This window comes from Tachyglossus aculeatus, chromosome 14, assembly GCF_015852505.1.
Source record: "Tachyglossus aculeatus isolate mTacAcu1 chromosome 14, mTacAcu1.pri, whole genome shotgun sequence".
NCBI classification, from domain to species: domain Eukaryota; kingdom Metazoa; phylum Chordata; class Mammalia; order Monotremata; family Tachyglossidae; genus Tachyglossus; species Tachyglossus aculeatus.
In genome coordinates, this window is record NC_052079.1 from 57,881,583 (window position 1) to 58,381,754 (window position 500,172).

Sequence of the window (500,172 nt, forward strand, 5' to 3'; positions counted from 1 at the left end):
TGGGCAAGTCGCTTCACTTCTCTGTGCCTCAGTTACCTCATCTGGAAAATGGGGATTGAGACTGTGAGCCTCACTTGGGACAATCTGATAACCTTGTATCTATCCCAGAGCTTAGAACAGTGCTTGGCACATAGTAAGAGCTTAACAAATACCATCATCATCATCGACCGGCTGAGCCACACGGCCAGGCTCCAACAGGGCCACCGCCCGGATGATCCGTTCGGCCAATCGTCAAGCAAGGCCACCATTCCGCTGGCCCACTCGGCCGGTCATCAAGCAGGGCCGCCGTTCTGCTGACCCATTCGGCCAAGCATCAAGCAGGGCCACCGGCCGGCTGATTCGCTCAGCCAGTCTCCTCACAGGGCGCAGCCAGGGGCTGATCCATTCATCCGGCCTTCAACTAGGGCCTCCATCCGGCCGATCCACTCAGCGAGTCATCAATCAGGCAGAAACTCCTCACCCTGGGCTTCAACGCTGTCCATCACCTCACCCCCTCCTACCTCACCTCCCTTCTCTCCTTCTCCAGCCCAGCCCGCACCCTCCGCCCCTCCGCCGCTAATCTCCTCACCGTTAGGCCTCGTTCTGGCCTGTCCCGCCATCGACCCCCAGCCCACGTCACCCCCCGGGCCTGGAATGCCCTCCCTCTGCCCCTCCGCCAAGCTCGCTCTCTTCCTCCCTTCAAGGCCCTATTGAGAGCTCACCTCCTCCAGGAGGCCTTCCCACACTGAGCCCCTTCCTTCCTCTCCCCCTCGTCCCCCTCTCCATCCCCCCCATCTTACCTCCTTCCCTTCCCCACAGCACCTGCATATATGTATATATGTTTGTACATATTTATTACTCTATTTATTTATTTATTTATTTAACTTGTACAAATCTATTCTATTTATTTTATTTTGTTAGTATGTTTGGTTTTGTTCTCTGTCTCCCCCTTTTAGACTGTGAGCCCACTGTTGGGTAGGAATGGTCTCTTTATGTTGCCAACTTGTACTTCCCAAGCGCTTAGTACAGTGCTCTGCACACAGTAAGCGCTCAATAAATACGATTGATTGATTGATTGATTGAATCAGGACCACCACCCGGCTGGACCACAGGGCCAGTGGTCAAGCAGGGCCGTCAACCTACCCCTCGGACCCCCGCCGTGGCTGGGCTGAGGAGTCCAGGTCCCACCTTCCCTGGACAAAAACTCCCAAGACTGTTTGTGGCCCCCTCTTATTGACAATAATAATAATAATAATATTATAATTACAGCATTTGTTAAGCACTTACTATGTGCCAAGCAGCGTGGCTCAGTGGAAAGAGCCCGGGCTTTGGAGTCAGAGGTCATGGGTTTGAAACCCGATTCCGCCACATGTCTGCTGTGTGACCTTGGGCAAGTCACTTCACTTGTATACGTTTGTACATATTTATTACTCTATTTATTTATTTATTTTACTTGTACAAATCTATTCTATTTATTTTATTTTGTTAGTAAGTTTGGTTTTGTTCTCTGTCTCCCCCTTTTAGACTGTGAGCCCACTGTTGGGTAGGGACTGTCTCTATATGCTGCCAACTTGTACTTCCCAAACGCTTAGTACAGTGCTCTGCACACAGTAAGCGCTCAATAAATACGATTGATTGATTGATTCTCTGAGCCTCAGGTCCCTCATCTGGAAAATGGGGATTAAGACTGTGAGCCCCACGTGGGACAACTTGATCACCTTGTATTCCTCCCCAGCGCTTAGAACAGTGCTCTGCACATAGTAAGCGCTTAACAAATGCCATCATCATCATTATTATTATTACTGTACTAAGCGCGGAAGTAGGTACAAGTTAGTCAGGTTGGACACGGTCCCTGTCCCACGGAGAGCTCACAGTCTCGATCCTCATTTTCCAGATGAGGGAACTGAGGCCCAGAGAAGTGAAGTGACTTCCAAGGTCACGCAGCAGACACGCATCAGGTGGTAGTCAGGCAAGGTGACGGGATGTCAACACCACCCCAGTCCGCCCAGAGGCTCCGACCCCCGGAGACTCCCGCCCCGACAGCGCGTCACGCAAGATGGGGAAACACCTCTGCCCTCGGTCGGCCGAGGCAGCGATGCACCTTTTGTGCGGCCTTAATCCCATAATAATTTTCTAATTCCTTTCATACCCCTGTCACTAGCACTTAAGTCAAAACTTGGCATGGCTCCCTTCCCGCATAAACCCAGCGCGGCCCAACCAGCCTAGGGGAGACCTCCCGCCACCACAGAACCCGCTGGCTTATTTTTAGTGTTGAAAAAAACCAAATATTTATTTTAACCTTTAAAAGGCTTACCTGGGCGGGCTTGGGTTCTTAGAGGACACGGTGGATTAGATGACCAGATAATATTAATCATTATGGTACTTGTTAAGCGCTTACTATGTGCCAAGCACTGCTCTAAGTGCTGGGGTCAATACAAGTTAATCAGGTTGAACACAGTCCCTGTTCCACGTGGGGTTCACAATCTAAATCCCCATTTTGCAGGTGAGGGCACTGAGGCTCTGTGAAGTTAGATGACTTGGCCAAGGTCACACAGCAGACATATGGCGGAGCCGGAAATAAAACCCTGGTCCTTATCAATCAATAATAATAATAATAATAATGTTGGTATTTGTTAAGCGCTTACTATGTGCAAAGCACTGTTCTAAGGCTGGGGTAGATACAAGGTAATCAGGTTGTCCCATGAGGGGCTCACAGTCTTCATCCCCATTTTACAGATGAGGGAACTGAGGCCCAGAGAAGTGAATTGACTTGCCCAACGTCACACAGCTGACAAGTGGCGGAGCCAGGATTTGAACCCACGACCTCTGACTCCAAAGCCCGTGCTCTTTCCACTGAGCCACGCTGCTTCTCTACAATCAATCAATCGTATTTATTGAGCGCTTACTGTGTGCAGAGCACTGTATTAAGCGCTTGGGAAGTTCAAGTTGGCAACATATAGAGGCAGGCCCTACCCAACAGTGAGGCCCGGGCTTTACCCACTAAACCATACTTCAATCAATCAATCAATCAATCAATCGTATTTATTGAGCACTTACTGTGTGCAGAGCACTGTACTAAGCGCTTGGGAAGTGCAACTTGGCAACATATAGAGACAGTCCCTACCCAACAGTGGGCTCACAGTCTAAAAGGTCTACTTCTTCTCAAATCTGATTGGGAGGGTGTCCTGGGGAGAGCCAGGGCTTCAGTGACTGGAGAGAAGCTTTTCCTCCTTTGGCCCAGGGAATCCCTACTCAGTGTCCTGGACCTGGGAGTGGCTGGCCTGGGAGTTAATCTTTTTTTTTTCTCAGGATGGATGGCACATAGATCCTTTTTGCCGTTGCTGTTTCTCAGGATAATGGGGATAGGGCGTTAATCATTTCTGGATACTTGGGGTGGGCCGGTGGAATGCCAATCATTTTCTTTGCTCAGGATAGCGGGGGTTGCTAATTCGCTAATTATTTTCATTTTGTCAGGAAAGATGAGGGCTAATCATTAAGTCGCTCAGGATGGGTGAGGTAAGGCACTAATCATTCAATAGTATTTACTGAGCGCATACTGTGTGCAGAGCACTGGACTAAGTGCTTGGAAGAGTACAAGACAACAACAAACAGACATTCTCTGCCCATAATGGACTTAATTTTGGGGTTCTCAGGAAAGGTGGGTGCTAATCATTTTCCGTTTCTCAGAAAGGGTGGGGTCGAGAATCAATGGGTTTTGGTTTTGTGAGATGGGTGGGGCGGGGTCCTACTCGGTTTTTCATTCATTCAATCATTCAATCGTATTCATTGAGCGCTTACTGTGTGCAGAGCACTGTACTAAGCACTTGGGAGGGTACAATACAATAATAAGATGACATATTCCCCGTCCACAAGGAGTTTACAAACTACAGCGTTTTTTTGATTTCTCAGTAGGGGCGGATTGTTAATCGTTTTTGGTTCCTTGGGATGGGTTGGGGCTAATCGTTTTTGGTTTCTCGGGATGGGTGGGGTGGAGATGTTAATCGTTTCTGATTTCTCGGGACAGATGGGAAGGGACGCTGATCGTTTTTGGTTCCTCGGGATGGGCGGGGTGGTGCTCATCATTTTCTAATTTCTCAAGACGGGCGGAGTACTAGCTGTTTTGGAGTGCAGGCATTGAGTCTACTAACTCGATTGTCCTCTCCCAAGCGTTCAGTACAACTCCCTGCCACACAGATGACTCTAAGCTCCTTGAGGACTGGTATCATATCCCTAATTCTACTAATTCTATTGAACTCTTCTAGGTGTTCATTCATTCATTCAATCATATGTATTGAGCGCTTACTGTGTGTAGAGTACTGTACTAAGCGCTTGGGAAGTTCAAGTCGGCAACATAGAGAGACGGTCCCTACCCAAAAACGGGCTCACAGTCTAGAAGGGGGAGACAGACAACAAAGCAAAACATGTAGACAGGTGTCAAAATCGTCAGAACAAATAGAATTAAAGCTATATGCACATCATTAACAAAATAAATAGAATAGTAAATATGCACAAGTAAAATAAATAGAATCATCATCATCAATCGTATTTATTGAGCGCTTACTGTGTGCAGAGCACTGTACTAAGCGCTTGGGAAGTCCAAGTTGGCAACACATAGAGACAGTCCCTACCCAACAGTGGGCTCACAGTCTAAAAGGGGGAAACAGAGAACAAAACCAAACATATTAACAAAATAAAATAAATAGAATAGATATGTACAAGTAAAATAAATAAATAAATAGAGTGATAAATATGTACAATATATACCTTATATTATTTGTACAATAATAAATCTGTACAAATATATATACATAGTGCTTTGGGGAGGGGAAGGAGGTAGGGCAGGGGGGATGGGGAGGAGAAGGAGAGGAGGTGTTCCATACAGTGCTCTGCCCATGGTAGGTGCTCAGTAAATACTACCAGTGGACTGATCAGTTAGAACAAGAGGAGAGAAAAATAAGTGGTAAAGCAAGGACACGAGCCATAGAGTGTGAAGAGGGGAGTGATGATGTTGGCTGACAGGGAGACCCAACTTTTTACTCGTCAACCAAACTGCGTGGGAAGCAGCATGGCACAGTGGCTAGAGCATGGACCTGGGAAGGTCATGGGTTCTAAACCCGGCTCTGCCACTTGCCTGCTGTGTGACCTGGAGCAAGTCCCTCCACTTCTCTGGGCCTCAGTTACCTCATCTGCCAAATGGGGGTTGAAACCGTGGGCCCCATGTGGGGCGGAGACCGCGTCCAACCCGATTTGCTGGTAGCTTGGTAAAGGGCCTGGCACCTAGTCAGCACTTAATAAATACCGCAGTTATTATTATTATTTTATCCTTCGAAGGCGTCGTGGAGAAGGGGCCACCTGGAAACCAAGAAGCCCAGGGCCCATGTTGCACCCAAGGAGATGTAATATCGGAGGCCGTCATTAGGTGGCAGTGTGGTTTTTATAAGGATCTTGGGCAGTGGAGGAATCTCTAGGAACAAGGGGAAGACAAAGGCCATTGATCAGCATCATCATCATCATCAATTGTATTTATTGAGCGCTTACTGTGTGCAGAGCACTGTGCTAAGCGCTTGGGAAGTCCAAGTTGGCAACATATAGAGACGGTCCCTACCCAACAGTGGGTTCACAGTCTAAAAGGGGGAGACGGAGAACAAAACCAAACATACTAACAAAGTAAAATAAATAGAATAGATAGGTACAAGTAAAATAAATAAATAAATAAATAGAGTAATAAATCTGTACAAACACATATCCATATATACAGGTGCAGTGGGGAAGGGAAGGAGGTAAGATGGGGGGGATGGAGAGGGGGACCAGGGGGAGAGGAAAGAGGGGACTGAGTGTGGGAAGGCCTCCTGGAGAGGGTGAGCTCTCAGTAGGGCCTTGAAGGGGGGAAGAGAGCTAGCTTGGCGGATGGGCAAGCTCATCAATCAATCAATCAATCAATCAATCGTATTGATTGAGCGCTTACTGCGTGCAGAGCACTGTACTAAGCGATTGGCACTGTACTAAACGCTTGAAGCACTGTACTAAGCTCATCAGAAAACTAGGGAACGCTTCACGAATTTGCGGGCATTAACGGAGGCCACAGATTGATGATGGATGGATGGACTGATTGATTGATTGATTGAATGATTGATTGGTGATTAACTGCCAGGTGACTGCAGCTGGCACTGACACTTCAGGGTGAAGATGAAGATGCAGCCTACCTGAGAGTTTCTTCAATGGAGAAGCAGCGTGGCTCAGTGGAAAGAGCCCGGGCTTTGGAGTCAGAGGTCATGGGTTCGAATCCTGACTCCGCCACATGTCAGCTGTGTGACCTTGGGCAAGCCACTTAACTTCTCTGTGCCTCAGTTCCCTCATCTGTAAAATGGGGATGAAGACTGCGAGCTCCAAGTGGGACAACCTGATCACCTTGTATCCCCCCCCCCAGTGCTTAGAACAGTGCTTTGCACATAGTAAGCGCTTAACAAATAACATTATTATTATTATTATTATTATTATTATTATTATTCAAAGCGAGTGACAGAGCAGTCGACTGTAAGCTTGATGTGGCCAGGGCATGTGCCTGTTGTTATGTTATGTTGTTATATTGTAATAATGATAATATAATAATATATTGTAATAATAATGATATTATCATTATTGTGAGCCCTTCTAGACTGTGAGCCCGGTGTTGGGTAAGGAATGTCCCTATATGTTGCCAACTTGTACTTCCCAAGCTCTTAGTACAGTGCTCTGTACACAGTAAGCGCTCAATAAATATGATCGAATGAATGAATGAATGAATAATAATAATAAAATAATAATGATTGTGGTATTTGTTAAGTGCTTACTCTGAGCAGAGGAGATGGGGGAGGTCTCTTCTTCAAACAGCCTCTCTCTCTCCCCTTCAGCTGTTAATGGGTGATTGATTCTGTGGTTAGAGCAGTCATAATACAATGGAAAACGATCTGGTATTGAAGCAAAGTTAATATTGTTGGCCCATCAGGTAGGAATAAACCTGCTGCCTCCCAAGGGACCTGAAGGATGTGACCCCAAGAGCAAGGTCATTCCTGGGGCAGATAGACACTCTATGCCTCTATGCCCACAGGAACTGTCTCCTAACAATAATAATAATAATAATGATGGCATTTGTTAAGTGCTTACTGTGTGCGAAGCACTGTTCTAAGCACTGGGGAGGTTACAAGGTGATCAGGTTGTCCCACGGGGGGGCTCACAGTGTTAATCCCCATTTTACAGATGAGGTAACTGAGGCCCAGGGAAGTTAAGTGACTTGCCCGACACAGCTGACAGTTGGCGGAGCCAAGATTTGAACCCATGACCTCTGACTCCAAAGCCCGGGCTCTTTCCACTGAGCCACGCTGCTTCCTAGTTCATTCATTCATTCGATTGTACTTACTGAGCACTTCCTGTGTGCACAGCACCATACTAGTTGTTCTCCTGGACTCAGTCCTCATTATGAGGGACAACTACTTAATCCCTCTTACTCCTTTTTGGCCTTGATTCTCCCCCAGTGACCCAGCACAGACCATCCCACACCCCTGACTTTCCCCTCTCCATCCCTGACTCTCCCCCAGTGACCCACCATAGACTACCCTTTCATCATCATCATCATCAATCGTATTTATTGAGCGCTTACTATGTGCACAGCTCTGTACTAAGCGCTTGGGAAGTACAAATTGGCAACATAGAGAGACAGTCCCTACCCAACAGTGGGCTCACAGTCTAAAAGGGGGAGACGGAGAACAAAACCAAACATACTAACAAAATAAAATAAATAGAATAGGTATGTACAAGTAAAATAAATAGAGTAATAAATATGTACAAACATATATACATATATACAGGTGCTGTGGGGAAGGGAAGGAGGTAAGATGGGGGGATGGAGAGGGGGACGAGGGGGAGAGGAAGGAAGGGGCTCAGTCTGGGAAGGCCTCCTGGAGGAGGTGAGCTCTCACCTCCTTTCAAACCTTTCTGGGACCTGCTGATATATTTGACAGCGAAACATTCCATGCCACCACCTTTTTCCTTAGGATATTCCAGTATCTACTACTGCCCAAATGTCACCGCTTGATACCCAGGAGTCACTTAATAAATATTAACTTGCATTTTAATTGATCCCATTGTCTGTGGTTTGTTGTCTTTTAACTTTTTCCCCTTTTCTAAGAGTATGCGGCCGCAACCTAGATTCTGAGGCCCTTTGTGGGACAGAGAACATAGCTGAATTCACTTCTTTAGTATTCACCTGAATACCTGGCACAGTGCTCAGCACCAAACGAGTGCTCAGTTCATACCTTTACTCATTCATTCATTCATTCAATCATATTTATTGAGCACTTACTGTGTGCAGAGCACTGTACTAAGCGCTTGGGAAGTACAAGTTGGCAACATATACAGATGGTCCCTACCCAACGGGGGCTCACAGTCTAGAAGGGGGAGACAAACAACAAAGCATATTAACAAAATAAAATAAATAGTAAATACGTACAAATACCTTTACTCCAAATACCTCAGACGTTGTACTCACCCACCACGGGGTAGATGCTCCAACCCCTCCCACGTGAATCCCCCTGAATCTCCTAGTAGCAGTTCCCAAGGCCATCTCCTCTCCTTCTCCTGGGCTCAGCCCCAAATTCCCTCCAACCTTCTGCCTTTTGAAACCTCTGGACTGGAAACACGTTGCGGGCAGGGAACGAGACTATCAATTCTGCTGTACTGGACTCTTCGGAGCGCTCAGCATAGTGCTCTGCACTGAGTGCTCAATAAATACCATTGGTTGATTGAACCCACCTTAGCAAACACTTTTCACACTCAGCCCCCACTCTGGCAAGCCATGCCTTAGCCAAGGCCTTGTTTCCATGGTAACCAGCCATCTTCACAAAGGGGGCCATGGAGAGAGACAAGCACCACACACACACACTCACAACTGTAAACTCGTCCTCTAAATTGTAAGCTCGTTTGGGAACGGAATGTGTCTATTTATTGTTATATTGTATTCTCCCAAGCGCTTAGTACAGTGCTCTGCACACAGTAAGCACTTAATACAGTTGATTCACACACACACAACCCCACACACATATCCTCCCCCATATTGAAGGTGCTTGCCCCTCTTGCCGCAGTGAATATTTGGGGGAGCTATCAGAAAGGCCAATCCCTCAAGCCCGTTGTCCGACTTTTCTTGGGCATGTGGCTGAATCCAGTCACTTATCTGTGTCTCTAGAGCATATCTAGTCACCCACTGGACTGTAAGCTCATCGTGAATAGACAAAGTGGGGCTGTTATGCAGGGAACGAAGCTTAGCAATAAGGGGAACAGAGGAAAAAAAAGGAATAATGCGGGGAATGAAGCTTAGCAATAAGGGGAACAGAGGAAAAAAAAGGAATAATGCAGGGAACGAAGCTTAGCAATAAGGAGAACAGAGGGAAAAAAGGAGGAATAAACGAGGGTAAAGGAAGAGGGAGTTTGGGACTGCATTTCTGACTTTCATCATCTTCTCGTGAATTACTTTTATTCCCTGCTTCCTTGTCCTCTTCCTACCCTGGCTCGTGGTTATGCCTCCTTAGAAAAATAATCTTTTATTTCCACCTCAAAATTAGGGGAGGAAAATTATCTGAGTAAATACAGTATTCCTTGAACAACTCAAGCTCTTCCCTCAGAGCTTCCATTTCTTCTCCTGAGGAATAATATTTCTCAGAAACCCAAACGGGTCATTTATGACCAGAGAAAGAACAGGAACGGGGAGGGAGAGCGGGAAGCCAAGCTGAGACAAGGAAACGACTGGTGAAAAGTGACTTTGAGAAGCTGGAAGTTTCTTAGAGGTAGGGCAGACTCAGTAGCTGCTACAGAAGAAGCACAGGCTTGGGAGTCGGAGGTCGTGGGTTCTAATTCTAGCTCCGCCACTTGTCGGCTGTGTGACTCTGGGCAAGTCACTTCACTTCTCTGTGCCTCAGTTCCCTCATCTGTAAAACGGGGATTAAGATTGTGAGTCCCACGTGGGACAACCTGATTACCTTGTATCTACTCCAGTGCTTAGAACAGTGGTTGGCATATTGTAAGCCCTTAACAAATACCATCATCATTATTATTATTAAAAGAAGAGATATACAGACTTGCGTTCCTATTACCTCCTTTCCTTCTTCCTACCTCCTGAAAAGGATTTCAGTGCCTGTCTCCCCCACCAGATTGTAAAACTCCTTGAGGGCAGGGATCATGCCTACAATAGAGTTTGTAGACCCGATCCCTGATGAGCTTACAGTCTACACTGCACCGAGCGCTTGGGAGAGTATGGGAGAGTGAGTAGATGTGATCCCTGCCCTCAACGATTTTGCAATCTGTTTTGTACAGAGCTTCTCTGGGGCTCAGTTTCCTCATCTATAATATGGGGCCATCAATACCCGCTCTCCCTCCTACTTTGACTGCGAGCCCGAGAAGGGACAGGGACCGTGTCTAAATATATTAGCTCGTACCTGCTGACTTGCTTAGTACATAGTAAGCAACCCATACCATCAGAGTCAATCAATCAGTCAATCAATCAATGAGCATGTACTATATGCAGAGCACTGTACTGTCAGTCAATCAGTTATATTTATTGAGTGCTTTCTGTGTACAGAGCACTGAACTAAGTACTTAGGAGAGTACAGTGTAACAATGTAACAGACATTTCCTGCCCGCAACAAGCTTGCAGTCCAGAGGGAGAGACAGACCTAAATATAAATAAATAAATGACAGATATGGACATAATTGCTGTGGGGTTGGGAGGGGGATGAATAAGGGGAGCAAGTCAGGGAGATGCAGAAGGGAGGGGGAGAAGGAAAGGAGGGCTTAATCAGAGAAGGCCTCTTGGAGGAGATGGGCCTTCAGTAAGGCTTTGGAAGGTGGGGAGAGGAATTTTCTGTCGGATATGAGGAGGGGGAGGGAGTTCCAGGCCAGAGGGGGGATGTGGACAAGAGGCCGATGGTGAGATAGACAAGATGGAGATACAGCGGGAAGATTAGGGACTAAGTGCTTGGGAGAGTTGATGCAACAGTTAGACATGTTCCCTGCCCCCAGTGAGCTTACAGTCTAGAAGAGACAGAGAAGGACAGAACCCCAGTCCCTCTTTGTTAAGACCAAGATGCTCAAATTCTGAAAGGCCCAGGTGGGATCCTGGGGGGAGATGCTGAAAATGGGTGTTGGGCAGGGGGGTGGGTGGGTGGGGGGTTCTGGGAGATTTCCGGTTGCCCTCTGAGCATCCCAGAGGCGGAAGTCGGCGGCATGACTCCAGCTGATTCCTCCACAGTCCTTCCCACCCCCTCCTGGCCTTCCTGCAAACTGCTTACAATTTCCTGTTGGGTTGGAATCGGTCTGTATTTTTCCTGGCTCTGGGTTCATCTGAAAATATGAGGCTATTTCAGGAAGAAGCATTTTTTCATTTACCCGAGGCCACACCCTGGCAGTCCTCCTTCTCCTCCTCCTCCTCCTCCTCCTTCTCCCTCAGCTTTGCTTTCAGGCTCTGCCAGGACCCCCCGTTCTCCCTGCCCCATCCACGAGAAATGCTTCTGGGATCAGGCCCACCTCCCCACTCCCTCATCCACCTCCTGGCTGCTGGCCACCTGGAAGTCAGATGGGCACTCTGAGATGTCTTCCCCGCAGTGAGGAGCCTGTGGTGACCAGCCGGCTGCCGAGCTTTCCAGATCGGGTGTGTTGGGGGGACATCCAAGACGCTCTCGGAAAATGCTTCCGGCTCTTTGCCCACCTGAAATGCCCTCCTCCCACCCCTCTGAGGAGCGTCCAGCTGGCTCTGGACGGATACCGGTGGACAGGGTGATGGGATTGATGGGATCCTGTCATTTTGAAACCCCTACTGGGAAAGGGACTATGCTCCTGTGCCACCCTTGCTTTGCCACCCAAATTGAGAGCACTCTCTCTATCTCTCTCTCTGTTTCTCTCTCACTCTCTGCATTATACGGAAAGGTCTCTGAGGGCAGGGACCCAGTCTCTTACGTCCACAGCCTAAGAGAAGCAGCGTGGCCTAGTGGATGGAGCCCCAGCCTGGGAGTCAGAAGGACCTGGGTTCTAATCTCGGCTCTGCCACTTACCTGCTGTGTGACCTTGGGCAAATCACTTCACTTCTCTGGGCCTCAGTTATCTCACCTGTAAAATGGGGATTAAGACTGTGAGTCCTATATGGGGCAGGAACTGCGTCCAACCCGACTGTCTTGTATCGCCCCCAGTGCTTAGTACGGTTCTCAACACATAGTAAGCGCTTAACAAATGTCACAGTTATTATTATTATTATTATCAGACCATCTTATCTCTTCCCCAAGTGCTTGGCTCAGCGCTTAGCTTACAGTAAGTGCTTGACCAATACCGCAATCATTAGTATTCCCTGCCAGACCAATGCTTGACCAGACTCTCATTCGTTCATTCAATCGTTTTTATTGAGCGCTTACTGTGTGCAGAACCCTGTACTAAACGCTAGGGAAGTCCAAGTTGGCAACATACAGAGATGGTAGCTACCCAACAACGGGCTCACAGTCTACTCCTGTTCTCATCTATCTCACCCCCAACCCCTTAATCACGTCCTGCCCCTGGCCTGGATTGCCTTCCCTCGTCATATCCAACTTGTACTTCCCAAACGTTTAGTACAGGGCTCTGCACACAGTAAGCGCTCAATAAATATGATTAAGTGAATGAATGAATCCATATCCAACAGATAATCACTCCCTGCCCCCACCCCCCTTCAGAGCCTTCAAAGGAAAGTCACATCTCCTCCAAGAGGCCTTCCCTAATTAAACCCTCATTTCCTCTTTTCCCTCTTCCTTCTGGGTCCCCCTGACTTCCTCCCTTTATTCACCTTCCACCCCCAACCCCACAGCACTTATGTACATATTTGCCATTTATTTATTTATATTAGTATCTGTTTCCGCTCTAGACTGTAACCTTGTCACGGGCAGGGAATGTGTCTGTTATATTGTTGTGTTGTTCTCTCCCACGTGCTTAGTACAGTGCCCTGAACAGAGTAAGTCCTCAATAAATATGATTAATTGATTGATCGATTGATCTAGACAAGCTCTAGACTGTAAGCATCTTGAAGGCAGGGAGCGTGCTTACCAAGTCCGTTGTACTGTCCTCTCTCACGCACTCAGTAAAGTGCTCTGCGACTAGTAAGGACTCAATAAATAGCATTGATTAATTTCCCCGGTACCTTTCTAGCCAGGGTTTGGTTTAAATAGGTTTTCCCCCTGTGCAAATTTCACTCAGTCAGGAGTTTCTTGCCCAGGAGGGACACTGTGCCCAGTGAGGTGGAAGTAGTGGGGGGAAAAGGACTGGGGGCTGGGGGCCAAAGGCACGAGGAGGAGGCCAAGAGGAAAGGGAAAACACTGAGAAAGTGTTCGGGGAGCCGTAATCAAACTCATCTTAGGTTACATCGGCAGTTTTCTCAGGCGCAACTAAGCATCGCCGTCCCAACCTTCGTCTGAACCGGAATAACCGGTTAGAGATATGAATTTGCAAAATACCAAGAGTTTCTCTTTCCTCTTTTCCTAAGCTGCCCAGAGCCCGTGCAGGCTTGGGGTTAAATGTAGCCTACGGACGTAGACCCTTTCCCAAATTCCCCCTTCCTCGCGCGAAGGAAAAGAAGTGTTTTCTTCCTGAATCCTTGGATTCCTGGGATCTTCTCTTTCCATCCACCGACCCAATCATCTATCTATCCATCCATCCATCCATCCATCCATCCATCCATCCATCCAGCCTGACCTAGTGGATAGAGCAAGGGCCTGAGAGTCATAAGGCCATAGGTACTAATCCCAGCTCCGCCACTTCTCTGCTGTGGGACCTTGTGCAAGTCATCTCACTTCTCTGTGCCTCAATTCCTTCATCTGTAAAATGGGGGTGAAGACTGTGAGCCCCATGTGGGACAGGGACTGTGTCCAACCTGATTAGCTTGGATCTACCGTAGTGCTTAGAACAGTACTTGACACATAGTAAGCAATTAAGAAATACCATTATTATTGTTATTATTATTATCCATCCATCCCTCCATCCATCCAACATATTCACTGAGAGCCTACTGTGGGCAGGGCACAGAACTGGCCACCTCGTGTGTAAAGAGTGTTGTCCTGGGCACCTACTAGGTGCAGAAGAGTGGTGCAGATGAGAAGCAGCGTGGCTCGGTGGAAAGAGCCCGGGCTTTGGAGTCAATGGTCATGGGTTCAAATCCCAGCTCCACCAATTGTCAGCTGTGTGACTTTGGGCAAGTCACTTCACTTCTCTGTGCCTCAGTGACCTCATCTGTAAAATGGGGATTGACTGTCAGCCCCCCGTGGGACAATCTGATCACCTTGTATCTCCCCCAGTGCTTAGAACAATGACATAGTAAGTGCTTAATAAATGTCATTATTATTATTATACTGTGATAAGCACTTAGGAGAGTCCCACAGAACAAAAACATGGTCCCTGCCCTCAAGGGGGGATTACAATCTAATGGGGTGGCAGAGCGTGCGAGTGGGAGGAAGAGAAGGGGTCTAACTGGCATAGAAGCCCGGACATGTCAAGATGAAATCGTTGGATGGATCATGGCATGGACGGCTGAGCTGCAGCATGGCCTAAGGGAAAGAGCATGGGTCTTGGAGACAGAAGGACCTGGGTTCTAATCCCGGCTCCACCACGATGTCTGCTGTGTGACCTTAGGCAAGTCGTTCCCCTTCTCTGAGCCTCAGTTCCCTCATCTGCAGAATGGGAATAAGCACGTGATCCCCACTCATTCATTCATTCAATAGTATTTATTGAGCGCTTACTGTGTGAAGAACACTGTACTAAGTGCTTGGGAAGTACAGGTCAGCAACATATAGAGACAGTCCTTACCCAACAACTGGCTCACAGTCTAGACGGGGGAGACAGACAACAAAACATGTAGACAGGTGTCAAAATCGTCAGAACAAATAGAATTAAAGCTATATGCACAGCATTAACAAAATAAATAGAATAGTAAATATGTACAAGTAAAATAGAGTAATAAATCTGTACAAATATACATACAAGTGCTGTGGGGAGGGGAAAGAGGTAGGGCTGGGGGGATGGGGAGGAGGAGAGGGAAAAGGGGGCTTAGTCTGGGAAGGCCTCCTGGAGGAGGTGAGCTCTCAGTAGGGCTTTGAAGGGAGGAAGGGAGCTAACTTGGCAGATGTGCGGAGGGAGGGCATTGCAGGCCAGGGGAAGGATGTGGGCTGGGGGTCAATGGTGGGACAGGCGAGAATGTGGGACAGGGAATGGGTCCAACCTGATTATCTATCCCAGTGCATAGAAGAGTGCTTGGCATATAGTAAGTGCTTAACAAGTACCATTATTATTACATGAGCTACAGCTCCTTGTGCCAGAGAGAGGAAGAAGCTAACTTGAAATTGGTGGAGCTCTGGGGCTGTGCCCCTCGGGACCGCGCCGGCCTCCACCCTCCTCCCTCTCCAGGTCCTCACCAAGTCTGCCGAGGCAGGTGGACGGAGCGGGCGGGCCGGGCGGACAGCTGCCCCCCGGGCCGGGCTGGGCCAGGCCGGGCCTCTCCCAGCCCGCCTCTCCCTCGCCGCCGACTCCACACATGTCGCTGCTTGAAACGGCGTTGACTCAGCCAGGCCAGAGCTTCCCCCAAAACAGCGGGAATTTAGGTCGGCCCGCCAGGCCAGTCACGTCCGCCCCACCCGCCCCACCCCGCCTGCCCAGTCCAGTCCCCCTTCCCACCCTTACCCACCCACCGGTCCACCCCACCCACTCCCAACCCACCGGTCCGGCCCCTGGCTCGGGATAATAATGATGATAGTAACAATAATACAATAAAAATAATCATCAAAATAGTAATTGCGGTATTTGTTAAGGGCTTACTTAAGTGCCAAGCACTGTACTAAGTGCTGGGGTAGATACAAGAAAATCGAGTTGGACATAATCCATGCTCTACATGGGGCTCACAGTCTTAATGCCCATTTTACAGATGAGGGAACTGGGGCCCAGTAGAGTGAAGCGACTTGTCCAGGGTCACACAGCAGACATGCGGCGAAGCTGGGATTGGAACCCACGTCCTCTGTGTCATCATCATCAATCGTATTTATTGAGCGCTTACTATGTGCAGAGCACTGTACTAAGCGCTTGGGAAGTACAAATTGGCAACATATAGAGACAGTCCCTACCCAACAGTGGGCTCAGGCCTGGGCTCTTTCCCCTAGGCCACGACACGGCCCTCGCTTGCCGGCCCCACACCGGGAAGCCTCCCTATGAGGAGTCCCCCCGATGGCGCTGATCCATCACTTGCCCGCCCCCCAGCCCCCAGCCCCGATGCATGGACACCCACCCACTCATTTCATTCATTCATTCATTCATTCATTCAATCGCATTTATCGAGTGCTTACTGTGTGCAGAGCACTGTACTAAGCGCTTGGGAAGTACAAGTCGGCAACATATAGAGACGGTCCCTACCCATCAATGGGCTCACAGTCTAGAAGGGGGAGACAGACAACAAAACAAAACATGTGGACAGGTGTCAAGTCGTCAGAACAAATAGAATTAAAGCTAAATGCACATCATTAACCAAAATAAATAGAATAGTAAATATGTACAAGTAAAATAGAGTAATAAATCTGTACAAACATATATACAGGTGCTGTGGGGAGGGGAAAGAGGTAGGGCGGGGGGGATGGGGAGGAGGAGAGGAAAACGGGGACTCAGTCGGGGAAGGCCTCCTGGAGGAGGTGAGCTCTCAGGAGGGCTTTGAAGGGAGGAAGAGAGCTAGCTTGGCGGATGTGCGGAGGGAGGACATTCCAGGCCAAGGGGAGGACGTGGGCCGGGGGTCGATGGCGGGACAGGTGAGAATGAGGTACAGTGAGGAGGTTAGCGGCAGAGGAGCGGAGGGTGAGGAAAACTATGGAACACTTCACGAATTTGGGTGTCATTCACTCACCCATCCAATGGTTCTCTCGGTCATTTGATCCGGACGTGGTTGGGTCCACCTTGTCAGGTGCCGACTCTTCCTCTTGCTCCCACATTTATCACCCACTCACCACTGCCAGGCACTGCTGTTGAGACAAGAGGAGCAGCTCTTCGTCACACACTTCGCTCCTCTAAATGCCAATCTTCTCAGTGTGCCTCCATCTCATCTATCTTGCCGCCGCCCCCTAGGCCACAACCTGCTTCTGGCCTGGAATGCCCTCCCTCCTCAAATGCGACAGAAAATTCCTCTCCCTCCCTTCAAAGCCTTAATTGAGGGCACACTTCCTCCAAGAGGCCTTCCCTGACTAAGCCCCTCCTTTCCTCTTCTCCCACTCCCTTCTGCACCACCCTGACTTGCTCCTTTTGTTCTTCCCCTCTCCCAGTCCCACAGCACTTCTGTCCATATCTCTCACTGATTTATTTCTATTAATGTCTGTCTCCCCCTCTAGACTGTAAACTCGCTGTGGGCAGGAAATGTGTCTGTTTATTCTTCTAGAGAAGCAACGTGGCTTAGTGGAAAGAGCATGGGCTTGGGAGTCAGAGGACTCTAATCCCGGCCCCAACTGTCAGCTGTGTGACCTTGGGCAAACCATTTATCAATCAATCAATCAATCAATCGTATTTATTGAGCACTTACTGTGTGCAGAGCACTGTACTAAGCACTTGGGAAGTACAAGTTGGCAACATATAGAGACGGTCCCTACGCAACAGTGGGCTCACAGTCTAAAAGGGGGAGACAGAGAACAAAACCAAACATATTAACAAAATAAAATAAATAGAATAGATATGTACAAGTAAAATAAATACATAAATAGAGTAATAAATATGTACAAACATATATACATATATACAGGTGCTGTAGGGAAGGGAAGGAGGTAAGATGGGGGCATGGAGAGGGGGACGAGGGGGAGAGGAACTTCTCTGGGCCTCAGTTCCCTCATCTGTAAAATGGGGATTAAGACCGTGAGCCCCACATGGGACAACCTGATTACCTTGTATCTATCCCAGCGCCCAGAACAGTGCTTGGCAAACAGTGCTTAACAAATACCATTGTTATTATTATTATTATCATATTCTCTCAGGAGTGCTTAATAAAGTGTTCTGCACACAGTATAAGCGCTCAATAAATGTGACTGAACAAATGAATGAATGAATGAAAGCTTGGCTACAGTCCCTTCGCCACACCGGGGCTCCCGGTCACTTCTAGACTGTGAGCCCACTGTTGGGTAGGGACTGTCTCTATATGTTGCCAACTTGGACTTCCCAAGCGCTTAGTACAGTGCTCTGCACACAGTAAGTGCTCAATAAATACGATTGATTGATTGATTGATTGATGGGACAGCAGGACACTGGTTGGCTGGTTGGCCGGCCGGCTGTTTGGTTGATTGATTGGCTGGTTGATTGGCTGATTGATTGGCTGGTTGATTGGCTGATTGATTGGCTGGTTGGTTGGTTGGGTGGTTGGTTGACTGGCTGGCTGACTGTCCGGTCGGTTAGCTGGTCGATTGACTGGCTGGTGGGTTGATTGGCCAGTTGGTTGGCTGGCCTCTCACAACTTCTCCGGCCCAATGGAGCTGGTCCGCACTGGGCCACACTGGGATGGGAGGGGACCAGTTTGTTCCAGAGCCCCGGGAGCTCCCAGGGCCGTCCACTTGAGCGGGGCAGTAGTTGGTCAGGGGAGTTGACCTGGGCTCAGCCTTGCCCACAGGTGCCCACCAGAAGGTCCCGTACGGCCCTTGCCAGACTCCCGGATCGGCTCAGCCAACTCTCTGGCCGGACTTAAGCTTTTTCCGTCAGGGCAGAAAGAACCCAAAATGGCTCTCGGAAGCATCTCCTACAGTGCACTGTCAAAATTAAAAATTAAATGATGGCATTTGTTAAGCGCTTACTATGTGCAAAGCACTGTTCTAAGAGCTGGGGGGATACAAGGTGATCAGGTTGTCCCATGTGGGGCTCACAGTCTTCATCCCCATTTTACAGATGAGGTCACTGAGGCTCCGAGAAGTTAAGTGACTTGCCCAAGGTCACACAGCAGGCATGCGGTGGAGCTGGGATTCGAACCCATGACCTCTGACTCCAAAGCCCGGGCTCTTTCCACTGAGCCACGCTGCTTCCCTCCACTGAGTCACGCTGCTTCCCTGGGGGCGCTTCCCTGTACCGAGGGGGTGCTCAATAATTGCTACTACTGCTACTACTACTAGTAGCAGTCAGTCAAGTCAGTCAGTTGATCATATTTACTGAGCACTTATTATTCATTCATTCAATAGTATTTATTGAGCGCTTACTATGTGCAGAGCACTGTGCTAAACACTTGGAAGAGTACAGTAGAACAAGAAACAAACACTTTCCTTGCCCACAACGAGCTTACAGTATATATAGAGGGAAAAGTTTAGACAGGGAGAGCTGGTAGAAAAATCTTAAGACTGGAAGTCAGAAGACCTAGGTTCTAATCCCATCTCTGCCGCTTGACTGCTGTGGGACCTTGGGCAAGTTACTTCACTTCTCTGGGCCTCAGTTTCCTCATCTGTAAAATGGGATTCAATACCTGTTCTCCCTCCCACCTGAGACTATTAAGCCACGTGGGACAGGGACTGTGTCTTACCTAAATATCTTGTATCTACCTCAGCACTTAGCACAGTGCTTGGCACATAGTAAGCACTAGTAACAAATGCTTCAGTTATCATTATTATTATTACTAGGTTCCATACACTGTGCACAAGATCATAATAGGTTCAAATCCCGGCTCCGCCAATTGTCAGCTGTGTGACTTTGGGCAAGTCACTTAACTTCTCTTTGCCTCAGTTACCTCATCTGTAAAATGGGGATAAAGACTGTGAGCCCCATGTGGGACAACCTGATCACCTTGTATCCTCCCCAGTGCTTAGAACAGTGTTTTGCACTTAGTAAGCACTTAATAAATGCCATCATTTTTATTTATTATTATAATAGTAATAATTAATAGTGATTGTATTTGTTAAGCACTCACTGTGTGCCAGGCACTGTACTAAGCGCTGAGGCACTGTACTAATCAGGTAGAATACAGCCCCTGTCCCACAAAGGGCTCCCAGTCCTAGGGGGAAGGAGAGAGTGTTTAGTACAGTGGTTAGTAAGTGTGCTCTGCACATAGTAATTGCTTAATAAAGACCACTGATTGACGAGTGTTGAATCCCCATTTTACAGAGGAGGAAACTGAGGCACTTACGTATATATCTGTCCTTTATATTAATGTCTAGGTTCCCCTAGACTGCAAGCTTGTTGTGGGCAGGCAATGCATCTGTTTATTGTTCCCAAGTTCTCAGTACTGTGCTCTGCACACAGTAAGCACTCAATAAATACCACTGACTGACTGGCTGACTGAGGCCCAGAGGTTAGGTGACTTGCCCAAGGTCACACAGAAGAGCTGAGACCGGAAGACGGGTCCTCTGACTCCCAGTCCCGGGTTCCGGGTCCTCTCCGCTCGGCCACGCCACCTCCCCCACACCTCGAGATGCTCCGAGGACTCGCTCGGGCCAAGCTGCATCCCAGACCCTGCGTTGAAAGGAACACAAAGTGTAACGGCCCACTGGGAAGGGGAGGGAGGGGTGTCAGCAAAAGTTTTTCCGCATTTTTTCCAGCTGAACGGTGAATCTGCTGCCTGTGCGGGTCACGGCCCCGAGAACCATTGTGAGGGCCAGAAAGGGCCGGGGGTGGAGACAAAAGGGGAGCTTACCAGGGCCATTTTCCCGGCCGACCTGAGCCGGAGGCCAAAGAGAAAAGCCCAGAGCAGCTGTCTCTGCAAGACCCCGGATTAACGCCCGGCATTGTGCTCATGGGAAAGGCGCTCGGCTGGGGAAAGTGGGTCAGAGCCACCCCGCTCCCCCTCGGCCCCCACGGAAAGAAGCCCGGTACCGACGATCCGGTCCGCCATTCCACCTTGACCCGTTCTCTCCTGGTTCTGCCTTCCGCTCCCCTCATCCCTGTCCGCCCGTCCCCTCCGTTCGATTGGAAATGCCCCCAAGGGCAGGAACACGGGCTTTCCTGCTCTGCCCCAGTTGCCAATGATGGGTTTGTTAACTGGATGGTTGGCTGGTGGCCGGTGGGTTGGCTGACTGATAGTTTGGTTGGTTTGCTGGTTGATTGACTGGCTGGTTGGATGGTTGGTTGGTTGGTTTGGAGGTTGGTTGGATGTTTGGCTGGCTGGTTGGCTGGTTGTTTGGCTGTTCGTTCGGCCGGCTGACTGACTGAGTGGCTGGTTGGTTGGTTGGTTGGCTGGATGATTTGTTGGTTGGCTGGTTAGATGATTGGCTGATTGGTTGATTGTCTGGCTGGTTGGTTGGTTGGATGCAAAACGCCCAGTACATAGGGAGGACCCACTACAGTGCTCTGCCCCAAGCAGACAAGCAGTATAGTGCTCTGCACATAAAAGGGACCCACTACAGTGCTCTGCCCCAAGCCGACAACCGGTACAGCGCTCCACCCACAACAGTGTCAGCCTGGTCACTGGTGACCGGCAGTCAGTACTGGGAGATGGTGGCAGTGGACAAAAAGGACCCAAGACACCATTCCCCCTAGGGAGCCCCCAATAACCCTGGAATGACCCGAACTCCCCCACCCTGGGCCAGAGGCCAGCCCTTCTCCTCCCCTTCCCCCACCCTGTGATTTCTAGACTGTGAGCCCGCTGTTGGGTAGGGACCGTCTCTATATGTTGCCAACTTGTACTTCCCAAACGCTTAGTACAGTGCTCTGCACACAGTAAGTGCTCAAAAAATACGATTGATTGATTGATTGATCAGAAGAGGATCATCCTGCTTTTCCCCCTTCCGACAACGACGCTGTCTAGTCACCCGGCTTACTTTGGCTCAGAGCAGGTGGGGACGCATTGAAGCATTGGAGTGTTTCCGTGGGGCTGGGTGGGCGGACGGGGCCTCTCTGAGAGGTGGGGGCAGGCAGGGGGCAGAGGGGTAGAGGTTCAAAAAGCTCGGGGAGCCAGTGGTTTCCAAAGTATCAGCTCCCAAGTCCCCAGACCCAAAACTCCAGGGAGCAAAAATATCTCCCTCTGTCCTCCCTCCATCCATCCATCCCCACCCCTCCCTCCATCCACCCGTCCATCCGTCCCCCACCCACCCTTCCGTCCGTCCATCCATCCCCGCCCCCGCCCACCCCCCGCCTGACCCCAAGCTCTCCCCAGATCCGCTCGGCATCTGGGTCCCATCATCGCCGAACGCGTCCAAGAAGGCTGTGGTGACCGTGGGAGCAGAGCGGCCAGCGGGGCCTCCCTCCGGCCACAGACCAGCCCCCTCCTCGTCCCTCCCGCCAGGGCCCTGGCTCCCCCCGGGCCCGGCCCCAGGGCCCCCCGCCACCGCAGGATGGCCAGATGTTCCCCGGGACCCAGGAGGCCTGGGAGCCAAGCCGATGCCTGGTCCCCACCCATCCCTCGGGGGGCCCCGGGGGCTCGGACGCTTTCCCGTCTCTCCCCTCAGGGAAGGGGACTTCGTCTGTGGAGAAGGCAGCTGGGCCTCAGGGAAAAGACCATGGGTTCAGTCGTCGGAAACCCTGGCTTGTGGTCCCAGCTGCATACCCGGCCTGCTGTGTCACCTTGAGAGAGTTACTTTTTTTATTTGTTTTACGATATTTGTTGTAATAATAATAATTATGGTATTTGTTATGCATTTAGTATATGCGAGGCGCTGCGCTAAGTACTGGGGTGGATACAAGCAACTTGGGTTGGATACAGTCCCTGTCCCACATGGGGCTCGCAGTTTCAAACCCATTTTCCAGATGAGGAAACTCATACTGATACTGATACTGAAACTCATACTGAAACTCAGTATCATACTGATACGGAAACTCATACTGATACTTTGGAAACCACAGGCCCAGAGAAGTGAAGTGACTTGCCCAAGGTCACACAGTAGACAAGTGGTGGTGCTGGGATTAGAACCCATGTCTGTAATGTCTGTAATTTATTTATTCATATTCATGTCCGTCTCTCTAGACTCTTTGTGGGTAAGGAACGTGTCTGTTTATTGTATTGTACTCTCCCAAGCGCTTAGTACAGTGCTGTGCACACAGTAAGCGCTCAATAAATATAACTGACTTACTGACTGACTGGGTGCTGAAGCCGACAGTCTGCTCCACTCTGCTCCTCTTGCCTCTGCTCTGCTCCGTTCTGCTTGGCTCCGCTCAGCTCCTTCGATCCTGCTCCACTTGGCTCTGCCAATCAATCAATCGATTGATGGTATGTACTGAACACCTACTATCTGCAGAGCATTGAACTAAGTGCTTGGGAGTGTCCAATATAACAGAGTTGACAGGTACATTCCCTGCCCACAGTGAGCTTATAGCCTAGAGAGGGAGGCAGACATTACTGTAAATTAATAAATGGCCGGCATGAACATTAGCGAAGCAGCGTCGCTTAGTAGAAAGAGCCCGGGCTTGGGTGTCAGAGGTCTTGGGTTCTAATCCTGGCCCCGCCACTTGTCTGCTGTGTCATCATCATCATCAATCGTATTTATTGAGCGCTTACTATGTGCAGAGCACTGTACTAAGCGCTTGGGAAGTACAAATTGGCAACATATAGAGACAGTCCCTACCCAACAGTGGGCTCACAGTCTAAAAGGGGGAGACAGAGAACAAAACCAAACATACTAACAAAATGAAATAAATAGAATAGATATGGACAAGTAAAATAATACTTGTACAAGTACAGATACTTGTACAAATATAAGATATGTACAAGTAAAATAAATAAATAAATAAATAAATAAATAGAGTAATAAATATGTACAAACATATATACATATATACACTTGTCCAAGTGTACATACATGCACTTGTCACTTGTCCAAGTGACTTGTCACCGTGGACAAGTCACTTCACTTCTCTGTGCCTCAGTTCCCTCATCTGTAGAATGGGGATTAAGACTATGAGCCCCACGTGGGACAACCTGATTACTTTGTATCTATCCCAGTGTTTTGTCACTTGTCCAAGTGACTTGTCACCCTGGACAAGTCACTTCACTTCTCTGTGCCTCAGTTCCCTCATCTGTAGAATGGGGATTAAGACTATGAGCCCCACGTGGGACAACCTGATTACTTTGTATCTATCCCAGTGTTTTGAACAGTGCTTGGCACATAGTGACTGTTTAACAAATACTACCATCATCATCATCGAGTACTGCGGGGCCAGGGGAGGGGTGAGTCAAGGGGTCCTGCTTTCCTTGCCTCCGCTCAGTTCCTTTCTGCCGCGTTCTGCTCGGCTTGACTCAATTTGATCCCGCTCCGCTCGGTTCCTTTAGGTTCGTTTCCGCTCGGCTCCAATCTCCTCCGCGGCCCTCTGCTCGGCCTGACTCAGTTTGGTCCTGCTTTGCTGGGCTCCGCTTGGTTTGGTTCCGCTCTGCTCATCCAGGTTCCGCTCCGCTCCAGCCGGACGCTCTCGGGGACCTTGCAAGGGTCCTTCCTCCCTCGGTTGTCCTGACTGGGTGCTCTGGGATCTCCGAGAGGGAGCCGGTCGGTGAGGGTGGGTGCTCACGGCCCCCTGCTCCTTCTAGGACAAATCCCTGCACTGGAGCGGAAGCGAATGGGGCCTTTCCAGCTGGAAGCGTGCAGGTTCTCTCTTTGGATCCACCGATGCTCAAGTCCCTGGAAATAATAATAATAATAATAATAATGGCATTTATTAAGCGCTTACTATGTGCAAAGCACTGTTCTAAGCACTGGGGAGGTTACAAGGTGATCAGGTTGTCCCACTTGGGGCTCACAGTCTTCATCCCCATTTTACAGACGAGGTAAGTGAGGCCCAGAGAAGTTCATCATCATCATCAGTCGGATTTATTGAGCGCTTACTGTGTGCAGAGCACTGTACGAAGTGCTTGGGAAGTACAAGTTGGCAAAATTAAGAGACTTGCCCAACAAGTCACGCAGCCGACAATTGGCGGAGCCGGGATTTGAACCCATGACATGGGTTCATGGGACATGGGTTTTAGACTGTGAGCCCAAGTAGGGTAGGGGTAGGGGTAGGGGTAGGGACTGTCTCTATATGTTGCCAATTTGTACTTCCCAAGAGCTTAGTACAGTGCTCTGCACATAGTAAGCGCTCAATAAATACGATTGATGATGATGATGATGACATGCCCAGTCAATCTGTCTGTCGATGCTATTTACCGAGCGCTGACTGTGTGCAGAGCACTGTACTAAGCAGTTGAGAGAGTCCAATACAACAATATAATAGGTCCCTGCCTGGACAGTCTAGAGGGGTAGACACGAATATAAATACATAAATGACAGATAATGAACATAAGCATTGTGGGGTTGGGAGGGGGAATGAATAAAGGGAGCGAGCCAGGGCGATGCAGAACAGGGTGGAAGAGAAGGAAAAGAGGGCTTAGTCAGGGAAGGCCTCTCGGAGGAGAAGTGCCTTCGATAAAACTTTGAAGAGAAGGAAAGTCATTGTCCATCAGATAGGAGAAGGGGGTTTTCCAGGCCAGAGGCAGGATCAATCAATCGATCGTATTTATTGAGCGCTTACTGTGTGCAGAGCACTGTACTAAACGCAGGATGTGGGCGAGATCGAGGTACAGTGAGAAGGTTGGGATGTGAGCTCATTGCAGGCAGGGATTGTCACTGTTTATTGTTATATTGCACTTTCCCAAGCGCTTAGTACAGTGCTCTGCACACAGCGCTTAATAAATATGATCAAATGAATGAATGAAAACAGCGAAGTGTACAGGCCGGTGGTAGGAGAGCAGCGCCATGAGGTAGGAGGGAGCAAAGTCATTGATTGCTTAAAGCTGATGCTGTTTGAAGCAGAAACCCCCTCCTCTCCTCCATCTCCCTCTCCTCTCATAATAATAATGTTGGCATTTAGTAAGCTCTTCCTATGTGCCAAGCGCTGTTCTAAGCGCTGGGGAGGTTACAAGGCGATCAGGTTGTCCCACGGAGGGCTCACGGTCTTCATCCCCGTTTTACAGATGAGGTAACTGAGGCCCAGAGAAGCGAAGTGACTTGTCCAAAGTCACCCAGCCGACAAGTGGCGGAGCCGGGATTTGAACCCATGACCTCTGACTCCAAAGCCCGGGCTCTTTCCACGGAGCCGCGCTGCTTCTCTTATCCCTTCTTCCCCTGCTTCCCGCCTCGTCTTCATCTTCCTCCTCGCCTTCCTCCTCCATCCCCCCCTCCTACCCCACCTCCCTCTTCCATTTCTCCCCCTCCTTCCTTGCTCCATCCTTCTTCTCCCTCCACTCCCACTTCCCTCCTCCTCAATCTCCCTTCTCACCCCCCTGCCCCTCTGCCCGTCTCCCCTCAGGCCTAGTGGGCCACTGGGCCACCTCGAGGAAGCTGAATTCTCCCTTCCGGACCCCCGGAGGAGAGAAGTTTCCGGGAACTGCGGGAGCGGGAGAAGAGAGCGGCCGAAGCCTGAGGTCTGAGCTCGGGCCGCTCCCCAGCCAGCCGGCCTAGTGCCAGAGGAAGAGTGAAATCCGAGTCCCTCTCCGGGAAGGACCGGGGTGGGCCATTAGGCCGACTAGCAATTTGTATCGGGAGGTTGATTTACGACCGGATGGAGATTATTTTGAGCAGAAGGGGATCGTTTTCAGCTCATCTCTGCACTGTCATTCTGCGGTTACAATAATCCTGAGTTTGCCGTCCGCGCTCGGTAATTCTTTCAACCTTGGAGCTAAAGCTCCCCAATGTGGGTTGTGCTTGGCTTTCGTTTTTTGAAATTTGGGCCGGGGTGCGCATGGTTATTTCAACTGATAGCTGATAACCCGTCAAGGGCCAAGGGCACGTCGGAGACGAGGCCCTATTTTTTTGGCCCAGTCGGTCGATCGATGGCATCTGTTGAGCCCCTGTTGTGGACAGAGTACTCTCCTGGGTACCTACTGTATGCAGAGCACTGTACTGGGGGGCCTGCTGTGTGCAGAGCACTGTACTGGACACCCACTGGGTGCAGAACACTGTATTGTGCACCTACTGCGTGCAGAGTACTATTCTGGGCACCATGTGTGTGCAGAACATTGTACTGGCCCCGACTGTGTGCAAAAATAAAGAAATAAATATTTCCTTATTTATATTAACGTCTGTCTCCCCCTTTAAACTGTGAGCTCGTTGTGGGCAGGGAATGTGTCTGTTTATTGTTGTATTGCACTTTCTCAAGCGTTTAGTACAGTGCCCTGCATACAGTAAGTGCTCAATATATGTGATTGCCTGACTGTCCGACAGAGTCCTGTTCTCGGTGCCTATTCATTCATTCATTCAATCGTATTTATTGAGCGCTTACTGTGTGCAGAGCACTGTACTAAGCGCTTGGGAAGTACAGGTTGGCAACATATAGAGAGGCGCAGAGCACTCTACTGGATGTCTGTTGTGTGCACAGCACTCTAGTGGATGCCTATTTGATGATGATAGAGATGATAATAGAGGAATATGACATGATCCTTACCCTCGAGGAGCTTATATTGTGCTGGAAGACAGTCTGTGTGAGCCAAAGGAAAGGCAAAGATGGAGAAGTGAGAACAGCCCATAGGAGCACTTGACTGTGAGCCCACTGTTGGGTCGGGACTGTCTCTATATGTTGCCAACTTGTACTTCCCAAGCGCTTAGTACAGTGCTCTGCACACAGTAAGTGCTCAATAAATACGATTGATTGATTGAGGAACGCTTGGGAGAGTAAAAGAGAAATAGCAGACAAGATCCCTGCCTTCAAGGAGCATTCAGTCTACTGGGCAGAGCAGTGCACTGTACTAAATCCCTGAGAGAGTATAATATCAATCAATCAATCATCGTATTTATTGAGCGCTTACTGTGTGCAGAGCACTGTACTAAGCGCTTGGGAAGTACAAGTTGGCAACATATACAGTCCTTACCCAACAGTGGGCTCACAGTCTAGAATATAGTCTAGTCTATAGACTAGACACAGTCTAGTCTATAATACAGTTAGTAGACGTGATCCCTGCCTTGGGAAGCAGCGTGGCTTAGTGGATAGAGCATGGGAGGCAATTATTCTCCCCCTCAAAGCCTTACTGAAGGCCCATCTCCTCCAAGAGGTCTTCCCTGACTAAGCCCTCCTTTCCTCTTCTCCCACTCCCTTCCTCTTCTCCCACTCCCTTCTGCGTCACCCTGATTTGCTCCCTTTACTTTCCCATCCTTCAGCCCCACAGCACTTAGGTCCATATCTGTAATTTATTAATTTATAATAATGTCTGCCTCCCCCACTAGACTGTAAACTGGCTATGGGCAGAAAATATGTCTGTCGTATTCTACTCTCTGCACACAGTAAGCGCTCAATAAATACAATTGATTGCTCTCTCTCCCTCTTAAACGCCTTCCTCTCCTCCTCAGTTCATATGCCTCTAGACTGTGAGCCCCTCTAGACTGTGAGCTCACTGTGTGTTTAATGTTATACTGTACTCTCCCAAGAGCTTAGTACAGTGTTTTGCACACAGTAAGTGCTCAGTAAATATGATTAATAATAATAATAATAATAATAATACCTCTCTCTCCTCGTCGGTCCCTGCCTCCATCTCCTCATCGTCGGTCTCCTGACTGGTCCATGCTTCCCTCTGCCCATCAGACCACGTCTGCCTTCAAAGAGCAGGAAGGGATGGGAGGACAGGTCTGCAGCCGACACTGGGGGAGAGGATCCGCACCCGGTCCCATCGCTCTGACCCCCCAGACTTTATCCCCGAGTCTGTGGCAGCGGCCCGCAGAGCTGTCTCTTTGTCCCGTGTGGGGCAGAGGTTATTGTGGGGGTGACACCTGTCTGGGAGTGGGTGGGGGGAGGAGGACAGGCCCAGGCCCCAGCCATTTCCCAGGGTTTCCCAATCAATCAATCAATCAATCGTATTTATTGAGCGCTTACTGTGTGCACAGCACTGTACTAAGCGCTTGGGAAGTACAAGTCGGCAACACATAGAGACGGTCCCTACCCAACAGCGGGCTCACAGTCTAGAAGGGGGAACCCCTACCCGCCCCCCGGGGGACGTTGGGACCCGGGTGCGGGTGCAGGGGAAGGGAGAAGAGGTCCAGTCTGTGCCCAGGAGGATGAGAGCGTGGCTCAGTGGAAAAGAGCACGGGCTCTGGAGTCAGGGGTCATGGGTTCAAATCCCGGCTCCGCCAGTTGTCAGCTGTGTGACTTTGGGCAAGTCACTTCATCATCATCATCATCAATCGTATTTATTGAGCACTTACTGTGTGCAGAGCACTGTACTAAGCGCTTGGGAAGCGCTTCACTTCTCTGTGCCTCAGTTCCCTCATCTGTAAAATGGGGATTTAGACTGTGAGCCCCCAGTGGGACAAACTGATCACGTTGTAACCTCCCCAGTGCTTAGAACAGTGCTTTGCACATAGTAAGCGCTTAATAAATGCCATCATCATCATCATCATCATCATGAGAGGCGTGCCTCAGCCGGCCAACAGTGTGGACGGGCCCGAAGCGGGTGGGGGCACAGATGCCAAACAATCCATTTTCTGTTCTCTCTCGCCCCAACAGGACCTGGACGCTTTAATCAGCAGGAGGGTCCTCGCGGGCCCCGGGCAGGGAGACCCCTCCCACCCGACTCCCGACCCTTCCAATTTGCCTTATTTGAGGCCTCTTTTCTTTCTTTCGATCGTACTTATTGGGCGCTTACTGTATGCAGAGCACCGTACTGAGCGCTTGGGAAGTCAAGTCGGCAACACATAGAGATGGTCCCTACTCAACAACGGGCTCACAGTCTAGAAGGGGGAGGCAGACAACAAAACAAGAAGACAGGTGACAGTACCAGCAGAATAAATAGAATTATAGTTATATACACATCATTTGCTTGGCAGCATGGCTCAGTGGGAAGAGCCCAGGCTTGGGAGTCGGAGGTCATGGGTTCTAATCCCACCTCTGCCACTTTGCCCTCTGACCCCAGTCCCCCCCTCCAGGCAGCCAGACAGCCTTACCTTTCCTCCTGTCCCAAGAGACCGGCTCAGCTCTGCTTGGTCACCGGTCCCAGAGATGCCCCCTGCCCCCTGCCCCCCAGCCAGGGGCCGGGGTCACAAACCTCGAGTTTCTGAACTCTGAGTGGGGAGGAGGCGGGAGAGGGCACTGGGAAGAGGTGGGTAGTGGAGGGGGGGAGAAGAGGGCCCCTGGAAAGGCGAAGGGGGCAGGGGGGCTGCAGAGGAGGAGGAGAGGGAGGGAACAGGGAGTAGGGGAGGTAAGGGAGCTCACGTGCCCCCACCCAAGGGATAATAATAATAATAACGATGGTATATGCTAAGTGCTTACTATGTGCAAAGCGCTTTTCTAAGCACTGGGGGGATACAAAGTGATCTGGTTGTCCCACGTGGGGCTCACTGTCTTAATCCCCATTTTACAGATAGTAATAATAACAGTAATGTTGGTATTTGTCAAGCGCTTACTATGTGCCAAGTACTGTTCTAAGCACTGGGGCGGTTACAAGGTGATCAGGTTGTCCCACGGGAGGCTCACACAATTTTAATCAGATGAGGTAATGAGGCACAGAGAAGTTAAGTGACTTGCCCAAAGTCACACAGCTGACATTTGGCAGAGCAGGGACTTGAACCCATGACCTCCGACTCCAAAGCCCGGGCTCTTTCCACTGAGCCATGCTGCCAAGCAAATGATGTGTCTATAACTATAATTCTATTTATTCTGATGGTACTGTCACCTGTCTTCTTGTTTTGTTGTCTGCCACCCCCTTCTAGACAGTGAGCCCGTTGTTGAGTAGGGACCATCTCTATGTGTTGCCGACTTGTACTTCCCAAGCGCTCAGTACGGTGCTCCGCATACAGTAAGCGCCCAATAAGTACGATCGAAAGAAAGGAGGCCCCAAATAAGGCAAATTGGAAGGGTCGGGAGTCGGGTGGGAGGGGTCCCCCAGCCCGGGGCCCGTGAGGACCCTCCTGCTGATTGAAGTGTCCAGGTCCCGTACAGTCCAGATGATTGATTGATTGATTGATGGACTGTACAGTCCCGTCCAGTACGGATGAGGGAACTATGGCACAGAGAAGTTAAGTGACTTGCCCAAAGTCACACAGATCCATCCCAGGCCGGTGGCAGGGAGCGAGGCAGCGTGGGTGACCCCCCTGAGGTGCCCCGGGGCCTCTGCTGCCAGCTTTACAGATGAGGTCACTGAGGCACAGAGAAGTGAAGTGACTTGCCCAAGGTCACACAGCTGACAATTGGCGGAGCCGGGAATTGAACCCATGACCTCTGACTCCAAAGCCCGGGCTCTTTTCCACTGAGCCCTCCGCATCCCCTCGCCTGGTTCCCAGGGCCCTGACAAACCACCCTTCAAGGAGCGTTCCTGAGGGGCAACCACAGGGCAGCTGGGGGGCATCCGCGGGGCACCCGCCAGGCGTCCTTGGGGTGGCCGGGTTGAGCAGGACGGGGGCTGCGGGCAGGGCCCCACAATGAGTCTCCTCCGCAACCCAAGCCCACCTGTTGGGATGCCCGGTGGAGGAGCTTTGTGTTTGTAATAAAACACAAATTGGCTCTCATGACCCATGCTTGTCAAGAAGGAGAATAGTGGTCTTTGCTTGTACTTCTCATGCCATTTGGAGAAAAATCCATCCGTCCTATTTTAATTGTGAACATTTAATGACTTCCTCTAGGATTTCCAGAATTCTTTTAGAAGGGTGTCCTCTGAGATGTTTGTTTTGGGTAACTAGTCACTGTATTCATTTTATACCTGAAACAGTGTTGAACGGCAGTGTTCAATGAAGGTGGAGCATTTTTGGTGAGGAAAGGTTTGACTCCACATTCAATAATAATGATGGCATTTGTTAAGCGCTTACTATGTGCAGAGCATTGTTCTAAGTGCTGGGGAGGATTCAAGGTGATCAGGTTGTCCCACATGGGGCTCACAGTATTTATTTTACTTGTACATATTTACTATTCTATTTATTTTGTTAATTTGTTTTGTTGTCTGTCTCCCCCTTCTAGACTGGGAGCCCGCTGTTGGGTAGGGACTGTCTCTATATGTTGCCAACTTGTACTTCCCAAGCGCTTAGTACAGTGCCCTGCACACAGTAAGTGCTCAATAAATATGATTGAATGAATGAAGCTGGGATGCTGGGGCCCGCCTGGCACTAGAAGCAGCGTGGCTCAGTGGAAAGAGCCCGGGCTTTGGAGTCCGAAGTCGTGGGTTCAAATCCTGGCCCCGCCACTTAGCTGTGTGACTTTGGGCAAGTCACTTCACTGGGCCTCAGTTCCCTCATCTGTAAAATGGGGATTAAAACCGTGAGGCCCCTCCCACCCCGTCGGACAACCTAATCACCTTGTAACCTCCCCAGCGCTTAGAACAGTGCTTTGCACATAGTAAGCGCTTAATAAATGCCATTATTATTATTATTATTATTATTATTATTATTATTATTACTACTGTGAGAAGCAGCGTGGATCAGTGGAAAAGAGCCCGGGCTTTGGAGTCAGAGGTCGTGGGTTCAATTCAATCCCGGCTCCGCCAATTGTCAGCTGTGTGACTTTGGACAAGTCACTTCACTTCTCTGGGCCTCAGTGACCTCATCTGTAAAATGGGGATGAAGACTGTGAGCTCCCCCGTGGGACAACCTGATCATCCTGTAACCTTCCCAGCGCTTAGAACAGTGCTTTGCACATAGTAAGCGCTTAATAAATGCCATCATTATTACCCGCCCCAGAACTGGCACTGGGCAATCAATCAATCAATCAATCAATCGTATTTATTGAGCGCTTACTGTGTGCAGAGCACTGTACTAAGCGCTTGGGAAATACAAGTTGGCAACATATTAGAGACAGTCCCTACCCAACAGTGGGCTCACAGTCTAAAAGGGGGAGACAGAGAACAAAACCAAACATACCGACCACCACGGTTGGGGGCTATTCCCCGACTCTTGGCAATGGGTGTAGAGACAACAGTGCTCGGCGCTTAGTTCAGTGCTCTGCACACAGTAAGCGCTCACTAAGTACCATTAATGACTGGGTGGATTGGCTGATTGATTGATAGAGCAGAGAGCGAAGGAAAAGCAATAATAATAATTGCTCAGTGGAAAGAGCACAGGCTTGGGAGTCAGAGGTCATGGGTTCAAATCCCGGCTCTGCCAATTGTCTGCTGTGTGACTTTGGTCAAGTCACTTCACTTCTCTGTGCCTCAGTTATCCCATCTGTAAAAATGGGGATTAAGACTGTGAGCCCCACGTGGGACAACCTGATCACTTTGTATCCTCCCCAGCGCTTAGAACAGTGCTTTGCACATAGTAAGCACTTAACAAATGCCATTATTATTAATATTTGTGGTATTTGTTAAGTGCTTGCACTGTGTCAGGCACTATACTAAGGTGCAAATCAGGTTGGACACAGTCCTTCTCTCACATGACGCTCGCAGTCTAAACCCCCATTTTACAGATGAGGTGATTGAGGCACAAAGTAATGAAGTGACTTGTCCCAGGTCACCCAGCAGACAAGTGGCAGAGCCAGGATTAGAATCCAATCAATCAATCGTATTTATTGAGCGCTTACTGTGTGCACAGCACTGTACTAAGCGCTTAAAGAAATCTGTAACTGACTGTGATCAATTAATTATAAATTTCACTGCACTCGGACCAGCCTTTCTGGTCTTTCTGAGTTCAGGCTCATGCTCAATCGACTAGGCCACGTTGCTTCCCGAGACCAGAGATGCAACTGGTAACCAGCAACAGTCTGGAAAGATGAAGCCATTATCTTTTATGTTTCTGTTTTCATTATCAAATTATGTTGCCGGTTTGTACTTCCCAAGCGCTTAGTACAGTGCTCTGCACATAGTAAGCGCTCAATAAATACGATTGATGATGACGAAGCGAATGAATAATTGCAGGTCAGTCTGCCCGGGCTCACTCAGCCCCAAGCTCTATACTCAGGTGGGGCCCAGCAGATACCCTCGATCGATGGGTCCGGGATTGGGGGGGGGAGGAGGGCAGGGAAAGGAAGCCAGAGACCCCCCGGTTGCCCTCGGGAAGTTTCCGTTCTGGAGAGAGCCGCGCAAGGCGGCGGGGTTGGGGGTCCAACGAGCGGGCCCGGCCGCTTTCTGTCTGGCCCAGAGCTCGGGGCCTTGTCGACATGATCCAGGGCCTGTTTCCTCAGTGACGCTGTGGGTTGGAGTTGGAGTGGGCCAAATGCTGGTCCTCTCCTCGGCCCTGGAAAGCCTTCCCAGCCCTTTTCCCATCCCATTCCCAGCGGCTCCATCCCGCAGAGGGCAGTGCAGGACAGCTGGCCCTGCCCGGCTCTCCGGTCGGTCAGTGGGCTGTGGGCCCGGCCTCTGCCCGGCCCTTTCCCCTTCCACCCGGGGTCAGGAGTTCCGACCGCTTGCCCCGGGAGAAAGTCATTCCTCAATCTTCTGGGCCCACGCGGGGATTGGAATCTCATTCCAAAGCAAAGTTTTCCAGGGTCCCAGACCAAACCGCTGGTCCTGTGCTCAATCACCCCGTCTTCCTCTTCCTCCTCCTCCTGCATCACTGTGTTTCCTCCCCCTCCCCTAAATGTCATTTACCCCAGTGAAGTCTGTGAGGCCATGGACTCATCTTGCCACCTAAATCAATCAATCGTATTTATTGAGCGCTTACTGTGTGCAGAGCACTGTACTAAGCGCTTGGGAAGTACATATAGAGACAGTCCCTACCCAACAGTGGGCTCACAGTCTAGAAGATAATAATAATAATGGCATTGGTTATGCGCTTACTATGTGCAGAGCACTGTTCTAAGCGCTGGGGGGGGCGGTTACAAGGTGATCAAGTTGTCCCACGTGGGGCTCACCGTCTTAATCCCCATTTTACAGATGAGGGAACTGAGGCTCAGAGAAGCTAAGAGACTTGCCCAAGGTCACACAGCAGACATGTGGGGGAGCGGGATTCGAACCCATGACCTCTGACTCCAAAGCCCGGGCTCTTTCCATTGAGCCATGCTGCTCCTCCTAAAAACTCCACTCCATCTGCCCCTCAATGGAACGGCAGCCCCACCCGGAATATTTGGGGAAACCTGAGAACAGAGCCATAGGGGACAACAGCAGGTGGAAAAACCATGGTGAGAAGCGGGTGAGAAGCAGTGTGGCCTGGTGGAAAGAGCCTGAACCCGGAAATCAGAGGACCTGGATTCTAATCCCAGCTTTGCCTCTTGTCTGCTGTGTGACCCTGGCAAGTCACTTCACTTCTCTGGGCTCTAGTTACATCATCTTTAAAATGGGGGGTGAAGACTGTGAGCTCCACGTGGGACAGGCAAAGTATCCAACCTGATTAGCTTGTATCTATCCCAGTGCTTAGAACAGTGCTTGACGGATACTATCCGCTTAAGAAATACCATCATCATCGTCATCATTATTAGAGACTTTCCCTGCCCTCCAGAAGCCTACATTCTAATCAATCAATCGTATTTATTGAGCGCTTACTGTGTGCAGATCATTGTACTAAGCGCTTAGCACTGTATAGGGGAAAACAGCTAAAATAACTCCCAAGCCCCGCTGGAGGCTCCAGATTCTTCAGAACAGCAGTTTCTAGTTCATTCATTCATTCATTCATTCAATCGTATTTATTGAGCGCTTACTGTGTGCAGAGCACTGTACTAAGCGCTCGGGAAGTACAAGTTGGCAACAAGTTGCTCAGGGCCCAAGAAGGGTCTTTAGAAAGAGGAACATTTATTCCCCATCGGGTTCCGCGCCCACCCGGCATCCGGGGCCCCGTCAGGAAGGCAGTGGTCTATGGCATCTACAGCTCCGGTTCATGTCATAGATGAGGCTCTGGCCTCTGCTGGGTGGCTCTGGGCGAATCAAGTAATCCCTCTGGGCCTTATCTGTAAAATGGGGATAAAAACACCTGCTCTGAATCCATGGTATTTATTGAGCTTTTACTGTGTGCACAGCACTGGACCAAGCGCTCGGGAGAGTACTACACGTACACGTTCCCTGACCTCAAAGAGCTTATAATAATATCGGCAACAACACCAATAATAATAGCATTTTTAAAGCGCTTGCTATGTGTCAAGCACTGTATTAAACACTGGGGTAGATAGACAATAATCAGTTCCCACATGGGGCTCACAGTCTAAATAGGAGGGAGACCAGGCATTGAATCCCCATTCTGTAGATGAGGGAACTGAAGCCCAGAGAAGTGAAATCATCATCATCATCATCAATCGTATTTATTGAGCGCTTACTATGTGCAGAGCACTGTACTAAGCGCTTGGGAAGTACAAATTGGCAACATATGACTTGTGCGTGGTCACACAGCAGACAAGTGGCAGAGCCAGAATTGGAACCCAGGTCTTCTGACTCGGGCCCGAGCTCTTTCCCCTAGGTCACACTACTTCTCAATCATTCATTCATTCGTTCAATCGTATTTATTGAGCGCCTACTGTGTGCAGAGCACTGGACTAAGCACTTGGGAAGTACAAGTTGGCAACATATAGAGACGGTCCCTACCCAACAGCGGGCTCACAGTCTAGAAGGGGGAGACAGACAACAAAACAGAACATATTAACAAAATAAAATAAATAGAATAGTAAATATGTACAAGCTACATCTAGAGGGGAGACTCTTAGGCTGGGAGTCCCGTGTGGGCCAGGACTGGATCCAATCTGATTAGCTTGCTTCAACCGCAGCGCCGGGCACAGAGTAAGTGCTCAATAATTATTCATCCATTCATTCATTCAATCGTATATATTGAGCTCTTACAGTATGCAAAGCACTATACTGAGTGCTTGGACAGTATAACAGTAAACAGACACATTTCCTGCCCACTACAAGCTTACAGCCTAGAGGGAGAGACAGACATTAATATAAATAAATACATGACAGATATGGACGCAAGTGCTGTGGGGCTGGATGGGGGGGATGAAACTAAAGGGAGCAAGTCAAGGTGACACAGAAGGGAGCGGGAGAAGAGGAAAGGAGGGCTTAGTCAGGGAAGGCCTCTTGGAGGAGGTGGGCCTTCAATAAGGCTTTGCAGTTGGGAGGAGAGTCATGGTCTGTAGGATGAGGGAGGGTATTCCAGGCCAGAGGCAGTTGACGGTGAGACAGATAGAGAAGCAGCGTGGCTCAGTGGAATGAGCCCGGGCTTGAGAGTCAGAGGCCATGGGTTCAAATCCCGGCTCCGCCACTTGTCAGCTGCGTGACTTTGGGCAAGTCACTTCGCTTCTCTGGGCCTCGGTTCCCTCATCTGTAAAATGGGGATTAAGACTGTGAGCCCCCCATGGGGCAACCCGATCACCCTGTAACCTCCCCAGCGCTTAGAACAGTGCTTTGCACATAGTAAGTGCTTGATAAATGCCATTATTAATTATGAGATCGAAGTCCAGTGAGAAAGATCGAGGTGCAGGATCATTCTAAAGGCATTATTGGTTCATCACTGCCCGGCAGTGTGTTTGTGTGTGACTTGCTCCCTTTAGTTTCATCCCCCCATCCAGCCCCACAGCACTTGTGTCTATATCTGTCATGTATCTATTTAATGTCTGTCTCTCCCTCTAGTCTGTAAACTTGTTGTGGGCAGGGAATGTGTCTGTTTACTGTTATACTGTCCAAGCACTTAGTATAGTGCTTTGCACACTGTAAGAGCTCAATATATACGATTGATTGAATGAAGGGATGAATAATTATTGAGCACTTACTCTGTGCCCGGCGCTGCAGTTGAAACAAGATTGGACCCAGTCCTGGCCCACACGGGATTCCCAGCCTAAGAGTCTCCCCTCTAGATGTAGCGTGTACATATTTACTATTCTGTGTGTGTGTTTGTGCAAGTGTGTGTTGGGGTGGGGGGGCTGAGAGGCAGTTTCAGTCTCCTGGACAGATTCTCCGACTGCCGCCGGTAACCACGGGGGAGTCAGACAATAAGGGAGGAAGCCCGGAGTCCCTCTCCTCCCCTTCAGCTCCCCACAGCGGTGTCCCCCTCCCTCCCCAAATCGGACAAAAAGGGAATGGATTAAGTTCACTGAAGCTATTCAAAGCCTCCTGTGAATTTATGAAAGGTCCAGTTCCAGAAGTGCTTTGTGCGCGGCGGTCATTTTCCGCGGGCCGCATACCTCTGCTCCTTCTGGGTTATGAAGTGGACTGTGTTTCCAATATGCGGGGCAGGGGCTGGCTCTGAGCTGGTGGGCTGGGATTTGCCACAGCGCTTAGCACAGGGCCTGACGCGGTTAAGCGCTTCGTAAGCACGGTCGCTGTGCAGATAATTTATTCGTTCCATTTCTCTGGCAGATAGAAACATCGAGACTATGGCCATTGAATTATTTTTTGTGTTTGTTAAGCACTTTGTGCCAGCCACCGTATTAAGCGCTGGGGTAAATACGAGCTAATCAGCAAACCCGATTTGCTTGTATCCATCCCAGCGCTTAGTACATGCCTGGCACATAGTAAGCGCTTAACAAATACCATTTTTATTTCTAGACTGTGAGCCCACTGTTGGGTAGGGACCGTCTCTATATGTTGCCAACTTGTACTTCCCAAGCGCTTAGTACAGTGTTCTGCACACAGTACGCACTCAATAAATACGATTGATTGATTGATTGATTGATTATTGTTATTTTTATAAGTGAATCGGGTTGGACAGTCCCCGTCCCACATGGGGCTCACAGTCTTCATTCCCATTTGACAGATGAGGGAACTGAGGCCCAGATCCACCCCAGCCCTTAGTACATGCCTGGCACATAGTAAACGCTTAACAAATACCATTATTATTGTTGTTATTTTTATAAGCGAATCGGGTTGGACAGTCCCTGTCCCACATGGGGCTCACAGTCTTCATCCCCATTTGACAAATGAGGGAACTGAGGCCCAGAGAAGTGAAGTGAGTTGCCCAAGGTCACAAAGCAGACAAGTGGCGGAGCGCGAATTAGAACCCACGACCTTCTGACTCCCAGGCAGGTGCACTATCCACCACAACATGCTGATTCTCACTACACCATGCTGCCACTTGTCTGCTGCTGGGTGACCTCGGGTGAGTCACTGAATTTCCCTGCACCTCAGTTACCCCATGTGTAAAATGGGGATGACGACTGTGAGCCCCATCTCGGACAGGGATTGTTTCCAACCTGATTAACTGGTATCTACTCCACTGCTTAGTACAATGCCTAGCATATCGTAAGTGCTTAACAACACCATAAGCAAAAAGAAAAAACAAACAAAAAAACCCTAAAACAAACAAAAAACTCCTTGGAAACAGAGCGGTGAAGCAGCACATCGTACCTATGACATCTCATTTAGGGATAAAACACCCCAACCAGATTCTCCCATCATTCCATACCGAGAGGACCAGGGTTTAGAATTAAAATCGTTCTCACTGCCAACCTGCGCTTGTCAACTTTGGAGTTCCTGACTCATTCCTTCTGTAACCTGCTGGTTTGGAGTCTTTCAACAGGACACTTTTTCCATGACCTTCACTAAGCCTGGTGTCCCTCCCCCGACAACCACAGAAGACTCAGCTTTGTTCAAATGGTCTTAGACAGCTTTTATGATTCCAAACAAACGAAAGGAAACCCTTCTCTGCCCAGAGGGTGGGAAGTGTATTGAATTCGTTACCAGGAGAAGTTGCGCCGGCAGAAACTATCAGCAGGATCCAGAAGGGGGTGGGTACGTTTATGGATGAGTGATTCATAATGGGTTAATAGAGGTAAGGTCAGGGAAGGAGGAGAGAGAGTCAGGGGTTGTTGGATGGTCTGTGCTGGGTCACTGTGGGGAGTCTGGGGTATTGGATGGTCTGAGCTGGGTCACTTGGGGAGAGTCAGGCCGTTGGATGGTCCGTGCTGGATCACCGGGAGTCAGGAATGGAGAGGAGAGAGAGTCAGGGGTGTTGGATGGTTCGTGCTGGGTCACTGGGGGAGAGTAAGGGGTGTAGGATTGTCTGAGTTGAGTCCCCGAAGGAGTCAGGGATGGCAAGGGAAAAATTAGGGATGTTGGATGGGTCGATGATGGGCTACTGGAGAAGAGTCAGGGGTGTTGGATGTCTGTGCTGGGTCGCCGGGGGAGACTCAGGGGTGTGGGATGGTCCGTGCTGGGTCACCGGGAGGAGAATCAAGGATGGAGAGGGGACAGTCGTGGGTGTGGGGCGGCCCACGCTGGGTCATTGGGTGAGAGACAGGGACAGAGAGGAAAGAGTCAGGGGTGTTGGATGGTCTGCCCCTAAGGAAGAGGGGCCTTATTGTAGACCAAGTGCCGGGCCGGATGGCCCACTGCCTTGAGCGAGGAGTGGCACGGCTTATGTTCTCCCCTTGACTAGCTCACAGCAGATTTGAATGATCATGTCACTAACTGACGATCCGCTACAAATGCACAAATAACATCCAAGGGGCGGCACGCCTCAACACCAGCGCTGCTGGGCTCGTCTTACTTTCTTCCTCACGCAGAGGACGAACAAAGAGGTGGACATTTATGGCTGACAGAGGTGTGGGTAGAATGCCAGCCGCCGAGTCCCACGTGGCTTGGCTCGAAATAAAATTTCCACCTAGATTTCCAGCGAGACCAACTCCAGAAACCCGTAGAGATGAGCGGCCTCTGATTCCGCGGTTGTTGCGGCAACACCGCAATCGACATTTCAGGGAAACATCTGGGTAGCGGCCCATCTTGCAGGATCACACCGACTCGATGAGTGCGTTAGTCTGCCTGCCCATCAAGGCCACCCGTCAAGCCGGTGGCAGAAGGATTTTCCCTTCGTCCCCAGTGCCCCCAAATCCGCCTGCCTTCTCGGCATCATCAATGGTATTTGTTGAACGCTTACTGTGTGCAGAACACTGTACTAAGCGCTTGGGAAAGTCCAATACGGCAGTTGGCAGACCCACCCCCCACCCACGACGCAGTGAGGTTAAGTGGCTAGAACTTGGGCCTGCGAGTCAGAAGACCCTGAGTTCTAATCGTGACCCCACCACACGCCTGCTATGTGACCTTGTTCAAGCCATTTCCCTTCATTGAGCCTCAGTTCCCTCGGCTGTAAAATGGGGATTAGGACCGTGAACCCCACCTGGGACTCCGTGTACCCAACCTGATTAGCTTGTATCTACTCCAGGACTCAGACCAGTGCTTCAATCAATCAATCAATCGTATTTATTGAGTGCTTACTGTGTGCAGAGCACTGTACTAAGCGCTTGGGAAGAACAAGTTGGCAAAATATAGAGACGGTCCCTACCCAACAGTGGGCTCACAGTCTAGAAGGGGGAGACAGAGGACAAAACCAAACATACTAACAAAATAAAATAAATAGAATAGATATGTACAAGTAAAATAAAGAGTAATAAATATGTACAAACATATATACATATATACAGGTGCTGTGGGGAAGGGAAGGAGGTAAGATGGGGGGATGACGAGGGGGAGAGGAAGGAAGGGGCTCAGTCTGGGAAGGCCTCCTGGAGGAGGTGAGCTCTCAGTAGGGCCTTGAAGGGAGGAAGAGAGCTAGCTTGGCGGATGGGCAGAGGGAGGGCATTCCAGGCCAGTGTTTGGCACATAACAAGTGCTCTACAAGCACCATTATTTTCAACAAGCTCGCAGTCGAGAGACGATGAGCTTACTGGCTACGATTCTCCTTGCCCTGGGAAGCCAACTCCAGAGAGCTGGCATGAATGGGAAAGGGGGTGGTGGGGAGAGACTCGTTTTCCAAGCACAAAGAACGGGAGAGGAAAACACTCCAGGCTCCCAGTGCAAATAATATCACATCTGTTTGTCGTTTCCAAGAGAATCGTGTGGGTCACACCGTCAGAACCCTGGACAGCAGTCGGAGGGGCAGGTGCGGATTCAATTTTCTCCGGGAGGACCACATGGGCCCACGGTCTCCTCACAATAGCCTCCCCCCCCACCCCGACAACGACTCACGATCCAAATATGCTTTGGCAGGGGGAGGTGTGTGGCCGCGTTGCTGAATAAATAAGACATTTTAATAGGAGCTCTTCAAAGGCTGTTTTGATTAGCCTCAAGGACGCGGCGATAGGGCCGAGGTGTAGAGACAGGCGGCAGGGCCCGAGGACTGCACCTCGAAACCCCCTTTTCCAAACACTCCCACTCATTACACTGGAAAACCACATCCCGCGCTTGCCAGTTGCTTTGAGGACGGGGGAGACAAAAACCCAGTCCAAGGGCTTTGTCTGTGAACCCTTGAAAGCGATAAAATGGTCACTGGACTTTAGGCAGCCTCTTTACAAATTCAATGATGCTGGCTTTATTTATTTTTTTTTTCTTTCTCCCCCTCTCTCTTTTTCTCTCTCTCACTGATTAGGGCGCTGTTTTAATCCCCTGGCATGTAAAGCGGGTTTCCCGGACGCTGGTGGGGATGGAGGGGTGTGGGGCGGGGGGAAGACAGGGAAGCTGTTGTGTCTTCCAAGGATTAATCTATCAGGGAGAATCAAAGCCAGACACAATACAGTAATCAGCGTGTTTTCATTGTGGAGGTCCCGCACGTCGTATTTAGAAAACACAGAATGATTACTCCCTTCTGATTTCCCACAAAACTCCCTTCTCTCGATTTGTGTTTGTTAGTATATGGCCTTTGCTTCTGTGTGTGTCTGTGTGCATGTGTGTGTGTGTGTGTGTGTGCGTATTTCATTGGTGAGCTCGCAACCACTGAAGGGGAAAAAAGCGTCTATTTCAAACTCGTTAATAGGAAAAGAAGTCCTCCCCCACGCTGGGTTTTCTTCAACTCCACTCTGACCCGGACTGGTTATAGGGGGGTGGATTTTAACTCTCGGCATCCCAGGCAAGAGAGGAGATTCTTGGCGTTTTCATTTTTTTTGCCGGAAGCAAAAAATTTCTGGAAACGTTATATATAAAAAAAAAAACATTAGCTGTGCACCCTCAGCAATACGGGACTTCGGGGGGGTTTGCGGTTTACGCATTCGCCTTCACATTCCGAAGCCCTTCTCTCTTCTGAAAGGATATTCCTAAACGGAATTGAACCAGGACTGTGACTTCACGGAGGGAAAAGATACCTTCTCGTCCCTTACAGCCTTCCTTACAAATCCTTTTCGTATTAGGGACTGCCTTTGGTGGTGGAAATTGTTCAGACAAGATACTTGGGTCTGCGACTACTTTGGGTTGCTTGGTTTTCTTCTCGACAGAAATGAATGGGCAAGAGAAGAGTGAATATTTTAGTGTTTTGGTGTCCATAAAATTTCACCGCATTCATCCTCAATAAATTCCTTACCTCATTCTTCATCCATTAAATCAGCTCCATGATTACCGTCATTCTGGACCCAGCTTATTTAAGGAAACCTTTCAGTTCCAGTTTCACGATTCTTGTCTGCTAATTCTGTCGTTGTCAGTAGATAGATCAATGGTATTTCTTGAGTGCTTACTGTTTGCAGAGCGCTGTATGGAGTGCTTGGGAGAGTACAACAGTTGGTAGACACATTCGCTGCTCACTACACTCCTACAGCCTGCTGTTGTCCACTAATTCTGTTGTGTTGTATTCTCCCAAGCACTCAGTACAGTGCTCTGCACATAATACGTGCTCATTCATTCATTCAACTGCATTTACTGAGCACTCACTGTGTGCAAAGCACTGTACTAAGTACTTGGGAGAGTAGTACAGTGCCTGGCATACAGCAAGCACTTAACAAATGCCATTATTATTATAATTACTATTAATAAAAAGTGCTCAATTTAGATTGATTGTCCTGACTGTAATTCACGTCAGGAGTCCAGGATTCTGTCCTGAGTCCATGACTGCGACAACAGGGAATCCCGAGTGTCTTGTCCATTTGCCCACCCATGCTCTGCATGCTGAGACTGTGGCTGAGGGTTGTCCAGTTCTGGAGTTTGGGAGTCCAGGGAACCCTCCTCCCCAAAACTGGCAAAAGTGCCCCAAATAGTCACAAAGAAAACCTCAGATGGAGGCAGAACCGGATTCCTCCTGGGGGTACATGTCTGTCAGTCAGTCGTACTTACTGAGCACTAATTGTGGGCAGATCATGGTACAAAGCTCTTGGGAAAGTACAATAGAACAATAAGCAGACACATTACCTGCCCATCAACGAGGGGGAGACGGACCTTAACATAAATAAATAAAATTACAGATATGGACATAAGTGCTGTGGGGTTGAAAGAGGGATGAATAAAGGGAGCGAGGCAGGGCAATGCATAAGGAGAAGAGACGAGGAGGGCTTAGTCAGGGAAGGCCTCTTGGAGGAGATGGGCCTTCAATAAGGTTTGGAAGGGGGAAGAATTATCGTCTATCAGATATGAGGAGGGAGGGAGTTCCAGGCCAGAGGCAGGATGTGGGTTGGGGGTCGGCAGCGAGACCTCCCCAGGAAGACTCCGGGGCCTTCCTGAGGGTACAGGAGCCTGGGGATGAGTCAGATGAGTGGAGGCCACCTGCCGACTCTCCCGCCGAGAGGCTGGGGCCAGCTCCTACTCCGTAAGCTGGCTCCAGCAGAGGGTTACTAATATCCTCCTATAAGACCAACAGTGACTCTCCCCCACTTCCAAGCCTTATTGGAGGCCCATCTCCTCCAAGAGACCTTTCCTGACTAAGCCCTCCTTTCCTCTTCTCCCTCTTTCTTCTGCGTCGCCCTGACTGGCTCCCTTTATTCGTTCCCCATCCCAGCCCCACAGCACCTAATATCCCTGTCACTGATTTATCTTTTGTCTGTCTCTCCGTCTAGACTGTCAGCTCATTGTGCGCAGGCAAAGTGTCTGTTTATTGTTCTATTGTCCTCTCCCAAGCGCTCAGTCCAGTGTTCTGCACACCGTAAGCGCTCAATAAATACACTCACTAACTGACTGAAGCCACCTGCCAACTCTCCACCCCAGAGGCTCGGGCCAGCTCAGCTCCATAAGCCGGCCCGGGCCGGGGTAGGGTTTCCTCGGGCCGGACCGGGAGGAGCCAGGCCGGTTTTCCCTGGGCCCCCGCCTTCGTTCCCGGGAGTGATGCTCCAGGGCCCTCGCACCCAGAACCCCCAAAAGGAGAGGCGGGGCCACCTTTTCTTTTACCTCTCTCCGGTTCATTAACCAGACTCGAGTTTGGTCGAGGTTTTGGAAAGGCAGGGAGGCTGAAGAGAAACGGCTTGAATTAATCACAGTGAGAAAGGGCTTCTCCAACCACATGCTGGGCTTCTGAATCCCCTCGCCCCCGTCCCCCGCCCCCCACCCCCGGCCGAGGAAGAAAGGAAAGCGGGCTGAGGCGTAGTCCAGAGGGACCAGCCCGCCGGAGACACGGCCCTTCGACGGAAGAATTTATTTTCTCTGGCCACAATGGCTGCGGCGCCCTGTCTCCATTCGCCGTCTGCAAGATCCGGATTGGTAAAATACTTTTAATCTGTGGAAGAGGGGACGGTTGAGCCCCTCCCCTCTCCCTCATTCCATCTGGGTTTGGCTTTATCTCACCGGAGAACAAATGTCCGTGAATCTGAATTGGGGGGAGCTCTTTGAATGCATCCCGTGGGGGTCGCTTTGCGGGAGCCTGGCTCGCTGCCTCTCCAAACCGGTGTCTCGTTCCAGCTGCGGACGAGGGTTTCCATTCGCTGAAATGACACCCCCCAAACCGAAAAAAAAAACTGGTTATGGCCAACGGGTGCGTCTGAATCGATCCCATCGATCAGTGGCACTTATTGAGCGTGGCTATGAGAAGCAGTGTGGCTTAGTGGAAAGAGCCCGGGCTTGGGAGTCAGAGGTCACGGGTTCTAATCCCAGCTCCGCCACTTATCATCTGTGTGACTTTGGGCGCATCACTTAACTTCTCTGGGCATCTGTGAAATGGGGATTAAGACTGTGAGCCCCACCTGGGACAACCTCGATTACCTTGTATCTTCCCCAGTGCTTACAACAGTGCTTGGAACGTAGTCACCGTCTCTATATGTTGACGATTTGTACTTCCCAAGCGCTTAGTACAGTGCTCTGCATACAGTAAGCGCTCAATAAATACGATTGAATGAATGACTGAACAAATGCTAGCATTATTATTATTATTATTATTACTATGGGCAGAGTGCTGTGCCAAAGCGCTGGGAGAGACCGATATGACAGAATTAGCAGGCAGGCTCGTTCACTGCCCGTAACCAGCTTACAATTTGGAGGGGGAGACAGGCATTAATATAAATAAATTAGAATATGTAATTTAATTTGAAATATCATCGTTAGTATTATGGTATTTGTTAATCGCTTACTATGTGCAGAGCACTGCATTAAGTGCTTGGGAGAGTACAATACAACCGAATTAGCAGATGAGTCCCCTGTCCATGACAAGTTTACAGTTTAGATGGGGAAAAAGACATTAACGAAGAAACAAATTATTTAGAACATATAATTCAATTTGAAATATCAGTATTATTATGGCATTTGTTAGACTCTTACTGTGCGCTAAGCACTGTTCTAAGAGAGGTACCGGTTAGTAAAGTTGGACACAGTCCCTGTCTTACATGGCGCTCAGGGTCTAAGTAGGAGGGGAAATGGATATTTAATCCCCATTTTACAGATGAGGGAACTGAGACACAGAGAAGTGAAGTGATTTGCCCAAGGTCTCACAGAGTAGGAGGTAGAACCCTCAGGCTCTCAGGCCTTTGGCCTTTCCACTAGGCCATGCAGCTTCATCTCTGGAAATTAAGCTGAACGATACGTTGGCTTAGTAGATAGAGCACGGGCCCGGGCGTTAGAAGGATCTGGGTTTTAATACCAGCTCTGCTGTTTGTCTGCTGGGCAAGTCACTTGACTTCCCTGTACCTCAGTTCCCTCATCTGTATAATGGGAATTAAAACTGTGAGCCCCTTGTGGGACAGGGGATGTGTCCAACCTGATTAACTTGTAATAATAATAATGATGGCATTTATGAAGCGCTTACTATGTGCAAAGCACTGTTCTAAGCACTGGGGAGATTACAAGGTGATCAGGTTGTCCCGGGGAGGCTCACAGTCTTAACCCCCATTTTACAGATGAGGTAACTGAGGCCCAGAGAAGTTAAATGACTTGCCCAAAGTCACACAGTTGACAATTGTCTTTTAGTCTTTTAGACTCTGAGCCCACTGTTGGGTAGGGACTGTCTCTATGTGTTGCCAATTTGTACTTCCCAAGCGCTTAGTACAGTGCTCTGCACATAGTAAGCGCTCAATAAATACGATTGATGATGATGAATTGGTGGAGCCGGGATTTGAACCCACACCTCTGACTCCAAAGCCTGTGCTCTTTCCACTGAGCCACGCTGCTTCTCTGTACCTACAGCTTACCACAGTACCTGGCACATAGTAAGTGCTTAACAAATACCACAAAACAAGGGGGCAATCAAACCAAGGACTGATTCAAAATTACTCTGGGGTGGGATCACTTTTTCCTTCACAAAAGTAACTTCTCTTTCCTTGGATCCAACTAAACCTGAAAAACTGTACATTCCCTTAAGTACCTTGGATAGTCAGTTTAATATTTTTATTTGTCTCCCTCTTGACGAGCGTAAGTTCCTTGGGGGCAGGGAATACCTTGCTTCTCTGCTTTGAATTCCCAAGCACTCAGTACAGTGCACTGCATCAGGAGGCTGCTCAATAAATACTACTACTACCTCTACTACTGTTGCTAAGCCTCCTTGGGCTTTCCAACACCTCTGATTTTTCCTCTCTCATCCAGGATTATGAAAAACCCACGCAATTTACAGCCAATTTGTTCTCAACGTTATACCTTCCGCAAATAAACCCTCAGGACAAACAGGGAAATGTGTAATAGCAATTACAATAATTATGGCATTTATTAAGCACGTGCTGCGTGCTGAGCGCCGGGATAGACACAAGGTTAGGAGACTGGGTACAGTCCCTGCCCCACAGGCGGTTTATGGCCTATCTTAACCCTGTTTTACGGATGAGGAAGGTGAGGCCCAGAGAGGTTAAGTGACTGACTCGAGATCACACAGTAAGCCTGTGGTAGAGCTGGCCCTCGAACCTGGGTCTCTCGACTCCCAGTCTTCTGCACTTTCCACTAGGCAAAACTATGAAGGCCCACCACCTCCAAGAGGCCTTCCCTGACTGAGCTCTCCTTTCTTCTTCTCTCAATCCTTTCTGCATCACCCTGACTCACTCCCTTTATTCATCTCCCTTCCCAGTCCCTCGGCACTTATGTCCAGCGTGGCTTACTGGAAAGAGCCCGGGCTTGGGAGCCGGAGGTCGTGGGTTCTAACCCGGACTCTGCCACTTGCCAGCTGTGTGACTTTGGCCACGTCACTTCGCTTCTCTGCGCCTCAGTTACCTCATCTGTCAAATGGGGATCAAGACTGTGAGCCCCACGTGGGTCAACCTGATAACCTTGTATCGATCCCAGCGCTTAGAACAGTACTTGGCAGAAAGTGTTTAACAAATACCATGATTATTATTACTATGTCCAGATCGGTCATTTATTTATGTTAACATCTGTCTACCCCACTAGACTGTAACCTCGTTGTGGCCAGGGAATGTGTCTGCTTACGGTTATATTGTTGTTTTGTTCTCTGTCTCCCCCTTCTAGACTGTGAGCCCACTGTTGGGTAGGGACCGTCTCTATGTGTTGCCGGCTTGTACTTCCCAAGCGCTTAGTACAGTGCTCCGCACACAGTAAGCGCTCAATAAATACGACTGAATGAATGAATGAATGTACTCTCCCAAGCCCTTGGTACAGTGCTCTCAGTAAACGCTCAGTAAGTATGATTGACTGACAGTTTCTCTGTAGGCCTCTTTACGAGCCACTTTTTTGAAATGAGGGGAACGCTCTGAATCGGTGCTGTATGTACCGTGAGCACTGTGTGTGGAGCACCGTTCCCGCCGGCCCCTGGCTCCTTACCGGTTCAGGGCTCTCCGTCTCGCGTAGCGCTCCGCAGGGTCAGTCGGCCGTCCCGTTCCTCCACGCTCAGCCCCACGCTCCTGAGCAGGGCCGGATCGGCCAAGCCTTGCCGCTCCATTCTGGCTATGAACTCCTGGTTTCGGCTGTTCTGCTCCGTCAGATTGCGGATGGCAAAGATGGCCCACTGGGTCAGGACTGACGGGCGGAGTTAAGGGAATTTCCGCAACGGGATTGGTCCACGACGGGAAGTCGAGAGAAGGATGGGAAACGTTGGGAAGGATTGGGGGTTGGGGGCACATGGTGGGTGGGTGGGTGTCTGTGTGCAGAACATGCTCCAAGACTGGTCGGAAGTTTTGCAAACCGGGGCAGCGGGGAGAGTTGGGATGTCTCCCGCTTTTAGACTGTGAGCCCACTGTTGGGTAGGGACTGTCTCTATACGTTGCCAATTTGTACTTCCCAAGTGCTTAGTACAGTGCTCTGCACATAGTAAGCGCTCAATAAATACGATTGATGACGACTGATGACGACGATGAGGTTGGCTCTGGCTTAAGGAATAACAATTACTGTGGAATTTGTTAACAGCTTACAATGTGCCAAGCCCCGAACTGAACGCTGAGGAAGATACAAGTTCATCAGGACCTACGTGATGCTAACAAGCCACCACGGTTAAGTGGAGGGAGATCGGGTAATGAATCCCTATTTTGTCGATGAGGGACCTGAGATCCATAAATGTTAAATAATAATAATAATAATGTTGGCATTTGTTAAGCGCTTACTATGTGCAAAGCACTGTTCTAAGCGCTTGGGGGGATACAAAGTGATCAGGTTGTCCCACGTGGGGCTCACAGTCTTAATCCCCATTTTACAGATGAGGTAACTGAGGCTCAGAGAAGTTAAGTGACTTGCCCAAGGTCACACAGCAGACATGTGGTGAGCCGGGATTCAAACCCATGACCTCTGACTCCAAAGCCCGGGCTCTTTCCACTGAGCCACGCTGCTTTCTGCTTGCCCAAAGTCATGCAGCAGACAGATGGTGGAGCTGGGATTAGAACCCAGGTCCTCGGACTTCTGGACCTGGGCTCCTTCCACTAGGCCACAATGCCACCCCAGGTGACGGGGACAATTTTAAGGGGCTGCCTTTGGCTTAAGGGAAGGCTGCTTAGTACAGTGCTCTGCACACAGTAAGCGCTCAATAAATACGATTGAATGAATGAAGGCTGAGAGGAAATATAAGAAAGAGCACTGGAAAGCTCTTTCCAGAAATATAAGAAATATAAATATTAGAAATATAAGAAATATAAGAGCAGTGGAAAAAGCACTGGCTTGGGTATCAGAAGGACCTGGGTTCCAGCTCTGCCACTTGTCTGTTGTGGAATTTGGGGCAAGTCTGTTCACTTCTCTGGGTTCCGGTTACCTCATCTATAAAATGAAGATTGAGACTGTGAGCCCCGCCAACTTGTACTTCCCAAGCGCTTAGTACAGTGCTCTGCACACACTAAGCGCTCAATAAATACGATTGATTGATTGATTGATTGACAGGGACTGAGTCCAACCCGATTAGCCTGTACCTACTCCAGGGCTCAGTACAGTGCCTGCCGCATAGTGAGCGCTTCACAAATACCACAACAGAAAGTCACTTAACTGCTCTGTGCCCGTTTCCTCGTTCGCAAAATGGGAATTAACTCCTGTTTCGATTGTGAGTCCCACATGAGACGGGGTCCGTGTCCAACCTGACGATCTTGTATCTACGCCCGAGCTTAGTACGGGGTTTGGCTCAGAGTAAGTGCTTACGGCATAAAAAACAAACGACCGAGTGCACGTGAATACTCAAGCATTCAAGAGGGCTGAAAGAGGAGAGGGATAAATTCCTGAGGGCCTGGGAAACCAGAATATTGTACAAATTGTTTATCTCTACTCAACCCAGTGTTTCGCCCAGAGTAGGTAAAAGCTCCTTATGAGCAGTGGACACGTCCACCAGCTCTCCCAAACGCTTAGCTCAGTGCTCTGCACACAGTAACGCTCAATAAATACCATTGATTGACTGATGGGATTCATTTATATTAACGTCTGTCTCCCCGCCTAGACTGCAAGCTCCCTGTGGACGGGGAACGTGTCTACCAGCTCTGTTACATTGGACTCTCCCAAGAGCTTAGTACTGTGCTCTGCACATAGTAAGCGCTCAGGAAATAGCCCAATCAATCGGGGAGTGGGGCCAAAGTGATTTGGGGGGAGGATTTGGGTGGGTGGGGGCCGGGCCAGGGTCCACACCGATGCTGCTGGAAATCAATCTGGTCGGCAGAGCGAGCGTTTCCATCTTCCCGCCGCCGACGTCAGGACCAACGGCTTTTTAAACGGAACATGATTCCTGACTACGAGAAGACCCTGAAGTTGACAGAATCCCTCCGAGCCCTCCACGGCTAAGGCACGAAGAGACGGATTCCAAATTCCGTCTCCCGCCGGGCCGGCGGCCCCCCGGGCACCACATATTTGCTGCATGTCATTTCACGTCCGGAAGAACCTCCCCTCCCCATCCCGGGTTTTGAGGTGGGAACCGGACGGGACAGGGCCGGGATCCCAGGGGAAGGGGCTGGGGGGCAAGGAGGGGGAGTTGAGGAAAGCGTGAGAGGGTGAGACCATGAGGAAGCAGGTAGACTGGCCGGGTTCCCCGTCCTCACCATCCGCCGGTGTCGGGCTGGGGCTCCCACCACCGGTGAGGGGGATGAGGGGAACGAGGAGGACGGGGGTGACTTTCAGAGGGGTTTTATTCCGGCTGACGTCTCTGGGCCAGGCAAACATCCGGGGATTCGAATCACCATCCCGATTCCCTCTTCCTGCAGAATTGGAGGCTCTTTGGCCCAGGGATCAACTGATCCATCAATGAAGATGGGGCACGGCCCTTTGGGACACACTGGTGCAGCGTGCCGGACAGAATAATAATAGTAATTACAATAATTGTGGTATTTGTTGAGCACTTACTATGTGCCAGGCACTGTATTAAGTGCTGGGGTAGATATAAGTAAATCAGGCTGGACGTAGTCCCTGTCCTATGTGGGGCTCACAATCTTAATCTATCTTTATATTATATATTATCAGCTACTTATTTAGTCATATTAATGTCTGTCTCCCCCTCTAGACTGTAAGCTTGTTCATTCCTTCATTCAATCGTATTTATTGAGTGCTTACTGTGTGCAGAGCACTGTACTAAGCGCTTGGGATGTACAAGTTGGTTATAAGCAGGGGATGTCTTCTAATTCTGTTGAATTTGTACTCTCCCAAGCACTTAGTACAGGGCTCTGCACATAGTAAGCGCTCAATAATTACAATTGATTGATTAATCCCCATTTTACAGATGAGGGAACCGAGGCCCAGAGAAGTGAAGTGACTTGCCCAAGATCACGCAGCAGACAGGCGGCAGAGCCGGGATTAGAACCCAGGTCCCTCTGGTTCCCAGGCTCGGGCACTACTCATTAGGCGATGCTGCTGCCCTAACGAATGCCACAGTTATTACCATCGCGACTCAGGAGACTCAAGGCAGAGAGTGGAAAGACGAAAAAAACCCAGTGCCATTCGGCTCCCTGCCACGACTCAGGCCGGCAGCGTGAACACGCGGGACTCTCCCCCTCTGTACCGCCTCCCCTTGAAGACTGTCAGCTCCTTGCGGGCAGGGAACGGGCCTACCAGCTCTGCTGTACTGTCAATCAATCGATCAATCGTATTTATTGAGCGCTTACTGTGTGCAGAGCACTGTACTAAGTGCTTGGAACGTACAAGTTGGCAACATATAGACACAGTCCCTACCCAACAGTGGGCTCACAGTCTAAAAGGGGGAGACAGAGAACAAAACCAACCATACTAACAAAATAAAATAAATAGAATAGATATGTACAGGTAAAGTAAATAGAGTAATAAATATGTACAAACATATATACAGGTGCTGTGGGGAAGGGAAGGAGGTAAGATGGGGGGGATGGAGAGGGGGACGAGGGGGAGAGGAAGGAAGGGGCTCCTCTCCTCAGCGCCTACTAAGGTGCCCCGCACACAGTCAGCGCTCCACAAACACCAGCTATCGATTGACTGATTGATTCTAGATCTCGGTGGGCAGAGGCAGGCTTAAGTGTCACGGGAGATGAAAGCAAGAGCCAGCTAATATCCACCTTGCCCTCTTGTTCTCTCTCTAAAGAGACACAGAGAGGGAAGGGGGCTGAGCCAGAGAGAAAATTAAACATGTTCTAAAGTCTCTAATCCTCCCAACACTTGAAGTACCTTATTGTATCCCGGGCTTTAGAAAGAGCGCTTCTAAAGTTGCCATAGAGACCGCAGAGAGAGGCGAGAGCCTTCTGCGCTGAAAGGAGACGGCAGGCCTCGGCAGCCGGGGAGGGGGACAGATGGGATTTGGCCAGAGGACTTCCCCACCGAATATTCCCAGTTGAATGAACTGGCCTTATGCGTTGAAATGCAAAGAGAGACCGTGTCATTCTGCCCTTAAGCGTCTACATCCCAGGGTGCAAAAGGAAATAATGACCGAGGTCTTCGTTCGGCGCTTACTGTGCGTCAAGCACTGTGCCAGGCACTGGGGTAGACGGAAATTAATCAGGAAACGCCCGATCCCCGCCGGCCCCCCGTTATCTCTGAGTATTTCCCAGAGTGAGCGTGATCTGCCGGAAGGCCGTTCTGAAGGGGTCGGCTTTGCCGGGCTTGAAACGCAGCCCTGTCGGCGAGCGCTATTCTGGGGACCTGAGCGGAATTGTTAAAAAGAACTTCGGGGCCGGGTCGACCCCATAAAGAGCACTGTGGCAACTCGATGCGGGTAAGGAAACAATAATGGTATTATTGGTATCAGGAAGCAACGCGGGCTAGCGGAAAGAGCCCAGCCTGGGAGCCAGAGGACCTGGCTACTAATCCCAGCTCCGCCACTTGTCCGCCGTGGGGCCTCGGACGGTCGGTCAGTATATCGATCGTGTTTACTGAGCGCTTACTGGGTGCAGAGCGCTGTACTCAGCACTTTGGAGAGGACAGTCTAACAATATAATAATAATAATAATGATGGCATTTATTAAGCGCTTACTATGTGCAAAGCACTGTTCTAAGCGCTGGGGAGGTTACAAGGTGATCAGGTTGTCCCACGGGGGGGCAGTCTTAATCCCCATTTTACAGATGAGGTAACTGAGGCCCAGAGAAGTGAAGTGACTTGCCCAAAGTCACACAGCTGACAATTGGCAGAGCCGGGATTTGAACCCATGACCTCTGACTCCAAAGCCCACGCTTGTTCCATTGAGCCACGCTGCTTCTCCTATAACAGACCACGTTCCCTGCCGACAACAAGCTTGCAGATGGGGAGACAGACACTAATATCTTCACTTCTCTGGACCTCAGCTTCCTCCTCTGTAAAATGGGGAGTCAATCCTACTCCCTCCTGCCTGGACTGTGAGCCCCTTGCAGAACAGGGACTATGATCCTGCCCCGGTGCTTAGAACAGTGCTCGGCACATGGTTAAGTGCTTAACAGACACTATAAAAAAAAGATATCGAGTTCCCATGTGACAAACAAAGAGACTGAGGCCTAGAGAAGTGACTTGTCCAAGGCCACGCAACAGTCACGGTAGCAGAGCCAGGATTAGAACCCAAGTCCTCCGACTCCCAAGCCCAGCATCTTTCCATTAGGCCATGCCACTTCTCGTCAGCCTCCTCTCTCCCAACACGAGTCTAGCAGACCACTGGCTGGGTTTGGATCCGAATCCATCTTGTAGAACATCAGCCTGTTGGCTGAGAGACGGAGCCGTCTTAGACGGCATTGGGAGCCAATAATAATAATAATAATAATGGTATTTATTAAGCACTTACTACGTGCACTGATCTAAGCGCTGGGGAGGTTACAAGCGATCAGGTTGTCCCACGGGGGGCTCACAGTCTTAATCCCCATCTTAATCCCCAGAAGCCAACGCATTCTGAATTCACGCGGGCGGCTCCTGTTCTGGGCCTGTATATGTACCTGTATATATGTATATATGGTTGTACATATTTATTACTCTATTTATTTATTTATTTATTTATTTTACTTGTACATTTCTATCCTATTTATTTTATTTTGTTGGTATGTTTGGTTCTGTTCTCTGTCTCCCCCTTTTAGACTGTGAGCCCACTGTTGGGTAGGGACTGTCTCTATGTGTTGCCAATTTGTACTTCCCAAGCGCTTAGTACAGTGCTCTGCACATAGTAAGCGCTCAATAAATACGATTGATTGATTGATTGATTGATTGGGCCTCGCTTCTTCGAATCACCAGTTTATCCGGATCTGATTTCCTTCCGCCTTCGGGAGGGTCTGTGGTTTGAAGGTTACCCCGGCTCTTGCTATTATTTTGCCGCTTCCTTTTGTCTGGGACAGAACGTTCGCCGAAACGAACACCAACTGCTGGCCCCCTGGCTTCCCCGGTGATTGCGTCTCCCCCGGCTGTCTCTGCTCACGAGAGGATTTGGGAGGGAAGGAGAAGAAGGTGGTGAAGCGGAGAAGCAGCGTGTTCCTAGTGGAAAGAGCCCGGGCCTGGCGTTCAGAGGTCCTGGATTCTGATCCTGGCTCCCCCACCCATCTGCGGTGTGACCTTGGATGAGTCACATTTCCCTATGTGACCTTGGGCAATTCACTTCATTTCTCAATGTCTCGGTTTCCTCATCTGCAAAATGGAGATTCAATTCCTCTTTCCCCTTCTACTTAGACTGTGAGCCCCATGTGGAGAGAGACTTTTTTTAAAAAATGGTATTTGTTAAGCGCTTACTACGGACCAGGCACTGCACTAAAGTGCTGGAGTAGATACAGGCTAATCAGGTTGGACACAGTCCACGTCCCACAAGGAGCTCACAGTCTTAATCCCCAATTTACAGATGAGGTAACTGAGGCAAAGAAGTGAAGTGACCTGTCCAAGGTGACACAGCAGACAAGTGGTGGATACGGGATTAGAACCCGGGTCCTTCTGACTCCCAGGGCCATGCTCTCTCCACTAGGCTGCCACGCTGCTTCTCTATAACTTGTATCTACCGCAGTGTTGAATTCAGTGCTCGTGGCCTCTGGGCAGGCTTGGAAAGTGGAAGGCCCAGCTATGCTCAAAAAGAAGCCCTCGCGCGTGTTGCCCCTACTCCACAGGGAGCTTTTAGTCAAAAGGGGAGAGGGAAGACCGATTCCCCATTTTACAGAGGGGCAGACTGGGGAAGTGACTTGCCCATAATAATAATAATAATAATAACAATAATAATGATAATGGCATTTATTAAGCGCTTACTATGTGCAAAGCACTGTTCTAAGCGCTGGGGGGATACAAGGTGATCAGGTTGCCCCACAGGGGGCTCACAGTCAATCCCCATTTTACAGATGAGGTAACTGAGGCACAGAGAAGTTAAGTGACTTGCCCAAGGTCACACAGCTGGCAATTGGTGGAGCCAGGATTTGAACCCATGACCACTGACTCCAAAGCCCGCTGCTTCTCTATGGCCATGGACCTCAGTGGGCAAGTTGGCGGAGCTGGGATTAGAATCCGGGCTCTGCTCGCTCCCAATCAATCAATCAATGGTATTTATCGAACACTTACTAAATGCAGAACACTGTACTAAGAGCTTTGGGAGTACATTAATAATAATAATAATAATAATTGGCATTTATTAAGCGCTTACTATGTGCAAAGCACTGTTCTAAGCGCTGGGGAGGATACAGGGTGATCTGGTTGTCCCACGTGGGGCTCACAGTCTTAATCCCCATTTTACAGATGAGGTAACTGAGGCCCAGAGAAGTTAAGTGACTTGCCCAAGATCACACAGCAGACATGTGGAGGAGTTGGGATTCGAACCCATGACCTCTGACTCCAAAGCCCGTGCTCTTTCCATTGAGCCACGCTGCTTCAACTACATTACAGTCTTGAGCTCTTTCCTCTAGGCCACGCTGCTTCAATGGCCCGGTACTAAGTGCTTGGGAAAGAACAACAGAAGCATGAAGCCTGCTCCTGGCCCATACGGAGTTTCCATTTTTTAAATTATTATTATTAGTACCATTACTATGATTACGATATTTGTTAAGCACTTACTATGTTCTCCGCGCTGGAGCAGATACAAGTTAATCACGTGAGACACGATCCCTCTCCCACATGGGGCTCAGGGTCTACGTAGGAGGGGGAAAGAGGAACTGAATCCTCATTTTTGACGGCTGAGGAAACTGAGGTAGCGAGAAGTGGAGTGACTTGCCCAAGATCAGTCGGCAGGATAACGGCGGAGCCAGGATTGGAACCCAGCACCCTGGGTTCTTTCCCCTAGGTCAGGCGTGAGACAGGGACCGTGTCTGACTTGACTGTCTTGTAGCTAACCCAGTCAGTACAGTGCTTGGCACGTCGTAAGTGCATACGAAATATCACAGTTATTACTATTATTATTATTATTATCAGCCAAGACGGTGGCAGGAGAGATAGACGGACAGATACAGTGCTTGGCACGTCGTAAGTGCATACGAAATATCACAGTTATTACTATTATTATTATTATTATTATTATCAGCCAAGACGGTGGCAGGAGAGAGAGACAGACAGACAGAGAGGCAGAAGGAGGAGATGTAATGTGGCAGGTTTCTGAATCCAAACCGGAGGAGAATTTAAGGAGGGGAAGCCGGTTTCCTGAAGGGCTCTTGGAAGGCCAGCAGAAGCTGGTGACCGCTTGCTCACTCCACGTGCCAGAATGTTTGCGGAGCACTTTGAAGCTCCTTGGCAGGAAGGAAGGAAGGAAGGAAAGAAAGAAAGAAGGAACGGACGGTCAAAAGCAAAGGAAGCCCTAAGGAGCATAGCAGCATTTTATTTTAAGCTGGTATTTGTTAAGCGTTTACAATGTGCCAGGTCCTGTGCGCCCCTCTTCTAGATTGTGAGCCCGTTGTTGGGTAGGGATCGTCTCTATATGTTGCCGATTTGTACTTTCCAAGCGCTTAGTACAGGGCTCTGCACACAGCACAGTAAGTGCTCAACAAATGATTGAATGAATGAATCGCTGGGGTAGATACAAGCTAGTCAGGTTAAACACAGTCCCTGTCCCCCCTTGGGGCTCACAGTCTTAATCTCCACTGGCAATGAAGCCGTTTTTCTCTCCCCCTGATAGATGCAGGCTGGATCCAAGCCCTGCCTCCCCAATCACTTCTCTGGGCCTCAGTTACCTCATCTGTAAAATGGGGATTAGGACTGTGAGCCCCCCGTGGGACAACCTGATCACTTTGTAACCTCCTCAGCACTTAGAACAGCGCTTAGAACAGTTCTCCCCCTCGTCCCCCTCTCCATCCCCCACCATCTTACCTCCTTCCCTTCCCCACAGCACCTGTATATATGTATATATGTTTGTACAGATTTGCTACTCTATTTATTTATTTATTTATTTATTTATTTTACTTGTACATATCTATTCTATTTATTTTATTTTGTTAGTATGTTTGGTTTTGTTCTCTGTCTCCCCCTTTAAGACTGTGAGCCCACTGTTGGGTAGGGACTGTCTCTCTATGTTGCCAACTTGTACTTCCCAAGTGCTTAGTACAGTGCTCTGCACACAGTAAGCGCTCAATAAATACGATTGATGATGATGATGATGATCCCTGGACCTTCAATAATAATAATAACGACAACAACAATAACAACACCCAGGGGGCTTCCGTGTGGGTATGAAAAGACCCCAGATTGGTTTTGACTTGTTAGCGATTTTTTTTAGGATGCCTGTTAAATGCTTACTACGTGCCAGGCACAGTACTAAGTGCTGGGGTGGATACCAACTAATCGGGGCAGACAAAGTCCCTATCCTTCTCTGTTCCTCAGTCATTATCATCATCATCATCATCATCATCAATCGTATTAACTGAGCGCTTACTGTGTGCAGAGCACTGTACTAAGCGCTTGGGAAGTACAAGTTGGTAACATATAGAGACAGTCCCTACCCAGCAGTGGGCTCACAGTCTAAAAGACAGTCTTAATCCCCATTTTACCGATAAGGGAACCGAGGCCCAGAGAACTGAAGTGACTTGCCCAAGGTCACCCAGCAGCCAAGCGGCGGAGCCGGGATGAGAACCCAGGTTCTTCTGACCCCGAGGCCTAGGCTCTATCCACTAGACTACAACCGCTTCTTAGCCTTGGTCTGTGGGGGCATTTAGAGTCTCTTTTCCCTTGCCCGCAGTTTGAATGCTAGTTTTTCCTTGGCACGAGTCACTGTTGGGGCTCTCCGGGTGCCAATTTCCCAATCGCGACTCCCTCTTTGATGGAAACCCCTAATTCGGGAGCAGCTCTGATTCCACTCAGTCGAAAATCAAAGTGGTCACCCTCTCCATCCATAACAGCTTTTGGTGGCTCTCTCTGCGAGTTTTTGAGTCCCGGGACCCCCCCAGCTTTGAGATCCCTGCCAACTGAAATGAAATCCCACCGGATCCGGTCCGGCCAAGGGGCCCTTCCAAAACTCGAGTCAACAGCCATGCAGTCGACAGTGGCCTGGACTACATATGTGCACAGATGATGCAAGGGCCTAGACCACTCGGGGGAACAGGCTACACATGCCTCGTTCTCGCCTGTCCCGCCATCGACCCCCGGCCCACATCATCCCCCGTGCCTGGAATGCCCCCAATCCCTCTGCCCATCCACCAAGCTAGCTCTCTTCCTCCCTTCAAGGCCCTGCTGAGAGCTCACCTCCTCCAGGAGGCCTTCCCACACTGAGCCCCTTCCTTCCTCTCCCCGTCGTCCCCCTCTCCATCCCCCCATCTTACCTCCTTCCCTTCCCCACAGCACCTGTATATATGTATATGTGTTTGTACATATTTATTACTCTATTTATTTATTTATTTATTTATTTTACTTGTACATAGCTACTCTATTTATTTTATTTTGTTAGTATGTTTGGTTTTGTTCTCTGTCTTCCCCTTTTAGACTGTGAGCCCACTGTAGGGTAGGGACTGTCTCTATATGTTGCCAATTTGTACTTCCCAAGGGCTTAGTACAGTGTTCTGCACATAGTAAGCGCTCAATAAATACGATTGATGATGATGATGATGATGTATGTGCACAGACCACTCACGGGCATAGGCCACACAGTGCACAGATGCGGGCACCCCAACGACAAACGTTCACGGGACGCACATATGCAGACTGCTCATGCACACACAGAGACCAACGTGAGTACAGATGATGCATGTCTGCAGACCACACATGGGCACAAGCCACACACATGCGAGCAGGTATACTATACTACATTGTACTCTTCCAAGTGCTTAGTACAGTGCTTTGAACACAGTAAGCGCTAAATAAATGCAACCGAATGAATGCAAGTGGCCAGACCACCCAATGCACACGTATGCATCGACTGTACACATGTGCAGGTTGCTCCCACATGCAGGCCGACCACACAGATGCACAGACCGCCCTCAGTGATCGTGAATGCAGTGTGGCTTAGTGAAAAGAGAGCAAGCCTGGGAGTCAGAAGGACCTGGGTTCTAATCTCGCTCCACCGTTGCGTATGACTTCCCTTCTCTGTTCCTCAGTTCCTTCAACTGTAAAATGGGGGTTAACACCCTCTCCTTCTGACTTAGACTGTGAGCCCCTTGAGGAATGGAGACTGTGTCCAACCTGATTACCTCGTATCTACCCCAGTGAAATCTAGTAGGCACTTAACAAATACCACAGATATTATAAATGAGGAAGACAGGTACTTCCCGGGCTCCGAGGCCCTCTCCCCAAATGGGCCACATCCGCCATGGCTCGGATCGGGGCCCTCCCCGCTCAGGGTCGGGGGCGGACGGGGGTCCGGCCCATCCTTGGCCTGAAGGAGAAACTCACTCAGTTCTCCCACGATGCCCAGAACAAAGTAAACAAAAAACCCACATCAGGGACGATGCCCAAAACAGTGATCCAGAAAAAAAAAAAGAAAGAAAAAGAAAGGGGGAAAGGAAGAAAAACACGGAAAATGAAGTTCAGCTGCTTTTGTTTGGAAACAACAACAAAAAATCCCTCTTGCCACAATAAACTGGACATATAGGAAACTGATCCTGTGGATCGGGGATTTTCCTCCGGCGACTCCTCTGCTGCCCTCGTTGTTATTGATGCCGTTTCTCAATCTGGGGGGGAGGGCAGCATGGGGGGCAGGGGGCGGTCAGGAGGGTGTCCCTGTCCTGGTCTACACCCCCTCAGGGGGCACGATGTGAAAAACTCCCCAGGATGACGTCCCCCTCTGAGTCCCCCCATCACTGCTGCCGGTCGTGTGTGTCCCCCCTTCTAGACTGTGAGCCCACTGTTGGGTAGGGACTGTCTCTATATGTTGCCAACTTGGACTTCCCAAGCGCTTAGTCCAGTGCTCTGCACACAGTAAGCGCTCAATAAATACGATTGATTGATTGACTGACAGCCTCTGTCCTAGAGGTGACCCCTCGCTGACCCTAACTCTTGATCAGATGACTGGGCCACACGTCAGGCAGATGCCAGTGGTGCCAGCCTCCAATTCCCAGGCCCCAGGGTCTGGGGCCGTGTGGCCTAGTGGAGAGAGCTTGTGCCGGGAAGCCAGGAGATTGGGACCCTAACCCGGCTCTGTCCCCTGCCCGCTGTCGGGGCGGCCAATGCAGCATACGGGCTGAGGCGGAGAGGAGAGAGTCAAATCCGGGAAGGCCTCTCAGAGGAGGCGGGACGTCACGAGGGACTGGAGGCCGGGGAGGGCTGTGGTCAGACAGATTTGAGCAGAGGGAGTTCTGGGCTGGGGAGTCCTAATCATAACACTGGGGACATTTATTATATGCCAAGCACTTTACTAAGCGCTGGGGGAGATACCCCTCCCCACAGCACCTGTATATATGTTTGTATATATTTATTACTCTATTTATTTTACTTGTACATATTTATTCCATTTATTTTATTCGGTTTATACGTTTCGTTTTGTTGTCTGTCTCCCCCTTCTAGACTGTGAGCCCGCTGCTGGGTAGGGACCGTCTCTATATGTCGCCCACTTGTACTTCCCAAGCTCTTAGTCCAGTGCTCTGCACACGGTAAGCGCTCAATACATGCGACTGAATGAATGAATGAAAAGATACAGGATCGCTGGATCCCATGTGGGAGCTCAAAGAGTAGATAGGAGAGAAACAGGGACTGAATCCTCATTTTGCGGTTGAGGGAACTGAGGCCCAGAGAAACAAGGTGACTTGGCCAAGGTCCCACAGCAGACAAATGGAGGAGGTGGGATGAGAACCCAGGTCCTCTGACTCCCAGCCCGGGCTCCTTCCACGAGGCCGTGCCACTTCCCATATGGGAGCAAGAGGAGAGGGAGTTGAGAGTAGAGCCAGCGTTCTGCAGCACCTAGGGCACGTCTATCTCGCCACCACCAACATCTCGCCCACGTCCTGTCTCTGGCCTGGAACGCCCTCCCTCCTCATAGCCGACCGATAACTCCTCTCCTCACCTTTCAAAGCCTTACTGAAGGCCCATCTCCTCCAAGAGGCCTTCCCTGACTAAGCCCTCCTTTCCTCTTCTCCCATTCCCTTCTGTGTCCCCCGATCCACTCCCTTTATTCCTCCCCCCTCCCAGCAACACAGCACTTGTGTTCATATCCGTCGTTTTTTTTATATTAATGTCTAGTTTAGACTGTGAGCCCACTGTTGGGTAGGGACTGTCTCTATACATTGCCAACTTGTACTTCCCAAGCACTTAGTACAGTGCTCTGCACACAGTAAGCACTCAATAAATACGATTGATTGATTGACTGATTAGTTCCCCCTCTAGACTGTAAGCTCAATGTGGGCAGGGAATGTGCCTGTTTATTGTTCTACTGTCCTCTCCCAAGCACTTAGAACAGTGCTCTGCACTAAGTGCTCAATAAACACGATTGACTGACTGAGTGAGGGGGACGCTGGGGGCACTGGGTGAGGGGTCAATCCACCTTCCAGGGCGCAGTGAAATGGGGAAACCAAAGTGGCCTTCCCGGAGAGGGGGGATGTTTCCCAGATGACCCCTTCCTTAGGGAGCCGGGAAGGAACTGCACCTTACCTGGAGCACCCCCTCGGAGAGAAGAAGGGACGGGACACCAGTGCGTGGCTTGGGCGGGGGGGGGTCTGGGCCCCCGACTAGGTCACGCCGGCCGGCGGAAGGCGTCACTGGTCCGGGACCCCGGGGCTCAAGGATACAGGGGTTGTGGTCATCCACGTGGCAGTGGTCCAGGATTAACGGGATCCCATCCAACCGGTGCACCTAAACCGACAGAAAGGGAGTTTGGAGCCTTAAAAAGAGCACTTCTGCGGACATGTCAGAGAAGAAACACGGCCTACTGGCTAGACCCAGACCTGGGAGACAGAGAGCCTGGGTTCTCATCCCGGCTTTACCACGTGCCTGCCGGGTGACCTTGGGCGAGCCGCTTAACGTCTCTGCCCCTCCGTTCCCTCATCTGCAAAATGGGGATTCAACCCTACTCCTTCCTACTTGGCCTGTGAGCCCCATGTTGGACAAGGCCTGTGTCTGATCTGATGAACTTGGATTCGCCTCAGTCCTTAGCACATATAAGCACTTAACAAGTACCAATATAAGGACAATAATACCTTTAAATTACATATTATAAATTACTGGCTATTCATATTAATGTGTGCCTCCCCCTCTAAACTGTAAGCTCCATTGTGGCAGGGAGCTCGTCTGCTAATTCTGTTGTACTGTACTCTCCCAAGCGCTTAGGACAGTGCTCTGCACATAGTAAGTGCTCAACAAATACCATTGATTGATGGTTAAAAAAGAATCCCCTCTCTGCAGTTCTCTGAAGAATAACAATGACAATAATGTCATTGAAGCAGCGTGGCTCAGTGGAAAGAGCCCGGGCTTTGGAGTCAGAGGTCAGGGGTTCAAATCCCAGCTCCGCCAATTGTCAGCTGTGTGACTTTGGGCAAGTCACTTCACTTCTCTGTGCCTCAGTTACCTCAACTGTAAAATGGGGATTAAGACTGTGAGCCCCCCGTGGGACAAACTGATCGCCTTGTAACCTCCCCAGCGCTTAGAACAGTGCTTTGCACATAGTAAGCGCTTAATAAATGCCATCATCATCATCATAATGTGGCATTTGTTAAGCTCTATGGGCTAAATAATGCACACCGTAATCGTATTACAGAATGGTAGTAATAATAATATTATTATGGTACTACGTAATAGTACACACCAAATAATAAACACTGTGCTAAGCGCCGGGGCAGATATGAGTTTATCAGGTCCCACACAGGGCTCCCAGTCTAAGTAGGAGGGAGGACCAGGGATCGAATCCCCATTTCACAGATGAGGGAACTGAGGCCCAGAGAAGTGAAGTGACTTGTCCGAGGTCACACAGCAGACACGTGGCAGAGTCAGAACTTCTGACTTTCAGGCCTGGGCTCTATCCACTACGTCATACGGCTTTCTCCCAAGTACAGCGCCCTTCACACGGGAAGTGCTCGATAAATACATTAAATAAATTAACTGGTTGATTCACGCACCAATAACTAAGTCCTTGTCTTCCTCTATGTACTTACAGACTGAACCACAAGTCAGCATTGCTCTGATGAACCTGCAGTCAGATCTTTAATCAATCAATCAGTCCATCGTATTTACTGAGTGCTTACTCTGTGCCGAGCACTGTACTGAGCTTGGGAGAGAAAAACCTAACAAAGTAGGCAGACAAGTCCTGCAGAGGAAGTTTTTATCTTTCAAATTTTGCTGAAGCTCCTTCATGTTCATTCTCTTTTTCTCCCCTCACCTCATTCCTGTGAGACAGAGAGATCCTGGGATTATTACTCCCAATTTCCAGATGAGGAAACTGGGGCCCAGGGAGGTTCAGCACCGTGTGGAGGTCACAGAGCAGGGCTGGGAGACACAGTCAGGGGAAAGGGGAAGAATTCACATCCTGCCTCTGGCCTGGATCGCCCTCCCTCTTTATATTCGACAGACAATCATTCTCCCCCTCTTCAAAGCCTTACTGAAGGCACATCTCCTTCAAGAGGTCCTCCCTGACTAAGCCCTCTTTTCCTTCCTTCCTTCCTTCATTCATTCAATCGTATTTATTGAGCACTTACTGTGTGCAGAGCACTCTACTAAGCGCTTGGGAAGTCCAAGTGGCAACATATAGAGATGGTCCCTACCCAGCAACGGGCTCACAGTCTAGAAGGGGGAGACAGACAACAAGCCAAAACGCCTCACTCTCGGCTTCAAGGCTATCCATCACCTCACCCCCTCCTACCTCATCTCCCTTCTCTCCTTCTCCACTCCGCTCCTCTGCTGCTCCTAACCCCCTCACTGTACCTCCTTCTCGCCTGTCCCGCCGCCGACCTCCGGACCACGTCCTCCCCCTGGCCCGGAATGCCCTCCCTCCGCACATCCGCCAAGCTAGCTCTCTTCCTCCCTTCAAAGCTTTACTGAGAGCTCACCTCCTCCAGGAGGCCTTCCCAGACTGAACCCCCTTTTTCCTCTCCTCCTCCCCACCCCCGACACCTTACCTCCTTCCCCTCCCCACAGCACCTGTATATACGTTTGTACAGATTTATTTACTTGTACATATTTACTACTCTATCAATTTTGTTAATGATGTGCATCTAGCTTTATCTCTGTTTATTCTGATTACCGGACACCTGTCCACATGTTTTGTTTTGTCGTCTGTCTCCCCCTTCCAGACTGTGAGCCCATTGTTGGGTAGGGACCATCTCTATATGCTGCCAACTTGTACTTCCCAAGAGCTTAGTACAGTGCTCTGCATGTAGTAAGCGCTCAGTAAACATGATTGAATGAATGAATGAACAAAACCAAACACGTAGACAGGTGTCAAAATCAGCAGAACAAACAGAATTAAAGCTCTTCTTCTCCCACTCCCGTCTGCATAGCCCTGACTTGCTCTCTTTATTCACCACCACCTCCTCCCCCACCCCCACCCCCACATATCAATCAATGGTATTTATTGAGTGCTCACTGTGTGCTGAGCACTATACTGACAGCTTGGGAGAGTCCAATACAAATCCCTTGCCCCTACCACCCCTGGCCCTGCTCTACCTCCACTGCCACCCTCATCACCAGAGAAGCAGCGTGGTCTACTAGACAGATTAAGTCTGTCTAGTAGACCATGCTGAATCTGAATCTACAGATTCAACTTGTACTTCCCAAGCGCTTAGTACAGTGCTCTGCATACAGTAAGAGCTCAATGAATACGATTGATTGATTGATTAAGACTGTGAGCCCCATGTGGGAAAGGGACTGTGTCCAACCCAGTTTGCTTGTGTACACCCCAACGTTTAATATAGTACTTGGCCTACAGTAAGCACTTAAAAAATACTGCAATTACTATTATTATTCTGCCTGGCCCAGGATGATAAAAGCAGAACACACAGTTCCTGCCCTGTGGGAGCTTACAGTTTTATGGGGTCCTCGGCCAGCCAGCCAGCCCTAAGTGGTTTGTAAAGAGCAGGAGCTGCAGGGAGGATGAGGAGAGAGAGCTGGGAATCTCCCGCGTCTGGAAGTCGAGCCAGGCAGAGATTAGAGTCGTAGTGTACAGCCACCAGCTTTTCTGCTTACCTGTCGTGGCAGGTGGGATCTCTGTGGATGTCGGGGTAGACGGAGGAGGGACCCACAGGCTAAAGGGGGTGCGGGAAGGTTTCTTGAATGAGGTGGGCTTTGTGGAGGGCACAGAAGAAGGGGAAGGCTCGGGTCTGGTCTGGTCTGGTCTTCTCCCCCCTAGACTGTAAAATCATTGTGGGCAGGGATTGTGTCTGTTTACTGTTACACTGCACTCTCCCAAATGCATAGTACAATGCGTTGCACACCGTAAGAGCTCAATAAATATAACTGAATGAATGAATGAATGATATAAGGAGGGAGCGAGTTCCAGGCTGGGGTCAGAGTCCCCTTCCGAGCAATCATGCTTGTTTGTTTGTTTGTTTATTTATTTACTTACTTACATTTATTTATTTATTTATTCATCCATTTATTTATTTATTTATTTATTTATTTATTTATAATAGCATTTGTTAAGTGCATACTATGTGCCAGGCACTTTACTGAGCGCTGGGGTGAAAATGAGCAAATCAGGTTGGACAGCCTATGTCATTCCTTCATTCATTCATTCAATCGTATTTATGTCCCACATGGGAGTCACAGTCTTAACCCCCATTTTAGAGATGCGGGAACTGAGGCCCAGGGAAGTGGAGTGGCTTGCCTGAGGTAACACAGCAGACACGCGGCAGGGCTGGGATTAGAATCCAGGTCCTTCTGCCTCCCGGGGCTTTGCACTTTCCACTAGGCCACGCTGCTTCTTTATTGAGCACTTACTGTGGGCAGAGCCCCACCCTAAGCGCCTGAGAGAGTAGAATATAACAGAGTTGGTAGACTTATTCCCTGCCTACAATGAGCTTCCAGTCTAGAGGGATCCGTCCCCTCAGATCTGTTTCCAACATTAGAAAGGACCGGCTCCTCCAGCCCCCAAAGTCCCCAGTTTTCATTCAATCATATTTATTAAGCATTTACTGCGTGCAGAGCACTGACCTAAGTGCTTGAGAAAGTACAATGCAACAGTAAACAGTGACATTCCCTGCCCACAACGAGCTCACAGTCTAGAGCCGGGGAGACAGACATTGATATAAATAAATAAAATGACAGATATGGACGTAAGTTGTATGGGCCTGGGAGGGGGGGAAGAGCAAAGGGAGAAAGTCAGGGTGAGGCAGAAGGGAGGGGGAGATGAGGAACACCCTCCCCTGGTTGCCGCTGATTCTGGGATGGCTGAGGAGAATGATTCCATTATTACTACTAATGATAATTTAAAATAATGACAATCATAATCACAGTGGCAATTGTTAAGTGCTTTCTATGTGCCAAGCTCCGCTACTCGTTTGCTGTGTGAACGTGGATAAGTTACTTCACTACCCTGGGCCTCAGTGGCCTCATCTGTAAAATGAGGATTGAGACTGTGAGCACCACGTGGGACAACCTGACTAGCTTACATCTACCCCAGCGCTTAATACAGTGCCCGGAACATAGTAAATGCTTAATAAATGCCCCCTAATAAAAAGCACCGTACTAAGTGCTGGGGTAGATATAAGATCATCAGTCCGTACTGAGTCCCCGTTCCAGTCGGGGCTCAAGGTCTAAGTAGGAGGGAGAACCGGTACTGAATCCCCATTTTCTGTATATATGTTTGTACATATTTATTTCTCTATTTATTGATTTATTTATTTATTTTACTTGTACATATCTATTCTATTTATTTTATTTTGTTAGTATGTTTGGTTTTGTTCTCTGTCTCCCCCTTTTAGACTGTGAGCCCACTGTTGGGTAGGGACTGTCTCTATATGTTGCCAACTTGTACTTCCCAAGCGCTTAGTACAGTGCTCTGCACACCGTAAGCGCTCAATAAATACGATTGATGATGATGATGATGATTTTCCAGATGAGGATGCCGAGGCACAGAGAAGCGAAGTGACTTGCCCAAGGTCCCACGGGAGGCAACTGGACCGTCCTACTCTCGGTGGTACCGCTGACCTCGGGCGAGGATGGAAGCTATCGAAACTTGCTATTCGTGGCAAGGAAAACCTCTGGCTCTTTGAAATCCCAGCTGCCTGGCGTGCGCACCCTCCGCCTGCCTCCCTCTTCAAGGAAATTGAGTCATGCTCTAAAAATGGCAATTTCCCGCGTGCCGTCAGTCCGAGAGAATTAAAGGGGACCCAGACATTCGAGGCTGTCCGCTGGATCTGCGGCCCAACTGAGGTTACGTTTTTCTGGAGAGACGTTCCCCAGGGGAAACAGCTGCAGCACCAAATGAAAGAAATGATCCTTTAATACAGATGTGCGCGATGTAGAGCTCGGAAATTACATGCTAGGATGGGACGGGGGGGCTTTTCATCCTTGTCCTCCCGCCCAGAGCGGGGTTCCAGAAGCTCCTGCTGTGGAGGTCGGGGTCGCCGGCAAGGACCAAGCAGGAGGGGCCCAGTTGTGGGGAGGGGAGGACGCCGGCCTTGCCCACGTGACACTGGAAGCTCCTTGAACGCAGGGAGAGGATCTATTAGTTCATCATCATCATCATCAATCGTATTTATTGAGAGCTTACTATGTGCAGAGCACTGTACTAAGCGCTTGGGAAGTACAAATTGGAAACATATAGAGACAGTCCCTACCCAACAGTGGGCTCACAGTCTAAAACGGGGAGACAGACAACAAAACCAAACATACTAACAAAATAAAATAGAATAGATATGTACAAATAAAATAAATAAATAAGTAGAGTAATAAATATGTACAAACATATATACATATATACAGGTGCTGTGGGGAAGGGAAGGAGGTAAGATGGGGGGATGGAGAGGGGGGTGAGGGGGAGAGGAAGGAAGGGGCTCAGTGTGGGAAGGCCTCCTGGAGGAGGTGAGCTCTCAGTAGGGCCTTGAAGGGAGGAAGAGAGCTAGCTTGGCGGATGGGCAGAGGGATTGGGGGCATTCCAGGCCCGGGGGAGGACGTGGGCCAGGGGTCGATGGCGGGACAGGCGACAACGAGGTACGGGGAGGAGATTAGCGGTGGAGGAGCGGAGGGTGCGGGCTGGGCTGGAGAAGGAGAGAAGGGAGGTGAGGTAGGAGGGGGCGAGGGGATGAATGGACAGCCTTGAAGCCCAGGGTGAGTTCTGTTCTGTTGTCTTCTCCAAGTGCTCAGCACAATGCTCTGCACACAGTAGACTGGAAGCTCCTTGAAGGCAGGGAGAGTGCCTATTTTAACTCTACTGTCTTCTCCCAAGTGCTCAGTGCAACGCTCAGCACACAGCAGACTCTGGCTCTGCCCCAGACAGGCCCACCAAGACGTCACCAAAATCCACCCTTTCCTCTCATCATCATCATCATCAATCACATTTATTGAGCGCTTACTGTGTGCGGAGCACTGTACTAAGCGCTTGGGAAGTACAAGTTGGCAACATATAGAGACGGTCCCTACCCACCAGTGGGCTCACAGTCTAAAAGGGGGAGACAGAGAACAAAACCAAACATACTAACAAAATAAAATAAATAGAATAGATATGTACAAGTAAAATAGAGTATTTATTTATACTCTATTTAGTTATAGAGTATTTATAGAGTATTTGTATTTATACTCTATTTATTTATACTCTATAGCTCCATCCAAACAGCTCTCACTCTGATCCCAGCACTTATCCTCTTCCGCCTTGATGACTGTATCAGCTTCCTTGCTGACCTCTCTGTCCCCTGTCTCTCCCGACTCCGGTCCATACTTCACGGTGCCGCCCGGATCATTTTTCAACGAAACCGTTCGGTCCGTGTTTCCCCACTCCTCAAGAACCTCCAGTGGTAGCCCATCCACCTCCGCATCAAACAGAGACTCCTCGCCATCGGCTTTAAAGCTCTCAGTCACCTTCCCCATTCCCACTTCACCTCCCTGTTCTCCTACTATGACCCTCTAGATTTTAAACTCGTTATGGGCAAGGAATGCGTCTATTGTTACAGTAATGATAATAATGGTATTGGTTAAGCGCTTACTATGTGCCAGTCACTGTTCTAAGCACTGGGGTAGATAGAAGATAATCGGATTGGACACCGTCTCTGTCCCACATAGGGCTCGCGGTCTCAATCCCCGTTTTTCGGATGAAGGAACTGAGGCCTGGAGAAGCGAAGGGACTTGGTCAAGGTCACACCCAGCAGACAAGAAGCAGAGCTGGGATTAGGATCCAGGTCCTTCGGCCTCCCAAGCCCGAGCTCTGTCTACTAGGCCACGTTGCTCCCAAGTGCTTAGTACAGTGCTCTGCACACAGTAAATCCTCAATATAATTGAATGAATGAATGAATGACTGCACACTTGGCTCCTCTGATGCCAACCTGCTCGCCGTACCACGAACTCGTCTACCTCGCCGCCGACCCCTTGCCCGTGTCTTGCCTCTGGTCTCAATCAATCAATCAATCAATTGTATTTATTGAGCGCTTACTGTGTGCAGAGCACTGTACTAAGCGCTTGGGAAGTACAAGCTGGCAACATATAGAGACAGTCCCTACCCAACAGTGGGCTCACAGTCTAGAAGGGGGAGACGGAGAACAAAACCAAACATACTACCAAAATAAAATAAATATTTTATTTATTCAAATTCCCTCCTCCTCCGTATCCAACAGACCACCACGCTCCTCGCCTTCAAAGACCTCCTAAAATCCATTGCCTCCAAGAGACTTTCCCCGACTCTGCACTCATTTCTCCACCAACCCTCCCCTCTAGCACGTGGCTGTTGAGTCCCTTAAGGATTCTGACACTTGCCCCAGGCCCACGGCACTTATGTCCAAATCCTTCAATTCTACCATTTCCCCCATCTGTAATTCATTTTCATGTCCATCTGTGAGAAGCAGTGTGGCTCGGTGAAAAGAGCCCGGGCTTTGGAGTCAGAGGTCATGGGTTCAAATCCCGGCTCTGTCAGCTGTGTCAGCTTTGGGAAAGTCGCTTCACTTCTCTGTGCCTGTTAACTCATCTGTAAAATGGGGATGAAGACTGTGAGCCCCACGTGGGACAACCTGATCACCCTGTAACCTCCCCAGCGCTTAGAACAGTGCTTTGCACATAGTAAGTGCTTAATAAATGCCATCATTATTATTATCTCCCTGTCTGGAATGTAAACTCCTTCTTTTTTATGGTATTTGTTAAGCGCTCCCTTTGTGCCAGGCTCTGTACTAAGCACTGGGGTAGATACAAGTTAGGTTGGAACCAGTACCGTATAATAACAATAATGATGATAATGATAACGATGAAGGTTTTTGTTACGTGCTTATTATGTGTCTAGAGCCATTCTCAGCACTGGGGTAGATACAAGCCAGTCAGGTTGGACCCAAAGTCCCTGTCCCACACGGGGCTCACTGTCTTCACCCCCACCTTCCAGATGAAGTAACTGAGGCCCAGAGAAGTGAAGTACATTGCCCAGCGTTTCCCGGCAGGCAAGCGGCGGAGCCGGGAATTATATCTGTAATTTATTTATTTGTATTGATGTCTGTCTCCCTCCACTAAATCGTAAGCTCATTATGGACAGGGAATGGGTCTGTTTGTTGGCATACTGTGCTCTCCCAGGCGCTTAGTACAGTGCTCTTCAGACAGTAAGCACCCAATCAATATAATTGATTGAACGAATGAAGGCAGAATGCCTTGACCCCTGGGCTCGATCCATTAGGCCATGCCGCTGCTCCTCGTGGGTAGCGATTGTGTCCACCAACTCTTGTACCATCCCTCCCGAGCGCTCAGTCCAGTAAGCGCTCAACAAATAACCGTTGACGGACGGATTGGTGGCCTTAGGCCGGCCCAGGGCCAGGCTGACCCTTTGTCTCAGGAATCGGGGAACGCTCCTCTCCTCGGGAGGAGAGCAACCCTCCCTCAAGCCAAACAGTAACCCGGGGCTGCGGGAGGCTGAGCGGGGCAGGAGGCGGCGATCGGCGGACGGGCCGATAAAGGAAAATATGCCTGCTATCTCCCCATTGTTTACCGCTTGTATTTTTCCTGGAACCGAGAGGCATTTTCTGTATTATATGAACCTGCAGAAAAACACATACCTACGGAAATAGCCGAGCCCGTACCCTGAACCGAGGGTAGAGGAACGTGCCCGATGCCATCACCGCGGAGGAATGTCCCGTTGACAAAAGTTTGCGTTGCACACCCTCCCAACCCCGACTATGGCAACGACGACATAACAGAAACCAAACAGAGGGCTTTACCCTGACTGGATAATCTGGATAATTACAGGCTGCGTTACGGGGATCAAAGTTCGATCGCCTCGGAGATCTGCACGGCTGAGGGGCCGGTGGCAAGCACGGCCGCCCCTTTTCCTCCTTCCTCCTCCTGGAATTTATTCTCCAGCCGGATTCGCCCCTGGGTCTGTAAACCCGCAGAGGACAGGGATCCTGTCTACTAACACTACTGTCCGCTCATGCCGGACTGGATAGATCCCAGGCCTTGGAGTCCGACAGTCACTGGTTCTGATCCCAGCTCTGTCACTTGTCTGCTGCGTGCCCTCGGGCAAGTCACTTCACTTCTCTGGGCCTCAGTTCCCTCATCTGTAAAACGGGGATTAAGACTGTGAGCCTTATGTGGACAGCACCTCACAGTTAATGGCCTGATCGTGAACTTGGCTTCCTGGTAGAAATACTTTGCTAGTTTGGAGCGATCTCTGCATTTGTGTACTCTGTAGACTGTCAGCTCTTTCTGGACAAGAATCACCTCTACCAACCCTACTGTACTGTCCTCAATCAATCAATCAATCAATCGTATTTATTGAGCGCTTACTGTGTGCAGAGCACTGTACTAAGCGCTTGGGAAGTACAAGTTGGCAACATATAGAGACAGTCCCTACCCAACAGTGGGCTCACAGTCTAAAAGGGGGAGACAGACAACAAAACCAAACATACTAACACAATAAAATAAATAGAATAGATATGTACAAGTAAAATAAATAAATAAATAAATACAGTAATAAATATGTACAAACATATATACATATATGCAGGTGCTGTGAGGAAGGGAAGGAGGTAAGATGGGGGGGATGGAGAGGGGGAGGAGGGGGAGAGGAGGGAAGGGGCTCAGTCCTCTCCCAAGTGCTTGGTACAGTGCTCTGCACACAGTGAGCGTTCAATAAATACTGCTGCTGGATGTACCACTGGTGTCGGTGGAAGAGTCCGTGGCTTTCCCCATATTTAAACCACAATCTAGGACTGCGTCCGAACGACACCATTTGAACGGGCCCTTCCTCATAGGAAAGCCTCACCTGTCAATTGAGGTATTTACAGGAGTATAAACAGTGCTTGTGAACCTTGCATCCTACCAATGCCCGTTAACCTGGAGTTCAAAGGGATAAAAGGCGGGATTCGCTTTTTATTGGATGTGTGGTTAGCGGCTCAATTCCACGGCTGACGTCTCAGTACCACGCGGGATTCAGAAAGGATCATCGTGACTTGTGTAAAAAAAAAAAAAGGGAGGGAGTACTGACTACTGACAAGTGTTTCTGGACTTGCCAAACCAGCTGACGAGCAGCCTTTATGCACCTAAGTTTGGTCCGAGCACAGTGTTGCCAAGTGGTTAGAGCCCGGGAGTCAGAAGGATCTGGTTCAAACCCTGGCTCCGCCACTTGTCTGCTGTGTGACCTTGGGAAGTCACTTCCCTTCTCTGGGCCTCAGTTCCCTCACCTGTAAAATGGGGATGAAGGCCGTGAGCCCCACGTGGGGCACGGCCTACGTGCCACCTGATTTGCTTGCATCTACCCCAGTGCACTCAGTACAGTGCCTGGCACATAGTAAGTGCTAAACAAATACCACAATTATTATTATTAGCACTGGCATAAGGTGTAACTGTAAGTATTTGGTTTAATAATAATAATGGCATTTGTTAAACACTTACTAGGTACAAAGCACTGTTCTAAGCACTGGGGGAGGTTACAAGGTGATCAGGTTGTCCCACGGGGGGCTCACAATCTTAATCCCCACTCTACAGATGAGGTAACGGAGGCACAGAAGTTAAGTGACTAGCCCAAAGTCACACAGCTAATTGGCAGAGCTGGGATTTGAACCCATGACCTGACTCCAAAGCCCGGGCTCTTTCCACTGAGCCACGCTGCTTCCCGAATAGGGAAGATGGTGGAAAGCGCCGACCCGCTGCTGCACCCCAGCCCCCCGCCTCCCCCGTTCCCATCCCCTGCTGGAGTAGATCCAAGATAATCAATCAATCATATTTATTGAGCGCTTACTGTGGGCAGAGCACTGTACTAAGCGCTTGGGAAGTCCAAGTTGGCAACATATAGAGACAGTCCCTACCCAACAGTGGGCTCACAGTCTACAATCAGGTAGGACACTGTCCATGTCCCACATGGGGCTCACAGTCTTCACCCCCAGTTTACAGATGAGATAACTGAGGCCCAGAGAAGTGAGGTGACTTGCCCAAGGTCCCACTGCAGACGGGTGACGGTGCCCGACCAGGTCCTTCTGAATCCCGGGCCCTGGCTCTATCTGCTAGGCCAAGCTGATCTTCTATCTGCCTTCTGACGACGACGAGGATGTTAGACTGGGAGCCCACTGGTGGGTAGGGACCGTCTCTATGTGTTGCCAACTTGTACTTCCCAAGCGCTTAGTACAGTGCTCTGCACACAGTAAGCGCTCAATAAATACGATTGATTGATTGACTGATCTAGCTTTCGGGCTCTGGGCCGCTCCTCCGCTCGGTGGCACGAGCCAGATTTCCGAGGAATTAACGGCTAACGAGCTGGAAAAAGACACCGGGGCTGGGGCGAGGGGCGGGGGAGGTGGAGGGAAATTCTCCCTGGGGAGGCCCCTTTTCCACAAGGGAACCAGAACGCAAAGCAGAAAACAAGGAAACGGCTCGGCCTCCAGGAAAATCTCCTCGGATTGGCATCTGCAGAATCAAAGCCGCACACCAGATACCAAAAAGAACAAGGAAAATGGATTTTTTTTTCCAAAACAAAGGCGTCGGGAAGGAAGAATTAATCTTCGCTCCTTGCCTCTGGCCCTGAAACCAACTGCACCTCTTTAGGCCCAGCTGGAGGCACGTTTTCACTTATTTATGTTTGAGCTGTCGAAGAAGTGCCATTTCACGAAGGGGAAAAAAAAAATTCACGACTGGAAAAAGGAAAGTCGGTGTTAATTGCTGGTGGGTAGAAAAAAATAACTTGCAATTACGTGGAGTTTTCCCGCTGTTTTAAATTGTAATTGATGACACTTTGAGAAAATCTCTGTTCCTGGCAAGCTTAATCCCTCAGAGGTAGAAGGTGTGACCTCGGGCAAGTCGCTTCACTTCTCTGGGCCTCAGTCCCCTCATCTGTGAAATGGAGATTGAGCCTGTAAGCCCCACGGAGAACATGGACTGTGTCTCACCTGATTAGCTCGTATCCACCGTCAGCGCTTAGTCCAGCGCCTGGAACATAGTAGTCACTTAACAAAATACCCTTAAAAAAGAAAAGGGGCAAACTGGACAGTGAAGAGCAGATCCCCGGGCAGAAGCCGATCAATTAATCAATCGATGGCATTTATCGAGCGCTTACTGTTGTACAGAGAACCACGCAAATGCTTGGGAGACGAAAATGGCGTTATTAGAAAGGATTCCTGTCCTCAAGCTTACAGTCTACACTGTGCAAAGCACTGGACTGAACACTTGGGAGATAATAATAATAATAATAATCATCATCATCATCAATCGTATTTATTGAGCGCTTACTATGTGCAGAGCACTGTACTAAGCGCTTGGGAAGTACAAATTGGCAACATATAGAGACAGTCCCTACCCAACAGTGGGCTCACAGTCTAAAAGGGGGAGACAGAGAACAAAACCAAACATACTAACAAAATAAAATAAATAGAATAGATATGTACAAATAAAATGGCATTTATTAAGCGCTTACTATGTACAAGCACTGTTCTAAGCGCTGGGGAGGTTACAAGGTGATCAGGTTGTCCCACGGGGGTGCTCACAGTCTCAATCCCCATTTTACAGATGAGGTAAGTGAGGCCCAGAGAAGTTAAGTGACTTGCCCAAAGTCACACAGCTGACAACTGGCGGAGCTGGGATTTGAACCCATGACCTCTGACTCCAAAGCCCGGGCTCTTCTCCACTAAGCCACGCTGCTCAGGACAATAAGAGTTTAATAGACCCAATCCCTGCCCCAAAGGAGCTTCTAGTCTACCGTGGGCAGAGCACCATACACCAGAGAGCCAGAAGGACCTGGGTTCAAATCCTGGCTCCGCCTCCCGTCTGCTATGTGACCTTGGGAAAGTCGCTTCCTCTCTCCGGGCCTCAGTTACCTCACCTGTAAAATGGGGATTAAGACCGTGAGCCCCACGGGGGACATGGACTGTGTCCAACCTGATTAGCTTTTATCTATCCCAGCGCTTGACACACAGTAAGCGCTTAATAATAATAATAATAATAATGTTGGTATTTGTTAAGCGCCTACTATGTGCAAAGCACTGTTCTAAGCGCTGGGGTAGGTACAAGGTAATCAGGTTGTCCCACGAGGGGCTCACAGTCTTCACCCCCATTTTACAGACGAGGGAACTGAGGCCCAGAGAAGTGAAGTGACTTGCCCAACGTCACACAGCTGACAAGTGGCGGAGCCGGGATTTGAACCCACGACCTCTGACTCCAAAGCCCGGGCTCTTTCCACTGAGCCACGCCGCTTCCCTTAACCAATTCCATCACTGTACTGAATGCTTGGGGGAGTCCAATACCGCAGACTAGACAAGACACGGGCCCAATTAAAGCGGGAGAAAAAAGAAAGGGAAGGGCGACTCAGGTTAGAGCTAGAATCCTCGACAATCCGCTCCAACCTCCCTCCCTGCCTCCCCGCTGGGCCTTCTTGGGGAACAGAAAAAACTCTTCCATTTTACCATCTGTCAAAGAACTATTCATCAACCATTTTTTTTTTTCTTCTTTTCTCTCACCGGGTTGCTGTTAAGACCAGTTTCCACAGCTTCTTACAAATTAAAAGTTCCAGAGGGCTCACAAGATACCATCTCTCGCACGCACGGTGATTTATCCAGGTCAGGCGAACACATATCCATCAGTGGTATTTACCGAGCGCTTCCTGGGGGCAGAGCGTTGTACTAAGCGCCCGGGAGGGTACGGTACACAAAGTCGGTAGACGCTCCCTGCCCACCCTGAACCTACCGTCTAAACAGACACTAATAGAAGTGATTTATAGATTCGTAACTAAGCGCTGTGGGGCTGAGGGTGGGGCGGCTATCACAGGCCCAGACGGCACAGGTCCAAGTGCATCTGCAAAAAGACCCCTGCCCTGGAAACTGCCAAATGTCTCGTAAAGGGAAGGCTTTGCGTTTCTTTAATGGTATTTGTTAAGCACCTACTATGAGCTAGGCACTGTACTAAGCGCTGGGGTAGGTGTGAGCCTATCAAGTTGGGCACAGTCCCTGCCCCATGTGGAGCTCACCGTCTTAATCCCCATTTTAAGGGAAACGAATTGGAGCATAGAGAAGTGATGATAATAACAATAATAATTGGCATTTGTTAAGCGCTTACTAGGTGCAAAGCACTGTTCTAAGCGCTGGGGAGGATACAGAGTGATCAGGTTGTCCCATGTGGGGCTCACAGTCTTAATCCCCATTTTCCAGATGAGGTAACTGAGGCCCAGAGAAGTTAAGTGGCTTGCCCGAGATCACACAGCAGACATGTGGTGGAGCCGGGATTCGAACCCATGACCTCTGACTCCAAAGCCTGTGCTCTTTCCACTGAGCCACACTGAAGTGACTTGTCCAAGGTCTCAGGGTAGACACGTGGCAGCGCCGGGATTAGAACCCAGACCCTTCAGACTCCCCAGCCCACGGTCTTTCCACTATCTTGCCTCCTGTCTCCTGGGTGCAGCAGCCGGAAGGGCCGGCAAAATGCCAATCAGCCAATCAATCAATCAATCAATGGTATTTACTGCGAGCTTACTATGTGCGGAGCACTGCGGGGCTCAATTCCTCTGACTCCCAACTCAGGCAACGCATTAATAATAATAATGATAATAATGGTAATAATGATAGAACTTAAGCGCTTTTTATGTGCCAAGCACTGTATCAATCAATCAATCGTATTTATTGAGCTCTTACTGGGTGCAGAGCACTGTACTAAGCGCTTGGGAAGTCCAAGTTGGCAACATCTAGAGACAGTCCCTACCCAACAGTGGGCTCACAGTCTAAAAGGGGGAGACGGAGAACAAAACCAAATATACTAACAAAATAAAATAAATAGAATAGATATGTACAAGTAAAATAAATAAATACAGTAATAAATATTTACAAACATATATACATATATACAGGTGTACTAAGCACTGGGGTAGATACAAGATCATGGGGTCCCACATGGGGCTCACTATTTATTCTGATGTTATTGACGCCTGTCTACTTGTTTTGTTTTGTTGTCTGTCTCCTCCTTCTAGACCGTGAGCCCATTGTTGGGTAGGGACCGTCTCTATATGTTGCCGATTTGTACTTCCCAAGCGCTTAGTACAGTGGTCTGCACACAGTAAGCGCTCAATAAATATGACTACAGTGGTCTGAACACAGTAAGCGCTCAATAAATATGACTGACTGAATGAATGAACAGGGATTGAATCCCCATTGTGCAGATGAGGGAACTGAGGTCCAGTGAAGTGAGTTGCCCAAGGTCCCGCGGTAGACAAGTGACGGGGCCGGGATTAGAACCCAGGTCCCCTGATTCCCCGGCCTGGGCTCTGTCCGCTAGGCCCCGCTGCTTCTCTGACTCCGTCCAACTTGTATCCAGACCAGTGTGTAGTAGAGGGCCTGATCAATCAATCAATCAATCAATCATATTTATTGAGCGCTTACTGTGTGCAGAGCACTGTACTAAGCGCTTGGGAAGTACAAATCGGCAACATATGGAGACGGTCCCTACCCAACAACGGGCTCACAGTCTGGAAGGAGGAGACAGACAACAAAACAAAACAAGTAGACAAGCGTCAATACCATCAGAATAAATAGTGAGCCCCATGTGGGACCCCATGATCTTGTATCTACCCCAGTGCTTAGTACACCTGTATACATGTATATATGTTTGTAAATATTTATTACTCTATTTATTTATTTTACTTGTACATATCTATTCTATTTATTTTATTTTGTTAGTATGTTTGGTTTTGTTCTCCGTCTCCCCCTTTTAGACTGTACAAGTTGGCAACATCTAGAGACAGTCCCGACCCAACAGTGGGCTCACAGTCTAGAAGGGCTGACGCAGAGTAAGGGCTTAACGAACACCACAATTATCGGAGAATCTGTCGCGACCCCTGCTGCCTCAGTTTCTCATCATCATCATCATCAATCGTATTTATTGAGCGCTTACTATGTGCAGAGCACTGTACTAAGCGCTTGGGAAGTACAAGTTGGCAACATATAGAGACAGTCCCTACCCAACAACGGGCTCACAGTCTGGAAGGAGGAGACAGACAACAAAACAAAACAAGTAGACAGGCGTCAATACCGTCAGAATAAATAGTGAGCCCCATGTGGGACCCCATGATCTTGTATCTACCCCAGTGCTTAGTACACCTGTATATATGTATGTAAATATTTATTACTCTATTTACTTTACTTGTACATATCTATTCATTTTATTTTGTTAGTATGTTTGGTTTTGTTCTCCGTCTCCCCCTTTTAGACTGTACAAGTTGGCAACATCTAGAGACAGTCCCGACCCAACAGTGGGCTCACAGTCTAGAAGGGCTGACACGGAGTAAGGGCTTAACGAACACCACAATTATCGGAGAATCTGTCGCGCCCCCTGCTGCCTCAGTTTCTCATCATCATCGTCATCAATCATATTTATTGAGCGCTTACTATGTGCAGAGCACTGTACTAAGCGCTTGGGAAGTACAAATTGGCAACACAATCTCCATCTGTTCCTCGGAGCTGCTGCCTGCCTCTCCGGGCCCCCGCCTTCCCGGTTTTAAGTGTCTGGAAGCCCCGTGGCGGTAAGGAGAGGTGCGGATCCCAAGAGCGATTCACCCCTTGGTCCCCCTCGCCCCCGACCGCCGGTGTACAGTGTGACTTCTTCTCCCCCTGCCACCCCCCCGGAGCCCCCGGCCCCACCGCGAGACCCCGGTCGTTGAGGGAGGGATGACACTCATCCCCCTCTCCATCCCCCCCATCTTACCTCCTTCCCTTCCCCACAGCACCTGTATATATGTTTGTACATATTTTTTACTCTATTTATTTATTTTATTTGTACATATCTATTCTATTTATTTTATTTTGTTAGTATGTTTGGTTTTGTTCTCTGTCTCCCCCTTTTAGACTGTGAGCCCGCTGTTGGGTAGGGACTGTCTCTATATGTTGCCAATTTGTACTTCCCAAGCCCTTAGTACAGTGTTCTGCATGTAGTAAGCGCTCAATAAATACGATTGATGATGATGATGATGACATGTGGGACCGCCAAGGAAGAGGGACCACTTGAGGGGGGTGGGCTCGCCGGGCCGGGGTCGAACTCTGGACGTCCCGGGGTGATTCCAGGGGACGGGGGCCCCTGGAATGGCGGGCCGGGCCCATCCCCTGCTGCTGTTGAGGGGGCGGGGGCGGCGGTGACAGACCAGCCCGGGGCCCCCCGGGGCTTCTCCCAACTAGATGCGACATGAAGCCCGACCAACCCACGTCAGCACTTTCTCGCCTGCGGATAAAAACAATCTGTGCTCCTTGATCAATCTCCCTGGAAATTACAGCTACCAGCACTTTGATGGGGGTGGGAGGGGGAAGGGGAGGGGTGCAGGGTGTGTGTGTGCATGATTGTGTGTACATGCACTCGCACACCCTTCCCAACTTCCGCCTTAAAAAGCGATCATGAGCTGCTTGGATGGGCACCTCTGATCAAAATCCTTCAAGGGCCTTACCACTGGGGCCGAGGCCCAGGGGTCAGCTGTTGTTCGGTTGTTAATCATCATCAATCGTATTTATTGAGCGCTTACTGTGTGCAGAGCACTGTACTAAGCGCTTGGGAAGTACAAGTTGGTAATATATAGAGACAGTCCCTACCCAGCAGTGGGCTCACAGTCTAAAAGGTGGTATTGATGGTATTTGTTAACGCTTACTATGTGCCGGGCACTGTGCTAAGCGCTGGGGTGCATACAGGCTAATCAGGTTGGACCTGGTCCCTGTCCCACAGCGGGCTCACAGTCTTCATCCCCAGCGGGCGGGGGCTGCTAGGGGTCGGGGGGATCAGGGCTGTTTGCTACAGGAATCTCCCGGGGATTGGGGATTTGGGGGAATTGCTGAGCCCGTCCCACGTAGGGCTCACAGTTTCAGTAGGAGGGAGAACAGGCATCGAACCCCCATTTTACAGATGAGGAAACTGAGGCCCAGAGAAGTGAAGTGACTTGTCCAAGGTCACACAGCAGGCCGGTGGGAGCCAGGTCCTCTGACTCCCAGGCCTGCTGCTTCTGAAAAATCACTTATTTTTCCTCTATGTCATTTCTCCTAAGTTGTAAACTGACAAACAAAAAGTCCCAGTCCCAATCACTCCTGAAAAATATGTCAATTTGGTTCTTGAATGGTAAACACGACGCCATTTGGCTACAACCGCCCAGGAACACGAAGGGTGTTTTTACAGCAACAAAGAGCAACGCTGATCTTTCCGTATCTAGAACACTCTCGTTCGTGTTCCCGGCTGTCTGTTTGGAAATGACTGCCATTTCAGAGAAGCCGAACGGAAAACGTGTCCTGACTTCAAATGGAGAAACGGTAGATCCCAACTAGATCGGGATTAGATGCGGGGCCATCGGTCACCAAGATCACGTGGGAGCCGCTGACGGTAACCGTGTTTACCCAGGTTTCTAGTCAATAGACGCTCCCTTCTAGAACAGATGACGGTGGTGAATCATTCTAGCGACGGGTGGGTCCGACTCTCCCTCGGGACACTGCATCCCCCTGCTTCACACCGCACGGCCTGTTCTCCGGACGGCTCTCCCCTCTGCTCCGACTTCCCGGGAGCACGGCACCGCACGGCCTGTCCTCCCCTGGAGAGCTCCCGAAGGCGCTGCGCCGTTCTCTCGAAGGCAGAACCAGCATGCTGCAGCCCCTGCGCCGCACTGTTTTCTGAAGCAGCTACTCCGTGCCCTGTTTTCCTCAAAGCAGTACACGGGAGATGATGTATACAGACTGAGGCCTGTTCTCCCGGAGGTAACGCACCAGAGGGACCACAGTTCAGTTCACCTGTTCTCCTGGAGACAATGCTCGGGAGGAACCACAGTGCACCTTTCCTCCTGGAAGCCGTCTACGGGAGGGACCACAGCGCACCTCTTCTCCCGGAGACAGTGCCCTGGAGGAGGCTTGGTGGTGAGAGATGTCAAAGGGAAGGTTGTGAGGGTGGGGAAGAGGGGCCGGGAGGGGATCCCAGCTGTGCCATCCTCTCCTTCCCACCTCAGCTGACTCAAGGTGAACCCCCCTGAATGCCTCCCGAGTCTCCCCCACTCCCTCCTCATCCATCTCCAGCAGCATCCTCGCCGCGCCACTCCCACGCCCTTTCCTCCCTCTCGTTCCAAGCGCTCAGTACATCCAGAGTAAGGGCTCAATAAATACCACTGATTGACCGATCGATTCCTGATCATCTGCCTGGAGGTGCTGGAGCCCAACTGGGAGGCCCTTGCCCGCTTCCCCGCCTCCCAAATGCCCCTTTCATTCCACCTGAGAATCCCTCTGCATTCCAAATGGCCCCACCCCGATTTTCAGGGCTGGAGATTCCGCATTGCCACCGACTGGATCCTATAAATAGCTGCCCAGAAATTAATCTGGCATTAAAACCCCCTTTTCAGGGGCAGAGAAGTAATGTGAGCTAAGTGCAGCTTAGGGAAAGATTAGTAACTTAAGCCACTTGACAAGACAAATGGTTCCAACTGCAAATGGCGGAGGTGGCGGCGGGGCGGGCCGCGGCCCAGCCATCTTGGCGCTCGGGCCCGGACATCTCTCAGGCTCAACCGTCTCCTCTCGGGCCCGGACAACTCTCAGGCTCAAACCGTCTCCTCTCGGGCCTGGCCATTCTCATCATCATCATCAATCGTATTTATTGAGCGCTTACTGTGTGCAGAGCACTGTACTAAGCGCTTGGGAAGTCCAAGTTGGTAACATATAGAGACAGTCCCTACCCAGCAGTGGGCTCACAGTCTAAAAGGTGGTATTAATGGTATTAATCAATCAATCAATCAATCAATCGTATTTATTGAGCGCTTACTATGTGCAGAGCACTGTACTAAGCGCTTGGGAAGTACAAATTGGCAACACATAGAGACAGTCCCTACCCAACAGTGGGCTCACAGTCTAAAAGGGGGAGACAGAGAACAGAACCAAACATACCAACAAAATAAAATAAATAGGATAGAAATGTACAAGTAAAATAAATAAATAAATATGGTATTTGTTAACACTTACTATGTGCCGGGCACTGTACTAAGTGCTGGGGTGCATACAGGCTAATCAGGTTGGACCTGGTCCCTGTCCCACAGCGGGCTCACAGTCTTCATCCCCAGCGGGCGGGGGCTGCTAGGGGTCGGGGGGATCAGGGCTGTTTGCTACAGGAATCTCCCGGGGATTGGGGATTTGGGGGAATTGGTGAGCCCGTCCCACGTAGGGCTCACAGTCCCAGTAGGAGGGAGAACAGGCATCGAATCCCCATTTTACAGATGAGGAAACTGAGGCCCAGAGAAGTGAAGTGACTTGTCCAAGGTCACACAGCAGGCCAGTGGGAGCCAGGTCCTCTGACTCCCAGGCCTGCTGCTCCTGAGAAATATCTTATTTTTCCTCTATGTCATTTCTCCTAGTTGTAAACTGACAAACAAAAAGTCCCGGTCCCAATCACTCCTGAAAAGAATGTCGATTTGGTTCTTGAATGGTAAATGTGACGCCATTCGGCAACAACCGCCTGGGAACACGAAGGGGGTTTTTACAGCAACAAAGAGCAACGCTGATTTTTCCATATCTAGAACACTCTCGTTCGTGTTCCCGGCTGTCTGTTTGGAAATGACTGCCGTTTCAGAGATGCCGAACGGAAAACGTGTCCTGACTTCAAATGGAGAAACGGTAGATCCCAACTAGATCGGGATTAGATGCGAGGCCATCGGTCACCAAGATCACGTGGGAGCCACTCGGGCCCGGCCGCCTCGGCGCTCAGGACCGGACGTCTCTGCTCAGGCCCGGCCGACTCCTCTCGGGCCCGACCCTCTGGCTTCGGCCCAGCTGTGTCCCCTCGGGCCCGGGTGCGAGGCAGCTTCGGCTGCACCTGTGTGGCCTGAGGTGGGCATGGGTGGAGGAGACGGGGGCGTTACGAGCGGTCTTCCAGGGCGGAGGAGAGCGGGAGGTGTGTGCCGACCCGAAAGAAGAGGGCGCGAGCGCCGTTCCACGGCTCTGCCGGCTGCAGTTGTGCTTTTTCGATCTTTGATTACATAAGGGTTTGGTTTTTTTTTAAAAAAAACATAGGTACTGACGGATGTTCAGCTTTTTAAAGTGTAAAAGCCTTGAGGAGCACTGTGGCCTAGGAAAAGAGCACGGACCTGGGTTCCACCACTCGTCCGCTGCGGGACCTTGGGCAAGTCACTTAACTCCTCTGTGCCACTTTCCTCAACGGGAAAACGGAGATTCAATATGTGTCCTTCCTCGTATTTAGAGCGATAGCCCCATATAATAATAATAATAATGATGGTATTTGTTAAGCGCTTACTACGTGCAAAGCACCGTCCATATGGTATAGAGACCGTGACCAACGTGATTAACTTGTGTCTACCCCAATGCTTAGAAGAGTGTACTTGTACACTCCACCTTGTACTTCCCAAGCGCTTAGTACAGTGCTCTGCACACAGTAAGCGCTCAATAAATACGACTGAATGAATGAATGAATGCCCCGCACAACGGGATGTCATCCCAGGGAACCGAGGGGCAGCCTGGGCCTGGGACTCAGAAGACCTGGGTTCTAATCCTGGCGCCGCCATTTGCCTGCCTTGTGTCCTTGGGCAACTCACTTCACTTCCCCTGGCCTCCGTTTCCCCATCTGTAAAACGGGGATTCAATCCCCGTTCTCCCTCCTTCTTAGACTGTGAGCTCCGTGCAGGGCAGGGACTGGGCCCAACCTGAACATCTCTGTGACTCCCCTGGCACTCAGAACAGTGCTTGGCCCAGAGTAAGAGCTTAACGAATTCCATCGTCGTCATTATCCCGGTGCACGGTGCAGGCTCCGGGACTCCTGCCATTTGTGTGGAGGGAAAAGCCGGGGTCCCTTTGAGCCAAAGCCGGCTGGTGCTTTCCCAATCCACCGGGAGTATTTACTGAACACCTACTGGGTGTTAGGCAGTGTGCACGGGGCTCAGGACAGAGCAGCAGCAGCAGTTAGATGGGCGTCCCCTGCCCTTCGGGAGCTGAACGTCTCATCATCATCATCATCATCAATCGTATTTATTGAGCGCTTACTATGTGCAGAGCACTGTACTAAGCGCTTGGGAAGTACAAGTTGGCAACATATAGAGACAGTCCCTACCCAACAGTGGGCTCACAGTCTAAAAGGGGGAGACAGAAAACAAAACCAAACATACTAACAAAATAAAATAAATAGAATAGATCTGTACAAGCAAACTAAATAAATAAATAGAGTAATAAATATGTACAAACATATATACATATATATCTCATCGGGAGGGGAGCCTGGCAGCCCCGCAGCCAAGAGAAGCAGAGTGGCTTAGTGCACAGAACACGGGACCTGGGACCACTGTTGGGTAGGGACCGTCTCTGTATGTTGCCAACTTGTACTTCCCAAGCGCTTAGTACAGTGCTCCGCACACAGTAAGCGCTCAATAAATACGACTGACTGAATGAATGAATGACCTGGGTTCTAATCCCGGCTCCATTGCTAGCCTGCTGTGGAGACGACTGTGAGCCCACTGTTGGGTAGGGACTGTCTGTATAGGTTGCCAATTTGTACTTCCCAAGCGCTTAGTACAGTGCTCTGCACATAGGAAGCGCTCAATAAATACGACTGATGATGATGATCTGGGCTCATTCCGGCCTGAAGGAGCGAATGCCTGAAAGGGAAGGACATTCTGCCCTGCATCCAGGCACAATCCAAGGCGTGGCCTAGTGGATACAGCCCGGGCCCGGGAATCCGAAGGACCAGGGTTCTAATCCCGGCTCTGCCACGTATCTGCTGAGTGTGACCTTGGGTGCGTCTCTGTGCCTCAGTTACCTCATCTGTACAATGGGGATGAGGACTGTGAGCCCCATGTGCAATAGGGAAGGTGTCCACCCTGATTAGCTTGTATCTACCCCAGTGTTTAGAACAGTGCTTGACACACATCATCATCATCATCATCAATCGTATTTATTGAGCGCTTACTATGTGCAGAGCACTGTACTAAGCGCTTGGGAAGTACAAATTGGCAACACATAGAGACAGTCCCTACCCAACAGTGGGCTCACAGTCTAAAAGGGGGAGACAGTCTAAAAGGGGGAGACAGAGTAAGAGCCCAGTAAGAGCTTAACGAATACCAACATCACCATCATCAGTAGGTAGTCAGGAAGCCACAGATCGGGCCCTTAACCTCTGGGAGCTGACAATCAAAAGGTCCCAGAAAAATGAGACAGACCTTTTTCCTCCTCTAGATTGGAAGCTTGATGTGGGCCAGGAACACGTCTACCAACTCTGTTCTACTATACTCTCCCATGCGACTAATAAAGTGCTCTGTACATCGTAAGCGCTCAATAAATACCACTGACTGATTCTGAAAGGTTATCACGGGATGGGCTGTTTCAAATCATTCTCCTGCCTTTCCACCCCTCAATAAATGCTTTTTTTATTTAAAGCAGATTTATTAAACGCAGGCAGTGTGTTAATTGCAGGAGCAGGTACAAGTTGATCAGTTTGGGCACAGTCCCTGTCCCACATGGGGCTCACAGTCTTTATCCCCATTTTACAGCGGGGGTAACTGAGGCCCAGAAGAGGTGAAGTAACTTGCCGAAGGTCACACAGTAGACAAGTGGGGGAACGGAATTAGAACCCAGGTCCGGGATCTAAGTGCTTGGAAGATTACGCTAGACTGCAAGCTCGATATGGGCAGGGAATAACTGTTATACTGCACTTTCCCAAGCGCTTAGTTCAGTGCTCTGCACCCAGTAAGCGCTCAATAAGTACCATTGATTGATACAACGGAGTCGGTAGACATGTTTCCTGCCCACAACAAGCTGACAGTCTAGAGGGGAAAGAAGGCAGTGTGAATTATTACTGATAACAATGATGATAACTGTGGTTTTTGTTCAGGGTTTACCATGTGCCAAGCACTGTGCTGAGCACTGGGGTAAATACAGATCAGGTTTGAATACTCCCTGTCCCACAGGGACAGTCTAAGGGGTATTAGACTGTCTAATACTGCCTAATTAGACAGTACTGTCTAATTAATAATAATACTAATTAATACATTAATACATTAATACTAATTAATACAATAATTAATACTGTCTAATTAGACTGTCTAATTAGACTGTCTAAATACAGTCTAAAGGGTATTAAAGGGAGAAAAGGTATTTCACCCCCTTTTTACAGATGAGGAAACCGAGATCCAGAGAAGTGAAGTGACTTACCCAAGGTCACACACAGCAGTAAACGGGTGAAGCGGAGATTAGTGTCCCAATCTTCTGGATCCCAGTCATTTTTTTTTAAATTGTCGTTTGTTAAGCCCTTACTATGTGCAAATGTGCAAGTCACTGTGCTAAGCACTGGGATAGATATACATAATCGGATTGGATGCGGCCCCTATCCCACACAGGGCTCACGCTCTTCATCCCCATTTTACAGATGAAGTAACTGACGGCCAGAGAAGGGAAGCGATTTGCCCAAGGTCACCCAGCTGACCAGTGGCGGAGCTGGGATTAGAACCCCAGTCCTTCTGACACCCAGGCCCAGACGTTTTCCCCTAGGACATGCTGCTTCTCGTTACTGAAAACGAAGATAAATTCATGCATCGAGAGGAGGAGGGTTAAGATTCGGGTGATGTTAGGGACGGGTTCTCTTCATCAGCCATCCCAAAACGAAGATAAATTCATGCATCGAGAGGAGGAGGGTTAAGATTCGGGTGACGTTAGGGACGGGGTCTCTTCATCAGCCATCCCAAAATGAAGATAAATCCATGCATCGAGAGGAGGAGGGTTAAGGTTTGGGTGACGTTAGGGACATCCTGTGTGACTTTGAGCAAGTCACTTCACTTCTCTGGGCCTCGGTGACCTCATATGTAAAATGGGGGTGAAGACCGCGAGCCCCCCATGGGCCAACCTGATCACCTTGTGTCCTCCCCGGTGCTCAGAACAGTGCTTGGCACAAAGTGAGCGCCTAACAAATGCCCATCATTATTACCTGTATATATGTTTGTACGTATTTATTACTCTATTTTCTTTGTACGTATTTACTCTATTTATATACCTGTATATTTGGTTTTGTTCTCTGTCTCCCCCCTTTTAGACTGTGAGCCCACTGTTGGGTAGGGACTGTCTCTATATGTTGCCAACTTGTACTTCCCAAGCGCTTAGTACAGTGCTCTGCACACAGCAAGCGCTCAATAAATACGATTGATGATGATGATGATATATGTTTGCACAGATTTATTACTCTATTTATTTTACTTGTACCTATCTATTTTATTTTGTTAATATGTTTGGTTTTGGTCTCTGTCTCCCCCTTCTAGACTGCGAGCCCACTGTTGGGTAGGGACCGTCTCTATATGTTGCCAACTTGGACTTCCCAAGTGCTTAGGACAGTGCTCTGCACTGTCAATAAATACGATTGATTGATTGATTGAAGTGATACAGACTTGAAAACCCAGCAAGAAATAAGTAGCTCTTCCTCCCTGTCCCTACCTCCTCTAGCCAACCCATCTCCTCTTGGCCTGGGGATGCTGTCGGGAGGGCAGGTGGGCAGTTAGGACCCGTGGTGGCCTCCCTTCTCCGCCTGGACGGATTTCCCCACTAGCCCCGACTAGCCACTAGCTTCTGGAGGCCTGGTCAGGAGTAAGAGACCCCTGGAGCTGTTCTCACGATGGAGGAAAGGAAGTCCGGGAAAATGCTCCCACCTGCCGGGGAATTTGCACCCGGAACGCGGAACAAACCGGCGTCAGGCCCTCTCCCCGCCGGGCCACCGCCCCCTCTCCGAGTTTGCCCCGGGCAGACAGCACCGATCGCCGTCTGGCCCTCTCCCCGCCGGACCGCCGTCCCTCCCCCAGTTTGGGTCAATATTTGACCAAACACTTCTGGTGTCGAAGACCGAAGCCGGCCTTTTGTGCGGCCGACACTTGAGGAGCAAACCATTTTCCTGCTTCTCCTTCCAAGAGCCCCTCGGGCCGCCCCCGTCGAAAACGGGGCAGAAACTCAAATATGCCAAGGCGGCAGAGGAGACACAAAACGCCTCTTTGTCGGGCCCCGGGCGAAATGGCGGGGTCCCGGGCCGCTGACCGCCCCGGACTCCCACTCAGAAGCGACAGTCCGAGAGGGCGACGGTTTTGTCCAGCCGCCGAACGCTCACTGGAGGCGTTTCTGCCTCGTGAGGAATTTCCATTTCATTTACTGTAACAGGAACTGTAAGTTGAGGAAACTTACGGTGACAGTTTGATGGATGGATTTTGACGTATTTCTTGAACGGGGATTATCTGACAAAGAAGGAGGAATGCTCGGCAAGCTAGATCTTGCCTAAACAGTCGATCTGCAAATCAATAAGGCGGGATTTTACGTAACTCGCTCCGACCGAGGGAAGGGGGCCCGGCTCCGATGGAGGATCCCGGAGGACGGGTGCCGGCCGTTCCCCTCCCGTCCGTGGCCGGGAGGGAACCGGATGGGAGGCGGTACGGTCCAGTGGGTAGAGCCCGGGCCTGGGAATCAGGAGAAACTGGTTCAGATCCCAGCTCTGCCACGTGGACAAGTCACTTCACTCCTCTGGGCCTCAGTTCCCTCATCCGTACAATGGGGGTCAAGACAGCGAGCCCCACGCGGGACGGGGACTGTGTCCAACCTGTCGATGTATCTACCCCAGTGCTTAGTTCGGTGCCTGTTATCGTTATTATTAATAATCAATTACATTTTATTGAGCGGCCCAGTGGGTGTCAAGCACTGTACTGAACACTTGACGGATGGAAGGCACGATCCCTGCTTTCCAGGATCTTACCCGCTACTGGGTGCAGAGCACTTTACTGAGCACTTGGGTGAGTTCAGTAGTGTAGACATGAACCCCGTCCTCAAGGAGCGGTGCATGGTGTACTATACTGAGCGCCTGAGAGAGTACAACAGAGTGAGTATGCATGATCTTGGCCCTCAAGGAGCTGACAGTCTACTGTCCTTAGAATCAAGCACCTGGGCAAGTTTAATACAGCGATCCCTATCCTCAAGGAACTGACCGTCTACTGTGTTTGAGCACTGTACTGAGCGCCGGGGCGAGTGCAATAGAGTGCACAGACCTGATCCCTGCCCATGACGAGCCGACAGTCTAGCAGGAGGCCTCCTGATCCCCAGAATGTGGCTCTCTATTCCAACGGAGAAGCAGTGTGGTCTGGCGGATAGAGCCCGGGCCTGGGAGAAAGAAGGACTTAATAATAATAACGGCATTTATTAAGCGCTTACTATGTGCAAAGCACTGCTCTAAGCGCTGGGGAGGTTACAAGGTGATCAGGTTGTCCCACGGGGGGCTCACAGTCTTAATCCCCATTTTACAGATGAGGTAACGGAGGCACATAGAGTAATAATTAATAATAATTTTGGTATTTGTTACACGCTTACTATGTGCAAAGCACTGTTCTAAGCGCTGGGGAGGAGACAAGGTGATCAGGTTGTCCCACGGGGGGCTCACAGTCTTAATCCCCATTTTACAGATGAGGTAACAGGCACAGAAAATAATAATTAATAATAATTTTGGTATTTGTTACGCGCTTACTACGTGCAAAGCACTGTTCTAAGCGCTGGGGAGGAGACAAGGTGATCAGGTTGTCCCATGTGGGGCTCAGAGTCTTCATGCCCATTTTACAGATGAGGTCACTGAGGCTCAGAGAAGTGAAGTGGCTTGCCCAAAGTCACCCAGCTGACAATGGGCGGAGCCAGGATTTGAACTCATGACCTCTGACTCCAAAGCCCGGGCTCTTTCCACTGAGCCACGCTGCTTCTCTACGTGGATTAAATTAAAGTGTGGATTAAAACTCACGCCCTGCTGATCCCCAGGCCCATGTTATCTCCACTGGGCCGCGCTACTTCTCATTCCATTATGACTTTTACTACGCGCCGTAGCATTCTGCACAGTGCTTGGCACACGGCCGGCACTTAGCCAACACTTAGGACTCGGGGAATTGAGGGCGCCTCTGGCCTCGCCAGGAGAGAGGGGAAGGGCCGGTCCCCACCCCGTTCGCGGCAGGGTGTCCGGTGGCCGCCCCCCTCGCCCCCATATCCCATATCCCGGCCCATATCCCATATCCCGGTTGTCCCATATCTCAGCTTGGCCATCTTGGATGGGTTCCCAGCCCAGGCGGAAACCCTGCCTGGTGCGGGGTGGGATCGGCGGATGCAGCGGGAAGGAATGCGCGACAATGGGCGGGTGAGCGAGCGAGGAATGGGGAAGAAAAGTCGTGGATCTCACAAAGGGGAAGCCCAAGAATGCGCCCTTCGTGGTCCCAGCCTCGCCCTCGCCTCCGCGTGCTTTCCTCCCTCCCTCCCTCCGTCCCCAGGGAATAATAATAATAATAGTATTTGTTAAGCGCTTACTACGTGCCAGGCACTGATCTAAGCAAATTGAGATAGACCCAAGCAAATTGGGTTAGACCTAGTCCCTGTCCCCCACGGGGCTCACGGTCTTAACCCCCATTTTGCAGATGAGGGAACTGAGGCACAGAGAAGTGAAGTGACTTGCCCAAGGTCACACAGCAGGCCAGTGGCAGAGCCGGCATTAGAACCCAGGTCCTTCTGATTCTCAGATAGATGCTCTATCCGCTAGGACGTGCTGCTCATCTGCCCTTCCTAGAATTAATGTCTGTCCATTCATTCATTCAATCGGATTTCTTGAGCACTTACTGTGTGCAGAGCACTGTACTAAGCGCTTGGGAAGTAATAATAATAATAATAATGATAGCATTTATTAAGTGGCTTACTATGTGCAAAGCACTGCTCTAAGCGCTGGGGAGGTTACAAGGTGATCAGGTTGTCCCACGTGGGGCTCACAGTCTTCATCCCCATTTTACAGATGAGGGAACTGAGGCCCAGAGAAGTGAAGTGCCTTGCCCAAAGTCACACAGCTGATAATTGGCAGAGCCGGAATTTGAACCCATGACCTCTGACTCCAAAGCCCACGCTCTTTCCACTGAGCCATGCTGCTTCTCAAGTACAAGTCTATCTCCCCATCCTCTAGACTGCAAGCTCACTGTGGGCAGGGAATGTCTGTTTATTGTTCCCTTTACACTCCCAAGCACTCAGTACGGTGTTCTGCACACAGTAGGCATTCAGTAAATACAAATGACTGACTGACTACCCCCAGATGGAAACACACTGGAAAAGGGATGCTCTCTGATGGAACTTTTCAGGCTTTTCAATCGCCCGCTGCTGGGTAGGGACCGTCTCTATATGTTACCAACTTGTACTTCCCAAGCGCTTAGTACAGTGCTCTGCACACAGTAAGCGCTCAATAAATACGACTGATGATGATGATGATCCAACAGGACTGTATGCTGATCGCCAACTGTGGGCAGAACACCGCACTGAGCGCTTTGGGAGTTAGCAGACACGATCCCTGCCCTCAAGTAAACTACAGTCTCCTGGGTATAGAGCACTGTACTGAGCGCCTGGAAGAGGAGAACAGTTGTAGCCCTCGAAGGGCTCACATTCTCCCGGACGCAGGGCGATCCATACTGAGCGCTTCGGAGAGGAAAACGGAGTTAGTAGCTATGATCCCCGCCCTCGGGGAGCTTCCAGTCTCGCAGGGCAGAGCGATGCTAAAGACGAAGCCGTTTCTGCTTCATCATCATCATCGATCGTATTTACTGAGCGCTTACTGTGTGCAGAGCACTGTACTAAGCGCTTGGGAAGTCCAAGTTGGCAACATCTAGAGACAGTCCCTACCCAACAGCGAGCTCACAGTCTAAAAGGGGGAGACAGAGAACAAAAGCCAACGTACTAACAAAATAAAATAAACAGAATAGATAAGTACAAGCAAAATAAATAAATAAATAAACCGAGTAACAAATATGTACAAACATCTATACATATATACAGGTGCTGTGGGGAAGGGAAGGAGGTAAGATGGGGGGGATGGAGAGGGGGATAAGGGGGAGGACTGTTCTAAGCGCTGTTCTAAGCGCTGGGGAGGTTACAAAGTGATCAGGTTGTCATTCCTTCCACCCCACAGCGGTTCAGAGTGACCCACGTGCACCGGAGGCAGCTGAAAAGCGGAGCATCCGGCGAGGGGACCGCGCCCTCCGGGAGCTTACCTTCTCGGACTCACCGCGACGGGGCCGACGGACGATACAGTCAAACGCCCCAACCCACTGAACCCCCGTTCCATATCCCCTGGGAGACGTGAAGACACGCGGCAGGATAAAAAAAAAGTTTCCCTTCCGCTTGGCAGAACTGGCCACGCGGCCCCAAGGGAATTCCCTTCTTCCAGCCGGGCCCACCTCCGGGGGCCGCTTCCTGGCTCTCGGATGCCTCCGCTGCCGTGACTGCCCTCGGCCGCAGGCCGGGATCCCCCTCACATCATCATCACCATCATCAATCGTATTTATTGAGCACTTACTATGTGTAGAGCACTGTACTAAGCGCTTGGGAAGTACAAATTGGCAATATATAGAGACGGTCCCTACCCAACAGTGGGCTCACAGTCTAAAAGGGGGAGACAGAGAACAAAACCAAACATACTAACAAAATAAAATAAATAGAATAGATATGTACAAATAAAATAAGTAAATAAGTAGAGTAATAAATCTGTACAAACATATATACATATATACATATATACAGGTGCTGTGGGGAAGGGAAGGAGGTAAGATGGGGGGATGGAGAGGGGGGCGAGGGGGAGAGGAAGGAAGGGGCTCAGTGTGGGAAGGCCTCCTGGAGGAGCTGAGCTCTCAGCAGGGCCTTGAAGGGAGGAAGAGAGCGAGCTTGGCGGATGGGCAGAGGGATTGGGGGCATTCCAGGCCCGGGGGAGGACGTGGGCCGGGGGTCGATGGCGGGACAGGCGAGAACGAGGTACGCTGAGGAGATTAGCGGCAGAGGAGCGGAGGGTGCGGGCTGGGCTGGAGAAGGAGAGAAGGGAGGTGAGGTAGGAGGGGGCGAAGGGATGGATGGACAGCCTGGAAGCCCAGGGTGAGGCGTTTCTGCCAGATGCGCAGATTGATTGGTAGCCACTGGAGATTTTTGAGGACTCACCTGGTCTTGGTTGTCTCTGTTCCCATAGCACAGGTTCCCGATCAGGCGGAGGAGGCGTGACTTGAAGCCGGCGGCCGGGCTGGGGGAAGCCGCGTCTCCGGTCAGGAGGGGAGAGGGCGTGAAGATGCTCTTCGTCTGCTTCCCGGCCAGGTGAGCCAGGCGCAAAACAGCTGCGGGGGCAACGGGGCCGAAACACTTGATGGACGCCTCTCTTGACAACACCCAACACGCTGACAGCGGGTACGGGGAGCTCACCATGGGCTGGGGGTTGGGGGGGTTGACCCTCACATCAGACACATCATCATCACTGGGGTAAGGACTGTCTCTATTTGTTGATTAATTTTACTTTCCAAGCGCTTAATACTTAATTAATTTATTTATTTTACTTGTACCTGTCTATTCTATTTATTTTATTTTGTTAGTATGTTTGGTTTTGTTCTCTGTCTCCCCCTTCTAGACTGTGAGCCCACTGTTGGGTAGGGACTGTCTCTATATGTTGCCAGCTTGGACTTCCCAAGCGCTTAGTACAGTGCTCTGCACACAGTAAGCGCTCAATGAATACGCTTGATTGATTAATAGAGTGCTCTGCACTCAGTAAGCGCTCTGTGAGCCCACTGTTGGGTAGGGACCGTCTCTGTGTTGCCAATTTGTACTTCTCAAGCGCTCAGTACAGTGCTCTGCACACAGTAAGCACTCAATTAATATGATTGAATGAATGAATAAATGACTGAATGAATGAATCATCGTTATCCCCTCACCTCTAGACTCATAATCAATCAATCAATCGTATTTATTGAGCGCTTACTGTGTGTAGAGCACTGTACTAAGCGCTTGGGAAGTCCAAGTTGGCAACATATAGAGACAGTCCCTCCCCAACAGTGGGCTCACAGTCTAAAAGGGAATCACAGGGAATGGGAATGTGTCTGTTTACTGTTGTAGTGTGCTCTCCCAGGCGCTCAGTACAGTGCCCTGCACACAGTAACCGCTCAATAAATACGACTGAGCGAGTGAATGAATTGTCATAATGCTGGTATTGGTTAAGTGCTTACCATGTGTCAAGCACTGTGCTGAGAGCTGAGTTAGAAGAGAATAAAATCAGACCCCAATTCTGCCTGACGTAGGGTGGGAGAACAGGGCGTGAATTCCCATTCTTTACAGATGAGGAAAGGGAATCAATCAATCGTATTTATTGAGCGCTTACTGTGTGCAGAGCACTGTACTAAGTGCTTGGGAAATACAAGTTGGCAACGTATAGAGACGGTCCCTACCCAACAGTGGGCTCACAGTCTAGAGGGAATGCCCAGGGAAGTGCAGTGACATGCCCAAGGTCACCCAGCTGGCATGTGGCATAGCTGGGACTAGAACCCAGGTCCTCTGATTCCCGGGCCCGGGCTCTTTCCGGGCTGCTTCTCGACAGGGTCCTGACCCACAAGGGACGCCCAATGTGTGATCCACCTGAAGGAGAATGAGCTATGAGGCCCGGGGAAATCAATCAATCAATCAATCGTATTTATTGAGCGCTTACTGTGTGCAGAGCACTGTACTAAGCGTTTGGGAAGTCCAAGCTGGCAACATATAGAGCCTGGGAGAGCACACTACAACAGTAAACAGACACATTCCCATTCCCTGTGATTCCCTTTTCGACTGTGAGCCCACTGTTGGGTAGGGACTGTCTCTATATGTTGCCAACTTGGACTTCCCAAACGCTTAGTACAGTGCTCTGCACACAGTAAGCGCTCAATACTAAGCGCTTGGGAAGTACAAGTTGGCAACATATAGAGACGGTCCCTACCCAAGAGTGGGCTCACAGTCTAGAGGGAATGCCCGGGGAAGTGCAGTGACATGCCCAAGGTCACCCAGCTGGCATGCGGCATAGCTGGGACTAGAACCCAGGTCCTCTGATTCCCGGGCCCGGGCTCTTTCCGGGCTGCTTCTCGACAGGGTCCTGACCCACAAGGGACGCCCAATGTGTGATCCACCTGACGGACCTGGGTTCTAATCCCGGCTCCGCCACTTGCCTGCTGCGAGACCTTGGCCAAGTCACTTCACTTCTCTGGGCCTCGGGTCCTCAGGTGCAAAATGGGGAGACCTTGGCCAAGTCACTTCACTTCTCTGGGCCTCGGGTCCTCAGGTGCAAAATGGGGAGACCTTGGCCAAGTCACTTCCCTTCTCTGGGCCTCGGGTGCAAAATGGGGATTAATTTCTACCCCCTCCTACTTAGAGTTAGAGTCCCACATGGACAGGGACCGTGTCCAACCTGATGGACACCCTAAGGCTCAGCACATAGTAAGTGCTTAGCAAATGTCATATTAGAAGCAGCGTGGCTTAGTGGAAAGAGCCCGGGCTTGGGAGTCGGAGGTCGTGGGCTCGAATCCCGGCTCTGCCAGTTGCCGGCTGTGTGACCGTAGTCAAATAATAATAATAATAATAATAATGATAATAATAATAATAATCGTATTTGTTAAGCGCTTACTATCTGCAAGGCACTGTTCTAAGCACTGGGGGGATACAAGGTGATCAGGGTGTCCCATGTGGGGCTCACAGTCTTAATCCCCATTTTCCAGATGAGGTAACTGAGGCCCAGAGAAGTGAAGTGACTTGCCCAAAGTCACCCAGCTGACAACTGGCGGCACCGGGATTTGAACCCATGACCTCTGACTCCAAAGCCCGGGCTCTTTCCATTGAGCCACGCTGCTTCTCCGTCACTTCACTTCTCTGCACCTCGGTGACCTCATCTGTAAAATGGGGATGAAGACTGGGAGACCCAGGCAGGACAACCTGATTACCTTGTATCGACCCCAGTGCTTGGCCAATAGTGAGCGCTTAACAAATACCAACACTATTAATATTATTATTAAAAATACAGTAAAAAAAACCCAAACCGATGAGTGCTTTCGAGCAAGCAGCTCCTAAGGGCAGGGCACTGGGCTGTGCGCTTGGCTTAGCTTGGCTAAGTGCTTAGTACAGTGCTCTGCACACAGTAAGCGCTCAATAAATACGACTGATTGATTGAAGTCAGACACCGGAAGCCTGCCCCTGCTCGGCCGCAATCAGTCCCGTTACTCTGGTTACTCCAATCGAAGCCATCAATCACTGGGATATATTGAGCGCTCCCTGCGTGCACAGCATCATCATCATCATCAATCGCATTTATTGAGCGCTTACTATGTGCAGAGCACTGAACTAAGTGAATGGGAGAGTCCAATACAACACAGTTGGAAGACACGTTCCCTGCCCGCAATGAGCTTCCGGTCTAGCCCGGGCTTTGGAGTCAGAGGTCGTGGGTTCGAATCCCGGCTCCACCACCAGTCTGCCGTGTGCCCTTGGGCAAGTCACTTCTCTGAGCCTCAGTTCCCTCATCGGTAAAAATGGGGATGAAGACTGTGAGCCCCACGTGGGACAACTTGATCACGCTGTATCCCCCCCAGCGCTTAGAACAGTGCTTTGCACGTAGTAAGCGCTTAACAAATGCCATCATTATTATTATTATTACAGAGGTTTCGGTCCCAGCGAGGCACCGCCCCCAGCCCTCGACTTGTCGGTCCGAATCGCGATGGGAAGCCCAGGTGGGCGGAGGGGTAGAGGGGAAGGAACCGTGCCCGTTTCAGGGGACGGCCCTCCACCCGCCCGCCCGCCGCCCGTCCCCTGCGGGGCCCAGCAATCAATCAATGGTATTTATTGAGCGCTTACTGTGTGCAGAGCACTGTACTCACCCACGGCGGCTTCCAGCAGCCCCGGGCAGGCCTGCACCGAGCCGAGGAGGTGGCTGTTGGAGGACATCGCGCACAGAGCCTCTAGGAGGTCGACGGCCACCACGGCCTCCTGCGCAGGGAAACGAGGGGGATGGACTCAGGACACGGAGCCCGGCCCCGGCTCTCGGGCCGCGGCTGGGTGCTGCTGGTGGGCGTCGCGCGGACGGTGGCCAGGGGAGGCTCATGGCGTGGAAATAATAATAAAAATAATAATAATGATGGCACTTACTAAGCGCTTACTATGTGCAAAGCACTGTTCTAAGCGCTGGAGGGATACAAGATGATCGGGTTGTACCACCGGGGGGGTGGTGCTCACAGTCAACCCCCATTTTACAGATGAGGTAACCGAGGCCCAGAGGAGCGAAGTGACTTGCCCAAGGTCACACAGCTGACAACTGGCGGAGCCGGGATTTAAACCCACGACCACTGACTCCAAAGTCCGGGCTCTTTCCACTGAGCCACGCTGCTTCTTTAATCAATCGATCGTATTTATTGAGCGCTTACTGTGTGCAGAGCACTGCACTAAGCGCTTGGGAAGTACAAGTTGGCAACATATAGAGACAGTCCCTACCCAACAGTGGGTTCACAGTCTAAAAGGGGGAGTAGGAGTACCCCGATCATATATGTGAATACCGTCTAGACGGTGACCTCACTGTGGGCACCAGTGTGTCTGTCTGTTGTTATATAATAATAATAATGATGGTATTTGTTAATCAATCAATCGCATTTATTGAGCGCTTACTGTGTGCAGAGCACTGTACTAAGCACTTGGGAAGTACAAGTTGGCAACATATAGAGACGGGCCCTACCCAACAGTGGGTTCACAGTCTAAAAGGGGGAGTAGAAGTACCCCGATCATATACGTGAATACCCTCTAGACAGTGACCTCACTGTGGGCACCAGTGTGTCTGTTTGTTGTTATATAATAATAATAATGGTGGCATTTGTTAAGCGCTTACTACGTGCGAAGCACTGTTCAAAGCACTGGGGGGGGATACAAGGTGATCTGGTTGTCCCAAGGGGGGCTCACAGTCTTCATCCCCCTTTTACAGATGAGGGAACTGAGGCACAGAGAAGTTAAGTGACTTGCCCAAAGCCACCCAGCTGACAAGTGGCGCAGCTGGGATTGGAACCCATGACCTCTGGCTCCCAAGCCAGTGCTCTTCCCACTGAGCCACGGCTGCTTCTCTATTATTATAGTACTCTCCCAAGCGCTTAGTACAGTGCTTTCTAGACTGTGAGCCCGCTGTTGGGTAGGGACCGTCTCTATATGTTGCCAACTTGGACTTCCCAAGCGCTTAGTACAGTGCTCTGCACACAGTAAGCGCTCAATAAATACGATTGAATGAATGAATGAATGCTTTGCACACAGTAAGCACTCAATCAATACAAATGAACAAATGAATGAACCTGGGGAAGAAGCGTGGCCTAGTGGACAGAGTACGGGCCTGGGAACCCGAAGGTCATGAGTTCTAATCCCAGTTCTGCCACTTGTCTGCTGTGGGACCTTGGGCAAGTCACTTGACTTCTCTGAGCCTCAGTTACCTCATCTGTAAAATGGGGATTAAGACTGTGAGCTCCACATGAGATGGGAACTGAGTCCGACCTGATTATTTTGTGGCTACCCCTGCACTAAGGGAAGTGCTTGGCAAATTATAAACATTTAACGAAGACTACAATTATTATTCAAAATAATGCTAACCTCCTCACCATACCTCGTTCTCGCCCGTCCCGCCGTCGACCCCCGGCCCACGTCCTCCCCCTGGCCTGGAATGCCCTCCCTCCACACATCTCTCTTCCTCCTTCAAAGCCCTACTGAGAGCTCACCTCCTCCAGGAGGCCTTCCCACACTGAGCCCCCTTTTTCCTCTCCTCCTCCCCACCCCCCCCCGACCCTACCTCCTTCCCCTCCCCACAGCACTTGCATATATTTGTACAGATTTATTACTCTATTTATGTATTTATTTTACTTGTACATATTTATTCTATTTATTTTATTTTGTTAGTATGTTTGGTTTTGTTGTCTGTCTCCCCCTTTTAGACTGTGAGCCCGCTGTTGGGTAGGGACCGTCTCTAGATGTTGCCAACTTGTACTTCCCAAGTGCTTAGTACAGTGCTCTGCAACAGTAAGCGCTCAATGAATGGATATGATAGATTGACTAACTTCTCTATGCCTCAGTTACCTCATGTGCAAAATGGGGATGAAGACTGGGAGCCCCATGTGGGACAGGGACTGTGTCCACCCTGATTAGCTTGTATCTACTCCAGGGCGCTTAGTACAGGGCCTGGTACATAGTAAGCACTTAACAAATACCATTTAAAAAAACACAAAATCTAGCAGCAGTGTGATAATAATAATAACGATGAACTTGTTAAGTGCTTTCTATGTGCCAAGCACTGTACTAAGTGCTGTGGTAGATGCAAAATCTTCAGGTCCCCCCAGGTCTTCTCCCCCTTCTAGACTGTGAGCCCACTGTTGGGTAGGGACTGTCTCTATACGTTGCCAATTTGTACTTCCCAAGCGCTTAGTACAGTGCTCTGCACACAGTAAGCGCTCAATAAATACGATTGATAGATAGATAGGTCCCACGGAGCATTTACAGCCTAAGAAGGAGGGAGAACAGGGATTGACCCTCATTTTGCAGATGAGGGAACCGAGGCACAGAGAAGTTAAGTGACTTGCCTGAGGTCATACAGCAGATGGGGCAGAGTCCGGATTAGAACCCAGATCCTCTGACTTCCGAGCCGGGGCTCTTTCCAACTGGGCCACTCGGCTCCTGTGATAATCTCGGCAAATTTGCTCATCAAAATCTTAGGTTCCTGGGGTTCTGTGGGAAGCGCGAGTCCACAGGTACCCTGGATGATTATTTTCGAGCCACAGAATCTATAGCAAGCGTGAAAGCTGAGGAGTAAAATGTTAACCTTGTACTCTTGGTAACTTGATAACTTTCTGAGGTACTCGGAATTTTTTTTTTAAAAAGCCGCTCCCTTGTCCGGTTCCAAGTCGGACAGAACTCGGTAGGGAGTTGGGGATGGACTCGGTGACATTTAAAGCAGGAAAAAGGACAATCCCAAAGGGAGCCAGAAATAGATCCCTCCAAAATCCCCCTTCTGCGCCGAACCGGAGACTCCGTGGAGGGAGAAGCCCAACGGTCGAGGACGGTTCGGACTTTGGGGGGATTCGAGAAGGGCTTGAGCTCAGAGGGAGATGCCGGTCCCCCAGGGGACTGTCCCAAACTATTGCTCGCCTCTCCCACTCTGCCGTTATTCAACCCTTCGTTCCATCAGCAGTATCTACTGCTCTATTACTATTACTGTCTCTATGTGTTGCCAATTTGTACTTCCCAAGCGCTTAGTACAGTGCCCTGCACATAGTAAGCGCTCAATAAATACGACTGATGATGATGATGATCTACCGAGCGCTTACTGTGTGCCAAGCGCTGGACGGAGGACTTGACAGCCAGGGGCTTTGGGTTCTAATCTGGGCTCCGCCTCTCGTCGACTGTGTGATCTTGCTCAAGTCATAACTTCTCTGTGCCTCGGTTTCCTCATCAATCAATCGATCAATTGTATTTATTGAGCGCTTACTATGTGCAGAGCACTGTACTAAGCGCTTGGGAAGTACAAATTGGCAACATATAGAGACAGTCCCTACCCAACAGTGGGCTCACGGTCTAAAAGGGGGAGACAGAGAACAAAACCAAACATACTAACAAAATAAAATAAATAGAATAGATATGTACAAATAAAATAAATAAATAGAGTAAAAAAATATGTACAAACATATATACATATATACAGGTGCTGTGGGGAAGGGAAGGGGGTAAGATGGGGGGATGGAAAATGGGGGTATTGGGCCTCCTTCCCACTTCAACTGTGAGCCGTAAGTGGGACCTGATGATCTCATAGCTACCCCAGAGCTTACCCCAGAGCTTAGACTGTGAGCCCACTGTTGGGTAGGGACTGTCTCTATATGTTGCCAACTTGGACTTCCCAAGCGCTTAGTACAGTGCTCTGCACACAGTAAGTGCTCAATAAATACGACTGATGATGATATAGTAAGCCCTTAACAAATACCACAATTATTACTACAACACAGCAGAGTTGGTAGACACGCTCCCTTCCCGCAATGAGCAGCGTGGCACAGTGGATAGAACCCCGGCCCGGGAGTCAATCAATCAATCAATCGTATTTATTGAGCGCTTACTGTGTGCAGAGCACTGTACTAAGCGCTTGGGAAGTACAAGTTGGCAACATAGAGAGACAGTCCCTACCCAACAGTGGGCTCACAGTCTAAAAGGGGGAGACAGAGAACAAAACCAAACATACTAAAAAATAAAATAAATAGAATAGATATGTACAAGTAAAAGAAATAAATAAATACGGTAATAAATATGTACAAACATATATACAGTCAGAAGGACCTGGGTTCTATTCCCGGCTCCCATACTTTGTCTGCTGTGTGAACTTGGGCAAGTCACTTCACTTCTCTGGGCCTCAGTTCCCTCATCTGGAAAAGGGGGATTAAGACGGTGAGTCCCATGGGGGATAGGGACTGTGTCCAACCTGATTACCTTGGATCTACCCCAGTGCTTAAAACAGTGCTTGACACATAGTTAATGCTTAACAAATACCATCAACAAGTCTAGAGGGGGAGATGGGCCTGAATATAAATGAATGAATTAAAGATACATCTCTAAGGGCTGGGGGGCTGAGGGTGGATGAATATCAAGGGCCCCGAAGGGTACAGATTCAAGTTCCCGGATGATGCAGGAGGGCGAGGGAGTTGGGGAAAAGAGGGTTTAATCGGGGAAGGCCTCTTGGAGGAACTGTTAAAAGCTTTGAAGGTTAGGAGAGCAGCGGTCTGGTTTACATGGGGGGAACTTTCCAATAGATTGAAAACTCTAGGACGGCAGGGAGCGTGCGGGTCTCGCTTGTTTGATTCCCTCCAGCTGCTAGACTGTGAGCTCGTCGTGAGCAGGGAATCTGTCTGTTACACTGTACTCTCCCAAGCGCGTGGTACAGTGCTCTGCAAGCGGAAAGTGCTCAATAAAAATGACTGACCGAACGGTGACTCCCATGGTGGCTCGGCCAGGAACCCCCTTCCAGGCTGACAAATGGGATGGCCCACCGGACAAACCACCCAACAGGACCGTACTTCACCTTGCTGCCCGGATCGTTTTTTTACAAAAAATGCTCATGACATTTTTCCCTCCTACTTCCGCATCGAACAGGAACACCTTCTCACCATTGGCTTTAAAGTACTCAATCCCCTCGCCCCCTCCTACCTCAACTCCCTGCTCTCCGCACACTTCGCTCCTCTAATTCCAACCTTCTCGCTGTACTTCCATCTCATCTAACCCATCACATACCTCTCACCCACCTCCTGCCTCCGGCCTGGAACCCCCTCCCTCCTCAAATCCAACAGACGACGACTCTCCCGCAACTTCGGAGCGTTAGTGAAGGCCGTCTCCTCCGAGAGGCCTTCCCCGACTAAGCCCTCCTTTCCTCTCTTCCCGCTCCCTTCTGCCTGGCCCTGACTTGCTCCCTTTACTCATCCACGCCCCCGGCCCCACGACACTTACGTCCTCATCTCCAATTTATTTATTTCTGTTCATATCGGTCTCCCCCTCTAGATTGTAGGCTTGCTGTGAGAAGGGAACGTGTGTGCTAATTCTGTGGTACTATATATATGTGGTACAGTGCTCGGCACGCAATAAGTGCTCAGTAAATATGACTGACTGGTTGACTGACTAACCTACGATCCCTTCGATGATAAGGTGTGCTCTCTCGCTCTGATGCCGAGGCGGCAGCCTCGTAATGGATGTGGCTGGGAAGCGGGGACAAAATTCACCGTTTGATGGCTGTTCCACAGGGGTAGGGGAGAGAGGTGTCGGGGAGCCCCCCGTGCCCCGGGCCCGGCTCCGGCCAAGGGCCTGAGTTCGAGCGCGGGGGCCTGGAATGCCCTCCCTCTGCCCATCCGCCAAGCTAGCTCTCTTCCTCCCTTCAAGGCCCTACTGAGAGATCACCTCCTCCAAGAGGCCTTCCCACACTGAGCCCCTTCCTTCCTCCCCCCCCTCGCCCCCCTCTCCATCCCCCATCTTACCTCCTTCCCTTCCCCACAGCACCTGTATATATGTATACGTTTGTACATATTTATTACTCTATTTATTTATTTATTTATTTATTTTACTTGTGCATATCTATTCTATTTATTTTGTTAGTATGTTTGGTTTTGTTCTCTGTCTCCCCCTTTTAGACTGTGAGCCCACTGTTGGGTAGGGACTGTCTCCATATGTTGCCAATTTGTACTTCCCAAGCGCTTAGTACAGTGCTCTGCACATAGTAAGCGCTCAATAAATACGATTGATGATATTTATTCCTCTATTTATTTATTTATTTATTCATTTTATTCGTACATAGCTATTCTATTTATTTTGTTAGTATGTTTGGTTTTGTTCTCTGTCTCCCCCCTTTTAGACTGTGAGCCCACTGCTGGGTAGGGACTGTCTCTAGATGTTGCCAATTTGTACTTCCCAAGCGCTTAGTACAGTGCTCTGCACATAGTAAGCGCTCAATAAATACGATTGATGATGATGATGATGTTCTCTGTCTCCCCCTTTTAGACTGTGAGCCCACTGTTGGGTAGGGACTGTCTCTATATGTTGCCAACTTGTACTTCCCAAGCGCTTAGTCCAGTGCTCTGCACACAGTAAGCGCTCAATAAATACAATTGATTGATTGATTGATTGATTGATTGATGGAGCCCAATTCCAGGCCCGGCTCGGGGCTCCCCCTGCTGGGGGCCAAGGGCACTGCCGGCCTCTTGAGCCCGGAGCATCCAAATCCCGAACTGGGCTTCTCCGCCTTGGGAAACAGCCGGAGATTCATTCAATCGTATTTATTGAGCGCTTACTGCGTGCAGAACACCGTACTAAGCGCTTATCCATCCCCCCATCTTACCTCCTTCCCTTCCCCACAGCACCTGTATATATGTATATATGGTTGTACAGATTTATTACTCTTTATTTATTTATTTATTTATTTTACTTGTACATTTCTATCCTATTTATTTTATTTTGTTGGTATGTTTGGTTCTGTTCTCTGTCTCCCCCTTTTAGACTGTGAGCCCACTGTTGGGTAGGGACTGTCTCTATGTGTTGCCAATTTGTACTTCCCAAGCGCTTAGTACAGTGCTCTGCACATAGTAAGCGCTCAATAAATACGATTGATTGATTGATTGATTATCCCACAACTTCCCCATAAACCTATCCACCAAGCCATCAGTGCTATTTGCTGAGCGCTTACTGCGTGCGCAGAGCACTGGGCTAAGCACTTTGGAGAGGAAAATACAACGGAAATTAGAAGAAACGTCACCTGTCCACAACAACTGAACTGCCCATAGGGGAAGAGTTTTGTTTTTTTTTTAATGGTATTTCCAAAGCGCTTAGGATGAGCTGGGTACTGTACTAAACGCCGGGGTATTTACGCGCTAATCAGGTTGGACACAATCCACAGTCCACAGCCTTAATCCCCATTTTACAGAGGTGGGAACTGAGGCCCAGAGAAGCGACTTGGCCAAGGTTACCGGCAGATAAGTGGGGGAGCCAGGATGAGAACAGAGGTGCTTTCGACTCCCAAGCCCGGGCTTCATCCACTAGGCAACACTGCCAGGCCGATCTCGCCGGGAAGGGCTAGGGACCTAAGAGAGGGTAGCTACGGGAAGCAGCGTGGCTCAGTGGAAAGAGCCCGGGCTATGGAGTCAGAGGTCATGGGTTCAAATCCCGGCCAGCTGGGTGACTTTGGGCAAGTCACTTCAATTCTCTGGGCCTCAATTCCCTCATCTGCAAAATGGGGATGAAGACTGTGAGCCCCCCGGGGGGCAACCTGATCACCCTGTAACCTCCCCAGCGCTTAGAACAGTGCTTTGCACATAGTAAGTGCTTAATAAATGCCATTATTATTATTATTACTATTATTATTATTATTACTTAAGCAGGACCTTAAGTCTGATGGGGGGTGGAATGCCCACATCCCACCTCTGGCCCAGAACGCCCTCCCTCCTCAGATCCGACGGACAATTATTCGCCCCCACTTCAAAGCCTAACTGAAGGCCCACCTCCTCCAAGAAGTCTTCCCTGACTCAGCTCTCTTCTCCTCTTCACCCTCTCCCTTCGGCGCCGCCCTGACTTGCTCCCTTTATTCGCTTCCCCCACTCTCAGCCCCACGGCACTTATGTTCAAAACTGTCATTTATTTATTTCTATTAATGCCTTGTCTCCCCCTCTAGACTGTCAGCTCGTTGTGGGCAGGGAACGTGTCTGTTTGTTGTTTCACTGTACCCTCCCAAGTGCTCAGTACGGCGCTCTGCCCACAGTAAGCGCTCCATAAATATGACTGAATGAACTAAATGAATGTGATGTCCCCTTTTAGACTGTGAGCCCACTGCTGGGTAGGGACTGTATCTATATGTTGCCAGTTTGTACTTCCCAAGCGCTTAGTACAGTGCTCTGCACATAGTAAGCACTCAATAAATCCGACTGATGATGATGATGCTCGTATCTACCCCAGCGCTTAGTACAGTGTCAGGTACAGAGTAAGAGCTTAACAAAGACCATTGACGTAACTTCAGGTCTCGGTGCCTCCGTTTCCTCACCTGCGAAATGGGGATGGAGACCGTGAGCCCCACTTCTGGACTGTGTCCACCCTGATTCTGCTGTATCTACTACAGAGCTTAAAACAGTGCCTGGCACATAGTAAGTGCTTCCCAAATGCGATAAAGATGAGGGAAGCGGTGTTTTTTCTCTTGCGAGGATCCCACGGGGGACCCGAGCGACCCCGAGCCTTGCTGCCCACCCCCAGACCTTACCCGGTGGTCGGCGTGAGGGGCCGAGGCCAACGTCAGCACGGACTGGCAGGTCTGGCGGAAGCTGTCGGCCAGTGGGCCCGCGAGGCTCCGGAGTGTGGCCGTGGCGTCCGCATCGCTTGGGGCGTCTCCCCCAGCCAGCTTCTCCATCAGAACGTCCAGTAAGGTCACCCTGCCGGATGTCACACACCGAGTCAGTCGGCCAATCAATTGTATTTATTCAGTGCAGGGAAGCAGGGTGGCTCAGTGGAAAGAGCCCGGGCTTTGGAGTCAGAGGTCACGGGTTCGAATCCCGGCTCTGCCACTTATCAGCTGTGTGACTTTGGGCAAGTCTGAGACTGAGCCCCTTCCTTCCTCTCTCCCTCGTCCCCCTCTCCATCCCCCCCTTCTTACCTCCTTCCCTTCCCCACAGCACCTGTATAGATGTTTATATGCTTGTACATATTTATTACTCTATCTATTTATTTATTTTATTTGTGCAGATCTATTCTATTTATTTTATTTTGTTAGTATGTTTGGTTTTGTTCTCTGTCTTCCCCTTTTAGACTGTGAGCCCACTGTTGGGTAGGGACTGTCTCTATATGTTGCCAATTTGTACTTCCCAAGCGCTTAGTACAGTGCTCTGCACACAGTAAGCGCTCAATAAATACGATTGATGATGATGATGATGAAGTCACTTCACTTCTCTGGGCCTCAGTTCCCTCATCTGTAAAATGGGGATTGAGACTGTGAGCCCCCCGTGGGACAACCTGATCACCTTGTAACCTCCCCAGCGCTTAGAACAGTGCTTTGCACATAGTAAGCGCTTAACAAATACCATTAAAAAAAAAAAGTCTGTCGACCAATCAATTGTATTTATTGACTGCAGGGAAGCAGGGTGGCTCAGTGGAAAGAGCACGGGCTTTGGAGTCAGAGGTCGTGAGTTCAAATCCCAGCTCCGCCACTTGTCAGCTGTGTGACTTTGGGCAAGTCACTTCACTTCTCTCTGCCTCAGTTACCTCATCTGTCAAATGGGGATTAAGACTGTGAGCCCCACGTAGGACAACCTGATCACCTTGTATCAATGAATAATAATAATAATAATAATAATAATAATGGCATTTATTAAGCGCTTACTATGTGCAGAGCACTGTTCTAAGCGCTGAGGAAGTTACAAGGTGATCAGGTTGTCCCATGGGGGGGGTGGGGGGGCTCACAGTCTTAATCCCCATTTTACAGATGAGGTAACAGGCTCAGAGAAGTGAAGTGACTTGCCCAGAGTCACACAGCTGACGAGCGGTGGAGCCGGGATTTGAACCCATGACCTCTGACTCCAGAGCCTGGGCTCTTTCCACTGAGCCACGCTGCTTTGCTTTGCACATAGTAAGCGCTTCATAAATGCCATTATTATTATTACATGTTTGCAGAACACTGTACCAAGCGCTCTGCCATGTGTCTGCTCTGTGACCTTGGGAGAGTCACTTGAGTTCTCTAAGCCTCAGTTTCCTCATTTGTAAAATGGGGATTAAGACTGTGAGCTCCATGTGGGACAGGGACTGTGACGTGTCCAACACGATTATCTCGCATCTACCCCAGCGTTTAGTACACTGCCTGGCACAAAGTAAGCATGCAACATACACCCCTACTATTATTATTACCACTATACATTTTTGCAGAGTTCTTGGCAAATAATAAGCACTTAACAAACACCACAACGTATCTGCTGTGGGCGTGGCTCAGTGGAAAGAGCCCGGGCTTGGGAGTCAGAGGTCATGGGTTCTAATCCTGGCTCCACCACTTATCAGCTGTGTGACTTTGGGTAAGTCACTTCACTTTGCTATGCCTCAGTTACCTCATCTGTAAAATGGGGATTAAGACTGTGAGCCCCACGTGGGACTACCTGATTACCTGGTTAGAAAAGTTATTGGTACATAGTAAGCGCATATCAAATACTATTATTATTATTAATGGAAAGAGCATGGGCTTTGGAGTCAGAGGCCGTGGGTTCAAATCCCGGCTCCGCCAACTGTCAGCTGTGTGACTTTGGGCAAGTCACTTCACTTCTCTGTGCCTCAGTTACCTCATCTATAAAATGGGGATAAAGACTGTAAGCCCTCTGTGGGACAACCTTGTAACCCTCCCCAGCGCTTAGAACAGTGCTTTGCACATAGTAAGCGCTTAACAAATGCCATTATTATTATTATTATTATTATTATTCTCTACGCCTCAGTTCCCTCATCTGTAAAATAGGGATTGAATCTGTGCGCCCCATGTGGGCCAGTCCAGTGTGTGGCACATAGGAAGCGCTTAACAAATACCACACTTATTATGATGTCCTATCTGTTTACACACTCTCCTATTTGAACACTTCCACTTGTGAATTATTTGAATCCCCATTTTGCAGATGAGGGAAGGGTGCCCCTGCATACTGGACTGGAAGCTGGTTGAGGGCAGGGGCCGGGGGTAAGGAGAGGAAGAGGAGGAGAGGAAGGGGAGGAGGAGGAGGAGGCAGTGGGGGGCTGGCCAGGCTCACCTCGAGCACTCAATCCAGGGGCTTTAGTGGGCGGTGGGGTCCTCCTATCACCCACCGAGCTGCCCGGGGGACGGGAGAGACCAGAGGGCCACGGGGCAAGTGAGCAGTTATCCGGGGATGCCCCGGACCCATTTCCCAGGAGTTGGTTCCGGTCTACCTGCCACTGCCTGCTGACTCTCTCTACCCACCAGTCCACCTGGGGAACCCTCTTTCAGGAGCCCTGCCCTTTGGGCGGCGGTGGGTACGAAACAACAGTCCCCTCAGCCACTCCACCGCGGAGACAGTTGTGAAAACGAGCCAAAGAGGAGGAGGAAGAGGAGGAGAAGGAAAAGGAAGAGGAGAAAGGGGAGGAGGAGGAGGAGAAAAGGAAGAGGAAAAGAAGAAGAGGGAGGAGGTGGAGGAGAAGAAGGAGGAGGGAAAGCAGGAGGAGGAAGAGGCGGAGAGAAACGAGGAGGAGGAAGGAGAGGAAGAAGACAATAGGGAGGAGGGGAGGAGGAGAGGAAGAGGAGGAGAAGGAAAAGGAAGAGGAGAAAGGGGAGGAGAAGGAGAATGAAGAGGAGGAGGAGAAAAGGAAGAGGAAAAGAAGAAGAGAGAGGAGGTGAAGGAGGAGGAGGGAAAGCAGCAGGGAAAGCAGGAGGAGGAAGTGGCGGAGAGAAACGAGGAGGAGGAAGGAGAGGAAGAGGACAAAAGGGAGGAGGAGGAGAGGAGGAGAAGGAAAAGGAAAAGGAGAAAGGGGAGGAGAAGGAGAATGAGGAGGAGGAGGAGAAAAGGAAGAGGACAAGAAGAAGAGGGAGGAGGTGGAGGAGGAGGAGGAGGAGGGAAAGCAGAATGGAAAGCAGGAGGAGGAAGAGGTGGAGAGAAACGAGGAGGAGGAAGGAGAGGAAGAGGACACAAGGGAGGAGGGGAGGAGGAGAGGAAGAGGAGGAGAAGGAAAAGGAAGAGGAGAAAGGGGAGGAGAAGGAGAATGAGGAGGAGGAGGAGAAAAGGAAGAGGAAAAGAAGAAGAGGGAGGAGGTGGAGGAGGAGGAGGAGGAGGAGGAGGGAAAGCAGAAGGGAAAGCAGGAGAAGGACGAGGCGGAGAGAAATGAGGAGGAGGAAGGAGAGGAAGAGGACAAAAGGGAGGAGGAGGAGAGGAAGAAGAGGAGAAGGAAAAGGAAGAGGAGAAAGGGGAGGAGGAGGAGGAGGAGGAGAGGAAGAGGAGGAGACAGTGGGGGGTTGGCCAGGCTTACCCCTCCACCCCCCATGGGCTGTGGGAGAGGGCAGGAGGCGGTCAGCACCAAGACCCAGGGCTTCAGCCTCTGGGAAATCCCTGGCGCCGGTCAGCGAGGGGCCAGAGAGGAACCGCTCACTCCGCAGCCGCCAGGCACCCTGGGGCAAAGAAATTGGGGCGCTGGCATCCCCTCCCACCTTCCTCCTCCTCCTCCTGCTGCTGCTTCTCTTTCTTTTCTTGGCTAATACTTCTGACCCGAGGAAGGGAGTTGCTGGCCTGGATTCCCTACGGCCTGTGGAAATCCCTGCCAGTTGCGGCTGGGCTGCAGTGTTCACCGACCAATTTAAAACCATCACTGACAGAGAAACATGTAGTTAGGGAGCCCGTGCCAGCGACGAAACCGCACCGGTTTTCAATCACGTGAACGGGACACCCTACACGGGGCGGCGGATAATCGCCCAACCCAGGCTGGTGTTTGGGGTTACCTCGCCTGATCGCTCAGTTTGGCGTACACCGCTTGGACGGACTCTGGCTTCCTCACCAGTCGCTCCGTGATGATCAGCGCCCTAGGAGAGAAGCAGAGACGCTCGCCGTCAGGGAGGGAATCCAAACGGGGGGGACACGGGGCTCGACTCCCCTCCGCGTGCTGAGTCCCGTGGGTGTGCATGCTTCCCAGGATTAGCGCTTGCCGAGCGCCCCCGGGAGCAGTGCCCCGAGCTAAGAGCTTGGGAAAGAAAGGATGCTGCGGAGAAGCAGCATGGCACGGGCATGGCAGTCGGAAGGTCCTGGGTTCTAATCCCAGTCCCTCCACTTGTCTGCTGTGTGACCCTGGGCAAGTCACTTCACTTCTCTGGGCCTCCATGTGGAAAACGGGAATTGAGACTGCGAGCCCCAGGTGGGACAGGGACTGCCGGCCCACGTCCTCCCCCGGGCCTGGAATGCCCTCCCTCTGCCCATCCGCCAAGCTAGCTCTCTTCCTCCCTTCAAGGCCCTGCTGAGAGCTCACCTCCTCCAGGAGGCCTTCCCAGACTGAGCCCCTTCCTTCCTCTCCCCCTCGTCCCCCTCTCCATCCCCCCATCTTACCTCCTTCCCTTCCCCACAGCACCTGTATATATGTATATATGTTTGTACACATTTATTACTCTATTTATTTTACTTGTACATATCTATTCTATTTATTTTATTTTGTTAACATGTTTTGTTTTATTGTCTGTCTCCCCCTTCTAGACTGTGAGCCCACTGTTGGGTAGGGACTGTCTCTATATGTTGCCAATTTGTACTTCCCAAGCGCTTAGTACAGTGCTCTGCACATAGTAAGCGCTCAATAAATACGATTGATGATGATGACGATGGCACGTAGAAAGCGCTTAACATATGCCATCGTTATCATTATTAGTTTTGAGCCAATCAAATTTATTGAGCGCTTACTGTGCGCAGAGCACTGTACTAAGCACTTGGGAGAGGACAACAATAAACAAATTCCCTGCCCACAGTGAGCTTTAAGTCTGGAGATCTGATTCTAGACTGTGAGCCCACTGTTGGGTAGGGACTGTCTCTATATGTTGCCAACTTGTACTTCCCAAGCGCTTAGTACAGTGCTCTGCACACAGTAAGCGCTCAATAAATACGATTGATTGATTGATTGATTGACTGATTGATTCATGCCCTTCCCATACTAAACCTGCACTCTAACGTCGGCGAGGGGTGGTGGGATGGGTGTGAAGAGTATTTGCACTCGGAGTAATTATAACAATAATAAAAACTGTGGCATTTATTAAGGGCTTATTTTGTGCTAAGCGCCGAGGTAGAAATGATACAATCATATCAGACGCAGTCCCTGCCCCAGAGCCCACTGTTGGGTAGGGACTGTCTCTATATGTTGCCAACTTGTACTTCCCAAGCGCTTAGTACAGTGTTCTGCACACAGTAAGCGCTCAATAAATACGATTGATGATGATGATGATGGGGCTCACTGGCTACGGGGGAGGGAGAACTGATCTTAAATCCCCATTTTCCAGGTGAGGAGACCAAGGCCCAGAGAAGTGAAGTGCCTTCCCTCGTGTCACACAGCAGGCGAGTGGCGGAGTCGGGATTAGGAGCTGGGTCTCCCGACTCCTAAACCTGTACTTTTTCCACTAGGCCGCCCTGCTGATTTATTCTGTGTACTCGGAATAAATCGGCAAATGTACAGTTGAATACGCATATAAGCACAAGTGCTGGGGAAGGGTGTACACGGAAATCATTAATCACTAACGAAATCTAGAAGCAGCGTGGCTCAGTGGAAAGAGCCCAGGCTTTGGAGTCAGAGGTCATGGGTTCAAATCCCGGCTTCGCCACTTGTCAGCTGTGTGACTTCGGGCAAGTCACTTCACTTCTCTGGGCCTCAGTTCCCTCATCTGTAAAATGGGGATTAAGATTGTGAGCCCCCCGTGGGACAACCTGATCACCTTGTATCCTCCCCAGCGCTTAGAACGGTGCTTTGCATATAGTAGGCGCTTAACAAATGCCATCATTATTATTAAGGGCTGAAAATACAAATAGGAGCAGAGTAGTCTTCTGGAAAGAGCACAGGCCTGGGAGCCAGAGGTCCTGGGTTCGTTCATTCATTCAATCATATTGAGCGCTTACTGTGTGCAGAGCACTGTACTAAGCGCTTGGGAAGTACAAGTTGGCAACGTATAGAGACAGTCCCTACCCAACAGTGGGCTCACAGTCTAGAAGGGGGAGACGGAGAACAAAACAAAACATATTAACAAAATAAAATAAATAGAATAAATATGTACAAATAAAATAGAGTAATAAATACGCACAAACATATATACATATATACAGGTGCTGTGCGGAGGGAAAGGAGGTAAAGCGGGGGGGATAATAATAATAATAATAATGATGGCATTTATTAAGCGCTTACTATGTGCAAAGCACTATTCTAAGCGCTGGGGAGGTTACAGGGTGATCAGGTTGTCCCATGGGGGGCTCACAGTCTTAATCCCCATTTTACAGATGAGGTAACTGAGGCACAGAGAAGTGAAGTGACTTGCCCAAAGTCACACAGCTGACAATGGGGAGGGGGAGGAGGGGGAGAGGAAGGAAGGGGCTCAGTCTGGGTTCTAATGCCAGCTCCGCCACTTTCCTGCAGTGGGACTTTGGGTGAGTCACTTTACTTCTCTGTGCTTCCCATACCTCAGTGGGAAAATGGGGAATGAAATCCCACTCATCATCATCAATCGTATTTATTGAGCGCTTACTATGTGCAGAGCACTGTACTAAGCGCTTGGGAAGTACAAATTGGCAACATATAGAGACAGTCCCTACCCAACAGTGGGCTCACAGTCTAAAAGGGGGAGACAGAGAACAAAACCAAACATACTAACAAAATAAAATAAATAGAATAGATAGGTACAAGTAAAATAGAGTAATAAATATGTACAAACAGATATGCATATATACAGGTGCTGTGGGGAAGGGAAGGAGGTAAGATGGGGGGATGGAGAGGGGGACCAGGGGGAGAGGAAAGAGGGGACTGAGTGTGGGAAGGCCTCCTGGAGGAGGTGAGCTCTCAGCAGGGCCTTGAAGGGAGGAAGAGAGCTAGCACTCCCTAGACTGTGTCCAATGTGATAACCTCGTATCTATCCCAGCGCTTAGTACAGTGCTTGGCACATAAGTATGTGCTCCACACGTACCACAATTAATCGTTTGTTTCTTATCAGGTTGGTCCGCCTGCTGGAATGAGGATCTTCTCATAGTGCCCCTCTCAGACCTTCCAGGATGAAAGCCTCAAAGGCAACTGCTCTGGTTCTTAACTTTGCATCAGAAAATCCGCTGGATTTTCTTCGAATGGGGAAACGTTGGATGGCTTGGGCCCGTTGGGAGGATTTTTCAAATCGCGTTCGCGTTCGGAAAGCGGATGGAGTCTTCGCGGCCTTGTGAGAACCAAGGTCTGAGACTTGAAAAAGAGTCCACAGACTGTTGGCTACGGAAGTCGCTTTCCCATTGCAAAAATTCGAACAATGCGGGGCCAAACAGAGGCACGATTGTCCCACCGAGGGAGGGTCTCAAGTTACCAGGAGGATTCCCCGACGGGTCAGCCCACCTCAACCTCAAACCCGGGGCCGCCTCTGGAGATGGGTTACAGGTACGGGCCCGAGGCCAACAGTGGTTTGACCAGGGCAGAAAACGATGCCAAACATAATAACAATCATAATAACGATAATCACGATCATAATTATTATTAATAATGATAACGGTACTCATTAAGCACTTACTACGTGTCTAAGCACTTATTAATTACATGTCAAGCACTGTTCTAAGCCCTAGGGTAGATAGAAGTTAATCAGTTTGGACACAGTTCCTGTCCCACATGGGGTTCACAGTCTTCACCCCCATTGTAAAGATGAGGGAACTGAGGCCCAGAGAAGGGAAGTGACTTGCGCAAGGTCACACAGCGGACAAGCAGCGTGGCTCAGTGTCACGAGCGCGGGCTTGGGAGTCGGAGGACATGGGTTCGAATCCCCGCTCAGCCCCTTGTCAGCTGGGTGACTTTGGGCAAGCCACTTCACTTCTCTGGGCCTCAGTGACCTCATCTGTAAAATGAGGATGACGGCTGTGAGCCCCACGGGGGACAACCTGATCACCTTGTATCCTCCCCAGCGCTTAGACCAGTGCTTTGCACATAGTAAGCGCTTAACAAATACCAACATGATTATCATTTTCATTAAGTGGCGGAGCCGGGATTAGATCCTTCCCTTCCCCACAGCACCTGCATATATGTATACATGTTTGTACATATCTCTTACTCTATTTATTTATTTTGCTTGGACATATCTATTCTGTTTATTTTATTTTGTTAACATGTTTGGTTTTGCTCTCCGTCTCCCCCTTCTAGACTGTGAGCCCGCTGTTGGGTAGGGACCGTCTCTCTATGTTGCCAACTTGTACATCCCAAGCGCTTAGTACAGTGCTCTGCACACGGTAAGCGCTCAATAAATACGATTGATGATGATGATGATGTTGGGTAGGGACCGTCTCTCTATGTTGCCAACTTGTACGTCCCAAGCGCTTAGTACAGTGCTGTGCACACAGTAAGCGCTCAATAAATATGATTGATGATGATGATGATGTTGGGTAGGGACCGTCTCTCTATGTTGCCAACTTGTACGTCCCAAGCGCTTAGTACAGTGCTGTGCACACAGTAAGCGCTCAATAAATATGATTGATGATGATGATGATGTTGGGTAGGGACCATTTCTCTATGTTGCCAACTTGTACATCCCAAGCGCTTAGTACAGTGCTCTGCACACAGTAAGCACTCAATAAATACGATTGATGATGATGATGATGTTGGGTAGGGACCGTCTCTCTATGTTGCCAACTTGTACGTCCCAAGCGCTTAGTACAGTGCTGTGCACACAGTAAGCGCTCATTAAATACGATTGATTGATTGATTGATTGATTGATTAGAACCCAGGCCCTTCTCACTCCCAGGCTCTATCTACTAAGCCATGCTGCTTCCTGGCCACTGCCACGATCGGAGGCGGTCGGGGATGGAGCGGAGGAGGGACGGGGGCACACGTCCAGCCCACTCACCCTCCGCCGCTCCCCTTGCTGCCCCCCTTGAGGCAATTAATGAGGGAAGCGGCCCTCCCTCTGCCTCCCCCTTCCCCTCGCCCCAGGGGTGGGCTACCCCCGGCAGGCCCGAGGACCACGTTGGACTCCCCTCCGCCCCCGGGCCCGAGCCAGGTCCCCGCTTTCTGCTGAGGCAGCGCTTCGAACCGCACGGCCCCGACCAGAAGTGACAGGAAATCGCGTCGGCTTGGCCGGAGCCGGCCTGGGGGCCGAGGGCCCGCGGGAGGCCTCCTCGCCGGCCGCCTGGAGGGATCCATTTCCACCCGCGTTGGGACGTCCCGCCCCTCTGGCCTCTGCCCAAGCGCTTAGTACAGTGCTCTGCACACAGGGAGCGCTCAGTAGGCACGACTGATTGATTGCTCCGCTGCAGAACGCGCTTGGCGGCTGCAAACCTTTCTCGAGGGGGGAGAGCGAGGGGAGGCCGCGCGGTCCCGAGGCGGTTGAGGGAGGGGGGAGATCCAGAAACCCCGGGTGCCAAACAGGCCGGGCCGGTTCGAAAACCTACGGGATGTGTGTGTTTGTGTGTGTGTGTGCGTGTGTGTGGGCACACACACCCGGACCACCCACAGACCCGGAGGCCGCCGGGTTTGGCCTTGCCGTTGGAAGTCTCCCCACCGCTCCTTACGCTCCCACAGGGCAGGGATCACGCCCACCTACTCTCCCCCCCTCTTGACCGTAAGCTTGCTGTGGGCCGGGAACGTTTCTGTTACATTGTCCTCTCCCAAGTGCTTAGTACGTAGGAAGCGCTCATTAAATACCGCAGACTGATAATGATAACCGCGGTATCTGTTAAGCGCTTACTGCGTGCCAAGAACTGTTCTAAGCGCGGGGTACGTACACGGTTGGGCACGATCCACGTCCCTCACGGGGTTCAAAATCTTGATCCCCATTTTATCGGTGAGGTAACTGAGGCACAGAGAAGTTAAGTGACCTGCCCAAGGTCAAAAAGCAGACACATAATAATAATAATAATAATAATAATAATAATAATAATAATGGCACTTATTAAGTGCTTACTATGTGCAATGTGTACTATGTGCACTTTTAGACTGTAAGCCCACTGTTGGGTAGGGACTGTCTCTATATGTTGCCAACTTGTACTTCCCAAGTGCTTAGTAATAATAAATAATAACAATAATAATAATAATAATAATGGCATTTATTAAGCGCTTACTATGTGCAAAGCACTGTTCTAAGCACTGAGGAGGTTACAAGGTGATCAGGTTGTCCCACGTGAGGCTCACAGTCTTAATCCCCATTTTACAGATGAGGTAACTTAGGCTCAGAGAAGTTAAGTGACTTGCCCAAGGTCACACAGCAGACATGTGGTGGAGTCGGTATTCGAACCCATGGCCTCTGACTCCAAAGCCCGTGCTCTTTCCACTGAGCCATGCTGCTTCTCTAGTACAGTGGTCTGCACACAGTAAGCGCTCAATAAATACGACTGATTGATTGATTGATGTGCAAAGCAGTGTTCTAAGCACTGGAGAGGTTATAAGGTGATCAGGTTGTCCCACGGGGGGGCTCACAGTCAATCCCCATTTTACAGATGAGGTAACTGAGGCACAGAGAAGTGAAGTGACTTGCCCAAAGTCACCCAGCTGACAATCGGCAGAGCCGGGATTTGAACCCATGACCTCTGACTCCAAACCCCGGGCTCTTTCCACTGAGCCACGCTGGCATATGGCAGAGTCAGGATCAGAACCCACGACCTCTTGATTCCCAGGCCCGTGCTCTTTCCACTAGGCCATGCTGTTACGCCCTTTCCCGGGTCCCCAAGAACCCGGGCGCTGCTCCTGAGCCATGGCCCTCGGTGGCGGGGACAGAGGGGTTGGCACCAAGTGAGAAGCAGGGTGACCTACTGGATAGAGCCCAGGCCTGGGTATAAGAGGGTCCTGGGTTCTAATTCCGGCCCCACCCCCTGTCTGCTGTGTGAGGCTGGGCAAGTCACTTCACTTCACTCAGTTCCCTCACCTGCAAAATGGGGATGAAGACGGTGGGCTCCATGTGGGACAGGGACTGTGTCCAAACTGCTTAGCTTGTAATAATAATAATGATGGCATTTATTAAGCGCTTACCATGTGCAAAGCACTGTTCTAAGCACTGGACCTACTCCAGTACTTAGAAGAGTGCCTGGCACATAGTAAGTGCTTAACAAATATTATGAAAAATAAAACAAAATAAAAGATCTCCGGCAAGTAGGACAGAGTGGGGGAACTGGACTGTCCCCCGGGGAGGCCCGGGGATCCTCAAAAAATTCCCAGGGCAACCATTCGCCAGCCAGCAGCAGAGCCGCACTGGAATGCAGCAATCATGCTTGAATACTAGGGCGGTGCTTTACCATCTGTTCACGTGGCTACTGGCTGCAGAGCACTGTACTGAGTGCCGGGGACAGGACAGTAGAGTTAGTAGTCATGATCTCTGCCTGGAAGGAGCTCATACTCTACCACGTGCACAGCACTAGGGCTGTCCATCACCTCACCCCCTCCTCCCTCACCTCCGTTCTCTCCTTCTCCAGCCCAGCCCACACCCTCCGCTCCTCTGCCGCCGCTAACCTCCTCACCGGGCCTCGTTCTGGCCTGTCCCGCCGTCGACCCACAGCCCACGTCCTCCCCCTGGCCTGGAATGCCCTCCCTCCGCACATCTCTCTTCCTCCCTTCAAAGCCCTACTGAGAGCTCACCTCCTCCAGGAGGCCTTCCCACACTGAGCCCCCCTTTTCCTCTCATTCATTCATTCGTTCAATCATATTTATTGAGCGCTTACTGTGTGCTTACTGTGTGTCCCATCCTCCTGTCTCTCCCCACTTCAAACCAGACTTTATGCTGCTGCCCGGATTATCTTTGTCCAGAAACGCTCTGGGCATATTACTCCCCTCCTCAAAAATCTCCAGGGGCTACCAATCAATCTGCGCATCAGGCAGAAACTCCTCACCCTGGGCTTCAAGGCTGTCCATCCATCCCCTCGCCCCCTCCTACCTCACCTCCCGTCTCTTCTTCTACAGCCCAGTCCGCACCTTCCGCTCCTCTGCCACTAATCTCCTCAGCGTACCTCGCTCTCGCCTGTCCCGCCATCGACCCCCGGCCCACGTCCTCCCCCGGGCCTGGAATGCCCCCAATCCCTCTGTCCATCTGCCAAGCTCGCTCTCTTCCTCCCTTCAAGGCCCTGCTGAGAGCTCACCTCCTCCAGGAGGCCTTCCCACACTGAGCCCCTTCCTTCCTTTCCCCCTCGTCCCCCTCCATCCCCCGTCTTACCTCCTTCCCTTCCCCACAGCACCTGTATATATGGATATATGTTTGTACAGATTTATTACTCTATTAATTTATTTTACTTGTACATATCTATTCTATTTATTTTATTTTGTTGGTATGTTTGGTTTTGTTCTCTGTCTCCCCTTTTAGACTGTGAGCCCACTGTTGGGTAGGGACTGTCTCTATATGTTGCCAACTTGGACTTCCCAAGCGCTTAGTACAGTGCTCTGCGCACAGTAAGTGCTCAATAAATACGATTGATGATGATGATGATGATGATGATGATGATGCAGAGCACTGTACTAAGCGCTTGGGAAGTACAAGTTGGCAACATATACAGACGGTCCCTACCCAACAGCGGGCTCACAGTCTAGAAGGGGGAGACAGACAACAAAACAAAACATATTAATAAAATAAAGTAGAATAGTAAATATGTACAAGTAAAATAAATAGAGTAATAAATCTGTACAAACATACATACAGGTGCTGTGGGGATGGGGAGGGGGAGAGGAATGGGAGGGCTCAGTCTGGAGCTCTCCTCCTCCCCATCTCCCCGCCCTACCTCCTTCCCCTCCCCACAGCACCTGTATATATGTTTGTAAAGACTTGTTACTCTATTTATTTTACTTGTACATATTTACTATTCTATTTATTTTGTTAATGATGTGCATTTAGCTTTAATTCTATTTGGTCTGATGACTTGACACCTGTCCACATGTTCCGTTTTGTTGTCTGTCTCCCCCTTCTACACTGTGAGCCCGTTGTTGGGTAGGGACCGTCTCCCTGTGTTGCCAGCTTGTCCTTCCCAAGCGCTTAGTACAGTGCTCTGCACACAATAAGCGCTCAATAAATATGCCTGAATGAATGAATACGATTGATTGAATGAATGAATGAATGGTTGGGAGAGTGCAGTAGTTAGTAGACACTCTTCTTTCCCACAAGGACCTTACAGTCTACTATGGGCAGAGTACTCCCAAGCGCTTAGTCCAGTGCTCTGCACAGAGTAAGCGCTCAATAAATGCCACTACTGCTGCTGCTGATACTGTAGCGTTGGCTGATTTATTGGTTTCTTTTAGAAAAGCTTTACCCAGTCACCGGCATTTTGGGTCTTGTTCTGTTTCTCATCGATGGTATTTTTTTTATGGCATTTGTTAAGCGCTTACTATGTGCAAAGCACTGTTCTAAGCGCTGGGGGGGGATACAAGGTGATCAGGTTGTCCCACGGGGGGCTCACAGTCTTAATCCCCATTTTACAGATGAGGTAACTGAGGCGCAGAGAAGTGAAGTGACTCGCCCGAAGTCACACAGCTGACAGTTGGCGGAGCTGGGATTTGAACCCATGACCTCTGACTCCAAAGCCCGTGCTGTTCCCAGTGAGCCACGCTGCGCGCTTCCTTCCGAGATGTGGCCCAGCGCCGCTGGCTGGGGAGGGGGAGGCCGGGTTGCCACGGCCGCCTGGCCTCCCGCCAGCACCCCCCTCCCCTCCGTGCCGGGATCCAATAACCCCAGGCAAAGTCGGGAGGAACAGCTCCCGGCTTAATCTCCCGACGCATCACGGAAATGTGGTTTGCCAGAAGCTGAAGTGCCAACGGAGCCCACCGCACTGTGACATCATTTTTCCATCTGGGCTTAGGGGCGGACGCTGGGCTCCTACTCCCTTCCTTCCTCCCATCTCCGGGGATCCGGAGAAAGAGAAAGAAAGAGAGAGAGAACGTCTCTCTCTTCCCCGTCTCCCTTTGCCGCGTGTTTGTCTCTCCTTCTTCTCCCTATCTCATTTTGCTGCGTCTTCCACCTTCTCTCGCCTCTCCCACCTCCTCTGCCCCCCGACCCTCTTCCTCTTTCTTTCATCATCATCAATCGTATTTATTGAGCGCTTACTGTGTGCGGAGCACTGTACTAAGCGCTTGGGAAGTACAAGTTGGCAACATAAAGAGACAGTCCCTACCCAACACCCCCTCACCTCTCCTTCTCTCTCTCTTTCCTTCTCCTTCCTCCCCCTCTCACTCCTCCGTCTATTAGTTTCCAAAGACTTAAATGGTAACAGATGATCAAAGGTTGTGCTACACAGCCTGGAAGAGACAAACGGAGAGCCCCCCCACCCCCGCCCATCAAACTGAGTGAGAAAGTAAATAATAATTTGGGCTTCTGAAACAGTGCCTTGCCTCACCAGGCCTGAAAACGACTGCGATGTAATTACTCCCCCTTCACGGCTGACAATCCACCACTCTCACCACCTTTAAAACCCTCCTAAAATCAAATCCAATGAGCCTTCCCTAACTGAGCCTTCAATTCCTCTCTCTCCCCCTCCCCACAGCACCTGTATATATGTTTGTACGTATTTATTACTCTATTTTACTTGTACATATTTATTCTATTTATTTTATTTTGTTAATACGTTTTGTTTTGTTCTCTGTCTCCCCCTTCTAGACTGTGAGCCCACTGTTGGGTAGGGACCGTCTCGATATTTTGCCAACTTTACTTCCCAAGCGCTTAGTCCAGTGCTCTGCACACAGTAAGCGCTCAATAAATACGACTGAATGAATAAATGAATGAACGAATTCCTCTACCTACGCACTTGGCTGGGAACCCCACAGGAACTCTGGTACTCTCCCCAGTTGCTCGGCACACATTTTATTGTTATTATCAATCAATCAATCAATCAATCAATCGTATTTACTGAGCGCTTACTGCGTGCAGAGCACTGGACTAAGCGCTTGGGAAGTCCAAGTTGGCAACATATAGAGACGGTCCCTACCCAACAGTGGGCTCACGGTCTATTATCATTATTATCAGCGTGGCTCAGCGGAAAGAGCCCGGGCTTTGGAGTCAGTTCATCATCATCATCATCATCAGCATCAATCGTATTTATTGAGCGCTTACTATGTGCAGAGCACTGTACTAAGAGCTTGGAAAGTACAAATTGGCAACATATAGAGACAGTCCCTACCCAACGGTGGGCTCACAGTCTAAAAGGGGGAGACAGAGAACAAAACCAAACATACTAACAAAATAAAATAAATCAAATCCCGGCTCCGCCAATAGTCAGCTGGGTGACTTTGGGCAAGTCACTTCACTTCTCTGGGCCTCAGTTACCTCATCTGTAAAATGGGGATGGAGACTGTGAGCCCCTCGTGGGACAACCTGATCACCCTGTAACCTCCCCAGCGCTTAGAACACATAGTAAGCGCTTAATAAATGCCATTACAATTATTATTATTATTATTATCCCCTCAGCTGCCTCCCTGGGACCTAGGCCTCTCCTCTCCTGCCTGGTCTTCGACCCTCCTCTCCGCTCTCCTTCTCGCGGGCCTCCTCCCCAACCTCCTCACCGGACCCTCCCGTGTTGGTCAGTCAGTGGATGATATTCACCGAGCGCTTAGCGTGTGCAGGCCGCTGTAGTGAGCGCCGGGGAGAGGACAACGGAACAAGAGAACAGACGCATCCCTCCTGCCGATGGAGCCGGGAGACTCCCTCCACGGCCCTCCTCGGCCTGCCGGAGCGGGAACGAGCCCCGGGCCGGAATACTTACGGCCATCCGGACTCCGGGTGCTTCTGGCAGGCTTCTATCACCAGCACGGCGACTTCCAGGTGCTTCTCCTGGAGCAGATCCTGCATCCTGGCAGGGTCCAGGCAGGTAAACAGGACCATGGACGAGTAGGTGACGACCTTCGCGTCCCGGTGGTTTAGGCAGCGCCTGTGGAGCCGGCAACAAAGCACCTCAAGACGACCCGCCTTGCTCCCTTGGTTCTTCCCCGCTCCCAGCCCCACGGCACTTACGTGCAAATCTGTCATTTATTTATTTCTCTTCCCGTCTGTTTCCCTCCCTCTCATAATAACGATGGCATTTGTTATGTGCTTACTATGTAGCAGGCACTGTGCTAAGCACTGGGAGACTTTAAGCTGGTTGTGGGCAGGGAATGTGTCTGTTTACTGTTGTACTGTCCTCTCCCAAGCGCTTAGCACAGTTTTTTGCCCACAGTAGGCGTTCAATAAATACGATCGAATGAATGAATGAAATAAGCCCCCGGGCTGCTAAGCACTGGGAGACTTTAAGCTGGCTGTGGGCAGGGAATGTGTCTGTTTACTGTTGTACTGTCCTCTCCCAAGCGCTTAGCACAGTTTTTTGCCCACAGTAGGCGTTCAATAAATACAATCGAATGAATGAATGAAATAAGCCCCCTGGCTGCTAAGCACTGAGAGACTTTAAGCTTGTTGTGGGCAGGGAATGTGTCTGTTTACTGTTGTACTGTCCTCTCCCAAGCGCTTAGCACAGTTTTTTTAAACACAGTAAGCGTTCAATAAGTACGATCGAATGAATGAATGAAATAAGCCCCCTGGCTGCTAAGCACTGGGAGACTTTAAGCTTGTTGTGGGCAGGGAATGTGTCTGTTTACTGTTGTACTGTCTTCTCCCAAGCGCTTAGCACAGTTTTTTGCACACACTAAGCGTTCAATAAATACGACTGAATGAATGAATGAATGAAATAAGCCCCCTGGCAGGTGCGCAGATGGACTCAGAGAGGATTTTTGAACGTGGACGCGGGAACCCCAGCAGCGTGGCTCAGTGGAAAGAGCCCGGGCTCTGGAGTCAGAGGTCATGGGTTCAAATCCCGGCTCCGCCAATTGTCAGCTGTGTGACTTTGGGCAAGTCGCTTCACTTCTCTGGGCCTCAGTGACCTCATCTGTAAAATGGGGATTAAGACTGTGAGCCCCCCATGGGACAACCTGATCATCTTGTAACCTCCTCAGCGCTTAGAACACTGCTTTGCACATAGTAAGTGCTTAGGTGGAGAAGCAGCGTGGCTCAGTGGAAAGAGCACGGGCTTTGGAGTCAGAGGTCATGGGTTCGAATCCCGGCTCCGCCACCTGTCAGCTGTGGAGCCTTGGGCAAGCCACTTAACTTCTCTGTGCCTCAGTTACCTCATCTGTAAAATGGGATTAAGACTGTGAGCCCCACGGGGGACAACCTGATCACCTTGTATCCCCCAGCGCTTAGAACAGTGCTTTGCGCATAGTAAGCGCTTAATAAATGCCATTATTATTATTAATAATAAATGCCATCATTATTATTATTATTACCTTCCACTGCCCGATTTACATAAACTTCCTTCCAATCGATGGACAGTATTTACTGAGTGCTTACTGAGTGCACAGCACTGTTCTAAGCAGTTGGGAGAGAACAGTACAACAGGGTCAGCTGATCCGTTCCCTGCCCGCAACGAGCTTTCCGGAGGGAGAGTCTATGTAGCCGAGCCGGGCTGCGGGGCCAGAAGCCAGGCCTGGGCTCCGGGTATCCGAGGACCTGGGCTCGGGTGCGGATCCTGCTGTCGGTCCGAGGGGGACGTTTATTTTGTTAATATAATGTAATAATGTAATGTAATAATGGCATTTGTTAAGCACTTACTATGTGCAAAGCACTGTTCTAAGCGCTGGGGTGATACAAGGTGATCAGGTTGTCCCACGTGGGGCTCACAGTCTTAATCCCCATTTTACAGATGAGGGAACTGAGGCTCAGAGAAGTTAAGTGACTTGCCCAAGGTCACACAGCTGACATGTGGCAGAGCTGGGATTCGAACCCATGACCTCTGACTCGCAAGCCCAGGCTCTTTCCACTGAGCCACGCTGCTTCCAAATTTTATCTCAGCACTCTTAGGGGATCTATTCTAGACCCTCCTAGGTATTTACAATCTTTTTTTAAACTCTCATACCAGAGAGGGGATTAGAACCCAGGCCTCCAGCCTTTCAAGGCTGTTACTTTCCCTCTGAGCCACCACAGGCCTCACATGTGTGGTGTGGTGTGGTGTAGTATGTGTGGTTTTGTTCTGCGTCTCTCCCTTCTAGACTGTGAGCCCACTGTTGGGTAGGGACTGTCTCTAGATGTTGCCAACTTGGACTTCCCAAGCGCTTAGTACGGTGCTCTGCACACAGTTAGCGCTCAATAAATACAATTGATTGATTGATTGACGGAATCCGGCTCCGCCTCTAGCTACCAGAAGCGGGTGAAGAGGGTGCGCATGGTTGTATACTATGCCCCGACCCTCCCCCTACCCCCACCCCAAGTGCTTAGTACAGTGTTTTGCACACTTAGTGCCCCCAGGCCCCAACTGGGCAACCAGGGCCCCAACTGGAACATGGCGGGCCGGGCCAAGAGCGCTGCTGGAACAGCCACCGGCACAGGTATCAACTCCTCCGCGCCCGGTCTGGTCCTCCACCTCAGCCCTGAGTCTCTCGGTGCTCCCGCCGCCCAGAGAGCTGCCTTTTGAACTCACCGATGGGCGTGAGTAGGACAGTCGGGGACAGCGTCCGACCCGATAAGCATCTATCTCACCCGCGGGCTTAGTTTGGGGTCGAGCAAGTAGTCGGCCCTTAACAAATGCCATTAAAAATTAATAATTCTAGTGTCTGTTGAACTGTTGCACTTCTAGTCAGTGAGCCTGTTGTGGGCAGGGATTGTCTCTGTTGTTGAATTGTACTTTCCAAGCGTTCAGGACAGTGCTCTGCACACAGTAAGGCTCAATAAATATGACTGAATGAACGAATGAATGCACTGTTGTCTGTCCGCGGGCTTAGTTTGGGGTCGAGCAAGTAGTCGGCCCTTAACAAATGCCATTAAAAATTAATAATAATTCTAGTGTCTGTTGAACTTCTAGGCAGTGAGCCTGTTGTGGGCAGGGATTGTCTCTGTTGTTGAATTGTACTTTCCAAGCATTCAGGACAGTGCTCTGCACACAGTAAGGCTCAATAAATATGACTGAATGAACGAATGAATGAACTGTTGTCTGTCCGCGGGCTTAGTTTGGGGTCGAGCAAGTAGTCGGCCCTTAACAAATGCCATTAAAAATTAATAATAATTCTAGTGTCTGTTGAACTGTTGCACTTCTAGGCAGTGAGCCTGTTGTGGGCAGGGAATGTCTCTGTTGTTGAAATGTACTTTCCAAGTGCTTAGTACAGTGATCTGCACACAGTAAGGCTCAGTAAATATGACTGACTGAATGAATGAATGAATGAACTGTTGTCTGTTGTCCCTGCCCACCCAGACTGCAAGCCCGTTGTGGGCAGGGATTGCCTCTCTTTATTGCTGTATTGTACTTTCCAAGCGCTTGGAACAGTAAGTGCTCAATAAATACGACAATGAATGCACGAATGAACGCTTACTATGTATTGGGTATCATCATCATCATCATCAATCGTATCTATTGAGCGCTTACTATGTGCAGAGCACTGTACTAAGCGCTTGGGAAGTACAAATTGGCAACATATAGAGACAGTCCCTACCCAACAGTGGGCTCACAGTCTAAAAGGGGGAGACAGAGAACAAAACCAAACATACTAACAAAATAAAATAAATAGAATAGATATGTACAAGCAAAATAAATAGAGTAATAAATATGTACAAACATATATACATATATACAGGCATCGTACTAAGCGGTGGGGTACATACAGAGCTTAATCAGGGTGGACACGGTCCTCATCCCACATGGGGCTCACGGTCTTTATCCCCTTTTAACAGATGAGGGACCAGTGAAGTGACTTCCCCAAGGTCACACGGCATGCATGCGGCAGAGCCGGATTAGAACCCAAGTCCTCTGGCTGCCAGGCCTGGGCTCTTTCCACCAGGCCATGCTGCTTCTCCATTATTATTAGTAAGCGCTTAGTACAGTGCTCTGCACACAGTAAGCGCTCAATAAACACGATTGATCGATAGTAGTTGTATTAATGATTATTATTGCTTTTCATTATGATTACGTCTCCCTTTCGGCTCAAATCAGTGGCATTTACTGAGCACTCGCTACAGGCAGATAATAATGATGGCATTTATTAAGCGCTTACTATGTGCAAAGCACTGTTCTAAGCGCTGGGGAGGTTACAAGGTGATCAGGTTGTCCCTCGTGGGGCTCACAGATTTAATCCCCATTCAGATGAGGGAACTGAGGCCCGGAGAAGTTAAGTGACTTGCCCAAAGTCACACAGCTGACAACTGGTGGGGCCGGGATTTGAACCCATGACCTCTGACTCCAAAGCCCGGGCTCTTTCCTACTGAGCCACGCTGCTTCTCAGCTTTCTACAGATGGCTGTACTAAGCGCCCAGCGCTGTGCTGAATTCCCCCTCCCGGCCCCACGATGGGGGGTGGCCGTCCAGGGGCTCTCCTGTGCCGGGCTTGGAGAGCGTGGAGGAGGTTGGTGGCCCCCGGACCCACAGGGGTGACCCACCGCATGTCCGCGTACTTACACAAACATTTCCGGGAATCCTTGCTTCCAGATATCGGCCTGGGCGTCGCGGTTTCCGGTGGCAACGTTGCCTAGAAACTGGAGGCCACAGCGAACGGCTGAGAAAAGAGCAGAGAAAAACCCATCAGGGACGCGCTAGCGTAGATTCCTCAGAAAGAAGGCTGATCATTCAACAAGCATTAGGCTAACCGACCTATTTTTTTTTTTAATGGCATTTGTTAAGCGCTTACTAAATGCCAGGTAACGTACTAAGCGCCGGGGGAGGTACAAGCTCATCAGGTTGGACACCGTCCTTGTCCCACATGGGGCTCACGGTCTTCAACCCCGTTTTACCGATGAAGTAACTGAGGCTCACGGAAGGGACTTTCCCAAGATCACGCAGTAGACAAGTGGCGAAGCCGGGATTAGAACCCAGGTCCCTCCGACTCCCGGGCCCGTGCTCTATCCACCTGGCCGGGCTGCTCCTCAATTTATTTTAATGTCTACCTCCCCTCTAGACTGTAAGGTCCTTGTGGGCAGGCGCTGCATAATAATAATGATGATGATGATGGCATTTATTAAGCGCTTACTGTGTGCAATGCACTGTTCTAAGTGTTGGGAGGTTACAAGGTGATCAGGTTGTCCCACGGGGGGCTCAGTCTTCATCCCCATTTTAAAGACGAGAGAACTGAGGCCTAGAGAAGTGAAGTGACTTGCTCAAAGTCACACCATCATCATCATCATCAATCGTATTTATTGAGCGCTTACTGTGCGCAGAGCACTGTACTAAGCGCTTGGGAAGTACAAGTTGGCAACATATAGAGACAGTCCCTAACCAACAGTGGGCTCACACAGCTGGCAACTGGCGGAGCCAGGATTTGAACCCATGCCCTCCGACTCCAAAGCCCGGGCTTTTTCCACTGATCCACGCTGCTACCCATTCCATCATATTGTACTTTCCCAAATGCTCTTTTTTGGTTTTATGGTATTCGTTAAGTCCTACGTGCCAGTGATTATTCATTACATATTCATTACTCTATTTCTGTATTTATTTTACTTGTACATATCTATTCTATTTATTTTATTTTGTTAGTATGTTTGGTTTTGTTCTCTGTCTCCCCCTTTGAGACTGTGAGCCCACTGTTGGGTAGGGACTGTCTCTATATGTTGCCAACTTGTACTTCCCAAGCACTTAGTACAGTGTTCTGCAGCAGTAAGTGCTCAATAAATACGATTGATTGATTGATTAGTACAGTGTTCTGCATGCAGTAAGTGCTCAATAAATATCATTGACCGGCTGCTGGATAACCCAGGAGGGGAATAATTCCACCCTTTTCCATGTAGAGCACGCCTTGCTCTCCTTCGTTCCTTGACCCAGCACATCAATCAATGAATCAAGGGCATTTATGAAGTGCTTATTGTGTGTCGAGCACTACACTAAGCGCTTAGGAGAGGACAATACGATATCACCATCATCATAATGGTACTGTTAGGTGTTTATTAAGTGCTGGTCACTGCACTAAGCACTGGAAACCATGGAAACCTTCCCCTTCCCTAACAGGCAGTAGTAGTTTTTATGATGCGCTTACTGTGTGTAGAGCACTAAACTAGGAGCTGGGAATCAATCAATTTATGGAGTGCTTATGGTGTGTAGGGCACTGTACTAAGCAGCAGGGCAAGGACTAATCAACAATCTAACAGACACATTCCCTGACCACAGTGAGCTTATAGTCTAGAGGAAGAATTCTCAGGTGGGAATTAGACCCACTTGTCCTTTGGGGGTGGGGCGCACCTAATCTACGTGTTTAAGTGGAGAGAAGGACCTGGAGTCAGGTACATCAGGGGAGATGAAACTTTAAAACACGGCATGAACCGGTCTACAAAGTAAACTAAAAAGTAAACAGAGTAAAGTAAAAGTAAAGTAAAGTAAAGTAGAGAAGCAGCGTGGCTCAGTGGGAAAGAGCCTGGCCTTTGGAGTCAGAGGTCATGGGTTCAAGCCCCGGCTCTGCCACTTGTCAGCTGTGTGACTTTGGGCAAGTCACTTCACTTCTCTGGGCCTCAGTTCCCTCATCTGGAAAATGAGGATGAAGACTGTGAGCCCTCCGTGGGACAACCTGATCACCTTGTATTCCCCCCAGCGCTTAGAACAGTGCTTTGCACATAGTAAGCGCTTAATAAATGCCATCATTATTATTATTATTATTAAACTCTAAATCTTGGCGGGAGTGGAGGGGCCTGAGAGCACACGGGAGCCGCTCTTCTCCCTGGCCTACGGGGCCCAGATTATGCTGGGAACAAGGACTGTAGGTGTTTGGAGGGAAGGCGGTGGTTACACGGTGCTTATCTCTGAAGGGATGGAGGGATCCGAGAGCGGGCGGGAGCAGCTTTTCTCCCCAGCCCAACAGGCCCGGAGAACGCTGGGAGCGGGTCCTTTGGTCTTGGGAGGGAAGGGAGCGGTTGCCGTGGAGCTTATCTCAGTGGGGATGGAGTGGTCTGAAGAAATGTGGGAGCAGCTTTTTCCTTGGCCTGACAGGCCCAGGACACGCTGGGAGGAGTGGGGACCCTTGGTGATGGGAGGGAAGGTGGCGGTTCCACGTTGTTTTCTCGGCGGGGACAGAGGAGTCTGAGAGCCCGTGGGAGCAGGTTTTATTGCGACCCGGTGGGCCTGGGGACCCTCGGCCGGGGAGGGAAGGCGGCGACTACACGGTGCTTGTCTCGGCGGGGATGGGTTGGGGTGGGGGGGTGGTCCGAGAGCGTGCCAGAGCAGGGACCCTCAGTGGTGGAGGGAAGCTGGCAGTTACCATGAGGTGCTTTTCTTGGCAGTCCGGAAGAACCTGAGGGCAGACTAAAAGTGGCCAAGTGACATGACAATAACAGGATGCAGGGCAGGGCATGACAGGACCCCCTTGACGGATCGCTGCAGGAGAAAAAACAGTGAACTGCCCTGATGCCGATGGAAAACCACGCTGGGAAAAATCCCCATCCCCACAAAAACATGTGAGTTGCTCTGACCACCCAGCGTGCTCGCCCCACAGCCCCGGCGCTAACCGTCGGACGATCAGACGGCCACTTCCTACCTCTCTGGTGGGTGTAGGGGGGGGGCGTGGGTTGAGATGAAGCAGCAAAAACCGCCGTGAACACCACCTTGCCATCTGGATTCTTGGTGGCCTACGTAAGCGTTCATTCACCATGTAAACCTAATATCGGAGAATGTCCACGGTAGATTTTTTTCTCCCCCCTTGAAGAATTTCCTTTTCCTCCCCCCGCGCCCGCCTCCTTCCAGACCGGCTCTCGGTCACTTCTGTATTTTTCAAACGGAAAAACAAACAGGTCCCTCTCGGAGTATTTCTGGAGGTCCCTGCGCTCCCATTGGCTTGAGTCGCGCTCCAAAGAAACGACGCGTGTCTTGAGCGGAGCCACCCAGAACGCCGGATTCAGCACAAATCCCTCCGATTTAAAAAAAGAAAAACCCGAGCGGCGGAAACTGGGCCGCTCGCTGGGAGGGAGAGGCCTCCCGGCAGGCCCCAGGGAACCTCGGGTGGGCAGCTGGTGAACGGTGGCGGACACCTCCTCTTCCTCCACCCCTGAGCAGCACCCCGGCTACAACCGGGGACCACCCTCCCAGACCCCCGCCCTCCGGCCGGGACGCACTCCATCACCCGAGCAGCAAAAGGGCTCCAAGAGTATTGAAAAGCAGCGTGGCTTCACAGGAAGGGCTTGGGTTCGAATCCCTGCTCCGCCGCTTGTCTGCTGTGTGACCTTGGGCAAGTCGTTTCTTTTGGAGAAGGAGTGTGGCCTGGTGGAGAGAGCCCCAGCCTGGGTCCCGGCACCATCCCTTGTCTGCTTTGAGACCTTGGAAATGTCACTTCACTTCTGTTGGAGAAGCAGCAAGGCCCCGTGGGAAGAGCACAGGCCTGGGTGCCAGAGGACCAGGATTCGAATCCCGGTTCCACCAAATATTTACTGAGTGACCTCTGGCAGGTCACTTCACTTATCTGGGCCTCAGTTCTCTTGTTCTCCCTTCTACTCAGACGGTGAGCACCACGAAGAACAGGGAACCATGTCCAACCTAACATACCTGGACTTACCCAAGTGCTTACCTGTATATATGTATATATGTTTGTACATATTTATTACTCTATTTATTTTACTTGTACAAATCTATTCTATTTATTTTATTTTGTTAGTATGTTTGGTTTTGTTCTCTGTCTCCCCCTTTTAGACTGTGAGCCCACTGTTGGGTAGGGACTGTCCCTATATGTTGCCAACTAGTACTTCCCAAGCGCTTAGTACAGTGCTCTGCACACAGTAAGCGCTCAATAAATACGACTGATTGATTGCTTAGATCAGTGTTCGACGCATAGTAAACATTTAACAAAGACCTTAAAAAAAAAAAGAGTCCTGGAGCACAGTCTGACATTGAGTACTGCAGTTCGACACTGAGTAGAGAAGCAGCGTGGCTCAGTGGAAAGAGCCCGGGCTTTGGAGTCAGAGGTCACGGGTTCAAGTCTCGGCTCTGCCAACAGTCAGCCGTGTGACTTTGGGCAAGTCACTTCACTTCTCTGGGCCTCAGTGACCTCAACTGTCAAATGGGGATGAAGACTGTGAGCCCCACGAGGGACAACCTGATCACCTTGTAACCTCCCCAGCGCTTTGAACAGTGCTGTGCACATAGTAAGAGCTTAATAAATGCCATTATTATTATTATTAATTATTACTGAGCTGAATTCCAGACACACACACATACATACACAGCCCGCCTTCAAAGTCTTACTGAAGGCACATCTCCTCCAAGAGGCCTTCCCAAACTAAGCCCTCTTTTCCTTTTCTTCCTCTCCCTTCTGCATCGCCCTGACTTGCTCTTTTTATTTATCCCCTGGTCCCAGCCCCCCAGCACTTGGGTCCATATCTGCTATTTATTCATTTACATGAATGTCTGTCTCCCCCTTTAGACTGTAGGATCGCTGTGGGCAGGGAATGTGACTGTCCTATTGTTATACCGTACTCTCCAAGCGCTTGATACAGTGGTCGCCCCTCTCCATCCCCCCCATCTTACCTCCTTCCCTTCCCCACAGCACCTGTATATGTGTATATATGTTTGTACATATTTATTAATCTATTTATTTATTTATTTTACTTGTACATATCTATTCTATTTATTTCATTTTGTTAGTATATTTGGTTTTGTTCTCTGTCTCCCCGTTTTAGACCGTGAGCCCACTGTTGGGTAGGGACTGTCTCTATATGTTGCCAATTTGTACTTCCCAAGCGCTTAGTACAGTGCTCTGCACACAGTAAGCGCTCAATCAATACGATTGATGATGATGGTCTGCACCCAGTAAGCACTCAGATAAATACAACTGACTGCCTGACACACAGACACAGAGACTGTAAGCTCCTCGTGGGCAGGTTTCGCGTCTCCCCATTCTATTACACCACAGTCTCCCAAGCGCTCAGTACAGTTCTAGGTTCCCAGGAAGCACCACTGACCGCGTAGCGCATCCAGCAGGGAATCGGGAATTCTCCTAGGATCAGAATCACCATTTACAGATTAGGATTGGCAATGACACAAATCTCCTTTCTCTCTCCCAACCCCTCTGCGAGGTAGGGAGAGGTGGGTATCTATGCCCCCCCCCCCCAATACGGAGGAGGAAACTGAGGCTCAGAAAGGAGCGGGGCCTTGCCCGAGGTCACCGGGCAGACGGGGGCTACGGCCGGTCCTGGACCCCACCTCATTCATGTTTTGTTGACAGCCACATTCTAGGTGCTGGGAGGGGGTCCATGTCAGCCCCAGCTTTGCCGTAGCAGATCCAGGGTTTGCTATAACTTACTTATTTCTCTTAATACCTGTCTCCCCTTCTAGACTGAAAGCTCGTTGTGGGCAGGGAATGTGTCAGTTTACTGTTCCTTTGTACTCTCCCTTAGTATCGTGCTTTGCACAAAGTCAGTGCTCAATAAATAATAATAATAATAATGGCATTTGTTAAGCGCTTTCTATGTGCAAAGCACTGTTCTAAGCGCTGGGGGGGTACAAGGTGATGAGGTGGTCCCACTTGGGGCTCACAGTAAGCTATTGAATAATGAATGATACACCAGAAACCCCCACAAATCCCGGCTGTAGTGGATGCCCAAGCCGCGGACTCGGGGGGAACGGATGCTGGCAGTGCTGCCTGGGCAGAAGACGGCAAAATTCCCAAGGGCGACTGACACCAGGTTCCCACTGGGGCGAAATATCACTCTCGCCCAGTGGTCCTGACCCCCGGGGGCTTTGAGATCCCGAGAAGAGACGGGCAGGTCTCAAACGGCAGGGCCTAGTGGAAAGAGCCCCAGGCCTGGAAGTCGGAGGACATGGGTTCTAATCCCGACTCCACCGGATGTCTTCTGTGTGACCTTGAACAAGTCACTTCCCTTCTCTGGGCCTTGGTTCCCTCATCTGTCAAATGGGGATAAAGACTGGGAGCCCCATGTGGGACAGGGACTGTGTTCAACCTGACTACAGTCTACCCCTTCTCTAGATCCAGAGAAGCAGCGTGGCTCAGTGGAAAGAGCACGGGCTTTGGAGTCAGTGGTCATGGGTTCAAATCTCGGCTCCGCCAGTTGTCAGCTGGGTGACTTTGGGCAAGTCACTTAAATTTTCTGTGCCTCAGTTGCCTCCTCTGTAAAATGGGGATAAAGACCGTGAGCCCCACGTGGGACAACCTGATCACCTTGTAACCTCCCCAGCGCTTAGAACGGTGCTTTGCACATAGTAAGCGCTTAATAAACGCCAGCACTATTATTATTATTACCCCAGCGCTTACTATGACGTCTGGCACATAGTAAGCGCTTTAACAAATACCATTAAAAAAATCAACAACAACAAAACACCAGATACACTTTCTACTCTCAAGGGGCTCCCATTTCAGAGGTGAGATCTGCCTTTCCACCGACCGTGCCTCGGGCTGCCCATATTCATTCATTCATTCATTCAATCACACTTATTGAGCCCCTACTGTGTGGCGCTTTCCGCACACCCCGGCGAGTCCCGCAAAATTCGATTTAACACAAAGGCGACAAACAACATAAATGGTCATTCGGAGAACAAACTGGCCCCACTTTCCACCAGGCGACTCAAAAATGTAGGCTCGGAATCACCAAACGGCAATTAGGGGAAGGATGAGTTTTCCGGACACGCGCGCTCTGACCCAGGACTGGAGCAATGGGAACATGAAACAAACATTCCAGCCTAGCTGACTCTCACTGTGGATTTTACCAACTGATCTCCGAGTTCACATGGCGAAGGGCACAAAGACTCAGAAAATCCCAATATTGTTCTTACCGATTGGACAGGCGCGGAGGCCAAAAGCAACACCAATAACTCAAACAATAAACTCGCACGCGTGTTTACATAAAATGTTGATGAGCATAACGTATTCGTCACACTCCCGCAATTATTCCCTGAAAATAATACTATAAATATTATTTGGACCATGTAATTATAGTCTTCGCTTCAACGGCGGTAGCCAAGTACTGGCACGGATCCACTCGGCCCGGGAGAAAAAAGAAAAAAAAAAAAATCCAGAGAGATGTCGACTGAAGAACGGGCACAGGAGGATTTGAACTGCGAGATGGTGGCGATCGCATTGTTCATTCATTCGGTAGTATTTTTTGAGCACTTACTGTGTGCATAGCACTGTGCTAAGGGCGTTGGAGAGTACAAATGCATTCATAAACAGACACATTCCCTGCCCGCAAGAAGCTCAGAGTCTAGGGGGGGCACCTACACTCAAAGGACCCAATTCAGCAGGCCGGTGGGGGGGAATTTAGATGGAAAATGATAATAATGATAATCATAATAATAATAATAATAATGGTATTTATTAAGCGCTTATTATGTGCAAAGCAATGTTCTAAGCACTGGGGGGGATACAAGGTGATCAGCTTGTCCCACGTGGGGCTCACAGTCTTCATCCCCATTTTACAGATGAGGGAACTGGGGCCCAGAGAAGCGAAGTGACTTGCCCAAAGTCACAGAGCTGACAAGTGGCGGAGCCGGGACTTGAACCCATGACCTCTGACTCCAAATCCCAGGCTCTTTCCCACTGAGCCACGCTGCTTCTCTAATCACGGTATTTGTTAAAGTCTAACTATGTGCCAGAAACTATACTAAGCCCAGGAGTGATATGAGCAAATCAAGTAGGACACAGTCCCTGTGCCCATGTGGGGCTCACAGTCTCAATCCCCATTTTACAGATGAGGTAACTGAGGCACAGAGAAGTGAAGTGACTTGCCCGAGGTCACACAGCTGACAAGCAACAGCCTGGGTTAATGGAAAGAGCCCGGGCTTGGGAGTCAGAGGTCATGGGTTCTAATCCCAGTTCTGCTAAGAACAGTGCTTGGCACATAGTAAGCGCTTAACAAATACCATCATCATCATTATTATTATTATTATTACTATTATTATTATTATTCTAAACGCTGGAGTAGATACAAGGTAATCAGGTTGTCCTACGTGGGGCTCACAATCTTAATTGCCACTTTACAGGTGAGGTAACTGAGGCCCAGAGAAGTGAAGTGACTTTGCCCAAAGTCACGCAGCTGACAAGTGGTAGCGCCGGAATTAGAACCCACGACCAGATGAGGCAACCAGGGCACAGAGAAGTGAAGTGACTCGCCCAAGGTCATCAGCAGACAGGTGGCAGAACCGGAATTAGAACTCAGGTCCTCCTGCCTCCGAGGCCCGGCCTCTATCCACTGGGCCACACTGCTTCTCATGTTCCCTGCCCACAATGAGTTTAATAATAACGATGGCATTTACTAAGCGCTTACTATGTGCAAAGCACTGTTCTAAGCGCTGGGGAGGTTACAAGGTGATCAGGTTGTCCCACGGGGGGCTCACAATCTTAATCCCCATTTTACAGATGAGGTTACAGTCTAGTGGGGAGAGAAAGAGGTTAATGTAAATACTCTGATTATTGGTACAATGTTTGATTCACAGTAAGCAGACACCAAAAGCGACTATTCTAATCAAGTCAAACAAATTGACTTGGCTCAAACAATTAAAAAGGGGAAAAATAAGCAATCAGCCTGTCTAGACTGTAAACTCCCTCTAGTCTATAAAATCAGTGCGGGCAGGAAATGTGTCTACCAACATTGATACACTGTATCTCCAAAATGTTTAGTACAACGCTCTGCACACAGTAAGAACTCAATTAATATCATTGATTGATTGACTGATGAATTGACTCCTAACTGAAACTCAAAGAAACAGGATAACAGACTACGTCAGAATGAGAATGCAGGAACTCTGTCACTCACAGCGAGGCACGTTCTTTCCCGCAAAACAAACTCCTAAATGCAGGTACACAAAACTGATCTAAGGGAAACTCCACTCTTAGAACAGAATATCAATCAATCAGTCATAATTATTGAGCACTTCCTGTGGGCAGAGAGCTGCACTAAGCAATCAATCAATCGTATTTATTGAGCGCTTACTGTGTGCAGAGCACTGTACTAAGCGCTTGGGAAGTACAAGTTGGCAACATATGGAGACAGTCCCTACCCAACAGTGGGCTCACAGTCTAAGAGGGGGAGACAGAACAAAACCAAACATATTAGCAGAATAAAATTAATAGAATAGATAGGTACAAGTAAAATAAATAGAGTGATAAATAAATAGAGTAATAACCACTTTGGAAAGTTCAATATAACAGAGTCGATAGGCCCGTTCCCTGCCCACAATGAGGAGTCTAGAAGGGGGAGACAGATATTAATAGAAATAAATAAATGGTGGATTTCCTGGGGAGGGGGAGAACACAGGTCCCCCTACTAGAAATTCCACAGTTGAGTTTCCTGCATTTGGGGAAATCGTGGGGGGCGAAACAACCAGGGTGCAATGGATGAGCCCCTCCCTGGGAAGCACTGGGACTTAATGGATGGAGCCCAGATCTAGGAGACAGAAGGACCTGTGTTCTAATCCCGGCTCCACCGCTTGTCTGCTGTGTGGCCTGGGGAGAGTCGCATTACTTCTCTGGGCCTCAGTTCCCTCACCTGTAAAATGGGGAGGAAGACTGTGAGCCCCATGTGGGACAGGGACTGACTCCAATCTGATTAGCTTGCATCTGTCCCACTACTTAGTGTGGTGCCTGGCACACAATAAGCACTTAACAAATACCACAATAAGAAAAAAAAAAAAACCCTGGGAAAATCACATACGTGATCACAGCATCTCCCCTACCAGGTAGGCAACTTCACACTTGTGTTCTGATTATTACTCTATTTATTTTACTTGTACATATTTACTATTCTATTTATGTTAATGATGTGCATCTAACTTTACTTCAATTTTTTCTGATGACTTGACACCTGTCCACATGTTTTGTTCTGTTGTCTGTCTCCCCCTTCTAGACTGTGAGCCCGTTGTTGGGTAGGGACTGTCTCTATACGTTGCCAACTTGTACTTCCCAAGCGCTGAGTACAGTGCTCTGCACACAGTAAGCGCTCAATAAATACAATTGATTGAATGAATGAATAACCACCGGTAGTACTTCTGACCATGGACACTTCCTTACACTACTATTGAGCACCCATTCACGGATGTAGCCCCTTTCTCCTACTTCCTCCTCTCTGTAAAATGATTTCCCTATCTCCCCTGCTACACTGTCAACTTCCTGAGGGCAGAGATCAGGTCTACCAATCAATCAATCATATTTATTGAGCACTTACTGTGTGCAGATCACTGTACTAAGCGCTTGGGAAGTACAAGATGGCAACATATAGAGACAGTCCCTACCCAACAGTGGGCTCACAAGCTCTCAGATCAGGGCACGTATGTGATACTGCTCCTCGCTGATCTCCCGGCCACCTGCCTCTCCCCACTCCAGGCCGTACCTCACTCTGCTGCCGGGATCATTTTTCTCCAAAACCGTTCGGTCTACATTTCCCCACTCCTCAAGAACCTCCAGTGGTTGGCATTCCACCTCCACATCAAACAGAAACTCCTCACCGTCGGCTTGAAAGCAGTCAATCCCATTGCCCCCTCCTACCTCACCTCACTAGTCTCCAGCCTGCGCACTTTGCTCCTCTAATGCCAACCTCCTCACTGTACCTCAATCTCGTCTATCTCACTGCCAACTTCTGGCCTACATCCTGCCTGGCCTGGAACGCCCTCCCTCTTCATTTCTGCCAAACAATCACTCTCCGCACCCTCGAAACCTTATTAAAAGCGCATCTCCTGCAGGAGGCCTTCCCTAAGCCCTCATTTCCTATTCTTTCACTCCCTTCCGCGTCGCCTTAGCACCTTGATTTGCACCCCTTTTCACCCTACCCTCGGCCCCACAGCGCTTATGTCCATGTTTGTCTCCCCCGTAGATAATAATAATGATGGTCTTTGTTAAGCGCTTACTATGTGCAAAGCACTGTTCTAAGCGCTGGGGTGATACAAGGTGATCAGGTTGTCCCACGTGGGGCTCACACTCTTAATCCCCAAGGGAACTGAGGCACAGAGAAGTTAAATGATTTGCCCAAAGTCACACAGCTGACAATCGGCAGAGCCAGGATTTAATAGTAATAATAATGATGGCATTTATTAAGCGCTTACTATGTGCAAAGCACTGTTCTAAGCGCTGGGGAGGTTACAAGGTGATCAGGTTGTCCCACGGGGGGCTCACAGTCTCAATCCCCACTTTACAGTTGAGGTAACTGAGGCACAGAGAAGTTAAATGACTTGCCCAAAGTCACACAGACAATTGGCAGAGCCGGGGTTCGAACCCATGACTTCTGACTCCAAAGCCCGGGCTCCTTCCACTGAGCCATGCTGCTTCTCTACACGGTCTTCTCTACACGGTTTTCACTGTAGACCATGAGCTCAGGTGAGCAGGGAACTTGCCTACCAACACTGTTATTAAATAGTCTCCCGAGCGATTAGTACAGTGCTCTCCACACAGTAATCGCTCAGTAAATACGACCGGCTCATTGACAGGTCGATGCTGGTTGTGAATGCGGATCAAACTGAGAAACACCGCACTTGAATCAGTGAATCTGCTCCAGCGATGGCACTTCTGCGATCCATTTAACTGACTGAAGGATTGACTGATTGATGTAAGCAATCGAATCTTCTTTCTAACAGCCACCATCGCTTTAAATCCATCTATTCTCAAAAATGTCACGCCGAAGGGAAGCTCGTGTTTCCAATCTGGGGGCTGAAGCTCCTGTTTGATTTAGAAGCTCTTTACTCTGGATTTGGGGGGGGAGAGAGCAGCGTGGCCCTCTCTAAAAAAAAAAGAAAAAGGATATGAATTTTACAGGCTTCAGGAAGTACAATTTCAAATTCCATCCGCCTCTCAATGACAACTGTGCCTCCTCCACTGCAATCAAATACATAAATACCTCAAGCGTGCAGACGCTTGCTCGCTGCAGAGACAGCAAAGGCCAATCTTTAGCCTTAGTCGATGGTATTTATTGAGTACTTACTATGTGCAGGGCCCTGTACTTGGGAGAGTACAACAGAACTGAATTAGCAGACAAGTTCCCTGCCTATGACAATCGTACAGTCTAAGGTGAGAAAAATGAAAGGAAGCCGGCCGAAAGGTCCGCCCGAAAACTGGAATTGGTATCTTTCTGATCGGTTCCGGATATTCGGACTACTTTTCCCGGGCATCTTATCAGACTGCTCTAAGGCGTGGACCAGGTTGGATCAATCGATCAATCAACTGTATTTCCCGAGAGCTTACTTTGTGCAGAGCACCCGAAAACTGGAATTGGTATCTTTCTGATCGGTTCCAGAGATTCGGACTACTTTTCCTGGGCATCTTATCAGACTGCTGTAAGGCGCGGGCCAGGATGGATCAATCAATCAATCGACTGTATTCCCCGAGAGCTTACTTTGTGCAGAGCACCCGAAAACTGGAATTGGTATCTTTCTGATCGGTTCCAGAGATTCGGACTACTTTTCCCGGGCATCTTATCAGACTGCTGTAAGGCGTGGCCCAGGTTGGATCAATCGATCAATCGACTGCATTTCCCGAGAGCTTACTTTGTGCAGAGCACCCAAAAACTGGAATTGGTATCTTTCTGATCGGTTCCAGAGATTCGGACTACTTTTCCTGGGCATCTTTTCAGACTGCTCTAAGGCGTGGACCAGGATGGATCAATCGATCAATCGACTGTATTTCCCGAGAGCTTACTTTGTACAGAGCACTGCACTAAGCGCTTAGGAAAGCACATCACACCAGAGTTGGTAGACGCATTCTCTGCCCAAAGCGAGCTCACAGTCTAGAGGGGGAGACAGACAATACCATTAATACATTAATTACGGACATAAGTGCTCTGGGGCTGAGGGAGGGGTGGATAAAGGGAGCAAATCAGCGGGAAAAGAGGAAAGGAGGGCTTAGTTAGAGAAGGCCTTTGGAGGAGATGGGGCTTCGATAAGGCTTTGAAGGCAGGAAGAGCGGTGGTCTGTCGGATATGAGGAGGGAGGGGTTCCATGCCAGGGGCAGGACGTCGGTGGGAGGTCGGCAGTGAGATAGACGAGACTGTGGTATAGTGCATAGGCAGGCGTCAGAGGAGCGAAGTGTGTAGGCTGGATTAATAATAATAATAATTATGGCACTTATTAAGCACTTACTATGTGCCAAGCGCTGTTCTAAGTCCTGGGGAAGATACGAGTTAATCAGGTGGGACACAGTCCCTGTCCCTCATGGGGCTCACAGTCGTAATCCCCAATTTACAGATGAGGTAACTGAGGCCCATGAGGGACTTGCCCAAGGTCACACAGCAGACAAGTAGCACAGGCAGGAATTGAACCCAGGTCCTCTAACTTTCCTCTTTCCACTAGGCCACACTGCTTCTGCTGCAGGATTCTTCCGCGGCCACCGCAAACGGTAGAAAACGCTGACCTTTCCGATAAATAATTATGTCACACAAACAGGCTCTTAAATAAAGCACCCACAGGAGGACATTATTATTTAGAATCAACATGGATCGGCTGGCTGATTTATTTTTTAATTTTCTAATTTTGAGCACCGTAGAGTACTTCTCTTTTTCTAATTTTGGGCAACACGGGGTACGTCTCTTCTGGCTACAAAAATGAAATTTTTAAACTGAGGTGAAATAAACAGCCGCTGTCCAAACAAATCCTCTCTCGACCGAGAACTGGAGCCCCGCGGGAAGACTCTCCTTTCTGAAAGGAGGGTGGAGAGTCAGTCCATTGCCAAACCAAAAAGGACAACAGTCCGGGGTGACGATGGAGAGGATATTCGAAATGCAAACAAGTCTACTGTAAGAGAGTGACTGCTTCTAGAGGGCAGGGGTCGTTTCTATGAACTCTTGGTTCTCTCCCAAGGGCTCAGTACAGTGTCCTGCACACAGCAGAGTGGAGGCTCCTTGAGGGTTGGGATTGTGCCTGGTAACTCTACTGGGCTCTCCCAAGCGCTCAGGACAGTGCTCTCTGCACACAGAAGGGTGTAAGCTCCTTGATAAGGTAGGGATTGTGACTAATAACTGCACTGGACGCTCCCACCTGCAAAATGGGGATTCAATACCAGTTCGCCTTCCTCTTAGAACGTGAGCCCGGTGGGACTGTGTCCAACCCTATTAACTAGTATCTACCCCAGTGCTTAGAACAGTGCTTGATACGTAATGAGTGATCAATTATTATTGTTATTATACAATTTGCTCCATCTAGCCACGAGCCCCGTTCTGGGTACTGACGGCTACGGTTAGGTGACAATTAATTGTCTCTGTGACTAAGCCCTTCTTTCCTCGTCTCCCATCCCTTCTGCATCACCCTGACTTGTTCCCTTTATTCATCCCCCTCCCAGCCCCACAGCACTTATGTCCCTACCTGTCATTTATTTATTTATGTTCATGTCCATCTCCCCCTCTAGCCTGGAAGCACTCTGTGGGCAGGGAATGTGTCTATTATGTTGCTATACTGTACTCTCCCAAGCGTTCGGTACGATGCTTTGCACCCTGTAAGTGCTCGTGAATGAATGAATGCTGAAAAACTTGCACCTCCGAGACTGTGATGTCCTTTGTGGGACAGGGTCTGTGTCCAACTCCATTTGCTTGTCCAATCAATCAATCAATCGTATTGAGCGCTTACTATGTGCAGAGCACTGTACTAAGCGCTTGGGAAGTACAAATTGGCCTAGTACAGTGCCTTGCACACAGGTAACAAATACCACAATTATTGTTATTAATTATTCACTAAAAGGGCCTTCTGGCTCTGCTGAGCAAACCAGGCTGGGATGAGCTGACTCTAAAACCCTCTCCTAAAGTGGAAGAGGCCGTCGGTAACACCGCGCGGGGTACCTGACAACGGCAGTTCTCCTTCGGCTTTGGACCGGAGAAGCAGGGAGATGAAATCCATGGCCACGCCGATCAGGTTCAGGTTCCTGGAACGCAAGGAAAAGCCGGATGAAATCACTTCTTTCCTTGAACCCTGGCCGAAGCAGAATGATCCTGCGCCCCCCACCCCACCACCCCCTCACAGGCTGCCCTGACTCCGGGAAAAGGCAGCTGCCTCCGGAGTTCTGGCGGATGGGAGCCGTGCAGCCCTGGCGGACGGGATTCCCAGCGGACAGGAGTCATTTGTAACGAGGTCTGTTTATCTGTATTAATGTCCGTCTCCCCCCATCTAGACTGTGAGCTTGTTGTGGCCAGGGATTGTCACTCTTTATTGCCGTCATACTTTCCCAAGCGCTTAATACAGTGCTCTGCACACAGTAAGCGCTTAATAAATAGGATTGAATGACAAAGGAACCCCAGGGGACGGGAGCCATAGTGGATGGCAATTTCAGTGGACGGGAGCCCCGGCGGGCAAGGTTCCCGGGGCTCCGGTGAACGGGAGTCCCAGAGGATGGGAGTCCTGGAGCCCCAGCTGATGGGAGCCTCGGTTGGACGGGAGCCCTAGAGCCCAGCCTCGGGGGATGGGAGTTATTTATTTTTTACTGTTGTATTGTACTTTCCCAAGCGCTTAGTACAGCGCTCCGCACAAGGTAAGCGTTCAATACATACAACTGAATTGAATGAATGAATGAATCGCGGAGCCCCAGCCAACACGAGCCCCGGTGGATCGGGGCCTATGTTGATGATGGACTATGTGCACAGCACTGTACTTGATGCTTGGGAGAATCAATCAGTCAATCAATCAATCGTATTTATTGAGCGCTTACTGTGTGCAGAGCACTGTACTAAGCGCTTGGGAAGTACAAGTTGGCAACATATAGAGACAGTCCCTACCCAACAGTGGGCTCACAGTCTAAAAGAAGACAATACAACAGAAATAGCAGACATATTCCCTGCCCATAGGAGCTTCAAGTCAAGGGGGGGGAAACAGACATTAACAGAAATCAATTAAATATCGTTCTCATTTAGTTCTTTATAACTGAATGGTATATACATAAGTGTTGTGGGTGGCACGAATATCAAATGTCCGAAGGCCACAGATCTGAATGCATAACGACGCAAAAGGCAGAGGGAGCCTGGGGGAAAAGGGGGTTTAATTGGGGAAGGGCCCTTGGGGGAGGTGTGGCCACAAGCCAACAGACATCAGATGGGAAGTCTCAGGCCAAATAATAAAATCTCTCACGCTCGAACAAAGACCTTGACCCAAGGTGTTGAAGATGACCGGGAATCCAATGAGAGAGGAAGGAAAGGAAAAAAAAGAAAAGCCCGAAATGAACTCATTTCCTAAAAACACTTGGAATCAATCAATCAATCAATCAATCGTATTTATTGAGCGCTTACTATGTGCAGAGCACTGTACTAAGCGCTTGGGAAGTACAAATTGGCATCACATAGAGACAGTCCCTACCCAACAGTGGGCTCACAGTCTAAAAGGGGGAGACAGAGAACAGAACCAAACATACCAACAAAATAAAATAAGTAGGATAGAAATGTACAAGTTAAATAAATAAATAAATAAATAGAGTAATAAATATGTTAATATATATTTAATACATAATAACATAATAATATATACATAATAATAATATATATAACACAATAATATATAAATAAATAGTAAAAATCAACCGCAGGGAGAGGAGAGAGCAGACACGTCCACAGAGGCCGACAGCCGTTCTGCGGAGGGACGGATTCTCCCCTTCCCTCCGCCGCCCCCCGCTACTAATTATGAAATTCCTAAAATTCCTGGCCCAGGAATGGCCCCTTCAGCCCAATCAGCACCGTCGGCGCAGCCAAAAACTGGAATCACCCCCACGGCTGCTCCCCCCAGGCTCGGCTGGGGAACCCCAGGAGGTGGCTGCATAGCTGGGGGGACATGCGGAGCCCCAAAAGAGCGCCCGCCACCTCAGTTCCCTCCACCGTCAGGGAGCGAGTGACTGTGAGGGGGTGAGGCAGGGAGGGGATGTGCGAAATCCCCCTCCCCCTCGTCCCCCTCTCCATCCCCCCCATCTTACCTCCTTCCCTTCCCCACAGCACCTGTATATATGTATATATGTTTGTACAGATTTATTACTCTATTTATTTATTTATTTTACTTGTACCTATCTATTCTATTTATTTTATTTTGTTAGTATGTTTGGTTTTGTTGTCTGTCTCCCCCTTTCAGACTGTGAGCCCCCTGTTGGGTAGGGACTGTCTCTATATGTTGCCAATTTGTACTTCCCAAGCGGTTAGTACAGTGCTCTGCACATAGTAAGCGCTCAATAAATACGATTGATGATGATGATGATGAAAGGGCTTTGCCCGCTCCCCACACTGCGAGTGTGGCACGGGGCAGCCTTGGGAATGGGGCCAGATAGCCAGGCATCTCTGCAGGTACTCAAGCCCCTGGGGGGGCCCTGGAGCCAGTGGGCCTCCTCCGGGGGTGAAGGGGGGGGTGGTCATCCCTGCCCGGGGCGGAGCTGGTCCAGATTGCGGACCCCGGCGACTCGAGGGCTGACCCGCAGGAGGCTTGGGCCCCGGACCCCGGGCGGGATCGACTGCCGAAGGGGACAAGGTGAACGAGGCTCATCCGACCCCAGAGGGGCGGAGGTGACCGGTGAGGAGACCGAGGCTGCAGACACTGGATTGCTAAGGGGGGGCGGGGGAGGGAGAAGGACCAAGGCTGCCAGCAGTGGATGATGAGGAGACTGAGACTGAAGCAGTGGATGGTGGGGGGAGACACCGAGGCTGCTAGACTGGCTCACTTTTAGACTGCGAGCCCACTGTTGGGTAGGGACTGTCTCTATATGTTGCCAACTTGGACTTCCCAAGCGCTTAGTACAGTGCTCTGCACACAGTAAGCGCTCAATAAATACGATTGATTGATTGATTGCTAGCAGTAGACAGTGGAGAGACTGAAGCAGAATAACAGCAGTGAACAGCGGGGCGACCAAGGCCCCGATTAGGCCTTCTTTTCCTCTCCTCCCCCTCCTTTCTGCGTCACCTTTACACTTGGATTTGCTCCCTCGGTTCCCCCCGCCCTCAGCCCCACAGCACTGACGTCCATATCCATCATTTATTTATTTCGATTCATGTCTGTCTCCAACTCCAGACCATGCGCTCGTTGCGGGCAGGGAACGTGTCTACCAACTCTTTCATATTGTACTCTCCCAAGTGCTTAGTACAGAGCTCTGCGCACAGTAAGTGTTCGAAAGATATGACTGACTGATCTAGAAGAAGAGGTTCACTGTGGGTATCTGGAAAACACGATTTTCCCTGAATATCTGACTCTAACTGATTCACAGTCTTTTAGACTGTGAGCCCACTGTTGGGTAGGGACTGTCTCTATGTGTTGCCAATTTGTACTTCCCAAGTGCTTAGTACAGTGCTCTGCACATAGTAAGCGCTCAATAAATACGATTGATGATGACAGACGTGAACAGGACAGACTGGATTCAAACCAGAGATCCTGAGGGAGCAGCTGCTTTGCACAGAACTCAGTCCAATTCTATTTGGGTGGGCCTCCTAACAATAATAATAATAATAAATAATGGCACTTATTAACAGCTTACCATGTGCCAAGCACCGTACAAAGCGCTGGGGTAGATACAAGATCATCAGGTCCCAATGGGGCTCACTGTCTAAGTAGGAGGGAGAACAGGAATTGAATCCCCATCGTGCAGATGAGGGAACTGAGGCACAGAGACATTAAGTGACTTGCCCAAGGTTAGACAGCAGACAAGTGGCGTAGCAGGACTAGAACCCAGGGCCTCTGACTCCTGGGCCTAGGCTCTTTCCGTCAGGCCACACCTTATCAGCTCTTGTTAATGCTAATGGAACTCAATAGGGCTTTGACCTGCAAAAATCCACAAGTCCATAATGACGAACATCATAATTATTATTATTGCGGTATTTGTTACATGCTTACTATGTGCTAAACACTGTAATCAGCCAATTAGTGGTATTCATTGAGGGCTTACTGGAAGCAGAGCACTGTACTAAGCATTTGGGAGAGAACAATAGAGTTAGTAAGACACTCCCGGTCTTCACGGAGCTTCCAGTCTGTTGTGTGCAGAGCACTGCGCTGAGTGCTTGGGAGAGTACAACAGAGTCAGTAGATATGCTCCCTGCCCTCAAGGAGCTTCCAGTCTGTAGTGTGCAGAGCACTGCGCTGGGCAGTGCCACTTGTCTGCTAGTGTGGCTTTGGGCAAGTCCCTTCACTTCTCTGGGCCTCAGTTCCCTCATCTGAGAAGCAGCGTGGCTCAGTGGAGAAGAACACGGGCTTTGGAGTCAGAGGTCGTGGGTTCAAATCCCGGCTCCGCCACTTGTCTGCTGTGTGACTTTGGGCAAGTCACTTAACTTCTCTGTGCCTCAGTTCCCTCATCTGTAAAATGGGGATTGAGACTGTGAGCCCCCATGGGACAACCTGATCACCTTATAACCTCCCCAGTGCTTAGAACAGTGCTTTGCACATAGTAAGTGCTTAATAAATGCCATCATTATTATTATTATTATCTGCTGATTGGATATTGAGACGGTAAGCCCCATGTGGGACAGCCCACTACTGGGTAGGGACTGTCTCTATATGTTACCAACTTGTACTTCCCAAGCGCTTAGTACAGTGCTCTGCACAGAGTAAGCGCTCAATAAATACGACTGATGATGACAGGGACTGTGACCAATCCGATTTGCTTGTATCCACCCCAGCGCTTAGCACAGTGCCTGGCACATAATAAGTGCTTAACAAATCCCATTGTTATTATTCTTCTATTCATTCATTCTTTCACTCATATTTATTGAGCGCTTACTGTGTGCAGAGCACTGTACTAAGCGCTCGGGAAGTACAAGTCGGCAACAGATAGTGACGGTCCCTACCCAACAACGGGCTCACAGGCTAGAAGGGGGAGACAGACAACAAAACAAAACTTGCAGACGGGTGTCAAAATCGTCAGAACAAATAGAATTAAAGCTAGATGCACATCATTAACAAAATAAATAGAATAGTAAATATGTACAAGTAAATCCAACAGAGTAATAAATCTGTACAAATATATACAAGTGCTGTGGGGAAGGGAAGGAGGTAGACTATAAGCTTGTTGTGGGCAGGGAATGTGTCTGTTTATGGTTGCACTGTCCCCCCCCGAGCACTTAGTACAGGGCTCTGCACGCGGTAAGCGCTCGATAAATAGGATCAAATGATTGAACGAATGAATGAATAATAATGATAATCATCATCATCATCAATCGTATTTACTGAGCGCTTACTGTGTGCAGAGCACTGTACTAAGCGCTTGGGAAGTACAAGTTGGCAACATATAATAATAATAATAATAATGGCATTTATTAAGCGCTTACTATGTGCAAAGCACTGTTCTAAGCCCTGGAGCACTGTTCTAAACATATAGAGACAGTCCCTACCCAGCAATAATAACAATGGCATTTATTAAGCGCTTACTATGTGCACTGTTCTAAGCGCTGGGGAGGTTACGAGGTGATTAGGTTGTCCGACGGGGGGTGGGGCTCACGGTTTTAATCCCCATTTTACAGATGAGGGAACGGAGGCCCAGAGAAGTGACTTGATTGACAAGTGGCGGGGGCTGGGATTTGAAGCCACGACTTCGGACTCCAAAGCCCGGGCTCTTTCCACTGAGCCACGCTGCTTGTCGTGTGAGAATGTGGAGGGGAGGACGGAGGCAGGGGGTCCGGGCCCGCCCCCGGCCCGGTCACCTGATGACCCCCTGGTTGGCGGGGCAGCGTACGCAGGCGTTGCGGAGGCAACGGAAGCTCTCTGTGGCCAGCTGCAACTCCAGGTGGTCCCCTCGGGTCCAGTCGGCGCCGGCCACTTCGGCCTCCCGACGGGCCGCCGCCAGCACCTGCCGGATCTTCTGGAACACGCTCTCCGACGTCGTGTCGCTGGAACAAACGACAGAGACACACAACTGATTTTCTTCTTTTTTAAATCAATCAATCACACTTATTGAGCGCTTACCGTGTGCAGAGCACTGCAATAATAATAATAATAATGATGGCATTTATTAAGCGCTTACTATGTGCAGAGCACTGCTCTAAGCGCTGGGGGGGTACAAGGTGATCAGGTTGTCCCCCGTGGGGCTCACAGTCTTCATCCCATTTTACAGATGAGGCCCAGAGAAGCTAAGTGGCTTGCCCAAGGTCCCACAGCTGACAAGTGGCGGAGCCGGGATTCGAACCCATGACCCCTGACTCCAAAGCCCGCGCTCTTTCCACTGAGCCACGCTGCTTGGGAAGTACAAGTTGGCAAAATATACGACATTCGTTCAGCTCTTACTATAAGCCAGACACTGTACTAAGCACCGGGTTAGGGCCAAGTTAATCGGGGGAGACGCAGTCCCCGTCCCACCGTCTTAAACCCCATTTTCCAGATGAGGTAACTGATTTGTAACGTTCTAGATAGGGGGGTGGTTTTCCTGAGCGGACACCCATCAACCGATGAATCAACGGTATTTATTGAGCGTTTACCGGGTGCAGAGCACTGGAATAAGCGGTTGGGAGAAGACGATGCAACAGAGTCGGTAGGCGCGATCCCTACATGTTGCCAACTTGTCCTTCCCAAGCGCTTAGTACAGTGCTCGGCACACAGTAAGCGCTCAATAAATATGGTAAAGATGAGGCGCGGAGAAGTGAAGTCACTTCCCCAAGGTCAAGCAATCAATCAATCGTATTTATTGAGCGCTTACTGTGTACAAGTTGGCACCATATAGAGACGGTCCCTACCCAACAGTGGGCTCACAGTCTAGAAGGGGGAGACAGAGAACAAAACCAAATGTATTAGCAAAATAAAATCATCATCATCAATCGTATTTATTGAGCGCTTACTATGTGCAGAGCACTGTACTAAGCGCTTGGGAAGTACAAATTGGCAACATATAGAGACAGTCCCTACCCAACAGTGGGCTCACAGTCTAAAAGGGGGAGACAGAGAACAAAACCAAACATACTAACAAAATAAAATAAATAGAATAGATATGTACAAATAAAATAAATAAATAAATAGAGTAATAAATATGTACAAACATATACACATATATACAGGTGCTGTGGGGAAGGGAAGGAGGTAAGGTGGGGGGGATGGAGAGGGGGACGAGGGGGAGAGGAAGGACGGGGCTCAGTCTGGGAAGGCCTCCTGGAGGAGGTGAGCTCTCAGCAGGGCCTTGAAGGGCGGAAGAGAGCTAGCTTGGCGGATGGGCAGAGGGAGGGCATTCCAAATAAATAGAATAGATATGTACAAGTCAAATAAATAAATCTTTTAGACTGTGAGCCCACTGTTGGGTAGGGACTGTCTCTATATGTTGCCAACTTGGACTTCCCAAGCGCTTAGCACAGTGCTCTCTGCACACAGTGAGCGCTCAATAAATACGATTGATTGATTGATAATAGAGTAATAAATACGCACAAACATATATACATATATATACACATACATACACAGCAACCAAGTGGCAGAGCGGGGATTAGAACCCAGGTTCCTCTGGTTCCCAGGCCCCTGTTCTAACCACTACACCACACTGCCTTTCCTCTCTGAACCCTACCTAGAGACCATTTTTTTTTTTTCCACAGAGGCAGAAATATTTGGCTATTTCTCCCTCGGAGGTGGCCGGTACTTGCAAAGACATTCAGGAACCAACCGTTGGCCGTTCCTCTCCGTCAGGAATGTGCACCCTGCAGACAATATAGAAATGAAATGCGGCGCTGACAGGACACTTCAGAATTATACGGGAGGTCGGATTTCATTTCCTTCAAGTTCAGACAGATCTGCAGGTTTAATCTTGGCCAGCCAGGCTCGGGTAAAATTTTAAAAAAAATGCTGTGATGATTTATTACTACAATACTATTCCTTCGCATTTACTGAGCGCTTACTGTGTGCAGAGCACTGTACTAAGCGCTTGGGAAGTACAAGTTGGCAACATAGAGAGACGGTCCCTACCCAACAACGAGCTCACAGTCTAGAAGGGGGAGGCAGACAAAATAAAACATGTGGACAGGTGTCAAGTCATCAGAATAAATAGAAATAAAGCTAGATGCACATCATTAACAAAATAAACAGAATAGTAAATACTGTGCTAAGCGTCCATCTTACCTCCTTCCCTTCCCCACTGCACCTGTATATATGTTTGCACATATTTGTTACTTTATTTATTTATTTTACTTGTAAATGTCTATTCAATTTATTTTATTTTGTTAGTATGTTTGGTTTTGTTCTCTGTCTCCCCCTTTTAGACTGTGAGCCCACTGTTGGGTAGGGACTGCCTCTATGTGTTGCCAACTTGTACTTCCCAAGCACTTAGTACAGTGCTCTGCACACAGTAAGCGCTCAATAAATACGATTGATGATGATGATGATGGATACAGTGCAATCAGGATGGGTCCCTACCCTTCATGGAGTTCTCCATCGGAGAGGGGAGGGAGAACAGGGATTGAATCTGTATTTTACATTTGAGGAAACTGAGGCCCAGGGAGGTAGCATGGCCTAATGGAAACTGCACGGGCCTGGGAACCAGAGGACCTGGCTTCTAATCCCGACTAATAATAGTAATAATGATGGTATTTGTTAAGCGCTTACTATGTGCCAAGCACTGTTCCAAGCGCCAGGGTAAATACAAGGCTATGAGGTTGTCCCACGTGGGGCTCTCAGTCTTAATCTCCATTTTACAGATGAGGGAACTTAAGCGACTTGCCCAAAGTCACACAGCTGACAAGTGGCAGAGCCGGGATTAGAACCCACAACCTCTGACACCCAAGCCCGGGCTCTTTCCATTAAACCGTGCTTGCTGGGTGGCCTGGGGCGAGTCACTTCACTTCCTCTGTGCCTCAGTTCTCCTGTTTTCCCTCCTACTTAGACCGTGAGCCCCATGCAGGAAGGGGGACGTTGTCCAACCTAATTAACTCGGATCTGCCCCAGTGCTTAGAACAGCGTTTGACACATAGTAGGTGTGTAACAAATACCATAAAAATCAATGATTGGCCCAAGGTCACACAGCAGATATGTGGCTGAGCCAGGACTGGAACCCAGGTCCTCTGACTCCTTCCACTAGGCCATGCTGCTTCTCTAAACACTAGAGTGTAGCTCATCTTGGGCAGGAAATGTTTATTGTCCTCTCCCCAGCGCTTAGTACAGTGTTCTGCACACCGTAAGTGCTCAATAAATAAGACTGACGGACAACACCTGGATCAGGCTGTCAGTGAACACCAGACACTCTCTCGGGGCAGGAGAAATGCCCACACCGGTCACCTCCGGATCGCTAATCAATCGATCGATGGGATCGATGGAGCGCTTACTCTGAACTTGGGAGATCACGATTCAACAGAGTCGGCACAGGCGATCCCCGCCCTCGAGGAGCCGTTCTGGGAAAGATCGGCGGGATTCGCCGTGCCTACCAATTCTCCAGGCGCTTCCCTGGGCCTACGGTTTCCCTGGAATATTTGCAAACGAGGAGCGTAAACAGAAGGTCGGAGGGCCAACTCTATTTCCGAGGGCACAGACAAAAAAAGAGGGAGAGGCGGGATTATTCACCGGGGAAAATGACTCATCCTCGCTTACTCCTCGCATCAATATTTGTCTGTCTCCCCGAAAGGTGAGTCGCGCGGGGCCGAAGGCAGGTGTGGGGACCACGGGACCCCAAAATAACCCCGCCGGGCCGCACCCCGGGGTCGTCTGTCGCTCTGCCAAGCCCTGCCAGTGGCGTTTTGACTGGACTGTGACTCAGTTGGCCTCCCCGGCGCGTGGGAGGCCGATCCCCCCTGGCCTGGGGAAACCAGAGACTCGAGGAGAGTGGATGGTCTGGGGTGGGGGGTGGGGGGGGGGGGACTGGACCGGGGGCTTCGGCCCGGGGTTTTGACTCAGATCTTCATCGGAGGTACCGGTGGTCACTGGGGTGGTGGCCGGAAGCCGTTGCCTCCTCTGGCTCACCATGGGGGGGTCAGCGATTTTAAAGAAAGCAAGAAGGGTCAGACAAAAATCCCAACAAGGGTGGGAGGTGCGGACCAGACCGTCACCAGGTGGAGCCTACGGTTGAACTTTACTGTGAAGAAACGGAAACCGTGTGTCAGCGCGCCCGGCTCGACCGTCCTTTCTGGGCCGTGGTTGGACGTCTCGCCGGCCTTGAGCGGACCGCACTCCGGCAGGGTTCGGCCCCTGACCTCGGAAAACCGCCGGGGGTGGGGGGGTCTGGGGACAACAGAGATGGTGTTCTGCACATAGTAAGCGCTCAATAAATACGATTGATGATGGTGTTTACGATGGGCTGGAGCCTTGCCTTGTCCTCAAATCCGCCACACAACGACTCTCCCCCGCTTCGATGCTTTATTTTAGGCCCATCTCCTCCAAGAGGCCTTCCCTGACAAGCCCCCCTTTCCTCTTCTCCCACTCCCTTGTGCGTCCCCCTGACTTGCTCCATTTCTTCATCCCCCCTCCCAGCCCCTCGGCACTTAGGTCCATAGCCGTCGTTTGTTTACTTCTATTAATATCCATCTCCCCCTCTAGACTGTAAGCTCGTTGTGGGCAGGGAATGTGTCTGTTTATTGTTATATTATACTCTCCCAAGTGCTTAGTACAGGGCTCTGCACATAGTAAATGCTCAATAAATCCAAATGAGTGAATGAATGACCACTGTCCCAGTGAGGCTGGAAGCTCGTTATGGACAGGGAATGTGTCTGCTAGTTCTGTGGTATTGGACTCTTCCAAAGGTTTAGTGTAGTGCTCTGCATATAGTAAGCGCTTAGTACAGTGCTCTGCACACAGTAAGCGCTCAATAAATACGATTGATGATATAGTAAGCACTCAACAAATACCCGACTGACTGATCATTTGAGGTTTAGAAATCAGACGGACTGGGCCGGCCCCGGTTCAAGTCACATGGATCCACAGGGCCTCATTCTCATCCCGCCCGCCGCCGTCCCTTGTCGTTGTTATTGTTGCTTATGGTATTTGTTAAGTGCTTACTATGAGTCAGGCACTGTACTAAGCGCTGCGGAGGATACAAGCTACTCAAATTGAACATAGTCTATATCCCATGTGGGACTCACAGTCTTAATCCCCATTTCAAGATGAGATAACTGAGACTCAGAGAAGTAAATAATAACAATAATAATGGTATTTGTTAAGCGATTACTATGTGCCAAGCACTGTTCTAAACGCTGGGGTAAGTACAAGCTCATTAGGTTGTCCCACGTGGGGCTCACAGTCTTAAATTCCGTTTTACAGATGAGGTAACTGAGGCCCAGAGAAGTGAAGTGCCTTGCCCAAGGTCACAGAGCAGACAGGTGGCGGAGCCAGAATTAGAACCCAGGACCTCTGACTCCCAATGATGATGATGATGATGGCATTTATTAAGCGCCTACTATGTGCAAAGCACTGTTCTAAGCGCTGGGGGGTTACAAGGTGAACAGGTTGTCCCACAGGGGGGGCTCACAATCTTAATCCTCATTTTACAGATGAGGGAACTGAGGCCCAGAGAAGTTAAGTGACTTGCCCAAAGTCACACAGCTGACAACTGGCGGAGCCGGGATTTGAACCCATGACCTCTGACTCCAAAGCCCATGCTCTTTCCACTGAGCCACGCTGCTTCTCTAGCCTTGCTCTTCCCACCACTAGCCCAAGGTGACACAGCGGACGAGTGGCGGAGTTAGGATTAGAACCCAGGGCCTTCGGACTTCCATGCCTGTGCTCTACCCACTAGGCCACGCTGCCTCTCAGGGCCTTACTCAGGCCCTCTCCCCTGCCCCTTCACATCTGCCGGCAGATCGCATCTTCTCTCCATCTTCTAAGTCCTTCTAAAAAATAAAAATTAAAAAAAGAAAATCCCATCTCCTCCAGGAGGCCTTCCCTGATTACTCTGTCTCCTTCTCTCGAGCCTCCAACTCCCATGTGAGCGCCACCTCACCTTTTAAACCAATCAGTCGATCACTGGTACTTACTGAGTGCTTATCGCGTGCACAGTACTGAACTAATCACTTGGACGAGTACAAGAAAGTTGGTAGACATACATACTCCATGCGCCCACAAGGAGCTTACAGTCTACAGGGGGGACGACGACAGAATTTACAATAGATTAGGGGAAGGGGTACAAAGATAAGGACCTAAATTCTGTGGAGCTGGGGTATCGCCCCCCCCTAACCATTTTCTTTTCTAATGCTATTTACTGTGCGCCAAGCACTGTACTAATCACTGGAGCAGATACAAGTTGACCAGGTGGACACAGTCCCCCGTCCCACCTGAGGCTCACAGTCTTAATCCCCATTTTACAGATGAGGGAACTGAGGCACAAGCAAGTTAAATGATTTGCCCCAAGTCACACAGCACACAAGTGGCGCAGGCGGGATTAGAACCCAGATCCTTTAACTCCCGGGCCTGGGCTATTTCCAACAGGCCGTGCTGTTTCGCTTCTGTACATATCTTTGTACTTTGTCTTTATTTTTGTACTTTGTACTTTAGAGAAGCAGCGTGGCTCAGCGGAAGGAGCCCGGGTTTCGGAGTCAGAGGTCATGGGTTCGAATCCCAGATCCACCACAAGTCAGCTGTGTGACCTTGGGCAAGTCACTTAGCTTCTCTGAGCCTCAGTTACCTCATCTGTCAAAATGGGGATTAAGACTGTGAGCCCCAAGTGGGACAACGTGATCACATTGTATCCCCCCATCGCTTAGAACAGTGCTTTTCACATAGTAAGCGCTTAACAAATGCCATCATCATCATCATCACTTCTCTCGCCTTCAAAGTTACTTTAGTGTCTGTCTCCACCACTAGACTGCAAACTCCTTGTGGGCAGAGATCTTGCATTCTTCCTTTCATTCATTCAGTCGTATTTATTGAGCGCTTACTGTGTGCACAGCACTGTACTAAGCACTTGGGAAGTACAAGTTGGCAACATATAGAGACGGTCCCTACCCAACAACGAGCTCACAGTCTAGAAGGGGGAGGCAGACGACAAAACAAAACATGTGGACAGGTGTCAAGCCATCAGAATAAATAGAAATAAAGCTAGATGCACATCATTAACAAAATAAACAGAATAGTAAATATGTACAAGTAAAAAAGACTAATAAATCTGTACAAACATATACACAGGTGCTGTGGGGAGGGGAAGGAGGTAGGGCAGGGGGGATGGGGAGGAGGAGAGGAAAAAGCAGCGTGGCTCAGTGGAAAGAGCCCGGGCTTTGGAGTCAGAGGTCATGGGTTCAAATCCCGGCTCCGCCACTTGTCAGCTGTGTGACTTTGGGCAAGTCACTTCACTTCTCTGGGCCTCAGTTCCCTCATCTGGAAAATGGGGATTAAGACTGTTAGCCCCCTGTGGGACAACCTGATCACCTTGTAATCTCTCCAGCGCTCAGAACAGTGCTTTGCACATAGTAAGCGCTTAATAAATACCATTATTATTATTATTGTTATTATTAAAAGGGGGGCTTAGTGTGGGAAGGCCTCCTGGAGGAGGTGAGGTGACAACCTGATCATCTTGTAATCTCCCCAGCGCTCAGAACAGTGCTTTGCACATAGTAAGCGCTTAATAAATACATTATTATTATTGTTATTATTAAAAGGGGGGCTCGGTGTGGGAAGGCCTCCTGGAGGAGGTGAGCTCTGAGTAGGGCTTTGAAGGGAGGAAGAGAGCTAGTTTGGCGGATGTGCGGAGGGAGGGCATTCCGGGCCAGGGGAAGGATGTGAGCCCACTGTTGGGTAGGGACTGTCTCTATATGTTACCAATTTGTACTTCCCAAGCGCTTAGTATAGTGCTCTGCACACAGTAAGTGCTCAATAAATATGATTGATGATGATGACGATGACGTGGGCCGGGGGTCGATGGCGGGACGGGCGAGAATGAGGTACCGTGCGGGGAACGAGGTACAGTTCCTCTATATTAAACTCCCCCAAGAGCTTAGTACAGTTCCCCGAACATGACTATTGCTACCCATCAATAATTCTATGTATTTATAGTGCTAATAATAACGACGGCATTTGTTAAGCACTTACTATGTGCCAAGCACTGTTCTAAGCACTGGGGTGGATACAAGGTAATCAGGTTGCCCCACCTGGGGCTCACAGCCCTAATCCCCATTTTACAGATGAGGTTACTGAGGCACAGAGAAGTTAAGTGACTTGCCCAAAGCCACACAGCTGACAGATGGCAGAGCCGGGATTAAAACCCAGGACCTCTGACTCCCAAGCCTGTGCTCCTTCCACTTAGCCACTATGCTTCTCAGGTTATTGATGCCTGTTTACCTGTTTTGATGTGCATATATCTACAATTCTATTTACTTATGAGGCTTGATTATTGTTTTGATGTGTCCATAATTCTATTTCCTTATATTGATGCCTCTTTACTCGTTTTTATGTATATATATATATATATATATATATATATATCTGTAACTCTACTAATTTAATATTGATGCCTGTTTACTTGTTTTGATGTGTATAGATCTATAATTCTATTTACTTATGCTAATGTTTGCTTACTTATTTCTGTTTACTTACACTGATGCCTGCTTACTTATTTTGATGCGTACATCCATAATTCTATTTAATTATTCATTCATTCAATCATATTTATTGAGCACTTACTGCGTGCAGAGCACTGTACTAGGCGCTTGATGCCTGTTTACTTGCTTAGATGTGCATATATCTATAATTCTATTTACTTATATCGATGCCTGCTTACTTATTTTGATGTGTATATCCGTAATTCTACTTATATTGACCCACTTACTTGTTTTGATATGCATATATCCATAATTCTATTTCCTTACATTGCTGCCTCTTTACTTGTTTTGATATGTACACATCTATAACTCCACTTATTTATATTGATATAATAATGGCATTTATTAAGCACTTACTACGTGCAAGCGCTAGGGAGGTTACAAGGTAATCAGGTTGTCCCACGGGGGGCTCACAGTCTTCACCCCCATTTTACAGATGAGGGAACTGAGGCCCAGAGAAGTTAAGTGACTTGCCCAAGGTCACACGGCTGACAATTGGCGGAGCCGGGGTTTGAACCCGCGACCTCTGACTCCAAAGTCCGTGCTCTTTCAGGGTGGCTCAGTGGAAAGAGCACGGGCTTTGGAGTCAGAGGTCGTGGGTTCGAATCCCGGCTGCGCCACACGTCTGCTGTTCTTGGAGCCTCAGTTTCCTCATCTGTAAAATGGGGATGATGACTGTGAGCCCCACGCGGGGCAACCTGATCACCTTGTATCCCCCCCAGCGCTTAGAACAGTGCTTAGAACAGTGCTTTGCACATAGTAAGCGCTTAACAAATGCTATTATTATTATTATTATTATTTCCACTGAGCCACGCTGCTTCTCTATGTGTACACATCTATCACTCTACTTGCTTATAATAATGGCATTTATAATGATGCCTGCTTATTTTGATGTGTCTATCCATAATTCTATTTACTTATATTGACCCCCGTTTACTTGTTTTGAGGCGTCTATACCGACAATTCTATTTAGTTATAGCGGCGCCTGCTTACTTGTTTTGAGGTGTATAGCTTTATCACTCTATTTACTTGTATTGACGCCTGTTGACTTGGGCAGGGATTGTCCTTATTGCTGAACTGTGCTTTCCAAGCGCTTAGTACGGTGCTCTGCACACAGTAAGGGCTCGATAAATGCGACTGGATGGATGGATGGATGGATGGGTGGGGGAGAGGATGGAGGGGTCTATCGTTCTATTTATTTACATTGACGCCTGTTGGCTTGGGCAGGGTTGTCTTTATTGCTGAACTGTGCTTTCCAAGCGCTTAGTACGGTGCTCTGCACACAGTAAGGGCTCCACGGATGGATGGATGGATGGGGGAGAGGATGGAGGGGTCTATCATTCTATTTATTTACACTGACGCCTGTTGCCTTGGGCAGGGATGGTCTTTATTGCTGAACTGTGCTTTCCAAGCGCTTAGTACGGTGCTCTGCACACAGTAAGGGCTCGATGGATGGATGGGGGAGAGGACGGATGGATGGATGGGGGAGAGGATGGATGGGTGGATGGATAGATGGGGCAGAGGATGGAGGAGTCTATCATTCTATTTATTTACATTGACGCCTGTTGCCTTGGGCAGGGATTGTCTTTATTGCTGAACTGTGCTTTCCAAGCGCTTAGTACGGTGTTCTGCACACAGTAAGGGCTTGACAAACGCGATTGGATGGATGGATGGATGGATGGGGCAGAGGATGGAGGAGGTCTATCATTCTATTTATTGACATTGACGCCTGTTGACTTGGGCAGGGATTGCCTTTATTGCTGAATTGTGCTTTCCAAGCGCTTAGTACGGTGCTCTGCACACAGTAAGGGCTCCATGGATGGATGGATGGGTGGATGGGGGAGAGGACGGATGGATGGATGGATGGATGGATAGATGGATGGATGGTGGGGCAGAGGAGAGAGGGGTCTATCATTCTATTAATTTACATTGATGCCTGTTGACTTGGGCAGGGATTGTCTTTACTGCTGAACTGTGCTTTCCAAGCGCTTAGTACGGTGCTCTGCACACAGTAAGGGCTCCACGGATGGATGGATGGATGGGGGAGAGGATGGAGGGGTCTATCGTTCTATTTATTTACATTGACGCCTGTTGCCTTGGGCAGGGATCGTCTTTATTGCTGAACTGCGCTTTCCAAGCGCTTAGTACGGTGCTCTGCACACAGTAAGGGCTCCACGGATGGATGGATGGATGGGGGAGAGGATGGAGGGGTCTATCGTTCTATTTATTTACATTGACGCCTGTTGCCTTGGGCAGGGATCGTCTTTATTGCTGAACTGCGCTTTCCAAGCGCTTAGTACGGTGCTCTGCACACAGTAAGGGCTCGATAAACGCGACTGGATGGGTGGGTGGGTGGGTGGGTGGATTGATTGATTGATTGGATGGGTGGGTGAGAGGATGGAGGACCGGGCCAGATAGGGTAGCTCCCGCCCCCTCCCGTTCCCGTCCCCGTGCCGTGTTTCCCGCCGTTACCGGTGCCGCTGCCGGGTGAGCCTGTCGGTGAGCCGTGTGAGGGCCCGCAGCTCTGCCGAGGGGGTCCCCGCCGGGCCCTCCCCGGGCGCCGCCATCTTGCCCAGGCGCCGCCCCGCCGCCGGACTGCGCCTGCGCGCCACGGGGAGCCGCGGCCGCGGGGGCGGGGGGCGCGTGTGCGTGCGCGTGCGCGGAGAGGGGAGGGGCCGGGGAGGGAGGGGCGCGGGGAGGGGCGGTGCGAGGGAGGGAGGGAGGAGCGCGTGCGCGGGGAGGTGAGGTGCGAGGGAAGGAGGAGCGCGTGCGCGGGGAGGGGAGGCGCCAGGGACGGAGAGGCGCGTGCGCTGGGAGCGGAGGCGCGAGGGAGGGAGGGAGGAGCGCGTGCGCGGGGAGGGAAGGCGCCAGGGAGGGAGGGGCGCGTGCGCTGGGAGGGAAGGCGCAAGGGAGGAGCGCGTGCGCAGGGAGGGGAGGAGCCAGGGAGGGGCGCGTGCGCAGGGAGGCGCGAGGGAGGGAGGGGCGCGTGCGCAGGGAGGTTAGGCGCGAGGGAGGGGCGCTTGCGGGGGGGGGGGGGGGAAGGCGCCAGGGAGGGAGGGAGGGAGGGAGGAGCGCGGGGAGGGGAGGCGCGAGGGAGGGGCGCGTGCGCAGGGAGGGAAGGGGGAGGGACGGGCGCGTGCGCGGGGGGGTGGGGGGAGGGGAGGTGCGAGGAAGGGCGGGAGGGGCGCGTGCGCAGAGAGAGAAGGCGCGAGGGAGGGGCGCGTGCGCAGGGAGGGGAGGTGCCAGGGAGGGGCGCGTGCGCGGGGAGGGGCGGCGCGAGGGAGGGGCCAGGGAGGGGCGCGTGCGCGGGGAGGGGAGGCGCGAGGGAGGGAGGGGCGCGTGCGCCGGGAGCAGAGGTGTGAGGGAGGGGCGCGTGCGCAGGGAGGGAAGGCGCGAGGGAGGGGCGCTTGCGGCGGGGCGGGGGGGGGGGAAGGCGCCAGGGAGGGAGGGAGGAGCGCGGGAAGGGGAGGCGCGAGGGAGGGGCGCGTGCGCAGGGAGGGAAGGCGCGAGGGAGGGGCGCGTGCGCGGGGCCTGGGGGAGGAGGGCGGGGAGGGGAGGCGCGAGGAAGGGCGGGAGGAGCGCGTGCGCGCGCAGGGAGGGGAGCCGACACGGAGGAAGGGGCGCGTGCGCGCGGGGGGGGGGGGGAGGCTGGGGGCGGGAAAGCGCGCGCGCGGCCCATCCCTCCCCTCAGCGCTCCGTGGTCAGTCGTTCAGTCAGTCGTTCAGTCAGTACGTCAGTCATCACGTCAGTCATCTTCATTCATTCAATCGTATTTATTGAGCGCTTAATGTGAGCAGAGCACTGTATTAAGCGCTTGGGAAAGTACAAGTCGGCAACATATGCCTGTGTGTGCAAAGCACTGTTCTAAGCGCATAATAAGAATTGTGGTGTTGGTTAAGCGCTTACTATGTGCCAGGCATTGGACTAAGCGCTGGGGTGGATTCATTCAATCGTATTTATTGAGCGCTTGCTGTGTGCAGAGCACTGGACTAAGCGCTTGGGAAGTACAAGTTGGCAACATATAGAGACGGTCCCTACCCAACAGTGGGCTCACAGTCTAGAAGGGGGAGACAGAGAACAAAACCAAACATACTAACAAAATAAAATAAATAGAATAGATATGTACAAGTAAAATAAATAAATAGAGTAATAAATATGTACAAACATATATATATATGTTTGTACGTATTATATATATATATATATATATACACAGGTGGATACAGGCAACTTGGGTTGGACACGGTCCCTGTCCCCACATGGGGCTCGCAGTCTTCATTCCCATTTTGCAGATGAGGTCACTGAGGACCGGAGAAGTGAAGCGGCTTGCCCGAGGTCACCCAGCAAAGTGCGGGTTCAAATCCCAGCTCCGCCAATTGTCAGCTGTGTGACTTTGGGCATGTCGCTTCATTCATTCATTAATAATAATAATAATAATAATAATGATGGCATTTGTTAAGCGCTTACTATGTGCCAAGCACTGTTCTAAGCGCTTGGGGGGATACAGTGTGATCAAGTTGTCCCACGTGGGGCTCACAGTCTTAATCCCCATTTTTACAGATGAGGGAACGGAGGCTCAGAGAAGTTAAGTGACTTGCCCAAGGTCACACAGCAGACTTGTGGCGGAGCTGGGATTCGAACCCATGATGTCTGACTCCAAAGCCCGGGCTCTTTCCACTGAGCCACGCTGCTTCTCTTCTTCATTCATTCAATCATATTTATTGAGCGCTTACTGTGTGCAGAGCACTGTACTAAGCGCTTGGGAAGTACAAGTTGGCGACATATAGAGACGGTCCCTACCCAACAGCGGGCTTCACTTCTCTGGGCCTCAGTTCCCTCATCTGTAAAATGGGGCTGAAGACTGTGACTGTGTCCCCATGGGACAACCTGATCACCTCATAACCTCCCCAGTGCTTAGAACAGCACTTTGCACATAGTAAGCGCTTAATAAATGCCATCAGTATTATTATTATTAAGTGGCAGAGGCGGGATTTGAACCCACATCCTCTGACTCCCAAGCCCGGGCTCTTGACACCAGTCCTCACTGCTTCTCTGTGGGGATTACGACTGTGAGCCCTGTATGGCATGTAGACTATTTCCAACTTGACTACCTTGTGTCGACTCCGCCTGGCACATAGTGAGCGCTTACAAAGACCATAAACAAAATAATAATAATAATAATAATGTTGGTATTTGTTAAGCGCTTACTATGTGCAAGGCACTGTTCTAAGCGCTGGGGTAGATACAAGGTAATCAGGTTGTCCCACGTGGGACTCACAGTCTTCATCCCCATTTTACAGATGGGGGAACTGAGGCCCAGAGAAGTTAAGTGACTTGCCCAAAGTCGCACAGCTGACAAGTGGCAGAGCCGGGATTTGAACCCACGACCTCTGACTCCAAAGCCCGGGCTCTTTCCACTGAGCCGCGCTGCTTCCCCAAAGTCACTTCACTTCTCAGTTCCTTCATCTGCAAAATGGGTATGAAGACCTTGAGCCCCTCGTGGGGCATGGGCCCTTTTTCCACTCCTCCTCCCCATCCCCCCCGCCCTACCTCCTTCCCCTCACCACAGCGCTTGTATACATATTTGTACAGCTTTATTATTCTATTTATTTTACTTGTACATATTTACTATTCTATTAATTTTGTTAATGATGTGCATCTAGCTTTAATTCTATTTGTTCTGACGATTTTGACACCTGTCTCCATGTTTTGTTTTGTTGTCTGTCTCCCCCTTCTAGACTGTGAGCCCGTTGTTGGGTAGGGACCGTCTCTATATGTTGCCGACTTGTACTTCCCAAGCGCTTAGCACAGTGCTGTGCACACAAGTGCTCAATAAATATGATTTTGACACCTGTCTACATGTTTTGTTTTGTTGTCTGTCTCCCCCTTCTAGACTGTGAGCCCGTTGTTGGGTAGGGACCGTCTCTATATGTTGCCGACTTGTACTTCCCAAGCGCTTAGTACAGTGCTCTGCACACAATAAGCGCTCAATAAATACGATTTTGACACCTGTCTACATGTTTTGTTTTGTTGTCTGTCTCCCCCTTCTAGACTGTGAGCCCGTTGTTGGGTAGGGACCGTCTCTATATGTTGCCGACTTGTACTTCCCAAGCGCTTAGTACAGTGCTGTGCACACAATAAGCGCTCAATAAATACGATTTTGACACCTGCCTACATGTTTTGTTTTGTTCTCTGTCTCCCCCTTCTAGACTCTGAGCCCATTGTTGGGTAGGGACCGTCTCTATATCATCATCATCATCAATCGTATTTATTGAGCGCTTACTATGTGCAGAGCACTGTACTAAGCGCTTGGGAAGTACAAATTGGCAACATATAGAAACAGTCCCTACCCAGCAGTGGGCTCACAGTCTAAAAGGGGAAGACAGAGAACAAAACCAAACATACTAACAAAATAAAATAAATAGAATAGATATGTACAAGTAAAATAAATAAATAGAGTAATAAATATGTACAAACATATATCCATATATACAGGTGCTGTGGGGAAGGGAAGGAGGTAAGAAGGGGGGGATGGAGAGGGGGATGAGGGGGAGAGGAGGGAAGGGGCTCAGTCTGGGAAGGCCTCCTGGAGGAGGTGAGCTCTCAGTAGGGCCTACTTCCCAAGCGCTTAGTACAGTGCTGTGCACACAGTAAGCGCTCAATAAATACGATTGAATGAATGAATGACCATGTCCAACCTGATTATCCTGCACTTACCCCAGGGTTCAGTACGGTGCCTGACCTATAGTAAGCGCTTAACAAACACCACAAAAATAAAATAAACATTTTAAGGACGTGTGTTTCCCATTTCCCATTTCCTATATATATATATATATATATATATATTTGTACATTTTTTTTTACTCTATTTTATTTGTACATATCTATTCTATTTATTTTATTTTGTTAGTATGGTTTTGTTCTCTGTCTCCCCCTTTTAGACTGTGAGCCCCCTGTTGGGTAGGGACTGTCTCTAGATGTTGCCAATTTGTACTTCCCAAGCGCTTAGTACAGTGCTCTGCACATAGTAAGCGCTCAATAAATACGATTGATGATGATGATGATGACCAAACTAGCTCTCTTCCTCCCTTCAAAGCCCTACCGAGAGCTCACCTCCTCCAGGAGGCCTTCCCAGACTGAGCCCCCCCTTTTCCTCTCCTCCTCCTCCCCTCCCCATGGCCCCCACTCCCTCCCTCTGCCCTACCCCCTTCCCCGCCCCACAGCCCTTGTGTATATTTGTACATATTTATTACTTTATTTTATTAATGATGTGTATACGCCTATACTTCTATTTGAGAAAGCAGCGTGGCTCAGTGGAAAGAGCCCAGGCTTGGGAGTCAGAGGTTGTGGGTTGTGATCCCCCCTCCGCCACTTGTCTGCTGTGTGACGATGTGCCTCAGTTACCTCATCTGTGAAATGGGGATTAAGACTGTGAGCCCCACGTGGGACAACCTTGTATCTCCCCTAGCACTTAGAACAGTGCTCGATTTTTTTTTAGAGAAACAGCGTGGCTCAGTGGAAGGAGCGTGGGCTAAGGAGCCAGAGGTCGTGGGTTCTAATCCCAACCCCGCCACCTGTCAGCTGTGTGACTTTGGGCAAGTCCCTTAACTTCTCTGTGCCTCAGTGACCTCATCTGTAAATCAATCAATCAATCTTATTTATTGAGCGCTTACTGTGTGCAGAGCACTGGACTATCATCATCATCATCAATCGTATTTATTGAGCGCTTACTGTGTGCAGAGCACTGTACTAAGCGCTTGGGAAGTACAAGTTGGCAACACATAGAGACAGTCCCTACCCAACAGTGTAAAATGGGGATTAAAGGCACGTCCCATGCCCCACATGGGACAACCTGATGACCTTGTATCTCCCTCAGCGCTCAGAACAGTGCTTGCCACATAGTAAGCGCTTAACAAATACCACCATCATTATTATTATTATTTATATATTTCGATGGTATTGACGCCCGCCTACTTCTTTTGTTGTCTGTCTCCCCCTTCTAGACTGTGAGCCCGTTGTTGGGTGGGGACCGTCTCTATCTGTTGCCGAATTATAATTTCCCAAGCGCTTAGCACAGTGTTCTGCACACAGTAAGCGCTCAATAATAGAGAAGCAGCGCGGCTCAGTGGAAAGAGCCCGGGCTTTGGAGTCAGAGGTCATGAGTTCAAACCCCGGCTCCGCCAATTGTCGGCTGTGTGACTTTGGACAAGTCACTTCACTTCAGATATTAAGCGTGGCTCAGTGGAAAGAGCCCGGGCTTTGGAGTCGGAGGTCATGGGTTCAAATCCCGGCTCTGCCAATGGTCGGCTGTGTGACTTTGGGCAAGCCGCTTCGCTTCTCTGGGCCTCAGTTCCCTCATCTGTAAAATGGGGATTAAGACTGTGAGCCCCCCGTGGGACAACCTGATCACCTTGTATCCCCCCAGCGCTAAGAACAGTGCTTGGCACATAGTAAGTGCTTACCCTCAAGCCCACTGTTGGGTAGGGACTGTCTCTATATGTTGCCAATTTGTACTTCCCAAGCGCTTAGTACAGTGCTCTGCACATAGTAAGCGCTCAATAAATACGATTGATGATGATGATGATAAGCGCTTAGTACAGCGCTCTGAACACAGGGAGCGCTCAATAAATACGATTGATTGATTGATCCTCTGTGCCTCAGTTATCTCATCTGTAAAATGGGGGTGAAGACTGTGAGCCCTCCGTGGGACCACCTGATCACCTTGTAACCTCCCCAGCGCTTGGAACAGTGCTTTGCACATAGTAAGCGCTTAATAAAGGCCATTAAAAAAATACGAGTGAATGTATGAATGAATGAATGGCTCTGCACACAGTAAGCACTCAATAAATACGATTGATTGATTCTCTGTGCCTCAATTATCTCATCTGTAAAATGGGGGTGAAGACTGTGAGCCCCCCGTGGGACCACCTGATCACCTTGTAACCTCCCCAGCGCTTAGAACAGTGCTTGGCACATAGTAAGAGCTTAATAAAGGCCATTAAAAAAAATACGAGTGAATGAATGAATGAATCATCATCATCATCATCATCAATCGTATTTATTGAGCGCTTACTATGTGCAGAGCACTGTACTAAGCGCTTGGGAAGTACAAATTGGAAACAAATAGAGACAGTCCCTACCCAACAGTGGGCTCACAGTCTAAAGGGGGGAGACAGAGAACAAAACCAAAAATACTAACAAAATAAAATAGAATAGATATGTAGAAATAAATTAAATAAATAAATAGAGTAAAAAAATATGTACAAACATATATACATATAAACAGGTGCTGTGGGGAAGGGAGGGAGGTAAGATGGGGGGATGGAGAGGGGGACGAGGGGGAGAGGAAGGAAGGGGCTCAGTCTGGGAAGGCCTCCTGGAGGAGGTGAGCTCTCAGCAGGGCCTTGAAGGGAGGAAGAGAGCTAGCTTGGCGGAGGGGCAGAGGGATTGGGGGCATTCCAGGCCCGGGGGATGAATGAATGAATGGCTCTGCACACAGTAAGCACTCAATAAATACGATTGATTGATTGATTCTCTGTGCCTCAGTTTATCTCATCTGTAAAATGGGGGTGAAGACTGTGAGCCCCCCGTGGGACCACCTGATCACCTTGTAACCTCCCCAGCGCTTAGAACAGTGCTTTGCACACAGTAAGCGCTTAATAAAGGCCATTAAGAAGAATACGAGTGAATGAATGAATGGCTCTGCACACAGTAAGCGCTCAATAAATACGATTGATTGATTGATTTTCTGTGCCTCAGTTATCTCATCTGTAAAACGGGGATGAAGACTGAGCGCCGCCCGTGGGACCACGTGATCGCCTTGTAACCTCCCCAGCGCTTGGAACAGTGCTTGGCACATAGTAAGAGCTTAATAAAGGCCATTAAGAAGAATACGAGTGAATGAGTGAATGGCTCTGCACACAGTAAGCGCTCAATAAATACGATTGATTGATTGATTCTCTGTGCCTCAGTTATCTCATCTGTAAAATGGGGATGAAGACTGTGAGCCCCCTGATCACCTTGTAACCTCCCCAGCGCTTAGAACAGTGCTTTGCACATGGTAAGCGCTTAATAAAGGCCATTAAAAAAAAATACGATTGAATGAATGAATGAATGAATGAATGAATGAATGAATGAATGAATGAATGAATGAATGAATGAATGAACGAATGAATGAACGAACGAACGAACGAACGAACGATAGACGTTTGGTCTGTCCTCTGAGCGCCATCTGGTGGACACATGGAAAAGAACCGTTTCCAATAAATTCAAACGGTCCATTGTCCTGAACTTCAAAAGCAAGGCCAGTTTCTGCTCTGTGGGACAAGAAATCAAGGGGAACATACGCCCCAGAGATCGTGGGGTCGGGTGGCCTTTAAAAGCGGAAAACTCCCTTCGACTGCAAAGGGCCTTGGGTAAAATTAAAGCCTGACTTTAAAGTCTGACTTGCTTCTTTCTGCTGAGCCACTCTGCTTCTCTAGAGAGAGAGAGGTTTGTTACAAACCTCTCTCTCTCTAGAGAAGCAGAATGGCTCAGCAGAAAGAACCCCGGGCTTGGGAGTCAGAGGACGTGGGTTCATTCATTCAATCGTATTTTCTAATCCCTCCTCCGCCACTTGGGTGCTGTGTGATTTGGGGCAAGTCGCTTAACTTCTCTGTGCCCCTCTCCATCCTCCCATCTTACCTCCTTCCCTTCCCCACAGCACCTGTATATATGTTTGCACATATTTATTACTCTATTTATTTATTTTACTTGTACATATCTATTCTGTGTATTGTATATATGTATATATGTTTGTACGTATTTATTACTGTCTTTATTTCTATTTATTTTATTTATTTATTTATTTATTTATTTTGCTTGTACATTTCTATCCTATTTATTTTATTTTGTTGGTATGTTTGGTTTTGTTCTCTGTCTCCCCCTTTTAGATTGTGAGCCCACTGTTGGGTAGGGACTGTCTCTATGTATTGCCAATTTGTACTTCCCAAGCGCTTAGTACAGTGCTCTGCACATAGTAAGCGCTCAATAAATACAATTGATTGATTGATTGATTGATTTCTTTATTTTACTTGTACATATCTATTCTATTTATTTTATTAGGATGTTTGGTTTTGTTCTTTGTCTCCTCCTTTTAGACTGTGAGCCCACTGTTGGGTAGGGACTGTCTCTATATGTTGCCAACTTGGACTTCCCAAGCGCTTAGTACAGTGCTCTGCACACAGTAAGCGCTCAATAAATACGATTGATGATGATTGATGATGATCCCCCCCCCATCTTACCTCCTTCCCTTCCCCACAGCACCTGTATATATGTTTGCACATATTTATTACTCTATTTATTTATTTTACTTGCACATATCTATTCTATTTATTGTATATATGTATATATGTTTGTACATATTCATTACTCTATTTATTTATTTATTTATTTTACTTGTACATATCTACTCAATTTTATTTTGTTAGTATGTTTGGTTTTGTTCTCTGTCTCCCCCTTTTAGACTGTGAGCCCACTGTTGGGTAGGGACTTTATATGTTGCCAACTTGTACTTCCCAAGTGCTTAGTACAGTGCTCTGCACACAGTAAGCACTCAATAAATATGATTGATGATGATTGATGATGATCCCCCCATCTTACCTCCTTCCCTTCCCCACAGCACCTGTATATATGTTTGCACATATTTATTACTCTATTTATTTATTTTAGTTGTACATATCTATTCTATTTATTGTATATATGTATATATGTTTGTACATATTTATTACTCTATTTATTTATTTATTTATTTTACTTGTACATATCTACTCTATTTTATTTTGTTAGTACGTTTGGTTTTGTTCTCTGTCTCCCCCTTTTAGACTGTGAGCCCACTGTTGAGTAGGGACTGTCTCTTTATGTTGCCAACTTGTACTTCCCAAGCGCTTAGTACAGTGCTCTGCACACAGTAAGTGCTCAATAAATACGATTGATTGATTGATTGATTGTGCCTCAGTTACCTCATCTGTAAAATGGGGATTGAGACTGTGAGCCCCACGTGGCACAACCTGATTACTTTGCATCTACCCCAGTGCTTAGAACAGTGCTTGACACATAGTAAGCGCTTAACAAATACCATCATTATTACTGTTATTATTCATTCATTCAACTGTATTTATTGAGCACTGTACTAAGCGCTTGGAAGTGTACAAAAAAAGATAAGCAGACACATTCCCCGCCCACAATGAGCTTACGGTCTAGAGGGGGAGACAAAGATTAATATAAAGGATAAATAAGCAAATTAATGAACAATCAACCATTTCATTCATTCATTCAATCGTATTTATTGAGCACTTACTGTGTGCAGAGCACTGTACTAAGCACTTGGGAAGTCCAAGTTGGCAACATCTAGAGGCGGTCCCTACCCAACAGCGGGCTCACAGTCTAGAAGGGGGAGACAGAAAACAAAACATATTAACAAAATAAAATAAATAGAATAAATATGTACAAATAAACTAAATAAATCAATAAACCAATCAATCAGTGGTATTTACTAAGTGCTTACTATGTGCAGAGCTCTGTTCTAAGCGCTCGGGAGAGTAGAGAACAACAGAGTTGGCAGACGCATTCCCTGCCCACAACAAGCATGCAATCTAGAGGGAGAGACGGTCAGTGAATCAGTCATATTTATTGAGCACTTACTGTGTGCAGAGCACTGTACTAAGCGATGGAAAGAGTAAAATACAATAAACAGACACGTTGCCTGCCCACAACGAGCTTCCGGTCTAGAGACAGACATTAATGTAAATGAACAATTTATAATATAGAATTTAAAGGTGTCTACGTAAGTGCTGCGGAGTTGAGGGTGAGCTGAATGTCAAATGCCCAAGAGCCACAGATCCAAATGCAGATCTAATTCATCATCATCATCAATCGTATTTATTGAGCGCTTACTGTGTGCAGAGCACTGTACTAAGCGCTTGGGAAGTACAAGTTGGCAGCATATAGAGACGGTCCCTACCCAACAGTGGGCTCACAGTCTAAAAGGGGGAGACAGAGAACAAAACCAAACATATTAACAAAATAAAATAAATAGAATAGATAGGTACAAGTAAAAGAAATAAATAAATAAATAGAGTAATAAGTCCGGACCCCATGGGACCCTGGCCAATTCCAGGGACTCAAATGCTGAAGATTTTTTATTTTTCATCGTCCTAAACCATCGCTGTTCTCCCTACTTGTTCAGACACCCTCAGATTTTTTACAGACTAGTAAATAGCACCTTGCTTTCACTGAAAGGGGAAGCAAGGCAGCAGTGAAATTCACATTTCTTACCCTCCAGCCCTCCAACGGGCCCTTTCCGTCAATCCCGTCTACTCACATCAATCAGTGATATTTATAATAATAATAATGTTGGCATTTGTTAAGCACTTACTATGTGCAAAGCACTGTTCTAAGCGCCTGGGGGATACAAAGTGATCAGGTTGTCCCACGTGGGGCTCACAGTCTTAATCCCCACTTTACAGATGAGGTAACTGAGGCTCAGAGAAGTTAAGTGACTTGCCCAAGGTCACACAGCAGACATGTGGCGGAGCCGGGATTCGAACCCATGGCCTCTGACTCCAAAGCCCGTGCTCTTTCCCCTGAGCCACGCTGCTTCTCCGAAGTGTATTTATCAAACACTTGCTATGTGCAGAGCACTGTACTAAACACTTGGGAGAAGGAGCATGGACTAGTGGGCAAAGCCCAGTCCTGGGAGTCAGAAGGACCCGCGTTCTAATCCCAGCTCCATCATTTATCTGCTGTGTGACCATGGGCAAGTCACTTTGCTTCTCTGAGCCTCAGTTCCCCCATCTGTAAAATGGGGATTAAGTCTGTGAGCCCCACGTGGAACGTGGATTGCGTCCAACCTGCTTAACTTGTATCTACCCTATCATCATCATCATCATCAATCATATTTATTGAGCGCTTACTGTGTGCAGAGCACTGTACTAAGCGCTTGGGAAGTACGAGTTGGCAACATCTAGAGACGGTCCCTACCCAACAGTGGGCTCACAGTCTAGAAGGGGGAGACAGAACAAAACCGAACATACTAATAAAATAAATAGAATAGATATGTACAGGTAAAATAAAGAAATAAATGAATAGAGTAATAAATATGTACAAACATAGCGCTTAGAAAAGTGCTTGGCACATAGTGAACACTTAACACGTCCTATAATTATTATTATTGTCTGTGCTCCAGTTCCCTCATCTGTAAAATGGGGATTAAGTCTGTGAGCCCCACGTGGGACGTGGATTGTGTCCAACCTGCTTAACTTGTATCTACCCTAGCGCTTAGAAAAGTGCTTGGCACATAGTGAACACTTAACACGTCCTATAATTATTATTATTCTCTGTGCTCCAGTTCCCTCATCTGTAAAATGGGGATTAAGTCTGTGAGCCCCACATGGGACGTGGATTGTGTCCAATTTGCTTAACTTGTATCTACCCTAGCGCTTAGGAAAGTGCTTGGCACATAGTGAACACTTAACACGTCCTATAATTATTATTATTCTCTGTGCTCCAGTTCCCTCATCTGTAAAATGGGGATTAAGTGTGTGAGCCCCACGTGGGACGTGGATTGTGTCCAACCTGCTTAACTTGTATCTACCCTAGCGCTTAGAAAAGTGCTTGGCACATAGTGAACACTTAACACGTCCTATAATTATTATTATTGTCTGTGCTCCAGTTCCCTCATCTGTAAAATGGGGATTAAGTGTGTGAGCCCCACGTTTGACGTGGATTGTGTCCAACTTGCTTAACTTGTATCTACCCTAGCGCTTAGGAAAGTGCTTGGCACATAGTGAACACTTAACACGTCCTATAATTATTATTATTCTCTGTGCTCCAGTTCCCTCATCTGTAAAATGGGGATTAAGTGTGTGAGCCCCACATGGGACGTGGATTGTGTCCAATTTGCTTAACTTGTATCTACCCTAGCGCTTAGAAAAGTGCTTGGCACATAGTGAACACTTAACACGTCCTATAATTATTATTATTCTCTGTGCTCCAGTTCCCTCATCTGTAAAATGGGGATTAAGTGTGTGAGCCCCACATGGGACGTGGATTGTGTCCAATTTGCTTAACTTGTATCTACCCTAGCGCTTAGGAAAGTGCTTGGCACATAGTGAACACTTAACAAGTGCTATAATTATTATTATTCTCTGTGCTCCAGTTCCCTCATCTGTAAAATGGGGATTAAGATTGTGAGTCCCATGTGGGACACGGACTGTGTCCAACTGGATTATCTCGTAATCTACCCCAGAGTTCAGAACAGTGCCTGACGTGTAGTAAGAACTTAACAAATACCACTAAAAAAAACAAATTTGGGAGAGTACAATCCAAGAGAATTGGCAGACACGTTCCCTGCCCACAGTGAGCTTCCAGTCTACAGGGGGAGAGTGACTTAAAGGATTGGTTTTGAGTGTTCACGGAAGCCACATAAAAGCAGATTTTAATGTCAGAATGGGATTTTAGAGGGAAGGCTTGGATATAGGGTGGACTGGATTTCGCCCTTGGAGCAAGGAGTGCCCGAGAAATAGGAACCGATCATAAATCACATTTTTGGGGAGGGCGACAGAGCTCGGTAACCCTTGCCTTAGGTACCTGTCCAATTTGTCAGCTAAAATTCAGTCTACGAGCCCGTTCATGTTGCGTGAGGGTTAATTACCTTCTGAAAGAATCTGTTGGGGGAAAACTGTCAACGGTGACACAGAGTGGGAAGACGCAGAGCGTCTGCAGAGCCAGAGAGCGCAGGAAGCTCCCTGGCTGAGTCTGGCCAGACTGAAATCCTAAACCGGTTCAAATGGTAGTATTAACTGATTGCTTACTGAGTGCCTCCTGGGTGCAGAGTGCTGGGCTGGACACCAATAGTGTTGAACTGGACTCTCCCAGGCACTTAGTAAAAATAATAATAATAATAATAATAATGGCATTTATTAAGTGCTTACTATGTGCAAAGCACTGTTCTAAGAGCTGGGGAGGTTAGAAGGTAGGTTGTCCCACGGGGGACTCACATTCTTAATCCCCATTTTACAGGTGAGGGAACTGAAGCCCAGAGAAGTGAAGTGACTTGCCCAAAGTCACACAGCTGACAATTGGCGGAGGCGGGATTTGAACCCATGACCTCTGACTCCAAAGCCCGTGCTCTTTCCACTGAGCCATGTTGCTTCAGTAATATTGTTATTAGTAATTGTTATTAGTAATAATAATAATAATAATGGTATTTGGTAAGTGCTTAGTATGTGCCAAGCACTGTTCTAAGCACTGGGGGAGATACAAGGTCATCAGGTTGTCCCACGTGGGGCTCACAGTCTTAATCCCCATTTTACAGATGAGGTAACTGAGGCCCAGAGAAGTGAAGTGACTTGCCCAAGGTCACACAGCTGACCAGTGGTGGAGCCGGGATTAGAACCCATGACCTCTGACTCCCAAGCCCGGGCTCTTTCCACTGAGCCACACTGCAGTCCTTTGCACATTTATTTACTTATTTATTATTTATTATACTATATAAATATATTATAATTATATAAATTATATAAATATAATATAATTATATTATATAAATAATATTTATTTAATTTTATTTAATTTTATTTATTTTATCTTATAAATTTTATTTATTTATTTATTTATCTAAATAAATTTTATTTATTTATTTATTTATTTGTGTAAAATTTATTTATTTAATTAATTTATTTATTTATTTAATCTTATTTATATAAATTTTATTTATTTATTCATTTATTTAATCTTATTTAAATAAGACTGAATGAATCTCAGGTGAGCGACATGGTGCTGGTTGCCTGCAGTGTGCAGAGTGCTGTGCTGGGCGCCTATTGTGTGTAGAGCACTGTACTGGGTGACTAATAATAATAATAATAATAATAATAATGGCATTTATTAAGTGCTTACTATGTGCAAAGCACTGTTCTAAGCGCTGGGGAGCTTACAAGGTGATCAGGTTATCCCACGGGGGGCTCACAGTCTTAATCCTCATTTTGCAGATGAGGTAACTGTGTGCAGAGTGCTGTGCTGGGCGCCTATCTTGGGCAGAGCATGGTCCTAGACAACTAGGAGCACACGTCCTTCTAAGACTGTAAGCCCGTTGCTGGATAGGGACCATCTCTATATGTTGCCAACTTGTACTTCCCAAGCGCTTAGTACAGTGCTCTGCACACAGTAAGCGCTCAATAAATATGATTGAATGAATTAGAAGAAAAAGACATGGTCTTTTTAGGAGCTTCATGTTCAAATAGAAGAGGCAGACAGACACTCCAAGCACACAAGAGGTGAAGAAATAAGAGCAAAGAAACTCAGACCGGCCATCCCATGTGGAATTCGACAATCTCGCATCTACCCCAGAGTTTAGTTGGCATATAGTAAGTGCTTAACAAATACCACAATTATTATTATTACTATTTGCTAAGCAGATGCCCAAATCATTATTATTATCATTATTGTAACAATAATCGCTTATGGGCAGGAAACGTGTCTACCAGCTCTGCTGTATTGTACTCGCCCAAGCAGTTAGTACGTGTGCATAACATGCCGTAATTATTATTGACATTCATTCAATTATTCATTCAGTTTTTGTTATCTCTGTACTAAACGCTTGGGAGAGTACACCGTAACAATGAACAGTCACATTCCCTGTCCACAAGGCTTTGCTTCTTCCCTCCGCCACCTTGTCAAGATCTCTGCATTAGTATGTTCTGCCACTGGTCTCCTCCCCTTCCCGGCTGTTCCCAACCTTCCCAGCCCCCTTCCCAAATTCAGGCCCTCTGGATCCGGCAACAGATTCATTCAATCAATCAATCAATCAATCGTATTTATTAAGCGCTAACTGTGTGCAGAGCACTGTACTAAGCGTTTGGGAAGTACAAGTTGGCAACATATAGAGACAGTCCCTACCCAACAGTGGGTTCACAGTCTAAAAGGGGGAGACAGAGAACAAAACCAAACATACTAACAAAATAAAATAAATAGAATAGATACGTACGAGTAAAATAAATAAATAAATAAATAGGTACAAACAGATATACAGGTAGTCAGTCAGTCAGTCATATTGATTGAGCACTTACTCTGTGCAAAGCACTGTACTAAGCGCTCGGGAGAGTACAATATAACAACAAACAGACACATTCCTGCCCACAAGGAGCTCACAGCCTAGAGGGAAAGACACAGATGACTCAGGACTCCTATAAGCTTGCAGCACGTCTGGTTTAAAAATAATAATATTAATAATATTATGATTGATTGATTAATAGGTGGGATTAAAACTCAGGCCCTCTGACTCCCAAGCCCCTACTCTTTCCACTAGGCCACATGCTGACTTGTATCTGCACCAGTGCTTAGTAAGTAATAAGTGCTCGGTAAATATAATGAAGTTGGTTGTCGCCTGTTTTAAATAAAATACCTCCCGGGTGAATAGAGCCTAAAGCACTTGAAGCAGGGGGCCAGCAAGCCTCATTTCTATTCCTCTCTCTCAATCAATCAATCGTATTTCAAATGAGCAATCAGTAGTATTTATCGGGTGTTTAATGTGTGCAGAGCACTCTACAAAGTGCTTGGAAGAGGACGATATAACAAGAGTTGGTAGAAGTGTTTCGAGCCCCTTCCTTCCTCTCCCCCTCCTTCCCCTGTCCATCCCCCCCATCTTACCTCCTTCCCTTCCCCACAGCACCTGTATATATGTATATATGTCTATACATATTTATTACTCTATTTATTTATTTATTTTACTTGTACATATCTATTCTATTTATTTTATTTTGTTAGTATGTTTGGTTTCGTTCTCTGTCTCCCCCTTTTAGACTGTGAGCCCACTGTTGGGTAGGGACTGTCTCTATATGCTGCCAACTTGTACGTCCCAAGAGCTTAGTACAGTGTTCTGCACACAGTAAGCGCTCAATAAACACGATTGATTGATTGATTGATTGTGACGAGCTCCCAGTCTAGAGGGGGAGATGGACATTATTATAAATAACACAATCACGTCTATGTGCCGTAGGGCTGAAGGAGGGGTGGAAAGGGAGGAGCAAATGAGTAAAACGTGCTCTGAGAGGTCTAATAAAAGCGCTCCCACCCTCTCCTCGCCCATTTAGCTGTCTCTGAAGAGACCGGGGGAGGGCAGGGGTTGGGGAGTAGAGGGTTGTTTGGGTCCGGAGCCACAAAGGACACCCATCTTAACCAGCCTGCAATCGTCTTTGATCCCGACAGCTCGGAGAATTTCCCTTCTCCCCTTTCCAGAGGGCCAGGAGGACCCATTGTCCCCTGAGTGGCTACCTGAGTGTTTGCTTTCAAATGAAAGAAAACTTTTGAAAACTTGAAAGCAAAAGGCAGTACGCAAATGCCTTCAGACCCCATCAATACTATTATTAATTAATGATTTACTGGGGCTTTAGGAGTCTATTTGCTCTGCTCTTCATAAGTCTACACGGTCACCTTAGGGACGTCACCGGGATACTGATCCCCCTCCTCCCTCCACCCCCTTGAGCTGAAGGACACCCTCTTAAGGAAATGCACACAAGCTTCTCTCCCCGTCCTTTCTCCGTGTTTGCGAAAGGGAAGATAATGAATCGATTTCTTCTGAATGAACCAGTCGGCTTTGCTCTCCTTCCCATCACTATTGAAATCTGCCGTTGAAAACACCTACTGTATCAACATCCAACTTCTCCATCTGCCTTTCCCACCTTCACCCGGAGACCTAACCCAAACACCAGCTCTGGCTAACAATGCAGCTTTTCTTTTCTTTTCTTTTCTTCCTTGGCTTGAAACTTTCACTGAAGGGATGCAGCGTCCCTTTGAGTCCCAGCTCTGCCACTTGATAATAATCGCGGTACTTGTTTAAGACTTACTATGTGCCAAGCACTGTTCTGAGCGCTGGGGTAGCAAACAACTTAGTCGATTTGGACGCAGTCCCTGTCCCACACAGGGCTCACAGTCTTAATCCCCATTTTACTGATGGCGTGACTGAGGTCCACAGAAGACATGTGGCCGAACCGGGATTGGAAACCATGACCTTCTGATTCCCCAGCCCATGCTCTATTCACTAAGCCATGCTGCTTCTCCTCTTGTGAGCCCACTGTTGGGTAGGGACTGTCTCTATATGTTGCCAACTTGTACTTCCCAAGCGCTTAGTACAGTGCTCTGCACACAGTAAGCGCTCAATAAATACGACTGATTGATTGATTGTTCGCTGTGTGACCTTCGCCAAGCCACTTCACTTCTCTGGGCCTCTGTTGCCTCACTATAAAATGAGGGTGAAGACTGTGAGTGCTACGTGGGACAATTCATTCATTCATTCAGTACTTCCCAAGCGCTTAGTACAGTGCTCTGCACACAGTAAGCGCTCAATAAATACGATTGAATGAATGAATGAATTTACTGAGTACTTACTTTGTGCAGAGCACTGTACTAAGCACTTGGAAAGTACAATTTGGCAACAGAGACAATAGAGAAGCAGCGTGGCTCAGTGGAAAGAGCCTGGGCTTTGGAGTCAGAGGTCATGGGTTCAAATCCCGGCTCCGCCACTTGTCAGCTGTGTGACTTTGGGCGAGTCACTTCACTTCTCTGGGCCTCAGTTCCCTCATCTGTCAAATGGGGATGAAGACTGTGAGCCCCCCGTGGGACAACCTGATCACCTTGTATCACCCCAGCGCTTAGAACGGTGCTCGGCACATAGTAAGCGCTTAACAAATGCCAGCATCATCATCATCATCCCTACCCAACAATGGGCTCATAGTCTAGAAGAGGGGAGAGAGAGACAACAAAACAAAACAAAGCAAGTGGACAGGCATCAAATGCAACAGTGTAAATAAATTCATTCATTCATTCAATCATATTTATTGAGCGCTTACTGTGTGCAGAGCACTGTACTAAGCGCTTGGGAAGTACAAGCTGGTGACATATAGAGACAGTCCCTACCCAACAATGGGCTCATAGTCTAGAAGCAGGGAGAGAGAGACAACAAAACAAAACAAAACAAGTGGACAGGCATCAAATGCATCAGGGTAAATAAATTCATTCATTCATTCATTCAATCGTATTTATTGAGCACTTACTGTGTGCAGAGCACTGTACTAAGCGCTTGGGAAGTACAAGCTGTGGACATATAGAGATGGTCCCTACCCAACAACGGGCTCAGAGTCTAGAAGGGGGAGATAGACAACAAAACAAAACATGTGGACAGGTGTCAAGTCGTCAGAGCAAATAGAATTAAAGCTAAATGCACATCATTAACAAAATAAATAGAATAGTAAATATGTACAAGGAAAATAGAGTAATAAATCTGTATATACATATATACAGGTGCTGAGGGGAGGGGAAGGAGGTAGGGCGGGGGGGATGGGGAGGAGGGAGAAGGACCGTGTCCACGCTGATTGGCTTGCATCTATTTAGAGAAGCAACATGGCTCAGTGGAAAGATCACGGGCTTTGGAGTCAGAGGACATAGGCTCAAATCCCAGCTCCGCCACTTGTCAGCTGTGTGACTTTGGGCAAGTCACTTGACTTCTCTGGGCCTCAGTTACCTCATCTGTAAAATGGGGATGAAGACTGTGAGCCCCTCGCGGGACAACCTGATCACCTTGTAACCTCCCCAGCGCTTAGAACAGTGCTTTGCACATAGTAAGCGCTTAATAAATGCTATTATTATTATTATTATTGTTATTATTATTATTATTATCTATCCCAGCGCTTAGTACAGGATTGGGCATAGAGTAAGTGCTTAATTAAAAAAAAAATTTTTTTTTAATTTTTTTTAAAAGAAATTCACCCAGTTTGAGCTCCAGACCAGGGGAGACCACCAAGTTGTCCACCGTTTCCAATCCAAAAGCGCAGGTTGTCCTTCGGTCTGCCGAGGCCCAGATGGGGCCCGGCCAGGGTCCAGCCGGGGTCCATTGGGGGCGAGGCCGAAGCAGGGGAAGAGTCTCACCACCCCTAGACTGGCCGTCAGGAGCAGGACCCAGCCACGGCCCACCATTGCCCAGGCCCCCCTGCCTGCTTGGGTTCATCAGCAGGATGATGGTGATGGTGATGATGACATTTGTTAGGCGCCTACTTACTGAGAAGCAGCGTGACTCAGTGGAAAGAGCCCGGGCTTTGGAGTCAGAGGTCATGGGTTCAAATCCCGGCTCCGCCAACTGTCAGCTGCGTGACTTTGGGCAAGTCACCTCACTTCTCTGGGCCTCAGTTACCTCATCTGTAAAATGGGGATTAAGACTGTGAGCCCAATGTTGGGTAGGGACTGTCTCTATATGTTGCCAATTTGTACTTCCCAAGCGCTTAGTACAGTGCTCTGCACATAGTAAGCGCTCAATAAATACGATTGATGATGATGATGATGATGAGTGTGAGCCCCACGTGGCACAACCTGATCACCTTGTAACCTCTCCAATGCTTAGAACAGTGCTTTGCACATAGTAAGCACTTAATAATGCTGTTATTATTATTATGATGTGTCAAGCACTGTTGTAAGCACCTAATAAAGCTAATCAGGTTGGACACGGTCCCTGTCCCACAGTGAACTCCCAGTCTTAGTCCCCCGTCCCCCTCTCCATCCCCCCCGTCTTACCTCCTTCCCTTCCCCACAGCACCTGTATATATGTATATATGTCTATACGTATTTATTACTCTATTTATTTATTTATTTTACTTGTACATATCTATTCTATTTATTTTATTTTGTTAACATGTTTGGTTTGGTTCTCTGTCTCCCCCTTCTAGACTGTGAGCCCACTGTTGGGTAGGGACCGTCTCTATATGTTGCCAACTTGGACTTCCCAAGCGCTTAGTACAGTGCTCTACACACAGTAAGCGCTCAATAAATACGATTGATTGATTGATTGATGAGGGAAATGAGGTCCAGAGAAGTGAAGTGACTTACCCAAGGTGACCCAGCAGACAAGTGGCAGAGCCTGAATTAGAACCCAGGTCCCCCTGACTCCCAAGCCCAGGCTCTGCCCACTAGGCCACACTGTTTCCCTAAGCTCCAAGAGCTCATCTTCCTTTGCTTCCAGCCGTAGCTCATGCCCTCTCCTACGCCCACCAAAGGCTCTGAGCAGGGGGATAGGGGTGGGACCAAGGAGCGAAGGAAGTCACCTGGGGGGGAGGGGCACGTGGGATAGAACCTTGATGGAGGCGGTCACTCATCAAGGCTGTCCATCCCGTCGCCCCCTCCTACCTCACCTCCCTTCTCTCCTTCTCCAGCCCAGCCCGCACCCTCCGCTCCTCTGCTGCCGCTCACCTCCTTACTGGGCCTCGTTCTCGCCTGTCCCACCGTCGACCCCCGGCCCACGTCCTCCCCCTGGCCTGGAATGCCCTCCCTCCACACATCTCTCTTCCTCCTTCAAAGCCCTCCTGAGAGCTCACCTCCTCCAGGAGGCCTTCCCAGACTGAGCCCCCTTTTTCCTCTCCTCCTCGTCCCCCTCTCCAACCCCCCGACTTACCTCCTTCCCTTCCCCACAGCACCTGTATATATGTATATATGTTTGTACATATTTAGTACTCTATTTATTTTACTTGTACATATCTATTCTATTTATTTTATTTTGTTAGTATGTTTGGTTTTGTTCTCTGTCTCCCCCTTTTAGACTGTGAGCCCACTGTTGGGTAGGGACTGTCTCTATATGTTGCCAATTTGTACTTCCCAAGCGCTTAGTACAGTGCTCTGCACACAGTAAGCGCTCAATAAATACGATTGATGATGATGATGATGATGATCCCCCTGCCCTACCTCCTTCCCCTTCCCACAGCACCTGTCTATATGTTTGTACAGATTTAGTACTCTATTTATTTTACTTGTACATATTTACTATTCTATTTATTTTGTTAATGATGTGCATTTAGCTTGAATTCTATTTGCTCTGACGACTTGACACCTGTCCACATGTTTTGTTTTGTTGTCTGTCTCCCCCATCTAGACTGTGAGCACATTGTTGGGTAGGGACGGTCTCTATATGTTGCCGACTTGTACTTCCCAAGCACTTAGTACAGTGCTCTGCTCACAGTAAGCCCTCAATAAATACGATTGAATGAATGAATCAGGGCTCATATAGACTGGAAGCTCCTTGGGAGCAGGGAATGCACCTGCCAACTCTGTTCTATTGCCAATCAATCAAGCAATCAATCGATGGTATTTCTAGACTGTGAGCCCACCTTCTAGACTGTGAGCCCACTGTTGGGTAGGGACCGTCTCAATATGTTGCCAACTTGTACTTCCCAAGCGCTTAGTACAGTGCTCTGCACACAGTAGGCACTCAATAAATACAATTGATTGATTGATTGAGCCTTGCTGTGTGCAAAGCACTTTACTAAGCACTTGGGAGAGGACAACATAAGGATATAACAGACACATTCCCTGTCCACATCCAGCTTACAGTCTAGAGGGGGAGTCTACAGTCTAGACACTACCGTAATTTAATAAAGTACGGATATGACTTGTACTTCCCAAGTGTTTAGTACAGTGCTCTGCACACAGTAAGCGCTCAATAAATATGATTGATTGATTGATTGTTATGAACATGTGTTGCGGGGCTGAGGAAAGGGGGAATAATAAAGGGAGCAAATCGGTTTGTCCTCTCCCAAGTGCATAGTACAGTGCTGTGCACACACTATTCTTAACATCAGTTAATCTTATTTAATAATAATATAATGATGATAATAAAAGCTCATTCCCATAACAGATTTTCTCCCGCCTCTCGGGACAGGAAGCTAGGGCCGGAGGGGCGGAGAGCAGGGAGTGGGGCGGTGGAGCCAGGGCCTGAACGCGGGGAATTCCTCCTTTGACTCCGTCGCAGTTCTGTTTCTCTCAAAGAGACCCTTCAACCCTCTGTGACTCCTTTGTAGGAGACCAAGAGCAATCCCCGGCGGGTTTCATCAGGGCCAAATTAACAATGATTAACCCTAGTGGGGCCCCAGTCCCTTCTCGGGCTTAAATTTGGACAAAATTGCCCTGGAAATGCTAGCTAATGATGGCAGGGGAATGTGTCTCTATCTTTCCTGACTATACGGAGGCGGCGGGACCAGTGGAAAGAAAACGGGACTGGGAAGCAAGAGACATATCCGGCATGTATTCCGGGCTCTGACCCTGGCCTGCTGGGGGACCTTGGGCAAGTTGCTTGACCTCTCTGGCCCCCTGTAATCATAACAATGATAATTATAATGATGATAATATTAAAGGCACTCGTTAAGCGCTTGTTATATGCCGAACACTGTACTAAGCTCTGGGATAGATACAAGATAATCAGGTTGGATACAGTTCCTGTCCTACTCGGGGCTCACAGTCTAAGAGGGAGGGAGAATCAATCAATCAATCATATTTATTGAGCACTTACTGTGTGCAGAACACTGTACTAAGCGCTTGGGAAGTCCAAGTTGGCAACATATAGAGACAGTCCCTACCCAACAGTGAGCTCACAGTCTAAAAGGGGGAGACAGAGAACAAAACCAAACATACTAACAAAATAAAATAAATAGAATAGATATGGACAAGTAAAATAAATAAATAGAGTAACAAATATGTACAAACATAAGTACAAACATTTTAGACTGTGAGCCCACTGTTGGGTAGGGACTGTCTCTAGATGTTGCCAACTTGGACTTCCCAAGCGCTTAGTACAGTACTCTGCACATTATGGAGAAGCAGGCATGGCCTAGTGGAAAGAGCATGGGCTTGAGAGTCAGAGGACCTGAGTTCTAATCCCTGCTCCGCCACACATCTGCTCCGGGACCTTGGGCAAGTCACTTAACTTCTCTGTGCCTCAGTTCTCCTGTTCTCCCTCCTGCCTAGACTGTGAGCCCCTTGTGGGACAGGGACTGTGTCAAACCTAATTCACTCAAATCCCCCCCAGTATCATCAACATCATCATCAATCGTATTTGTTGAGCGCTTACTGTGTGCAGAGCACTGCACTAAGCGCTTGGGAAGTACAAGTTGGCAACATACAGAGACAGTCCCTACCCAACAGTGGGCTCACAGTCTAAAAGGGGGAGACAGAGAACAAAACCAAACATACTAACAAAATAAAATAAATAGAATAGATATGTACAAGTAAAATGAATAAATAGAGTAATAAATATGTACAAACATATATACATATATACAGGCGCTGTGGGGAAGGGAAGGAGGTAAGATGGGGGGATGGAGAGGGGGACGAGGGGGAGAGGAAGGAAGGGGCTCAGTCTGGGAAGGCCTCCTGGAGGAGGTGAGCTCTCAGCAGGGCCTTGAAGGGAGGAAGAGAGCTAGCTTGGCGGATGGGCAGCGGGATTGGGGGCATTCCAGGCCTGGGGGATGACGTGGGCCGGGGGTCGATGGCGGGACAGGCGAGAACGAGGTACGGTGAGGACTTGGAACAGTACCAGTACTTGGAACAGTGTTCGACACGCAGTGAGCACTTAACAAATACCATTTTTAAAAAAAGGAAAGCGAGGCACAGAGAAGTTAAGTGACTTTCCCACACAGGAGACAAGGGGCAGAGGACCCAGATCCTCTGACTCTCGGGCCCATGCTCTTTCCATTAGGACACACTGCTTCTCAGTTTTCCCCACCTGTAAAATGGGGATAAGAGGCACGCTCTCCTTCCCTCAGGCGCTGTGACTCCAGAATGGGACAGGGACTGTATCCGACCTGATCACCTGGAGCCTAACCCAGAATTTAGCACAGTGCTTGGCGCAAACTACTGTATTGTTCTCTTCTACGCTTTTAGCACAGTGCTCTGCACACAGTAGGACTTCAATAAATGAGAAGCAGCGTGGCTCAGTGGAAAGAGCCCAGGCTTTGGAGTCAGAGGTCATGGGTTCAAATCCTGGCTCCGCCAACTGTCGGCTCTGTGACTTTGGGTAAGTCACTTAACTTCTCTGTGCCTCAGTGACCTCATCTGTAAAATGGGGATTAAAACTGTGAGCCCCCCCCCCCCGTGGGACAACCTGATCACCTTGTAACCTCCCCAGCGCTTAGAACCGTGCTTTGCACATAGTAAGCACTTAATAAATACCATTATTATTATTATTATGATTAAGGAGACATGCAAAGGACTGTGGGCCGCTTTTCAGAATCAGCAAAATCCTGTCATCGGAGCTCTTAGCCTGAAGCTATGGTCCAGCCTGAATCCAACATCATTGCAAATATTTACTAAGCACTTGCCTTGGCGGAAGGACTGCATTAGATGGCAGCCAGATTAAGGAATAATAAAACCTTGAGTTTGTGTAGCGCTTTCATTGCCCCTAATATGTTTTCCCACCCAGTCCCACCTAGGGCTGCTGGGCTGGGAGACAATAAATCAATACACCCAATTACCTTATATCTACCCCAGCGCTTAGTACAGAGCCTGGCATATAAAGCGCTATCAAATATGACAATTATTATCATTGTTATTATCAATCATTCAATCCTATTTATTGATCGCTTACTGTGTGCAGAGGACCATACTAAGCACTTGGGAGAGTACAGTACACTAGAGCTGGTAGACACATTCCCGGCACACAACAAGGTTACAGTCTGGAGGTACAGTCCACACTTTTAGACTGTGAGCCCACTGTTGGGTAGGGACTGTCTCTATATGTTGCCAAATTGTACTTCCCAAGCGCTTAGCACAGTGCTCTGCACACAGTAAGTGCTCAATAAATATGATTGATTGATTGGAGGGGGAGACAAACGTTAATATAAATACATAAATTACGGATACGGACGTAAATGCTGTGGGGCTGAAGGAGGAGAGAATAAAGGGAGCGAATCCAAGTGCAAGGGCGATGCAAAAGGGTGTGGGAGAAGAGGAAATGAGGGCTTAGTCAGGGAAGGCCTCTTGGAGGAGTCTTGCCTTCAATAGGCTTTGAAGGGGGGGGAGAGTGATGGGCTGGCGGAAATAAAGTTGAAGGGCGCTCCAGACAATCCCCGCTTTGTTCAGCACCTCCTCATTTCTCTCCATTAGCCATTAATCCCTGCCAGAGTTTCACCTTTGCCGCAGTGAGGTCGCAGCTCACGGTGATTGGGAAAGGAAATTCTGATGATCGCCGTTGACGGAAAGCTTGTAATGCCCATTCGGGCTGCTCCGTTTTCCAATGCGTACTAATCTCTTTTCCGTGGCGCTTCCAGCCCTGATCAGAGATACTTTCCCGAGGCCCAGCAGGCCGACACTCGGCCGCTTCGATTTAGGGAAGCAGCGTGGGCTAACGGACAGAGCCCGGGGCTGGAGTCAGAAGGACCTGGGTTCTATTCCCAGCTCCACCACTTGTCTGCTGGGTGACCTTAGGCAAGTCACTTCACTTCTCTGGGCCTCAGTTCCCTCATCTGTAATATGGGGAATAAGACTGTGAGCCCCATGGGGGACAGGAACTGTGTCCAACCCAATCATCTTGTATCCAAGATGCCTTGGATCATCTTGTATCCAAGATGCCTTAGGAGGCCTTCCCAGACTGAGCCCCTTCCTTCCTCTCCCCCTCGTCCCCCTCTCCATCCCCCCCATCTTACCTCCTTCCCTTCCCCACAGCACCTGTATATATGTATATATGTTTGTACATATTTATTACTCTATTTATTTATTTATTTATTTATTTTATTTGTACATATCTATTCTATTTATTTTATTTTTTTAGTATGTTTGGTTTTGTTCTCTGTCTCCCCCTTTTAGACTGTGAGCCCACTGTTGGGTAGGGACTGTCTCTATGTGTTGCCAATTTGTACTTCCCAAGCGCTTAGTACAGTGCTCTGCACATAGTAAGCGCTCAATAAATATGATTGATGATGATCATGATCCACCCCAGGGCTTATTACAGTGCTTATTACAGCACATAGTATGTATTCATTTATTCTATTGTATTTATTGAGCACTTACCGTGTGCAGAGCACTGTACTAAGTACTTGGAAGAATACAATAGAACAATAATCAGAGACATTTCCTGCCCATAATGAGCTTACAGTCTAGAGGGAAAGGAAATACTGCATTGGCCAGGAAGCGCTTAAAAAAATACCACAATTGTTATAATAATATAATAATAATTATTATTATTCTCATGTCTCATTCTCTCTCTAATTCTCATTAGAGAAGCAGCATGGCTCAGTGGAAAGAGCCCGGGCTTTGGAGTCAGAGGTCATGGGTTCAAATCCCGGCTCCTCCAGTTGTCAGCTGTGTGACTTTGGGCAAGTCACTTAACTTCTCTGGGCCTCAGTTCCCTCATCTGTAAAATGGGGATGAAGACTGTGAGCCCCTCGTGGGACAACCTGATCACCTCATAATCCCTAGCACTTAGAACAGTGCTTTGCACATAGTAAGCGCTTAATAAATGCCATCATTATTATTATTATTCTCATGTCCCACCGCTCTCAGGTGTCACTCTTTTCGCTGGGGCAAACGGAGAGCACGGATCGACCCCTCGACAGGCCGAAGAAGCGACAGAACCTTCTGGCAACTGAGTCCGGCCTGGCCCGTGGCGGGAGGTCGGACTAATCGTTGATTTCCTCCGGGGTCCAGGTGGGACACCCTTCCAGAGACCATTTCTACCCACTGTAAAAACTGAATCGCAGTCTTCCAAGCTCTTAGTACAATGTTCTCCACACAGTAATCACTTGATAAATACTATTGATAGATAGCCTGCATCAGAGGGAGAACTTTCATTTCTTTCTTTTCAATCGATGGTATTTAGTGAGCTCTTACTGGGCGCAGAACATTGTACCAATCCAACATAGATGTTAGACATAATCTCTGCCCACAAGGAGCTCTTGGGACAGAGACTGTGTCCAACCTGATTAACTTGTATCTATCCCAGTGCTTAGAACAATCATCATCATCATCATCATCATCAATTGTATTTATTGAGCGCTTACTGTGTGCAGAGCACTGTACTAAGCGCTTGGGAAGTACAAATTGGCAACATATAGAGACAGTCCCTACCCAACAGTGGGCTCACAGTCTAAAAGGGGGAGACAAAACCAAACATACTAACAAAATAAAATAGAATAGATATGTACCAGTAAAATAAATAAATAAATAGAGTAATAAATATGTACAAACATATATACATATATACAGGTGCTGTGGGGAAGGGAAGGAGGTAAGATGGGGGGGATGGAGAGGGGGACGAGGGGGAGAGGAAGGAAGGGGCTCAGTCTGGGAAGCCCTCCTGGAGGAGGTGAGCTCTCAGTAGGGCTTTGAAGGGAGGAAGAGAGCGAGCTTGGCGGATGGGCAGCAGGAGGGCATTCCAGGCCCGGGGGATGACGTGGCCGGGGGCCGATGGCGGGACAGGCAAGAACGAGGTACGGTGAGGAGAAGAACGAGGTACGGTGAGGAGAACAATCAATTAATTGTATTTATCGAGCGCTTAACAGAGCACTGTTCTAAGCTCTTGGGAGAGTACAATATAGCAGAGTTAGTAGACGTTCACGTTAGGACCTGGGTTCTAATCCCGGCTCCACCGCTTGTCTGCTGTGCCGCTTGTCTCAGATTCTTGCCAATACTGTTCTCTGGGAATCTGAGCCAGGTGTAGCCTGTGTGTTCCCAGAGCTTCCTACTGGACCCTGCTCTACCCTTGGCTTGAATTTCACTCTGTCAGTTCCTCACCTCCTGTCAAACGTGCTTATCTTGGGTTCCCGAACTCTCCCTCAAGCTGGCCCTTGGAGTCCTCTGTGAACCCAGTGAGCAAACTCTCTACCCTGTCTCCCGGGTGATGACTAAAAATAATACCTGAGCCAGCATAGACAGCCACTGAAACATTAAATCACTTTATTGTGCTCCCGCCTGTTATCTTTAGACATTCTTGAGTCAGCTTTCGAGACAATCAGCTCAGCGGGACAGACACCTACTGATCCGGTGACAACAGCCATTCCTACTGGCCGTTCCATCCGTCCGTCCATCTGCCCATCCGTGATATCTGCCAATTTCCTACTGGATGCCGAACACCGCACTAAGCACTCGGGAGAGGGGAGTAGAGGAAGAAGACGTAATCCCCACCCTTAAGGAAGTTATAATTGATGAGGAACCTCTCCTCCAAGACGCCTTCCCTGACCACACCCTCATCTCCTCTTGTACCACTCCCTTCTGCGTCACCTTTGCACTTGGATTTGCTCCCTTTATTCATCCCTCCATCCGAGGGATGGTCCGTAGCCATCATTTATTTATTGATACTTATGTCGGTCTCCCCCTATAAGCTTGTTATGGGCAGGGAACATGTCTACCAACTCCGTTATATTTTTATAGCGCATTCTCCCAAGCTCTTCGTATAATGCTCTGCACCCAGTGAACTTTCAATAAATACAGATGAGGAAACTGAGGCACAGAGGATTTAAGTGACTTGCCCAGGACCTGGGTTCTAATTCCAAATCCACCACTTCTCTGCTGTGTGACTTAGGGCAAATCACGTAACTTTTCTGTGCCTCAGTTACATCAGCTGTAAAATGGGGATAAGACCGTGAGCCCCAAATGGGACGTGGACTGTAGCCAACCTGAGGCACTCATATCTACCCCAATGTTTAGTACAGTGCCTGACACATAGTAAGCGCTAAACAAATACTATAAAAAAATGGTCACACGGAAAGCTCCTTCAAGGGTAACCTAAGGCAAGTCACTTTGCTTCTCTGGGCCTCAGTTCCCTCATCTGTAAAGTGGGGATTTAATACCTGTTCTCCTGCCTCCTTACACTGTGAGCCCCACGTGGGACAGGGATTGGGTCCAATCTGTGTGTGCTGTACCTGTCCTGGCGCTTAGTACAGTGCTCGGCATATAGCAAGCACTTAACAAATGCCATAGTTATTCTTATTAATTATTAGTCTCTCATGAGCCTATCCTTGACCCATTGGATGCTAAATGGAAAGAGTGAGGAGGGGAACATTCCACCTCCACCCCCGCATCCCTAAACCCCACTAGACTGTGGCCTAGTGGAAAGAGCATGCGCCTGGGAGTTAAAGGACCTGGGTTCTAATCCTAGCTCCGCCACTTAATAATTATAACAACCACAACAACTATAATAATATTAATAATGGTATTTGTTAAGTGTTTACTCAGTGTCGAGCACTGTACTAAGCGCTGGGGCAGATACAAGATTATCAGGCTCACAGTCTAAGTAGACTTGAAAACAGGTTTTGAATCCCCATTTTGCAGATAAGGGAACTAAGGCACAGAGAAGTGACTTACGCAAGGTCACACGGCAGGTACATGTCGTAGCCAGAATTAGAACCCAGGTTCTCTGACTCCCGGGCCTGGGCTCTTTCCACTAGGTCACGCTGCTTCTCTTGCCTTCTCTTGCCACTTGTCTGCTGTGTGACCTTGGGTGAGTCACTTCACTACTCTGCACCTCAGACACCTCAACTATACAACGGGGATTCAGACTTTGAACCCTATGTGGGACAGGGACTGTGTCCAAGCTGATTACCTTGAATCTACCTCAGCATTTAGTACAGTGCCTGGCACGTAGTAAACACTTAACAAATACCATTTTTTTTTAAAAAAAGAGAGAAACTATCAAATTGTCAAGCCACGCAGAGGAACAGCGGCATTTCCACTCCTCAAAGTGGAAAAAGCATTCCTTTCTAATGTCTAAATACCACTGGGCCAGCCGCAGTGCGAGTAGCATCTAATATTTTTCCGGTTAGCCTGGTTTTCGCACGGATTTATAATTTTCGAAACCTCAACTGTAGTCACGAAGTTAGGATGGGACCTTCTGCCCGGGGGGCTATTTTATTGCTATTACAGCATCTCCCCGAAATGCCGGCAGTATTAACGCAACCCAGCAGATCCAGGGTCTGGGTGGTCCCGGAGCCCAGCTCTGAGGTCACGGGGAGGGCAGGGCGGGAGACGCAAGACGGGCTTTCAGAATCTTTTGGGTTCATTCATTTATTCACTCAATTGTATTTATTGAGCACTTACTGCGTGCGGAGCACTATACTAAGCGCTTGGGAAGTGCAGGTCGGCAACATATAGAGACGGTCCCTACCCAACAATGGGCTCACAGTCTAGAAGGGGGAGACAGACAACTGTGGATGAATTTCTTTCAGGTGAGCGAATTGGAGAAGAAGCTCAGTATTGCTCATAGGCTACTGGACTGTTGTTGTTGTTGATAGTATTTGTTAAGCGCTTACTATATGCCAGGCACTGTTGTAAGCACTGTTCTGGGTGCAGAGCACTGTACAGGGTACCTGCTGTGTGCAGAGCACTGGACAGGGCATCTATCAATCAATCAATCAATCAATCATTTATTGAGCACTTACTGTGTGCAGAGCACTCTACTAAGCGTTTGGGAAGTACAAGTTGGCAACATAATCATGCGCAGAGCACTGTGCAGTGTGCCTACCATCAGTCATTCAGTCGATAATCTGTCAGTATTTAATAATTATGGTATTTGTTAAGTGCTTGCTATGTAAGTAGACTGAGGGAGAGGGACTGTATCCAAAACAATTTGCTTGAATCCACCCAAGCGCTTACTACAATGCCTGGTACAAAATAAGCGCTTACCAGATACCACAATTATTATTATTCTTCTTCAAACCATTGGCGCTTTCCACAGTCCCCAGCATCCAGAAGCAAACCCTGCGACAGCCAGCAGTTCCCACTGAAAGCCGGGAATCAGTTGCTGAGAAGAGAGCAGCACGGCACACTGCCGTACAAAAAGGAGCCACTCTCTTGGAATAAGACCTCAGTAGGGGACGAGAGACAGTAAAGAGAAAACAGCGCAGGACCTGCGAACAACATACATGACAAAACGATGAGGGGCAGGCATTTTGAGCACAAAAAGTGGCTGGGGCTGGGGATCTTCCACTGGCTATTCCTTTGAATACAAGTGTGGCTAATGGTTAGAGAGCGGGCTTGAGAGTCAGAAGGACGTGGGTTCTAATCCCAGTTCCGCCGCTTGTCTGCTGTGTGACCTTGGGCAAGTCACTTCACTTCTCTGTGCCTCAGTTCCTTCATCTGTAAAATGGGGATTAAGACTGTGAGCCCCAGGTGGGACAGGGACTGTGCCCAACTTGATTAACTTGTATCGCCCCAGCACTTGGTACAGTGCCTGGCATGTCGTAAGTGCTTAAAATTACCATTAAAAAGAAAAGAAAACTAGATGTGTATATGTGGGTTGGTGGGGGAAGTGTCTGTAAAAGGGGGTTGTCCTCAACTGTAAAATAGGGATTAAATACCTGTTCTCCCTCCTACTTGGACTGTGAGCTCCATGGTGGGCAGGGACTGTAGTCTCCCTAACTGGCTTGTACCGACCGCAGTGCTTAGAACAGCATTTGACACACAGCCCTTAACCAGAACGATTGCAGATGGAGGGGGGGGTGTCCTGGGAGAGATGTGTCCATGGAGTCGCTATAATAATAATAATAATAATGGCATTTATTAAGTGCTTACTATATGCAAAGCACTGTTCTAAGCGCTGGGGAGGTTACAAGGTGATCAGGTTGTCCCACGGGGGGCTCACAGTCTTCATCCCCATTTTACAGTTGAGGGAACTGAAGCCCAGAGAAGTGAAGTGACTTACCCAAAGTCACACAATGGTGTGAATCTCCGTTACGGTTCGGAGATGACTCGACAGCATAAGACAAGTAAGACAAGTTCTTAACAAACATCATAAATAAAAAAAAAAACCTTTACCCAAGGTGAAGAGAAATTTTAAACCCACAAGGTAGTTGAGCATTTTATTTATACAAAAAAAGACAAAAAAATCCGAAAACCATTCATCTCGCTCCACCCGATTACGGTTCCCCAGAGCCCACGGTGGGTTTCATCGTTCTACAGCGAGCCAGAAGTGGGGGTGGCGGGCCACTGGGTTTACAAACAGGTTGCGGGTTTTGGTCAGAGTAGTTGGGGGTCAGGGTTGGGGTGGCAGGCGGCAGGGGAGGGGGAAGGGGGACCGGCAGGCTCTCAGAACCAGTACTCGGAGACGAAGATGTGAACGTGGACGACGTTGCGGTGGGAGACGACACCTCCCAGCACGTAGTTCATCTCCAGCTTCAGGACGGCGTGGAACGGTCCCACGATGGGCCTCACCTGGCGAACGACGCCTGCAAGGGACACGCAAAGATGGACGGTCGGTCAAGGGGGCCGCGCCGGCCCACCGACCCGCCCTTCTCCGGAGCCGAGACCCCCTTGAACTCGTTATAATAATTGCGGTGCTTGTTGAGTGCTCACTATGGACCAGACCCTGAACTAAGTGCCGGGGTGAATACAAGCAAATAGGGTTGGATACAGTCCCTGTCCCACATGGGGCTCACAGTCTCAATCTCCATTTCACAAGAGAAGCAGCGTGGCCCAGTGGGAAAGAGCCCGGGCTCTGGAGTCAGAGGTCGTGGGTTCAAATCCCAGCTCCGCCAATTGTCCTCTCTGTGACTTTGAGCAAGTCACTTAACTTCTCTGGGCCTCAGTTACCTCATCTGTAAAATGGGGATTAAAACTGTGAGTCCCCCATGGGACAACCTGATCACCTTGTAACATCCCCAGCATTTAGAACAGTGCTTTGCACAGAGTAAGCACTTAATAAATGCCATCGTTATTATTATTATTATGAGGCAACTGAGGCAGAGAGAAGTGAAGTGACTTGCCCAAGGTTACATAGCAGACAAGTGGTGGAGTCGGGATTAGAACCCATGACCTTCTGCCTCCCGGGCCCAAGCTCTATCCACTGCGCCACGATGCTTTTGGGAAGGGAACCCTTCTTTTAATTCTGTTGTATACCCCCAAACCCTTAGTACAGTGCTCTGTACTTAGTAAGCGTTCAATAGGCGTACCATTAAGTGTGACCTTGGGCAAGTCGGTCAGGCAATTGTATTTATTCATTGATTTAATCGTATTTATCCAGCAGAACATTGTACTAAGCTCTTGGGAGAGTACAAAATAACAATACACTGAAACAGTCAGTCAGTCGCATTTATTCATTCATTCAGTCATATTTATTGAGCGCTTACTGTGTGCAGAGCACTGTACTAAGCGCTTGGGAATTCCAAGTTGGCAACATATAGAGACGGTCCCTACCCAACAGTGGGCTCACAGTCTTGAAGGGGGAGGCAGAGAACAAAACAGAACATATGAACAAAATAAAATAAATAGAATATGTACAAGTAAAATAGAGTAATAAATACGTACAAATATATATATATATATATATATATATATATATATACAGGTGCTGTGGGGAAGGAAAGGAGCCCGGATAGGCCCACGGATGGGTTTTTTGTGTCGGTTGTCTTTTTAAATGGCATTTATTAAGTGCTTACTTTGTGCCAAGCAGTCCTCTAAGCGCTGGGGGAGATACAAGGTTATCAGGTTGTCCCACATGGGGCTCACAGTCCTCATTTTATAGATGAGGGAACTGAGCCTCGGCGAATAATAATAATAATAATGGCATTTATTAAGCACTTACTATGTGCAAAGCACTGTTCTACGCGCTGGGGACATTACAAGGTGATCAGGTTGTCCCACGGGGGGCTCACAGTCCTAATCCCCATCTTCCAGATGAGGCAACTGAGGCACAGAGAAGTGAAGTGACTTGCCCAAAGTCACACAGCCGACAGTTGGCGGAGCCGGGATTTGAAACCATGAACTCTGACTCCAAAGCCCGGAGTCATATTCAATCATATTTAATATTTGATTTCATATTCAATCATATTTATTGAGCACTTACTATGTGCAGAGCACTGTACTGAGCACTAGGGAGAGTACACTATAATAGAACAGACACATTCCCTGCCCACGCAAGCTTCTCTGTGCATCAGTCCCCTCATTTGTAAAATGGGGACAAAGACTAGGAGTCCCATGTGGGACAGGGAATCTGTCCAACCTGATAAGCTTAGATCTACCCCAGCTCCTAGAACAGTGCCTGGCACATAGTAAACATTTAACAAATACTGTTTTTTTTAAAAAAAAAAAGTGGGAGGAGGGGGTTGGGAGAGTGAGGAGTTTCCCCAGTGGAGCTCCTTGGGAGGCAATAGAGAAGCAGCGTGGCTCAGTGGAAAGAGCCCGGGCTTTGGAGTCAGAGGTCGTGGGTTCAAATCCCCGCTCCGCCAATTGTGAGCTGTGTGACTTTGGGCAAGTCACTTCACTTCTCTGTGCCTCAGTTACCTAATCTGTAAAATGGGGATGAAGACTGTGAGCCCCCCATGGGACAACCTGGTCACCTTGTAACCTCCCCAGCGCTTAGAACAGTGCTTTGCACATAGTAAGCGCTTAATAAATACCATTATTATTATTATTAATGTTGGCCCTGTGGAATCTCCAGAGGGAGAGCAATGCGCTCCATCGTTTGAGTCGGGAGAGACAGTGTGGCCTAGTGAACTGAGCCCCGGGCCCGGAGTCAGGACCCCCAACTTCTAGTCTCAGCTCCAGCCGCTGGCCTGCTGGATGACCTCAGGAAAGTCACCGATTCTCTCTGGGCCTCAGCTCCCTCCTCTACAAAATGGGGGGAAGTTACCTGCTGCCCCTCCCTCTAAACCTCAAGCTTGCTGTGGACCAGAAATGCATAAATCCTGTTGACTGCAAATCATATAAAGCGTGGCCTGCTGGATAGAGCACGGTCCTTGGTCCTCCAGGAGGCCTTCCCAGACTGAGCCCCTTCCTTCCTCTCCCCCTCGTCCCCCCTCCATCCCCCCCATCTTACTTCCTTCCCTTCCCCACAGCACCTGTATATATATATATATATGTTTGTACATATTTATTACTCTATTTATTTATTTATTTTACTTCTACATATCTATTCTATTTATTTTATTCTGTTAGTATGTTTGGTTTTGTTCTCTGTCTCCCCCTTTTAGCCTGTGAGCCCACTGTTGGGTAGGGACTGTCTCTATGTGTTGCCAATTTGTACTTTCCAAGCGCTTAGTACAGTGCTCTGCACATAGTAAGCGCTCAATAAATACGATTGATGATGTTTGATGATGGAGTCAGAGCAGTGCAGATTAGTGGGTAGAGCATGGGCCTGGAAATCAGAAGGACCTGGGTACTAATCCCAGCTCTGCCGCTTGTCTACTGTGTGAACTTGGGCAAGTCACTTCGCTTCTCTGGGCCTCAGGTACCTCATCTGTTAAATGGGGATGAAGACTGTGAGCCCCATGTGGGGCATGGATTGGGGCCAACCTGATTACCTCAGTTACCTCATCTGTAAAATGGGGATTAAGACTGTGGGCCCCACCGTGGGACAGCCTGATCACCTTGTGGCCTCCCCAGCGCTTGGAACAGTGCTTTGCACATAGTGGGTGCTTAATAAATGCCATTATTATTATTATTACAATTCAGCAGCAGATAAAGACAGTCCCTATCCCGCAATGGGTCACAGTCTCAAAGGGGGAGAAAGACAACAAAACAAGTAGACTGGCATCGATAGCATCAAAATAGATAAATAGAATTATAGATGTCTACACACGGGGCTCACAGCCTTAATTAATAATAATGATGGCATTTATTGGGCGCTTACTATGTGCAGGGCACTGTTCTAGGTGCTGGGGAGGTTACAAGGTGATCAGGTTGTCCCACGTGGGGCTCACAGTCTATTTTATTTTGTTAGTGTGTTTGGTTTTGTTCTCTGTCTCCCCCTTCTAGACTGTGAGCCCACTGTTGGGTAGGGACCATCTCTATATGTTGCCAACTTGTACTTCCCAAGCGCTTAGTACAGTGCTCTGCACACAGTAAGCGCTCAATAAATACGATTGATTGATTACCTCATATTCATTCAATCATATTTATTGAGCGCTTATTGTGTGCAGAACACTTTACTAAGTGCTTGAAAGATACAATTCAGCAACAGAGACAATCCCTACCCACCAATGGTCTCATATAACAATAATAATAATAATGATGGCATTTATTACGCGCTTACTACGTGCAAAGCACTGTTCTAAGCACTGGGGAGGTTACAAAGTGATCAGGTTGTCCCATGAGGGGCTCACAGTCTTAATCTCCATTTTACAGATGAGGTAACTGAGGCCCAGAGAAATTAAGTGACTTGTCCAAAGTCACACAGCTGACAATTGGCGGAGCCGGGATTTGACTCCAAAGCCCGGGTACTTGCCATTGAGCCACGCTGCTACCCCAGCACTTAATATAGTGCACAAATACCATAAAAAGATGAAGAATCCCGGGGCTTGCTGGGCAGACCCCTAATCGAGGAGGAGTAGAATGTAAAGTCTGGGAGGCTATTCCATTCTCACAGTGGAGTCTGATTTGTCTCGGGATTCAGAGTGGGAGCTCTGGCCGGTTATTGGAGTTGTGTTCCCCACAGATCTCGTGGAGCTATTGGGTTCCAAAGCCCCCAGCAGCCTGGTCTTTCTGGTATTCCAGGAGAATTCTTAAGGCTCTCCGCTAAGAAAACATTGGCCCAGGATCTAATGGGGGAGATGACTGTTGGCTTAGCCCTCTGTCACCACCTGTTCTCTAATGCAGCGATGACATTTCAGCTTTGTCCTGTTCAAATACTGCCTCACATCTCAGGCACATGTGGCAGAATCACCCGCCTTTCACCACACTCATTAGAGTTGCAGATTTCCAAGTATCCTCCCCTCCTGCCAGGCCAGCCTCAGAACATTTTCGTGTTTTCGTTCTGGACCGGGAGAAAATGACTTGTGCTAAAATAGCCAGGGCAAGTAAGCTCTCTCTCTCTCTCTCTCTCTCTCTCTCTCTCTCTCTCTCTCTTCCTCTCCAGGCTCTTTCTCACCTCTGTCTCTCTCTCTCTCACTCCCCCCACTTTCTCCTCTCTCCCCTCCCCACTCCTCTCTCTTTCTCTACCCTTTCTCCTCTCATCCCCCACCTGTCTACTCTCTCCTCCCCTCTCTTCCCTCTTTCTTCCCCCTTCTCATCTCTTTGCCTCTCCTTCCCCACTCACTCCTCTTTCTCTCTCCTCTGTCTCTCTCCCCCTCCTCTCTTCTCTCCCTAAATTATTTATATTAATGTCTGTCTCCCCTTTTAGACTGTAAGCTTACTGTGGGCAGGGAATGTGCCTGTTTATTGCTATATTGTCCTCTCCCAAAGGCTTAGTACAGTGCTCTACACACAGTAAGTGCTCAATAAATACAATTGAAATACAATTGAATCACTCTCTCTCCCACCCCTCTCTCCACTCTCCCTCCCTCTCTCTTTCTCTCCTTCTCCCCCCCATCCCTCTCTGTCCTCCTCCTCTCCCCCTTCTCCCTCCCCCCTCTTTTTCTCCTCTCTCCCCCCCCCCCCCCACTTCTCTCTTCTCCTCCCCACCTCCCTCCCCACCAATCTTCCTCCCCACCGCCCCTGCACAGTTTGGGCTATTTCCCATTCCGAGCTACCATGGCTCCGGGGGGTATTAATGTCTTCGTCTTCACAGGCCGTGGGACCCCAGTGAACCCAGCCAGCTTCACTGCATCACCACAATCCACCCTTTCCTCTCCAACCAGACTGCTACCTACCACACTGATCCAAGCACTCATCTATTCCACCTTGATTACTGTATCAGCCACCTCGCTGACCTCCCTGCCTCCACATGTCACTCTGCTGCTCATATCATTTTTCTCCAAATTGTTCAGTCCACGTTTCCCCACTCCTCAAGGACCTCCAATGGTTGCCCACCCATCTTCCACATCAAACTCCTCATCTCTGGCTTTAAAACACTCAATCACCTTGCCCCTTTGGATCTTACCAGGCAAATTTCCTTCTACAACGCAGCCCAAACACTTCACTCCTCTAATGCCAACAGACTCATTGTACCTCGAGCTTCACCAACCCCTGTTCGCAACTTGCCTCTGGCTTGGAACTCCCTGCCCCTTTATATCCGACAGATGAGATCGGATCATTCTCCCCACCTTCAAAGCCTTATTGAAAATGCATCTCCTCCAAGAGGCCTTCCCGACTCAGCCCTCATTTCCTCTCTCCCTCTCCCTTCCGCATCACCCTTGCACTTGGATTTGTACCCTTTATTCACTCCTCCCTCAGCCCACGGGCATTTAGGTCCAAAGCCATCATTTACCTTAATGTCCGCCTCCCCCAGTAGATTAAAAATTCCTCGAGGGCAGGGAATGTGTTTGCTAACTCTGTTACACTGTACTGTTCCAGGCACTTAGTACAGTGCTCCACACACAGTAAGCACTCAATAAATATGACGAATTGGTATATATAATGTATACTGTGTATATGTACATTATGTAAAATCTAGATATTTTACTCTTTGGGGTTTCAATATTCAGAATCCCTGATGAACCTCTTTTCAGAATCAGTATCTCTGAGTCGGACTTGGTTATTGAAGACTGTTGTATGGCCAGGTCAGAGAAGCTGAATTTAGTACTGTCACTTTCCCAAATTCCTTTGATATCAGGGTTTCTGTTTTGGTAATCAGAAGCCACAGGGATTCTTCAGCCTGTCTGTACCTCTTTCAGATATAATTACCCCCTTTCCTTCTTTGAAAAATGCAGCTCCTCAGGCACTTCACCACGCACCTGGCCTCCGCTTACACTATGTAGCTCTGCAATCTGACTAGCTCACAGTTCTGCAGTTCAGGCTCGTAGTTCTGGAGTTTTGGTCACAGTTCTGCAGTTTGCCCGGCTCGCAGTTCTGCAGTTTGAATGTCAGAAGCCCTGAGGGAAGACTGCAGTGGCTGGCTGGGGGGTCTGGGGTCTGGGGTCCGCACCCCTTAAACTCTTAGAGAAGCAGCGTGGCTCAGTGGAAAGAGCACGGGCTTTGGAGTCATGGGTTCAAATCCTGGCTCCGCCAACTGTCAGCTGTGTGACTTTGGGCAAGTCACTTCACTTCTCTGGGCCTCAGTTACCTCATCTGTAAAATGGGGATTAAGACTGTGAGCCCCCTGAGGGACAAACTGATCACCTTGTAACCTCCCCAGCGCTTAGAACAGTACTTTGCACGTAGTAAGCACTTAATAAATGCCATTATGATTATATTATTATTATCTGAACCTTACCCCATCCTTACCCCTGCAGCACTTCTGTTGGGCTCCCTTATTGGTCTCCCTTCTACACTGTCAGCTCCTTGTGGGCTGGGAGCAGTTCTACCAACTCTGCTTTATTGTCCTCTCCTGAGAGCTTGGTACAGTGCTCTGCCCACGGTAGCGGCTCAGTAAATAGCATCAATTTACTGAATGATCCCAGAAAGCCACCTAGGATCACTGGACATGGGGAATCAATCAATCAATCAATTGTATTTATTGAGCGCTTACTGTGTGCAGAGCACTGTACTAAGCGCTTGGGAAGTACAAGTTGGTAACATATAGAGACAGTCCCTACCCAACAGTGGGCTCACAGCCTAGAAGGGACATGGGGAAATTCAAGAAATCCCATATTTCATTAATAATAATAATAATGGTATTTGTTAAGCACTTACAATGTGCCAAGCGCTGTTTTAAGCACTGGGGTAGATACCAATTAATCAAGTTGTCCCACATGGGACTCACAGTCATAATCCCCATTTTAAAGATGAGGTAACTGAGGACTAGAGAAGTGAAGTGACCTGTTCAAAGTCACACAGCAGACGAGTAGCATAGCCGGGATTAGAACCCAGGTCCTTCCGACTCCTAGGCCCAGGCTCTATCCACTGGGCCCCGCTACGTCCCGCTGCCTGGCCGCAGGAGTGGCCGCCGATGAGTTTTGGACAGGAGCGGATCGGCCTCTTCGAAGCCGTTAAGTGTCGTAACCCTGAGAATGTCTTGGCCCTCGGTCAGAGAACGGCACGACGGGGTGACGTAGCTGGCCCATTCACTGCACCCCGAGAACGAGAGCTTCTGATCCGGAAGCTCTCCGGATCTATCTATTCTATTTATTTCATTTTGTTAGTATGTTTGGTTTTGTTCTCCGTCCCCCCCTTTTAGACTGTGAGCCCACTGTTGGGTAGGGACTGTCTCTATATCTTGCAACTTGTACTTCCCAAGCGCTTAGTACAGTGCTCTGCACACAGTAAGCGCTCAATAAATACGATCGATGACGATGATGATGGAGGATTTCGCATGAAAGCAAACCCTCGCACTACCCATCCGTCATCACCCACGGAGGCGGACGGAAAACCTGTTCTTTCTTTCTAGCCCCACTGCGGAATACTGCAGTTTTCCAAGCCCTGACCGGAACGCCGATCCTTGCCCAAACTTTGAGAACACAATCAGAGGATGGGGTCAGCATTGGGGGTTTAACCCCTTCCTCCATAATGATTTTTAGAGGCCGGGCCCCTCCCTCCCATCCAGGCTGGTCTGCTGATGGCAGTAATAATTGATAATCACTGTGGTATTTATTAAGCACTTCCTCTGTGCTAGGCACAGTAACAATACTAATAATAACTATGGTATTTGTTAGGCACTTACCATGTGGCACGCCCTGTACTGAGCGCTGAATGAGTGAAATGAAATGAAAATAGCAAGTTTCATTTCCCTCTACAGGTCCCTCCTTCCTGCAGTCTCCAGTGTTTAGCAGCTTGTCCCCAAATGGAAATCGGGTGGGACACAGTCCCTGTCCCGCAAAGGGCTCACAGTCTTCATTCCCATCCCCAGTTCCCTCATCTGTAAAATGAGGATTAAGAGGGTGACCCACAGGTGGGAAAGAGACTGTGTCCCACCTGACTATCTTGTATCTACCCCAGTGCTTAGAACAGTGCCTGACATATAGTAAACACTTAGCAAATACCATTCTTCTTCTTATTATTATTATTATTAATTTACAGATGAGGTAATTGAGGCACACAGAATAATAATAATAATAATGATGGCATTTGTTAAGCGCTTACTATGTGCCACGCACTGTTCTAAGCACTGGGGTGATACAAGGTGATCAGATTGTCCCACGTGGGGCTCACAGTCTTAACCCTCATTTTACAGATGAGGTAACTGAGGCTCTGAGAAGTTAAGTGACTTGCCCAAGGTCACACAGCAGACAGGTGGTGGAGCCGGAATTCAAACCCATGACCTCTGACTCCAAAGCCCGTGCTCTTCCCACTGAGCCACGCTGCAATAATAATAATAATAATAATGGTATTTGTTAAGCGCTTACTTTGTGCCCAGAACTGTTATAAGCACTGGGATAGATACAAGGTAATCAGGTGGTCCCACACGGGGCTCACAGTCTTAATCCCTATTTTACAGATGAGGTAACTGAGGCCCAGAGAAGTCAAGTGGCTCACCCAAGATCACACAGCAGACAAGTGGCAGAGCCGGGATTAGAATCCGTGACCTTCTGATTCCCGGGCCAGTGCTCTACCCATTAGGCCATGCCGCTTCCAGAATGCGGGGAGGGCGGACCACCCACTACTGAGGAGCCGAGGACGGCGGCAGGAGCAGACGGTCCGAGCCTGGACCCCAGGACCGATGGGGTCAGAGGGAGGTGGTCCCCAAGCCTTGGTGGCCAGTGTCTAACATCTCGCCTGCTACCCCTTTCCTCCGAAGCGGGCTGGAGGTGAGGCTGAGCGGCCCCTTGGAGAGAGAAAGCCCTGAGCCCCTGAGTGGGAGGGCAAATCCACTTAACCTCTCCACACCTCGGGTTCCTCATCTGTCAGCTGGGGATCAGGTTCCCGCTCCCCCTCCCTTTGACGCCGGGGGCAGGGACCGCGGCCGGCTGGACGTTCGGCCGAGCACGGCGCCGGACACAGAGGAAACGCTTGACTCATGCCATCGTCGGTAAGAGGACACATTCTGTTTATTGTTATAGTGTGCTCTCCCAAGTGCTTAGTACAGTGCTTTGTTCATGGTAAGCACTCAATAAATATGACTGGATGAATGAATTGTAAAGTGGGCAACACACACACACACACACACACACACACACACACACACACACACACACACACACACTCTCTCACTCACTCACCTGTCAAACTGACCCCTCTAGAACCAAGTGAGAAATCAGAGTTGCCTTATGAATTTCTCTTCCTATCTGAACGTTATAATAAAAGCACTTTCCCAGAAAGAATGATTTCCTTGGCCAAACCTCAAAGGATTGTTCGACATATCTGACCCCTAAAGATGTTTCCCCAAAGCCGGGTTTCCCCCCACAAGTCCCCGTCCCCAACAACTCCCCGCAACCTCACACCATCCTGAACTTTTTGATCAAGGCTGTAAGCTCCTCGTGGGCCGGGCAGTGTCTTCCAACTCTGTTGTATTGTACTCTCTTTAGTGCTTAGTACAGTGCTTTGTTCATGGTAAGCACTCAATAAATATGACTGAATGAATGAATTGCAAAGTGGGCAACACACACACACACACTCACTCATCTGTCAAACTGACCCCTCTGCTCTGCACACAGTAAGTGCCCAATAAATAAGATTAATTGATCGACTGATTTCTCAGATGCTGTAGAGATGAAGCTTCCCACACAAGGGCAGGGACCGTGTCTGGTGTTTCTGGTTACTCTCCCAAGGGCTTAGAAAGTGCTCTGCACTCCGTAGGCATTCCATAAATAGTCAATCGTATTTATTGAGCGTTTACTGTGTGCACGGCACTGTACTTAGCGCTTGGGAGAGTACAGTAGAACAACACATGGGGCTTACAGTCTGGAAGGAGTAGGAAAACACCCCCACTTTACGGATGAGGTAACCGAGGCCCAGAGAAGTGAAGCGATTCACCCAAGGTCACACAGCAGTCCTGTGACGCCCAGGCCCGTGCTCTTTCTGTTAGACCCCACTGCTTCTAAAATAACACAAGAGGCCTGCACGGGAATCGAACCTGCAACCTTGGCGCTACCACCACCGCCCTCTTACTAACGGAGCTGACTGGCCCCGGGAATTTTCTTTCTTTTTCCATCTGCAAGTTTGAAAATAGATCCCGCATTTTGGTGTGGGGTGCCATTCGTCTCTGAGTTGTCACATCAGATGAGCTATTACCTTTTCAAATCTTCCTGAAAGGTCTCCCGGATTGTTTGGAGCCATCTCCCCGGGTAGAGAGCTGAAGGCCTGGCTCTCAGAGAAAAGCTTTGTAGTGGGTTGATAATACCTCAGGCATTAATAGGACATTTTTGTACCGGTTGCAAAAGCATTCTTCATTTTTCAATGACAGCCGGTTAAAGAGGAATGCAGCGAAAGTCTGTAAAAGGCTTTAGAAAGACAACAAGCTTGGGCCGCGTGTCTGTTGCCTCTTTATCCTGGTTAAGAACGGATTTTCCAAAGGATACATTAACCCGAGGTCCTGACCATTTCGCATTCCGAGCCATCTCGGGGGGCTCTGGGCTGGCTAGTTTCCAGGGGCCTCTGCCGCCTTCGCCTTCCCACCCTTCCCACCCCTTACTGTACCCAAGATTTGACTTTTTCCCTCGGTCTCGTGAACCGAAAGTGTCCAGGGACGGGGACTGGGTCTAATTCCCACCTGGGAATTCTTTCTCGGCATTGAGTCCTGCTCATAGTAAGCACTTAATAATTACCATCGTTACTACTGCTATTACTATTGCAGAAGCAGCGTGGCCTAATGGATACCGGGCCTGGGACTCAGAAGGACCTGGATGCTAATCCTGGCTCCTCCACTTGTCTGCTATGTGACCCTGGGCAAGTCACTTGACTTCTACGATACAAATACGATTGATTGATTGATTGATTGATTGATTCTCTGGGCCTCAGTTACCTCAACCGTAAAATGGGGATGAAGACTGCGAGCCCCATATGGGACTGTGTCTATCCTGATTTGCTGTTTAGTACCATGCTTGGTATATAGCAAACTCTTAACAAGTACCATAATAATAATTACTGATTATTAAATACCACTAATATTATTATTATTACTACTGCTACTCCTCCTCCTCCTCCCCTACTGCTGCTATTACTACTACTGTTACTACTAGAGAAGCAGCGTGGCTCAGTGGAAAGAGCCCAGGCTTTGGAGTCAGAGGTCATGGGTTCAAATCCTGGCTCTGCCAATTGTCAGCTTTGTGACTTCAGGCAAGTCACTTAACTTCTCTGGGCCTCAGTTCCCTCATCTGAAAAAACGGGGATTAAAACTATGAGTCCCCTGTTGGACAACCTGATCACCTTGTAACCTCCCCAGTGCTTAGAACAGTGCTTTGCACATAGTAAGCATTTAATAAATGCCATTATTATTATTATTATTATTACTACTACTGCCACTACCACCTCTTACTCTGAGGGAGACAAGAGCTTTGTACTTTCTATCTGGTACGTACCTAAATGCTTCATGGAGCATTTGGCGCATCACAATAACTGGCATTTGTTAAGCGCTCACTAGGTGCCAAACCCTGTGCTAAGTACTGGGGTGGATACAGGATAATGAGATCAGACACAGTCCCTATCCCACATGTGCCTCATTGACTAAGTAGGAGGGAGCAAAGATGCTGAATCTCCATTTTACAGATGAGGAGACTGAGGCCCACAGCAATTAAATGACTTGCCCAAGGTCACACAGCAGCTGGGATCAGAACCCAGGTCCTCCGCCTCCCAGGTGTCTGTGCTTTTTCCAATAGGCCCCACTGCTTCCCTGCCCCTCTCCCACCTCCTACTCCCTTGCCGGCCTCCACCAAGACAGGCAATTCACCAAGACAAATCTGAATTCTTCCACGACTCCGCCTGTCTAAAACAGGGATTGGGATTCCCACTTAACCTTTATTAATTGCTTTCTCTGCTGCAAAGTTACCTTTTCAAAGCAAACATCACATATTTTCCAATGGGTGTGTGTGTGCCTCTTTCCATTAGGCCACACTGCTTTTCCATTCCAGAGCAGAGAACTTTCAGTCTAGCCAAAAACCTGTTACCAAATCCAGGGAAAAACCCATTGCCAAATCCAATTTCCATCCAAGTATTCCAATTTTTTTTTCCAGGTAGATTAGGTTAGTTGCCCCCGGCCCACTTTCAGCATATGCGTGCTGTGCAGATCGTACCCCCCACGACAGCATGTTGAGGATCAGCTAGCTTCCAGTCCTCCGATGACTCCCTCAACACTTCTGTCACAATTAATCTACCAAGTCTCTTGCACCATATTCTCTCCAGATCTTAATACAGTGCTCTGCACACAGTAAGCGTTCAATAAATACAATTGAATGAACCACCCACAGCACTGTGCTACATAATTTACAGCCCTCAGTGCTTTAGCACTCGTCCCCCTCTCCATCCCCCCCATCTTACCTCCTTCCCTTCCCCACAGCACCTGTATATATGTATATATGTTTGTACATATTTGTTACTCTATTTATTTATTTATTTTACTTGTACATATCTATTCTATTTATTTTATTTTGTTAGTATGTTTGGTTTTGTTCTCTGTCTCCCCCTGTTAGACTGTGAGCCCACTGTTGGGTAGGGACCGTCTCTATATGTTGCCAATTTGTACTTCCCAAGCGCTTAGTACAGTGCTCTGCACATAGTAAGCACTCAATAAATACGATTGATGATGATGATGATATATGTTTGTACATATTTGTAACTCTATTTATTTATTTATTTTACCTGTGCATATCTATTCTATTTATTTTATTTTGTTAGTATGTTTGGTTTTGTTCTCTGTCTCCCCCTGTTAGACTGTGAGCCCACTGTTGGGTAGGGACTGTCTCTAGATGTTGCCAACTTGGACTTCCCAAGCGCTTAGTACAGTGCTCTGCACACAGTAAGCACTCAATAAATACGATTGATGATGATGATTTAGCACTAAATTAAATACAGACCCACTTTTCCTTTGTTCAGCAGTGATAATAATAATGAGACTAGTAGCAGCATGGCTTAGTGGATAGAGCACGGGTCGCGGGGTTTAATTCCTACTCCGCCACTTCTCTGCTGAGTGACCTCAGGAAGTCACTTCACTTCTCTGGGCCTCAGTTACCTCATCTTTAAAATGGGGATTGCGAATGTAAGCCCCACATGAGACAGGGACTGTGTCCAACCCGTTTTGCTTGTATCCACCCCAGTGCTTAGTACGGTGCCTGGCACTAGTAAGCACTTGACAATTACCATAATTAATCAATCAATCAATCTATCGTATTTATTGAGCGCTTACTGTGTGCAGAGCACTGTACCAAGCGCTTGGGAAGTACAAGTTGGCAACATATAGAGACGGTCCCTGCCCAAAAGTGGGCTCACAGTCTAGAAGTATTATTAATTATTATTATTATTGTTAACTGCTTACTACATTAGAGAAGCAGCGTGGCTCAGTGGAAAGAGCACGGGCTTTGGAGTCAGAGGTCATGGGTTCGAATCCCAGCTCCGCCACATGTCTGCTGTGTGATCTTGGGCAAGTCACTTAACTTCTCTGAGCCTCAGTTACCTCATCTGTAAAATGGGGATTAAGACTGTGAGCCACACGTGGGACAACCTGATCACTTTGTATCCCCCCAAGCGCTTAGAACAGTGCTTTGTACATAGTAAGCGCTTAACAAATGCCAACATTATTATTATTTTATTATTATTACTATTACATGCAAGCACTGTGGTAAGTGCTGAAGTAGATCCATGATAATCAGTTTGGAAACAGTTCTTGTCCCACAAGAGGCTCACGGTATATGAAAGAGGGGAGAACAGGGATTGAATCTTCATCTTACTGTTAGGGAAACTGAGGCAGAAGCTCAGGGAAGTAAAGAGACTTGCCCATGGACACACAGCAGTGCGGGTCTCCCCTTCCAGACTGTAAACTCTTTGTGGGCAGGGATCATGTCTGCCAACTCTATTGTATTGTACTCTCTCAAGCGCTCATTTGAGTGCTCTGCACACAGTAATTGCTCAATAAATATCTTTTTTAAGGGTATTTTTTAAGACCTTACTATATGCCAGGCACTGTACTAAGCACCGCGGTAGATACAAGCTAGTTGGGTTGGGCAGAGTCCCCGTCCCACATGGGGCTCACAGTTTTAATCCCCATTTTACAGAGGAGGTAACTGAGGCACAGAGAAGTGAAGTGACTCACCCAAGGTCACACAGGTGACAAGTAGCAGAGCTGGGATTAGAACCCAGGTCCTTCTGACTCCCCGTCCTGCGCTCTACCCATTAGGCCTCTCTATTTCTCCTCTCTGTAAATTATTTTTGTGTCTTTATCCTCCACTAGACTGCAAATTCATGTCTATTAATAATAATAATGGCGGTATATGTTAAGCGCTTACTATGTGCAAAGCACTGTTCTAAGCGCTGGGGAGCTACAATTCATTCATTCATTCAATCGTATTTATTGAGCGCTTACTGCGTGCAGAGCACTGTACTATGCGCTTGGGAAGTACAAGTTGGCAACATATAGGGACGGTCCCTACCCAACAACGGGCTCACAGTCTAGAAGGGGGAGACAGACAACAAAACAAAACATATTAACAAAATAAAATAAATAGAATGAATACGTACAAATAAAACAAAGTAATAAATAATAATAATAATAATAATGGCATTTATTAAGCACTTACTATGTGCAAAGCACTGTTCTAAGCGCTGAGCACTACAAGGTGATCAGGTTGTCCCACTTGGGGCTCACAGTCTTAATCCCCATTTTGCAGATGAGGTAACTGAGGCACAGAGAAGCTAAGTGGCTTGCCCAAGGTCACACAGCTGACAACTTACTCTGCTCTGCACACAGTAAGCGCTCAATAAATACGACTGATGACAACTGGCGGAGCCGGGATTCGAACCCCTGACCTCTGACTCTCAAGCCCTTGCTCTTTCCACTGAGCCACGCGGCTATTGACCCTGCTGGTTCTACTTTGCACACAGTCGGTGTTCAGTAATGATTACTGATTGATTGATTTGTACCCTGTGTTTCCACACTCCCGCGCTAATATTTGGGAAGGTGTCGGGAAACAACGGCGGGGGGCTGCTAGGGGTGAAATCACTTTGCGTGCACACGAAGCTGCCAACCCACCTGAAGACTTTAACGATAATTCCAAATGGATTTCTCACCCTTCTGGAACAAATATTCCTTATACTAAGATTCAAGTTTAAGTACTGCTGTGATAGCAAGCAATTCATTGAGTTTTCTGGTGGGGAAGGGAAGGAAATCCAAATTGGATTGCGATGTGACACGTGGAAGTTTAAAGGTCCAACAGCGCCCCTTACAGGTGACAGTGCAAAGCGGCACTGATCAGAACTACCTGCCCAGGGCAGAAGCATCCAAGCCCACGGGGCAGTTGGAAGCTTAGCTTTGTCAATCAATCAATCAGTCAATCGAATTTAATGAGCTCTTACTGTGTGCCCAGCACTTCCCTAAACACTTGTTAATCAGTCTCTGTCCCACATGGGGCTCACAGTCTGATCAAGTTCTCCCAAGCGTTTAGCATAAAGCTCTGCACACAGTAAGTGCCCAATCAATACCATCGATTGACTGGACAGTCCGGCCTTCCCCGAGGGCTCCTCATTTTTCAGCCTTTCTTGGTGGTCCCACACCCCGGAGCGAAGCAAAGGAGATAACGGCTCCGTGGGGGTCCCAAGAGCCGCGATCCCGTGACCCGTTTCTGTGTCCCCCCTTCCTAGCTTCCACCCGGAGACCTTATCGCCAGTACTAGGTGGAGGCCTTGGGCGAAACGTCCGAGCGAGCATGGGTGGCCGGAAAAGCCATCGTGTTCTTCGAAGGCCGGCATCAGTTCGAAGAGCTGCCCGTCCTCCGGAGGAGAGGCAAGCAGAAGGAGAAAGGCTACAGGCACAAGGTAAACCTCCTCGGCCTCCTCCGGCTGGAGCCGATCCCTTCTCCATTGGGGAATCGGAAATCGGCTGGGGAATGGATCTGTTTACTGTCGTATAGGGCTCTCCCAAGCCCTTAGTACAGTGTTCTCGTCCCCACAGGCTCCCCAGGAATTGAGAGAGCCTGAGAGTATGCTGTAAGAGCAGCATGGCCTCGAAGATAGAGCACGGGCCCGGCAGTCAGAAGGACCTGGGTTCCAATCCCGCTCTGCCCTTGTCTGCTACGTGACCCTGGGCAACTCACTTCACTTCTCTGGTCCTCCGTTACCTCATCTGTATAATGGAAATTATGACTGTAAGCCCCATGTGGGGCAGGGACTGTGTACAACCTGATTAACTTTTATCTATACCGGTGCTTAGGACGGTGCCTGGCACAAAGTAAATGCTTAACAGACACCATTGAATTGGTAGACATATTCCCTGTGTACAAAGAGGCAGTGTGGCCTAGTGTGAGGAGCCTGGACCTCACAGTCTTTTAGACTGTGAGCCCACTGTTGGGTAGGGACTGTCTCTATATGTTGCCAATTTGTACTTCCCAAGCGCTTAGTACAGTGCTCTGCACATAGTAAGCGCTCAATAAATACGATTGATGATGATGGACCTGGGAATCAGAGGGCCTGGATTCTAATTCCGGTTCTGCCGCTTGCCTGCTGTGTGACTTTGAGAAAGTCACATCACTTCTCATCTGTAAAATGAGGATTCAATACCTGATTTCCCTCCTACTTAGATTGTGAGCCCAGTGTGGGACAGAGACTGTGTCCAACCTGGTCAACTTGTACCTACCCCAGTACTTGACACATAGTAAGTGCTTAACAAACACCATAAAAAGGAACTTATAGTCTAGAGGGGGAGACAGACATTAATATAAATAAATAAATGACAGATGCAGACACAAGCGCTGTGGAGATGAGGGAAGGGTAAAGGGAGAAAATCCAAGTGCAAGCAGTGTGTCTGTTCATTGTCGTATTGTCCTCTCCCAAGCACTTATTACAGTGCTCTGCACACAGTAAGCACTCAATAAATACGACTGAGTGAAGGGGCTCAGGAAACGTGCCTCAGGAGGCCTGGAAAGTCAATCAATCAATCGATCATATTCATCGAGTGCTTATTGTGTGCTTACAAAGTGCTTGGGAGAGGACAATACAACACAGTTGGCAGGCACATTCCCTACCCACCACGTGCTTACGGTCTACAGTCTAGAGTCCCCCAAGACAGAGAAATGTAGTCTAGGGCTTTTGTGGACTGGCATCAGTCCAAAGCAGTTTGCCCAGCAGAACAGTCTTATGATCAGGGGATAGGTTCCTGCCCCAGGACCAGATGCCTTTTTTACCAAAATAATCCAGAAGTGTGCTCTTGGTCAATTGTAGACAATAATAATAATTAATAATTCTGGTACTTGTTAAGCGCTTACTATGTGCCACTCACTGTTCTATGCCCCGAGGTAGATACAGGCTTATCAGTTTGGATGCAGTCCCTGTCCCACATGGGGTTCACAGTCAATCCCCATTTTACAGATGAGGTAACTGAGGCCCAGAGAAGCTAAGTGACTTGCCCAAGGTCACACAGCAGACATGCGGCGGAGTCAGGATTAGAACCCAGATTCTTCTGAGTCCCAGGCCTGGGCTCTAGCTAAGCTAAATGGGGATTGAGACTGTGAGCCCCCCGTGGGACAACCTGCTCACCTTGTATTCTTCCCAGTGCTTAGAACAGTGCTTTGCACATAGTAAGCGCTTAAATAAAAATGCCGTCATTAAGCCACATTGCCCCTAAAAGCTAGATAACAGCTAAATCTACATCCAGTGCTTTCTATTGAGTCAGAGAAGTTCCACCATGGGAGAGCTGGCTATTATTTCACGGGAAGCAGGGAAGCCTAGTGGAAAGGGCCTGGAAAAATCAGGAGAGCTGGGTTCTCATCCCAGCTCTGACTCCAGCCTGCTGTGTGACCTTGGGCAAGTCACTTATCTTCTGGGGAAGCAGCATGGCGTACAGTGCTCTGCACACAGTAAGCGCTCAATAAATACGATTGAATGAATAGAGCACACGCCTGGGAGTCAGAAGGTCATGGGTTCTAATCTCGGATCAACTATTTGTCTGCTGTTTGGCCTTGGGCAAATCACTTCACTTCTCTTCACTTCACTTGTTGCCATCTTGTACTTCCCAAGCGCTTAATACAGTGCTCTGCACACAGTAAGCGCACAATAAATACGATTGATTGATTGATTGATTCTCTGGGCCTTGGTTCCCTCATCTGTAAAATGGGGATTAAGAGTGTGAGCTCCATTTGGGACAAGGACTGTGTCCACCCTGACAAACTCGTATCTACCCCAGTGCTTACAACAGTGCTTGGCACATAGTGAGCACTTAACAAATACCATTATTATTATGATTAGGAGACTCTTCCAGTATACTCAACGCTCAATAAATATGATTGAATTGAGCACAGACTTGGGATCCAGAGGTCATGGGTTCTAATCCCGGCTCTGCCACTTGTCTGGTGTGTGACCTTGGGCAAGTCGCTTCACTTCTCCGTACCTCATCTGTAAAATGGGGATTAAGACTCAAAGCCCCACATGGGACAATCTGATTACCTCGTATCCACCCCAGAGTTTAGAACATTGCTTGGCACATACTAAATGCTTAACAAATACCATAATAATAATTATTATTCTCTCTCTTCTCCCCACTGCGAGTTAAATGCCACCTGGAGACTGGGGAAGTGGTGGAGGAGGGGCTGTGACCTGGCTCCCCCCACCAGGAGCAGGGACTACCCAGATGGTGTTCAATCTTGTGGGGTAAAAGCGGGTTTGACTGCCTGGAGCACATCAGAATAAATACGGTTGAATGAATGAATGAATGAATGAGTGAATGAATGAGAGATGGGTCCTGGGGCGTGCCCAGTCAGCCCACCCACCCTCCCCGCAGGCCGCGGCCAGAACACGCTGCTCACCCACAGTCATGCCGTCCATGTAGCGCTTGATGATGTCGAAGGAGTCCCGGAGATTCCCTTCCGTGATGTCAAAGATGATGTCGGCGTGGTTGGCGGGGTAGGCCGGGGTGATGGCCCGCAAGAAGATGATCTCTGGGAACCGAAGCAAGGACAAACCGATCAGCGCTGACCTCTCTCCGGCCTAGGGCGGTCGGGAGGCCCGCCGGCTACCCAGAGCTGCAGAGGGTTGGGGCGGGGGGCTCCGGGAACCTTCCCCCATCCCCTCCACGCCGACCGACTTCTCCAGAAATACCCTTGATAGCTCAACGTGTGGATGAAAGGGGTTGGTCAGGAACCCCTAGGGTTCTTTGGGTTTCTTTGTTATGGTGTTTGTCAAGCGCTTATTATGTGCCAAGCACTGTACTAACTGCTGGGGTAGATACTAGCTAATCATGTCCTAGTCCCACATTAATCCCCATTTTACAGATGAGGTAACTGAGGCCCGGAGAAGTGAAGTGATTTGCTCAAGGTCACACAGCAGACAAGTGGTGGATTAGAACCCAGCTATTTCCGACTCTCAGACCCAGGCTCTATCCACTAGGCCACACTGGTTCCAGTTCATCCATTCATTCAATCGCATTTATTGAGCGCTTACTGTGTGCAGAACACTGTACTAAGCACTTGGGAAGTCCAAGTTGGCAACATATAGAGACGGTCCCTACCCAACAACGGGCTCACACTGGTTCCGGTTTGTTCCAGACCATGAAGGTGGAAGTCTATGGGTACAACCCCCATCCCACTGACAGCCTGTTCTCCCAGGGAGCCAAATGGACCTCTGCCCTACCCCTCGGAGGCACCAGGAAGGGTGTCCTCACACATGGATGGAGTCCGAGGTGGCGGCACCCCAATCTCCAAGGGCACCCCGAGGACCTTCCCGCTTCATCCCACCATGCTGGGAACTCTGGGAGAAGACCAGTCACCACTATGGACCCCGCAGTCCTCCGACCGAGAACTGGGAATCTGGAAAGTCTGTGCAGGGGAATGGATTTGCTCCATCTTCTATCTGGAATAACATTCCTGAGGTGGAAAACCTGGGAATTGTTCTCCTGGTTTTAGAGTTCTGCTTTTGTCATCTAACAAAATAATGGCAACCTAAACCCTACACAGAAAACAGGCACTGGAGAAGTCTCCTAGGGTGTGTGTGTGTTTATGTGTGTATGTTTACACATGTAGGTTGTGTGTGTACATGTGTGTCTGTTTTTTAATGGCTCTTCTTAAAGCACTCACTATGTGTCAAGCACTTTCTAAGAGCTGGGATAGATGGAAGCTGATCAGGTTGGACTCAGTCCCTATCCCACGTGAGGCAGAGCAAGTATCGAATTCCCCTTATTCAGATGAGGTAACTGAAGCCCGGAGAAGTGAAGTGACTTGCTCAAGGTCACAGAGCAGACAAGTGGCAGACTCGGGATTAGAATCCAGGTCCTCAGATTCCCAGCTCTGTGCTCTTTCTATTATGCCTTGCTGTTTCTCTGGACTGTGTTGTGTGTGTAGTTTGTGTCTGGCTGGACATGTATGTGCATTATGTGTATGTGGCTGCGCTCGTCCTTCGTTTGCAAAAGACAACATTCCTGATGATGAAATATAATCCATGTATGCACACGGGAAAGGGACATGGAAGTACGATGTCCATAAATTGGAGGCCGCCCCTCTACATTGACCTATCGAGAGTATTTCTGGAGAAGTCGGGCAGCAGGAAGGTGACGGGGATGGTTCCCGGAAGCCCCCTCCATCCTCTGCATCTCCTGGTCACCAGGTGGGAGGCAGGAGGGGCTTCGTGATGACCCTCAGCCGGAGCGAGGTCAGTGACGATTGATTCTTCTCAAAACGAAGAGGAGGTTTTGAACAACCGTTGGCGAGGCAGCAGCACAAGCTGGCACCCCAGACCCATTCTCCGCCCTCCCAGGTGTTTCTGGTTGGCTCGCTTAGACGCTGAAATGGAAGCATGCGGCGGCTGCTTACCTTCGGGGCGGACGAATTCCCGGAAGGTGGGAAGAGAGATGACCGTATGGGACACCGTGTGGACCGGATCCAGCACACAGTTGACGTCGTTGGGCCGACAGGACTTAATACAGCGGACGGTGTCGGTCTTCTCGTGTCTCACTCTACGAGGAACCAGAATCGACCCAAAACGTTCAGTGAAAGAGTCCCTCCCACCCCACAGAACTGCAGTCCACTAAGAGAGTGGATGAGGGCATGAGGGTAAGAAGTTCCCTGCAGTGGCTTGGGGTCAGAATGAAGCAGAGCCACTGACAATTCAGCAGGCTGGCTCTGCGATATTGGCCATTTTTCTTCTGAATTTTCCCTCGTTTTGGAATAGGACTAATGATAATAACAATTACAATAATGGTCTTTCATTCAATCATATTTATTGAGCACTAACTGTGTGCAGAGCGCTGTACTAAGCGGTTGACTGTACTGACTGTGTTTGTTAGGCGCTTACTATGTGTCAAGCACCGATCTACATGCTGGGGTAGAGCCAAGCTAATCAGATTGGACACAGTCTCTGCCCTACATGGGGAGCACAGTCTTACTCCCTATTTTACTGATTGAGACACAGAGAAATTAAGTGACTTGTCCAAGGTGACACAGCAGACAAGTGGCGGAGCCAGAATTAGAACCCAGGTCCTTCTGACGCCCAGGCCTAGGCTCTATCCACTAGACCACACTGCTTTCCAGTCCTCCTGCTGCTAGACAGTACTCCTGCAGTGCTCCGGGTGTTCTGGGAGCCAAGAAATTTCACTCTTGAGAGATAAGAGATCAGATTTCTCCAATTCCTCTTTAAAAATGAGAGGACCCACCTAACGACAAAGGCACTTTTATTCTGACATTACAAACCACTCAGTGTTAAGAGAATCGGTTTACCAAACAGAATGCAAGCCAGCGGATAGATCCCCAGACTTTGTCCTCAGGCCTAGACGAGGCAGATTTATTGATTTGCCGTCTTGGAAATACAAGTTCCCAATGCATCCAGACACCCGAGGAATACCGCGTTTTCTAGCAGAAATATTTGTTCTTTAAAAGAAGTTATTCTGAACACAGAAGAATAAACGGTAATAGTTCAGGAAATAAAGAAAGCCCACAATGCTTTCAGCATTTCAGCTCACCGTCAGTGGTATTTATGAAGCGCTTCCTGTGTGCGGAGCATTGTACAAAGTGCTTGGGAGAGGACGAAAGAGTTGGCCGACATGTTCCCTGCCCACAGCGATCGTTGTTTTCCTTATGGCTTGGAAATATCCATCGACGGTGTGTATTGAGAAACAGCATGGACTAGCAGCTAGAGCCCCAGCCTGGTAGTCAAAAGGCCCTGGGTTCTAATCCCAGCTCCACCACGTGTCTGCTCTGTGACCTTGGGCAACTCACTTATATCTTTAAAATATGTATTATAAATCACTTATTAGTTCAGTGTCCTGCACCTAAGTGCTCAATAACTACCATTGATTGATTGATAAATTGATCAGCACTCTGGACTAATCTGACATACCTCACTGCCTAACCACTAACTCTCTCCCATATCCCCTTCTTCCTCCTCGTGGCGGTAATTCTCAATCAATCGATCGATCCTATTTATTGAGCTGTCACTGCTGTGTCTCCTCAGTGTAGGTCTCCCCACACTCGACTGTGAGCTCCTTGAGGGCAAGGACCACAACTATGTAAGTCTATTGTGTGGTCCCAAGGGTTTGAGCCGGGAGGCACTCAATAAATACTACTGATGAGGATTACGACAAAGTCATATCCAAGGGCATTTCTGGATGCAAGCTGGGTTTGGGCTTCTCCACTGCAGCCCCTGAGCTGACCACCGGCGAGAAGGAATGAGCCTCTGAGTTGGAACTTTAGTGTCACAAATTCTATATGCTTCTTCAATCAATCAATCAATAGTATTTATTGAGAGCTTTCTGTGAGCAGAGCACTGTACTAAGCTCTTGGGAGAGTACAGTATAAAAGAGTTGGTAGGCAAGTTCCCTGCCCATCATGAACTTACAGTCTAGATGCTACAATTCTTCCCTCCTCTTGCTCCCACTGGTTGCTAATATTTTCTGTCTCCCCCATTAGACTGTGAGTGCCTGAAGGCCTAATAATAATGATAATAATGGTGGTATTTGTTAAGCGCTTATTATGTGCCAAGCACTGTTCTAAGAACTGGGGTAGATACAAGGTAATCAGGTTGGCAGTCTCTGTCCCACATGAGGCTCACAGTCTTAATCCCCATTTTCCAGTTGAGGTAACTGAGGCCCAGAGAAGCGAAGTGACCTGCTCAAGGTCATTTTGGAGACATGTGGAGGAGCCAGGATTAGAACTCATGTCCTTTGGCTCCCAGGTCCGGGCTCTTTCCACTAGACCATGATGCCCACTGGTTGGTTGCTAGCCTAGGGCCACAGAGGACTCATTTGTCAAGGTTCGAGCCACCTGTTTGGCCCCCAATCTCGGCCAGTAAAGGAGGCCCAAGATCTCGTCTTTCTGCAGAAATTTCGGTTCTCTCTCGGCCCAAAGAAAGGACAGGTTGGGTTCGGGCCGAGAACCTGCTGAAGGAGAAGAAAAGCATCTTTTGGCCTGAAAGGGCCAGTCTGACGATCTGCGTGAAGGGAGGTCCTTCATAATAAAATCGTTGTACTCATTAAACAACTACTATGTGCCAGGCACCGAACTAAGTACTGGGGCGGATACAAGCAATTCGGGTTGGACCCAGTCCCTGTCCCATGTGAGGCTCACCGTCTCAATCCTCATTTTACAGATGAGGTAACAGGCACAGAAAAATGAAGTGACTTGCCCGAGGTCACACAGCAGACAAGTGGCGGAGTCAGGATTAGAACGCATGACCTTCTGACTCCTGCGCCTATGCTCTACCCACTACACCATATTGCTTCTCCTTATGATTTTGCTCACCTCCCCTTCCCAGCTCTGCCTGCTGGGATGGGACTCAGAATTCATCTGTGGTCAGACCCCATCAAAGCTCAGCTTTTCTTAAGGCAGGGGAGTTGATAGTTAACCCCGCAGACGCATTAGAAGAATGTCAAGAGCACTGACAAGCAGAGTCACAGGCCCTGTGTTCTAATCCCAACCTTGCCACTGGCCTGCTGTGTGACCTTGGACAAGTCTCTTCAGTTGTCTGGGCCTCAACTTCCTCATCTGTAAAATGGGGATTCAATCCTCCTACCTCCTACAGAGACTGTGAGCCCCATATGGGATGGGGATTTTGTCCGACCTGATTAGCATGTATCTACCTCAGCGCTTAGTGCAGTGCTTGGTACATTGTAGACGCTTAACAAATACCACAATTATATCATTCCAGAAACCCTTATCCAGCTCTCACCATTTCCAAAAGAAAAAAAACAAACAGCCTACTGGGTCCAGATTTTTTTCAAGCATCAGTGAAATTGCTGAAAAAAATGAATTGGACCCAGACAGAAATTCACTCTGCGTTCTGTTTGTGAGTGTAAATGCCATGTAAAAGACAGGCACACCCAGATACAGCACAAAAACAGGGTGACAAGTATAAAAAAATCACATTAATTGGGAGATATTTAATTCAATCAAGGAAGACACATGCTCAGACTCTAGCCACGAGTACCACAATCCATCAGTAAATGGTATTTACTTATCAATTCATATTGTCTGCCACCCCTTCTAGACTGTAAGTTCGTTATGGTCAGGGAATGTGTCTGACCATACACAGACACACACACACACACACACACACACACACACATATATATATATACACATATATATATATACATATGTATATATACATATATATGTATATATATGTGTGTGTCTATATATATACACTATATATAGAATATAGTGTATTCTCCCAAGTGCTTAGTACAAGGCTCTGTACGTAGTAAGTGTTCAATAAATACAATTGATTGATCATGTTACTGTGCGCTTACTGTGCACGGAGCACTGTACTAAGAACTTAGTTTGGCTTCCTCTGGAAAGTTCAGCAGAATAAACCCAGGACTTTGTGGCAATTAGAGCCTGACACTTTTGGCCTTTCAATGATCATGTCACTGTGGGGGGAAGATCTTTTGGGTCTGATTTTTACTATGTCCCTCGCCTCCTCATCCTGCTCCAACTCCCTTTCTGTTCCCCTGTTCTGTTCCACTATAGGGCAATGCTGCCGGTTTTCTCTTCTAGACAATTGGTGAAGCTGTGGGAACTTTTTTTATGGTATCTCAATCAATCAACGGAATTTATTGAGTGCTTGCTATATGCAGAGCACTGTACTAAGCACTTGAGAGAGTACAGTACAACAGAGTTAGCAGACACTTTCCCTGCCATAACGAGTTCACAATCTAGAGCAAGATTGTAAAATTGCAAGATTGTACAAGAAGCATCTTGGCCTTAAGAAGCAGCATGGCCTAGTGGTTAGATCAGACACCTGGGAGTCGGAAGGTCATGGGTTCTAAACCCGGCTCTGCCACCCGTCTATTGCGTGACCTTGGGCAAGTCGCTTCACTTCTCTGTGCCTCAGTTACCTCATCTGTAAAATGGGGAATAAGACTGTGAGCCCCAAGTGGGACAGGGACTGTGTCCAACCGAATTTGCTGGTAGCCACCCCAGCGCTTCATACGGTGCCTGGCACGTCGTACGCGCTTAACAAATACCGTAATTATGATTAGAGTACTACAGTACTTGTTAAGCGCTTACTAAGTGCTGGGGTAGATGCAAGCTACCAAGGTCATACATCAGACAAGTGGTGGAGCCGGGACTAGAACCCAGAGCTTCCCGACTTCTAGGTCTGTGCTCTATCCGCTAGGCCATGCTGCTTCCCACATTGTGCTGACCTCAATTTCACTCAGTAATATTTACTGAGTGCTTAAAGTGGCCAGAGCACTGTACTAAGTGATCAGGAGAATACAACAGAAGCAATGTGGCCTCATGGATAGAGCCCAGGTCTGAGTCAGAAGGACCAGGATTCTAATCCCAGCTCCACCACTTGTCTTCTGTGTGACCATGAGCAAGCCACTTCACCTCTCTGTGCTTCCGTTACCTCATCTTTACAATGGAGATCAAGATCAGGCACCCCACGTGGGACAGAAACCGTGTCCAATCTGACTAGCTTGGATCTACCTCAGCGCTTAGAAGTTCCTGGCACATAGTAAGCACTTAACAAATACCATTAAAAAACAAAACAAAACATAGAATTAACAGACACAATCCCTTTCCACAAGGAGTTCACATCTCCTGTGAATCAAGACCTGATCCCTCCCTAGAATTGGACCCATTAGCAAACCCTCCACTGTCTCTTATTCGGAAGTACAACTCCAGTCCTGCCCCGTGCGAGGGGTTGGCAGGGGCCGAGATGGGCGTAAATCAGAGCCCGTTCCCTCCACCCCAGGCAGCCGCCGCCGAATGTACACGCCTCTCAATAAGGGGAAGATTCGGCTCAATTTAGAGCTTGGCTTTTCAGAGAGCAGAATGCACCACTCAACTACGCTAAACTTTCACCAGCGATCGTCCACTCAAACCTCCCAAGTCCAAAAGAGAGGGCGAAAGCATTTAAATCCTGAAAGCACAATCTTTCGACTAGGATTCCGCTGACCCTCTCTGCCGCTGCTTCCAACTGTGTTCAGTCAATCAGTAGTATTTGCTGAGCACCTATTGGGTGCAGAGCACCGAGCTGAGCACCGGGGAGAGTTAGAGCTAGTAGACGCAATTCCTGCCCTGAAGGACGCGATGGCCTGCTGTGTGCAGAGCACTGTGCTGAACTCCTGGGAGAATTCACTAGGGCTAGTAGACACGATCCCTGCCCTGAAGAAGGTGACAGTCTATGGTGTGCAGAGCACTGTGCTGAGCGCCTGAGGGTGTACAGATGGAGGGAGTCAGCCCGATTCCTGCCCTGGAGAACCGACCTCCTCCGCTCTGCCTGTCCTCTTGTCCCGCCCCCCCCCCCCCCAGATAACCTCTCTATAGGGACGCGTGAGCACATCTGATAAAGAACCGTGAGGCGATGGGATTCCAGACAGGCCAGCGATGGAAATGGAGAGAAGGATGAGAGAGGAGGAAGTCAAGAGAAGAGGGGCAACAATGGCGTGCGGCGAGAGAGCGGATATTGGAACTTTATTCATCGTTGGTCAGGGCGGGGGTGGGGTGGGGGACCCTAAAGGCCACGGGCAAAAAGCTCTCAGAGCTCGGGGGACACAGAGATATAGAGCTTGGAGACAAACGTGGTGACAGTTCGGTGGCGAGTGAGCTCCATCTGAACGGTCAGGAGAAGGTTCCTGGGTTCCAGGATCGGCTCGCTGAGGACCACGGTGTGGTGGCGGCCCACTTTTTGGGTGGTGAAAAATCCCTCCTCATTCCCGTCGGTGATGGACAGGGAGACAATGTCCCCCGGGACAGTGGTGGAGGGGCTCATGCGGAAAACGGTGGCCGGAACTTGGATGTTGGTGGGGAAAGAGAGGTGATAGTAGGTTATTTTCAGAGGCAGGCTCAGGCACTCCTTACTTTCATTACAAGGCAAGCGCTCACAGCGACTGCAAGAAAAGAAAGTGAGAACACAAGACAAGAGGAGGATTAGTGAACGAGCAGGAAGCCAGGCACCAGGCGGGCGCGGGTGGGCAAGGGGGGGTGCGGTTTGGGCCAGCGGGACCACAGGGGACTCTGGGGGTGGTCTACTTGGTAAGCGTTTCCCACCGGGACTCAGGGCTGCAGAAAAGCGGTCTGGCCGGTGCTCCGACCGCACAGGGGTCCCGTTCCTGCCAATATCGAGGAAGACCAGAACTTCTGCCCGCGTGCCTCCATCGAAGCCGCAGTCGTCTCTTTTCCCTCTGAGCAGGCGGAAGGTCCACCCCGGCAGAACGTTCCCTAACTCCCTGGTGGCCTTCTGGTCCTTGCCCTTGGATTAGCCGCCTTTCTTCCCCCCTCCCTCAGCCCCACAGCACTTCTGCACATCTCCACCATTTAATTATCTCTATTCACGTCCATCTCCCCCTCTAGACTGAGGGCTCCTTGTGAGCCGGGAATGTGCCTATTACGTTGTTATAGTGTACTTTCTCAAGCACTCAGGACAGTGCTCTGCACACGGGAGGCGCTCAAGAAATAGGACTGGCTAGCCGAAGTGTGGATCGGCGGCCCCCGGAGCAGGGGGAGAACCGGGTGGGAGGACGATTCCCTCCCTGCTAGTCTGTGGGGTCAGAGTTACCGAGCCTGCAGCTCTCGGGGTACAAAAGTGTCTCCACCAACCAGGCGCTGATTCATTCATTCAGTTGTATTCATTGAGCGCCTACTGTGTGCAGAGCACTGTACAAAGTGCTTGGGAAGTACAAGTCGGCAACATATAGAGACGGTCCCTACCCAACTATGGGCTCACAGTCTAGAAGCCCAATCTCGCGGGCTGGGGATTATCCAGCTCCCTTACTTCCTCTCCTCCTGCCCTCTCCCACCTTCCGAAAACTCCCCGAGCTGAGGCAGGGCCAGGGGCATGGGTGTTTGTGGGGGGACACTCAAGCCAGTCCAGGTGGGGAGGGGGGGTGTTGCAATAAGCGCTCAATACATATTATTGATTGATGGGTTGATTGGAGCCTGTTCATTCATTCATTCATTCAATCGTATTTATTGAGCGCTTACTGTGTGCAGAGCACCGTACTGAGAACTTGGGAAGTACAAGTTGGCAACATATAGAGACGGTCCCTACCCAACAGCGGGCCTTTTGGGAAACATAGGGTGGGGAAGAGGTGGAAAAGACTAGCTAAAAAAAGCTTTTCGGATTTCAGGGAACCCTACTCCTCCAGATCAACCCCAAACTCTATTTCGGGGGCTATCTGGTCACTCACAGGTGTAGCTCACACATCTCCACTGGCCCTCTTTTCCTTTTCTTCCACTCTCTTCTGTGTCACCCTGACTTGCTCCCTTTATTCATCCCCCTTCCCAACCCTGCAGCACTTATGTCCATAGCCGTAATTTACTTACATTAATGTCAGTCTCCCCCTCTAGACCGTAAACTCGTCATGGGCAGGGAATGTATCTGTTACACTGTTCTACTGTACTCTCCCAAGCGCTTAATACAGTGCTCTGCACACAGTAAATGCTCAATAAATACGATTGACTACCTGACTGACTGACCGGCCAGCAAGCCCATCCAGCCAGACCTTGGTGTCGGCTGGCTCTCGGTAGCCTCTCCGTAAAGCCCAGACAAGGGATTGTGGCAGCTTTCAAAGGAACGGGCGGGAAAACTGGGAGTATTTGGTTCTAGACTGTTAGCCCGTTGTTGGGTAGGGCCCATCTCTATATGTTGCCGACTTGTACTTCCCAAGTGCTTAGTACAGTGCTCTGCACACAGTAAGCGCTCAATAAATACGATTGAATGAATGAACGATGCACAGTGCTCTGCACCGAATGAGTGCCTAATTGCCTACTGGGTGACCTTGGGCAAGCCACTTCACTTCTTTGTGACTCAGTGTCCTCTACTGTAAAGGGGAGATTATATACCTGTTCCCCCTACTACTTAGATTGTGAGCCCCATGTGGGCAAGGACTGTGTCCACTCAATTAACTGGTCCCTACCCAGTGCTTAGAACAGAGCTTGACACAGAGTGAGCGCTTAACAAATATGATAACAGTAATAATAATAATCATAACTATGACTGCTACTACTACTTGTAATGTCACACAGAGTTAATGGGCATGGGGCTGAGCTCCTCTAAAGCTCCTCCTTTGCATGACAGAGAGGAAAGAGTCCAGGACTGGAAATCTGGAGACTCAGATTCTAATCCTGGTTCTGCCCCCGGCCTGCTGTGTGACCATGGACATGTCACAACCTTTCTGGGACTCAGTGTTCTCATTTGACAAATGGGGCGTAGGTGCCAGTTCTCCTCACTCCTTAGATGGTGAGCTCCTTGTGGGATAAGGGCCGTGTCAGAACGGGGGCAACCAGTGTTCCCTCTGCAGCCCACGGCAAGTACAATTAGAGTTTCCACATCAACCTTCAGCAGGTACATCTGGCATTCTCACATTGGCCCGGGGCGATTACATCCAGCATCCCCTTGTTGGTCCACAACAGGTACATTCACTCTTCCCACATTGGCCCATAACAGGTACACCCCACATTCCCACATTAGCCCACAGCAGGTATCCCCAGCATTCCCACATCGGCCCACGGCAGGAACACCCAGCATTCCCACATTGGCCCTCAACAGGTACATCCAGTGTTCCTGGATTGGCCCACACCTGGTACACCCGATGTTCTCACATCACCCCACAAATAGGTACACCCATAGTTCCCACATCGGCCCGCAAGAGGTATGCACTGCGTACCCGCGTCGGCCCACAGGAGATGCACCCAGGGTGCCACTCTAGAACCCACCGAAATCCTTTTTTTAAAGATATTTTTTAAGTGGTTACTACGTGCCAAGCACCGTACTAAGCACTGGGGTAGATACGAGCCAATCAGGTTGGACACCATCCACGTCCCAAATGGGGTTCACAGTCTGAATCCCCCCATTTTACAGATGAGGGAACTGAGGCATAGAGAAGTGAAGATCACACAGCGGATAAGTGGCAAAGCTAGGATGAGAACCCAGGTCCTTCCGACTCTCATGCTCTATCCACTCGGCGTCCCTGTTTTTCCCAAATAAAAAGGAGAGGGGAACCCGAGGGCATGAAATGCCCTCATCTTGAGCCCTCTGCCTGGTTTCCTTTCCTTGCACACCAACTTCTCTTAAGATGGGGGCCAGCGGGCTGACGGAAGGCATTCCTGCATTCCCCCTCTTCTCCTGTCTCCTGAGGAGCTGAGCCAACGACACATTAGAAAGAGCTCCCAACCCAAGGCATTCCTACAGAGCTCCAATTCTTCCTCATTTTAGGCTCCCTGCCCCCTGTGAGGTCAGCAGAGGAAGTGACTCATTGTCATTATAACCTATGCCAAACCTGAGGCCCAGAGAGGTTAAGTGGCTGGCCCTAGGTCAACCAGCAAGCATGAAGCAGAGCTAGAACAAGAACCCAGGCCTCCTGCCTCCCGACGAGCTGTCCACTAGACCACACTACCTTCCCCGCAAGTCTCTTCGAGAGGGATGATGGTCACAGGAGAAGTTTCTTTCCTTCCTGGGATCAGCTAGATCATCAGATTATTATCATTATTATTATTGTTATTAGTAGCAGTAATAGCAGTAGTAGTAGTAGAATTAATTATTATTACTATAGCATTTATTAAGCACTTTCTATTCATCCAGCACTGTTCTGAGCACTGGGGTAGATACAACCCCATCTCAGGCAGCAGGAAGGGACATGTTTTCAAACCCCCAGCTCTCCCTGGAACCCCTTAAATGCTTCCTCTCTGTGGGCAGGAGGAAACGGCCCCAGAGGGACTGGATGATAAAAATAATGTTGATATTCGTTAAGCGTTTACTATGTGCAGACGCTGACCTAAGCGCTCGGGTGGATACAAGCAAATCAAGTTGGACACAGTCCCTGTCCCATGTGGGGATCTCAGTTTCAATCCCCATTTTCCAGATGAGGTAACCGAGGCCCAGAGAAGTGAAGTTACTTGACCACAGTTACCCAGTAGACAAGTGGCAGAGTCAGGATTAGAACCCATGACCTTCTGACTCCTAGGCCTGTGCTCTATCCACTAGGCCACGCTGCTTCTCATGGCTTAGTGGTCATATCAGCTACTAGCTATGGCCAGACCAAGGGCCATGAACTCCAGTCCCACTGGCCCCTCTGCCGTGCCCACCATACCCGCCACGCAAACCACTTCTCCAAGGGTTGGATGGATGCTCCAATGCCCTGGCACAAAGTTCTACCCAAGGCTGACCAATTGATTGATTCGGTTCACAAACCTACGTGAGGCAGAACTGGCTTTTTCCGTGAGAACAGCCGTCCCTCCTGGTACGGTGGTGGTATTTGTTAAGTGTTTACTATGTGCCAGGCACCGTACTAAGCGCTGAGGCACAGCCAAGCTAATCAGGTTGGACAAAGTCCCTGTCCCACACGGGGCTTCCAGTCTTAATCCCTATTTTACAGAGGAGGAAACTGAGGGCCAGAGAAGTGAAGTGACTTGTCAATGTCACCCGGCAGGCACAATGGCAGAGCTGGGATTAGAACCCAGGTCCTTCTGACACCCAGGCCTGTTCTCTAATCACTAGACCATCCTGTTGGGATCTCCCCCATCCCCGGGGCTGCGGTGCTGTTGAGTACCAGATGCGGCTTCCAAGCGGGAAAGGAATCGGATGGAGAAGATGTGGCAGTCACGTGACACCGCCACCTTTCAGGGTCACCGGTCAGCCTCCTCGGGCACATTGCCCGGGGATCCTTTAATGTGTCGGAGACGTTAACCAGCTGGTTTTGGATCTCCTTGAATTGTTGTCTTTTGTGCACTGATTTAGGGAGGGTCAGTGTCCTGTGCTCAGCAGAGCTGTCAAAATACAAAGCTCATGCCTGATGCACAGAACGAGGGGAGGGGGAAAAAACCCCGGACACAGCTAGGCACAGTCTGGGCTAACGCCTCTTGCCCCGAGGATTTCTCCCTTTGGCTTTGTGGCTGGAAAACACATTGGATTTGAACATCACACTAATACACCCCAATCTTTTTCAAGCCCCAGGGAAAGCCAGGCCCAATTAAGGGGTCTCAGTGAGGGAATTCCAAATGAGAGGCGGCGGGAAAACCGAGTGTAGTTTCTCAGCTGCTCAGAGATGAAGACCGATGTGAAAAGCCCACGGAGAGATCACACAACCTCCCTGCAGTCATTTAGGGGGTACCCCCAGCTTTCAACCGACTAGGGGATGGGAGGGAAACAAACTCCTTGGCGAAAAAGAAGAACAGGTTTAAGAAGAGTGAAGAACGCAATATAGACAGATCCTGGGGAAAAGAGTGATAGCAAACAGCAGACAAAGCTAGAGAAGGAAGCCATGGGTCCCTCAACCAGTCAACTCTAGCTACGCCACTGATTAGCTAAGAACCACCGTAGCTGACGTGCAGAAAACGTTATTACCTGCTAAAATAATAATAATAGCAATTCCAGTACTTGTTAAGTGCTTACTATGTGCCAAGCACTGTTCTAAGTGCTGGAGTAGATACAAGTTCATCAGGTTGGACACAGTCCCTGCCCAACTTGGGGTTCACAGTCTCAATTCCCATTTTACAGAGGAGGTAACTGAGGCCCAGAGCAGTGAAGTGACATACCCAAGGTCACACAGCAGACAAGGGGTGGAGTCGGGATTAGAACCCATGACCTTCTGACTCCTAGGCCTGGGCTCTATCCACTACACCATGAAATGTCGGGCACATATCAGGGCTGAGGTTGGGAGAAGCAGAGTCCGAATAGTCCCTTCCCTCCCACCCAGCAGAAAAGTGGCAGAGGCAGGATTAGAACCCAGGCCCTTCTGACTCCCAGGTTAGTTATGTTATGGTCATAACCAAGTTGTGACAAGCCGTGGGCCCCATGACAAGTTTCTGGGACCCTTTTTTTTGTTTCATTTTATTTTCTTAATGGTATTCGTTAAGCGCTTACTTTATGCTGGGTGCCATTGTAAGTGCTGGGGAAGATAGAAGCTAATCAGGCTGGGCCCATTCCATGTCCCACGTGGGGCTCACAGTCTTCATTCCCATTTTACAGGTGAGGAAACTGAGGCCCAGAGAAGCGAGGTGACTTGCCCCAGGTCACGCAGCAGAGAAGAGACGGAGCAGGGCTACCGGCCACCGACCACACCGGCTGAGGGCGAAGCCTTCAGGGCACACGTTCGGGCTCTGCCTACTTACGAGTCCGAAGACCGGCGGTAGTTTTCCGGGCACTGGAAGGAGAGGCAGCGGAAAGACCCCTGGACATTGAAGCAGGTCTCGTTGACGGAGCAGTTGTGGATTCCGGTGACACACTCGTTGATATCTGGAAGAGGACGTCCGAAATGGAGCGGTGAGGAATGGGGAATGGCACCCCAATGAGCAGAGATGCAAAATTCTTCCCCCATGTTTGACCTACATATGGCCTGTGACCCCAGGAGCTGCTTAACCAGAGGAATCTAGACTTTCCCCACGAGGGAGAATTTAATCAATTAATTGTATTTACAGTGCTGAGCATGTGGGAGAGTCCCCAATAGTAAAGACAATTCCTGCCTTCAAGAAGATTACAGACTGAGTGCAGAGCACTGTGCTGACCACTTGGGAGAGTCCCCGAGAGTTAGTAGACATGATTCCTGCCTTCCAGAAGCTCATGGTCTACCACTTAACTAAGCACTAAGCAACTGGGAGAGGACGACCTGGTTCCCCGCTCTCAAGGAGAACTTCCAAGGAGTCTTCCCAAGCTTTCCCGCTGCCCCTCTCCGCGCCCTCCAATGCCCAACTCTCCTCACCTTGGCAGTTGCGTCCATTAGGGGCCAATCTGTATCCCGAAGGTGGGCAGGTGCATTGGAAGCTCCCAGGGACGTTGATGCAGTGGTAGGAGCAGATGTGCCCACCCGTGGGGAGCGCGCACTCGTCGATATCTGCAAAAGCCAGAGGTCAGTCCTATTTACTGACCGCTCACTGTGGACTAAGTGCTTGGGAGAGTCCAATATGACAATGTAACAGACCCATTTCCTGCCCACAATGATCTTACAATCTAGAGGGGGAGACACACATTCTTCATTCATTCAATTGCATGTATTGAGTGCTCACTGTGTGCAAAGCACTGTACTGAGGGTTTGGGAGAGTACAATAGAATAATAAATGTACACATTCCCTGCCCACAACAAGCTTACTTTCTACGGGGAGAGTCAGGCATTAATATAAATAAATAACTGATGGATATGGACATGAGTTCTGTGGGGCTGGGAAGGGGGGATGAATAGAGGAAGCGAGTCAGGGTGACGCGGAAGGGAGTGGGAGAAGAGGAAAGGGGAGCTTAGTCAGGGAAGGCCTCTTGGAGGAGATGGGCCTTTAGTAAGTCTTTGAAGGGAGACGGGGAGAGTAATTGTCTGGGTGTTCCAGGCCAGAGGCAGGACATGTGCGGTGAGAGAGACGAGATCGAGGCACTGTGAGAAGATTGGCATTAATGGAGTGGAGTGTGCGGGCTGGGATGTAGTAGGAGAGCAGTGAGGGGGGATAGAAGGAGACAAAGTTGATTGAGGGATTTAAAGCTAATGGTGAGGAGTTTCCGTCTGATGCGGAGGTGAGTGGGCAACTACCAGAGGTTCTTGAGGAGTGCGGAAACAGGGCGTAAATATTTCTGCAGAAAAATGGTCTGGGCAGCTGAGTGAAGTATGGACTGGAGTAGGGAAAGTCAGGAGGCAGGGAGGTCAGCAAGGTGGCTGATGCAGTAATCCAGGCGGGATTTACAGATTGGTTACTGAGGCCCAGAAAAGTGAAGTGACTTGCCCAGGGTCACACGGCAGATAAGTGGCAGAGCCGGGATTAGAATCCAGGCCCTCTGACTCCCAGACCTGGACTCTTTCCGCTAAACCACGCTGCTTCCCTCATCTTCTTGTTAAACCGGGACCTTGGGGAGTCATATCCTTGCATCATCTTTGCCAAACAATCTGGTTTCCAGCAAACTACAGTCCTGCCATTCTCCCACCCGGCACTTTCCCTTCGTCGAAGGGTGAGAGGAATCAGAGAGGAGACAGCTAGGCTGTCGCGACTTCTGCTCCGTCGTAACCGACTTGTCGGCCCACTGCTTACCTTCACAGGTCACTCCATCCACGTCGCTCAGCTGGTAGCCCCGGCGACAGTAGCACTGGTAGGAGCCAAAAACGTTGGCACATTCTTGGCTGCAGGGACTGCTGTCACACTCGTTCAAATCTAAAGGCAAAAAAATTCTTTTTAGGTGTCAAATAATTATGATAATTTTAATTATTTGTTAACCACTTACTATGTTCTGCACTAAGGGCAGGGGTAGATACAAGGTAATCAGGAAGGACAGAGTCCAGTGGTAAGGACGGGCACTGCCCGCTGTCCATCAGAACCTCAGTCCCACCCGCAGGACCAGTCATTACAGTACCTCCTCTGCCCATTGTGACCTTCTAGACTGTAAGCTTGTTGTGGGCAGGGAATAATAATAATAATGATGATGACATTTATTAAGCACTTATTACGTGCAAAGCACTGTTCTAAGCACTGGGGAGGTTACAAGGTGATCAGGTTGTCCCACGGGGGGGCTCACAGTCTTAATCCCCATTTTACAGATGAGGTAACTGAGGCACAGAGAAGTGAAGTGACTTGCCCAAATTCACACAGCTGACAAGTGGCGGAGCCGGGTTTTGAACCCATGACCTCTGAATGCATCTGTTCATTATTCTATTGTATTCTTCCAAGCACTTAGTACAAGAAGCAGCATGGCTCAGTGGAAAGAACATGGGCTTTGGAGTCAGAGGTCATAGGTTCAAATCCTGGCTCTGCCAATTGTCAGTTGTGTGACTTTGGGCAAGTCACTTAACTTCTCTGGGCCTCAGTTACCTCACCTGTAAAATGGGGATTAAGACTGTGAGCTCCCCGTGGGACAACCTGATCACCTTGTGACCTCCCCAGTGCTTAGAACAGTGCTTTGCATAGTAAGTGCTTAATAAATGCCATTATTATTATTATTATTATTATTTGCACACAGTCAGCACTCAATGAATACAATAGAATGACTGAATGAAAAGCCGGGATTCAGCCGGGCATCTGTCCAGCCTGGAAGCAGGAGGACTGGCCCGAATGAACATCCCAGTGCTGAGATTCCCCGTCCTTCACATTTCCATTTGGGAAAGTGAATGGGGAATGCGACTGCTTATGGTTCTTTTGTACTCCCCCAAATGCTTAGTACAGTGCTTTGCATGCAGAAAGTGCTCAATAAATACAATTGAATGGAATGAATGAAAACCAACTAAAGTCACTCAGTCGGGTGACCTGTCCCTGGAATAGCGACTCCCTCATTTCCGGGGAACCCCTCTGTGGCCGCCAGGGCCGTAGTGACCGCCGTGATGGCCGGGGCCTACCTTCACAGGAGCGGCCATCCGAGGACAGCTTGAAGCCCACTGTGCAGCTGCAATAGTAGGAACCGGGAGTGTTCTCGCACTTGTGGCCGCAGAGCCGGCCCGGGTAGCGCCGGCACTCGTTCACGTCTGCGGGGAGGAAAGCGTCGGATGACGGTCAGCACCGAGGCCCCCTCCGGGGCCCAGACGGTCTGGTCCCGGGTTTCCCAGATGCCTTTACCCTCACTAGCTCTAGGGAGTCCTTAGCCTCGGGTGCTGATGGGGAGAGAGGCCGAAGATCACATGGCTTGCGGGAAGAGCGGTAAAATGGGCACTCGGGTTCTAATTCTGGCCGCTACCGCAGGTGCTGTGTGACTTTAGGTAGGTCATGAAACCTCTCTGGGCCTCGGTTCTGAGCCTCACCTAGGGAATGGGGATAAAATCACTGGTCTTTCCCCCTCACAGGCTGTGAGTTCCCTGGGGGAGCCCAATCTACTTTCCTTGTAATAGTCCAGCTCCTATTCCAGTGTTTTGGCATGGAAAGCAGTTAATAAATACTGGAATAATTATTACTATTAGTCATTACCTTTGCTAATCATTACGACTTCAGGAAGAAGATCTGATGAAGTACTGGTCTTACATCCTTAAACTGGAAAAGGTTTTGGTTAAGCTCCCTCTAGACTGGAGGACTATGTCCTACCTGATTAGCTTGTGTCTACCCCAGCGCTTAGCACAGTGCATGGCACATAGCAGGCGCTTAACAAATACATTAAAAAAAATCCAAAAGAACATCATCAGATGAGCAGACTGACGAAGACACCTACCGACACAGGTCCGGCTAATTCCGTCGAAGTAGTAACCAGTCCGGCACTCACAGCGGAAACTCCCAGGGGAATTATGACATTTATGACCTTCGCCGCAAGGTTCAGCCGGCGGAGAGCACTCGTCCACATCTGCAGAAGGGGAAACGTCACTTGAGAGAGCCGCCACCCCTACCGGCACCCGGGTCGTCGCCAACTAGAACCAGGGTGGCCGCCGTCGGCACTCCGAGATGCCACACGGAGAGGCCCGGGGGATGAAACACACCCTGCCGGGCCCACCGCTACCGCACGTAATGACCTCACACGTGCCCTATCTGATGGGAGTTCACTACTCATCGGAACCGAGGGCGGGTCAAAACAGTCCCCCCAGCCCATCTCCCTCGGTCTAGAGCCACGCGCTCCCCTCCCCTGTGATGCAGCTTCCGAGGCCCAGGACCCAGAGGCTTGCCAAGGAGGGCCGGGTGTTGAAGAGAAGAACCCTGGACAGGAAAACATCTGGAATCAGTTTTGGCCGAGTCACGGGAAGTAACGCTTTGGTACAGAACGGTGGTTGGCATGTAGTAAGCACTTAACAAGTTCCATACTTATTGTTATTATGTCATTAACGACAGGTGTGTTCGGGTGTCCAGCTACAGACGGGGCTCCCAGAGGGCATTTGGAACATTTCCAGAATGTTGGAGGGCTTCCTGGGAGAGACGGGCCTGCAGGCTTGTTTTGGCCTGAACTAACCCTGGGGCAAAGAGGGGATTTGATAGTCACCCCACCCTCAACCCCACAGCACTTATGGGGACAGATCGGTAAATCACATAATTATAAATTATTCATATTTTATGTCTGTCTCCCCATCTAGACTGAAAGCTCGTTGGAGGCAGGGAATGTGTCTGCCAACTCTGTTGCACTGTTCTCTCCAAAGTGCTTAGTACAGTGCTCTGCACACAGTAAGCATTCAATAAATACCCCCAATGGATCGATCGATGGTGGTCATCATCATCAATCATATTTATTGAGCGCTTACTGTGTGCAGAGCACTGTACTAAGCGCTTGGGAAGTACAAATTGGCAACATATAGAGACAGTCCCTACCCAACAGTGGGCACACAGTCTAAAAGGGGAGACAAAACCAAACATACTAACAAAATAAAATAAATAGAATAGCTATGTACAAGTAAAATAAATAAATAAATAGAGTAATAAATATGTACAAACATATATACAGGTCCCCGGAAGGCCATCTTTAAATTGGAAGGGGACATTTTTAGCTCTTTTCTCACCCAGAGTTCTAGACTCTGACGAAGAGGAGCACTCTGGTAGTGGGAGGGGGCTGTTTGGGGTCCTAGAAGGGGCGTCCAAGGACCCAACTAACTCTACCCCCATCATCATCATCAATCGTATTTATTGAGCGCTTACTATGTGCAGAGCACTTTACTAAGCGCTTGGGAAGTACAAATTGGCAACACATAGAGACAGTCCCTACCCAACAGTGGGCTCACAGTCTAAAAGACTACCTACCCCCAGCAGCTCTGCATCTCCAGGCAGGAGGCAGGCTAAGGTCAGAAGGGTGAGGGTAGGGCACACGGCCCCTACTTCAGCCACGGAATGGAAGGAGGAGTGGAGAGAAGCAGTGTGGCCTAGTGGAAAGAGCATGGGCCTGAGAGTCATGTGACCTAGGGAAAGTCAATTAACTTCTCTGTGCCTCAGTTCCCTCATGTGCAACATGGGGACTCAATACCTGTTCTCTCTCCCACTTAGATCGTGAGCCCCACATGGGACCTGATGACTTTGTACAGGCCTGGGAGTCAGAAGGTCATGGATTCTAATCCCGCTCCACTATTTGTCTACCGTGTGACCTTGGGCAAGTCACTTTACTTCTCTGTGCATCATTTACCTCATCTGTAAAATGGGGATTGAGACTGTGAACCCCACATGGGACAGGGACTATGTCCAACCTGATCTGCTTGTATCCACCCCAGTGCTTAGTACAGTGCCTGGCAGACAGTAAGCACTAGAAGAAGAAGGAAGAAGAAGAGGAAGAAATGTGTGTGTATATATGTGTAAGGGAGAGAATATAAACTTCCACACTGACATTTCCCTCTGCGGAAGCATCGTAAGTAAAAAATTCCTAGGGGCTTTATGTAGCAGGAAAGAACAGATGTCAATGACAGTAAAGAATTCACTTTGTTTTCCTGTTCCCCACCACCCTCTGCGGGAATCCCCCCCCATCCCAACTTCCCCACCCCACTCCGCAGGACATAAGGGCAAACTGGAGGATTCCTCATACCAACCTACGCAACGCGTTCCTTCCTCATTGAGGTGATAGCCCCGCCCACAGTTAGGCACGTTTTTCTGGCACGTGTAGGAACCTTCCGTGTTGATGCACGTCTGCCCGACGGGGCACGGGGCACTGGTGCTTAGGCACTCATTGATATCTACGACCGGAAGAAAGGAAGACTTCATCAGCTGGGACGGAACACCCGGAAGAGATTAGAGAGGCCCAATCCCCCTGGAGGATCCATTCGTCCTCGCTAAATCCGCTCCAAAAGTTGGGCAGCTCTCTGTGACGGTGCTAATCAGGATGGAGCTGTGTGTAGAGCACTGAGCTGAGCACCGGACCACTCTCCGTGCTGCACTACCCACTCGGAGCCTGATGAAGACCAATCATGGTGGTCCTGACTGTGTGCTCAGCACTGTGCTAAACCCAGGGATATAAACAGATCTGACCCAGACCTTCACGGCAGGCAGAGAACATATCTACCAACTCTGTGATACTGTCTTCTCCCAAGCGCTCCGTACAGTGCTTTGCACATGGTATGTGCTCAGTAAATACCATTGATTGACTGATTGATTGTGAGCCGGTCCCACACAGAGCCAGCATTCTTCCTACTAGAAGTGGCGGCTTAAAAACTTGGACAGTTACTACTTCACCTAGGAGATTTCTGAACTCCCCTTTATCCACTGTGTTGGATGGTGGGGGGCGGAAGCAAAGAGCTTGGCTCTAGTACCTGTACCCGTCTCTCTTAGGTGAGGGGAGGGAAGAGAAGCAGAAGACAATAGAAATAAATAAAACAAAGAAAAAAGGGAGTAATTCATTTATATTGATCTCTGTCTCCCCCTCTAGACTGACCATTTATTGTGGGCAACTTGTGGTATTGTACTCTCCCAACCGCTTAGTACACTGTCAGTGGAATTTGAGCTCTTACTGTGTGCACTGCACTCCACCTTTATTTCATCTTTTTTTGAGTATGAAGGCCAACCTTCAATATATGTATGCATATATGTACGTATGCATGCATGTACTTATACACATAGCTGTTCTTCTAGCACACACATTTCTTCTACCCAGGTTTTGATTCCCATTTTCATGGTCTTTCTTTAAAACTTTTTTCCCCCTACACATTAGCACATTAGCATCACCATTTCTGGGTCAAACCCTTGATCCCTCCCTTGTCCAGGATTCTGTCTCCATGGCAACCCCCCCCCCCACCCATCATCCTTCCCTTTACATTCCGTAACCTTTTCTGGATCTCTCCCACATGAAAGTATTCAAATTCCTCTTAAGCCTACAAATCAATTCTTCCCATCCCCGTTCACGGGGTAATGCAATTCATCAGTTTCTCCCAGACTGGGCAGAGATATATTTCCTTTGGTTTGTTCTGAGCCTGCCACTCTCCAGCTTAACTGAGTGTCCCTTGTCCTGGTTAAGACACCTATGGCGCTTGAACCACAATTCCATGTTTGTCCTGAATGCCCCCATCCTAATTGGGCATTTCTCCTCTCTCTCCATTTTGCTGTTTGAAAATGAACCTGTCAGTAAACCTGCATTTACTGGCCACTGGAGTGCTTCAGTGCTGATGTAAAACTCACTTTTTCCCTTTTCTTCTGCCCCTACATAGTACAGTCTGTTCTCCCGGCAGTTGCTCCATTGATTAAAATTGCAAGGAGCAAAGTAGACCAGTGCAGCATGTCTTTGGAGATCTCTTCCATTTTAATGGTCAATCCTATCCCTTGCCAGACTCTACTCGGCTGTATCACCTAGCACTCTTTGCGGGAGCAAGGGAAATTCCATGTCAATCCGTCAGTGGTATTCACTGAGTGCTTATTATGTGCAGAGCATTGTACTGAGTGATTGAGAGAGCATATAAGTCCTCTAGACTGAAAGCTCGTTATGGACAGGGAATGTATCTGTTATATTGCTACAGTGTACTCTCCCAAGAGCTGAGTACAGTGCTCTGCACACAGTAAGTGCTCAATAAATATGATTGACTGACTGGCTGAACAGAGTTGGTAGACATGCCCCCTGCTCAAGACGAGTTTATACCTTTCCACTATCAATCAACCAATGGTATTTATTGAGTGCTTACTGTGTGCAAAGCACTGCACTGAGTGCTTGGGAGAGGGTATTCTGTGATAGAGTTAGTAGATATGATCCCTGCCCTCAAGGAGCTTACAGTCTAGATGGGAAGATAGAGTCCATCTAGCTGAGAAGCAGTATGGCCTAGTGGATAGAGAACAGTCCTGGGAGTCCAAAGGACCTGGGTTCTGGTCCCGGCTCCGTCACTTATCTGCAGTATGCCCTTGGGGAAGTCAGTTCACTTCTCTGGGCCTCAGTTGCCTCAGCTGTAAAATGGGGATTAAGATTTGAGAGCCCCGTGTGGGATAGGGACTGTGTCCAACCTGATATGCTCGTATCCACCCCAGCACTGAACAGTGCCTGCCACACAGCAGGTGCTTAACAAAAGCTACAATTATTATTATTATTATTATTCTAAGCCTTGTACTAAGTCATACTGATGCTGGCCCAGTTATACTAAGCTTTCTGCAGGCCTTGTCATCTTAGACCCCAACTCATTGCAAACCTGACCTTCCTTTAGCCTTTTTCAGCTAAACTTCCACTCCACCAGGAATTGAAAGGGTCTCAGATCAGCATTTTGCTGAGACATTCTCTACCCTCAGCCAAGTCACAGCAACAGGAAAAGTTCAGGGTCCCTTCTGGCTTGAGGATGAATAAATCTACATTTGGAGAATAAGAATTAAGATTCTCACCCACGTATGCAGCCATTCTAAATGGGGTGAGAATTCCACTGTTTGGGCCTGAGGGGCAAGGAGGCATAAAAATGGATTCCTATGCCAAAATATTGAGAAGCAATGTGGTCCAGCGGATAGAGCATGGGCTTGGGAGAAGAAACTGGGTTCTAATCCCAACTCCACCACTTGTCTGCCATGTGACCTTGGGCAAGGCACTTCACTTCTCTGGGCCTCAGTTACCTCACCCATAAAATGGGGACTGTGAGTCCATGTGGAGCTTCTTTTTATCCTAGCACTTAGTACAGTGCCTGGAACATGATAAGAGCTTAACAAATACCATAAAAAAGGATTAAAAGACCAACTTCATCCAAGATCCATGGTTGAAAATTATCTAGGGGACTATTACTTGGGGCTTTCATAGGAAAGGTCCTCTAGACTGGAAGCTTGTTATGGGCAGGGACCATGTCTACTGACTCTGTTGTACTGTAGTCTCCCAAACACTAGTACAGGGCTCTGCACACAGTAAGCTCAATAAATACCACCGATGAAAGGCCCCAGAAAGTCAAGATGCTACTGTTGCTATGGTAACATGATGTCACTGATCCAAGATGATGATTCCTGTGAGGTGAATGGAGGCTCAAGGTGGCAGGGAGGGAAAGGCAGACAGAGGATGTCTGGAGTTAGGTACCAATCTCACATCGGAACCACTGGTAAACTTAGAACACGGTTCTCTTGGAAGATATAAAATGTCCGTGATGCCTGGGCGGAGGAAGCAGAACGGTCTAGTGGAAAGAGCCCAGGGCTGAGAGTCAGGGAACCTGGGTTCTAATCCCGGATCCATCACTTGCTTGCTGAGTGACCTTGGGCAAGTCACTTCACTTCTCTGTGCCTCAGTTTCCTCAACTGTAAAATGAGATTTTGATCCCCATTCTCCCTCCTCCTTCTTAGATTGTGAGTCCCATCTGGGACAGGAGCTGTGTTGAATGTGATTAACTTGTATCTACCCCAGTACATACAACAGTGCTTGACACATAGTAAGGGCTTAATGAATACCATCATTAATTAATTAAGGAAGAGATCCTGGTGTTTTTATATCTCTAGCTGGTTTCTGCTCAATTCATCATTGTTTGTCTTGCTTAACTGCTCCCTGGCTTCCCTTTTTTATTCTGACAGAGAACTGGACCTTGATTCTACTTTGTCTTATTCCCATCTATCCACCTCAGCCCTAAAAGTGCCCTCCCAGAACACTGACTTACCTACTTCAGTGCTTAACTACTCACAACCACTCACATCTCCTTCTTCCTCCTACCTGAAAACTCTTTTAATGCCTGCCTCTCCTGCTAGATTGCAAGCCCCTTGAGAACAGGGATCGTGTCAAACTCGATTGTACTCTCCCAAGTGCTTCGAACAGTGCTCTGTTCACAATTGACTTAAGTTCCTTGAAGTCTTCTTTTTTATGGTGTTGTCTGTTAAGCGTTTACTATCTGTGGGACCCTGATTTAAGCACTGAGGTAGATACAAGTTAATCAGGCCAGACACAGTCTCTATCCCAACCTAAGTATGAGGGAGAACGGATATTGAATCACCATTTTTCAGTTGAGGAAACTGAGGCACAGAGAAGTGATGTGACTTGCCCAAGATCACAGAGCAGGCAAAGATGTGGAGTCAGGATTAGAACCCAGGTCCTCTGGCTCCTAGGCCCAGGCTTTATCCACTATGCCATGCTGCTTCCCTATACCCTCCCAAACAATGAGCGCAGCAGAACTCAGTATATTCGATTCCACTCATTCCTCTATCCCTAATCTATTTTAACGTCTGTCTCCCCCTCTAGACAGTAAGCATCTTATGGGCAGGAATCATTTAATAATAATAACAATAATAATGGCATTTATTAAGTGCTTACTATGTGCAAAGCACTGTTCTAAGCCCTGGGGAGGTTACAAGGTGATCAGGTTGTCCCACGTGGGGCTCACAGTCTTAACCCCCATTTTACAGATGAGGTAACTGAGGCACAGAGAAGTTAAGTGACTTGCCCAAAGTCACACAGCTGACAATTGGCAGAGCCGGGATTTGAATCCATGAACTCTGACTCCAAAGCCCGGGCTCTTTCTGGTGAGCCAAGCTGCTTCTCTAAGCTACCGACTCTGTTGTTTTTGTACTTTCCAGAGCACTTAGTACATTGCCCTGCACAGAGTAACAGCTCAATAAATACCATTGATGAAGTGATGGGGAGCAAAAAGAGCTCCCCTTCTATACGTGGCAGTGAACAACCGAGAGAAACAACTGGCTCCCCGGCTGTCCTAGATACCACTCAGGGTCGGCTGTCGGTACAGAGGGCGTCTTACCGATACAGCTGCCTACAGCTTCTTGTATAAAACCAGTCCTGCACTGCTGCTTGGGTCGGCAGCGGAAAGATCCCGGCGTATTCTGACAGATAAAATCGGAGGGGCAGTTATGAATACCAGTCTCACATTCGTCAATATCTGGTACGTCACAAAAAAAGAAATGGTTAGCAAGAGTCCGGCTCCAAGCGTCTCACTTCACTTAAAGCACAAGAGAGTTCAAAATCAGCATGTTCTGGACTGACTTAAAATAAGCTGCAGGGGTGGGGGTGGGGGTGGGGGCATTTCAAAATGCTAATTTAAACTCCTGCCTTGACCTCAGTTCAATGGTTTTTCTTCCATTCATTCATTCATTCATTCCACCCCTAGCCTCCATATCCCCAAGGGGTATACTGGCTATACCCCCGACTTGAATTCACATTCAACTGCCTGGGGTCTCTACGGCACTGTCATAGTACAAACTACACAGTAAACCCTGCCACGGTGGAGTGTTTGAGCGGACAAAACCCATGGCCCCTAAACTACTTTAGTCCAGCTATTTTCCCCCGATCGGTTCCCTCTTTCAGAAAATGTAAAGCCCCAGTGCCTAAAGTTATCTGCAAAGATCTCCACCCATAGGGGAAGGGGCAGGGCAAAATTTGTTGTGCAGCTTATCTATCTGGGCAAAGCCCACCCAGCCCAAAATGCATTCTGCTTTAATCCAGTTGAAGGAACAAGCTTACGTCTGTCTTTCTTTTAGAAAGAGGTGGCACAAGTACGATTTTCTTGTAAAGCACTCGCACAGCGGCTAAAATCTACCCCAGCACCCATTTCAGTGGCAGTGCCTGGCGGACTGGGTTTTAAGGGACCCTGGGATTGTGCCCGGTAGACAGGGTTTTAGGGGGCTCTGCCCCATGGCAATACACAATCCTCCCTGCTACAGACATGACATCCCCAGAACAGAGACTGGGCTATGATTCCCTTCTTTCTCAGGTCCCTGAGTTCCACGCAGGATGGTCTGTTCCCCGTGAGATGGTCTCTACCTCTGCAGGTGTTGTCGTCCATTAGCTCATAGCCAGTTCCACAACTGCTCTCTCGCTGACAGCGGAAAGATCCCAACGTGTTAATGCAAATCTCTCCGATCCGACAGCTGTGCGTCCCGCTGATACACTCGTTGATGTCTAGGGGCGGCCAAAAACAAGAAGTCCAACTCATCATCCGGAAATGGAAGAAAAATTAGCACAGGATGGGATCTCAGTGGGGGCCCGAGAGTGAAGCCCATTTGGGATAAGCACTGCTCCCAACCTGATGATCTTGCATCTACCCCAGCACTTAATGCTGTGTGTTTGTTTATTTCAGTGGCATTTGTTTAGCACTTACTATGTGCCAGGCACTATTCTAAGCAGTGGGGTAGATACAAGTTAACCAATGTGGACACAGTTCATGTCCCATATTTTACAGCTCTCAAACCCCATTTTATAAATGAGGGAATTGAGGGCCAGAGAAGAGAAGTGACTTGCCCAAGGTCACACAGCAGACAAGTGGCAGATCAGGATTAGAACTCAGTTCCTTCCAACTCCCAGCCTATGCTCTATCCACTAGGCCATGCTGCTTCTCAGTGCTTGGCACAAAGCGCTTAACTAGTATCACCATGATGAGTGAGCCCTTGTTGCTTTTCTCTCTCTTTACTAAAGATGTAGCCAAGCTGGAGGTTGCCTTGTTGGGTGGAAGAGTCCAGAAGTCCCTCCTTCAGACCTTCAGCTTTGTGGAGAGCCCACAAGTCAGAGATGGAACCGGTCCGGCTAGCAGATTTCCTGACCCATTCCGGGAGTCTCTGGGAGCAGGTGGGGAGTTCTGCCTGAATTCGGACTCCCCCAGGCCCCGTTCTTGGGGTTCGGACCCACCTGTTTCCAGGGAACTACAGCCAGACTCTCCTAGGAGATGGGGTGGGCGAGGGAGGGTCCAGAACTGGGCCTCACCTCCCCGGACAGCCTCTTGTTTGGGATGGCGGCTTCCCTTCTCCCACTGCTCCCCGACCCCGGGTTTGCTGCCCTCTCCAACGGACCACCCCAGCCAGGTTTAGGTAAAATCTTTCTTCTCCCAACTCCGGAAGGGGGACGGCAGCTGGACCAGAGTCAGAGCTGAGAGTGACTCCATCTCCTTGTGCCTCAGGCCCCACATCCCCTCTTGGAGCAGCAAGGGGCTTCAACCATTATCACCCTCCCCTGGTCCCCATAATTCACTAGCCTGTGTCTCCCATGCTCTCCACTGGAGCAGCAAGGGGCTCCATTCATTTCTTCTGCCCCCCAATAACCATGAACTGTCCCCAGCCCCTATGTCCTCCCAGGAACAGTGAGCATCTCTCTGCCCCACAAGAGGAAGCATCATTTGGCTAGTTTACCTTCGCAGGAGACCTGGTCCGGGAGAAGCTGATAGCCAACAAAGCAGGAGCAGACCACGGCGCTTCCCGTGTCCCCACACTGCTGCTTGCAGGGACCACCTCCTGGAGAGAGAACAGGGGGCCAAGGGGCCAAGGGGCCGGGGATCGGCGTTCAAAACACAAACAGGAACCTCCGGCCAATTTCTCCTTAGTTTCATTTATTTATTTATATTTTTAATAGGATCCGTTAAACGTTTACTAGGTTGACTCACTGTGGGCAGGAAATATGTCTGTTAAATTGTTGTCCTCGCCCACGTGCTTAATACAGTGCTCTGCCACAGTAATGCTCAATAAATATGATTGATGTGCCAAGCATTGTCCTAAGAGATAGGGTAGATACAAAGTAATCAGATTGGACACAATGTCCCATACCACAATAATAATTATGGTATTTGTTAAACACTTACTATATTCAAGGCACTGAACTGTGCACCGGGATGAATACAAGCAAATCAGGTTAGACACAGTCCCTGTCCCTCACAGGGCTCACAGTCTTAATCCCCATTTTACAGAGGAAGTAAATAAGACATAGAGAAGTGAAGTGACTTGCCCGAGGTCATCCAGCAGACAAACAGCGGAGTCAGGATTAGAACCCAGGTCCTTCTGGCTCCCAAGCCCAAGCTCTATCCACTAGGCCACACTGCTTCTCTAAACAAGGGTTGCCCGGAATGGGATTCATACCCACGGATCCTGAGGGATCAACAATCTGAACACAGCGGCTGAGACCGCTCGGCCATGTTGTCTCTCGTGAAACTATATATTGAAATCGGTTCCAAGGAAAGGAATAATAGATTTCTCCATGGTATCAATTAAGCGTTTCCTAGGTGTTCAGGCACTATGCTAAGCCCTGGGGTAGATGTAAAATAATCAGCTAGGACCCCTTCACTGTCCCACTCGGGGATCACTATCCTAAGAGGGAGGGAGAACTGAAGTCTCTACCGCATTATACAGGTGAGGAAACCGAGGTAAAGTGACTGGCCCAAAGCTATCTGGGGACTCCCAGCCCCAAGCTCCTTCCACTAGACCACACTGCCTCTTCTCGAAAAGTACCAACCCCCCAGGATCATACAACAGACATGTGGCAGAGACGGGATTAGAACTCATCTCCTTCTGACCGCTAGGTCCATGATCTATCCACTACACCATGTTGCTTCTCACTCTCTCAAGCACTTAGTACTGTGGTCTGCACACAGTAAGCACTCAGTGATTACCACTGACTGATTAACTGATTGACTGATTGATTTAGCCATCTGGTGGGAAAGAAATGGTCAATTCTTACCCCTGCAGCGGTCATGAAGATAAGGGTCTTCTTGGTCTTCTTCAGGAATTTTATCTATGGAAAATAGGGCAGATACGATGTTAAAATAACCTCTCAGTTTTTCTCCCCTAATAGAAATTCCAAACCAATCTTCATTAACTCTCACAATAAGTCTACCTGACATTATTTCAGTTTGTCTTGAGATTCTCTACCTAGAAAAAGCACCCCTGAAAATTGTTTGGGCTGGCTCAGATCTCTAGTCTATCAGCTCAGGGAATGTGTCTGTTTATTGTTCTGTTGTCCTCTCCCAAGCGCTTAGTACAGTGTTCTGCACACAGTAAACACTCAATAAATACCATTAAATGAATGAATGAATGCTTGGGATTTTTCTAGGGAAAAGTTCTGCTTGGGCCTAGTGATTTCAAGGAGTCATATGGAAATAAGGTACCTGAAAAATGAAGAGCCTCCAGATTGTAATAGCAAATGAAGCGTGAGAGATCTGAATTTCTTCTCACTCCTAACCAGTTCCAGATCAACTGGCAACCCCTCCCTGACTGTCTGAGGTGGTAAATTGTACTTTTATTTATTTTTGTGTCCACAACACATTCTCCCAAACCAAAAATGACTCTCTCCCACTCTGGCTCCCAGGGATTGGACACCAGAGACCGCTGACCACCATTTACTTGGGTTGGGCCTACAATCCCTCACGCCCGATAAGGCCAGCTTCTCCTTGACACCACAGAAAGCAACTTCCCGTCTCCTAGACGGAGACGGTTGTGAAATCCTCTTAGGCTTCACTGACACAAAGGGGCTTTTTGACTCCCAGGCCCTCTAGATATGTGCACTTCCTTCTAATTTAGTCTTTCGCTAGCCTGGCTAGTCATTCTATGCAGGATTCCCCTGGCTCCAGTTGCCACTGCATAAGTAAGAAATACAGCATGGGAAGCGGTGAGGCCTAATGGATAGAGCACGGGCCTGGGAATCAGAGGACCTGAACTGTAATCCCAGCTCGGCCCCCTGTCTACCGCATAATTCTGGACTAGTCACTTCATTCATTCATTCAATTGTATTTATTGAGCGCTTACTGTGTGTAGAACACTGTACTAAGCACTTCACTTCTCTGGGCCTCTGTAAAATGGCGATGAACACTGTGAGCCCCATGTAGGATACTGATTGGGTCCAATCAGATTATATATAATCCTGTATATATGTATATATATCCTGTATATAATCCTGTATATATGTATATATGTTTGTACATATTTATTACTCTATTTATTTATTTATTTATTTTACTTGTACATATCTATTCTATTTATTTTATTTTGTTAGTATGTTTGGTTTTGTTCTCTGTCTCCCCCTTTTAGACTGTGAGCCCACTGTTGGGTAGGGACTGTCTCTATATGTTGCCAATTTGTACTTCCCAAGCGCTTAGTACAGTGCTCTGCACATAGTAAGCACTCAATAAATACGATTGATAATGATGATGATGATTAGCTTGTGTCTACCTCAACTGTTAGTACAGTGCCTCGCACGTGGTAAGAGCTTAACAAATGCCATTAAAAAGAAACAAAGACAACCTCTGCATTTTCTGCAAATCAAAGGCTGGATAATCATTATGGTATCTATTCAGCGCTTACTATGTGCCAAACACTGTACTAAGAGCTGGGGTAGATACAAGATAATCAGACTAAACACAGTCCCTGTCCCTCATGGGGCTCACAGTATGAGGAGAGCAGGAATCCCCATTTTACAGATGAAGGAAGTGAGGCACAGAGAAGTACAGTGACTTGCCCAAGGTTACACAGCAAACCAGGGGCAGGGCCAGGATTAGAACCCAGGTCCTCTTACTCACAGGCCCTTTCATGCTGCTTCCCCCAAAAAGGCAAAATAGGAAGACTAATCAAACAGCCCCCTCTCTCTCTGTAGCTAGTTCGAGTGTAGCAAGTTTCAAGACTGTGAGCCCACTGTTGGGTAGGGACCGTCTCTATATGTTGCCAACCTGCACTTCCCAAGCGCTTAGTACAGTGCTCTGCACACAGTAAGCGCTCAATAAATACGATTGATTGATTGATTGGGTGCCAGATCAGACCGGATGAGATGCTCTGAATGAAAAAATGGCTGATTTTTTTTTTAAATGGCATTTGTTAAGCACTTACTATATGCCAGGCATCGGTTCTAAACACTGGGGTAGATACAAGCTCATCCCCCATGGGGCTCACAGTGTTCATCCCCATTTTATGGATGAGGCAACTGAGGCCCAGAGAAGTGAAGTGACTTGCCCAAGGTCAAACAAAAGACAAGCGGCAAAGCCAGCATTAGAACCCAGGTCCTTCTGACTCCCAAGCCCGTGCTCTATTCACTAGGCAAGACTGTTTCTCTATTTAGAGAGATAATTTAGAAGGAGATGCATTATTCCCTGGGAAACAGAATCTAACCAAGTCATAGCCAGTTGGATCATGGCTACCACCTCATATATTTTCATAGTTTCAGTGTCTCAGACCGCCAGAAGACAATATTATCAAGAAACACGTTTGGTCCATGAGAACAGATTCCCTCAGTATGCTACCAGGAAGTTTTATATGCTCTGTCCACTTAAGAAATTAGAAAGGAGGGACCAGGAGGCAGCCGTCTTGGAAAGTTAGGAAAATGAAAGTGACTATGTGCAGTTTGCATTCAAGTTTGTCTGGTCTATGACAGAGTGATTTCTCCTGGGGTTCTTGACTAGAAAGGGGGAAATCCAGACTCTCTCTCTCTGAATAGCCCTGTGAAGTGCCCAATCAGGCTCAAATAATAATAGTAATAATAACTGCGATATTGATTAAGCACTCGCTATATGCCAGGCACTGTACTAAGTGCTGGGGTAGATACAAGGTGATGGGGTTGGACAGAGTCCCTGTCTCACAAGGGGCTCACCATCTTAATCCCCATTTCCCGGATGAGGGAACTGAGGCCCAGAGAAGTGAAGTGACTTCCCCAAGGTCACCCAGCAGGCAGTTGGCGGAGCCGGGATTATTCATTCATTCATTCAACTATTTATTGAGAGCTTATTGTGTGCAGAGTACTGTACTAAGTGCTTGGGAGAATACAACAATAAACAGACACATTCGCAGCCCACAGTGAGCTTAGAAGCCAGGTCCTTCAGATTCCCAAGGCCCGGGCTCTATCCACTAGGCCACACTGCTTCCCCTGGCCCCCAGCCCCGGACTCTTTCCCCCAAGACCCGTGAGCAAGCCAAACGTCAACAGAACCAGAGCCCCAAGCAGATCACCTATTCCCAGCGGTTCCTCGGCTTCCTTCTTCTCCTCGTCTGGCGACAGCACCTCTCCGCCCTCTCGGCCCCTGACGCAGCAGGCACGGAAGACGAGTCCGCACTGGTAGCCAATCAGGAGGCTGTACTCGCAGCTTTGCCCCTGGGCATGGGCCGCCTTCCCCAGAAGGCAGCAGTGACAGCACTTCTGCTAAATCCAAGGAAAGCAGAGAAGGAAAGCTACGTTGGGAGAACGGTCGGAAGGACCCAAGGATGTGGTGGGGAGGGAGCCTCTTGGGCCTCTGCTCCTTCTGTCCATCCAAGTTGGGGTTGGCAAAGGGCCCGTTTGATGAGCAGGGTGACCCAAGGATTCTGGGGAGATCCTCGGGGAGGCGGGGGGGCTGTCAGACCCCATGATCTCTCTGTCCTCTGCTTCTCCTGTCCCTCACAGTTGGGGTTTCCAAAGGGCATTTTGCTTTGCACATAGTAAGCGGTTAACAAATACCATCATTATTATTATTATGTGAGGGGGAGGTTGGGGGCGAGCGAACTCTGGGAGTGCCATTTTTTCCCCCTGGGACCAAGGCGGGGAGAGGCTTAAGGAGAACCGTTCCATGACACGAGTCCATATGGGGTGGGGAGGGGAGGACAAGGACGGGGAGGAGGACAAGAAGGTGAAATCTAGGGCCTGACTTCAGAAACAGGATTAAACGGGTCCATATTTGAGGAAATAAAAGAGAGTCCAGCAGGGCAGTAACCAAAAACCGCGAAATGGAAAGATTGAACACATTACGAGCCATTTTATCCCCAGACCCCAAAAGGCTTCCACCCCAAACCTTTATGGCTGACTTTCTGGTTTCAACCAGGGGCCCGTCACCCTCAATGTCTTCAAAATTCTGCAAGACCCCAGTTTTGGAGAGCAATTCCTACACTTGCATGGGTTTAAATAAGTAGGCTTAACTTTCTCTTCAGAGGGTTCAGGCCCTTCCTTGCTGCTTGGAACTCTCTCCCCTCCAGCTTTCCCCACATACGGAGCCCTCCTGAAATCTCACACCACCTCCAACAGGGCTTCCTGGATGACCTTTTTTCTCCCCAACTTCCACCGAGGCCGCCGGGCAGTTCCGGCCAACCGCAGCACTGGTAGATGGCGAATCGCGAACTTCGCTACTTCAGCCCTTTTTGAAGGCCAGTCCCACCTCTCCAGGGTGGGGGAAGAGGTGGACAGTGATGTCACAGGGCAGACGGAGATGCCAAGATAATTCTGGGACCAGGGCAGATATGGCTCTGGCTTCAGGAGGTGCCACATAATCTCTAAACCTCTGACACTTTTTGTGGCATTTATTAAACACTTACTCTGTGCCAAGTACCATGCTAAGTGTTGGGGTAGGGACAGGATCATTAAACTAGATAATCTCCAACCTACATGGGACTCCCAAGCGCTTAGCCCAGTGCTCTGCATACAGCCCTCAATAAATGTGACTGATTGATGGATTGATTAAGCATCTAAGAAGGATGTAGGGCAGAAACAGTTGTAGGGACTCAGGTACTAGTCCCGGCTTAGCCACAGGCCTGCTGAGTGACCTTGAACAAGTCACTTGACCTCTCTGTGTCTGTTTCCTGATGTGTGGATCAGATTTCTGCTCTCCTTACTGTCTAGACTGGGAGTTCAGTGTGGGACAGGGACTGTATCTAATCAGACTGTCTCCCCCTTTGGACTGGAAACGCCTTGTGGGCAGGGAACGTCTTCCAACTCTGTTGTATTGACCTCTCCCAAGTGCTTAGTACAGTGCTCTGCATATGGTAAACGCTCAAACAATTGATTGATGATATTTTTTAAGCACTTACTTCATGCAGAGCACTGTAATAAGGGCTTGGGAGAGTCCAGTACAGAGTTGTTAGACACACTGCCTCTCCACAACATGTTTACAATCTAGCTACAATCAATAAATACCACTGATTGTATTTCTCCCAGTACTTAGCACATCATATCTACTCAATCCCATAATCATTATTATTATTATCATTCCCAATTTCTCATTCCTGAAGAACGAAACTAAAAAGGCCCAGATTTCATTCATCCGGGGGCTTGTTTCGTAAGTACAAAAATGGCACTCTGCTGCAGAAGACGATGGGAGATTTTGCCCAGGAGTGTGACTGAGCAACTCTTGCTAAATAAAAAAAAAATTAAAAACTACAAGGAAATATTTGCCTCTGGGAATTCAGTATGGCCAGCCAACATTCCCGTGATCCAGCCAAGTGGATTCAGTTACATTTTCCAAAACTTTGGTCCCTTTAGTTCTAATTTATTTCCCCACTCTGTGGGTGGTGAGGAACAGCTTGGATCCTTTGACTTCATTTTGCCCTTTTCAAAATTGGGAAAGAATTCAGGTTCCTTCGACGTGCCACAGGGCTGCAGAGAGAGAGAGATTGTCTGCTTTTGTGTGGAACAGTCCTTTCCTGAGTGGCTCTTGCAGCCTGAAACCTGCTAGAACCTGGTACCCTCAGAACATAAGACCCTTCTCCCGTCCAAGCCATAGCCCAGGACTTTAGCCTCTGGCTGGGACATGTCACCGTTCTGTAGCCCCTGAAGGAGGATCATTCACATATGTTCAGAGTCGCAGCCCTGCCTAGTGAAAAGAACCTGGGCCTGGGAGACAGAGGACCTGGGTTCTAATTCCAGCTCCACCATTTGTCTGCTGTGTACCTTTGGACAAGTCACTTCACTTCTCTGGGCTTCGGTTTCCTCAACTGTAAAATGGGGATTCAATAACCGTTCTCCCTCCTATTTAGACTGAGAGTCCCATGAGGGACAAGGACTGTGTAGAACCTAATTAACTTATATCTAACCCAGTGCATAGAATAGTGTTTGACACACAGAAAGCACTTAACAAATACTATTAAAAAAAGTCTGACCTGTGAGTGTGGAAAGCCCTAACTGATGCCTTACACTAATCCCGCCTCTGCCGCTTGTCAGCTGTGTGACTTTGGGCAAATCACCGAACTTCCCTGTGCCTCAGTTACCTCATCTGTAAAATGGGAATGAAAACTGTGAGCCCCACGTAAGACAACCTGATTACCTTGTATCTACTCCAGTGCTTAGCACATAGCAATGTCATCCTCAGGAGACCCCTGAATTTTTTTTAATGGCCCTTGTTAAGCACTTTCTTTTGTGCCAAGTACTGTACTGAGCACTGGGTTGGATATAAGATGACAATAATAACAATAATAGTTATAATAATAATAATTGTGGTCTCTGTTAAGTGCTTACTATGTGCCAAGCACTAAGAGCCGGGGCAGGTACAAAATGATCAGGTCCCACATGGGGCTCACGGTGTAAGTAGGAGGGAAAACAGGTCTTGAATCCCCATTTTGCAGATAGAGGAACTGAGGCACCAAAAAGTTAAATGGCTGCCCAGGGTCACACAGCAGACAAGTAGCAGAGCTGGGATTAGAACCCAGGTCCTCTGACTCCCAAGCCTGCTTTCTTCCCACTAGGCCACGTCCCATGTTGATCACTGCCTCAGCCTCCTCAATGACCTCCCTGCCTCCCGTCTTTCCCCACTCCAGTCCATATTTCACTCTGCTGCCCAGATCATTTTTCTGAAAAAAGTTCAGTCCATGTTTCCCCACTCCTCAAGAACCTCCAGTGGTTGCCCATCTACCTCCACGCCAAACAGAAACTCCTTACCATCAGCTTGAAAACATTCAATCAGCTCACCCCCTCTTACCTCACCTCATCAATTCCTTACTACGACCCAGCCCGCACACTCCATTCCTCTACTTCCAGCTCCTACACTTGGCCTCAAACTTGTCTATCTCACTGCTGACCCTTTTCCCATACCCTCCCTCTGACCTAGAGTTCCCCCCACTTCAAGTATGCCAGACCATTGCTCTCCCCACCTCCAAAACCTTATTAAAATCCCATCTCCTCCAAGTAGCCTTCCCGATTAAAACCTCTTTTCCCCTACTCCCCCCTCCCTTCTGTGTCACCCCTGCAATTGAATTTGCCTCCTTTCTTCATCCCACCCTCGGCCTCGCAACACATATGCAATTTATTTATTTATATTAATGTCTGCCTCCCCCTAAAGACTGTAAGCTTCTGGTGGGCAGGAAACAAACCTACCAACTCTGTTGTATTCTCCCAAGGGCTCAGTACAGCCCCACAGTACTTTTGTTCATATCTGTAATTTACTTATTCACATTAATGTAAATCTCATCTCCTCCAAGTAGCCTTCCTGAGAAGCTGCTGTGGCTCAGTGGAAAGAGCCTGGGCTTTGAAGTCAGAGGTCATGGGTTCAAATCCCAATCAATCAATCATATTTATTGAGCGCTTACTATGTGCAGAGCACTGTACTAAGCGCTTGGGAAGTACAAATTGGCAACATATAGAGACAGTCCCTACCCAACACTGGGCTCACAGTCTAAAAGTCTAAATCCCAGTCTAAATCCCAGCTCTGCCAACTGTCAGCTGTGTGACTTTGGGCACGTCACTTAACTTCTCTGGGCCTCAGTTGCCTCATCTGGAAAATGGGGATTCAAATTGTGAGCCCCCTGTGGGACAACCTGATCACCCCGTAACCTCCCCAGCGCTTAGAACAGTGCTTTGCACATAGTAAGCGCTTAACAAATACCAACATTATTATTAATGTCTGTCTCCCCCCTCTAGACTGTGAGCTCTTTATGGGCTGGGAAACTGTCTATTTATTGTTATAGTGTACTCTCCCAAGTGCTTAGTACAGTGCTCTGCAAGTGCTCAATAAATGATTGAATGAATGGATACAGAGCTCTGAACCCGGTAAGCTCATTGTGGGCAAGGAATATGCCTACCAACTCTGTTCTCCGGTTATATTGTACGCTCCCCCTAGCTCTTAGTAGAGTGCTTTGCCACAATAAGTGCTCAATAAATGTGACTGATTGATTGTAGGCGTTCAAAAAATGCCACAGATGGATGGAGTGTAAATCTGTCTAGACCTACTCTTCCATCCCCAAGAGGGCGTCCTTCCCTCGACTTTTAAAGCGACAGGGCTGCATTTTCCCCAACTGCTCAGAAAAAGCCCAGGCCCTGGCAGGTACAGCTACCTATATATGCCGTCCTTCTTCATGGTTCAATCAATCAATCAATCAATCAATCGTATTTATTGAGCGCTTACTGTGTGCAGAGCACTGTACTAAGCACTTGGGAAGTACAAGTTGGCAACATACAGAGACAGTCCCTACCCAACAGTGGGCTCACAGTCTAAAAGAGTTATTTGAACCCAGACCCTCCCAGGTAGAGCTACCTACACCTGAAGTCCAGTATTTATAAATATATTTATTTATACTAATGTCTGCCTTCCCCTCTAGCCTGTAAGCTCATTGTGGGCAGGGAATGTCTCTATCGTTCTATTGTACTCTCCCAAGCGCTTAGTACAGTGCCCTGCACACAGTAAGCGCTCAGTAAATATGACCGACTCCCTTTACAATGAACTCATCACTCTCTGATACAAACCATATGATGAAACTACTCTTTGAACAAAGCTTTGGTGGGTTGGTTTTTTTTAGACTGTGAACCCACTGTTGGGTAGGGACTGTCTCTATATGTTGCCAACTTGTACTTCCCAAGCGCTTAGTACAGTGCTCTGCACACAGTAAGCGCTCAAGAAATACAATTGATTGATTGATTGATTTAATGGCATTTATTAAGCGCTTACTATGTGCAAAGCACTGTTCTAAGTGCTGGGGAGGTTACAAGGTGATAAGGTTGTCCCATGGGGGGCTCACAATCTTAATCCTCATTTTACAGATGAGGTAACTAAGGGAAAGAGAAGTTAAGTGACTTGCCCAAAGTCACACAGCTGACAATTGGCGGAGCTGGGATTTGAACCCATGACCTCTGACTCCAAAGCCCATGCTCTTTCCACGGAGCCACGCTGCTTTTGTTGTGTTGTACTCTCCCAAGTGCTTAGTAATAATAATAATAATAATAATGGCATTTATTAAGTACTTACTACGTGCAAAGCACTGTTTTAAGCGCTGAGGAGGTCACAAGGTGATCAGGTTGTCCCACGGGGGGCTCACAATCTTAATCCCTATTTTACAGATGAGGTAACTGAGGCCCAGTGTTCTATAGTACAGTGTTCTGTACATAGTGAGCACTCAATAAATATGATTGATTGTTTGTTTTTTTAAACGGTTAAGCTCTTACTCTGTGCCAGGCACCTTACTAAGCGCTGGGGTAGATACAAGCTAATCAGGTTGGATACAGTCCATATCCCACGTGGGGCTCGCTGTCTTAATCCCCATTTGACAGATGAGTTAATTGAGTCCCAGAGAAGTGAAGTGACTTGCCCAAGGTCACACAGCGGACAAATGGCCGAGCCGGGAGTTAGACTAGCGACTAACAGGCCCGGGCTCTTTCTGCTAGGCCAGGCGGCTTCTCTGCTCTTGCCCCAGGGATGGCCATAGGGCACCCACTTCACCTTGACAAACTTGGCTTCGTAGGTGGAGTTGTCACTGTGTGCAGCACACTCTTCCCCCTCGTTGGCGGCGTTGATTCCGGCAGAGCAATGCAGCTCCTCCAGCTGGCTGTGGCAGCACTGTTCCTGGACCATTCTGTTGGCGAAAGTCAGTCAATCAATCATATTTATTGAACGCTTACTGTGTGCAGAGCACTGTACTAAGCGCACGGGAGGGTACGATAGCACAATAAACAGACACATTCCCTGCCCACGATGAGTTTACAGTCAGAGGAAAGGAATCAAACAACTGAAATGCTGGGGTGTTTGTCGGTTTCTGGGCAGCGGAAAAGGCAGCTGCTCTTGTTGTTCATCATCATCATCATCAATCGTATTTATTGAGCGCTTACTATGTGCAGAGCACTGTACTAAGCGCTTGGGAAGTACAAATTGGCAACATACAGAGACAGTCCCTACCCAACAGTGGGCTCACAGTCTAAAAGGGGGAGACAGAGAACAAGACCAAACATACTAACAAAATAAAATAAATAGAATAGATATGTACAAATAAAATAAATAAATAAATAAATAGAGTAATAAATATGTACAAACATATATACATATATACAGGTGCTGTGGGGAAGGGAAGGAGGTAAGATGGTCAGCTCCTTGATGTTGTTGTTAGATGGTCAGCTCCTTGAAGGCTGGGGTGGTATCTACTAACTATTGTACTCTCCCAAGCGCTCAGTACAGTGCTCTGCACACAGGAGACTATAAGCTCCTTGATGGCAGGGATCATGTCTACTAACTATTGTACTCTCCCTAGCACTCAGTAAAATGCTGAGCACACAGGAGACTGTAAGATCCTTGAAGGCAGGGATCATGTCTAATAACTACTGTGCTCTCCCAAGCGCTCATTACAGTGCTGTGCATGTAGTAGACTATAAGCTCCTTGAGGCATCCGGCAGGTGTTCACAAAATGTGACTAATTAACTCATTCATTTGTATTTATTGAGCGCTTACTGTGTGAAGGGCTCTGTACTAAGCACTTGGGAGAGGACAATAGAACAATATAGAAGGCACACTCCTGGCCCACAGCGAGCTTACAGTCTGGCAGGGGAGACAGGCATTAATATCAATAAATAAAATTACAGATAGGTAGATAAGCGCTGTTGTATTGAACTCTTCCAAATGATTAGTACAGAGCTCTGCCTACAATAAGCTAGACTGTGAGCCCACTGTTGGGTAGGGACTGTCTCTATACGTTGCCAACTTGTACTTCCCAAGCGCTTAGTTCAGTGCTCTGCACACAGTAAGCGCTCAATAAATACGATTGATTGATTGATTGATAAGCTCTCAATAACTGCCACTGATGATTGATGTCGGGGTGGACAGCTTGTGTGTGGAAGGAACATTTTAAAACCAAATTTCCTGGGTCCTGACAAACTTTTCCTGACAGCTCACAAAACCCGCTTAGAGATGTCTGCTAATCCGGATGGCCTGTCTCATTATTATTGTGATGACCATCATCAACATTATTCTTATTAATAATCTATTTGTTAGGTGTTTATTATGTGCCAAGCCCTGTTCTAATCACTGGGGTCAATATAAATTAGTCAGATTGGGCACAGTCCTGTCCCACAAGGGGCTCACAATGTAAGTAGGAGAGTAAACAGGCGTTGAATCCCCAACTGACAGAAGAGGAAACTGAGGCACAAGGCAGTGAAGTCATTCACTCATGGTCGTACAGAAAGCACGTGGCAAAGTGGGGATTAGATCTCATGTTCTAGAGAAGCAGCGTGGCTCAGTGGAAAGAGCATGGGCTTTGGAGTCAGGGGTCATGGGTTTAAATCCCAGCTCTACCAATTGTCAGCTGTGTGACTTCGGGCAAGTCACTTAACTTCTCTGTGCCTCAGTTCCCTCATCTATAAAATGGGGATTAAGAGTGTGAGCCCCCCCATGGGACAACCTGATCACCTTGTAACCTCCCCAGTGCTTAGAACAGTGCTTTGCACATAGTAAGTGCTTAATGAATGCCATTATTATTATTATTATTATTATTGTTAAGAGGATTAAGACTGGGAGCACTTGTATGGCAATGGACCAGATCCAACCTTATTATATTGTTATATTATATATATTATATCCAACACTCTTAATCCCCATTTTTTCCAGATGAGGTAACTGAGGCGCAGAGAAGTGAAGTGACTTGCCCAAGGTCACACAGCAGGCCAATGGCAGAACTGGGAGTAGAACTTGTTTCTCTCAACTCCCAGGCCCATGCTCTTTCCACCAGGCCACACTGAATTATCATTATTATTATTATTATTATTTCTTTGTGTTTTATAGCCAGGCACTGTTCTAAGCACCAGGGTAGGTACAAGGTAATCAGGTTGGACACAGTCCCTGTCCCCCATGGGGTTCACAGTCTTCATCTCCATTTTACAGATGAGGTAAACTGAGACCGCGAGAAGTGAAGGGACTTGCCCAAGGTCACACAGCAGACAAGTAGCAGAGCTGAGATTAGAACCCAGGTCCTTCTGACTCCCAAGCCCAGGCTCTTTCCACTACATCACACTGTCTCCCTGAACTACACATCCCATTCAGTCTTCTGGGCTACAGCTGAGATGGGCATTTTTGTGGTATTTGTTAAGAGCTTAATAAATTCTAGGCACTGTTCTATGCGTTTAATTCACTCTTGACCATCTCCATCACAGAGCTGACCAAAGGAATTCAGAGCAACCAGAATGCAGTGTTCAAACACTTCCCTGGTCCACACTACAGGAGAAACTGCCCATCCACTTACTAATTGGATAAATGAACCCAAATTCCTTTCCTCTTGGACTTATTTTCTTCTCCACAGGTTGCTGCTTAACCCTGCAAAAGATTTCCAATCTCCCCATTCCTTTTCATTTCCATCACATCTATTAGCACTGAATTTGGACCTTTAGACAGCCTCATTGTTTCATTCTTCTAGACTGTGAGCTCGTTGTCGGGTAGGGACCGTCTCTATATGTTGCCAACTTGTACTTCCCAAGAGCTTAGTACAGTGCTCTGCACATAGTAAGTGCTCAATAAATACGATTGAATGAATGAATGAATTCTCTGTCCCCTTTCAGATCTCCTCCCTGACCAGCAAACTCTTTTAGACTGTGAGCCCACTGTTGGGTAGGGACTGCCTCTATATGTTGCCAACTTGTACTTCCCAAGCGCTTAGTACAGTGTTCTGCACACAGTAAGCGCTCAATAAATATGACTGATTGATTGATTGATTTTATAACCTAATGAGATTTGCCTCAACGCTGTTTTAATGCACAGTGTTCTACCTGGATAAAGATTTCCAGGCGTTTAACTTAGGCAGTTAAATCCGAAGAGGGTTTGGATCTCCTATGAAGTGCCAAGGTGTTCTGAAGATCGAATTTCCTTTTGAAATGAAGTGGCAATAAGAAAATTTTGTTCAAATGGCAGAAGATTAAGCCCCCCCCCTGCCCCCCGCAAAAAAAAAAACATCTGGACTTTGCATTAGGATCAAATTTTAAAGGGACCACAAGTTAAACTGTGATATGCTCATGGAGGTCTCACTGGTCGGGAGAAGGGGAGGTGTTTGTTCTAACTGCCCACAGCAGGATAAATAGGATATTACCTTGGGACTCAGGTATTGAGTGTTTTGTTCTGTTGTCTGTTTCCCCCTTCTAGACTGTGAGTCCGTTGCTGCTTAACCCTGCAAAAGATTTCCAATCTCCCCATTCCTTTTCATTTCCATCACATATATTAACACTGAATTTGGACCCTTAGACAGCCTCATTGTTTCATTCTTCTAGATTGTGAGCCCGTTGTTGGGTAGGGACCGTCTCTATATGTTGCCGACTTGTACTTCCCAAGCGCTTAGTACAGTGCTCTGCACACAGTAAGCGCTCAATAAATATGATTGAATGAATGAATGAGAATTGACATTTCCTACTCACCTGGCTGATTTCGTACTACAACCCAGCACACTCACTTCTCTCCTCTAAAACCAACTTATTCTCCGTACATCGATCTCATCCGTCTTGCCGCCGACCCCTCTCCTGGCCTGACAGACCACCGCTCTCACCACCTTCAAAGCCTTTTATTGAGACTGTGATACTCATGTGGGACAGGGACTGCGTCCACCCCGATTTGCCTGTATCTGCTCCAGTGCTTAGTACAGTGCCTGGCACATAGTAAGTGAGAAGCAGCGTGGCTTAGTGGAAAGAGCCTGGGCTTGGAAATCAGAGGTCGTGGGTTCTAATCCCATCTCTGCCACTTAGCAGCTGTATGACTTTGGGCAAATCACTTAACTTCTCTGGGCCTCAGTTACATCATCTGTAAAATGGGGTTTAAGACTGAGCGCCCCACATGGGACAACCTGATTATCTTGTTTGTATCTACCCCAGCACTCAAAACAGTGCTTGGCACATAGGAAGCGTTTAACAAATACCATCATTATTATAGTAAGTGCTTAACAAATAACAAAATTATTATTATTATTAAAATTAACCCAAGAGGCCTTCTCCAACTAAACCCTCATTTTCCTTACCTTCTGCATTACCCTTGCACTTGGATTTATACCCTTTATTCACCCCTCCCTCAGCCCCACACCCTTCTGTTCTTATCCATAATTTATTTTAATATGTCACCCCCTCTAGGTTTCAAGCTCCTTGTGGAAGGAAACGTGTCTACCAGCTCTGTTATACTGTACTTTCCCAAGCGCTTAGTACAGTGCTCTGCACATAGTAAGCACTCAATCAATACGACTAACTGACTCTGAAGCTAAGTATCAGGGATCCAAAGATCTCTCCCATTGTTTAATCCCCTGGTTAGACAAAATGCACAAGAGGCCCCATTTTGAAGCTGAAGATTGATTTTAGAATGAAACTGGAGAGGTCTTGGCTCGTCCAGCAACGAGTGGTTGTTACACTTACAACCCAAATCCTAACTCACCCTTATCAAATGTGCTTTAACCCAGGGTTTTGCCAGATTTTGAGAGTTCCCCGTTTTTTGGCTTTGCTTTGTCTCTAATCCTTTTGACTCTTCAAGAATGTCCTAAATAAGGATTTCAGTCCAGTTTTGTCAATCCTGGGGACAGGATTGGCCCCACCTACCATTTGAAATGCAGAACTCTGACAGTGATGACAGCCGTGAACCAAAATAAGCATTCTTCCCCTAACAAGCATCTCTCCAGCACGTCTAGGGTTTCAGGAAGTGGTTCACAAGCTTCATTGTTTGAGTGGAGAAGAGGGCTGTGGAAGTATTCCTTCTTTATCCATTTTCTTTGCTGAGGGATTGTTTTTGTTACATCTTTGTTGTATTTGTTACATCTTGTATTGTATCCATTATCTTATATCCACCCCAGTGCTTAGTACAGTGCTTGGCATATAGTAAGCCCTTAATACTGCTATTATTATTAATGTGAAGCATGTATCATATGCCAGGCACTGTATTAAGCACTAGGGTCGATACAAGCTAATCAGGTAGGACCCAGTCCCTGTCCTACATGGGGCTTACAGCCTTTATCCCACTTTACAGATGAGGAAACTAAGGCATAGAGAAGTTAAGTTCACATGGCATACAATGATGACGATGATGGCGGCATTTATTAAGTACTTACTATGTGCAAAGCACTGTTCTAAGTGCTGGGGTGGTTACAAGGTGATCAGGTTGTCCCACGGGGGGCTCACAGTCTTAATCCCTATTTTACAGATGAGGTAACAGACACAGAGAAGTTAAGTGACTTCTTAAGTAAGTGGAGGAGCCGGGATTAGAACCCAGTTCCTTCCAAAATCACTGACCTCATGTTCTCTAAACTGTAAGATCATTGTGGACAGGGTATGTGTCTATTTATTGTTAACAGAATCAGCGTGGCTCAGAGGAAAGAGCACGGGCTTCGGAATCAAAGGACACGGGTTCTAATCCCAGCTCCGCCACCAGTCAAGGGACCTGGGAGTGATTGCTCTGACAGCCTCCGGTTGTTGGAGTGATGATAGTGGTTTGCACCTGGGCCTGCACTCTGCTCTCCCCAATCTGCCTTCCTCTGGGGTTGGCCCGTAGTGAGCACCCCAGACCTAGTGGAAAGAACAGGGGCCTGGGAATCTAAAGGACCTGGGTTCCGATGTCAGCTCTGCTACATCTGCCATGCAACCTTGGTCAAGTGACTTTACTTCTCCATGCCTCAGTGACCTCATCCGTAAAATGGGGATTAAAAATGCGAGCCCCACGTGGGACAACCTGATTACCCTGTGTCTACCCCAGCACTTAGAATAGTGCTTGGCACATAGTAAGCGCTTAACAAATACCATAATTATTATTATCATATCGTGTTATCCCAAGTACTTAGTACAGAGTTTCGCCCACAGTAAGCACTCAATAAATACAACCAAATGAATGAGTGATTAAATGAAGCTAAAACACTGGCACAGTCGTGGAGCCCACTGGCCTCACTCTAACCTCAGACCCGCTCCCCCTCCGGCCTCTGACAGGTTCCGCCGGTTTTCGGTTGGGCTTGGAAAGACTCAAAATAGCGGCTGTCCGACCTATTGGCTCGTCCAGTCTTCAGGCCCCTAAAATCCCTGCCCCCTCTCCAGCCGTGTGTCCACAACGAGGAGTGGGTGGTTTATGGACACAAGCCTCCGTTTTGGGTGAAACTGAATTTCACAATTATTCTGGAAGTTCAAACATTAGAGAGCGGTGAACGTGCTGGCTGGGAAAAAGAGACTTGTAAACCGTTGGGAGGAGGAGGAGCCCAAACAACAATGGCCCTTGACTCGTTTCAGTCAAGGGCCATTTCACAAGAAGCAGCATGGCCTAGTGGATAAAGCACAAGTCTGGGAGTCAGAAGGTCATGGGTTCTAATCCTGGCTCTGCCACTTGTCTGCAGTGTGGCCTTTGGCAAGCCACTTCACTTCTCTGTGCCTGTTACCTCATCTGGACAATGGAGTTGAAGACAGTGAGTCCTATGCGGGACAGGGACTGTTTCCAACCCGATTTGCTTATATCCACCCCAGAGCTTAGAACAGTGCCTGGCACATAGAAAGCCTTAACAAATTCCATAATTATAATTATTATTATTATTCAGTTTCTCCCCCAATAAATGCCATCTCAGCACTTCCACACAATCTAAGCACTTGGACGATCACAACCCTTGGGAAGCAGTGTGGCCTAGTGAAAAGAGCACCAGCCTGGATGACAGAGGACCTGAGTTCTAATCTCAGCTCCACCACTTGCCTGCTGTGTGACCCTGGGCAAGTCACTTCTCTGCGCCTCAGTTATCTCATCCGTAAAATGGGGATTGAGACTGTGAACCCAATGTGGGATAAGGACTGTGTCCAATCCGATTTACTTGTATCCATTCCAGATAACAGGCTTCGTACAGTGCCTGGCACCTGTTAAGCGCTTAACAAATACTATTATTATTATTATTATATAATATCATTATTATTATCTACCCCAACACTCAGAACAGTGCTTGATACATAGTAAGCATTTAACAAGTACCATTTTTTTTAAAAGCCCTGCGAAAGCAACTCTATTACTCCCTCCTGTTTGCAATTTATTTGAATACCCCCCCACCCCATGAGGGGCTGGGATGGTGTCTACTACCTCTATTGTCCTCCCATAGGCACTTAGTACAGTGTTCTGCACATAATAGACTGTAAGCTCCTTGAGGACAGGTATCATGTCTACTAAGTGGGTTGAACTCTTCCAAGTGCTCAATACAGTGCTCTGCCAATAGTAAACTGTAAGCTCCTTGAGAGCAGGGACCATGTTTAGGAACTCTATTGTACTCTCCCAAGTGCTTAGCACTGTGCTCTGCACAGAATAGTTGCTCAAAAAATACCACTGATTGAGTGACTGAATCGGTCAGTCAATCAGCGGTATTTATCTGAGTGCTTACTGTCGGAATATCATCATCATCATCATCATCAATCGTATTTATTGAGCACTTACTATGTGCAGAGCACTGTACTAAGCGCTTGGGAAGTACAAATTGGCAACATATAGAGACAGTCCCTACCCAACAGTGGGCTCACAGTCTAAAAGGGGGAGACAGAGAACAAAACCAAACATACTAACAAAATAAAATAAATAGAATAGATATGTACAAGTAAAATAAATAAATAAATAGAGTAATAAATATGTACAAACATATATACATATATACAGGTGCTGTAGGGAAGGGAAGGAGGTAAGATGGGGGGATGGAGAGGGGGACGAGGGGGAATATCCTTTACAAGATGACAGATTCTGGAGATTTTCCACTCGCCTCTGCTTGTCACCTTTCGTTGAACCTCAACGGCATGAGATAAAAACCCAGCTGCCTCTTCTCCTGCTTTCCTCGGAGTTTGAGAAACTTCCCAGAAAACTCTGCTCTTCCCAGTGTCGGGGACTAGACCTGGCTTTTGTTTTGAGTTTAAAATTCCCCCAGGCAACGAGGGACCAGGTCTCCAAATGAATCTGGAGTGAAACTCCCTCCCTGTGGCCCCCGACCCCCAGTCTCTCTAGCCAGTTGTCCATGCTGCTGGGAGCATGGTGTTGGTGGCAGACACACCCGGAGGTTAGTGGACCTCAAGGAATAATGATAATAATAATAATAATAATATAATGGCATTTATTAGCACTTACTACGTGCTTAACATACTGTATTAACTGAGAAGCAGCGTGGCTCAGTGGAAAGAGCACGGGCTTTGGAGTCAGAGGTCATGGGTTCAAATCCCGGCTCCGCCACTTCTCAGCGCCACTTCTCAGCTGCGTGACTTTGGGCAAGTCACTTCACTTCTCTGTACCTCAGTTCCCTCATCTGTAAAATGGGGATGAAGACTGTGAGCCCCCCATGGGACAACCTGATCACCTTGTAACCTCCCCAGTGCTTAGAACAGTGCTTTGCACATAGTAAGCGCTTAATAAATGCCATTATTACCCTCCTTCCTCTCCCCCTCCCCATCCCCTCCACCCTACCTTCTTCCCCTCCCCACAGCACCTGTATATATGTTTGTACAGATTTATTACTGTATTAATTTTACTTGTACATATTTACTATTCTATTTATTTTATCTTGTTAATATGTTTTGTTCTGTTGTCTGTCTCCCCCTTCTAGACTGTGAGCCTGTTGTTGGGTAGGGACTGTCTCTATATGTTGCCAACTTGTACTTCCCAAGCGCTTAGTACAGTGCTCTGCACACAGTAAGCTCTCAATAAGTACAACTGAATGAATGAATGAATGAATACTAAGCCCTGGGTGGATTTAAGGTAATCGTGTTGGACACAGTCCCCTTTCCACATGGGGCTCATAGACTTAACTTCTCTGTGCCTCAGTTACCTCATCTGTAAAATAGGGATTAACACTGTGAGCCCCACGTGGGACAACCTGACCACCTTGTAACCTCCACAGCGCTTAGAACAGTGCTTTGCACATAGTAAGCGCTTAATAAATCAATCGTATTTATTGAGTGCTTACTGTGTGCAGAGCACTGTACTAAGTGCTTGGGAAGTACAAGTTGGCAACATATAGAGACAGTCCCTACCCAACAGTGGGCTCACAGTCTAAAAGGGGGAGACAGAGAACAAAGCAAAACATACTAACAAAATAAAATAAATAGAATAGATATGTACAAGTAAAATAAATAGAGTACACATATGTACAAACATATATACATATATACATATTAATAAATGCCATCATTATTATTATTATTAATCCCCATTTTACAGATGAGCTAACTGAGGTACCAAGAAGTGACATGACTTGCCCAAGGACACACAGCAGACAAGTGGCAGAGTCAGGATTAGAACCCATGACCTCCTGACTCCCAGGATCCGGCTCTATATGCCATACCGCTACATATCCACTCTGCCTTTCTCCCACTGGTCAGTTACCTTGTGACCGCCTCCCCTCGTTAGAACGCAAGCAACTTGAGGGCAGGGAAAGTGTGTCTTTTAACTACTGCATCCTTTCAAGCACTTAGTCAAGTGCTCTGCAAGTAGCAGGCACTCAATAAATACTACTGACTGGTAATGCTGGGTTATTTCTTGACAAGCAGCATAGCCTAGTGGATAGAGCACAGGCCTGGGAATCAGAAAGTCATGGGGGCTAATTACAGCTCTGCCACTTGCCTGTTTTGTGACCTTGGACAAGTCACTTCACTTCTCTGTGCCTTAGTTACATCATCGGCAAAATGGGGATTGAGACTATGAGCCCCGTGTGGGGCAGGGACTGAGTCCAATCTGATCACCTTGTATCCACCCCAGCACTTAGTACAGTGCCTGGCACACAGTACGGGCTTAACAAATACCACAGTTATTATCACTATTCATTCATTCATTCAGTCGTATTTATTGAGCGCTTACTGTGTGCAGAGAACTGTACTAAGAGCTTGGGAAGTACACGTCAGAAACATGTAGAGACAGTCCCTACCCAACACGGGCTCACAGTCTAGAAGGGGGAGACAGACAACAAAACAAAACATGGAGACAGGTGTCAAAACCGTTAGAATAAATAGAATTATAGCTATATGCACACCACTAACAAAATAAAAAGAATAGTAAATATGTACAAGTAAAATAAATAGAGTAATAAATCTGTACAAATATATGCAGGTGATTATGGTATTTGTTAAGCACTTACTGTATGCCAAGCTTTAGATGATAAATTGTTTACTTTGCTGTTTCCTGGGGGCAGAAGCAAGGCTGTTTCTCTAAAATCGGCCCCCTTTCCACCGATCTTTGACTTGCGCAGGGGCTTGCTCTCCCGCCCAATTACCTTGTAGCTACCCCAGGGCTTAGAACAGTTCCTGGCACATAGTAAGCACTTAACAAATAACATAATTATTATTGCTATTATTATGTAGTGGTCACTGACTGCCCACCCCCGGTTACCAAAAATGGGGTAAGAGAAGGCTCTGGAATTCTGCCCTTCGGCCTAACCAATGAAAAAACCATCACCTAAATGGATTCACCGAGTATACAACCCAGAGGTGACCAACTAAGGCAGTACCTGCATTCTTTGGCTTCTGAAATGTACGGCATATTGCAATTTCTTTTTTCAGTCGCCCACTTATTCCCCTCCGTGCAGCAGTCTTCCATTAAATCTGCAGTAACTGGAAGAAAAGAAATCCAAATACGTGCATGAGGATATAACTGTGCAGTGTGTGAACACACCTATACCTTTTATGTATCTATCAATCCATGGTATTTACTGTGGGTAGAGCATTGTACTAAGTGCTTGAATGAGGACAATACAGGAGAGTTGGGAGACATATTCCCTGCCCACGGCAAGTTGTATCTACTTAAATGTACCCATGGTGTTCTCTGAAAATGTAGAAGTCACGTTTTTGAAGATCGACTCCTTCACGAAAACTCGGATTACCGGACGGACTCCTTCTCTGACAACTTGTGAGAGCATGTAAACCTTCTGCGCCTCTCTTACTTGCTCCTTCATTCATCCTCCCTTCCATCCCCATGGCACACACGTATATATCTGTATAGATCTCAAATTTATTAATTTATATTAATGTCTGCCTCCCCCTCTAGATTGTGAGCTCACTGTGGGCAGGAATGTGTCTGTTGTTATACTGTACTCTCCCAAGCACTTAGTACAGTGCTTTGCATACAGTAAGCGCTCAATAAATACAATTGAATGAATGAACATCAGATCCTGATCTGCCTAGATGGATGTGTAAAAATCATAATAATGGCGGTATTTGTTAAGTACTTACTCTGTGCCAAACACTGTACTAGCTCTAGAAGGTAAGCTTGTTGTGGGCAGGGAATGTGTCTGTTTATTGTTATATTCTACTCTCCCAAGGGCTTCACACACAGTAAGTGTTCAGTAAATACAATTGAATGAATGAATGAAAAGCACTGGGGTAGTAATAATAATGATGGCATTTATTAAGCACTTACTATGTGCAAAGCACTGTTCTAAGAGCTGGGTAGATACAAGATGTGGGGTACAGCCCCTGTCCTACATGGGGCTCACAATCTAAGCGGAAGCAATGAAAACACACATTACAGGAGAAACTCACAGCACTTATGTACATGTCTACAAATTGAATATTATCAATTATTTATCTTAATGCCTACCTCCCCCTCTAGACTATAAGACTAAGCAAAAATTAAGGCAGCCATCCCACCAAAAGCTACAATTTGGAGGGCCAAAGCCCCAAAAGTTGAGATTCAGGCATCCGGCCCTCTAAAAAAAGCAGAGAACAGGCTTGCCACCTATCATAAACAGATGGCCACTCCTATAAAAGAAGAAAATCCACCATTCTCCCCACCTTCAAAGCTTTAGAAAAACCATAAGTCCCCCAAGAGGCCTTCCATTCATTCATTCTTTCAACTGCTTTATTGAGCATTTACTATATGCACAGCACTGTACTAAGCACTTAGGCAAGTACAACTAATACAATACTACTTTCCCACCTAAGCCTTCATTTCCCCTACTCCTTTTCCCTTCTGTGTCACCCTCATTCTTCAAACTCTCCCCTTTAAGCACTTGATAGTCATCCCAATCTGAGCCCCACAGCTCTTACGTACATATCTGGAATTGATTTTAATACCTATCTCCCTCGCTACACTGTAAATTCCTTCTGAAATGGGAAGTGCCTACCAACTCTTGTACTATATCAGTCCATCAATCAGATTTACTGAGCATTTCCTGTGGGCAGAACACTGTACTAAGCTCTTGGCAGAATACGATATAACAGAGTTGGTAATAACAATAACCGTGGTATTTGTAAAGTGCTTTCTATGTGCCAGGCACTGTATTAAGTGCTGGAGTAGATGCAAGGTAATCAGGTTAAACACAGTCCTTGTCCCATATGGGGATCAGTTTTCATCCCCATTTTACAGATGAGGTAATGGAGGCACAGAGAAGTGACTTGCCCAAGGTCACACAGCAGACAAGTGGCAGAGTCAGGATTAGAACCCAGGTCCTTCTGACTCCCAGGACCGGGAACTTTCCACTAGACCACACTGCTTCTCTAATGTGGTAGACACAGTTCCTGCCAAATTTGAGTTTACAGTCGAGAGGGTGCTTAGTACAGTGCCCGGCATAGGTAAGCACTCACTAAATACCACTGATTATGGCAACAGGATGCTTGGCGAAATCATAATTATTTACTCTCTCTAATATCCAGCCTACTATTTAAGGACATAATACCAAAGATTCCAACCTGTCCCTCTTCTTTACTCCTCTTAACCCTCTATGGACCTTGGGATTTATCCAAATCCCTCTGAGCCCTGTGCTCAAAGAGCCGCTATTATTATAATTATATACACACAGGGGAGGAAGAGAAGCAAGAAAATCAGAGGAGACATAAAAGCACTAATCCTGAAGATAAACTAAGCTCTCAGGCCTAGTTTCATATTCTGCCCTGAAAATTTTTCTTTTTTTTTTTTCTACCAAAATGTAGGAGGTAGTCAACGTGGGTGAGCTGAGGAAACTTCCACAAATGACAGGGTTTGAAGAACTCCCTAGAAGAGCAGATGTAAGAGTTTACCTCACAGTAGAGCATTCAGAATTGAGAAGGGAACATGAGTCCCACTTTTTTTTCCCCAATTAGAGGATTTAGGGAAGGATACCTTTAGCAGCCAGCAACACTGACCACAAAGTGATCTGTTAAATTCTGTCCCCTTTGTTATCTGATAAATGGTTAAACTTTACTACCTTTCCAAAGTCCAGGTCTTGCCCTGCCCAGCTCAGCCTCTCTGAAATTCTCCTGGACATCACCCTTGGCTCCCAAGCAAAGGAAAGCTCTAGAGGGCATGGAATAAGAAGAGCTTCGGTCATGTGGTTCTAACCTGGCTTCTAATCACAGCTCCACCACCTTGTCTGCTGTGTGACCTTGGACAAGTCACTTTGCTTCTCTGGGCCTCAGTTACCTCATCTGTAAAATGGGGATTAAGACTGTGAGCCTCATGTGGGAATGGACTATGTCCAATCTGATTAGTTTGTATCTAACCCAGTGCCTAGTATGGTGCCTGGCACATAGCGAGCGTTTAATAAATGTAATTTTAAAAAAACATTCAGTACATCCAGCAGATCATAAACTCCTTGAATTATAGGTAGGAATCATCCCTACTGACTCTATTATACTTCCTCTAACCACTCAGTACAGTGCTCTGCAAGCAGTAGGTGTTCAGTAAATACTATTGATTGATTGACAGTGTTCTGAACAGCAAAATTTCGGAGTAAAAGTGAGCTATAAATCAGAACAAGCTTAAGAGTCAAATGATTAAGATTTGTGATAGAAAGTTCAAAGTAAAAGGCAGCCTGGCTACATATGCTACTTTCCCATTATCTGGCTGCTCTGTGAAGTGAAAACACATACACACACAACCCCCCCTGAAAAAAACACCCACCAGTAGAAAGTGCCAAAATTTTCATCAACTTCTTGGAATTTATATAGTTTAGAAAAATATTTTCTAAAGCCTAGTCTGCATATGTGGGTGCTCTGAACCCAGAAGGCAGTCAATAAATTATTAGGTCATTTATTAAGCACTTACTATATAAGCTGGGGTAGATTGAACTTCATGAGACTAGATGAGGTTCCCTCCTCTTACAGGCCTATAAGTGCCATTAATTAAGGACACAATGTTTAGAGGAGTGATAATGTATGAAAGGAAATGCTGGGGAGGAATCACAGGCATCTTGCAATGCCAAAAAAACTTGTTTTTTTGAAATGAATACTCTTCATATAAGGATAGGACGAGATTATGACCTGCAGTGGTGTTTAGGGAGAGCAGTGTGGCCTAGTGGAAAGAGATGGTCCTGGGAGTCAGAGGACCCGGGTTCTAATCCCAGCTCTGCCATTTGGCTGCTGTGTGACATTGGACAAGTCACTTCCTGTCTCTGTGCCTCAGTTTCCTCAACTATAAAATAGGAAGTTTTGGTTTTGGGGGTGGCTGGTTTTTATGGCCAGGCTGAAAGGTACAAGGGAAGACTGTATTCAATGCCACATGGTCCCCTGTATTAGAAAGATTTTCCCCTTTCAGAGAAAACTCGCCAATTCCCATCCACCCGAGACCCCGTTTCCCGAAAGGCAGTTGGGAGATTTCACAGCAGACGCTGTGCCCCGCTCTGATAGTGATTCTGCCTCATCGGCACCTGGAAGTTTCCTGGCTCTGAAAGCGATGAGAATTATATGTGCACATATGGTTTTGCCACCATAGAGTGCCCAAGGCTGGGCGATGCCAAGGAGATGCTGAGGGAGTAGGAGGACAAATGGAGGGAGTGGGGGGGCTCGAGTCCCTGCAAACTAACCTTATCGCGTTGGCTTGTTTCTCAAAGGAGTGGCAGGGCCAGAGAACCCTGGAAATCCAGCTGATGAGCCCCAAGCCTTTTTTTAATGGTACTTGTTAAGCACTTAATATGTGCCGGGCACTGCCCTAAGCACTAGGGTAGATATAAGTTAATCAGTTTGGTCACACTCCACTTCCCACATAGGGCTCATGGTCTTCATCCCATTTTACAGATAACTGAGGCACAGAGAAGTTAGGTGACTTGTCCAAGGTCAGACAGCAAACAAGTGGCAGAGTCAGAATTAGAACCCAGGTCCTTCTGACTACAAAGCATCTCTCCCGGCTTCCGTGGCAGGCAGGAGCAGGTGACTCCTGGAACGCACCTTCCCCTATAATAAGAATAATAATAATAGTATTTGTTGAGCACTTATTATGTGCCAGGCACTGTACTAAGCGCTGGGGTGGATACAAGGAAATCAGGTTGGACACAGTCCCTGTCCCATGTTGGGCTCACAGTCTGTCCCCATTTTGCAGATGGGGTGACTGAGGCTCAGAGAAGTGTACTTTCCAAGCACTTAGTACAGTGCTGTGCACACAGTAAGCACTCAATAAATATAATTGAATGAATGAAGTGACTGCCCAAGATTACAAAGATGATAAATGTTGGAGTCAGGATTAGAACCCATGACCTTCTGACTCCCAGGCTTGTGCTCTAACCACTATGTCATGCTGCTTCTACATGACACGTAGTAAAAATTATGCGGCATTTGGCAAACGCTTACCAAGTGACAGGCACTGAGCTCAACACTGGGGTAGACACAAACTAATCATATCAGACACCGTCCCTGTCTCTCGTGGGGATCACGGCCCAAGGGGGAGAGAGAACAGTTTAATCCCCATTTTTACAGATGAGAAAACTGTCCCAGGGAAGTGACTGGCCCAAGGTCACACAGCAGGGAGGCGGCACAGCTAGACCCCAAATCTCCTGATTCCAAGTTCCGTACTCTTCCAAATCACAATACTGAACTCCCACTCCCTCCCACACCGCCCAGAGGAGATCGACCTTTCCAGAAGGGCAGTGAGGGCCTCTGACAGGGAAGAGGAGGAAGAGGAGGAGGAGGAGGGGCAGAGGATGGGGACACAGAGGACAAAGAGCAAGACCAATTCTCAACATGTCAGCAGGACACGCTGTTTTGTAACAGGTTCACCCAGCACCAATATTTATTAAGAACATGTGTGGGCCCACATCTCCTAGTCTCACAGCTCACATTCCAAAATAAATCCATCCATCGAGTTCGTGTCTGTTTTATCTTTTCCCTCAGACCTGGAAGTATGAGGCAAGTCTGAGAAAATGAGAACAGACAGTGAGCAGACTCTCATTTGGGACTTTTAGATTCAATTTCCCAACTATGCTTGACTTCATTTTCAGAAGTTTGAAAACAAGATCCAAGGGTTTTAGGTTGTATTTTTTTTTTTTTGCTGTTGTCCCAATTACAACTTCTAAAAGGATTTTTATGAAGGACCGCTTAGGGATCATAGCAATATTTCTTAAGCACCTACTAAGTGCCAAGCACTGCACTAAATCTGGCCACAGAGACAAGATAATTGTCAAACACATTCCTTGTCCCACATGAGGTTGGAGTCTAAGGGGGAGGGAAAACAGGTGTTGAATCCCCATTTCACAGATGAGGAAAATGAGGCACAGAGCAGTTAAGCAACCTGCTTAAGATCACTCAGCAGGCAAGTGGCAGAGCTTAGTGACAGAAACTCAAAGAGGATAATTCTTGGAAATAGTGGTCAGATCCAAATTTCAGGAGCCTTTTTTTATTGTGCTAGGCACTGTACTAAATAATGGGATAGACACAAGATAATCGGGTTGAACATGGTCTCTGTCGCACAGTCTAAATCCCTATTTTACAGATAAGGAAAATGAGGTAACAGAGAAGTAAAGGCTCAATAAATACGGTTGAATGACTGATTAAGTGACTTGCCCAAGGTCTCACGGCAGGCAAATGGCAGAGCTGGAATAATAACCCAGGTCCTCTGAATCCCAGACCTTTGCTCTTCCCACTAGGACATGCTGCTATCATCATCATCATCAATACAATTGATGATGATGATGATGATGCTTCTTGTGGTTGTAGATTCTAGTCCTCACTATCTCAATTTTTCCCTCTATGAAAAGTGTAGCAATTTGAATGGATTAATTAATAATAATAATAACTTGCTTATTTTTTGATACTTGTTAAGCACTTACTATGAGCCAGGCATTGTACTAAGCGCTGGGGTAGGTACCAGATAATCAGGTTGGACACAGTGTCTGTCCCATATGGAGCTCACAGACTGTCGGAGGGGAAAGGGGGTGATTGATCCTCATTTTACACATGAGGTAACTGTGGCACAGAGAAGTTCAGTGACTTTCCCAAGTTACAGAACAGGAATTGGAACCCAGGTCCTCTGACTCCCAAACCCCTGTTCTTTCCACTAGGGCACACTATTTCTAATAATAATCTGAATAATTACTGTTATAATAATGATAATCTGAGCGATCAACCCTCTCTGTTCAAAAGCACTTAAGAATTCAATGTCCCTTTGAAAACATTGAGGAAGGTTACTAGTATTATCAATAATAATAATAACAATTATGATACTTATTAAGCACTTACTATGTGCCAAGCACTCTTCTAAGCACTGGGATAGATACAAGCTAATCAGGGTGGGCAGTCCCTGTCCCACATGAGGCTCATAGTCTTAATCCCCATTTTACAGATAAGGGGACTGAGGTCTAGAAAAACTAAGGTGACTTGCTCAAGGTCACACTGCAGACCTGCGATAGAGCCGGGATTACAACGAGATCCTTCTAACTCCCAGGCGTGTGCTCTATCCACTATGCCACACTGTTTCTCTGTTACTGATTAGTAACTGGGAGCTCTGAACTAATCAAGTAGTTTGCCTGAAGGACGCAACTAAGACTCAGGATATGGTCAAATGAGCCTCAGTCCAGGAAATTGGTGGTCCTGAGACCACTTCTGCTCTCTCGCTCCTACCCATCTTGTTTCCAGAACAAAGCACAAAGAGACGAGCAAGGGAACCACCTAATCGGAGACTCAGTTTTGGATAACCACCAACGATAAATAGGGTCTCCAAATCACCATCTTTAATGGCGTCAACTACTCTAAGAGGCCTCTAGTAGAAGCGGGCTCAACAACTTCTCTTCCACAAAAGCGGCAGAATGCTGCTCTTTGTCAAAACTCAGGAGAGGCATATTTCCAGATGTTTAAAGTTACACTACAGCCGCCGCTGGGAAGGAGAGAGATCCGCCCAACACTCCATCAGCAGATGACTACCCAGACGTCCCTGACACAATGACGTCAGCCATCATTTATCATCCACGACAGTAGCTTCGATCCATTTTTTCTCCAAGGGAATTTTTTTTTTTAGGGTTCACATTCTTACTGTGAAATTTTGGCCATCCTTCTCCAGCCAAATGAAACACCCAATTGTTGTCTATTTTTCAGATGTAAGCATTAAGCCAAGTCAACGATAATCCCGGAATTAATGAAAGAGTTTTGATTCTAAGACAGTGATATCAAAGGGAAAGTGGAGACTGCGTGAATGGGGAAATGGCAATGAAGCCACTATTATCTAATATTAAAAATAATAATGATGGTATTTGTTCATTGCTTACTATGTGCCAAGCACTGTTCTAAGCACTGGGGTAGATACAAGGTAATCAGGTTGTCCCACGTAGGGCTCACGGTCATAATCCACATTTTACAGATGAGGTAACTGAGGCACAGAGAAGTTAAGTGAGTTGCCCAAAGTCACGCAGCTAAGTGGCGGAGCAGGGATTAGAACTCACGACCTCTGACTCACAAGCCTGTGCTCGTTCCACTAAGCCATGCTGACTACTCTGCTGAGTGCTTCGGAGAGCATGACAGAGTGAGTAGAAATGTTCCCTGCCCTCAAGAACCTTATAGTCTACAGTATAGAGCACTGAATCTAGTGCTGGGGAGAGTACAATAGAGTTAGTAAACATGATCGTTGCCCACAAGGAGTTTACTGTCTACTGTTTGCAGACTACTGCCCTAAGCACTTAAGAAACCATGAGAGTTAAACGACCCGATCACTAGAGCTTAGATCAGTGCTTGGCACATAGTAAGCGCTTAACAAATACCATCATTACTATTATTGTTATTATTATTATCATCATCATTGGTGGTATTTACTGAGTCCTTACTTTGTGCAGAACACTGTACTAGGTGCTTGGGAAAATACAGAATAACAAAGTTGGTAGATATGTTCACTGCCCACAACAAGCTCACAATTTAGAAGGGTAGGCAGACATTAATATAAATGTTACAGTCCCTCTAGACTGTAAGGTTTTATGGGCAGGAGTGTATCTGCTAATTCTGCTGTACTCTCCCAAGTGCTTAGAACAGTGCTCTGCACACTGTAAGTACTCAATAAATACCACTGATTGTTCGACTGATAAAAAGTATACATATAATTTACAGATGTGTAAATTGCTGTGTGTGTGTGTAATAGATGTGTACATAATTGCTGTGGGGCAAATACCAAATTCAGTTGTTCCTTCAGTTGTATTTATTGAGCACTTACTGTATGTACAGCACGGTACTAAGTGCTTGGGAGAGTACAACAGTAAACAGTCACATTCCCTGCCAACAACAAGCTTACAGTCTGGAAGCGGGGAGACAGACATCAACATAAATAAATGAAACAAAATTACAGATATGTACACAAATGGTGTGGGGCTGGCTAGCGTAGCACTAGCAAGACACATGCCCCCTGCCCTCACGAAAAGTCTAACGAAAGTGGTTTACAGATGAGTACAGAGAAAGAACAAGTATAAAGCAGAGCAAACATATTGATATTAAAAACCTGGATAAATAGATGTATGTTGTATCAATTGATCAACAGTATTTGAGTGCCTATTGTGTGCAGGACACTATACTAAGTGCTTGGGAGAGTACAGTACAATAGAGTTGACAGTCACGATACACACTGTTCTAAGTGCTGGGGAAGATACAAGTTAATCAGGTTGGACACAGTCCATGTCCTGCATAGGGCTCACAGTCTTAATTCTCCACTTTACAGATGAGGGAACTGAGGCCCAGAGAAGCGAAGTGACTTGCCCAGGGTCACGCAGCAGATAAGTGGTGGAGCCACGATTAAAACCCAGGTTCATCTGACTCCCAAGCCTGGGCTCTATCCACGAGGCCAGGCTGCTTCCTCCTTCTACCTCCATCACCAAAGTGAATCTCACCCCACAGAGAGACACCCCAGGAGGGAGATGAGGGGTGGGGTGAGCAGCAAGAGGAGGAGAGGAAGCAGGGGAGGGAAAGGATGAGTGTGGGAGATGGATCCATCACTAAATCCTGTCAGTTTGACCTTTATGACATTGCTAAAATCCACCCTTTCCTCTCCATCCAAACTGCTACCACATTAATCCATATACTTATCCTATTCCACTTCGATTACTGTATCAGCCTCCTTGCTGACCTCCGAGCCTCCTGCCTCTCCCCACTCCAGTCCATACTTCACTCTGCTGCCGGGATCATTTTTCTACTAAAACGTCTGGGCTATATTTCCCCACTCTCCGATAAACTCCAATGGTTACCCAACCACCTCCGCATCCAACAGAGACTCCTCACCATTGGCTTTAAAGTAGTTGATCAACCTGTCCCCTCCTACCTCACCTCGCTACTCTCCTACTGCAGCCCAGCCTGCACACTTCACTCCTCTAATGTAAACTCCTCACTGCACCTCGATCTCATCTATCTCACCTTAGTCTTTTGAAGGCCCATCTCCTCCAAGAGGTTTTTTCCTAAGCCCTCCTTTCCTCTTCTCCCACTCCCTTCTGCATCGCCCTGACTTGCACTTTTATTCATCCCCCCACCCCGCCCCACAGCATTTATGTCCATATCTATAATTTGTTTATATTCACGTCTGCCTCCCCCTTTAGACTGTAAGCTCATTGTGGGTAGAGAATGTGTCTGTTGATTATTGTATTGCATTCTCCCAAGTGCTTAGTACAGTGCTCTGCAAACAGTAAGCTCTCAATAAATACAATTGACTAAATGGAAAGGAGGAGCAGGGGCAGGAGGGTGGTGGTATTACTCTATTTATTTTACTTGTACATATTTACTATTGTATTTATTTTGTTAATGACGTGTATCTAGCTTCATTTTTATTTATTCTGGTGACTTGACACCTGTCCACATGTTTTGTTTTGTTGTCTGTCTCCCCCTTCCAGACTGTGAGCCTGTTGTTGGGTAGGGACCGTCTCTATATGTTGCCAACTTGTACTTCCCAAGCGCTTAGTACAGTGCTCTGCACACAGTAAGCGCTCAATAAATACGACTGAATGAAATGAATGAATGGTAAGACCAAGTGAGATGAGAGAGAGGTAACTGGGGTGATAACCCTCCAAATGCAAGAGAGTAAAGAGAAACACCAAATTAAGAGAGGTCCCAGCAGTGCCAGAAGTGAATATCGGCTGGAGACAGAAGAGGATGAGAACAGAAAGCAAACAAAGATGGGAAGGGAGGGAAATAGGGAAAGACAGGGAGAAACAGGGAACACCGGAACCTCTCATTACAGTAAATAAAAATAAGCTCTACAATATTTCGTTAGAATTGGGAAAAGGTTCCATGACAGCTGAATATCTTCTAAAATAACACGACCACATGGTTTTAAGAAAAGTCTTTGGTCTCGACAGCCTTTCCCATTGCCCTTAATCTGTTTGAAAAGTCCTAAGACTGAGAAGGCTGAAAGCAGTTGGCCCACAGGTCTGGAGAAAGCTGATCGCTTCTCTCCTTCCCACCCACCCTAAAGTGAAAAGGAACAAAAACAGAGGCATTTTGGCTATCTCCATCCCCATCACATATGGGGACAGCTAATTTTACATTCCAACTTCAGCCCTACTCCTTTCTAGAGTTTTCACCTAGATGATTTGGCAGGAGGTGGGACAGAGCATTATTTCATAACTGCAATTTGGGGGATAATGTTCTCACTGCTTTTGTTTCAAAAGAAAAGCAGGGTTTTTTGGTCCGCTACAAATTTGCAAATATTCTTCTCGTCTTACATTTTTTGTGCTGCTGAAAAAATGGCAATTGGAAGAGGCAGACCATTCTTTTCTACCCCATTTCACGCCACATTTCCAAATGACTCTGATTTCTCATTCGGCAAACATAACTGAGTGTTTCTTTCTGAAATGTATTGGAAGGCGACATGCCCAGGGAACAGCAGCAGGCGGGAGAGTTGGCTGCCATTTAATAATCCTTTTTTAAAAGCAACGTGAGACGAGGAGGGTAAAGCGAAAACAACACCAGGCCCAGCAGGCAGCACAAGATCCCGGGAAGGCTGAGAGTTTGCCCACAACTCCAAGCCCTAAGGAGGCTGAATTTCTGCCTCTCTAAGCTATGGCACGCTTTTGTTTTTATTTGGTGTAATTGTTTTTGTTGTGTTTACTGTTCTATCATGTCTGATGTGTCTGTCTCCAGGCCCTTCTCCCGACTTGTACACTTAGATTTGGAGCCCTTGGGGACAGGGACCTCGTGTAATTCCCACCTGGGTATTCTCTCCCACCGCTTAGTACAGTGTTCTGCACATAGTAAGCGCTTAATAAATGTAAGTCACTTCACTTCTCTGTGTCTCAGTCACCTCAACGGGAAAATGGGGACTATGACAGTGAGCCCCATGTGGGACATGGACTGTGTCCAATCTGATTAGCATGGATCTACCGCAGCACTTAGTAAGTACTTGAGAAATAACACAAAAAATGCTATTACTACTATAAGCATGATGGCACAGTAAGGGAGTGTGTGTGTGTCTGTGTGTGTGTGTGTCTGTGTGTGTGTGTGTGTGTGTGTGTGTGTGTGTGTGCTTTCCATGTGTTGCACATGTTGCAGCTAGGACTGGCTCCTACAGTACCCTATCCTTCCATGCCCATAGGTGAATTTAACTGCCAGTGGTGTCTTCTTTGAGTATGAAAGACATCTGTGTGAATGTATATGTTTACAAATATGTGTGAATACATATACCTATACATATACATGCATGTACATGTATATTTATATATACGTATATACATTTATATAAAGGTTTGCTTTGTGCCATTTATTTTGGGTGCCTTTTGAAACAAAACATTTTAAAATACCAATCTGGGGTTTCACATCAAACCACATGGCTTTATCCTTTCTGCTGTAATTTCCCAAGAGCTTAGTACAGTACATTTCACTCAGTAGACACTCAATAAAAACCTTCACTACTACTATTCTAGGAGGTCACTATGACAATATCTGATATTTGAGGCGTTAAGTGTTACATTTGACAATCCTACCAGTGAGTCACAAAATTAGGAAATGCTTTCTTTTCTGACTTCCCATGTGGGGAGCTTGGGGCTTTTTGTTTTTTGGGGTTTTTTATTTTATTTTTTCCCCCCTCTCTAAATACTTGGTTGGAACTGGCTTGGGTCACTTGCCCATCTATTTATTCAGTCAGGGTTAAATAAATAACCACAACTAAAGGAGAAATGCTGATAGTTCCAGCACTTTAACACTGAGACCCAAAAAGATCCAGAAACACACTCAACCCAGCTGGTCTTTGTTCCTTCCCCACCCCCGACATAAAAGTTTCAGGTTTCAAACAAAAACACCATAAAAGGCAGGCCATCCCTCCCAAACCAGTCCTTGGAGAGGATCCCAACACCAAAGCAAGGTCAGAGGTCACAGTACCCCTGTTGTGGAACACGGGTTTGGGAGTCAGCAGACCTGGGTTCTAATCAATCCATCAATCCTAGTCCTCCTGCTCCCCCACTCGCCTGCTGTGGGACCTCAGGCAAGACACTTCACTTCTCTGTCCTACTTTCTTCATCTGTAAAATGGGGATGAAACCGCCTGTTCTCTCTCCCCCTTAGACCGTGAGCTCAGTGTGGGACAGAGATTGGGTCTGACCTGATTGTCTTTTATCTACCCCAGCACTTGTACAGTGCTCGGGCATAGCAAGCACTTAAATACCATTATAACAATAATAATAATGGTATTTGTCAAGTGCTTACTATGTGCCAAGCACTGTTCTAAGCGCTGAGGTAGATACAAGGTAATCACATTGTCCCACGGAGGGCTCACAGTCAATCCCCATTTTATAGATGAGGTAACAAACACAGAGTAGTTACGTGACTTGCTCAAAGTCACCCATCTGATAAGTGGCGGAGCAGGTATTAGAACACATGACCTCTGACTCCCAAATCCGGTGCTCTTTCCACTAAGCCACACTGCTTTTACGATTATTGTTATTATTCCCTCATTATTCAGTTCCTGAGCATCTGCCAGCCACATTTGGGACTGGACAGTGGCTTCTTCCCATTTCCAGTTGTGGGGAAGGATAGTAGAACACACGTGGTGTTTCTAGGAGCAATTTAATTTTTCCAAAGCACTTTCGAATCAGTGCTCTTGCTTGCCCCTCACCACATCCCTGTGAGGTAGACAGGACTGCCCCTCTGCATCAAAAAGAAACTCCTTACCATCAGGACCCTTCTTCTATCTTTCTGATCTCCTACAACAACCCAGATGCCTGCCTACTCATTGTACTTTGATCACCTGTCTCATCGCTGACCCCTCACCCATGTCCTCCCTCTGGTCTGGAACTCCCTCCCTTTTCTTATCTGACAGACGATCACTCTCCCCACCTTCAAGCCCTTATTAAAAGCACAACTCCACCAGAAGGCCTTCCCTGAATAAGCCCTTTATTTCCTCTATCCGCCCCCGCCTCGCTCAGCTTCTACTATGTACTTGGCTGTGTACCCCTTAAGCACTCTGATACTCACCCCATCCCCAGAATACATACGCATGTATGTACTATTTCCCTTAACTGTAATCTATTTTAAAGTCTCCTCCTGTAGTCCATAAACCATATTCAATAAATACGATTGAATGAATAAGCTCCTTGTGGGCAAGCATCACATCTTCCAACCCTGTTGTACTGTACTTTCCCAAGCCATTAGTTCAGTGTACACAGTAAGTGCTCAGTAAATACCACTGATTAAGGAAGAGCAGGAATCTTAACCCCATTTTACGGACAGAACAACTGCAATCCAGAGGGTGACTGTCCAAGGTCACCCAGTCGACCAGTGGCAGAACTAGGACTAGAACCAGGGTCTCCAAACCCCCACCCCAGTCTCTTTCCATTCTGCCATATTGTCTCTCCACTGTGGGAAAATCTCCAGGGTCAAAGTTCGCCAATCTCTGATAACGGTGCCCGGCTGGCAGGACCTGGGATGATAACTAAGAGGCAGGTGGGATGGTATCTCATGGGATGCCAAAGCCCTCACCCCTCCCCTTCCCACTTGGAGCCCAGCAACTTTTATAAGGGTTTGGAGACTACTTTCTGGTTATCCCAAAAGGAGCTGGGAAAATGAGCCTAGGCAGCTGGCTGGAAGCAGCTGTCATTTTTCCTTTATGCATTCATTCATTCAATCATATTTATTGAGCACTTACTGTGTGCAGAGCACCATACTAAGCGCTTGGGAAGTGTACAAGTTGGCAACATACAGAGACGGTCCCTAGCCAACAACGGGCTCACAGTCTAGAAGGGGGAGACAGACAACAAAACAAAACATGTGGACAGGTGTCGTCATCAGAATAAATAGAAATAAAGCTATATGTGCATCATTAACAGAATAAATAGAATAGTAAATATGTACAAGTAAAATAAATAGAGTAATAAATCTGTACAAACATATATACAGGTGCTGTGGGGAGGGGAAGAAGGTAGGGCAGGGGGGATGGGGAGGAGGAGAGGAAAAAGGGGGCTCAGTCTGGGAAGGCTTCCTGGAGGAGGTGAGCTCTCAGTAGGGCTTTTAAAGTCTTCAAAGACCAGGACTCCCGCTCAAAGGAGTGTCTGGGGTCCAACTCCGAGCTGGGGGGAGAGAAGTGGGGTTCACATACCCCACTGCAAATTTGAACGGACTGGGGGCGAGGGGGCATCCTGAGACACACTTCCTACCCTGTGCAGCCTTGCCAGGTGGAGGGGATGAGGGGGAGAGACAGAGAGAGAGACAGAATGAGTGATCGGGACACACTAACTTGCCTTGGGTGACACCTCCCTGTCCTCCCTCCTCAATCAATTAAGGGCATTTACTGAGTGCTTGCTGTGGGCACAGCATTGTAGTAAGCATTTGGGAAGACACAAGGGAGTTGGTAGACACATTCCTGCCTCCTTATAGTGATAGTAATTACGGTATTTGTTAAGCACAGAGATAGATTCATGATAATTAGTTGGATGCAGTCCCTGTCCCACTCGGGGCTCACAGTCTAAACAGGAGGGGGAACAGAGATTTTCTCCCCAATTTGTAGATGAGGAAACCGACAAAAGAAAAGTGACCCAAGCCCCTTGCCGCCTCCCCCAGCCCGGGTTCTGTGGGGTAGGGACCGTTTCTATTTGTTGCCAACTTGTACTTCCCAAGCGCTTGGTACAGTGCTCTGCACACAGTAAGCGCTCAATCAATACGATTGAATGAATGAATGAACTAAACCATGCGGTTCCCCCCCCCCCCCCATCCTGGAGGGAAGGAAAGGGGGGCACGAAAAAGTTGTGTTAGCCCCCTCCTCCGGGAAGCCAACAAAGCGCCCCAGGTGTCCCCTTTTCCCGGTCAGAAGAAGGGGTCCCTGGAGTGACCCACACCTGGTCCTAGCTGGGGGGAGGGGGGGCTGTGAGAGGGACCCCCATCCCCTCTTTGCCTGCACGCCTGCACTAAGGGAAGGGTCAGGGCTGAGCCTCATCTTACCTCCTTCCCTTCCCCACAGCACCTGTAAATATGTTTGTACATATTTATTACTCTATTTATTTATTTATTTTACTTGTACATATCTATTCTATTTATTTTATTAGTATGTTTGGTTTTGTTCTCTGCCTCCCCCTTTTAGACTGTGAGCCCACTGTTGGGTAGGGACCGTCTCTGTAGGTTGCCAACTTGTACTTCCCAAGCGCTTAGTCCAGTGCTCTGCACACAGTAAGCGCTCAATAAATACGATTGATTGATTGATTTTATATTATTTTATTTTGTTAGTATGTTTGGTTTTGTTCTCTGCCTCCCCCTTTTAGACTGTGAGCCCACTGTTGGGTAGGGACTGTCTCTATAGGTTGCCAACTTGGACTTCCCAAGCGCTTAGTCCAGTGCTCTGCACACAGTAAGCGCTCAATAAATACGATTGATTGATTTCATTTTATTTTGTTAGTATGTTTGGTTTTGTTCTCTGTCTCCCCCTTTTAGACTGTGAGCCCACTGTTGGGTAGGGACTGTCTCTATAGGTTGCCAACTTGGATTTCCCAAGCGCTTAGTCCAGTGCTCTGCACACAGTAAGCGCTCAATAAATACGATTGATTGATTGATTGATTGATTGATTGATTGAGCCGGACCCCCGTTCCCCTTACGCCCCCCACCCACGCCCCCCTTTACCTCGGGCCTCCAGGAGAGTCAGCAGGGCCAGCAGGGCCAGGGCGGGCCGCTTTCCGACCAGCTCCATGGCGCAGAGGGTCCCGGGGTCCCGGGGAAGGGTTAGGGTCCTCTCGGCTTTGGGGTCCCCAGGAGCCCCCTCTTCTCTTCCTGCTCCCGCTGTCCACCCCGAGGACCGGCCGGGCTGGGAGCTCGCTCGCCCTCGCCTCTCAATTAGCCCAACGGCGGGGGCTTCACCGGCAGCCAGGGCCCGGGCAGGGGGAGGGGAAAAGGGGGCGGCCCTGGAGGGAGGGAAGATGGGGAGGGAAAACGGCGGGGGGGGGGGTCGGGACGAGGAGGGGGAGGGGGCGGTCCTGGGGAGGAGGACGAGGAGGAGGACGAGGAGGAGGAGGAGGGGAGAGGGATGATGGATGGAGGGGCCGGCAGGGGAGCGGGAAAGTTGTCGGAATCGGCCCAGGGGCTCGCATTGATTCCCTCCAGCCGAAGCAGTGGAAAGACCCCGAGCTCGGGAGTCACAGGTCATGGGTTCAAATCCCGACCCCGCCATTCGTCAGCTGTGCGACTTTGGGCGAGTCACTTCGCATCTCTGGGCCTCAGTGACCTCATCTGGAAAATGGGGGTTAAGACTGGGAAGCCCCACCTGAGCCCCTTCCTTCCTCTCCCCCTCGCCCCCCTCTCCATCCCCCCCCATCTTAGCTCCTTCCCTTCCCCACAGCACCTCATCATCATCAGTCGTATTTATTGAGGTGATCAATCAATCAATCAATCAATCAATCGTATTTATTGAGCACTTACTGTGTGCAGAGCACTGGACTAAGCGCTTGGGAAGTACAAGTTGGCAACATATAGAGACAGTCCCTACCCAACAGTGGGCTCACAGTCTTAAAGGGGGAGACAGAGAACAAAACCAAACATCCTAACAAAATAAAATAAATAGAATAGATATGTACAAGTAAAATATATATGTATATATGTTTGTACATATTTATTACTCTATTTATTTATTTATTTTACTTGTAAAATATATATGTATATATGTTTGTACATATTTATTACTCTATTTATTTTGCTTGTACATATTTATTCTATTTACTTCATTTTGTTAGTATGTTTGGTTTTGTTCTCTGTCTCCCCCTTTTAGACTGTGAGCCCACTGTTGGGTAGGGACTGTCTCTATATGTTGCCAACTTGTACTTCCCAAGCGCTTAGTACAGTGCTCTGCACACAGTAAGCGCTCAATAAATACGATTGATTGATTGATTGATTGATCACCTTGTATCCTCCCCAGCGCTTAGATCGGTGCTTTGCACACAGTAAGCGCTTAACAAAACCCAGCATCATCATCATCATCCAATCGTATTTATTGAGCGCTTCTAGGCTGTGTCTAGAATAGGCTTCTATTCTTCTAGACTGTGAGCCCGCTGTTGGGTAGGGACCATCTCTATATGTTGCCAACTTGCACTTCCCAAGCGCTTAGTACAGTGCTCTGCATACAGTAAGCGCTCAATAAGTACGATTGAATGAATGAATAAGTGCAGCTTACTGTGCGCAGAGCATTCATTCATTCATTCAATCGTATTTATTGAGCGCTTACTGTGTGCAGAGCACTGTACTAAGCGCTTGAGAAGCAGAGTGGCTTAGTGGAAAGAACCCGGGCTTGGGAGTCAGAGCTCGTGAGTTCTAATCCCGACTCCGCCACTTGTCTGCTGTGTGACCTTGCGCAAGTCACTTCATTTCTCTGGGCCTCAGTGGCCTCATCTGTAAACTGGGGATGAAGACCTTGAGCCCCAAGTGGGATAACCTGATTACCTTGTATCTCCCCCAGCGCTTAGAACAGTGCTTGACACGTAGTAAGTGCTTAACAAATACCAACATTATTATTATTATTGGAGAGTACAATAGAGCAATAAAGAGGACAATCCCTGGGCGAGCCTTCTTGCAAGTGGGCAAGCTGGGAGCTCTCCCCCTCCCCACTTTAATTTTCCCCTTGATCTTGTTCCCCTGAGAGGAAGGCCAGGTCGGGACAGGACCGAACTGACCGCTCCAGGGCCGGTGGGGGAGCTGAGGTGTTTTTTTTTTTAATGACATTTATTAAGTGCTTACTATGTGCAAAGCACTGTTCTAAGCGCTGGGGGGATGCAAGGTCATGTGGTTGTCCCACGTGGGGCTCACAGTCTTCATCCCCATTTTACAGATGAGGGAACTGAGGCACAGAGAAGTTAAGTGACTTCCCCAAAGTCACGCAGCCAAGTGGCGGAGTCGGGATTTGAACCCATGACCTCTGACTCCAAAGCCCGTGCTCTTTTCCACTGAGCCACGCTGCTTCTCTGAGGTTACCCACCCCCTCACCAGGACCCTCTGCCCAATGCCAAGGACCCTTTCCGCCAATCAAACCATCGACGGGATTGATGGAGCGCTCATTCATTTGGTCGTATTGGTAATAACGATGGTATTTGTTAAGCGTTTACTAGGTGCCAAGCGCTATTCTAAGCTCTGGGGTAGATACGAGGTCTTCAGGTTGTCCCACGTGGGGCTCACGGTCTTAATCCCCATTTTCCAGATGAGGTGACTGAGGCCCAGAGAATTTAAATGACATGCCCAAAGTCACACATCTGATAAGTGGAGGAGTCGGGATTAGAACCCACGACCTCTGACTCCCAAGCCCGGGTTCTTGCCACTAAGCCATGCTGAGCACTTACTGTGTGCAGAGCGCTGTACTAAGCCCTTGGAAGTTACAATACAGCAATAAAGAGAGACTATCCCTGTCCACAACGGGCTTATTCATTCATTCATTCATTCAATCGTATTTAATGAGCGCTTACTGTGTGCACAGCACTGTACTAAGCGCTTGGGAAGTACAAGTTGGCAACATATAGAGACAGTCCCTACCCAACAGTGGGCTCACAGTCTAGAAGGGAAGGGCTTATAGTCTACAGGAGTGAAAGATATCAACAATAATTAAGAATTATGATATTTGTTTAGCGCTTACTATGTACCAGGCACTGTACTAAGCGCTGGGGTGGACACAAGCAAATTGGGGTTGGATACAGTTCCTGTCCCACATGGGGCTCACGGTCTTCATCACCATTTTACAGATGAGGTAACTGAGGCATAGGGAAGTAAGGTAGTCCCCCTCCCCATCCCCCCACCTTACCTCCTTCCCTTCCCTACAGCACCTGTATATATGTATATATGCTTGTACATATTTATTACTCTATTTATTTATTTATTTATTTATTTTCCTTGTACATATCTATTCTATTTATTTTATTTTGTTAGTATGTTTGGTTTTGTTCTCTGTCACCCCCTTTTAGACTGTGAGCCCACTGTTGGGTAGGGACTGTCTCTATATGTTGCCAACTTGTACTTCCCAAGCGCTTAGTACCGTGCTCTGCACACAGTAAGCGCTCAAGAAATACGATTGATGATGATGATGATGAAGGTGCCAAAGGCCACACAGCAGACAAGAACAGTGCTTTGCACATAGTAAGCGCTTAATAAATGCCATCATTGTTATTAATTGGCTGAGTCGGGATTAGAACCCATGACCTTCTAGAGTTCCAGGCCCGGGCTCTATCCACTACGCCATGCTGCTTCCCGTATTTAGGGAGCACTTACTGTATGCAGAGCACTGTACTAAGCGCTCAGGAGAATACAACATAGCAGTGTAACAGAGCTGGAACACACGTTCCCTGCCCAGGACGAGCTGAGCGAATGCCAAAAGACGGTATTTAAGGAGGGGGTGTAAGACGCCTGTGGGCTTAGCGCGTCTGGCTTCTCCGCCCCCCGCCCCCAGCAGACTTTTGATTTAGTTAGCAAACCGCTGGGATTTTAGGGGAGTAATAAAATGCAAAATGCGGCGGCTCTTCCCCTCTCCCGGGAAATAAAAATAGCCTTATCTCTCAGTCGCCCTTGTCCTTTGCCCTCCTGGAACTGGATTCCTCTCCCTGCCCTTACCCTTCCGGATCTCCACGAAGCCTGCATTTTTCAAACAATCTATTAATGGTATTTACTGAGCGTTTACTCCATGCAGAGCACTGTACAACGGACTGGGGAGAGCATAATACAACGGAGTTGGCAGACACGTTTTCTGCCCACAACGAATTGAGTCTAGAAGGGGAGGCAGACGGGGGACTAAGTCTCTCCTCTCCCTGGGAAGCCTTGCCCATCTGTCTTCCCTGTTCCTGGTCTTAAATTTCCTCAGGGTATTCTGCATAAACTCTCTTAATCCACTGAGTTTTTCCAATCAGCACTCCTTCCTCCCTAGCTCAGGCACACATCAGGCCCCAGTCAATCAATCAATCAATCAATCGTATTTATTAAGCACTTGCTATGTTCAGATCAATCAATCAATTGGTATTTATTGAGTGCTTACTATGTGCAGAGCACTGCACTAAGCACTCGGGAGAGTACAACAGAATTAACACACATATACCATACCCACAACAAGGTTACAGTCTAGGGAGGACTGTACTAAGTGCTTGGGAAAGTATCCATGGCTCAATGGAAAGAGCACAGGCTTGGGAGTCAGAGGTCATGGGTTCAAAACCTGTCTCTGCCAATTAGCTGTGTGACCTGGGGCAAGTCACTTAACTTCTCTGGGCCTCAGTTCCCTCATCTGTAAAATGGGGATGAAGACTGTGAGCCCCCCGTGGGACAACCTGATCACCTTGGAACCTCCCCAGTGCTTAGAACAGTGCTTTGCTCATAGTAAGTGCTTAATAAATGCCAATATTGTTATTATTACTGTATTTAACAGACACGTTCCCTGCCCTTAACAAGCTTACAGCCTAGAGGGGGAAGGGACCTTACAGTCTAGAGAGGATTGGCTGTACTAAATGCTTGGGAGAGTCCAATACAACATAATTAGCAGTCACACTCCCTGCCCATAACAAGGTTCCAGTCTAGAGGACTACTGTCCAGAGTCTGCCCGGTGAATGTGCATAGAGAGTTGTGCCACCTGCAAATATCACTTATAATCCCTGGAAGGGTTTTCAAAGAGAAGCAGGGCTGCATTTTGCAGAGAGCCCCTGAAACCCCCTTGCCCCAGGAGGACTGTCCCCTTCCCTCCAGTGAGCCCTTGGAGGACCTAGGGAAAAATAAAGTGGGGGTCAGAGCAAAGGCCAGGGATTTGTGTTGTTGCTTAGCCTGCAGTCCGTGGTGAGCCGTCCTAGAAAAGAGCACAGAATGCTGTTTTAGTTGTCATTGGTTGGGAGTTCAGCAGGAAGGGATTTTAATGGGGGATTTTGGGAAGAGGACCTAGGGAGAGGTTGCGAGATCAATCAATCAATCAATCATATTTATTGAGTGCTTACTGTGTCCCAAATACTGTACTAAGTGCTTGGGAGAGTACAATATAAAAATAATCAGACACAGTCCCTGCCCATAGTCAGCGCTTAACAAGAACCATTAAAAAAAAAGTAACCTTCCCTGCTGATGGCACAATCCCAGCAGGCACTCAGTCAATCAATCAATCAATCAGTCATATTTTTAAGCATCTACTTTGTGCAGAGCACTAGGGAGAGTCCAGTTTGACTGAGTGGGGGCATACATTCGCTACCCACATGGAGTTTACAGTCTAGGGGCATAATATAGCATGGCTGAGATTTTGGAGGGATATTCTGGGATCATGAGGTGACAAAATCCCTAAAAGAAAACTCACTCAACTCTTCCATGACCAATGGTACTTTAAGTAAATGCCTTCCATTGGCCATATATGAGAAGACAAGGTGTGGTGTTCTGGGGATTGGGAGTATGGAAAATCCATTAAAGGACTGTGCAATGGCAAAAATCAGAAGGCACAAGTAAAAATAGCAACAGGACACAAAATTGAGGCCCATCTCCTTCTCTTCTTCCTCCTTCTTCTCCTCCTCCTCCTCCTCTTTATCTTCCTCCTTTTCTCTTTCCTTGTCTTCCTGTGGAGGCCTTAGCCCCCATATCTTTTCCACTTTTCCTGTGCTGAATGGGTTGAGGCCTGCAGGCATTTTTCTTTCCTTTTTGATAGTCACTTGCCTTATTTTTTTTCCTTAGGATTTTTGCACTGCCCCCACTCCCTTACTGTCTCTTGCTCCCCCAAGGGGCGGCACTTTGGTCCTGGTCCCTAAGTGTCCCAGGACTCCTTAAGAACTTAGAAGAGAACAAAGGAGTTCTAGGCCCCTTTCCTTTTTCGATTGCTTTTTTTCTCCAGTGACATTTTCTGTTATTATATTGAGCTGCCTATATCCCTTTCCTCTCTGTCCTTTTCAGCTTCTCTGTCTTGATAGTGGCCTCTGCCTCCCTCTCCTGCTTCCCCTGTTCCTCTCCTTCATCCTGCTGCACTCACTCCCCCACACCCCATCCCTCAAGGGCCGGCACCGAGAGGCACATCGCCCAAGCTGGAGCACTGATGGGAAGATGGCACGTTGTCAGGACTTCCTCCAGTCTCCAAAGGGTAGGCGAAGACTTCACACATGGGCAATCTGAGCCTCGGAGAAAGTGCTCAGAGAAGAGAAGATAGAGAGGGGACAGAGGGGCCGGGAGAAAAGAGAGGGGAGAGGAGAGAGGAAGAAGGGGAGGAAAGAGGAGAGAGGAGAGCTTAGAGGAGGTGGGGAGAGGAGAGTTTACAGGAGGGGGAGAGGAGAAAGAGGGAAGAAGGGGAGGAAAGAGGAGGAGAGCTTAGAGAATTGGGGGGAGAGAGAGAGAAGAAGGGGAAAGGAGAGAGAAGAGCTTAGAGGGGGAGAGTACAGAAAGGGAAGAGGGATGAGGGGAGAGAGGAGAGAGTGGAAAGCGCAGGGGAGAAGTGAGAATGAAGAAGCGGGGAGAGCTTAGAGGAGAGCAGAGAAGAGTGGAGAAGACAAAGAGGAGAGACGGCAGAGGGAAGAAAAGGGAAAGGGGAGAGAAGAAAGGGAAGAGGAGAGAGGAAAAGGGGAGGGTAGAGGAGGTGAGGGAAGAGGAAAGGGGGTGAGGGAAGAGGAAAGGGGGTGAGGGAAGAGGAGAGAGGCAAAGGGAGGAAGAGAGGAAAAGAGGAGAGGGGGTGAGGGAATAGGAGACAGGAAAAGGGGAGGGGGGGTGAGGGAAAAGGGGAGGGGAAGCGATGAGGGAAGAGGAGAGAGAGGAAAACAGAAAGGGAAGAGAAGAGGGTTTTTCCAATTTTTAGAGTTCACAAGGATGCCATTAACAGTCACACTGGGAAGTTGAGCCCAAGTGAAATAAAAAATGCTAAAGGTTGGGACCTGGGCTCTCTCCAGAGCCAGGCGCTCAGTGTGGATTTGATTCTGAGAGACAGCAGTCTGCTCCGCCAGGCTTTTACACACACCTAATCACTCCATTGTGTACGAAATCCACTTTAATAATAAAACTTTGTCCAGAAATAGAATACATCTGCTAAGTGTTTCCATTAATGTGATCTGAGTTTTTAGGACTTCGAATGCTTAAAAAAAAAAAGAACGCAGCCCAGGAGGGTATTTTTAAAATCTTGTTAGAAAATGAAACAGGTCATAAACTCCTGATGTCTGCCTTAAAGAGGCAAATTACAAAGAAATTTGTTAGGACAGGCTTGGAATTCAATCAGTCCTTACCTAAGGGTCCCTAACATTCCTGGACTATCCAAGAGTTGTTTTTTCTGAACATGGGATAAAATATCAGCCCCCACAGAAGAGGAAGCTACCCTAATCCTACATACCTTTTTATGACCTTTGTCCAATTTTCAGGAGAGGAATCTAAAATCGATCATTTAGCCCATGGTATATATTGAGCATTTAATATGTGCAAAGCTCTGTACTAAGCCCTTGGGAGAGTGCCATGCAACACAGTTGGTAGACAAATTCCCTGCCCAAGGTAGGCTTACAGTCTAGAACTTACAGTCTGAAAGTTTGCCTTTGGTAGTTAGATTTGATAATTAAATGGTTTCACACTCAAGTTTGAAATGAATACATGTTGCTGATTTGTACTTCCCAAGCTCTTAGTACAGTGCTCTGCACACAGTAAGCACTCAATAAATATGATTGAATGAATGAATGAATGAATGAATGCCTGGGCTTAGTGAAAAGAAAGATTCCATCTAGGCTAGGGCCTAGCCCGGTTTTTAGTTGGATAATAAATACCCCAAGATTCAAGATCAATCAGCAGGCAGAAAAGTGGTGATTCCAGATGAATCCACTACTCACCCTGCTAGAAGCCTGAATTTTCTGAGGAGCTCTGGAGAGAGAAAACAGAGTGTATTAATAATAATAATGGTATTTGTTAAGCGCTTACTACGTGCAAAGCACTGTTCTAAGAGCTGGGGGGATACAAGGTGATCAGGTTGTCCCACATGGGGCTCACAGTCTTAATCCCCATTTTACAGATGAGGTCACTGAAGCACAGAGAAGTGAAGTGCCTGTCTGTCTTCCCCCTCTAGACTATAAACTCATTGTGGGCAGGGAACATGCCTACCAACTCTGTTGTACTGTACTCTCCCAAGCACTTAGTCCAGTGGTCTGCCCACAGTAAGAACTCAATAAATATCATTGATCAATTGATTGAATATACAGTGTCCTTCATACTCAACGAAGATGCCACATGCTGATGATAAAATTCCGCTATGGGCACATGTATGTCTGAAAATGCCAATGTGAAACCCATAGTCCCTGATGAATTCGACAAACCAAAAAGACTGTTCCTTGTAATAATAATAATAATAATAATGGTATTTGTTTAGCGCTTACTATGCACCAAGTAGGGCTTCAAAGTGTTCACCATGTCTGGCCTGCTTCAATACAAATTCCTGCATTACTACTACATTCACTGCTTGCAAAATGTTTTACACCTTTCATTCAGCTAATTAATGTGATTTATTGAGCACTTTCTGTGTGCAGAGCACTGTGCTGAGCGCTTAAGAGAGTACACCTAAGTAGAGTTGATAGAATCCCTGTCCACAAGGAATTTATAGTCTAGTAGTGGAGACAGTCACTGTTATTTTGTTGTTTTAAGTAGTGTAAAGTTGTTAATGTGCAAAGAAGAACAAGAAAGCAGTGTGGCCTGGGAGTCAGAGGACCTGGGTTCTAATCCTGGGTCCATCACTTGTCCACTGTGTGACCTTGAGCAAGTCACTTCACTTCACTGTGCCTCAGTTACTTCATCTGTTAAATGGGGATTAAGACTGTGAGCCCCACATGGGACAACCTGTTTATCTTGAATCTCCTCCAGTGCTTAGAACAGTGCTTAACAAATGCTATTGTTATTATTATTATTCTTTGGGCCTCAGTTTACTCATCTGGAAGATGGGGACTTAATAGCTGGCCTCTCTCCTTCTTGGACAGTGAGTGTGTTTGTCCCTTCCCCACTGACTGTGAACCTCAGGTGGGACAGAGACTGAGCCTAGTCTGATTATGTTGTAGCTAGTACAGCATTTGGCACGAAGTAAGTGTTTAACAAGTACCCCAATTATTATTATAACTGTTCTTGCACTGAATCTCCTTGGGTCAAGTGATTGTTTCATTTCATCCCTCCCTCAGCCCCACAGCACTTATGTCCATATCCATTATTTATGGATATTAACATCTGTCTCCCCCTCTAGTCTGTAAGTGCTTAGTACAGTGCTCTGCACATAGTAAAAGCTAAATAAATACAATTGATTGGTTGATAATAGCAATGGTATTTGTTAAGTGTGGTGTTGGAGAAGGCTTTTGCGACTACCATGGACTGCCCGAAAAACAAACAAATGGATTTTGGAGCAAATTAAAAGAAAGTGGTTTTAGGAAGGCCAAATGACTCAACTTAGATTAGCATATTTTGTACACATAGTCAGGAGGACTGATTCTCTGGAGAAGACGCTAATGCTAGGAAAAGTCCAGGGAAAACGTGGAAGAGGCAGACCAGCAGCTAGATGGATCGAGACCATAACGATAACTGAAGAACCATTAGAAAGGTTGTGGATTGTGGCAGAGGACAGGATGTACTGGAGAAAGTATATCCATGGAGTCGCTATGAATCGGAAATGACTCGACGGCACTTAATAATAATAATAATTATAATTTGTTAAGAAATTACTATGTGTCAAGCACTGTTCTAAGCGCTAGGGCAGATTCAAGTTAATCACATAGGATACAGTCCCTGTCCCACATGAGGCTCACTGTCGAAGAGGGAGAGAGACCAGCTATTAAATCCCTATTTTACAGATGAGGAAACGAAGGCCCAGAGAAGTGAAGTGACTTGCCCAAGGTTATCCAGCTAAGTGGCAGAGCTGGGATTAGAACCCAGCTCCTCTGACTCCCAGGCCTGGGCCGTATCCACTAGTCCACGTAGCTCCCTTGCCTATGCTTGTAGTCTTCACCTTTTCCTTATCGTCTTCCTCAGAGGAAAAATTTGGTGAAGCCAGGCTGAGAAGGCTAGAGGCCTGTCCGGTCCAAAGGCCACTAATTGAAACCAGGTGAGAGAAGGAGTTTCAACTGGAAAGGCTGAAGTTACAATTCATCATGTGCCATCTGATAATGGTGTTTTTCACCAGATTCTTTCCTTTAAGCTTGCCACAGATTAAGCTCTAACAAGTTCTCACATGCCGAACACATTAGGGCGGGCTTCAAGGAGAAGAAACGGACAACTGAGAAAGCCTTTGTTGGGGTCAACCTTTGCCTGTCCGTTACACTGACTCTTTCTCCGGTTCAATTTCCAAATACTCTGCTTTCAGAGGTAATGGGCTCCGGCATGGGTTTGTTTTCTACATGTACTTGGAGGTAGACTCGAAGTGGTGTTTAGGGGGATCGCTAATAAAATTCCAAATGTTAACCATTTGCAGCAAAATAAATAAGCATTTTAAAAAATCAATCAATCAATGGTATTTACTGAGCACTTATTGTGTGCACAGCACCGTACTAAGTGCTTGGGAGAGGACAATATAAGAGAGTTGATGGACATGTTGCCTGCCCACAGTGAGCTGTCAGTCTGGAGGGGGAGACAGTATAAATCTCCTCAAAAATCTCCAGTGGCTGCCAATCAATCTGCGCATCAGGCAGAAACTCCTCACCCTGCGCTTCAAGGCTGTCCATCCCCTCGCCCCCTCCTACCTCCCGTCCCTTCTCTCCTTCTCCAGCCCAGCCCGCACCCTCCGCTCCTCCGCCGCTAATCTCCTCACCATACCCTAGTTCTCGCCTGTCCCGCCATCGACCCCCAGCCCACATCATCCCCCAGGCCTGGAATGCCCTCCCTCTGCCCATCCGCCAAGCTAGCTCTCTTCCTCCCTTCAAGGCCCTACTGAGAGCTCACCTCCTCCAGGAGGCCTTCCCAGACTGAGCCCCTTCCTTCCTCTCCCCCTCGTCTCCCTCTCCCTCCCCGCATCTTACCTCCTTCCCTTCCCCACAGCACCTGTATATATGTATATATGTTTGTACATATTTATTACTCTATTTATTTATTTATTTTACTTGTACATATCTATTCTATTTATTTTATTTTGTTAGTATGTTTGGTTTTGTTCTCTGTCTCCCCCTTTTAGACTGTGAGCCCACTGTTGGGTAGGGACTGTCTCTATATGTTGCCAATTTGTACTACCCAAGCGCTTAGTACAGTGCTCTGCACATAGTAAGCGCTCAATAAATACGATTGATGGTGATGATAAATAAATTATGGATATGGACATAAATGATGTGGGGCTTGGATGAATAAAGGGAGCAAAACAGGGTGACACAGAAGGGAGTGGGAGAAGAGGAAATGAGGGCTTCGTTGCGGAAGACCTTCTGGAGGAGATGTACCTTCAGTAAGGCTTGCAGGTGGGGAGAGTGACCGTTCCTCAATTCTATCAGCAGTGCTTGCTGGGAAGGGTCCTGAGGAGCAGGCAGGGTTCCTCTCTCCCTGTCTGCAAAAGCTCTGGGCCGCTCGCCCTGTTTCAGAGCAGGACCAGCCTGCTGGACAGTCAACCTGCCCCTGGACATCGTCCCGCCTGGCTGCTCCAGAGAGCTTCCTGGGGGCCCGGTTGAATGGGGGAGCCGAGGGCCCCCGTCCGTCCCCAGGAGGCCTGCAGTCAGGGTCCACTCCCTGCTTAGGTGGCAGAACCCAAACCCCCAGGAAGGAATCATGTCCTGCCTCTGGCCTGGAATGCTCTCCCTCTTTGTATCTGACAGATGATCACTCTTTCCACCTTCAAAGCCTTATTGAAAGCACAACTCCTCCAAGAGGCATTCCCCGACTAAACCCTCATTTCCTCTTCTCCCACTCCCTTCTGCATTCCCTTGAACTTTGATTGGCACCCTTTATTCCCCCCACCCTCAGCCCCCCCGCACTTATGTCCATATCTGTTATTTATCTATTTATATTAATGTGTCTCCCCCAATAGACTGTAAGCTCCTTGTAGGCAGGCAACATGTCTCCCAACTCTGCTATATTGTTCTCTCCCAAGCCATTAGTACAATGCTCTGCACACAGTAAGTGCTCAATAGATTTAATTGATTGATATCCATCATTTATTTATGTTTATGTCTATCTCCCCCTCTAGACTATTAGCTCAGTGTGGGCAGGGAATGTGTCTACCAACTCTGTTGCATTATATTAACCCAAGTGCTTAGTACAGTGCTTTGCACACAGTAAGTGCTCAATAAATATGATTGAATGAATGAATATATCTGTAATTAATTATCTGTCATTGATTTATTTATATTAATGTCTGTTTCTAGACTGTAAGCTCATTGTGGGCAGGGAATGTGTCTGTTTATTTTTGTGTTGTACCCTCCCAAGTGCTTAGTACCGTGCTCTGCAGACAGTAAGTGCTCAATAAATACATTTGAGTTGAATGAATTAAAGTCAGCGGATAAGGAACAGGAGTTGCGCCACTCTGCAGTGGTGATTTATGGTCAGGCCAGGCCGGCTGTGGTTTTTCGGGCAAAGCCTTCCAGAAGGGAACCCAAAACCCCACCTCTGGATCGCACAGGAAACTTCCCGGCATGTCCACGGACAACATTTGGTCCCTATTAACGTCCACACACACAGACATAACAACGGTCAGATCCAGCCTCACAGGATCTCGAAAACAAGATAATCTAGAGGATTGCAGCATCTCGGCAGACATTTATTATTCCAAGAAAAGGTTGTTTGCTCGCTGCTCTGGAATATCAGATTTACAGCCTGTTTTCCTGTTCACAGGCTGGCTGTTTAATTTCATTTTACTTAAGGGATAAAGATCCAAGTGCATAGGTGACCAAGAGGGGAGGGAGGATATGGGGAAATGAGGATTTAATCAGGGAAGGCCTCCTGGAGGAGATGTGATCTTTGGAGGGCTTTGAAAATAGGGAGAGCGGTGGGGGCAATAGGGGAGCACCAGGAGTTTCAAATTTAGGGTAAACGGGTAAGCTGCTCTCTAGACTGTAAACTCATCTCTAGATTTTATGCTTGTGTCTACCAACTCTGTTATATGGTTCTCTCCTAGAGCTTAGTACAGACCTCTGCACAGTCAGTACTCAATTCGGGGAAGCAGCGTGGCTCAGTGGAAAGAGCACGGGCTTTGGAGTCAGAGGTCATGGGTTCAAATCCCAGCTCCGTCACCTGTCAGCTTTGTGACTCTGGACAAGTCACTTAACTTCTCTATGCCTCAGTTACCTCATCTGTAAAATAGATATTAGGACTGTGAGCCCCACGTGGGACAACCTGATCACCTTGTAACCTCCCAAGTGCTTATAACAGTGCTCGGCACATAGTAACCGCTTAATGCATGCCATTCTTATTATTATAAATACCATTAATTAATTGATTGATTTGGGGCAACTACTGCTCTGAAAAAAAGGAAAGTCCCCATGCTTAGATACCTAGCATATGCATATCCAGAAAACTGGGTTACCAAATTTTTGGTTGTGATAAACATTTACAGGGGTATGCTATCTATATTCAGGTCACTATGTACATATGTTTGTACATATTTATTACTCCATTTCTTTATTTTACTTGTACATATTTATTCTATTTATTTTATTTGTTAATATGTTTTGTTGTCTGTCTCCCCCTTCTAGACTGTGAGCCCGCTGTTGGGTAGGGACCGTCTCTATATGTTGCCAACTTGTACTTCCCAAGCGCTTAGTCCAGTGCTCTGCACACAGTAAGCACTCAATAAATACGATTGAATGAATGAATGAGTGACTGGTGGCTATGAAAGGAGAGGGAGTTCCAGGCCAGAGGGAGGATGTGGAAAAGGGGTCAGTGTCAAGAGAGATGAGATTGAGGTACAGTGAGTAGAGGAGCAAACTGTGTGGGGTGGGATGTAGAAGGAAATCAGTGAGGTGCGGTAGGAGGGGGCAAGCTGATTGAGTGCTTTAATAATAATAATTGTGGTATTTGTTAGAAGCCGCATGGCTTAGGGGATAGAGCAGAAACTCCTCACCCTCGGCTTCAAGGCTGTCCATCACCTTGCCCCCTCCTACCTCACCTCCCTTCTCTCCTTCTCCAGCCCAGCCCGCACCCTCCGCTCCTCTGCCGCTAATCTCCTCACCGGGCCTCATTCTCCCCTGTCCCGCCATCGACCCCCAGCCCACGTCCTCCCCCTGGCCTGGAATGCCCTCCCTCCCAACATCCGCCAAGCTAGCTCTCTTCCTCCCTTCAAGGCCCTACTGAGAGCTCACCTCCTCCAGGAGGCCTTCCCAGACTGAGCCCCCTCCTTCCTCTCCCCCTCGTCCCCCTCTCCATTCCCCGGTCTTACCTCCTTCCCTTCCCCACAGCACCTGTATATATGTATATATGTTTGTACATATTTATTACTCTATTTATTTTACTTGTACATATCTATTCTATTTTATTTTGTTAATATGCTTGGTTTTGTTCTCTGTCTCCCCCTTCTAGACTGTGAGCCCACTGTTGGGTAGGGACTGTCTCTATATGTTGCCAACTTGTACTTTCCAAGTGCTTAGTACAGTGCTCTGCACACAGTAAGCGCTCAATAAATACGATTGATTGATTGATTGATTGATTGATTGATGGGCCTGGGAGTCTGAAGGACCTGGGTGCTAACCCAACTGTCTGCTGTGTGAACCTTGGGCAGGCCACTTAACTTCTGTGGGCCTCAGTTGGGATTATGACTGTGAGCTCCATGTGGGACAGGGACTGTGTTCAACCTGATGAATTTATTTCTACTCCAGCGTTTAGTGAAGTGCCTGGCACATAGTAAGTGCTTAACAAATATCATTAAAAAATCAGTCAATCAACTGTATTTACTAAGTGTTTAGGAGAATATAGTACAGTAGAGGAGCTAATAGACACATTCCTTTTCCTCGAAGAGCCTACAATCAGAGGAGTGAAGGGTGTGATCTGGGGTGGAATGGGGGCGTTCATTGTGGGCAGGGAACAGGTCTACCAACTCTGTTGTATTGAATTCTCCCAAGCGCTTAGTACACTGCTCTGCACACAGTAAGCACTCAGTAAAATCCACTGATCAACTGATCAATTGAGAGAGCAGATAAATAGGAGGAAGAGAGGTGTTTTCAAAGATGACACCCACAAAACGGAGCTGGGAGCAGAATTCTCAATAAGGGTAGGCCTATCGAATATTCTCCTTCCAAATATGTTGGGTTCAGGTTCAGGCCTGGAGGAAACGCTAAAAGACCATGCAAAAACCGACACTGCATTCCAAAAAGTAGGTGGTTCTTAAGCCCATCGAAGGCCTCTTTGAAACTATCTGTCGCCAAGTTGGAAAAATAGCATCTCGATACATTCTCTTCATATGCCAAGGGTGAGAACAGCATTTGGACTGAAATGCTAGGTTGTGTCAGTGCTAAAGTATGAAATGATTTTCCCATTTACTCCAGGACTTTCAGTCTTATATGATTTCTACCTAAATTGTAAATGACTAACCCCCACAACTATGTAGGTTGTAATTCTCAGTAGCTTGCACTTCATCATGGTGACATAAAGCCTCCCTCCTACCCTTTGAAGATGTCAATGTCCGTCCAGCCCTGCTTTGTAAACTTATCTTTGTTAGGTGTCCTGGGGTTCGCGGGATGAGTAATTCAGAAATTCAGTTGGTGTACTGGGTAGGAAAAAGGTGCAGGGTTGGTGGAGAATGCAGTCACCAGGATCTAAATATAACCCACAGTTCGATGAGTCGCTCCTAGTTGAAAGTTTCCGTGAGCAAGGTTGTTCCTGCTAGATTTTCTTAACCCCCGTGGAGGAGAGCAGGCTACTTCTCTCCTCTGGGATAAGGAAAAGTTTGATTTAACATTGCCCTAATCTCTAACTTTACAGTTCGAGGAGTCTTAAGCAACACACACACACACACACACACACACACACACACACACACACACACAAAGACACACACGAGCATGGGGGTTTTTTTTTAAGTTTTAAGGAGTTTAAGCATGACTACATGGTGTTTTTGGGGGGTTGTTCGTTTTTTCTTATGGCATTTGTTAGGCGCTTACTGTGTGCCAGGGATTATACTAAGTGCTGGGATAGAGACAAGCTAATCAGGTTAGACACAGTCCCACATGGGGCTCACGGTCTTAATTGTCATTTTACAGGTGAGGTAACTGAGGCACAGAGAAGTGAAGTGACTTGTCCGAAGTCATCCAAGAGACAAGTGATAATAATAATAATAATAATAACGGCATTTATTAAGCGCTTACTATGTGCAGAGCACTGTTCTAAGCGCTGGGGAATGTACAAGGTGATCAGGTTGTCCCACGTGGGGCTCACAGTCTTCATCCCCATTTTACAGATGAGGGAACTGAGGCCCAGAGAAGTTAAGTGACTTGCCCAAAGTCACACAGTTGACAAGTGGTGGAGCCGGGATTTGAACCCATGACCTCTGACTCCAAAGCCCGGGCTTTTTCCACTGAGCCACGCTGCTTTACTGGATGGAGTCAGTATTAGAACCAAGGTCCTTCTGAATCCCAGGCCCAGGCTCTATCCACAAGGCCACGCTGCTCTTCTTGTCTTCAGAATTCTGGGTTTGTGAACGTTTGCCGTCTGCACCGAGGACCATCTCTGAACTGAATGCTCTTGCCAACTCTCTGTGCTAGGAATTTTATTTCCTTGAGTTCCCAAAAGATGTGAAACTGAAAAGAAGTGAGAAGGCCTAGGAGAAAGAGCCCGGGCCTGGGAATCAGAGAACCTGGAGTTCTAATCCCAGCTTTAGCACTTGTCTGCAAGTCACCTTGGGCAAGTCACTTCACTTCCTGGGTCCTCGGTTTCCTCATCTGTAAAATGGGGATTAAGACTGTGAGCTGCACGTGAGACACATGGACTGCATGCAACCTATCTTGAATCTACCCCAGCGCTTAGTACAGTGCTTGGCCCATAATAAATGCTTAGCAAATACCATTAAAGAGAAAAAAAATCCCCAAAACTTTGAGCACATATAATGTAACGGCTTCACTGATGGAGTCTCTTCTCAGGAATGGCTGTTGGTGCTGAGATGTTTTTAGACTGTAAACCCCCAAAGGGCAGGAACTGTGGCTAATTCTCACCTGTGTATTCTCTCCCAGCACTTAGTTCAGCGCTCTGCACACCAAAAATGCTTAATAATAATAATGATAATAATAATGATGACATTTATTAAGCACTTACTATGTGCGAAGCACTGTTCTAAGCGCTGGGGAGGTTACCACTGCACTCGCTGCTACTGAGAAGCAACGTGGTCTAGTGGATAAAGCACGGGCCTGGGAATCAGAAGGACCTGGATTCTAATCCTGGCTTTACCACCTGACTGCTGTGTGACCCTGGGTAAATCACTTCACTTCTCTGTGCCTCAGTTATCTCATCTGTAAAATGGGGATTAAGATTGTGAGTCCCATGAGGGACAGGGACTCTGTCCAAACCAATTTGCTTGTATACATCCCCGCGCTTAGTACAGCGCCTGGCACATAGTAAGCACTTAATGAATACTGTTATTATTATTATTATTGTTATTGCCGAGACTTCAGCACCGAGAATCTGCTCAGGGGAACTGGTTCTAATTTCTGTCATGTTGCCATGTTTCTCGGTGGTGTCCCGAGCACAACTTGCTAGTCACCAGGCAGGGGCACCAACCCTCTGGACTGTAAGCTCATTGTGGGCAGGGAATGTGTCTGTTTATTGTTATGCTGTACTCTCCCAAGCACTCAGTACAGTGCTCTGCACACAATAATCACTCAATAAATATGACTGACTAAGGCGGAGAGATCCAAGGCATGACATTTGCCCAAATTAGCCAGCTGCAGCCAGAACCAGGAATAGAACCCAGATCTCCTCGTTCCCAGAGCCGGCTCCACCCTCTGTACCCACAACAAGGCTAATACCTTCGTCAGCAAACAGTCTGTAGTGAACGAGTCAGTAAATTCAGTCTGAGGGAAAGAAATCCATCTTTACTGGCATCACTGTAGTGAAAATGAGTGAGTGTGTCTTCCTCATCGACTGGTTGTATTAAACTGTTCAAAATACTTTTCGGTTGGACAATTTGTATAGGTTTCCTCCTCAAGGAGTTTTTTCCTGGTAACAAAAAATAATGAAAACAAAATTATTATATCTGGACATTTTCTGGATTTGGTGAAACCGTATGAATAGCTTCAAGTGTCCTCACAACAAACCACCCTCTAGATGATCTCAACAGCTCAGACGACATGTAAACCTGCCAGGGAGCTTAGATTTCACTGAGAAGGACAACAATAAGTCAGTTTCTAATTCCAGCAGAGTTCTGGCATTTTTTCCATTGAGAAAAATGTTAGATTTGGGAATTTTTCATGCCAGACTGAAAAAAGTAAGCACCAAAAGACAGACTTTAAAGACATGGGATTCTTTTGCTTTGCTTTTTGTCCTCATCTTTCTGTTGTTCAGAGTTTAGTAATGGAAATGGTATTTATCGATTGCCCATCAGAAGAGCCTGGCAAGATATGGCAGAAAAAAAATTATGGTATTTGTTAAGTGCTTACCCTATGCCAAGCACTGTTCTAAGAGCTGGAGTAGATACAAGATAATCAGGTTGTCCTACGTGGGGCTCACAGTCTTAATCCTCATTTTACAGTTGAGGTAACTGAGTGACAGAGAAGTTAAGTGGCGTGCCCAAGGTCACACAGCAGACAAGTGGTGGAACCGGGATTAGAACCCACGTCCTCTGACTCCATGCTCTTGCCACTAAGCCACGCTGCTTCTCTGCAGAAGTATGTGGCAGGACTCTTGTCCACTATAGTAAGCTGTTGCATGGGCATTAGTTGGTAATATTTTTACCTAGTGGATAATAATAATAATTATCATGGTATTTTTAAGCACTTACTTTGTACCAGGCACTGTACTAAGCGCTGGGGTGGATGCAAGCAAATCAAGTTGGACACAGTCCCTATCCCACATGAGGCTCACAGCCTCAATCCCAGACAATGAGATAGAGCTCGGGCCTGGGAGCCAAAAGACCTGGGTTTTAAACCCAGCTGGGTGACCCTGGGCAAGTCACTTAACTTCTCTGTGCCTCAGTTACCTCATTTGTAAAATGGGGATTTTTTTAAAAATGGCATTTGTTAAACGCTATGTGCCAGACACTATACTAAGTGCTGGGGTGGGTACAAGAGAATCAGGTTGGCATAGTCCCATCCCATATAGGGCTCACGGTTTTGATCGTCATTTTACAGATGAGGTAACTGAAGTACAGAGAAGTGAAGTGACTTGTCCAAGGTCACACAGTAGTCGAGCGGAGGAGCCAGAATCACAACCCAGATCCTCTTACCCCCAGGCCCACCTGCTGCCCGGGTCAGCCACCTACCGGGACTTCTGCTGCTGGGCAAGGTGGAGGTTGTGATTGTCGAGGTCCCTGCGCAGTTCCCGATGGAGCCGCTGCTGCTGCCGCTCAAACAGTATGGCAGCCCTGTCTTCCTGAATCCGCTGCTGGTCCCAATCTGCGTTACTCTGCCGTTCGTCTTCCCGAAACCGCTGGGAAAAAAAAGCCCAAAGCCATCAAGGCTAGCCTGGGCTCCGTGGTCTCTACTCTCAGGGAACTTCTTTCACTCATTCAGTTGTATTTTTTGAGCACTTACTGTGTGCAGAGCACTTTACTAAGCGCTTGGGAGAGTACACTATAACGATAAGCAGACACATTCCCTGCCCACGACAAGCTCACATGTGCCAGGCACTGTACTAAGCTACAAGTTAACTAGGTCGGACACAGTCCCTGTCTCACATGAGAAATGAACTCCCATTTGACAGATGAGGGAACGGTGGCCCAGAGTAGTGAGGTGACTTGCCCCGGGTCACACAGCAGACAAGTGGCAGAGCCGGGATGAGAACCCAGGTCCTTCTGCCCCCCAGTCCCGTGCTCTATCCACTAGCCACGCTGCTTCATGCGGCAATGTCAGTCATCATCATCATCAATCGCATTTAATGAGCGCTTACTATGTGCAGAGCACTGTACTAAGTGCTTGGGAAGTACAAATTGGCAACATATAGAGACAGTCCCTACCCAACAGTGGGCTCACAGTCTAAAAGGGGCTCACAGTCTAAAAGAATACCAGTCGCATACCAGTTTCTCACGGACTTGTTGCTGCTGCTTAGCCCGGATGTCGTCCAGCTGGTCCTGGCTCATCCCCACCCCCCGGGCTCCCTGCAGACCCCGGTGCTCAGACAGAAGGCTCCCTTCGAGCAGGTGACTGATCTCGGCTGCGTTCTCTCTTTGTTCCTGTTGCTTTTCTCGCCATCTCTTCTCTGCCAGTTCTTCGGCCTGGAGGAGGGGAAAACGCAAACACGTTTTTCTGGGTTCAAACTTGCGTTTTGGGCCGGATTTGCCAGGATCCTTGCCTCACACAGGTCGCGGACCAAACAGGTGAGCGCTGGATTTGGCTAAGTGGACAAGAAGCTGGCCTGGTGGTATTTGTTGATTGCAGCCAGATGCCAACATCTGCACACAGTAAGCGCCCAATAAAGACCACTGATTGAGAAGCAGCATGGCCTAATGGACAGAGCACAGGCCTGCGAGTCCAAAGGACCTGGGTTCTAATCCCGGCTCCACCATTTGTCTGCTTTGGGAACTTGGGCAACTCACTTTACTCCTCTGGGCCTCAGTTGCCTCATCTATAAAATGGGGACTAAGACTGTGAGCCCCATGTGGGACATGTATTGGGTCCAAACTGATTAGCTTGTTATCTACCACAGTGTCTAGCACTTAGTAAGCACTTCAAAACTACCATTAAAAAAATGGATTGATTTTTCATCTAAGGGGCAAAGTTGCAGCAGCAAACAATGATGGCACTGTTACTATTTCTATGTCTGTTAGTTTTCTGTGGTCAGGGAATATGGCTTGAGTGCCTGATTATTTTTAAAGTGGTATTAGTTAAGTGCTTACTATGTGTCAAACAGTGTTCTAAGCACTGGGACAGATACAGGTTAATTGGGTTGGACACAGTCCTTGTTCCACAGAGGCTCACAATCTAAGGGCGATGGACTAAATTTATTGGATCCTGATTTTACAGATGAGGAAACTGAGGCCCAGAGAAGTTAAGTGAGTTGTCCAAGGTCACACAATCAATCAATTGTATTTACTGAGTGCTTACTGTGTGCAGAGCACTGTACTAAGCGCTTGGGAAGTACAAGTTGGCAACATATAGAGACAGTCCCTACCCAACAGTGGGCTCACAGTCTAAAAGACAGTGGGCTCACAGTCTAAGCAGACAAGAGAGGATTAGAACCCAGGTCTATTTTCCAAATTCAAAGAAAAGTGCACTGCATCCAGTGGGTGCTCATTAAGTAATAATAGTAATAATAATTACAATAATAATAATTATTATTATTGTATTTGCTAAGCACTTACTATGCACCAAGTACTGTTCTAAGTACTGGGGTAAAAACAAGGTAATCAGGTTGGACACAGTCCCTGTCCCACATAAGGCTCACAGTCTTAATTACCCATTTTACAGATGAGGTAACTGAGGTCCAGAGAAATGAAGTGACTTGCCCAAGGTCACACATCAGACAAGTGGCAGAGCTGGCATTAAAACCTTCTGGGAGTCAGAAGGACTCCCGGGCCCATGGTCTATCCACTACACCATACTGCTTCTCCAAGTAAGTACCATTAATTAAATTAATCAATGGTACTTATTATTCACTTACTGTGTGCAGAGCTCTGTACTAAGTGTTTGGGAGAATACAATACAATACGGGAAGCAGCATGGCTCAGTGGAAAGAGCCCGGGCTTTGGAGTCAGAGGTCACTGGTTCAAATCCCGGCTCTGCCGCTTGTCAGCTGGGTGACTTTGGGCAAGTCACATCACTTCTCTGTGCCTCAGTTGCCTCATCTGTAAAATGGGGATTAAGATTGTGAGCCCCACACGGGACAACCTGATCACCTTGTATCCTCCCCAGCACTTAGAACAATGCTTTGCACATAGTAAGCGCTTAATAAATGCCATTATTATCTGTGCCTCAGTTACCTCATCTGTAAAATGGGGATTAAGATTGTGAGCCCCATATGGGACAACCTGATCACCTTGTATCCTCCCCAGCGCTTAGAACAGTGCTTTGCACATAGTAAGGGCTTAACAAATACCAAAATTATTACTATTATTATTACAGTACAATAGAGTTGGTAGACCTGCTTCCTACCCACTAGGAGTTTCCAGTCTATTACCACTACTACTACTACTACTACTACTACTACTACTACTACTACTACTACTGTTACTATAGTGAATTCCATCCAGTCGTCATTTGACTATCATTACTATCACTACTATGATTACCAATCTTGCATCCCATGGGAATTCTATCCCTATCACTATCATTACTGTTACAGCTACTGGCATTCTCCAGGTTGCTTTGATTTTTCTTTATGGTACTTGTTAAGCATCTATCTTGTGTCAAACACTGTTCTAACACTGCTGGGGTAGATACAAGGTAATCAGGCCAGTTACAGTCCCTGTCCCACATGGAGCTCACAGTCTAAGGAAGAGGGGGGAACAGGTATTTGAACCTCTGTTTTGCAGTTGAGGAAACTGAAGTACAGAAAACACAGCAGGCACGTGGCAGAGTCCAGATTAGAACCCAGGCCCCCTGGCCCTGAGAGGTCCTGAGTTCTATTCCTCAATCTGCCACTTGCTTGCTGGGTGGCCTTGAGCAAGACACTTCTCTCTGTGCCTCAGTTTCCTCACCCATAAAATGGGGGTCGATAGCTAGTCTCCCTCCTGCTTAGATTGTGAGCTTTATAAGGGACAGGGACTGTATCTGACCTGATTATCTTGTCTCTACCTGAGTGCCTGGTAAAGGGCCTGGCATATCGCGCTTAAAAAATACCACTATCAATATTGTTAAGATTAATAATGAGCTTGCAAACTAGTGGGGACTTACGGTCTGGAAAAGCAGTGTAGCCTAGGGGGAAAAGCACCTGAAAGTCTGCGGACTTGGGTTTTAATTCTGGCTCCACCACTTGTCTGTTATGTGATCTTGAGCAAGTCACGTCACTTCTCTGGGCCTCAGTTACTTCATCTGTAAAATGGGGGTGAAGCCTGTGTGCCCCAAGTGGAACCTGGACTGTATCCAACCCGATTATCTTGTAACTATGCCAGTGATTAGTAAGGGCCTGGCACATAGTAAGCGCTTAGCAAACCACTAAAAATAAATGGGACAAAGGAGTCTTTGCCTTCCCAAAGCAGTCAGGGCTGTGCCAGTAGCCAGGGCTCAGTAGCCAGAGTCCCCGACTAGGGCAGCAGCGAAGCAGAGACTAGAGAAGCAGCGTGATAATAATAATAATAATAATGTTGGTATTTGTTAAGCGCTTACTATGTGCCAAGCACTGTTCTAAGCGCTGGGGTAGATACAAGGTAATCAAATTGTCCCACATGGGGCTTACAGTCTTCACCCCCATTTTACAGATGAGGGAACTGAGGCCCAGAGAAGTGAAGTAACTTGCCCAAGGTCACACAGCAGACATGTGGTGGAGCCGGGATTCGAACCCATGACCTCTGACTCCAAAGCCCGGGCTCTTTCCACTGAGCCACGCTGCTTCCCTATGGTCTAGTGGATAGAGCCCGGGCCTGACAGTCAGAAGGACCTGGCTTCTAATCCCAGCTCCTCCATATGTCTGCTGCGTTACCTTGGGCAAGCCACTTAACTTCTTTGGGCCTCAGTTACCTCATCCATAAAATGGGGATTAAGACTGTGAGCCCCAGGTGGGACAGGGACTGTGTCCAACCTGATTACCTTGTATCCACCCCAGAGCTTAGAACAGTGCTTGGCAAATAGTAAGCACTTAACAAGTACCACAATCATCAAGGCCCTCATACCTGGGCCTTGTTGAACTCCTTTGTAGCGGCACAAACAGCTCGCCTTGTTTCAGCCTCCAGTCTTTGCATGTCCATGGCCTTCTGGTCCAAGTCAAGCACGGTCCTGGCATAGAGGTCCTCTGAAAGACACCCAGATGGAGCTCCTCACCCTCTCCCCCATCCACGGCTGACAGGTTCGCAATGTTTATTATTATTATTATTGTTAATAATAATAACGACAGTAATAGTGGTATTTGTTCAGCGCTTACAATGGGCCAAGGAACTGCTCTAAGCACTGGGGTGGATATGAGCAAAGGTTGGACATAGTCCCTGTCTCACATGGGGTTCACAATCTGAATCCCCATTTTACGGCTGAGGTAACTGAGGCACAGAGAAATTAGTGACTTGCCCAAGGTCATACAGCAGATGAGTGGTGGAACCAGGATTAGAACCCAGGACTTCTGACTCTCAGGCCCGTGCACTATCCACTAGGCTGCCACACCGCTTCTCTTCCTGCCCTTCCACACAGATGACTGAAGAGCTTGAGGAGCAAGCCATTTTTTATGGTATCTGTCAAGCACTTAGTAAGCGTCAGACCCAGTACCAATGGGTCTGTATAGCCAATATGATTGGCTCGTATCTGACCCAGTGCTTAGTACAGTGCCTGGCATGTAGTAAGCAACTTAACAGATACCATTAAAAAAACTCAAAACCAACCTGCAGATTTTTGATCGGCTAAGGCATTTTTCTGGGCTCTCTGCTGCTGAAGTGACCATTCTCTCATCTGCTCCTCTTGAAATTTCTTCCTCACCTCGAAGTTCACATCCTCCCCTTGGAATGTCTGCATCCCAGATATTGCCCAACGAGGGTCTTGGTCCGGAGGGCCGAGAACCGCCTCCCTCTTTCGGGCCTGCGGGTCAGACAGGTCCAGCTCCCGGCGAGTTTCCGGCCCCTGGAAGTCCCGGTGGAAGCCCACGAGAGCTTCTTCCATGCGTCTCCTGTCCCTCCTCTGCCGCTGGTCTAGTAGACAGGCCGTCTTGTCGTTCCACCTCATCTCGGCAGCTAGGGGAAGGCGAAGGACACGGAGGGTTTAATAATAATTATAATCACTCATAATTATGGTACTTGTTAGGTGCTTACTATCTGCCAAGCGCTGTTGTAAGTGCTAAGGTAGATACAAGTTAATCAGGTTGGACACAGTCCCTGTCCCACATGGGGCTCACACTCTCATCCCTATTTTAAAGATGAGGTAACTGAAGTACAGAAGATAATAATGAAGTGACTTGTCCAAAGTCACACAGCAGACATGTGGTGGAGCCGGGATTAGAATCCAGGTTCTTCTGACTCCTAGGCTCTATCCACTAAGCCGTGCTTCTTCTCTGCTATGCGATAGTCATCTTAGTGTTACTGGCATTTACTGAGCACCGTCCGAGAGCAAGGCACTGTATCGGGCACAACGGAAGCCCAAGATACGTTCCCAGCCCACGAGGAGCTTCTGCTCTAATGAGGGGTTGTCTCGTCTTGTCTTATGCTGTCAAGTCGTTTCTGACATGTAATAATAATAATAATGGCATTTATTAAGCTCTTACTATGTGCAAAGCACTGTTCTAAGTGCTGGGGAGGTTACAAGGTGATCAGGTCGTCCCACGGGGGGACTCACAGTCTTAATCCCCATTTTTTACAGATGAGGTAACTGAGGCCCAGAGAAGTTAAGTGACTTGCCCAAAGTCACACAGCTGACAATTGGCAGAGCCGGCATTTGAACCCATGACCTCTGACTCCAAAGCCCATGCTCTTTCCACTGAGCCATGCTGCTTCTCACGCTGAGACACATCTCTCCCAGAACACCCCGCTCTCTATCTGCAATCATTCTGGTAGTGGATACAGAGAGTTTTCTTGGTAAAAATCTGGAAGTGGTTTACCATCGTCTCCTTCCGCTCAGTAAACTTGAGTCTCCACCCTCGAGTCTCTCCCGCACCGCCGCTGCCCAGGAAAGGAGAGTTTTGACTTGTAGCAGATGGCCTTCCACTCGCTAGCCACTGACCAGGCTAGAAATGGAATGGGTAGGCCTCTGCTTGACTCTCCCTCCCAAAGCCAAGACTGGTAGAGTACTGGAAACTCCCCAGGTGCTACCCTGAGAGGGGAATGGGGGGTTACACTCTGCCAAATCCCAAGGGGCCGGGGGAGACGTTAATTTCGTAGCTTGGTTTCCCACTGTTCATTCATTGAATCGTATTTATTGAGTGCTTACTGTGGGCAGAGCGCTATACTAAGCACTTGGGAAAGGACAACAGAACAAAAAACAGACACATTCCCTGCCCACAGTGAGAAGTCTAGAGGCAGGGAAACAGTCATTAATATAAATAAATAAATTAGAGATAGGGACATAAGTTCTGTGGGGTGGAGGGGGAGAGATGAATAAAGGGAACAAGTCAGGGCGATACAGAAGGGAGTGGGAGAAGAGGAAAGAAGGGCTTAGTCAAGGACAGGGACACACACACACAGACACACACACTCTTTTGGAGGCTGGACTCAGTCAAAGACTGAGTGGGTTGAAAATAATGGCATTTACTATGTGGTGAGCACTGTGTTTAGCGCTGGGGAAGACACAAGATCATCAGATCGTACACAGAGGGGCTCACACTCTAAGTGGAAAGGGGAATCCCTGGCCCATAGTAAGCGCTTAACAAATACCACCACAATTATTCATACCTGTATAACTCCTGTGAGGTCTAGTCGAAAGGGAAAGGGGCTGGGAGTCAGGGCACCTGGGTTCTAGCACCAAGCCTGACACTGATCTACTTGGGGATTACTTGGGGATAGAACAAATAATTGTGGTGTTTGTTAAGTGCTTTAAGAGCTGGGGCAGATACAAGCTCATCAGGTCGGACACAGTCCCTGTCCCACATGGGGCTCACAGTCTAAGTAGGAGGGAGAGAATGTATTTCACCTCCATTTTACAGATAACAAAACTGAGGTCCCAAGAAGTAAACTGACTTGCTCAAGGTCACATGCCTGGCAAGTGGCCGAGCCAGGATTAGAACCGAGGTCCTCCGACTCTCACATCTGTGCTCTTTCCACTGGACCACACTGCTTATCCCTACTTTACAGGGATGTAAAATGAGGTGATGGATGTGAAAGGGCTTTGGAGAAATAGAAATGCTGTACAAATATGAAGCATCAACAGAGAAAACTAGGGAAGCAGTGTGGCCTAGTGGAAAAAGCACAGAAAGTCACTTAACCGCTCTGTGCCTCAGTTTCCTCAACTGTAAAATGAGGATTCAATACCTGTTCTCCCCCAACTGAGACTTTGAGCCCCATGTAGGACTAGAACTGGGTTCTACCTGATTAACTTGCATCTACCCCAGTGCTTAGAACACAATAAGCACTTAACAAATACCATTAAAAACCCCCAAACCTTGGGGAGACACTCACCAATGGCTTCATTCCTTGCTTTCTCTGTTGCTTCCTGAATCTTCCGATCATGAACTTGAGCATTCCAAGCTTCTAGGTCACACTTCATTGGAAATGAAAAGACAAACTGATTTATTCTTTAGAAAAGCACTGATATTTGGAATCTTTCCTTCTTCCTCGTGCATTCAAAGAGCAGTCTCATTAGAAACAAACATCCATTTACAGAGTCATCTTGAGTCCAGTCAGCTGGAAAGTGTTTTGAAGGAAATGGTTTGAATTTGGGCTCTGCTGTATAGTCAGTCAGTCAATCATACTTACCGAGCGCTTACTGTGTGCAGAGCACTGTGCTGAGTGCTTGGGAGACTATAATGCAACAATAGAATAGACACATTCTCTGCTCACCGTGAGCCTGTGTATTCAGAATAAAAATCTGTTGATTCCTGCTAGGCAGGCAGTCATAAGTGCTAAGCCTCCCCTGGTTTCGAATGGGGCAGATGGTGCTGATTTGCTTCCAGTACGGCTGGCACTGCACCTGATTTAGCCAGGGCAGTCCCTGATTTGATCAGTTTGGAAACAGTTCCTATAATCCTATTTATTTATGAGTTCTAACTTACATGACTGTCCATCTCCCCCTCTAGACGGTAAGCTCTTTGTGGGCAGGGAATGAGTTGTTATATTGTTAGTGTACTCTCCCAAGCGCATAGTACAGTGCTGTGCACACAGTAAGTGCTCAGTAAATGGGACTGACTGACTGACTTTCCCACACGGGGCTCACAGTCTAAGTAGGAGGGGGAACCGGTATTGAATCCCCATTGTGCAGCTGAGGAAACTGAAGCACAGAGAAGTAACAGTGGAAAGAGCACGGGCTTTGGAGTCAGAGGTCATGGGTTCAAATCCTGGCTCTGCCAACTGTCAGCTGTGTGACTTTGGGCAAGTCACTTAACTTCTCTGTGCCTCAGTTCCCTCATCTGTAAAATGGGGATTAAGACTGTGAGCCCCCCGTGGGACAACCTGATCACCTTGTAACCTCCCCAGTGCTTAGAACAGTGCTTTGCACATAGTAAGCGCTTAATAAATGCCAACATTATTATTATTTTTATTAACATGACTTACCCAAGGTCACCCAGCAGACAAAGTGGTGGAGCTTGGATTAGAATCCAAGTTCTCTGACTCCCAGTGAACCACACTGTCTCTAAGCTCACTGCGGGTAGGGAATGTGTCTGTTTATTGTTATACTGTGCCCTCCCAAGCACTTAGTACAGTGCTCTGCACACGGTCAGCGTTTAATAAATACAATTGACTGACTGTCTTCTCTCTTTCTTCATATATAAAATGGGCCAGCTCTCCCAACCTCTTAGATTGTGAGCAGGGACTGTGTCCAATCTGATTATCTGTATGTCCGGCACAGAGTAAACGGTTAATTAGGAACCCTAATTATAATCAGGTGGCCCCCTGTTTGATGTATGGAGAGTTCAAAGGCTGTACTGTTTAACTTTGAGATGAAATGCAGATAAATATTTGGAAAGGCCTGCAAGCTATGTGTTCTGGAAAGCATTTGGCATTTCTCCACAGGGAAGAAGACCAGAAGAGAGGAAGAAATCCAAGTATTGTTTTGGCCCAAGGCTTCCCTTCTCCTCCCCTCCACCTCTGCCAAACCCTTCTACAACTCCCTGGTTCTCTATCTTTAGTCTAAAACCCATAATCACGTTCAACAGAACAATCAGTCAATCAATCAGTGGTATTTATTGAGTGCTTACTGGGTGTGCAGAGCACTGTACTAAGCACTTAGGAGAGTACAAACCAAAAGAGTCGGTAGATGCATTCCCTTTCCACAAAGAGGGAAGCACCGTGGCCTATTGGACAGTCAATCAATTGTATTTAGTGAGCAATTACTTCATGCAGAACACTGTACTAAGCAGTGTGGCCTAGTGGATAGAGCATGGGCCTGGGAGACAGGAGGACCTGGGTTCTAATCTGGGCTCTGTCACTTTGTCTACTATGTGACCTCAGGCAAGTCACTTCATTTCACTGGGGCCTCAGTTACTTCATCTGTAAAATGGGGATTAAAACTGTGAACCCAACGTGGGACAGGGACTGTGTCCAACCTGGTTGACTTGTATCTATGCCTGTGCTTAGTACAGTGCCTGGCACATAGTAAGCGCTTAACGAATACCGTAAAAAAAAAATGGTCAAAGAGGGTCAATTCCACGAGGTTCATCCAGAGGGGTACCATTGGCAGAAAAAAAGTTCTGTCCTGGATGGACCACCCAGGACTATTAATCTAACCCCAGGACTGGTGTTGCTGACCCATCTTGTGTTCAAAATGGAAAGCCTGTCTTCAAGAAGCCCAAAGCACTGGACTTAAAATGGCAGCATGGCTCAGTAGAAAGAGCACGGGCTTTGGAGTCAGAGGTCATGGGTTCAAATCCCAGCTCCACCACTTGTCAGCTGTATGACTTTGGTTAAGTCATTTCACTTCTCTGTGCCTCAGTTACTTCATCTGTAAAATGGGGATTAAGACTGGGAGCCCCATGTGGGACAAGCTGATCCCCTTGTAACCTCCCCAGCACTTAGAACAGTGCTTTGCACATGGTAAGCACTTAATAAATATCATTATTATTATTATGTTGACTCTACTATTTCCCCTATCTCCAATCTAGTTCAACGTCTGTCTCCCCCTGTAGACTGTAAGCCTCTTCATCATCATCATCAATCGTATTTATTGAGCGCTTATTGTGTGCAGAGCACTGTACTAAGCGCTTGGGAAGTACAAATTGGCAACATATAGAGACAGCCCCTACCCAACAGTGGGCTCACAGTCTAAAAGGGGGAGACAGAGAAGAAAACCAAACATACTAACAGAATAAAATAAATATTGTTTATTGTTTTTTATGTGCTTACTATGTGTCAGGATCTGTTCTAAGCACTGAGGAAGAATCAGGTCAATCAGGCCAGATACAGACTTTGTCCCACATGGGGTTCACAGTTTAAGTTGAAGGGAGAACAGATATTGAATCCCCACTTTGCAGTTGAGGAAACTGAGGTACAGAAAACAGCAGGCAAGTGGTAGAGCCGGGATGAGAACCCAGGCCCGTGCTTTATCCATTCTCCCAAGAGCTTACTATTTTTATTGCATGGTATACGTAAAGTGCTCACTATGTATCAAGCACTGTACTAAGGGCTGGGGTAGATCCAAGATAACAGAGTTGGATACAGTCCATGTCCCATATTGGGCTCACAGTGTTAATCCTCATTTTACAAATGAGGTAACTGAGGCACAGAGTAGTGAAGTGACTTGCCCAAGGTCACACAGCAGACAAGTGGCAGAGCCGGAATTAGAACTCAGGCCCTTCTGAATCCCAGGCCAGTGCTCTGTCCACTAGGCCACCTTATTTCTCAACTTTAAGAACAGAGTGTGGAATGTTTCCTGGTCCCACACAAGTGTTGGTCCCTCCAGGAGCAGGAGGGGATCTAAAGTCCCACCTCCCCTGCTTCTTCACCTAATCCCCCCAACCCAGCTCCGAGCATCCCCCGACCCCCATTCCCTCACCATCCCAGGCCACCAGCCCGCCTCACCCCGATGAGCCTATTTCTGGCGTTGAAGACGCGGCACTGCCTCAGTAGCTCCGCGTGTCTCCTCCTTTTTAGAGCGGCTTCTTCCTTGAGGTCCCGGGGAAGGACGACTTTGGGTAAGGCTCCTTGGGGCATGTCCACGGAGGAGTTGCGCTCAACCCTAAGGGGGAGAAAAAAAAAAGAAAGCAAAAGTAAGCCGCATAGGGTGAAAAAATAGAATCAATCGGTGCAAGGCAGCGTTACAGAATAACATACAAAACGCGGGACTCGAATGGGGACCGGGCGGGAGGGAGGAAGAGCCGGGATACGGAGCTGGAAGGGGCGCGGGCCGGGTCTCCTTGGAGACGTCAACACGGCGGTTGCTAGGGAACGGTGTCCTAGGCGACGGGGAGGAGGGATGGAGAGGGGAGGTGGGGGGGTAGGATCTCGCCGCTGCCTCCTCTTGTTCTCGCGAGAGCGGGTGGCGCCTCGGCACGCGCTCTTGGTCCTGCGGCCTTCGAGGCTTGCGTCGACGGGAGGGCGGGCCTGGGGCCTGACGGGACGAGGGAGGCCCGACGGGCGGTCGTGGGGGCAGGCGGGCAGGCGGGCTGTCGGGCTGTCGGCGCGGTGGGCCCGGGCCGCCGCCGCCATGGGTTTCCTCCACCTGCTGCTGGTGGAGAACTTCAAGTCGTGGCGGGGCCGCCAGGCCTTCGGCCCCTTCAGGAAATTCACCTGCGTGATCGGCCCCAACGGCTCGGGTAACGGGAGCCCCCTCGGCCCGGCCCGGCCCGGCCCGGCCCGGCCCGGCCCTGCCCTAACCCCGGCCGGCCGGCCGCCCGGCCGCCCGAGGCCCCCGGCCCCCGCATGGTTGACAGCCCGAGCCCCTGCTCACACAACGGGGGCCCCGCGGGCACGGTACACCGTGGGCGCTGCCGCCAACGCCCTTGGTTTCCCGCCCCGCCCCACCACTTCACATAGTCCCCCACCTTCCCTCTCTCGCCCCCTTCGTCCCCCTTTCTCCCTTACCCATTCTTTCACTCCACCCCCTTTACACTCCCTGCCTCTGCTCACCCCTTCCTCACACTGTCCCCTTCTGGCCTCCCCCTCCTCGTACTGTCCCCTTCTGGCCTCCCCCTCCTCACACTTTCCCCTTCTGGCCTCCCCCTCCTCACACTTTCCCCTTCTGGTCTCCCCCTCCTCACACTGTCCCCTTCTCCCCTCCCTTTCCTCACTGTGCTCTTCTGGCCTCGCCCTCCTTGCACTTTCCCCTTCTGGGCTCCCCCTCCTCAATCTGTCCCCTTCTCCCCTCCCCCTTGTCACATTTTCCCCTCCTGAATTCCCTCTCCTCACACTTTCCCCTTCTAACCTCCCCTTCCTTACACTTTCCCCTTCTGTCCTCCCCCTCCTCATACTTTCCCCTTCTAACCTCCCCCTCCTCACACTTTCCCCTTCTGGCCTCGCCTTTCTCACATTTTCCCCTTCTGGATTCCCCCTCCTCACACTTTCCCCTTCTGGCCTCGCCCTCCTCGCACTTTCCCCATCTGGCCTCCCCCTCCTCACACTTTCCCCTCTGGCCTCCCCCTCCTCACATTGTCCCCTTTTCCCATCCCCCTCCTCACACTTCCCCTTCTGGCCTCCCCCTCCTCACACTGTCCCCTTCTGGCCTCACCCTCCTTGCACTTTCCCCTTCTGGCCTCCCCCTCCTCACATTGTCCCCTTTTCCCATCCCCCTCCAAACACTTCCCCTTCTGGCCTCCCCCTCCTCACACTGTCCCCTTCTGGCCTCGCCCTCCTTGCACTTTCTCCTTCTGGCCTCCCCCTTCTCACTCTGTCCCCTTCTCCCCTCCCCTTCCTCACACTTTCCCCTTCTGGCCTCCCCCTCCTCACACTGTTCCCTTCTCCCCTCCCCTTCCTCACTGTCCCCTTCTGGCCTCCCCCTCATCACACTTTCCCCTTCTGGCCTCCCCCTCCTCACACTTTCCCCTTCTGGCCTCCCCCTCCTCACCCTGTCCCCTTCTCCCTTCCCCTTCCTCACTGTCCCCTTCTGTCCTCGCCCTCCTTACACTTTCCCTTTCTGGCCACCCCTGCTCACACTGTCCCCTTGTCCCCTCCCCCTGCTCACACTTTCCCTTCTGGCCTCCCCTTCCTCACACTTTCCCCTTCTCCCCTCCCTCTCATACTTCCCCTTGTCCCCTCCCCTGTCCTCTTTGCCCTTCTTCCTCCTCTGTGCCCCTCCACCTCCTCACACTTTCCCCTCCCCTCCCTCATCCTCACACTTTCCCCTCCTTACTCTTTCCTTTCTGCCCCTCCCCTCCCTTGCCCTCACACTTCACCCTCCTCACACTCACTTCTCTGCCCCCCCATTCATTCATTCATTCATTCAATTGTATTTATTGAGCACTTACTATGTGCAGGGCACTGCCAAGCGCTTGGGAATTACAAGTTGGCAACATATAGAGACGGTTCCTACCCAACAACGGGCTCACAGTCTAGAAGGGGAAGACAGACAACAAACAAAACATGTAGACAGGTATCAAAGTCATCAGAACAAATAGAATTAAAGCTACATGCTCATCATTAACAAACTAGAATAGTAAATATGTACAAGTAAAATAGAGTAATAAATCTGTACAAATATATACAAGTGCTGTGGGGAGAGGAAGGAGGTAGGGCAGGGGGATGGGGAGGAGGAGAGGAAGAAGGGGGCTCAGTCTGGGAAGGCCTCTTGGAGGAGCTGGGCTCTCAGTAGGGCTTTGAAGGGAGGAAGAGAGCTAACTTGGCAGATGTGTGGAGGGAGGGCATTCCGGGCCAGGGAAAGGACGTGGGCTGGGGGTCGACAGTGGGACAGGCGAGAACGAGGCCTAACGGTGAGGAGATTAGCAGCGGCAGAGGAGCGGAGGGTGCAGGGTGGGCTGGAGAAGGAGAGAAGGGAGGTGAGGTAGGAGGGGGCGAGGGGATAGACAGCCTTGAAGCCGAGAGTGAGGAATTTTTGCTTGATTCATAGGTTGACAGGCAGCCACTGGAGATTTTTGAGGAGGGGAATAACATGCCCAAAGCATTTCTGCACAAAGATGAAACCCCCACTTGCCTAAGCCGTCCCCCGCCCTCACACTTCCCCCTCCTTACACTCTCCTCTCTGTCCCCCCCTCCCCTGTCCTCACCCTTCCCTCATCATTCATTCATTCATTCATTCAATCGTATTCATTAAGTGCTTACTGAGTGCAGAGTACTGTACTAAGCACTTGGGAGAGTACACTACAACAATAAAGAGTGACAATCACAGCCCACAGGGAGCTCACAGTCTACACCCCTCCTTACACCCCTCTCTGCTCATTCCCCTCCCCTTCTTCTGGGACTAGATCCAGCTTTTCAAGCCTCCCTATCCAGTAACTTTTCCAATAGACTATGTCCCCTCCCTCAGCTCCTAAGAGGTGAATCCCCAAACTGGAAATTAGGGACTCAGTGAAGCTGAAGGTAGTGGGTGATGGGAGCCCAATGTGGGATATGGACTGTATCTAATCTGATTATCTTTGATCTACCCCGGCCCTTAGTGCAGTGCATGACACATAGTAAGCACTTTACAAATGCCATGAAGTAAAAATATTGAGCTCTTGAGAGAATGGATACAGCACGGGCCCGGAAGCCAGAGGATCTGGATTCTAATCCTGGCCCCACCACTTGCGTGCTGTATTTTCTGTACCTCAGTTTCCTTAACTGCAAAATGAGGATTTGATACCTGTTCTCCCTTCTACTTAGACTGTGACTTAGAGTGACGCAGAAGAGAGTGGGAGAAGAAATGAGGTCCTAGTCGGTGAAGGCCTCTTAGAGGAGATGTGTATTCATTAAGGCTTTGAAGCTGGGAAGAGTCCTTGCATTGTCATTTCAACAACAGACACTGCAGGACCCAAGACCTCTAGAATGTTTTGAACCAATAAATACTTTTCCCTTTTTCTACCCCTCTCTTCCTCCCCCCACCCAGGAAAGTCAAATGTAATGGATGCACTTAGCTTTGTGATGGGAGAAAGAACAGCTAATTTAAGAGTCAAACGTATCCAGGAGCTTATTCACGGAGCACATATTGGGAAGCCTGTCTCTTCTACTGCAAGTGTGAAAGTTGTGTATATTGAAGAAAATGGAGAAGAGAAAACCTTTTCCAGAATTATCCGTGGTAAACTTTCTTCATATTCTATGGCTCAAACATTTAAAAGCAGTATTTAAATGATATACTCCTGACTGGAAGCTCGTTGTGGGTGGGAATGTGTCTACCAACTTGGGAATGTATCTCCCAAGTGTTTAGTGCTCTGCACACAGTGAGGGCTCAATAAATACTACTGACTGATTGACGTACTCCAGACTTAAGAGTTCTAATGGAAATGTCAAGTTCAATCAGGTAGTTTTTACTCAGGAGTGCATTCGAAGGTGTGAGGAAAATGGGCCCCCCAGCTAGCCATGCTCATTCCAAGTGCTTAGTACAGTGCTGTGCACACAGTAAGCGCTCAATAAATACGACTGAATGAATACCAGGTTCTCTCACCTGACCTGGGCTGAGAAAACCCAAAATGGTGGATTGGTGGTCTATCGACTCTTTGCAGTGTATCCACCTCCCCGCAGCATTATTTTTCACCTCCATGCTCCCAGTGAAAAGTTGGCACCTAGGATTGCATCATAGTGTTAGAATCACAAAATGGTCTTGAGGCAAAGCCAGAAAATCGTGATTTATTTTGTGAGCCCAGAAATTTCTCTCTTGAAAATGGAACGTTCTGGTGGGAAGCATAAGGAAGAAAGAAAGAGGAGAAGAGTAACTGAATCTTTCTGTTAGTACTTAGAAATGTAGTGAGATTCTAAGGGAGATAAATCACTTAGCAGTGTGGTCTAGTGGGTGGAGCCCGGGTCTGAGAGTCACAAGGACCTGGGTTCTAATCCTGGCTCCTCCACTTGTCTGCGGAGGGAGCTTGGGCAAGTCATTTAACTTCTCTGTGCTTCAGTTACCTCATCTGTAAAATGGAAATTAAAACTGTGAGCCCCATGTGGGACGGACTGTGCCCAACCTGATTAGCATGCAGCTACCCCAGCGCTTAGTACAGTGCCTGGCACATAATAAGGGGTTTAACAAATACTGAGTGCCTAGTTCAGTGCTTTGCACACAGTAAGTGCTCGATAAATATGAGTAAAAATCCATTAAAAAAATAGATTACCTAGGAATATGACCCAAGTCTGGAGAGTGGTATGGTATGTATAGTACGTTTTCAGCATGCCGGGAACGTACACCGTCATTCTGGCCTTTCCTAGAAATACCCTCGATGCTCAGAAAACAGTTTGCTCTGCATCCTGCCTCCCTGTTTCTGGGGATTCTTTCTCTTGGGAAGCAAGGAGGCAGGACTACATTTACTATTTTTTCCCTCCTACACTGAAATTAGAGAACTGTGAGATTCAGAGGAGCAAACAACTATATCAGTGGAATGGGGAATAATTTCTGGGCAGTGTCCATACTAAGAATTATTGGCCCCATGCTGGCCTTTTCCACCTCTCCACAATAAGGGGTAAAGCCCCCTGGGGCAGTGACCTGGGCTTCCACTTCTATTATGTGCTCTCAAGCACCTAGTACAGGGCTCTGTATGCAGACAGTAGAGATTCAATAAATAGTGCTGGGGCTATTTAAGTTTCAATCCTGTCATCTTTGAATACAAAGGCCAATGAAAAAAAAATTGGCGAAGCAGGGTGGCCTAATGGAAAGAGCACTGGAATGTATTAGGGCCTGGGTTCTAAACCCGACTCTGTCACGCCTGCTGTGGAACTTTAGGCAAGTCACTTCACTATGCTTCAGTTCCATCATCTGTAAAATGGGGATTAAGACTGTGAATCCCTTGTGGTAGGGGGACTGTGTCCAACCTGAATATCATGTACCAACCCCAGCACTTAGTACGGTGCCTGGCACATAGTAGGTGTTTAATAAATGCCATTAAAAATGCAAAGGAGTATTATGATATAGCATCATAGAGCTGAAAGCAGTGCAAGCTCTCAGTACAGTGCTCTGCACACAGTGCACACTCCGTAAATGGTTGGAAGAGACCAAGAAGAAGCGATCTAGTCTAGCCATCTGTCTCCAGATAGGGCAGCAGCGCCCAGAATTCCCCAAAGCTTTTTTCGTTGATGGGTAACAGTTCCCGAGGCTCAATAAACCTAGCTCATCTAAGTCCCTGTGGGCGGGCAGGCGAGACAACTCTAGTTACTCCATGAAGCCTCACCAATTGTAATAGAAAAGCTGGGTAGTGGGGTTTATCGTCTTCTAGCACACACAGTCAAAACCAACTCCTGATTCTCCAAGGTGAGATCTTCCAGTTGGTGTATTATCCGAGCCCCTGACGTCTAATTGCTCCCCGCATCGATCGATCAATCCAGCGATGCCTCGAATGCCTGCTGTGGGCTGATGACTCAGCCTCTGCCCTCGAGGAGCAGCTTACAGTAAAATGGGGAATCAGAGCACAAGCAAACATAGACTGTACATTACATAAATAAAGACTGAGGATGGGTGTAGATAGTTACTTATCTGGATGAAATAGCTTGAGGTGGAGGGAATTATCATCAGGGAGGGCTAACTGGAGATGGTGGGCTTTTTTCAAAACGAGACTTTTAGGATGGGGGAGAGCTATGGAATGGCAGATTATAAGTGGGGAGGGGGGGGGTTCAGGCAGGGAGGATGGTCAGAACAAGGAGCTGGAGTTGGGGACAGTCTTGAGCAAAGTCCAGTGAGAAGTTGAGTGGGTCAAGGGACACAAGCCGGGATGGACCGGGCAATGAGAGCCGTAATGGAATATAGGCTGGTGGCCAGCCTCGAACCCAGTTAATCAGTCGTATCGATTGAGCACTTACCGTGATAAGGAGTTCTGGCGCTGTCCTAAGCGTCACTGTACTAAGTGCTTAATACAGTGCTCTCCACACAGTAGGTACTCAGTATATGCGACTGATTGATAGACAGGGAGAGCACAGTACAACAGAGTTGGTATTCATTCATTCAATCGTATTTATTGAGCGCTTACTTTGTGCAGAGCACTGTACTAAGCACTTTGGAAGTACAAGTTGGCAACATATCGAGACGGTCCCTATCCAACAGAAGGCTCACAGTCTAGAAGGGGGAGACAGAGAACAAAACAAAACATATTAACAAAATTAAATAAATAGAATAAATATGTACAAATAAAATAATTCAATATATAGAGTAATAAATACATACAAACATATATACAGGTGCTGTGGGGAGGGGAAGGAGGAAAGGCGGGAGGGGGGAGGAAGGAGGGGCCTCAGTCTGGGAAGGCCTCCTGGAGGAGGCTTAGTTGAGGAAAGCCTCTTGGAGATGTGATTTTAATAAGGCTTTGTAGGTGGAGAGAGTGATCAACTGTCTGATATGAAGAGGGAGGCTGTTCCAGGCCAGAGGCAGGATGGGGGCGGGGGACTGGTGATGAGATGGATGAAATCAAGGTACAGTGATCAGCTTGGCATTCGAGGAGCAAAATATGCAGATTGGGTTGTAATAGGAAATCAGAGAGAAGGAAGAAGGAGGCAAGGTGATTGAGTGCTTTAAAGACTATGGTAAGGAGCTTCTGTTTGATGTCGAGATTAACGTGGTAGACACGTTCCCTGCCCACAATGGGCTTACAGTCTCATCAGGAATTTCTGCTTGATGCGGAGGTAAATGGGTGGCAGCGAGGAGCTGATTGAGAGCTTTAAAGCCAATGGTAAAGAATGTCTGTTTGGTCTTAGCATACTCAATGATGTACCGAACGAGGCAGTGTACGTTATTACTTTTCTAACCTGCATGTTTTAGCAAAGATTAATTCCAGAAAAATCTGAGATTGTACCTGTATATCAGTTACTCACTTCTGTATTTGGCCACTTTACCATTATGACAGAACTGCTTTAGTAAACAAAACTGGTTTCGAAAAACCCTCCCATAGTAAAATTTGACTGACCAACTGCATCACTGTCCAGCATTCAGACTAACCGGCACTCAATTTTTATTGCAGGGGACTCTTCAGAGTTTTGTTTCAACGATAACTATGTCAGTCGTTCCGCTTACACCGCAGAACTGGAAAAAATTGGCATAATAAACGGAGCCAAGAACTGTCTGGTTTTTCAGGCAAGTGGATGAGGGAATCAATTTGATGGCGTAGACCCCAAAATTTATACATTATCGTCGTGCTGGGGGCTGGGGGAGGGGTCTAATATGTTTTTCCCTCTTTTCAGGGAACAGTGGAATCGATTGCAATGAAAAAACCAAAGGAAAGAACTCAGCTTTTTGAACAAATTAGCAATTCGTGGGAGCTTAGTGAAGATTATGAGGCAAAGAAAAAAAAAGTACAAAAGGCAGAAGAAGATGCACAGTTTAATTTCAACAAGAAAAAAAGTATGGCTGCAGAGCGCAAAATTGCCAAACTGGAGAAGGACGAGGTGAGTCCACATAATTGGCTTCTGACCTTGAAGATTTTTAAGCCCCGGTTCGAGTTCAGAGCATCGGGGAAGTTCTACTGACTACATTTAAAAATTGAATGGAGAATGTTTTCCTTAAGTAGATCTGCAGTGCACCCTCTGTGTAGTCCAGCCCACAGATTGTGCGAATTTGGACGGGCTCGCCCCCACCCCCCCACCAAACAAAATTCTTAACCTCCCTTGTGGCAGTTCTCTGTTTTTCTCCACAGCTCTTTCCCCTCCACAGTTCCAGGGTAAAAGAGCCTGGGGAGGGGAGGGCTTCGTGCTCCATCGCAGCAGGGAACCGTGATGGCGGCAACCAAGCCTTAGAGGAGGAGGAAGCAGAGGAGAAGGAGGCTCTGAGCCACTTGTGAGCCACACTGACAGAGAAGGGCCAGGAAAGGGAGGCACATGAGCCATTCATCCTGACCCCTTCTTTGCACAAATGGAGCCCTGGGCTCTAGTGTCCAGCCACGCCTGGGCCCAGCTGGGCCAGAAGTGACCCTCAGGGAAGAAGTCTTCCTGGGCTTCACTTCGGGGTGGGAGGGTGGGTTGCCGTGCAGCAGTGGGGTTTCAGGTGGAAGGGGGCTCCTTGGGGAGGCTGGGAGCTGGAGGGGACAACTTACAGAGGTGCAAAATGACGCACCTGCACAGCGGTTCCTCAGCTGACATCAAGAACTTGCTCTTCCTTTAAATACTGTGGTAAATCATTATCATCATTATTATTATAATCGTCATTGTACTTGTTAAACACTGACTCTGTTTAAAGCACTGTTCTAAGTGCTGGCGGGGGGGGGGATACAAGTTAATCAGATCAGATACAATCCCTGTCCCACATGGGGCTAACAATTGAAGAAGTGGGGAGAACCGGCACTGAATCCCCATTTTGCAGATGAGGAAACCAAGGCACAGAGAAACAAAGTGACATGCCCAAGGTCACACAGCAGGTGAGTGGCAGAGCAGGGATTAGAACCTAGGTCCTGTGATTCCCAGGCCTGGGCTCTTTCCACTAGGCAACACTTCTCCTCGAGAAGAGCTCAATTAAGTAGCCATTAAGAACCCATCATTAAATGTGGGAGAGTACAAAATGTCTACGCCAAAACAATGCCATTGCTTTTCCCCAAAAGGATCCTGCTTCTTCCGATGGGATTGTACAGTTTGGTGGGATTCTGAGCCAAGCGCTGTTGGTAATTATGGGGGCTTTGGAAGGAATGCCTTTCTCAGCGGCCAAAGATCCCTTGTACTGAAAAACAGTTGTGCTGTTTGTAGGCCGAGCGATACCAGCGCCTCTTTGAAGAGCTACAGGCAAAAAAGGTACAGCTGCAGCTTTTTCAGCTTTATCACAATGAGAAAAAAATCGAACTTCTAAGCATGCAACTAAATGAAAAGAATGTGGCCCTGAACAACATCAAAGTCAGCCTCGCCACTGATGAAGACGTAGTGAAAGCCAAGAAAAAGGAAGCAGGGAAGCGAACCAGAGAGGTGCAGCAAATGGAAAAAGAGTACCAGTGAGTTTTTTTTCAACCCGGCTTTGTCGGTAGGAGTACGGCGCATTGATAGGAGAATCTAGAGTGTAGCCTAATGAATGCTTAAGCACAGGACTGACATTTAACTTTCAGGTCTGTTTTGAGATTTCGTCTTCGTGAAACAAAACAAGCAAATAAGCATGCTTTCCTTTTTTAGGACTTTAGAGGACTTGATGAGTCAAGGGAAAATCAAATACATTAAAGCCAAGGAACAAACGTCTCATGCCCTCAAGAAATTAGAGGTGGAATCGAAGTGGCTTCAGGAGGCCGAAGAGCACCGTGCTAAGCAGGAAGCTGAGGAAAGAGCCCTGAAAATGGAGCTGGATGATTTAGAGAGAGCTTGGAGGAGGTTTGAAAGGCAGATTGAAGAAGAATTGCTAAGCAGAGGAAGAGATGTTGAACTGGAGGCAAATCAGGTGACCAAAAAAAAAAATCTTAGACCTGTCAGAAGAATGATTCCTCTTCATTTTTCATTGTTCCAGCGCACATCTCCCTCCCCCACTCCCTCTCTCCCTGCTTTCTTCTCCTCCAAGAGGCCTGCCCTGACTAATCCCTCCTTTCCTCTTCTCCCACTCCCTTCAGAGTTGCCCTGATACTTTATTCATCCCCCCTCCCGGCCCTACGGCATTGATTTCCATAGCTGAAATTTATATATTTATAGTAATGTCTGTCTCCCCCTCTAAACTGTAAGCTCGTTGTGGGCAGGGAATGTATCTGTTAATTGTTCTGTTGAACTCTCCCAAGTGCTTAATACAGTGCTCTGTGCACAGTAAGCTCTCAATACAAACGATTGACTGACTGGTTGACTGACTTAAGACATTGCCAAAGTCGAAAGCAGGTTACCTAACTGTGAATGGGAATGCCTTAGCAGGGAGCTAGGAAACCACCACTGTGAGCAAACTGCAACCACAGGAGTGGCCGCAGGTGGAGAGCAGATGTGCGGCATGGACCGTGGGGGATGACTGGGCCCCTGATTCCCGGAGCCTTGCCTCCCCACCGCCTAATCCCGCAGACAGGGATCCCCAGCCCCAGCACAAGCAGGGGTCGGACCCAAAGCCCAGGACTGGGAGCCCCTCCTTCAACCATAGGGGGATGGCAGTTGGAGGTCCCAGAGCAATCCGGCAGTGGCCCAGGGGCCACCACAACCAGGGCCGTGCTCCTGGCTCAGGTTTCCTTGTCGATGGAGGAGGTCGAGCTGTCTTGCTCCTCAGCCGTCACGTACCTTGGCACTTGGGGCCGTGTGTCATGCAGGGGCCACCGCTTCCAAGTTGGGCATGTTGGCAGCTCCAGGCGGAACCACCAACTCTGACAAGGCGTGGGTTGGGGGTCGGGTCCCCAGAGTCCACCGGCCCCGATCCTCTCGGCCCAGCCTGGAGACTTTAGTCCTTATTTCCAGGGGGGTGGACAGCCTCTCACCGCTTCAACCCTTCTGCACCAGTTCTTCACCTCTATACTCACAACCTCGTCCATCCACAGGTCGACTGACATAGCTTACTCCTTATGCCTTAACTCGTGGACATGGTCACTTCTCCCTTCTATCTTCATCAGTGGTATTTATTGAGCGCTTACTGGTGCACTTGGAAATCAGGTCACTGTTTTTCTCCTACTTATCAATCAATCAATCAATTGTATTTATTGATCACCTACTATGTACAGAGCTCTGTACTAAGCACTTGGGAGAGTGCAGTGCAACAGAATTAGCAGGCACGTTCCCTGCCCCTAATGAGCTTTCGGTCGAGAGGTGAAGACAGGCATTAATATGAATAGATGAGTAATTTATAATATAAAATTTAAAGATGTATAGCTGAGTGCCACAGGGTTGGGGGCAGGGCAAATATCAAATGTCCAGAAGTCATGGATCAGTGTCCGTTAGACGATTGTTAGATTGTAAGCTCTTTGAGGGTAGGATTCATCATCATCATCATCATCATCAATCGTATTTCTTGAGCGCTTACTATGTGCAGAGCACTGTACTAAGCGCTTGGGAAGTACAAATTGGCAACATATAGAGACAGTCCCTACCCAACAGTGGGCTCACAGTCTAAAAGGGGGAGACAGAGAACAAAACCAAACATACTAACAAAATAAAATAAATAGAATAGATATGTACAAATAAAATAAATAAATAAATAGAGTAATAAATATGTACAAACATATATACATATATACAGGTGCTATGGGGAAGGGAAGGAGGTAAGATGGGGGGATGGAGAGGGGGACGAGGGGGAGAGGAAGGAAGGGGCTCAGTCTGGGAAGGCCTCCTGGAGGAGGTGAGCTCTCAGCAGGGCCTTGAAGGGAGGAAGAGAGCTAGCTTGGCGGATGGGCAGAGGGATTGGGGGCATTCCAGGCCCGGGGGAGGACGTGGGCGGGGGGTCGATGGCGGGACAGGCGAGAGGGAGGTACGGTGAGGAGATTAGCGGCGGAGGAGCAGAGGGTGCGGGCTGGGCTGGAGAAGGACAGAAGGGAGGTGAGGTAGGAGGGGGCAAGGTGATAGAGAGCCTTGAAGCCCAGGGTGAGGAGTTTCTGCCTGATGCGCAGATTGATTGGTAGCCACTGGAGATTCATGTCTACTAATGGCCTCCTCCTTTCTGTGTCATATATGTATTTGGATCTGTGACTTTGAGCATTTCATTCATTCATTCAATCGTATTTATTGAGTGCTTACTGTGAGCATAGCACTGTACTAAACGCTTGGGAAGTACAGGTTGGCAACATGTAGAGACGGTCCCTACCCACCAGTGGGCTCACAGTCTAGAGGGGGCTCACAGTCTAGAGCATTTGATAGTCACTCCACCCTCAACCCCACAGCACTTATGTACATGTATTTAAATTATATATTATAAATTATTTATGTTAATGTCCGTCTCCCCGCCTAGGCTGTAGGCTCATTGTGGGGAGGGAATGTGTCTGCTAACTTTGTTATATCGTACATAATATTGTACTCTGCACATAGTAAATGCTCAGTAAATATGATCGATTGAGCGATACTAATGATTGTACTCTTCCAAGGCTTCAGGATAGTGACCTTCTACACTCAGTAGGTGTGCAGTAAATACTTTCGATTGATGTGTCCCTTAATTAACTATTCTTTTATTATTTACCATGTTTTATTTCAATGGTGAGATAATGTGTATCAATTCAGTTTCCTTCCCGAAGGCCTGTACTCACATTAATCTCTTTCTCCCCACTCTAGACTGTTAGCTCCATGTGAGCAGGGAGCATGTCTAACAAGTCTGCTATATTATCCTCTCCCAAGCCCATAGAACAGTGTTCTTCACACAGTACGCACTCAATAATTACCATCGATCGATTGGTTGATTGATGAATATTTGTAGATAAGGATTATATCAAATTCTCCCCAACATCATCTCCTTCTGAGCCACACACTAAGATATTTTCCATGGTCTGGCTCACCCTCTTCTCAAGAATCTTGGCAGAAACCAAGAATTTTGTTTGAAAAGAAGTCCTTGAGTTATCTAAAGTGGCTTGTGCATTAGAAGACATAAATCTTGAAATATTCACTTTATGCCTGCTTTATTTCAGTGGGTGAAGATTGCCAAAAATGTTTACTCTGATAAGATTAACGAACTGTTGACCAGGGATGTTACACCCCGAGAATTTCCTTTCATGCCACACTGAGTGAATTTGTAATGTTTATCCAGCTGGAGAAGTATAAGGAGCTGAAGGAAAGAGTGAGAAAGAAAGTGGCTTTGGTGGCCCAGCAGCTGGAAAAATTAGAGTGGGAACAAAAAGCAGATGAAGAGAAAATGGCATTTGATCAGAAGAGACAAGAAGAAGTGGAGGTATCTGAACGAATGATCTAGAATTCCTTGTATTGACAAATGGCTTTTTGTGTTGCCCTAAAAACCCTCTCCCCTGTTTCATGTATTCCATACAATTCACAGAATTCTTTTGCAACATCAAATTTGGAAAGTAATTTTCTCAACAGAAAATGTAAATTCTAGTGCCCAGATTGAATTATAGAAAGCAAACTTCCTAAAGGAGAAAGTAGCCAGGTTTGTTATCAGAAATGAAAAGGCGGCCACCAGCTCACCCTCTCCCGGGACCGTGGGTGGGCAAACTGGCGACTGCCTGTTGAACCCTGGCCCTGGGGTGGGCTCTGGCACCTCGTCCCCATCGCCGCCCGGGGACTGCCAGGCTGTTGGCCAGCCCTGGTGAGGGTGCTGGCCTCATTCAGTGTGGCACACCGGGTCCGGTTAAAGCCAGGATATTATTAGTCCAAACACTCAGTTTAGTGGGATTCATTTTAAGGCCCAATCAGGGCTTGGGTGAGAGGGAGTCTATTGGGAATTTGGTTCAGGAAAGAGCCATGATGGATCCTATTCAGGCCGCCACCGGCTGGTCCTCTGCACTGAGAACGTCCTGAGCCCGGATGAGGTCTGGGGTCGGTCCTCTGGGACCAGGCTGCCTCCCGGTCTGGTCAGCCCGCAGGCTCTAGCCTCATCTTGCAGTGGCCTGTCAGGGAAGGTTTCCTTCCTCTAAGTGGTTCGGGGAGAAGGAGAGAAGGGACACGGTTTGGAAGGAAGCCGGAAGGCAGTTTCCAGAGCGTGGGTCAGCAGAGCGGTGGTCCGCCGCTCTCAGCACTTTGTCCTCTGGCTAACAGGGTGGGAGTTGTAAGGATCCTGGGAAATAAGGCACGATCGGGCAGGGCCATTTCCATCTGGCCTATTGACTAGACCAGATAGTTTGGAAAGAGGAGGCATGCTTTCAGTTGAAACGGAGAATGCAACGAGAGCAAAGTAGTCAGTCAAGTTGAAGGGGAAAAACATAGTTGTTTTTTTGGTCCAGCGTTGATTATTCTTCCTGATGAAGTTTCTGAAAGACACGGTTATAAATACTGTACATTCACAATAAAATTTGAGAATTCATTTTTCCATGTAATTGAGCTTTCTCAGGCCTGGTTCTGCCTGCTCGTGAATGCACCTCACAAAAAACCTCGGGCTGCAAACATTTCTTAAAACAATAAGGGGGATGACCTCAAGAATATTGCTAAGATGTTGGACCTGTAGCCAGAAGTCTATATTGGAAGGTTATTTTTAAGCTTCCTGGAGAATTTTCCTTTTAAAATTTTAGTTTGAAGTCTTAAAATAATATTTGGTTGGGGAAAGACATCCTAGGTACAGTACAGCTAACTTTTATCTGTCTTCTAAAATATTTCAAATAGAATACAGGAATCTTTAGGAAAGCGTTCAATATCTAAATCTCAAACACTGTGAAAAATCTTAAGTCCTATGTTATTGATAAACTCATTTTAGTGTTCCAACAATTGATTAAAAACTCTGTTCAACTTGACATTTTTAGGGGACTCTAAAGCAAGTTAAGGAACAGATAGAAGATGTTAAAAAGCGCATGGAAAAATTGGAGGACTACGCAAAGACATGCATGTAGGTATAAAGAAGAAAAAGCCCTCCTTCCAGTCTTGTTTGGCAAGAATCGATGAGTTGAACGTGCTAATATTGCAGGAAACATTCTGCTGGCCGACTGGAGAGCCGAGGCCAGGCTGAATATGAGACCGTTCTGGATAATTTGAGTTCTTCCTATTTGTAACCAAACGGCGCATGATGCTAAAATGAAGCCGAACCAACTTCAAAGACCGCAAAGTTTGTGGACAATATGTGGTCATTCTCTTTGGAGGTCAAGTGCTGTACTTTTGACGTAGGTTCCACTTGATGATGTCATCGAGTTCTGCCAGGAAAGACCTCCCATCAGTCAATCAATTGTATTTATTGAGCTTTTACTGTGTGCACAGCACCGTACTAAGCACTTGGGAAAGAACAATATAATAATATATACTCTCTCAAGTGCTTAGCACAGTGCTCTGCAGAAGTAAATGCTCAATAAATCATGACCAAAGTAGAACAGAATTATTAGACACTTAATAATAATAATAATAATAATGGCATTTATTAAGCGCTTACTATGTGCAAAGCACTGTTCTAAATGCTGGACCATAACACCCTCTTTCTTCTCCTTTGGCCCGGGAGAACCGTTGTCCCTGTGAGCGTCAGCTCTAGTGCTCTCCTGTGCTCTCTGCATGGGTGTGTGTTTGTGCCCATGAAGCCGGACATCTCATATAATGATAATTATTATTATTATAATGATAATAGTAATAATGGTATTTGCTAAATGCTTACTATGTGCCAAGCACCGTTTTAAGCACTGGAGTAGATACAAGTTAAACAGGTCCCTGTCCCACATGGGGCTCACACTCTTAGCCCCCTTTTACAGATGAGGTAACTGAGGCCCGGAGAATTGAAGTGACTTGCCCAAGGCCACACAGTAGACATTTGGCAGAGCCAGGATTAGAACCCAGGTCCTTCTGCTTCCCTAGCCCGTGCTGTATCCACTAAGCCACACTACTTCTCATCCTAGAGCGAGGAGCTTGGAGGCCCACTTGCCCTGGAAGGTCTGCTCAGTTTGAATTGTGACCCCAAGGCACGGAGACCATGTCGAATTCCCTCCTGCCCCCTTTCTTTTTTAAATGGCATTTGTTAAACACTTACTATGTGCCAGGTATTATACTAAGTTCTGGGGTAGGTACAAGCTCATCAGATTGGACATAGTCCAAGGCCCACGTGGGACTCACAGTAGACTGTGAGCCCACTGTTGGGTAGGGACTGTCTCTATGTGTTGCCAATTTGTACTTCCCAAGCACTTAGTACAGTGCTCTGCACATAGTAAGCGCTCAATAAATACGATTGATTGATTGATTGATATTAATCTCCATTTTACTAATGTGGTAACTGAGGCACAGGGAAGTGAAGTGACTTGCCCAAGGTCACACAGCAGACAACCCAGGCCCGTGTTCTGTCCAGTAGGCTATGCTGCTTCTCTGTGTATTCTATGTATTCTCTCCCACCATTTAGTACAGTGCTCTGATAAATACTAATAAATACTACTACTAATAATAATGATGAGCCCCTTCCTTCCTCTCCCCCTCGTCCCCCTCTCCATCCCCCCCATCTTACCTCCTTCCCTTCCCCACAGCACCTGTATATATGTATATATGTTTGTACATATTTATTACTCTATTTATTTATTTTACTTGTACATATCTATTCTATTTATTTTATTTTGTTAGTATGTTTGGTTTTGTTCTCTGTCTCCCCCTTTTAGACTGTGAGCCCACTGTTGGGTAGGGACTGTCTCTATATGTTGCCAATTTGTACTTCCCAAGTGCTTAGTACAGTGCTCTGCACATAGTAAGCGCTCAATAAATACGATTGATGATGATGATGATGGCATTTATTAAGCGCTTACTATGTGCAAAGCACTGTTCTAAGCTCTGGGGAGGTTACATGATCATGTTGTCCCACGGGGGGCTCACAGTTTTAATCCCCATTTTACAGATTAAGGTAACTGAGGCACAGAAAAGTTAAGTGACTTGCTCAAAGTCACACAGCTGACAATTGGTGGAGCTGGGATTTGAACCCCTGACCTCTGACTCCAAAGCCTGTGCTTACTAGAGATTTTCCTGGTTCAGCAGGTATAGTGCAGAAATCAGTGAAAATGACATTTCTATTATTTGGTCTAAATGTTTTCCACAATGTGCTTGGTTAGTAGCTTTGGATGGTTTGTGCGTGAAAGTTGTTTTCATCACGTGTTGGTTTGGGCAGAGACTGAGAAGCAGGTTCTAATCCTAGCTACCTCCTTGCCGTGTGACCTTGGGCAAGTCACTTCACTCCTCTGTGCCTCATCTGTAAAATGGGTATTCAATACTTAGTCTCCCCTTCCTACTTAGACCGGAACTGCATCCAGCCTGATTAAAGTATCTACCCCAGGGCTTAGACCAGTGCTTGACACAGAGTAAGTGCTTAAGAAATACCATAATCATCAAAACTTCGACTTGCTCATACGGAAGAGGTCAAAATCTTTTCTGCAAGTGATAAAAATGTATCTCATGGCTTAATTTTTCTCACCACACGTATCACTCCTTTGTGCCATAGTGGTCTCTATTGCCTTCAGAACCCAGCGGAAAATGAAATGACTGTGTTAGAGCCTGGTGCACTGTAAGAAATATCTAGCATTTTCAGACCATACAGTGTCTGCTTTGTGTTTTTGATTGGCGATAACACTTCAATAGTCCATCCTTTCCTACCCTAATTTCCCTAAATGTTGATATTTTTTCCCCAAATTTTATTCTGTCTCCAAAACCCTGAGATTTTCATCTTTTTCCAGCTACTGACATGTGCCTAGCTTGAACCTGCACATAGCATTTTTCCAACATTGTTTTGCTCCATAGCGCTTCTTTGAAAGAGAAAAAAGAAAAAGAAGAAGCCCTAATGAGTGAAATTGAGAATTCGAAACTGCGAATGGCTGAAGTGAATGAGGAGCTGAACCTTGCTGTAGGGGAACTGCAGAATGCCCGAATCGATCACCACGAAGGAAAGCGCCAGCAAAGGAGAGCTGAGATTTTGGAGGGCCTCAAGAGACTTTATCCGGAAGCTGTGGTAATTATCTTTTTTGTGTGTGTGGTGTTTTCTAAGTGTTTACTCTGTACCAGGCACTGTACTAAGTGCTGGAGTAGATAAAATAAATTGGGTTGGACACAGTCGCTCCAAGTCTGAATCCCCATTTGATTCCCAATTTGATTCCCAATCCCCAAATGAGAGAACTGAGGCCTGGAGAATTCATTCATTCATTCAGTTGTATTTATTGAGCATTTACTGTTTGCAGAGCACTGTACTAAGCGCTTGGGAGAGTACAATATAACAATAAATAGACAGATTCCCTGCTCATAGCTTCCAGTCTAGAGGGGGAGACAAACATTAATATAAATCAATAAATTACATCATCATCATCAATCGCATTTATTGAGTGCTTACTGTGTGCAGAGCACTGTATTAAGTGCTTGGGAAGTACAAGTGGGCAACATATAGAGACAGTCCCTACCCAACAGTGGGCTCACAGTCTAAAAGCCATCATTATTATTACAGATATGTACATAAGTGCTGTAAGGCTTGGAGAAGTGAAGTGACTTGTCCAAGGTCACGCAGCAGACAAGTGGTGGATCTGGTATTAGAACTCAGGCCCTTCTGATTCCCAGTCCCGCGCTTTATCCACTAGGACACAGTGCTTCTCTTTTAAATGGAAATATAATTCTATTAAATTTAAATAGAACCAAAATCTCCTTTGCCATTCTAATGTGACTAGAAAGGTCTAGGTCAGGGGAATAGGGTCTAGCTGGGTTGTTTGCTGAACATGTGGCCAGGGTCTGGAAATCAGACATTCAGTTACATTTCAGTACTTCCCAAGCGCTTAGTACAGTGCTCTGCACACAGTAAGCGCTCAATAAATACGGTTGATTGATTGATTTCAGGAAAGAGCTAAAGTGACTGGAGATGTTTTTGAAAGAAAGGTAAAAATAATTAGGAGAGGTGAAAAAGTGGGTGTGCTTTCCCATTGCTTTGTCTCGTTAAGCATCTTTGCAGACCGTAGAGAGAGAGCTGAGGGTTAATCCTGAGTCTCACATGGAGCTGAGGGAGGCAGACAGCTCCACCCAAGGGGACGATGTTTAAATTAAGATGGCACAGAAATTGCCTCCCTGCCCTCCCTCGGGGATTCATTCATTTATTCATGCAATCATATTTCTTGAGCGCTTACTGTGTGCAGAGCACTGTACTAAGTGCTTGGGAAGTACAAGTTGGCAACATATAGAGCCCACTGTTGTGTAGGGACTGTCTCTATATGTTGCCAATTTGTACTTCCCAAGCGCTTAGTACAGTGCTCTGCACATAGTAAGCGCTCAATAAATACGATTGATGCTGATGATATAGCGACGGTACCTACCCAACAGCGGGCTCACAGTCTAGAAGGGGGAGACAGACAACAAAACAAAACATATTAACAGAATAAAATAAATAGAATAGCAAATACGTACAAGCGAAATAGAGTAATAAATCTGTACAAACATATTTGCAGGTGCCGTGGGGAGGGGAAGGAGGTAGGGCAGGGGAGATGAGGAGGGGAAGAGGAAAAAGGGGGCTCAGTCAGGGATGCACGGGTGGTGAACCTGAGGCATGTTTCAGCTCTATCCACTGTTTGTCCCCCATCTGACTCTATCTGTGATACATTCCGATCACATTTCCAAAGAGCAGGGAGGCTAATTTCCTGCTGCAGTGGGTCATTGCCGTCTAGTGGGTCGTTGCCGTGCCCGGTTCTCTGCCGACCCATTGCTCAGGCCCGTGTCCAGCCAGGAGTGAAAGAAGGGGTCAGTGGATAGTGGATAACCAATGCCCACCCGCAAACCTGGGCAGTTTAAAAGAATAATAATGTGGTGTTTATTATGTGCTTACTCTGTGCCAAGAACTGTACTAAGCTCTGGGTTGGATACAAGCAAATCGGGATGGACACAGTCTCTATTCATTCATTCATTCATTCAATCGTATTTATTGAGCACTTACTGTGTGCAGAGCACTGTACTAAGCCCCACCTGGGGCTCCTAGTCTCAATGCCCATTTTACAGATGAGGGAACTGAGGCCCAGAGAAGTGAAGTGACTTGCCCAAGGTCACACAGCAGACAGCGGCAGAGCCGGGATTAGAACCCATGACCTTCTGATTCCCAGGCGCATTCTCTATCCACTACACCATGCTTCTTCTCAGGGAAAGTGCTCCTGGTTCACCAGCGGCTTGGTTAAAATTGAGAGCATTAACTTGTAAACTCATTCTCACTGCGTGGGTGTTTCTGTCTTCTTGGGGCACCTCCATAGTTTGGAAGACTGCTGGAACTGTGCCACCCCATTCACAAGAAATATCAGCTGGCCGTTACGAAGGTCTTCGGCAGATTCATCAACGCTATCATCGTAACCTCGGAAAAGATAGCCAGGGAGTGCATTCGGTTCCTGAAGGAGGAAAGAGCTGAGCCGGAGACGTTCCTTGCCCTGGACTACCTCGATGTAAGAATCCCGTCGTTCACAATATCGACGAGGGCGCGGGGATGTTGGATCGCAGCAGTTAGATAACTTGGGCTGAGGAGGGGCTGGGGGACAACAGCAGCCACTCCGAGGTATCGGGGCTTTTTCCTAGATCCTTCTGGGAGCCTGCCCCATCACTGCCGCTTTCACTGTAGTCTTCATCATCATCATCATCATCATCAATCGTATTTATTGAGCGCTTACTGTGTGCAGAGCACTGTACTAAGCGCTTGGGAAGTACAAATTGGCAACATATAGAGACAGTCCCTACTAATAGTAATAATTGTGGGATGTGTTAAGGGTTCACTGTGTGACAGGCACTGTACTAAGTGCTGGAGTAGATTACAAGATCATCGGGTTGGACACAGTCCCTGTCCCTCGTGGGGCTCACAGTCTTAATCCCCATTTTCTGAGAGAGGGAACTGAGTCCCAGAGAAGTGAAGTGATTTGCCCAAGGTCCCACAGCAGATAAGTGGTGGAGCCGGGATTAGAACCCAGGTCCCCTGAGTCCCAAGTCCCTGCTGTGTCCACGAGGCTTCGTCGCTTTCCTTTCCTGTGTGGTTGGGTGTCCCTGCACCCTGGAGTCAGGGGCCACTGGGCCAGGTCGCCTGGCCCACGTCGCCTCCCTCCCTCCCTTCCATCCTCACAGTGCAGGGGAGCAGTGTGGGGCCCAAGACTGCTTGGGGGAAGGAGCCGAGCCACCCCCGCTATCCGCCCCTGGAAGCCGGGATGCCTCAGACTGCCGCAGCTGGCGTGGCTGTCGGGGTCCCGGCCAAGGGCTGGCACGCTAGCCAGATTGACTTGGCCAGCTGGCGCCAAACCCGGTGCCTACCCGTGTCTTTTGTCTTCCTCGTGGCCTTGACTCACTACAGTCCGCAAGCTCTCAAATCACCTTGTGCGGTCGGCCTCCGCTAAGATAAAGGGACGTGAAGGAGTTGTCCATTTTGATGGCGTCCAGGTCGGGACGAGGTCTTGCATGTGAGCATCCTTCGTTCCTCAAACTCCCCGTTCGCTTTTCAGATCAAGCCAATCAATGAACGATTAAGGGAGATTAAAGGATGCAAAATGGTCATCGATGTTATTCAGACCCCGTCTCCCCAGCTGAAGAAGGTCATTCAGTTCGTCTGTGGCAACGGTCTCGTGTGTGAGACGGTGGAAGAAGCCAGGCGCATCGCATTCCACGGGCCGGAGAGGCTCAAAGTAAGAGACCACGGCCGCACCCCGCGGGTTTCTGCTTTTTCCACCGGGCGCACTGTCGGGACACTCGTCGGAGGCAATTTAAAATTTGATATATTCACAGATGTTTCCTAAAAAATCCATTCTGTTTAGGTGAGGGTCTTTTCCAACAAAATGTTCCAGCTTCGATTGGGTAATGCTTGTACATTTCTTGCTCCTCGTTATTGTAAAGTCATCAGACCCTTATTTTATTTTATTTTTAAATGGAATCGTTTTATAATGACCACAACTCTCCAAAGTGTAAGTAAACAATTTGGGTAGCATTCTGTAGTAGATCTAATTCTTCATTATTCAAATCCCTCACAGACCGGCCCGCTTGGGCCTTCTGCCCAGCATCTGCCCTCCAGCCCAGGAGCCGCTCCCAGCCACTAGTCCCTCCCCTCCAGCCTGCTAGTCCCTCCCTTCCAGACTGCTGGCCCCTCTGATAATGATAATAAATGCCATCATTAAGGCATTAAGGCCCCTCCCCACCATCTCACAAGCCCCTTTCCTCCAGCCCACTAGCCCCTCTCTTGCAGCCCACTAGTCCCTCCTCCCAGCCCCCTAGTCCCTCCCCTCCAGCCCACTAGCCCCTCCCCTTTGATACTAGCCCCTTCATTCCAGACCACTAGTCCCTCCCCTTCCAGGCAGCTAAGCACTTTTTAACTTTTGCTTGCCGACATAGGTCTCTCTGTTGGCTTTATTTCCCGCTAGTCATCCCAAAGCTCAAAGGATTCTCTCTGAGTACCTTTCCACCCCAAGCATCCAGCCCAAGTGGGAATTTGGGAATGGGGCACTGGCCCCCAGCAGTCGATCAGTCAATCAGTAGTCATTTATCGAGCGCTTCGTTATGGGTAGATGAACGTGTCTGCTAATTCTGTTGTATTGTACTCTCCCAAACTCCTAGTACAGTGCTCTGTACATAGTAAACACTCAATAAATACCATTGATTGATTGATTGAAGAGCACTCTACTAGGCGCTTGGGAGAGTACAGTATAACAGGGCTGGTCACCTCCGCACACTTGCAGTGATGTCTCGTTGGGGTAGGGTCCGTTTGGGGACTAGGGAAGGGGCCTCCCTCTCCCCCCTGCCATGGGAACCCCTGAAAGCACCCCTGGAATTCTGGAGGGTGAGTCAGACCAAAGAATAAGAAGGACAAGGAGGAGGAGGAGGAAAAGAAGAAGAAAAGAAGAATACGTCCAGCATTGCCACCTTTCCCCCCAGCCTGTCCCTCTAAACTTGAAGCTCGTTGTGGGTAGGGAATGCATCTACCCACTCTGCTGTATCAGACTCTCCCAAAGCACTAAGTACAGTGCTTTGCCCACAATAAGCACTCAATAAATACCATTGATGGATGTACTGATTGATCAGGGAACATCTCTGCCAACTCTCTTTTATTGCACTCGCAAGCGCTCAGGACGGTGCTCTGTGCAAAGTGCTCAATAAATGTGATTGATTGATTCCCAGAAGAAAGGAACTCTAAAGGGAGCAGTTATCAAGAGAACTCTCCCAAACAGTGGACTGGGGAAACCCTGTCTCCCGGGATGAATGGTGACATCTTCTGGTTTTCCCTCTGGCAGTGATGTGTCTTGATTTCCCTCTTCCCTCCTTGCTTTCCTGTCGTTCTGCTCCTGCGGTTTGATCTCTCCCAACTGTGCCTCACCCCAGCTCCCTTGGCTGTCAACCTCATCACTCTTCCTGAAATAGTAAGATCTTTCTGGTTCTTGAATTCTGGGTGGACCCCTGGGGTGGGTACTGGACTCTTGTAGTAATAAAAATAATAATAATTCTGGTATTTGTTAAGCGCTCACAATGTGCCAGGCACTGGGGTGGGTACAAGCAAATTGGGCTGGACACAGTCCCTGTCCCACCTGGAGCTCACAGTCTCAGTCCCCATTTTACAGATGAGGTAACTGAAGCCCAGAGAAGCGAAGTGATTTGCCCAAAATCACACGGCAGACAAGTGAAGGAGCCTGGATTAGAACCCATGACCTTCTGATTCCCAGGCCCATGCTGTAGCCACTATACTGTCGTTGGGCAGGGATTGTCTCTGTTTGTTGCCAAACTGTACTTTCCAAGCACTTAGTACAGTGCTCTGCACACAGTAAGCGCTCAATAAATAACGACGGAATGAGTGAATACCATGCCGTATTGTTTCTGTTATCAGGGAACAGCTGTCGTCGGTGATTTATCCTTTTTGGGGGGTCATATGAGCAGGACCTCATCTTGGAATGTGGCAATCCAGAGACACACTTCGGCATTTGCCTGGTTCAGGCACTGCATCTCTGACATGGGGTTCCCTACAGAAGTGATGCATTAGGAAATTGAACTAGCTATAAGTATACAAGGTCAAGGCATCCTCCTTAAGACAGAACATTAGCAACACACAAACCTCATTCCTCTCTGGAAGAACAGAAATGCCCTTCTTGCAAGTAATGATATAGGGCACCCCTTAATGGAAATCTGTAGTCTTGTTCCATGTTAGAGAGATGCTAGCGATTTCTTCCAAACACTTAGTACAATGCTCTGCACACAGTAAGCATTAATAAATGCCTATGGTTGATTGACTTGTATTTCTCCTAGCCATGTTGCAGAGTAGGGTGGTGACAGAATCTTGAAGCTTTCTGCCTCCTTTTTAGTAGGATGTTGCAGACTTCAAATAGATCATCATCATCAATCGTATTTATTGAGCGCTTACTATGTGCAGAGCACTGTACTAAGCGCTTGGGAAGTACAAATTGGCAACATATAGAGACAGTCCCTACCCAACAGTGGGCTCACAGTCTAAAAGGGGGAGACAGAGAACAAAACCAAACATACTAACAAAATAAAATAAATAGAATAGATATGTACAAATAAAATAAATAAATAAATGAATAGAGTAATAAATATGTACAAACATATGTACATATATACAGGTGCTGTGGGGAAGGGAAGGAGGTAAGATGGGGGGGATGGAGAGGGGGATCTGAAAGCTGTTTTGGTTCTAAGGAAGAAATATGCAGTATGAATTCCAGTTTATTAATACTCAGCACAAGAGGGGATTTCCTCTCTGTTTCTGGTGGTCATTGTAAACTGGATTTAGCAAAATCCCTGCTTTGGCCTGATTTGTCTGTTGCCAGTATTTTGCTGGAGGGACATTCATCTTCTCAGAATCTATTCTTACAAAAACTAAAAGCTCTGTTGAATTCAACTGATTGATATTTTTGCTGTGGCAATCAGCGGTGAAAATTGCTATATTCCAGGGTCGGGCACGCTTTCTTGTTTTTCTGTACAGTGTTCATGTCAGGAATCTTAGCAGTTCCAATATCTTTTCCATTTCAGACTGTGGCTCTTGATGGAACGTTGTTTTTGAAATCTGGGGTCATTTCCGGAGGGTCAAGTGATTTAAAATATAAAGCGAGATGCTGGGATGAAAAGGAAATGAACACGCTAAAAGAGAGAAGAGACCAACTAATTATGGAACTAAAGGTAGGTCAACTCGACCAAAATTGAAAAGGAAGAGAAGAAGAGGCTTTCTTATCAAACTGGTGAACTTTTGCCAATTTACGATTCGCCAAATTGGCTTTCTCTAGAAAAGGTGCCAACTGTGGCATCCCAATCTGACTGTATGAAGTCAGGAGGAGAGTGAGTGGTTAAGATTCCCCAGTATGTTGGTCCTGGAGAGCGGTGGGAGGAGACTTATTTCCACCGACCTGAGCACTCATATCTTATGTATTTTTGACTTCCCCAGTGACATCTGCCTCCCCAATTCGAGTAGAAGCTCTCTGTGGGCAGGAAACACGACATTTTGTTATTCCGTACTCCTCAAGCATCTAGTATCATACACTGCACCAAATAGGCTCTCCCTAAATACTCCCATGACTACTACTGGATTTGGGGTTGGTATGGTGAGGGCAGCCGTTGAAAGAAACAATCACAACCAGAAATAAAACCCTCCCTCTACTTTTTCCATAGCTTAGGGGTTTGCTCTTCTTGGCAAGCCCTTTTGTGGTTGACTGTTTTGATTTATTGAGCTTCTGAGTTGCTTGGACCTTATTAGCAAAGGTTCTACAATTCCAAATGAGAATTTGAGCATTATAGGATAAAACTCTTAATTGGCCAATCAGTGGTACTTAGTGAGTGCTTACTGGGTGCAGAGCACTGTGCTAAGTGCTTGGGAGATGGCGACACAATAAGAATTGGTAGTTATGTTCCCTGCCCACAACGACAGACAACTTTTTTGGTGCTTTTTTGTGGGTTTTGTGGAGAAAAGAAGTTCAAAACATCTGTAGGTTTAACAAGTATAGACACCGTCAAAGACTCCTTGTGAATATTTCCACCTAATCTTCAGATTGTAGTCATAATTAATCATTCTGTAAGGTAGATGCTCAAACACATTGGTCATTTTCTCCAGGGCTCTGCTCCTCCGCCCCCCATAGATCAGGCACCTGGGGAGGGAAATTGGAGGGTGCTTAATGGCAAGATAAAATGGAGAGGTTAATCGTTATTATTATGGCATGTGTTAAACCCGTACTATGTGTCGAGCTCTGTTCTAAGTGCTAGGGTAGGCACAAGATAATCAGGTTTTTTGTTTGCTGTGTTATGGTATTCTGTAAGGGCTTGCTCTATGCCAGACCTTTTAGTAAGTCCTGGGGTCTTGTCTCTTGTTTTATGCTGTCGAGTCATCTCCGACCCATTGCAACGCCATGGACAGATCTCTCCCAGAAAGCCCCACCTCCATCTGCAGTCGTTCTAGCAGTGGCTCCATAGAGTAGGTACAAGCTAATCAGCCACACTGGGGCTCACAGTCTTAATCCCCATTTTACAGATGAGGCAACTGAGGCCCAGAGAAGTGAAATGAGTTGCCCGAGGTCACACATCAGACAATTGGCATCCAGGATTCGAACCCAGGTCCTTCTGACTCCCAGGCTTGTGCTCTGTTTGCTAGGCCGTGCTACTTCATTGTCCTGCGTGGGGCTGCCAGAATAATGCCCCTCATTAGAGCTAGATTGATTTGGATTGGTCTTAACCCTCCTGTGCCCTCTCCCCCCAACCCCTTAGGAACTGATGAAGGTAAAACGGAAGGAGGTGGATCTGAAACAAATCCAGACACAGTTCCAAGGGACTCAGACAAGACTCAGGTATTCCCAGGGTGAACTAGAGACAGTTCGGAAGAAACACCTTGCTAACTTCTACAAGGTAAGTCCGAGAGAAGAACACTTCTTCATTTCTTTCAAGTTTGGGTTCATTAAAGGCCCTTTCTTTTCTCTCTAAAAACTGCACATCTTCTGGAAACCACATCAGTGAGGTACATGAAGTGTGAAGTCTGATTCTCAAAACCTGAAACATAGCAGCCTTTAGATTGGCTTTTCATTAGCTTATTATAAATTCGCTGTAAAAGTCAAACAAAGCACGTAAGCGCAGCTGGTTTAGTCAGGAGTTGGTTTGGGCTGGGGTTTTATCTGTCATTTTGTCGATAGTGGGATCGTATATTTTACAAATCTTTAATCTCAGAAGTAGCCTGATAAAGCTTTTGGAAAAAACTGACCTAGAGCTACTCTGCTTTCCATTAAGCCCCGTCTGTTTAGGGGACCCTCCCCCCGAAAAATAATTGCAGGTTCAGGAGCTGGTAATATTGGAGTGAAACCCAACCATAGCCAGTGAGACACCGTCCAGTCGAAAGTTGGGCACCTAGGGGCCAGAAGGGATGTAGTGAGAGCGGGCTCAACTCCAGCCTCAAAGGAGCCACAGAGGGGAAATAATAATAATAATAATAATGCTGGTATTTGTTAAGCGCTTACTATGTGCAAAGCACTGTTCTAAGCACTGGGGGGAACACAAGGATATGAGGTTGTCCCATGTGGGGCTCACAGTCTTAATCCCCATTTTACAGATGAGGGACCTGAGGCACGGAGGTCACTGCCTTCCTCTCCCACCTCGCATGTTCAGGCAGTTTTCCCTGCATTGCCGTAATATTAGCAATCATGACTATGATATTTTTAACCGCTTACTATGCAATAATAATAATGATAATTATGGTATTTGTTAAGTGCTTGCAATGCACCAGGCACTGTTCTAAGCACTGGGTAATATACAAGGTAATTAGGTCACAGTGAGCCCCCCGCAGGACAACCTGATCACCTTGTACTTCCCAAGCGCTTAGTACAGTGCTCTGCACACAGTAAGCGCTCAATAAATACGATTGATTGATTGTAACCTCCCCAGTGCTTAAAACAGTGCTTTGCACATAGTAAGCGCTTAATAAATGCCATCATTAATCCCCATTTTACAGATGAGGGAACTGAAGCACAGAGAAGTTAAGTGACTTGCCCAAGGTCATACAGCAGACGTGTGGCGGAGCTGGGATTAGAACCCAAGTTTTCTGACTTCCAAGCCTGGGCTGTTTCCACTAGGCCATGCTGCTTCTCATATACTACGTGCCAAGCACCACACCAAGGACTTGGGTAGATACAGAGTAATTGGGTCGGACACGGTCCCTGGCCCACATGGGGTTCACAGCCGAAGGAGGAGGGGAAGAGGCCCTGAATCCTCATTGGCAAAACGGGCATAGAGAAGTTAAGCAACTTGCCCAAAGCCACAAAGCAGAACGCAGGATTAGAACCACAACTGGGGAAACAGCAGGCCTTGGAATCAGAGAACTTGGGTTCTAATCCTGATTCTGCCACTTGTCTGCTGTGTGACCTTGGAAAAGTCACTTTACTTCTCCATACCTCAGTTTCCTCATCTGTAAAATGGGGAGTGAGACTGTGAGCCCCATGTGGGACAAGGACTGTGTCCAACCTGATCTGCTTGTATCCATCCCAGTGCTTAGTACAGTGCAAGGCACAGAGTAAGCGCTTAACAAATACCACAATTATTAATTATTATTATTACCCCAGCGCCTAGAGCAGTGTTTGACACACAGTAAGCGCTTAACAAGGACCATAAAAAAAAGACCTAGGTCATCTGACTCAGAAGCCCATGCTCTTGCCATTGGGCTACACTGCTTCCTGGCCATCCACCATTGCCTGTCCATGATAGGGATTCCTTGCTCACTCACAGGGAGACATCCTCCGAGGTACTTCCTCCAGTGCCCTCTGGGAATTCCCTTCCCACTTCCTGCACTCAAGCCCTGGGAATGCTCCCTCCATTATTTCCCTCCCTGGAGCCCGCACCCATTCCTGCTCACTGTGGGGCGGGAAGTTCCCACATCCCAACCCCGACCCAGGACCAGAACCCTGAGCTGGAAGGGGTTCTGGCTAGCACAGAAGGAGGGGAGCAGGTTTTTGCGGCCACGTGTCCTCCAGTGAAAAGCACAAGATTGCAGGAGCCATACCAGGCCCAGAACCCGCAGAGACGGGTGACAGTTTGTGGATTCTAGTGGACTCTGGTTCCGCTGGCTGTCCAGTTAGGGCTGTCAGGGCTGGCCCCCCCTGACAGCCTGGCCTGATCTGGGCTCTCCTCTCCTCCAGGCAGCAGCAAACTCGGCCATGGGCCGTCCTGCCCGGCTGCCCCCAGCCTCCGCTCCCACCTCCTGTCCTGTAACTTTGACCCCACGCTGCCTCTGGGTCCTCCACAACTTGCCCCTCTGCCCCCCCACCCCGTTCCCTGTTTCTGCTCTTGCCCAAGGCCCACTGCCACCACCGCCAGCACCCAAAAGATAGACAATAATAATAATAATAATAATGATGGCATTTATTAAGCGCTTACTATGTGCAAAGCACTGTTCTAAGTGCTGGGGAGGTTACAAGGTGATCAGGTTGTCCCAAGTGGGGCTCACAGTCTTAATCCCCATTTGACAGATGAGGTAACTGAGGCACAGAGAAGTGAAGTGACTTGCCCAAAGTCACACAGCTGACAAGTGGCAGAGTTGGGATTTGAACCCATGACCTCTGACTCCAAAGCGCGGGCTCTTTCCACTGAGCCACGCTGCTTCTCAAACTCACTCAAACTCGAACTCAGACAAGCCTCCGCCGGCAAGGCCCTGATGGAACCGGCAGACACTCTGACAATGTGTGCCCCCCAACCTTCCCATCGCGCCCCCCCACCCACACAGCTCTCTCTGGAAAATCTAAACGAGGCTGATCCCTGCTCCAGGCTGGGCTGCTTCTCTGGCCTCCTTCCCTACCCCCGCCTCAAGCTCGAGGAACGTCGAGTGCCTTGAAAAAAAAATCAACACCTTTTCTAGGAATAGGACCAGATCCCTGCAGTCGCACATTGAAAAGTGATCCGTTCTTTACCTTGGGGCTAACTTAGAATTCCCAAGGAGTAAGAGGGAGAAAGGGGGTGCTCCCTCGGAGCCCGCCGTCCTCCAAGGAGCTCTCGGCCCGGCCAGCGCTCTCTAAAGAAAGGTTGGCTCGTTATGGGCAGGGAATGGGTTTGCTGGGTCTGCCGTATCATACTCTTTCGAGCCCTTAAAATGGTGCTCTGCACGTAGTAAGCGCTTGATAAATATCATTGATTGAGGGAAGGGAAGCTCAGGGTTCAGGGGAGGAATGGGGAGATGCGAGAGGAGATGGTTTCTTTAGGGCACTGGTTCCTGCTGGCTCGGCATTAATCTCCTGTATCTGGGCCTACAACGCACATGCTTTTAGAGTGCTTGGGAATCCGGCCTCTCCCATTTCTGGCTCCTCCTACCCAAGCCCATTAGATGGTAGCTACCAGAGAGTGAGACAGCAGGGGTGGGGAGACCATAGGCCCCCGGCTGCTTTTGCGCACTTCCACCTCCCCCCCATCTTGCTTCCTACCTGTTGGTTTGACTACTTCCTCTTCCCGCTGGTTCTGTGGCTTCCCTCCTCCTCCCTTCCCCACTCCCCCCCGTTTCATCTTCCTGAGCACATGTGCCTTGTGTAACTCGCTCTGGTAGTCTTCTACTCCCCTCCCACTCCCCTTCTGGCCCAGTTCCCCCCCACCCACAACTCCCTCTTCCCCACAGCCCCCAAGCGAGCCCAAAGAAGAGGCCCAATAAGAAGTAGGCGATTCCAAAGGCCGTTGATACATAAAAATCATCTGGTCCTTCTTGTTTAGGAACAATCACAGCTGGAAAGCGAATTATTAAATATTAAGTCCCAGCTTGCCATGCTGAACGAAGGAGTTCTAGAAAGGAAGAAAAGGATTGAAGGATTCCAGAAGGAAATTGATAAGGTGACAAGTGTCATGTTGTGTATGTGTTCGAACAGTTTGGTGGGATCGTGGATCAGGGGCCTTTACGGTTGAACTATGGCTGGAGGCCAGATTTGGAAATATATGTTTTTTCCCCCTTGGTGACCACTGAGCTGTATAAATTCTTGGATTGTTGTTTTCACCCTGGCACGCTAAGCGCATTTTTAGAGGCTTCTCAGACATTTTGTATTGAATTCACCATTTTGGCCCAGCAAGGCAAAACACGGCTCGTGCTGTGGGTGAATTGTTCTTCCCATCCCTCCCTTCACCTCTTAACCCTGCTGCAGGGAAGCTGCCGAGAACCGGAGACAGAAAGGCTGTCCCCGTGCCCACCCCCTCCCCCACCGCGTGCAATGCCTCCTGTCTGCAGTATGCATTCAGTAAATAGCATTGATTGAGGCCCACAAAGAATAACAGAGAGCAATTGGCTTTACCAGCGTGTAATCCTGGGGTGGCAGAAGGGTGGGTTTCAGCTCAGTGGCTCACCCCTGGGCTCCTGGACCCACAGGGGAAAGACTGGGAGCGTTTCCTGATGCCTGGCATTGGCAGCTGGTCCCCTGGATTTCCAGTGAAGTCAGCTAGGCTAGAGCTGCGGCGGGCCTCTGTCCCATCAAAAGATTCCCAGGGACATCCCCTCCTCACTACTCACTAGCCTGTCCAAGTAGTCTTCTAGCCAGGATGACTAGCTCTACTCTCTTTCACCCCAGGCTTCCCCATGCTGGTTTTTTGCCTTGGCTGCACAACAGAAACTGCTAGAAAAAGAAGAAACAAACTGAGCTGTCTCCGTTCCCACTTTTGTATTTATATTGACGTCTGTCTCCTCCTCCTCTAGACTGGAAACCCGTTGTGGGGAGGGAACGGGTCTGCTTCTGTTATATTCTACTCTGCCAAGCACTAGTACAGTGTTCTGCGCACAAGAAGTGTTCAGTAATTCTTGGACCAAATGGAACAAGTTTATCTGAACTGCCAATTCGTAGTGGAAGGGATTGGATCAAAGTCCGGAGTCATTGAACAGGTTTCATTTGCCCGTATACGGGATTGCGATGTCCGGGGTTTTCTCATTGTCACTGAGACCAGGTTCATCTCTCCGTCTTCCTCTGTCCCCACCTGGCCATTTGGGGCCCGGGTGGGCAGGTGGGCCTCACTTCATCATTTGGGGGGGTTGATTTTTGTGTGCTTGGCTGGGGCTCACTCCCAGATCTTTTTACCTCTGCATTAAAGACCCTTCTGGGGTGACCTTAATATGTAGCCCAAAAGCTTGGAAAAGGATTCATCAGCTAAATGATTTGATAAAGTTATATTAAAATCACCCTCGACTATAAGGTCATTGTGAGCGGAGAATGTGTCTGCTTATTGTGGTATCATACTTTCCCAAGCACTTAGTAAAATGCTTTGCACACAGTAAGCACTCAATAAACACGATTGAATGAATGAATGAATTTGCAGGTGGAAGATGAAATATTCCAGGAATTCTGTGAAGAAATTGGTGTGAGGAATATTCGTGAATATGAAAGGAAACATTTGAAGAAGCAGCAAGAGTTTGACAAAAAGAGGTAGATTTTTACTCAACAGCATATAGTTTCTCTAGAGCTAACACAGAATAATTGGATGTCCTTGCCTCCCAGGGCCTCTAGTGTTTTTGTTTGTTTGTTTTTAATCAGTGTGTCACTGTGGAATCGGGTGGTGATAAGGTGTCAGCATGCTTTGTTTCCCCTCTCCAGTCCCCTCCCCTGCTTTTTAATTTCAGATTGTGAAACCCCGCAGCCCCCTCCCTCACTCCCCTCCCCAAGGGGACAGGTACCATGTCCAATTCCCAGCTCTTAATTAGTTTTCTGCACAAAATAAGCATTCACTAACAATCAATCAATGCTATTTATTGAGTACTTACTATCTGAAGAGCACTGTACTTAGTGCTCGGGAGAATACAGTACAACAGTCTGTAGACATGTTCCCTGCCCACAAAGAGCTTACAGTCAATAAATATTACTATTACTGCTATTAGTCTTTTCTCTTTTTGAAAGGGCAGGCATAGAGAGCATCATCCGTCAGCTACTTATGTCTCTGAGCATTTTTGAAAGCCCCAGTTCTAGTGATTGTCTGTTAGGAAAATCAACCTCAGATAAGTGGTAATAATAATTATAGTTGTGGTATTTGTTAAGCGCTTTCTATTGGTCAGTAATCGTTCTAAGTGCTGGGGTAGATATAAGACAGTCGGGTCCCACATGGGGCTCACAGTCTTAAGTAGGAGGGAAACAGATGAGGGAACTGAGGTGAAGTGTTTTGCATAGTCCACAAGGCAGGTATGTGGCAGAGCCAGGATTGGAACCACAGGCCGTCTGCCTCCCATTCCTGGGCTGTTTCCACTAGGCTACGAGATCAATCAATCAATCAATCGTATTTATTGAGCACTTACTGTGTGCAGAGCACTGTACTAAGCGCTTGGGAAGTACAAGTTGGCAACATATAGAGACAGTCCCTACCCAACAGTGGGCTCACAGTCTAAAAGGGGGAGACAGAGAACAAAACCAAACATACTAACAAAATAAAATAAATAGAATAGATATGTACAAGTAAAATAAATAAATAAATAAATAGAGTAATAAATATGTACAAACGTATATACATATATACAGGTGCTGTGGGGAAGGGAAGGAGGTAAGATGGGGAGGATGATACGAGATGTCTGGTACCTGGCCCTGTGAGCTGTCTACTTTCCCTTAGCAGTGTAGCATCGACTTAGATTCTGCCAGTTCCCATCGTCACCTGGTTTTTCACTTGGAGCCCAAAAGGTACTCTGTAAGGCCTCCAGCTAAAGACTTTAAGGTGATCCAGAAAAGTGAGTTGTAAATTGGAAATCATCTTTTAATTGAAAAATGAGACCATTTCCCATAGTGCGGAAATGCGGGATTCAAAATTTGTGGCCTTTGCTATTTTCAAAGAAGTACCACTTTTGTTTCGTGCAGACATCCATTTTGTTTCCGATTCAAATCTAAAATGGACTGTGGGCCCCAGTCAATCAGTCAGGCAGTCAGTTGTATTTATTGGGTGCTTACTGTGTGCGGAGCCCTGTACTAAGCACTTGGGAGAGTTAAATGTAACAGACACATTCCCTACCCACAATGAGCTTACAGTCGAGAGGGGGCTTTCAATCTAGAGGGGAAGAATCTTGGACTAGTTTTGGGAGACATTTAACTTGCCTTTTTGGTTTTAACTTTAAAGCCTGGGTGAAAAAAGGGCCCTAGAAACAGAAGTGTGTTTAGGACTTCAGACATCAGCATCCGACACCAAACAAACTGGCTCTCATTTAAGAATAATATGTGTATTGGAATATATTTGCATCATCCTGGTACCTCATCCATTTCATTTGTATATATTGATGCAAATCAGTTGGGAATTCTCTGTAATGGTTATCCTGTGATTTAGCCAGAGAGATGTCAGAATCAGAAAAGTTCAAGTGGGACGTGGACTGGGTCCGACCTAATTAGCTTCTGTCTACTCTAGTGCTTAGTACAGTGCCTGGCACATAGTAAGCATTTACCAAATACCAATATTGTTATAAGAAGAAGAACAACAAGAACAATAATGTATTCTTGGAAAGGGGCGAACAGGACATGAAAAGGAGTGGGTAATCCCTCCCAGGCTTTGATACAGTGTCTCATCTTGCGGCTTCTCCCCTTTATTTTTTCTTGCTATTGATGCTCCCTTTCTTTCTGGGCTCCACAGAATGCTTGCCTCCTCCCAGAGTCCAGCAAGGAGAGGGCACCTGCAAGTAATAAAATAAACCAGCCCCCAGTTCAGGCCTGCTTCCAACTCTCAGCCAAGGTGGTGATTGTGGCAGCAGCAACAAGGGCTGATTTCTTTCCATACGTGCTCCTCTCAATCCATTAGTGGTTTTTATTGAGTGCTTACTGGACTAAGTGATTTTTTAAAAATGGTTTTTGTTAAGCACTTCATATGAACCAGGAACTGTACCAAGCACTGGGGTGGACACAAGCTAATCAGGTTGGACACAGTCCATGTCTCACAAGGGGCTCACAGTCTTAATCCCGTTTTATGAGTGAGGTAACTGAGGGCCAGAGAAGTGAAGTGGTTTGGCCAAGGCCCCAGAGTAGACAAGTGGCAGAGCCAGAAGTAGAACCCAGGTCCTTCTGACTCTCAGGCTGTTGCTCTCTCCACTAGGCCAAGATGCTTGAGAGTACAATACAACAGAGTTGGTCGCTCACAGTGAGTTCACAATCTAGTAGGGAGAAGGGGGAGAAGACATTAGAATAAATAAATGTCCTTACCCAACAATGGGCTCACAGTCTAGAACGGGGCGACAGACAACAAAACAAAACATGTGGACAGGTGTCAAGTCATCAGAATAAATAGAAGTAAAGCTAGATGCACATCATTTACCAAATAAATAGAATAGTAAATATGGACAAGTAAAATAAATAGAGTAATAAATCTGTACAAACATATATACAGGTGCTGTGGAGAGGGGAAGGAGGTACGGCGGGGGGGATGGGTAGGAGGAGATAGATGAACTGAAAAGGGTTGGAGGTGAGATAGATGAACTGAGGCACAGTAAGTAAACTGGCACATGGAGGAGCGAAGAGTGCAGGCTGGGCTTTAGGAGAAGGTCAGTGAAGTAAGGTAGGAGAGGGCAAGCTGATTGAGGGCTTTAAAGCTGATGGTAAACAGTTTCTGTTTGATACAGAGACAGATGGGCAACCACTAGAGGCTCTTGAGGAGTAGGAAAACATGGACTGAATGGTTTTGTAGGATAATAATAATAATAATAATAATAATAATGGTATTTGTTAAGCGCTTACTGTTTGCCAGGCACTGTTCTCAGTGCCGAGCCCTGTTCTAAGTGCTGGCACTATTCTAAGCGCTGGCACTATTCGAAGTGCTATGATCTGAGCAGCAAAGTGAAGTGTGGACTGGAGTGGGGAGAGACAGGAAGGTCAGCAAAGAGGCTGATGCAGGAATAAAGGTGGGATAGGATAAGTAATTGTATTAACCTGGTAGCAGTTTGGATGGAGAGGAAAGGGTGGATTTTAGCGATGTGAAGATAGAACTGAGGATTCAGTGGCAGACTGAATATGTGGGTTGTATGAGAAAAATGAGTTGAGGGCAATGCCAAGGGTTTGGGCTTGTGAGACAGGGAGGATAGGGGTATTATCTACAGTGACGGGCAAGTCTCGGGTGGGAAGATGAGGAGTTCTACTTTCCACATGTTAAGGGTGAGGTGTTGGTGGGACATCCAGGTAGAGATGTCCTGAAGGCAAGAGGAAATGAAAGACTGCAGAGAAGGAAGGGTTAACTCTGGGGACCTCAGAAAGAAGCAATGGCAGGAGGAGTAGGCTTATTACTACGCTCTTAATACAGTACTAAGCACCTAGTACAGTGCACACAGGGGAAGCAGCGTGGCTCGGTGGAAAGAGCCTGGGTTTGGGAGTCAAAGTTCACGGGTTCAAATCCCTGCTCCGCCAATTGTCACTGTGTGACTTGGGGCAAGTCCCTTAACTTCTCTGTGCCTCAGTTACCTCATCTGTAAAATGGGGATTAAGGCTGTGAGCCCCAAGGTGGGACAACCTGATCACCTTTTAACCTTCCCAGCTCTTAGAACACTGCTTTGCACATAGTAAGCGCTTAATGTGGCATTATTATTATTACTATTATCATTATTATTATTATTAAGTGCAAGTGATGATGAGAAGTAGGTAAGATTACAAAGACCGTGAGCCAGTTGTTGGGTAGGGGCTGTCCCTGTCGCCGAATTATACTTTCTAAGCGCTTAGTACAGTGTGCAGGGCATACTGATAAATACGATTGAATGAATGAATAATAATAAATGATAATAAATATCATTAAAAAAAGATGGCCTTGCTGATGGTGAGGCTGCCCCCTTGGGGAGAAGGATCGCTCGTACACTGCCATGCTTGGTCCAGGAAATTTCCTGCCAGCAGCAGGACCCGAGCTTGAATTGTTTGTGTAGGAGCGGGGCACTGAGTTATCCATTTTCTGTCCCCCTCAGTCCCCCATGCCCGGCAGCTCACCCAGCGAGGCAGCTGGTCGGGAGAACGGGCGCAGGACCCACTATCCGGTCACTGCCCCGAACCTCGTTTTCTGTTCCCCCAGACTGGAGTTTGAGAAACAGAAGACTCGGCTCAGCGTCCAGCTCGAATACGGCCGCGACCACCTGAAGAAGAAGCAGAGGAAGATCCTGGAACTGAGAAAAGCAGTTCTCGGCTGTAGCGAGGAAATTCATCAGCTGAAGGAGGTAAGTCGTACTGACGGGTAGGGACTTGGGTAGGGACTGTCTCTATATGTTGCCAGCTTGGACTTCCCAAGCGCTTAGTACAGTGCTCTGCACACAGGAAGCGCTCAATAAATACGGATTGATTGATTGATTGACGGGTGGCAAAAGCCATTAAAGGAGACCTGGGTCCTAATTGAGTGATGTTGATGGGTGGGAATCTAATTAGCGAAAATCATCTAATGGAATCCCCTGGAACTGGGGCAAAATGTCACATCAATCAATCAATCGTATTTATCACATGATGTCAGTGAGCAAGTATGTATACGTGTGCATGCGTGCACACACACACACCGCCGTCACCACCACGCCGTCCCCTGCACATTCTCCTAATTGAATAATTGGTGTGCGTATCTAATTAGCAAGCTACCCTAATGGAATTCCCTGAAACCTGGACAAAATGTAGCTTGATATTGGTCAACAAGGCTACACAAACAAACGCACATACACACACGCATCTGTTACTCTCCATCTCCCTCACATACTGGTAGCATGTATTAACCTGGTAGCACACATACCCTCTCCATCTGTTACTACAACAGCAGGACATAGTGGATAGAACACAGGCCTGGGAATCAGAATAATAATAATAATAATAATGGCATTTTTAAGTGCTTACTATGTGCAAAGCACTGTTCTATGCGCTGGGGAGGATACAAAGTGATCAGGTTGTCCCACGGGGGGCTCACCGTCTTAATCCACATTTTACAGATGAGGTAACTGAGGCACAGAGAAGTTAATAATAATATTGATGGCATTTATTAAGCACTTATTATGTGCAAAGCACTATTCTAAGCTCTGGAGAGGTTACAAGGTGATCAGGTTGTCCCACGTGGGGCTCACAGTCTTAATCCACATTTTACAGATGAGGTAACCGAGGCACAGAGAAGTTAATAATAATAATAATAATGGCATTTATTAAGCGCTTAGTATGTGCAAAGCACGATTCTAAGCGCTGGAGAGGTTACAAGGTGATCAGGTTGTCCCACGTGGGGCTCACAGTCCTAATCCACATTTTACATATGAGGTCACTGAGGCACAGAGAAGTTAAGTGACTTGCTCAAAGTCACACAGCTAACAAGCGGCGGAGCCGGGATTTGAACCCAGAGGGTCATGGGTTCTAATCCCCGCTCTGCTGCTTGTCTGCTGAGTGGCCTTGGGCAAGTCACTTTACTTCTCTGTGCCTCGGTTACCTCATCTGTATAGTGGGAATTGAAACCGTGAGCCCCACGTGGGACAGGGACTGTGTCCAACCTGATTTGCTTGTATCTATCCCAGTGCTTAGTGCAGCGCCTGGAACTTAACAAATACCATAGTTATCATTATTTGTTCTTTAGTATCCATGGAGGGGTAGGTTTGTAGAGGGGTGGGAGGCCGGTGAAGACCTCACCTGAAGGACATTTTGCATTGTAATGTTCAGGCTGCAGTCAGCAGCACACTCTAGGACACAAAGCTTGAGAAGGAACAACTAGAGATGTGCTCTCTGAGGTAAACTCGGTGTGCATTCGGGCCACCTGGTCTTCTCCTTGGCCAGCAGAGAGCCCAGGGCTCTGTTGCCCACCTGGCCAGGACATTGAAGGGGTGGGACAAAGCAGACTGTAAAAACCACCTTCTCTATTCAGGCCGAGCAACGGTGCTTGCAGTCTGTGGAGGAAATCAAGATTAAAAAGGCCAAACTCCGGGATCTGGTTGAAACGAAGAATTCTGAACTTCGGAACTTCCAAGCCCTCGTGGAGGAAGCAAGAAAAAAGTTTTTGGCTACTAATAGGTAAATATTGACTACCCGTGATATGCGGCCTATGTAGAAATGGTAACAGTGTTGACTTGGTAACAGCGTTGACACGGAAACAACCTTAAAGCCTGTGAAGTGGTATTACCGTGGCTCAGTGGAAAGAGCACGGGCTATGGAGTCAGAGATCATAGGTTTGAATCCCGGCTCCGCCGCATGTCTGCTGTGTGACCTTGGGTAAGTCACTTAACTTCTCTGAGCCTCAGTTCCCTCATCTGTAAAATGGGGATTAAGATTGTGAGCCCCACATGGGACAACCTCATTACCTTGTTTCCCCTCCCCAGCGCTTAGAACAGTGCTGTGCACATAGTAAGTGCTTAACAAATGCCATTATTATTATTATTATTATTAAGGAAGAAATGTGAGTCAGTCAGTAGTATTTGAGTGCTTCATGTGGGCAAAGCCCTGTCCAGTGGTGGCATAATATGAGCAAAGCCCTGTAATAGGCACTTGGGAAAGCGCAGCAGAGTTAGAAGACACTCTCCCTTGCCCACAAGGAGCTTACAATTGTATTAATTCATTGTCGTATTTATTGAGTGCTAACTGTGTGCAAAGCACTGTACTAAGCGCTTGAGAGAGTACATTATAACAATAAACAGACACATTCCCTGCCCACAGTGACCTTACAATTTAGTGAAGACAGGCAAAATTACAGAAAAGAGAACGGAAAGGTTCCAAAGTCGATGCATCCCAGGGAATATAAAGGGGGAGAAAGTTCCCAGCCGAAGGAAGGATGTGAGCCAGAGGCCGGAGAAGGGAGAGACAAAAATGAGACAGTGAGTCAGTTTGCCCGAGAGAAATGATGACAACAGCTGGGGTGGATAAGTTGCGAGGCTTAGTGGAAAGAGCATGGGCTTGGGAGTCTTAGGACATGGGTTCTAATCCTGCCTCCACCATTCGTCTGCTGTGTGATCTTGGGCAAGCTGCTTAATTTTTCTGTGCCTCAGTTACCTCATCTATAAAATGGGGATTAAGACTGTGAGCCCCATGTGGAACAACCTGATTATCTTGTGTCTACCCCAGCACTGAAAACAGTGCTTGGCACATAGTAAGTGCTTAACAAATACCATTATTATTACTATTATTATTATTGTTGTAGTAAGAGGGAGAGAACCATGGGGCTGCCTTGAAGCCAGCAGTCGTAGGTGTCTATCTGAGGCAGAGAGGATGAAGGATTTTGAGGAGCGGGGAGACGTACCCAAAGCCCGCTGTCAGAAAATGAGCCCGGCAGAACACGAAGCGTGGACTGGAATGGGGAGAGACTAGAGACAGGAAGTCAGCGAAGATGCTGAATCAGTAGTCAAATTGGAGCATGACAACTGCCTGGAAGAGGAGGGGCAGAGCTGAGAAATGTTGCGGAGGAAAAACCAACACGAATTAATGACAGGCCAAGAGGGAGGCGTCAAAGACCCTGCCCACAGTTGTGGGGCGTGGAGACAGGGAGAACAACTGGGATGGCAAAGTCAGGTAGAGGGGAGGAAATGGGAGCAGCGGAGCCTAGTGAAAGGAACCCAGGTCTAGGAGCCAGAGGAGCTGGGTTCTCATCCCGGCTCGACCACTGATCTGCTCTGTGACCTGGAGCAGTTCATTTCACTTCTCCGGGCCTCAGTTTCCTAATCTGTAAAATGGGGATTCAATACCTCTCCTCTCTCCTACTCAGACTGGAAACTCAGCGAGGGACAGGGACTGAGTCCAACCCGATTATCTTGTATTTACCCCAGCATTTAGTACGTTTGACCCTCAGAAAGCATTTTGACAAATACCACCGACAAGGTTTGAAAAACATTTTGAAAAAAGTTGAGCGTGAGGGGTTGATGGGATCTCTCTGAGGAGATTTCCTAGGGGCAGGAAGGAAACGCAGGATTGCGAAGGCGATGAAAGGTTGGGCCTGGCTAGGCAGGTTTGGACATCCTCCGCCTAGAGACTCCCATGAAGCCAAGGGAGACGACGAGTTCTTTAAGGGCGTGAGTGGAGATGGCGAATAGAAGGGGGCCCGGAACAGAGCTCTGAAAGGGTAAGAGGCTGAGGAACAACCGGGAAGAGACCAGATCGATACAACCCATAGCGTTTCCTCCCCTTACTGTTTCCCGTGCTGAGCTTGCAAAGCTCCTGAATGCGTAGTTCCCGAGACGGCTTCGGGTGATGGTGGGCACAGCCAACCTTCCCTTCCCCGTGTGCTTGCAGGGAGGTGGGCACCCTGCAGAAAGAAGTGGTAGCCATCGAGGCCTCCCTGGAACAGAAGAGGCTAGAGAGGCACAACGTGCTCCTGGACTGCAAGGTGCACGACATGGACATCCGTCTCGTGATGGGCTCCTTGGACGAGATCAGCCAAGTGGAGGTATCTCAGCCAGCGCTCAGCGAACCTGGCTCTCTCTCTGTTGACGCTGCCTACACTTGTTCTCTTCAGGGATCCAAGCTGCACCTCGTTCTATCTCTCGGACCAAAGCAGCGGAGGATTTGGGGTGTCTTAGGCCCAAGGGGCCTGGGAGTGATTGCTCCGACAGCCTCCGGTTGTTGGGGTGATGATAGTGGTTTACACCTGGGCCTGCGCACTCCCCTCCCCCCCACCTGCCTTCCCCTGGGGTTGGCCTGTAGTGAGCACCCCAGGCCTAGTGGAAAGAACAGGGGCCTGGGAATCTAAAGGACCTGGGTTCCAACCTCGGCTCTGCCATATCTGCCATGCGACCTTACTTCTCCATGCCTCAGTGACCTCATCTGTAAAACGAGAAGCAGCGAGGCTCAGTGGGAAAGAGCATGGGCTTTGTAGTCAGAGGCCATGGGTTCGAATCCTGGCTCCACCAATTGTCAGCTGTGTGACTTTGGGCAAGTCACCTAACTTCTCTGTGCCTCAGTTCCCTCATCTGTAAAATGGGGATTAAGACTGGGAGCCCCCTGTGGGACAACCTGATCACCTTGTAACCTCCGCAGCGCTTACAGCAGTGCTTTGCACGTAGTGAGCGCTTAACAAATGCCATCATTATTATTTATTGGTATTATTAAAATGGAGATTAAGACTGTGATCCCCATGTGGCACAGGGATTGTGTCCAACCCGATTTGCTTGTATCTACCCCATTGCTTAGAACAGTGTCTGGCACATAGTAAGCGCTTAACAAATACCACCATTGTCATTATTATTACTGTTATTCCTCCAACACTTAGGCACCCTACTGCCAAAAAGAAGATGCAGGTGAGGTGGGGGTCCCTTCCCTCCCCAAACCGCCCCTTCTGACTCCGCAGCTCCCGGTGCTGACAAGGGGCCCCGGGATCCTTCCACCCTTCCCACCTTCCTCCAGGAAGCCGGAGGCCCCAACCTGCAACTCTGCTGCCCGGTTTTCCCCTCTTTGAACTCCTCTGTGTCCAGGCCACATTCAGCTCTTCCTCTGGGTTCAAAACTTGCAGGGTGCTCAGCCGTGGAATCCACCCCGCTTTTCCCCAAGCTTGGGAAAATCCCATGTTATCTCACCGTCATTCAGACAGTTTCCTTTCCAAGCTTTCAATCAGCTTCTGGCTCTGGGCCACAACCGGAAAATTCTCCAGGTGGAGCGGAGCCCCTGACCCATCCGTGCCAACTGGTTGTGGGAGGGAGGATGGTGGCCCCTGCTGCCATTGCCTGAACAGGCCAGCCTCTCTCGGTTATCCCGGGCCTCTGCCCGAAGACCCCCGAAATGGGGGCTTTCTGGCGCGCTCTTTCCAGTTCCTCCCCACCCCCAAACCCTAAGCCCAAATGCAGTTCTCTAGCAAGGACTTGGGAGGTAGCAGAAGGCCCTTTCCTGAGCAGCAGCAGCTGTGGCCGGCTATTATCTGGCCATTAGCCATTCGAACTCCTAACCCTCTCCACCCTGGGTTGGCATATTTGGGCTCTGCTCCCCAGCTACAGGGAGGATCCTCTCCAAGAGGTCGACCCTTGATGGGGCTTGGAAGTCGAACTGCCCCATGGACAGTCTCAATCTACCTCCCCGCTTCTCCCTGGGGGCCATCGTTTGGCTCCACCCACATCCAGGGCAAAGCGGCCCAGTGGACTGTTGTGTTTTCACAGAGGGCAGATGTTCGCTGCCCCGGAGAGTCTAGGAGATTCTGTCCCTACTTCCGAACCAAAGCAACAAGCTTTAAAAGCACCACTTTGGAAAAGTTCAGCACTCACCTAGCCATGAAATCCACTTGGGGCTTCTGGAGTTCGATTCCCAGGGTCCAAGAATGAGCTCTCAGTGGTGTTGGCTTGATGTCGCTAGTTCCCCAAATCTCCTAGGCCCCGGAGCAGGCACCAGAGTCCAAAGAGAGCAGGCACTGTCCCCTCCTCCTCCCACCCATTGGTGCGGTCGGTCTTGGTGCCAGCTTCGGATCTGCAGCCAACTCGGAACCAAGCCACGACCAGGGAATGCCTTCAGATTTTTAAGAAGCGGGACTCACTGTGGCAGATAACGCCAACTGGGTTTTGGCGTTTGTTTTTCAGCCCGGAGCAGAGCCAGAGAGCACCCAGGCCACGTCCGTCATCTTCGAAAGAGAAGCGGCGATTGAGATAGACTACAGAAGTCTGAGAGAGGATCTAAAGGTAAAATGGCTCGCCTCACTGTGTGGTACGCTGAGGTCGGGAAAAAAAAAGGACCATATTTGTCTTTGTCGTTTGCATTTATAGGTGGTCTGCACCATTTTGGGGAACTAATGGCTTACTGGTGGCAACGTTTGATGAGCCTTTGGGCTTTGAGACTCCAGCAAAAACTCGGTTTTCTAGAGTGCCCAAGCTTAGGACAGCCCAGAGATCTGGCTGTTCTGGAAAATGGAATTTGGGGGTTCTCTGTGAAATAGCCCAGCAGTGGGGTCGGTTCATCCTCTGTCTGGTTCAGTCTGTAAAGAAAAGCAGGCCAGAGCAGAGGGCTGGGCAGTACCATGGCCAGTACTGAGTTCCCTGTGGGCTGATGGATCGGGGCAGGGGAGAGCTCCCCAGGCTTCAGTGTCCATTGGGGACTTCGCAGCTCTCTTTTCCTCCCCGGGGCCTGCTGGCAATTCCGGGCTTTTTTCCAAGCCGTCAGGACTGAGGCTGGTTCAGATGCTGGAAAGTTTGGTGAACGGCTTTGACTCTGGCTCTCTTGGACGGACTCTCATCCGACTTGTTTCTTCTCTAGGTCAGCCAGGCCCGGTTCGGGCTGATAACGGGCTTCCTTCCATCTGTGTGGGGAGGACTGGGGTATGGATAAAGCTAGATAACTGGATAGATGCCAGCCTAGTTTCCCTCCTCCTTCCAGGAAAGGGAGGGCTCACCTTGGGAAACTTGCCCAGAGGGAGCTGGACCCGGGCAGGAGGTGTATTTACCAGGCCCCGTCTGTCACCATTCTGGCGTCCGGGGTCTGAGGGTGGGTGGGGCTCTCGCACCCCTCTCCCACAGACTCGCCCCAGACAAGACCGGCCTTGTGCCGATCCTCCCAGCCACTCCACCCCGAGCTGGGGGGACCGTCCTAAGCCTCACTCGGGCAGTGGGAGACGGCCCGACACCCTAGAATGTGGTTTCATCTTTCTTTGTCGACTTCTCTTTCCCCCAAGTCCAGGAGGTTGGAAATGGCATAGGGACCTAGTTTCTCCCTGTCCTGTTTTTAGGAACTGCGATCAGACAAGGAGGTCCAGACCCACCTGGAACACCTCCAGAAGCACATTGTGGCCCAGGAAGGTGTCCTGATGAAGACAGCTGCCCCGAACTTGCGAGCCGTGCAGAAGTTACAGACCATCCGAGATAAGTTCCAAGAGTCGTCAGATGGTAAAGCCCAGCGACCATTAGACCTCGAGGTTTAACCTCGGGAGCGGGTGAAGCTTTCCCTTTTCTGGAATCCTTTTGAATAAGCGGGCCTCCTCCCCCTCTCCCACCTGCCCCCCGTTTCAAGATGGGGAGGGGGGATTGCGGCCCGTCCCCACCCCCACCCCCTCACCGAGCTTGGCAGCCGTGTTTCACAGCCAGAGAGAGAAAACAGGTTCCATGGCGCAGAGCCGCCTGGCAGTCCCGGCGGGCCACGTGTGACTGGTGGGAAATGGCCTCTCCTCTGCCCATCCCTCTTCATGGTCGGTTTTTGGACCCCATCTCCTGGGGCTGGACCTGGAGGCACAGTTTGGGCCTTCTAGGATTCCCCCTTGTATAACAGGGAAATTTATGTCCACCTGCCATCATCTTTACTAGTGTTTAAAATTCCTTCCCTTGTGTTGAGACAAACCAGCAGGCCCCCAGACGCCCCGCCGGCCCTCGTAAGCCTTGGGGCAGTCGGGCCCCTTTGCAGACTGGGGCCCTGGCCTCTGAGCGCCCCACTGCTTACACGGGACTCGAGCCGGCCCCCCCAACACCTGCCCTCCCGGGCCCCGGCTAAACTGGGGGGCCTTTCTCAGGCGGCTCGGCTCCAGGTCTGCCCTCGAGCAGATCGGAGAGAGCTCGCGGCGCGACCGTCTGCCAGGCTGCTTCCTTTGGCAGAGTAAAGGATGGTCTAGTGGGGCTTCCGGTCCCCAGAGCCGATTCTGAGGTAGACCTGGGATAGACCTCAAACCTTTGGAATCGTAGTCTTCCGCTGCATCGTCCTTCCACTTTGAATTTCAGTCGAGTGAGATCCTCGGGAGCTCCCTTTTCGGATCATCGGGCCCCCTTGCACTCACCTTTCCCAGTCAGGTGACCACCCTCCTTCTTCCGTAGCTTTTGAGGCCAGCAGAAAGGAAGCCAGGACGTGTAGGCAAGAGTTTGAACAGGTGAAGAAAAGGAGATATGACCTCTTCAGCCAGTGTTTTGAGCACGTCTCGGTGTCCATCGATCAAATCTACAAGCTGCTGTGCAGAAACAACAGCGCTCAAGTAGGTATTGTTTCGGGGCCTGGGCCAGTCCTGCCGGAGGCGGCTTGGCTCTCCTCCTCCGGAGTGGGAGAGGAACGGCTCCGAAACCTTCCTTGGGCTCAGGGTCGGAGGGGGACGTACTGTCGCGACGCCCCAAAGTTTCTTTTCTGGCGTGCTTTGGCAGCTCTCTGGGGGTTAATTAAGGCCTCACAGAAGAATCAGGAAGGGATCCTGCCTCGCTGAGCAAGCCCGTCCGAGATCGTGGACCAATCTGGCTCACTTCACTAGAGCCAACTCTCGGCATCGGGCGACTCTGCCCGGCCTGGCCTGGCCCGGCCCCAGGGATTGGACACTTCTGGAGGGTTGGCTTCCCGCTCCAAATCTGTTCGTTGACTCCGTTAAGCGAGCCAAGCCTAAGCTTCCCTCCTCCGGGCTGGGGGACGATCCACAAACCGAACTGTCTCATTTAGGTCATTGGGTCTGCTTGACCCGTCCCCCAGTCCTCCCACCTCTCCCCAGGGAATGGTGGTGGGTGCCCCAAGGACTGTGTATCTACAGCATCCTTTTATCTCTTTCCCAGAGCTTAGTACAGTGCTTTACACATAGTGACCGTCTTAACAAGTACAATCACTACTCCCAAATGCAGGTTCCAAAGCCTAAGTGGACCGGGTCCCGCCCCTTGGAACCGCTGGTCTGGTGCCCGTCCGCTCAGAGGAGGAGGAGGGGAGGGAGGAGGTGGAGGCCGAGGGTCGCTCCCCCCGGCAAGTGCTTTCTTTCCGACGGTGCCGGACCCGGAGCTCTGTATGTATCGCAGGCGTTTCTGAGCCTGGAGAACCCGGAGGAGCCTTACCTGGAAGGCATCAGCTACAACTGCGTGGCACCTGGGAAACGGTTTATGCCCATGGACAACTTGTCCGGAGGAGAGAAGTGCGTGGCCGCCCTGGCCCTCCTGTTCGCCATACATAGGTAATCCGGCCTGCGGGGAGAGGTCACCGCCGCCTCCGATGGTCCCCGTGGAAAGCTGTGGGTTCCCAGCGGTCTCCTGAGAAGGTGGAACGCAATGAAAACTGGAGAATAATAATAATAATAATTGTGGTGTTTGTTAAGCTCCGTACTAAGGTCTGGGGTAGATACAAGCAAATTGGTTTGGACAGAGTCCTTGTCCCACATGGGGCTCAGAGTTTTTATCCCCGTTATATAGATGAGGGAACTGGGGCCCAGAGAAGTGAAGTGACTTGTCCAAGGTCAAACAGCAGACAAGTGGTGGGGGCGGGATTAGAATCCAGGTCCTTCTGACTTCCAGGCCTGCGCTGTATCCATTAGGACACGCTGCTTCTATTCCCACACTGCCCCCGGCCTAAACAGCCAATGGCCCAGGATCCGTGCTACCCTCGCTTCTGCCAGGAATCACCATCCGACCCGTGGCGCTTGATTTTTGCCCCATTCTGCTCCCTTGTCAGCAGTTTATGCTGGGGGGGCTTCTCCCCCAAGCAGTGAGGGGTGCCCCTGTTGAGTCCCCCACCCCTGGCAGATCTGCACCCGGCCACTCTGCTCAAGCAGAGGTTGGTGGCAGGCGGGCTCCACCTCGTAAGCAACCTGCACGGCGTCGAGCACATCCTGAGAAGGGCTCGGGCCGGTGGCCTCTCGCCCCCAAAGACACTCGTGGGTCGCGTGCCTGAGGCTGGAGGTCTTTGCCGTCTTAGCGGAAATGTTGGGGCCCAGGCCCAGGCCCAGAAGGGGAAAGGATGGGCAGACGGACGCGTGGTCATTTGTGGCAGGGGAAGGGGGCATACCGGGCAAACATGAAGGTCAAACAGGGCCCGCGTTCCCGGCTCCCCTAGCAATCAGGACAGGACGAGCGGGTGGGACGGACGGAAGCGGCACTCTGCGGCGGGGCCGAGCTTCCTCTGCCCACCTCCGCCGGTCGCCGACGGGCGCGGCCGCCCTGCTCGTTCCTTTCCAGCTTCCGCCCTGCTCCTTTCTTCGTCCTGGATGAAGTGGACGCGGCCCTGGATAACACCAACATTTGCAGAGTAAGATTGTCTTTCATTTGCTGAAGAACCAACCCTGGGATCACACTGTAGGCAGTTGGCATTTAGCTACAGCGCCAGCGACGGGGAAGGAAACCCCTGCCTCTCTGACCCTCCCTCGGACAGAGTCAGGCAGACCGCTCGGTTGCTTGCTCCAAAGGAAATCCACGATTTAAAGAGTTAAAGACCCTGAAACCAGACCATTGCAGGGAAGGGTTTCCGTTTTCTTTGGTTTCCTCCTTGGGGCCGGGGAGCTCTGCAGAGAATGGATCCGTGCCTGCACACGCGGGAAGCTGGCCGAACACGTTTTCCGTTTCTTTGCTGAGAAAATGGGGCGCAGGAAATAATAATAATAATAATAATAATGGCATTTATTAAGCGCTTACTATGTGCAAAGCACTGTTCTAAGCACTGGGAGGCTACAAGGTAATCAGGTTGTCCCACGGGGGGCTCACAGTCTTAATCCCCATTTTACAGATGAGGTAACTGAGGCACAGAGAAGTTAAGTGATTGGCCCAAAGTCACACAGCTGACAGTTGACGGAGCGAGGATTTGAACCCATGACCTCTGACTCCAAAGCCCGTGCTCTTTCCATTGACCCACGCTGCTTCGGTGGTTACTCTCTCCTCCTCCACTGGACAGCTGTACATTTCAGTCTCTCTGTTAGCAGTGGTGGTGGCCACAGCATTTAGCCAATCGTATTTATTAATAATAATAACAATTATTATGGCACTAATTAAGTGCCGAGCACTGTCCTAATCACTGGGATGTATACAAGTTAATCAGGTTGGACACAGTCCCCGTCTTGCTTGGGGCTCACACGCCTATCCCCTTTTTTTTACAGATGATAAGGGAACAGAGGCACAGAGAATTTAAGTGACTTGCAGGGTCACAAAGGAGACATGTGGCAGAGCCAGGATTAAAACTCAGGCCCATGCTGCATCCACTAAGCCATACTGCTTCTTGCTTTATTGAGCGCTTACTACATGCAGAGCACTGTACAAGCACTTGGCAGAGTACAGTACATCAATAAACAGACACATTCCCTGCCACAGCGAGCTTACAGTCTAGAGGCATTTATTATTTGCTTGGGAAGCGCAGAATAGCCACGTTCCCTGCCCAAGAGACCCCACTGCTCCACGGGAGGAAGACAGACACATAATTACCACGCAAATGGTCAAAATAAATACATCCCCGAGTGCTGAGGAACGTGTTAACAAGTTCACTGGGACTGTACGAGATTTTAGCTACTGAACTGTCGACCTAACTTGCCACGGGTGAAAATCTGATCTGCAAACGCAAGGGCTGATTTGTTTTCTCTTGAGGAGAACACAAACCATAGTTGATATGAAAAACAACACATCGAGAGCAAGAAAGGATTGGGATAAAGGTAGTGATTGTTGTGGTGTTTGTTAAGCACTTACTGTGTGCCCTGCGTTCACTGTACTAAGCACCGGGTGGGTTGGGGGTAGGTCTACTTTCGTCTGTTTGGGTGCAGTCCCTGTCCTCCTCAGGGATGAGCCTGGAGTCCCCCGCCTTCACTCCCGGGGGCCACGTCCTGGCCCTTGGGCAAATCCCCATTTCCCGTCTCCCCCGTCCTGCCCTCCCTCCCGTTTCGTTTTGGGCCTCTGCCCGCCAGACTCCCTTGAAAGGCGATAAGGCCTCAAGGCCAGCCGGCGGCATCTGCTCCTTGGGTTTTTGGCCGGACCCCGACGCCCACGGGGAAAAGTGAACGTGTTAGTTCCCCCACGCCGCCTCGTCGTCGTCACCATCTCCCCCCACGACCCCCTAAAAGGAGCCACAGGCTCAGAACCCACCACCCGGAGGCTGAGACCCCTGGCTCCTTTTCTCTTCCAAGGTGTCGAGTTACATCAGGGAGCAGAGCCGGAACCAGTTCCAGATGATAGTCATCTCCTTAAAGGAAGAGTTCTACTCCAAAGCGGATGCACTGATTGGAGTCTATCCAGAGGTAAAGATAATTACTCCTTTCTTGCGTCTGACTCAGATGAGCTCCGTATCGGCCTCCAGCCCGATTCCCTCACAGGGCGCTAACGCCCCGCCTGTTCCTATTTTCTCCCAACGCCCGTTGGCCCGCGTCCAGGTCCCGTCTCTTAGGAGGCCTGCCAGAAGTTGGGCGGCCCACTTTTCGAGTTAACAAAAGGGCGCTTCACTGTGGACCGCAGGCCAGCCGGGGTTTGTTGGGTCCCGTGATGGACTAACCCGGAGCCTCGTGTCTCCCTCCTTTTCCAGCAAGACGACTGCATGTTTAGCCAAATGCTGACCCTGGACCTGAGTATCTACCCGGAGCCCGGAGAGAGCGAACAAAAGAAGGAACCCACGGGAAGCTCGAGGCCCAGTGAATAAGACCCCCACCACAGCCCCCTCACCGGTGCACAGTCCTTGTTAGCTTCCAGGAGGTTGGGTGGTTCTCCAGAAAAATCCCAATCCGAATTCACTTGGGCTTTGAAGGATGGTAGGGGGGAAGGGGCGTGGCAGACAGTCCCTCGGGTGGTTGAACTTTGTTAAATCTACCGCTTAATTCTGTATACTGAAGTTCCTGTTGTTACAGGCATCCGAAGGAAGCTGAAGTAGCTGTTGGTTTGATTGTTGGAAACACCAAGCTGGGCTTTCTTCAAAATAAACTCCCTTGCTTTGGTTCTTCGCGAAGGAACCGGGAACAGCGAGCCCGTAGTATAAAGCGGAAGGAGTGGTGACAGTTGGCGACTTGGGGTAGTGGGGTCGGCCCTGCTAACGGAGGACAGGTGGGCTGCTGCCGGTCACGAGGAGCCCCGTTCCTCCCTCCGAGGCCCCAGAATCAGGGTGCCCCCCCCCGGGGGAGGGGCGTCCAGGGTTTTGTTGCAGTGGGTACCTTCAATAATAGTAATAATAATGATGATGGCATTTGTTAAGCGCTTACTAAGTGCCACGCGCTGTACTAAGCACTGGGATGGATACAAATAAATCAGGTTTGAACACAGTCCCTGCCCCACGTGGGGCTCACAGTCTCAGTCCCCATTTTACAGTTGAGGTAGCTGAGGCCTAGGGAAGTGAAGTGACTTGTTCAAGGTCACAGAGCAGACAAGTGGCAGAGCAGAGATTAGGACTCATGATCTGATTCCCAGGTCCGGGCTCTATCCACTACGCTGTGCTGCTTCATTGGAAGGCTGCTTCCACTCCCCTATTCATAACTAAGTAGAGGAAACAGAGTGGGTGGGTGGGGGAGTTGTCTACACTGAGGACTAGGGAGCCAGCGAGTGACGGCCAGATCAGAGTCCACACATAAACCGGTCGCCGCCTCACCATGCCACAAGCACACAACAGGTAAAACACACACAATTTATTAAGGCTTTGTGTTTCGTTGAACAAACAGAGGCATAAAGATGCTTAAGTCTTCCGTGCTCCCGGCAGGAGTCCCCGTTCCCCCCGCGACCCCGTCCCGGGCCCCAGCCCCGAGGGTCCCACGCCCGGCCCGCGTCCTCAGCCTCCCAGAAACCCAATCTGAGGTAACCGGGCTCCGGCCAGGGCTTGGGAAGAGCTGTGAGTCGGAAACAGAAGCCTCTGGTGGCGAGGCCCCATCCAGGGGTTGGGGGGGCCATCCGGCGCTGGGGAGCAGCGGCTGACTGCATTCGAGGACGGTTCTGCTGGGGAGACCCTTCGAGGCTGGAGTGCGGCATCAGAGAGTCAGATTTTCCTCCTCTCCGCCCTGACTCCTCCTTCACGAGGCCGAGGGTACATTTTACTTGCATCTCCGCCATCCCATCCCATCCCGCAGGGTCCCCGGGGAACCCAAGGACACTCTGGCTTGGTGCTGGGGGCCTGTTTTTTTCTCTCTGTTCTTGTGCGTGTGTGTCTCTCTCCCCACACCGAGCTCCAGGGGCACAAACTTGACTGTACACTTAGCCTACAGGAGTGTGTAATAACTGCGGTATCTGTTAAGCGCTAGTACTCTGCCAAGGACTGTACTAAGCGCTTGGGTAGGTACAAGTACAGCAGGTCCCACGGGAGCCTCAAAATCTCTGGAGGAGCTAGAACAGGAATTCCCATTTTGCAGTCGAAGGAACTGAGGTACTGAGAAGTAAAGTGACTTGCCCAAGGTCACACAGCAGACAAGTGGCATGTGGCTATAGTTCTTCCTGCCTTTCTTGGGGCATGAAGGCATTCGGTTTTTCTTTTTTTCTAATATAACCCTTTTTAAATGGTATTTGTTAAGCGCTTCCGCTGTGCCAGGCGCTGCACTAAGTGCGGGAGTAGATAAAAGTTAATCAAGTGGGACACAGTCCCTGTCCCACATGGGACTCACAGTTTTTAATCCCCATTTTACAGATGAGGTAACTGAGGCCCAGGGAAGTGAGGTGACTTGCCCAAGGTCACACAGCAGACAAGTGGCAGAGCTGGGCTTAGACCCAGATCCTTGATGCCCAGGCCCGTGCTCTATCCATTGCGCCGCCCTGTTTTTCTAGAATCCAAAATAGTTTCATTCATCTGTAATTACTAAGAAGGCACCATGATGCTTAGCTGACTCAATCGCTTCCTTAGGTAGGTAACTCTTTTACTTTCTATTTCACAAGGCAGAGGGATGAAATAGTTCAGTTGGTAACAGGCGGTTGAAAACGCGAGAGTCCGCGCTGTTGCTTCCCCCTGGTCGCTTCAGTGGCTCGTCCCTCCCCGCGAGGAGGCCGAGGGCGTCGTCGGGCCTGGTGAGGAGCGGTGGGGGGGGTGGAGGGTGGCCGGAGGGTGGACGTCCCCGCGGGCCCAGGGGCAGCGCTGACTGAGGTAGCTGGGCCGGGCGGCCTCGGCCGTTGTTGGGAGGCGCGAGAGGGGACCCCGCAGACGCCCCCGCTCGCTTCTCCGTGTGGTTTCCCAAGGGCGGCTTTTCGAAAGGGCTGACTTGGAGGCATACTTGAGGAGCTCAAGACCGTCCCGAGGCATCTGGGAGGAAAGAAAGGCCCCAACGGCCGGTGCCAGGCGTTATCCGTCCGGTCTCCCCCTACCCGCCGCAGCCGCCCGACTCGGGCTCTGGGGGGAAGGGAGGAAAGTCGCGGGGCTCAGGCATTAGACGCCGGGTGGGGCAGTGATGCCGCTACAAGAGCCTGTCCGGTGCGGGGGCGGGGGGCAGGGGGTGTCAGCCCGGTCAGATACTGTGAGCCCCAGAAGACCCTGGATTATGGGGTGGTGGGGCCGCCCCACCCGTCCTCTCCGCCACAACTTCCTGTGAAGAAGCCGTTACCCACATCAAAAGCCGCTGGGGCTGTGGGCCCTAAATGCTCACCCCGCCCCTTCCCCACTCAGGCCGGAAGCCAAAGCCCCAATCCGCCCAGGGCGGCCAGCTCCGACCCCAGCCAGGTCGGCAAATGGACTTCTGCTGCCCTCGCTGGACGCTGTTGCTTTCTTTAGAGGGAGCAATGCGACCGACACACAGCATGGCAAAAACACCAAACTACGCCCCAGGAATTCCCTCCCTAGCAGAGCTAGGCATTCCCAACCCCCCCACCCTGGGAGACAGGAGGGCCTACCGTTGTCCAACTCTCTGGCTTTTTTGGAAAGTTCGATCCCATCCTCCCCCAGCTTCCTCTTTGCGCAGTCCACACATGCAGTCCCTGCGAAAATGGAGATTTCGTTAGAAGGAAAATGGGTGCGGGGCTGGGTGTGCAGAGGGCTCCCTGCCTCGGCCTCAGCGTGATACCCGACAGACAGCAGGCCAGGCCAAACTCGCCCAGGCCACTGGCTTCCTTCAGAAAGGATCGCGGGCAGCCACAATGCCACCCTGCCTTGCCTCCTGGCAATGGGGAGGGATGGGGGTGGACCGCGGGGAGGGAGCCGGCAGAGCCCAAGGGGCCCAGAGCAGAGCGCTGTTAGAGGGGGAACGCCTTGACGCCAAAACTCGTCCTTGTTTTCTGCAAGGAAAAATAAAGGATTCTAGGCTGCTGGACTGAGCCGGCTCAACCTTGAAATAAGCGCCACAGCTGGAGGGGTCCAGGGCTACGATGCCACGGGGTGGGGAAACCGGGTGAGCCCAGGGAGGGAAAGTGACTCAAACATTTGAGACGACCAAGGGCCGGGCCCAGCATCTACCAAAGCCAAGTTAGTCTTTGGGATGGACTGGGCCCCCTACTCAGTTTCAACCTTGAGCCACAGTGTTTGTTGTGGGGGGGGAGAGAGAGAGAGAGAGAGGGAGAGATCCTTCCCCTCTGCCTTAGTCCGGTCCCAAGCTCTGTATGAACCAGCAGCCGTTTGGGAACCGGAAGGATTGGACTTTTCCTGAAGGTTGATTCCCTCTGACGTCCCAAGGGATGGCGGAAAGCCAGCTGCCCCACCCGCTTCCTACCTCCCGGCCCACACAGATTGCCAGTGGGGCACTGCGCTGCAATCCCATGGGGCACTATCCACCGAGGGGGCGGAACACACGTACTCTCCGCTGCTTCTCCTGCAGCAGTGCCCGCAGAGGAGACCTCTGCGAGATGGAGAGGAAGGTCTGAAGGGGCTCCAGCCAGTGCCAATGACTAGTTGACCCCGGGCTCCCTCCCCAGATCTCCACGGGCCCAGAGACGCCAGCATGTGAAATGGGTTCCATGCAGTGCGGGCCGGGGGAGGCCAGCGTTAAAGAGACACTCCGGGAAGGGGACTCAATTTTGAGCCCCAATTTTCTGGCTGTAAAACCCCTGCCTTAGAATCTCCAGACCACTGTCTACTGCCCTTGGTTGGGGGCAGGAAAACTTCCCATGGGCCAAACTTCACACTGCTGCCCGTGGGGTGGAGGGCAAAAAGCGAGACGGCTGGGCAGCCTGGTGGACTAGAAAGCCTTCCTTAGGTGAGCCTGGGGAAGTGCAGCCTAGCCTGGAATGGGAGTTTCCCAGCAGAAGGAAGGGAGTTTTAGTGCCCCTGTCCCTGCAGCAGTCAGTTTGATTTTCCTGGGCGGAATGCCACCGAAACAATCAAGACGAACCGGGCGGCGGGTCTGAGTGGTTTCCTGAGGCCGAGCAGGCCCGGGGCTCCCAGAGGCCTGGTGGGGACTGGCTGTCCGGTTGCCCTGCGGTGGTCTTGTCCCCCAGGCTCTGCCAAGTGCCAGGGACAATGGGATCCATGCGGCCCACGGGCCGGGGGAGAGGGACGCCGGGAAAGGCCGCCGCCACCCCAACGCTTGGTCTCGCCGAAGTGAGACCGGAGCCCATTTTTCCCCTTCCAAACTTGTCCTGCGACCCCCGCCCCCTCCCAACCACACTCGGCCCTGGGTGGCCACGAGAAAGGGGCCCTGCAAGCTGCCTTTCGTGATGGAGCCCAATACAGTCACTTGTCCGATGGAGAGCTCCCTTCCCTCCTCCGGCCCCCACCCCCGTGAACCACAGGCTAACGCAAGAACACTTTACCCAGTAACGTTGTGCTGTCCACACGGTCGGTATCTGCGGAAGGGACACAGGAAACGGCAATTGAGCAGAGAGAAGAGGGACGGTCTCTCCGGGGCTCCGTCGGTGACAAGAGGGCAGTGCCGCCTCTGAGCCCTCGAGGCCTCGGGCCTTCAGGAATGGAGCCCAGGTCGGCGACGGCAGGGACCGGCCCCGGGAAGCGGGTGGCGGCCAGACCCAGAAACCACCTCAGCCCGCTGCCCGGCCCCCTGCCCTTCGGGGGCCTGAGGCCACCGGGCATCTGCGGCTGCCTCTATTTCCCGGCCCCAAATAAAGAAGGGGTCATTTTCTACTCCTGGGGCGGGGACGGAGGGAGAGGGGGCCTGCTTTGGTCTGGGAAAGTCCCAGCGGCCAATTCCCTGGCCCCCGAGCCCAGGCTTCCCACGGCCGGCCGGCTCACCTGGGCTTCTCTGTCTGCAGATGTGCGAGGCCAGGTCCCGCACGTACTCGGGGAAGCGGTCGAAGCAGTCCCCGTAGGAGACCACCTTGATGCCGTGCAGGAGCATGTCGGCCTGGTGCTTGAAGAAGCGGTCCTCGTCCTCCTTGAGCACCACCATGTAGTGCTCCAGGCCCACCTGGTCCGGCACCGAGTAGAGGAAGAGCGCCTGGAAGATCTGGTCCCGCAGCGTCTCCCCGCAGCCCATGAACAGGAACGACTTGGTCCGGTACAGGTTCTGTAGCACTTCCTAGCCGGGCAGGCCAGAGACGGAGTCACGGGGTCCCGTGTCCCGAGCTAGCCCGTGACTGGGGGCCACCCACACCACCCAGGGCCTTCCTGGGCCCGGGGGGGAATCTCCTAGGCCACCCCTCCCATGGGAAGACAGTAAGGGAGACTGGAAGGAGAGAAGCAGCGTGGCTCAGTGGAAAGAACACGGGCTTTGGAGTCAGAGGTCATGGGTTCAAATCCCGGCTCCGCCAACTGTCAGCTGTGTGACTTTGGGCAAGTCACTTAACTGCCTCAGTTCCCTCATCTGTAAAATGAGGATTAAGACTGTGAGCCCCCCGTGGGACAACCTGATCACCTTGTTACCTCCCTAGCACTTAGAACAGTGCTTTGCACATAGTAAGTGCTTAACAAATACCATCATTTTTATTATTATTATATGGGTGAGCAGAGGACCGTATCTACCGACTACTCTCCCCAGCACCAACTGCAGCATTTTGCACCCAGAATCCACGAGAGCAGGGATCCTGTCTATTAACTCTAACGTACTCTCCAAAGCGCTCAGTTCAGGGCTCTGCACCCAGTAGACTATAAGCTCCTGGAGGGCAGGGATCCACTGTGCTCTCCCAAGCGCTCGGTACAGCAGTCTGGAACAAGAGCTCAACAAATACCTTCAACTGACTGAGAGGGAAGGAGCTACTAGATGACGTTGGCACCGTCTCTCCCCCGAGGCCTCCTTGGGCCGTGAAGACTGGGGGAGGAGGATGGGAGCACGGGGATGAACAACAGTTGCCCGGCCCCACTACTGGCAAAGTGGGCCTCATTGAGGACAATCCCCCCCATGACAGTGACGCCATCCGAGGAAGCCCAGACGCTGGGATGCACGTCCTCCCTGGGGGCAATCTGTGCCCTACCAAGCCCACCCTCACTCGCCCACACTCCACCAGAAGGCAGGGATGGGGCACAGGAGGAGCAGGACCGAGTCAGAACCGAGAGGCCCCCAGCCAGCCTCTGTTCCTCATTCCCACAGCTTTTGGCCTCGGTTTCCCCGGTGGCAAAAAGGGCCTGAGGCAACCGCCCGCCCTGCAAGGCCCTCCGGGGGCGGCTGGCACTAGAAACAAGCGGGCAGGGGGACACCCTCCTCTTGCACCCACTGAGAAGGTTCCCCACCCCGCCTCCCGTCCGGGCCAGGCCGGCGAGCGTACCATGACTTCTGGGTCCTGAGTCACATCTTTATAGCCAGAAGGGTCCAAAACCAGGCCGCAGGGGTCGGTGTACAAGCCGTGGATATGGAGGACGCCGTACTTCATGTGTCCTCTCGCCCACTGGAGGACCTGGAAAAAGGCCCGAGGCGTGACTGGCCGTTCCGCTCCACTCCCGAGAATGGGGAGGCGGACTCTCCGTTTCCCCCGGCCGGGCCCGCTGATCGTGGGGAGAGCCCGCCAACGCCCTCGGACCACCGCTTCTGGCCCAGGAGGGCCAAGGATGGAGCGGGGCCCATGCCAATCCGGCCGTTTGGGGTGGGAGTACACCCTCCAAAGGATCGCTTCGACATCACCGTCACAGCTCTTCGCCGGCAGCGGGACCCAGGTGGGCCAGGGAAGGGAGGCCGCCGCCCGCCCGCCCGCCCGCCTGCCCACCCACCGTGCCCTCTCGGTACCTTGGTCTTATCCTTCAGGTCCAAGGACTCCATCGGCTTGCTCTGCTGCTGGCCGAAAATCTCCAGCAGGTTGTCGTAGTTGGTGGTGAGCACCATGGTGCCCCGCTCCATGAGGCTGAGGATGGACTGCAGCACGCCGGGGTCCTGGATGTGCTGCTCCAGGCTGTCGAACACCTCCATGAGGCAGTCCTGGAAGAAGTTGGGCTTGGTGTCTCCGGTGCGCTGCAGGGGGACGGACGGAGGGAGGGAGGGAGAGGGGAGAGAGAGAGAGGAAGGGAGGAGAACGGCATCTCCGCATCAGGGGCCTGCCGGCAACGTGGCTTCGCTGTCCACCATTGGGGGCTGGACGAGGGGGAGCGGCCCACCCGCCTGTCCACCTGATTATCCCCACTCAACTTGCTTTTCACCCTTCCAACTCCTAAGGCCTCCCTCGCCCCCACCTCTGCTCCGCTGACCGTGACGGCCACCGGGGCGGAGGCGGAGGTGGGACCGGCTAGGATCCCGCCGGAAAGAGGCGGGCCCAGGGAGAGGCAGTTAACTCTGACGGGTGTGCGTGCCTGTGTGCGTGTCAGTCTGTCTGTCTCTCCCTCCCCAAAGAAGGGAGGGAAGGAGACGGGGTGGGAGGGAGGCCGGGTGGACGGGTGGCAGACAGGTGCGGCGGCAGGACAGAAAGTGATTCACGACACCACGACCGGGCAGGATGGGACCGGGGGCCGGGCCGCGGACGGAAGTTTGCCCCCGCCCCTGGCAGAGGGCCAGGAGACTAGGGAAGGGCCTGGGTAGGAAGAAGCGCTGAGCCTTGGGCGTGACCCAGCACCTCGCCCCCATCTGCCAAAGCTTTTTCAAGAAAGCAGTGTGGCTCAGTGGAAAGAGCATAGACTTTAGAGTCAGAGGTCATGGGTTCAAATCCCGGCTCCGCCAATTGTCAGCTGTGTGACTTTGGGCAAGTCACTTAACTTCTCTGGGCCTCAGTTACCTCGTCTGTAAAATGGGGATTAAGACTGCGAGCCCCCCATGGGACAACCTGATCACCTTGTAACCTCCCAAGAGCTCAGAACAGTGCTTGGCACATAGTAAGCGCTTAATAAATGCCATCATTATTATTATTATTAGGAAAGAGTGTGGGGCCAGGTGGGGAAGCAATGGGTAACATGTGCACTCTCTGCCTGGGAACCCAGTGTGCGGGGCTGGTCTAGGGACTGGGCCAGATCGGCAGTTCCAAGAGCTCTCTCAGGAAGCTTGGCACACTGGGCCGGAGCCGGGACCGCCTCCTGTGACCCTGCCACGGGAAGTTGGAGCAGACCAGACCGGAGCCGGGAGGGAGGAAGGAAGGGAAGCGGGTGGGGGAAGCCGAGCCTGGTTTTTAGTAGCAGCAGCAGCAGCAGCAGCAGAAATCAGCGCTGGACTCCCCATGACAGCCTCCACGATCAGCCCTTGAACCCCAGGAGAGAGCAACCCTCCTCTAAACCCTACTTTTAGGCTTTTAGGTCTGCCTGACCTAAACCCCAGTGGTAGCCAGCCCGACCCAAGGGACAGGGCGGCCTCATGGAAAGAGCCCGGGGCTCAGGGGCAGGAGGACGGGTTTGAATCCCAGCACTGCCTGGCCAATGGGTGACTGTGGGTAAGTCACCACCCCTCTGGGCCTCAGTTTCCTCACCTCAACCTGCTGTTCCCACCTCTTAATAATAATAATGGTGGTATTTGTTAAGCGCTTACTATGTGCCGAGCACTGCTCTATGTGCTGGGGGGGATACAAGGTGATCGGGTTGTCCCACGTGGGGTTCACAGTCTTAATCCCCATTTCACAGATGCGGGAACTGAGGCCCAGAGAAGGTAAGTGATTTGCCCAAGGTCACACAGCTGACAAGTGGCGGAGACAGAATTCAAACCCATGACCTCCGACTCCTAAGCCCGGGCTCTTTCCACTGAGCCACACTGCTTCTCTGAGCCTCCTAGCCAGAGTCTGGGTCTGAGCGGATTATCTTGTACCCAGTACAGTGTTCGAGCGCCCTAATTAGTAGCCACTGCACCCGTGTGGAAAGAATCAGTGGCCACCGGCCCTCTCCCGTGACCTCTCGCACCCCCACCCTGACAGCGGGGTCAGAGGGGTCCAGCAGTGGGGTGGGGTGGGGCCGGGGGAGGCGCTCACCGGTGACATCTTCCGAATCAGGTCGTGGGCGACCACGAGCAGGTCCCGGTCCTTGACCACTTTCTTCCGAAACTCGGCCACGTCCCCAGGGTGCAGGACCTCCAGCTGGTCGGCCGCCTCGATGACGGCCTCGATGCAGCCCCTCCAGGAGCAGAGCGCCGGGATCCCGGGGGCCACGGCGGCGCTGACCCCCGTGCCCATCACCAGCAGCAGGTCCTGGGGCTGCTTCCTCACCAGACTCTTCAGAAACTTCCTGCGCCGACAACGGAGGGGTCGGGCGTCCCGGCTCCGGTCCAGCCCAGAGCGGAGGCCCATCTCCACCCGCTGGGCGCGGAGACCTCCACCGTCCCGCACCCCCGAGCCCTTCCTCCCACCTCGGCTTCCTCATCCACCACCTCCACTTGCCCGGCCCCCGCTCCACCCCTTTCCGGCTCCTGGAGAACAAGCGCGGCCAAGTGGGAGCAGAGTCAGAGGACCTGGATTCTAATCCCGGCTCTGCCACTTGCCAGGGTGACCTTGGGCAAGTCACTTCACTTCTCTGGGCCTCCATTTCCTCATCTGTAAAATGGGAACTCAGTACCTGGGCTCCCTCCCCCTTAGAATGGGAGCCCCATGTGGGACAGACATTGTGTCCAGCCTGATTATCTTGCATCTACTCCTACGCTCAGTACAGTGTTTGGCATATACAGCGAAGCAGCGTGGCTCACTGGAAAGAGCCCGGGCTTTGGAGTCAGAGGTCACGGGTTCAAATCCCTGCTCTGCCAATTGTCAGCAGTGTGACTTTGGGCAAGTCACTTCACTTCTCTGGGCCTCAGTTACCTCATCTGTAAAATGGGGATTAGGACTGTGAGCCCCCCGTGGGACAACCTGATCACCTTGTAACCTCCCCAGCGCTTAGAACAGTGCTTTGCACATAGTAAGCACTTAATAAATGCCATTATTATTATTATTATATAGCAAGCACTTAACAAATGGCACAATTATTGTTTTTCCAGTTCTGGGTGAGACTGTCCAACCCTGATGCTGGTGTGGGACTGGCCACTCGGACAGCTGTGGTCATGGGTGCTGCAGGGGCTACAGGGTCAAGCCTGTAATAATAATAATAATAATGGCATTTGTTAAGCGCTTACTATGTGCAAAGCACTATTCTAAGTGCTGGGGGGAGGATAACAACAGCGCTGTCTGTTACAACTGAGGCTGGTCAGTTGTAACAGACAACTGACCAGCTCCCGGGGCAGCTGTTTCCTCGAGGCGGCAGGCAGGCAGGTAGTTGGCCCCGGGTGGCTTTTATCAGCCCAAGCCGGGATGCAGGTCAGAGAGCAGGCGGCCCATCCCGCAGGGGAGCTTCGTCGGGGAGGCCCGGAACCCATCACTGAGGGGAGCTGGGGGCCGGCAGCAGCGGGGGGTGAGGGCGAAGTTGAGAACACAGGGGCCTGACCCTCAGGGATGGTCCAGGGGCTCCTTTCTGGCCCGGTCATCGGCACCGGTCCCCACCCCATGCAGCTCGGGGCCACTCGCCCAACGACGGGCACGGCGGCCACTGGCGCTCGCTGCTCCAACAAGGCCGCCCGCCTGCCCGCATCCCAGACAGGTGAGCTGTGGCCATGGGAGCCAGGAGAGCGGGTGGGTTCCCCGATGGCGGGGGGCCCCGGGGTCTGTTCTCCCTAAGCCGAGGGGTGAGCTCGCCTCCTGGCAGCAGCCCCAGGGACCAGCAGGGTGAACCGGAAGGCCTGGCGACGCCCCACCGCAGGCCCTGGCTTCCGTTTACCTGGATTTTTGCTTGCTTCCTGCTGGATCCATCTGTGGACCCTGTGGGAGGAGAGACAAGTGGCCGCGGTTATTCCTAGTTCAGGGGTTTTCCCCCCGACTCGGGGAGCACGTTGCTGTTTGACTTGCCCGGACCCGACCTGGGGACCGGGGACAAAAACCGTCCCCCCGGAAGGCTCCCCAACACCCCCAAACAACTTCCAACAACTCTCGTGATGACCCTGGGGAGAAACAATGGGGCTGGGGCCCGGGCACCAGGGAACCTAGGTTCTCAACCGCCACGTGCCTGCTGGGGGACCTTGGCCAAGTCACTTCACTGGGCCTCAGTTTCCTAACCTGTAAAATGGGGATTCAACACCTGTTGTCTCTCCCACGTAGACTGGGAGTCCCATGTGGGACAGGGACTGTGTTCATCCTGATTATTTGGTGACTACCCCAGTACAACACTTGGTACATAGTTAGAACTTAATTATCAATTATTATCACGATGTTTATAACGACAGTGAGGACGATGATGATGAATAAATGGCAGGTCTCCGGAGAGAACATCCGTGAGACTCAAAAATCAGCTATGGGACTTTTATTTGCCCACTCTGTGTGTGTTTGTGTGGTTGGCGGGGGGGGGGGCGCGCAGGAAGGAGGCAGATGGGGGGAGAGCTGGTGCGCAACATGGTCTCATCAGCAACTTCCCCTCATCCCCTCCCCTCTCCCCTGAGGCAAACAAAAGGGTTTCAAGATGATCCAAAGGGCCAGCGGATCCCACGGTGGATGCGATCAGACAAAGGCCGGAGAAGACATCGTCATCATCAGTGACATTTATTGGGTGCTCAATCTGTGCAGACAACTGTACTAAACGCTTGGGAGAATTCAATGCGACCAGAGTTGGTATAAGTTCCCTGCCCACAGCGACCCTGCCCCCGCCCCTTCCCCGGGAATGGCGCATTGAGAGCCTCGTGGACAGGGGCTGCATGAAACGGCTCTTCCCCAGGACTCGGCACAGGGCTCAGCTAAGCAATCAATCGCAGGCATTTGAGTGCTCACTGTGTGCAGAGCACTGTACTAACCGCTTGGGAGAGTCCAATACAACAGAGTCAGTAGACACGTTCCCTGCCCAAGAGAAGCTTCCAGTCTAGAGGACTAGGGCCCACCGTTGGTGCTAACAACAGACCACAACGAAATCTAACAGTGGGGATCGGAGAGGGAAATCAATCAGTCAAAAGGAAGATACTGCCTTTGGAGGGGCCCCTGGGGCAGGGTGGCCAGGACGAAAAGGGTGACGGCCAAGAAAGGACGGGAGAGAAAGGGCTCGGTCAGCTGGAGGGGGAGGGAGGACACTCCCGGCAAAGCTCTGGCCTTCGAGCATCCTACACAATTATATTCTCATTCATCTTGTTTTAAAAAGTGGAACAGATGGCCACAGAAAGATTGGCAGTTGGACTGATTCTCAGCACTGACCTACAAATGAGATGGACTAACATTACTCACTAGAGTTGAACCTGGATTCTTCCCGAATTTAACAATAATAATAATAATGATAATCATCGTACTTGTTAAGTGCTATGTGCCAAGCATTGTTCTAAGCCCTGGGGTGGATAGGTTAATCAGTTTGGGCACAGTTCCTGTCTCACATGGGACTTACACTCTTAATCCCCATTTTACAGATGAGAGAACATAGGCCCAAAGAAGTGAAGTGACTTGGCCAAGGTCACACAGCAGACAAGTGGCACAGCCGGACACGGCCAAAACTGTTTTGGTTTTTTTTCCCCTTCCCCCTGCCTCGCCTCACTGATCTTTTCCTTTCCACTGTGACCAAAACTGAGGCCACATGGCAACTCTGCCTTCCGGGGTCACTTGGAGCACAAGATAATGCCTTCTTTTCCTGAAATGAGGCATTTTTGTCCATTTGGCTCTATTTGCTTTACCCCTTTGCTACAGGTAAGCAATTCCAACTCATTAGTCAGGGAGTGGAACTGACCGGATTCTAAGGTCAAATTTGCCAGCTGTCTTCCCTGGCCTCCTCAACAGTCCCTTTGTACAAACTGGGAAAGCGGTTCCGGACCTGGGCCTTCCAAAAGGACATATCCCATCTAAAACAGGTGTACACATACACACATTCTCTCTCTCTATCTTTCTCTGTCTTTCCCCTCTCTCGTCCCCCAGAAGAACACAGCTCATTCTAAATGACCGTTTTTCATTCCTTTCTGTTTGGGCTTGTTTCTGTTCTTAAGGTTGGAGAAAAAGGGACAGCTGCTTAATTTTGAACAGGAGAAGCAGTGTAGTGGATAGAGCCCAGACCCGAAAGAAGGAACTGGGTTCTAACCCCAGCTCCGCCACTTGTCCGCTGTAGGACCTTGGACAAGTCGATTCACTTCTCTGTGCCTCGGTTACCTCAACTGTAAAATGGGGAGTAAGACTGTGAGCCCCGTGTGGGACACGGACTGTGTCCGACCTGATTACCTTATATCTACCCAAGTGCTTAAAACAGTGCTTGGCACATAGTAGGCGCTTAACAAATACTAAAATTATTATTATTATAACTGCCACTATTCTCTGAGCCTCAGTTCCCTCATCTGTAAAACGGAGCTTAAGACTGGAAGCCCCATGTGGAACAAGGACTACGTCCAACCTGATCAGCTTGTATCTACCCTGGCGTTTAGTTGGGTACCTGGCACGTAGTGAGCACTTAACAAATATTATTTTAAAAAAAATCTGAAGCTGAAATATAGAAGCCAGGGCTGTCCTGTTGCATTTCCCATGCCTTCCTGAGCTCACAACCAGACCATCCTATGCCCTTTCCCTTCTGCGCCGCCCTCGCACTTGGACTCTCACCTGTAATTCACCGTACCCTCAACCCTCTGGCATTGAAGTACTCATCCGTCATTTATGTTAATTATCTCTTCCCTCTAGACTCCTTGCATATAGGGAATTTGTCTACCAACTCTGTTTTACTGAACTGTCCCAAGTCTTTAGTACAGTGCTCTGCACACAGTAAGTACTCGATAAATTCAATTAATTGATTGAAACTCCTCCTTTGGCCACCGCCCTGTTTTTTCATAGATTATGAACCCCCGGGGGTTGGAGGAGAGGGGCAGGGGGGAGGCTCACAGACCCTCTCTAATTTCCCAGAAGCAGTGTGGCCTAGTGGAAAGAGCACGGGCCCAGAAGTCAGAGGACCTGGGTTCTTCTTCCAGCTTCACCACTTGTCCGTTGTGGGACCTTGGGCAAGTCACTTCACTTCTCCGTTCCCGCATCTGCAAACCGGTTCTCCCTACTGCTCAGACAGCCCCACCTGGGATCTGATGATCTTGCATCTACCCCAGTGCTTAGTACAGTGTTTGGCACATAGTAAGTGCTTAACAACCACAGTTATTACTACGATTACTTAGATCAGGGCTCTGTGCACAGTTTTATGATCACAGCTATCATCTAAGGGGACCAGGGAAACCTGGATGAAAGGAAGATTAGGGGCAACTCGACCCACAACCCACCTCTGGAGGACTGGGACAAAAAGTTAAAAAACAATGGTATTTGTTAAGCACCTATGTGTTGCCAACTTGTACTTCCCAAGCACTTAGTACAGTGCTCTGCACACAGTAAGCGCTCAATAAATACGATTGAATGAATGAATGAATGTGCCCAGCACTGTATTAAATGCTGGTGTAGATACCAGATCGTCGGACCCAATCTCTGTCCCACATGGGGTTCACAGTGAAAGGGAAAATACCAGAATGTCTGGAAGAAAAACAAGCAAGCCCAGGCTGAATTCCTACGAAAACACACATCTTCCCGGGAATAACGTGAAAGAAGAAAGGCAGGACTTGGACCCCTCAACACCCAGCACTTCATAGACAGTGCAAGCATCTCTTGGAGACCTTTTGGAGAGAACTTTCTCCATAGCAAATACAGTTTTGCTAAGCTAGAATCCTAAAGTCTTGATGAGAAAAATGTAAAGAAAGCTATTTTCAGGGGAGCCCAAGGTAAAGAAAATCCACCACTAAACCCCCACCCCGTCGTTTCTGTCTCTTTTCCCACCATGGGACACTAAATAGAAAACTGTGCAGTGGGGAACACTACCTACGCAATGGGTTCAGCGAAAGACCTTGGGGGTCGGAACTGCCAGAAGCTGAGATTTGGGTGGTGGACTGGGAGTAAGGAGACTTGGGTTCAAGAGCCAGCTCTGCCTCTGCCCTGCTGTGTGAACTTAAACAGATGACTTGACCTCTCCAGGCCTCTGTCTCCTCATCTGAACAACAAGGGCAAGATACCTATTCTCCCTCTCTCTCTTAGGAGAGCTCCTAGAAGGCCAGGAATTATCTTGATCAGAGAGGCTGGATAATCCTCCCAGTACACAGCGCTTCGTGCACTATCATCATCATCATCATCATCAATCGGATTTATTGAGCGCTTACTATGTGCAGAGCACTGTACTAAGCGCTTGGGAAGTACAAATTGGCAACATATAGAGACAGTCCCTACCCAACAGTGGGCTCACAGTCTAAAAGGGGGAGACAGAGAACAAAACCAAACATACTAACAAAATAAAATAAATAGAATAGATATGTACAAGTAAAATAAATAAATAAATAGAGTAATAAATATGTACAAACATATATACATATATACAGGTTATAACACAGTTATAACAGTTAATGATTGTGAGTCAATGCAAGAATGACTCATTTGTCTGGTGGGAGGGTTCTGGGTTTCTCCAAGTCCCTTTCATTCATTCAACCATATTTACTGAGCGCTTTACCGTGTGCCAAGCACTGTACTAAGCTCCCAAATCCCCCAATTTTAGGATCGACCTTTCCAAGATCTGCTTCCAGATAGGTTCTTCCAGGTAGCACGACATATTACTGACTAGACGCTCCGTCTTCTTCCTTTTCCTCCACTAGTGGTGTCAGGAGAGCGGTGAAATGGGCCAGAGCAAGAACAGAGCAGAGCAACGGCAGTTCAAGGAGAAGGCCTCACCCACGCAGACAATCTCACCAAAGAGCAGACACAACTTCTCTGAGCACAGGGTTCCGAACAGCTGTGGCCGAGGGAGGGGATGGTGGGAATGGAAAGATGCCAAGAGTGGGGAGAACCCCATCTGCTCCCATGGCTTCAACTCCCACTTCCATGAGGATGATTCCCAAATCTCCCTCTCCCGCTCTGCGGTCTTGCCTTCACGACATCTCTACTTGGATGTCCTGCCGTCACCTCAAATTTAACGCGTCCAAAACAGAACTCCTTATCTTCCCACCCAAACCCTGTCCTCCCCCTGCCTTTCCTATCACTGCAGTAGACACCACAATCCTTCCTGTCTCACAAGCTGGTAACCTTGGCGTTATCTGACTCCTCTCTCTCATACGACCCACATAATCAATCTTTTAGAATAATAATAACAACAATAATAATGGTATTTGTTAAGCACTTACTATGGGTCAAGCACTATTTTAAGCTCTGAGATAGATACAAGATAATCCTGTTGGACGCAGTTCCCGCCCCACATAAGGCTCACGGTCTTAATCACCATTTTACAGATGAGGTAACTGAGGCAGAGAAGAGGAATGACGTGCCTAAAGTAACACAGCAGGCACATGGCAGAGCCGGGATTAAAACCCAGGTCCTTCTAACTCTCAGGCCCATGCTCTTTTCACTAGGCCACGCTGCTTCTCACTAATCTGTCACTAAATCCTGTCGGTTTAACCTTCACAACACAGCTAAGATCCGTCCTTCTCCCTCCATCCAAACTGCTACCACGTTAATCCAAGCACCTCATCATCATCATCAATCGTATTTATTGAGCGCCTACTGTGTGCAGAGCACTGTACTAAGCGCTTGGGAAGTCCAAGTTGGCAACATCTAGAGACAGTCCCTACCCAACAGTGGGCTCACAGTCTAAAAGGGGCAGACGGAGAACAAAACCAAACATACTAACAAAATAAAATAAATAGAATAGATATGTACAAGTAAAATAAATACAGTAATAAATAGGTACAAACATATATACATATATACAGGTGCAGTGGGGAAGGGAAGGAGGTAAGATGGGGGGGATGGAGAGGGGGACGAGGGGGAGAGGAAGGAGGGGGCTGAGTGTGGGAAGGCCTCCTGGAGGAGGTGAGCTCTCAGTAGGGCCTTGAAGGGAGGAAGAGAGCTAGCTTGGCACAGACTGTGAGCCCGTTGCTGGGTAGGGACCGCCTCTATATGTTGCCAACTTGTACTTCCCAAGCGCTTAGTACAGTGCTCTGCACACAGTAAGCGCTCAATACATTCGACTGAATGAATGAATCCCACCTTGATTACTGACTGTACCAGCCTCCTTGCTGACCTCCCAGCCTCCATCCAGTCTCTCCCCATTCCAGTCCATAGTTTGCTCTGTTGCCCCCATCATTTATCTACAAAAACATTCAGGCCCTGTTTCCCCGCTCCTCAAGAGCCTCCAGTGGTAGCCCATCCACCTCCGCATCAAACAGAAACTTCTCACCATCGGCTTTAAAGCAAACACCTTGTCCCCTCCTACTTCACCTCGCTCCTCTCTCCCCCTTCTAGACTGTGAGCCCGCTGTTGGGTAGGGACCGTCTCTATATGTTGCCAACTTGTACTTCCCAAGCGCTTAGTACAGTGCTCTGCACACAGTAAGAGCTCAATAAATACAATTGAATGAATGAATGAAAACGACCCCTCCCCTTCAAAACCTTATTGAGGGCCCATCTCCTCCAAGAGGCCTTCCCTGACTAAGCCCTCCTTTCTTCTTCTCCCACTCCCTTCTGCATCACCCTGACTGGCTCTCTTTGCTCATCCCCCCTCCCAGCCCCACAGCACGTAGGTACCTATCTGTCATTTCTTTTATATCAATCAAACGTATTTATTGAGCGCTTACTGTGTGCAGAGCACTGTACTAAGCGCTTGGGAAGTACAAGTTGGCAACATATAGAGACAGTCCCTACCCAACAGTGGGCTCACAGTCTAAAAGATGTCTGATTCCCCACCTCTAGACTATAGGCTTATTGTAGGCAGGGACTGCGTCTGTTATTGTTGTATCGCAGCCTCCCAAGCGCTTAGTACAGTGCTCTGCACAGAGTAAGTGCTCAATATGACTGAATGAATACCCCAAAATATCCACTTCTCCCCCGCCAAAGCCTTATTGAAGGCAGATCCTCCTCCAAGAGGCCTTCCCTGACTAAGTCCTCATTTCCTCTTTTCCCACTTCCTTCTGCATCCACCCCCACTCGCTCCTTTTACTCACCAGCCCCGCACCCCACCCCCCAGCACTTATGTCCACATCCATGATTTTTGTTTTTACATTAATGTCCAATTTCCCCTCTAGACTGTAAGCTTGCTGTGGGCTGGGAACGTGTCTGTTTTACTGTTGTGTCCTGTTCATTCACTCATTCACTCAATTGTATTAACTGAGTACTTACTGTGAGCAGAGCTCTGTACTAAGCGCTTGGAAGGCACAATACAGCAATAACGAGAGATTATCCCTGTCCATAATAGGCTTAAAGTTTAGGGGGGGGGGGGGAGACAGATATAGTACAGTGCTCTGTACACATTAAGTGCTCAATAAATACGATTGAATGAATGAATATCAAAACAACTAGAGGCATCAATACAAATAAAGCAGAATTATAGCTCTATACACATATACAGAAGGGCTTGTGGGGCGGGGAAGAGCAAAGGGAGCGAGGTCAGGGTGATGGAAGGTGGGGAGCAGAGGAGCTGAATTCTATTCTACAGCTATAATTCTTTCTATTTATTCTGTAGCTATAATTCTATTTATTCTGATGGTTTTGACACCCGTCTACATGTTTTGTTTTGTTGTCTGTCTCCCGCTTCTGGACTGTGGGCCCGTTGCTGGGTGGGGACCGTCTCTATATGTTGCCGACTTGCACTTCCCAAGCGCTTAGTACAGTGCTCTGCACACAGTAAGCGCCCAATATGATTAAACGAATGAATGAACTTAGTCCTACTCTCCTACGTGCTTAGTAGAGTGCCTTGCACACAGTAAGCGCTCAATAAATAGGATGATTGATGGGGGAGCTCTCCAGAGCAGTGGCAACGAAGTAAACTGGAAGGGAAGGGGGAAAGAAGGTAAGAAAGTTAGAGAAGCAGCATGGCTTAGTGGCAAGAACCCGGGCTTGGGAGTCGGAGGACGTGGGTTCTAATCCCCGCCCCGCCGCTTGTCTGCTGTGTGACTTTGGGCAAGCCACTTAACTCCCTCTGTGCCTCAGTGACCTCATCTGGAAAATGGGGATGAAGACTGGGAGACCCACGTGAGTCAACCTAATTACCTTGTATCTACCTCAGCGCTTAGAATGGCGTTCGGCACATAATAAGCGCTTAACAAATGCGATTATTATTATGATTATTAATGGGGGGGGGGCGGGCTGGCACAGGATGGGAAGAAGCTGAAGTAAAGAGGGTAGGGGAAGGGAGAGTGAGAGACAGGGAAGAGAAGCAGCGTGGCTCAGTGGAAAGAGCAAGGGCTTTAGAGTCAGAGGTCATGGGTTCAAATCCCGGCTCCGTCAATTGTCAGCTTTGTGTGACTTTGGGCAAGTCACTTCTCTGGGCCTGAGTGACCTCATCTGTAAAATGGGGATGAAGACTGTGAGCCCCCCGTGGGCCAACCTGATCACCTTGTAATAATAATTACGACATTTATTAAACGCTTACTAGACTGTGAGCCCGCTGTTGGGTGGGGACCGTCTCTCTATGTTGCCAACTTGTACTTCCCAAGCGCCTAGTACAGCGCTCTGCACACAGTAAGTGCTCAATAAATAAGATTGAATGAATGAATGAATGTGTAAAGCACTGTTCTAAGCGCTGGGGGAGGTTACAAGGTGATCGGGTTGTTCATTCATTCATTCAATCCTATTTATTGGGCGCTTACTGTGTGCAGAACACAGTACTAAACGCTTGGGAAGTACAAGTCGGCAACACATGGAGACGGTCCCTACCCAACAGCGGGCTCACGGCCTAGAAGGGGGAGACGGACAACAAAACAAAACACATTATCAAAATAATTTATTAAGCGCTTACTATGTGCAAAGCACTGTTCTAAGCGCTAGGGGAGGTTACCAGGTGACCAGGTTGTCCCACGGGGGGGGGCTCACAGTCTTAATCCCCATTTTCCAGATGAGGGAACTGAGGCCCAGAGAAGGGAAGTCTTCTCACTGTTGGGTAGGGACCGTCTCTAGATGTTGCCAACTTGGCCTTCCCAAGCGCTTAGTCCGGTGCTCTGCACACAGGAAGCGCTCAATAAATACGACTGATTGATTGATTGATTGATTGAAGTGACTTTCCCAGAGTCACCCAGCTGACAGTTGGCAGAGCCGGGGCTTGAACCCAGGCCCTCGGACTCCAAAGCCCGGGCTCTGCCCGCGGAGCCCCGCCGCTTCTCTCCTCCCCGGCGCTCAGAACGGTGCTCGGCACGTAGTAAGCGCTTCATAAATGCCCTCATCACTGTCATTATTATTATCACAATGACCGAGATCCCGGAAAGAGCGATGCCCTGGGGGGGGGGGGGGGGGGAGTGTGAGGGCGGGGGGCTCCCTCGGCCCCCCAACCGCCCCGCCGGCTCACCCCCCCCACCCCCCCGCCCGCTTCCCAACGGCCGGGCCCGGCTCCGACCTTCTCCGATCTTTTCTCCGATCTTTTCTCCGATCTTCTTCTCCGTTCTCCTCCTCCTCCGGCCGGCCTGCCGCCGGTCCGGACGACGAGGCGCCCCCCCCCCGCGGGGCCCCGGCGGCAGGGCGGGCCGGCGGGCGGGCGCGCGGCCGAGGGAGTGGCCAAACGCGGCGGGAGAGCAACGCGCGCTCACACAGGCCGCGCGCCCTTCCCCCCCCCACGCACACCCCAACTGGCGCGCGCGCGCGCACACACACACCCGCCTGGCGTGCGCGCGCGCCCCCCACACCTCGCCTGGCGCGCGCGCGCCCTCCCCCCCACACACACCCGCCTGGCGTGCGCGCGCGCCCCCCACACCTCGCCTGGCGCGCGCGCGCCCTCCCCCCCCCACGCACACCCCAACTGGCGCGCGCGCGCCCTCACATACACGCGCGCGCGCCCTCGCATACACGCGCGCGCACACACACACCCGCCTGGCGTGCGCGCGCCCCCCACACCTCGCCTGGCGCGCGCGTGCCCTCCCCCCCACACACACCCGCCTGGCGTGCGCGCGCGCGCCCCACCCCTCGCCTGGCGCGCGCGCGCCCTCCCCCCCACGCACACCCCAACTGGCGCGCGCGCCCTCACATACACGCGCGCGCGCGCCCACCCACCCACACACCCGCCTAGCGTGCGCGCGCGCCCTCACATACACACGCGCGCGCACGCACACACACCACCCACACACACACCCCGGCCTGGCGCGCGCGCGCGCCCTCCCCCCCACACGCGCACCCCGCCTGGCGCGCACGCGCCCTCCCTCCCCACACACACCGCCTGGCGCGCGCCCTCACACACACACACACACACACACCGCCTGGCGTGCGCGCGCGCCCTCCCACACAGAAACGCGCAAACACACACCCCGCCTGGCGCACGAGCCCTCACACACACATACATACACACACACACACACACACACACACCCTGCCTGGCGTGCACGCGCGCCCTCCCCCCCACACACCCCGCCTGGCGCGCGCGCGCCCTCCCACACACACGCACACCCCAACTGGAGCGCGCGCGCCCTCACATACACGCGCACGCACACACACCACACACACACCACGGCCTGAAGCGCGCGCCCTCCCCCCCACACGCGCACCCCGCCTGGCGCGCACGCGCCCTCCCTCCCCCCCCCCCCACACGCGCACCCCGCCTGGCGCGCACGCGCCCTCCCTCCCCCCCCCCACACCCCGACTGGCGCGCGCGTGCGCCCTCCCCCCCACACCCCCCGCCTGGCGCGCGCGCGCGCCCTCCCACACAATCAATCAATCAACCGTATTTATTGAGCGCTTACTGTGTGCAGAGCACTGCACTAAGCGCTTGGGAAGTCCAAGCTGTCAACGTCTAGAGACGGTCCCTACCCAACAGCGGGCTCACAGTCTAGAAGGGGGAGACAGACAACAAAACCAAACATACTAACCAAATAAGATAAATGGAATGGATAGGTACAAGTAAAATAAATAGAGTAATAAATACGTACAAACATATATATCAACATCAAACGTGTTTATTGAGCGCTTACTGTGTGCAGGGCACTGGACTAAGCGCTTGGGAAGTACAAGCTGGCAACATATAGAGACAGTCCCTACCCAACAGGGGGCTCACAGTCTAGAAGGGGGAGACAGAGAACAAAACCAAACAGACTAACAAAATAAGATAAATGGAATGGATAGGTACAAGTAAAATAGAGTAATAAATACGTACAAACATATATATCATCATCATCATCAATCGTATTTATTGAGCGCTTACTGTGTGCAGAGCACTGGACTAAGCGCTTGGAAAGTCCAAGTTGGCAACGTAGAGAGACGGTCCCTACCCAACGGTGGGCTCACAGTCTAAAAGGGGGAGGCAGAGAACAAAACCAAACAGACTAACTAAATAAAATAAATAGAATAGATATGTACAAGTAAAAGAAATAAATAAATAGAGTAATAAATATGTACTAACAGATATGCATATATACAGGTGCTGTGGGGAAGGGAAGGAGGTAAGATGAGGGGGATGGAGAGGGGGACGACGGGGAGAGGAAGGAAGGAAGGGGCTGAGTGTGGGAAGGCCTCCTGGAGGAGGTGAGCTCTCAGCAGGGCCTTGAAGGGAGGAAGAGAGCTAGCTTGGCGGATGGGCAGAGGGATTGGGGGCATTCCAGGCCCGGGGTCGACGGTGGGATACACACACACACACACACACACACACACACACACACACACACACACACACACACCTGGCGCGCCCCCGCGCCCTCCCTCCCACGAGCAAGTTTGTTCATTCATTCATTCGTATTTATTGAGCGCTTACTGTGTGCAGAGCACTGTACTAAGCGCTTGGGAAGGACAAGTCGGCAACACATAGAGACGGTCCCTACCCGACAACGGGCTCACAGTCTAGGAGGGGGAGACAGACAACAAAACCAAACATATTAACAAAATAAAATAAATAGTACTGGACACAGTCCCTGTCCCAAATGGGGCTCCCAGCCTTAATCCCCATTTTACAGGTGAGAAAACTGAGGCCCAGAGAAGTGAAGTGACTCGCCCAATGTCACCGAGCAGACAGGTGGCGAAGCCGGGAGGATAATAATAATAATAATCATAATAATAATAATAATAATAATAATGGCATTTGTTAAGCGCTTACTACGTACTAGGCACTGTACTAAGCACTGGGGTGGATACAAGCAAATTGGGTTCATTCATTCATTCATTCAATCGTATTTATTGAGCGCTCACTGTGTGCAGAGCACTGTACTAAGCGCTTAGGAAGTACAAGTTGGCAGCATATAGAGACGGTCCCTACCCAACAGCGGGCTCACAGTCTAGAGGCCTTCCCAGCCTGAGCCCCTTCCTTCCTCTCCCCCTCCTCCCCCTCCCCACAGCACCTGTATTTATGTTTATATGTTTGTACGTATTTATTACTCTATTTAATTTATTTGTACGTATTCTATTTATTTTATTTTGTTAATATGTTTTGTTTTGTTCTCTGTCTCCCCCTTCTAGACTGTGAGCCAGCTGTGGGGTAGGGACTGTCTCTCCATGTTGCCGACGTATACTTCCCAAGCGCTTAGTACAGTGCTCTGCACACAGTAAGCGCTCAATAAATACGATTGATTGAATGAATGAATATTTACTATTCTATTTATTTTATTTTGTTAATATGTTTTGTTCTGTTCTCTGCCTCCCCCTTCTAGACTGTGAGCCCGCTGTTGGGTAGGGACCGTCTCTATATGTTGCCAACTTGTACTTCCCAAGCGCTTTGTACAGTGCTCTGCACACAGTAAGCACTCAATAAGTACGATTGAATGAGTGAATGAATATTTACTATTCTATTTATTTTGTTAATATGTTTGGTTTTGTTCTCTGTCTCCCCCTTCTAGACTGTGAGCCCGCTGTTGGGTAAGGACTGTCTCTATATGTTGCCAACTTGTACTTCCCAAGCGCTTAGTACAGTGCTCTGCACACAGTAAGCGCTCAATAAATACGGTTGACTGAATGAATGAATACGTTTGTTCATTTATTAGGTAATCAGTTTGGGAGTAATCTTGTTTTCCCCAATGGCAGTGAAAAAATGATGTGAAATTTTAGTGTTACAGCTCTCAGCTATTGGACGTGATTTAGTGATCTCCCGCTTCTAGACTGTGAGCCCGGCGGTGGGGAGGGATTGTCTCTATCTGTTGCCCAATTGTACTTTCCAAGCACTTAGTAATAATAATAATAATAATAATAATAATAATAATAATGGCCTTTGTTAAGCGTTTACTATGTGCAGAGCACTGTTCTAAGTGCTGGGGGGGAGGGTTACAAGGTGATCAAGTTGTCCCACGTGGGGCTCACAGTCTTAATCCCCATTTTACAGATGAGGTAACTGAGGCTCAGAGAAGTTAAGTGACTTACCCAAGGTCACACAGCAGACATGTGGTGGAGTCGGGATTCGAACCCATGACCTCTGACTCCAAAGCCCGTGCTCTTTCCACTTAGCCATGCTGCTCCTCCTTGGAGGGACTGTCTCTATCTGTTGCCAAATTGTACTTTCCAAGCGCTTAGTACAGTGCTCTGCACACAGTAAGCCCTCAATCAATACGATTTATTCTATTTTATTTGGTTTCTATGTTTCGTTTTGTTGTCTGTCTCCCCTTTCTAGACTGTGAGCCCGCTGTTGGGTAAGGACCGTCTCTATATGTTGCCAACTTGTACTTCCCAAGTGCTTAGTACAGTGCTCTGCACACAGTAAGCGCTCAATAAATACGGTTGACTGAATGAATGAATAAGTTTGTTCATTTATTAGGTAATCAGTTTGGAAGTAATCTTGTTTACCCCAATGGCAGTGAAAAAATGATGTGAAATTTTAGTGTTACAGCTCTCAGCTATTGGAGGTGATTTCGTGACCTCCCGCTTCTAGACTGTGAGCCCGGCGGTGGGGAGGGATTGTCTCTATCTGTTGCCAAATTGTACTTTCCAAGCGCTTAGTACAGTGCTCTGCACACAGTAAGCCCTCAATCAATACGATTTATTCTATTTTATTTGGTTTCTATGTTTCGTTTTGTTGTCTGTCTCCCCTTTCTAGACTGTGAGCCCGCTGTTGGGTAAGGACCGTCTCTATATGTTGCCAACTTGTACTTCCCAAGCGCTTAGTACAGTGCTCTGCACACAGTAAGCACTCAATAAATACGGTTGACTGAATGAATGAATAAGTTTGTTCATTTATTAGGTAATCAGTTTGGAAGTAATCTTGTTTACCCCAATGGCAGTGAAAAAATGATGTGAAATTTTAGTGTTACAGCTCTCAGCTATTGGAGGTGATTTCGTGACCTCCCGCTTCTAGACTGTGAGCCCGGCGGTGGGGAGGGATTGTCTCTATCTGTTGCCCAATTGTACTTTCCAAGCGCTTAGTACAGTGCTCTGCACACAGTAAGCCCTCAATCAATACGATTTATTATATTTTATTTGGTTTATATGTTTTGTTTTGTTATCTGTCTCCCCCTTCTAGACTGTGAGCCCGCTGTTGGGTAAGGACCATCTCTATATGTTGCCAACTTGTACTTCCCAAGCGCTTAGTACAGTGCTCTGCACACAGTAAGCGCTCAATAAATACGGTTGAATGAATGAATGAATAGGTTTGTTCATTTATTAGGTAATCAATTTGGACGTAATCTTGTTTTCCCCAATGGCAGTGAAAAAATGATGTGAAATTTTAGTGTTACAGCTCTCAGCTGTTGGAGGTGATTTAGTGATCTCCCGCTTCTAGACTGTGAGCCCGGCGGTGGGGAGGGATTGTCTCTATCTGTTGCCCAATTGTACTTTCCAAGCGCCTAGTAACAATAATAATAATAATAATGGCCTTTGTTAAGCGTTTACTATGTGCAGAGCACTGTTCTAAGTGCTGGTGGGGGGAGTTACAAGGTGATCAAGTTGTCTCACTTGGGGCTCACAGTCTTAATCCCCATTTTACAGATGAGGTAACTGAGGCTCAGAGAAGTTAAGTGACTTGCCCAAGATCACACAGCAGACATGTGGTGGAGTCGGAATTCGAACCCATGACCTCTGACTCCAAAGCCCGGGCTCTTTCCACTGTGCCACGCTGCTCCTCCTTGGAGGGACTGTCTCTATCTGTTGCCCAATTGTACTTTCCAAGCGCTTAGTACAGTGCTCTGCACACAGTAAGCACTCAATCAATACGATACATACGATTGACCAGGCGCGTGCGCGTGGTCAAACACAGCCCCTGGCGCGCGCGCGCCCTCCCTCCCACGAGTAAGTTTGACCATTTATTAGGTAATCAGTTTGGAAGTAATCTTGTTTCCCCCAATGGCAGTGAAAAAACGATGTGAAGTTTTAGTGTTACAGCTCTCAGCTATTGGAGGTGATTTCGTGACCTCCCGCTTCCAGACTGTGAGCCCGGCGGTGGGAAGGGATTGTCTCTATCTGTTGCCCAATTGTACTTCCCAAGCGCTTAGTACAGTGCTCTGCACACAGTAAGCCCTCAATCAATACGATTTATTCTATTTTATTTGGTTTATATGTTTTGTTTGGTTCTCTGTCTCCCCCTTCTAGACTGTGAGCCCGCTGTTGGGTAAGGACCGTCTCTATATGTTGCCAACTTGTACTTCCCAAGCGCTTAGTACAGTGCTCTGCACACAGTAAGCGCTCAATAAATACAGTTGACTGAATGAATAAGTTTGTTCATTTATTAGGTAATCAGTTTGGACGTAATCTTGTTTTCCCCAATGGCAGTGAAAAAATGATGTGAAATTTTAGTGTTACAGCTCTCAGCTGTTGGAGGTGATTTAGTGACCTCCTGCTTCTAGACTGTGAGCCCGGCGGTGGGGAGGGATTGTCTCTATCTGTTGCCCAATTGTACTTTTCAAGCGCTTAGTAATAATAATAATAATAATGGCCTTTGTTAAGCACTTACTATGTGCAGAGCACTGTTCTAAGCGCTGAGGGGGGGTTACAAGGTGATCAAGTTGTCCCATGTGGGGCTCACAGTCTTAATCCCCATTTTACAGATGAGGTAACTGAGGCTCAGAGAAGTTAAGTGACTTACCCAAGGTCACATAGCAGACATGTGGTGGAGTCGGGATTCGAACCCATGACCTCTGATTCCAAAGCCCGGGCTCTTTCCACTGTGCCACGCTGCTCCTCCTTGGAGGGACTGTCTCTATCTGTTGCCCAATTGTACTTTTCAAGCGCTTAGTACAGTGCTCTGCACACAGCGTTCAATCAATACGATACATACGATTGACCAGGCGCGTGCGCATGGTTAAACACAGCCCCTGGCGCGCGCGCACGCGCCCTCCCTCCCACGAGTAAGTTTGTTCATTTATTAGGTAATCAGTTTGGGAGTAATCTTGTTTCCCCCAATGGCAGTGAAAAAATGATCTGAAATTTTAGTGTTTCAGCTCTCAGCTATTGGAGGTGATTTAGTGACCTCCCGCTTCTAGACTGTGAGCCCGGTGGTGGGGAGGGATTGTCTCTATCTGTTGCCCAACTGTACTTTCCAAGCGCTTAGTACAGTGCTCTGCACACAGTAAGCCCTCAATCAATACGATTTATTCTATTTTATTTGGTTTATATGTTTTGTTATCTGTCTCCCCTTTCTAGACTGTGAGCCCGCTGTTGGGTAAGGACCGTCTCTATATGTTGCCAACTTGTATTTCCCAAGCGCTTAGTACAGTGCTCTGCACACAGTAAGCGCTCAATAAATACGGTTGACTGAATGAATAAGTTTGTTCATTTATTAGGTAATCAGTTTGGAAGTAATCTTGTTTCCCCCAATGGCAGTGAAAAAATGATGTGAAATTTTAGTGTTTCAGCTCTCAGCTATTGGAGGTGATTTAGTGACCTCCCGCTTCTAGACTGTGAGCCCGTCAGTGGGGAGGGATTGTCTCTATCTGTTGCCTAATTGTACTTTCCAAGCGCTTAGTACAGTGCTCTGCACACAGTAAGCCCTCGATCAATACGATTTATTCTATTTTATTTGGTTTATATGTTTTGTTGTCTGTCTCCCCCTTCTAGACTGTGAGCCCGCTGTTGGGTAAGGACCATCTCTATATGTTGCCAACTTGTACTTTCCAAGCGCTTAGTACAGTGCTCTGCACACAGTAAGCGCTCAATAAATACGGTTGACTGAATGAATGAGTAAGTTTGTTCATTTATTAGGTAATCAGTTTGGATGTAATCTTGTTTTCCCAAATGGCAGTGAAAAAATGATGTGAAATTTTAGTGTTACAGCTCTCAGCTGTTGGAGGTGATTTAGTGATCTCCCGCTTCTAGACTGTGAGCCCGGCGGTGGGGAGGGATTGTCTCTATCTGTTGCCCAATTGTACTTTCCAAGCACTTAGTAATAATAATAATAATAATAATAATAATAATAATAATAATAATGGCCTTTGTTAAGCGTTTACTATGTGCAGAGCACTGTTCTAAGTGCTGGGGGGGAGGGTTACAAGGTGATCAAGTTGTCCCACGTGGGGCTCACAGTCTTAATCCCCATTTTACAGATGAGGTAACTGAGGCTCAGAGAAGTTAAGTGACTTACCCAAGGTCACACAGCAGACATGTGGTGGAGTCGGGATTCGAACCCATGACCTCTGACTCCAAAGCCCGTGCTCTTTCCACTTAGCCACGCTGCTCCTCCTTGGAGGGACTGTCTCTATCTGTTGCCAAATTGTACTTTCCAAGCGCTTAGTACAGTGCTCTGCACACAGTAAGCCCTCAATCAATACGATTTATTCTATTTTATTTGGTTTATATGTTTGGTTTTGTTCTCTGTCTCCCCCTTTTAGACTGTGAGCCCGCTGTTGGTTAGGGACCGTCTCTATATGTTGCCAACTTGTACTTCCCAAGCGCTTAGTACAGTGCTCTGCACACAGTAAGCGCTCAATAAATACGGTTGACTGAATGAATAAGTTTGTTCATTTATTAAGTAATCAGTTTGGAAGTAATCTTGTTTTCCCCAATGGCAGTGAAAAAATGATGTGAAATTTTAGTGTTACAGCTCTCAGCTATTGGAGGTGATTTAGTGATCTCTCGCTTCTAGAATGTGAGCCTGTCGGTGGGGAGGGATTGTCTCTATCTGTTGCCCAATTGTACTTTTCAAGCGCTTAGTAATAATAATAATAATAATGGCCTTTGCTAAGCACTTACTATGTGCAGAGCACTGTTCTAAGCGCTGAGGGGGGGGTTACAAGGTGATCAAGCTGTCCCACGTGGGGCTCACAGTCTTAATCCCCATTTTACAGATGAGGTAACTGAGGCTCAGAGAAGTTAAGTGACTTACCCAAGGTCACACAGCAGACATGTGGTGGAGTCGGAATTCGAACCCATGACCTCTGACTCCAAAGCCCGGGCTCTTTCCACTGAGCCATGCTGCTCCTCCTTGGAGGGACTGTCTCTATCTGTTGCCCAATTGTACTTTTCAAGTGCTTAGTACAGTGCTCTGCACACAGCGTTCAATCAATACGATACATACGATTGACCAGGCGCGTGCGCGTGGTCAAACACAGCCCCTGGCGCGCGTTCACGCGCCCTCCCTCCCACGAGTAAGTTTGTTCATTTATTAGGTAATCAGTTTGGAAGTAATCTTGTTTTCCCCAATGGCAGTGAAAAAATGATGTGAAATTTTAGTGTTACCGCTCTCAGCTATTGGAGGTGATTTACTGACCTCCTGCTTCTAGACTGTGAGCCCGGCAGTGGGGAGGGATTGTCTCTATCTGTTGCCCAACTGTACTTTCCAAGCGCTTAGTGCAGTGCTCTGCACACAGTAAGCCCTCAATCAATACGATTTATTCTATTTTATTTGGTTTATATGTTTTGTTATCTGTCTCCCCTTTCTAGACTGTGAGCCCACTGTTGGGTAAGGACGATCTCTATATGTTGCCAACTTGTACTTCCCAAACGCTTAGCACAGTGCTCTGCACACAGTAAGCGCTCAATAAATACGGTTGACAATGAATGAATAAGTTTGTTCATTTATTAGGTAATCAGTTTGGAAGTAATCCTGTTTTCCCCAGTGGCAGTGAAAAAACGATGTGAAGTTTTAGTGTTACAGCTATTGGAGGTGTCACCCTCTCCATCCCCCCCATCTTACCTCCTTCCCTTCCCCACGGCACCTGTATAGATGTTTGTACATATTTATTGCTCTATTTATTTATTTATTTTACTTGTACATATCTATTCTATTTATTTTATTTTGTTAGTATGTTTGGTTTTGTTCTCTGTCTCCCCCTTTTAGACTGTGAGCCCACCGTTGGGTAGGGACTGTCTCTCTATGTTGCCAACTTGGACTTCCCAAGCGCTCAGTACAGTGCTCTGCACACAGTAAGCGCTCAATAAATACGATTGATTGATTGATTCTCGACTGTGAGCCCATCGGTGGGGAGGGACTGTCTCTATCTGTTGACCAACTGTACTTTCCAAGCGCTTAGTACAGTGCTCTGCACACAGTAAGCGCTCCATCAAGACGATAAATACGATTGAGAGCCCACTGCTGGGTAGGGACTGTCTCTAAGACTAGTGGAAAGAGCACAGGCCTAGGAATCAGAGGATGGGGGTTCTAATCCCGGCTCCGACACCTCTCTACTGTGTGAACTTGGGTAATCCACTTTACTTCTCTGAGTCTCAGTTACCTCCTCTGTAAAATGGGGATTAAGAGTGTGAGCCCCATGTGGGATAAGGACTGTGTACGTCTGATTACCTTGTATCTACCCCAGTGCTTTGAACAGCGCTTGGCCAAAGTAAGCGCTTAACAAATACAATATTACTATTATTATTAAAGAGCAGATAAGTGGAAGAGCCAGGATAATAATAATTGTGGTATTAAGCGCTTACAGTGTGCCAGCTGGGGTGGATACAAGCAAATCAGATTGGACTTAGTACAGTGCTCCACACACAGTAAGCGCTCAATAAATACGATTGAATGAATGAATTGGATACAGTCCTTGTCCCACGTGGGGCTCAGACCCTCAATCCCCATTTTACAGATGAGGTAATTGAGGCCCAGAGAATGAGAACCCAAGTTCTCTGATTCCCAGTCCCTGCCTCTTTTCCCTGGGCCCAAGCACTTAGTACAGTGCTGAGTACAGTACAGCGCTCAATAAATACCAAGCGCTTAGTACAGTGCTCTGCACACAGTAAGCGCTCAATAAATACGATTGATGATGGTGATGATGATTGAATGACCAGGCGCGCGCCCTCCCTCACACACAGCCCCTGGCGCGCGCGCGCGCGCTCACTCACCCACCGTCTGACCCCGCCCGCCCGCGGCGTGCGCGTGCGTTGTGTGCGTGCGCGCGCCCTTTGTGTGTGCGTGCGCGCGCCCTTTGTGTGTGCGCGCGCGCGCGCGCGCCGCTGGCGGGGGGGGGTGAGGTGAGGCGTGGGGCCCCGCCCTCCTCCTCCTCCTCCTCCTCCTCCTCCTCCTCCTCCTCCTCCTGCTGAGCGGGCGGCGCTGCGCTAATAATAATAATAATAATAATAACAATAATAATAATAATAATAATAGCATTTGTTAAGCGCTTACTAATAATAATAATAGCATTTGTTAAGCGCTTACTACTACTACTAATAATGGCATTTGTTAAGCTTTTATTTTATTTTGTTGGTATGTTTGGTTCTGTTCTCTGTCTCCCCCTTTTAGACTGTGAGCCCACTGTTGGGTAGGGACTGTCTCTATGTGTTGCCAATTTGTACTTCCCAAGCGCTTAGTACAGTGCTCTGCACATAGTAAGCGCTCAATAAATACGATTGATTGATTGATCGATTAAGCGCTTACTATGTGCAAAGCACTGTTCTAAGCGCTGGGGGCGGTTACAGTGTGATCAAGTTGTTCCACGTGGGGCTCACAGTCTTCATCCCCATTTTTACAGCTGAGGTAACGGAGGCTCAGAGAAGTTAAGCGACTTGCCCCAGGTCACACAGCAGACTGGTGGTGGAGTCGGGATTCGAACCCGTGACCTCTGACTCCAAAGCCTGTGGCTCTTTCCGCTGAGCCACGCTGCCTCGACCTTCCCCCCCTGCGCTCCATTCATTCACTCAATCTTATTTATTGAGCGCTTACTGCGTGCAGAGCACTGTACTAAGCGCTTGGGAAGGCCAAGTTGGCAACATATAGAGACGGTCCCTACCCGACAGTGGGCTCACAGTCTAGAAGGGGGAGACAGAGAACAAAACAAAACATATTAACAAAATAAAATAAATAGAATAAACAGGTACAAATAAAATAGAGTAATAAATATGTACAAACATATATACATATATACAGGTGCTGTGGGGAGGGGGAGGAGGGCTCCACAGACCCCACACACCTAGTTCCGCCCGACCCCCTGCCCTGCCTCCTCATTCATTCACCCACTCATTCATTCATCCATCCATTCATCCATCTATCCATTCATTCAGTCGTAGTTATTCAGCAATTACGGCGTGCAGAGCACCGTATTGAGCGCTTGGAAAGTACAATTCGGCAACAGATAAGAGACAAGCAAGGGGGGTCAGTGGAAAGAGCCCGGGCCTCGGAGTCAGAGGTCGTGGGTTCATTCATTCATTTATTCATTCAATCGTATTTATTGAGCGCTTACTGTGTGCAGAGCACTGTACTAAGCGCTTGGAAGTACAAGTTGGCAACATATAGAGATGGTCCCTACCCAACAGTGGGCTCACAGTCTAGAAGGGGGAGACAATCAATCAATCAATCGTATTTATTGAGCACTTACTGTGTGCAGAGCACTGTACTAAGGGCTTGGGAAGTACAAGTTGGCAACCTATAGAGACGGTCCCTACCCAACAGTGGGCTCACAGTCTAAAAGGGGGAGACAGAGAACAAAACCAAACATACTAACAAAATAAAATAAATAGAATAGATATGAACAAATAAAATAAATAAATGGAGTACATTCATTCATTCATTCAATCGTATTTATTGAGCGCTTACTTGTGGAACCTGAACTGTGTCCAACCTGATTAACTTATATCTACCCATGTGCTTAGTACAGAGCCTGGCACTTAATAAGTGCCTAAAAACTACTCTTACAAAAAGAAAAAAAGTAATTGGACAGTTCCACCCAATAATGGGGGGGTGCCAAAGAGGGCAACTAGCACATAATCCCTCCATGGGTCAGAGACGGAGCCCAATAAATCAATCGACGAATCCAACATCGCACCAATTCACCCCTCTCCATCCCTAACTCTCCCCCGATGACCCAGCATGGACCATCCAAGATCCTCGACTCTTCCCTCTCCATCCCTGATTCTCCCTCAGTGACCGAGCACGGACCATCCAACACCACTGATTCTCCCCTCTCCACCCGACTTCCCCCAGTGACCCAGCACGGACCATCCCACCCCCCTGACTCTCCCCTCTCCATCCCTAACTCTCCCCCGATGACCCAGCATGGACCATCCAAGATCCTCGACTCTTCCCTCTCCATCCCCGATTCTCCCTCAGTGACTGAGCGGGGACCATCCAACACCACTGATTCTCCCCTCTCCACCCCTGACTTTCCCCAGTGACCCAGCACGGACCATCCCACCCCCCTGACTCTCCCCTCTCCATCCCTAACTCTCCTCCGATGACCCAGCATGGACCATCCAAGATCCTCGACTCTTCCCTCTCCATCCCTGATTCTCCCTCAGTGACCGAGCACGGACCATCCAACGCCACTGATTCTCCCCTCTCCACCCCTGACTTTCCCCAGTGACCCAGCACAGACCATCCCACCCCCCGACTCTCCCCTCTCCATCCCTAACTCTCCCCCGATGACCCAGCCTGGACCATCTAACACCTAACTCTTTCCTCTCCGTCCAGTTTGATGCACTAACTGGGCCACAACTTTTGCGGGGAAAACCCAGATAATTGTGGTCCAGGGGTATTTGAGAACTTTGGGAGGCTTAAAGTGTAGACAATCCACCACCATGACACAGTGCTTGCCCTCACTATTGAAGAAGTCAGTGCCATGAACAGAAGAAAATATTCCCAGAATTTCTCCCTCCCCCTGGCTCCAGTGCGGCAATAATTGCAGGAGACAGGGGACATCCCATTTCTTTTTGGCTCACTGCCCACACTCATTGGGCCTCAGCCCCAGGCCAGTGTTCATTTCCATGATTGATGCAGCCACTCTCTCTACCTTCTTCCCTCCTCCGCCTTCCTTCTTCTCATGGGAAGCAGCATGGCCTAGTGTCTGGGCTTGGGAGTCAGAAGTCATGGGTTCTAATCCCGGTCCTGCCACTTGTCAGCTGGGTGACCGTGGGCAAGTCACTTCACTCCTCAGTGCCTCAGTTCCCTCACCTCTGTGAGCTCCCTGTGAGATAGGGACTGTGTCCAACCCATTACCTTGTATGTATGTACCCCAGCGCTTAGAACAATCAATCAATCAATCAATCATATTTATTGAGCGCTTACTGTGTGCAGAGCACTGTACTAAGTGCTTGGGAAGTACAAGTTGGGAACATATAGAGACAGTCCCTACCCAACAGTGGGCTCACAGTCTAAAAGTGCTTGGCACTTAGTAAGTGCCTAACAATTACCATAATTATTATTCTCTCCACACTCTCCACAGCAGGAGTGGTCATGACATGTATTCGTTCATTCAGTCATATTTATTGAGCGCTTACTGTGCTCAGAGCACTGTACTAAGTGCTTGGAAAGTACAATTCGGCAGCAAATAGAGACAATCCCTACCCAACAACGGGCTCGCAGTCTAGAAGGGGGGAGGGAACCCGTCTACCAACTTTGTTAGATGATACTCTCCCAAGTGCTTAGTCCAGTGTTCCGCACACAGTAAGAGCCCAATAAATTACACTGATTGACTGATGGAACGAGAACGGTTTCAGGCTCACCCCATCCACTGTCATCCCCGAAGATCTCAAGTTATCCTCTGATCCCCTGTCATCTTTGGTGACAGTAAGATGGCAGGGGGGTGCCAGATCATAATGCTGTTTACTGAGCACCATTCACTGAACTAAGCGCTTGGGAGTATACTCCATTAGAGGGTGATCTCCCAGGGAGCGCAGAACGTGCTGTGGTATTCTCCCCAGCGCTCAGGACAGTGCTTGGTTCTCAGTAGGTGCTCGATAACTCTCAGTGGTGGGCACATAAAGAGTCGGCAACCCGAGTCATTTCAAATTCCGGCGAGCGACCTGCGAACCGTCTCCTCGGCTGCGGGAGAGAAGTCCCCGTCCCTTCTTGCGCGTCAGCAGGGGAGGTTGCCGGCGTAGGCCTCGGCCCTCTCCGGTGCCACCCCCCGACTCGCGGATGAGTAAGGGGCTCCAGAGGCCGCCTCCTGGGTCACTTGAGACGCGTGTCTTGTCTCCACCTCCGAACCGTCCGAGGCCCTGTTCAAAAAAGGTCCGTGAACCCAAGTCCCGGAGGGATTTCCCCCGCAGATCAAGCCATACTGCTGTAGAGAAGCAGCAGAGCACGGGATTGGAAATCAGAAGGACCTGGGTTCTGATCCCGGCTCCGCCACTTGCCTGCTGTGTCACCTTGGGCAAGTCACTTCACTTCTCTGGGCTTCAGTGACCTCATCTGTAAAATGGGGATTAAGACCCTGAGCCCCACGTGGGACTGTGTCAAACCCGATTGGTTTGTATCCACCCCAGCGCTTAGTACAGTGCCTGGCACAAACACCACAGTTTTTATTATTATCATTGCAACTGAGCACTTGTTGGGCGTTGAGCACTGTTCTGAACTCCTACCGGGTGCTGAACACTATACTAAGCAGAAGTAGTAGTAATAATAATAATAATAATAACAGTGGTATTTGTTAGGCACTTAGTATGTGCAAAGCCCTGTTCTAAGCGCTGGGGAGGTTACAAGGTCATCAGGTTGTCCCACAGGGGCTCACAGCCTTAACCCCCATTTTACAGATGAGGTAAGTGAAGTGAAGTGACTTGCCCAAAGTCACACAGCTGACAAGTGGCAGAGCTGGGATTTGAACCCATAACTTCTGACTCCAAAGCTCAGGTTCTTTCCATTGAGCCACGCTGCTTCCCTAGTTGTAATAGTAGTAGTAGTAGTAGTAGTAGTAGTAGTAGTAGTAGTAGTAGTAGTAGTAGTAGTAGTAGTAGTAGTAGTAGTCGTAGTAATAGTAATAGTAATAGTAAAGGTATTTATTGAGCCCCATCTGGGTGCAAGGCACTGTACTGAATGCTTGGGACGTTTCAACCAGAACATAAGATAAAGTCCCAGTCCATGAGGAGCTTACACTCTTGTGGAGAAGGCAGATAGGACAAGATTGACAAATAGGTTAATTAATATAAGCAAATTGACTGTGGGGCATTTGAGAAGCAGCCTAACAGTGGAAAGAGCTTAGATGTGGGAGTCAGAGATATTAGGGTTTAATGCCAGCTTGGCCCAATTGCTTGTTGTGTGACCATGGGCAAGTCACTCCACTTCTCTGTGTCTCAGTTTACTCAGTTGTAAAATGGGGATTAAGTACCTATTCTCCTTCCTATTTAGACTGTGAGCCCCATGTGGGACAGGGACTGTGTCCAGCCTGATTAACCTGTATCTACCTCAGCACTTGGAATAGTGTTCATGTGACACATAGTAAGTGCTTCACAGTTACAATAATAATACAACCAATCAGCGCTGGGATCGATACAAGCTAATCAGGTGGGACATAGTCCATGTCCCACATGGGGCTCGCACTCTAAATCCCCATTTTACAGGAGAGGCAACTGAGGTTCACAGAAGTGAAGAAGTTGTGTTGCCAACTTGTACTTCCCAAGCGCTTAGTACAGTTCTCTGCACACAGTAAGCGCTCAATAAATACGATTGATGATGAAGTGAAGTGACTCGCCTGAGGCCACACACAGCAGACAAGAGGCAGAGCCGGAATAAACCCCAGGTCCTTCTGATTTCCAGGCCTGTGCTCTATTCACTAGGCCATGCTGCTTCTCTCTCTTTCTCTCATGTTCATTCATTCATTCAATCGTATTTATTGAGCACTTACTGTGTGCAGAGCACTGTACTAAGTGCTTGGGAGAGTACAGTATAACACTAAACAGACACATTTCCTGCCCACAGTGAGCTTTCGATCTAGTGGGGGAGACACCGTCTAATGATATTCACACAGGGATAAGCGTTGGGACGATGGGCAGGGAAGGAGGAGGGCAGAGTGCAAGCTAGGAAGCCAACCTGGGGATTATGCTGGGACGGCTGAGGAGCATGAGGAACGGGGACGGCGGAGAGGGGTGAAGTGTGGGCTACGGGGCAGAGGGCGGGAAGCGGGAGGGGAGGCTACTCACAGGATACGGTAGGTGATGGCGGCGGCCAGGCCGACCAGCAGGACGAACGCCAGAGAGCTCAGGATGGATGTGATGACTATCATGCTCCCGCTCCTCCTTCCTGGCCAGGTGTCCAAGTGCGACCACGGCAGGGCTGGATGGCACAGGAGTCCCCGGAAGGGGTCAGCGCCCACCCGGGGCCCTTCACGGGGTCCCGCCACCATGGCCGGGGGCTGGGAGGACTGGTAGCCACCATCCAGAAGGATGGAAAACCCCCCCCCCTCAACCATCCTAGCAGTGGAGAAGAACTCCTTCAGATTCCTTTTTGTAATCATTAAGCACTTACTATGTGCCAGGCACTGTACTAATTGTAATTCTGCTGTGGGGAAGATGCGGGGTACACATCAGAGGAGTACGGGGGACCCAGAGGGTCAGGGGAGCGCGGTGAGGGGGAGCCGAGAGGGTGGGAAGATGGCACCAGGTGAGAACTTTGGAGCCAACAGGCTCCTTTGACGTGAAGGGAGACAGGTAACCGGAGGAGGCAGTTGGTCAACAATATTTATTGAGCACTTACTGGGTGCAGAGCACTATCCTAAGTGCTTGGAAGGAGGGTTTGGAGAAAGTGCAAAGTGCAAGCAAATTGGGTTGGACACAGCCCCCCTCTGCATTTGTAGGGCAGTGTAATCTTTGGGGAGCCCTTGGGCAGAGAGGCGACTCAGCCTAGCGGGCAGAGGCCAGCGCCGGGAGTTAGGAAACCAGAGTTCAAGACCTGGCTCTACCTCCAAACTGCTGTGTGACCGTAGTCTAGTCACTCAGTCTCTCTGGGCCTCTGTTTCCACATCTGTACAATAGGGATAAGCTCCCTCCTGTCCCTCCCTCCCAAGAATGGTACAGGGACTGTGTCTGACCCAGTTATCTCAAATTTGCCCCAGCATTTAGCATAGTGTAAATGCTTAATGAATACCAGAACTGACTGGGAGGTGGGACACCACAAGGAGAACTGGTGTCCGTGTGCAGAGGGACCCCTGGACCGCAGAAGCCGGCTCCTCTCAGCAAGGAGGAACAATAATAATAATAATAATAATAATAATAATAATGGTATTTGTTAAGCGCTTCCTAGGTGTCAAGCACCATTCTAAGTAATAATAATAATAATGGCACTTATTAAGCACTTACTATGTGCAAAACACTGTTTTAAGCGCTGGGAAGATTACAAGGTGATCAGGTTGTCCCACTGGGGGCTCACGGTCTTCATCCCCATTTTCCAGATGAGGAACTGAGGCCCAGAGAAGTGAAGTGACTTGCCCAAAGTCACACAGCTGACAACTGGTGGAGCCGGGATTTGAACCCATGACCTCTGACTCCAAAGCCCGGGCTCTTTCCATTGAGCCACGCTGCTTCTCTGGGTAGATACAAGCTAATTAGGTTGGAGACAGTCCCTGTCCCACATGGGGCTCACAGTCTTCATCCCCATTTTACCGATGAGGGAACTGAGGCCCGGAGAAGTGAAATGACTTGCCCAAAGTCACACAGCAGACAAAGGAAGGAAGGAGGAGGGGGCCTCGATTCTGACCGCGGATGGCAGGACTTACCGCGCTTTGTCCTGATGGGGTCCGACCAGAGGGACTGATCCTCAGCCGAATTGCTTGTTGTGTTCACCAACACATATTTGAACCTGGGAAAATACACATACACAACCTCAGGTAGTAGTAGTAGTAGTAGTAGTAGTAGTAATAATAATAACAATAATAATAATAATAATTGTGGTATTTGTTAAATGCTTACTATGTGCCAGGTACTGAACTAAGTGCTGGGGTGGGTACGAGCAAATCGAATTGGACACAGTCCCTGTTCCACACGAGGCTCACAGAGGCCTAGTGCCTAGAGTTCGGGCCTGGGAATCAGAGGACCTTGGATCTAATCCCAGCTCCATACTTGATAGCTATGTGTCCTTGAGCAAGTCACTTCTCTGTGCCTCAGTTCCCTCAATTGAAAATGGGGATTCAATATAATAATAATAATAATAATAATGATGGCATTTATTAAGCGCTTACTATGTGTGAAGCACTGTTCTAAGCTCTGGGGAGGTTGCAAGGTGATCAGGTTGTCCCCCTGGGGGCTCACAGTCTTAATCCCCATTTTCCAGATGAGGTCACTGAGGCCCAGAGAAGTGAAGTGACTTGCCCAAGGTCACACAGCTGACAACTGGCAGAGACGGGATTTGAACCCATGACCTCGGACTCCCAAGCCCGGGCTCTTTCCACTGAGCCAATATGTGTTCTCCTTTGCTCATAGATTTTTTTTACAGTATCTGTTAAGCGCTTACTATGTGCCAGACACTGCATTAACCTCTGGGGTAGATACAAGTTAATTAGGTTGGATACAGTCCCTGTCCCACATAGGGCTCACAGTCTTAATCCCCATTTTACAGATGAGGGAACTGAGGACCAGAGAAGTGAAGCGACTTGCCCAAGGTCACACATCAAACAAGTGGCAGATTGTGAGCCCCATGTGGGGCCTGATTGTCTTATAATTACCCCAGCACTCAGGATAGTGCTTGATGCTAAAATAATAATAAGAACAACAATAACAGTGATTATTATTAGTAGTAGTAGTAGTAGTAGTACTGTTGTTATTCAGAACTGGGGCCTCTTGGGATTTAAATCCTATTCAGCATCACCCAGGATCGGTGCAGCCGCTAGAAAATTACTCTGTCGGCCTGTCGATCAATCAATCATTCATTCATTCAATCGTATTTACTGAGCGCTTACCGTGTACAATGCACTGCCTTAAGTGCTTGGGAGAGTACAATATGACAATAAAGCCCTTTTTCCTCTCCTCCTCCCCATCCACCCTGCCCTACCTCCTTCCTCTCCCCACAGCACCTGTATATATGTCTGTACAGATTTATTACTCTATTTATTTTACTTGTACATATTTACTATTCTGTTTATTTTGTTAATGATGTGCATTTAGTTTTAATTCTATTTGTTCTGACAACTTGACACCTGTCCTCATGTTTTGTTTCGTTGCCTGTCTCCCCCTTCTAGACTGTGAGCCCGCTGTTGGGTAGGGACCGTCTCTGTATGTTGCCAACTTGCAGGGGAAGCAGCGTGGCTCAGTGGAAAGAGCGAGGGCTTGGGAGCCAGAGGGTTCGAATCCCGGCTCCGCCACTTGTCAGCTGTGTGACCTTGGGCAAGCCAATTAACTTCTCTGTGCCTCAGCTACCTCATCTGTAAAATGGGGATTAAGACTGTGAGCCCCAAGTGGGACAACCTGATCACCTTGTAGCCCCCCCAGCGCTTAGAAAAGTGCTTGGCACATAGTAAGCGCTTAACAAATACCACCATTATTATTATTATTGTTCCCAATCAATCGTATTTATAGAGCGCTTACTGTGTGCAAAGCACTGTACTAAGCGCTTGGGAAGTACAAGTTGGCAACATATAGAGACAAGTCCCTACCCAACAGTGGGCTCACAGTCTAAAAGAGTGGGCTCACAGTCTAAAAGCACTTAGTACAATGCTCTGCACACAGTAAGCGCTCAATAAATACGATTGAATGAATGAATGAATGAATGAATAGGCACATTCCCTGCCCACAGAGAGCTTACAATCAATCGTGTGAATGGAGCACCTCCCACAGGCCTTTGTGCTGGGTACCTACTATCTGTGCCCCCTGTCCACTCTTACTCCTCACCTGTACCCGGTCTTCTTGGCCAGGGGAGGGTTGCACACCCCGGCGTAGTTGGGGTCCCACATACAGGTGGTGTTGCCGCCGACGCGGAAGAGGTAGGCGTCCAGAATCTGGGGGGCCCTGGCAGGGTCCCCGGCGTCCTGCAGCCGGGGGAGGTCCTCGCACCGGGCCGCGCTGAAGGCTGCGGCCCAGTATGGGCCCCGGCGGCCGCCCGCGGCCTGCTGGACCGTCGTCCGGAGAGGATGGCTCCCGTTGTCCAGCACTGGTGCCACCCGGGCTTCCACTGTGGGGAAGACGGGGGGCTCACGTCAGAGGGGTGGGGGTACATCCTCATCATCAATCGTATTTACTGAGCGCTTACTGTGTGCAGAGCACTGTACTAAGCGCTTGGGAAGTCCAAGTTGGCAACATCTAGAGACGGTCCCTACCCAACAGTGGGCTCACAGTCTAAAAGGGGGAGGCAGAGAACAAAACCAAACATACTAACAAAATAAAATAAATAGAATAGATATGTACAAGTAAAATAAATAAATAAATAGAGTAATAAATATGTACAAACATATATACATATACGTACAGAGGGTACAGAGGGTCAGGGGAGAGCAGCGAGGGGGAGCCGAGAGGGCGAGAACTTTGGAGCCAACGGTCGGGAAGCTTCGCTTGAAGTGGAGGGAGACGGGTAACTGGAGGAGGCAGTCGGTCGATCGTATTGATTGAGCGCTTACTGGGTGCAGAGCACTATCCTAAGTGCTTGGAAGGAAGGTTTGGAGAAGCAGCCTGGCCAGGTGGAAAACTCACAGGCCGGCTCAGAGGACGGGGGGGCCGGTCACTTACCTGCTGTGTGACCTTCGGCAAGTCACTCTACTTCTCTGTGCCTCAGTTTCCTCCTCTGTAAAATGGGGAATCAATACCCTCCACCCTTAGACTGAGAACCCCCTGTGGGATAGGGACTAATTAATAATAATAATAAGCGCTTAACAAAACCTGTCCACATGTTTGGTTTTGTTGTCTGTCTCCCCCTTCTAGACTGTGAGCCCGTTGTTGGCTAGGGACCGTCTCTATACGTTGCCAACTTGTACTTCCCAAGCGCTTAGTACAGTGTTCTGCACACAGTAAGTGCTCAATAAATGATTGAATGAATGAATAATAAGCATTTATTATGTGCCATGCACTGTTCTAAGCACTGAGGTAGATACAAGTCAATCAGGATGGACACAGACCTTGTCCCACATGGGGCTCACGCTCTCAATGCCCATTTTACAGATGTGGTGACTGAGGCGCAGAGAAGCAAAGCAACTCGCTCAAGGTCACACAGCCCAGATTAGAACCCAGTCTTTGTGATCCCCAGGCCCGTGCTCCATCCTCTAAGCACCGATGTGTCTTAGTAGACTTTGTCCACTCTGATCGTGTTGCATCTCCCCCAGTGTTTAGCACAGTGCTTGGCTCATAGCAAGCATTTTACAACTGCCACAATTAGTATTAATGGTTTAAGGATTGGAAAGATGATTTGGGCAGCAGCAAGGAGGCTGGGCCAGAGTGGAGAGAAACCAGTGACTCCTAGCCCTGTGTTCTTTCCACTAGACCACACTGCTTCCCTAGTTGTAGTAATAGTAAATTCCCCTTACATGGGGTCTTCTTCAAATATGAAGGACAAAAAAAAACCAATCAAGGGTATTCATTGAGCACTTACTATGAGGAGAACACTGTACTAAGTGCTTGGGAGATTACATCAGTGATGTAGTGGCAATAGTACTAATGATAGCATTCATTAAGTGCTTACTATGTGCAAAGCACTGTTCTAAGCGCTGGGGAGGTTACAAGGTGATCAGGTTGTCCCACGGGGGGCTCACTGTCTTAATCCCCATTTTACAGATGAGGTAACTGAGGCCCAGGGAATAATAATAATAATAATGATAGCATTTATTAAGTGCTTACTATGTGCAAGGCACCGTTCTAAGCGCTGGGGAGGTTACAAGGTGATCAGGTTGTCCCACCGGGGGCTCACAGTCTTCATCCCCATTTTCCAGATGAGGGAACTGAGAGAAGTGAAGTGACTTGCCCAAAGTCACACAGCTGACAAGTGGGGGAGCCGGGATTTGAACCCGTGACCTCTGACTCCAAAGCCCGTGCTCTTTCCACTGAGCCACGCTGCTTCAGTACTAGTGGTAGTAGTATGGTGCTGTGTAGACAGCAGGCACTCAGTGCACAAAGTTGTTGCAGTATGTACTCTGCATACTCTCCCGAGTGTTTAGTACAGTGACTGCCATCCAAGGGGGCTTCACAAACACCATCAGTATCACTGCTTTAATCTTGTCCCCCATTAGATTGTAAGCTCCTCAAGGGCAGGGCCTTTGACTTTGGCTGCTGCTATACTTGCCTAAGAACTCGGTACAGTATGCTAATAAAACTGTCTGCTCTGTCACCTTAGTCAAGCAACTTAACTTCTCTGTGCCTCAGTTACTTCATCTGTAAAATGGGGATTAAGATTGTGAGCCCCATGGGAGACATGGGCTGTGTCCAACTTGATTCGACTGTGAGCCCCCCGTGGGACAATCCGATCACCTTGTAACCTCTACAGAGCTCAGAACAGTGCTTTGCACATAGTAAGCACTTAATAAATGCCATTATTATTATTATTATTATTATTATTATTAGCTTGTATGTATTATTCTATTTATTTTATTTTGTTAATATGTTTTGATTTGTTGTCTGTCTCCCCCTTCTAGACTGTGAGCCCTCTGATGGGTAGGGACCATCTCTATATGTTGCCAACTTGGACTTCCTAAGTGTTTAGTACAGTGTTGTGCACACAGTAAGCGCTCAATAAATATGATTGAATGAATGAATGAATCTACACCAGCAATTAGTACAGTGCCCGGCACATAGTAAGCACTTAAAAAATGCCATTTAAATAAAAAAGAATTGGTTGGAGAATTCTAAACGATTTCTGTCTGTCTCTCCCTCTGGCCTCTCAATCAGTCCCACACCACCAATCAATCAATGGTATTCGTTGAGTACTTTCTATGTGCAGAGCACTATACTAAACACTTGGGAGAGTACAGTACAAATTAGCAGACATTAGAGGTTCTTGAGGAGTGGGAAAACATGGGCGTTTTCATTGATAAATGATTTGTGCAGCAGAGTAAAGTATGGATTGGTGGGGAGAGAGACAGGAGGCTGGGAGGTCAGCAAGGAGGCGGATGCAATAGTCAAGGAAGGATAATAATACTAACAATTAATAATACTTGTGGTATTTGTTAAGCACTTACTATGTGTCAGGCACTGTACTAAGCACTGGGGTGGATACAAGCAAATCAGGTTGGACACAGTCCATTTCCCACATGGGGCTCACAGTCTTAATTCCCATTTTAAAGATGAGGTAACTGAGGCATAGGGAAGTTAGGTGACTTGCCCAAGGCAACACAGCAAACAAGTGGCGGGGCAGGAATTATCCACTACGCCATGCTGCTTCCCATAGGATAGGATAAGTGCTTGGATCAGCAGGGTAGCAATTTGGATGGAGAGGAAAGGGTGGATTTTAGCCACGTCGTGAAGGTAGACTAACAGGATTTAGTGGTGCCAGATTGAATATGTGGGTGGAACGAAAGAGATGAGTCGAGGAGAACGTCAAGGCTATGGGCTAGTGAGGTAAGGAGGATAATGGTGTTGTCTACAGCGATGGGAAAGACAGCGGGAGAACAGGGTTTGGGTAGGAAGACGAGGAGTTCAGTTTGGGACATGTTTACTTTGAGGTGTCAGAGGGTCATCCAAGTAGAGATGTCTTGAAGGAGGGAGGAAATGCGAGATTTCAGGGAAGGAGAGGTGTCAGGGCTGGAGATGTAGACTTGGGAATCACAGGCAGGCACCAGGGATCAGGCTGGGCTCCCGCTGCCAGGATAAAGTCCACCTTCCTCTGGGCATCTCTCAATAATAATAATAATAATGTTGGTATTTGTTAAGCGCTTACTATGTGCAAAGCACTGTTCTAAGCGCTGGGGGGAACACAAGGAGATGAGGTTGTCCCATGTGGGGCTCACAGTCTTAATCCCCATTTTACAGATGAGGGAACTGAGACACAGAGAAGTGAAGTGACTTGCCCAAGGTCACACAGCAGATATGTGGGGGAGGTGGGATTCGAACCCATGACCTCTGACTCCCAAGCCCGCACTTTTCCACTGAGCCACGCTGCTTCTGAGGGGAGAAAAGAAAGAAGGGGGGGGGGGGGAAAGAAAGAAGGGGGGAAATGAAACAAGGGGGCAAAGGGGTTAAGGGGGGGACGGGGGAAGGGGGGACCTCCCGATGCAGCCGGGATCAGCGCCTCACTCACCCCAATCACCTCAATCACTCAATCAATGGCATTTATTGAGCACTTATAGTGTGCAGAGCACCATACTAAGGGCTTGGGAGAGTACAATAAGTAGAGCTGATAGACAGAATCCATGCCCACAAGGAAGGTGCTTCCAGTCTCATTCTCTTTTCCCAAAAGCGGCGGATGGGAACTTCCCGGTGTCTGGGACCAGCCCAGTGAGGAGATGGGAGGCAGAGGGTGGAAACTCGGGTGGTTGGCATTTAGATATGAGGAGCGGAGGGAACCTACCGGAGTCCATCATGACGTAGAGGTAGATCTTGGAGGGCAACGTGGCAGAGGCGGCGCCCTCGAACATGCAGAAGGGCTTCTCCAGGGCGATCGTCGTGAGGGTAGGGTTGTTGGTGGCAAATGCCAAACTGGCGATCTGAGGCTTGATGTCGGCAGCTGGCAGAGACCAGGAGGAGCGGGAAAAGAGTAGGAGAAATATGATTTATCGAGGGACCACTGGGTGGAAAGTACAAAAGGGAGAACTTGCCCATTCCCTACCCACAAGGAGCTTGCACTCTAAAGGGGCAGATAGACTATTAAAACACATACAGGTGGAGTAATCAAGAAAAGTGAATGAATGTGACTGAAGCATTAAAAGCAGCATGGCCTGGGAGTCGGAGGACCTGGGTTCTATGACACATTTGCTGTGGGACCTTGGGCAAGTCACTTGGCTTCTCTGTGCCTCAGTTCCCTCATCTACAAAATAGGGATTCAATTCCTGTTCTCCCTCCTACTTAGACTGTGAGCCCCATGTGGGACCTGATGATCTGGTATTTACCCCAGCGCTTAGTACAATGCTTGGCATATAGCAAGTGCTTAACAAATTTCGTGGTAATTATTATTGGTATTATTATTATTGTTATGAGGAAGAGGAGGAAGAGGAGGAGGGCACTGTCCCCATGGCCGAGTTAAACAAGTCACCGCAGGCTCTCCCTCCACACACACTCCCACTCCCTTTTTGGGGTGACTGGCTCTCTCAAGTGTGGTCTCAGTGCCCTGTTCTAGGGTTCCCAGGCCCAGGGAAGGTGGGTGTGGCGGATGGGGGAGCATGGTGGGGGGGATGTGGGAGACAGAGTGTCCTGCCGAGAACGAGGGATGGGCGAGTCTCAGGCCCAACTGCCCCCGGTTCCCCCCATCCCCCCCCATCCCTGGTGCTGCAGCTTGGGCTGAGGGTTCCTGCCTCCCGTGGCCCAACTGCTAAGTAATGAGGCTGGTCTTGCCCCTACTTCACTCTCCCCTCTGCCTATTGCAGCCCAGGCTTGGGGAGCAGGGGCTCCTCCATCCATCCCACCTGCACCTGCCTCCCCCTGACCCCAAATCTGGGTCCATTCTGCCTCCCACCTGCAGTTCTGCCCTCCGCTAACCCCCCGCCCACGGCTTCCAATGTCTCTGAAGCCCCAACCTTGCCCACCCTCTCCCTAATCAATAATGGCCATCGTGAGGGATGGAAAAAAGAGGGGGCATTCCGGGAAGCTAACCTCCCTCATCCCTTTAATGCCCCCAGATTAGCAGCCAGGAGAGAACGAGGGTGCCCCCAGGAACCTAGCCGCCCCCCAAACCCACCAATACCCTGAGATTAGCAGCGAAGAGAGAAGGAGGGTGCCCCCGGGAAGCTAGCCCCCAAACCCATCAATGCCCTGAGACTCACAGGCCGGAGTGGGGAGTGCCTCCAGGAGTTTAGGCCTGCCAAACCCATCAATGCCCCGAGATTAACAGCCAAGAGAGAAAGAAGCTAGCCCCCCGAAAACCATCAATGCCCCGAGACTTGCAGCCAGGAGGGAAGGAGGGTGCCCCCAGGAAGCTAGCCCCCATACCCATCAATGCCCCAAGATTAGAAAAGCAGCATGGCTCAGTGGAAAGAGCCCAGGCTTGGGAGTCAGAGGTCATGGGTTCTAATCCCCACTCTACTGCTTCATTCAATCACATTTATTCAGAGCTTACTGAGTGCAGAGCACTGTACTAAGCGCTTGCCAGCTGTGTGACTTTGGGCAAGTCACCTAGCTTCTCTGTGCTTCAGTTCCCTCATCTGTAATATGGGGATAAAGACTGTGAGCCCCATGTGGGACAACCTGATTTCCTTGTTTCCTCCCCCCCGCCAGCACTTAAAACAGTGCTTGGCACATTCATTCATTCAATCATATTTATTGAGTGCTTACTGTGTGCAGAGCACTGTACTAAGCGCTTGGGAAGTACAAGTCAATAGTAAGCGCTTAACAAATACCAGCATCATTATTATTATTAGCAGCCCGGTGAGAGGGAGGGGATTCCAGGGTCCGGCACCCCGCTGCCCACCGAGAGCCAGGGTGAAGCAGCGTGACTCAGTGGAAAGAGCCCGGGCTTTGGAGTCAGAGATCATGGGTTCAAATCCCGGCTCTGCCAACTGTCAGCTCTGTGACTTTGGGCAAGTCACTTCACTTCTCTGTGCCTCAGTTACCTCATCTGTGAAATGGGGATTAAGACTGTTAGCCCCCTGTGGGACAACCTGATCGCCTTGTAACCTCCCCCAGCGCTTAGAACAGTGCTTTGCACATAGTAAGCGCTTAACAAATGCCATCATCATCAGGGTGGGTGGGGGCTGCAGGGGTTGGGGGGTTGGGGAGAGTGGGGGGGTCTTACCTGGGCAGAGCTGCAGGCAGGTGAGGGCCAGAGCAGCCCAGAGGGGATGCATCATCTCCTGCCGGATCTGGGAAGCCGGATTGGGGGGTTCGTCCTGGGGCCCGGGGAGACAGACAGAAAGACAGAAAGAGAGACAGAAAGACAGAAAGACAGACAGACAGACAGACAGAGAGGGGCGGGGATCAGCAGGGGACACCGCCCCGGTGCAGGGAGGCTTTGCACATTGGCCCGCCCACCCCACTCCCCTGCCAGGGTCCGGCTGGGCCTGGGCCCACTTCTTTCAGTCATTCCATCATTCCATCATTCCATCATTCATTCATTCATTCATTCATTCATTCATTCATTCATTCAATCATATTTATTGAGCGCTTACTGTGTGCAGAGCACCGGACTAAGCGCTTGGGAAGTCCAAGTTGGCAACACCGAGAGACGGTCCCTACCCAACAGCGGGCTCACAGTCTAGAAGGGGGAGACAGACAACAAAACAAAACATATTCACAAAATAAAATAGACTAAATATGTACAAATAAAATAAATAAATAGGGTAATAAATATGTACAAACATATCAATCAATCAATCGTATTTATTGAGCGCTTACTGTGTGCAGAGCACTGTACTAAGCGCTTGGGAAAGTACAGTTGAGAAGCAGCGTGGCTTAGTGACAAGAGCCCGGGCTTGGGAGTCAGAGTATGTGGGTTCTAATCCTGGCTCCACCGCTTGTCTGCTGTGTGGCCTTGGGCAAGACACTTCACTTCTCTGGGCCTCAGTGACCTCCTCTGTAAAATGGGGGTGAAGACTGTGAGCCCCATGTAGGACAACCTGATGACCTTGTATCTACCCCAGCGTTTAGAACAGTGCTTGGCACATAGTAAGTGCTTAACAAATACCATCATTATTATTATTATTACGATTCGGCAACAAACAGAGACAATCTGCCGGGTGACCTTGAATGAGTCAATGGTAGCAGGGCATCGTGGCTAGAGCCCAGGCTTAGGAGTCAGAAGGTCATGGGTCATCCAGCGCTTAGAACAGTGCTTTGCACATAGTAAGCGCTTAATAAATGCCATCATTATTATGGGTTCTAATCACGACCCTGCCACTTGCCTGCTGTGTGACCTTGGTCAAGATGCTTAATTTCTCTGCACCTCAGTTACCTCATCCGGAAAATGTGGATTAAGACTGTGAGCCCCACGGGGGACAACCTGATTACCTTGTATCTACCCCAGCGCTTAGAACAGTGCTTGACACATAGTAAGCGCTTAACAAGTACCATCATCATTATTATTATTATTCCCTGGGTCTCAGTTATCTCATCTGTAAAATGGGGGTTAAGACTGTGAGCCTTTAAGACTCTATTAAGACTACCCACATATGTAACTCTCAATAGAGCCGTGATATTTATTGAATATTTCTCGTGTGGGGGGCCCTGGATTAAGCACTTGGAAGAGTACAATACAATAGGGTTGATTGACACATTCTCTGCCCACAATGAGCTTACAGTCTAGAGGGGGAGGCAGACATTAAAATAAATTACAGATCAATCAATCAATATATTTATTGAGCACTCACTGTGTGCAGAGCAATATACTAAGGGCTTGGGAAAGTACAGTATTAACAGAGTTGGGAGAAATGTTCCCTGCCCACAGTGAGCTTACAATCTAGACAGGGAGACAGACATTTATATAAATAAACAAATTATGGATATGGACTTAAGTGCTGCAGGGATGAGGGAGGGGTGAATAAAGAGTACAAATGTAAGTGCAAGGGCAATTAAGAAGGGAGTGAGAGAAGAAGAAATAAGGGCTTAGTCAGGGAAGGCGTCTTGGAGGAGATAGTGACATCCACACCCCAGGATTTAAACACTAGCTCATATACATATCCACTTTTCCTTTTTCCTCTTATTTGTAAATTACTAGAGCTCCTGTCTCCCTACTGGACTGCGAGCTCTTTAAGGGCAAGAATTCATTCATTCATTCAATCGTATTTATTGAGTGCTTACTGTGTGCAGAACACTGTACTAAGCACTTGGGAAGTACTATTCAGCAGCAGAGACAATCCCTGCCCACAGTGGGCTCATAGTCTAGAATTGTCTACTCCCTCTCTTGTAGTAGTGGTTTTTGTGATTTTTGGTTTTTGTTAAGCGCTTACTATGTGCCAAGCACTGTACTAAGTGCTGGGGTGGATACCAGAGACTCTACACACAGTAAACTGTAAGCCCCTTGAGGGTGGAAATAATGTCTAATAATAATTATTATTATGTTACTTGTTAAGCACTTACTATACACCAGGCACTGTACTAAACGCTGGGGTGGATACAAGCAAATCCGGTTGGACCCAGTCCCTGTCCAGTGTGGAGCTCACAGACTCAATCCTCATTTTACAGATGAGGTAACTGAGGCCCAGAGAAGTGAAGTGACTTGTCCAAAGTCACACAGCCGACTAGAGGCGAAGACTGGATTAGAACCCATGACCTTCTAACTCCTAGTCCTGTGCTCCATCCACTATGCCATGCAGTTTCTACTAACTACTATGCTCTCCCAAGCACTTCGTACTATTCTCTGCACACAGAAGGGGCTCAGTAAATGCTATTGATTGATCAATTGATTGATTGCTTCAGAACCATCTGGTTCTTTCCCAGGCTCTACAAGCTATTTTGTCGGGTGTGTTTTTCTTGACAAATATTTCCGGAAGGAGGGCCGTCCTCTGCCTCGCCTTTAACAGGACAGGGGGCATTTCTCAATCTTAAAGACCTCGGCTTATGATTCATAGACATGCAAGACTCTATCTACTCAGGGGAATGCAAGTTTATGTAAGCCCAAAGCCTCCCCTGCTCCCAAACATGCTAGCTTCTGCAAGGGAAAACAATTCCTGGGAGCCCTCGTTCTTCCCGAAGATGAAAAGAACATCTCTTGGAGAGCATTTTCTTAAAAAACAAACAAAGGCCCAGAAATGTTTTTCAAACAAAATCTTAAAAAATGTATAAACAACTATTAGCTTCAAAGGATCTCATGTTTGTTTGGGAACTTTTCATGGGGAGGAATCAAAGGGGCTATATTCATGTAGGGAGAATGAATGGAGTCAGATCAATTAGGCTTCCGGTAGAGATGGCTGCGCAGGGGTGGGGTGAGCAAGTTACAAAAATATCTCCCACAGCTGCCAGAACTGTGTTTGCATTTTTCAGACTCATTTTTAGAATCACAATTCAAGGAACATTTTAATTGAATTTCAAATTCCTGAATATCTAAATCACCCAGGCATATCTGAAACACGGGCCAGGCGACTGGGGAGAGCACTTTTGCAGACTCGTTGAAAGATGTCTTTTTTTCCTTTTGAAATAAGAAGTTGGCTGTGGGCAGATGGGTCTCAGAAGGTCTTAGCAAACAATTGTTTTGATGGAGCCCCGGTTACTGCGTGCAGAGCACTGAGTCCTGCCCTTGGAAACGTACAGGAGAGGTGAAAGACGTGATCCCTGCCCTCAGGAAGCTTGGCAGGGGAGCCTGGCACAAAATAAATGGCAGATTGGATTAGTAACCACTTAGTAAATGTCATCATTATTGTTATTATTGTTATTTCTTGGGCCAAGCACTGTTCTGAGCCCTGGGGTAGGGACAAGTTAATCAGATTCAACCCAGTCCCTGGCCTCGATGGGCTCTTAGTCTAATAATTGTGTTATCTGTTGTCTAGTCTAAGCAGTAGGGGCAATGACTATCTTATCCCCACTATGCAGAGGAGAAAATGAGACCCAGAGAGTTACAGGGCTGGCGAAGGGGGTGTGGGTGCGGGATAATGCAAAATCAGGGGAAGGGCTATAGTGAGGCCTCAGAGGAGGGAGACCCGGGACCTATCTGGATGGCGACAAGGATTGGCCGTTGGTCAACTGAGCCTGTAAGAGGCCACAGGCTGCGAGAAATTCAGAAAGAAGGTGGGCCACAGGTGGCAACTTTCTATTTGGAACATGGCGACAAAAAGGGAGCAGGGATGTTAGGAGGAATCAGGGCTTGGAAGGGATGGGCTGATAAGAAGCAGTGTGGGCTAGTGGAAAGAGCCTGGCTTGGAAGTCAGAGGACCTGGGTTCTAATCCTCTACTTTTACCTGTTGTGTGACCTTCGGCAAATCATTTACCTTCTCTGGGCCTCAGGTTTCTAGTCTATAAAAAGGGGATTCCAAACCCATTCTCTCTCTCCCTTAGCCTATGAACCCCACATGGGACAGGGACTGTGACTGACCTAGCCAAGCTAGCTCTCTTCCTCCCTTCAAGGCCCTGCTGAGAGCTCACCTCCTACAGGAGGCCTTCCCAGACTGAGCCCCTTCCTTCCTCTCCCCCTCGTCCCCCTCTCCATCCCCCCATCTTACCTCCCTCCCTTCCCCACAGCACCTGTATATATGTATATATGTTTGTACATATTTTTTTACTTTATTTATTTATTAATTTATTTAATTTATTTGTACATATCTATTCTATTTATTTTATTTTGTTCGTATGTTTGGTCTCTGTCTCCCCCTTTTAGACTGTGAGCCCACTGTTGGGTAGGGACTGTCTCTATATGTTGCCAGTTTGTACTTCCCAAGTGCTTAGTACAGTGCTCTGCACATAGTAAGCGCTCAATAAATACGATTGATGATGATGACCTGAAGGTCTTATATCTACCCCAGCACTTGGAACATAGTAAGCACTTAACAAATACTACAATTTTTATCAGGCTTCAAAGAGCTCGCAGGCCAGATAGCCACCATTTTGTGTCTTTCTTACTGGACACGCTCAGGTCTGGTCAGAGATCTAGGGTTCGGCCAGGCTAAGAGTCCAGGGCAGATAGTTGTAGGGGCCATTATGCCCCCCGCTCCCACCACCCCCAATCGGCCTATCATGGGTCATGAGTTCTAATCCTGGCTCTGCACTTGTGTGACCTTAGGCAAATCACTTCGCTTCTCTGTGTCTCTGTTACCTCATCTGTAAAATGGGGATTAAGACTGTGAGCCTCATGTGGCCCTCTAGACTATAAGCTAGTTGTGGGCAGGGAATGTGTCTGTTTATTGCTGCATTGTACTCTCCCAAGCGCTTAGTTCAGTGCTCTGCACATAGTAAGCGCTCAATAAATACGATTGAATTGAATTGAATTAGCAGGGAATGTGTTCAGACTGAATTGCTTGTATTCCCTCAAAGTGCTTAGTACAGTGCCTGGCATATGATACTACTACTAATAATAATAATGGCATTTATTAAGCGCTTACCATGTGCAAAGCACTGTTCTAAGCACTGGGGAGGTTACAAGGCAATCAAGTTGTCCCACAGGGGGCTCACAGTCTTCATCCCCATTTGACAGATGAGGGAACTGAGGCCCAGAGAATTAAAATGACTTGCCCAAAGTCACACAACTGACAATTGGCAGAGCCAGGATTTGAACCCATGACCTCTGACTCCAAAGCCTGGGCTCTTTCCATTGAGCCACGCTGCTTCTCTGGCATATAGTGGGCACTTAACAAATACCAGAGTTATTATCAGTCAGTCATTCACAATCAGTCAGCCACTAATAAGTCCTCCCTGAGCACCCAGCAGGGAACCGGCCCAGAGCTGCTGCTGGGATTCCTGTCGAAAGACAGTTCTTGCCCCCGAGAAGCTCTCCAGGAGGTGACAGAGAGACATAAAATCCACCTAAGTATCCATACCTACTTCAAGAGCAGGGTTGGATGTGCTGAGTGAAGCAGGTCACAGATTATGCTGGCGAGTTGGCTAATCTGGGAAGGCTTCCTGCAGGAGGGGGGTGCCTAACCTCAGCAGTGGATGTAGGATTGGTGTGTGCACTTGTCACCCTTGAATCCCGCTCTGCAAGAAGTGCGTGTGGGGGTGGGGTGGGGGGTGTCACAGTTTTAACCTTTGACTTCTGACCCCGGTCCTCTCTTTCGGGAGTCTCAGCGTGGTTCATGGGCAGTTCAAAACCGGTCACCTCTGGACACAGGCAGGACTAAGCACCTCGGCGATAAACCTTGAGACTGTGCTCCTTGCTTTCCAATTCCCTGGAATCGGATGATCGTTTCTAACTCTAAACAAGCTTCACTAAAGGCCAAAGAGACTGGTCTGGGCAAGTTTCCCAAGGAACTAATTGGCTTGTGGGGCTAAATTGGAACGGTTCAATCCAAACAGATATTTGTGTGGTTGGAAGAGCCGAAGTTTGCCTTATTTTTTGAATTACTACCCTGTGTCTGTTTTCATAATCAATGCAGCATCTTATTACTTCCCCCAAAACAAAGGCTTTTCAGGGGCCTCATTTCCCACCCCCGGCCAGAGCGTGGGCAGGCCATGACTAAGTTACGTGCGTCTCCACGCTGTAGCCCAAGTGCTTAGTTCGGGGTTCTCCACACAGAAAGTGCTCAATAAATGCCACTGATTGATGATGATGATGGTATTTGTTAAGCACTTACTATGTGCCAAGCAGTGTTCTAAACTCTGGGGTAGATACAAGGTAATCAGGTTGTCCCATGTGGGGCTCACAGTCTTAATCCCCATTTTACAGATGAGGGAACTGAGGCGCAGAGAAGTTAAGTGACTTGTCCAGAGTCACACAGCTGCTAAGTGGAGGAGCTGGGATTAGAACCCAAGACCTGTGACTCCCAAGCCCAAGCTCTTTCCACTAAGCCATGAATGATGCTCAGCTTCGAGGGGGGCCAGGGTGAGAGAAGCACTGGGGCTGAAAGCCAGTTTTCAGTGGGAGCCAACGAGGGGCCTGAGGGGGAGGACAGGAAAGAGCTGAGCTGTCAGGGGAAGGGAGAGATGAGCTCATTAAATCAGACCTCCCCCCCACCCCCGCGTCTGCGGGAAGAGAAAGCGAGTCTCCCAAGGTGGGCGACCTTGGGAGATGCGCTTGGTGAGCAGGAGAATCTGGGGCAGTGAGGACCATGGCTGTAAATTTATTTATATTACTGTCTTTCTCCCCCTCTAGACTGTAAGCTCATTTTAGGCAGGGAATGTACCGGTTTATTGTTATATTGTACTCTACCAAACACTTAGTACAGTGCTCTGCACACATCAAGTGCTCAATAGATATGATTGAATTGAATGAATGAATGAATGGCATAAGGCGGCCACCAGCCGCCCTCCCGAAATCAATCAATCAATCAGTCGCATTTATTGAGCGCTTACTATGTGCAGAGCACTGTACTAAGCGCTTGGGAAGTACAAATTGGCAACATATAGAGACAGTCCCTACCCAACAGTGGGCTGACAGTCTAAAGCCACATGGGCCCCTTGCTGGGTATGCAGGGAAGGCTGATGACATCATGGATGCCATTTTGTGGAAGCATGTGGATCCCCTGAACCTAGGGCTTTTCTCCTGGAGACCCTCCCCCTCGGGCCTGTGCCACGGAGCCGCTCACTGCATCTCCCCCGACCCAGGGTCAGCGCGAAGTCTGGCCCAGTTTCCGAGCCATGGAGTGGGGAAGCTGGACCCCGAAAAAAAAAAAAAGACTGGACTTAAAGCACCTGGTGCCATTTAATAATAATAATAATGATGATGATGGTATTTGTTAAGTGCTTACTATGTGCAAAGCACTGTTCTAAGCACTGGGGGGATACAAGGTGATCCGGTTGTCCCACATGGGGCTCACAGTCTTAATCCCCATTTTACAGATGAGGGAACTGAGGCACAGAGAAGTTAATTGGCTTGCCCAAGGTCACACAGCTGACAAGTGGCGGAGCTGGGATCTGAACCTCTGACCTCTGACTCCAAAGCCCGTGCTCTTTCCACTGGGCCACGCTGCTTCTCTATGAGAACTGGAAAGGGGCTGGGCCAGCTGGACACGGGGGACCAGCCCCCCTATGTGGGCTCGGTGCTCTGCGGTGTGACTTCTTCTCATAGCACTTCCCCTAATAATAATCGTGCTGACTGTTAGGCACTCACTATGAGCCAAGCACTGTGTACCAAGTGGTGTACTCAGCTGCGATTGATACAGGATAATCAGATTGGGCACAGTCCCCTACAAGATCACTGGGGGAACTGCAAAGGCTGGAATGCCAACCAGCCTGTATGGGGTTATTTGCACTTCTCATACCTTCAGGAACCAGTCTCCCCGGGCAACGAGGCAGGCCCCGATTCATCGGGTTAAAGGTCTGACCACGAGACCAATTTTTTGCCTTGTTCTAGAGGGTACGGATAATAATTGTGGTATTCGTTAAGTGCTTACTATGTGCCAGGCACTGTACTAAACGCTGGAGGCACTGTACTAAGTGCTGGATGTCGGGATAGCATTGACAGTAGGCAGTTTACTGAGCACCCTCTGGACGCAATGCGCAGAATGAAGTGCTTAGGAAGCACACAGTAAGCACTCAATACATACAACTGAATGAAACACAAACCAGAGATGTGACGTGCCTGGCCCATATAGAGGAGCAGCATGGATAGAGCTCGGTCCTGAGAGTCAGAAGGACCCGGTCACAGTGGGGATCCGTGTCAGAATCTTTTCTTTCTCTTTAGCTTGCCAGGTAGTTGCCCTGGTGGGGGTAGAGACGCAGCTGTCTTTTGTGCAAAAAGTTAATGGCAGATTGTCCTGCCAAGCCCCATGCATCTGAAGGATATTAGTAGGGCGGGGGGAGAAGAAGGCACCTAAAACAAGCCACTTTGCTTTCTGGAGCAGCCCAGTGAAAGGACCACAGGTCTGGGTCACTTTTAGACTGTGAGCCCACTGTTGGGTAGGGACTGTCTCTATATGTCACCAACTTGTACTTCCCAAGTGCTTAGTACAGTGCTCTGCACACAGTAAGCACTCAATAAATACGATTGATTGATTGATTGATGCCAGGATGAGGGTTCCAGTCCCAGCTCTGCCGCCAGACCGAGGGGTGAGCTCAGCCAAGTCACTTACCTTCTCTGGGCCTCAGTTTCTTCCTCTGTAAAATGAGAAGCATCTGGTCCTCCTCTCTCTCTCTCACAGCGATGTTGTGAAGACAAAAAATAGATGGCTGGGAAAGTGTTCTGGAAAAGTCAAAGCCTTGTACAAATTCCAGGGGATGGTTTCCTCGATGTCCTTAGCTAGACTGTGGGGCCAATGAGGGACTTGATTATCTTGAATCTACCCCAGTGCTTAGTATAGCACCCAGCACATAATAATAATAATAACAATGGTATTTGTTAAGTGCTTACTATGTGCCAGGCACTGTACTAAGCGCTAGGGTGGATACAAGCAAATTAGGTTGGATGCTGTCCCTATCCTGCATAGGGCTTACAGTCTTCATCCTCATTTTTCAGATGAGGTAACTGAGACACAGAGAAGTGAAGCACTTGCCCAATGCCACACAGAAGACAAGTGGTGGAGCCAGGATTAGAATCCATGACCTTCTGACTCCTAGGCCTGTGCTGCTCCTCTTAACAAGCCCAGCACTTAACAAATACCATTAAAGATTATTATTATTATTATAACAGGGTTTGGGCTTCACTGACCAGAGTGAAGTGGAGAATGATTATCTGGATAATTTAGCCAGAACCAACTGCTCCTGAAGAAAAAGGAAGGATCTGTGGGTTGACTGACCCAATTGGGATCTGAACACTATTCAAGACAAATTAATTCCTTATTTCTCCTCTGCCTTGGGCCCAGTGGATAAGCTAGCTTAGGATGGCTCTGGGGGACGGGGAGCGTTCAGGATATTGAATTGGGGCTGTCAGTTTTAGGGGGATGAAACCAATTTTCAAATTCAACATAAGAAACACGGGGAGGAATGCTCCAGTCATTTTGGAAAAACCAGCACAACAAGATAGGCAGGCCAACAATAAAAATGGAGGGGAAAGGGTTATTGATATTAGTGGCTTTTTGACTCTTTCCTGATAACCCTGATAGCAGCCTCCTCCTCTGCCCAGGATCTTTTTTTAATGGTATCTGTTAAGAGCTTACTATGTGCCAGATACTCTACTAAGCGCTGGGGCAGATACGAGCTATTCAGGTTGGATACAGTCCATGTCCCACATGACGCTCACAGCCTCAATCCCCATTTTACAGATGAGGTAACGGAAGCACAGAGAAGTTAAGCGACTTGCCCAGCATCACACAGCAGACAACTGGTCAAGCTGGGATTAGGGCCCAGGTCTTTCTGAGACCCAGGCCCAGGCTCTATCCACTAGGCCGTACTGCTTTTCCAAATTTAAATTAACTTAATTGACTTAAATCTACAGATTTAATGGGGATGGGGTCAGGGAGAGGGGTGAAGGAGGAGAATCAGGCGATCAATCAATCAATTGGAACTTACTCCATGCAGAGCTTTTAGGAGAGCACAATAGCATACCACGGAATACAATAGAGTTAGTAGACACAATCTCTGCCCTCAGAGAGCTCATAATCTAATGTGTGCAGAGCGCTGTACTAAGCACTTGGGAGGGTACACTACCATAGAGTTTGTAGACACAATCCCTGCCCCACAACAAGTTTACAGTCTAGAGGGGAGCTTATGGCCTACAGAAGAAGTTGGATGCTAAAATGAATTACAGGTAGGGGAAATGGGAGAACATAAAAAAGCAACATAGCCTACTGGACAGAGTATGGGCCTAGGAATCAGAAGGAACTGGGTTCTAATCCCAGCTCTGCCACTTGTCTGCCACGTGACCTTGGGCAAATCACTTCACTTCTCTGTGCCTCAGTTACCTCATCTGTAAAATGGGGATTAAGACTGTGTTCCCATGTGGGACAAGGACTGTGTCCAAGCTATTATAATAATCATGGTATTTGTTAAGTGTTTACTACGTGCCAGGCTCTGTACTAAACGCTGGGGTGGATATGAGCAAGTCGGGTTGGACGCAATCCGCTTAGCTTGTAGAGAAGCAGTGTGGCTCAATGGAAAGAGCCCGGGCTTTGGAGTCAGAGGTCATGGGTTCAAATCCCGGCTCCCCCACTTGTCAGCTGTGTGACTTTGGGCAAGTCACTTAACTTCTCTGGGCCTCAGTTCCCTCATCTGTAAAATGGGGATTAAGACTGTGAGCCCCCCGTGGGACAACCTGATCACCTTGTAACCTCCCCAGCGCTTAGAACAGTGCTTTGCACATAGTAAGCGCTTAATAAATGCCATCATTATTATTATTATCTACCCCAGTGCTTAGAACGGTGTTTGATACATAGAAGTGCTTAACCTAAGTGCTGAGGGGATGGGGTGAGTATCAAACTGCTGAAGAGGTAAGGGACAGATACCAGCTCTCAGAAAACATGATTTATCCTTAATATATCTGCTTTCAATTTGCTCTTTGGCGGGTTTGCGTAATGATCTGCATGCGAAAGAACGGCTCTGTGGTCCAAGAGGCTTAGGGGCAGCGGTATCCTCAGAGGAACTCTCCTCCCTCCTCTCAAGTGCGACTCCGGCCACCTGTGCTTCTGACCCCATTCCCTCTCATCTTATGAAATCTCTCGCTCCATCCCTTCTCCCCTCCTTAACTTCCATCTTCAACCGCTCACTCTCCACTGGTTCCTTCCCCTCTGCCTTCAAACATGCCCATGTCTCTCCCATCCTAAAAAAACCCTCTCTTGACCCCACCTCACCTTCAAGTTATCGTCCCATATCCCTCCTACCATTCCTTTCCAAACTCCTTGAACGAGTTGTCTACACGCGCTGCCTAGAATTCCTCAACAACAACTCTCTCCTCGACCCCCTCCAGTCTGGCTTCCGTCCCCTTCATTCCACGGAAACTGCGCTCTCAAAGGTTACCAATGACCTCCTGCTTGCCAAATCCAACGGCTCATACTCTGTCCTAATCCTTCTCGACCTCTCAGCTGCCTTTGACACTGTGGACCACCCCCTTCTCCTCAACACGTTATCTGACCTTGGCTTCACAGACTCCGTCCTCTCCTGGTTCTCCTCTTATCTCTCCGGTCGTTCTTTCTCAGTCTCTTTTGCAGGCTCCTCCTCCCCCTCCCATCCTCTTACTGTGGGGGTTCCCCAAGGTTCAGTGCTTGGTCCCCTTCTGTTCTCAATATACACTCACTCCCTTGGTGACCTCATTCGCTCCCACGGCTTCAACTATCATCTCTACGCTGATGACACCCAGATCTCCATCTCTGCCCCTGCTCTCTCCCCCTCCCTCCAGGCTCGCATCTCCTCCTGCCTTCAGGACATCTCCATCTGGATGTCCGCCCGCCACCTAAAGCTCAACATGTCGAAGACTGAGCTCCTTGTCTTCCCTCCCAAACCTTGTCCTCTCCCTGACTTTCCCATCTCTGTTGACGGCACTACCATCCTTCCCGTCTCACAAGCCCGCAACCTTGGTGTCATCCTCGACTCCGCTCTCTCATTCACCCCTCACATCCAAGCCGTCACCAAAACCTGCCGGTCTCAGCTCCGCAACATTGCCAAGATCCACCCTTTCCTCTCCATCCAAACCGCTACCCTGCTAATTCAAGCTCTCATCCTATCCCGTCTGGACTACTGCACTAGCCTTCTCTCTGATCTCCCATCCTCGTGTCTCTCTCCACTTCAATCCATACTTCATGCTGCTGCCCGGATTATCTTTGTCCAGAAACGCTCTGGACATATTACTCCCCTCCTCAAAAACCTCCAATGGCTACCGATCAATCTGCGCATCAGGCAGAAACTCCTCACCCTGGGCTTCAAGGCTCTCCATCACCTCGCCCCCTCCTACCTCACCTCCCTTCTCTCCTTCTACTGCCCAGCCCGCACCCTCCGCTCCTCCACCACTAATCTCCTCACCGTACCTCGCTCTCGCCTGTCCCGCCATCGACCCCTGGCCCACGTCATCCCCCGGGCCTGGAATGCCCTCCCTCTGCCCATCCGCCAAGCTAGCTCTCTTCCTCCCTTCAAGGCCCTGCTGAGAGCTCACCTCCTCCAGGAGGCCTTCCCAGACTGAGCCCCTTCTTTCCTCTCCCCCTCGTCCCCCTCTCCATCCCCCCGTCTTACCTCCTTCCCTTCCCCACAGCACCTGTATATATGTATATATGGTTGTACATATTTATTACTCTATTTATTTATTTTACTTGTACATTTCTATCCTACTTATTTTATTTTGTTGGTATGTTTGGTTCTGTTCTCTGTCTCCCCCTTTTAGACTGTGAGCCCACTGTTGGGTAGGGACTGTCTCTATGTGATGCCAATTTGTACTTCCCAAGCGCTTAGTACAGTGCTCTGCACATAGTAAGCGCTCAATAAATACGATTGATTGATTGATTGATTAGGGGCAGGCTGAGACTCTGCCATAACTGGACCCCGGCCCGGAGTTTCACCCAGCGGCAGGGTAGACCGTATGGGGAAAGCGAGCAGAGCGGCAGCCTCACGGAAGCCCCCGAGAGGGGGATGGCAGCGTGCCCACAGTAGGAGACTGATCGCTCTATTTATTTATTTTACTTGTACATATCTATTCTATTTACTTTATTTTGTTAGTATGTTTGGTTTTGTTCTCTGTCTCCCCCTTTTAGACTGTGAGCCCTCTGTTGGGTAGGGATTGTATCTAGATGTTGCCAGCTTGTACTTCCCAAGCGCTTAGTACAGTGCTCTGCACACAGTAAGCGCTCAATAAATACGATTGATGATGATGATGATGATGATGATGATGGTGTCAGGCTTTCCTCCCTGCCAGAGTCAAGAAGCAGTGCTGGGGTCACAGGGACCCAGAGAGGACAGGGAATGTCAGTCAGTCAGTCAGCAGTCAATCATATTTAGAGAGCACTTACAGTGTGCTTGGGAGAGTACAATACAACAAAAGAACAGACACATTCCCTGCCTCCAGCGAGCTTACAGTCTAGAGGGGGAGACACAGTGGGCTCACAGCCTAGAAGGGGGAGACAGACAATCAATCAATCAATCAATCATATTTATTGAGCGCTTACTGTGTGCAACAAAACAACGGGCTCACATCCTTAAGTCCTCATTTCCCCCTCTCTTTCCCTTCTGTGTCACCCTTACACCTGGATTTGTATCCTTTATTCACCTCACAGCACTTACGTCCATATCCATAATTTATTTTGGTGTCTGTCTCCCCCTCTAAACTGTAAGCTCCTTGTGGGCAGGAAACGTGACTACCAATTCTTATATCGCACTCTCCCAAGTGTTTCAATACAGTGCTGTGAGCACTGTAGGTGCACAATAAAAATGATTAATTGCAGTGTGCTGTGCTGAGCGCTTGGGAGAGGACAATCGAGTAGGTTGAAGGGATTCTTCATCATCATCATCAATCGTATTTATTGAGCACTTACTGTGTGCAGAGCACTGTACTAAGCGCTTGGGAAGTACAAGTTGGCAACATATAGAGACAGTCCCTACCCAACAGTGGGCTCACAGTCTAAAAGGGGGAGACAGAGAACAAAACCAAACATACTAACAAAATAAAATAAGTAGAATAGATATGTACAAGTAAAATAAATAGAGTAACAAATATGTACAAACATATATAAATATATTCTTGCCCTCAAGGTCTCCATTGTGTCCCCTGCCTCAGTGGCAGCAGCAGTTTCACTTTTTTTATATATTTGTGAAGCGCTATGTGTCAAATAGTTGCCAACTTGTACTTCCCAAGCGCTTAGTACAGTGCTCTGCACACAGTAAGTGCTCAATAAATACGATTGAGTGAATGAATGAATGAAATACTGTTCTAATCATTGGGGTAGAAACAAGTTAAACAGCTCAAACACAGTCCCTGCCCCACGTGGGGTTCACACTCTAAGTAGGAGGAAAAACAGAACTGAGGCACAGAGAAATTAGGTAATTCAGCAAGCAATTGGCCGAGCCGGAATTAGAACCCAGACTCTCTACCGATACTGTTATATTGTATTCTCCCAAGCACGTAGTACAGTGCTCTGCATACAAGCGAGTTGTCGATCAGTACAATTGATTGATTGATTGATTGATTGATTGAGGTTTTCTGAGTCCCAGGCCCAGGCTCCTTCCACTAGGCCACGTGGCTTCAGGCTGACCGTGGTGGACCAGGCTTGCTAGCCAAAGTTTTTGTAGTTGAATACCAAGGAGGCCAAACTGGCTGAAAAAACCCTTCCCTGCCGGTTTTTTGCTCATTTCTGCCACCTCCTGGATTCAAATTAAAATAAAATCAAACCCCGAAACCGGCTCCTAAAGTGGGCTGATCTCGTCTCTGCCCCTACCTAGGTGAAGGGCTCCATCTGCATGACCCCCGGCGGATGAAAATCTCTCCTGGTTTTAGGAGACCGTCAGCATTTCCATGACTGAATCACATCGTGGAAAGAGCCCGGGCTTTGGAGTCAGAGGTCGTGGGTTCAAATCCCGGCTCCGCCACTTGTCAGCTGGGTGACGCTGGGCAAGTCACTTCACTTCTCTGGGCCTCAGTTCCCTCATCTGTAAATGGGGATGAAGACTGTGAGCCCCTCGTGGGACAACCTGATTACCTTGTACCTACCCCAGTGCTTAGAACAGTGCTTTGCACATAGTAAGCGCTTAACAAATATCAACATTATTATTATTATTATCCACATATTGTCTCCATGGCAACAGGTTGCTTGGAGTAACCTTGTGCTGGTTGTCTTCCTGGCCCCCCATCCTCATGGGTAGAGATGGACCATCCAAAACCCCTAATTCTCTCTGTCACTGACCATCCCATGCCCCTGACTCTCCTCTCCCCAACCCCACCTGTCCCCCAGTGACCCAGCACAGACCATCTCACACCCTTGACTCTCCCCTCTCCATCCCTGACTCTCCCCAAGTGACCCAGCATGGACCATCCCAAACCTCTGACTCTCCCTTCTCTGTCCATGATTGTCCCCTGATGACCCAGCCCAGCCCATCCCACCATCCCGACTCTCTCCTTTCCTTTCATGTATCTATCCAACACTTACTGGCATTTCGAGCTGTACAATTTCCTGGTGGAACAGATTCCACGTGCTCAGACCCGCTGGCCAAAAATGTCCCTGGTGGTTGTACCCGGGCCCTGCTAACTTGTTGCCAACGTGTACTTCCCAAGCGCTTAGTACAGTGCTCTGCACAGAGTAAGCACTCAATAAATACGATTGATTGATTGATTACTTCCCAGAGTCCCCTCTGCCCTGGGGTCGGGGACAGGGGACTGACAGCTCTCCGTTTGCCCTGCCCGCACCCTGCCTGCTTCCTAAAGACCACGTGAGCTCTCTGAGAATGCTCCCAGCCTCCCTCAGGCTCCATGGAGGGGCCTTCCAGCCCCCCACCAGGGCCAATCTGCCCTCTCTCTTAAAAAAAAAATTCTGAAAATAGACATTGAGGTCGGACCAAAAATGAAGAACAAAAGAAAATGGACTCATTTTCTAGAGACCTAAATTAATGTACCCATCGACAGTATTAATTACTTGCCTGCTGTTTTCAGGGAATTGGAATGGGTGCCTATTGTGTGGAGCTTACTGTACTGGACACCTCCTGTGTGCTGGATACTGTACTGGGCAACTTCTGAGTGCCCAGCACAGTGGTCACAAGGCTATCTGATTTGCCTTCCTAGAGACCAAGCGGACAGTCTGGCATAAGAAGCAGCATGGCTCAGTGGATACAGCATGAGCCCGGGAGTCAGAAGGACCGGGATTCTGATCCCAGCTCTGCCACATGTCTGCTGTGTGTGACCTTGGAGAAGTCACTTCACTTTTCTGGGCCTCAGTTACTTCATCTGTAAAATGGGGATTAAGAGTGTGAGTCCCACAGGGGACATGGATTGTGTTCAACCTGATCAACTTGTATCTATCTTAGTGCTTAGAACAGTGCTTGGCACATAGTAAGTGCTTAACAAGTACCATTATTATTATTATTATTATCCTGTAAATCCTTAGCTAGCCACCGCTAGCAACCTGGTGCTGAATGTCTGCTCCCAAACACCCCCTCTCGCTCTCCCACTCTTTACCTACCTTAGTGTTCTTATCCATTGAACTGCAGGCATACTTGTTATTGATCCACCTATCCGTGAGCCTTTATCATCATCAATCAATCAATCAATCATATTTATTGAGCGCTTACTGTGTGCAGAGCACTGTACTAAGCACTTAGGAAGTACAAGTTGGCAACATATAGAGACGGTCTCTACCCAAACAGTGGGCTCACAGTCTAGAAGGGGGAGACAGAGAACAAAACCAAACATTAACAAAATAAAATAAATAGAATAGATATGTACAAGTAAAATAAATAGAGTAATAAATATGTACAAACATATATACATATATATACAGGTCATTCAAAGTATTCAAAGTATCAAAGTATCAAAGATGATACTTCATTCAAGGTATCATTGTATATATGTTTGTACATATTTGTTACTCTATTATTTGTTTATTTTACTTGTACATATCTATTCTATTTATTTTATTTTGTTAGTATGTTTGGTTTTGTTCTTCGTCTCCCCCTTTTAGACTGTGAGCCCACTGTTGGGTAGGGACTGTCTCTATATGTTGCCAACTTGTACTTCCCAAGCGCTTAGTACAGTGCTCTGCACACAGTAAGCGCTCAATAAATACGATTGATGATGATGATGATGATGATGATGACTGTATTAGACTGTGAGCGCCACGTGGGACAACCTGATCATCCTGTATCTAACCCAATGCTTAGAGCAGTACTCGGCACATAGTAAGGGCTTAACAAATACCATAATTATTAACTATTATTAATTAATAAAGGGAGCGAGTCAGGGCAACACAGAAGGGAATGGGAGAAGAGGAAACGAGGGTTTAGTCAGGGAAGGCCTCTTGGAGGAGGTGGGCCTTCAATAAGTCAGTGCCTACCGGATAAAGACTGTTTCCTCTCTCGGCCTTCTCTTCATGAGAAGCGGCGTGGCTCAGCTGAAAGAGCCCGGGCTCTGGAGTCAGGGGTCATGGGTTCAAATCCCGGCTCCGCCAACTGTCAGCTGTGTGACTTTGGGCAAGTCACTTGACTTCTCTGTGCCTCAGTTCCCTCATCTGTCAAATGGGGGTTAAAACTGTGAGCCCCCCCGGGACAACCCGATCACCTTGTGACCTCCCCAGCGCTCAGAACAGTGCTTTGCACACAGTAAGCGCTTAACAAATACCATTATTATTATTATTATTATTATTCCCCCTCCGGGGGCGCCGTGGGAGAGGGCGGAGGCGCGCGGACCGACGATGGGGGCGGGGCGCGGAGAGGGGGTAATAATATCATCATCATCATCATCATCGATCGTATTTATTGAGCGCTTACTGTGTGCAGAGCACTGTACTAAGCGCTTGGGAAGTCCAAGTTGGCAACATATAGAGACAGTCCCTACCCAACAGTGGGCTCACAGTCTAAAAGGGGGAGACAGAGAACAAAACCAAACAAACTAACAAAATAAATAGATATGTACAAGTAAATAAATAAATAAATAAATAGAGTAATAAATATGTACAAACAGATATACATATATACAGGTGCTGTGGGGAAGGGAAGGAGGTAAGATGGGGGGGATGGAGACGGGGACGAGGGGGAGAGGAAGGAAGAGGCTCATTCTGGGACCTTTATTATTAATATAATAATAATTATAATAATAATGACAGCATTTGTTAAGCGCTTACTATGTGCAAATCACTGTTCTAAGCGCTGGGGGGATACAAGGTGATTAGGTTGTCCCACGTGGGGCTCACAGTCTTAATCCCCATTTGACAGATAATAATAATAATAATATTTGTTAAGTACTCACTATGTGCAAAGCACCGTTCTAAGCGCTGGGGAGGTTACAAGGTGATCAGGTTGTCCCACGGGGGGCTCACAGTCTTAATCCCCATTTTACAGATGAGGTAACTGAGGCCCAGAGAAGTGAAGTGACTTGCCCAAAGTCACACAGCTGACAATTGGCGGAGCGGGGATTTGGACCCACGACCTCTGATTCCAAAGCCCGGGCTCTTTCCGACAGATGAGGGAACTGGGGCTCAGAGAAGTGAAGTGACTTGTCCAAGGTCACACAGCTGACACGTGGTGAGGGCGGGGCGCGGAGGGGAGGAGGGGGGCGGGGCGCGGAGAGGGGGGCGGGGCGCAGAGAGGGGAGGGGGGCGGGGCGCGGAGAGGGGGGCGGGGCGCTGGGGGGGAGGGGGGCGCGGAGAGGGGGGCGGGGCGCAGAGAGGGGGAGGGGGCGGGGCGCGGAGAGGGGGGCGGGGCGCTGGGGGGGAGGGGGGCGGGGTTTGGAGGGGGAGAGGGGCGGGACGCGGAGGGGGAGAGGGCGGGGCGCGGAGGGGGGAGAGGGGGCGGGGCTTGGAGGGGAGAGGGCGGGGCGCGGAGGGGGGAGAGGGGCGGGGCTTTGGGTGAGGGGCGGGGCTTGGAGGGGAGAGGGCGGGGCTTGGATGGGAGGGGCGGGGCTTGGAGAGGAGGGGGCGGGGCGCGGAGCGGGTGGAAGGGGCGGGGCTTGGAGGGGGAGGGCGGGGCTTGGAGGGGAGGGGGCGGGGCTTGGAGGGGGCGGGCCTGGGGGCGGGGCTCCTGAGGACGGTGAAGGGTGAAGGGTGGGGCTCCGGGGGGCGGGGACTGTGTGTGTGTGTGTGTGTCTGTGTCTGTGTGTCTGTCTGTGTCTGTGTGTGTCCGTGTCCGTGTCCGTGTCCGTGTCCCCGGCGGGGCGGGGCGGGGCGGGGCGCGGCGGGGCAGAGCGGGCGGCCGTTGCAGGCAGGAAGCTCCGCTTCGGTCCGTGCCGTGCCGGTCCGTAAGTGTCCCCTGCCCCCGCCTCCTTCCCGGGGCTGGTCCCGGGGCGGCCCGGGGCTATGGGGCGGCGGAGCGGCTGAGGCCGGACCCCCCCGCCGCCCCCCCCGAGCCTGGGCCTGGGCCTGGGCCCGGGCCTGGGCCTCCGCCTCCTCGGGCTCGTTGGCCTGCGATGGTCCGGGGCCCGGCTCCTCGGCGCGGCCCGGCTCGGCGCGGCGCGGCCCGGCATGGCTTCCCCCAGGCCCGGCGGGCGGCCCGCGGCGGGGGCTCCGGGGGTCCCGGGACCCCCGGGGAGCCCCCGCCTCCTCCTCCTCCTCCCCCCCCCGGGGGTCCCGCCGCCCTCGCCGCCGCCGCCGCCGGCGGGGTCCGGGCCGGAGGAGCGCGCGGGCCCGGCCGAGCCGTCGCTGCAGCGGATGCTGCGGGCCATCGGGGACGAGAGGAGCCGGCTGAGCGCCCGCCGGGACCCCGCCGGACTCGGTCAGTCACGGGGCGGCCGGCGGGCGGAGGGACGGACGGACGGACGGACGGACGGCGGGCGGGGGAGCCTCGCCTTTCCCCGTCCCCCGGGGAGGGGGCCCGAGGCAGGGGGCTGCCCCGGGACCCTGCTGCTCGCAGACCCTTCCGTCTCCCAGCTCTTTGTTGCCCCGACTCCCTCCCAACCGGCCGGGCGATCGGATTTACGGAGCGTCTACTAGGTGCGGGGCACTGTTTTAGACGTCTATTGGGTGCAGGGCACCGCTTTGAGCGCCTACTCTAGGAAGGACCCTGTTTTGAGCGCCTGCTGCATGCAGGACACCGTTTTGAGCACCTACTGTGTGCAGAACACTGTTTTGAGGGCCTGCTATATGTAGGCAGGGCACCGTTTTAGGCATCCACCGGGTGCAGGGCACCGTTTTAGGCATCCACCGGGTGCAGGGCACCGTTTTAGGCATCTACCGGGTGCAGGGCGCCGTTTTAGGCATCTACCGGGTGCAGGGCACCGTTTTAGGCATCTACCGGGTGCAGGGCGCCGTTTTAGGCATCTACCGGGTGCAGGGCACCGTTTTGAGCACCTGCTGGATGCAGGGCACCGTTTTGAGCACCTGCTGGGTGCAGGGCACCGTTTTGAGCACCTGCTGGGTGCAGGGCACCGTTTTGAGCACCTGCTGGGTGCAGGGCACCGTTTTGAGCACCTGCTGGGTGCAGGGCACCGTTTTGAGTACCTGCTGGATGCAGGGCACCGTTTTGAGTACCTGCTGGATGCAGGGCACCGTTTTGAGCTCCTACTGTGGGCAGAGCACCGTTTTGGGCCCCTACTGTGGGCAGAGCACTGTTTTAATAATAATTATGGTATTTGTTAAGCGCTTACTATGCGCCAAACACTGTTCTAAGTTCTGGGGTAGATAAAAGGCAATCGGGTTGGACAAAGTCCCCATCCCACGGGGAGCCTCACTGTCTTAATCCTCATTCTTCAAATGAGGTAACTGGGGCTCAGAGAAGTGAAGGGACTTGCCCGAGGTCACAGAGTAGACAAGCGGCGGAGCGGGGATTAGAACCCATGACCTTCCGACTCCCAGGCCTGTGCTCTATCCATTGTGCCGTGCCTGTTTTGAGCGCCTGTTGTGTGCAGAACACTGTTCCAAGTGCCTGGGAGGGGACAGGGAGCATGCCAGTGTCGGTGGTAGGCACCATCACTGCCCATAAGGAGCTTCTAGTAGGAAGGGGGGGACAAAATAAGTTAGAGAGAGGGGAAATGTCAAAAGCGGGGTCGCGGATGTCAGGTTCACAGGTCTCAGCACCTGTTCAGTGGAAGAACCGGTCTGCTTTAACTTGAGGGCTGAGAAGGCAGGTCTGTGCTCTGCACACAGTAAGCGCTCAATAAATACCATTGATTGATTGATTGTGCTGGGTCTCTGGGGAGGGACAGGGGTGTGGGATGGTCAGGGATGGAAAGGGGAGAGCCAGGGGGGTGGGATGGGCCATCCTGGGCTACTGGGGAGACTCAGGGGATGGGTGGACTGGGCTGGGGCACTGGGGGAGAGTCAGGGGTGATGGGTGGGCAGTGCTGGCTCAGTGGGGGAAAGTCAGAGATGTTGGATCAATCAATCAATCGTATTTATTGAGCGCTTACTGTGTGCAGAGCACTGTACTAAGCGCTTGGGAAGTACAGGTCGGCAACATATAGAGACAGTCCCTACCCAACAGTGGGTTCACAGTCTAAAAGATGATCCATGGATGATCCATGGTGGGCCACACCATGTGTCTCTTCAAGGACACAGCCCAAAATGGGCAAGTCCCTTGTCAGCAGTTGGAGCAGTTTCCATCCGCTTTCCTGCTCCGGTCACTCCAGTCCACGAAACCCTCTTCCTGCCTGCCTGCCCTCCGCCCTTCCTCCCCCAACCCCACGGCCACTTCCCAAAACAGCAGCGGGGGCGGGATGGAGGGAAGATTGGGTGCAGGGTCAGAGGCGGGGAGTGAACTTGTGCAGCTCTTTCGGTTCCTGCCCCGCTTAATGGTGTGTACCGAGCGTCCAACTGGGTGAGTGAGCAGGAAAGTACAACCCCGGACCCGTTCCCCAGTGCTCAGTGGGTACCACTGATTGATCAGTTTGACTGGTCCCTGAGAGCTTCCAATCTAAGAGATCCATCAATCGTATTTATTAAGCGCTTATTGTGTGCAGAGCCCTGTATTATGCTCTTGGGAGAATACATTATAACAGAGTTGACTATATTGCCCACAATGAGTTTACAGTCTAGAGGGGGAGATGGATAATAATAATAACAATAATAATAATAATGATATTTGTTAAGCGCTTACTATGTGCGAGGCACTATTCTAAGCGCTGGGGGATACAAGGTGATCAGATTAATACCCATTCTTAATCCCCATTTACTGAAGTAACTGAGGCACAGAGAAGTTAAGTGGCTTGCCCAAGGTCACTCAGCTGACAAGTGGCAGAGCCGGGATTCAAACCCATGACCTCTGACTCCCAAGCCCGTGTTCTTTCCACTGAGCCACGCTGCTTCTCTAATAGTAATAGTAGTACTTGTTAATTACTTATTGTGTACCAGGCACCGTGCTAAGCGCTGGAACTGATACAAGCAAATTGGGTTAGACACGGTCCCTTTCCCACCCGGGGCTCCCAGTATTGATCTCCATTTGACAGATGGGGTGATTGAGGGCCAGAGAAGTGAAGTGACCTGGCCAAGATTACACAGCAGACAAATGGCAGAGCCGGGATTAGAACCCAGATCCTTCTGACGCCCAGGCCCACGCTCTATCCAGTAGGCCATACTGCTTCAATTCCGAATGTGGACATAAGTGCAGTGGGGCTGAGCGTGAGGTGAATAAAGGGTGAAAATCCAAGTTCAAGGGCAAAAGAAGAGGAAGTGGGGAAAGAGGAAATGAGGGCTTAGGGAAGGCCTCTTGGAGGAGATGGATTTGAAGAAGATTTACTGGGAGCCGGGGGAGGCCGAAGGGCCATTGGAATCAGGCTGATGAGACTAGCTCCTCCGAATCCAGTGGGGTTTTCCAAAGAAAACCCGGCACCCCAAGCCCGGCAGAGCTCAACCTTCTTGTCCATCCCCCTGCTCACGCTGCTGCTTGCTGCAACCAGCATTCTGGGAGTGGAGTGGTCCCTGGTGTAGCAGCAGGAGAGGGTGACTCACTCCGGGGCTTGTGACTTTTACTCCTCCCTGAGAGTTCCCCGCCCCGGCCCTCCTCCCCGCCATCCCCCTAGTCCTGGGGCCCCTGGGATCTTTCACAGGCCCCTGAGGAATCTCGAGTGCAGGCTTCAGTGGGTGAGGGGCTTGGAGGATCTCTGGCAACAGAGGGAGAGAAAGAGAGAGAGAGAGCCCTTGTTCTGCTGGGCTCCCCTCCCCCCAGGGCTGTTCCCTGTCTGGACCTGTCCCTGTGCTGGACACATGCAGGTGGGGGAGCTGAGGCCCAGAGAAGTGAAGTGACTTGCCCAAAGTCACGCAGCCGACAGTTGGCGGAGTCAGGATTGGAACCCACGACCCCTGACTCCAAGGCCCGGGCTCTTTCCACTGAGCCACACTGCTTCTCTAATGCCTGTTTTGCTGTCTGTCTCCCCCCTTGTAGATTGTGAGCCCGCTGTGGGCAGGGAGGGTCTCTCTTTGTTGCTGAAGTGTCCTTCCCAAGCGCTTAGTACGGTGCTCTGCACACAGTAAGCGCTCAGTAAATACGATTAAATGAAATGAAATGACCTCCTGACCCTCCGCGTGGCCCCTCCGGCTTGGACCCCGGCTGGACCAGCCCCTGCCCCAGGGGGTTCGTGTGAGCTGGTGAAACCCGCCTCAGGTGGCACCCTCCCCGAGAACCGACGGTGTCCAGGCCCGCGTCGGGCAGGGGAACGGGTCACCCCCGCGGCTGCCCACCTCGGTGGCCCACAGGCCCGGGCCTGGGTCATCCGGTCACTGGTCACTGCTGGAGGGGGGGTCCCCAGATGACAGAAGTCCGGCTGTTCTGGGACACCAGCCGGCCCCCACTCCGTCACTTTGGGCACTTCACGGGGCCTCGGTTTCCTCACCTGTGAAATGGGGTTAAGATCCCTGAGGACGGTCCCTTGTAGCCTGCGGAAGTTTCCCAGTACATCCCACTGCTGGGTGGATGGATTGAGCAGGTGGTCTCCACGGCCCGCTCCTCATCTGGGCTGGGTTGTTGTAGTAGGAAAGAAGCAGGGCCGAGGAGGAGGAGGTGGCAAGGTGATTGAGTGATCTAAAGCCGATGGTGAGGACTTACTGACCCGTACAGTGTCTTCGCATCACCTCACCTAGTGGGAAGAGCACCGGCCTGAGAGACTGAGGACCAGGGTCCTAATCCCGACTCTACCACTTCCCTGTATAGTGATCCTGGGCATGTCACTTCACTTCTCTGGGCATCAGTTTTCTCATTTGGAAAATGGGGATTCAGTCCCTATTCTCCCTCCTTAGACTGTGGACCCCATGTGGGACGGGGACTGTGTCTGTGTCCTGGTGATCTTGTATCTACCCCAGTGCCTGGCCCAGGATAAGGGCTAGAGAAATGCCATTATTATTAGATGTAGTAATATTACTACTATTATTATTAATGTCATCATCTCCATTCATTCATTCATATTTATTGAGCGCTTACTGTGTGCAGAGCACTGCACTAAGCGCTTGGGAAGTACAAGTCGTCAACATATAGAGATGGTCCCTACCCAACAACGGGCTGTGCCAACTCTGTGGGAGCAATGAGGCCAGCTGAGGATGAAGCCGTTGATTGGGCCCATCGGCAGTCTGATCCGGATTTCTGACCTCGCTCCCCTCACCTTCTGGAAATTCCAGGACCCGAGGGCCAGGGACCTTGAGATCGTACTTATTTCTTATTGTTTTCTTCCCCAGAAGTGCCCCAATAATACCATAGAATAGGCATTAGAGCATTCAGTGAGCCCGTTGTTGGGTAGGGACCGTCTCTAAATGTTACCAACTTGTACTTTCCAAGCGCTTAGTATAGTGCTCTGCACACAGTAAGCACTCAGTAAATACAATTCAATGAATGAATGAATGAATTCATCTGGGAAACTGGAGACCCAGCTTTTCCTCTGGTCTGTTGGGTGACCCTGGGCAAGTCATTCTACCTCTGTGGGCCTCAGGTTCCTCCTCTGTAAAATGTGGATGAGATGCCTGCTCTTCGTCCCCCTCGGACCGTGAGCCCTGCTTGAGCAGGGGTTGTGTGGCTTGTGATTGATTGCCCAAACAACACTTAGCAGAAAATAAGTGCTTAATAAACACGCATCACTAACTCCCAGGGTGTTTGGAAGAGCTGGAAGCTGGTTACCCTCCAGGACACCTACCCTCAACATTAGGGATGTACCATCCAATGCCCCGACTCTCCTCCCAGCACGGGCCATCCAACATTCCAGCTCTCCATCCCTGACTCTCCATTAGTGACCCAGCATGGACCATCCAACAGTCCCAACTCTCCCCTCCCTATCCCTGACTCTTCCCCAGTGACCCAGCATAGACCATTCAACACCCCTGACTCTCCCCGCTCCATCCCTGACTCTGTCCCAGTGACTCAAGATAGCCCTCTTGTCTGCGATTTAATCAATCAATTCGTCATATTTATTGAGCACTTACTGTGTGCAGAGCATCGTACTAAGCGCTTGGGAGAGCCCAGTATAACAGAACTGGTACATGTTCCCTGCCCGTGATGAGCTTCCAATCCTTGCTTGAGTCTACTCTGATGCAGTTGGAATTCCAGTCACTAAACTCTGTTTCCAAGCCCAGCCCTCGGTGTTTGCTTTGAGATAAGGGAATTGGGTTCAAACATAATGACCCTTAACCTGTCTGTGTCAGCCTCCTTTGACCAAGCACCCCGCCCCAGCCCAGCAGCCCTCAGCCCCACAACCTGGCCTAGCAGGTCCTTCGGCGTCTGGGGGGTGTAATTAACAGCCGTCTGTACCTCTTGTTGTCCGGGAAAGAGCCCAGAGTGACATTTTCCACTCATTTAGGATGGAGTATCGTGACCCCGTGTCTTCTGCCAAAGGAGGAACACCTAAAGCCAGAGTTTTGAAAATGAAACGATTTGAACACGCTTGCAGGAAAGCGGTGCCTGGAAACTCCCTGAATTTGAGTCTCCCAACGGCGCTATTTGACTTCAGCGAGACTTCATTTTCCCCAGACTTCTTACATTACTCCTTACTCCCCTTACACATCCTGTAAGCAGAACCCTGCCTGGGAGCCCAGGGATCTAACAGCTACCCACCCTGGCCCCCAGCTCCATCGCATCCCGCCGTGGGACTCAGGAGTAGACCGTGTGGCTTAGCGGATAGAGCCCCCATCCCCATCTCTGAGAGGTGGGGAGAGGCAGCGATCCTGATCCCCATTTGACAGATGAGGAAACTGATCCCCGAGGAGGTCACGTGACTCGCCCAGGGTCACACTGCTGGCCATGGGCAGAGCTGGCTCTGGAAACTTAGAGAAGCAGCATGGCATAGTGGTTGGAGCACCGACCTGAGGGTCAGAAGGACCTGGGTTCTAATCCGGCTCTGCTGTTTGCTGTTGGGACCTTGGGTGAGTCACTTCACTTTTCTGGGCCTCAGTTCCCTTATCTGTAAAATGGGGATTGAGACTGGAAGCCCCATGTGGGACAGGGACTCTGTCCAACCTGATTGGCTTGTATCTACGACGGCGCTTAGTACAGTACCTGGCCCGCAGTAAGCGCTTAACAAATACCATTAAAAAAAACCAAACCCGGGTCCCCTGACTCCCAATATCGGGCTCTACCTGCCGATCCAAGCTGTCTCAATAGCAGAGGTTTATTGAGCACCTACTGTAAGCAGAACCCTGCCCTGGGAGCCCAGGGAGCTAATAGCTACCTGCCCTGACCCCCAGCCCCATTGCATCCCGCTCTGGGACTCAGGGGCAGACCGTGCGGCCTAGCGGATAGAGCCCCCATCCCCTTAGCTTGTGACTCTGGGTGGGGCAGGGCCTGGGGCCCATCTTCATCATCGTCATCATCAATGGTCTTTGATAGCATCAATGGTCTTTGATGGCAGCACAACAGAGCTAGTAGACAAGTTCCCTGCCCACAATGAGCTCACCATGGGATTACGTCCACCTCGGCGCTGGGTACGGGGGTGGGTGGTGGGGGGCTTGGCTCATAATAATGATGATGGCATTTGTTAAGTGCTTACTATGTGCAAAGCACTGTTCTAAGCGCTGGGGAGGATACAAGGTAATCAGGTTGTCCCACATAGGGCTCACAGTCTTAATTTCCATTTTACAGATGAGGTAACCGAGGCACAGAGAAGTTAAGTGACTTGCCCAAAGTCACACAGCTGACAAGCTGCGGAGCTGGGATTAGAACCCATGACCTCTGACTCCCAAGCCCTGGCTCTTTCCACAGAGCCACACTGCTTCCCTAGTAATAATGACGGCATTTGTTAAGCGCTTACAATGTACAGAGCACCGCTCTAAGCACTGGGGAGGATATAAGGTGATCAGGTTGTCCCACATGGGGCTCACAGTCTTAGTCCCCGTTTTACAGATGAGGTAACTGAGGTCCAGAGAAGTTAAGTGACTTGCCCAAAGTCACACAGCTGACACTTGGCGGAGTGGGGATTCTAACCCAAGACATTTGCCTCTGAAGCCCATGCTCTTTCCACTGAGCCATGCTGCTTCTCGTAGGAAGCATTTAACAAAAATCCCTGTTAGCACTGGGTGCGTGGTCCATGTTGGGGCCCGGCCTAGCCCCGATGCTTGCGGGCAGCTCTGCCAGAGTGGGTATCGGGGGGCACCTCACACTCAGGAGTGGGGGAGGATGCAAACGCCATCTCCCCTTCCAGGCCCAACAGCTGCCTTATGTGGGGGGCCGGGGGAGGGGAGCAAGGCGCAGGCAGGCAGGCAGACACGTGGCAGGAAAAGGTCAGTTTGAAAGGGCTCTGAGCTTAGGTGGCATCAAAGAACCCCCACCTCCGCCGGAGAACTAATCAGCAGAATTCCAGTTCTAATCCGTTTCTGCTGTGGGCTGTATTGGGTGCCAGCTGGCGGCAGGGCGCTGTACTGGATGTATGGGAGAATGCAGTAAAGAGTCCCAGTCCTTGCCACGGGTCCCCTGGAATGGCTCATGGAGATGGTGGCTTTGTGTGGCCGGGGGCGGAGAGGAGGGAAGTGCGGGGAGTCAGAGGCAGGGCCGGGAAGGATGAGCGCATCCCCTTGGCGGGGAGGGGTGCCCAGCTGGGCCCGAGCGATGGACTCCCCGCTGCCCCCCCGCCCCTCCAGCCCGTGGGGGATGGGAGGCTGCCAGTGACTCACCCCCGCTGCTGCTTGGGGGCGGGGGAGAGAGTTCTGCTCCCAAGCCACGTCCTCCTCCCGCGCCCACCCCCACGTCAAATATAGCCCGGCTGGGAACACGAGCGGGCGGAGCGGGTGGTACCACCTGCTTCTGCCCACCTCTGCCAGCGGACGGCACCCACGGCCCCACAGCCGCTCGCTCCCCTGCCCGGCTCTCCTACGATCTTAATCGTGCCTTGTGAAGATGCCCGTCCGCAGTTGCCTTCAGGCCCGGACTCTGGAGGAGCTGGGCTTCGGGTGTAGCCAGAGGGATTTCGGGGAGACTCCGGGGAGGCTCCCCAGGAGGGGGTGGCATCAGCCCTGGGTTCGGTGACCCCTGGCGGGGGTGGTAACGCCGCCTCCGGGTGGCTTTGAGAAGGGCCGATCCTCATCCTCCTGCGATGGCTAAGGGGAGGCCCTGCCGGGAGGTCGGGGGAATGGACCAGATGACCTCTGACCTCCCCATCTAGAGCAGGAGGCCCATGCAGAGCAGATTTCAGCCACCCTTGTTCTCCATCCTGCTCCCGCTCTGTCTGTGTCTCCCATTTGGTTAGGAGCCAGGAAGTATCTTGGGCTCCGATGGACTTCCCACGTACTCGGTACAGTGCCCTGCACTCAGCACAATGCCCTGCATTCAGTATGTTCCACAGATTGATTACCGTTCATCTTCACAGTCCCTTTTAGTGACCACTACGCCACCCGGCCTCCTGGTAGATCCCAGACCCCGGCCACCTGTCCACCCTCCCTCTGCCCACCAGCCCCGGCCGCAGAGTGGGGGACTGGGGGCCCCGGGCCGAATACCCGGAGGGCTGGGTGGCCGGCCACAGCCGAGGCACGGTAGCCTCTCTGCTCCTGTGGGAATTCTGCCCGGCCAGAGGAGGACAGCCCGGCCCTGAACCCAGATCGGGATCACCTGGAGCAGAGAGATGGTCCTGAGTGGTGGGGTACAGGAGGAATTCAGAATTCCTGGGTGGGAGTTAAGATTCTGGGGGAAGGAATGACTGGAAGCAGGAGCCCCTACCCACCCACCGCCCCCATCATGGCTCTGTTCCCTCCTCCCAGAGCAGGATGGTCTCACTGATCATGTGTGTCTCCCTCTCTCCCCTTCCCAGGGTTGGATGGCCCCAAGCACTGCGCTAAGCACTGGGGCGGATGCAAGATAATTAGTTCAGACACCCCATGAGCCCTCAATCTTGGGAGAATGGTGATTTTTTGGTTTTTTTAATGGTATTTGTTTAGCACTTACTACGAGTCAGGCACTGAACTAAATGCTGCGGTAGATGCAATATAATCAGGTTGGACACAGCCCATGTCCCACATGGGGCTCACAGTCTTAATCCCCATTTTACAGACGAGGTCACTGAGGCAGGATGGTTCCACCCATTGTGACTTTATCACCTCCTCCCAGGGTGGGAGGTCTCACCCATCATGACTTGGTTACCTCCTCCTGGGGAGGATTGGTCTCATCCATCGTGGCTCTGTCTCCTCTTCTCACGGTAGGGTGGTCTTGCCCCTCGTGGCTGTGTCGCCCCCTCCCAGGGTGTGTTGGGGACTGGGTTTAAGGCTGTGGAGCTGATGATGGATGGCCCCGGCCTAGCTGAAGAAGAGGAGGAGGAGGAGGGAACTCGAGGAAAAGAGGCCGCGACCGGGGGGCTGGCCAGGCCGCTGAGGGCTCCCGGTCTGGCTGCCCTGGTCCCCATGTGGCCTGTCAGGACTGGACTGGAGTGTGGCCATCAGGGAAACCCCATTTATTCTGATTCCACAACCTGTCAGTATTTCCGTGTCCGTCTCCTCCGCTAGCATGGAGGGAAAGTTCCAGTTGGAAGCTTCCACCACATGCTGAGCCCTGTTCTAGCTCAGGGAGCTGTAGGGAACCTGAGGTGATGGGGAGGGAGGGAGCGAGAGACAGAGTGGACGTGGTTGTGAGATACTTTCCGTCAAGGAACTTCCAGTCTACCATATGAAGTGCTCTGAACTGAGCCCTTGAGAGAGCCCAGCAGCCGTCAGTCCATGGCCTCCGGGGCCCAGAGAGAGTACAAAGCTCCCTTTAAAGGCCGCTTTGTGTCGGGTGATCAAAAAGTGACCTGGCCTTAGCAGGGGGAGGAGGCCGGCACCAGGTGACTCCAGTGAACAGAGCGCCGTCTGTGTCGGGCAGCCCCGATGGAGCCGGCTCTGTCACTGGACGGGAATGCCGGGCAACCGGCCCCGGGGGTCTGGGCTAGTGGGCGCGGAGCTTGATCAGGACCAGAAAGATTTTCTGATCTCAGGCGACTAGCTGCGCTCTTCTGAAATTATTCCATCCCCTCCCGATCTCACTGCGCAGCTTCCTGTGACCGATTGATTGACTAGGCCCCGGTGGATCCTCTCTTTCCCATCAGCGGCTATTCCGACCTTCCAGAACCTCTGTAATTATAATAATAATGATAATGATGGTATTTAAGTGCTTACTATGTGTCAAGCAGTGTTCCGAGCACTGGGGTAGATACAAAATAATCAGGTTGGACACAGTCCCTGTCTCACATGGGGCTCACAGTGTTAATCCCCATTTTATAGATGAAGTAACTGAGGCACACAGAAGTGAAATGACTTACCCAACATCACCCAGCAGACAAGTGGCTGAGCTGGGATTAGAATCCAGGTCCTTTTGATTCCTGGGCCCGTGCTCTGTCCGCTGGACCACGCTGCATCAGGGCATCGTGAGGGGACATTTCCGCAGTCAGAAAGGATATGTTAGATTCCCTGAATATTCACAAGTCCCCCAAGGCCCATAGCACTTCCGTGCATAGTTATCTGTAAGTCATTTTCGTGTCCTTGCATAGTTATCTGTAAGTCATTTTCGTGTCTGTCACCCCCTCTAGTCTGTAAGCTCATTGTGAGCAGGAATCGTGTCTACTTACTCTGTAATATTGTACTCTTCCAAGCACTTAGTACAGTGCTCTGTACACAGTAAGTGAGGTCGGGTCTCCCGAGCTAGTAAAGATGGAAGGAAGCTCTCTTTCCCCTGGCGAGGTGTGAATTTTTAGAACTCTAAAGCACTCCAAGCCACTTACCCAGGCCTCGAAGCTCTTGAATCTATTTTGGGGTCTGAGGATTGTATCCTGGCCAATTTTTCTAGGAAAAAAAAATCACATGTGAAGATTCCTTGAGGTCCTGGGAGCTTCCGGCTGTGCCGAGCCCAATTCCAGAGATTTTCGGGGAGAAACACTACTTCCACTTCCTTCCAATTGTGCTTCTTTGCCTCTGCGGTTCTGGCAGCAGCAGGTGCAGAGCCTGGCTCTGGGGATCGGAAGACCTGGGTTCTTGTCCCAGCTGAACTGCACTGCGGGACTGGTCCTCGCTCTGCCAGCCTGTATTGATCATCCGGTCAGTGAGGGGGAAGCAACCATCCCCAAATCTCTCTGTCCTCCTTTTTTTTAAATGGTATTTGTGAAACGCTTACTGTGTTCCAGGCACTGTACTAAATGTTGGGGTAGATACAAGCTAATCAAGTTGAACCCAGTCCCTCTTCCTCCTGCTCCTCCTCCTTTTCTTCCTCCTCTTCTTCCTCCCCTTCCTGCTCCTCTTCTGCCTTGCCCCTGTTGCCCCGTGGGCTGGGTCTGTCTGGTATGTAAAGAGAAAATCACTCTAAATGAGTCATTAACAGAATTATGCTTAATTACAGCCAGGAATGAGTGTTTGGCCCACGGGGTTTCATCTGTGGACTTTGGGCTCCATTTGTGGGCCAGGCTTCTCTATGACCGCTGATGATCCCTGACTTCCCTTTGTGTCCGATTCCGTCGGTCAGGGTGACGTCTTTGGACCCTTGACACGCCCGCTTGGGCAAGTCACTTCACTTCTCTGTGCCTCAGTTACCTCATCTGTAAACGGGGATTGAGATTGTGAGCCCCACGTGGTACAACCTGATGACCTTGTATTTACTCCAGCACTTAGAACAGTGCTTGCCACATAGTAAGCGCTTAACAAATACCAATATCATCATCATCCCCTGCTGAGTCCCACCGTGGGATTTTCCCACAAATCCCAAGTTCTCCTGGCAGCCGGTGGGAGAAGCAGCGTCCAGGGAGGGGTGGGGGGCGGGCAGGGGGGGAGGTATCCTTTCCCGTCGGCCCCCCAGTGACCCTGTCCGAACCTCCCACCTGGCAGGGGGCTTCAAGGACGACCGCATCGTGTTCTGGACGTGGATGTTCTCCACGTCTTTCATGGAGAAGTGCTCCCCTCGCCAGGACGACATGCTCTTCTACGTCCGCCGCAAGCTGGCCTATGGTGGGGGTGACGGGGCCGAGGCCAGAAAGGTGAGCCCCGGGGCTGGGCTCGGGGGCACAGGGTGGGTTGCGGTGGCGGGGGGATGATGCCAGGCTTTCTTCTGGGCCCATCTGCCTAACCCCAGTCTTCTGGTCTTCTCGACTGTGAGCTGCTGTTGGGTAGGGACCGTCTCTATATGTTACAAACTTGTACTTCCCAAGCGCTTAGTACAGTGCTGTGCACACAGTAAGCACTCAATAAATATGATTGAATGAATGAATGAACCCCACCTGTCCCCCATCCCCCGACAGAGAGCACAGGAATCCCGGGGCAGTGCTGCTCCTCCGTCTCAGGTCCTCCCAGGGCGTCGACAGAGCCAAGGGAAGGCAGCCCCGCGGGGTGCCCAGACCCCCCAACCATCACCCCGGGAGAGTTGGTTAAGCCAAGCGCCAAGGGCCGAGCGCTGGGGTGGAGACAGAATGACCCGGTCGGAGCTGGTCCCCATGCCACGCGGGACTCCCAGCCTGGGAGGAGTCCGATGGTCCCCGCAGGGTGGGCCCGGGCCTTGGCTACCGGGGGCGGAGTGGGCCCCGGGGGTAGAGGAGCGGGGCCCTGGGCATGTGGCCGCCTTCCACAGGCCGGGGCGGACGTGGAGGCAGAGATGGAGGCGGAGGTGGAGGTGGAAGTGTACCGCAGGGACTCCAAGAAGCTGCCCGGCCTCGGCGACCCAGACATGGATTGGGAGGAATGTGTCTACCTGAACCTCGTTCTACAGAAGGTGCGGACGCGGTCACCGGGATCTGCCGGCCTGCCCCCCGCCCCCTCCACCCCCACCCTGGGATTCTCCCCCTGCCCCCCAGGACCCCATCCCCCCACCTCTGACCTGCCCCTCCCCAGGGACCCCGCAGATGGCTGCTGTGGGAGTTTGGGGAGTGTACAGTGCCTGGCCCATGGTGAGCACTTAACAAATACCATAATAATAATTATTATTATTATCATTTTCCACCATCCCTCAGTCACCTCCCCATAAGCCCTTGTGAGATTCCGAGTGATGGTTCAGGGAAAAGGCCCATCCCAGCCTCTCCCTTGGGGATTTGGGAGGGGCTGAGACACTGGAGGGCCCGGTCCCCTGGGTCTTTGGGTCTCCTGGGTCCTCCGGGTCTCTGGGCTCCCGGTCTCTCTTTGGGTGCCCCGAATAATAATAATAATAATAATGATGGCATTTATTAAGCGCTTACTATGTGCAAGCGCTGGGGAGGTTACAAGGAGATCAGGTTGTCCCACAGGGGGCTCCCAGTCCTCATCCCCATTTTACAGATGAGGGAACTGAGGCCCAGAGAAGTTAAGTGACATGCTCAAAGTCACACAGCTGACAACTGGCAGAGCAGGGATTTGAACCCATGACCCCTGACTCGAAAGCCCGGGCTGTTCCCACTGAGCCACGCTGCTTCTCTCTCTGGGTCCCCCGGGTCTCTGCGTCTCTATCTGTCTAACAGTGAGCCCTCCCACGGCCTTTCTTGCTCTGTTGCAGCTGGACTACACAGTCACCTGTGCTGTGTGCACACGCTCAGACAGTGGCGACATCCACATCCACAGAAAGAAGTCTCAGGTGAGGGGCTTGGCCTCCCCCAAAACCCCAAACTACCCCCTCTCCCCCAACCTCATCGTGCCCGAGAATCAGCCCTGGACCTCAGTGGCTCTTGCTCCCCTACCCCCGATCCAGGAAGAGCAGCCTGGCCTGTTGAGGGGAGGGGATTTGAGTTGCGCCCAGAATGGCGACAACCTCTCATGGCACACTGCTCTTGGTCAACTGGGGCCAGCTGCTGGCAGAGTCCCACTATCACGTGGGTGCCCGGGCACCTGACCATGACCCTTGCTGGCCCCTGGGCGTTCGGGTGAGCCGTATTTTAACCTCTTGGGAGAGTACCATTCAGTAGACTTGGTCAACGCAATCCCCACCCACAAGGCGCTTACTACAGTCTATGGCGGGGAGACAGACGTAAAATAAATTATGGATAAGGGGAACTGGCAGAGTGGAAGGATATGGACATAAGTGCCGAGGAGCCGAGGGTGGTGTGAATATCGAGGATCGGAGGGGTGCGGGTCCGACCGCATAGGTGACCTAGAGGGGAGGGAGGAGGGGAAATGAGGACTTCATTGGGGAAGGCCTCTTGGAGATTTGCTTTTAAGAGGGTTTTGATGGTGGGGAGAGCGGTGGTTTGTTGAATATCATCAGTGGTTTTTATTGAGCGCTGACTATGTGCAGAGCACTGTAATGAATGCTTGGGAGAGTAGGATACAATGCAGTTGGCAGACACACTCCCTGCCCTCTGCGAGCTTAGAGTCTAGAGGATACAAAAGGGGAGGGAGTTTCCGGCCAGAGGGAAGGCAAGGCGAGGGGCGGTGATGAGATAGATGAGATGGAGGCCCAGAAAGGAGGTCGGCATTAGAGCAGGGAGGGATTTGGGCTAGGTGGAGATGGGAGCACAGTGAGGCGCAGTCAGCGCCGGGCTCTTGCCCAGGTGGTGGACGTCCTGGTCTGTCTGCCTGCAGGCTCCCCCTCCCCCCCCCGGACTCCTAAGATGGTAAACTCGTTGCGGGCAGGGAATGTATCTGTTTATTGTTCTGTCATACTCTTCCAAGCATTTAGTATAGTCCTCTGCACATAATAAGCGCTCAATAAATACGATCGAATGCTGGACCGGTGGAACCTGGTCATCCCCGCGAAATCTCTTTTCAGCAAGTGTTCGCCTCTCCGAGCAAGCATCCCATGGACAGCAAAGGAGAGGAATCCAAGATCAGCTACCCCAACATCTTCTTCATGATCGACAATTTTGAAGAGGTGATGGGTGCCAGGGGAGGCCGCCCTCGCAGCCCTGGTTGTTTGGGAGATCGGGGACAAGGAAAACAAGCGGTGGGGGAGAATGCTTGGATCTGGGCCGTGGCTCCAACCCACCGTTAATCCACAACACAGCCTGTTGCTCCCCGGCTCATCCTCACCACGGTCACGGCGCCCCACGGTTAATCCACACCGTGGCTACAGCACACCACAGCTAATCCATAGTATGGCCTTAAGGGCACTTGGTGGTTAATCCACACTGTGTTCACAGCGCCCTGTGGTTAATCCATACGGTGTCTACGGCACCCCACAATTAATCCACAGTGCAACCACAGTGCCCCATGGTTAATCCACACTATGACCGTGGCTAATCCACGACACAACGCCCCATGGTTAATCCACACTGTGACCAGCCCACCCCCGTCCCTGTGGTTAATCCACATTGTGATTGAACTCCAACTTAGTAAATCCACATCGCAGTCACCTGTCCCACAGCTGGCCAACACCCCAGGCATTGCGGCCCGGGGCCAATCCACATTGTGGGCATTTTACCTCGTAGTTAATCCACAACACGGACATGGCTCCCTGCAGCCAATCCATCCTGCAGTTACTGTAACCCGCAGTTAATCCACACCACAGTCACTATGCCCTGCAGTAAATCCACACTGGACGGCGCACCCCGCGTTAATCCACACTGCGATCACTGCACTCTGCATTAATCCACACTTCGGCACTGCACCCTGTGTTACGTCACACCGCCATCTCCGCACCCTACATTGATCCACACTGCGGTCAATGCACCCTGTGTTCATCCACACCGCGGTCAGTACACTCCCAAGTTCATCCACACCTCAAAAATGAAGAGTGTGGGCTGCACCCCAGCTCCTCAGGCTGCACAGGGGCAGCACTCGGGTTGGGGGGGTTCAGTGTGAAGGCAAGGTGGCGGCTGAGGGTCCAGGCAGGGCCAGCGTAGAGGAGGTGGCGAGCAGTGGGGACAGGGGCCGGTAGGTAGAAAGGCAGAGGGGGCAGGAAAGGGGACCCGGGGTTCACCGAAGGGCCTTTCTTTCGTGGGGACAACTGCAGGTGTTCAGTGACCTGACCGTGGGCGAGGGGGAGATGGTCTGCGTGGAACTGGTGGCCAGCGACAAGACGGACACGTTCCAAGGGGTCATCTTCCAGGGCTCCATCCGCTACGAGGCCCTCCGGAAGGTCTACGACAACCGGGTGAGGCGGCTGCGGCCGTCTGGAGGAGGCCCGGGTTGGGGGCGGCAGCGGCAGGGAGCGGCTCGGTTGTCCCCGGAGTCGTGGGACAACTTCGTTTCAACTTTAGTATTTTTATGGTATCTGTCGAGTGCTTCCTATGTGCCAGGCACTGTTCTAAGCACTGGGGTAGATACAAGCTAATCAGGTTGGACGCAGTCCATTTCCCACTTGGGGCTCACAGACTTCATCCCCATAGATGAGGTAACTGAGGCACAGAGAAGTGACTTGCCCAAGGTCACACATTAAACAAGTGGCAGAGCCGGAGTTAGAACTCAGGTCCTCTGATCCCCAGGCCCGGGCTCTTTCCACTAGGTATCTCTGCCTCTCCCAGGGGCTTCTCTCTCTCACCCAGTGGCTCCGGGGACCAATAGTCACTTACCTCCTCTAGCAATAATGATATTGAAGTATTTGCTAAGCACTTTGTGGTAATCGCTGGGGTAGATACGCTATATTCATATCAGACACAGTCCCTGTCTCACTTGGGGCTCCCAATCTAAGGGAAAGAGAACAACAGTTATTTTAATCCCCATTTTACAGAGGAGGAACTGGAGGCCCAGAGAAATTAAGTGACTTGTCCAAGGTCACCCAGCAGGCATTTGGCAGGGCTGGCATTAGAACCTGGGTCCTCCAATTCCCAGTCACTCAGTCAGTCAATCGCATTTATTGAGCACTTACTGTGCAAAGCACTGTACTAAGTGCTTGAGAGAGTACATTATAAGAGAGTCTTTTAGACTGTGAGCCCACTGTTGGGTAGGGACTGTCTCTATATGTTGCCAACTTGTACTTCCCAAGCGCTTAGTACAGTGCTCTGCACACAGTAAGTGCTCAATAAATACGATTGATTGATTGATTGACATTTCCTGCCCCAACGAGCTTCCAGTCTAGAGGGGGAGACAGATATTAACGTAATTAAATTACAGCTATGGACCTAAGTGCTGTGGGGCCCATGCTCTTTCCACGAGTCCACACTGCTTCTCTGGGCCTCAGGCTCTTCATCTGTAAAGTGGGGGCAAGCAAGCAGCGTGGCCTGGTGGGCCTGGAAGTCAAGACCTCCCAGCTCTGCCCTTTGTGGCTGTGTGGTCTCGGAGCAGGTGCTTAACCTCTCTGGGCCTCCATTTCCTCAACCGTGAAATGGGGCAAAAGTGCAGCAGGGTCGGGAGACCGGGGTTCTGGTCCTGGCTGGGGATGTGGACCGAGCGGAGGGGAGGGGGCAGATGGGCGGGCGGTGATGGCAGCATCGGTCGTCCTGCAGGTGAGCGTGGCTGCCAGGGTGGCCCAGAGGGTGAGTTTTGGCTTCTACAAGTACCACCCCATGGAGTTCGTGCGCATGAAGGGGCCGCAGGGCAAGGGTCACGCCGAAATGGCCGTCAGCCGCGTGGCCACCGGGGACACGTCGCCCTGCGGGACGGAGGAGGGCTCCGACCCCGCCTCCCCAGTGCACGACAGGGTGAGTGTGCGGCGCGGGGGTGAGGCTCCATGGGCCGGGGTCATTGGCGGGGGGCGAGGGGATAAAGAGGAGGACCCGTGGGCACGGAGGGCGAGGCCCTACAGAAAGCTTGTCAGACCTGCCCGTTCAGTGATCTTGGATGAGTCATTTCACTTCTCTAGGCTTCAGTTCCATCATCTGTAAAATGGGGATTAAGACTGAGCCCCACGTGGTTTGTGTATAACCTGATTAACTTGAATCTACCCCAGAGTTTAGAACAGTGCTTGGCACTTAGTAAGCACTTAACAAATACCACCGTCATCATCATCAATGGTATTTATTGAGCGCTTACTATGTGCAGAGCACTCTACTAAGCACTTGGGCGAGTACAATATGACAGAGTTGGCAGATACGTTCCCTGCCCACAATGAGCTTTCAGTGTAGAGGGGGAGATAGACATTAATATAAATATTTTGTGATATATAATTTAAAGATATCTACATAAGTGCTGTGGGGTTAGCAGTGATTGGGTCTGATCTGATTGTATTGTATCTATCCCAGAGCTCAGCACAACATAGGAGGCACTGATAATAATTTTGGTACTTCTTAAGCACTTACTCTGTGCCCCATAGACTGGAAACTTGTCCTCTAGACCGTAAGCTCATTGTAGGCATGGAATGTGTCTGTTCTACTGTTCTGTTGTTGTATTGCATTCTCCCAAGTGCTTAGTACAGTACTCCGCACACAGTAAGCGCTCAATAAATATGATTGACTGATTGCTGTAAGTGCTGGGGTAGATAGAAGCTAATCAGGTTGGACATAGTCCCCGTCCCACACAGGGCTCACAGTCTAGTACCGGAGAGTAGGATTTAATCCCCATTTTGCAGATGAGGGAACTGAGACACAGAAAAGTTAAGTGACTTGTCCAAAGTTACATGGCAGACATGTGGCAGAGCCAGGATTAAAACTCAGGTCCTCTGACACCCAGGCTTTTTTCCACCGGGCCATAACAAAAACAGTTAACTTACTATTCTTGTTGATATCATTGCATGATCCCCCAGGGAATTTTTGTCTTTTTACTTTATCAATCAACTGTAATTCCTGAGTGCGTACTGTGTGGCGAGCACTACACTGAGCACTTGGGAAGGTACAGTAGTTAGCAGACGTGATACTTGCCTCAGGAGCTTGCAGTCTACTGTGTATGGAGCCCTGTAATGAGCATTTGGAAGAGTACAAAAGAATTATTAGACAAAAGCCCTTCCCTCAAGGAGGTTACAGTCATTGCGTGCAGGGCGGTGGACAATACCATACTTAGTAGACACGCTCTTTGCCGTAGAGGAGTGAACAATCTAGTGGGGAGGCAGATGCTGAAATAATTAACGGACAGGAGGAGGAAGGAGACAGGACGATAATAGCGATTGCAAAACATGTCATGTGAATAGTAAATGAAAAAGGAAAGTCTGACTTTGGAGACCCATAGGAGAATTGTTTCAGGGAAGGAGAGGGGAGTCAGTGGGGTTGGCTGGTCCATGCTGGGGCAGTGAGCCAGAGTCAGGGATTCATTCATTCATTCATTCAATCGTACTTATTGAGCGCTTACTGTGTGCAGAGCACTGTACTAAGCGCTTGGGAAGTACAAGTTGGCAACCTATAGAGACGGTCCCTACCCAACAGTGGGCTCACAGTCTAGAAGGGGGGAGAGTCAGGAGTGTGAATGGTAATGTGCTTGGTCAGTTGGGGAGAGTCGGGGGTTGGATGGTCCATAATAATAATAATAATAGTAATAATGGTATTAAGCGCTTACTATGTGCAAAACACTGTTCTATGCACTGGGGGGGATACAAGGTGATCAGGTTGTCCCTCATGGGGCTCACAGTCTTAATCCCCATTTTACAGATCAGGTAACTGAGGCACAGAGAAGTTACGTGACTTGCCCAAAGTCACACAGCTGACAAGTGGCGGAGCCAGGATTAGAACTCATGACCTCTGGCTCCCAAGCCCAGGCTTTTTCCACCAAGCCACGCTGCTTCTCTATGCTGGGTTCATGCTGGGTTTCTGGGGGAAAGTCAGGGGGGTTGGACGGTCCATGCTGGATCACTGGGGGAAAGTCAGGGGGGGTTGGATGGTCCATGCTGGATCAATCAATCAATCGTATTTATTGAGCGCTTACTGTGTGCAGAGCACTGTACTAAGCGCTTGGGAAGTACAAGTTGGCAGCATATAGGGACAGTCCCTACCCAACAGTGGGCTCACAGTCTAATCTGGATCACTGGGGGAGAGTCAGGGGTGTGGGATGGTCTGTGTTGGGTCACTGGGGGAGAGTCAGGGATGGAGCGGGAAGAGCCAGGGGTAGGGAACAATCCGTGGTGGGTCACTGGGGGAGAGTCCGGGGGTTTGGATGACAGTACCTCTCCCCTAGGATCCAGCCAGCACCGTTTTGCATTGCTGATTTGATTTCTGTTTCTCCCGGCGGCGCGGCCCCTCCTCGCTCCAGGTGACGTCGTTCAGTACGCCCCCCACCCCGGAGCGCAGCCACCGCCCCTCCTTCTTCTCCCCATCCCTCAAGAGGAAAGGGCCCCGCAACCGCATCACCGAGATGAAGAAGTCGCACTCGGCCAACGACAGCGAGGAGTTCTTTAGGGATGACGACGGGGAAGGTAGGCACCGTCGCCGGACTCGTCCCCGTCCTGCAATGCCCGGGTTGGGCTGGGGGCCCAGGGCGGGGGGCAAGGAGGGTGAGCTGAGCTGGGGGCAGGCCCCACACCCCCTCCGCTACGTCTGCTGGGCGGCCTGGCCACCCCTTTTGGCCTCCCTCGACCAGGAGGGATGATGACCCTGCCACCCTGGACCAAAGGTGGGTGAGTTGATGGTGGGAAGCCCTCGGGCCCCTGCCCACTCTGCGCCACAGCCTCCCTGGGCCCCCGTCTGCCTGGCATCCCCGTCGGTCAGCAGGCGTAGAAAGCAGCATGGCAGAGTGGATAGAGCCCGGGCCTGGGAAGCGCCAGGTCATGGGTTCTAATCCCAGCTCTGCCACGTATCTGCTGTGTGACCTTGGGCAAGTCGCTTCACTTCTCTGGGCCTCAGTTACCTCACCTGGAAAATGGGGATTGAGACTGTGAGCACCATATGGGACGGGGCCTGTGTCCAACTCGATTTGCATGTATCCACCCCGGCGCTTAGTACAGTGCCTGGGACATAGTAAGCGCTTAACATATACCATCATTATTGTTAGAGAAGCAGCGTGGCTTAGTGAAAAGAGCACAGGTTTAGGAGTCAGAAGTTGGGGGTTCTAATCCCGGCTCTGCCACTTGTCAGCCGCGTGGCTTTGGGCAAGTCACTTAACTTCTCTGTGCCTCAGTTATCTCATGTGTAAAATGGGGATTAAGACTGTGAATCCCGTGTGGGACAACCTGATTACCTTGTATCTCCTCCAGCGCTTAGAGCAGTGCCTGGCACATAGTAAGCACTTGACAAATACCATCTTCGTCATTATTATTATTGTTATTATTATTAATAATCCCATGCCCCCGGACAGCCTGTGCCCATAGTCACCCTATGTCCCCATTCACCCTGCACCCCCAGCCACCCTATGCCCCAGGTTTCCCGCACCCCCTACCAGCCCATGCCCACAGCCACCCTATACCCCCATATGGTCCATGCCCACCCCATGCCCCCGCCTGGCCCACGGCTCAGATTTCCGGCACCCGCAACCACCCCGTGCTCCGGTCTGGTCCAGGCTCCCGCTCCCCTCGCTGCCAGCCCATGGCCACAGCTGCCCTGTGTCACCATCTGGCCCGGGCCCCAGATTCCCCGCATCCCCTGCTCCCCGTGCCCCCGGCTCCCCTTTGCCCCCTCCCGGCCTGTGCCCGCTGACCTTCCCGTCCATCCCCACAGCAGATCTGCCACTCCCGAGCAGCCTGCGGTCGCGGTCCCTGTCGGGGACGGGGCGCTCTCTGGTCGGGTCCTGGCTGAAGCTCAACCGTGCGGACGAACGCTTCCTGCTCTATGCCCACCTCACCTACGTCACACTGCCGCTCCCGCGCATCCTTACTGGTCAGCGGGGGGTACCCTGGGGGCGAGGGGTGGACAGGGCACGCTCAGGGCCAGACCCGGGGGCAGAGGGGCAGGGGGCGGGCCGGGGGTAGGAGCTTGGAGCTGGGCGGGTGGAGGGCGGAAGGGGGCTCTCGACCAGGAGGGATGATGACCCTGGCACCCGCTCCCCTTCTCTGGGATCAGGACCAAGGGTGGAAACCATGAGTTGGTGGGGCGGCGGGGGGTGATGGGAAGCCCACCTGGGGCTCCAGGACTGTGTTCTCTCTCTCTCTCCCATCGGGAAAACCGAGGCCATTGAGACTGTCTCTGTTCCTGTCTCTCTCTACCTCCTTCTCTGGGCTTGGCTCTGTGCTTTCTGTCTTTGTCTGTCTTTTTATCTCTCCCTAACACCCTCTCTGTTGTCGCTCCCTACCTCCTTCTCTTTCTTTCCCTACTTCCTTCTCTGGCTCTTTCCCCACCTCCTCTCTGTCCTCTCCCTAAGTCCTTCTCTGGGCCTTTCCTGACCTCTTTTCTGTGCCCCCTCCCCTGTGTCTGTCCCTACCTCCGTGTCTATGTCTCTACCTCCCCGTCTCTGTTTCTTTCCCTCTGTACCTGTCTGCTTCCATCTCACCCTCCCTCTGGCTCTGCTTCTCACTCTCTGCGCCTCTCTCTGCCTCGCAGACATTCTGGAAGTGCGGCAGAAGCCCATCCTGATGACATAGAGGAGGAGGAAGAGGAGAAGGAGGAGGAGGAGAGACTGGTGGTGTGGTGCTGCCTGGAAGCTGCCAAGTGCCTACTGCTGCAGTGGTTTTCTGCACCAACACTACCACCTAGTATCCAGAGGGTGCACCTACATGGGAGAAAACCAGGGAGAGTCTCTCTCTCTCTCTCCATCTCTCTTTCTTCTTCTTCTTCCTCCCCACCTCGAAACCAGCCAAGCTCAAGTGCCTCTTTCTTCTTCCCGTGACGGGCCTCGAGTCCCACGCGCAGCCCTGCAGCGAAGCAGCACATCCAGTGTCCAGGCCGGAGGAGGATGCAACACCAAACCAGAAGTACCTGAGGAGAGAAAGAAGAAAAATCCAAAATGGCTCTATGAACAAGTGGTGGACAGTGTTTACTTTCTAACAGAGTGGACAGGGAGCGCTGGACTTGATGTGCTTTGTTCAGAAAGCCACGGTTCGCATTTCATAACGACATACCAATGAGTTCCCCCCCGCCACCGCCCCCCATCATCAGCCCCCTTCCCCGTCTGCCCGAGTGGCTGCGTGGGCACGGAGGGCTCAGCGGTGGTGACGAGAGACAACATTCCTCTGCCTCTGTTTGTGGCGCAGATTCTCCAACCTGTTTACGGTGGGGTCCCCCCCGCCCCCGTGCCCCCAGCCAAAGAGCAAGGAAATCAAAGTGAGACACCCCCCCCCACCCCCAAGTTGGCTGGAAAGGGCCGAGTGAGACCCTCACATCTCTGAGAACCGGCCACCCATCAGCTGGTCGGTCCCCAGGCCCGAGACCTCTCCGTAGGAGGTCGGTCCCTCTGTGGCCCATGCCCAGCCCCTGGGTGGTGGGGGTGGGAGATGCCCCGGCCTCTAGGGCTCCCCCCGAGAGGACCTGAAGGGGCTCCCCGGGTTTGGACGTGGCCCTTAAGGGCTGACCTCATCAGCCGTCCAGATGCATTCGAGAACAGAGAATTGGCTGTTGGAAGAAGTACGGGCAGCCTCTTCAGAATGCTTCCGGGGAGAGGCTTTTTTCAGGCCTTAGAGTGTTGCGCTGTGTGAGTGTGTGTGTGTGTGTGTGTCTGTCTGTCCATCCGTCCGTCCATCCTGCCCTTTCCCGGGACGGTCGTACTCGAGCCTCGTTCTTATTCCAGGGCGCAGGACCCTGGGCGGTCCCTACATGTCCATCTGTGTCCCCTCTCACCCCCAGCCCTTGGGCTGAGACCGTTCCACCATTAGTGACGTTCCCACGGGAGCCGATGATTCCCGAGGATCGATCGGGCCGGCCAGAGGCGGTTCGAGTCGGGTTTTCACTTAGCGCCGCCTGACCCCCAGCCGGTCAGAGCCAAGGGGGCGGGGCAGCGATGGGACTTGTTGAGCACCTCCTTGGGGGCAATGCACTGTACATGTAGTAGACATAGTAGTAGTAGTGGTGGTGTTTATTGAGCGCCCCTGGGGGCAGAGCATTGTAGTATTGGTATTTACTGAGTACCCCCTGGAGGCAATGCACTGTACTGTTATTTACTGAGCGCCCCTGCGGACCGGTCACTAGTATTGGTATTTAGGGGCAGGTCACTGTACTGAGCACTCCGGACTATGCCCCATCTGATTATCCCTTTCTTTCCCAAGGGCTTTGGCGCACACACCGGAAACCCTCGATCAATACCTTGATTGGGGAACCATCCCTTCCAGGAGCGGCAGCTTGGAAGCCAGGTGATGGGCACGTCGGTTTGTCCACCTCCCCAGCGGGCATGTCCCGTCCCCCCGGCAGGGACCCCGCGGGTGCCTCGCTCGCTCGGGCTCCAGGGCGTCCCAGCCTGGCGGTTTCGGGGCAGCCCAGCTGGACTGGAGGTTGGCATGGAGTTTCCACCAGAGCGGGCGCTTGTCCGGCTTTAACGCTCCTCCACCCAGCCCTGGCCCGTCGCTGGGCATCAGGCAGTGGTGGCCAGCTCAAGCCCCCAGAACCGTATCTCCTGAGCTGCTCAGCTCCGGGCACTGCTCCAGCAATGACGTGGGTTTGCGGGCGGGCAGTCCAGTGGTTGGAGCAGCTTGAAAATGTGTCGGAGGTGGGGAAGGAGTCCCCTGCAGCCAGCCCCCTACCTCTGGTCCAGGGCCAGATTGGTATCCTTCCGGGGGTCCAAAACCCCACTCTGACCTCAGGTGAGGGCCAGACCGGATCCGAGTTTTCAGCAGATCTGGGCCACCAGGCGAGGCTCTCTCTCAGAGCTCTGTGTCCTGGGCTGGCATCTCCTCGCTCGCTGTGCAGGGGGCTGCGGTGGCAAGAGGAATTGGAGCCCAAGGGAGGCCCCACTAGTTCTCACCCTGGGAATGCCCCCTCCTCACCTGGTGCCCCCCAGAACCGCTCCGTCCCTCAAAAGGCAAATGTCGTTTGGAACTCCAGATGGTCTTGTCCGCACGGCCCTGTGATGGGTCCAAGAATCTGCCAGCCGCCAAGCCCTGGGCTGGGGGGTGGGGGGCAGGCCTGTGGCAACATCTGCGGGGACCGGTGAGGGTCCTTACCTCCTGGGAGCTCTCCTGAGTCTAGCTGCCTCTTGGAGTAGCTTTGGGCAGTGGGCTCCGACCTCTTGTGGACCCAGGATGGGGGGCGAGAAGTGGTGTCAGGCTGGGCAGGAGGCGTCGGAAGGCCCCCGCCCCAGAACTCGCAGCCGGCTATGAAGGATGCGCTCTGTTCCGTGCCCGCAAAGCCCTGCAGTCACCATTCCAGGTCCCTCATGTCTCTCCCCTGCATCGGACCCTGCAAGGAAAGGTACAAACTGCCGGTCCCTGAGGCTCCCCAGGAAGTGAGGTCGCCCTAGGCTCACAGCAGCTTTCTGAGTTCCTTCTCAGAGAGGGGAAGGAAGGGAGAGAGAGAGTGACAGAGGAGGAGGAGGACGGGGCCGACAGAAGAGGGAAAACCCCCCAAATCGGTTGCCCTGTTGGGCTCTTGAGCCTGTGGATGGCAGGAGCCTTCCGTTCAGAAAATGTTTTTCCTTCAGCATCTGTTTGGGAAATCTGTTCTTCCGGCAGCACCAACCTGGAAACTGTATCTTTCCGTCAGCCCTGGCTGGTGGTGAAGGTGCAGGAGACCGGCCCCCTGTCCTCAGGGGATCGGCCGTGTCAGCCCAACCTCACAGCCGTCCTCCTGGTTTTCTCTTCAGATGATGGTGGGGCGGGGAGCAGGTGGCAAGGTAGCTCCCGGCGGCCGGTGCCTCACAAGGTCTTCCCACCCTGGCAAAGCCAGCATCGGGGGCAAACGGGTGAAGGTTCAGCCGGGGAGCTGAGGCGGTCCTTGATGTCGGTGCGATCGGGCTTCCGGAAAGTGGCCTGTCCATGAGAAGTGGGGCGCCCTGAAAGGGCTTTAGGCCACAGCTTTCCAAAGTCTCTAGGGAAAATGAGAGTCGAAGCGATGAGTTGGTGTCATATTTTAGGCTCTCGTTCCCACGGCAGCCTCGCCTAGGGATCCGGAGATGGTCACGGTAGCTTGTGTGTGATTGGTTCTTGGCAGGTTTGGGTTTTGAACATCCAGAGGCCCACCAGGCCACGCACACTCTGACGGGGAAGGGTAGGGAGCCTGAAGCAGGTACTTGCTGACTGAATTCTTTCATCTCAACCTCTTCTTTTCATCTCTCTTCCTCCCCCTCCTCTCCCTCTTTCTCACTCTTCTTTTTCTCCAGGGGCTGGAGAAATATTCCCTGCACCCCTGCCCACTTTTAAGACCTTTCTTTTAAAGTCACGTAAAACAAGCCGAAAATTCTGTGACCATTTCAGAAAGACTTTCACTGCTCTGATGCTTAAGCACTCAGTTTTTTTTCCTATTTTTTTTTTTTTAAAGAAAACTACGTTAGCACTATTTTGTTGCATCACCCCGATAGGAACAGATGTGTTGCTATGGGTAGGGATTTTTTTTTCCTTTCTTAAAATGAGTTTTCCACAGATTGAAGGCTTCCTCTAGTCATAGGACAACCAGCCCCTAAATTCTGCAGAAAGGAACCCTCCCACCCTTCCGTTTGATGGTTGTCTCCCTGCCCCAGCAGGGAAGCTGGGTAACTGTTTTAGCAGACTCTAGTGATGATGGGGACCCGCGGCCAAGGTGATCATGGCCGGTGGCTAGCTACTGGAATCGAAGCTTCAGTGCCAGCTTAGAGCCCAGATCGAGGTGACTCGGGTTACCCAGAAAGAGTGTCGGGGACGAGTTTGGCCGGTGGCATGGCAGGAGCAAGTGACAGTGGGAACGAGACTCCGAGGGGCCTTCCCAAGTCCACATTTGCGGTGCCCTGTGGGGAGAGGCCATCAACAAACCTTTCCTGAGGTCCCCGACCAGAGGGACAAGGGGCTCCTTTCCCTCAGGTGGGGGTCTTTCTGCTAGGCTTTGTGTCCCCCCGGTCCGCCCGCCTCTCCATCCATCCATCCATCCGTCTGTCGCCTCATCTTCCTTTAGGTGGCACGTTGTGTAGCAGCAGAGCAAATGACCCCAGAGGCATCCAGCCCTCTTTGCACTGGGGGATACAGAGCAGGTGGGCAGGTGGTGGGGGCTTCTACAAGGACTGGGGTAGGGGGGCCATGACTGCCTCATTGGCAGCCATCGATGGGGGGGGTCAGGCCGGGGATCAGCGGTGCGGTTTGTGCCCGGGCTCCCGAGGTTAAAGGTCATCCAACTAGACGAGTCCCCAGATAATGGCCTGGCCTGGCCTGGCCGGGCCGTGGTGATGTTGGCACCCCAGAGAATGGCCCGGCCAAAGTGATATTGGCACCCTCAGAACCCGGTGCAAACTCCCACTCTGAGCGGCTGTAGGGAACGACAGGATGAGAGCCGGGTCAGGGTCCCCAGACCAGGTTCACTCACCTCTGTCACCCAGGCTGCTTCTCCAGTGGGATGAAACTTTCCAGGTCAGAGGGTCACGCAGCCCTCAGGGGACGGAGTGGGGGTGGGGGTGGGGGGCAGCAGAAGCGGCTGCTTCCATTGGCGACTTTGTGGAGGGCAGAGATGGGGTCGACCCCCCGCCAAAGCCAAATCGGAAGGGAAAACGGCCTTGTTCCCCAGATGGCGTTCTCGGTCTCCGCCTCCTGTAGGGGATCAGAGCATGAACAGCTGGAGGTTTCTAGGGGGAGCAGAAAAGGGAGAGGGAGTTGAAGGCAACATTGATAAACAAAAAGTGATAAACAATGCCCCGAAAATAGCCTCCCCCCTTTCAGAACCTCCCCAAATCAGGACACTTGGTGTGAACATGTGATCTGATGCTGTCCGGCCTCTTGCCCAATGCGGGGTGTCAACACTGCTGTATAACTTTTTTCTGAAATGTTTCTCTAATGCCAATTAAAATCCGGTCATTTTAAAATAAATTTGCCTTCAAGTTTTACTCGTAGCCCATTTATTCCATAGACCCATGAGCTCCTCATGACCAGGGAACGTGTCTACCGACTCTGTTGTATTGAACTCTCCCAAGCGCTTAGTACAGGGCTGTGGACACAGTAACCACTCAATAAATACCATAGGTGGACTGATCGATTGCCTGAGATGGATGATAATTCCCATCAGAATGATGGGATCAGAGGCAGGGGAATGGAGCGGGTGATTTGAATCATCAATCTGTGGCAGTTAGTGAGAGCTTACTGTGTGCAGAGCACTATACTTAGCACAGTGCTCTCAGGATCCCACCGCTCCCAGCCTGGGATCGGCTGCGGCGGCACAAATAGTGCAGACACCTGTGCCCTGCCTCCTCTTCCTCCATCAATCAAATGTATAGAGGAGCAGCGTGGCTTAGGGGAAAGAGCCCGGGCTTGGGAGTCAGAAGTTGTGAGTTCTAATTCCGACATCTGCCACTTGTCAGCTGTGTGACTTTGGGCAAGTCACTTCATTTCTCTGTGCCTCAGTTACCTCATCTGTAAAATGGGGATTAAGACTGTGAGCCCCACATGGGACAACCTGATAACCTTGTATCCACCCCAGCGTTTAGAACAGTGCTCAGTACATAGTAATAATAATAATAATGATGATGGCATTAAGTGCTTACTATGTGCAAAGCACTGTTCTAAGCATTGGGGAGGTTACAAGGTGATCAGGTTGTCCCACAGGGGGGCTCACAGTCTTAATCCCCATTTTATGGATGAGGTAACTGAGGCACAGAGAAGTGAAGTGACTTGCCCAAAGTCCCACAGCTGACAATTGGCGGAGCTGGGATTTGAACCCACGACCTCTGACTCCAAAGCCCGGGCTCTTTTCCACTGAGCCACGCAGTAAGCACTTAACAAATACCACCACCACCAAATGTATTCAATGAGCACTTACTGTGTGTAGAACCTGGACGACAAGAAGCAGCGTGGCTCAGTGGAAAGAGCCGGGGCTTTGGAGTCAGAGATCATGGGTTCAAACCCCGGCTCCACCAATTGTCAGCTGTGTGACTTTGGGCAAATCACTTAACTTCTCTGTGCCTGTTACCTCATCTGTAAAATGGGGATTAAGACTGTGAGCCCCCCGTGGGACAACCTGATCACCTTGTAACCTCCCCAGCACTTAGAACAATGCTTTGTACATAGTAAGTGCTTAATAAATGCCATTATTATTGTTATTATTATTATTATTATTATTATTATTATTATTATTACCAGGCGCTTGGGAAAGTACAATATAACAGTTTACGTACATATCTGTAATTTTATTTAGTTGTATTGATTTCTGTCTCTCCCCACCCCTCAGATTGTAAGCTCATTGTGGGCAAGGAATGTCACTGTTTATTGTTGTATTGTACTTTCCCAAGCGCTTAGTACAGTGCTCTGCAAACAGTAAGTGCTCAATAAATACTATTGAATGAAGAGTAGGTAGACAAGTTCCCTGCCCTTAGTTTAGAGGGCTCAATTCCCACCATCTGGATTTCATTCTCTCCCCCGGGGCGAGCAGGCTCTCACCCCAAAACCTGTTTCCCAGAACCTTTGCTGACTTGTACTTCCCAAGCGCTTAGTACAGTGCTCTGCATCATCAATCATATTTATTGAGGGCTTACTATGTGCAGAGCACTGTACTAAGCGCTTGGGAAGTACAAATTGGCAACATATAGAGACAGTCCCTACCCAACAGTGGGCTCACAGTCTAAAAGGGAGACAGAGAACAAAACCAAACATACTAACAAAATAAAATAAATAGAATAGATATGTACAAGTTAGAGTAATAAATATGTACAAACATATATACAAGTGCACACAGTAAGCGCTCAATAAATACGATTGATTGATTGGAAGGACCTGCCCTCTTTGGCAAGCGGTTTGGGACAGACCCTCCCCCTTCCTCAATGCCCCCCCCAGAACCTCAAGCAGCTCCCATTTCTTCTCCTGTGAAAGCAGCGTGGACTAGGGGAGAAAGCCCGGGGCCTGGGAGTAGAACAGCTTGTTTGCTATGTGACCTTGGGCAAGCCACCCCCTTCTCTATACCTCAGTTTCCTTATCCATAAAATGGGTGTTAAATTTCACTCCCTCCTAGATTGTGAGCCCCACGTGTGAGATAGGGACTGTATTCAACCTGATTATCTTGTATCTTGCCCAACACTTAGTACAGTGTTTAGCACACAGTAAGCACTTAATACTGTAATTTAAAGACTCCTGATCCTGGGCTTCAAGGCTCTCTGCTCGCTGGCTCCTTCTTAATAAATAAAATAATAAATGATGACATTTATTAAGCGCTTACTTTGTGCCAAGCACTGTTCTAAGCACTGGGGAGGTTACAAGGCGATCAGGTTGTCCCACAGGGGGATCACAGTCTTAATTCCCCTTTTACAGATGAGGGAACTGAGGCACAGAGAAGTTAAGTGACTTGCCCGAAGTCACACAGCTGACAACTGGCAGAGCTGGGATTTGAACCCATGACCTGTGACTCCAAAGCCCGGGCTCTTTCCACTGATTCTCTGCTTCTTACCTACATGCTCTCCTCTCCCACCATAGGCCGGCTCCCACTCTGCCACTCTCAAGCTAATTTCTCATTTCCAACTCTCCTGCTTCCAACCTACTTTGTTCACCCTGTTGCCTCTGTGCTGAACTCCCTCCCCTGCTCTTAAATCCACCTCACCCCATCACCCCCTCCTGTGAGAGGCCAACCCCATGTCGCGCTGCTGATGTGGCCAGAGATAAATTGTGTTTATTTGTACTCTTTAAATGGTATCTGTGCTTGTTTTACAACCTCAGTTCAGCAGTGGCATTTATTGAATACTTTCTGCACGCTAAGCTGCATGGTTGGGAGAGTACAATACAGAAGTCAAGTTCCATGTAACCACATTCCCTGCCCAGGAGGAGCTCACAATCTAGATGTGGGCAGAGCAGGGACCCGTTGTTACTTGACCGTTTTGTCTTCTAACACACAGCCCACTGTTCTGGATGCAGGAGGGCCCCAAGCGGTGCTCAACTCTCCACCACCTTGGCCCACCCTCCAAGGTAAATGACCGGCCCAAGGCCACACAGCAGGCCACTGGCGGAACCAGCGCCAAAACCCGCATCTCCTGCCTCTTCACTCTCCCCTAGGCAACGTGACCCCACTTCGGTTGGGTGGCAGCTCCATTCCCACCCCCACACGTGTGAAGCCCGGACAAGAGCGAGGGCTCCAGGGCTGAACCTGCCCAGGCCAGAGATCTCAGCGAGAGCCAGCCCTCCTCCACTCTGTCAGAGCCCGGGGCCTCCTGGACCAACAGACACGGAGTGCGGTCCCTGCTCGAGCAGGGGTCGGGCCATGGGTTCCAGCACCGCCTTGGTTTCCGGGTGTAGAGGTGGCCGGCCAGAGCCCGGACAGCTGTTCTGAGCGCACTCGCCAAGAGATCAAACTCTGCGTGGTGGGTTTTTTTTGCAATTTATTCACATTTCACGGGTTTGTTACACTCCCGCCAGCTTTGGAATCAACGAGTTCACATTTTCGACTGGTATCAAAGTTTCCCCATCAAGAAAATGCCCCCAACCCTAATATTATAGTAATCACTACTGTTCAAGGGTAAGCTTTACTCCTGGGAGCGGAGACCATCCCTGGCTGCTGGAGCCTGGGAACACGAGCCTGGAAGAAATTTTAAGACGCCAAGACACTCACCTTCTCTGTCCCTCAGTTTCCTCATCTGTAAAATGGGGACTCAATACCTGTTTTTCCTCCTCCGACCGTGTAGTGCCATGTGGGATAGGGACTGTCTGCTCCTAAGGAATTGTATTTATGCTGGCAGCACAGAGCTTAGGGCTTAGCCCAGGGTAAGGGCTAATGAAAATCTCTACCATTATTGTGAGCATTTTGATGAGCACTGGGGGCATTTGATGCTGGGGGAGATGCAAGATAATTAGGTCAGACACACAGTCTAAGAGGAAGAGAGAACAGGTATTTAATCTCCAGTTAGGCGAAAACTGAAGCCCAGAGAAGTGTAGTGACTTGTCCTAGGTCACACAGCAGGCATGTGGCAGATAGGATGAGAACCCAGGTCCCCTGCCACCTGAGCCCATACTCTTCCCCCTAGCCAACATTGCCTCTCATCTCAAAGTTTCCATCCTCCCTTTGGCTAAGATGAGCAATGAGTCACCTGGCTACACAACTTACTCCATTTTCTAAACCCCTCACTGCCCACTGTGTTTTCTTTTTTCCTCTCTTGAATGAGCAGAGGCCCCTCGGGGTGAATTAAACCAGGCTCAGGTGGGCTCAGCACCGCAGCAGCTCCTGTGGAGAGCACCACATCAAGGCAGCCCGCCCGCACGACCCGTCGCCGTTGGCTGGGACAGGCACATTTTTGGCACGCGGCAGAAAGAGGCGATCAGTTAGACCTTCCTGCCATGGGCAATGGCTTCCCCCAGGGAAACAGCACCGTGTGACGGCAGAAGCGAGGACAGAGAAAAGCCATTCCAGCAGGAGTCAAAAGGGCACCACGGGCGGGCAGGGTGTCCTCGGCCTCACACGCGGCAACCAGCACAGAGCAGGACACTCCCCTGCAGGAAACGGGCCCTCAATAGCGAAATGCCTGCTGACCACATTTCACAGAGGCGTTATTGGTTTTAAAAAAACCTGAGTCCAGATGATGCCATGGGGAAGGCCACCCCCCCCCCCCCCCCGCCCAACAACCACACACACTCAAACGATCTAGGGTAACTTTCAAACTGTTTTTTCAAAATTAAGATATAGCTTTAAAGCGTAAATTCTTGGCACCTGCAAAGTAAATGCCCTTGAAGTAGTGTGGCATCAAAGTCTGTTGGTCACTCCTGCAATCCGGCAGCTGGGTTTCTCCAGAAGAAAGGGTAGCCCCAGGTGAAGTATTCTAAAACAAATTTTCTAAAACAATGTCAAGAAGGGAACCCGCTGTGATTTGACATTGGTTTCACATACCTCAGGACAGCTATAACATGCACTCTTTCACTGCGGCGCTACGCCTCAGTGACACACGGTCCCACTGAGGGTTGGTTACCTCGCCCTTTTCTCCGCTTTTACGCAACAACTTTAGCAGCAAAGATTTACTGGAAAATAAACCGGAATGTTAGGAATCTGTACATCTGAAAGCCAGTGTTAAAGCTACAGCAACCATACGTGTTTCTACTCTTGTTTGGACGGTGGGAGAGAAATGTCCAGAGAGAACATCATCATGATACTTTGCTGTCATTTCTGCTACTGAAGGAGCTTCCCCGAGGGCAGAGCTAAAAGGGGTTTCTACTTTTAGGTTGGGTAAGTATACACGTGGAAAACTTGCCTCTCTAGTTTATCTCCCAACTGGGAGAAAACAATGACCAGCCCTCCCCCCTCCAGCTCTCCCTGATTGTCTCCCCTTGGCCACAAGCAAGTCAGGACACAGTCGCTTTAGCTCCTGCCAGTTTTAGTGGGCAAGTTTGAGTAGAAGGCAGGCCCGGGACCAGCGCTGCCCTTAGCAAGCCTGCTGTTTGCTCAAAGGGCGAAGCCTGGGGGTCGGGGTGAACGCGAGCCCTCGGGAACTCAGCCTTCGAACCGAGACTTCACGCCAGCTTGAAGACTTCAATCGTGCGTCTCTCCAGAACCCAGAGCTGCAAGGGTCTCGCCGGAGGGGCAGGATGCCCCCAGCTTCGAAATCCCAAGTCTATGGACAGGGGTCCCCCTCCTGCCCACCCTACCCGTCTCCAGCTCTGACAAGCCTGGATTTCTCAGGGGAGATGAAGACGACGGTGCAATCCTTGCCGGGAGGGATGTGCTAGACACCCCCCTCCCTGCATCCAGAAATTCAAGGGAGGCAGGTCTTCGCGAGGACTGGCTCCAGAAATGGGGGGGAGCACCCATGCCCTGAAACACCCGCTCTGGCCAAGGTGGGCGGCAGTTCCCGGAGCCGAGATCGGCCGGGTAGGAGGCTGACGTGGAGAAGCTCGAGAGGAAGTCTTTGAGATGTTGTCTGGTCCACGTGAAGTCCCCGGGTGGCATCTCGTATTAGAAGGGAGGATACAGATTTTCTTGAGACTTTTTCCATGTTCAGTTAAAGCTTTTTATTGGCCAAAGTAACTTTGCCTCACAAAACCTTTGAGAAGATCGGTAAGTTCTCAGACTGTCAAGGTAGAAAGGTAAGAATAAAATGACTAAGGAACAAAGCAGCAAGTTGGCAAAAATTCTTCCTCGTGTCCACTTTCAGGCCTCCTTCTTCTCCAGTAAGATTTTGTGCAACTCGTCCGCGTCCTTGCTCGTTTTCACCCTGATCAGCATGGGGACAGGGACGGTCGCGTTCTTCTCGTTGATTGGAGGGTTGGGGACGCACACGATCAGAACATTGTTCTTTCCCGTTCTTGTGCAGGGCATCTTGGGGGGAATCAGGACGTTCAATAAGATGTTGCCTGGAGGGAAACAACAGGGACAAGCCCTTCAGTGGGCCCTGCTAGTATATCCGGTCCCGCGGCATTCCTGAGATTTGGGAAGCGGCGTGACCTAGTGGGATTAGTGGACCTAGGGACAACAGGGATCTCTCCCTCCTTTTTACAGATGAGGAAACAGAGGGCCAGGGAAGTTTAAGTGGTTTGCCCAAGGTCCCACAACAGGTGGAGCCCAGAGTAGAACACAAGCCCCCTGCTTCTTAAGCCCGTGCTCTTTCCAATGACTCACATTGCTTCTCACGCTCGGTTCTTTGGTTACATCGTTACTGGTTGTAGCAACCACGAAGGAAAAGGACCTGCTGCCTAGTATCTGTAATTTATTTTCTTGTCCTCTAGACTGTAAACTCGTTGTGGGCGAGTAACGTGTCTGCCAACCCTGTTGTCTTATACTCTTCCAAGCATTCAGTACAGCACTCTGCATCCACTAAGCACTTAATAAATTCCACTGATTGCTTGATCTGTAAATTGCTTCTTTCTAGGAACGTTATCAAACACAAGATGGATGGCCTGACAATCTTCTGTGTCTCAGACGATTTTGTGACAGGGACAAACGGAAAGTTGAAGATATTTGGCCTGGAAGAGGGATCTTCACCCCTGGCTGTGATACAGCACACTGATCATCAGTTAGTCTCCACTTGGGAATAAAGTCTCCAAGCTTGCCGATAAAACAATGGCATTTATTGAGTGCTCACTGTGTGCAAAGTACTGTACTAAGCACTTGGGAGAGCATAACACAGTTGGTAAATATTTTCCCTGCCGACAATGAGTTTACAGTCTTCACAAAACCCAAAAACATATGATTCAGAAAGACAGGAACCCCACTCCACCAAGAACAGCAGGTGAAACAGTATGTTCTAGTGGATAGAGTATGGGTCTGGAAGTAAGAAGGACCCAGGTTTGAATGCCGCCTCTACCACTGTCTGCTGTGTGACCCTGGGCAAGTCACGTCACTTCTCTGTGCCTCAGTTACCTCATCTGTAAAATAAGATTGTGAGCCCCATGTGGGACAGGGACCGTGTCCAACCTGATTGGCTTATCTACCCCAGCGCTTAGTACAGTGCCTGGCACATAAGTGCTTAACGAGTACTATAAAAAAAAGAGACTTCCGCTAGACTATAAGCTGCTTGAAGGCAGAGATTGTGTCTCCGCACTCTCCTGCAGCAACCTAAGTGCTCAGTACAGAGTAAGTGCTCAAGAAATGCTACCGCCTGCCCGCCTGTCTTCTCTGAATGGCCGATGTGACTAACAAAATGGCAGCTTGTGCACTTGAGCCAACCTCAGAGCAATATGAATATAAAAACTGCTGATCCCAAAGGAGGTGTTACCTTCCACAAGTAACAGATACAGTGTTCAGCAGTGGAGGCAGGGAACAAATCACCTCGAACCTAGGTCGTGGGAGAGGTCATGTCTCTGCCACTGCCAGCTACTCTCTGCCAACATCCTGTTTCCTGATAAGTTAGCCACCCCCACTTCACCTCAGTTTCAACGGGCACACATCTAAAGTCCAACCAGGCAGAGAAAGCAACCGTCGCTTCAGTCTCCTCCGTTTTCAGAAAGCTCAATAGCGTCTCCGAAGATAACCCCGGGGCAGGAAGCTGAGTTCAGAGCCGGGCCCGCCCCCCCGAGCTGGACGGCCCCCCCAGATCCAGATACCCACCTAGGTTGGTGTCCGCTCGCACCAGGAGCTGGGTCTTCTGTTTCCCCGCAGGTTTCAGGTGCAGGGTACCGACACCCTTCTCCTTATACTCGTTATCCTTCTTGTAGAATAGCTTACACCTATTAAAGAATAATAATTTTTAAATATAGTAAAAAAAGCTGGTGAGATTTTTCCTAGGTGGCTAAGGCAGGTTCTTGGTCTGGTGGGGCTTTTAAAGGACAGATGAGGGGACAGCCTAAGTGACAGAAAGCCAGCTGCATACAGGGCTCGATGATGGGCCCAACACAAGATACATACATGAGGAGGTAAGGAAGGGATGGAGAAAAAAAAAAAAATCATGAGCTTAATGAAGACAACCCAATGGTTTAACATGGGCTCCCGTAACAGAGCAGGTGAAATAGGTTTTGGATCCCCTGGCAGTGGCGGTGGGCCGACCAGCTCCTCGGCAATGCTAGTGTGGGGTCTTCAGGGTCCCGGCTCCCCGTTCTAAGAACAATCCCGAGCTCGGCAGAAGGTCAGGGGGCTGGAGCTGGAATGGTTTTTGTGGGGCCGCTGAAGTCAGGGGAGGGTCCTCTGGACCGGCTCCCCCATTCTCGGAGCCACTAGGATTCTCAGTGCCAGGGGAAAGCCTTTCTGAGGGAAAATGGGAACTTTCTTTTTTGTCACAGAAGCGACCAAGAAAGTGTCTCACACGTCTTGTTGCTGCCGTCGCACTGAGCCTCCTGTGATGGCATTAGACCGGAGCTTCCTGGAGCTCCGGTCCATGCCCTCGGCCACGGGGTGGACAACACCAACCCTCCGCCTTTCCTTTTCCACCTGTGGCCTTTTGGAGCTCCCAACACTACCCAAATCTGGGAGACCAGTGACGGCCCGGTTGGCGTACAGGGACTGGGTGTTCCCCAGAGGAAGCAACCCGGGGTGAGAGGGCTGACTCACTTCTTGGAGTAAAAGGCGTCTTCTTCCCTGACTTCATTAACGATCACTGTGGGCGGCTCCTCACTCTCCTCTTCGTCTCCACCTTTCAGAAACAAAACACACACACACACACACACACACATCTCCGATGAACCCCACACCGAACCGAGTCAACCCCTTTCCCGGGGCTCCTCGCCACCAGTCAAATACACCATCCCATAGTTCTGAACAAGCCCTCTGGATTTCCCTCACACTCAGGTCCAGAAACTTTAAAAAATACTCCTAGAAAACCAGGCAAATTTATCGAGCAGGATGCATCTTGCTCCTCTCTGAGCTCTGGAAACAAAAGGGAGGATGTTATCATACTTAAAAATAATTGTGGTATTTGTTAAATGTTTTCTATGTGTCAGGCACTGTTCTAACTGCTGAGGTGGACACAAGATAATCAGGTCCCACATGGAGCTTGCAGTGTAAGCAGGCGGGAGAACAGATACTGAATCTCCATTCTTCAGATGAGATAATTTAGGGCCGGAGAAGTGAAGTGGCTTGCCCAAGGTCACACAGAAGATTAGTGGCAGAGCCGGGATTAGAATTCTACAATTCAGGCAGAATTATAAATCCAAGCCTGAGAAAAGTTGAAAGAGAAAAAGTCCCTCCCATCCCCCTAGCTGAGAACTCCCTGCAAACACAATGACCAAGTGCCTCAGGCTCCTTGTTTCTGGTATGCCGCTGGGGCCCAATCGGCCTTGACCACGAAGAGAGTTTAGGAATTGTGGACAAAAACCCCAAAGAAAATGGCAAAGCCCGATTACGAGAGACATGCCCAGCTGGCAGTGGGAGGCCTTCTTAACTTTCAGAACATTGGGAAGGCTAGGCCGGTGACCACTGGACTCCTGAACCATGAGGAGCCTGAAACTGCTCCTCTAGCCATCGTGCCCTTTCTCCTCCCCACCTGGACTCTAGTTGTCCTCCCCTAGTCTGTCCCATTGCTCTGGAGTTTTTATAGCTAGCTCCATCTCATGTGACTGCTGCTCTCCCTTCCCCCTTCCTTCACTCTTAGGTTTGTAAGGGACTGTGTCTGTGTATTTTTTCCCTCCCTGTAATGCTTAGTACAGTCTTGGGCAAATCACTTCTCTGTCTTATCTGTGCCTCAGTTACCTCCTCTACAAAATGGGGATTAAGACTGTGAGTCCCATGTGGGACAGGGACTGGGTCCAACCCATTTAATACAGTGCCTGGCACATAGTGAAGTGCTTAATAATACCATAATTATTATTATTATTATTACAGGACTTGGCACACACTAGACACTTCACAAATACCATCGCAACTGCTGGAGCAGGCGGCCAATTCCAAGGATTTTCCCACAGCAGGGGAATTGCCAAGAAGCTTAGTCAGCAAGAGCTATGAGCACCACCAGCCATTCTGTCTCACTTAAGTCACCCAAACGATAAAGGCCCAAGTTCCAGGGGTGGCAACTCTTCCCCCTGCACAGGACTAACGGGTGATGGCAGATTATTGTTATTATTATGGTATTTGTTAAGTGCTTACTATGTGCCAATCACTGTTCTAAGCGCTGGGGTAGATACAAGGTAATCGGGTTGTCCCATGGGGGGGCCTCACAGTTTTAATCCCCATTTTACAGATGAGGTAACAGGCAAGAGAAGTTAAGTGGCTTGCCCAAGGTCTCACAGCAGACAAGTGGCACAGCCAGGTTTAGAACCCATGTCCTCTGACTCCCAAGCCTGGGTTCTTTCCACTAAGCCATGGCAGATCGCGCACTGTGCGGAGGAGTCAGAACTCCAACCTTCCAACCTGCGCTGGGCACTGCCCTTTGGCCTCGGCAGTCTCTTAGACTAAAGGAGCGCCCCAAAACGAGGCTCCGCGTCGTCCTCACTCACCTGCGCGGTCACTCCTGGCCCCCTCAGGCCTACTCTCCTGGGAGTTGGCGGAGAAGGGTGTGGAAGCCGGCTTCCCCTGGCCAGCGTCTTTGCCAAACAGGCCAGAGCCACCAGGGGAGAAGGAGAAGCTGGGCAGAGGACCAGAGCCCAGCGCGCCCAGGGCCGAACTGTCCACTTTCTTGCCAAAGTGGAAGGAGCCGGCAACGGGCTCCTCTTTCTTCTCAGCCCCGGTGTTGGCTGGGCCGTCGGCCTTGCTGCCGTGGAACAGGAAGGCAGAGCCCTGCTGCGGCCTGGCCGATCCGGGTGGCGGGAGCGGGCCCGAGGGTTTCCGGCTGCCCTCGCTCTCCGAGCCGCTGTCGCTGCTGCCTCCGGGCTGCTGCTCGATGCCCGCCAGGTACTTGGCGTAGTCCTTGAAGACCGGTGTCAGGTCGCACAGCGGGTTTGTGTTCACGTGTTTTACGATCCAGTCCCGGACGGAGCAGTTGAGTGCGGCCAGCTGTTTGTGGTACGCGCTGGCACCGCAGGCCCGGCCCGAGCCCCCCGATCCCCCTGCTGCCGCTGCCGACCCCTGACCATCACTGTTCGTTTTGGAGCCCGGGGTCTTCTTCTCCACTGGGGATGTGGCAGGGCCATTGGCCGGGCCTGAGCCTAGAGGTAATAAAGTGTTTGAGAAACCTCCTTGGACACAAACCACCTACGCTCTTTGGGCACTCCCTGCAGGAGAGAACACTGCAATAAAGTCGTTTTTTATTATTATTGGTATTTGTTAAAAGCTTACTATCTGCCAGGTACTGCGGTAGATACAAACTAATCAGATTGGACATAGTCCCTGTCCCACATGGGGCTCGCAGTTTCAGTCCCCATTTTACAGATGAGGTAACTGAGGCACAGAGAAGTGAAGTGATTTGCCCAAGGTGACACAGCAGACATGTGGCAGAGCAGGGATTAGAACCCAGGTCCTTTGGACTCCCAGGTCTGTGTTCTATCCACTAGGCTGTGCTGCTTCCCAAGGATACCAGTTGTCTACCTAGTTGGTAGATGCTTTCCCTGCAGTCCAGGAGCTTACACTGAGATGGTTATTGTACTTCCCCAAGTGCTCAGTACAGTGCTCTGAACTCAGAAAGACCTCAACCTCAATAAATACCACCGACTGATTGACTGAATTCTCACTCACCACCACGTTGGCTAGAGGTGATGCTGACTGACCTCGGGCTACCAGAAGTCCAGTACACCTGGCAATACGGAGGCCCAGTTCCATGACTTTGGGCAAGTCACTTCCCTTGTAGGTGCTTCAGTTTCCTCATCTGTAAAATAGGGATTAAGCACCTGTTTTCCCTCCCCCTTGGACTGAGAGGCCCATGCGGGACAGGGACTGTGCCCTAAGTCGTATCTATCCTGGTGCTTACTTAAGTGCTTGGCACAGAGTAAGGGCTTAACAAATATGGCCACAATCATGATTAATTATGGAGTGAAATGCTCATTAAGGTTCAAAGCCCCTCAAGGGAGCCGGTGAGATGGCTGAGATCTCCATCTGAGGCGATCTCCGGCCCCAAGAAAGTAGCTGAACAGTTGAAAAGTTCCCGACGGCCACTAATCGTGGGCCAGTTGCCCTCTTTTCTTTGCCCCAGCTGCTCAGAGTCTTCAGGAAAAAGGTCCCCAAGATGCTGTGAACAGGAATTTTAGCAACTGAACCCTTTTGCCAGTGCCCTCGTCAGGGGCTGAAGGAGAAGCAGGAGCATTCGAGGGGAGAGCTGCCAGCTGTTATCCTCTCCATGCCCCAGGCCTGGGTCTGGGCCAGGACTGACTCGCCTAGTGTTCAGTACACACTGCTGTTCAGTACACCACTTCCTCCTCCTCCTCCTGCCCCTCCTGCAGGACCTTCCTGAATGCTAGTCCATTTCGGCTCTGCCTCGGACTGCAAGAGCAGAAAGCTTGCCGGGTTTTTTTTTACTCAAGAAATAGTGATTTTCCTGGTTTTATGGTACCATGGATCAGGTTCTCCTCGCTCAACCCTACAGCCCCCGTCCGCTCGGGAAGTACCATGGGCAACCGGAGGACCTCAGCTGTCTTTGGCTAGTCCTGACAGAGGGCGTGAGGATGGTATCTGGTGGGGAGAGATGACTTTTAGGCTATAACAGGAACCTACCCTTGACAGGACTTACCAAATGATGAAGGCTTGGCTTCTGGAGCTGCCTTTAAATTGGAAAAGGTGGGGGTGCCTGAGAGGGTGGAGCCGCCACCACTGCCACCATTGGACAGTCCTTCCAAGGGCTTCCCTCCAGTGCCATTTCCAAAGCTGCCAAAACCTCCTCCTCCGGACGCGACCAAGCCTTTGAAGCCCTTGAATGCCCCTCCGCTCTCCGACTGAAACACAAACACACGCATCATCAAATTAATACACGGCTCTAAAGCACAGTACACATTCATTCATTCAGTCATTTTTATTGAGCGCTTACTGTGTGCAGAGCACTGTACTAAGTGTCAGTGGGCGATGATGATGATGATAATAGTAATAATGGTATTTGTTAATTGCTTACTACGTGCCAGCCACTGTTCTAAGAGCTGGGGTAGATACAGGGTAATCAGGTTGCCCCACGTGGGGCTCAGTCTTCATCCCCATTTTACAGATGAGGTAACTGAGGCACAGAAAAGTTAAGTGACTTTCCCAAAGTCACACAGCTGATAAGTGGCGGAGCTGGGATTAGAACCCGTGATCTCTGACTCCCAAGCCTGGGCTCCTTCCACTAAGCCACGCGGCTGACACCGCCTCCTGGCTGAGGGAGGGAAGATGGAAGGGTGGCCCGAGGCAACCAGACCCTGACCCGGAGAACCCCGACACTCTCGGTGGACCAGGAACCCCAAGACCAAAGCAGCATCAAATTAAAGCCTTCCATGGCACTGGAAGGAATTAATCTTAACTTTCACCACTGCATCAGCCCAACTCAAAGCTGCCTCCTTGCTCCTTAGATTTTAGCCAAATGTACTTGTTATCTTTGCTGTACCCTAACATGCTTCCAGAGGAGATGAAGCTGTCTTGAATTCAGACCCAAATTCAGCTTTTCTGAAGGGATTCCCCCTCCAACTCCTGCCTCCTCCTCTAAAACCGCGAGCAACCCCTTCCCACCAGAAGGCAGGCCTTGTCCGTAAAGCCCGGCCGACGCTGCTTGCACCCGGATTCCTAAAATGGTGGCGGGGCCCAGACACTCGGCTGCCTTGTCGGGGTCAGTAAGAATCTGCCATGCCCAGATCGCCCGCATGCCAGCGGAGAAGGAGCTGGTCTGCACACAAAGCAATGCGAGTGAGGGGGTGGCACATTCTGGCCACTGGCTACTCCTCCTCTACGAGCTAAGCAGGTGGGAGGACCCAATCTACCGGCCCAGGGCTGGCTGCTTGGATTGTCTTATGAGTCCTAACATCCCTTTTCTCCCGATTGTGCAGAAAGATACTCAGGACACCCTCGTCAGCCTCAACCCTGGAACTGAGAACGAGGAAGGGGGGCTGCTTTAGGGAAGGAATGAAGAGATTTTCAGGGTGAAGAGGGAGGGAAGCTCTGACCAAGAGCGGCCACAGACCTCTTCCGCTCCTGCCCGCTAAGGTGCCCTGAACCCAGCTCCCGCAGCCCCCCGAGACACCGAGTTCAAAGTACTCACTTCAAATCCAACGCTTCTGCGCTTTGCTTTTTTGATCGCTCGATTCTTCAAGACTTCTTCACTCGCTACTGAGAACGTTCCCACCTGAAAGAGTGCAAATGGAAAAAATCCATCACCTAGTCCTGAGAAGGGGAAAATGCCTACCTTTCAGAATTTGAAACTTCCCCAGGGGAATCACCCGACTGATGATGCATCCGAACCCACGGGGTCTCAGCTGAGGATCCGTGTCGTAATTTCCGAAGCTGCTGTGTGGCGGGGCAGGGGGAGGAAGGGAGAGAGCCGGCCTCACCGTCACCTCACCCTCCCGGCCACCGTCAACGCCAACGTCCCTGTTTCAAGCAGACACAGTCCGGTGGCCCCCGTGACTGACCTCACTTTCCGGCTCCCCTAGGACCCGGGCAGTTTCCTCTGGGGCCTCCCAGCCCCGGGTCGGCACCGCTACTCTGGCTCCATTGTTTCAGGATGGTTGGCCAGGGAGTGCCCGGACCCCTTCAATGGCTACTATCAGGCACCCCCTGGGAGGTGCCCAGGGGAAGGAACGCCACGCTGGCGCCCAACTATTCTAAACGGCGCTGAGCGCAGGGATTCCCCGCCCCACGAGCAGCGGGACACCTCCCGTGTAGCTCTCGAATCCCCTAGAAGCCGACACGGGCCCCCGGCCAAGCCCACCGGCCAACGAGCACCTATACACCCAGCTCCGCCAGGTTGGCTTTCTGGGCCTAAGGGGACCCGTGACCGCCTAGTTCCTCCCGGCAGAGTCTACAGGGCCATGGGTGCAGGAAAAGGGAAGGACGTCAGTTAGGCAAACCCCAGGGAGCCATTCTTTACCTCTTCTACTTCTTCCTCCTGGTCCCAATTTCGGTCTGTCAGCTCCTTCTCTGCATTTCTCTTGGCCATTTTTCTAAACCAAAAACAAAAAAAAAACCAGAAGTAATGAAGCCTATTTTCTGAACTGGGTACTTAATTTTTATGATTAATAACCTGAATCAGGAACTAGTATGAACAGTTCAATACTCCAGCTCAACCATGTTAGCACTCCAAATCATGATTCTTTAAAAAAAAATTCTCAGCCACTTACTGGTGGGGGGAAGAAAGAGAAGGACCATTCTCTATACTGTACGCTCTTCGTGGGCAGGGAATGGGTCTGCCAACTCTGTTTTACTGGACTCTCCTAAGCGCTTAGTACAGGGCTCTGTACACAGTAAGTGCTCAATAAATATCACTGCCTGAAATACCATTGATTGATTCACTAAGAGGTGGCACGGTTCCAAATTATGAGTTGATGACTGAGATGATCACAAACCAAGAAAACCTACTCATCAGCACAATTTTTTAATGCAAATACTGAAGCAATATATATCACTCAAAAATGTCAGTGCCCTCAGAACCATTCAAATACCACTCCTCATGACCCGAGAATCTAAGATAGGTTCCTTCCTGCATTGACCAGGAATCTTTTCATAACCAAAACCCACTGTCAAGACCATCTTCTCAGGCAGTCAAGACTGTCGTACAAATACAACATTGTAGGCGAGGAAAACTTAATCGATGTTAAAACGGGACACCAAGCGCTTCTTAAAGCTACTAACATGACAGGCAGAAGCCCTTGCTGGTTGAACTTGGGCCAGTGAAATACTTCCAGGTGCTTAAAGTCAGAGCCTGAAACACGCACCTCTGAACTGCAATAAACAAAATAGCCTTGACCAAACAGCATATTGGGCTGCATTTGCTCAAACGATTAGAAGGAACATGCTTCGAGGTAAAAGATGTGGCTGTATAAACCTTCGAGGCTGGGTTTTGCAGTCAAATAAATACCCCTATAGGAGAGGTGATTCCTAACACAAGTCTGTCCTGTAATCCAAGGAACCACCTGGGCTAATAACTGGTTTTCTTTTCTAACCATGATTGGGCTAGATTCACTGGTTAGTGAGCTAGATTCAAACTTGGTTATGGTTTCTGCACAACCAATGCTCATTACAGATTAGAGAGCAAAACAAAACACCTTACATGGACATTCACCCTTAAATCTTCAGGCAATGAAGAGAACATCGCAAGTTGAGAATTTTTTTTTAATAATTCGTTAAGTGCTTACTACATGCCACGCACTGTACTAAATGCGGGGATAGATACGAGCTAAACAGGTTGAACAGAGTCCATGTCCCATGAGGGTCTCACATCTTAATCCCCATTTTATATATGAGGGAACTATGGCAAAGAAGGTAAGTGACTTGCCCTTGGTCACATAGCAGGCGTGTGGCGGAGCCTGAATTAGAACCCAGATCCTTGGACTCCCAGGCCTGTGCTCTTTCCACTCTGCCATTCTGCTTCTCTATTCTTCCAAGCTACAGAACAGGAGACTGGTGGCCCAGAGCTCTGCACAGAGTGAGCGCTCAACAAATATCACTGAAAGACTGAACCTTCCAGCAGTGCCCTTTGGTGGTAAAATGGTGTTTGCTGCAGGAATAAGTGAAAGAGCAAAGTCGGAAAGGGGAATGGCAGTGTGATCCGGGTTCAGTCCAGGATCAGCCAGGTCCTCTTCCCAATTTTGCCGGCCCCCTGGGATCACAGCCCAGAGAAGTAGCATGGTCTAATGGACAGAGCCAGAACCTGGGAGTCAGAAGACCTGGGTTCTAATCTTCCACCACTGGTCTGCTGTGTGCACTTGGGCAAGTCACTTCACTTCTCTGGGTCTTAGTTCCCTCTTCTATAAAATGGGTATTAGAGCCATGAGCCCCACGTAGGACAATGTGTCCAACCCAATCACTTTGTATCTGCCCCAGTGCTTAGTATAGTGCCTGACACATAGTACGTGCTTAAAATACCAAAAAACCCCCCAACAAAAATGTCTCAGACCTCAGCAGCAGTGGACATCACCGTCCGGTCAGCCAGAGGTACGTTCAACAGCCAAAGCAATTCCATCAAGGTTGGGAGGGTCTTTCTCACTTTGCTGTGAGAACCAAGGGAAAACCAAAGCCCAAAAAACCCAAACCAGACCAACCCAGTCGTCTTCTTCCCAAAGGGCCACAGCAGAGCCCCACCTAGCAGGAGCATCGAAGCAGGATCCCCTGCACACGAGAGGGAAGGCCCTTTAGGGACGGTGTCCCATTCGGACAAGGTGGGAAACCGATGTGGTGCTCACGGAGCATGAAGGCATTCATTCATTCATTCAAAATCATATTTATTGAGCATTTACTGTATGCAGAACACTGTACTAAGCGCTTGGCATGCTCCTCTCCCTTCCTCCTGCCCCAAGCAGGAGACCCAGGGCCACCAGGCTCCCCAGAAGCCCCTTTTTGGGGTCAGTCCACAGAAGGACCCAAAGACTGGCTTGCCCCCAGTTTATCCAAGATTGCTGAGGAAGCTCTGCAAGCTGCCGGACAAGCCATGAGGGACTCAACCCTGGTTGCAGGTAGTCAGAGACCAGGAAAAATCACAAATGGGATTTTAGGCTATAAGCACATAGAGGACTTCCCTCTCCTCCACCACGTGGGCCTGGGGCCAGGAGAGTCCCACTTGCCTGGAAGCGCTGCCCCCTCCCCCTTTCCCAGGAGGTCCATGGGCACTCAGATAGAAACTCCTTCCCGTCAGCCCTAAAGCAGTCAATCATCTTGTCCCCTCCCACCTTACCTCTCTGGTCTCCTACCACAACCCAGCCGCACACTTTGCTCCTTTAACGCCAACCTACTCACTGAACCTCAAAATCGACCTCTTGCCCAAGTCCTCCCCCAGCCTGGAATTCCCTCCCAATTTATATCCGACAGACCATCACTCTCCCCATCTTCAAAGCATTATTAAAATCACATCTCATCCAAGACCCATTCCCCATTTAAAGCAGTGTGGCTCAGTGGAAAGAGCCCGGGCTCTGGAGTCAGAGGTCATGGGTTCAAATCCCAGCTCCACCAAATGTCAGCTGTGTGACTTTGGGCAAGTCACTTAACTTCTCTGGGCCTCAGTTACCTCATCTGTAAAATGGGGATTAAGACTGTGAGCCCCATTTGGGACAACCTGATCACCTTGTAACCTTCCCAGCGCTTAGAACAGTGCTTTGCACATAGTGAGCGCTTAATAAATGCCATCATTATTATTAATAAAACCCTCATTTCTCTTACTCTCTCTCCCTTCTGCATGACCCTCACACTAGGATTTGCATTTTTTATTCACCCCACCATCAGCCCCACAAGACTTATGCCCATATCCATCATTTAGCTTAATGTCTGTGTCCCCCCTCTAGGCTGTAGGCACCTTGTGGGCAGGGAAGGTGTCCACCAACTCTGTGGTTTGGTGCTTTCCCAAGAGCTTAGTGCAGTGCTCTGCTTACAGAAAACACTCGATAAAGACCACGGATTGATTGAGAGACCTGACCCTGCTGCTGCTCTCTTACTGCCTAGTTCTGGGTCTCTGTTCCCCTGGGGGGGCGGTCAAAAGAGACAGAACAGAGAGAGGACTTGCTGCCTAATCCCGACAGAAGAAACAATTTTCCAAGCAACTCAAATTGGCAAAGGTGAAGCTGATAGCCTCTAGGCCGATTCATTAAAGAAGGCAGCAGATGGCCCAGTAGCTAGACTCGAAATGGGAAAAATCCAATTCCAGCCCTGACCACCATGCTAACTGTCAGAGCTCATTTGGGCACAGCACCATTTTTTTGCTAAAGGGGTTCCTCTTCCCGGAAAAGGAAAAAGACCCTGCTTAAAGGCTTTGTCATAAAGAAGACTGAAGGTACGACCAATAAAGGAGGCCTCTGGAAGAGCCATTTGACATTAAAAAGCGCTCTCTGAACTGTGCTTAATTTATTTGAGGCAAGGGGATAAAAAGCCAAACTCAAAGAGAAGCTGTGTGGTCTAGTGGATAGAGTCTGGGCCTGAGTGTCAGAAGGACCTGGGTTCTAATTCTGGCTCTGCCACTTGTCTACTTGTGACCTTGGGCAAGTCACTTCACTTCTCTGGGCCTCAGGTCCTTCATCTGTAAATGGGGATTCAATATCTGATCTCCCTCCTATGTAGACTGTGAGCCCGATAGGGGACCTGATGATCCTCTATCTAGCCCAAACACATCGTACGGTGCTTGATACACAGTAAGTACTTAAATACCACAATTATTATTATTTGTCTCTGGGCCTCAGTTCCTTCATCTGCAAAATGGGTATTAAGACTGGGAGCCTCATATGGGACAAGGACTGTGTCCAACCTGATTAGCTCGTATCTACCCCAGCACTTATTTATTCATTCATTCAATTGTATTTATTGAGCACTTACTGTGTGCAGAGCACTATACTAAGCGCTTGGGAGTATAGTGCCTGGCATATAAGCGTTTACCAAATATCATTTTTTAAAAAATGGTCAGCAAGAAGGCTGATAGAGTTAAGTCCGGACAGCACAAGTGGAGCACGTAAACAAGTTTCATTCGGCACCTCAGGTCAGTCCTGAACCAACTTGACACCTGTCCACATGTTTTGTTTTGTTGCTTGTCTCCCCCTTCTAGACTGTGAGCCCGTTGTTGGGTACGGACCGTCTCTATATGTTGCCAACTTGTACTTCCCAAGCACTTAGTACACTGCTCTGCAAATAGTAAGCCCTCAATAAATACAATTGAATGAATGAATGAATGAAGTCGATTACCAGTGATTTGGGAACTAATCAATCAGGCCTTTAGGCTGCTACCCTGCTCACTGACACCTTCATTGGGAGGGGTCGGAACATTCTGTTCCCTTGTTAAGCAGCCTTGAATAAAAAAATACATCTGAAGCTTGAAAGGACCTGTGGATTTAGTTTATCCATGTTTTCACTCTTCTGAGACTCAACACACCCGATGTTAACTTAAAAAAATAAAATAAATGAAAACCAAAGCTACCCCTTCATGTCCTTAAACACAGTGGCAGGGAAAGGCAGAAAGATTGTCTTATCGGTTATGTGATGTTTTTACTAAGGCAGTAGTTACACAAGGCAAAGAGCATAATACAAGCACTCTGGCGACACTATCGAAAAGGGCTTACAAAAACACCCCCAGGCCCACCTCAATTATCTACCATATTAACAAACTGAAGCAACAAGCTTATTAAGGGGTTTAGAATCCTCTGATGGAATTTCTGTAGCCAGTGAAAAATGCTCCGAACGCTGAGCATAAGAAGGGGATTTCTAAACAGGCTAAAACAGGTCATTTCCTCCAGGAGCACATATCTCTAGGGCTAAATGAGGTAGTCATATGGGAGGAAGGAGAGGAGGAGACAAACGATTGGAAGTCAAACCACTGGGTCTCCAGTCTTTACTGCTAAATATAGACCCTGGGAAGGTCCATCAATTAGTGATATTAAATATTAAACTCTTACTGTGTGCAAAGAACTATTCTAAGCACTTGGGAAAAGACAGTATAATAGAGTCGGCAGATGTTATCTCTGTCCACAAGGAGCTTAGGATCAGCCCTATCTACGGGATGCAATGGCAGATCCTGAATCCTTGGTACAGTTCAGCAGAAGGCTCATGTTCCCCGCCCTCAAGGGGTTTGTGATTCCATGAAAGAGCAGGCAGGGATAACCAACAGGAAGCAGCAAACTAGGCCTTGCGATTCTCCCAATTTCCAAGTGTGTAAATGGAGAAGCTTCCCACTAGGAACCACTGACAGGTGGTGAGTGTAGACGAGTTGGTGGGTGAAGCAACTTCAGGGGAGGGTGCTAATAAATCATTCCCGGCTTGTGGGGGTGAGGGAGGGGACAAGGTTGGTACAAGACGCTTTGGGGAGGTCCCACAAGCAAGTAGTTTGGAGAAACAGCCTGGCTTGGTGGAAGGAACACGGGCCTGGGAGTTGGAGAACCTGAGTTCTAATCTCGCCTCCGCCACTTATCTGCTGTGGGTCCGAACTGTTGCCGAATTGTACTTTCCAAGCACTTAGTACAATGATCTGCATACAGTAAGCGCTCAATAAATACGATTGAATGAATGAAGGGCCCATGTCGGGTGGGACCTGGGATCCAACTAAATCAGTCATTGGCATTTCTTGGGAGCTGAATCAGGCACTTGGGAGAAAACCGTAGGGCTGCTGGAGGTACTAACGGGCTACCAATCTAGTGGGGGAGGCAGACATAAAAATAAATTCTCCCTCTCTAGCCTGTAAACTTGTTGTGGGCAGAGAACACTCTCCCAAATGCTCAGTACAGTGGTCTGCACACAGTAAGCACTCAAGAACAGCATGGTCTAGTGGAAAGAGCCCGGGCCTGGGAGACAAAAGGACCTGGGTTCTAATCCTAGCTCTGCCCCTTGTCTGTGCTCTGCTATGTGGCCTTCGACAAGTCACTTCATTTCTCTGTGCCTCAGATCCCTCATCTGTAAACTGGAGATTAGGTCTATTCGCCCCATGTAGGACAGGGCCTGTGTTCAGCCTGACTAGCATGTATCACTCTAGCAGTCAGTACAGTGCCTGCCACACAGTAAGTGCTTAAACACCTTTTTTTAAAAAAGCACTTAGTAATAATAATAATAATAATAATAATAATAATAATAATAATGCTATTTATTAAGCGCTTATTATGTGCCAGGCACTGTTCTAAGTGCTGGGGTGGGTACAAGCAAACCAGACTGGACACAGTCCCTGTCCCACGTGGGGGCTCACAGTATCAATCCCCATTTTACAGATGAGGTAACTGAGGCAGAGAAGTGAACTGACTTGCCCAAGACTACGCAGCAGACAAGTGGCAGAGCTGGGACTAGAACCCATAATCTCCTGACTCATGCCCGTGCTGTCCATTCTGCCATGCTGCTTCGATGAATACCACTGATTGACTATAGGTAGAGGAAGTGTCCAAGTACACGTCAAAGCCTTATTGAAGGCACATCTCCTCCAGGAAGCCTTCCCTGGCTGGGCCCTACTCTCCTCTCACTCCCTTCCGCGCCGCTGAATGAATGAATTCTTTCATCCTCTGGCTCTTCCCCACGGAACATATGTAGATCTCTGAAGTTCTTTCATTTGTATAACCTTCTTGTCAATGCTTAACAGCATTATTAGTATTACTTATTCATTTAGAGCTTTTTAAAACAAGGTATCTAAGCCTCCTCCTCTACACTGTGAGCTCGTTGAGGGCAGGGAATGCGTTTGATGTTATAGTGTCCTCTCCCAAGCGTTTAGAACAGTGCTTTGCACCCAGTAGACTCTCGATTAATGCGATTAATAATGAATCATGCAGGTCCGTGCTGGGGGGGGTGAGCGCCTCAAGTAGAGAAGCAGCGTGGCTCAGTGGAAAGAGCCCGGGCTTGGGGGCCAGAGGTCACGGGTTCTAATCCTGACTCCGCCACTTGTCAGCTGTGGGACTTCGGGCGAGTCACAACTTCTCTGGGCCTCAGTTCCCTCATCTGTACAATGGGGACAAAGACTGTGAGCCCCACGTGGGACAACCCGATCACCTTGTATCCCCCCCCAGCGCTTAGAACAGTGCTTTCGTTCATTCAATCGTATGTATTGAGCGCTTACTGTGTGCAGAGCACTGTACTGAGTGCTTGGAAAGTACAAGTTGGCAACATATAGAGACGGTCCCTACCCAACAGTGGGCTCACAGTCTAGAAGGGGGAGACAGACAACAAAACAAGACATATTAACAAAATAAAATAAATAGAATAAATATGTACAAATAGAGTAATAATTACATGCAAACATATATACAGGTGGTGTGGGGAGGGGAAAGAGGTAAGGCCAGGGGGAGGGGGAGAGGAAGAAGAAGGCTCAGTCTGGAAAGGCCTCCTGGAGGAGGTGAGCTCTGCACACAGTAAGCGCTTATTCATTCATTCATTCATTCAATCGTATTTATTGAGCCCTTACTGTGTCAGAGCACTGTACTAAGCGCTTGGGAAGTACAAGTTGGCAACATATAGAGACGGTCCCTACCCAACAGCGGGCTCACAGTTTGGAAGGGGGAGACAGACAACAAAACAAGACATATTAACAAAATAAAATAAATAGAATAAATATGTACAAATAAAAAAAATAAATAAACAGAGTAATAAATACGTACAAATATACATACAGATATACAGGTGCTGTGGGGAGGGGAAGAAGGTAAGGCCGGGGGGATGGGGAAGGGGAGGAGAGGGAGAGCCATCAAATGAAATGACGACAAACTAGAAATAAATAGTAGTACAATTCACAGAAAAATATCAACTGCGTTTATCAATAAATTTTTCACTCGTGATTCTTATCCCGGGGCTGGGTCCCCATCATACTTATCAAATGCCATTATTATTATAATTATTATTTATTCATTCATTCATTCAATCGCATTCAATCTCCCCCTTCTCCATCCCCCCGCCTTACCTCCTTCCCCTCCCCACAGCACCTGTCTAACTGCTTGTACATATTTATTACTCCATTTATTCTATTTGTACATATTTATTCTATTTGTTTTATTTTGTTAATATGTTTTGTTTGGTTGTCTACCACAACTAGACTGTGAGCCCGCTGTTGGGTAGGGACCGTCTCTAGATGTTGCCAACCTGTACTTCCCAAGCGCTTAGTCCAGTGCTCTGCACACAGTAAGCGCTCAATAAATACGATTGAATGAATGAATTTATTGAGCACTTACTGTGTGTAGAGCACTGGACTAAGCGCTTGGGAAGGACAAGTCGGCACCATAGAGAGACGGTCCCTACCCAACAGGCCCTACTGAGAGCTTCAAGGCCCTACTGAGAGCTCACCTCCTCCAGGAGGCCTTCCCAGACTGAGCCCCTTCCTTCCTTTCCCCCTCATCCCCCTCTCCATCCCCCCATCTTACCTCCTTCCCTTCCCCATGGCACCTGTATATATGTTTGTACATAATTATTACTCTACTTATTTATTTATTTTACTTGTACCTATATATTCTATTTATTTTATTTCGTTAGTATGTTTGGTTTTGTTCTCTGTGTCCCCCTTCTAGACTGTAAGCCCACTGTTGGGTAGGGACCGTCTCTATATGTTGCCAGCTTGTACTTCCCAAGCGCTTAGTACAGTGCTCTGCACACAGTAAGCGCTCAATAAATACGATTGATTGACTGTATATATGTATATATGTTTGTACATATTTATTACTCTATTTATTTATTTTACTTGTACATATCTATTCTATTTATTTTATTTGGTTAGTATGTTTGGTTTTGTTCTCTGTCTCCCCCTTCCAGACTGTGAGCCCGCTGTTGGGTAGGGACTGTCTCTATATGTTGCCAGCTTGTACTTCCCAAGTGCTTAGTACAGTGCTCTGCACACAGTAAGCACTCAATAAATACGATTGATTGACTGTATATATGTATATATGTTTGTACATATTTATTACTCTATTTATTTATTTTACTTGTACATATCTATTCTATTTATTTTATTTGGTTAGTATGTCTGGTTTTGTTCTCTGTCTCCCCCTTCCAGACTGTGAGCCCGCTGTTGGGTAGGGACTGTCTCTATATGTTGCCAGCTTGTACTTCCCAAGCGCTTAGTACAGTGCTCTGCACACAGTAAGCGCTCAATAAATACGACTGATTGATTGATTGCTGGGTAGGGATTGTCTCTATACGTTGCCAGCTTGTATTTCCCAGGCGCTTAGTACAGTGCTCTGCACACAGTAAGCGCTCGATACATACGACTGATTGATTGTTGGGTAGGGACTGTCTCTATACGTTGCCAGCTTGTACTTCCCAGGCGCTTAGTACAGTGCTCTGCACACAGTAAGCACTCAATACATACGATTGATTGATTGTTGGGTAGGGACTGTCTCTATACGTTGCCAGCTTGTACTTCCCAAGCGCTTTGTACAGTGCTCTGCACACAGTAAGCGCTCAATACATACGATTGATTGATGGATTGTTGGGTAGAGACTGTCTCTATACGTTGCCAGCTTGTACTTCCCAAGCGCTTTGTACAGTGCTCTGCACACAGTAAGCGCTCAATACATACGACTGATTGATGGATTGTTGGGTAGGGCCTGTCTCTATACGTTGCCAGCTTGTACTTCCCAAGCGCTTTGTACAGTGCTCTGCACACAGTAAGCGCTCAATACATACGATTGATTGATTGATGGATTGTTGGGTAGGGCCTGTCTCTATACGTTGCCAGCTTGTACTTCCCAGGCGCTTAGTACAGTGCTCTGCACACAGTAAGCACTCAATACATACGATTGATTGATTGTTGGGTAGGGATTGCCTCTATATGCTGCCAATTCGTACTTCCCAAGCGCCTAGTACAGTGCTCTGCACACAGTAAGCGCTCGATAAATACGATTGATTGATTGATTCGGGGGGCCAGAGCCACGTGGCCGGTCGGCGGGGAGAGGAGAGGTGAGGCAAGGAAGGCTTCGTGGAGGAGCGGTGGATTCTGGGGGGGATGTTGGGTAGGGACCGTCTCTCCATGCGGCCGACGTGGACTTCCCAAGCGCTTAGTACAGTGCTCTACACACAGTAAGCGCTCAATAAATCACCAATCGCCTTTATTGAGCGCTTACTATGTGCAGAGCATCATCATGCAGAGAAGCAGCGTGGCTCAAGAGAAGCAGCGTGGCTCAGAGAAGCAGCGTGGCTCAGTGGAAAGAGCACGGGCTTTGGAGTCAGAGGTCATGGGTTCGAATCCCACCTCCGCCAATTTCAGCTGTGTGACTCTGGGCAAGTCACTTCACTTCTCTGTGCCTCAGTTCCCTCATCTGTAAAAACGGGGATGAAGACTGTGAGCCCCCTGTGGGACAACCTGATCACCTTGTAACCTCCCCAGCGCTTAGAACAGTGCTTTGCACATAGTAAGCGCTTAATAAATGCCATTATTATTATTATATCATCATCAATCGTATTTATTGAGCGCTTACTACGTGCAGAGCACTGTACTAAGCGCTTGGGAAGTACAAACTGGCAACATCTAGAGACAGTCCCTACCCAACAGTGGGCTCACAGTCTAGAAGGGGGGGGGGGGAGCACTGTACTAAGCGCTTAAATTTTACATCAGCCTTCCAAGTTGACTTGTTCCAAGCCCTCTTGCGAATTTACCATTTATTTCAATTATCATACCGGACGGGCGATTTGAACCCGGGTCTCCGGCCTTTCAAGGCTGTTACTTTCCCTCTGAGCCACGGCAGTTCTCACAGTCATAAAGACGATTGATTGGGAGGGGGAGGCCCGGCCTTTCTCCTCTCCTCATGGAGCCCGCCCCGCGTCCCCCGTCCCCGACTACCTGCACGTCGTCTGAGGCGACCGGTCCCCGCCGGCTGAGGCGACGAGTCCGTGGAAACGGCGCTGCCGGTCGCTTCCGGTGCGGGGGGGGGGGAGGGGCCGGGGGCGGGGCGTTGGAATGAGCCCCCCCCCGGGGGCCCCTTCTCGCTCGCCTTCCCGCCCTCAGGCCTCACAAGAAGCCGGGAAAGCGGCGGGGCTCCCCACCGCCATCTTGCAGGGCGGCCGCTCCCCCTCTTCGCTTCGACCGGGGAGCGGGAGGGAAAGGGGGAACACCAGAAGGGAGGGCGGTGCCCGCCTTCTGCGCAGGCGCCGCCGGGGCCCCGACGCCTTTCCCCTCTCGCGCGGGCTTTTCCCCCCCTCCCCCCCGCCCCACGAGGCGCACGCGCCGGGCCGGGGACTGCGCACGCGCGACGCGGGCGGGCGGGAGCCGAGGGGGACCCGCGCGCGCGCGCGCGCGCGCCGGCCGTTGGAGAGGCCGGGTCGCGTGACCCCGGGGCGCGTCTGCTATTGGTCCAGCGGGGAGGGGGCGGGGCCCTGCATTTTACAACCCGCCCGGGATCCCGAAAAACGCTGAGGAAGAAGGCGGTCTCCGAGGGGGGCTTTGCTCATTCATTCACTCATTCATTCATTCATTCATTCACTCATTCACTCATTCATTCATTCCTATTTATTGAGCGCTTACTGTGTGCCCGCCCAGTTCTACGCTGAGGAGGAAGGCGTCATCCATTCATATTTATTGAGCGCTTACTGTGTGCCCAGTTCTACGCTGAGGAAGAAGGCGATCTCCAAGAGGGGCTTAGCTCATTCATTCATTCAGTCAGTCAATCAGTCAATCAATCAATCGTATTTATTGAGCGCTTACTGTGTGCCCAGTTCTATGCTGAGGAAGAAGGCGATCTCCAAGAGGGGCTTAGCTCATTCATTCATTCAGTCAGTCAATCAGTCAATCAATCAATCGTATTTATTGAGCGCTTACTGTGTGCCCAGTTCTACGCTGAGGAAGAAGGCGATCTCCAAGAGGGGCTTAGCTCATTCATTCATTCCTATTTATTGAGCACTTACTGTGTGCCCGCCCAGTTCTATGCTGAGGAAGAAGGTGTCATTCATTCATATTTATTGAGCGCTTACTGTGTGCCCAGTTCTACGCCGAGGAAGAAGGCGATCTCCAAGAGGGGCTTAGCTCATTCATTCATTCATTCGTATTTACTGAGCGCTTACTGTGTGCCCAGTTCTACGCTGAGGAAGAAGGCGATCTACAAGAGGGGCTTAGCTCATTCATTCATTCATTCATTCATTCATATTTATTGAGCGCTTACTGTGTGCCCAATTCTACGCTGAGGAAGAAGGCATCATTCATTTGTATTTACTGAGCGCTTACTGTGTGCCCAGTTCTACGCTGAGGAAGAAGGCGATCTCCAAGAGGGGCTTAGCTCATTCATTCATTCATTCATTCATATTTATTGCGCGCTTACTGTGTGCCCAGTTCTACGCTGAGGAAGAAGGCGTCATTCATTTGTATTTATTGAACGCTTACTGTGTGCCCAGTTCTACGCCGAGGAGGAAGGCGCTCTCCAAGAGGGGCTTAGCTCATTCATTCGTTCATTCATTCATTCGTATTTATTGAGCGCTTACTGTGTGCCCAGTTCTACGCTGAGGAAGAAGGCGATCTCCAAGAGGAGCTTAGCTCATTCACTCATTCATTCATATTTATTGAGCGCTTACTGTGTGCCCAGTTCTACGCTGAGGAAGAAGGCGTCATTCATTTGTATTTATTGAGCGCTTACTCTGTGCCCAGTTCTACGCCGAGTAAGAAGGCGATCTCCAAGACGGGCTTAGCTCATTCATTCATTCATTCATATTTATTGAGCGCTTACTGTGTGCCCAGTTCTACGCTGAGGAAGAAGGTGTCATTCATTCATATTTATTGAGCGCTTACTGTGTGCCCAGTTCTACGCCGAGGAAGAAGGCGATCTTCAAGAGGGGCTTAGCTCATTCATTCATTTATATTTATTGAGCGCTTACTGTGTGCCCAGTTCTACGCTGAGGAAGAAGGCGATCTCCGAGAGGGGCTTAGCTCATTCATTCATTCATTCCTATTTATTGAGCGCTTACTGTGTGCCCGCCCAGTTCTATGCTGAGGAAGAAGGCATCATTCATTCATATATATTGAGCGCTTACTGTGTGCCCCGTTCTACGCCGAGGAAGAAGGCGATCTCCAAGAGGGGCTTAGCTCATTCATTCATTCATTCATATTTATAGAGCGCTTACTGTGTGCCCAGTTCTACACTGAGGAAGAAGGCGTCATTCATTTGTATTTATTGAGCGCTTACCATGTGCCCAGTTCTACGCCGAGGAAGAAGGCGATCTCCAAGAGGGGCTTAGCTCATTCATTCATTCATTCATTTATTCATTCATTTATTCATTCGTATTTATATAGCGCTTACTGTGTGCCCAGTTCTACGCTGAGGAAGAAGGCGTCATTCATTTGTATTTATTGAGCACTTACCACGTGCCCAGTTCTACGCCGAGGAAGAAGGCGATCTCCAAGAGGGGCTTAGCTCATTCATTCATTCATTCATTCATTCATTCGTATTTATTGAGCGCTTACTGTGTGCCCAGTTCTACGCTGAGGAGGAAGGCGATCTCCAAGAGGGACTTAGCTCATTCATTCATTCATTCATTCATTCATTCATTCATTTGTATTTATTGAGTGCTTACTGTGTACCCAGTTCTACGTTGAGGAAGAAGTTGATCTCCAAGAGGGGCTTAGCTCATTCATTCATTCATTCATTCATTTGTATTTATTGAGCGCTTACTGTGTGCCCAGTTCTACACTTCTAGACCAAGCTCCTTGTGGGCAAAGAATAATTATAATAGTATTTGTTAAGCTCTTACTACAGCGCTTAGAACAGTGCCAGCACTTAGAACAGTGCTTTGCACATAGTAAGTGCTTAATAAATGCCACCATTATTATTATTATGTGCCAAGCGCTGTTCTAAGCGCTGGGAACGTGTCTAATTGTTCATTCAATCGTATTTATTGAGCGCTTACTATGTGCAAAGCACTTGGGAAGTACAAGTTGGCAACATGGAGAGACGGTCCCTACCCAACAGTGGGCTCACAGTCTAGAAGACTGTACTGAGCACCGGGGTGGATATAAAGCAAATCGGGTGGGACACAGTCCCTGTCCCACGTGGGACTCACAGTCTTAATCCCATTTTACAGATGAGGGAGCTGAGGCAAGGAGAAGTGAATAGTGACCTTGCCAAGGCCACACATCAAACTAAATTGTACTTTCCAAGAGCTTAGTACAGTGCTCTGCACACAGTAAGCGCTCAATAAATATGATTGAGTGACTGAATGAAGTAGTGGGGGCAGGATTAGAACCCAGGACTTTCTGACTCCCAGGCCCATGCTCTATCCAGTACGCCATGCTGCTTCTCAGTCTACCAGTAGTGCCCTTTCCCAAACGCTTAGACCATTGTTCTGAACAGAGTAATGGCACAATTCACTCATTCAATCATATTTATTGAGCGCTTAACTGTGTGCAGAGCACTGTACGAAGTGCTTGGGAAGTACAAATCGGCAACATATAGAGACGGTCCCTACCCAACAACGGGCTCACAGTCTAGACGGGGGAGACAGACCACAAAACAAAACAAGTAGACAGGTGTCAATACCATCAGAATAAATAGAATTATAAAAATATGGAACGCTTCACGAATTTTGTGTGTCATAAATACCATTGATTGATTAGTTAGATCCTGGAAGAGTGGTCCATGCAGAGTCACAAGTAGACAGGTGTCAATACCATCAGAATAAATGGAATTATAAAAATATGGAACGCTTCACGAATTTGTGTGTCATAAATACCATTAATTGATTAGTTAGATCCTGGAAGAGTGGTCCATGCAGAGTCACTGTGCGGAAAGTCAGAGGGGTTGGCTGGTATACACAGGGTCACTTCGGGGGGAAGAGTCGGGGAGTGGGATGGTCTGTGTTGGGACCTTGGAGAATGTCAAGCAAGGAAAGAGGAGGGTCAAATCAATCAATCAATCAATCAATCGTATTTATTGAGCACTTACTGTGTGCAGAGCACTGTACTAAGCCCTTGGGAAGTACAAGTTGGCAACATATAGAGACAGTCCCTACCCAACAGTGGGCTCACATTCTAAATGGGGGAAGGAGTTGGATGGTCCATACAGGGTCACTTAAGGGAGAGTCAGGGGTGTTGGATTATAATAATAACTGTGGCATTTGTTAAACACCTACTATGTACCAGGCACTGTACTAAGCACTGGGGTGGATACAAGCAAATGGGGTTGGACACAGTCCCTGACCCACATGGGGCTCATATTCCCACTCCCCATTTGACAGATGAGGTAACAGGCACAAAGAAGTAAAGTGATTTGCCCAAGGTCTCACAACAGTCACATAGTGGAGCTGGGATTAGAACCCATGACCTTCTGACTCCCGGGCCCGTGCTCTATCCACTGTGGTCCATGCTGGGTCAATCGGGGGGGAGTCAGGGATGCGGGGGGTTGGATAGTCCAGGCTGCATCATTGAGGGAGAGTCAAGGATGGAGCAGGGAGAGTCAGGGGTGTTGAATGGTCCATGCTGGGTCCTTGGGGGAGAGTCAGAGATGGAGGAGGAGAGTCAGGGGTGTTAGATGGTCCATTTCTAACCACAAGGGTGAGGATCCCAGAGCCCCTTTCAAAGACAGAGGCAAAGGTTGGTTGGACCTCAGGGCAGAGACAGCTGCCTGGTTTGATATCCTTTTAATTTGGTTGTTTAGTTTTCACATAGTCATTCCTAAATAAATTTGCCCAAGTATCTCTGAAAGGTGCACGTCTGAAATAAAAACCCGGCAAACTGGCCCGAAGGTACGGGTAACTGATACCCACTGAACACTGTCTCTTCTGGGAGATTCTGAGCCTGCAGTCCTGGAGTGATCCACATACTCCACAGTACGCTTCTTCTGCTCTTGTGCATGAGCTGCGGAGAACTGCTGGAGAAAATCCAGACTATTTCATCTATAAAATTGAAACCATCAGAAGTGGGCTCCCTATTCTTACGTGCTTAGTATGTGACAGACACTGTATGAAGTGCTGGGGTAGAGATAAGGTAATCAGGTTGGACACAGTCCCTGTCTCACATGGGGGTCACAGTCTTAATCCCCATTTTACAGCTGAGGCAACTGAGGCCCAGAGAAGTTAAAGGATTTGCCCAAGGTCACACATCAGACAAGTGGTGGAGGCAAGATTAGAACCCAGGTCCTTTTGGCTCCCAGGCCTGTGCTCTATATTAAGCACTTGGGAGTGTAAGCTATAACAGATTTGTGCTGTTTTACAAATGTTCCCTGCCCACAAGGAGCTTACAGTTTTACAGTCTTACTCCTGCTCCCAAACTCCACTAGTTTTGCTGGCAGACTGGACGCTGGTTCTCAAAGACTCCACTCCTCAAATCGGGACTATCATTCTGAGGGAGAATTGCCCCTGAAAAATGCCATCAGTAGGATTCATTCATTCATTCAATCGTACTTATTGAGCGCTTACTGTGGGCAGAGCACTGTACTAAGTGCTTGGGAAGTACAAGTTGGCAACATAATGCCGCAGTATGATAATTGGTTTAAAGGAACACTTCGCTACATTCATTCATTCATTCAATCATATTTATTGAGTGCTTACTGTGTGCAAAGCACTGTACTAAGCGCTTGGGAAGTACAAGTTGGCAACATATAGAGACGGTCCCTACCCAACAACGAGCTCACAGTCTAGAAGGGGGAGACAACAGATAACAAAACAAAACATGTGGACAGGTGTCACGTCATCAGAATAAATAGAAGTAAAGTAAAAAGAAGTAAAGAACTAAATGATCTCCCGTCTTCTAAAGGGCTGCTTTAAATAACTTTATGGAAATTATTTCTAAAATTAAAGCCCTTACAATCACCCACGGAGAGTAGAATCCAGTCAAAATTGGTATGGAATCTCTGAGGAATGCACTGTTCCAACAGCACCAAAAGATACACTGTGTCACAAGAATTCTTTGACGACTCAGAGAATCCTCCATTTAAGTTTTCAAGCCCACACACTGGCTCCTGGTGGGAGGGGTTGCTGGCTAACTTAAAAGGAGATGTCAACGCCAGCAAAATAAGTCACTGCATTGGGGGGAGTATTGGAAGACCAGTGTTCATTTATATTCAAATCGATTCATTTGATCAGAGGAGCAGCGTAGCCTAATCGAAAGAGCCCTGGCCTGGCAGTCAGAAGGACATGGGTTCTAGTCTGCCTGTCTGCTGGGTTACCTAGGACAAGTCATTCGCTTCTCTGTGCCTCAGTTACCTCATCTGTAAAATGGGGATTAAGACTGTGAGCTCCACTGGGGACCCAGACATTCTCCAACCTGACTGCCTTGTATCCTTCCCTATGCTTAGTAAAGTGCTGGGCACATAGTAAGTGCTTAATACCATATAAAAAAATCAAGCAATTTAACAGAATTAGCTATAGAGTTAGCATCCTCGAATCTCCCCTCAAGGAGCTTACCATCAATAAATGGTATTGCGAGCTTACTGTACTAAGCGCTTGGGAAAGAAGAGAATGATAGGGTTGGTAGACATGCTACCTGCCCATAAGAAGCTCACACTTCAGTACGTCTTCAAATTATATATTATAAATTACTCATATTAACGTCTGTCTCCCCCTCTAGACTATGGGCTAGTTGTGGGCAGGGAACACAGCTTCTTCTACTGTACTGTACTCTCCCAAGTACTTGGTACAGTGCTATACACATAGTAAGCACCTAATAAATATGATTGATTAATTGATTGATTAATAGAAGAGGAAATTACAAACTCACAATCCAGGGACTTTACAATCCCTGTGATATGTGTGTGTGTGTGTGTGTGTGTGTGGAGTGTGTGTTCATTCACATGGGAAGCTGAGGCTCAGCGAAAACATGTGATTTGGCCAAGATCATACAACTTGTCAATAGTGGCTAGAGGATAGAACCCAAGAGTCCAGCACCTAGGCCAGGGTTCTTTCTGCTCAGACCCTCTACTTTGAATTCCAAGTTTCACTTTTTGGAATTTGCCTTTAAAGGCTTTGCAAATCACCGTTCTAGGCCAGGCAAAGCCAGTTTAGTGGGAAATGAGGTTTAGAAGTTAGATGGTCCGAAGGAAAGGGTCAAAAATGGTCAGTGCTCTTTTCTCCATTTCTGAGCCTTTCTGAACCCCAGGTTCCACTGGTGAGAATGAATAATTTTCAGGAGAAGCTGCTCACTGCTTTTGTGAGGAATGATCTAAAATGTCCTACAGCTTCAAGTTTAGAAAAATGTCAAGCAACAGTATGCTTTAGGCCCATTTTGATGGGCTTTCTGAAAATTCCCCATCCTTCAGCCTTCCTTCAAAGTACAGAAAGACGAGAGATAATTCGTTCTTCAGGGCCGTCCATTGCAGAACAGTTTGGCTATTATTAGCCACTAACCCAAGCGATGGACTGTAATAAAAAGCCTCTCATTAGGCACGTTCCCCATCTCCAGTTAGCATTTCTGCATCTCTCGGGGGCTGTCTCAAGCACCTGAAGCTTCTGCTTCCATGCGTGGCACTTTAGGGCTTACTGAACGTGTCTTGAAAAAACATGAAGCCGCTAACATCGGACCGGCTTTGGGGGTATCGATCGGAGGCTTGATTGAGGCAGTGAAATGTCAGTATAGTGGGGCTCGTGGCATTTCTGCCCCGAAATGCCTGCCCGAGGCAGCCCTTGTTGCCAGGCTTTGAAGAATTCCTTCTGCCACAGAATGTGCTGTCCACTGAAACCCTGACCATGAAAAGCCTCCTTTGGGCCGGGTAGGTGGGTCTGGCCTGGGCCAAGCCTTCCTTAGCCTGGCCCGGTCTAGCCCTGACCAGAGCCAGCATCAAACAGGAAGTGGTCGGAAGCTCACATCACTTCACGAGGTTCCCTTTGAGGTGACAGGGATTGTTTGTCCGTGCCCTGTCAGTCAATCATATTTATCGAGTGCTTACCATGTGCAGAGCACTGTAATAGGCCCTTGGAAGAGTGCATTATAACAATATAACAGACACATTCCCTGCCCACAGTGAGCTTACAGTCTAGAGAAGCAGCATGGCGCTTTGGTGACCAAGCATTCTTTTTTTTTTTTAATGTTTTTTGTTAAGTGCTTACTGTGTACCAGGTACCATACTAAGTGCTAGGATAGATACAAGCGAAACAGTTTGGACAAAGTCCATGTTCCACTTGGGGCTTACAGTCTTAGTCCCCATTTTACAGACGAGGGAACCGAGGTCCAGAGAGGTGAAGTGACTTGCCCACGGCCCCACAGCAGAATCCCAGGCCTAGGCTCTATCTAGGCCATGCTGCTTCTTGATTCGGTTGGCTCGTCAGAATGGAGTGACTGTGGCCCCCGCTGCTTGGGTATGTCTGTTTATTGTTCATTCATTTGATCATATTTATTGAGCGCTTACTGTGCGCACAGCACGACACTAAGTGCTTGGAAAGTACAATTCAGCAACAAATAGAGATAGTCCCTACCCAACAACGGGCTCATAGTCTAGAAATGGGCTCACAGTCTAGAAACATTATATTGTACTCTCCCCAGGGCTTAGTACAGTGCTCTGCACACAGTAAGCACTCAATAAATACGATTGAATGAATGAATTGTATGAATGGGTGGACCCAGAGCCCAGAGAGATGGGAAGGTAGCAGCAGCAGCAAGTAGGTGAACACCCACTCCCCTCCCTCTCCCTTTCCACCTCTCTTTTCTTCCTGGAGAAGCAGCAGGGCCTTGTGGAAAGAGCCTGGGCCTAGGGGTCAGAGGACCCGAGTTCTAATCCCAGCCCTGCCACTTGTCTGCTGGGTGACTGAGGGCAGGTGACTTCACTTCTCTTTGCCTCAGTTCCCTCATCTGCAAAATGGGGATTCAATGCCTGTTCTCCCTCCTATTTAGGCTGTGAGCCCCAAGTGGAACCTGATTATCTTGTTTCTATTCCAGGGCTTACTTAACACAGTGCTTGATACATACTAAGTATTTAACAAAAGCTATTATTATTATAAATATCACTATTATAAGGAGCAGAAGAGAGAAATTAATAATAATGATACTATAATATTTCTCTCTTCCCCTCTCCCTTTTTCTCCTAATGATAATAGCGGTATTTGTTAACTGCTTACTTGGTGGCTAATACTGATCTGAGAATAAGAAGGTAGCGAGATTGGCCACAGTCCTGGGAGGGAGAGAGAGAGCACAGGAAATTTATCACCAGTTTACAGATGTGGCCCAGAGACGTGAAATGCCTTGCTCAGGGTCACCAGCAAGTTAGGAGCTAGAACCCCAATCTTCCCACTTCCCTCTCCAGCCTCTTTCCCTCCAGCTCACAGCACCTTTAAAAAGGCCACAAGAAAGAGCCATTGTCCAAGGAGGCAGTACTGCCTAGTGGATAGAGCACAGAGCTGGGAGTCAAAAGGACTCAGGTTCTGATCCCAGCTCTACCACTTGTTTGCTATGTGATCCTGAGCAGAGCAGGTCACTTCATTTCTTTGTGCCTCAGTTACCTCATCTGTAAAACGGGGATTAAGTGTGTGAGCCCCATGTGGGACAGGGGCTGGGTCCAACCTGATTAATTTGTATCTACCCCAGCACTTAGAACAGTGCCTGGAACATGGTAAGTGCTTAACAAATACCATTAAAAAAAAGAAAAACTTGGCCAGGAAGAAATATAGTAATCCTACGATAATACCCGCAGAGAATGATAATACTACTACTACTAATCATATGGGATCTGTTAAGTGCTTACTTTGTGCCAAGCACTTAACTAAGCACTGGGGCAGACGCAAGTTCATCAGGTCCCTCATGGGGTTCACAGTCTAAGTAGGAGGTAGTACAGGTATTGAACTCCCATTTTGCAGATGAGGTAACTGAGGCACAGAGAAGTGAAGTGACTCACCCAAGGTCACTCAGCAGACAAGTGGCAGAGCTAAGATTAGAACCCAGGTCCTTTGACTTCCAGATCCGGATTCTTTCCACCAGGTCATATGTTGTACTGGGGAACAGACACAAAGAGCTATTTGTACATTCCATTAGGAGAACCCCATTTATTTCTAGTAAAAATCATTATCCGGTCCTTCCCGATACTAATAACCATGTTACTTGGGGGAAGAAAAAACAGTTTAAACTTAGCCTGCCTCTCTGTAATGCTGAGAGATAAGCAGAGGCGGTAATGAGCTCTCCTGTGAAGTGCCTGAGAGCATCAGGATGCATCTGATTCCCTGAACTCTGGCCATGTCAAGGGGCGGATACGTAGTCATAACCTTTAGCTAGGAGTCATTTCCTGGCTGAACCCTGTAATAATAATAATAATAATGATGGCATTTGTTTAGCGCTTACTATGTGCCAAGCACTGTTCTAAGCACTGGGGAGGTTACAAAGTGATCAGGTTGTCCCACGGGGGGCTCACATTAATCCCTATTTTACAGATGAGGGAACTGAGGCCCAGAGAAGTTAAGTGACTTGCCCAAAGTCACACAGCTGACAATTGGCGGAATCGGGATTTGAACCCCTGACCTCTGATTCCAAAGCCCGTGCTCTTTCCACTGAGCTACGCTACTTCTGTACTCTGGGCAGGTACCACCTGTAAGACATCGTCGGTCTCAGCGGGGAAGCTCCCTCCCTCTAGCAGGTGTTTGGAAAGTGGGTCAAATCTCCCCCACTTCAGAATCAATTGACCACATTTATTGAGCACTTATTGTGGGCAAAGTAATAATAATAATAATGGCATTTATTAAGCACTTACTATGTGCAAAGCACTGTTCTAAGCACTGGGGAGGTTACAAAGTGATCAGGTTGTCCCACAGGGGGGCTCACATTAATCCCTATTTTACAGATGAGGGAACTGAGGCCCAGAGAAGTTAAGTGACTTGCCCAAAGTCACACAGCTGACAATTGGCGGAACCGGGATTTGAACCCCTGACCTCTGATTCCAAAGCCCGTGCTCTTTCCACTGAGCTACGCTACTTCTGTACTCTGGGCAGGTACCACCTGTAAGACATCGTCGGTCTCAGCGGGAAGCTCCCTCCCTCTACCAGGTGTTTGGAAAGTGGGTCAAATCTCCCCCACTTCAGAATCAATTGATCACATTTATTGAGCACTTATTGTGGGCAAAGTAATAATAATAATAATGGCATTTGTTAAGCACTTACTATGTGCAAAGCACTGTTCTAAGCACTGGGGAGGTTACAAAGTGATCAGGTTGTCCCACAGGGGGGCTCACAGTCTTAATCCCCATTTTCCAGATGAGGGAACTGAGGCACAGAGAAGTTACGTGACTTGACCAAAGTCACACAGCTAACAATTGGCGGAGCTGGGATTAGAACCCATGATCTCTCACTTCAAAGCCCGGGCTCTTTTCCACTGAGCCACGCTGCTTCTCTAAGTACTGTACTAAGCACTTGGGAGAGTACAATACAACAATAAATGGACACATTTCCTGCCCACAACGAGCTTACAGTCTAGAGAATGTCTTTCTACTTTTTGTACAACAGGCAAAATGTAAAAAGATGCCTAGGAGGTAATCAATCAATCAATAGCATTTATTGAGCGCTTACCATGTGCACAGCACTGTAATGAGAGATTGGGAGAGTACAATATAACAATAAACAGACACATTCCTTGCCTATAATGAGCATACAGTCTAGAGGTGGAGTGACAGACATTAATATAAATTAAAAAATTACAGATATGGACATCAGTGCTGTGGGGCTGAGGGAGTAGTAATCTCAAACTGTGTTCAGATTATTTTTATTAATAATAATAATAATGATGGTACTTAAGCGCTTAATAATAATAATAATGGCATTTATTAAGTGCTTACTATGTGCAAAGCACTGCTCTAAGCGCTGAGGGGATACAAGGTGATCAGGCTGTCCCACGTGGTGATCACAGTCTTAATCCCCATTTTACAGATGAGGTAACTGAGGCACAGAGAAGTTAAGTGGCTTGCCCAAGGTCACACAGCAGAAAAGTGGTGGAGCAAGGATTCAAACTCATGACCTCTGACTACCAAGCTTGTGCTTTTTCCATTGAGCCATGCTGCTGTTGTTAATTGTTTACTATGTGTCAAACATGGTTTAAGCACTGGGAAAGACACAAGATAATCAGGTCAGACACAGTTCCTGTCCCACACAGTGTTCACAGTCTAAGTACAAAGGAGAACAGGTATTTAATACCTATTTTACAGATAAGGGAACTGAGGCAAAGAGAAATGAAGTGACTTACCTAAGGTCACACAGCAGAAAAGTGGCAGATCTGGAATTAGAACCCAGGTCTTCTGAATCCCAGGCTATTTCTACTGAGCCTCGTTGCACCTCTATTAATAATAATAATAACTATAAGGAGTGGTGAGCAGGGAACATGCCTATCAACTCTGTGTTTATGGTACTCTCCCAAGTGCTTAGTACAGTGCTTTGCATACAATAAGCACTCAATAAATACCATTGATTGATTTATTATTAGTAGCAACAAGAATATCATTTCTTAATTGTTTACTATGTGCTATATGCTGGAATAGATACAAGGCTATGAGATCAGTCATTATCTCTTTCCCCACACAGAGGCAACAATCACTGAATGGTATTTGTTAGGTATTTGTTATTATCAAGGGCTTTCAAGTAAATACCAGTTAATGGTATTTACTGAGAGCTCAATAATAATAATAATAATAATAATAATAATAATAATGGCATTTATTAAGCACTTATTATGTGCAAAGCACTGTTCTAAGCGCTGGGGAGGTTACAAGGCTCAATATGTGCAGAGCACTGTACAAGAAGTGCTTAGGAAAATATAATGCAACAGAATTGGTAGATATGTTCCCTGTCCACAAGGAGCTTACTATCTTATCCCCATTTTGTGGAGAAGGAAATGGAGGCCTAGAGAGGTTAATTGACTTGCCCAAGGTCCCACAACACACCAAGGTCAGAACTGGAACCCAGGTCTGCTGACTTGCGGCCCATGGCTCTCTCCTCTAAGCCATGCAGCCTCCCACTCTTTTGTGGTATTCACTTACTATGTACTGTACTAAGCAGTGGGGTAGATACAAGGTAATCGGGTTGGTTACAGTCCATGTCCCACATGGAGATCACAGTCTTAATCCCCACTTTACAGATGAGGGAACTGAGGCCCATAGAAGCAAAGTAACTTGCTCAAGGCCACACAACAAACGAGTGGCAGAGCCAGGATTAGAAACCAGGTCTTTCTGATTCCCAGGTCCAGGCTCTATCCACTAGGCCACACTGCTTCCCAATGTTAGTAAATTAATGTTAGTGAGGGATATGTCTGACTCCCAACCCAAACCACAGTGGTCCTTGAGGACACCAAATACTGGACATTCCTTTAGGTGTGTATGCCCGTGGACCCTATGGGAAGATGGTCAAGGAGAGTCACTGGTGGAGAGCCTAAGGGGTTGAACAGGCTTCCGTTTTCAATTAGAAGCAGAGTGCCTAGTGGAAAGAGCACAGGGCTGGGAGTCAGAGTACCTGGATCCTAATCCTAGCTCTGCCACTTATCTTCTCTGTGACCTTGGGCAAGTCACTTAGCTTCTCTGTGCTTCAGTCAATCAGCTGGTCAGTTAATCGTATTTATCGAGCACTTACTGTTGGCAGAGCACTGTACTAAGCTTTTGGGAGAGTACAGTATAACAATAGAACAGACATATTCCCTGCCGACCTCAGTTCCCTCAGCTGTAAAACGGGGGATTCAATATCTGTTCTCCTTCCTACTTAGTCTTTGCGCCCCATGAGTGACAGGGACTATGTCCAACCTGATTATCCCTGATTATCTTATATCTACCCCAATGCTTAGAACAGTGCTTGACACTAGTAAGCCCATAAAAGATACCATAAGCTCCTTATGGGCAGGGAACTTGAGAAGTGGCATCATGGCATAGTGGATAGAGCACGGGCCTGGGAGTAGAAGGGCCTGAGTTCTAATCCTGGCTAAGCCCCTTGTGTGCCGTGTGATTGGGCAAGTCACTTCACTTCCCTGTGCTTCAGTTACCTCAGCTGTAAAATGGGGATTAAGACTGTGAGCCCCATGTGGGACATGGACTTTGTCCAACCTGATTAACCTGTATTTACCCCATGCGCCTGAAACATAGTAAGTGCTTAACAAATAGCGTTATAAAGGACCTGAGTTCGAGTCCAAGCTCCACCACTTAACTAGAGTCACAACGAGAGAAGCAGCGTGGCTCAGTGGAAAGAGCCCAGGCTTGGGAGTCAGAGGTCATGTGTTCTAATCCTGCCTTCACCATCTGTCCGCTGTGTGACCTTGGGCAAGTCACTTAACTAGAGAAGCAGCATGGCTCAGTGGAAAGAGCCCAGGCTTGGGAGTCAGAGGTCATGGGTTCTAATCCTGCCTCCACCATCTGTCAGCTGTGTGACCTTAGGCAAATCACTTAACTTCTCTGGGCCTCAGTTACCTCATCTGTAAAATGGGGATTAAGACTGTGAGCCCCTCATAGAACAAACTGATTACCTTGTATCCCCCCCCCCCCAGCTCTTAGAAAAGTGCTTGGCGTGGCTCAGTGGAAAGAGCCCGGGCTTTGGAGTCAGAGGTCATGGGTTCAAATCCCGGCTCCGCCAACTGTCAGTTGTGTGATTTTGGGCAAGTCACTTAACTTCTCTGGGCCTTAGTTACCTCATCTGAAAAATGGGGATTAAAACTGTGAGCCCCCCGTGGGACAGCCTGATCACCTTGTAACCTCCCCAGCGCTTAGAACAGTGCTTTGCACATAGTAAGCCCTTAATGCCATCATGAATTAATTAATTAATTAGTAAGCGCTTAACAAAAGCCATCATTACTTAACTGCTCCGGGCCTCAATTTACTCATCTGAAAAATGGGAATTAAGACTGAGCCAAGCGCTTAATAAATATCATTGATTGATTAGATATTAATTATGATTTTTAGAAAAAAAAATCTTTCCTTCCACTGTGGGCTGGGGGAATGATTTTCACCGGCTGCCGCTAGGCGGCGGCAGGCCAGGCGATGCTCCACACAAATCTCCACTTCAGTCCGTCCGTCAGGGGGATGTACTGAGCGCTTATAATGAGCAGAGCGTCCTGCAGCAAACAGCCACCTATTCCACGCTGATCGTCACCCCTGGCTAAGGAGGAAGGGCGGGCACAACCGGCTCTAGGGCAAATAACCTCCTCCAGGAGGCCTTCCCAGACTGAGCCCCTTCCTTCCTCTCCCCCTCGTCCCCCTCTCCACCCCCCATCTTACCTCCTTCCCTTCCCCACAGCACCTGTATATATGTATATATGTTTGTACATATTTATTTCTCTATTTATTTATTTATTTATTTTACTTGTACATATCTATTCTATTTATTTTATTTTCTTGGTATGTTTGGTTTTGCTCTCTGTCTCCCCCTTTTAGACTGTGAGCCCACTATTGGGTAGGGACTGTCTCTATATGTTGCCAGCTTGTACTTCCCAAGCGCTTAGTACAGTGCTCTGCACATAGTAAGCGCTCAATAAATACGATTGATTGATTGATTGATATTTGTTAAGCACTTACTATGTGACATGCACTGTTCTAAGCACTGGGATGGAAACAAGCTAATCATATTGGACACAGTCCCTACCCCAAGTGGGATTAATAGTCTTAATCCCCATTCTACAGATGAGGCATACAGAAGTGAAGTGACTTGGCCAAGGTCACACAGCAGACAAGTGGCAGAGCTGGGATTAGAACCCAGGTCCTTTTGACTCGCAGGCCCGG

The 500,172-nt window shown here is 49.2% G+C and overlaps 8 protein-coding genes, 1 non-coding gene and 1 pseudogene across 10 annotated transcripts; 2 read left to right on the plus strand and 8 right to left on the minus strand.

Annotated features, from left to right (window-relative positions):
- Positions 1-48,601: 48,601 nt before the first annotated feature.
- Positions 48,602-161,513, minus strand: LOC119936639 (collagen alpha-1(III) chain-like). The gene is made up of 12 exons (XM_038756096.1): positions 161,505-161,513; positions 160,245-160,373; positions 148,992-149,177; positions 143,187-143,269; positions 127,918-128,014; positions 123,215-123,379; positions 111,297-111,377; positions 107,094-107,262; positions 98,188-98,296; positions 94,475-94,644; positions 62,735-62,798; positions 48,602-48,784 (listed from the first exon to the last, which is right to left on the minus strand). The coding sequence occupies exons 1-11, from the start codon at positions 161,511-161,513 to the stop codon at positions 62,746-62,748; spliced, it is 1,251 nt and encodes a 416-aa protein (XP_038612024.1). The 3' UTR covers positions 48,602-48,784; positions 62,735-62,745.
- Positions 137,673-137,810, minus strand: LOC119937438 (annotated as a pseudogene).
- Positions 161,514-192,392: 30,879 nt separating the features above from the next.
- FBLN1 (fibulin 1) lies at positions 192,393-279,655 on the minus strand. Its single transcript, XM_038756438.1, has 17 exons — positions 279,417-279,655; positions 262,689-262,791; positions 251,705-251,837; positions 245,268-245,454; positions 242,018-242,071; positions 240,700-240,801; positions 239,342-239,479; positions 238,323-238,460; positions 233,238-233,381; positions 230,960-231,088; positions 230,160-230,285; positions 228,865-228,984; positions 227,559-227,690; positions 226,972-227,095; positions 214,231-214,373; positions 212,233-212,364; positions 192,393-192,772 (listed from the first exon to the last, which is right to left on the minus strand). Exons 1-17 carry the CDS (start codon positions 279,481-279,483, stop codon positions 192,633-192,635), a joined length of 2,112 nt encoding a protein of 703 aa, XP_038612366.1. The 5' UTR covers positions 279,484-279,655; the 3' UTR covers positions 192,393-192,632.
- An 18,008-nt stretch (positions 279,656-297,663) lies between these two features.
- Positions 297,664-310,881, minus strand: RIBC2 (RIB43A domain with coiled-coils 2). The gene is made up of 8 exons (XM_038756767.1): positions 310,795-310,881; positions 310,543-310,699; positions 306,988-307,069; positions 304,270-304,614; positions 303,574-303,692; positions 299,824-300,021; positions 299,071-299,237; positions 297,664-297,809 (listed from the first exon to the last, which is right to left on the minus strand). The coding sequence occupies exons 2-8, from the start codon at positions 310,672-310,674 to the stop codon at positions 297,728-297,730; spliced, it is 1,125 nt and encodes a 374-aa protein (XP_038612695.1). The 5' UTR covers positions 310,675-310,699; positions 310,795-310,881; the 3' UTR covers positions 297,664-297,727.
- LOC119937430 lies at positions 305,559-305,696 on the minus strand. The gene has a single exon (XR_005454100.1). It is a non-coding gene; the product is annotated as a small nucleolar RNA SNORA7 (small nucleolar RNA).
- A 286-nt stretch (positions 310,882-311,167) lies between the features above and the next one.
- On the plus strand, positions 311,168-361,539 carry SMC1B (structural maintenance of chromosomes 1B). The gene is made up of 25 exons (XM_038756355.1): positions 311,168-311,276; positions 314,498-314,686; positions 318,540-318,652; positions 318,760-318,963; positions 320,251-320,489; positions 320,665-320,923; positions 324,170-324,310; positions 325,830-325,912; positions 328,771-328,978; positions 331,239-331,424; positions 332,463-332,642; positions 335,983-336,129; positions 337,702-337,839; positions 341,668-341,784; positions 343,249-343,355; positions 347,932-348,073; positions 349,732-349,877; positions 352,083-352,236; positions 354,350-354,448; positions 355,489-355,645; positions 356,561-356,715; positions 357,509-357,660; positions 358,658-358,727; positions 360,583-360,693; positions 360,975-361,539. Exons 1-25 carry the CDS (start codon positions 311,168-311,170, stop codon positions 361,086-361,088), a joined length of 3,720 nt encoding a protein of 1,239 aa, XP_038612283.1. The 3' UTR covers positions 361,089-361,539.
- A 1,576-nt stretch (positions 361,540-363,115) lies between these two features.
- FAM118A (family with sequence similarity 118 member A) lies at positions 363,116-382,029 on the minus strand. 2 transcript variants are annotated; one of them, XM_038756931.1, is made up of 9 exons: positions 381,992-382,029; positions 372,366-372,408; positions 370,598-370,850; positions 368,449-368,670; positions 367,994-368,122; positions 366,525-366,810; positions 366,089-366,121; positions 364,238-364,321; positions 363,116-363,653 (listed from the first exon to the last, which is right to left on the minus strand). In XM_038756931.1, exons 2-9 carry the CDS (start codon positions 372,395-372,397, stop codon positions 363,634-363,636), a joined length of 1,059 nt encoding a protein of 352 aa, XP_038612859.1. In that variant the 5' UTR covers positions 372,398-372,408; positions 381,992-382,029; the 3' UTR covers positions 363,116-363,633. The 2 variants fall into 2 exon arrangements, with proteins under 2 accessions (XP_038612859.1, XP_038612858.1); XM_038756930.1 differs by lacking the exons at positions 363,116-363,653; positions 364,238-364,321 and having other exon boundaries at positions 366,054-366,235.
- UPK3A (uroplakin 3A) lies at positions 372,376-409,485 on the minus strand. Its single transcript, XM_038756932.1, has 7 exons — positions 409,406-409,485; positions 407,030-407,185; positions 402,436-402,715; positions 400,329-400,411; positions 398,758-398,890; positions 396,646-396,840; positions 372,376-372,406 (listed from the first exon to the last, which is right to left on the minus strand). Exons 1-6 carry the CDS (start codon positions 409,458-409,460, stop codon positions 396,699-396,701), a joined length of 849 nt encoding a protein of 282 aa, XP_038612860.1. The 5' UTR covers positions 409,461-409,485; the 3' UTR covers positions 372,376-372,406; positions 396,646-396,698.
- A 7,193-nt stretch (positions 409,486-416,678) lies between these two features.
- Positions 416,679-453,849, plus strand: KIAA0930 (KIAA0930 ortholog). The gene is made up of 12 exons (XM_038756097.1): positions 416,679-416,831; positions 417,542-417,544; positions 429,351-429,450; positions 441,915-442,063; positions 442,651-442,791; positions 443,545-443,622; positions 444,754-444,855; positions 445,936-446,076; positions 447,368-447,562; positions 450,036-450,198; positions 451,436-451,594; positions 452,255-453,849. Exons 1-12 carry the CDS (start codon positions 416,679-416,681, stop codon positions 452,293-452,295), a joined length of 1,425 nt encoding a protein of 474 aa, XP_038612025.1. The 3' UTR covers positions 452,296-453,849.
- A 9,858-nt stretch (positions 453,850-463,707) lies between these two features.
- Positions 463,708-484,630, minus strand: NUP50 (nucleoporin 50). Its single transcript, XM_038756787.1, has 8 exons — positions 484,383-484,630; positions 473,052-473,124; positions 472,224-472,307; positions 470,736-470,937; positions 468,574-469,221; positions 466,694-466,775; positions 465,758-465,876; positions 463,708-464,064 (listed from the first exon to the last, which is right to left on the minus strand). The coding sequence occupies exons 2-8, from the start codon at positions 473,118-473,120 to the stop codon at positions 463,862-463,864; spliced, it is 1,407 nt and encodes a 468-aa protein (XP_038612715.1). The 5' UTR covers positions 473,121-473,124; positions 484,383-484,630; the 3' UTR covers positions 463,708-463,861.
- Between the last annotated feature and the right edge of the window lie 15,542 nt (positions 484,631-500,172).

Excerpts from the sequence above, each read along its gene's own strand:
- LOC119936639 (XM_038756096.1), bottom strand. Across the intron at positions 123,380-127,917 it reads GGATTCCCGGAAATGTTTGT|GCGCTGCCTAAACCACCGGG; the intron begins GTAAGTACGCGG and ends CCGGCTCCACAG. Across the intron at positions 111,378-123,214 it reads CACCCGGAGTCCGGATGGCC|GGCGCTGATCATCACGGAGC; the intron begins GTAAGTATTCCG and ends CTTCTCTCCTAG.
- FBLN1 (XM_038756438.1), bottom strand. The coding sequence starts at position 279,483 with ATGGAGCTGGTCGGAAAGCGGCCCGCCCTGGCCCTGCTGGCCCTGCTG. Across the intron at positions 262,792-279,416 it reads GACTCTCCTGGAGGCCCGAG|TTACTGCAGATTTAATGGAA; the intron begins GTAAAGGGGGGC and ends CTTTTCTTCCAG. Across the intron at positions 240,802-242,017 it reads TCTTCATGACCGCTGCAGGG|GAGGTGGTCCCTGCAAGCAG; the intron begins GTAAGAATTGAC and ends TTCTCTCTCCAG.
- RIBC2 (XM_038756767.1), bottom strand. The coding sequence starts at position 310,674 with ATGCCCCAAGGAGCCTTACCCAAAGTCGTCCTTCCCCGGGACCTCAAG. Across the intron at positions 303,693-304,269 it reads AGCCGATCAAAAATCTGCAG|AGGACCTCTATGCCAGGACC; the intron begins GTTGGTTTTGAG and ends GGTGTCTTTCAG. Across the intron at positions 299,238-299,823 it reads AACAAGTCCGTGAGAAACTG|CGGTTTCGGGAAGACGAACG; the intron begins GTATGCGACTGG and ends TTTTTTTCCCAG.
- SMC1B (XM_038756355.1), top strand. The coding sequence starts at position 311,168 with ATGGGTTTCCTCCACCTGCTGCTGGTGGAGAACTTCAAGTCGTGGCGG. Across the intron at positions 318,964-320,250 it reads CCAAACTGGAGAAGGACGAG|GCCGAGCGATACCAGCGCCT; the intron begins GTGAGTCCACAT and ends TGCTGTTTGTAG. Across the intron at positions 356,716-357,508 it reads GCAGAAACAACAGCGCTCAA|GCGTTTCTGAGCCTGGAGAA; the intron begins GTAGGTATTGTT and ends TATGTATCGCAG.
- FAM118A (XM_038756930.1), bottom strand. The coding sequence starts at position 372,397 with ATGGATCCAGCAGGAAGCAAGCAAAAATCCAG. Across the intron at positions 370,851-372,365 it reads GGAAGCAAGCAAAAATCCAG|GAAGTTTCTGAAGAGTCTGG; the intron begins GTAAACGGAAGC and ends TTGTCGGCGCAG. Across the intron at positions 366,236-366,524 it reads CTGCAGACAGAGAAGCCCAG|GCCCGAGGCCTCGAGGGCTC; the intron begins GTGAGCCGGCCG and ends CCATTCCTGAAG.
- UPK3A (XM_038756932.1), bottom strand. The coding sequence starts at position 409,460 with ATGATGCATCCCCTCTGGGCTGCTCTGGCCCTCACCTGCCTGCAGCTC. Across the intron at positions 407,186-409,405 it reads CTGCCTGCAGCTCTGCCCAG|CTGCCGACATCAAGCCTCAG; the intron begins GTAAGACCCCCC and ends GGTCTCTGCCAG. Across the intron at positions 396,841-398,757 it reads GCCATCACCTACCGTATCCT|GGCCTCGGACGGTTCGGAGG; the intron begins GTGAGTAGCCTC and ends TTTTTTGAACAG.
- KIAA0930 (XM_038756097.1), top strand. The coding sequence starts at position 416,679 with ATGGATGCCATTTTGTGGAAGCATGTGGATCCCCTGAACCTAGGGCTT. Across the intron at positions 442,064-442,650 it reads ACGGGGCCGAGGCCAGAAAG|GCCGGGGCGGACGTGGAGGC; the intron begins GTGAGCCCCGGG and ends CGCCTTCCACAG. Across the intron at positions 444,856-445,935 it reads TGATCGACAATTTTGAAGAG|GTGTTCAGTGACCTGACCGT; the intron begins GTGATGGGTGCC and ends GGACAACTGCAG.
- NUP50 (XM_038756787.1), bottom strand. The coding sequence starts at position 473,120 with ATGGCCAAGAGAAATGCAGAGAAGGAGCTGACAGACCGAAATTGGGAC. Across the intron at positions 470,938-472,223 it reads GCAGAAGCGTTGGATTTGAA|TCGGAGAGCGGAGGGGCATT; the intron begins GTGAGTACTTTG and ends TTTGTGTTTCAG. Across the intron at positions 465,877-466,693 it reads GACGCCTTTTACTCCAAGAA|GTGTAAGCTATTCTACAAGA; the intron begins GTGAGTCAGCCC and ends ATTCTTTAATAG.